This window comes from Buteo buteo, chromosome 10, assembly GCF_964188355.1.
Source record: "Buteo buteo chromosome 10, bButBut1.hap1.1, whole genome shotgun sequence".
NCBI lineage: Eukaryota > Metazoa > Chordata > Aves > Accipitriformes > Accipitridae > Buteo > Buteo buteo.
The window spans coordinates 19,805,472-20,343,173 of record NC_134180.1 but is presented as its reverse complement, the minus strand read 5'-3'; the positions used below and the strand labels follow the sequence as shown (position 1 = coordinate 20,343,173).

General features: G+C 39.0%; 7 protein-coding genes across 18 annotated transcripts; 2 read left to right on the top strand and 5 right to left on the bottom strand.

The window, feature by feature from the left end:
* Positions 1-7,881: 7,881 nt before the first annotated feature.
* Positions 7,882-41,286, bottom strand: LOC142036013 (complement factor H-like). The gene is made up of 19 exons (XM_075038895.1): positions 41,128-41,286; positions 34,318-34,497; positions 32,561-32,761; positions 31,082-31,261; positions 28,371-28,547; positions 27,093-27,272; positions 26,765-26,938; positions 25,246-25,428; positions 21,527-21,709; positions 20,026-20,208; positions 18,532-18,711; positions 16,793-16,999; positions 15,419-15,595; positions 14,577-14,753; positions 13,398-13,574; positions 11,936-12,118; positions 8,920-9,123; positions 8,428-8,625; positions 7,882-8,286 (listed from the first exon to the last, which is right to left on the bottom strand). Coding segments are annotated over exons 1-19 (3,207 nt in total). The 5' UTR covers positions 41,189-41,286; the 3' UTR covers positions 7,882-8,284.
* Positions 41,287-48,583: 7,297 nt separating this feature from the next.
* On the bottom strand, positions 48,584-60,733 carry LOC142036009 (coagulation factor XIII B chain-like). Its single transcript, XM_075038891.1, has 12 exons — positions 60,632-60,733; positions 58,927-59,127; positions 58,240-58,425; positions 57,626-57,802; positions 57,296-57,472; positions 55,433-55,612; positions 54,997-55,089; positions 54,136-54,318; positions 51,550-51,753; positions 50,902-51,084; positions 49,934-50,175; positions 48,584-49,444 (listed from the first exon to the last, which is right to left on the bottom strand). Exons 1-11 carry the CDS (start codon positions 60,711-60,713, stop codon positions 49,964-49,966), a joined length of 1,878 nt encoding a protein of 625 aa, XP_074894992.1. The 5' UTR covers positions 60,714-60,733; the 3' UTR covers positions 48,584-49,444; positions 49,934-49,963.
* ASPM (assembly factor for spindle microtubules) lies at positions 59,634-93,290 on the bottom strand. 3 transcript variants are annotated; one of them, XM_075038886.1, is made up of 30 exons: positions 92,842-93,290; positions 91,003-91,146; positions 89,279-90,626; positions 87,585-87,686; positions 86,690-86,836; positions 85,040-85,285; positions 84,816-84,883; positions 84,155-84,296; positions 83,946-84,076; positions 83,012-83,187; positions 82,766-82,911; positions 82,599-82,684; positions 80,993-81,211; positions 80,056-80,272; positions 79,824-79,969; positions 79,593-79,721; positions 78,022-78,216; positions 74,319-77,231; positions 72,606-74,120; positions 70,970-71,119; positions 70,464-70,630; positions 69,415-69,574; positions 68,691-68,900; positions 68,011-68,160; positions 65,910-66,101; positions 65,258-65,450; positions 64,594-64,748; positions 63,505-63,681; positions 62,326-62,498; positions 59,634-62,246 (listed from the first exon to the last, which is right to left on the bottom strand). In XM_075038886.1, exons 1-30 carry the CDS (start codon positions 93,142-93,144, stop codon positions 62,141-62,143), a joined length of 10,206 nt encoding a protein of 3,401 aa, XP_074894987.1. In that variant the 5' UTR covers positions 93,145-93,290; the 3' UTR covers positions 59,634-62,140. The 3 variants fall into 3 exon arrangements, 2 of the variants coding, with proteins under 2 accessions (XP_074894987.1, XP_074894985.1); XM_075038884.1 differs by having other exon boundaries at positions 72,606-77,231; XR_012652032.1 differs by lacking the exons at positions 59,634-62,246; positions 64,594-64,748 and adding an exon at positions 64,505-64,568 and having other exon boundaries at positions 62,479-62,498; positions 72,606-77,231.
* A 3,889-nt stretch (positions 93,291-97,179) lies between these two features.
* On the bottom strand, positions 97,180-113,995 carry ZBTB41 (zinc finger and BTB domain containing 41). 4 transcript variants are annotated; one of them, XM_075038887.1, is made up of 12 exons: positions 113,351-113,995; positions 111,337-112,572; positions 111,210-111,248; positions 109,157-109,364; positions 108,345-108,414; positions 105,778-105,925; positions 104,939-105,068; positions 102,999-103,094; positions 102,370-102,476; positions 100,808-100,913; positions 99,700-99,788; positions 97,180-98,922 (listed from the first exon to the last, which is right to left on the bottom strand). In XM_075038887.1, exons 2-12 carry the CDS (start codon positions 112,457-112,459, stop codon positions 98,279-98,281), a joined length of 2,760 nt encoding a protein of 919 aa, XP_074894988.1. In that variant the 5' UTR covers positions 112,460-112,572; positions 113,351-113,995; the 3' UTR covers positions 97,180-98,278. The 4 variants fall into 4 exon arrangements, with proteins under 4 accessions (XP_074894988.1, XP_074894989.1, XP_074894990.1 ...); XM_075038888.1 differs by lacking the exon at positions 113,351-113,995 and adding an exon at positions 113,118-113,252; XM_075038889.1 differs by lacking the exon at positions 113,351-113,995 and adding an exon at positions 112,679-113,076.
* Positions 113,996-135,293: 21,298 nt separating this feature from the next.
* Positions 135,294-244,284, top strand: CRB1 (crumbs cell polarity complex component 1). The gene is given in 17 exon segments (XM_075037429.1): positions 135,294-135,298; positions 135,724-135,878; positions 170,418-171,002; positions 176,956-177,151; positions 180,589-180,728; positions 181,958-182,140; positions 205,619-206,572; positions 210,112-210,659; positions 211,038-211,203; positions 213,871-214,777; positions 216,378-216,506; positions 219,518-219,656; positions 223,878-223,895; positions 224,254-224,328; positions 224,330-224,358; positions 227,310-227,394; positions 244,069-244,284. Coding segments are annotated over 17 exon segments (4,530 nt in total).
* A 13,513-nt stretch (positions 244,285-257,797) lies between these two features.
* On the bottom strand, positions 257,798-428,820 carry DENND1B (DENN domain containing 1B). 6 transcript variants are annotated; one of them, XM_075038880.1, is made up of 23 exons: positions 428,583-428,820; positions 425,810-425,874; positions 384,878-384,921; positions 365,650-365,699; positions 355,969-356,088; positions 346,712-346,781; positions 344,714-344,794; positions 341,930-341,989; positions 340,045-340,098; positions 336,486-336,596; positions 322,608-322,708; positions 316,832-316,877; positions 315,163-315,264; positions 307,206-307,331; positions 296,930-297,031; positions 290,705-290,795; positions 286,107-286,147; positions 285,221-285,289; positions 282,634-282,690; positions 281,716-281,826; positions 268,442-268,521; positions 267,012-267,228; positions 257,798-265,778 (listed from the first exon to the last, which is right to left on the bottom strand). In XM_075038880.1, exons 1-23 carry the CDS (start codon positions 428,597-428,599, stop codon positions 265,227-265,229), a joined length of 2,367 nt encoding a protein of 788 aa, XP_074894981.1. In that variant the 5' UTR covers positions 428,600-428,820; the 3' UTR covers positions 257,798-265,226. The 6 variants fall into 6 exon arrangements, 4 of the variants coding, with proteins under 4 accessions (XP_074894981.1, XP_074894982.1, XP_074894983.1 ...); XM_075038881.1 differs by lacking the exon at positions 341,930-341,989; XM_075038882.1 differs by lacking the exons at positions 340,045-340,098; positions 341,930-341,989.
* Positions 428,821-483,527: 54,707 nt separating this feature from the next.
* LHX9 (LIM homeobox 9) lies at positions 483,528-498,476 on the top strand. Of its 2 annotated transcripts, XM_075037561.1 has the most exons (6): positions 483,528-483,756; positions 485,043-485,161; positions 486,872-487,074; positions 487,954-488,309; positions 493,703-493,905; positions 495,124-495,704. In XM_075037561.1, exons 1-6 carry the CDS (start codon positions 483,528-483,530, stop codon positions 495,379-495,381), a joined length of 1,368 nt encoding a protein of 455 aa, XP_074893662.1. In that variant the 3' UTR covers positions 495,382-495,704. The 2 variants fall into 2 exon arrangements, with proteins under 2 accessions (XP_074893662.1, XP_074893663.1); XM_075037562.1 differs by lacking the exons at positions 483,528-483,756; positions 495,124-495,704 and adding an exon at positions 498,420-498,476 and having other exon boundaries at positions 484,988-485,161.
* Positions 498,477-537,702: the final 39,226 nt, after the last annotated feature.

Here is a 537,702-nt window from a genome sequence, read left to right as displayed (position 1 = left end):
AATGCATTGCAGTTTATGTGTGCACAGTTAAGTGCATTTGTGGATTATACTTAGTTTTAACCAAACTAACCCTCACAAACTGGAAAAGTGGCTTGAAAAGATTCCTTGCAAAGAAACTGCAGACAGAAGATAACACACAAGCAAACAACAAGAAAATGGCAGAGCTGACAATTCCACTCCTAGTAGGAGCTCTTCGTCAGCCACAATATGAGGTAAAAAGAATGTCTCTCTAATCGCATCTGACAGGACATCGATCAAACTAATTTGAAATTGTGAAGAAGACTATTTGAAATACGGATTTAAGTCATAGAATCATAGAATGGTTTGGGTTGGAAGGGACCTTAAAGATCATCTAGTTCGAACCCCCACTGCCATGGGCAGGGACACCTTCCACTAGACCAGATTTCTCAAATCCATGCTTCTTAATGATGAACCTTGCCCTTAGTACATTATGCCTTAAGATATTAGCTAATGCTAGCAACACACTTAAAAAAAAAGCATCCAGAACATGAAACCAAATCTCTACAATTTTTTTCAGCGATGCTTTAAGTCACGTCATACTCAATGCAGTACTTTACAAAATTTCACTAAACTTAATGATAACTGTTTAGAAGCCCCTTCTGAGGTTTCTTACTTGATAGCAAAAGACAAAAAGCCACATACCCTTGGGGAAACACTTGTTATTCCTGCTGCAGTAAAAATGGTTGGAATAATACATGGAAGACAATATGGTGACAAAATAAAATAAATTCTTTTGTCAGCAAATACTGTTGGAAGATGCATAGAAAACACTGCTGAAGATTTGAAGCAACAGGTATTAGAACGAATTATGCAGAGGTGTGTGTGCACGTGCGCATGTGTGTTTAAAGGTCCACTTAAACTGAGTTTAGCAGTGTCAGGTTGCTTTGTATTCCTTTTCCATCTATGACATATAGCTACGGTGGAAAGCCAAGTGAAGGCAAAGATGATGACTAACATCACCTTCCCTTGACAAGTGTGATGTTATTCTGTAACCTGCAGTATTTGAAGACAGTGGATAATAATGTCAGTGTAGGCTGTCACATTGCAGACCACATATCCCAGCTTTGATCTGTGATGGCGCTTGAGTCTTCTTGCAGCCTGAATTGATGAGCAAATAGGCTGTCTACTGCAGGATTATTTCTGTGTCTAGGAATTCGTTGCATTTGTTCCCCTTGCAATCTTGTCAGAGGAGCAGATGTTCCCTTTCGCTGTCTGGACTGTGGACAGCATATTTAAATGTTCATTTTGAAAATTAAAAAAAATGAGGTGTGGGTTTCAAACTTTGGTAAATCTTCTTGTTGCTAAGCCTCAATCATATGATAGGAAAAATACTGCCAGCACTTTTGATGTGAAGCAATAGGCTACTGTAGTGCATTTTTGTATTCATTTTAGCAGCCTTACAAATGCATTGTCTGTCATCTACTGCTGCCAGTGGAGACATCCTCCCCTGGCTGTAGTCAGAGACCAGAGCTGGAGGTCTGGTGGAAATAAAGTGTAGAAAACTGTCATTACATGCAATATCAGTAACAGAATGAGAAAAAATCTTGTCAATACATGACATGAACAATATTAACCAATATTACGAATACAGTGCTAATGATAATGCAATGATAAACTGAATACAGTGATCAACTAAATCACCTGTACTGCAAATTTGAAGTAAAAAAAAATAAAATCCAAGTTGCACAAATGCAAAGATTCCTTTTGGCATCTCCTTTACAGCTGCACTGAAGGGACCTTGCTGAGTATCCCCATACTTCTGAAGTGAGTCTTGCTGGCTTGGTGGGACAGCAGAGCACTGCCTCACTGCCACCTCATTGCAGCTCCTTTTTGTTGTGAGGCATTTCAGGAATCCAGCTGCTACTCTGTGTTGTTGAAAATACCAGTGACAGCACATCAGAAAATGTAATATCCCTGCCAAGTTATTAAGAAGTTAGAAACGCTGCATTATAGAAAAAGAAACATAAAAGCCAAATATGTCACTACCATCTTTTCTTTACCTCCCTTCCTCTAGCTAAAAGATACAATGGAATTACTTTCTTTGGTTCTGACCTTAAACTTTCTGGTAGACAAGGATGTGTTTTTCTCACTAAGAGAATAGTGTTCAGATGAGTAGTTGCCCTATTGTTGTCCTAAAAGCAGATTTGTTTACCTGGTGTGCAAGCTAATAACACACAGAGTTGAGGTATTTTTCAAATTAATTTCATTGATGTGCATGAATGGGTGCCTGTCTCAAGACAGCACACCTCTGTCTCAAAAATTCCCACATTTATATACTTAAGTAATACATTCATTATTATTTCCCTTAATGATTGGTTCTTTCTTCTTCGCCCCTCATGTAAATTAGTGTGCAGACTCTGTCTTCTTCCTTCATTGTCTTCTTTTGAGTAGGTGGTATCATTTGAGTAGGTGGTCAATGAGTCGGTGGTCGCGATCTCCCCCTGTAGGAATTACTTTTTACCTACTTACTCTGTCTTGGCAGTTCCCAGCAGTTCTTCAAGGTTTGATGATCAGACCACAATCCATTACCTTTTCTGACATAAACATAAAGCCCCATTGTCTAATAGTTTATTCCTAAACCCTAAATCATGTTTAGTTATTGTTTCCCTATTTTAAATATTAACTGATGGCGGGGGGGGGGGGGGCTGTATGCAGGACTTTAACAGTTCCCTGGTTATTTCAGTCATATTATACATATTAATTGATAACACTATCACAAGTGAATTAGAAGTTCAGTCCTTGATTTTATTCAGTAGCACAGTTCAGTATTTATTTTGTGTGTGCATGTGTGTGGTTAATGAATAAGGAAGTCGATACTTTTATGTGAAAAATAGAATTAAGGAAAATGGTAATTTTATGACTTTGCTCAGATTACTGAGGAATATCAGTTTGGGGATGCAGGATTTCAGGAACACTTTGATTTCCAAAAGCAATAAAACTTTTCTAAACACGCAGTGAGGACAGGGTTCGGGCTACGATGACCCTGATGCAGTTCTTGGCTTGGATACAGACAGTGAGACCTTGACAAAATATCTCAGATCTGTGCTTTGGTTTCCAATCTATAAAATGCGTAACGCATATTTGTGCCCAAGAGAGGTCTTCTGTTATCAGTAAAAGAAAGGGCATTGCTTTATGTTAATCTCACAGAAAAAAGAAATAGTGGTCTGTTACAGTTGTGCAGACAGGAAATAAGAGTCCAGCAGAAACTTGCTTCTACTGCTGGTTATCTCAGACAGTAAATTTCAGCAGCAAATGAACCCATGGATTACACAGATCTTTGATTAACATATTTGCAATCAATTAGCTGATATGAGCAGCCAGAGTCTTACAAATGGCTCAGTCACAAAGGCTATACTCATTCACCTCATTTTCAGAAATGTCATGTGGAAGGTTCCGGGGATCCTCATGTGTCATTAGAGGAAAATTCAGGAATAGTTATGAAGCTAATTATTGGTGGAACCCATGTTTTGTTGTTACCAGATGACTGGGAATTACCTGTAAAGTAGGGAAGAAGTGGACCACACCACCTAAATGTGAATGTACAGCCTTTGATTTGCTGTCACTCTAGAGACTGTATGTCATTTTATAATATAATAAAAAGGGCATTGGGAAACACTGATCAGACAGAGAGTTTGGTGGTTCACCTTCACTTAGGGTGGATGCTGCAAACAATTCATTTAGGCTGTTCAGAAGACAGATAGAATATGGTTTAGTTCATTAACAGATGAACTCTTGTAACATTTACACAATCCTAATGCTATGCTTGTCTGACAAAGCCACTCTGAACAGCAGAGTGCTTGAGATTGTACTTAGGTAGGCAAATGACAGGCTGCACTGTTCTGCCCCAGAGCACAAGCATTCACTGAATCATGGAATGGACCTCTGGAGGTCATCAGCGTTCCTGCTCAGGAAGGATCACCTGGAGCAGGCTGCCCAGGACTGTGTCCAGAGGGCTTTTGAATATCTCCAAGGAAGGAAAGGAGACTCCACAGCCTCCCTGGGTAACCTGTGCCAGTACTCAGTCACACCCACAGTAAAAAAGTGTTTCCTGAGATTCAGAAGGAACCAACTGTGTTTCAGTCTCTGCCCGTTGCCTCTTGTCCTGTCCCCTAGGCACCACTGAAGAGAGCCTAGCACTGTCTTCTCTGCACCGTCCCTTCAGGTATTTATATACATTGATGAGATCCTCCCTGAGCTCCCCTTCTTTAGGCTAACCAGCCTTCTTCAGGCTGTCCCTTCTTTAGAATCATAGAATAGTTTCATTTGGAAGGGACCTTTAAAGGTCATCTAGTCCAACTCCCTGTTGGACTAAATTGTTTAGGCTAAACAGTCTCAGCTCTCTTGGCCTTTCCTTATGTGAGAGATGCTCCGGTCACTTAATCATCTTAATGGTGTTTTGCTGAACTCCCTCCGTATCTCTCTTAGACAGGGGAGCCCAGAACTGGACACAGCACTCCAGGTGTGGTCCCACCAGTGCTGAGCAGAGGGGAAGGATCATCTTCCTCGACCTGCTGGCAACGCTCCTCCTAATGCAGCCCAGGACACCATTTGCTGCCTTTGCTGCAAGGGCACATTGTTAGAATTGATAACTAGAATTGATAATTGATAGTTCAATGAAGTTCAAGGTTGATTTTTTTTTTCCCATCCATAAGTCAAAATATCTGCCTGTATCCTTTCAGTTATAATGTATAGCACAGTTATCTAAGGTATCATTACAGAATCTTAAAAGCAAAGGTACTTTTTTTCTGGAGAAACAAGGTGTTATCAATTCCAGCAAGATCTGAGCCTTACTAGGTCACAGAGAATAATTTGTAGGCATGGAAACTGGTCACAGCCACCAGAATGCAAAGGTAATTTACCTTCTAGTTTTATAAACAGCCTATGAAGAATCCTGTTTTATTTATTGAAAAAAACCCAAACTTAATTTTAGGTAAATGCTAATGCATCTGATAACATTTACTGTACTAAAACACATTGTGCCTTTACAGCTTTTCTTGTAAATGCATCTGTAAATAGTCCTCACTTTGTGATTTGGACCTATCAGCACACCTTGTACGGAAACATCCTGGAAATAGACTCCCACCTCTCTGCTCCTCCTACACTCACAATGATATGATATGTCAAAGCTGAATGATATTAAATGTGGATACGGCACATAGGTCTAGCAAACAGTCCCACTGCTTTTAAAGGCAGTTGTAGATAGACAGCGGTTCACAGCCTTGAGGTGTTTGTCCCATCATCATGCTCAGAAATTTCACTTGCTTCCTACTGAATCTTAAAGTAAGGACTGCAGTCTTCTCTTTTCTGGTCCTAGATGTGTATGAAAGTGTTTCTATCTCAAAGCTAAAGGAGGAAAAGAACAGAAATATTTGGGATTCCAGTTCTGACCAGAAAAGAACTAAGGAAACATTCCTTTTTTCAGTGTGAATGAAATGCAACTAAATCAATCTAAATGTACCATGTCAGCAACCAAGCGTGAACAACAATAGCATCTGCAACGCTACATGGCATTCATCTGTACATGTCAGCAAAATTATTCCAGTGATACTGGAAACATACTTGTATATTTCAAACATACTTGAAACATGCTGATAAACACCTACTTTGCCTGCTGTGGTCCTTGATAAAATAACCAAGTCAAGGTGATTGCAAAGCAAAGAGCTCCTTGCTGGTATCAGTGAGCCTGTTGGATGGCCAATGAAATAACAGTGAAGAAAAGATCAAATCCTCCATCAAATTATCAGATGGAAATATTACTTCTAAAAATGCAAAAGCCTTTCCTCATATATCATGATTATAAAAAAATTACAGCCACTATTTGGGTGTAAATTTGAGATTAATTGACTGATGCTGGTTTTCTTGAAAATAGATATGCTTCCACCAACTGGGAAATGGGGATTGCCACCTCCTTTTGATAATGGAAATAAATATCACTATCTTCTCCTTGAAAGAATATACACTGGCTTCAACAGTGGAATATGGATATCTATATTTCTGTGAAATTAAGGAAAATAATATTGTCAGATAAAATGCTGGCCAATGGAGAGACTTACTAGTTAAGTTGCTGAAGATGTGTGTTCTATAAAATAAGATGCAAACAGAAATACAAATATAATAGAACTAGAAAGATACAAAAAAAGATACTTACATTTTTAACATAAAGCGCCTTTCTATTGCAGCCCCTAAATCTCAACAAACCACCATGCAACAAGGTATATAATTTTATTTGAAGAGCAGTTCTGTACCGCATTCATTATTTTTACTGAGCAAGCACGCCACGAGAGAAAGAGCTTCACAAGACAAATAATAAAGATTTAAAAAAAACCCCAACATTACTGACAATGAATAAATGTTGTTAAATCCATACTGTCTTTTTTAATTAAGCCATTAATATTTCATTATCAAAATTCATGCTACCTTAATTTATTAAAAGATATAATCAAAAGTGACTATATTTTGCCTGTTTTCCTAAAATGGTAGGAATTCTATTATGCACTAAGGTAAAAATATTGAGAGACAGGGATTACTTGGATTATGATTTGGTAATCTAATTCTTAATTCTATCACCACAGAAGAAGAGATAAATAGCCCTTTTTTTTTTTTTTTATACATCTGCTGATTTGATTTGCATCCTCACTGGCCGCAGGGAGAAACAACACTAAGGCTAGAATTAATTTCAAAGAATGCAAATGCGTTTCCTTACTGTGAGGCCCAAGGGTGCTTTTCCTATGAATATTTCATCCCCAGCTCTGCATCGCCAAGCCCAGTGCCACAGCAAAATGGATGCAGTAGCCCTCAATGAGCATGGCCAAGCCTCTGAGGTCCTTTAGCCCCTCAAAAACTTCTTCTGGATGTACGCATAACACGGGATGTTTGTCTGTGAGCAGAGGACAGGATGGGGTGGATTACAGAAATGAAGACAGCATCAAGTTGATGAACACTGAGGCAAAGAATGCATCGAGTACTTCAGCTTCATGTGGGGCTGCTGTCACTAAATCACCTACCCCATTTAGTGACAGGCCACATTTTTCTTTTTTATTGTTTTAATGCTAGTGTAGTAATAGAATATCTTCTTGTGAAGCTTGCTGTCCCTTGTAAGTGTCACTCTAGATGAGCTTCAGCTTTCCTAACACTACCCATACAGGCCAAGTCAATGCCATGGACAGTTCAACTTGTTGCGTGTTTTTGCCTCAATCTCCTGTACATTGATTACTTTTCTGCTTCAAAAATCTATGTGAAGTCTCTGATTAGTCAAGCCAGAGTCATGGTAAATGTGTTTTTCCTCCTGAGCATCAGAATTGACTATTCCTGTGCTTGGAGGATTCTGTCCTTCCAGACCTGTAAGATTTTCTGGACTCCTTTATGACTCCCCAGCAATCCCACCTAATAGTTTCCTAAATGAGCAAAAATCTGCTCTCCTAAGGTGCATGATTTGTACTGCTACATGATTTTCTCTCTCCTCTCTGAATCAAGAACTCCATTAGTACATGGTCACCACACCCAAGGCTGCCATTGATATCCACAACCCCAGACATTTCTTCCTTGTCAGTGAGCAGCAGATGGAGCTGTGTGCTGTGCGGAGTGGCCCATCCGGGGCCTGGACCAAGAAGTCATCCCCACCTCCACCCAGAAACCCCCATTACTTGCATCCCAACATCTTGCCCTTCCAGCAAATGTCAGGGAGGCTCAAGTCCCCCAGAAGAACTGGGCCTGTGATGTAGAGACTTCCTTGAGTCGTTGAAAAGAGACTCCACTCACTTGCTCATCCTGATCAGGCAGTCAGGACACTCACCTCTGCCATGACCCCAGGCTAGTTTCCAGGCAAGCACACGGAGAAGGAGCAGACAAGGCCAAACACACTCCACTTGCTCATTATTACCTGTGGGCTTTAATTCTTGTCTCAGTATGCCACCAAAGCCAGCCTATTTCAGGACACAATTGCTAATAAAAATAACAGTAAGATCAACATAGAATGGATAAAATGCAAGAACAACCACTCCGATAGATAAAATGTAAACACATTTACAATATGTAAATACATTTACAAAAATGGATAAAATGTGGAGAAAATGTAAACACAATCATCCAATAATAAAAAGAAAAACATTGAGAAATTCCAAGACAGAACACTGGCTAAGCTGCAAACAAAGCACAGCAAAATGGGAAACGCCAGGAAAAATTGAGCTCAAATCACTGGGTCGGTTGAGGGATCTTTCGTTTCCACAGCTGGGCTCCTTCATGCCATTTTCATTTATCCAAGCATTCCTGCGGCATAAAGAGAAGAAAGGGGAAAAGGCATGATGACCAAGCCCGACACATCGCAGAAGTTCCTCAGAGCAGTGGACAGGCAATTTCAGCAAAGCTGCCTCCTACAGCCCCTCTGTGTCCTTGGCACCGAGCACTTACATTTACATGAAGGATACTTAATCACTCCATCCAGGCATTCTGCTCTAAAATACTCAGGCCGTGAAACTTGACGGTAGAACCATCTGCATTCAAAGAAAACATACTCTCCAGAGCGATAGGTGGAAGAGCTCAACCGGCTTGATGACTGTAGTTGAATGTTGTTCCTTTCCATAATCCTCGCGTGCACTGTACAGTTCTCTGCAAAAAGTACTTTCATTATTTGCCTGTAGACCTCACACAGGGCAACTGATGTGCTGAAACTCTTGGTACTGGCTGAGAGCCCTTACCCCAGCAGTCTTTCCAGCTCAGGTACGCCAGTCAATGGCTTTTTGGGGGCTCTGCCCCTCACCACCCGCAGCTCACAGGATGCTCCCACACCCTGGCTCCTCCCCAGGTGCTCCCCCAGGAAAGCTAAAGGCTTTCCCCTCGGCTTCAGCACTAAAAATGCAACAACAGAGCGGCTAAGCTGTGGCCAAACTGGAGATCACTTACTTCCTGGCTTGCACCGTGGATATTCTAATGTCCCCTCCACGCACTGTGCTCTGAAGGGAGAAGATGCTGGGTCTGCCAAATATCCTATTTTACACCGGAATTCAATAAAGTCACCCGATCTGGAATACAGCTTTCTTCTTCCTATGATCCATTTCAGCTCAATATTGTTTCTGCCCATGTCTTCTTCAGATGCTGTACAGGCCACTTGAAAAAGGCAAAGAGAAGAGTGTCATCGCTTCACACAGATGCACCACAGGTAACTTTTTTTTCCCTAGAGCCTACAGAAGTTCTTTGCATTACAAGTGCTTCCAGCTACTTGCTCTGACCCTCTGTTACTTGCAACAGGAAAGACATTCACATCCAAGCTAAAGGGAAAAAAGCCCATAGCTGAGATCCCACGCAGAGCTAAGGAGAAGCTTTTTCGCTCTGACAGCCATGCAGGGCAAGATCGAAGCATGGGTGGGGAAGTCGCCAGGCACGAATGAACTTCCCCATGTCTTTTTTGAGATCCCTTCTTCCCTTCTGCTCAGGACATCTCTAAATTTGTTTCCTCATGGCCACATCACGGATGCACCCCCAGATTTCCCCAGCGCTGCCACGCACTCAGACCCATCCTCCCCACTCCCAGCCTGCTGACTGTAGCAGCGTTGCCAACTCGGGAGCACGCGGGAGCCCTGCACGGTGGTGGAGATCCCCTCACACAGTGGGGTTCAGCCAAACTCCCTCCTCCCGAACCGGTTGTGGTGGTGAGATGTAGGGGTCCGCGTTCGGAAGATCTCGCGATGTCACGGAAAGTTAGAGGGTTAGTCGCAGCCTTGTGATGTACCTGTAATCCCGCCTCCCCTTGTTAGTATAAAAGGAATTAACTGCGCAATAAAAGGCGGAAGTTGGCGCTCACACTGCGTGTGTTATCTGTCTCTTTCCCTGGTCCGGGCCGACCAGTGATCTAAGCGTGGCACCTTGATATGTAGCAAACGCTACATAATGGTGACCCCGACGTGATCGGTTGCCTAGGCGACGATGGAACTTGCGCAAGTGATTAAGGTGTTGAAAGGGTTGGCTAATGAGGTGGGTGCCCGCGGAACGATTAGGAGGGGCCCCACGGGCGAATGCATCCAATGGATGTGGCGCCGGGGAGGGATGAGTTCTCCCACAGAAGTATTAAGTCCCCCAAATTGGGGAGAGATTCGGGAGCTGTTGGTCCAGTCGGCGCTCGCAGGTGAGCGCGGAGTTTCTGAACGATTGCAAAGTTGGGGAAAAGTGTGTGGGAGGGGGGTAGTTCCGGCAGGACGGAAGGCTGGGGAGTGCTGGTCGGCGGCGCGAGCTGCTTTGTTTGCGGATGGAGCGCCGCCTCAGGAGCAGCGGGAGGCAGTGCCCCGGGGACAGGGAGTCACACTCAGGCGGGGTGGGCGGCTGTGGAGCGGGGCTCACAGAGCGGGCCATCTCTGACCGAGAGTGTGGGCACGGAGGGTGCGGCAGAGATGGGGGTTTTTCCGATAGAGACGGTACCAGCGGGGACGGACGAGCCCCCTCCGCAGTGTCCGGGGGGGGGTTGCGGCGGCTGGTTCGGAAGGACTTGGAGGAGTGCCTCCTGGACTGGGTTCCAGGCAGGGATGTTAAGGGAGATTTATACCGTCAGGTGAAGGAATGGGAGGAAAGAACACCCTCGGAGGGGGAAATCGGGAAGCTGCGAGGGTTAAAAACTGTGGTAGAGGGGGAACCACCCCCTGGCGAGGGAAATTAGGCACCTTTGCCGGGAGAGCAGGCTGAGTTTTTGCCTGCCGAGCCTGTGCAGGCTGTGCCTTTGCCTGCTGGGCCTTTGCCTGTTGAGCCTGTGCTGGCTGAGCCATTGCCTGCGGCGCAATAGCCTCTGCAGACGAGAGGGAGAGGCACTGGAGGGGAGTAAAAAAAAAAAAAAGGAGGCGTTTCACTGGAAAGTCCTTGAGAACTTAAAGAATGCTGTGAGTCAGTGCGGAATCCACTTACTGATAAAGCCAGTAAGTGTATGTAGAACTTGCTTTAGGTAAAAAGTGTGTTAAGCATACTTTGATTAAACATAGCATGAGCGAGGGTATGCCTGTGTACAAACACGTGAAGGGCTACTGAAATGGGTTCCTAGTCATATGATTTGTCCTGCCTTAACCTCGTAGTGTTTGAGTTTTCTTACAGATTGCTGTCATCCTGTCCTGGCTTGTGACACCTTGGGTATCCGGATGACATCCTTCTCAGAGTCCATCAATACGTGCCTTTATGGGATCTGACTGTCGGAGCTCGCGGCCAGGAATCTAGGTGCCTCAGACATTATGCCTTAACATCAGCGCACCAACGATAGGCCTTATAGAGTAATAGAAGTAACTCTTTCCAAGTCTTAACTTTCAATCTACCTCTTGTGTGAATTTCTATAAAGGACCTCTTTGCTCTGCAGGGTAAATGGGACATTTACGGGTGTTTAAGATAGAGTGTTTTAAAGTAGTTGTAGAGATATGTTTCTACTCATGGCATTTTATATAGTTATTTCTTTGTGTGAAATTGTTCATAACAATAGAAGCCAACTCGTCATGGGGAGGGGAGAGATGTAGGGGTCCGCGTTCGGAAGATCTCGCGATGTCACGGAAAGTTAGAGGGTTAGTCGCAGCCTTGTGATGTACCTGTAATCCCGCCTCCCCTTGTTAGTATAAAAGGAATTAACTGCGCAATAAAAGGCGGAAGTTGGCGCTCACACTGTGTGTGTTATCTGTCTCTTTCCCTGGTCCGGGCCGACCAGTGATCTAAGCGTGGCACCTTGATATGTAGCGAACGCTACAGTGAGAGACAGCAGGCAGCAGAGGGGACTACATGAGCCAACTTCAAGAAGAAACTCCTTCTGGACAAAAGAAGGACTCGCTGCCGTTCTGCCCTACCGGCATCGCAGCCCCAGCACATGGGCTGCTGTACAAGTGGTGCCCTTGGGATCTGAGAAAAAGACAACAGGAGCAGTCACATGGTCTTTGGCCACCCAGCACGTGCTTCAACCTACCTAGGCAAACCGGGGGGCTTGTCCACTGCCCATCAGTACAGGTGATATACCGAGATCCTTCCAGGACATAGAGACTTGGGCATTTGTACTCCAGAGTTGTACCTTGTCGATATTCTTGCATGGGGAAGGAAAGAAGGTCTCCGTTTTCAATAACTGGAGGCGGGCCACATTTCCCACCTTTCCCTGGAAGAAAATTCCCAATCAGAGAAAGCCACAAGAGTTTAATTGCAACAGAGGCCTGGCCACAAATACTACTGGACAGTACGTTGGCACTACTCTGAGAGAGCTGGAGGAAAGCAGAGAGAAAAACCATATACCTGGCAGGTGAAAAAGAGCAAGAGTTTCTCATTTCTCCAGTGCTGGGACTCACAGCTGCCAGTTCACCCCATTTGCCCACAGCTGAAGCACTTGCAGCTGCCTGCAGGACTTCTCCTCATCCCACACAATGGTGTAGCATTTGGCACAGCTCTTTCTGCAGAAGAGCCTGACACCCACCTCCTCCCTGTGCTGCCTGGGCAGTGAGAAAAGTGGATCCAAATGCAAATAGCAACAACTGCCACTGAACTGCACCACTGCAGTCACTAATGGGACAGCCCTTGGGCTCTGTGGGCCACTTAGGGCCACCGGGGAGTTCACATGTGCCAATCCTGAAGCACTGCTGCCTCACAGATTTTTGTATCTATTCAAGCACCACACTGCTGCCAAGTCTGGCCTTCCAACGGACCTTGAGTTGGGAAATCTTCAGAGAAGACCCAGGTCCCTTGGTACCAGCAGTGGGCCTCCTTGCACTTGGCATTCTGTTCTGGAGCCACAACATGGAGCCTCGTCTTAATTCATCTGCTGTTTCTGCACCCCTTTCAGCTCCCAGGTGGGTGGCGTTTGAGTCAAATGCTGCTGCATTGGTTCACGTGCTGAAACTTTCTGGATGTCTAACAAAAACAAATGGGGCTGTTCAGGGCACTCATGAAATCCCAGGAGGCACCAACACAGTACCTAGGTATTGGCTCACACATCAAATTCTACCCTCAGTTGATTTAACAGTTGCTTTGACTCCATGGCATGCAATACAGCAATGCATCGTCTGCACTATCTGGATGTCAACTGGCAGGGAAGCTGTGGGCTCTGCTCTCCAACACTGACAGCAAAATTTCTCACTCTCTTCTCATCAGGCAGTAGATTCTAAGAAGTCCAAGGGCTGTGACTCAAAATTAGACCTGGCCAGCAACTGCTCTCAGCCTCAGGGTGGTTTTCCAGATGTGGCCCTCTCAAGTGAAGCCACCTGGGTCACTCAGCTGCTAAACTCACCTGAGCAGATACCTGGGAAAATGGCTTTTTCCTGAGTGTGCCAGATACCTTGCGTTTGTGCACAGTCATGAGACTGAAATTTGGAGAAGCAAATGCCACTGAGTCAGCTTCATGACAGTCTCACTGACAGGCGACTGTATGAAGAGAGAGAAATTACCTTTGCACTTTGGCAGCACTGTCCAGGTCCCATTCCGACATGTGACGGTGGCAGTCCCAGTCATCTCAAAACCTTGCCAGCACTGATAGCGAGCACTCTCCGCAGGCAAATACCTTGACTTTTTAACACCTTGAACTTTACCACCAGCAATTTCTGGAGGAGGTTCACACGTCACGTCTGAAAAGAGACACTGCTGCAGTCAGGTTTGCAGTCCTTGAGGTGCTCCCCTATACAACAGACAGTTAAAGGCATCAACCTTGCTACAATTTCTGTCAAGATTTTCTGCCTCAGGTGTGTCACAGCTCCAAGAGTTCACCCTGGAGAAAAAAATCAGGTGTGACAGTGGCAGCAGAACACTCTTTCTGGGACTCTCAGGAGATGGCAGGGTCAATGAGAGCTTCTAGAAAAAGCCAGCATTTTTGTAGCTACACCTCATGGCACAAGAAGCCACACCAGCCTTCCTGTGTGCCCATGTCCCTCACTGGGGAGCCCTGGCATTCCTGGAAGTCACAGGGCCAGCAGCCAAGCTGGTGCTCTGCTGAACCACAGAGCTCCGGAGGAGCTTGTCAGCCAGCACTGCTCAGGGACAGGTGAGTGCAAGTCAGCTCCATGGAGGTGTGAGAAAGCCAAGTAGCACTTGTTCGCCTGGCAGCCACAGACTTGGGCAGGGGACAGGAGCACAGTTCCCGACAGTTCCTTGTCACAGGAACGCTCTTCCCACTTCCATAGCCAGAGCAGATCTTACGTGGTTGAGATCTGAGTCTCTGCCGGGGTCTGCATCGGTCAGAGTGGAGCCCTGGAGAAGAACGGCTCTTTCTCTCCCCTACTGCTTCTTCCATTCAGGCACTCCCTGACAGGTTTGAACAGAACAGAGGAGCCCTTATGTGTCTTTCTAGTGAAGGTCGCTGAAATGGCAGACTCTGGGGAAGTGCCAGTATCATGCAGGAGAATGACAGAGCAGCCCTGCTTCTTCAAGACATTTTTGCTGTTGATGAAAATATCCCTGGCATTTCTAGAAGCATCCAGCTAAATCAAAGTGCTGTGCAAGGAAGCAATAGCAAGCACAAAGTTGGGGTGCACAAAGACAACAGAAGTAAAAAAGGTAAAGTCTTTAGCGTGTTTAGGTAAACAAACAGTCCCCTCTATGCTAACAGGCAAGATGAAAGCACACATTCCTACCTCTGCAAGTTGGTGCTTGTGACCATTCTCCATTCGTACAAGTGACATAATTTCCACCCATCAGTTGAAAATTGCTTTCACACTCATACTGCACTCTGGCACCTGGCAGATACCTCTCCTGTTGAGTGCTTGTAATATAAGCATTGGGAATTTCAGGTGCGGCTCCACAGCTAACATCTGAAAAGAGAAGGGCATTTAAGAACAGTAGTGCAGCGATATGACAATCACAGAACATTGCACTCCGGAGCACCAGTGCTCCTGAGGAGCAAAAACGGTTTGCGTTATGCAGATCATTTTCTGCAGGCAGAAAAGGAAGATATTATGGTCTTTATTCTGCAATGCTTCACCACACATTATTTTTTTTTGCCTAGAGTGACTAAAAAGAGAAAAGGAGTTGGAGGGATCAGCCCAATGTGCAGATTGGTGCTCTACAGCTTAGTGTGCCAAAGGGCTGGAGAGTGAAATGGTTACTTTGCTATTTGAAGGCCACTTTCAGCAACCAACATTCTAAGTGACGTGAAAATAAGATCTATTACCCCACCAGTTATCTCCCCCTCTGCAGCCAGCATCCATTCCTCCATAACACTCGGCCTGCTTGATTTCAGCAGAGAGCTACGTTTCCGCTACTAGCTTCAGCCCACAGGGGAAACCATTTCCTTGCTGACCTATCCTGCTTGTTGTTTCTCAGGAGCCAGAAAAATAGGTGTTGGAGCAGTCTATTCAAAGCAAGCCACCTCCTCGCTCTCTTGGCCTGACTCGCCTGCATGCCTGAGCTGACATTACTTTAATTCACAACATGAGACTAAGAAGGGTCACAAACTACTTAGAGGTAGAACCTATACCTTCACAGAAGGGCGGTGCTGTCCAATTTCCTTCTCTGCAAATAATTTCGGGGGAACCAACAGTCAGGAACCCTGCATCACACTGGTAGCGAATTGTTTCACCAGGCTCATAAATTTCCTTGTTTCTGCCTTCAATTTGAGCATTGGCAACTTTTGGAACACTTCCACATGGCATTTCTGAAAAGATACAGAAAGTCGATGCTTGTGCTAATCTGACACACACACAGTGAGTGTAGCGTTTCTACCAAACAGATGCTGCAGGCAGCTTTTTGTAACATTAGCATTGTCATCTGCTGACAGTGGATTTTCTATAAAAGGTAGCATATGGAAAATTAAATTAGTCACTCCCCTAAATAGGCATGGACTTCATCACTGAAATATATAGATCCTGTTTCTAAACATGCCAGAAAATTTGAATAAAGGCTTCTGACCTTGTCGTGGTTTAACCCCAGCCAGCAACTAAACACCACGCAGCCACTCACTCACTTCCCCCGCACCCAGTGGGATGGGGGAGAAAATCGGGAAAAGAAGTAAAACTCATGGGTTGATATAAGAACGGTTTAACAGAATAGAAAAGAAGAAACTAATAGTGATAACGGTAACACTAACAAAATGACAATAGTAATAATAAGAGGATTGGAATATACAAATGATGCACAATGCAATTGCTCAGCACCTGCTGACCGACACCCAGTTAGTCCCCCAGCGGCGATCCCTCCCACCCCCACTCCCCCCAGTTTATATACTGGGTGTGATGTCACATGGTATGGAATATCCCTTTGGCCACTTTGGGTCAGCTGCCCTGGCTGTGTCCCCTCCCAACTTCTTGTGCCCCTCCAGCCTTCTTGCTGGCTGGGCATCTGTTGTGGTTTGAAGCTGAAAAATCCTTGACTTTAGACTAAACATTACTTAGCAACAACTGAAAACATCAGTGTTATCAATACCTTATACCTAACTCAAAAACATAGCACTCTACCAGCTAGGAAGACAAATAACTCTATCCCAGCTGAAACCAGGACAGACCTTTACTACACCGAAGTGGTTTCCATCACTGAAGCATCAAAGCAACTGCTAGTCACTAGTGGGCTACGTAGAAAAAAAGATCCTTGGATTATGAGGATGTGCCCAGGACTCACATGGCAGAGCTATGAACTGAACAAAGATTGCAAGAATACAAAGGAATATTTAAAAACTAGACTGCATTCAAAAAGTCAGTCTTGCATCCAATCAGGATTGCTCTGAAGACATCCATGAGGGATGATAAGATTCCACAGCAAATTACGGAGTTACTGGCTCTTACTAGTCCACCTCCAGTTTAAAATTCTTTCAATTTCATTCTTGAATGCACTTCAAAAAAAGTATTTTTGACATTACCCAAGCATGTAGGAGCTGAAGTCCAGTTTCCCATGGAACAAGTTATTTCCGATGGTCCATCTAAGATGTATCCAGAACGAGAAACATACTTAACTCTAGCACCAGCCAGATAAATTGTTTTCCCTTCTTTTTTAATTTTTCCATTTTGATTTTCCAGCCTGGGAACATCAGCACATTCTATGGGTTGTGGTGGCAAACATGGTCTTTCTAAAAAATACAGAAAACACAGATAAATAATACTGCAAGACTATTAATATTCCAATGACATATACCGTCTAAAACTGAAAAGAAAAAAAAATGTAATCATCCAAATATAAATTAAATGGCTTAAAGGAAGATGAAGAAATCTCTAAGACACATGAACCAAATCTTCTCTCCTCTTTCTGTCCTACATGGGGTTTCTTTCTTTTCCTTTGAACCAAATTAAAGCTGTTTTCTAGTTCATACCAAGGAGACACCATGAGAGCTTAGCATCAAGAACCGGGAAAATTTCATAGGCAGAGAAATAGAAGAGATATTATCTTGTTCTGAGATACTGAAAGTGAGTTTCTAGAATATTAGCTATTAAATTTTTCCACCATTAATAAAGTTGTACCAATGTCCCGAGGGGTTTTGTGATGACATGATGAAAATGAAAAAGAGAACAGAACTTACAAAGTATTATAATGTACTTCCTGATACACACAATGGATTAAATCTCTATGAAGCCCTCCTGAGTCAGGGCTGACCCACTGCTTTCTTCTCCTATACTACTGTAGAGTGGGTGGACTTAAATTATATTTTATATGCCTTTTTAGTTATTAATAAATGAGATTTTATTAGTTGACACATCAAGTTGAAAGCATATGTTTGCACTGAATTCCACAACACAAGAGATCTAATTACAGTCAAAGTTGCTGTTCGGTACCTGGGACTGGGAATTTTATTTCAGTAGAAGTTGTTTTATGAACAGCTCAAATATTTTTTTTGTTATTCTTCTCTATGTCTGCCACTTATCAGCAGAAATGGAGACTCACAGGCAACGCAGAAGAAGAGAAACCATGTGGCATCAGAATTTTGCAGCTTAAAAATATGGAAATGGTTGGCCCGTTGTACACATCAGTCACCAGCTGGCACCTCATTTTTCCTGTACTCAGCTATCTCCTATTCATTTCTGAAAACACTTTTTTCTACCTCTTAATGCACTTCTGCTCACAAGATATCACCTGCATCGGTAATATTTTAACAATGATTACAGATTCCTCAGCATTTCTTAGAGTAGATGGCCTGAATTATGTCATACCATTTATACTCCTATTACAGGAACAAGCCACAAAAAAAGCAAAGGAGAAAAATCAGGAAAGAATAAAAAAAGAAAAAAACCCCAAAGATTGCTACTACTACAACTAAATAATAAATAAGACTGATTTTTTTCACCAGGATAGTAATAAAGGCCCCCACTCAAAACTGAGACTCCATTCTGCAATATACTAAACAAACAAATAAACACGCAGCTCTTGAGAGACTATCTGAAAGTTTTATATGCCTTCTTAGATAAGTCTGTGTAAATAAAAAGAGCGACTGTCCAGCAGCTGGTTAACTGCACTTTCTTTAGCAACTTACGTTCTATTGCTTTTCTGCAGTTACCTGTTCATGATAATCTTAACATAAATAATATCATCCTCCGGCTAATGATGACTGCAAATGGACAACACAGAATTCATAATAAAATAAATAGGAAAAAATAATCCACTACTGACCCACACAGTAAGGTGGTGATTGCCATTTCCCTTCTATACATGTTATTTCATTCACACCGATGAGCTGGAAATTCTTCAGACATGAAAAAGCTATTTTACTCCCATGCTTGTAACTTCTTCCAACTGTTATCTGTTGAGCACCAGGCAGCTGAGGTGGAGGTGGGCACGTACTCTCCTCAGCTAAGGACACATACTCATGTTATAATAGAACATAAGATAAAGTGTAACAGTTCATCACAGATTACAACACAACCAACGAAGAAAACAGTGGTGTTTGTTAGATAATTCTTCAGTAGCTATCTCAAGCTTTAATTAATATTATGATCATTTTGTTCTGCTTCAGACACACCAGAGCTGCCTTCAGATGCTCGTATGCTTTCAAACTCATAGAAAAGAGAGACACAGTTGCCTACACCAGTCTAAGCTGGAGCTTCTTGTAGTCCCTCCTTTCCCTTCCACATAGCTGCATGCTCCTGTGTGCTTTCCCATTCCTCTCTCTGGTGAACTACTTCAGGAAAACTGGACCAACTTCTGGGGTTCTTGTTTTGTTTTGTTGTTGTTTTTTTCTTCAGACTTATCTGATGATAACAGAGGTAAATGAGAATCACAAAAGGAAACAAAGAAATAAACTTCAATTTTCCCACTCAAGGAATGAAGGGCTGCTCCTGCCAAAGGAAAGAAAAAGGGAGGGAAGGAGGTACATCTAGGAAGGAGGAGACATTCAGAGCTTGGTTTGTAGCTTCTAGTGGTTCCAGAAAACTGAGAAGGTAGGGACACTTGGTTTTGAAAGGGAACGCTCCCTCGAGTGATTGACACTCTGTGTACTTCTCCCACTTCCATGCACCATCTCCCAAGAATCTGGCATAATCAAAGCAGGCAACGAGGCGATGATTGTTTTGCAATCATGCCTTCTACAGGCAATATCCTGCTCCGCTATACATAAAGGCAGTCTTACAAGCATCCAAGCTTTGGTGTGTATTACGTAAAGGGCAGTGTCCTCTAGGTCTGTGCTTTTGAATAGGCCAACACAGCTTTTTTCTTATTGTTTCACTAGGAAGCAATTGGAAAAAATAGAAGGGAAAAAAAAAAAAAAAAAAAAGAAAAATCAGGAATAGAAAACTTTGGCTGGAGCTTGAGCTATAAGCTACTCTCATTTGCACCATGGTAAAGCCCTTTTGAAGAACCGAGCTTAGGTTTATCATTGCATCTTCTCCTCAAATCAGAAGTGGCAGTGACAACTCTTCCAATTGTCAGGGTAGAGATTATTAAGTCTGCCTCACTAAAACAGTGCGTCTCTATACCTAGTTAACTGTTCAAATGATTCCCATAATTATTCATGACTATCCTTCAGCATATAATCGAGTAAGCATATATATAAGCATGTAAGCGTTTCTATTTCAGACTAGTGACACCGCAATGCTAAGAAGCTTCAATAACGAGCATTTATCATTCCTACATAAAAAAAAGAAATTGTATACAAATCTAAAAACATACCTGTACATTCAATCTCTGGTGACCATTTTCCAGACACACAAGTTGCCTGTTTAATACTTTTGTCAGCTGAGGTACATATATAATGTATAACTCCATGGAACCTAGTCTCCCTTCCTGGCTTGGGAAGAGGACCATTGTGCACAAGCTCAACATTCATTGGAAGTACACACTGAGGAGATGGATCTGAAAAAAATCAACAAAAAGACCTGAAAAAAAGATTTTGTTTAGATAATATGTACGTACGCATTCATTGATGAATAGGTCACCAGTTTCCTAATGCATGTCCATGTGAAAGTGTTTTTTTACTTCCTGTAGTTTGAAGTAACTCCTGATTCCTATATTGCAGAAACAGAATGATTTTTTTTGCTGAGTGTAGTAAATAATATAAAAACTTAACATTCTTTTCTTCCCTAAAACTATAAAAAGGTAGCAAGATGAGCAAGAAGAGGAACCTTCTTTTGCTTGTAGAAACAGGTGCATAAAGGAAGTACTACTCCACACACTGAAATATGCATCAGGTATCAGTCTCCTATGGAATTGTATCTAAGTCATAACCAGGTCTTGTGTCCTTGACTGGTGATTCAGAGAGTCAGAACACAGGCTACTTGTGAAAGCTAAGCAGACTGTGTTTTGTGCCAGATTCAATCCTCAATGTAATTGTAAATAAAGGTACGGTGTACTCAAATCACTGAAGAATATAAAATCACTTCTGAAGAAAGGGGGAACCAAGAAATGGATGTCTATTATAAATTGTATCCTGTTAAAGATAAGTGAAGTGCTGGAGTAATTTATCCCAGACAAGAATCCTTCTTGTCCAGTGTCGCTTTTGTCTTAAATTACTGTCTCCAATGTAATTTTTTTTTCTTTTTATTAGGAAAAGGCTTTGGTTTGTATCTTTTTGAAAGACATTACTTTCATTCAATTTATGCACTGCAAAACCAAATGGGAAGATGAGAAAAAAGAGAAAACTACTGATCAGAAATGAAACGGACTAATGCACATAAAAATGGTGAGGATGGGGTAAGCCTAGTACATTGTAGCTATTAGTATTATCTTTAATTCCCAGTAGGATTTTAAAAAAGCGAAGTAGTATACAGAGACATAAAACTACAAGTAATTAGTGCAACAGGCTCACTACTTAATTGCAGATATATCCCAAGGCTTCTGAAGGGTCGTTACCAGGGAGGAACACTGGAAAAATGGGTAAAAGGCACCGTACACCAAAGATGTATCCCCATGCTTGATTTTACCCACGGTGCAAGTGTCTGTTTCCTTCCCCAAACCTACTCAGAGCGCTTACAAAGTTCTAGGTGCAGAGTCTTTCCAGGACAAAGGACATGTTCACATTTAAAAGAGGAAAAAAACCCAACCCCTTCATTGAGATCCATGAAACTATAGTATCTCTGGCTACATATTGACTGCTGAAGTCCTTGAGATTTTGAATAGAACTATGTTACACTTACATCTGAAACATCATGAAAATGTTATGGAAATAGATTACCGGCACAAACAGGTAAAGGCTTCCATTCCCCATTAAGACATTTTATTTTCATTTCCTTAGAATTGCCAGAGCCTTGTTTACATCCACAAATCACTTCATCACCGTGCGAAAACTGGGTCTGGTCTTCCTGATGAAGAACAACATTCGGAATAGAGGAAGGTGATCCACATGGCATTTTGTCTTCTGTTGAAAAGAGCAGAAGTATTCCACAATAATATTGGAGTCCTATAGGAATAGCTGAAAGAACTTAAATAAAAATAACTATATTTGCATTTGGTGAGTCAAACCTACTCCCATTAACTGTAACAACTAAATTTCAACACAGCTGGAGTACGTATATCTTTTAGTCAGTTTACTAAATCCCTCTCCTGTCTTTTCCCTTCCTTTTCCATCACTGTGGTAACTCCACAGCACGCTCCACAAGTAGTTTCAGCTAACATTACTTTCCCAAACTGTTTTTCATTGGCACACAAACCCTAAAGCATAAGAAAAACTTCAATTAATCCAACTCACCTGGATCCCTGAGTAGGATCAATCCAACTCACCCGGATCCCTGATTCTGATCAGTCAAAATTATATTTGATCATATGTCTACACATTTGTAATGTGTACTTTCAGTTAGCATTATTACAAGAACTGAAAACGATTGTACCATCACTTAGAGGGCTGCAGCACTGTCACCTCTGTGTGACAACAGCAGTTCCTGCTTTGGGCTGTCACTATTGTAATGGTAGTGACAACAAAGGGTAATGGCTTGCAGAGGAGCGTGGCATGTGAATAGTCTTTTTTGAAGGAGGAAAAAGGCATGTAAGGGGAATAAGGGCATACAGCCTGCTCTTAATGTGGGAGTGGAAAGACCCATGATAAAGTCAAAGACTGAATTTGAACAATGCTGCACTCAAGTTTGGACCACTCTTCTTTCAAGCCTGCGCACTGAAACTATTTCCACTGGAGCAAGGATTGAAAAGATGCAAGCTCCATGCTGTACATTTTTAAACCATCAGCGTTGCTTGTGGAAGACGTGTCAGAATGTATTATGTATAGGGACAGAGTAAACCAGTCCGTAAAAACCCCACCATTTACTGGTTCTGTTATTAGATCATCCTGCACCATAAGAACACCCTGAATTATTTTCTGTATTTACAGATTTTCAGCTTGAATATTCCATTCTACTTCAATTCTGAGACACTGTCTGTATTGGCTTTGTGTGGCAAGGTTTCAGGGCGGGGGGGGGGGTGTCACAGGGGTGGCTTCTGTGAGAAGCTGCTGGAAGCTTCCCCTGTGTCCGACAGAGCCAATGCCAGCTGGCTCTAAGATGGACCCGCTGCCGGCCAAGGCTGAGCCAACCAGTGATAGTGGTAGTGCCTCTGGGATAACATATTTAAGAAGGAAAAAAGTTGCTGGGACAGACAGAGACGGCAGCCGGAGAGAGGAGTGAGCACATGTGAGAGAAACAACCCTGCAGACCCCAAGGTCAGTGCAGAAGGAGGGGGAGGAGATGCTCCGGGCGCCAGAGCAGAGATTCCCCTGCAACCCATGGTGAAGACCATGGTGAGGCAGGCTGTCCCTCTGCAGCCCGTGGAGGTCCACGGTGGAGCAGATATCCACCTGCAGCCCGTGGAGGACCCCACACCAGAGCAGGTGGATGCCCAAAGGAGGCTGTGACCCCGTGGGAAGCCCGCGCTGGAGCAGGCTCCTGGCAGGACCTGCGGATCTGTGGAGAGAGGAGCCCACGGAGCAGGTTTTCTGGCAGGACTTGTGACCCCGTGGGGGACCCACGCTGGAGCAGTGTGCTCCTGAAGGACTGCACGCCGTGGAAGGGCCCCATGCTGGAGCAGTTCATGAAGAACTGCAGCCCGTGGGAAGGATCCACGTTGGAGAAGTTCGTGGAGGACTGTCTCCCGTGGGAGGGACCCCACGCTGGAGCAGGGGAAGAGTGTGATGAGTCCTGCCCCTGAGGACGACGGAGCGGCAGAAATAACATGTGATGAACTGACCGTAACCCCATTCCCTGTGCCCCTGCGCCGCTGGAGGGGGTAGGTAGAGAGTCCGGGAGTGAAGCTGTGCCCGGGAAGAAGGGAGGAGCAGAAGGGAGGTGCTTTGAGATTTGGTTTTATTACTCATTACCCTACTCTGGTTGATTGGTAATAAATTGAGTTAATTTTCCCCAAGCTGAGTCTGTTTTGCCCGCGACGGTAATTGGTGAGTGATCTCTCCCTGTCCTTATCTTGACCCACAAGCCCTTGGTTATATTTTCTCTCCCCTGTTCAGCTGAGGAGGGGGGAGTGATAGAATGGCTTTGGTGGGCACCTGGCGTCCACCCAGGGTCAACCCACCAGACTGTCTCAACAAACAAATAGTAGTTTTGCACAAGCAATTTTAACTCCTGTTGTTGACACTCATACTGTCAGGTTTGAGGTACACTACCTACTGACATGCACAGAAAGTGGGTGCTTTTGCTTAAGCAGGAGACTTGACTGTAGAACTATTCACCATTTCAGTATTAGGAAATTAAAAAAAAAACTGTTGGACATGTCTGACTCTAGCCTAGGGAAAGCAGCAACATACGTAATGCATTCATAGTCATCGTGTTTGTAGCCCTTGTCCCAGTAGCATACAGTATTGCCATTGCTAGAAAGAGGCCACAGAGTTTGTACTGAGCTTGCAAGGCCTCAGGACGGAGGCTTATCAGACTTACTTTGTCAGAACTTGTCCTGACCTGCCTGGAGGCTTGGTCTTACTTATTTTAGATGTAACAGCAATTTTTCCAGTGACCAGGCTATAGCTAATTTATTTTACTTTTGGTTATCTCTGTATGGCACAACCATGGTTTTATATACATAGTAGAAACAAGTTTTTAGTCTCTGTAGAGTGAGTAATTATGACTCTAATATAATGATGCGGGTGAATACAGGGCTGGTATGATAACAGAGCCCTTGAGAATTGGGGACAAAGGTTGGGTGTGGCAGAGTAGAGGCACGGGATGGTAAGAGACAGGGCACAGCCTGGCACCCCAAGGCTACAAACAGCTCACAAAAGGCCAACTTAGACCTGGAGCTGATCAAAACTGGTTTTAGGGATAACACAAAGAACAAGTATATCTAACATATTTACAACATGCTAAACATACCTAATTCACAACCTGTAGACCAAACCTAAAAATTACCCCAAGCAGATCCTGTAGGGAGGAAGAGGAAATCTTCAGCATCAACATCTTATTCCCCCCAGTGAATGACTTGAGATACTGGTAATGTTCTGTAACTTCCCTCCAAAACACACCAGGCTGAAGACATTGACTTTAGGACCCAAAGGGGCAGTGGAAGGGTGAGCATAAAACCAGAAAAAGGGGTAAGTAAGAGAAAGTGTGTGTATAACAATTGTAATTCTATATTATAAATTGTTTGTATTACTTAGATATTCTGTATTATTTATATGTTTAAAATTATTCTTTATATATTACATATTTATTTTATTTTTCTTTCTATAGTAATTTGACCTGGACTCACAACAATTCTTTGATTGGACTGTTGAGATTTCAATTATACTGTTAATAAAGTTTTGGCTTTATATATAGTGTGTGTTTACTTTTCATCCATAACATGATTTTGAATGTAACATATTATACCTGCAAATATGTAATTTTAATTGTGAAAATATCTGTGAAGTATTAGCCTACATCGAATTACAGACTTCTCACAAGTAAGAGTTATATAGATTACCAATGCAAGAGGGAGGAGACGACCATTGTCCATCAACACATTCTATTTCCTTTGATCCAACCAATTTAAATGCAACGTTGCATTCATAGTGCTCTCTGTCCCCATGCTGATACTGTTCCACAGAGCCACCAGCCATATTTCCATTGGTAACCACAGGTGGAGGTCCACAGCCTCTGGCGTTCACTGAAATTAAGAGATCAAATTCATGCTCTGAACTCAGAACTTTTTGCACAGTTATATGTTAAGTGCAACATAAAATAGATTGAATTTGTTGTTTAAAATTAAGAAAAATCAGTAGAACAAGTTAAACAAACGGGTCATTGGTTTATGCCTTTGAATATCTAGATTTACGTTGGGCTGGAGATCACAAACAGATATGCATGACCCTGGCTCACTCTATCTTACTTCCATGCACTGTCAATTGCCTGCTACGATGAAAGAAGTGGTTGATAAAACTAACCCAGTTTTAAAAGGAAAAAAGTGTTACATGGATGACAACTTCAGTATTCTTAAAAAAAAAAAAAAAAAAAAAAAAAAAAAAAAAGGTGAAAATTCTACAAGCAATAATAACCTATGTTATAAAAACATCCAACAAGTGATATGTACTGTATATTAAAGGAATTCACTTCTGATGGAGTGAATGGAACTCCTGTTAAGGGAGCTTAAAATGTCGGTTTTAAATGCAAAAGAGAGTGAGCAAATAGAAGGATGACAGCATGAAAGACAACAAGGAAATTGATTGAGTGGGAAGAAAGGGAGATGAGAAATACAAGTTCTCTTCATTCTCTCAAGCTTCCTCATGAAAGGGCATAGCACCAGGAGAAGAAACTTTTCAGATGCCAGTAAGTCGTGCTCTGTCTTAAAAAGGATGAGAAGAATAGGGGCATATATCTTCTCTTCTGCATAAGTTTGTTCATCCTACTGGATGAAGCTGAGGGATACCACAGGGAAAACCCTTCACTCAGTTTCTTTTGCTTGGGTCCAGCTCTGTGTCATGTCCAAACCGTATTTTTTCCTTCAATATCATGTGATCAGACAAAGGAACATAGGGTACAACATCTGATGGGTATCAACATTAGGCAGTGGCAAAACTTAGGACATTCAGGATACAGTAAGAGAGGACATTACTCAAATCAATCACTCCTGGCTGCCATACTGCACATTATTTTTGCCTTTTTGAATAATAAATAAATTTTCATACATTACAGTCAATAACTTGAGTGAAATTTTGTGAAAGCCATTTACCAGCTCACTTTCAGTTATTGCAGAACTCCAATTGGCATAACTAAAGGTAACAGAAAGTTCAACATTGGAAGTTCAACTGTTCAGAATCTTTCACATGAAATAGCAAAATGCTACGAAATGATACAAAGAGGATCGGTTCCTGTTCTTTTAGAGATGAAGATGGGATAATTGTTCCTGGGAGCAAGGCTGGCTTGTAGAAGGTGTGCACAGAAGTCTTCAGGACCCAGGCATTTTCATCTATTTCCTACTACAATAAAGTTGACAGAAGAATTACCTTTACACACTGGTGGTGACGGAAACCATCCAAAGTAATAGCACTGAGTAGAGGCAGGTCCCACTCTTACGTAATTGTTTGCACAGGCAAATTTCACAACATCTCCGCTGTGGTATTTACCCTCCTTGGGAGAAAAATCTCCATTGGGCAATGTCAACATTTCACATTCTATTGCTACAAAGACAAAATATTTTAGCATATAGTGTACACCCTGCAAAAAGTACATGAAATGCTACTAATTAGAACAAAACCAAAGAAAGTCTTAAATAAACAAGCTTCACAAAGTGTACAGAGAGTTACACTGATTAGCAAACATAACAATATTCACCAAGACACTGGGGCGTTGGATTCCATTCACCATTTATGCCACATCTTGTGGTACCAGTTGGCATATTATTTGCAGCTTGATATCCCTCCAAACACGCATACTCGATTACGTCTTCAGGCATGAACATAGTTTTATTTGCATGGTAATTCAAAATGTCCACATGAGGTGTTTGACATGATTCTGTAGAATAAAACAAAGTTAGTGCATTTTGTGATCCAGAAACACTGCCGTTTGGAAGCATCATTTCTGTAGGTGCTTTAGTGTGTGCTAGTCGACTGAACTACTCAGTATATTTGAAACATTAAAAATTCTGCATTGCCAGAATATGAATGTAAAATATCACATGTAGCATATTCACATAATATCTATTGCATTAATCTTCAGAAATGTCTGTCTAGAAGTAATATCTAGCATAAATATTTCTCGCTTAGATTCAATTCCTTTCCTTCTACTACATGTTATTACTGGTGTCATAGCAAACAGTTTGCACTCCTGTTCCCCATGGTCATTTGTGAGGCGGTCAGAAAAAAAGCAGCAAAATCCTAGGTAAAGGCAGTCTGAAATAAAAGGACAAGATAAAATATCAGCTAAAGTTGGTCAATATTACAAGTCTCAGTATCATAACACTGGAAGATTAAGTCTCTTCTTTTACTATCCTACACCTTTATTCAGGAGAGGAAGGAACTTCTAAGAGGAGAAAGGCAACAACAGTATGGAGGTATTTTCAGGAAAAAGCATTCCGGTGTTTTTCACAGAGGTACTTTTTAACACCAGGGCAGACATATGCATAGTGTTTTTTATGCATAGTGATAACATCTTTCCAAATAATGAATCCCATTTTTCTCTAGTTTGGTTACATTTAAAGAAAGTTCTTGGCAGAATCCCTTGGTTCACAAGCATTTCTTCATAAATCTTCCCTCACGTGTGTGAAAGGTGGGAGAATTGGGAGTAAATTTGGGCATATGTACCTTGTATCAGGTAAGAATCACTGGAGAGGTCAGTGATTACCATCTACTTTGTGCTGCAGAGGTCCAAAAAGATAGCTCGCCTACAAGACAGTAGATACTTTCCCACCTTACTCACTTCCTTTATGTTTTCTCTCTTTATTTCCTGGAGCCCCAGAAAGGTTAATCTCCGGAGGATCAGTCCTCTGTTTGAGTCTCCCTCTGCCCAGTAAGAAAACTCTACCAATCCAGACAACAAAAAACTGAGTACATAGGACATCATGTCTGTGTCAGTGACAATGATGGGGAGCTCTGAAGCCTTTATGATACTCACTGATGCACTTTGGAGGTGGAGTCCAGCCATTCTCTTGACACTGTATCACTCCTCTTTCTTGTCCTTCTGGAGTTAAAAAGCCAGTATGACAATTATAGGTGACCTTCTCCTGTAAACGAAATATTGTCTTTCCCAAGGTCAAAAAACCATTGTCAATATTGATATTCTGGCATTTTTCTGAAAGAGATAGACAGAATTTTTTTCCAAGTAAAACACTGCCAAACTACATGCTTATAATACACAGAAGAAGGAGGGCAAATGAAGCAGCAGTAGGATTTAGAACATTTTTAAGAGCACATGAATTTTTGCTTCTGCATTGAGTGCTATTCCTGGGGGACAATCGGAAAGTGTGAAGTCAAAGTTCACAGTTACCAACTCATGCAGCAGAAACAGGCATGGACAGGAGTTTCATTTGCAGCAATCCTGCAAGCTTCCAAAATTTTATGTCCACATCTGGTGTTCACTAGAAATGAAATTCATGTTGGGCATGCACAGCACTGTGCATGCATAAAGAGGACCTTCTGTCCATATTGCAAGGTAGCACACGCCAGAGATCACCATGGTGTGCAGGTACCACCTCAGTTCTACCAAAGAGAAGTCATTCAGAGGGCACATACTGCAGGGCTAAAGGAAATTTGTAGCAAAGGACCCCTTCTTGCACACTAAAACGCTAGTGCAGACAGACCCAATGTTGTAACTGATTTCACATCACTTGGAATACATTAAGCCAGTCTAAATCGATGGAAATCAGTTGTCTTGGTTGGATGTTATGGTCTTGCATTCTGAAAGAAAACTTCTGCAGTATGTTAAATTCTTTACTAATAAATCATTCTGTGAAGAAGTTTCTTCATTCTAACAAATTAACTCTACAACAAATAGCAATATTTGCACATTAGAGAGTCAAGTAAATAAAGATATGAAACAGAAAAGACTTTGAGGAACACTAGAGGATGTATTTGAATGTTGGGAGCAGAGTTAATGACACTTCAGTGCAACAGCTTCAAAAGTTTAAATTTCACGTCAAATTTTTGGTGTTTATACCACTGATGCCCACGATTGCCTAACACTAGGAATCACAAAATTTTATTCTGCTTGCTCATTGCTATATCAAAATCTCAGTGGGTGGCAGTCCAAGACATTCTGTGGTCGCTGTCTCTATCAGGGTGGAATGGTGTGTGGATTGTAAGGCTCATAGTTCACAAACGAGTTTCACCATGTCTAGGGCACACAGGCGACTCATGGTGGGTTACAAAAGCAACCCAGCCTTGGATTGCCTTGAGGCCCTGTCTCTCTGCAGAGACAACTCATGGGGAGCTGTGTAGACAGCTTAGCCCTGGGTTGTCCGATATAAACCTTAAACTAAACGGGGTGGTGGCTGTGCCATTCAAAGAACCAAAACCTGAGCTGAGCCTTGAAATCCCTTAGCAAATAGTATGCCCTGAGTCTCAATCCAACCACTATTCAGTTGCCTGAGGAAGCAAGGTAAAAAAAACCCAAAACCTGGAGGGTTTCAGCTTCAGTTTCAAATGACAACCTTGTGTAGTCAAACAATCACAGACCAGCAAAGGAAAGATAACGGGAAACTCCACTCAGATATACATAATCCATTTAGGCATATATCATGATCCACTCAGACATAGTCATACACACCATTCCACAAGTCAGGGGATAAAAACTCTAAGATTCAGGTTGGAGATGGGGGAGTCACTTCTCCAACTATACAATCGGCTTGTGAAGGAAACCCTTCCCCCCCACCCCCACTTGATTGGGATGCCGGTTGAGGTAGCTTCCCTGGGATTGAGAGCCCTTACCTGGAGAGGTCAGTGAATATTGTTTATGCTTTAAGTTTGTAAATGTGTGTGTGCTTGTGGTTGTAATAGTGTACCACTCTTGCCTTAAAAATTGCAGTAGTGCATTCCTCCATTGTATCTGTAAAACCTGCAATAGTGGCGTGTTAAGTCTGTAAGTGAAGTTCAAATAAGTCGTTTGCTTGAACCTTGCAGTTAAGTCTGTGAGTGAAGTTCAAGTCCTTTGCTTGAACCTTGCAGGTAAGTCTTTTTCCATCACAAATGGTTCCCTAAAAAAGTGTTTTTACAGTCCAAGAAAAGCTAGGTTGAATTATTTTTGTCCATATGAAATCATTATCTAAAGTATTTAAAGTTCCTGTGAGACATTCTAGCAATTTCAGGCTTGGTACAAGTCAGGAACAAAAGCTGGAAACAGAGTTAGGAGAGGTAACCTTCCTATTCCTCCCTCCTTCCACTATGATGCCAACTGGAAAGGAAGCAAGAGGAACAAGGACCAGGTGGCATAGCAAGAGGCTGAACGGAAACAAATTACAGATAGGCTGTGCAAGGGGAATGATCACTATTTATTACATTACTGCACAGCTATGTTATAACAAGATTTCACCACTGAAAATAAAGGGACTGTGACTCCCATCCCAGAGCTTACATTCTAGGAGATCTGAATGAGCCATGCATGGATGTTTTACAGGGTTTCATTCTGCATGTTTATATAGCGACTGACCTCAGCAGCACACAGTGACATGAGGGCTGCATGAGACACTGAGAGAATGACGGCATTGTGTTTCAGGTGTAGAGCACCTAGACTTAGAGTTACTAAGCAGTAGTGATGGATTAATGTACGTGATGTGATGACGGATTTATCGGTTTTAGCTAGAAACCTCAACAAAATACGAGCACACTTACTTTTACGGATACATCTTGGAGGAGGTGACCAGTCATCCTTTGTGCACGTGACTTGCCCATCTTTGTGTTCAGCATAATAGTCATCACTGCAGACATATTTAACTCTTTCACCTTCCTTGTAAACATTCTTCCGTCCATATGAGAAATAACCATTTTCCAGCTGTCTGACATGACATTTTTCTGAAGAAGGAAGGTAAGTACATTTAACCACAGTAATTTGTACAGCAAGAACTGAGGTAAATTAATTCTCAGGAAGATGGTTACTAAAAAATGGCCCTCCAAGTGCCTTTCTGTAGCCTTCTATCCCCAAAAGACATTTGTGTTCAAACCTGAATGAAAGCATGATTTGTTTCACTGCCCTAAGATTAATGAATCACATGAACAGGAGTGCAAGTCGCTACATGAAGTGCTAAGAAGTGGTCTAGTAAACAGTGTCGCTTACCTAGTGTTCATAAGCAAGTTTGGCTAACTTCAGTGCATCTAGCGTCATGTATACCAGCTATGGTTTGGTCTGCTATGTCTCTAAAATGTTGATGGCTGCCCTGAGTGATTTTCAGCATTTGCTTCCAGGAGATTTTATCATCTCTGTGCAAATGTATCAGCCTCTCAAACCAGCTCTGGGGATTTTAGCAGCAGCTAAGCACGCTGGCTCTACAACATCCTGTGCCCCCAAGAGCCCAGACACAAGGAAGATGGCTGGAGGAATGCTACAGCTGTGTTACTCGAGTAACTGGTCCTTTCCTCCGGGCAGGACTCCACTAATTTCCTGCACGGAGCACCACTCCACTGAAGGCAACAGAGAAAGATCAGCCTTTTGTAGTCCACTTCCAAGCCTGACCAGTACATAGGAACTTTACTGCGACTGATGATGTGTGTTAGAAGTGGAGGCCTCAGCTTGCTGCTTTAAATATATTTTAAATCTGATTTATTTTAAATCTAAGTCAGTGTATCTGCATCTTTTTCTGATGCCTTGCTCACTTTCAGCTTATTGTAAGAGTGTGCCACCTTCGCAGCTCCAAATGTTATCCAAAGGGACCAGGCAATGGACCTCAGAGAGGAACCTCTAGACAAAGTGCCCAAGCCACGGAAGGAAGAATATATTTACATACAGTAGAAACTCTGTTTGTATGTGCAGCTGTGTATGCAGATGAAAGTAGATGCATGCACGTGACCCAGAAGCCAGAGAACAGAAACATTTCCTATGTATTTCTCAGTCTCACGAAGGATTTCAGCAGTAAAGAATCTCCAAAATCCAAAAGTATCATTTCAGCCTTCCTCATTTCAGAGTGTCACTTACCAGCTGACAGTTTGAGCTCTGCAGATAGGATGAAATCTGGGTGCAGCTCCAGGGGTCAACTAAAGCAGTTCTACTTTAACTAACTGCTCTTTGTTCCATCTTGTGCTCCATCAGCACAATTTCTGCTGCACAGACCTTTGATAATTCCAACAGAATTGAGTTTATAATGGAAATGTACTTACTGAGGCATTTTGGCTCTGGATACCAGCCCCTTTCAGAACAGACCATTCGAACCCAGTATTCTCCACTCGGGGTTGTATAACCATGAATGCAGTGATAATCAGCATGCTGCCCAAAACTCATCGGAAAGTAATAGTTTTTGTAGTACTCCAGGCTTTCACTTAACTTGCCATTTTCTATGGCTGGGTAGTCACATGGCTTCTCTTGAAATAGAATTTAAGAGCAACAATATCAACACATGCGTGACAAAAAGCTCAGGACACAATTAATTCAGATTCAGCTTCACCATCTGAGTGTTTTCTGAAACTGTCAGAATCTAGACGGCACACCTTGGCAGATCCTGAGGAGTGCGGGAGCAATCACACTCTGCTTCTGCTGTCTTTGTCAGTGCTTATACCTATGTTGCTTCCCTCTGATCCCGTTGCAACCACAGAAATCCCGTCAATATTTTCACTGGACTGCAAAGGCTGATTCATGAGACCAAATAGTAAGCATTTATTCTGTGGTAAGACGACACTGTCTTTGTAGAGCATCTCGATGACATTTACTATACTGACTATGATGGGAGCCCAGACAGCTAGCTCAGATATAGACACTGAACTGTGGACTCAAAATTGAGATGACTCCTGTCACCACTTTCATTGGTAACTTTGGGGATCCTGTACCAAAAGCTCTTCCTGGTTCTTCTCATTTTTATTTTACAACTGTAGTGTTTTTCTTTTGTTCTCTCAGTTCCTCAAAAGAACTGACCCTTTTCAGGGACAAGTCAAGGATAGAAGGAGGAGATTCCCAGAAGCTTTCATTCAAGTTTACCCAGGGTGTCCTACTTGGCCATAGCAGGTAGGTTCCTTCTGAAGTGCTTTGACCCAGAGTCTACATGCTGGGGCAAGGGAGATCACACACTGGACAGATCATTCAATAATGAGTGAAGTGGTCTCAGAATGATACTGAATTTTAGAACCCACACACATATAAAGGAAAGATTAATACAGATACTAACTGCACTTTTCGGCAATAGTTGAAATCGTCTTATCCAAAGGTTCATTTACAAGACTGATTTCATCAGGGTTTCTCTCACATTCTGTTTTCTAAGTTTTTCTTTTACTTTCAGTGACTAAAAATCAAAGAGTGCTAGATGATGAAATAAATTGCTAATTTATTTATTTGTTTGTTAATACTGTGCGTACTGGGCAAAACTATTATTGTAGTTATGGGAAGTTTAAGCTAAGAAAGAACTCATCAAAAATCATGAATATCTTGTTTTGTTATTTGACAAACATTATAATAGGCAGAATAAAACCGTGGTTGTTTATAATATACCAACATACAACTGCAACTAAAAATCTAAAGCTGTGATAACCATAATGAAAGATACCTTCTAACCATTACCTATGTTTTGTTTTGGTTTGGATACTTTAACACTCACTCTGTCCTCTTATCTTGTCCGGCATGCTACTCTTCAGGTGGACCACAAAAATTCCTGACAGGGAGCTGACTATAGTACATTTTAACACATACTTTCACAAATACAGAAATAAATAATACCTGTGTTTATAAACATAATGTAAATGTAGATTATACCATTGTTTTTATAGCTGACTTTTCCAAACCATCAAATTAAGCTTTACATTACAAAGAAGCATGATGAATAAGCAACTCTCATTTCTCATGCTTCTGAAGTTTTTCTCTTTACCTCTTTTTCACTGAGATATTTCCAACAACTCTACATGTTGTGTCTTCATTCATGAGAGCTACTTACGGACACAACCCGGATCAGGCACCCAGCCATTCTTGGTGCATTCAGCTGTGCTTTTGCCAGTCAATGTTTTAAAATGATATCCAGGATTACACTGTATTGTGATTATATCACCTACGATGTAGTTGTCTTCTTGAGGTCTAAAGTTCCCGTTTGGAATTCTTGGAGGGGAGCATACAATTTCTAAATAAAAAGAGAAAAACTGGATGCTAATTTGAAGAATATGTTTATATTTGTTGCATAAGTTCTTATTTTCATTGTATATTGACCATAACTGCATAAAATAGTTTAAAAAAGATGTTTCTTAGGGCAAAGAAAAGGTTACATTTCTCTCCCACTCTTAGAAATGTACAGTTCTGTAAAAGGAGAGAGAGCAACAGCTGTTACTGATGTCATGCTAAATTAGAAGATTAAAACAAAGAGAATGGTTGGAGCAAGAACTAGAGGTGATCAAACTGAATTTGACTAATCTTTTCCAGTAGGTGATTCCACAGCTGGAGCTCAAAATGATCTATGCTGGGCTCACTCACAGCTCTCCTGGGTTGGTTTATGGACACTGTCCCAAAGGACAGGCAGGTTCACTGGCAGGTCCTAAATGGAGAAATAACTATACTTAACTAGGAACCAATCATTCGAAGGCTGTGTGATTAAGATTAGGGTCTTGCACTGACACTTGGAAGCATTTCAACAACTGAGAAAGGACGAGAATGCTAGTCTAAAAAGCTCATGATACCTTTATGCTTAGAGAAGCCAGGCAAACATATTATTTATAAACAGGAGCCTGTCTTTTGTTTTGTTTTTTGTTGGTTTTTTTTTTTGTATTCTACTTCCAATTCAGAAAATATCACCAACACACTCAGGGCTAGGAGGGGATGACTATAAGGTAACTACTGGTTGGTCCTGCTGTGGGGTGAAGGTGGGCGAATCAGCTGTATGCATGTACTGCTGAATCACCTAGGTTCAGTGATAAGTCAAGCAGGATCTGGAACCACTATCTGAATATGCTCCAAGTATCAGAGCCCAGTACATCAGTGTCTAGAAGAATGTTTTGTTTGGCACTTCTCAAAAGTAGTATGTTGCTAAACCATAGGCAATGCATATTAATTAGCATCATTACTAATCTTGAAGCAGAAAGGTCAGGAGCAGAGTGGGCACTAAGACTGACTACTCTTTATTTCTAAAGGAGTCTTTCTGGAAGAGGTCCCAGGAAGGTGGGTGGTACACAACATCCTACAATGTTGCCCTGTTGCCAAAATTTTTTTCCAGTTTCAAGCGTCTGGCAATTCCTCGAAGACAATTCAAGGCACTAATCATTTCCCCAAAATTTGCATCAAATTATTTCAACTGGGACGTAACATGCATATTTCTGTTTGTGGGATTTGGAGATTTCAATATAATGTTTAAGTGCTGTAGTTGAATGAAACTAAAGCAAAATCCATGACCCAGAGGGCTGATGTCAAACAGGACTAGCCTCAGAAATTATGGATTTGTCATCTTAACTGCTCAGATGGCATTTAGGAGTTAAAAAGCAAGAGGGAGTTTCAGCACTGTAAATATATTAATTTGTAGAGATTCTCAGACAATTTCTGATGGGAAGTTTCAACACCATGGATAATGTGGTTGTGCAATTACAGTTCTGATGACATTAAACAAATTGCTGTCTTCATCCTAGACTAAGGGTCATGGAAGTGGCAGGATTCATGCACACCATATTATTTTGGTCTCTGTTTATACATCACTTCATGTCCACAGTTCTTAGGGTTAGTGAACTTCAAATCTATGTTGTACACAATTTTTGACATAATGGCTGTGTAGAAAGTGCTACTGTTTTCAGCTTTATGTATAATCCAGCACTAGAATTCCATTATAATTTTCAGTTTACACACTTATGGCCATCAATGGACTACTTCTCTTTCTGAAATTGGACCACTTCACGTTTTCTCAAACTCCTTTGGAAATGGCCATGTCAACTTCAGATTGTTCTTCCTACAACACTATCTTACTATTTCAGAAGAACTCTTGAAAGGCAGCTTACAAACTTAAGTCAGGATTTTAACTTGAAAGTTACTTCTGTAATCTCCAGTAATTTCTGAAAGGTTGCACAGTACACTAGCAATTTCTTACTGAAGTTTCATTAGTGAAATAGGGGTCATTTTTTAATTGTTCCTCTTTGTTTGGAACTCATTGATCAGAGCTAGTAGTCTGGAAATTTAAAGAATGGATATAATGACTAGCAACCAGGTGCTCAGTCTGCTCAAACTACAGTAAGACTCATCAGGACACTCACACAAAATGCAGAGGTCAGTTCAACAGGTCTAGCAAACTTCTATCTGATGAGGTAAGTAATATTGAAATTCAACCCCTCATTAAAACAGAGGTACAGTTGAGGGCCAAGAACAATCGAAATTTAACTACAACCCTAACCACCCCGTGGTTGGGACCTGAGCTTGCGCAAAAGCAAGAGAAATTTTCACGCAAGCTGGGGGAAAGTGAAACTGAATATTTATGACGTGTGTCATTGAATGGAGGGGATCGAGTCTTGCTGAGCAAGGAAGAAGCTAGGGCGTATTGGGGTGCTGGTGTGTTCCTTGATCAGGGTCCTGTGGGGAACCAACCCTTGATGCTCAGAGTTGCCTATTGGGCAGGGGGACTAGATTTTAGAGAATGAGGTGAACCTCTGCCTATTAAAACAGCTGGATTATCTACGCTGGCTGAATCAGTGCAAAAGGCTGCCTGTATACAAGCTATGTACAAGCACAGGGAGCAGGGTATTCCCCTTGCTGCTCGGGTTTATCCGGTCCGCCTTAAAACATTAATTAGATGTCTCCCTGACATCTTGAAAATTTATGTGCAAAACCTAAAAGGAAAAAATTATACGGGCAATTGATCATTATGCTTGCAACCCTAACCAGCAACAACAGCCTGTTTTAACGTGGGGGGAATTATTTCAAGAAATAGTGATTTATGGTAGAGAGATGGGCTAGTTAGAGGAAAGTTCAGGTTCACAGCACCAAGTCTGACAGGCACGATTTTTCGAGGAGAATAACTCCCGTTCCCCTCAACAAATCTATTCTCGTTTTGACTCTCAGCACAATGAACTATGGAAGAAGGCATTAGCATTAGGAATACCCCGCTCAGTGTTACATGGGCAGTCCACAGAAAATATTCATACAATGATAAACCTGGTGAAGCAGCCTACTAGCAAGGCTATGGGATGTGTTGGTATCACCAAAACACAGGAGAGCAAACCCCTCTGCTCCTGCCAACCCTTACTCAGGCTTAAGGAAGGATTTGATTGATCTAAAAAACTAGGAAGCATGGGGGGAATTTCAGGCCAACCCACTCACATAATATCCGGCTTAGAATGGCCTAACTAGCATATTGATCCACACATTATTTTAGCCACTGGCCCCAGACAAATACCTGTAAATTTTCTAATTGATACTGGCTTAAAGGAAGAAGAAGAAATCTCTAAGATAAGTGAACCAAATCTTCTCTCTTCTTTCTGTCCTACATTAGGTAGTTTATCAACAATATGGCACAACTTCCAAGCATATTCTTACACACATGTATAAAAGCCAACTTTACAGACTTTGCAAACAGCAGTGATGATCTCAAGAGCTACTGATTTCAGGAGACTGTAGTCCTTGAAATACTTAATTAATGAAATCAGTAGGAGTAAATCTAATTTTATCCCTGTTGTTCTTCCATTACCTAGGATTAAAAATGAATTTTATAAGACTCCTAACAAAGAGCTCTAAGGAGGAAATTGAAGACAACAAAGCAGCTTACCACAACAGCACTCCTCCCACATATGAGGGACAGTTAGGAAACTACGTGAAAGGACGTCTTAACAAATGTAATCACTGGCGGAAAGAGGCTGACACCGTTGTCAGTACCTGTACCTTGTTGCACAAGTTCTTGGGAGTACAGACAAAAAGTTTATCTGCTTGTAACCTTCCAGACAGCTCCAAAATTCTCACAATAAAAAATACAACTGAGTGTAAATGATTTGGGGATACTAAAGCCCAAGATCCACAAGATAAGTATTGAATCCAGAGCTTAATTTTGGTCCATTAGAGACTTGGTAATCAAGCAACAAATGTAAACCTAATTCTGAAACTCCTACTTTGAGAATTATTAGAATTGTCTACCAGTACAAAGTCAACCAGTAACAAAAGTTACATTTACCCAAACATTGTGGTGGTCCAGATACCCAGATTTTTTCACGTTACCCATTCTGATCCTGATAAAGTGTATCCAGGGTTGCACACATACTGCACTCTGTCACTTTCCTTATATCCTGATTTATGCCTACTAATAATTTCTCCAAAGTCAATGAGAGCCGAGTCTTCACAGGCTGCTCCTGCAGAAGCTGTGCACAGATTCTTGGTACTTGACTGCACACTGCCATTTTCTTCTCACCCTGATTTATCCCTACTAGCAATTTCTGCAAAATCAATGATGGGTAGGGGTTCGCATGTTATTCCAGCAGAAACCATGCACAAGTTCTTGTTGATTGATAGACACAGGACAGTACTGACAGCCGCAAATAATGGCACTACACAGGAGTTAAATACTATTCTGATGACCTACATCCCTCTGTTTGGGAATATACTGTACTAACAAACAGCACTGTCTCCCTGCTCTAAGGAATTATCATTGTCTTTACTATTTTCACAGTCTTTGCATTGGAAAAAAGTTACTAAACAAAAAATATGAATATACTTCTGAAATTCTCAGAGTACAGTTTCTGTTTTCCAGCATTATACTGGAATAAAGTTTTGCACATGCAGTCATGATTCTCAGGTTTTTTTAATTCTACAAATAAATCTGTTTGTCCTGGATTCCTAAAATTAGTTCCACCATTCTAAAATGAAAGAAGTTGGATCGTTTTTTGAAAGTATGAGGTATATACAAGAAAGCACTTTTAAAGGCAGAGGGGGGAGGATAGTCTTGATATGATGAATAGCTTTAAATGGATCAATCATGAAGTTTAAAACTGGTTATTTTAATAAAGGTATATATTCAGTGAAGACCTTCAGGCAGCATGGTTTTTGTATCATAGAATTTATTGAAATAACAAAGTACCTGTATTTTTTAAGAGTTGTATAATGTTTTGAAATCAAATCAGTATTCTGCATTTTTCATAGCATGTGTTCAGAATAATAGTAGCCAAATTAAAATACAAAGGAATTTATATGGATTAATGTATTTTAAGTGAGTTATGGCTTGTAATAAGTTAGGTCCTTTATGAGAGTGTGGTGGTGCATTTCTTTCCCGCTCTCCAGGCTGATTTCCAAACTCAAGAAGGCTCTCTGGGCCTTAGCATAAGTGTAATGAGTCAGGCAGTTAAGCGACCCTTGACTGTGCCAGGAGCTCTCACACAACTAAGACAGGGAGCTATGCTCTGCATCTCAAGGACTTCTGCTGCCCAGTGGAGGTGGGGGGATGGAAATAGAGATAGCCAGTTCTCATAACCACCTGCAGCCAGTTCTTTTTCATAACAACCTTGAGATGTTCCAGTCCTCCCCTGACAACCTTGGAGCATCCTGTGTCTGTGTTTTAAGTTATTCTCAGACAGCCTCAGAGCTTTCCTTATCTGCACATGAAATGGTACCAGCACAGCTGGGATTCTAGCAATTTGCTGATGACTAAAGCCAATCATCTCCTGAACCTATAAACAGCGGTACTAAGCGAGACCCTTTGAGCTCTCCTGGACCGCAGCGGGCTGCAACCAGCATCTCCCTCTGGGTGGGATACCTCTCAGAGCTCGCAAACTTTCCAGTTTGCAAAAATTGGAGGTCTGTTGCTGAAAACCAACACAGCGTGAGCTGATTCTCTCTGCTCCTTGAGGCTCGGCCCTTTGCCCGTTGAGAAAGATGCCAAAGCATTCGACATGAATCTTTCCACTGACCTCCAGGGGAATTTTTAATGGGTATATGTCTTTTTCTCTCTCTTTTCTTCTCTTTTTTGTATGTATATCTCTCAGTGTCTTTATGCATGCGCATGTACTAACCTGAATAATCTATAGTATGTATATTATAGCAAGTATATTATAAGTTATTACTTTCAAATTTATACTTAAATTACTGTCATGAATTTTATTCAACTGTGAATGAAATTTAGGCTGCTATTATACTCATAATTCCTTTAGATATAAACTGTTGACCAAGTCCAGGACTAGGAGTCGATCCAGCCACACCCAGACTCTGACAGGAGTTTAGAAAGCAAGGGGATCTTCTCTGAACCTTGTGACTCAATTAGAGGGTCTCCCTTAACCTTTCCCACATTCCTGATCTTTGCACAAATCACAAGAATTTAATCCTAACTCAATTTTACTCTGTAATATTTCTTTTTACCCTATTACATTTTCAGTCTCTATATACATAAGTTTAGTCTGATTCTAACTTAATTTTCCTGTGTGCATTTCATCTATGTACTAAGTAATAGAGTGAACCTTGCCATCAAATTCTGTGAAGTTGCATTTTTATATAAATTTCTATTAAATCATTTTTATATTGCTAATACAATTGGAGGTGATTCTTTAAGTGATCCAAACCCCTCTCTCCCTCCTCCCATTCCTGCAACAGAGAGTCATTAAGTTCAGGCACAAGGCAAAGAAGCAAGCTTATACAAGAAAATACAAAGCAAATATTCTCAAATGCATGGTTCTAAATTATAACTCTCATTCCAAACTTCTGATAGGAATTCTATAAAAAGTGAATGGTATAGTTTATTTTTTTTTCCAGTTTGTTTTTCTTGTCAACAGCTATGTCAGTTAAAAGCGTAGATTTCCATTTAATAACTTACCTTTACATGTAGTACAGCCCATCCACAGCAGAAAGAGTATGGTGTGGCTCAGCAGTGTCATTTCCAAGCATTAGAAGTTAAAGATGTCTTGTGCAACAGAGTTGCTATTTTCTGTACTCCAAATTGTATATATATGTATTTACTCCCTCGGTTCCTGAAGGTCTTCTTGCAATCTCTTCCCCTAATTTTCTTGCCACACAGCAGTCGATCTGTGCAGATAAATGACGCAGTTGTTGCAAAAACACGTCAATACTTTTTTCACAAAACTTTTCAGACTGGACTTGACACAGAAGCATTATGAAGCCCATAATCAAAAACTCACTGTGTGTTTATAACACACAATACAGTGCGCTTAGCTTTTCAAACTTAAAATTTTATTATAGGCAAAACCACCTTATATGTGGAACCCATAATTTATTATCAGTCTGCTTAAAATCTTAACAGCCTAATAAAAATACTAAGTTATTGTTAGTCTACTACCAATAATTCATAGTCCAAATTAATGCAAGAAAGCCTCAGTAAACCTTTTTTTTTTTTTTTTTTTTAAAGTGTTTTACAGGAAAAACTGTCCTAATACCTAACCACTTTCTCTGGTGTTACACTCATCCTTCCCCTGCTCCTCTCACTGAGAGCACCAGTCTTTCTTAAGGAGGCTAGCAAGACAGGAGGGGAATGCCACAGTTAACCATTAGTGTATAAAGGTTTTTGTTGGGAAGAGTTCAATGCAAGTAGCAGGGGTCCCTTCCTCCTACATACTGAGGTCTCCTTGTGTTTACATGCATGTGTTTTCTTAATATGGTCTGCTTTTTTCGATCCTAGTTAGTCAGCTGTTTGCTAAAATTGGGTTTACCTGGACAACACCAAGCTGCACTTCTGCTGGGTCCACTGCTTGACCACTGTGGTTTGTTTTTACAGTCTTTGACCTCTGTTCGTCCTTGTATCATCCTGCATTCTCCTTTCCCACACCACATTTTAGTCTGGAGTCATAGATAGCTCAATGACTGCTTGTTACCAGTACAAATTAGAGCTAAACTAAAACATATTTAGGCAGCCAATGGGGTGATGGCTAAAAATCTGCTATCACAGTTAAACAAGCTAAAATCAGCTCTAGACAAACGCAGGCAAATACAGAGATTCTACATGGTCAAGTCAATGCAGACCCTGTGTTCTTTTATTAGCAATGGCAAAAATCATACTTATTGGGCTACAGCAGCAGGACAATTTTGACTGAACCAAGCTCCATCCTCACATGACAATACAAAGATTATTTTCAAGATTATTGTCTGTGGAGTTTCTTAAACAATCTTCTTTTTTAGGACTTTGTCATTGTTTCCTTCCAATGCGCTTGCTGCTAGGAACTATTGTGAAATACAGGATTAACTAACACAGCAATCAACTTTGAGTTGTTTTTTTCTCCCTTCAAAAACATACATGGCATTGTTTTGTTTACTGAATGATAACATCCATCTGAGCACCAACAGATATTACTATTACTATATACACTAAATGAATTTCACCATCATTGATATGCCACTTCATACAACTGGCAGAACTTCACAGCACCTTGCAGAAAGTCTTTTTTCTAAAAGCCCACAAAAGTCTCAGTGACAAATATCCAATATTAACACCTATATTAACCATTTTTTGAACAAACTAAGCACATTCCTTAGAGAAAACCAAATATAAACAGGTGACTAATCTTTCTAGAGGTGTGTAGCATTTATTTGTAATTTAGATTCTTACATACCAGTCCAACATAACCCTAAGCACCAACTGCCATTTATGGACCCCTGGCAGGTTTGCAACATAAAACAGTGAACCCCACAAACTGTATATAACAAAGCTTTCTGGATTTCACCCCAAGTCCAATCTTTCTGGCTCACTTCTTCCCCACCTCATCTTCCTGTCTTTCATAAAGACTGGTCTCTTACTCAGGAATTTTTCCTTTTAGTATAGCACTAAGAGCAACAACAAAGGTGAACTAAAAGAAAATTAATTTCTACCTTATCTGCCACCATTCCTGCCCCTTTTCATAGATCATTAACTTTTATAGATCTATATAGGTCACTAGCTTTTAGCCTCATTTGTAAGTCAGTCATTGGAAAACATTGCATTACCTTTTCTAAATAGCAATTGCTGATCAGGCAGCCATTTCCAATGTCAGCTCCAAAATGGTTGCATCAGTTTTATTACACAACATGTAGATTTCTTCATATGTTTCTTTCTTTTTGTAAAAGAGACAAAACAAAGTGTTCCTTCTATTGAAGATCATGTTTCCTTATATTCACCTGAGAAAATACAGGCACTGTTTAAAAGATCTGATCTCCACACCAAGGTAGAAGAGGACTATACTCGTCACATACAATCAATTTTGCTTTGCCTTAACACAGGAGGATGCTTAACAAGACCAGCCTTCTGCACTAGTGCCATGGGCTAAAGCCCACCTGCAAGTATTGCTCAGATAAGCAAGAACCTGACTGCTTTTGCCCAGCTCTGATTAGATGACTCTTGTATGAGCTGGGTAACAAAGCAGCAGCAGACAAACTTTGCTCTTTCACGTTTGTCAACTTCACACATTCTGTAACACGCTGGGGGTGGGAGACCAGAGGTTCACAGAGATTCTGTTGCCAAAATCCAGAATAAAACTCCTTAACAGCAATGAGAAGTTAAGAAGCAGGCCCTCCTTTATTGCAGCGCTGGGCACACGGGGGATCACTCCACCTATTGTGTGCACCTGGCTAGTCTAACTGTGCAGGTTAAATACACACCTGTTATACATATTCACTAAATTTCTGGAAAATGTTATACATAATCATTAGCTTTCCGAAAATCATTAGCATATGTAAATGTCTTTTCACACAGGCACAGTGAAGGTCTCTGGTAGTCTTCAGAAGCCCTCTGGTGGTCTTCCATAGTCTTCTTCACTTGTCCGCTTCTTGACCTCTTTTAGGTGATTCTGCGCAGTACGATTCTCACCATCTTCTATATTAGTTTACATAAAAATGCATACTATGTCTATTCTTAAATATAACCTTTCTAATAATTGGTCCTTCAGGCACACCATCTTATTAATATTCTTATGTTAAAACAATCATTGGTTAATCTCACTTAACTCTACTGATTGGAATCCTCGATAATTAGATCGAGGTGGGAAGGGGAAGGGGTTTCCAAGCAGCAAACTAGTGTCCATAGCGGTTTCCTTAGTTTCCTAAAACAAAACACTACAAACCAACAAATCTTTGTCAAAGTTTCTGTGGTTAACTGATTTTCGACAATACTTAAACTCTTGTAGTTACACATAGTGCATTTTCTAAAGTTCCTAAGTTCCTATGACTACATTTCAAACTTAACACTCCCATACCTATGCTTTGCAATTTTCTACTTCTTAATCAAACCAAACTCTTTTATATAATTAGATTTTAATTTTTTTATCAACATATTTGCAACAGTTCTGGTGACAATCTTTAATAGGACTTGCATGCAGATAAAATCAAGTAGCTTGGGTCGACATGATTAGAGAGGCCACTAGCAGGTTATGCTGACAGTCTAATTCCTAGTGAAAACAATAGCTTCTCAGGACAAGGGAAGGGTAACTCCATACACAGGTGTCCATCCAGCACTGTGTAGAAGACTGAGCCCACTGTGAGTAGGGGCAGGCAGAAGCCAGCGCTTGACACATCAACTGGTTGGAGTGAGTGGCCCGTTCTCCTGGGACCACAGTGTTGGTTTAACATGGACCAGAAGAGCAGGGCCTTTGATTTGTCAGTGTCATAGAACAGAACGCCTACAGTAGAAATTACTATCATCTTGCTTTACCAAACCTGCTGCTTAGTAAAAAAAAGTTTAAATTATATGCCACTCAGTGGTGTGGTACTGCTCTTGTACCTGCTCTACCCAAAATTCCCCAAGACAACTACCTTCCCCTTCTGATATTGGATATTTTATTGGAAGCCTATGATACCTGACTGACTTTAAAACCCAGCAATTTTACATCAGGATTTCAGAAAGTAAATCACCACTTATTAAAACATAGGAAATTACTCCGAATTCTACTTCCAACAAATGTTCTGGGGACTGACCTTTAATCTCTTTTCCTCTATTTTCCCTAGTTCTGCTTTTTAAATAGAAGGGTCTTTTTATATTTAGTAAATATTCTTATGCTTCATCCAGAGCTCCTCAAAGACAACAGGTCTGGGCAACAGGCCCACCAGCTTCACTACATGAAACATTTTAAAGCCAATATAAGTTGTTGAAACTTCACTGGGACACAGGTTCACCTTGATTAAAACGTGCCAGTCTGAATCAGCACATACAGCACTCAAAACTTTGACTGTTACAGGAATTGCCCTGATCTGTGAGTTTATATCCAGACAAAAGGCAGTCTCCTCTATTACGTAGAGGCAAGAACTTAATTGGAAAACAGAAAATACAATCTACAAATAAATCTGAATGCCTTTTCAGCTGATGTTTGCAAAAAATGCATAAGCACAAGGTTGTTAGGCAAGAGGAAAGGCCTCTCTGTCATGACAGAACAATGTTTTTAAGCTGAAAGAGGGTAGATCTAGATTAGATATAAGGAAGAGATTTTTTACAATGAGTGTGGTGAGGCACTGGACCAGGTTGCCCAGAGAGGCTCTGAATGTCCCATCCCTGGCAGTGTTCAAGGCCAGGTTGGATGGGGCTTTGAGCAACCTGGTCTAGTGGAAGGTGTCCCTGCCCATAGCAGGGGGTTGGAACTAGATGATCTTTAAGGTCCGATCTAACCCGAACTATTCTATGATTCTATGATAACAAGCAAAAGGCTGATCTTGAAAAAATTTGCACAAGCCAAGCTGGCACAGAAATGTTATATCATCTACCTACTACCTAGTCAGCGCTATCACTGTCAAATGACAAAGTTGAGATCTATTGCTATTCTGATGCTATTGGAAGGCTCTGCTACACAAGGAAAGGCACCAACAGAAACATAAAATAATTATTTTTATCATGCCTCACACGATCAAAAAAACCCCCATTCTTTTCTGAATGTTTTTTAAGAAGAGAAGGCTGGGAGGAGATGTTATATCTGGTTTTGGCTTCCTAATGGGAGAGTACAGAGAAGATAGAGCATACTCTTCTCAGAGATGCACAATGATAGATAGGATGAAGGACAACACAAATCTGCAGCAAAAGAAGTTCCAGTTAGATATTAGGAAAAAAGATTCACCATGAGGTAGGCAGACATTGGAACAGATTCCCCAGAAAGGTTAGAAAATATCTCCTTGGAGATATTAAAATCTCAGCCAGACAGGGTCCTGAGGAACCTGATTCTTATTCTGCAATTCTGTACCTAACTATGCAGAAAGCCAGCAAAAGTTCAGGACTGTTAAAGGGTTAAATTGAGGTCTTTGGTATGTTGATGGTTATTTTAAAAGTTATTCTAGCACCACAGTTTGGTAAGTCTAAGCAAATAGTGTCAAAGATACAAATTCTTTCTCTGCTTCTAAATACACTTAGGAGGTCAGAAACACTCCTGGACTTCTAAGTCACTGAGCCTCATTTGCACTATGTATTCCATGTACACCAAGCACAGCATTTTGACAGATGTGCTTTCAGCATCCCACCCACACTAGGACAACAGCATGCCTGAGCTGTGTGCCTGCAGCAGCTTCTCTGCTACCACAGCAGTGTGTGTAGCTGATCTAGGTCTTCCCACACTGCCTAGTCACATTTGCATTAATATATCCTGGGAAAATTAAGGTAGTGGAAAGGAGTCATTAACAAAGTTTCTTTACCTTCCAACAAGCAACTCGATCACTTCCTGTGTCTTCATTAACTTCCATAAGAATTCTGTGTTCAGTTGGTTTTGTAATGTTCATGTTGTAAATCATTCTTTTTCAAGATTTCCCACAGATATTTCTGAGCTTTTTCAGATTTTGAAACCCAAGCTGTACCTCTCGCTTCCTTTCACTTAATTTTGCTGTGCTAATTAACAGAAATAACATAGCCCCAAATTTAAAACTGCAAGCAACAAGTTTGTTTTCAAATAATTCATGCAAAAAAAATTGAAAATGTCAAAATGAAAGAAATCCACATTCTCTTTACCAGAGAAAATACCTGAATGCTGTCCTGAACATGCTGCAAAAAAAAACCCCAAGAACAAGAGAATCAAATACACTAGCACAGGCTGGTATTAGGAAGCAACTAGGAGGATGCTGATGCCATCAGGCCTGGAATGTGCACCACCATAGTGATATGTGGATGCTCCATCCATTTGTCTCAGGTGTTTCTCCCTGCTAGCTAGAGAATGTGCCTTCCCTCCCTGCCCTGAACAGGTCTTCCAGACCATGGAAACAGGTTTGATCTCTGTGGTATGGTCAAGACTATGGATCTGGGGTTTGGGCCTGGTCTAAACTAAGGTGATCAAGCACAGAGCTGCTTGACTAGTATCCCTGGAGAGTCTCAGCTGTATCATATGCATACCTTATTACCCTTTTTCTTGTTTATTGATCCTCTTTTCACCATGTTTGTACTTCCCTTTGTCCACACTGCTATCCTTCCAAATAAACAACCTGCCCCAAATTACTTTTTTCCCCGTTCATCCCAGTTTGGTTACATCTGTATTCAAATTTGGTTTCTCTGATACTGACACTTAGGTAATGTCGACCTTGTGTGGTGTTACTGATATGGTCACAGATGTAGTTGCATTGCAAGACTTTGCTTACAGATCTACTCCATCATGTAAACACCCTTCACGTTCAAGGGAAATAGTTTTTTCTATCTTTCACAGACACAGGAATGATTAGGACATAAAAACTCAGAGACTAAGATGAATTTCTATGTATTTGGGCCTCAGCACAGCACCTGAATGCATAGCAAGCCTAGACGGCAGCTACTAAGGTAACAATGCTCAATAAACCAAAATTTACTGGTTAAAAACTTATCACCAGTCATTCTGTTTAACCGAGTTCTTACATTATTTCTTAACTGAGAAAGACTCACCAATTCACGTTACAATAGTTTGTAACATGACCTAGAAATAAAAGCTATAGTGAACATCTAGTTCAGATCTACGTGTCACACATCAAAAGTTCATTATGTTAAATTACTAAATCTCATTGTTATTTGCCTTCATTTTTAAATACCACTTTACAAAGCAATGGCTTTTAATCTTTTGAAAGCATTTTGGAATGCTATTGTAGAAATAACATTCCACATGCTATTTATCAACCTTTTTTTCCCCACCAACTGGTTGACTAGGTTTTGATTAAATAAGCAGAATTTGTCTATTTCTTAAATGCTTCAATTTCTTTTTTGTTTTATTTATTCACACAGCACTCACAAAAGCCTTGGAAAACAATACAGAACAACATACATGCAATGAAACCACAGAAAGATGGAGTTTAGACATAAAATATAGAAGAAACCCTTACACTGACTTTTTTATTAAAACATACTGTCGTGGTTTAACCCCCGCCAGCAACTAAGCACCACACAGCCGCTCACTCACTCCCCCTGCACCCAGTGGGATGGGGGAGAAAATCAAGAAAAGAAGTAAAACTCCTGGGTTGAGATAAGAACGGTTTAATAGAACAGAAAAGAAGAAACTACTAATGATAATGATAACACTAATAAAATGACAACAGCAATAATGAAAGGATTGGAATGTACAAATGATGCGCAGTGCAATTGCTCACCACCCGCCGACCAACACCCAGCTAGTCCCCAAGCAGCGGTCCCCCGCCCCCTCTTCCCAGTTTATACACTAGATGTGACATCACACGGTATGGAATACCCCATTTACGCCACTTTGGGTCAGCTGCCCCGGTTGTGTCCTGTGCCAACTTCTTGTGCCCCTCCAGCTTTCTCGCTGGCTGGGCATGAGAAGCTGAAAAATCCTTGACTTTAGACTAAACACTACTGAGCAACAACTGAAAACATCAGTGTTATCAACATTCTTCGCATACTGAACTTAAAACATAGCACTGCGCCAGCTACTAAGAAGACAGTTAACTCTATCCCAGCTGAAACCAGGACGCATACTAAAATGGTTGAGAGGCAAATGTCCATTTTCCTGAATTTTCTTCATAATTTCAGTCACACATGTTCACAAGCAGAGCCCCAAGAGTACCTATGTTTAACTGTCATAGGAAATCATACAAAGCAGTTGGACTAGATATTTTAATAATTTAAATGCTCTCAATTAGCAAAACAAAGATGCTTGCTTGAGTTTTTTTAGGTTTTAAATGGTTTCATAGATCCCTTGAACACTTTTTTTTTTTAAAATACTTGCTCTTTTTTCTTGTCCCTCAAGCCTTGTCCTTTAGAGGCTTCTTACCTGTGGAAGGAGACATGGGTGCTGTTAAGATGTACAAAATAATAGGCATCTCCTTTCTCACTGTAAAATTAGAGTTTAACGTCCATTTGAAGGGCATGAAATTAAATCTCAATTTAGCTATATTCTGTAGTCACGAAAGCACTCATGCTATCAAAATCACCAATATCCTTACAAAGGGCACTACTTGCTCAGCATCTTCTCATCGTGGCACTTCGCTTAAGTCCTCTAGATTGTGATGCATCCCCAAGTTTATCCCTGTAAGCCTTACAAAACTCCTTCATCCTAAATCTCCCACGTGTATGCCAATATTGCATCCTTCTGCTGCATTCCCAATCCTTATACCACAAAGCACTTTCACTTCCCTCCCCCTTCAGCTCAGACCCACCAATGCCACTGAATACTCATTTCTCAAAGCTGACTGTAGTGATCTTGAAAATATGAGGCCATCTTAATTCAGCTGTTAATACTAGATAAAGAACATGTACATACCCTTCCTATAGGCTTTCCTGAAGTCCATACTTATTTTCCTCTTTCAACACACCTTGGATACATCAGCTGTCCTCTCTTACACTGCACTTGAAATAAAGTTGTACCAGATTCTGCTCCAAAATGGTCCTGTTTACAGTAAAATCCAACATAATCCCCATGGTAAAAGTAAATTTGATTCTCATAGAACCCTTGCAGCAGCACATTATTTTTCTCCATTTCATTTTTTGACAAAGTACATGGCTCTAAAGAAGAGAGACTTAATCAGTGTTAATAAATCAGTTATTTTTGAAATAGCATCATTTTGACTAGTCTACACTAAAACTGTAAATTATTTCCCATTCTCTTAATATATTATACATTAAATCACTGTACTTTTGGATACTACAGGCATGTCATATTTAAGGAAACGAAAAGCCAGACAAAATTACATGTGCTTCTATTAAAACTTTCATCTCTAACTGAAAAAAAAATGAAGTTGAGATCTTAAAGTTCTAGTTGACCATACTCAATTTATAAATTCTAGGTATCTGAATTTAGAGAGAGTTGGGGTTGTTCAGACTGGAGAAGAGAAGGCTCTGGGAAGACCTTATTGCAGCCTTCCAGTACTTAAAGGGGGCTTATAAGAAAGATGGGGACAGACTTTTTAGTAGGGCCTGTAGTGATAGGACAAGGTGTAATGGTTTTAAACAAGAAGAGGGTAGATTCAGATTGGATATAAGGAGGAAATTTTCTACAACAAGGGCGGTGAAACAGTGGAACAGGTTGCCCAGAGAGGTTTTGGATGCCCCATCCCTGGAAACAGTCAAGGTCAGGTTGGATGGGGCTTTGAGCAACCTAATCTAGTTGAAGATGTCCCTGCTCATTGCAGGGGGTTGGTCTAGATGACCTTTAAAGGTCACTTCCGAACTATTCTATGATTCTATAAATTATACAGACAAATAAGTGCGTACTTATCTTATCACACCTACCTATACAAACTGGTGGTGAAGTCCACTGTCCTTCAGAACAGTAGATTCTCTCAGATCCTTGCAAAAAATGATAGTCAGAGCAACTATACTGAACTGAAGAACCACTGTCATACTGGGTCAGGGGTGGGAGAGTAAGAGCTCCATTCGCAATAGAAGGTGGAGAGTCACATTTTTCTGCAGGAGCTGGAATAATGTTAAAAAACACTTGAGAAACATTCAGCTTAAGAAACTAACAAATCAGCAGCTTTAAATGCCTGTCAACACTAGATATCTATCAGCTCTCAGATAGTGTATTTTTGTACTTCATTGTATCTCAGATCAGAATGCAATCTCCTGCTTAATTCTAACCATAACAAATCCCTTGTGTGCATTTAATTGTTTACAGCTGTCTTTCTATAAAGCTTTGGGTTCCCTGGGCTTGGAGAAGAGCTCCTCCCTCCTTTCTACAGCCTTCCCCCATTTTTCCATGTTTGGATATATTTAACAATATAGCTGTCTTGTGCAAGGATATCTGTGCATATCTGTATTGTTGAATCCTAAGCTTCTATGATTTACAACAGATTCCAGGCCTGCACTGCCAAAGCAATTTTTTTCTAAATAGGTCTATGATTGATAATTAAAAAGGCAATAAATAAAGTATTGTTTTACCTTGCATAATGCATTTTGGATATTTCAGTTTGCCGTGGCTACACTGTGTCCTCCCGGGAGATGGAATGGTAGTCTGGACAAAATTGTATCCCTGTTTACATTCAAACTCTATGAGATCACCATGTAGGAAAATTAATTCTTCCTGTCTCCATTTCAACTCTATGTTGTTGCTGTTCATATCAGTTACATTAAGAGTGCATGGTTCTAGGAAATAAAAACGTACTTCAATAAAAAGGAACCTTAAGAGATTTCCTAGCTCCCTTTTGTAAGAGTCAAGAAAGAGAAATCTAAATCAATAGTTCTAAAATGTTTTTAAACCTTGCAAGAAGAACTATAGATGCATAAAAAAAAGAATGCAAATGTAAAGAAATGGGCTGAAGTAACTGAAATAACATAAAAAAAAAAAGCCTAAACTGGGAACAGTAAATCACAGAACACACACTTCTGACATGATCTAGATTTTACAAGAAGCCTGGGTTTACCATTGAAGAAGAAAAGAACTTCTTTACTGTAACTTGAAAGGACTTCTATAATGAAAATAGTCATCCATCAAAATTAACCCGTCAGATTTGGCTGACAGGTTTGGTAAGCCCTTCAAGGATAGTAGTAGTTAATACACAGTAAATTTAAACTGTTAGCCTAAGGAAGTGTTTTAACAATTCCCTTTGCTTTGCTTTTTTCTATGTTTTGTCACTGTTAAAATAATTTAGAGGTCTTCCAAAAACTTTTTGGAAGTTTTCTGTTCTTCTTTGGCTTTTTCAGGTTATCCAAGGTCAATATTGTTTTGGTTGCTCTCTGACAGGTTTCTTAAAATTTAGTGCCAGGATCACTTCAAGTAGCCTAGCTTTCTATTAGACAGTTAACCTCATTAACTTTTGAAACCACTGTTACACTGCAGTAAAGCCTGACAGAGGGACAGTGTTGTAGTTTAACCCCAACCAGCAACAAGGCACCACACAGCTGCTAGCTCACTTCCCTCCCACCCAGTGGGATGGGGAAAAGAATCAGAGGGGTGGGAGTAAAACTTGCAGGCTGAGATAAAGACAGTTTCATAGGACAGAAAGGAAGAAAATAATAATTATAATAATAATAATGAAAGAATTGGAATATACAAAACAAGTAAAGCACGACGCAGTTGCTCACCACTTGCCGACCAATGCCCAGTCAGTTCCCAAGCAGCAATCTGCCCCCTAGGCCAGCTCCTCCCAGTTTATATACTGGGCATGATGTCACATGGTATGGAACACTCTTTTGGCCAGTTTAGGTCAACTGACCTGGCTGTGACCCCTCCCAACTCCTTGTGCACCTCCAGGCTTCTTGCTAGCTGGGCATGAGAAGCTGAAAACTCCTTGACTTAGTCTAAACACTACTTAGCAACAACTGAAAACATCAGTGTGTTATCAACATTCTTCTCATCCTAAATCCAAAACACAACACTATACCAGTTACTAGAAAGAAAATTTACTCTATCCCAGCTGAAACCAGGACAGACAGTTACAAAAATAAATTTCTACAAGTTCCACAAGAATCACTGCCTGGTAGAGGAGGCCCTTATTAATGCTTTTCTGAGGGAAAGGCAAGGAGAAATCAGTTATTACACATTCTGATAACAGCACCATAACAACAGATTGGTATGGATATTTTCCGGAAACTACAGTATATGCTCTTTCTGGTCTGATTAGGTCAGGGTTGAAAAGAAATCTCAGAAAACTTGGACAAAATGGTGTGGTTATTTGGATGCTTAGGAGACAAATAATGCTCATAGGAAATGAGTTTTCATTATTTCACAGGGTATGTTAAATTTGGGTATTCAGATCCAAGAATGCTGATCTAGACCTTTCAATCCAGGCGAGGTACATTTTACCCATTTAGAAATAAGGAATTAAAACTGAACTGGTTATTTATTTGCATTTTCACAGTAGATTACAAACTTAAAGTGAGTCAATTTAACAAAGAATACTAGTGAAATAGAATTATTTTGTTACAGGAAGGAAGGAAAGATAAACAAACAACTCTTGTAGATCATCAGAAGTAGTATTCCTTCTAGTATTGGTAAATTCCTAATGGGAGTTCTATACATTGTTTTGAACAGCATACATAAGAACAACATGGAAAAATTAGAAAGTCCAGAATGAATTAGAGATATAAGGACACATAATAAAAACAAGGGCTGAAGGTTTAAATATGAAAGTCCAAGAAGTCATCGTATTCCTTATTAATCATATCTAAAAGCCATTTTGGCAATGGCTGCAGTCAATCCTTCTAAACATCTATCAAAGGACAGGAAGAAATTCACTAAGTGGAGAATATGGGAGAAAGAAATCAGAGAATCCTCCTAGGTAACAGGGACAGCTACGTTCTAGAATAGCTCACTCAGGAAAACCAAGGAATCTATTTAATTGGGTGTTTGTAAGAACAGGTCAGAGGACACCTAGGAGGAATGGCCTAGGTATGTTTGATTTTGGTTCACCCTCATGTTTCTGGAATCTTTATTAAAGGTGGTCAGGAAAGGATTACCTAGAAGTTCTTTCCAGTTTTACCTTTCTATATTACATATGACAAAACTTTTTTTCTTACAAGACTTACCTAAGCAAGTTGGTTGTTCTGTCCAGTTTCCTTGTTCACAGTAAACAGTACTAGGTCCATCCAAAAAATGGTAACGCTGACAACCATATTCTACCGAGGAACCATTTTTGTAACTTGTCAATAGTGGACCAAAGAGAACACTGTTTTTAATCACAGGTGGAGAGGTACAGTCTTGCTGTATTTCTAATACAAGGTAGGGAGATGGGTAATTAGATCTTTAAAACAATGTTAATACTGGTGAAAGTATCAGACTAATAATAGACTGAGCAAAAAATTTACATACAAATAAAATGTAAACCAATATAATTTCTTTTTCAAATTTCATTTTCAGAAACTCTATGCTTGCCTTACTGAATTGCAGACAGGCATTCTATTTCCATCTACACTCCTCATCTAATTCCACTCTTGACTCTTACCAGTTTAGACTCAATATAGATTAGTTCTTTTTCTGTGATGAGACGGTTGGTTGAAACATTTAACCCATATGTCATTCAAAATATACAACAGAAAACTCTCTAGAACTGTTAATCAAACAATCACCAAAATCCTCATGAATTTGCATGTTCAGACAACACTAACAGAAAGAATACAGAATGACTGAAGGTAAATGATAACATATGAAATGAAATTACAGATACACAGCAGGCTTATAGGCGTACTTTATAATCACTAGAAACAAGCAATACTGGCCTTTCATTCATTCAGACTGCTACACTGACATCTGTAGCACATGCAAACATTTTCAAGGGTAAGGAACTGTACTACAGCAGAAGAGTAGCAACAGTAGTCATACAATGCCTATAATAAATACACTGGAGAGTACTGAAGTGCCTTTTAAATAGAAGAGCAACGTTCACCTACTTGTATCTTCATTGTGATATGTTTTGCTTGCCCTTATTGCTGCATCTGCCTCAAGTGATGGTGGTGCCTCAGATGCCTGTTTATCCATAGTTCCTATAACCATAGCAGAAATGTAGAACCAGTTTTCTCAGAAATAACTCATTTTCAAATACCAAAACAAACAGACACTGATGCATTGTAAGATGTAATAAAAGCAATATTCCAGGGGAGAACTACACAACACAGAGGTCAGCTGAATTCACCTAGCTCATCCTTTCTCCTTAATCTGTGAACAATGGATTGTCTGCAAACTATGCAGCACTTTACCTCTCAAGCATTTTCACAGAGGACGACATAAACAGTTTTGCAAATATGGAAACCAAGGCTGTCCAGAAAATTAAGGCATTGTTTGAAGAATCGTTTCTGTTCAGTAGTCAGTCTTCACAAAACTACTAACCAATACAAATAGGGGGTGATGACCATTTTCCTTTTTCACACTGGATTTCCTCAGATCCTCTTACTTCAAAGGTACTTTGACACTGTATACGAACTTTGTCTCCATTGTGATATGTTCTTTTAACTGTGGTGATATGGGTGTGAGGAGGAAGCGGTGGTGGAGGACATTTATTTTTTACATCTGAAAACAAAAAATGCATATTGCTTTCTCATTAATCAAAACAATGGACACATTAATTTTACTATACAACATGCGAGCCTATCACTCAAAAACTTTTTTGGTTGGGCCAGAGTAATTGCTTACTCCCATTTTCTTAACAAAATGGGAGACCAGAACAAAAAATGATTTTACGTTCAACAAAAATGAAATAGAGGTATTATGCTATTGTACTGCTATAAACAAACTTGTAATTTCTCCACATAGACTTAATAAAATGGTCTTTAAAGGACTTCAGGAAATAGAGGTTTCCCATACCCTCCATTGATATAATATTTAAAAGCAGCTTCTGTATTAATTCTAATGCTACAGAAGCAGCAATAATCATAGCCCATTTCCTACCCCCAAATTAAGTTTACAATTACTGTATCCTCAAAACTAGATTTAGGCCATGTTTTCATTCACCTGAGCACCCCACCTTCTCTGCGCTCACTCAAGAAAAATTTCTGCTGTGTCATCAGAATAAATACAGGGCTAGGGTCCTAAAACATGCCATTTAATTGAGAGCTTCTAGTGCATTTTAAAAGCTACAGTATCTTCTAGGAAAGGAAGATGAACTTCATAATCAGTCACATAGTATTCTACAAGATTAGCTATAAAGGAATTACAAAGCACTAATTTTACTGAAAACTGTGCTTAACTCATCCGTATTTTTTAAAGGTTAAATATAAATTTTTTTTAATCTCAAGCACCACCCACACAATGATTATTAAATTTGCTTTAGAAAACATACTTCACAAGAAAAATTCCTATAAAAATATATTGGAAATGGATACCATAGATTTACCTTAAATCAATAAGAATGATTGACTGTCCCATCCTCTATCATCAACATCTAGCATCCCTTGTATATAAAGCAGACAATTTGTTACCACGAGGCAGTGAGATGTCCTAAAGCTCAGAAGTAATCCTCATAAAGGGGGCAATATCCAGATAACACAATGACCCACGACTATCAAGGCATGTTGAACAATATTATCAATTTTCAGCTAACCTAAATGTTCGTACTGTTTTCTGCTGTATACTAGATCTCATCTGGTTCACTAGACCTTTCACTCTTTTGAAAATTTCTTTTCTGAGAATACGCATTATCCCCCAATGAGTGGAGAAGTGACAGTAATTGCAAAAGGTGTGTTTCTGTCCTCAGGATGACCTTTCTAGTTAATCCTGTTGAAAACATGTAGTTTGGTGAGGCTGTAAAGCTCTGAAAAGTATCACAATCCCCATGCTCAGGACGAACTTGTTATAAATTTTATTTTTAATGCCTCTCAAAAGGCATGTTCCCACCTCACAAGGCAGGATCAAAAATGCTTGATAAACCTTCATGTAATCTGAACTTGGTTTAACTTGAGCTTCAGGGGATGAACAACTTCCCTGTAATTGTTGACTCCTGCTTCTCCAGGATACAACATAGAGAGAAACAACAGCAAGAGATAGTATCTGCTCTATTGTTAGAGTCCACTGATAATTAATACCAATTATCATTCCTTTCCTCCCTGCTACCTTGGCTACATGTCCTTCAGCTAACACTTGATTTCTACTTAGGCTGTGAACTGATACAAAAAGCATATTTTTATTTTGTATTCACAAAGCATTTAATGAAAGAAGGTTCTAGCCTTTCACCAAGAATTTGACATAGTAAGGTACCTTCACACACTGGAGGATCTGGATGCCATCCAAAATAATAACATTGGATTAGGTCAAATTCACTGACAGAATAATTTTCCTCACAGAAAAAGTGAACTACATCTCCCTCTTCATAGATTTCCTTCACAGGATAGAAACCTCCATGTGCTATTGCACTCAAAGAGGTGCAAGTTATTTCTAGGAAGAAAACACACAGCAGTGAAAACCAGTTGAGGAAGGCTTCCCCTCCACCCCCACAACAGCTTATAAAAAAAGCCTTTTTGCAAATTTTTGTTCATTTGTAGAATAAATCACATTTCAAACAGAATTATTTTCCAGCCCATTACATACTAGTGCAGTTTGGAGTAAGGGACCACCCATGTGTTAGACACACTGCTACTTCTGTAGAGTTTCCTCCTGCAGTATGATAACCCGCATCACATTCGTATAGTAGTGTTTCATTCAGTCGAAGCTCCTGTTGGGCTGTGAAGTAGCTGCCATGATGTAAATTGGGTACCTGACATGACTCTTAAACAAATAAAGCATATGCATAATATTAATTGCTCTTTTCATTTCAAGTTATCAATCTAAATTTTTCTTTAGATACACCTTAGAAGTGGTCATATCCAAGGCAAAATCTTTGCAAATAATGAATAATTTAAAATGCAGTAGTTTACACAAGTTTTCCAGGTGTCATTTGGGAAGAAAGTTTGGATGGCAACAGATTTATTTGAAACAATGCAATTTCATCTATACTGATTCCTTCTACATATAATTTTATCTATACCAATTCACAAAACTAGCAGCATGTGAAATCTGACCACTTCTTCCCACGAGGTACAGTTGAGAACCCGCTTTAGGAGTACTCAAATGATAATCTGACATAGGCAGCTTGGCCCTACAGGTACAGCAAGGACAGTAGAACTATATAAGAGATTCAAAAGGAGAAAAATGCAGAATCCTACCAAATTTTTTAGCACAGCTTGGCTGGGAGGACCATCCTTCTGGCCGACATTGCACTGTATCTTCAGTACCACCGCTTGGAGTGTGGTAGCCTGGATTACATTTGTACTGAAGCTTCTCATGTATTTTGAAGTACATTTCTGTACCGTAAAAAAAGCCATTTTCCAAAACAGGCTTGTTACATTTTTCTAAATGAAAGGAGATAGCTTGGTTAGAAAGAAAGAATTAATGGAATATTTTTGTTTTCTGATAAGCAAAAGAAGGGATTTAGCTATGCTGATCTAATCTTGGTTTTTTTGACCTATTGAAGAAACTCTACCATAATCATCAAACCAATGGTAATAATATGGAACACGACAACCAAGGAATCTAGAGCTAGGGAGGCTCTACAAGATATACATCTGAGGGGAAACTATCTATTAGTTTTCCCAAAATAAGGAAACTGGGCAACTTTGGCATTCTTATAAAAACTTACATGGTAAAAGCCCTTAAAATATGTATTATTGTAAAAATATTCCATATATAAACATATGTAGTTTATATACATAAAGGATTAATTTCACCTTGTTGTCCTAACTTACACATTTTATCCCTTCTGTTATGTAGCTTCTGTTCCTGTATGTTCCAGAAATTCCAGCTGGAGAAGTTTCCTGCTAGAAGCAATGATGAGATTAAGAGAGCTAACTCACTGTAGCATTGTGGCACTGGAGACCATCCTTTTGCTGTACAAGTTATTCTTCCATCTTGAGTCCCAGTTTCAGTTGTATAACCAACCATACAAGAATAGGAAAGTTTTTTTTCCTTACGCATAGGGAAATAATAACTTTTGAAATTATAATAGTACTGGGCAATCTTTCCACTTTCAATATGTGGCAAATCACAAGGTTTATCTGCAAAAAGATAAATAAATATTGACTCTTTATTTAAGCCCAGAAGATGTAAGCATGAGCACCCTTTGCTGCATAAACATACTGATGCCTGCTCTAAAATCCAGTGGCAAGAGTGTCAAGATTAGCTATGCCATAGCTCCTCAATTCAGCAACAGTATGACAAACTTCTAGGAGGCGACATATATGAGTTAAATTCCCTTTCTTCAGCAAGTTTAAGAACAGAGTCAACAGAAAAGACAAAATGGAGGTTAAGGAAAGAACAAGTAGAACGGCAATTAAAAAAAACAACACACAAACCAGTAATAGCAGAAAACCTTTAAAAGGAGTTATGTTGTATAGGACATTAATTTATTTAAAAAAAAACAACAAACAACCAAACCAAAAAGCAATACTTATGTTTCTATTTCTTATAAAACTATCCTTTGAGTCTCAAAAATTCTCTCCATGGCATTACAAGGCAATCATCCTAGAGAATCAAGTTTTTAAAACTGAATCACCATCCATGAAACTCAGTATAATAGGGCAGAATTTTCCCAGAAGTTGGCACTGCTGTATTCACACTACACATATTAGAACCTAAATAACAAACTATTGCTCCTTCACTCAACGGCACTAGAATTTACTGTATTTATTAGAATTTTCTGCCAGTTTAGTATTTTTACTAAAGAGAAAGTGCCAAGATAATTTTTTTTTTTAATAATTCCCTTCCTCACACAGCCAAGGTATCACATCTAGATAAAAAAAGAAAAAAGAAACCCAAACCTGAGGGTAATGAAGACAGAAATAAAGACAGAAATGGTTGCCACCTACATACCTTTTGTTTTGCTTTCCAAAGGGTATCAGTGTAATTTCAACTGCTTTGCATAAGGAGAAAACTAATGAAGACAGAAGTAGTTGCAACAAATATGCTGGAATTAAATATACATTAGCAGATACAAAATGAAATGCAAAAAAAAGGGGACACCTTTTCAATTAATGGAGGTATACCCTCATATACAGTCCACAGCTTTGTGAACTTGCAGTTCAAGTGGTACGTAAGCTATATGAACCCAGGAATTTTAAGCAATGCTGAAAATAGGGATAAGGAAATGCAGAACCACCCCAGACTAGCTTCTGCAGGTTCCACTTAACTTCCACTCTTTTGCTTTGTGGTAAAGCCAAAACACTTCAATCACCAAGACAATTCAATACATAAAATGTTTTAATAGTACAAAATCTAATTTGTATAAGTACCTTAAAACCACTCAAATACATTTCAAAAGAAACTTTTTCTGAATAAAAATCTGAACACTTCAGTATTACAGCTTTGAAGCTTAGATATGAATCTGTAGCCCTAAGCTACAGCAACAGCTGAGTCATGATCATCAGCCACCTCACAACAAAATTATATTTAAAAAACAGTGTTTACTTTTGGTAAATATATGAAAGACATTACCCTTGTTACCTAGACTGCATTTTCTAGATTCATTGTACATTTATTAACAATAGATTTCAGTGTATTTACCTTCTGCAGAGAGCTTGCCTGAACACATCATAACTAGGAAGAAAAAACAGCTTTTAAATCTCATCTTCATTACTGTCTCCATCAACAGTTTCCATCACCTGTGAAAACTCCCTAAGTATTACTTTTGTAAATAATTAACTGGGTTTTCAAAAGGTGTTCACAAATGCCTTGGTGTCCATGGTATTTCGTAGCAAGTTATTTCACTGAAAACACTATTTTCATTTATTTTAGTTTTTCAAATACCCTAACACTAGACTTGCAGAATTCTACTGCCGTTTGGCATATTGTACATCAGTAAAGAGGACAGGATTTATCATTTTACAGTGAAACCAGGCAACAAGCTTATGGAACCATTTAAACTAATTGAACACTGTTCCCCTCAGAACCTCCCGAGTTCGAAGTTTAAAGGGCATTCTGTTATCAGATTATTTACTTTGGCTCGAATAAGAGGAAATAGAAAATTCTCCCCTCCTCCAGCCTAGCCCCATATAACCAGTCAGTTGTATTCTATATCTTATTAATTTTGGAGGCTCTTACATTAAGAGCATAGCAACTACTATTATCTGTCTGTTGTGTTTTGCTGTATATAGCTAGTCCCTTTTGAGTCTTTCTTTAAACAAACAAATAGAACCTCATTTACAATGCATTATCACCTAACTAACTAAATGGCTACTAGTTGATTTAGCATCATGTTCCACCCTTGGGAGGCATAATCTTTAAATTTGGGGGTGGGAGGGTATAAATTTACAGTTTTCATTTTCTTGGCCTTGCTCTAAGAAAATGCAATTCCAAGGCACAAGAGAACAGAATTTAAGGGAGATGCTGTGATGAACACCATCTATTCAGCCAGATGAGATGCATGCTTGCATATATAGCTCACTTGATAGGAAGAAAGCACTCCTAAATCACCTCCCTTAAAATATCAGGTCAGAATTTCTAAATTCACCATTACAACATCCCGTTGTTCCATCATAATCTTGTAGTATTTAAAAAAAAAAAAAAAAAAGTAGAACTATAAAAAAATTTTTTTCTACAGTCACACATGATCCCTCAAAACCTTACTAGAAACTAAACTCAGGCTCCCCCAGAACAGTAGCCAGTTTTGAAATCCACAGACTATGCCTCCCTTCCTACCTATATCTCTCCAGATCAGACAAGCCAACATAACTGTCCCACACAAATGACTTTTTTTAACAGAATTCTAAAATATTTGATCAGTGAGGAATACCATGCTATTTGTAAGATTGACAGTTGAGTAATAACAGTACATTACTGCACTAGTGAAATTTCCAGGCCTTATAATTTTATTGTACAATTGCTTTTGGTAAGTAGTACAAAATAGGATTGCAAAAGCTGTATACAATAGAAAAAAGTTACAGAAATGTTAATTGCAATTTGAAAAAACATTTTCAAGGGTAGCTTGACACTTATTTGCTTTCTTTCAAAACGATTTAGTTGTCTACTACATACATGCTGTACAAATACATTTTCATATACATCATTTACACTTCAGTAGCAGGCAATACCAAGTGTATCCATCACCATCAGAATTGCTTGCAGAGGATCCACAATTTCTTGCATGTTATCTTTCCTCAAAACCCAGTCTGGTTTAATTCTGTGAAAATATTAATGGCTTGTCATTAAAACATTATATTGCCACAGCAGAAATAGCAGACTAATTTTTAAGCTCTTACCTTGAAACTGTTTTTATTCTTAGAGGAGTTACTGGAACAAAGGAAGTTCCACTTAAGAAAGTGTTTGTTTTCTGCTTCAGAAGTGTTCTCTCTGCATCCATTTTATGTTTACGAGCTGTAAGCTTATATAGGCTTTGAATGCAAGTAACAGTTCTTGGTATGCTTCGGATTTCCTGAGAAAAGGTGAAAAAAGTACACAGTTAATGCTACAAGTTCAAAAGCAACTTAACAAATCAAGAAATCTGTTTTGTTCAATGAAAACTGAAGGTTTAAAATTTAAGCTGAACTTCTACCCACAGGTACAGTGAAACCATTTTAAAGCCAGCACACCTACAAGTCAGTGGTCTAATGCTTTCAAAATACTCAACAACTGGTATGCAACCTGACATCTCAGAAAAATTAAGCTCTTAAAAGTCAGATTTTTCTAATTTCTCATTCAAACCAATTTTCACATATGCCACTAGCATATGCCTTCAATGATTGGTACAGAGAGACAAATTCGTGTTTGTACCCATCTTCATAGCACTGAAAGAATGCAATGGTCAGAAGTGACTGGATAACTTAAGTGCTTATATCTGATAGATAAACAGCTAGTGAATTTATAGCATAGAACCCAGACTACCCTAATAACCTTACTGTCGATTCTAGCCATAGGCATGAACAAAGCAAATTTCTTTCAGAAACAGGCTGTGTCTCTGTTACAATAGAGTATGTCAACACAAAGTCATAGACAATTACATTGCCAGTTGTTACTGACAATAAAGACCTTAACTTTATCTCAAAAGCAATGGTAAACTTTCAGAAATGGAATAAAAGTTAATTAAAATGGCAACTAAACTATATCTAATGCCAAGCAATTGATAGAAAGTCATCAGAACCCTGTAGAAAGCAAGAATTGTTATATTGCAATCTTGCAAGAATTGCAGGATCGGAACCTCAATGTCTGTCTTAATAGCTCTGAGTGACCAGGGCATACAAAGCACAAAATAATGATTGTTTTCACCACCTTGGAAATGCCTTTTTTTTTTTTAATCAGAGTTTACTCATGATTAGTATTTCAGCCATGATAGGTCTGCTAGAGAGGGAGAGGAAAAAAAATAATAATTTACAACAACCACCAAAACACGCCAGAAAAACACGTTAAATGAAATTATTAAATCCAAAACATTTAAGCCTTACCAAAGCTCTTTTTGAGTCCTTTGAAAGGATGGCCAACAAACAACAGGTCTTTGTGAAAATGCTTCCTCCTTTCTCTGAAATTTTGTCCCCAGCTTTCCCTCTGTATATTTGCAGTAGGTCTAGCAATGTATCTATAGAATTTTCTACTTCATAAACTGCTTGAGTAGTTCTTTCATACTGTTATACAAGAGAGAGACAAGAGAGGTTATACGGACAGATCTCTAAAATATCTTTCAAGTTAGAGGAAAAAGCAAAATCCATATTCTCCCTTAGATCAAATTTGTAGCTGATCTGGCATCCAAGCAATAAAAATCACTTCTGTATGTTACATCATTGTAACAGGTTACAAAAAGCTATCCCCCCTTGTTTAGAAAACTGTAGAATCTGATTTTACATTTAAAATAGAATAATAAATTAGAATAAGTTTAGAGAAATTTAAAAATAAGTTTAGTCTAAATGTTTTGGGGGTTTTTTTCCTGAAATAAAAATAAAATGATTTGAATGTAAATGCCTATAGGATGGATATAAGATCAAAACCTATGTTTAGCAGATATTTTAAATTTCAAAGTAAAAAAAACCTCTAGAACAATCAATCCATAGTCAGTAACTACAGTACTAACACAGTACTGAAGCAGCTTTAAGTATTTATGAAAATAATCACTTCTGTAAGAAATTCAAAAGTGCAAATATAGCCTATTCTATGACATGAATTTGGAAAAGTAGCCTGTCTTCTGGAACATATACGTTTCTACCTTAAAAAAAAAAAACTTCACAGCTTATCCTAAGTGCTATGGTTCTGCATTTCTACATGGTTTCATACAATACTTGGGATACCTTGCAATGTAATCAGTTAGAAGTAAAACTATTACACTTTAAGACCATGAAATAATTTTCTTTTGCCAAAAGGAAAATTAAATCGTAATTATTACAAAGTAGATAATTAGTTTCAAAATAGCATAGTTAAAATTCAGAAATTGTTTTTTTTATTCAAAACTATTACCTTTGTTGTTTCAAATTTATCCAGAAATTTTGAGGGTAAATAAAGTAGTCTACAGCTTATAAACCTGCAAAAGAAATTATTAAAATTACCTTCGAAACATTAAGTAGAACCTGAATTGAATATCTGATCACATCCATGCATGGAACACTCCGGTTACAACTTCGGATCAGAACAAAAATAGTGAAGATTGCTCTGCTCTGGGCCATATTTTCACAACAGAGTGGGGACAGCCTGGTAGCCACCTCTGTGATAATTAAAACAAGCAAACAAACAAACAAACAACAACAACAAAGAAAACTCTGAAGCTCAAGTAATTTAATTGCAAACCCAGGGTTTTCCCTTATTTTTAAGTAGAAGTGCAAAGAAGTAAAAATTGCAATTATTTACTTAAACAAGTATTTCTAAATCAATAGTTTTAGTATTTCAGACTAAAAATTAAGCAAACAAAACAATCCATGGAGAACATATACTGATAATAAACATAACTGAACTATATAAGGCATAGTATTACAGGACTGCCAGGAAATCAGAGCAATCAAAGGATTTCCATTCCCTACGTAACCATTTTAATACTGTTCTTAAATCAATAATCTAATTTTAGTCTAGAAAAAACCCTCCATTATACTCTCTAACATGTTCACATTTTACAATCATACAGAAAGCCTAAATATCATTATGAACTCTTTTCAGCTGAAAAATTCCAGTTTCTATCATCCTGGAAATCTATCAGTTATAATAAAATAAAATACTGACCAAGATGCTTTAATGCTGCAAGAATGTAAGAGAGATGTTTGTATTTTAGAAGGTATTCAATAGCAATTGCTGTTCTGTTGCACAATTTGTTTTCTTCTCTGCTCTTTTCATTAGCCTTTTCTAAACTGCGTCTTAAGGCTTTAGTTTTTGCTGTGTCATTACTCTTTCTCCAAGAATATCCTCTCCACAATGCCTACAGAAAAGGAATTTCAAAGGGACAAAAGTTGTAAACAAGAGACCACAGAACTTCCATTATCATTCCAAATCAATTTTACACAAGTCTAACAAAGTATTTAATTACCTCGGTTATTAATTTTTAAGTTATTATCAGAGTTTAATCTTCCAGTACTGGATTTTCAAGACAAAAGACCAAACCAAACACGTATATGCACTCCACACTCACTACCACGTAAGTCATCTCAACCAGTATCTGCTTAATATTACTTCATGATCTGTTTGCATTTAGCTTTTATGTCTAAACTGAAGCTCACAGGATAAATTCTGAACTGATAAATTCACCAGCCAAAGTAAACATTTTCCCTCTACCCAAAAACCCATGAGAGAAAAAAAAACAAAAAAAAAACCCAAACAAACCAAAAAACATCCAAAACTTAAAAAAAATAATTGTAGTTTTCTCACAAGAAGTATTTACCTGAAATTTGATTACTCCAACTGCAAATTTTCTCCTACGTCTGCAGGCAAGGAATCTTCGTACATTTTGCTGGATTACGGTTGCTGCATTATTTCTGTGATTTAGCCAGCCTCGAATCACATGTTGTAACTGAATGATTCTTTGATAATCTCTTAGAAACCTCTTTTGTTGCATTTTAGCTCGGAACCATCTCTGTTTAAAATTAAAGTACCTTTCCATTTATTTATTTAATACTTTTCCCTAAATTCCCTTTTCCTACCCTAAAAAAACATTGATAAGAACTGCAGAACTATTTTAACATGAGCTTTGACAGATAACAGGCGCTATAAGCTTCACTAGCACTCATATAGTCACCATGACACAGCTCTGAATGGCATGGGGGTAGCTGAAATGCAAGAGTACAAAATGAAACCTTAACTAGGAGCAGTTAGGAAAGCATTCAGAATGGGAATCAGAATCAAATAGGAATTGGAATAGAATAGAATTTTCAGTTGGAGGGGACCTACAAAGATCATCTAGTCCAACTGCCTGACCACTTCAGGACTGACCAAAAGATAAAGTGTGTTATTAAGGGCATTGTCCAAATGCCTCTTAAACACTGACAGGCTCAGAGCATCAACCACCTCTTTAGGAAGGCTGTTCCAGTGTTTGATCACCCTCTTGGTAAAGAAATGCTTCCTAATGTCCAGTTGAAACCTCCCCTGGTGCAGCTTTGAACCATTCCCACACATCCTATCGCTGGATACCAGGCAGAAGAGATCAGCACCTCCCTCTCCACTTCCCCTGTTCAGGAAGCTGTAGAGAGCAATGAGGTCACCCCTCAGCCTCCTTCTCTCCAAACTAGATAAACGGAAAAGCCTTAGCTGCTTCTCACAAGACATTCCTTCCAGCCCTTTCACCAGCTTTGTTGCCCTCCTCTAGATGCATTCCAGTACCATAACATCCTTCTTAAATTGTGAAACTCAGAACTGCACACAGTGTTCAAGGTGAGGCCGCACCAACACTGAATTACAGTGGGATAATCACTTCTTTTGACCAGCTGGCTATACTGTGTTTGATGCACCCCAAGTTTGCCCTCTTGGCTGCCAGGGCACACTGCTGACTCCTATTGAGCCTGCTGTTGACCAGCACCCCCAGATCCCCTTCTGCAGGGCTGCTCTCCAGCCACTCCTCTCCCAAATTGTACTTGTGTCTGGTGTTACTCCATCCTAGGAGTTTTCTTTCTCTTGGCTGGCTTTTAAGGAAAACTACCACTCCACTTTTCTCATTTCCCAGCTTTGTTTCTTCCCATCTATACAGAGAAGGGAGACAGGGTACTGTATGCCAAATCTGAGAAAAAAGCGCCTCTTCTACCATCCATTTGCTTTTGCCTTAAGGGGAAAATATAACTTATGGGGAGAGATAAACAGATTTGTCTATATGGAGGAAGTAGTAGGGCAAAGTTTGCCATAACATCCTTGACTAGAGGACAGCTATTTCAGGGTTCCTGTTTCAGCCTCTCCACTTATCTAATGCTGACCTTCCATTATTGGGACTAAGCGAATGGTCAGTTTGGAGACCTGAAGATAATTTTTACTATTAGGCAGTGCTGCAATACAGACGTGATTTTTGATCTTGCTTTTGGAGAAGTAAAACATGGTTATATTAAAAATGCTGTAACTTAGGCTCTGGTACCACTTGCAGGTTAGAAACGCCCAACAAAGTAAATCACTGTATCCTACGGGATTGTTCGCGTAAGGAGATGCTCTTCTTTTCATGAGCCCTAACAGGTTGTCATGTCTGTTCTTTCCTACCTACAGTAGGATGTGAAGAAATAGGCCAAGACAGCACTCAGATTCCTTTGGCAAGCTTGAGGGTCTGAAGGAAACAAACCTTCCCACACATCCTTAGCTTTAAAGCGCGTAAGCCTTCAGAGCCTGGTGAGATCCACTCTATTATGCTTAGCTGGGTATAAGCAGCATTATTTAATAACCCATAGTCTCCATAATTTAAATTTATTTTCACATGTGAAGGAACTATAGTGTCTTAGTGTTACTGCTTAGCTGATAGAAAAGAAATTAGACTATGTTACACAAAAACATTTGTCCTTAATTAGACTAACCTGTATTATAAGAACAGATGAGATCTGGTTTTGTGCAAGTTTTAAGATGAGGTGAATCCTATACACCCTTTGAATTTTAATTGCAGATATATGATGATACACAGCAGCTGTAAAATAAAGTAGTCTCTTCTTTTGTTTCTGTTCTGAAATCTGTAGAAGGAAAACAAAACAAGGAACATCATTAATTTTCATACTGACAGGTAGCTGATCATCTATGCAAAGACCATAGTACACAGCACTATGTTATTAGATGCTGAAGAATCACCTCAGAAGTCATAACCTCAGAACTAAAGTAAGCTACCTTTCTTCAGTACTAGGTCTCTAATCTAACAGAGAGAATAACACAGAGAAGTGATTATAAGCAACAACATTAATATACAGTGGAGATCAGTTTCATTGTAAGCGTGTGTGTGAAGTATCAGTTATAGGTAAGCCACAAAGGTCTCAGAAGCTAAAAAAACACCAAACAGTGAAAACCTTTTTTAGTACTAAAGGATTGTGAGAAAAGGATCAAACTATATTTTGTTCTATTCTGACTCACCCAATTCTCAAAGCAGTCAACAAGAATTTGAGTTCAACAAGTGATCAGGTTTCCCTTTTCTTGCCAGCCAGAACTGATGCTAAAACAGCTCTAGAGATACTTTACATCAAAAGTATAGTTTAATTTGAAGCATACCAACCTTTTTTCTGACTAAATAACCCCGTATAAATGCTTGCAGTTTAATGACAGCTCTTCTATTTTTGTTGTATTTCATAAATTGAAGCCTGCCTTCCTGCCAAGCCCTCAGATGGTTTTGGATAATTACAGCAGCAGCTTTTTGTTGAACAAGTTTCCTTCTTGCCTTGAAACCTCTGTATGCTTTTTGGATCAAACATGCAGCCTGAAGCTTCTGAAAAATATTTTAAAGAATGCATTGGTAATTAAACTTCTGTTTGTTCCTGTCATGATCAATATACATTTATATATTTTTTTTCCATCATAAGAAAGAGAACAAAAATAAAATAGGAAATACAAGCAAACTCATGCAGTACTAGTTTATATAAAAATACACTTTCACAGTTTGGAAGGTCTTTTCCCTTACCTAAATGGGGTCAACTTAATACGGTCAACTTAATCCTTTGTAAGAATAAAGACAAGTGAAAATTTTACATTTTATCTTATCATCAGTAGACAGGGATAATTCAACAATTGGACCTGTTTGAAAACAAGAATCAACCTCGTCGCTCCAAGCAAAAAGGAAATTTGGTATTTTGAAGATTGAAGAGTTTTGATCTAAACTATCTTTGTTCTGGCCCTACCTTTTTTCTTTTCTATACTTCTGTACATTGGTGACAAAAATCATTCAAATACACTGAAAACTTTTAAAACAACCATGACATAGCAGAGTGCAAGTGAAAACATACCTTTCTTAAAAGTCTTCTAGCTCTGTACTGTTTATATGCCAACTGAATCTTAACTGCAGCATTCTTAGTAGTCAGAAACTGATGTTGAATCATTCGTGCAGTAAGGGTTGCTCTCCATCTTCTTTGAATGGTAAGTGCACAGAACTTCATTTTCAAAAACCTAACACGAAAAATGCATTTTAGGTTTTTTTCCAAAAGTTGAGAACACTTGCATTTTTGAAGTAAGAAAACTGTGACAGTTTACAAAATTATTAAAATAGATACTGTGAAAGCAGAGCTGTTATCAACCAAATCTTAGAACACTAGCACAAGGGGATAGCCAGCAATGTTGGCAGAAAGACGGGTTTAAAATAGAAGATACTTTTTGTTTTCCCACAGTAGGTACTTCCAGAACTTGCTGCCAAAAGGAAGTTGGGGAGAGAGACAGCAGTTTTAAAGACATCAGACAGATTGACATACAGCAGGTCCATAAAAGGATAATAAAGGGAACAGGCAAGGATGTAAGTTCTAGCAGCTGTAATCTGCTGAGGGAGGACCTTAGAAAGTCACCAGGTTAATGTAGTCTCCCTAAACTTCTACTGCTACTGGCAGAGGACAGAGTTCTGAATGAGATGAGCTATCATGCTGATCTAGTAGAGCATTTACTGTAAAACCATCTCACAGCAAAATAAACATAAACTAGTTTAACTATTCCATTATGCATTATAACGAAATAGCTTTTCATTCTATTAGTTTTATGGGGCAACGTTATCAATATCCAGAACACCCTTCCTGTAAAAAAAAGATCAAGGCCTACTCTTTCTAGATCCCCAATATGCAAAATTTGTGAGGTAGCGTCCAGTCCAGAAAAATATTTAAACATAAGAAAAATCCTGTGCAAAAGAATAATCCCACATGCATCAACAGGATTATGCCATGTGCGTTACATACATGCTGCAGGATCAGAGCCTGAGAATCATTAGGTATTTGCCAGAGTACAAAGCAGTACTAAATAATTCTATAATAAAAGCTTTAAAAAGTAGAGAAATTTATATCAAATTCAGTATTACCAGGTCCGCTGCTGTTTTGTTTTGAAGTGACTCTGAATAACACATACAGCTTTTACCACAGATGCATACTCCTTTCGTGCTCTGCAGCCTCGAAACCAGGCTTGAATTACTTGTGCTGCTCTCATTTTGTTAACCCACTGCCTGGCTTTATATCCTCTATATGATGCCTATTAAATATATTTAAAAAAAAAAAAAAAAAAAGAACAAGACAGACATTCAAACCTTGGGGTTTTATTCTTTTACTTAATGGAGCAAACAAAAAATTAAAAGGAAAAGAGTCACGCTAGCATGAAAGGCTTTTAGGATTCCTATGTCTACAGTATTACAGATATCTAATTTCTCACATCTATAAGATGTTTTCTAAAGCAAGTGAAACACATTCAGGGAAATACTGCAAATGCCACTCTCTTTAGTGTCTGTAAAAATAATTATGTCATGAAGAAACAAATACAAGAGAGATTAAAAAAACAAAAAAAACCCCAACAAAAACCACATTCTGGGATTACCTGAATTCTAATGGCAGCTCTTTGCATTTGATGGTATCTTTGTTGTTCAATATTTCGCATCCAATGGGCTCTGTAGCGCTGCTGTATTAATACAGCAGAAAACTTGTACTGAAGGTATTTCTGTCTCTGAATAAATCCACGGAAAAATGCCTTAAAATAAAAAGACATAATCTTGGAATATTTCACCACTTGCATGGCATTGACTGGGAAGTCGTTTGCATATTTTTAAGTGCAGCTGTACTCACCAGCTTGTTAGAAAAACAACAATATAAGTAAATATATTTTCAATTTCCCAACTAATGCTTTTTTTTCTACCTTTTAAGCAAAGTAATCATACTTACATTGTTCAGGATATATAAATTAAACATTCAGAAAATTACTAAGAAGCTGCTACTTCCCCCCAACACATGGAGGTGAGGATGGCACACTTGCTTTCTTATCTGTTAAGCAGAGCATGTGCTCTCCAACAAGATAGTAATACCAACCTAAAAAGTTATTGTGAGAGATTATTTATTTGCCTTTCTTCCCTGATTTGGGGGAAAAAAAAAATCCTTTCATTCCAATAATAACCTGAAAAGAAACACTTCCCTTAGGGTAAAATAACTAAGGCCACCACAGAAAGTCACTTTAAAGCTTTTCCCAGAAGGGAAAAAAACCCAAAAAGCGTACTCCAACTACATACAAATCATACTTAATATAAAGAAGAAGGAAATATACTTTCCTTCCTCATCCTCAAAAAAAAAAAAAATATTGAAGAAGCACTTCAGAGCAACTAGCCTTCTAAGCTTCTTTGAACTCAATGCTGGATGCTTGCTACATGGAGATGAAGAACAATTCTCATTACTTCTTGCTGAGCACACTTTTATTGCATCAATGATGGAAGGAAAAACCATCAGACTAAATAATTCCCTTTTCCTAGAGTACCTCTGAGAAATCACAGATAGTTTCCCAACAAGTTTCATGTGGTGCCACTCAAGGTACTAACTGAAACACACAATAAGAATACAATTTCTCTCCTTACATTCCTCTTCAAAATGTTAGCTAGGCACTTAAATTAGTCTAGGGACATATAATAAATCTATAAGAACTAACGTGACTGATTTACTCATGCCTTCCTAAATATGAAGAATTGTATGTACATATGTAATGTAATGCTACATTAAAGAAGGTAGCAGTCATGCCTTTTTTGCCATTTACTTCACTGTATACCCAATACTAGTGCCCACTCATTTCAACACTTCAAGACAGCTTTCAGTCACATTCCAATCAAAGAAAACATTCATTAAGCTACTAATATTTATACAGGTAAAAGCCAGTTAGCACAAAAATATTCTTAAAAGAACAGAAACACACACAAGTATCAGAACTCATTTGAAGTAGTAAAATTCTATAGGAGAAACAAGAAGAAAAAAGGAACGTTACTTTTTAAGATGAGTACCTCAGAAAGGAAAGACAAAACAGAGCTGAACTGAGACTCATTTCTGTGCACTGTAGTAGTAAGCTTTATACATCTGCCATCCATCATCCACTTCAGAAATTGATTCTACTTTAAAATATAGTTTTAAAGTGTTGTTTGCAAGAGCAGTGATCTTCAAAAAACCCACACCCAAAGCCACTACTATAAATTCAAAAGTACCTGAATTTTTATTGTGCTTGCTTTAATTTTGTGAAACCTCTTCTTTTCAATGAGTCCTCTGACTCTAGCCTGCACAATAATAATGTTTCTCTGCGTTTGTAAGTAAGTCATTCTTTGGTATTTCACGGTCAAGTGGGATCGGTAGCATCGTTGTAAGACAACTGCTGCTTTTTTGTAGCTTGTATACTGTGTTTTAGTTTTATGCATTAGGTAATAGGCTCGTAACGTAATAGCTGCTGTTCTAAGTTGAGTAAATTTTCTACGCTGCACAGCCATCTGAAGATAAGACTGAATCTTTCTTGCAGCTCGCATTTGTCTTGCTATTTTTCTTGCTTTCATACCACGGAAGGCAGACTGGATAATTACTAGTGCTTGTCTTTGAGCACAATACTCCGTTTTCTGTAAACGAGCCCTGTGACATGCTCTGTACCACCTCTGAATAGCAACTGCTGAACTCTGAATCAATTTATAGTGAGTCCTTGTTCTTTGGCATCGGAACATAGACTGGATCATTACTGCTGCTGCTTTCTTTTCAAGAAAATGCCTCCTCTCTACACGCATTTGTAAGAATGATTGTATGCACCGTGCAGCAACATTGGTTTTATACAACTGCCTGGCTTTTTTGGCACGAAAACAGGACTGAAGGCAAACGACAGCCTTTTTTATTTTTGCATAGTTTTCCATGTCAGCTTCTTTTGCCATTTTGGCTCTGAATCTTTGCTGTATAACTCTGACAGCCCAGCACAACTGTTTGTAATATCTATGTTGTATGTACATGCGATAACTAGACTGTATTACAATTGCTGAAACATGCATGATTTTCAGTTTCTGTCGTTCCTTCCTGCCTCTATACAATGCTTGAATAACAAGAGCAGAATTCTTCATCGTCAGGTATTTCTTTCGTTGATTCTTTCCTTTAACATAGGATTGATAGTAGTTCTGTATAATAATAGCTGCAATTCTCATATTTTGATAGGACCTTCTATTCCTGTGCATTTTGTAGGCTGCCTGTATTGTACTAGCCGCTAAATGCATATGCTCAATACTCTTCCGCACCCTGATACCTCTGTACACGGCTTGTATATGAATAGTTGCTCTACGAAGAGAAAGATACTCTAAAGCATGCTGTCTTGACAAAATCAAAGCTCTGTATCTTCTCTGAAAGATAAGAGTAGCTGCTTTAAGAGAGAGATATCTTTGACGTTCTCTAAAAGCTTTAAAATTTTTCTGGACAACAACAGCAGCACAGTCCATTTCTTGATGTTGTTTTTTTGCTCGCATGTCTCTAAAAGCCTTCTGAATGCAAGTTGCCGCTTTTTTTAATGAAGAGTAACGCTGTACTGCAATTTTCTTTAGGTTATTGGCTCTGTATCTCTTCTGTATTAGCTGGGTTGCCCACTGAACTTTTCTGTAATGGCAGTACTGCCTGTACATTCGGTAGTTTCTCTGTATTGTAAGTGCTGCCTCATGTCTTTTCTTCAAGAAGCATCTTGTTTTCATCCCTCTATAGGCAGCCTGAAGAACCAAACAAGAATTGTACAGTTTAAAGTATATTTCTCTCACACGCTTCCCTTCCCTGTAAGCACGATAACGTTGCTGTATGATTACTGAAGCAAGCCTGACAGCTTGATAAGAAATGTAAATCTTATGCATTCTTAACATTGCTTGAATAACTGTAGCAGCTTGATGCATCTGCTGCATTTTTTTTCTTACCACAAAGCCTCTATAAGCAGACTGTACGGTAACAGCAGCATTAAGGCAAGAGAGGTATTTTTGACGTTGAATTTTTGCTAGTTTTCTTGCTCTGTATTTTCTCTGAATAACAATAGCAGCTGTCTTAATGGAAAGAAAATATTTTCTTTTGAGAAAAGTTCTAAATCTTCTTTGAATAAGCTCAGCCGATTCACTCATAGTTCTTACAAGTCTTCTTGTTTTCATACCACGGAATGCAGCCTGAATACAAAGTGTAGCACTTCTCATAATCATATAGTTGTGGACTTGTGTATCTCGCTCCTTACAAGCACGGAACCACTGCTGAATCTGCCTAGTTGCCAGCAATAATCTTCTGAAATCCCTCTGTTGTTTGTGCATTCGATAATAAGACTGTATTATTGCTGCTGACTGATGCATAGTTTTTAAGCCTTGTCGGACCTTCATGCCTCTACAGGCAGCCTGAAGGATAATGATAGACTTCTTTAGTTCCAAGTACTTTTTACGCTGTACTTTGCCTAAACAAAATGCTCTATATTGTCTTTGAATTATAATTGCAGCCATTCTCATTGCCTGATATTTTATGTTCATGCGATGCATCTTAAATGTGGCTTGGATACAAATAGCTGCTTGATGCATACAACGAATTCGTCGTCTAATTCTTACACCTCTGTAAATAGCCTGCATTTTGACTGTGGCTTTTTTTAAAGACAAATATTTCTGCTTTTGACATTTAGCATGAATAATTGCACAATAATGCCTCTGAACTACTATAGCTGCAGATCTAAGTCTTTCATAGTCCTTTTTGACCAGGTAAGATTTGAAGGCAGCTTGTACAGTTGCAGCAGCTTTGTTTAGTCTGTTCAATTGTTTCCTTACAGTCATCCCACGGTAAGCTGACTGCAAGACTAACACAGCTTCCTTTGTTTTCAGATAAATTGCACGTTGGTTTTTTTTCAAACAGTAAGCTCTGAAGTATTTCTGAATCACTAGAGTTGCTTCTTTTAGTTTCTTATATTTTAGTTGATTTACATGCATTCTGTAATAGGACTGAATGATTGTTGCAAGTTTATGTTTCTTTTGAATTGTTTTTCTCACAGTTTTCCCCCTCCATATTGCCTGAAGACGCACTACAGAGTTATGCAGCTGAACATATTCTTGCCGTTGCTTCTGGCCTATAATACTGGCTCTGTAATGCTTTTGGATAGTTCGCACAGCATGGTTCATAAGTCTAAATTTTTTCAGAGCCATGAATTTTCTGAAGGCAGACTGTATCTTAGTAGCAGCAACATGCTGTCTTTGAATCTGCTTTCGTACCTTCCAGCCGTGAAAAGCTGCTTGTAAAGAAAGCACTGCTGCTCTTGTCAGTAAGAAGTTCAGTCTTTGCCTGTTACCAGTCTTGTAAGTTCTGTACCACCTCTGAATCACAATGGAGGACTGAACCATTGCCTTATATTTCATTCTTGCAGCATGAACTCTAAAAGCAGTCTGAATTTTAATAGCAGCCCTATATTCAAGTTTAAGCTTTTTGCGTGCTTTATAACCCCTGTAGGCTGCCTGTAAGCAAACAGCTGCTTTTTTAACTTGCAAGAACTCCTGCCTCTTACACAGTTGCTTTTCATATGCACGATAATGTTTTTGAATAACAACAGCCGCACTATAGATGCTTAAATAACGTTGCCTATCCCTTCTCATTCTGTAGCATGCCTGAAGAAATATTGCAGTCTTCCTCCACCTTTGTATTTGTTTCCTGACAAGATAGCCTCGAACTGCAGCTTGAATTGTAATGCAAGCTCCCTTCAATTTCCTATAATCTTCTTTAAGTTGAAGAGCGTATCTATGAGATCGATAACTTCGCTGGACATTAAGTGTTGCCTCCTTTAATGCACAATAATGCTTATGTACTTGCCTCATCTTTACAAAAGCTTGAATCTTTACTGTTGCATCTTTCAAGTTTTTAAATCTCTTCCGGACAATGTAAGCACGGTAACTTGACTGAATTTTTATCACAGATCTCAATATGCGAGTCTCTTTCCTGGCTTCCATTCCTCTGTAGGCAGACTGTAGGACAATAGCAGCCAGACGCATCTTCTGGAAAGAAGCAGCTGCTTTTTTAGAAGTGACACATGCCCTATACCAAGTTTGAATTACAGAAGCAGCATTTTTAATTTCTTTATATCTTTTTAGTTGTTGGTATTTTCTCACATGTGACTGCAAGGTAGTAGCAGATTTTTTTAATTGTAGAAATCTTAGTTTCTCTTTTTTCATTCTCCAAAGTGACTGAACAACACAAACTGATTTTGTTTGTCTGTATACTCTACGTGCCTTCATGCATCTAAAAGCAGCTTGGAGAACTATCGCTGCTGCACGCTTTTGCAAATAGTACTCTCTCTCAATTTTTCCTGATTTATAAGCTCTGTAATACCGCTGAATTGCCACTATTTTTTCCCTGTGTTCCTGGTAAATACGTCTAGCCAGCTGACACCTGTACCAAGCCTGAATCTTGATAACACTTTGCTTAATACATAGATACTGCTTCAGATCTCTGTGCATCCTATACCAAGACTGTATGACAAGGGCAGCCCTCTTTCTTTTAGCCAGTTTTGAAGATTGCCATTTTCTGAAGTAAGTCTGAAGCACTAAAGTTGCTTTAATTTTCTGTTGAATTTTGTATTTTCTCCATCTTCTGAATGCAGACTGAATAGTAACTGCTGAAGACTTTAAGATTTCACATCTTTGCCGATCTTTTTTTGCCAACTTAGATGCACGTAGATGTCTCTGAATTGTAACAGTAGCCCAAACAATTCGTTTATATGCAGCAACAGACTTCACCATCCTTATCTTCGCTTGTACAAAAATAACATAGTATCTTAGCTGTAAATATCTTTTCCTAGCACAGTGTCTCCTCCAATAAGCCTGCAGGAAAAAACCAGAAAATTTAGTATTTTCTTCATGGTATCTTGAGTTCAGCCTAAATTTGATGACTAGCAACCTCAGACTTTTTAAGATTTCCTTACTTCTACTTAATCCCTAGGAAGATAGGCCAGATATCTACATAAAAAAACCCAAAAGCCAGATGCTTGAATTATTGGTTTTTTAAGCATTTTAAAATTCTGGGAAAAACCTAAATTTGCCCTGGCAATAAAAGATTCCCTTTATAAACTATTTGATAAATCAGTGATTCTTTAGTCTCCACTCCAGAAAGTCTTAAGAATGTAATATTTAGCTTTGGCTAATAGTGGTGAAATTGGGGATCTTGAGAAACTGAATTAACTGCCCAACTACCAATTGGTAACTAGTATCTGTCATTCTGAATGTGCCCACTGCAGGTGTCATAACACTAGGAGAGTAATTTTATTTTTTTTAAAGCTTCTTTAAGCAATGTTCAGCAGGTGCAAAAAGTCAAGCCAACACAATCTGATCAGTCCTTACATTGACTGTTTTAAGGCCCAGTGTTTTAATGTTTATGGCATACCAAAACTTTCACTGAAAGGGAACAATTGTTGATTTAATAGCACATTACCATTTCTCTCTGAAGAGACAAAGTTACGAAAACATCTCGGGGTGGAGGAGAAAAAAAAAAAAAATTACATTTTCATGAAGACATCAGTTGCTGCAGGCATGAAAAATGACCCTGAGCAAGCCTTTTGTCTTACAGGTTTCAGAGGGTTTCCTTGCTGTGTAATCTCACTTTAGATCGTATTACCTGAATGACTGTGGCAGATTTACTTCTGGCTTCCTCCAGTTTTGTCTGTTTCAGAGTTAAAAAAATAATCCTCGCTAAGTATCTTCTCCAGTGCTTCTGGATGAAAATTGCTGCATTCACTTTCTTCAGGATGCGTTGATGAGACAAGAAGTTTATTACAGATTTTTGAATTACCCGAGCAGCTCTTTCTCTTTCCTACAAAGAGTGAATTTCCATTGAACAGTTAAGATTGGAATTTTCACTCAATTTTTTGATGTATTAAAATAACCATCTAAAGCAATCTCATAAAAATTAGGCTTGTTGATACTACAGCTTTCCTTTACTCTAGTAAAAGACCTTTGCCAAGAGAGAACTTTTATTTCAGCACTGAGTTCTTTGTAAAAGGGTGGCATCACTTAAATCTGCATCCCCTGCCTTCATAGTTCTTCCTCTTTGATACTTAATTTTTCAGCACTCCTAAGCAACCCATTTTTAAGCCTCCATTTTAGTTCTCATTCATATGAGTTTAAGATATCCTCACTGATGGAGCACACTGGAATACTTTCCAGCTATGTTTAAATAACGTAAGAGTATAAACATAGTCATACCAGCTCATGTCCATCTAGCCCAGAGTTTTGCTTGCACATACCAACCAGTGTTTTTAAGTAACCCAGAGACAGTAGTAACAAACTGATGTACATAAAAGTAAAAGGAAAAAGCAACTAAACTGTAACATGTCAATATTTAGATCATCTTGTCAAAACCCTACTAGCAGCCTATTATACTATAGGGCAAAGTACATATGCGCACATTGTAAGATTAAATAAAATAAATAAAAAAAAAGCCTGCAATCCTTAGAGGTTTTGTCTTTGATTCCCCCTCCCCCTACCAGCATCTTTACTGTTAGTTATTTAAAAACAGTTATAAAGGGAATATACCTACATAAATATAACCTCTGCCCCCTTCTACACTGCAGACTCTTAGAATATTTCACTTGAACACTGTTTCAACATCGAATAAAATGCATCTCAGTTAGACACAGTGGTGGCATTTATCAGCCTTAATGGTGTCACAGTTCTAAAATCATCACAAGATCTGCTATAACTACCAGAAAAGCAAGAAACAAAATATCAGAACTCATGAGATTCAACTCAAAACACTGGTGAAGTTTAGCTCCTGAACAAAAATAGTAAATCCATGCAGAAGTTTAATTATTCTTTTCATCTTTTAGACATTAATAGGAATTAAAAATTAACTACTCCCTTTTTGTTTTAAGGAAGCAGTGAAACTGTTTTATATTTGAAATATTAGGAAAAGGACTTAATGGGTGACATGCTGTAATCAGAACATGAAAGAAAGAAGAGTAGCCTTTAAACAAACATAATTACTTTCAGAACAGTCTTACACAAAAGTGTTTTTTTAGTAATTTACACCACCAAGAAGGCCATATATTTTGATAATAAAAATGGTACTCATTAGTTTAAATGGTGATATCATTCTGTTAAAACTGTATACTCCAAACAGTGAATTTATATTCTTTATTTAGTATTTCTCAAAGTAGAAGCTATGAATATTGCATAGGCAGAGAGTACCTGAGAAAGTTTCAGTTCCTTTTTCAGCCTGTAATTCCTCCAAGCAGACTGAATTAATCGTGCAGCTCGAGTTTCTTGCCGAAGATCTAGAAGCCGCGAACACAGAAATGATAGGTAGGTAATAACGACCTACATAAACACAGAACACAGCAAGTTAAGGGCTATACGGAAAAGCAGGACACATTCACAGGAGAGCAGAACATGTTTACATCAACTCTAAAGGCATCTTACCTTCTCATCAGGAATTGTATTTGACATGTCTGAGTGATGAATCATTGCTGGTATTCCACCTAGGTCAGAAACAGCAGCATTGACCAGCTGGAAGTTTTTCCTTTCATTGTCCAAGAGTTCCTTGTATAGGACTGAGGCAGTTACAGCTTTGCAAAGAGAAAATGTTTGTCAAATCAAATTGTGAGTAAAAGAAACAGATTCAACATGAATTTCTGTGCATCAGATAACTCACTTTGGTCAAATATTCCTTCCATAACATTTAGAGAAGTATCAGATTCCAAAAAGGATGAGGATGAAGAGTTTAGTCCCACCGTATGAGTTCTTGAGCATTCTACTGTTTGAGTTGTACGTTGGCACACAGCTTCCAAAGGCACATAACATGGATGATAATGATGAATCAAATGACATAATACTCTACCATCTGAGAAACACACTGTGAAATTTTCCACCTGTTAAATAAAATGCAGTAAGATACAAGTTCCTTGAACTTTTGTTACCAGTTAATTGGTATAAACTGGATATAGAATTTGTTAACTTGTACCTTTGAAAGTGACCAAGTGCAAATTTTTTTTGAACACAAAAATTTATGTAGCTAGTGCTTCTTTTGAACATTCACTGTACAGTGACATACAGCTGTGAGAAACCAGAAACAAAAAGGTGTGAATCACTATATAGTGAGTCTCCAAGTGAAACATTTAAGAAACCAAAAAGAAAGCAATCTTTCTGCAGAAGAATCCCAAAGAAAATTCTATGGATACCTTTACACTAGGTATTCAGTGCAGAAATAAGACCGATGCAAGTTCAGAACTTAAGTGCTGTATTTTACCCTTCAGAAAAACTAGCAGATGGGACTGTATTCTGACCAGAGACAAGTCTCTGAACATATTCCAGCAAAAATGTTGTATTTTTAAAAGGCGTTTTTATGCATAAGACTAACTGGAAGGGGAGATCCTTTTGCTCAAATTTGTTTAAAAAGAGAGCTGCTGCTAAACCCACAGAAAGATGGTTATTTCAAATCAGATTAAACAAAGTCCAGAAGGATATTTAAAACTAATTACCATTGGCTGCTACTACATATTTGATAGTTTGAAGAATTCTGCTCCATAAAGAATAAGAATTCTTATGACAGCAAAGGATGTATTTGCTGAAATGAACACAAAACTATTTACCTTCATATTGTAAAATCCACAAACAGCATTAACCCATGCCATCAGCAGTTCGACATTGTCACTGTAACTTTGAGGTAAGGAGTTACTACTGTCATCTTCCTGTAGTTTACAACCATTTGGAAAAGTCTTGAGAGCACCCAATTGTGTTTTCCTCTTGTGTGCATTCTTTAAAAACTCAATTTCTTCTTTTAACTGTTTCACATTGAGAAAAACATCCACCTTTTAGGAAAAAAAAAATAAATTTTATTTGTCACCAACAGTCTGACATGTCATGCATTATAACAGCTGGATGCAGAAGCTTTAGACATGGCATTTTAAAGAGAAACTACTCTCACTACTTAGCAGTGCCTGCCTCACTGAATCAATAGTGGATAATCTAGACTTGCCAGCATAAATGGCAGCATCTGCTACCAACTGCTTCAAATAAAAGAACCTAAACCCACACTCTCACTGTTCTGTGTAAAATGGTTACTTCATTAGTTAATAGTTGGGGGAAACGGGGAAATTCCCTGAAACAATTTCACGATACTTTCAGAGGAAACAACAATTTCAGAGTCTTGCCTGCATTTCTACCAAGTCCATGTAACATTCCTCCTCATTTAAGGGATTCCGAGAGGACTTGAGCTGGTGTTGTGATGGTTTAAGAAGATTAGGAGAACAAGCAGGATATCCATAGGGTTTGGATAAAGCCACTGCTCACTGAAATAATTTCTTTAATCAAAAGCAATGCAACTGTGACACATGCATACAGGAAAACTAACTGGAAGAAGGCAACTACTCAATACTGTAACAGTAGTTAAGTAAGAAAGTAGTTACATTTGATTTTTATTATGTTCTTCTGGCTCTCTGATAGTTCTGTGGCTATAGTTTTGGAAATTCTTGCTTTAGATATAGTTAATTGTACTTACATTCCTGACTACTTAGTGGTGAAACTCCACCTCAACTTTTATCTTTTACATTTCATACTTTATGTTCCTTCCAGATGGATTTGTCAGCTAGATACTTATTTTCAAACCACTATCCAACTCAAGTTAACTCTTAAAACATTCTTAAGTCTTATTTTTGCTTCCTCTACCAATTTTTTTCCAGTGGCTTTGAAATGCCATTACAGTAATGCCTAAGAAATCTTCATTCTTATTTCAAGAATGTTTCTTCAAATTGACTGTTTCAGACAAATGGAAAAATGCAGAAATGCTATAGCTTCAGAGCTTACTCTATAATTGTCTATCAGTGTAATCTCAAAATGTCCTTTTTAGTTAATAAGAGCTTACCAGCATTCTGAGACCAACATTATTTTACTCTTAATTATCAATTCTGTTGGCATACAACATAAATGCAGAAGTTAAGTTTTTTCCAAAAACTTGTATGAATGTGTACAAGAAAAAGCACAGTTAAAATATTATCTAAACTGTACTGTTAGGGAACAGTTAGCAGGTTTAGGTAAAGTTTGCATGGCACTTTGAACATACACAGAGGACCATTTCATAGTCTAAAATTTGATTAGTAGAGGCTTTCACAGACAACAAATATTCCTGAAAGACTGGTGTTTTCATTATCTCTCACTTGTAATTAGTAACAAACAACCAAATAAGTAATTGAATAATACCTGGAAGGCAAAGACAATTTTCCACAGGAGCGCTAATGTTCGTTCTCTGTGTCTATCTACAATATCCCTGGAGTCAATTGAAGTACCTATGAAATAAAACAAGGAATTAAAAGTGTGCACACTAGTCCTCTGATGCACTTAGAATAACCCTTATTTCCAGGCCTTACCACTTTCATCTTTCAAGTGAATTCCTTGCTCTTTAAGGACATTAAGAACAATGTCAACATTATGCATCTTCTGTAGACGACTTATTGCAGGAACTCTCAGTTGCTTTGAAAGATTCCAGTTTTTGGTGAGAAGTTCAATTGTTCTCCTAACAAAGGGAATTTCACAATTTAATGTCTTAGCTGAGCTTATATTAATTATTATATAAAAGAAAATAAATAGCTCAAAATAATTCTGTATCAACGCACACAAGACGAATGCCACATTGCAAGTCCACAGCCAGATTGGTTACACCAAAATCAAATTCATCAAGTGGAGTTTGCATATGACTGACAGGTAGTCCTAAGAAACCAAGATGGCGGGAAAGGTCACCTTCACCACTCAGGAAGTCCCGAGAAAATGCAAGCAGAAGGTCTTTGCTAGCCTAAAAAAACAAACAAAAAAAACCACCAGCAACAACAAAATCATCTTAACACTACAGTATTTGTCAAGTAGAACACAATTTTCATCGCTTGACCCCCAAATTGCATTCCATATTTCTTTACCTAATACTTAAATATTTTTTTTTTTTAATTTATTTTTAGCCAGCTTTAATTTTCATTGTACCTGTCTACTACGTCACTGAAAGCACCACCAAATTCAGGAATACTTTTTTCTCAGTCTGCCTACATAGTACAAACCCAAAAAAAAAGGTGATTTTATTTGAACATAACATATTTGTTAATGAAAGTCTTTGTATGACAGATGTTGCACAGTCCTTCTTATCACAGCAAAACAATAGAAAAAAAACATGCAGAAAAGCCCATCAAACTGACTTGCAGTTTAGGATGAGCTGCAGTATGCTAGAGTGATATTTAAAAATAGTGCAGAAGTTTAGATTTAGAGAGGGAAGCCATATAACACAAGATAATGGAGTTCTTCCTACAGGATAAACACCTCAAAATTTTCTTTGAAATTCCTTTCATGACCATGAGATAATGTGTTGAGAATGTTCATGGAAAAGGCTGAACAGGCAAGACTTGTTAAAGAAAAGTACATAGTCAGATCAAAAAAATCCCCACCAAAACTAAAAACCACCACCAGACCCCAAAACAAACGACTCAAAAATAATATATATAAATTTATAGTACATTGAATCTTAGGACAATATTGGAGGGAGACATCAAATCACAGCTCTCTTACCTTGAACTCTGCATCCTTACAAAAGAGGCAAGGGTCATGGTCAATAATTCTGGACTGCTTGGCACAATCCAGAAAGCAAACTAACAGCAGCAATTTTTTCAGAGTGAATTTTGACAAAGCTTCTTCATGACCTAAAAAGATAGAACCTATTAAGTGCTAGTTCCCAAATTAAGTGCTAAAAATAACCTATTTTTGGAAGTAGTAGTTACCTTCTCGGTAAAGGTGAGGCACAGTGGGATGTCTGTATTCAGCTGCAATATCAGGGTTCCAAAGCAAGCGATTAAGGATAAATATTGCTAAACCCATAACATCACTATTACTCTCCAAAGCCAGCAGTTCTCCATAAACAGTCTAATATGAAAGGAGGGGAAAGAAAGCAGAACCATTAAAAATTACTTCAAATACTATGAGGATTTTTTTGAATAACAGACATTGCTGAAAATCTGAAGTAGTAAATGGCAATTAGTCTCTAAAAAACAATCAGTTTTTCAAATAAGTCACTGAAGGATAAAGCCAAAGGAAATTTCAGAATATTCAGTCTCATTTCAAAACATGTATGATCATCTGCATTTGAGGAATCAATCAGGAACCTCCTTAAGACAACTGCATTTTTCTCTAGTCCAGTAAAGAGTGAAATTGATAGGAGACTGCTTTTCTGTTATTGGTCAGGGAGTTAACTTCCACTTCCCTTGATTAAATATTTTCCTTTTTAATAAGGTAAGCACTTTTCTAAAGCAAGTCTGTTATAATTGAATTAAACCTACCTGGATTATTAAAACAGAAAGTACAGAGAACCCTGAAATATCTCCTACTAAAAAAATGCTAGATGTCCCATAAACTTTGATTATAGACTACAAATTCTGCACTTACCTCCAGACCTATACGCAGCCACAAAGGGTTGTAAGATAAAAGCCAGTTAAGGATTTTCTGCCTCTCTCCTGCAAGACAGCATCTTGTAGTATTATAACCAGCAAACACTTCATATTATAGCAAGAATTTATATCAAATGATTTTAGATTAAACCAACTTAGTGTGTGAATAATCCTTTTGCTACTTACAAGAAAAAAGAGGATGCAATGTTTTAGTATTCTTACCTACATCCTTCCAGAGGTGTCTGTCTCTACGAACTAGCAAACGTCTAGTTTCAATCTCAACTTCCAGCTTCTTAATAGCTTGAACCATTGTTTCAGATGTAAACAAACAGCAAGCATCACGTCGCAATTTATTCAGCTTACGATGAGCCATATAAGCTTTTAGAGATGCTTCATCTTTTGTTGGTGCTTTAGGAACACTGGTTTTATGATGGTTCTCCTCTCCCAAGATAAGAGCAGCTGCATTTACTGTTTAAACATACACAAAAAGCACACATTTACATCTCAAATAAAGGTAGCTTTGCCCACCTCATTTATTTTTTTCCTCTCTGTCCTGGTTTCAGCTGGGATAGAGTTAACTGTCTTCCTAGTAGCTGGTACAGTGCTATGTTTTGAGTTCAGTATGTGAAGAATGTTGATAACACTGATGTTTTCAGTTGTTGCTCAGTAGTATTTAGACTATAGTCAAGGATTTTTCAGCTTCTCATGCCCAGCCAGGGCACCTGACCCAAACTGGCCAACAGTGTATTCCATACCATGTGGCGTCCCATCTAGTTTAGGAACTGGGAAGGGGGGGGGGGGCAGGGAATTGCCACTCGGGGACTGGCTGGGTGTCGGTCGGCAGGTGGTGAGCAATTTTCCCTGCGCATCATTTGTACATTCCAATCCTTTTATTACTACTGCTGTCTTTTTATTAGTGTTATCATTATCATTAGTAGTTTCTTCTTTTCTGTTCTATTAAACCGTTCTTATCTCAACCCACGAGTTTTACTTCTTTTCCTGATTTTCTCCCCCATCCCACTGGGTGCGGGGGGAGTGAGTGAGCGGCTGCGTGGTGCTTAGTTGCTGGCTGGGGTTAAACCACGACACTCTCATAAGTTCACATTTTGTTATTTTCCTTCTGACTAGTGATTTTATCCCTCAGGAAGCTTATCAGCTGTTGCACTAAACATACATTGTCAAGTGCATGTATATTAGTCAAATATTTAATATAACAACACTTATGAAATAAGTGAGCAGTGCTAGGAATTCAGTTTTAAGATTAATTGTACTATCTTCTATTTTTCAGATTGAAGCTAAAGACAGAGGAAAAAGTACCTTAGCATCATTTTAGTAAAGTGACAGTTATAATGTTCTTCAGGAGATGGGGATTCCCCACTCAACACCCACTGAGGAGCACTGCATCTACATGTTCCAGTGTGTATTTCTTGTTGCAAAGCACACTCCCCATTCAGGTGTGTGGTATGCTGTGTGTGAGTAAGTGTGCCACTCACACTTATCACAAGGGGAAAATACAACTCTGAAAAGAGTTAGTTATATACTTCTGCTGGAATGGACAGCACTGTCTCCAGTGTGAGAATTGCTTTTGGTTTAGCATATTCCATGTTTTCTATCATAACTGCCACTGAAAGACATTACCAAATATTTGGTTTATGATTATCACGGTATTAAGTCAAAGGCTGAAAAGAGAAACACAGGTGATACAAAAATTAAAAACAAAAAATCTACTCTTACCTAAGAGCTTAACGTTACACAAACTAGTGACAAATTGGGACTAGTGTTAAGCTAGTACTATGATTCATTAATGTTAATAAAGCACATCATATAATGTTTAAGAACATTAAAAGACAGTGAAAATTCTTGTACTCTTACCTTGTGAGGTGTTTGGTTTTACACTGAAGTCATCTGGGGTAAGTACAAAATTTAACCACCAGGTGAAACCTCGTTGCTGCTTCTCCTTCCAACGTTCATCATAAAACATGTTTTTAGCAGCAAAAGGCATTGGGTGCCTAGGAAGGACTTAAAAAAAAAAAAAGTGTAAGTCTCTCTGGTTCTTGAAATGTTTGATAACCAATATGCATTTCATTGTGGAAAGGATTAATGTTTGATACTCCATTTAGCACTACAGCAGAAAAAAAGCAGATTGTTAGAATCTTATGAGCTTGCAGATCAGCCCCCATTAAAATAAATTTCAGCCACAAAACATGGATTAAGGTATAAAGCAGTAGAGCAAAGGCAAGATTTCTAGAACCCAGGCCATTTGCAATGCACAGCTTGGGGCAAAACCAAGTTGAGTTGGACTACATCCAGAAAGAACCATTTTACAGATGCATTTTTCTGATCAGATAAACTTAGTATTATTAGCTCAGCAAAATCAGTATCTTTTTGGTAAGAAGTTTTCTCTTCTTAGGTATTTTATTGTTGTATTAAAATGTTATCAGATATGGAAGAGGCATTTCACTGATAACCATCAGTCAGCTGGGAACATATCTGTAATGTAGCTTTTACACTTACAGGCAAAACTGGAGGAAAGTAACGTTTACATTCAGCTGGCTATGTGTTGCAACCAATTTTCTTATGAGTAGTCAAAATGGTTACATATGAAAGGTTACATATGTTTTTATACTAGATAATGATTCATTGTAGGTACAATCTTCTATTTCATCTCAACTCTAACCAGATGTGTCTTAACAATAGCTAGCAGTACAGCAATTGTGACATTCAGTTCAGTGTGTACTGTTTTGCTAAATACCAGAAGTCTGCCTACCTGTTTTCAGTGGTTTCACAAACGTCAGGTGAGACTGAGCCAATCCAGGGATGGGTTTACTAATTCTGTTGGTAGTTCTAGATGCTTTCTGAAGTGAAGAACCTACAAAAGCATTAACACACAAATATCAACAACAAATATGTCAGTGAAAGAGCAGCCTGACTTGTGTTAGTTTAGGCATCAAGGCACTAGCTAATAAGTATTATCCACCACATCGCAGTAGGACATAAATAAAACACAAGGAAAAAAACACAGACTAGGCTTTCTGAACTCTCAACATATAAAAATACACACTTTTAGCACAATCATTTTGTTACACTGACACCAAACAAAGGATTAAAAAAGTATGCTGTTGCAGATGGATGATAGTTGCTGCCTGACACCCCCTGACAAGATGGTAATTCAGAAACAAAAAAGAGATCAGAAATTACAGGTTGAGCTCTCCTGCTTAGCTGAAGAAGTGTTTTTCATAGAACATTCACTTCTAGAAGTGAAGAAGTCATTCCAATTTCTCATGCACTTTAATAGATTTTAAATACATTCTGATAATTTTTAATAAAGTTGGATCTTGAGCAGATTAAATTAATGATAGGCATTTCAAAGTTAACTTTTAGTAGTGAAATATTATTTGTCTTTGTGAAGCCTAGAGACAATGCCCAGGCAATTAAAAGAATAACAGGTTATATTTCTCAAGAAAAATTATCAAGAAGAACATAACTCAAAGCTGTCATCATTTTTGTGTTTCACAACTGGGATGAAGAGACACCAAAGTCATTTTGAGCTCACAGAATACTTCCTTCTCCAGCCCATCTGTCCTTACCCTAATGGATGAATAGAAATAACCTGGTAGACAACACAGCTTTTCCTGGTACACACTAACGCTGTTAGTGTGTTATGTTTTTATGTAGACTATCTTAAAAAGCCTGAAACCAAAGTGCATTACTGAAAGCCCCAAATCAAATCTAGATCACAGAACAGATAATTTGAACTGAAGAAAGCAGCACGTTACTTTGATCTGAAAGCCACGATGAATTTTTCCTGTTAGTTATATTGCAGGGACTGCATAAAGATTCTGCGAATTAAATGTGTCTTTCAGTTACAGACCCTCATTCTTTTTCTATTCCAGAGCATATCCGGGAACAGAACATTGAGAAAACCCAAAATACATTGAAATACAAGAAGTCAACTTCTTCTGATCTTCAAGCAACAAAGTATTGGCAAACTGTAAAGGCAGAAAGATCTACACAGGGCTAACAACAAGCTAATTACAGACAGTAAAAAGCAGGCAGTGTGAACGAGACTTGGGAACAACATGTTTGAAAACACATGACAACAGCAATAGAGTCAAATAGTCACAATGGTAAGCGTACATGTGACAGAAATCTCGTGCAGTAAGTTTTAGTAAATTTGAATTACATAAGGGCTCTGCTCAAGAACTGCCAGACACTTTTCCTGTTACTGTCATTAACAAGGTTTACAAAAGAATAAAGTAAATCTGAAGCCAATTACATAACCAAAACGCTGACCGAGTTTTCAAATTTTTAAAATGCAGATAATATCTAACAAATTGCAAAGGCCCACATTTCAGAGATATGAAATGTTCCCAACTGTTGCTAGACAGTTCAGTTTGCTATACAAATTCCATAATCAAAGGCATCTTTCATAAAGTGGTAAATTAAGGAAATACTGCTCACCAGCTTTCTTTCTCTGCCCTACTCGGTTTGTGGGTTTGAAGGCTGATGGTCTCATAGTATGCGTTTTATTGTCCACGTTAGATGTAAGAGTTCTTTTTCTTTCCACTTCTTCCACATACACTGGAGCTGTAAATCTATTATTTTCTACATACATTTCACTTTTCCTCTTACGACACAAAATTGATTGACTAGGAGATGACTTTACTTTGTCATTGTGACACTTATTTTCAGCTGAAATGGGACCTATAACTGGAAGGTGTTTAGATATTTCTGCTTTCGTATGTACAGGCACCACATTAGCACATTCCATTATTGCTTTACTAAGGCATTTTTTAGATTTTGGCTGGAGACTTTCCATTCTTTTTTCTTCAGCAGCATCAGGCTTACTTTTGATGACAGTGGCAGAAAGAATTGGACGCTTTTTTGGTTGCTCTCTGCAAAAAGAATTGCAAGTCTGAAGTTCCTCTGTAGAAGAAAAGCTGAAGTGATTTTCTTTGGGTTTGTCATAATGAAGTACCTGTGATTCTACTTTATGCATCTCAAAGACTTCATTTAAGTTGTGTTCTATACGAACATGTGGTTTTGTCTCTACATCTCCATTTTTTTTCCATTTTGACGGTAGAAATTTCTTTACAACATAAGTCTCTGTCGTAGATGATATTAAAGCTGCCTCAAGTTTAGGAGTCTTTGATTCCTTATCTGACAAGCTGTCTTTCACAAATTGATCAGGTGACAGAATCGGAACAGACTGCTCTATTTTATCTATATCCACTTGATAACTGTCATTTACAAAAGAATCTGGACTTAAAATTCTCCTTGTACTTAAAACAGGCACAGATGCTGAGTGTTCTGAAGTGCAAACTGGTGAGAGTGTACAATTAAGAATGACTTCATTGTTTGAAATTGGCAGTTGTGCTAATCCAGTAGAACTGCATGCACTTTCAGGTTTTAATTCATTGTGCTCATTAACAAATTTCTTGACATTACAGCTGCCTATTTCGGGCAATAACTCCTCATTTATAGTGGGAGCAATATCTGAGAACGTAGTAGATCGTCTCATTGCAAGTGGTGTGCAAATAGTATTACGATGTTCCTCTAGCATTGGTGCAATAGGAGATATTGGCAATTTATTCTCTGAGCCAACAAAAGAGTCATTTCCTGGGGATATACTATTTTGCATTATGTTCTGATTTTCACATGGCTGAAGTGGGCTTCTAAAGCCATCCAGCTTCTGGGAAACTTGAAAGGTTTTATTAACATTTTTAACTTTTGAAGTACTTTTTTTAACTTTTATTGAAGCAGAGGTTTCTGAAGAGTTTTTCTTTTTTATAGTATCCCAAAGACTCTTCTGAAAAAGAACCATTAATAAAAGTTAGTACGCTGAATTTCTACATATTTTACGTGTAAAACTGAACATTGCTAGTGTTTTCATGCAAAGTCTAAAAATACTATAAGAACACCTAATCCAAAATTCACCCTAAGTTATTTACAGGCTTGAGAGCAGCCTTTTTGGTCATGTTTTAGTTTTATTGTCTAAGCTGTAATGCACCAGTATCTACTTTCCAACCCAGCTGAAAAATTTTGAAGACAATGAGCATTCCCACGGGCAGCATCATTTATCAATTTTTAATTCTCCTTCATTGGATTCTCTAATAATAAAAACAATAACTGTGTCAGCTATGCCAAAGTAATAGAACTACGATACATAATAAACACATACTCACCTTTTTCTTCACAGGCTGCTCAGCAACACCCAGGAGTACAGCTTGATGTCTTACAATGCCATTAATAATAAAAGCTACCAGTTCTCTGACTTTTCCTTCTTCTAATGGTGTCCATGTTACAGAAACAAAGATTCTTTGTCCTGACTATTGGAGAAAAAGAAAAGTTTAATATCTAGTACTTAGGTACACTTATGTAACATCAAAGATAGAGTAATCAAATGCGAAGCAGTACACAGAAGTAACGTGTATTCCAACAACATGAAATGATAAACAATCGTTAAATGTTTAAATGTCAATCTTCCCTTCTGACATGTAAATTTAAGCAACCTTTATCAAAAATGTTGTCTTACTAAAAGGGCATATACCTCTTAATGAAGCTATAATGGAAAGCAAGCAAGAACACATATAAATATAACACATAGTAGAAAGGACAAGATTTGAGTAAAGGTAAGTAGAAGAAATTACATAATTTTTTGCACATATTAACCAAGTCAGTCCTCTAAAGTGATTTTGAGAGAATTATATTTCGACTGACAATCATAGGTTGATTTTTAGGACCTTAGCTGAATCTAAATAAGTGTCAAATTTTTTAGTCAAATGACCTGCAAAGATGAGAATTAACACACAAGTTCATTGAATAAAAATAAAGACACTGCAAACTAACAAGGAAGTCATGGAGCTATGTATGATCTATGTAAAGATTCTTGATGCACAGTGACCTCTACCGAATTGTTTTGGTGCTCTGCTGATACCAATACTAACAAACCAAAAAAAAATGGTTATACCTCAGACTAAAATCAGAGAGACTGTGAAAATGACCAATGTCTTGAGCATTTGAATTAGGAGTTCCACCTCCTCGGGCAGATACATTTAGTGAAAACATACAGACTAATTCAATATGCGCTTATACAGTAAAGCTGGTCAACAATGGTAAGTATTCATTAATTAGTATAGGAAATTGTTATTCAAATACTTTACAGTGAGATTCTAGCCTGTCTGTATAAGCACATTGTTGCAAGAGATCTCCAGAGAGCTTCTTCCTCTCTCACAGACTCTGGAGAGTCTAGATTACCATAGATACACATTTGTCTAAATTGTCCTTTTAAAAAGCAGCATTAATTGGATTAACCACAGTTTATATTTCCTTGGGCATAATAAAGATTTATTCCTAGATTAAGCCTGCTTTGCTCTCTGTTGTATTATGAACATGCAGAACAGTGAATTAGTATCCTCTTCACAAGCTCCCTCAAGCCTTTTTCCTAAACAGATGTCGTCCGACTTTTTGAGAGATGACTTTTTAAACAGCTCTTATTTTTCTGTCTCTGCCTTTAAAACCACACTCCCAGAGAACAATTAATTTTTTTTTTCACCTTACTGCAGAAAACCCCTCTGTTGAGCCAGGATTTAGTGCTTTCGCAGCCTGTGCCAGCCCCAAGAGGTTTAACCCGCCATCTAAAGCTCCAGCTCTTCCCCTTTACCGCGAGCCATGAGCGCAGCACCCACAAACACCACCCGCAGCGGGGGTGCAGCTTTTGGGGTACCAGCTACCTAAAAACCTAGCTCTACGCGGCCAGATGACGCGTAGGACTTCTCCCGGGGGAGGATTGCGCTGCAAACCGGTGACACTGCTCACGCCGGCGGAGGGGCTTTCTCCGCCACCGAAGAGCGGCAGGCAGGGAGCGGCCCGGCCCCCCTTCGCCTCCAGCCCTTGCAACCGCCCAGCACCCCTGCCGGCAGGGCACGGCTCGGGGTCCCCTCGTGTGTCACACGCACACTCGTACACACTCATCCACCCACCTCCGCTCCCTGTCTCAGCTTCGCCCCGGCCCCCCCCGGTACCTGTACAGAAAAGCGGCGATGCTCAATACTGAAGCCCCTGGCAGAAGCCGGGAAGCGGTCGACGACCACCTCGGCGTCCTCCGCGTTGGGGTTGTCGATGGCCAGGAGGCGCGTGCGGGAGGCGCCGACGCGCAGGCTGCCGAAGCTGAGGAACGGCGGCCGAAAGAAGTGGCTCAGAACCAGCACAGCGAGGGCCTCGCCCGCGTCCTCCTCATCCCCCCTCGTGGCCCAGCGCCGCCGCCTAGGGCTAGCGGCGGAGCTCAGCTCCCACACCGCCGCTCCAGGGAAGAAACCCGCGGCCATGCTCGGGGCAGAATCCCAGAGCGGGACCGCCTTCAATTCTCCACACCGCCAGCGTTCCGCCAGCGTTCCGCCACCGCATCAACCGCCGCACCTCCGCCCAGCCGTTCAAACCTGACGCCCCCGCCAATCGCCGCGCGGGCCCGCCTCGCCTCGCCCCGCCCCCTCGCCTCTCCGCCAATTAGCGCTCAGCGTTTTATTTAAACGGCCCGACCTCGCCGAGGCTGGAGAGATGCGCCACCGCGCAGCGACGGCGGGAAGGAGCGGCCCCGGCCCCCCTCCCCCTCCGCGGAGCTGGAACTGGGAGCTGGTCTTAGGCTTAGCCTGGGATAGCTGGAGTTATGCTTCAAAATTAAAAAACATAAAAATGGACTTTAGCGAGCCTCCACGATAAAAATATCTTCCCGTATTAAAAATAAATAAATTAAAAAAAATAAATCACACGAAGCCAAGTATTTTTCTAAATAAATTTAATTTACAAAATATTTTAAAATAAAATGTAGGATGAGACACACACAAATTTGATGAAAAAATTTGCCTCATCTGTTTATCTTTCTTGAGCTTTAAAACAGAAAGACATACAGAATACTGTTTCCATGCTGTTTAAAAAAAGAAAAAAAAAAAAGGCAGAAATCAAAACTTAGCACAAGCACCCCTGCAAGAAATCCTGTGAAGCAAGCAATGTTAAGACAAAAGAACTTCACTTTTCGATAACAAACAAAATTACACATAGGACTGAGTACTTCTACATTTACAGTACACTTCCTAACTTTTCCTTACAGCAAAGAATTTCCCCTAAAAAGACAACTTTACTTAGACTTCCATCTAAAATATCAACCTATACAGATCACATTTAAAACACATTATCTCATATACCAGTGACAAAATATTGAGTTTATTTCACCTTATTCTTTCATATAAAAGGACCAACATTTAAACATGATCAAAACGGTTACGGGGGATTCAAAAAATTTTGCCTTTGCTACCTTTAATCCATCAAATCCTTTTAAACCAAAACATTTCCTATGAACCATGAAAAAGATCTTTATGGGCTTAAGCAAAGTGACTGCCCTGTATTACATTCTGCCAGTGTCATTCTTCAATACATACAATGAAACCACCAAATCACTGTGAGACGATATTGTAGAAAAGGATGACATGTGACAGTAGTCACAAGGACTTACAGAAAAATGCACTCTATTTCCCTTAAGCTTCAGTCATACGGAGAACATGCAATCTGGATCAGTTATGCATGTATGCTCAATACAGAAAAATTTCACATCTTTTTTTATTGTTTCCAGGGGAAAAAAACCCTATTCATCTACAACAGACTTCTCAGAATTCTACATTCATGAACTTCTACCCTGAAATTATTTTAAATTTAAAAACTTGAGGGTCCTTTATTCCTTAGCACTCCATAACACATTTCATGTTCGATCAAGCACATTAGGAGGTGATTCTTTTGAAGCATTCTTCAGTTCTGGATGCTCTTTCACATTCATTACTAGGGAAATAAGCTTAGCTCTTTGATGATACCAAATAAATCTTTTGTCATTGTGTTCTGCCATGATCCATCTTTAAAAATAACTACCTGAATTATAATCCAGACTAAAGTAGCACTAAATTTTAAGGAAACCAGAGCCTTACAGAAGATGTATCATCACCATTACAATTACTGATGTTCAGCATAAAAAGAACCCATGAGAGCCATACCTCTGTAGGAAAAGTGTCAGTGCTCAAAGAGGAAATTCCAATATAAATAAATAAACTGAACATAAAAGCCACTTAAAGAATTAAGGGCAGTAACCCAGCCAACAACCTGAAATTTGTTTAGCGAAAAATACAGAATTCCATGTTTAAACAGAACAAGTGCAGTAAGTTCTCAGAACCATGTAGCAGTTTAGAATACCAACGTGGACTCCACTCTTCTCCCCAAAGGTCAGCATGTGGAAAAGACCAACTTTTTGCAAAAAAAGATTATTCTTTAGAGATATTTTTAAGAGACCTGCTTCTTCCTTCTTTGGCAACAAACTGTCAACTGAGTCAATGACTGCCAGATAAAACATAGCCTTATTGTAAAAGCGCCCTCCAGATCAACAGGACTTGGACTCTTGGATGAGTACATATACATATTAAAATGGAGGTGCCAGACACCCAAGGAGTTTCAACCCACGCAGCTGTGAGGTGCAGATCTCTGTCCTTCAACTCCAGTCCTCTTAAGAGGCACTGTCCTCCATCAAGCAGAGACCAGCTACTTCCACCTACCAAATGAAGTACCAGTCCATGAAAAACTACTTTACTTATATATGAATTTTCAATAGATGTAAAGCCGTAAGAATTGTAGCTCATGATATTAAAAAAATAAAAACTATGTATCTAGCACATAAGCTTTCCTATTTTCTTTCACTGTCAACTGGCAATGATCCAGCCTGACCAGCAGGTAAAAACACTAACTAGTAGGGTTATCTGCAAAAAAAGAACACCAAAGAAATAGTAGGTCATTTTTTCCAGGAATGACTAGTAATTCTGGTCACCCAAACAGCAAAGATAACACTCGTTTTTCTGAAACAAGTCCTTATATAGTCTGTTTCTTGTTGGGCACCCAAAAACATGAAGCCCTTTGGAAGATATTGACCTTAATGTTTTCTGAATAATCAACTGAACTAGAGAAAAAGCTATTATTCAGATTACATATAAAAGGCACAATCATGAAAGAATTTTTAAAAGGACATTATCAAGTAAATATGCTCCAAATTCCATTTTAGTATTTTCCTAGAGTGCCTTCCAAACAGACTGGATTTTGAAAGAAAAAATTAGTTACCAACTATTTTTAAGTCACTGCTTTGTCAAAATCTCACAATACTTTTTTTTCTACTGTAGGCCAGAAAAGAAATAACAAGGAGTTAGGCTTCTTAGTCTGAGAACTGCACTGACACCATTGATGTCGGGTTATTTTTAACAGTACAATTACAACTGCTGGAAGTCATGTTTCATGTCCACATGCAGTAATGAGATACATACATGTCGACTTGAAAACTACACATAAAACAGCTGTTTTCAAGCCATGGAGTGTAAAGATGATAGAAACAGTTTCATTTTGAAAGGAGATGAAGGTGGAGTTAGAAAGCAGTAAGGGTAGTACTTGATAGTGTCCTTTCAGAAGGTGGCATTCAATGGCCTCATTATTGCTGTATATTTGCTAGCATTCATCTTCTTACCAGATATATTTACAGCGTGTCAGTCTGAACATTCCCAGAGCACAGCTCTAAATTTTACTTTAGAGATACAAACATAGAACAGTTAAACATATGTAGTCCTGTTTTAGAAACTGAACTTTTAAAGTTTAGGACTTCTATTGTGCTTCTTTGGCTAAGTCCTATTTAAATATCGATAACTCTTAAAATTCTATAATTCTGCCACTATTTAAGAGCTAACAGAAATCTTTGGTGTGTTTAGGTTAAGAATCCATTGGGGTACAAGCTTCAAAATATGAACATTCAGGCAGCTCTGGCCCCTCTCCTGCAAACTGCTCAACACTTAGTAGATGGGGATTAACAGAATCTAACACCGAAGTATTTGAATAGGATTTAAAATGATCCATGCCACTTAGAGGTTATAGAACTGTGATGATAAAAGAGCTTTTCACCACAGATCACTTGTGCTCAGGTCATTTGACAAATTTAACAGTTACAATAATACACATAGGTCCAGTTTCCCATTTTAAAGTTTCTTTTAAAGATAATAATTTAAGGATAGGGAAAACTGAGGAAAATTTTGCCTTAATATGCAATTCTTGTGAGGAATAATGAAGATTATAAAATTACTTCAGATACTTTCTTTGGCATAATATTCACCAAACAAACACAGACTAATTATTTTTAAAGTAGGCTTAAAATAGAAAGCTTGATGAGGTTAAATTATACTAGATTTCATGGTGAATTACACTAGACTTGTATTTCAAAATGGTTCTTTTGGAAAAAAACCCCTTATGTCTAGTAAAGAAAAAGATAAAAATAATTAAAGACATAAAATACTCTCAAGAGTTTGACTTTGTTTTATAAACACAGTACAAGAAAGTGAGAAACAAAACAATTTCATTAGCAACTCACAAGAGATTTATAATTACTGATTATTTCTTTTTTTTAAATAGAAGTTGAGTACTGTTCTGGAAATAATAGCCTTTAAATTTCTCCTCTGTCACAGATTACTTGAAAATGGCCATGCTAATGTGGGACCCTGGTATAACTTATGCTCTAACAAGGATAAACCATGCCAATCCTTTATGACTGTTCATAGATTAAAATGACCTTGCAAATACTCCCATTTCTTTCAAAGTTAAGAGTGTCGGGCACACTTTAGAAGACAAACAAGACTGAAAAAGCAAGAAAAAATGCATATTAAAATTATATAGTACTAACTGTAGAAATTAGACAATACCATTGTCTAGATCTTCCCACATAATTCAATATTAGAGAACAAGGAAGAATTAAGCGGCCAAATTTAGGCAGCCTAATTATACTCAGGAGGGTCACCAAACACCCTGTTTAGTGTCTTCATGAAATACCTGAATCACTTTTCAGAAGCATCTAGTTCCTATGTCCATTGGCTAGGTTCCAGAATCCAGCAGACTTTAAAACCCTCCAAAAATGCCTGAGGGTTCAAGTAAAATTATATTTTAATTTCTCTGTGAAACATAATTCAAAGTTTGTGTTTTATATCCCTGCCTGCCCTTACAACTTCTAGTTAATTTGATATAGTCCTTATTCTTTCAGAGTGCTTTCTATTACACTTAAAACATTGACTCAGTGAGATGCAGAAAGGCAAACAATTTTTTTAAATTAACAGCCAGATATGTAATTGCATTTTTCAGCCACTATCCTTAAAAGGTATTTCAGAGCATAATTTTTAAAAGACCATCTATAAGATTTTTAAAAACTCTTAAAATCACAAGATACACTCTTTCAGTATGCATCAAAATGTGCCTAAATGTTCAAATATTATGTAAACAAACCTGTTTTTCCAAAACTATGCAGAAGACTCATGAGTCCAAATAAAATATAAAATATAAATTTTAATTGCCATATCAGCCTTCTATTGGCTAATGGCTTAGTATATTAGGTGGAATGTTATGGTCTAATCATGAATGTTCATTGTTTGAAATATTTTGTACAGTAGGAGCTGTATCTAGCCCCAGTAAAGTTCCAAGATATGACTGGTCTCTAGGATCCAACATCTGCTCAGGCCTTACAGGATGAACAATATTTGCAGGTTGTGGAGTAAGAGTGTATTTCTCTAGAAAAGATAAATCTGTTGCTCGTTGATAATCTGTCTGCTCGGGTTGTGGAGGAAGAATGCCATGTGACTGAGTAGTATGCTGTACTAGATCAGCTTGCGGATCAGACATCTGAACTGGTACCAGCGTCACAGGCACACATACTTCTGTAGATACATTCTGTAGCAAAGTTTTGGCTTCTGATTGATATGCTTTGGGCTGTTCCACATATTGTTTAGCCTCAGTTTGGTAAACTTTGTCATCAGAGGTGTACTGCACTGGTAAGGAGACTAGCTTTTCCTCTGAAGATGATGTCAATGCCTCTTCTGCGGCCTTTGATCCATGAACATGATCAATATGATACTTCAGCTTGTCTTTTCGTTTAAATGTTGCATTGCAGTGTTGGCAATTAAAAGGTCGAGCATCTGAATGAATAACCATGTGTTTTGTTAACGTCTTCTTAATTCTAAAAGACTGATTACAGATTTGACATTTGTAGGGTTTCTCACCTGTAAAGACAGAGAAGTAAGAATTAGGTATTCTGAGTAACACCATGTCACAAGTAAATATGCAAATACATACATGGATTATGGCATAGAGACCTAGTATAAAACAATTCTACTGAAAACAAAGAGCATATGTTTAACATCAAATTTGGAATCAAGGGAGCCATTAGAAGGTTGTTTAGAAGTTATATTAGCATACCCTTCTCCTTACGTACAATTCTCTCAATACTTGGGATTTCTGTCAGGTACACACAAAGATAATCAGAATATAAACCAAATAAAAAAGAACAGTCTTTAAATCATTATGATACTGGTATTAAATGAGCTCAGTGTGTACTTTTATACATTTCAAAAGGACAATGATCTTCCTAAACATAAGGCAGGAAAAACAAAGTCAAATAAATAAGGACATAACCCCTTCCAAAGGGATTTCAAATCCTTGTTTAGATTACCACTTGAAATGTAGTATTCTCTGGACCACAAAAATGATTAGAAGGTCTGGGTAAATTTGGCAAGAACATACACCAGTAAACTAAAGGAAGAGGCGTAGAGAGCATACCACAAACCTGTGTTGAGTATTATCAATATTTCAACTGACACATTCAGAGGGTAGTATTCAGGAATGACCAACATAAGAGAAAGAATAAAAAGTCTTGCAGCTTCCTGCTACTCTTGCCTTGAATGCTCAACAACTATAAGGAATTAAATTCCATCAACGTTGATGCATAAAAATACATTCCAATATTTTTGTGGTTTTGTTGGGGTTTATTTCATTTTTACCTGAATGTGTCCTAAAATGCATTTCCAAACTTGATTTCCCTTTAAAAACTTTCTTACAGACTTCACACTGGTGAAATGTTGCTTTATATCTTTAAAGAAGAAAAGACATTTCATGTTAGATAGTTTTGTTGTTAGTTGGTTTAAAAAAAAAAAAAAAGTATGCGCACTGTCCTTTCTGAAATCTTTAACTGCAAAATAGCTGAATATCAAAGTTTCCAAATATCCTCACTTATGCTCATATTTCCTGGCATCTGCATACCAATAAGGTCAATTAGATTCTTTTCGATACTCAATCTTATTCTCTGCTGGGAATGGCACTTACTATTCAAAGAGCAAAAGCCACTAAAACTTCTTTTCTGACCCCCAAAATATCCTTAAGTAACAGTTTTTGCTCAACATCCACAAGAGGCTTTCATTTTGGCAGAATTATGCCATAAAGTACTAGGAATGGTTTAGGCTACTGGCTACCAAGAAAAAACAAACAGAATAAGCAGACAATATACTAGACTTTCAATACAGACATGTCTATAATGGCTTCTACACAATGCTAATGAGTACAAGCAGTTAAAACACACCATTTGAAGAACAATTCAGTTTGAGAACTCTGAAAGGCTTATTTTTGGAACTCAAGAATTTAAAAACCCCACTGCATTTTCAATTTATAGACATAACTCAGGTTTCAAAGTTTTTGCCTACTTTCAGAGCCACTAATCTGCTACCAGCCTGTACAATACCTGTGTGGGATAGTTCTCACAGTGCTTAAATGATGTCTAATAATTCAGTCTTAACTAGTCTGCAATGACAGTATTAGAGCAAACCATCAATTTAGAACAACATTGAGACAACTAATTGACAGCTTAAAATTTTACCCTTTTTTATGTTGTTATTTTATTTACTTAATTACGCTACAAAGAAAGCATCTTGCTTAAATTGTGAAGGCAATTTTCTGACATTCACTTCAAACCACAATAATGGTATCTCTACTAAGACTAAGGTAACGGGCATGACAAACACACAGAGTACTAGAATTCTGCACAAACACGCGAGTCCCAATAATATCAGTTACAGTACAGAAGTATTTATGCAGTTGTAAAAAACCCACACTTACTTCTGCCAAACTTTTTCTCCTAGATGAACACTTTTATAATGAACAGTAAGGTGATCTCTACGGCCAAAACATTTTCCACATTCCTCACACTGATGTGCTTTTTCACCTACAAGGGCAAAATTCAATAAATTTTGATTAAATCTTCTGGAACTTATTAAATGCCTAAGAGCTGTAATTGTAAAACATACAGTAGATCCATGTTCACAAATTCAGCCAATCAAGCTCTTCCATACCTTACTCAGAGGAGGATTCTGTTATCAAAAAACAAAATTCGGAAAGTAGGTTGATTCTATCAGAGTAAGGATTTTTACCGCTTGTTATATATGACTATTACTGACCATCTGTCATTTCTACAAAGAAATTCACATCCAGGACTTAAGAGGCACTTCCCCAAATACCCACTGCATGAGAGGTACAAGTGAATGACTAGGAATCTGCTCTCTTCATTATGACCTGAAATGTGGTATCTTCAATAATTCAGGGGCTTTAAAAGAGAAGCTTATTTAAACATACCAATTATTTTCAGCTACTAATTTTTAGAACTTAAAATTACATCAAAGTATGTATCTTCTTAATTATCCTGATTTACATAGTTACCTTTTTCTTTTATGCTGCTGTTTAAAAGTATCTTGATTCTTTTTAGTCATCTTGAGATCTTCCACAAAGTGGCAGAGTATTTCTTCTCATGTAAGTAGGAGGAGTGTGGACAGTCAAAGAATGTAACTTTCTAGAGGGGGAAAAGCAAATAGAGTAGAAAAGAGGATTTTTTTTTTTTTTTCTTTTGTACTTGAGTTTTTAAAGATTTCTTTATTTTATAGCAGACATTATGATTTCAAACACCAAAAAAGAAGCTGTCCTTCAAAATAAAGGCTCAGGAAGTTTAGACTCTGATCACTTTTGTATTTTCATGCTGCCTAGAAAGTATTTTACCTCCTAGAAGGCCACATTCCCTTTGGATCCTGTTCTGAGAAAGGAACAGTCCCTAGTGAATCTTCGCTCTTCCTATACATTTGATAACCTTTCTGCTCTCAGTGCAACAAATTTTTTTTCTTCCTCCAGATCATCCCCATCTGGCTGTTCTCAGGGTTGACTCCCACCACCTTCCTTCCCTCTTCCCCATAACAGAGACTTCAGAAACACCTCTTTGATGTTCTTACATTAAAGTGATCAGTGTGCAAACTTTGACAGAGACTGTGACAGCTTCTTCTGTGTTGTGGTAATAATGTTTCGCACAATTGCTATTAAAAAAGAAATCTGAACTCATTAAAAAATCCTCCTTTTTCACTTTTGCTTTTTTAATTATTATTTTTAAAGCAATTCACTGTTACATATTTTTGACTGTCCCTCAGCTTTCTATGTTAACATGGAGGAAACACGTGGTTTTTAAACCTTGAAAACATGTAAGATTAAGCCTACTTTAGTAGACCTTAAAAATAGTGAGGGGAACTTTTATCAAGCCTAAAACATTGCATGTACTGAAAAAAAAAATCTGTAATTAATTTTTTATTTGATCTTATTTCAAAATAGTAATTTCAAAGCCAATTTTCCAAGAAAATGCCTACCCGAGTGTATTTTTTTGTGTTTTGTCAGATGGTCATGCCGAATAAACGTTTTCCCACATTCTTCACATTCATATCTCTTGTCATCATGGTGGACTCTTAGATGAAGTCTGCGTAATCATAGTCATAAATATAACCATAAAATGCAATTTTGTTAACATAATCAGAACTGCTAATTCAATGCAAAATACCAGAAAACACAGTCTTTAATGCTTCACACAAATATCAGGAATTAACTTTCAACTGAGGTATGCTTTAACTGTTCTTAGAAAGCGAGAGAGAACAGAGCTAAACTCTCATATCTGATGTTAATTTAGTAGTCCTCTGCTTATTTTCTCTTTGAATAACAAAGATGCAAAAGTTTTAGATGTGCAAGAAAGTCAACTTTGATACAAGATTTGTATGGGATTCTGTCTGTGTTTAAACCACTACTGTATTACAAATTAAATGACTTCTCACAGATTATTAATATATTTTCAGTATTTAAGCATGTTTAAAGCATTTACTAATGCTCTCAGAGTTGGAAAAAATCAAAACACATACATTATGAAGAATTATGTTGATAACATGAATGTATATATATCACCAAATAAGCGAGACAGTTTAGCAGCTTATTTAATAAAAATCTGTACCTGTAAGAGCTTCCATGACGAAAACTCTGCCCACAAATACTGCAAAGGTGAGGCTTCTCTCCACTGTGAATTCTCAGATGTTCTTTCAAAGTTGTTCTGTTTAACAAAGGCAGTAAAATTTAATTTTAAGCAATGTCACTGCCAGTTTGAAGTGAAACAGACTACCATTTTCTCAATTTCTTTAATTCTGATGGATCACAATATATCCAAATAACTGCATCAGTTTATTCAGATACACACACATATACATACATTCAAAGGCAGTATGGCAACTTACTATCTACTGAACCAGGTGGGTCTCAAAACAATATAAGCAAAGAAACAAAACATTGTCCGAACATACATTTGGACAACATACATTAAAGAAAACATCAATTTTGACACTCTTCTGTGTAATAATTCCCTTGTTGCTATATGTATATCTAAGCCAGAGTTTTAAAGTCAGACATGAAGGAAATCTAGATCATGGATGTTAATTTAACTTAACTCAGCAAAGAGCTTATTTAAAAATATATATATATATTTATATACACATACATATGTATACATATGTAAGTCTACGTTTACTATTGCCTTTCCAATCTAAAAAAAAAAAAGTGCATGCAGGTGAAAATTCCTCTCAAGCAAAGGAATCAGACAATAAAATTTACTGTATACAAAGCTGATAAGTGTGTGAACTAAACAAAAGAGAAAATTCTTTGATCTCCTTCCAGTACTCATTATCAATATTATTTTTCAAAGACATGCTTTACAAAAATTTTATCTTTAATGAGAGCAACAAAATGTAAATATTCAACTGCCTTACGTAACATAAATGAAACTTAAACTGTGTAAACATATTTGACAGAAATTCTTCTTGCAGTTCAAAGTGAGCTTTATAGAATTGAAAGACTATCTGTGCTTTATAGCTTGTTTGTTTACTATTTCATTATTGCATTAGTACATTTTCTTTTAAGACATGCACACCCTACTGACCAAACTACTAGAAAATACACACCAGCAACAAAACCCATTAGGGACAAATCTTCCTCTTAAAATACTTCCGGGGATCTTTGTCAGTCATTGGAAGAAAAAATAAAAATCAAGAAAACATACTGCAGTACACAAATTCAGATCTTTTAATACTTCCCAAATAGAACATAACTAGAATCTTAGTCACAGTTATTGAGATGAAGCTGTATTCTGTCCAGATTTAAAAAAATTATAAGGCTTATTTTTTCAGAACCTAAATTTAAATCACCATTTGGAAAACATAAAAGATCTCCTTTATAGACCAGTGCAAGATACCAGCACTGAAGCCATGTTAACAACCATTTAAAATTCACATTTTTCTCCCTCATATGTGTAGAACAGACATAGGAGGGGGGGATGAATCTTATTTCTACAGCTTTTCTATGCTCTTTATCTATATACTGGAATTTATAAGCCAACTTTTAGAGCTTTCACTTTTCAAAGTGCTAAATTAACATTTTTTTCCTCCAGAGAAGCAGCAGCAAAAGTTGTACAGTATTATTCCATCTTCCAGGAAACCGTGTTTGTAGAAGTCCAATTTCTTCTTAGTCATTCTCACCAGTGTTCCTGATCCTCCTGTCCTCATCAGTATATTTACTAAAGTATCTATGGCAGAAAACTCTTTCCCAAACAAATGCAAGATGTTCTTGCACAACACAGGAACCCTAAGTGAAATGAATTAGAGGCAAGACCTTCTTAATATAGTTCCACCTCATAACTAATTATCTAGAGTTGTCACCCTTAATTTTAGAGGTCATCAGAAAATCACATGCTACCCGTGGCTCTGATTCTACTTTTTGATACACTAGCCCTCTGGTGTAGTCTCATTTATGTTAAAAACTCAAAGCTAAAACCTATTCAGAATCAAACAAAGCACACCAATTATTTCTCTGTTCTGCTGAAGTTCAAGTAGTCACACAACTCCTTACCGTTCCCTAACGGATTTTCCACAGATGAAACACGTCCATTTTCTCTTTCCTCCATGAGTACATTCTATATGGCGTTTCAGATTTCCTGTATCATTAAACTGGCGGCCACAAATATCACAAGGAAAAGGCCCTACAAGGAGACAGACACACATAGTGTTATTAACTGTCAGTTAAACCAAACAAGATGCACAAACTGGTTACCTGTAAAAAACCTGATCAATTTACAAAGCAATGATTTTGTCTAACAAACGATTAATGTTTAGTACAGTCAGCATACTTTAGACTTTGTTCACTTTCTGCTTGGATAAGTTATTTCTAATACCTGATATTTTGGCAAGTTTCATGATTGTAAAGCAAAAATTTAGAATTAATAGTCAAAAGTAATTAAGCCCACTTAGACTGTTCGAAAAAACATATTCCCATCACTATCACCAATCAAGTTTCTACCCAGCAGAAATAATTTGCAGTAATAAAAAAGTTCTTTGGAATACCTCAGGTGCAAAGGAAAAGGTCTTTGGAAAACTTCAGGAAGAATCTGACTCCATAGTTGAGAACCAATTTGATGCAAAAAAGTTTTAAAACAAAACTAACCTTAATTCTTCTTCCCCCAAAAAAATTTGCATTTATTTAGGTACAATACAATGCCTCCCAAAGACAGCTGAACAGAAAAGTGAAAAAACAACCAACAAAAAACCCCAACACCAACTCCCCCACAAAACTGGAGAAGAGAGAACTGGAAAAGGCGGTGGGGTGGAAACCAGACTGATCAGGACATACAATGGTGGAGGAAGGTTTTACTTTAAATCTATTGTTTACATGTCAGAAGGAGGTTTCTATACCGAGATGGAATTTTTCTTGATGCTTCAGTCTTGCAAATCGGGATTTAAAGTGCTCTTCACAGTAGGTACACTTAAAGGGTTTATCTTGAGAGTGAAGGATCATATGCTCTTCTAAATGAGGTCTTCGAGTGAAAGATTTCTTACAAATCTAAAATGATAATACACTTTGTCAAAGATACATCAGGTATAACTAGATTTTTTTCCTATTCATAAACTCTAACGGTTTAGTTCATCTGCTCTATGCAGCAATGTAAGACAAAACATGTATTCTTCAAAAGCATAGCCTATCCCAACTTGTAAAGCCTTGCAGTCAACACCCAAAAATCTGTGTTCTACATAAACCTTAGTGGATTGCACTATATAAAATAGGATGCCAATCCACGGCAGCCTAAATCGAACTACTAGCAACTGCATAGTTACATGTACCACCCCCTCACTTCTTTCTACTGACTCCAGCACTTACCAGAGTCTTTTCCTAGGGTGTTTCAACACAGTAACTCAGCAGAAAATAACCGAATGGAAAAAAAGCAAGTAGCTTTGGCTTGGTTTTGGATGCTGAAACAGCTCAGTTGGCCTGTGGTAAAAACTATTGTAGTATAAGCTACTGCAGAACTAGAGTCATACCTGTTCCTTTATTTCCTCTGGGAAATTCTCTGACAGCATGTATTAAAAAGAAAATGCCAATACCAACAAAGAAATATAAACTCAAACTATAGAGCTACAGAACTTCTGCAATGTTAAAACTATGTGAGCTTTTCAGTACTGTTTTCAGATTAATCAAAACCTAAATATACAAGAATTACTAGTAGTCATTAAAGTAAGAATGCAGTTCAATTGCAGAATTGAAGCCACAGCTCAAATTTAAGCATTTAAACTAGGTATTACAATTTAACATCAGGGTCCTATGCTTTAACATAAATCAACATGGTGCTCACCGATTTCACTGTGAAACTCTTGCCATTGTTTATAATAGCTGAATTTAGTACTACCTACCTCCCATACATTATAGCATGCAATCAGTTTCTCAGAGCACACCTGAATAACACTCTTTTAGCCTCAGGAAATCAGAAGCAACAGCTTTATTTGTTTAAAAACTCATCAACATTAAATATAAGTGTAAGAAAATCCCATACCTGTAAAAAGTATAACAGCTGCCTTGCTTTTCTTTACTATTAATACTCTACTGTTTCTGTGAATTTGCTCGTATTCCTCAAAGATTAAAGTATGGTCACCAAATCCTGGTGTTCATACACGGACTACAGCATAAACCAACAACCTGAAGAAATTCTGCAGCTTACATCTGCTGCACCTCAGCCCTCAGAACATACTAAACAACCTGAAAACAAAGTCACAGCTCCTAAGGGTTCTGTTCATTCTCCAACCGCTATAAAAGCTAAAATTCTACCCCTGCTTTCAATTCAAGTCCATTTTGAATGCACATGAGCAGTACAAGAGCAGCAGCTCACTTTTTATAAATTTCTACTTTACATAAAATTAAAACTTTCAAGAAAAAAACCCAAACAAAACCAAACCATAAAGTGGAGTTTACCAAATTATTCACCTGGTAAGAGTACTTTCCAAATGAACATCAACAGTGTTGCACTATTGATTCCCACTATTAAAATGTTTCTTATCTAGTAACAAACAGAATCTGTAATACCTTCACAAAATATAACTTAATCTGGAAGATAACACCCTTTGGTCAACCATATAATACCTCCAACCATGGTACCATCACTAGCAGAAGGAACACTACAAATTCCTACAGTTGATATCTCCCAACCTCCTACTATATAAGTGAAAGTTCACAAACAAAGCAAGGTTAGTAATTATGTTACAGCACCTAATATTACAGACATACAGGGGCACATAGCAGTTTGCATAAACAAAACAGCTGCCCTGAAAAAAAAAAAAAGTAAACAGATTCCCTCTAAAAAAATCGAACAAAACCCCACATTGGAAACCTTAAGACATTATGGAGTGGAATTTCTACAAACTCCTTTTTACAGTAGGTGTAGTTTCACACATATACCTCTCCTGGGGGAAAATCAAGGAAAGGATTCTATGACTTTACAACTAGAGATAAATTTTGTACAAATTTACAACTCTGTTGATGTGCATGTTCAGCTAAATGAGAAGGTGTTTCATATTTAACATATATGTCCCTCACTATTGAGACAGCCTTCCAAAAATGTATACTTTATGGTCAGTGTTTGATGTGCATAATTAGTGGGAGAGCAAATACTCTGTTTTTAAAGTATTCATAACACTCAAGTCTCATCATCTGCAAATTGATGTATTTTAACAATGATAATAACTGATCACATTAAAAAATACTGCCTTCAACTGTTTTAGAATTCAATTTGGTATTATCTACCTGGTCACAAGCTGTACACACAGATAAAGTTCAGTCTTTAAATCAGCACATAAAGAGGAAATTTATACCATCACTTACAAAGCTTACTAAGATTTCACAGAAACACATACCATATTTTCACTTAAGTATTCAAGACACAAAACATAGTATCTACATGAAAAAAAAACAAAAGTACTGAAATATTACTTACATCACATTTCCAACCTTCACTCTTTGTCTTCTTGATAGAAAGAAATTCTTGTACATTCTCTGGATGAAACCTAGGAGAAAGACAGAAGCTGAAAGTAGTTATAACTTTCTAAGATGAGGATCACCTAAATAGTAAACATCCATTTCTAAAATTTATGTGTCATGAAAGTTGATCACCAAAACAGCAGAACAGAATAGTGATAATTAAACAATTCTAAAGGCACAAGTAACTGGAAAGCAGTGTTGACTATAGACTCCTGTAGAATCTCATATGACAACTGGCAAGACAGAGGACAGTTTCAATTATAATGCTTTATGGATATTTACAAAGAGGAGAAAAAAAGTCGTATGTAAATAATAATACCTTATAATTAGGCCTGTCATAAACAAATTTACCTAAAAATATCTGCATGGAAATGGCTTATCCACCTATCATCAACAGTATAGCATCAACATCTAAAACCAAAGAAAGTATTTTATTCTTCCTCCATATTAAAAGCAACACAGGTAATTATTAAGACTGTCATGTTCTGACTGACTGTGCTAGCTAATCTGAGCATTCTGAAATTTATAGTAAAAAACCTATGGCAGAACTTCCACAGAACTGCTATTGCTATTTAGTCAGTCCCTATGCACTCCTTATGGCAGGTTAGTTGATACTGCTAATCCCCATGTCTTTTGAAAAGACACTTTTTTGAAAAAATTGTTACAGAAATAATGCAGAATATGCAGTGTGCATACATACATCTGTTTTCACTTTTGAACTAAAAAAACTATTCTTCAGAAATGCAAAACAAATTTGCTTGTACTTGCCTCTTCACATGCTTTGCTAAAGTCTTTTTGCTTGCATGCAGCTTATTGCAGTAGGGACATTTGTGTTCCTTTTTATGAAAGTCAGTATCATTAGAGTGTTTTTTTCTGTGCACTGTCAGGTTGGACTTCGTTGAATAGCGCTGATGACATATATCACACTCAAAGGGCTTCTCACCTGTGTGTACACGTGTATGGCTCTCATATTTGCCTGTACAACAACAAAAATCTGTTAGCATAAACTGTAACAGGTATCACCTACAATACACACATTTAGGGTCTGTTCCATGTCTCCATCAAAGGTGGTCAAGATATAAGTACCTTCCACACACATCTAAAGATTTCTACTAGTTTACACCACTGAAAACCGCACGGTGATCATATACACATTTGATCCAAGGCTCCTCCATACGCTTCCATCTTAACTATTTTTAAGATAAAAATAAAAGGGCTCTGTATTACTGTTAAATCTGTGTGAGGGTTACGAGTCCCCTCTTGTTCAACCCTACAGCATACTCTATTCTTAAGTACTGAAAGTTACACTACTACTCTTTCATTACACTGACTGTGAAGTACCTTTTCAGAACAGGGAACAGCCTTGCAACAAACTGGTATTTTTAAGGTACTTTCAAATAACAAAACACTGAATGCAAATGATCTTTATTTGGGACTGAAGTTATTACCATAAACAAAAATACTACTTTCTCATTTCTTTCACACTGCTTGTATTCCCTCTTCTGTTTGCCGGTTTTCTTCCGAGGATAGAATTCGTCCTACACCGAGGACCTACCTACCTCAAGTCAATAGCAGGCTTTGTACTAGATAATTTTTTTTTCTCTGTAGAATATGCATCATACTTCTGGGACTTAGGTAAAGAAAAAAAAAAGTACTATAGCTCATAAATTTAAAATACAAGTCAACTGTCTACCGTAATACAAGCTTATAAAGAAATACTTCATGTATCACTTGTTTTAATGCTATTTCTCATGTATTTTTTGAGCACAAAACTAGAATTATAAGTTATGAAAGAGCAAAGAGAGAAGGACTTCCAATGTGTGTAAAACCAAAACGTACCATTACAACCCTAAATATTCACAAACCATTTATTTCTGCACAGTAGCCTTTCAATATTAATAACAAAGCTCCCAAATCCAGAAAATTTCCTATGTTACTTTAAGATATGGCATTACAAGTACAGTTAAGTCCCATATTTTTAATTTTAAATGGCTTCTACGATATAATTTGTGACCTTGGAAAAATAATTTCACCTCAGCAAGCTAAACACACTGTGTGTGAGGAGGAATTAACACACACATCAGCCCCACCCCATTTTCAGAAACTCCTAAAATTTCAAAATTATGAAAGACAAAATACATCTATTATAAGAACATCAAAAAATGCCTAACTCTATGAGGAACTGTTTCTTTCCTAATTCCCATGATTAAGGGAAGTCAATACTTTACATGACCATAATTCAACATTTATTCCAACTGAAGGAACACAAAAATTCTGGAGTAGTAATTTACTTTTAATGTAGGAAAGGAGGACAGGAAAGCACTGGATAGGTCAGGACTGAAATTTTTACTCTTCTGATACCCTAAGTAACTATACACCTAGATTTCACTGCAACATAAACAATCCTAACAGAACAGATTACACTGACAAAGTATTACTTGGTGCTAACTACAGACCAGAAAAATCAAGCTAGAAGTCAGAGTGACTAGGTCCTAAACATCTACACATCATGTAGAATAAAAGAATTTCAGGCTGTTTGACAATGGTTCTGTTTTACTGCAGCAATAATGACAGCTTTGTTACTTAAAATTAATTTGGCAGAAAACACAGTACAGGTCTCAGACTTCATGCAATTTATTGTTTAATATCTTTCCCTCCTTTTTCAAGGCTGCTTTTACGTATCATGCTAACAACCAGAATCCAGAGCAGTGAAATAAATTTAGTATTTCCAGATTTTTCAAATAATGCACTCAGTTCATTTACGGAAACTGTTTAGCACCACAGACATAACTTAATACCCTTAGAAAAATTTGCACCATACTGATCAGTGAGACGATCCAGAAATTCTGATCTTCACTCTCTAGGACAGAGAAAAAGCTCAGTTTATTTCCCATAGAAAGAGCACCACCATATGGTAAAAAGGAGAGATCAACCTAACTTGCTCTTACCTATTCGATCAAATTTTTTGTCACACTTGGGACACTGAAGTAGTTTTTTGCTACTGCTTTGAATGATGACTGGAGCTAAGCCTTCAGGAATATTTCCCACTGCATCAACTGCCTCAGAACCCTCTTCAGTATCATTCTGTTCTTTTTCACTTTGTTCTTCAGACTCTGAATCTTCAGCTGACATTTCCTCTTCCTGTCCCTCTTCATCAGCATTGCATTCACTTTCACTGTCTTCAAATTCACTTCTATCAGATGTTTCCTTGTCAGAACTGACTTTTTCCAAATTGCTGTCAGATGCATCCCCACTTTCATTGTCACTGTTATCAAATTTAGCTGGACATTTACGGTTTCTTGTAGAACGTCTAGTGGAAAAGTTGGCCTTCTCAACCATTTTTAACCCATGTTTTCTATCCAGTGAAAGAGATCTGTGGGCTTTTGCCAAATGATTTTCTAAGGACTTCTTGTAACAGAAACTTCGACCACAAAAAGTGCACTGATGACTATTTAATAGTTTACCTGTCAGTTCATTGAGTGTTTCTACTGGTGTAGGTGCATCAGTTACGACATCAGTCTGTACGTTAGAAACACTTTCGTTATTTAGCAACTTCACTGCATCTATGATATCTAAAAATTTTGCTGCTTCCAGCACTAACGGAATTTCATTTTTATATACAAAAAACTCAGAGGTGTAGAGAAACTCAAGCAAATGCTGAAAGACAGAATGAGTTACGTGATCTAATGTGACAACATCAGTGCTTGGATTTTTGCTCAAACAGGCATGAAAATAACTACTCCCAACAGCCACTACAACTTTGTGAGCACTAAATTCTTTTCCTTCTACAATTATAAGTAAATCACAAAATGATGGATGTTTCTGTCTATCATCATTTAAGTATTTAAGTAGATTTTTGTTATACTGCAATGAGCTTAGGAGCTTTCTTTGTTCTGATGATGGTGAAAGTTCTTGGGAAGATTCAAGCTGATCTGCAGGAGCTATTTGTGCAGGCTTTGAGACGACTTCTTGTGCACAGTCTACTACAAGAATCTGTTCTGAAGTATCTTTCTCATGGCCAAGATGAACCTTTTCGTTTAGATTTGCAGCGAGCCGTCTCCTTTTCTTCATTGCAGAAGTGCAACGTCAAAATCAGGAGCTTCATAAGTGATTGGCAAAAAATTCTTGTGAAGATTTGGCTCTGCTCCAGACCTTGAGAAAATACGTAACCGTAATTTCATAATCTGCAAAAGAATTATGATAAAAATTAGTCTCAGCACTTACCCGTAACTTCCTTTTTTATTAAGGCTTTCTGTGTTTTGCTTTTTAAGTTTTAGCTACCCTGCATACCTTAAGCTTTTCTTAAACTACTAAATCTCACCACTTTCTATTCCAGACCACAGCATAACACTACTCAGAGCGAGCGAACCGACACTGCCTATTATTAGATCTAAAGAGGCGGCTGGGGCTGCTTTTGCTCGTCTCCTAGACACATATAGACCGTGAAATACTCCGGGATGGGCGTACGCTCTTCTTGCTGTTGTTACTATTGCACCGAGGCGCACTCGCTTTCCGTTTAACCCCAGCACGGCAAGCCAACCCTTCCGCTTTTCCCGCCGGGCGCCCGTCCCCTTGGGCCAGCTCGCAGACCCGCCCGGCGTCTGCCCGGGCAGCGGGGCCGCCCGGCGCGGCCCGCCTCTCCCCGCTCCTGTCACCGCCAAGTGTCAAGTCTGCGGCCGAGCTCCCCGCCTCCCTCAGGAGGGCCCGCGGACGGTGCCTTTGTCCCTACGCCAGCGGGTCCGCCGCGGAGCCGAAGGTCGACCCGAGGCGGGGAGGTGGACGGGAGGCCCTAGGGCATCGAGCTCGGGGGCAAAGAGGGCGCCCCGGACCCGCCTCCCTCACGGGGGCAGCCGCGGCAGCCCCCCCGCCCCCGCCGAGCGGGACACAAAATGGCCGCGCCCCCCCTTCCCCCCCCAACACGCCCGCCACTACCCGCTGCCCCGGCGGGGCGGCCTCACGCACCTGCGCGGCGCCGAGCGCTCCCCGGGGCCCGCTCGGCCGCTAAACGCCGCTGCACTCCGCACCCGCTTACGCCGCTTCCGGGTCCCGGCACCGCGCGCAGGCTCGCTCCGTGCGCCGGCGTGAGGGGGTGACGGCGTCCCTTCTGAGCATGCGCGAGCGCGGCCATGGGGAGGACCGGGGTCTCGCCGCGGGGGCGGCCGGGGAGCGTGTCCCCCCCCCCCCCCCCCCCGCCGGCACCGGGGACAGCCCCTCAGCGCGACCCCGTCCTCCTCCTGCCCCTCAGCCGTCGGGCCGTCTGCCGCCAGGGCCGGCGGCGCCCTGTGGTGAGGGGCGCCGGGAAATCGCCGTGAGCAGGAACCACAGCGCGGCTGCGAGGGGGAGGGCCCCGGCGTCCGTGACGGGCGTTCCTCAGCGCCCGGCACCCGTGGCCCCCGCAAAGGTTCGGGGCGTGCAGCGAGGCCCAGTTCGTTCGGAGCGGCCGCTGCGGGGCAGCCGTTAGCGGCGGGCCGCGCGCGAGGGCCCCCACCGCTCCAAAGCGGGCTGCACGCCTGAATTCAAGTCGGTGCTTAAAAATACGGTGTGAAAGCAAGGCGTGTTACGCTTCAAGAGCAGTCCGTGGCAAGCAACTCGGAATTTCCAAGTTGCCGATGGTTTTCCTCGAAAATATTATTTTGCATTTATCTTCTCTTACTTGAGTGTTTGGAGCGCTTCGCATACGAAGCGCTGCGAAATTCGTGCTTTCCGCGCTTCCCGGACAGCGAAAGGACTGGAGGCCCCGGAGTGCCCCACGGCTGGGGCGAATAGCCGCTTGGGGGTGCGGTTCATCAGGACATCAGAGGACATTCACCCTTCTCTTATCAGTTACGTTTTTAGCTTTCCAAATATAACTTAATTGCTAGTGACAATGGGACACCAAAAACGAGTTTGTTTTTCTGGGAGCTTGAAAGAAGAACTATAATGCTAATGCAGGATTACACTTTATTCCAGCAGCATGTGTTCTCTGTTTATGATTTGCAAGTTGATACTGGTTGTCACTGAGCATAATAAACACTGCCTGATTTTCAGGGGTTGCAATTTTCAATAAAAATACTGAAAATTCTCAAAGCATTTGTTAACTCGGGATTGTTGCTGTGTTGACTGTACTCGCAGCCCTCTTAAGCATTTTAATTGAAGTCTACAATTATTTAGCTTCATTTTTTCACTCTAATAGTACATTAAAATCAAATTATATTTTAATATTCAATTATTTCAAATAATATTTTAAGTAGTATTGGTTCTTTCAGGTATTCTGAGCTGAAATGATGGCATCAATAAGTAATAATAGAGCAATCAATATTACTATGTTTTTCTTGCACTGGAGGCAAGAATCTTTGGGGCATCTGCTCTTTTAGGTTGTTGCTTGTGCTTGCCCAACTTTCATTTCTACAGAGTCATAGTTAAGCTGTACCTAAACTGTAAAAATAAGTTTCTCTGTTTTGTTTTTGCATGGAAAAGGAAGTTTTGGGAGCAAGGTGCTGTAAGTTTTAAGCTGAACCTTACATTTCACTCGAATCTGAATAGCAAGTCCATAAAAACATCATTTAGCAGGTAACTTGTTTCTTGGGTCTCATTGTTTCCATAGCAAATATCATCAGTTTGGAAGTATAAATCTACATGCTTCATGAGTTTTCATGAGTGAAATATATAAGGAAAATGCAACCTTGATGAGAACTATTTTGCCAGCAAGCGTAACCACGCTAGGAAACTGTTCCATGGAACAGGCTTGAGACTTGCTTAGCTGTCACTGTACTGTAGTGGGATTCAGGTGTTTTTCAGTCTAACTACTAGATTGCCATGGACCAGAATTTTCCATACCTGTTACCTGGCATGGAAAAATTCATGCAGGTATTCAACATAGCTTATTTTTTTTTCTGAGACTTTATATTTCTGCATGTACTTGCAGATGCTTCAAATGCAGGAAGTTGAATTGCTGGTAGAAGCCATTTATTCCCATTTAAAAAACAAACGTAATGCCTGTCCTTAGATGTAAATAAGTGACAAATTATGGGCAAACAAAAATATTCTGGGCATAATTACTTCCCTCAGTGGAATTCAGAGTTGGCGTCCAGTGTCCCCACAAAGAAAGTAGACTTTGCACCACTGCATTACAGCATGGACTTTGGCCCAGCCATAATTTCTTCCCATTGCACTTTAAGAAGTAAATTCAGTGTCTTTGACCGTGCAATTTGTTTCTTCTGTGTCATTGGGGTTTGGTTTTGTTTTTTTTTTCTCTAGGTAACTACCAGATTTTTTATTTATTTGTTGCTGATATTATTTAGTCTGTGCTGAGTACTCTGTGGTTTCTTGGCAGTCTACAAAGTGTCTACATTTGTCCTAATTGCTGAAGTCTACAAGTTCACCAGGCATTTTTTGACTTAGCACAAGCCTAGGTAACACTTTTTCTCATTTGCTGTTTTATGTTACTTGAAGGATTTAGTTCAAAGAAAAATTTTACAATGCTAAGTGATCCATTACCATGACTGGCATTGCTACAATAATTATGCTCTGGAAACAAAATGTCCTTGAACTGTTAGGTCATTATGGTTCTTTCAGCATTAATTCTTTTGTAGTTAAAGTGGTACAGGCAAAATTTAACTATATTAATCCTTTTTGTTCCAGTGCTGGTTCCTGCTAAGTTTTCTTGCCATAGAGTATCTCACATAGGTAAAAGGGCTGACTTTTACGTTAATTGAAGAGAGACAGCATCAAAGAATAAGCACTTGGTCACCTATGTGAGACTGTACATAATTTGCAAATGCAACTGTTTAGATTTGTCCAAGAAAATAGTGTATTTATCAAATAGATATTCTTGAATTGTTGGAAATTAAGAAGTAGCTTTGTGCAAGAGGGTTTGGTGTTGGAGGAAGCGGTTTCATCTTGAAATACTTGTTCTCCAGCTCAAAATCTTCACTTCTGAGATACAGTGAACCTAGAAATTATAGATACTTGAATCAACTACAAGTTAAACAATAAGAAGATAGGGAATCAACTCTGATGTTAAGCACTTAGCTGTCAACCAAAGAGAAATAAAATTACATTAAAATGGCATGCAAGTTTTAAGACCCAGCTGAGTAATTTCAATTTACTTCCAATGTCATCTTTAATAGCTGTTCGCTGTAAGTACCCAGTTGTAAATCTAGTAGCATAAACATTCACATCCCCTTCTAAACAGCTGCCTTACTTTGGCCATGACATTTACCTAATGTAAAGTCTATCTCTCTAGGAATTTTAGAGCTAATTTGCCATGGGTTCATGGTGTATGCCACTGCTGAAACATGACCTGTGCTGTCATTCATCCTTTTGTATCCCAGATGTGTCAGTGATGGGTAGGACCTAGGGAGGAACCCACAAAGTCTATACTTCCTCTAGTCTGAGATTTTTCTGTTTTTTATTGCCAGTCACCACATACACACAAATGTTTTAAATTAGGCCATGAAGTGAAAGGGTTATAAGATTGTCTAGAGACTCCAACAAGTTTTCTAGCCAACAGTGCTGAATAAGTCCATCACTGGAAGCATTGCCAAGAAATTCTTTCAAATAGGCCATGAAAAGACCACCCCAGTCTCTCGGTCCAGGTCTCTGTGGGGCACTAATCAACTGGAGGCTTGTTGTACTGTTATGGATGTTTGACATGTGAATCCTGTTGATCAGGCTTCTCTTTTGTCTCCTTTCTAAAGTACAGCAAGTGAAAAATGTAGAGAAGGAGGTCAAATCCACTCTTACTGTATCAGCCTGCCTCACTGCATCTGAGAAGCTTAACGCAGGGAAAGGTGGGCACTGTACCTCCGTTCTCTTGAGTGTTCTATCAGCCGGTATGGATTGAATAACAATGATCTTGGCCATTGCCATCTTTTTCTGGGGGATTAATGCAGCGTGGAAGTTGCAGAGAGCTATACGGCTACAGACTGCACAGAGCAGATTTCCTCCTGGAATGCTATTCCAGTGCGACCCAGAGGTATTAGCAGGAGCCAGGAACAAGACACTCACTGCTGGCACAGTAATGCAGAAGTTTTGTTAAGTCTGAACTCAGTACTAGGCTTGCTCTACAGGTAGATTCATAGGTGCTGCATTCCCTTTGCACTTTGGAAAATACAGCAGCTGGAAAAGTCCTTGGCTAGAGTGAGATCGCCTGTGTCCATTCCTGCCAGTGCTTGCAGTGCTGTCATCTGTGCCTGCTCCACCTGATCCACTAGTGCTTGACTGCCCAGGGGAAAGGAGAAAGAGTGGGAGGAAAGCTGAATGAAAGAAAATAACACTGGACGAAATACCTGGTCTGCCCCTCTACAGATGTAAGTCTCAAGCAGTGTTACCAAATCACTGTAAATTAAAGCTGTACCCCCTGCCTGAAGCTGTGTAAAGAGGAAACAAGGACTTAAATAATTTTTTGTGTTGTCTTGGGCCATGCTTTCAACAGAACAAATTACACCTTTTCCAATAATACACCACTAGCATCAAAGAGGTATTTTCCTATAAGCAAGGTGAGAATTGGGGAGATATGTAATATCTTTTATATATCTTTTATTAGTTCAGATGGTGTATGTGACCATCTGAACTAAAAACCAGACCATCTTAGGACACATGACCTCAGGAAGGCTTCATGTGTCCAAAATCATCTTTATTTTTCCAGCCATATCAGCTGGATTAGTAAAAGGTATTGCCTCTCCCAATAAAACTCGCCTTGTTTATAGCCTTAGACCATCATGACTGCAACAATAGTATCAAATTTCCAGTAAAACAAGCAAAACCACACTTTCCTGTAAAGAAATAATCTTGGTTCTCAAAAATGTATTATGAAAACTTAGAGGGTAAACAGCTTGAAAAGGTTTGTCCGTGTCTTACATTGCTGCATTTCCATTGCACTGCACAACAAGAGACCTGTAAAAGCTGATGAAGCACACAGCGTGCTGAGGCCCTATTACAAGACAACAAGAATTTCCATAATGAAGGGTAGCAGAGAGCTGATGTCACTGTCACTTTTTTCAGTCAACCAGAAACCAATTATCCCTGGCTGACAGGCTGAATTAAATCACTGGTTAGAGGGAAATGGCAGCTATCCTCCCAATTGGGGCTTTATTATGGTCAGACCTGGTGCTGTTTGTTGGGCCACAGGATACGAGTAAGAGCCGTTCTGGTCTCTCTCTCCATCCTTTCCATAGGCATTCATGGTTTTTTATCCCTAAGAAAAGTAGTTGCATTTTACATTAAAACATGCTAATCTTTTAATATGTATTCTCTGTCATAGTAGGAACCTGAAGTTCATTATACCTGTTTATAGAGAACATGAAGTTAGGAGTTCTGCCATGAAAGGCCTCAGGTGAAGGCTTTGTACTGATTTATAGCTAAGATTCCAGGTCTTTTATCTAGTACTTGTGCAAGGATATAGAAAGTTTTCAACTCATGCTACTTTGAAACTTGGGAGCATGTTTGACATAGTATTGAACTGTACTGAGGGGTTGCTTAGTTTACTGTATGGATTGTTTGGAGCTGAAGAAACGAGGCACTCAGCGTGCCGAGGCACTCTGCGTGCCAAGGCCCATTCTTGTTCAGGTTAGCACTTAGTCATGGCCCTCCAATGTCTTCAGGAATGCATTGCTTGCAATGACACAAGGAAGAGGTACCGAACTAGGTAGCTCATTTAAATTACCAAGTTTAAAAGTTTTTTTTAATATTACAAGCAGTCCAGCTATGTTAACACAAGTTCCACATGAGCTAAATGTCCTGCATCTGTTACCCAGCCTAGCTTATTTAGGGTATGGCACAATGCAACCAGATTATTTATGCCTGGACATAGTGCCTCGAATTACGTATGAAACAGAACTGTGTTGACAGCGAGAGCCATCTCCTGCATCTTTCCACAATGCAGCTCTATCACACGCCTGTCCATCCCATCGACCTGCAATTCCTTTGCCAAGTCAGAAAAGACCTCTGCTATACTTACAGCACCTTTGTTCATGCTATCAGAGCCGATGTGTGGCTGCTTGAGCTGGATGTGACAGATGCCATCACGTTTGAGCCATACAGTCATGCACTTGCAGAATGCTTACATTGCCCAGTAGAAAGTAGAATTTGGTGCACAGGTTAAGATACAGCTATATATGCATATTGAAACATTTGTGTACAATGTGCTCAGTAATATTTAAGAGAAAAAAGATTCACTATTGAAGACATTTTTAGAAATAAAGTATAATGCATAGAAGTTTCTGAATGGGGTAAAAAATTAGAAGGTCAATAACAGTATTTTGTTAGAATGTTAGTGCATGAAGCTGACAAATTACCAGCAGCTTTTAAACCTTTGTGTCCTCAAATAATATCCTCTATTTAATTATAAGGACAGCTAGAAGCAGTCAGATAGGCCTACCAGCTCAGTGTTTATCAAGGCTTTCCAGAGCTCTTCTCCTTCCCTTTGTGATGAACCTTCACATAGTTACAGTTGTCAGGCAATCAAAATTCATCTCTCTGTTAGAGAGGCAGGGTGCTTCAAGGTGTAGGAGGAGAGTAAAGTGCTATTCTGTACTCTCCTTAATCACTATCCATATAATTTGTAGATGCTATTTATTTTGAATTACAAAGTTAAAGGTATGTATAATCTACAATAAATTTTTTTCCCAAAGACACCTGACTGTAAAAACTGAAGGATGTTTTAGGGTTATATGAGCATTTTTATCTGTCATTGTTCATTTGCCTGAGGCCAATTTACATATTCTGTGATGCATTGCCAGTTTACTTACAGTCAGGATGAAAGGCTGCAGTGACAAAGCTTACATCTTGTATAACTCTGCTCACTATAAGAAAGAAACACTACATAATGAAAGCATTACATCTGTTTCTGAAGCATCACTGTAGCATAAGTGAGAATTTCAGGACCATCTTTTATTTTAGGTGACATTCATCATCTGATTTCTTAATTATATTTGAATAGTAATTACAACATTTTCCAAAGAAAATATAATTAGATTCTGATATCAAGAGGCAGATTACAAGTAAATTAATTATTCTTTGAGGCCACTATTAAAAACCTGGAGCAAGACAAAAAAACAGCAGTTAGAATATGCACTGTGCAAGCATACAGCATGGAAGAAAAATATTTAACTAAAAAAAAAAATGGAAATACAGAATTAATTCCATTTTGTTAGTGATCCACTATGCATAAACAGCCAGCAAAGAAGATTGTACAAGAAATCTCTACAGGAGAGTTCTTTAAAAAAATCATACTAACCAAAATAAAATCATAACAATTAAATGACAACTGAGTTAGTAAAATGTCTGTATAAATGCAATAGCAGGATAAGGTCTTCTTGTAGTCATTCCAAAGTAAGCGTAACACAATGAAATATTCCTGTAACAATCACCCTGTAACAATGACCTTCCCGAATGAAAAAAATTAACAAACCCAATTTGCTGCCTGGGGTGTCACTGGAGCTAAACCACCTTCAGTGAATTTCAGTACGTTATGATCAGTTGTACATATCTGTCTTGGTGTGGTTAGTTGTTATCCCAAGATTAACGTTATTTTGTTTTAGAAAGAAGTATGCTTTTCCAGTAAAAATAGCTGGAATCCCTCTCTTAGAGGAGAACCAGTTCTTAAATTAATTTTCCTCTACTAGGCAAAATTGATAGAACACTGTAACACTGCTAAACAAAAGGCTAGTAGCTTTTCTTCTGGAGGAGTTACGCTTGCTCATATCCTTTTTCTATAGTTGAATTTTATACCACACATCCATTTGCTAACAGTAGAGCATCTTCACCAATCTCAGCCACAATGACCGTGGGTGCTCCAAGAACTGTTGGGCTTGGTGGTGAAAGGGCTGACAGGTGCTTGGGTGCCTTTATGTGCTAAAGATCCACTATTGCTTTTCCTCTTATGAGTGTTTTTTTTTAAATTCTGCTTACACTAGTGCATTTTATTTGATTTGAGATAGGGAGAAGAGACTTCAAAGTGAATCTGGGAGTGACAATGCTTTCCTCTCCTCTGAAAATATTTTACTTTTGCCAAACTAAACCACAGATTGAAATCTTTAATATTTGTTTATTACCTTGAAAATATTTGGTATAAGAAGTGGCTTGGATTAGTTGAAAGGTTTGGTTAGAAGCATCTTAATTTATGTTTCAAACTTTTAAAAATGCTTCAAAATTATTTTCCTGTTCGAAGGAAAAAAAAATAGCAAGAAGGTTATACCTTTTAAAATTGTCAAAACAATTTTTTCCAGCAATTTTTAAATAGAAGACAGTTAAAAAGAAAAAAAAACACCAAAAAAAACCACCAAAAAAACCCCCAAACCACAAAACCACACCCTCTTTCTTCTGAAAGGCTCCAAAAATTCCTGGCCAGCTCCACTTCAAAGACTGGGTGGTTAAAAGAGACCACCATCTAACATTGTATTCCTGCTCAGTTTTTTTAAAACAGCTTTCACTTTTACAGTGGCATACAGTCCAAAATAGTTGTGCTTACTTTTGCTCATGATAAATGTGAGTAGATAAATTTGTCTCATTATTGCTGGAGAACATGTCAGATTTGCATCAAGTTTGGCCAGCTGGAAAAATTTTTCTTCCTGTCTTGAATTACAAATGCAACACCTATTTTCAGAATCAGTGTGGCTTCTGACTCATAGAAGGATATGGTCCCAAAGAAATGCCATATTGTTAGAGAGTCACATTGAATGACCACAAATAGTACAGTCTACTAGACTAGTTATTTCCGTAGCTTCTAATGTAACAAACAGCAAATACAGTAAGTTCTGCATGCCCAGACTTCAGAAAGTTAATTTCATTTCTTGACCAATTAGCTGATTGTGGTTTCCATGTCATAATGAAATATGCTGTAATTATTTACTTTGGGGTTATTGGTTTTCCACCTTATTTAAAGGCAGTGTTGTATAACGACATGTTATATTAATTTACTCCAGAACATGGTTTAGTGGGCATGGTTGATGGTTTGACTTGATGATCTTGAAGGTCTTTTCCAACCTAAATGATTCTATGATTCTATGATTCTACTTCATTAAATTAATACTGAAGTCTGACTTGGCTGCTGCAGGAGTGGAGGGGGTCAAGGTTAACGCAGGTCATGTTTCATCTGTTCTTCAGGAGTCAGTTGCTGCCAGAGACTGTTTAATTCACTCTGATTAATTTTATTTAAGAAAAGAGTAAGCTGCATGAGCTGTGTCTTTAGACTACAGTTAATTTCTACCATTTAGCGACATTTAGGGCTACATTTTTGAAAGAGCTCAGCATTCCCTGTTCTTCAGGCATATCAGTTGTTCCCATAGGTTAGCTGAGGACCTCAAGCAAAAGTCTTTCAAAAGTCCTATGGGGATGTGGAGTTTCTCCTCACTCTCACACCAGTGGTTAATGTCTTCAATTCTGAGTGCAGCTGAAGGCTGAGAGGAAATCTTACTCTGCTGGCATGAGGAGCTCCTGCAACATGTACAGGCCTTCAAATGGTGGTTGCTGTGAGGACTTCTTGTTTGCTACTGCAAACACATCTTTTCCGGTACATGCTTCTGTATGGGACAGACCAGCTTGCTTATAGTCAAGGTGCTGAAGATGCAGTTTCTGATAGCAAAATGGTATTTCTGTGATAGTGTGTCGAGGTTTAACTCTGGCCGGCAACTAAGCACCACACAGGCACCCCCTCGCTCACTCCCCACCGGTGGGGTGGGGGAGAGAATCAGAAGGGTAACAGTGAGAAAACTCATGGGCTGAGATAAAGACAGTTTAACAGGTAAAGCAAAAGCCGTGTACGCAAGCAAAGCCAAACAAGGAATTCATTCACTACTTCCCATCAGCAGGCAGGTGTTCAGCCATCTCCAGGAAAGCAGGGCTCCATCACACGTAACCGTTACTTGGGAAGACAAACACCATAACTCCCCCTTTCTTCTTGCCCCAGCTTTCTATGCTGAGCGTGACGTCCTATGGTCTGGAATATCCCTTTGGCCAGTTGGGGTCAGCTGTCCCAGCTGTGTCCCCTCCCAACTTCTTGTGCCCCCCCCAGCCTCCTCGCTGGTGGGGTGGTGTGAGAAGCAGAAAAGACCTTGGCTCTGTGTAAGCACTGCTCAGCAATAACTGAAACATGCCTGTGTTATCAACACTGTTTCCAGCACAAATCCAAAACATAGCCCCATACCAGCTGCTATGGAAAAAATTAACTTTACCCTAGCCAAAACCAGCGCATAGTGGTAACTACCTTAGAAGTGCTGGCTTAGAAATTCTTGTGCCCCAGAAACTCAGTGTCTCAGATTTAGAAGTCTGAGTCCCACAAAACTATGTTTGGTGAATGTTGTTGCTAAAGTCCAAATCTGGTTGCTAAGATGAGACTTCTCAGCAGCCGCCTATGCACAACAGTCATATTCACCCAGGCTTTCACCATATTGGGGGAATTTACTATAAAAATGCCATATTTTACTAAAAAAAAAAAAGAAAAGTCTTGATACCCAGGAAAATAGAAAGCACCATGTGAAATTCAGCCTATGCAAAGATCTCAGCATGCCCACACACAAAATTTAAGATGCAGTTCAGCAACTGAATTCAGCAACAAACCACCAGGTGATTTAAGGGGCCCTCTGCATAGTAACAGAATATAAATCACTTACAGTAGTAATGTACTCTCTGTCCCCCTCTCACATCCAACATGATGCTTAAAGATCAAGCTGTGCCATCTCCATCTACGGGACATCTTCTTTTCACTGTCATGGGACATCACATATGTCATTTTCACTGAGATCAGTATCACCACCAGTGATTAAAATAGGTGTGAAATATTCTGAATCAACACAAGTTTGGAAGCCAGAATATTTCATTTTACCTTGTGAACAATATAATTCAAACTGACAAACTTTCAGGATTTAGTTTGGTACAAAACTGTGGCCTTTGAGAAATGCATTGGCATTAAGATGAATGCTGTCTTAACCAATACTTAGCAGGAACTTGATATCCCTTGAGGCACTTACTGTTACCTATTGTTCCCATAATATTATCTAACACTTTAACACAGAGGCCAAGATTTCCAAGAGGAATTTAATATTTGCCAGGACCCACACTGAGACACTCCAGAGATGCCTGCAGAGAAATTTTGCTTTGCTCTTTCTGGAAGTCACATCCTTCAACGGGAAACCTGCAAATCAAAGAGCGCCAAATCATCAGATGCTTTTCAAAACCTTGTCACAAACAGTCAATACAATGACTGAATAAAGAAAAGGAAAAAAATAATTGTAAGGGATATTAGAGATCAGGAAAAACTAAGAAGCTTCTCTATTTGCCTGTTACAAATATTACTATTTGATGAGTACTGTGTTTTGCATTTCTATTGCAAATTGCAGTACCTCAAAATGATTTGTCACTGAAAACAAATGTCACTTGCCTCACCTGCAAGCACAGTAAGGCAAAACTGGGGAAAGAATTGGTTTCCCTGGCCCCCAGCCCAGTGCTCGGCCTCTGAAACCAAGTAAGTTGTCAGCTTCCCCTGTTTGTCAAGACCAAAATTTGAACAACAGTTTTAGAACTAGTTAGAACAGTTTTAGAACTAGTTAGAACATCTCCTTCCCAGCCCCTCCATAGGACTGTAATTATCATCCTGCACCGTCCCTAGGACGATTACAGTATTTACCAAAATTAAAATGTTTACATATATAGTGTGTGTTAAAATCAAGCAACCTTGGTTACTAATCCTGCCTTCCTGATTCTTGCTCTTTCTCCTCTACACTGTTGCCTGCTGGAGTTGTTGGGTCTGAATTCCTTCTGAAACCACTTAGTATTGATCAGGTGAAATGATGCTACATACTAACTTAAATCTTTTCCAAATACCTTTGAAACTGTTGCTTGCCTATACAACTATCTCCTCTGAAACAGACGGGTTTTTCAATTCAATTCCAATACTTACAGTTTTAGGACTTTCTGGTTTGTTTTATGAGTTATTTCACTCTGAAGGAAAGAAAAAAAGACTTAGAAGATTTTTAAGTCTGTTAACATGTCTGGTCTGCTGAAATGAAAAGCATAGAGGTAAAAAAGTAAATTTACAACCCATTTAGCACTTAATATATCAGTGCTTTTGTAAAAACACTATTTGCATCATTTTGTCAAGCACTCCTGTAACCTTGACACTGACAGGAGGATTATTAGTACAGACAGAAACTTCCTGATTAGATGGTTCATTAGCAGCAAAGTACAGAATACTAATTGCAAATTCTCATCTGCGTTGACAAGGCCTGACGTGGCATTCGTCTGAAAGTGGAACTGCTTCTCTGGTGATATCAGCCACACAAAATACAATAAAAACATGTTATTTTGCAAAAATGCATCAAAGATGAGGATAAGTGAATCACACTATTGAGTTCTGCAGGTCCTAGGGGAATCCTGTCGTACCTTACAGAGTCATTTTTTTTTGCCTACCTAAGTGTAAAATACTCAGGAGAGACTTCATGTGAAAAACCAAACAGCTTAAACTCCTTGCCAGAAATGCAATAATTTGAACAGCGTGAACCTTAACTAGTACGTGACCACAAGCAAGTACCAGCTGCTAGCAAACACTGCTTGAAATTCATGTAGTTGAAAAACAAGTTGGAAGCATAGGCTGGGTTATGGCTCCCACCATTTCTATTAGGTCCAAAATTAGATATATCTGAGTGAATCAACTTGATACTTCTGTAATCTTTGGTTAAATTTATATTTTAGGTTAGCAGGTAGAAACCCCTCATTACTTAGTAGGAAAATGGCTACAAGCAAAAAAGTAGTCATAATTTCAAAAACTGTATTACATTTAAGGAAGCAATAGGCTTGCAGATCTTGCAAAATAATTTTATATTTTCAGATAAAGCCTTTCAGTTTCATAAAAACATTTATAATCTGCAAATTGGCAGAACTGGAAGCTCGTGCTCTGCTGGGCGTTCTGGAAGAGAATGTTCTGCTTTGAAGTGCTCTCCGGCTGAGGAAAGAATAAAAAGAGCAAAGCGAGAGTTCAAAGGGAAAAAAAAAAAGATTTGTACACCCTAATAACAATGAAAAAGAAGCTCAAAGTAACATTTGCAGACTAATATAAGAAGTTAAATATAGTCATAAAATATTTATCTGTGGTAAAGCACGGGCCAAGGGAGTTTCTAGTTGCCTCTTGTAGGCAGTTAACTTTGCAAGTGTTGCGAGAAACCAATGCACATAGTTGTTCTTGTTGCAAGGTGCCTAATTAAAATGCAATTAGCTCTATAGCAGTTTTGTTAATGAGGTAAACAACTTCCTGTTACAATACAACTCTCTATCCACAAGACCTTTTACCCAGCCCTTATTCACATTGGTTTGTCCATTCATAATTACCCAAAGAGCTACAAGCTAAAAAAAATATGCTATCTATGAGCTGTTTCATAAAGAGGGCACAGCCACCATGATCAGAAAGATGATCTGATCAGATCCATTGCTCTAGCAAAGTCCGTCATCCTGAGTTTTCAATAAATACTTCAGAATGTATTTTAATGCCCAAACCATGATATCAGATCAGAGTGACTTCATGCTCTTGTGCTCTGTAGTTTTTCATAAAATGAAATTCTCCCAATGGTGAACAGTGGCACATATCCATGATGAAATTCAGCAAGAGCTTAACAGAAGGAATAAACAAGGAACACTTCTGAATGCTAGCAAGAAAAGCCAAAGACCCTAGGAAAAAACAAGCACTATTTTATAAAGCAGAAGCTTTCTGCATTAGGTATACAAAACTGGGGACAGAGCTAATATAGGCTGGAGCTTGTGCAGAAAATCTAATGCTATATTCAGAGAATCACAGGATCATATGAGTGGGAAGGGACCTCCAGAGGTCTCTAGTCCAACCACCTGATCAAAGCAGGTCTAGTTTGAGAAGGTTGCCCAGGACCTTGTCCAGCCGAGTTTTGCATATCCAAAACCTCTCTAGGCAATGCTATCTTTCACTCAGTCACTCTTCCACTCTTCCATGAAGTTACCCACCTGCTCCTGACTATTACCAGTGTTTTAATTTCCAGTGAACAAAAAGGATTTAATAAAAGCTGCAGGTTAGTCAGCAACAAGCATTTTGTAAACTCACACCTTCTACTTGCAAGGGAATTTTACACTTTATATGAATTATTTAATTGATCTAATTTCTGTTCATTTTATAGTTTGGATTAAAACTACTGGAACATTTTACAGACCAGAAAAGAAGTACCAATTACTTAAGAAAATCACCTATAAATGTATTTGACCTAGAAGGTACAGGATGTTGTCAATAAAAATTGCACTTTAAATTGGAGCAACATCGAACAATCAGAAAATAACATGCCTTGCAGTGAGAGTCAGAAGATACACAACAATTAGTACTCCTGTCATCTGAAAGTTGAAAACAGTGCTTGTATCAGGCAACAAAAGATGTTAGATAATGAAGTTTGTTGGCTAGAGTTGCAGTAAAATATTTTATAAGACATGACACTGACTTGTATAGTGTGATACCACACCACACCATAATTATTGCAAAGAAGCAAACACAACAGAAAAGGGCAGAACTTAAGTGAAAGAAAATGGCAACACAAACCCTTTTTCCCTGAGAAAATGGTGTAGCCTCTGACTTATATGACTGTAGAATCTCGTCAAAGCTAAGTTGTACTGAGTAAGTGTGGAAATTACACTTCGATGTTATGGTTCACTGTACAGATGATGTTCATGAAGTACCAGCGCTGCAGAAATTCGAACCGTCTCCTGTAGGCAACTTCAAGGAATTGGGGCAGTGATAAGTTAATTTAGTTTGCTCCCCGTGAAATTCTGGGATACAAATAGCTCATGAAGAAGAAGAAGCATTTGAAATAGGCATTGAGAAATGCAGATCTACGTTTCAAATGGTGAAAAAGCAGCTCCTTTCGGCTATCGTGAAAGCAATTACATTTTAATAACTTTCAGAAGACCTAGGATTTCTTCACACACTTGCTATAGGCTTGTAATTACTACAGAGTTACTTGGCAGATTATTTAATTCAAATGTCAACACGTGTTTACATGCTATAGGTATGTTCTCAAATCGGTGGCATATCTTCGTGTCTGAGGACTGATAAGTTTGCTTAGAGCACAGATTTTACATATACTTGTGTAACTTTCAGAAAAACATCCAGGTTTAATAGATGTGACGGCTTCCCTGCAGTACTTACCATATATGCCTCAGAAGTGAAAACCTCATCTTTTCTTATCAAGAATTTTGGCTCTTTATTTCTGAATATTTGAAGGATTTATTTTTTTAAATTGACTGGTATATTGAATCTGTAGGTCTTCAGACCAAATATATTCTAACAACTATTGGAAGTATGCCTTCTTCCTTAAGCTTCTAGATTAGTACACAGTGTTTCCCTAGTAAAGGTGAAATTATTTTAATCAGCAGTTATAACCACCATAAGATGACATATCAAATTCCTGTTAATGGAGACTATGTCCACAAAAAGAATTTAAAAATTGTTCAAAATTATAATGGAAAATGTTGTTCTTCTAAGTTATATAGTAACAAACTTAAAAAATAATGCACTTAAAGCAGGCAATCAGCACTGAGCTCAGCTGCACAATTTAGCCCAACAGGAGAATTCCCAGATGGCAGAATAGTATTTTCATGTTCATGTTGTAATGCTTATATATTTTACTAGATAATTTCAAACAGAAACTAAATAGACAGATGGCAAGGAGAGGAAAACATCCAAACAACTATAAATGTACATATAAAACAAAGGAGATTACTAAAAGGGAAAGAGCTGAAAAATACAATTAGCCATTTAATTATCTTTACAGTTTTCTAAGTACTTTCCGCTAAGAACCCAGTTCATCGTCATATTCATAGCTCATGACACTTGACCAGGAAATCCAGCCTGGGTTGCCATCGGAGAGACCAGAGCTCTTTGAAGCCCTCTGAAGACTGGCAGGGGGAGCGGGGAGGCTCAGAGGAGCTGGAGGTCTCCTGAGAAGCAGAGGCGATAGAGCTGCTGGTGCCAGGAGAAACAGAAGAGGGTCTGAAAAAGATGTGCCACAAGGTTAGCAGTGGATGAGTGCAGTTGCACGTGGGAAAGAAGGAAGGGCCTTGCAGCAGGAGAAATTTTAAAATTATTCAGTTCACTGAGCTGAAAGAGTAGATGTGAAAATACCTACCCATTATAAACAACTTTCTTAAATTCATGTTGGCATCAACAGTCTGCTTCCTCCTCACCTGGGGCCTTAAGCATATGCTTGATTTTAAGTCTGTGATTAGCTCAGTTAAGCTTACATATAAAGTTAAACGCATTGTCAAAGGCTTCCTGAACAGGGGATTAACATTCCACTGAATTGGGGAGGAGAAAAGACAATACCAAAATTATTGGGCATTATCTGTTTTACAGTAGTGTAACATAGCAGTGGCCAAGAAGATTTTCCAGGGTTGTTCCTGGGCTTGAGAACACCTGGTCTCTGCACTGTGGCAAGGAGAGCAAGCGCAAAGTGTGGGAGCAGCTCGGAACACCTGACATTTGTTTTCAAGAATGACTGTTAGAATTTGTTGTGCTGCATGTTTGCCAAGCCTTGAAGAACTAGTTTCACAAGGCAGGTTCGAGGATGGCCTTGTGTAGGCCTGGGAAGATGTGGCTGAAGACAGTCACAAGTATGTATATGGAATGTTTTTATCTTTAACTGTTCTGAGGACTGGCAAACATCCCAGCTGGGCCAGATATGTGCTCCTGTGTTAGTAGTATTGGCTGTATGCCATCAGTTCTTTCTAGATCTTTGTTGAAACATATATAAGTTTGATCCTTTTGTGAAATAAAGGGAATCTTGTACAGATAGCTTGAGCGCTTAATTCAGTCGCCGCAGATGGTGAGCCCGACGTAATCAAGAGAAGAAGATGACGTGATCAAGAGAAGAAAAGAGGTGATTCCCCTTCACTGTGGAGACCACGCAATCTAATGGGGAGAGTTTTGAAGAAGTGGCCACGACTCCGAGAAAATAGGTAACAGTAACCCCTGTGGAACGGGTGAGTTGCGAGGTTGTGGTAGCATGGGGCAGTCAGTTTCACAGGAGCATAAGCTCTACTTAAATGTTTTGCAGCAGATTTTACAGGCCTCTGGGTATGAAATAACAGGGGGACAAATTGCTTCGCTTTTAATATGGGTAAAGGATAATTGTAACTGGTTTCCCATAGAGGGAACTTTTGATAGCGAGGTTTTGGAAAGGGTTGGGGAGCGTTTACAGAGGCGAAAAACTCTGGCATTCGGTGTATCAGAAAATTTAATTGTGACATGGAAATTTATTTATACTGCCCTGGTGCATTTACAGCCGGCAGAGAAAAACATACCAATACAACCTGATACTGCTTTTGAGGAGACAGTTTGTAAGCAGGGTGGTAAGAAGCAGGATTCTGATTCCAATAATAATTCTTTTGCATCGTGCAGGGTGGACTCCGAAAAAGAGCCGGATTTATATCCCTCACCACCGCCTGCACTAACACCGTTAACGCACACACCCCACCGGCAGGCAGACAGGCAGGCAGCGGGCGGGCAGCACAGGCTCTGCGGGGTCGCCGACCCTTACCACCGCATACAGGTCCCCGCCGCCCCACCACTGCCTCCCGCCGCTTTCGCACCCGCTTCGCCACCGCCGCCTGCCGCGGCCGCTGCACCCGCCACTGCCACCGCCGTGCCACTGCCGTCCCCCACCACCCCACCCCAGTCACCTGGTACTCCCTCTCCAGGGTTTGCAGAACTTAAAACAGAACCTGGCTTTGCTGCACTGCCTGTATCTCCTTCTCCTGCTAATCCCGCTAACTCTATGCCTCTGCCTAATCCCGTGGCTCCTGCTTTACAGCGGTGCGGAGAAAAAACTACAGCACCTTCAGCTCCGTCTTTAACAGACTTTGATGCTAAATGTGACAATTCACTTAATGATTTCGGAAAAAATACACGTAGCTTGATGCAACGCTGACAAGAAAAAGCTCTACAGCAAGGAGATCCCATGTTTACTTTTCCTGTTATATACAGACCCCATAATCCACCACAGCATGACGGTTTACCTTATGAAATGATAAAAGAATTACGGAAATCAATTCGTGAAAATGGGTTACACAATTCATTTACAATGGGACTAGTGGAAGTAATTGGAGGAACTTATACTATGACTCCTTGGGACTGGAAATTGCTTATGAAAACGGTGTTGACTTCTGCTTAGTATTCTGTATGGCAATTAGAATACAATGATTTGTCAGTGGAACAAATTATGGACAACTTGTCATCAGGGATACTTATAGATCAAAATACGCCACCACAAGAGCAGCTAGATAATGCTATGTTTACTTTGGATTTTTTAAATCGCTCACCAGACTTAATGGCCAGCACAGCCATAGATCGGCATTTTAAAACTCCTGATTCTATTTCACACAGACCTAAAGTACTGTATAAAGATCCTTTTAGTGTACCCAGTTGGAATGGACCTGTGGAACTAATCACTTGGGGGCGAGGGTATGCTTGTGTTCTTCTTCCCACAGGAACCAAGTGGATTCCAGCTAAATACGTGAAGCCATATCATGAGCTGGCGAAACCACTCAGACAACCCAATCCCACAGATGAAGACTCTGAATTTGAAAAAGGAGAAACGAATGAGGAGGAAGCGGCGCATCGAGAATGAAAAAGCTATCACATAGGGACATTTGAAGAATGCAGCAACAAGCTAGTGTAATGATGCAACGTGTATCCTACTCCAAAGAACACCTTTTTTAGCATACCTGGCAATAGTGGCCAGCAACAGTATTGTAAGAATTCTGATCCTTTTTTCTTTGCAGGGTCACTGTGGCTCAGACACAGCATTTTTATTGGGCCCACTGGAGGTGTTGCGCCTAAACCACGGTGACTATATAAAAAAACATTCCTTGTATAAGTTTGAACCTCACACAGAATCACAAAGATTCAGTGACGTACTTCACATCCTTATGTTTTTGTAGCAGCTCAGTTTGTAGAGATCGCTTTATGTAACCATGCTTTTGAAACTAATCTGAATTAACCTTGGTGTTTTAGCTGTTTTACTCATAAGAATATATCTGAACTAAGTCTTACAGTAATCATGCCAATGTGACATCGTGCTGAATTGTGGATCCCTGTAAATATGACCAAATCGTGGGAAGGGGAATCAGGATTAAGTCAATTATCAAGGCTTTTAAAGCAGACAATTAGTCACTCAAAACGATTTATAGGATGGCTCATTGCCTTTATAATATCAGCTATCATTATTGCAGCTACTGCCACCGTTGCTACCACGGTGCTTGTGAAATCCGTTCAGACTGCTCACGCAGTAGCTAATGTATTAAAAAATGTTACGGCTGAAATGAATACCCAGGTACAAATTGATCAACAATACTAGAATGATTGGACGCTTTAGAAGCAGTGGTAATTTGGCTTGGACTGTATTGGGTTTGTGTGGCAAGGTTTTGGTAGTGGGGGGGTTACAGGGGTGGCTTCTGTGGGGGCTGCTGGAGGTTTTCCCTTGTGTCTGACAGAGCCAATGCCAGCCAGCTCTAAGACAGACCTGCCACCAGCCAAAGCCGAGCCAATCAGTGATAGTGGTAGTGCCTCTGTGTACAAACCGCCCCCCCAGCCAAAAAACCCCAAACCAACCAACCAACCAACCAAAAAAACCAGCTGGAGAGGGGGAAGAGAAAAGTGGTTGCGGAACACACAGAAATGGCAGCTGAAGAGTGAGAACATGTAAGAGAAACAACCCTGCAGACCCCAAGGTCAGTGCAGAAGGAGGGGGAGGAGATGCTCCAGGCGCTGGAGCAGAGATTCCCCTGCAGCCCGTGGTGAAGACGATGGTGAGGCAGGCTGTCCCTCTGCAGCCCATGGAGGTCCACGGTGGAGCAGATATCCACCTGCAGCCCAAGGAGGACCCCACGCTGGAGCAGGTGGGTTCCCAAAGGAGGCTGTGACCCCGTGGGAAGCCTGCGCTGGAGCAGGCTCCTGGCAGGACCTGCGGATCTGTGGAGAGAGAAGCCCACGGAGTGGGTTTTCTGGCAGGACTTGTGACCCCGTGGGGGACCCACGCTGGAGCAGTGTGCTCCTGAAGGACTGCACGCTGTGGAAGGGACCCATGCTGGAGCAGTTCATGGAGGACTGTCTCCCATGGGAGAGATCCCACACTGGAGCAGGGGAAGAGTCTGATGAGTGCTGCCACTGAGGAAGATGAAATGACAGAGATAATGTGTGATGAACTGACCGCAAACCTCATTTCCCGTTCCTCTGTCCACCTGCGGAGGAGAGAGTGATAGAATAGCTATGGTGGGCGCCTGGTGTCCAGCCAGGATCAACCCATCAGATAGAGATAGACAAAATAGAATGAAATTACATTGTAATTGGGAATTTCAAAAACAAGGGCTCTGCCTAACTCCTTTACAAAGGAATGAAAGCGTATGTGATTGGAATTAGGTGAAGGCGCATTTGCATTTGCTACTAATATTGCAGGAGAGATCTAAGATCTTGCATAGATAGTACAAGATCAAATGGGAAATATATAAAATTAGCAGAATAAGGTGTTTTTCAAAGAATTGTCTAATAGTGTTAAATGGTTAAATCCAAAAAACATGGTTTGAAGGTTAAATCTGTGTATCTGAATTTGTATTGCTATTTGAGGGTTATTAGTCATTTGTGTGTTTGCAGCAATCAGAATCTTCTGAGGAGCAGTACGAGGATTGCGTCAATTCGAAGCTAGAGTCCTCGCTGCCTTCCTTGTGAATCTGATGTTCCTAAACAAAAAAGGGGGAGATGTGGGAGCAGCTCAGAACACCTGGCATTTGTTTTCAAGAGTGACCATTAGAATTTGTTGTGCTGTATGTCTGCCAAGCCTTGAAGAACTAGTTTTACAAGGTCAGGTTGGAAGATGGCCTTGTGTAGGCCTGGGAAGATGTGGCTGAAGACAGTCACAAGTATGTATATGGAATGTTTTTATCTTTAACTGTTCTGAGGACTGGCAAACATCCCAGCTGAGCCAGATATGCGCTCCTGTGTTAGTAGTATTGGCTGTATGCCATTAGTTCTTTCTAGATCTTTGTTGAAACATATATCAGTTGGATTCTTTTGTGAAATAAAGGGAATCTTGTACAGATAGCTTGAGCGCTTAATTCAGTCGCCACAGCAAAGCTTGGAGGGCCGGGGGCTGGGAAGGCAGGTCAAAGTGAAGATGATGGAAAGAGGAGATCTACTGCCAAACATGCAGTTCATCACTTTTTTGGCCTCAGAGCCCAAATGATGCTACGGCAATCATTGCGATGGTATAGCTTACCCATAGTAAACACACAAATTTAGTGCCTGGGTTTGCAAGGTGCCAGAAGGCCAAAGTTTGTACTGGGATCGTACTATCCGAACATGGCTGCTGGGGCTGTCGCGATCTTCCTTCTCTGTTCCCTTCTGCTAGCCCAGGCCAAGGCTTTAATATCTGTGAACAAAGTTGTAGTCAATGGATGAGGCATTAGACACTGAGACAACTTTAGGCAGAAACAGGGCATTGCCTGTGCCACGCGGCAGTGAAAAGCCACAGTGCTGCACTGCCGTGGCAGCTGGGGAAGGCTCCTCTGAGTACGGGCAGACTCATTGCACTTGTACCAGCTACAGTTGTCTAAGGCCACCCCTGGCTAAAAAGAAATGGATTCCATCCCCCACCCCCATCCCCTTCTCTCATCAACCTTACTGTGTCATCTCCTGAATCTCTAAGAGACTGGTTCCTCTATGAACAGTTCAAAATTACAACACAGCCTCATGAAGCTCAGAGGACCTGTGCCAGCTCCCAATTGTTATGCTTTTTAGTGATGGCAAAAGCATTTAGATCCAGTGTAAACAACAACAACAGAAACAAAAAAAGGTTGTGGAAGAGAACAGGCTATATCTAACTACAAAAAAGATTGAGAATGGGGATGTTTCATCGTTTTACTTCACGTCCTAATGAGGTAAGATGCAGAAAAAATGCAGAAAGCAGAAAATGTTTGTTAGCTGACTTTATGCAAGAAAGCATGAAGTGTTTATAATTTGAATCAGAAGGAGTGTGATGTAATGGAGGTTTAGTAGAAGATAATGAGTGATATATTTTGAAAGATTAAGGGAGCGCTGTGCCTTATCTGCTGCGCAGTGTCAGCCAGGCAGAGTGCTCCATTCACGGCACAGATCTGCAGCAGAAAGCTGGGGAAAGACTCCAGTCCAGCTCACAGGCAAATCTGCACCAGGTTTGAAAAATCACTCAGACCTGCTGAAGTAAAACCTTAACAAGCACAACTGCCTTTTGAATCAATGTCTGTAGGTTTGCAGTGAACAGAGTGATGAGGGGCACAGGCAAAGGTGGCTTGTAGGGGACGGGGTGCCTTGGGTATTACCTTAGTTTCCGAGATGAGAAAGCAGTGAGGATCAGCACCAGCCCTTTGGACAACAGGGAACTCAGTGGAGAATGTCCTATCAAGATGAATATGGCTCATTCAAGGATTAACTCTCTACTCATCTTCTACCTCAGTTTTTTGCTGCTCATCCATTTAAAAAGTAAGATTTGCACTTTTTCTTATTGTTCTGACATGTCCCCAGGGTAGATGGCTAGATGTGCACTTCTAGCAGGAAGCTTGTGTTGTCAGAAGGCTTTAAAAATTTGATGGAGATGCCAAAAAGATTTGGTCCATGAAACTAAGTTGTATGAACTCATTGCATGATAGTTTTCCTGATCTTCATGCTGAAACTTTTTTTTAATCAGGAATGAAAGCATTTTTAATGCCTTACTTCACATATTGAAAGTACAGCAATAAAATGTTGTGTTAAAACTGTACCTATACTTTAAAGTCTGCATTTTAATACCATTCATCCAGTAAATTTAAACCTATCTGATTAAAATCTAGACTAATTTATCCTTTGCTAAAGCTGTTCCTGTTATGTATTTTAGTAGCACTCATTGCTTTATTAATTACAATCCAGAGAGAAATCAGCTATTAAACAACTGTGATACATTTGGTGTTTTAAATATCTCCCTTATGAGGGAGTATAAAAGTCCAACTATTTTTATAGAGAAAATATTCTCAGCAAACTTCCACATAAATAGAAGTATGCAAAATATTGGAAGTCACAATGGGTTTCCTTGGTAATTGTGTCAGATGGTTGAGAGTAAATACAAGCCAAGGAGGCTAAATGGCCTCAGCTGGTGAAGCTGATATATGTGTATGAAAAGCAGTAGCTCTTGAACATGTTTAAAATGAAGACAGGCAGGATGTGTGTCTGTCTGAGGGGGCTGTTTGATTTGTGTCTCTTGAATGTGAATCGCAATAAGACAAAGCTTTGAGCAGCTGCCATTAAACAAGAAGACTTGGCATTAGTGTACAGTGTTGTGTAATCTGGGTCACCTTCTGTCGCTGCATCACTCAAATTGTTACTTGGACAGTTTACAGCCCAACATAAATTAAAGACTGAAAAGCAACAGATGCAGTTGGATCAACCAGCCCTGAAAAAACACCCCACACTAAGATATAGGAAAAAATACACAATGTCGTAGAAACATCCTTTTATCCTAACAGTTTTGTTCCTTGGGCGTGTACTGATGTGAATCAGGGAATCCAAAGTGTTCTTTCTAAATTAAATCACAACAGGACGTAGCCTGAAAAAAAGAGAGACTGGATCCTCCACTTTAAAAAAGCAATTTTTAAAGTCTGCATACTATAGGATGAACAACCACAAAGTCTCTGAGACAGAATCTGCTATCTAATAAAAATAAAGTAACGGGAATATTATTAGTTAAGAAAATTTCATTTATATGTGAGGCAGGCAAATTAGAACAAATATAAAGGCTTTGGGAAAGGTAATAAAAAGTTAAGTGCTTATAAAATTAAAAAGGTCACATTAAAAACATCATGCACAAAGAAAACATTGCTAGAATGTAAACAAGAAAAAAGCCCCCGAAGAATCAGTTAAAACAAAGCAGATAAACCCAAGTTTTGGCTTTGACCTTGGGTGAGCTCTGCTCAGTGCAAGATGCCAAAGGATGTCATTTTGTGCCTTTTCCTTAGCACAGTTGGCTGGGATGACATTTCAGATGTGGGATGAGTTTTCTCTGTGTTATGGCCGTATGGCTAGTCTCAAGCAAGAGGCTTTTCAGTCTTGGAGGACTCTCCTTCTCAGGTAGATTTGTGGCTGTTGCAGGCTGATGTGATACAAATTGATATACCAGGATAGAGCAGTTACAGCAGGAGCCAGAATCAGGCTCAGAACCTTATCTGTATCCATCGATGCAGTGTATTTAATGATCTTGATAGGTATTTTCTCTCGAGAAACTTCGTGTGCCATTTGAAACTGCTATCAATTTCTGTTAACAAAAACATAACTGTGAACAGATAAAACAGAAATAGAAGCAGAAGAATTGACTGCAATTACCTCCTTACTTAAAACTGAGAAAGGCCAAGATAGAAAAGCTGAGGATAAAACAGAACAGAGATGAGTGCTGATATTTATAAAAGTTATATCAGACATTATATATTTAAAATCAATTTACTAGACTTGTCTTCCCCCAAAGGATTCTACTCTTAGGTCCTGCTTAAAGTGTTCCTTATAATTATTTATTCTAAACAACTTAGGAAATAAAGAGTATTTAGAAGCCAAGGCTTCCTAAAAATATATCTGCATATAGCTTTTTTTCAGCTCATCCATTTTCCTGAAGTGAATAGAGATATGCATACATTGAGAAGTGTCCCATACAGACAGTAGGGCTTTTAGTAATGGTTGCAATGAAATTAAAGCATTTTTCAGGAATGTGGATACATGAAAACAAAATATTCTAATATAGCATAAAATGAGTATGTTGAACTAAAAAGAAATACAAAGTTGTTCACCATTATTAAAATAATTGTGTGCTCTCTTATTTGTAAGATAGCTCATGCATACTTTGGTATATATTATGAGATATTATTCTTTAATTCCTGTACAATGCTGAGTGTTGAATACTAAATGTTGAATAGATGGTAAACTTTTATTAAAGTCTTCTGACTACACATAAATCTTCTATAAAGCTGAAGACTAAGGTATTAAAGAATGTAGTCCTGTCACTTGTGGTTCCTTTTGAATCCCCAGGATAAGTAAAAATGACATTTTACCAGTATTGTCACAGTAACAACACTTAATATCAAACTGTACAATGACAGGGATTTCAATGTGTAAACCACAGCCTTCCTACAAACAATATTGATTTTTTTTTTTATTTCAATTGTATAAAATGCTTTTGGAAAGACCATTTGTAGTTAATTTAATTTAGTCTACTGAAGCCCCAGCTGATACCTGATGCTGTCAGGTGCAACACATGGACAAATTTGAATATGGGTGCTCAGAAATACATGTACTTGATAAAAAAGAGCAGGTATAGTTTCATCTTGTGAAGTTATGTTTCCAAAAAGATTGTGGTATTTGTCGTCTCTTGGCACAGAAAAAAAGAGCCTGTTGGAGAGCCCTTGATGCCTTCTTGTTTGTATACTGGCCTGCCTTGGGGCAAAAGCATCCGTCAGGTTGCTCTGATGTTTGGTGCTGTCATATCCCTGAGGTGAAGGGGTGCTGCTGGTGAAGGTGTGGAGACTGTACACCCACCCGGGGGCAGGATTTCTTTGCTGGCAATGTTTATCCTAATTCACATTCTGTCTTCTTGACATCACCACAGAGATCATTACCACGACTATGCACCAGCACAGCAAGCCTGTGGCAAGGTGTGGGCAAATTGTTGGAATCTAGCCCCAAATTCATGTGTTGCATGTCTCTCATGGCTCTGCAAAACACATATTCCACAGGCTGTTTCCTTCCCACACTGGCTTACCGATGGAGCTCTGAATTGATTAAAAGAAAACTGTACTTTCTTTTCTTATTTATCCTGTGCCTCTATTCTCTGTTGAAAATTTCTTTTTTGCTGACACTGGTAGATTTTATTTTATTAGGGCAAAATTAAATCAGATAAAATATACTAATTATCTTTCCATTGCCAGTCGTTATTTTATACACCAAAGAGTTTCTCCAGCCCATAGGTGCTAAAGTCTTATATATGGTAGTACATACCTCTTTTATAATTCCCTGCCATTTTTTTTATTTTTATTTTTTACAAACTCCAAAACACAAAACATGAAGATGTCAGACTACACAGAACCAGTTATTTTTTTCTAGGGACTCCCTATAAGCAGAGGAAGTTTGAGGCTTTGTCTAAAATTGTAATGATAAGAGTATGTGAGGTAGTATTCCGCATTCCCTTAATGTGAAGATAGCGGTACAGATTTGCAAATTCATTTATGCCTTGGTGCCCGTGGTTATAAGTATTGTATGCAAGCCCTCAATACAAGTTGGTTTTATATAGTGTTCTGTGAACATAATCTGTTTCCACAAATCATACCAAATGAACTACTTACAGGAAAGTAATCCGGGGGCATCCAGGGATGGTCAGGTCTGTACAAGGAGGGACCATGAATCATTATGTACAATAGTTGACAGGAATCATGTCCCAAATCCAGAACAAAATTGGTAACTAACTGCTGCCATATTATTGTCTAACAGGAATTGCCAGCAGATAATTCTGGGCAGAGAGCTGCTTAAGAAACAGATGAAAAGAAATTATGATAAATACAGGTATATTTAGGCATCGATTTTGGAAGTGATTCTGTCTAGCATCAAGTGCAAGTTCAGAATCTTTTATCTTAATCCAACACTCAACAACTCATCTTTTCTTTTCTTTTTTTTAAACAAGCTTTACGATGGATTATCGATCACTAACGCAGAATTATCTACTCTTCCTTTTGGCAAAAATTCAGTAAAAAAAAATTTATAATTTCAAAACTATTTTTCTCCATTTTAATGACTTCATGACCTTTCAGCAGAGCTGAAAAAAATTACTATTTACTTCATAATAGGTCCCCCAAATGTTCATAAATTAAGAACGGAATTTAATGTGGGATTGCTGTTAATGTGAGCAAAATATCTGAGCTTTACTTGCATCCCTTTTCTGCCCCTCTGAGTTGTTGGCACTATGCAATTTCTCCCCATGGACAAGAACTTTTAATTTCCTGCAACTATTCCTATTACTCACACACCTTGAATTACTGCTTAATTACTGCATTAGGAATAAAGCTCTATTATAAAGAGATTTGTGGTTTTGCTCATACTGCTTATCCCCCATGCACACTCAGATGATGCAAGTAGCTTTCCAGCAAAGTATTGCTAGGATGCACATTTGATGAGTTCATAGCAGATTCAGCACTTCAGCAGATCCTCATGAGCCCATTGTGGAACACAGGCTCATGAAGTGCTTCTCAGAGCTGCAATCAGCAATGTCTGAGCACAGGCACCAGGAACCTGCAGCTTTCTCTGTCCCAGTTGTCATACATTGCATCTATATCATATAAAAAAAAGAAACGTCTTTCAGATGTTTGCCATCATCCTAAGTGAGTTTAAAGCAACAGCTCCTTGACACAATAAGGCTGTTGGGTTAGGGGGTTTTTCCCCTTTTCATTTATATATTTTATTATGGATAACATCTCCATCTCTGGAATCAAACAAAATCCTAAGAACATACAGTAGTAACCCCATAATTTTTAAACAAGGATGTAACTTCTGCAAGATGAATCCATTTGCATAAAAGTGACATTAAGAACATCCCAACCATACCTGTATTTGAGCCTCTCAATTCAAATTCTTACAAGGCATCATTAAGTTGCTACACCTACCATTCCAATAGCAGAGCAAGACTACCAGGTTACAGACAACCTCTCTACTGTCTGCCTTGTAAAATGGGAACTGCTGACACCGAGAAGCTCTGGAGGCTAAACGTTTCCCCAGGTCCTGTATTAGTCATCCAGAAATTACAATGCAAGGTATCAGCATTTTTGAAAATTCAGCCATCAAATGACATTGATTTTAGCAATACAGGATAAAACACTTAATGATGTATTCACAGTCAAGGAACAGAAAGGGAATTCTGTAGCCAGGACACTGATCAATCTCTGTAAGTGGGTGTTGTTTGTGACTAATGACCTATTAGGAAAAAGTCTGATTGGAAAGAAAGGAGGTTGGGCAAAAGGGCGTTTTATCACTCATGCTCAACCAGCAGCAGAGACCTTGCATGGATCTTGAAACACTGATGTATTGTGCAGCATCAGTGATAATGTACTAGAGAAGATGATGCTGGAATGTTAAAGCATGTCATACAAGCAGAGGACATAAACCTGATGTTATAATAAATACATAAACCTTTCAAAGGTATCTCCACCCAAAGTTTACATCTATATCTATCTATCCACAAGTTTCTTCCCCTGTATTACTGTTGATGAACCTAGGACACCTAGGGAGTCCTGTCCCAGTGTAACTCACTACACCTTTTCCCCTCTGCAGGAGGAAACACAGGAAAAAAAATAGTGCTGTTTAGAGAATGCTCAAATCTTGATGGCCAAACTGAGTACTTCCCTATTGAAAAGCTGTAGAGAAAGGCAAATATTTTGCTGTTATGTGTTGACAGGAAAGTGACATGTAAGACATGGGAGAGTAATCAATCCACTATCCAGTACTGGCTATATCCAGTTTTGAGTGCTGCTGTGAGCAAGAGAGGGGCAATCAGGAAAATGCTGGAAAGGGACAGCAAAAATAGGAGACATTTAGAAAGATGTGCCCTATGAGAAAGGGTCAGGGGAAGAGAAGCCTGAGGGAGGACATGATTACAGTCTTACCTACACAAAAGAGAATGGCAATCAAGGAAGACAATGAGATTGGTTGCTCCCTGTAACCTTTGGAAGGGCAGGCTCTGCAAAATAAGAGATTCCACATGCGGCAGGGAAGATTTGAGTGAACTTTCCCAATTGAAGCATAATTAAATCTCTATATCAGAACTTTTTAATGAATGGGTTAGATAAATATCTGCCAAAGGTTGCCCAGACTGCTGGTGTCACACAGATGAAGGGCAGTCAGGACCACCTTGGGGGTGACCTGTGAAGATCTTGGATGACAGAGCCCCAGAAAAGCACAGGTCCCTACTTGCCCCAAGGGCCGTGGTGGCATTGAGGCTCCAGGGCAGCTTAGGCACAGCTCCTGGGCTGGGCAAGTGGATGGCTCCCTTCTCTCCTGCACTACAACTGGGGATTATCTGCTTTTCAAAACAAAGGCAGCCCTGAACCCAGCCCTGTTTGTTGCATTAACAACAAATTTGTTGCCTAAACTTCAGTGAGAAAATAGTTTACTCTCATTGACACATCACGTAGTTACTTTTAATTTTTTGGTACCCTAGGCTTTAAATAAGCACTTTGGCTATTGAAGGCACTTATTCCAATGGGGATAGATAGTACTCCCATGCTAGAGATCAGGTAGTTTGATTTCCAGATTTTGGAGCCAAATCACTTATCATTTTACTTGCAATTTGAGTATACTTGATATATTGGCACTACAAAGCAAGAAAATATCATTAATGAATGGATCATTAATAGTATAATTTTCATGGTCAAAAAATCTGAAAAGAAATGGAAAACATGGATTGCCTGCTGAACCTAAATTTTACAGCCAGCTTCTTACTCCATATAAAAAGGTGATGCAAGACTGGAACATACTGCACCAAAACAAATACCAGGAAATTCGTAGGAAACTCTTAAGTGGCCTTTCTGAACACGCTACAACAAATTAACATTGTTTGAGGAGTCTTCACTCTAATGCTTCCTCTAAGAGAAGCTTAACATTTTATTTTTATGACAATAAAAATCACTTATTTATAAAACATTAAGGTTTAAAAAAAATATGTATATATCCTGCCAGCTACCAAGCAATAAAAGGATATGTGTTAGTCCATTTTCCTTAACTCCTGATATTCAGTGCATTCCCTCTAATAAATAAGTTAAAGAAATAACAATCTAAGTGCCTTTGAACCTGCCTACAGGGGTTTGCAGCCAAAGACCTCTCAAGGATACTTCTACTTTTGGGTTTTTTTATAATCCACATCTCAGCATTAAGAAAATCATTTAGACAATGCCTCAATCTCCAGGCAACCTTCATTATTCCCTTCGAAGTGCCCAAAAAGGGAAAAAGGTCCTGATATTTACATTTTCTAAGGGAAGCCTTTAAACCTAATTGACTCATCTAGAGTCACAGACAGTAGGTAGCAAGTAGATGAATGATACATATTATTTTCTAGATTGATATTACAGATTAATTTGTTGGGTTTAGAGACTGACATGTTTCATCAGTTCTCACTGTACTTTTCTGTTTCTTCAGCCATTGATGGTGCCATAATGTGTGAAAGCCCTCTCACACCAGCAAATAGCAAAAAAAAAAACCAAAAAAACCCAAAACAATCCAGATAAGCCTTTTTCCAATTATATTCTTATGTTTACTTTATATTGATTATATTTTATTCACCCATAAAATGGGTCAACAGAAAATTGCTTCCATCTTTTGACAAATACTCCAATTGACAATGCTTCTCTGCAGGCAGCAGTGACACACACCACGCAGCTGCCACTGGAGCTCTAAAGGATTCCTCCAGGCTGAGCAAAACACATTCCTCTCCAGGCATCAACAAAGCAAGGCTGCAGTTGCTGCTGCAACTTCAGGGTCAGGGCAGCTTCTGCCTGCCTGAAATCTTATCAACAGGGACAGAAATAAAAATATTTCTAGGGCTAAATATTTCTGTGGGTAGGAAAGGGGCATGGGTTGCTAACCCGTTACATACAGTGTCCCCGCTCCAGCAACTAACGATCAGGGCACTTGCCTGGTGCATCCTTCTGTGCTGGGAAGTGCTGTGCTTGAATAATTGTGGCCTGGGTGGATGCTGCAGGGGGAGAAACTCCTTGCTTCTTTTTACTGCTCTTGCTTGCCTGCCCAAGGCTGAGCATACTGGAATCCTGTTCCCTTAACCTTTCCTCAAATAATGAGACAGACGAAGCATCTTCAATTGCATTAGTCAGGGAGTCTGCAGACAGGATGCATTCTTTCAAAGTGCCCTCAGTCACAGTGATTGAGATCACAATCACGGGTGAACAAAATAACCTGTGTACCCCAACATAAGTACTCAACCATGGACACCATGGCCTGACATTTCCTTTGCTGACAGTTTCTGAGAGGTACTACTATGTTCCTATATTGTGGGACTACCAAAGGCTGACTGCCCTCTCAAGTAGTTAAGACCAGAGCTGCTCTAATTCACATTCAGACTACCAGGAGAGCTATAGGAGCAGATGAAAGGCAGCATACATTGGTCACGCTCTTCCCCGACATTTCCTGATCTCCCTTGTTGGGGTTTCTAACAGGGTTGGTACAGAGCACTTCATTAGCTCTTGTTCCACAAGGAGGGCCCTAGCTCTGAATTTGACTGACACACATATCTTCCTTTCTTTGAATGTGAGCTAGAGGACTTTGAAAGCAACATAATTTGACAGGAAGCCAAAGCAAGGATGTAGGAAGATAGACAGTCATCAGTCTGCAAGGATCCAAGCAACTGCAGTTTAAATAACCTGCACTGACAGATTACTCATGGCAGGGAATCCAAAACACTCACTGTAATAATCTAGACTTGAAAAGACATCTGTATACAGAAGTAGCTTCAGATGTGTTTTGCTAAGCTTGTGGCAATTTGTAGGTACTTAAAAAGCAGCTGTGGTACTGTTCCCACTATGGCTAACCATCCATGGATCTGAACATAGTCAAGTGTCCACACAGCTGAAAGATGACATCAGGCTCAAGTCTGCAGTATAACTCACCAACCTCCCACCAGCTGGAAAGAGAGCCCCTGAGAGTATTCCTGAACTAATACACGTCGCCTTGCCGCTGCGTGGACATCAGCCACCTCTGGTGCAGAAGTGGCGTAGCTGTGTTAGCACCGTGCTGAATGCAAGCTCGTGCTGAAAGACAGAGTATGTTAGATCAGGCACTGTGCCGTGCTAATACGGCTAAATGGCACCTGGATTAGAGCTGGCTCAAAGCACGCAAAAAGGAGTTCTGTCTGCGCCCATCTACCTAGACCTTGTTATTTACACCGGCAACTTTCCAGGCTCTCTCTCTCAAATGTAAGCAGGCAATGCTAAATATACCACAGCAATCTGCTGGTGATCCCATTTTGGTGGGGTGGAAGAGTAAACTGGAGCTGAAAATTACATACAGAGTTCTGGAAATGTTAAATATGGGCCACATGAGATGCAATTCAACTGCAATGGCCAAGGTATGGCCACGTGGTATGTAGTTATCTTTGAGTCTGCTGACTCGAGAGCTACAAGAAGGACAAAAACCACTGCTGAGGTCTGACACAGTGTAAAGAAGTCCTAACTGTACCTGCTTTTTTCCAGCAGCCCCTTGCCTTCCTTTGATAGCCTCATGGATAAGGTACAGAGAGAAAAGGCACCAATCTTGTAAGATAAGCAAACAGAGGCTGCATAACAAAAGAAATATGCAATGACACTGAGAGAATAAGCCAGAGAATGACACTGATATATCAGAGATTACATCAGAAATACTGAATGGGACAAAAATATGTCAGGCCCTTGTAGGGTCTTCCTGTCCCCGTTCAATATAAAAAGCAGAAGTTGAAAGAATGGTGAAAGTAAAGCTCCGCTTTGATTCCTACCTTAAAAGGTAGGAAAATATGAAAAATGTGTTTGTGGGAATGATAATCCAAGCCTCTTTGATCACTATCTGTGTATGTATTTGGAGCAGTATATATCATGACAGCAAAATGCTTATAGGTGCCTCTACAATGCAACCAGAAAAAGAAAATATCTGGCCAGCATTTTGTAGGACCCACCAATCCAGACTTTCTAGCTAAACCCATCCCTTCTCTCACATTAAACACAGCTGACATTGGTAATTCTTTATTCACTACTAATGGTACTGAACATTTTGCAAGCCTCAGTCCATGTAAAAAGGCCCTCTGCTTGATATAACAAGAACTATCTGTTCTTTTCTCTCTTGAGTATGTCTTAAATGTCTGATTCAATTTAGTCTAACATCTACCCATTTTGGAGCTCGTGGAAAAGTGCAAGAAGAGTAGAGTGACTAAAATCAATTGCCATTTTCACAGTCAAAAAGGCTGTTTCCAAAGAACATTGGATTTCCTGAAGAACAAGTAGACAACTCAGAACTTTGGTAGTGAAGTGACAAGACTGAGAAGTGTTTGGAGCAAAAGTTTCATGGGATTAAACAGGAGAAGGAAGGATTGGCACTTAACACCTTTGAAGAAGCTGGATAAAAATCTTTCCAGCAAACAGACTGACCTAATGATCTGACAAGTGATGGAAAGAAGAAAGGAAGAAGATTCAATTCCGTGCACACAGCAGAATGAAACCAGATCTATTTCTACTACATCACTTCTACTACAGCCTAAAAGCCATAAACACTCCTTCAGATACTGCATTTTGTTTGGGGAAGTGCCCACCACTTCACAGATTCATACAGGCACTTTCTTTTCCCACAGATCTCTGTAAGCATTCTCACTGCCCAGTGACTAAGGAAAATAGCTTACAGTGGACCTGCTGTATCCCCAACCATCATCTCTGAGCTGACAATGATTTTGCTGCAGCAAGATATACACATGTTGTGGAATATCGGAAGTACCTACAAGTAGCATTCAGCAGAGTTGATTTCAGTTTTATTTATTCTGGTTTAACTTTATAAGTCAACTTGCTTCAGTGAAGATGCTGCTGTGCTATGTCCAGTCAGGACTAGCATGGCTTTGCTTTACATAACCAAGAAGTTTGTGTTGTAATCAAGAGTGGTTTCTTTTCAAGTAGATGGAGAATTATGCCTTTTGAGATACTTGAGATGCATCAGAAGTAGGACTACATTTTTTACTCTTAATTAAAGGATTTGATTGGCTGGCAACAATGACCTCTGCTCATTATATCCCAGCTCTTAAACTAAACTGAGGGAACTGCATTCTTCATTACTACTAAAAGTAAATGGAGACTATTATTATACTTCGCAGGGATTTTTGTGTAACAGATAAGCCGCAATCAGAAATGTGTTTGCATCCTGAATTGCATCATTTCTTCTTTGGGCTAGCATAGAAACACATTGTTCTAGAGAAAAGCCACACAATGACTTGCCAACACTAATTGCGCCTCAGTTTCAGACACGTTGTGTCAACTTTTCTACAGACAGGGGAACACTTTCCTCTAACATAACTGCAAACATCCAGAGAGCTGAGAGACTGATTTTCCTGTCTTCTTTTAAGCCTGTGCATCTTTTACACCATGGCTCTGAATCAGTCTGAAGAATTCCAGGTCTTCATGGGTGACTGCTTCCTTTCTGCAATTACTGATGAGCACCAACACTTCCATTAACCACAGGCATGTGGTTACTCACGCTTACAGTAAACCTGGCTTCCCAAAGATAAGGAATTTTTATGAAATCATTATGGAAAGTTCTGAGAAGTAGACATATCACAGGTAATAGGTGCTGAGCTTATTACTCTAGTTGATGCAGTTTTGAGCAAGTGGGTTGGACTAGATGACCTCCAGAAGTCCCTTCCATCTATTCTGGTTATGTGAACCATTTTCAGTTTAGCTGAGCCCATTACTACAGTGCTGGTAAAGCAATCATTTCAAGGAGTATATCAGAAATGCTGTCCAACCAATTCTGGAACATTTATTACCATTCAGTAATAAAAAGATCATTAGAGTTTGTGGGAAGCTGGTTAGTAAGAGGAAAAATTGGGAAGTGCAAAGTAAGAGGAAAAAGACTGCAAAGTATATTTCAGACTGCATTTGGGGAAAAAAATGGACAGAAAAATCAGTTACTAGCTTCATTAAAAAAAATTTCTAAAATCTCCACTGTGTTACCACTCTAGTGCAGACTTAGTGACTCTCTCCAGGACCCCCTGCAGAGTAGTAGGAATATGAACATGGTCCTGAATAAGACCCCATGCTCAGAAACGTATCCTGACTTCAAGGCTGAAAACTGTTTTAACACAGGGGAAACTCCTACGTGCAGAACAGAGCTTGAATGTTATAATGAACGTTCAGCTACCACAGGAACATCTGCAAAACTTGTCACTTGCCTTTAAAAAAAATGCTAGCGTTTTTAACATTTTGACTTTGATGAGAGGTCCAGTGATTCAGCCTTTCATACCGCAGTCATGCCCTATTCCAGCTGTTACATGCCTTATTTCTGTTAATCTTCTCTAATTAGTTCTGCTTCTCAAGTGAAGTCTTGGAATGTAACTTTTTCTGTGCTAATAGTGAGGGCTTTGCTTTCGTGTTCAAGGTCAGTCCAGCATTTCACCTTGTAAAACTCATTTGTCCTCCTAGCACTTACACTTGCACCAAGAGTTTAAGTTTAAACACCAGTTTAGACTCTCTCAAAGACTTTTACTGACTTTAAAGTTACTGTTAAAGGTGTGATTGCACCCCAGACCAGCAGTCATGCAAGTGTGGAAGAACAGTCTTCTTTTGGATTCTCTTTCTTGCAAATGTGCAGAGAAATTTTTTTCCATGAAAATACTTTCACCTTTTTCCTCATGAGGTGTATTGCATATTTTACAAAACATAAGCAGATTGAACCTCATAGCCTGCATGTATGCAGCATCTCAATCTCACAGGTGAGAATGCTGAGCTGGAGAAGGGCAAGGTGACAACTTTGCTTGCAGCAAGAGAGCTGTGAATACAATCCAAATGATCTCCCTGTTCAAACCACTAAATTTAGATCTTGTGTTTCTCACTTCCTATGTTATACATACACATAAATATATATATATATTGGGGGAAGGGGACACAGATCTGTAATATGGCAAGTATTCTTTTTTTTTTTTTAAGATAAAACAATTAAGTGTTTATTCATTCTTACAACAAATGCAGGCAGTCCTTGCATCTGTGATTTCCATTGCTAACTGTGAGGGTTTCCTTTGTGTATCACTTCTTTTATTTGATAACTCATAGCCGCCTTTTGTGAAGGTATCAATATGCTCTGTAGTCACTAAATTGCCAGCCTATAGACTTTCCTTTGTGAGGATTGGTGAGATTCAGTGATTACTAGAGGCACATGATGGTTGAGGTGTGAACACTAATGGGAGGGGGCATCTGAGCCCCAGGCAAGAAAAACACTCCTCTCCAGCTGATGCTCAATTCAAAATGGCAGACTATTTTCAGGTTAACAAAATTTAACTGGGCAAGGAGGAAAAGTCAACCTTTAGCAATTTATAACTTGGACTACAATCAGTTTAAACAGCTTACTTAAAGCATTGCTGCTGCAGCAGCTATGGATAAAATTTGCAGTTCATCTAAAAAAAGTCACCCAGGTTTGGTGCTTTTAGACTTCATGCTGTCACGAATTGCAAATAGGCATAGTCCAGGAATAGGATAACAATAAAATAGCAAGCATCTCTAGGGTTATTTTCAGTTATTTCATAGGCAACAAGTAAGAAAAATTAACTATTCAACCCACTTAAAATAAAATAAATTATAATGTATGTAAATCCAATATATAGAAAATACTTAGCCTTTTCGATTTCAAATAGTTAACATGTAATTCTTATATCTGAAAATACTACCCCTGAAGTATTTTGAGGAGTTTATGGCATGTTATTCCCTGGAAACTATTTCGGAATTCATTTTTCTTAAACCTCTTCCGTAGGATTTATAAAGTCATTTAGAAGTCACTAACAGCAGGGTTTTTATTTTTCCAGAATTGCAATGATATTGTCCATCTAAACCCTCTTATATCTGATCATCCTGGTGTTCAGAAACAGGACAGAAATAGTGAGAAAACTCTTCATTCTCCCCATCTCTAAGGCTGAAGAGGAAAGCACAGAACACATGCACAAAGAGAAAATTCACAGACTTGCTGTAAGACCAATGCTTAATTTTAAATTCTGAAAACAGCTTTAAAGGTGAGCAGCACCCCACTTTGCATGAGCCTTCAGTAGAGCAGAAGTACTGCCGTACAGAGCTTTGGTGCCAGAATTTAGCCCCATATGAGCTGTAAATCTGTGCCTTATTTGTCCTTGTGAAAATGCATCTCATTTCCAAGGATATTTCAGGGGAAAAAAAAAAATACACCGTGGGGCTGAATTAAGTATGCACCTTAATACTGCACTGACATCGGAGCAGGATACTCGGCACCTTGCAGCACTGAACTCTGAATGCGATTAGATCATGCTGTAGACTGTTACCATAATCACAGCATGCCACAAGCAGAGGTTGTGGCTCATGACACCCAAGAAAGTATTTTGGAATTACGTCAATTGGGAAAACCTTCCACCTTCCTGTAGGTGGGCGATGGAATACCTTTCCATGCTGAGGTATGCTTTTAGAAAGAGAAAAAAAATATTTTTGAATCCCTGTTCTTTGACTTTCTCAAAAGTGTGCTTGTTGCAAATTAATATGCCAGAAGCTTAAATCAGAATGGTGTCCTATTTGATAGGGTATTAGGGACTGGACATGGTCAAGAAGCTAATATGGGACAAGAGTTAGGGAAGAGAGGCATCCTTGCACATTGCTTTTTTAAGTCCTCCTTTAACTCCAAGTTGTCATCCAGACATGTTCATAGTGCAGTAACTTAAATATCTCCACTTTATTCTCTCTCTCTTGCTCAGCACATGGTGACAATGGTTTTATCATTGAAACATTTTCTCTATAGAGCACTCTGAGTACTGACAGCTCTTTTCTCTTTCCCTCCTTCACACTGTCACCCTTCTATATTTGCCTTGACACTGTCTTCACATTGTCTTGACATTGTTCTGACAGTTATGAAAACTCAATCACTGCAGCAAACAGCCATGACAATGCGGAGAAGAAAAAGGAAAAGTGTTATGAAAATTGTTAAGGAACTGAAGAATTACAGACTAGTGAAAACAAGATCTTGCTTTTTCAAAACCATATTCCTAGTGAGTTTTTAATAAAAACTGCTTTATAAAAACTTCAACTAAGGCTGGTAAAAGCCATCTCAAAGAAGTCAGTTGGCAGTTATGGATTCTGTACCTGAAATTCAGGTGTTCCTAAATGACAACCTCTCTTACTGCCATGACTTCAGGTCCTTTATGAAAGCGACTTCAGTCCACCTCCCAGGGAGTGGGACATGCTGGATTATTGTGAAATGCTGACTCCAGGAACTCTCCAGCTACACTTTCTCCTAAGTCTGCCATTTGAATTGGGATCCCTTTTGTGGGCAGCCAGGAAAGAAAGGTGGCAGAGGAAGAAGAATATCCCAACAGGTTAACTGGAGCATTACTTCCCTTTGCTAATAATAAAATAGAATTTCATTTTGTTGGTTCACAACTTAGAAGAGAGTGGCCTAGAAAGAAAGCATCGCTCCCTAACAATCTAACAAATGCCGAGTATTGCGGTAACAGGCAAAAAACCCAGCACAAGTGGGGTAAGTTTAGTAACTGTTAAGTGTTCCTCTGGTTGAATTAAACTTCCAAGCAACTACTTAACTCTTTTGGGATAGTACGGACACACTGAAGTGCTTAAAGACCATGCATATACTTGACAGAGTAAGCTTCATCATTCAACAATTCGACAAAACTGCTACTGATTTGAGTAGGAATTCTAGTCATCAGGAACCATGTGGGGCAGTTAGGGTTTGGGGGTTGGCTTTTTTTTCAGAAAAGAAATCCCTACATATATACAGTTTTGATACTAATCCAGATTCTTGGTACTTACAAGAATACCTAGGTAATACAAAAAATACTTTTAAAAGCTACTTTATATTATGTTTGCATGCATACAATCTACAGCTTACCTGAAAAACATAATGAAAGCACATCCATTGCAAAGCAGAACAGAGCTCATCAGCAGGGCAGGCTACATTGCTCTGTAGGTGATATGTAGTGTTCCCTGCAGATCAGACAAGCACTAGTTCTCCAGAAGGAACGTAACTGTCCCTCTCCTGCTCCATTACTGCAGCTTGCTTCCTTCTCCGTAAGTTAATTAGGGAGGGAAGACAGTCTGAAGCTTGTTACCTTTGCTGCAGAGCCAAAGGCCTTTCTCAGAGAGCGCAGGGCTAGTGGCTGAGTGCTGAACCTTTGGGCTCTTCACCAACACCTCCCAAACTGCAGGACTAGACTGACAAGAGATGGCCCAAATGACATGGCACAAACTTGGGCTCCAGAGCTATAAGAAACCTTAACCCATCCCTCTTCCACCCCCATCAGCTCCCTAAGGAATCAAGGAGGGGCAAGGGGCTAATTTGTAATCTGCTGATAGACCCACACCTGGGTCTGCATAGCCACCCCCACACCGACATTGCTGGGGAACTAAAGTTTCTGCTTTCTGAGATGTAATCCATGAACGCAGTACCTGGAAAATACAGTAATTCCTGCATGTGTCTCTAGCACATATATTTAAGATTGCAGGGTGAAGAAAATGTTAGTAAAAGCTTCTCATGACATCAGAATTTACAGAAATAAACCTCTCTCAGTCAACAAACGTAATTTGTTGATGATGAGAATGAATCAACACATCTCATAATGAACACATGGTGCTAAGAGTAAACTGAGCATGTACATATACAAACTGATGCTCATCTGGTTAATTTTGTGGCTAATTTCATACGTTCAATCATGATGATGAAAGCACAGATAAGTCAAAACCAGAACAGAGACAAAATGAGCTTAGAGAATTACTAGCAGAAACAATATGTTTCCATTTATTCAGAGAGAAAGTTAAGCTTTAAATGTATCTTCCTGAGATCACTTGATGAAGCATGGGCTGGCTCCAATTAAGAAAAATGGCACAAAGAAGAGGGCTCCACATAAGTGCAACCACTTTTGAACTATAGACTATAACCCATAGTCCAAATGCTATATTGGATGGTGATGCTCCAACTGCCCTAGCAAGCTGAATGACAAACATTTTGGGGCTTGCTTCCTACGCTGTTATACCTACGAGCTCCCTTGATTATTAATGGAATAATATTTGTTACAGTAGGCTACCATGGTCAAATCAATACCAAAGTGTCTTGAAAAAACACCACAGCTGAACCTCTAATTAAGATATTTTGTTACTTTTAAATGAGGCACTGTTTGAGAAGTACAGTAACAGTGCCTTGTTCTGTTCAAGGCTATCTATAATTAATAATCCCAACGATCAAAGGAAATGTGATCCTAAGAGAAAATTGCTTTTGAGAATCCCCAGGTATTAAGTACTGAGAATTACTTCCCAATCTGTTCTGCAGTCTCTCAGCACAGTATGTTGTATGATGCCCTTTGGGATCATAAAACAAGCCCCGTCATAGAGCTCTCTGCAAAAAATGCTCCCAGTGAGATAGTCACTAGATAGTTATCATGTATTCATTATTGCCATCAAATCTTATTTAATTTTTTCTTGGCCAGACCTTTACTATTACACAGATCTCATTTATTTATATAGCATAATTTAATACAAAGCAGGGTCAGGATGCTGCCCTATAATGTACTCTGTACTGGTAAGTCTAGACTGGTATCATTGCAAGGAAGGTCCCTTCCTCCTTCTGGTTTTTTCATCATTGTATGGCACCAAAGTTTCTTCAGATAGAGAAAGCTTCTCAATGTCAAGCTGTGGAGGCTTTAGTTCTCTCCTCCTGCTTGCTAATCTTATCTTCCACGCCTCAGCCACTACACCACCAACATCCCGAGCTCTCCCTGTGTCTTAAGAGCAAATCTCACCTGTCAATGCAACAGGGATGGCTAAAGCTTGTATCCAGGAGAACAGCAGGCCAGACCACCTTTATTGTCCTCTGGATCATTTTGTGGGGTGGGAGCACTTCCACGCAGCTCTGGAGGAATCTATGTTACCCTGTCAAGCTGGTGCCACCAGTGACCTTGTGTCCTGGGGCTGCAATTACTGCAGGCTCGCCTACCAGCCACACAAAGTTACTGTAACTTCCCATTGCTGACCTGTAAATCCAAGTCTGCTTTGGGTCAGGCCTCAGAGGAAGAAAAGAGAATGCATGGAAAAAATCTAAGGCAGAAAAGTCAGAACTAGGAAAGGAAGGAGAGACAAGGAGTCAGATCTACCTCTTACGTAAATTAAATAAACAGAGGAAATAAAGGAGAATATTAACAGGGAAACAAAATAATAATAAAAAACCTCCAAGAAATGACACCACTATACTGATTGCTACTGGATAGTGTTTGTTTATTCAAGGTTTTGAATTTTGTATCATTTTACTGGCAAAAATCTTGCTGATCTAATTTTGACGAAGGTTTGCTGGATACCTCTTCATTTATAGCAGGTATTTAATGCCCTAGTGGCAGACATTTTTATTATAAAACACACCACCACATTAGGCTTATAGAAACAATTTGACTTTTAGTGATATTCCTCTAATATGAAAGGCTTATTACTTAGTGTGTTCCCCAAGGAAGGCTCCTGGGCATACCCTGATGCTGGTGAATATTCTGGGTTTGCTTTACTTCTACAATGAAGCATCTTACAAAGGTTTCAGAGAAAGGCATCCCTAATTATAGAGTGGGTTTCAATACCTACTCTTGCTCTTCCTTTGGGTCAGTCACTCCTCCTCAAAGGACCCACTGGAGACTGGGATCAGTGCTGCAAGGCCAAGAGATTCCCTGTGAGATCTCTGACTCCGCATGGCTCATGCTAGTACAGTTGGTGTAATTCCCCTGAACTCTAGGATGCTTGCACAGTGCTTTGAACATGGAAAGTGCTTTGAAAGCACTAACACTTCAGTGTAACACTTAAAAAAACCCAACCCAAAACATGTCCTTCTTCTCCATGTCTGGCACGTGTAGGTTTGCAGCTTGAGATTCTTCTTAGCTTAAGCTTAAGCTTAAGCTAAGAAAACCAGTTCAGGTTGGCACGGCGTGGCCAGGGAGCAGCAAGTGTGGGCTGCTCTGCAAGGGAAGGGGAGCTGGGAGCTGAGGATGACAGCAGAGCAGTCAGGGCAGTGGCCTTACCTTGAAGAGATCAGTCCTACTGGACCTGAGCAAGGCAGGCAGAGCAGGTGATGGCAGCTGGAGTTAGCTACAACCCAGTGATGGCCAGACAAGTCTGTAGTGATGCTGCAGTCAATGAGTCAGAATCAGGATCAGTTCTGGAGCAGAGTAACCAGGGTCAAGCTGTAGTCCAGTGATCACCAGGCAGGTCTGTAGTGAGGCCAAGCCCAGGTCAGGCTCCAGGACTGGATCGGTGGAGTGCATGGCCAGGCAGATACCAAGGGTGAGAGCCTGACCTTAAAAAGTAGCTTCCAAGCAAAGGAGGGCCAGGTCCTTACTGAGGCTTCCTAAAGCCATTGAACTGTAGCCTCTCATCAGTGGACTGCCTGCATGCTTCCAGCCCATTGCAATTGCAAAGGAAAAACATGTTAGCAGAAATCCTAGGAAATTCCCTAGTTAGAAAAGAATGCCTTTCACTATGTATTGAATGGGATAGGAGAACTCACATAATTACTTCACTGTGGTACAGCTGGCAAGTGATAACTTACTGCTGTTTAACAATGGTATTGCTGGTAATACTCTGTCCACTCTCTTCTACCTCCATAACATTTATTTTGTTCTCCAGTTCTTCCAATTTCAAAGGTTCCTTATGGATAACAGCAGAAGCAAACCATTCTATAAGGGATAGTAATATGTAAAACAGCATTCAGTGTTGCTGCTGGGCCTTAGTTTATGATACCTTGTTCTATTTATGGAGTAGAGTGTGTGTGAAAAACAGGGGCTTAAGTTCTCAGGGTATCATACAACCTCTGACTTGTTAAAGTTTCCAAAAATCAGACATAAAAAGGGGTTTGCGAATAAATTTTATAGCTCAAAGGTTTTTTTCTGTTATTGTTATGTAGGAGACAAGGAAGGAAAATTGTCATCTCAGTAGGGCATCTGGACTAGTGTGACACCTATAGCCTTGAACCCTCTGAGAAAGGCATCAGGTGACTCAGTCAGCCAGACAAGTGCTGTGACATAAAAATATGCCAGGGCTGATGAGAGCAGGAGGTCTACCAGCCCTGTCTGGCCTGGCAGTGTCACAAGCTCAGTGCACTTTGCTGTGATCACCACTAGACAGACTCATCATCATGTTCTGCTGCAAAGTGAAAGGCAACCAAATGAGCTGCATAAATAACCATGTGATAGAGCCAGCTTCTTATCTGAACAGAACAGTAAATGTCAAACTGAGGGCTTGCTTTGTAGATAGCAGTAGAATAAGAATTCTGATTTTCCTAGCAACCTCCAAAAACTCATGAATACCTCTCACAGAAATAGTTTCTGTTGTCCTGCAAACTCCATTCAGTCCAAGTTCTCATATGACAGACAAGACAATATGACCTGCAGCTGCTATTCTCTTGGCTCTTATTTAACTTTCAGTCTTTCATTAGAATACACTGCATTGCTGTCAGGTGCAATCGAGTTCCGGGGTGTCATCAAGCAAGGGCTTGGCCAGTCCTTTCTAGGATTGTAGTATGGACAAGGAGAGGGTTGTGGCTCTTAGGGAAAGGGGGAGCTGGTGGGACAACCTCTCTGCAGGTTATATAGTGTGCTGGGGGTGGACATAGAGTATTGCCATTAATCAGCAAACAGTTCTTGAAAACAGGGGAGAGGAAACCATGGTGGTCTGTGGACTGAGACTAGTAATTTCATATCCTGTAGTTTAGAGTCTTACTTGGATCTGCTTCCGAGCTTACTCCAGATGAAACAGATTCATTCTTCCTCTGTTACAAGTCAGTAGATTTTTTAGGATGCTACAATACAGTCTGTTTGCAGGTCAGGAAAGCTACCACTGATGTTCTGTCAGAGCCATGACCAATGTGGGTCTTCACTGTTACATGAAACTAGCATTCAAAAGTCTAGCCCTCTGCAAAAGTTAGCATCCTTCTATTGGGCCTGTGACTGATTTTTATCTGTATGAGGTCAGTGAGGGCAGCTTGTGCAGATCACGATCACGTCATTGTTCTTCACCAATCCAGTGTTATGCCCTTGGCCCTGTTGGTAGCTGCTCTCAGCACAGGATCTCAGCAGGATAGCAGATGGAAATTCTGGTTGCGCCAGTTCCCTCTGTTAGGCTCTAGCCTGTCCCAAAATACAGGAGCTGTGACTTTTCCCAAGCAGTCTCTAAATCCCAATTGGTAATTAGCTCATACAGAGCTAATCATGGGTGATTTCTGTTGAAAAGAATTTAGTAAATAACAGAAAGGGCTGGAATGTGAACTCTACAAAGTTCACAGTGGAAAAGAAAGACCTTGCTTTCTCTGTACGTACTGTGCATCATAGCTGCACTGAAGCTTTCTTCTGATTCCTGTGGCATTTAAATCACAATGCACTGTATTTCCAGCAACATAATGCTAATCTGCCACAGGGCCGATTACTTTTTTAAATTCTGGGGAGACAGGAGAAGCAGCATCATGATTTTGATATGAGAGTACTGTTACATAGTATGAAACTGAAATGGTGTGAGAAAAGGACTATGCATTCAGCAAGCCTGGAGGGACAGCATGCACTCCAGTGGCTATGGATATCAGTGTGATGCTAGTCTAAAGTTGGAGCTGATCTTGCTATTAAGCTGCATTTTGTTGGCTTCAGCAACATTTATTTCTCAGCTGTGTTACTGAGAACCTACTGGAGGCAATCTCAACATCAGTACACAGCTTTGCACCTAGAAACTTTAAAACATTCTTTTCCTTACAGACTTCAAAGCGGAGCATAGTAAGCCAGCTGGGAAAAGGAATAGATCTATAAAAATCCTTATGTGTTTTGTCATCTTTTTGCCCCTGTTCTAGTATGTTAAAAAGCATTATTTTCTGAATGTGCATTTTGTTGCTAGAGATTTGGCTCTGCAGAAGGGATATGGTGCATCTGATGTGATGTGCCTTGATGGGATCTTCTGGTTTTCTGAATGCCATAAAAACAAGTGCTTGTGGAGACTATGTTTGATCGGGAGTCATCAAAACTTGGCTGTGAACATATACCTGTGTGATACAGCTGACAATAACATTTTCCCTATGTCCTGGTTTCAGCTGGGATAGAATTAACTGTCTTCCTAGTAGCTGGTACAGTGCTATGTTTTGAGTTCAGTATGTGAAGAATGCTGATAACACTGATGTTTTCAGTTGTTGCTCAGTAGTGTTTAGACTATAGTCAAGGATTTTTCAGCTTCTCATGCCCAGCCAGGGCACCTGACCCAAACTGGCCAACAGTGTATTCCATACCATGTGGCGTCCCATCTAGTTTAGGAACTAGGAAGGGGGGGGGGCAGGGTTTTTGGCTGCTCGGGGACGGGCTGGGTGTCGGTCGGCGGGTGGTGAGCAATTGCCCTGCGCATCATTTGTACATTTCAATCCTTTTATTACTACTGCTGTCATTTTGTTAGTGTTATCATTATCATTATTAGTTTCCTCTTTTCTGTTCTATTAAACCGTTCTTATCTCAACCCAGGAGTTTTACTTCTTTTCCTGATTTTCTCCCCCATCCCACTGGGTGGGGGGGGAGTGAGTGAGCGGCTGCGTGGTGCTTAGTTGCTGGCTGGGGTTAAACCACGACACCCTATTACTTACTAGTGTAGTGCATTTGACCAATGAACATATACATATTTTCTTGAAGCCAAAATTTAAGCATGACTTACAGAGGGGAAAACCTAATTTTCTGAAGTCTGTGACTTGCAAAGTGGAGGCAAAAATAGCCCTGACCAGAAGAGAAATTCTTGCCCCAGGTTACAGGTTGGTATGATGCATTTCTAATAATCAGGGCTTTAAGCCTATCCAATTTTGACTCACAGAAAAAAATCACACCTGGGTCAGTGTTACAGACATCTGAGGCTATGTTTTAAAATCAAAGCACCCTTATGCGCTACTGTATATCAGAATCACTGTGTGCTGTTTTCGTATTATGAAAAGAGGTAATGAAGTAGACAGCAGAACCACAGAAAAAGGTGGTTTTAAATAAGAGGATGCCTTCTAACAGCTTTCAAAAGCAAACACACGAACACAGAATTTGGACCTGAAGTCAATTTCGTATTCAATTTTTAGTCCCTCTACTCCAAGCTCGGTAGATCAAAGACCTAGCAGCAATTGGCAGCACTTTTGACTGCTTTTTCTTTCCCATGTTAGTAGTTGAGCACAGTGGTAGCACAGCTGCTTGCATGTTCTGACCTAAATGAAATCTCAGCACTGCAAGTCAGCGGTAGCTGGTCTGTGTGAGGGGCAGTGTATCCCAGCCCAGCCAAGTCCCCAGCTCCTTGCTGAGGCTGAATTCAGTGGGAGCCAGGAGCTCAATGGGAGCTGGGAGCCTCTGTCTTACACAAGGGCAAAGTGCCATAAACTCTTTCCAGACTCCAGAGAAGCTGTGAGACCTTGTGTATCTCAAGGTGAAATTTGGCCTCTTTAAGAGGCAACAGCTCCTTTGCTCCCTATTTTCCACTACTTGGAATTCAAACAGAACCAGGAGTGACTGGATTTCACCCAAACTCACAAACTGACAGTTTTATGCTGTGTTACTCCCTCTGTGTTCCTGAAAATCCCCCATTGTTGCAGAGAAGTGACCATGCTTTGGTCTTTCTGCAACCCTTTTTGGCTCTGACCATTTCCCTCGTTATTTTGCCATGCATCTGCTTCCAAGGTGTACGTTTTAGCCTTCCTCCTTAGCATAGCTGTGAATACAGGTGGTATTCTTCCAAGTGCAAGCATTGCTTTCATTTTTCCACTTCTCCAGCACCACTTGTACCCCTCACTGGGTTCCGATACCAGGTTTGGAAACACCAGATTATGCTTCCATTAATTTTAAATGGCTTGATGCTGCCATGTTTGTACCTCTTGGGAGCAAGGCAGGAGCAACACCTTTCACAAAAACATTACAAATCCATCCATCCAAACAAGTTCATCTAGGCATGCTGAGAAACCTCACTAAGGGCAAGCAATACAGGATAACGTTTTAAAGTATAAGACATAATTCACACCCCTAACTAAACCACCTAGGTTTTCTCTCTTTATTTCTGCAAAACCTTTCATCTCACAGGAGAGATCTTTACACACGCAGCTCTGTATCCTGAGTTATATGCTGAGGATGTCCCCAGCTTTAATGAAACCCTCAGAGCACTGCAGGCAGGAAGGGTATTGACTGAATCCTTGAGACAAAGACATTTAACCTGCAGAATCACCAAATCTTTCCTATAAGCAATCAAGTTTATTACCTAAATAAAATTGTTTCAGATCTTGAGCACAATAAATTTTCCATGTTCTTTGCCTCTGAAGAGCTGCGAGAAAGGCAAACTTGAGGCTGGCCCCCAGGTTCCCACCACCATGTATCATGGTTGTTGCTCACCTCCTATTTATAGACCATGTCCCCGTGTGGAAGAATCCTGTTTTCTGTAGTATTAAGAATAAATTCTGCTGTGTGAATTCAACTAAAAAGAAATTTCACTACTTCTAAAGGGAGAAGGAACACCTCTTTACACTCATGTTTTTACTATTCTGCAGACTCAGAAGATAAGAATGTGGAGACATATCATGAAACTATTAAAGTTATGTTCAGATAGAGTGTATACAGTTGTTGGGACTGCTCAGCAGAAATCAGTTCAGCGTCTGCATTGTTTACTGTAATGGCTATCAGCTCCCTTCTGGGCCTGATCGGCCACTGTCCTGCATCTTATACAAACAAAAATATCTGCGCATAGTAAAAGCACGATGATCACTATGCACTATCAACTTAAGCTGCAGCGCTGCAGTGCTAAACATAAAGAAGCAGTGGATAAACTCTTTTCACATTAGAAACCTGTCCATTTGCATTGCTAGTAGCACCATGCCTTGATGTCCAGCTGAACCCAAAATCCTCCCCATCCAATCTGCAGGAGCCCTGCTCAGCTCCTGCACCTGATTCTCCTCCTGTTCCCAGCACAGGCACTAGGCTATGGTGCAAGATAAAGTGAGAGCCAAAAAATATTTACTTTTGGAAGAAAACATTTACCTCATTTTTGAGATGTTTGTTTTATTTGTCCACTGCTGACAACACAATTCACAAGCTAATGAGCTGTACCCACTCCCCTCTTTTCTCCAGCACTCTTGCTCTAGCCGGGAAGCAGCCATGCGCATGCACACCAGGTGAGTGCCTTTGAAGTAACACACCTTACCGCGGTGTGATAAAACATTCCTGGCACAGCTGCTCTGTAGGAAAGCCTGTCAAATTGTTGCTGTGCTTAGTATCATCAGTCGGCGCAGCTGTAAGGACTGCTGCTGCTGAAGTGCCAATAGGGTAAAGAAGGCTGGGATGGCACAAAGGTAAAAAGGAAGCGAAGAAAAGTGACAGCCAACAGTAACAGCCTTCGTTCTTGGGGAGCAGCACCAAATTAGTGTGAGCTTGCAGGAAGGTTTGGAGAAGAGTGAAATAGAGACACTGATTTAATAACGAGTTCCGTAATTTGAATCATCAGTAGCTTTAATCTTAAAGTGTTTCCAAAACAGCATTTTAAAATTTTAATGCTACTCAGATGTTACTCTTATGCTAATATGCAATACTTCTGCTTCAGAAAATAAGTTGTTAATTTACTTTCCTTGGTTTTGCTGATAAAATGTACTTGAAAACAAAATTGCCTTGATAGAAATGGAACATTTGTGTAACCTCCTTTTTTTCTTTTCTACCTGTGTGCATTGGTGGTTACTATGGTAATAATCATGATTCAAGATGTAAAGCCTCTAAGTGGTTTCTATAACAACATGCTAGGATGTTTTGGACACACAATTGAAGTTAAAGATTCAGGATTAACCCTTTATGACCGCAATATTTGTACATACAACAGTAAGTGCTTGCTTGTTTGGCCAAAGATTGTTCATACCTTCCCAAGGTAAGCTTTTTCATTGAGCAGATTGAGTAATAATTCCAGCTGCATATAGAGCAGGTCAGGTCCTGGGGCTGGTGCTTTCCTCCCAGGTGAAGCTTGCAAAGGAGAAATGGCACTACAGTAACTACAAGCCACTCATTACATTAAATAATTAAGAAGGTATACAAACATATTGGGAGATGGGAAGGGAAGGGGTAAAATAGTGTTAGTGAAATGCTTAGGAAGTTTGAGACTTTAGTCTGGAAATCAGAACTGTGTGGAAAAACTGAAATGATCTATTCACAGAGAACCTCAATGGAAAAGCTATTTTGAGGGCTAAGAGAGCCCCTTACCTGGCTCTGTTTTATACAGAATGGCATGGTTTCATGTTCTTTTCTTCCCCATCTGCCAAGTGCTGATCCATGAATGGCATCTCTGCCTTTCAGTCCATGGTGAAGGTATCTGATCCCAATCTCTGTCACTGTCAATTATGCAGCTGTGCTCATCTCTTCCCTAGTTCTTCAAGATACTTCAAGATTGAATGTATATGCACACCCACAACTTTCTAAGGCTGTCTTTGCAAGGAAGTTATTGTCATAGTGATGAACTGTATTTTCCATGCCATGGTGCACTGCAGATAAATGGAGATATGCTTAGTTATACCAAAACCAAGCGCTCTTCAATGCAGCATTAAATGCCTTGGGCAATATTTTAATATTTCCAGTTAAATGCTAATTATTTCAAGATCTCACTAAAGTCATTCTCACTAAAGTCACAGAGCTTGATATTTCAGTGACACAAATTCACATACTTGTTTTAAAATCCCAGGGGCAAGTTTTAAACAAGAAATGAACATAAGCATTGAAGGTTCTCATTTCTAACTCCAGACACCGGGCTATCTAAACCCTTTCTACCAATATGTTATCCCATGACTTCTTTACTGAGCTTATTTGATCATAAGGTAAGCCTTCAGTTGTGAAAAAATGTTGTATGCCAGTTTTGATTCAACAGAAGACAGATTGAAATAATAGCATTAAGAGAAGCAATGGTTGCTTCATTTATACCAATGAAATTTTATTTTTCTAGTGACTGACCACAAGCAAGATGTCAATTATATAAGCTATTTTAGCAAATTAAAAAAACACACACACACACCCCAAAACACACATTATCTGGGTTGTTTGGGGTTTGTTTTTAAAAAAAAAAACACACTTTTTTTTTTGCCATTGTAATTCGATCATTTTTTCCTTAGGAGTATTTTTAAAATTTCATTTCTCAACCTGTAAACCAGCATATTGTTTTTTTGCTATCTATTTCTTTCCAAAACGTATGAGTTTATAAAAAGTCAGATTTCACTGTGAACTGCTTTATCTGCATTAGCTGGTGTAGCTTCCTAGATTTAATTCAAACGTGTGAAGTAATAACTCTTTGTTAAAAAAAAAAAAGAAAAAAAGAAAGAAATCCTCCTCAAAGCACAGTAAACTCATCAATGTTGATGACTATGGATATCAAGAAGTTCTCTATCTTCTCAGAGATTTTTTTTTTTTCTAGAAGATAGACTGGCTCTGTTAAGAAGGTCAGAAAAATCTTTACAGCTTATGTAAAAGACTCTGAAGCTGTTAGTGTTGAGAGCTTCTTTGAAGCTTAGAGTACTCCTTCAGGGGAAGGAAGCACATTTGAAGAATAGCATTGCAAATTACAAGCAGCCTCCTGGCATGATGAGATGATTAGCAAAGTGCAGGCATGACCACAGTCAAGTGAACTCCAGTTGATAACAACATGATTAGCAGTGACTGAAGTTTGATTTTAAATGCTGTTGATGATTATGATCTTTCACCAACTTGTAGAAGAGTCATGTCCTGAAAGAACAAGTCTTTGCTGAAAAATATCCCTGACACAACCCAACACAGTTTGCTAGGGGTTTTCTGTTGGCTTTGAATGGCTGAGATTGCTAATCAGATTCTCAGAATTGGGGATCATCAATTCACTTTACTTTTGATTTTATCAAGTTAAGATAGCAGAATATTTTGAAAAGAACACGTGAACTCTCTAGGTCTCTGATTCAAACAGGATCTAGAAAAAAACCCTCCAAATTGTCAGGAAAGATATACAGATGAGCTCTTCAACATTACCTGCTTTACTGAGGAACCCTGGTTTCCTTGTCAGGAGTCGGAAGATCTGTGCTAAATTGCTTTGGCCCTTTCAAAACTGCCCTGTTTTTGTTAACTTTCCCACTAATTTAATTTTTCCCTCCTATGCTCATTGTCATGCATTTCCAATATCCTAAAAATTGGTTTGTATCACTACAGTGGTTTCTGATCACTAATGAGAAGTCTTTACTAGTCAAAATTGTGCATTTTTAGTGCTGATTAGCTATATAAGCTCAACTACTCATACACTAACAAGATCACTTTAATGAATTTAAATAAGCTTATCCAAGAGGAAAAAAATTACTGTCTTTTTCTTGTCATTTCTTACATTTAATAATTTGTGCTAGTTCTTGTAAAAGATTCAGGTATTGACATGTTTCTAGTAGTACCGATGATTTGCCAGTAGATGGCAAGCTTTACTGCAAAGAATTTTACTGCTAAACATCCCATCTGCATCTAAAAGACTTAACCATGAGGGAGAATGCTTGGCACTAATTCCTCTCATAATTAGATTAATGTACCAATGTTTATAAAGAGGCTGATAATTATCTCAAGTGTCGGTCAGTGTAAATCAAAAGTGATCAGCATTTTGTTTCGATTTTTCTAATGTCACATACAAGTTTTAAGACTCTCTGTCAGAACAAGTCACTGCTGAAGTGACCTTAATTGCTGAAGAATGAAAATGACTCCTTTGCATACCGGTGCTAGAACATGAGGCCTTTTCAGGTTATCCCTCTGCAGCCTTACAAAAAATCAAGCTCCCCAAAACACTGAAACATTTCTATCCCTTAGAGCTCTTTTTGCAAACGTGGTAGAGAATATTCTATAGCCATTGGCTCAAACTGAGCCAGCCTTTGCATCAGACACCGTCATACTCTGCCACATCACATTGCAGAGCACGGGAGAATGCTATGAATGCTATGAACTTCTTCCTCCCTCATTTCCACACAGCTCTCAATAGCTCAATATGTTCCCAAATCCATCCTTCCACATCCCTCCAGAGCAGCAGGGAAATGGAGTTTCCATGGAGCAGGAAGGGAGGTACTGTAAATAACTTGTCTCAAATAGGTGGAAAATGGTGCTCTAACTAGTGGTCCAGGATCCAAGGATTTTCTGAAGCACTCCTGTCATTTAGGAACATGATTTTCTCAAAAAAATCATGGGAACGTCCTGGTGAACTGCATACCATTTGATAACCACAGTAGGATAATTGCATAGCTTTTGATGATCACCTTTTTGAGATGCAGTTTTGCTGCTGGGGCAAAACTACCATACAGCACCCCTAACAAAAACTCTTGGTCCTAGCCTTTAAATCACAAGTAAGCTAAAACTCAACAGTGATTACATCTCTGCTAAGACCTTCAGAACTTGTGTTCCTCAAGAACTATACAAATAATAAAAAAAAAGGCACAGCATATTAGAATGAAGATGAAACTCCAAAAACTTTATTGCTTCGCTGTAAGCTTGTAGTACAAATCAGACAAAAGCATCCTCTAGGGAGTATTGGATTTATTGAATTGTCTGTTGGCAATTTCTGCATAATAATTGTATAAATTATTATGCAATTTCTGCATAATAATGTTTTATTTATTTATTTATTTTAGCCAGAGGAGTTGAAATTAAGATACTAGTTTAAAAAATCCAGGAAAGGTTTTCTGTTTCATGTTTTTCCTATTGTGGTGTCACCTTGGAGACAAATTGGTTGCCTTCACTACAGACTGTGCTTTCAGGGCTTTCTTTCCCCTTCTCTCATTTTCCATCCACTGTTACTGCCCCAGAGAGCTATGAAGCTTTTTAAACCAGTGCTCAAAGCTACTATGTTGCTATCAAAACTGCAGACTGGCAAATGCGTCAGTTCCTCTCACACACAGTCATTACAACAACAAATTGAGTTGTTGCATGCAAATTATCTCTGGAAAAGCAGTAATAATTAACTAAATTGCTTCTCATGTCACAGTGGTCCTACTGAAGAAGCACTTGAATGACAGACCTCACCTCTTGTAGTTTACACAGTACAATAGTTAGATAATGCTGTAACTTGATCATAGTTAATTTCTTCAAATTTGCAATGTTTCTTCAAACATGCAATTTTAATTAATTTTAAGTACATAGACTGAAAGGAAAGCTCTTTAAAGTTGTGCAATCCCAAGAAAAATGTGGGATGTGAAAGTTCGTAAGGAACACAGTTTTGCTCATTTTAACTGTAATTAATAGATTGCAGTAAGCTCTTTATTATCCAGGCTAAAGAAACGAAACACATGGGTAATTGCAATGGTTTAACCCCAGCTGGCAACTAAGCACCACACAGCTGGTCACTCACTCAACATCCCTCACAGTGGGATGGGGGAGAGAATCAGAAGGGTAACAGTGAGAAAACTCATGGGCTGAGATAAAGACAGTTTAACAGGTAAAGCAAAAGCCGTGCACGCAAGCAAAGCAAAACTAGGAATTCATTCCCCACTTCCCATCGGCAGGCAGGTGTTCAGCCATCTCCAGGAAAGCAGGGCTCCATCACACGTAACCGTTACTTGGGAAGACAAACACCATAACTCCCCCTTTCTTCTTGCCCCAGCTTTCTATGCTGAGCGTGACGTCCTATGGTCTGGAATATCCCTTTGGCCAGTTGGGGTCAGCTGTCCCAGCTGTGTCCCCTCCCAACTTCTTGTGCCCACCCCCAGCCTCCTCGCTGGTGGGGTGGTGTGAGAAGCAGAAAAGGCCTTGACTCAGCAGTAACGAAAACATCCTGTGTTATCAACACTGTTTCCAACACAAATCCAAACCAGCACCATACCAGCTACTACAAAGAAAATTAACTCTATCCCAGCCAAAATCAGCACAGTAATATATAAAATGGTGTAAACTAGGACACCAGAACATACATGAGGGTGTGCTGAGGAGCAGAAAGGTCCATGAGACTGCTGACTGTGGAGCGAGTCAGTACACCATGGCCAATGTCTTGAATTTTGCATTCAGTGAGAGCTGTGAGCTGGGGGAAGTAAAACTGACACCATGTTAGGACGAACTATCTGCTCCCAGTGCAAAACAGAATGTTAACAGGTTTGGGAATGGTCATTTTAAAGGCAGGCTAAATCAGAAGTACTATTTTTGTCCTGTTTTCCTTCAAAGAACAGCAGGTAAAGCTCCAGTTCTCCTCCTGCTAATCAATGTCTAGCTTGCTTTCTTAATCAGATCTATCTTAGCCTGCATTAAATAAAGATAATCTTTACCAAGAAAAGACCATACCTTTTCTAGACATTTCTCTCCTGCATGTCTGGTATGTAGGAGCATGACAACAGCTAAAAATAGTTCAAACAAAATACATTTCTCATGTTTTACTTATACATGCAACACCCCAAAAGAAACAATCATGAAACTATTTCTATGTAATCCTTAAGACAACTGTTAGTTTGTTTTAAATCATGATGTCACTTACTATCGATGTTACTACATAAATCTCTCTTCTGCTTGTTCAAACAAGTATTAATTAGGTATTTGACTCAGTAAATGCACCTATTTATGAGCCTCAAGTTCATTCAGGTTGGTGCTTCTTATTCTCAGAGGCACTGCTGCTCCTGTGTACACCTCAAGTCAGAAGGCACAACAATGAAGCACAAGGTAACTTTTCCAACCTCCCCATTTATTATCATAGTGTCATACCTACATAAGCTGTCTTTCCTAAGCTGGTAAATCTCTCTGAGGCTTTCTTCCTCCGCTTCCCCTTCCTGGGAAAACAGATTAAATGATATTATGTATTAAAATACACACTGTGAAAATGCACCCTCATCAGTCAGTTTGTATTCTCAGTGGTTGGTTGTTATCCTCAGGTGACCAACCCTAGCCTCTCACTTGCCCAGCCAGGGATCTGTCCCAGGACTTTATCAGTATTGGTCTAGCCCCAGTTATTGATAAGCATCTCTACATGCTGCTTCTCTTTCAGTGCCCCATCTCCTTCTCTATTGTGTCCACCCTCCTGAATCTCAGTTCCAAGAATCAGGGAGAAATTAGAGACTGGTGGTAGATGAGTCTGAATTTCTCCAAGATGTTCAGCTCATCCACAACACCCTATTTGCACAAACATACACTGTTCTGCCATTCATTTTCAAGTAACTGCTGAAGAAGACATAACCTTCCTATTTCCAAACAAGACTGCAGAATAAAAGTATAAACTGAAAGAAGAAAATAGGATGTTCACAGGACTCTCATATAGATCATTTAATGCAACATTCATTCTCCAGCCCACTAGTCTTTCCCTTCTGAATCACTACTTTCTCTCCAAAGGAACATTCAGCTTTATTTCATAGATTCTTGGCCAATATATGACTGCTTTTTTCCCCTCCAGTGATAATTTTTTTTTTCTCTAGCAATATGCAAAATATTTTTTTACAGTTTTACCCTCATACTTTGAGGAATGTCACATCATAATCACATTAGAAGTCTGATGGTATTCAGCTGTTCACTATACAGCAGAGGATTTCTTACAGTGAAAATCAGTTGCAAAAGAAAAAATTGTACTGGATAGAACTCCTCTTATACTCCAGATCAGATTTTCCAATTTGATCAGTAGGAGTTAAATACTGTACATGCATTTGGCTTTTTAGGTCAGTATTTATATGGTCCCTGTCTTCTAGGTGGTTTATGTCACTAAGTAACTACTTGCCTTTCTTCTTTCCATTAATCACTGTCTATGCAGTTTGATCTGCCATTGTTTCATTTTACTAGCACAGTATTTGGAGGCAACTCCAGTTCTTCCACTAGCCTCTCCACAGCATTCCAAAGCTTGACCTTTAGACCAAGATAGAGGTCTAGAGCAAACACCCCATTTGCAATCATCCCTTTAGGTCTTACCATCTCTATCCACAGCCTTGAGTCAGTTTATACCTAACAAAAATCCCAAACGCTGCAGGATGTGTGCTGATGATTAACACCTTTTCCACTGACCCACACCAAAGCAATGGGAAGTCATGACAGAAGCAACATGATATTATGAGATGAATTTAATCAATAGAACCCCATTGCACTCTTCACCTACGTCTGTGCTGCATATGGGAGACCTGATTATAGCACACATAAAAGTACCCAAGCTTCAGTCTAGCTCACTTCACACTGTTGGCAGCGAAGCTGTGACTGCAGAGGATTCAGCCCAGGTCAACACACTTACCTCAGGCACCCACTATTTGGCACCTTGTTGCTATTGCTTAGTATGCCTAACACTGAATTTAGGGCAGAAGGTATATACCTACATATATAAGCTATGCTTATCTGAATACAACCATTTATTTTGTTATGGAGACAATTCATCATGATTTTAAAAGTTATACAATTTCATGGCAAAATTCCTGTTTTCTTTTACTAGAAAGAACATCCTTCACTACTTTCACTGCTTTAAGTCTATCAGTGTATCTCAGTTGTGGGATATGAACAATGCTGGTAACAGTTCACTCCTTGATTGGGAAGTGAGAAGTAGCTATTGTTATTGTCAGCCAGTCTTTACAGCAGCAAGGCAACTCCAGGTTGCCTTTAATTACTGCCAGGAACTCCATTCCTGGAGGGTAAGGAAGCTATTTATACCATGTTCACCATGTCCTTCCAGCCTCAGAGGCTGGAAGGTTCTCAGAGGGCTATTTTGAATATCAGGTGTTTGGGAGATTCTTTGTGATGGAAATGCTGTACAGCTGTCAAATTACTATTTATAATCAGGAAGTCAAAATCAAAGTGCATGGTGGTTTGAACCACTTGAGCTATAACTGCATCCGAGTCATTTAGCTTTGTTGAAATCTAATACAAAAAAATTCCACCACAAGAGACTACCAAGTGGTACTGAACTGAAAAATGTGGTTCAACTCCTTTGTCTAGTAAAAAAAAAAAAAAAAAAAGTTGTCTTAAATATACCTAAATGCATTCCATATTGCTGGATATCTGTTGACAACCACCAGTATTGTTGCAACTGTACTCTTAATATAGTGTTAAGCAATCCTGACACTCCAGGCCATAGTTGTTGGAAGAGGCAAGAACAGGAAATTACAACCTACTCACAGTTTCATAATTGTTTTCATTTTACATTTATTAGTCTACTAATATGCACCACACAGTTACCAGCCCTCTTTTCTTCTCAACAGCCAACAATTGGAGCTGTTGGTTTTGAAGCACGGTTGTGTTAAGAGTTGCACTTCTTTCACTCTTGGTTACTCCCAATGCTGTGGAAGTCCTCAGGAATTTTTGTGCTTCCTTTCTAGAGTCACTTTGCACGAGGAATGATTCCAGGTGCCTGTCAAACTCTTGCCAAAAGAACTCTACATGCGTTGCTGGTCGTAAAGACAATACTTGCCACTGTGCAGACACATCAGTGGACAGTGTGGAGGAACTCTGCAATAAAACCCCTGATCCTTGCTCCTCAAACCCTTGTCTTCAAAACGCTACCTGTTTAAGCTCTGCTGGAAACCTCAGCTTTACTTGCAAGTGCCCTGCTGGGTATAATGGACCTACCTGTGAAACAGCTATCAGCGTGTGTGACACAAACCCTTGTGAGCATGGAGGCACCTGCCAAAATGGCCTGGCTGGGCCCACCTGCCTTTGTAGCGCAGGATACACAGGCACACTCTGTGAAATGGATTTTGATGAATGCATTTCCGAACCATGCCACAATGGAGCAGTATGCAGGGATGGGGTTGGTGAATACTCCTGCTACTGCGTCCCAGGCTACCAAGGCAAGCACTGTGACCTGGAAGTGAATGAATGTGTGTCAGATCCATGCCTGAACGGGGCAACATGTCTCAACCAGATCGGACAGTATGACTGCATCTGTCCACTTGGGTACATAGGTAAGCACTATTGAAACAACTTTTCCTGTGTGTCATGGAGAACCATCGTAATTCATGTTCCAAGTTTTACTCGCCCATCCACACGCTTATTTAGTCATATCTGTATTACCACCTTGCCTTCAGCTTCGGCACCAGTGGCTGTTGAGGCATTATGGGTTACCTTACCACTGTGAACTACTGATATCAGATAGAGAAAGATTAAAGAAATCTCACATTTACCAAAAACTACAGAGCAGTTTTGTGAACATCAAGCTGTCACAGGGCTAGGTTAACTTTCCTCTTAAAAGAAACATTCTCAAAATGCATGTCCTCAGAGCACTAGACATAGTTTTTGGTCCTTAGACAAAACCTATGTTTGACAGGGTTAAAAAGTAGATCTAATTAGACTTCCTTGATGTGCTAATCATGGCAAACTGTATTCTTAAACCTAGATGTTTCACGTTAACCTCCTCTCCTCTGCACTTCCCAGAAACAGAGGACTCATTTGCAACTAGAATATTATGTAAGTTAAATAGTAAGAAGAGTATTATCAGATTCCCAAACTGCCCATTTTTTACTAATCCTATTTTACGTGGCTCCATTTTTAAGGGACAGGTGTGATTTTTCTTGCCTACTTCCCCTACTGGAGAGCATACAATCCTTTGCGGGAGTCAGCTCCCTTCAAATTTCAAAGCTGTATTCAGGGGTAGGACTGCAAGAGGAAGAACCATTACAAGGAGAAAAGAGGAGGCATTTCAGTGATAGATTGCCAGTCAGGAAAGCAAAGGGGAAAAAAAAAAAAAGTCATAGAGCAAAAGGAGGGAAAAAACCAGCTATTGCCTCAAGTGATTCAAATGAATAAGAAATAAGAGATGTAGTTTATAGCTCCATCCCCAAATCCCCGTTCAGGAGGGGAAGTCAGAGGTAAAAAGCAGCTTTCCTGTGTCTGACACAGCACTTGTTGGAAGCCAGCCCTCGGTTAATATCCCTCATGAGCACAGAGAATGTTATTTGAAGGAAGCTTGTTACCTTTCCGCCACCCTGCTGCTGCCAGCGGGTGTCTGAGCCCAGGCCAGCTGAGGAGAAAACTACACAACTGAGGGAAAGCTGAAGAGCAGAAGGAAGGAAAAACCTATTAACAACCAGCACGGTTACTCTGCAGTGATCAGACTCAGCCCAGACCTCCTGTTGTATTCAGGAAACTGTATTTGTTTAACTGGCATTGTTAGTGGGGTCCAGGCCTGGATCCATAGCCCAGGAACTCGGTTTGAAAGAGACAGAATATGCACCTTAGAGACAAAGAGAGAGAAAAACATAATAAAATAGTAAAGCCCAAACAAAAAGAAATGAAGATTTAGACCAACACAAACTGCTGGAGGAAACCCGCTCTGCTGGAGTCGCTCCACTTTCATCACAAAATTCTGCTGTTTCCCAGGCTGATGCACCTCACCAAAAATCAAGCAATGTCACCAAGTGCTCCGCACTCAGCACAAGCAGAGTTAAGAAATGAGGAGAGAACCAAGGAAGGAAAGGAGGTCTAAAATACAAAGCAAAAGAGGCTGCAGTGTTTTGACATACAGGTCCAACACTGCATCCAGCAGCAAAGAAACAATCTTAGTAATTCTACAGCGGAGTAGCGGACTGTTCCTTCAGCAGTAAAACACCAGCTTTTAAAGGCTACTTAACAAAATGATTTATCAGAAGCATTCTTTTTTGTTGTTTTCTGCACCTTGCTGTGAGTTGCGCTAAATGCACAAGCCAGAGGGATTACTGAAAGCCCTGATGTGTCCCCACTGGTAATAAAAACCCTCATTTACTCTGTCAGGGGATCTTGCCAACATTATCCTGGCCTGACACCATGAATTATTGTGGAAAGTCATCCAGCCTCATCTCATTTCCGTAAGATGTTAAGAAGGTTGTATCTCTTGATATGTAGGTAAAGAACATACAGTAAACCTACAGCAGTAATGTTAACCAAATGCTTGAGTTACTGGCTGCAGTTGCTACTTGTTTCATGGACTATGACTGCTATTTTGTATGATTGGTATGCTGCAGCACTTCTTAAAATAGCTGAGAAATGTCACACGTAATTCTTACACAAATGGAAGAGGTTAGAACGCACTAAGAGCCAAAGACTGGAAAATTTAGCATGAAATCTGCAGTTTCTATGATAATGTTCTGCATGTGTGAAATTATTTACAAGACATGTGTCACACAGCTGTTAAATAATGAAGCTCAATTGGTTTGTTGAAGTTTTGCTGGCTACCTTAATCAAATGCATTTTTTCCTCCTCCATTGCACTAATTGCACTTGCTTTTAATTCACCCCAACAGAACATGGTGTACAAGCCTGTTATTACCCACAGCTAGGTACATTAATTACCTTGCTGGACACAGCTGAAGCCAGTCCTCCATTGCCAGTGAACATTTTAGTGTGAACTATCAGGGGTGCATGGCACTTCCAAAACTCAGTCTTAGCCCAAGACAACAGCAGGAGAAAGCGTTTCAGTGACAGGCAAAATAGTGCAATGGGCTAGATTCATTCTCTGTGCAATACCTTTTACTATGATGTAACCACAGCTGGGATGAACTCTGTACAACATGAGGATATTATTCCTGATAGCTTTTTAAGTTCTCGTGCAGTATTCTTATCAATAACATATATGCCACGCAAATATTTAGAGTAGATGCATCATAAGTCTTAGGCACTTAAAGGCAAGCAGAGGCACAGCAGCCTCAACCATGGGATGATGTATCTCCAGTACAGATCTCGTTTCCCAACAATCTCATGGCAGTATCATGGCGGATATCAATAGCAAACAACATTGCCCATCCAGCAGCAATTAGCAACAAAGTGGACAGCCTGTTTCCTTCCTCAGCTTTCAAGTTTCAAACCAGCACGCCCACCTTGCGCCCTAGCCAGCCTGAGCAGAGGATTCAGACCAGGTTATCAGGTCTGCCACGATTCCTAAGCACAGGACCGTGACGTGAGAAGAGCCCAGAAGTACAGGCCACATGTCAAAGGGTTTTCAAAATAAAAGATTAGCAAAGGGCACAGACATCCAAAGTGTGCTTGTTGCATTCCATAACTTTACAGCACTGAAACCTTTGACAGGATTTAGCCCTGCTGTTCTCCTCCAATTGCGTCTGCATAGAGCAGTGTTGTAAGACCTGTAACAACTTGGATCTGTTGCATGCATACAGGCAACTGGTGGTTAGCATAGATCTGCGTGCAAAAAGGACGAGCCTTGCTCCAAGAAACCCAACTCTTCCCTCTGTCTAATTTTTTATGAACTCTCTTCCTGTCCCTTCAAAGCTGGTGCCTAGAAAATAGCTATCTGACACTCTCCATCCAGATGATGGCACATAAGATTACTATATACAGATTGAGGAATTTGGGGACAGTCCTCTGCACAGCACTACAGCGCAGGAGAGCAGAAGGGGTGACCTGAATACCAACTTCCAGCTGTACTAAGAACTTGCAGGTCCTCCTGGAACTACACTGAGCCTGGAAAGCCCTAGCATCTTTGACCAGAAGGTGATTTTACAGTGTATCTGTAGGCAGGCAATTTTGAAAATGTTGGGTGTATTTCTTTCATGCTTGTCGGCATTTACTTTTTATTGACTGGGGCTGTACAAAGAAGTGCACAGTAGGACTCATTTGAAAAGCACGTAATATAAGAAATAATCTTAGTTCTTCAAAGAAACAGAAAAAATTAGAAATATCACTTATATCCACCTTCCCAATCTTTCAATTCAAACTGCTTGTGCGGTTCAGTACCTGCTGAAACATTCTGCCTGCTCTAGGGCGGGACGCCTTTGCTCTTGATGGTGTAGCCCCATGCAATAACTGCGGCAGGGCTTCTTGGTGCTCTTTTTCCTTTCTGGCATATGATATCTGGCATACAGCGTATTTATGACAGAATGTTAGACTGAGGTGCAAATGCAGATCTAATCTTTTCATCTCTCTTCTTCACATATAAGCAAGGCTGACAGCAGATTCAGTAGAGGCTAGGAAGGAATTCCCCCCGTTTGCATGGCATATCGCATTGGCTGGATGCATTATACAGAGAGAAGTTTTCTTCTGAGGCAAGATTGCCGAAGGCAGGTTACTGGGCTTGATAGATTAAAGACATGAACCAAAACAACAACGCTATGTTCTCATGTTAATCGTCAGGCTGTTCTCAGGCCTGTAGTTTTAAATTTGGCTGAACTGAGGATCAGTTCAACAGGGCTTGTTTTGTCACATGATTTTTAGTGTTCACAGTAAGCTGTTAACAAGCTCTGGCAGATTTACGGTCACTAGACATACTTCTGCAAACACATTGTTTACAATTACAGTGAATTCACAGGGCAATGACCACAGAGGGATTGCTCACTCTATCCGGATGTAATGTACATTACCATAAAGCCATAAGGGAGCGTTCCTGTGCTAGGGTCTCGCAGCAGGCTCCTGCTGAAAGTAGTGGCTAGCTGATCAGTGAATCTTAAACTGGAGGTACGGGACCAGCGACTTCACCAATCCAGTGTTCTATATGTGGTCTCAAGGAACTATAAAAATATATTCTCTAAAATTACAGAAGTAATATTTCTTAACTACTGGAAAGATGAACTTACACTTTAATGTTTAAATACAATGAAAAACAGTTATGAGCTAACATCCTCAAATTTTGTTTTGGTACTTTAAGATATTTCCAGGTATTTATCCATAATATGGATTTTTTTTAAATTTTTTTTTTTAAACAAAGATGCTACATTCAAAAGGGTCAAAATAAATTAGTAATCAAGTAACAGTGCTAAATATTAGCAATCTCAGTGTTTTGAGAAAGACATTCCGAGTTAGAATGTACAAATTTCACAGCAGGACAGAGCTGGCAAAAACAGCATAGAGGAAGAATTAGAGTTGAGCTCCTAAATATATTGTTAAGATAACACCCATCATCAAAACATGTCTGTTCCCACCTTTTGAAAGCCTGTCCCATCATCTTGTACTGAGAACATCACCTCCCCACAAAAATGGAACCCATTCTTAGGGCTGCAGATTCTCTTTCAAGTAGGAAACTCCCCTGAAAACTATTTACAGTACTTCAGCTACTTTGGTAAGCCAAATAAAAGATAGGGAAGTCCACTTAAAAGCACCTTCTTCGTTATCATTTTGCATTTTGTATATGCTTTGTAGCTGATACGGTAGCTGTTAAAACAAATTGACTTGGCAGGTGAAAATTATTTTAAAAAAATATCACTCTTACTCAAAATACTAAATAAGTGCATAAGCATACCAGACCCTGAAATAATCAAACCAGGAGCTGCAAGGCATTAATCATGAAATTTTCTTAGTATCTCCTGGACTGTGCTAGAGATAAGAAAAAGGAGTGTATGTTTAACCTGCCAACTGTCATAAATAGCTATAAACTAATGTTAGAACTGATTTAGTTCCATCAATTACCTCTGAAGAGCAGCTCCAAGATTCTGACCTCTCGCAAACATGGCATCATAGATGGATTTATTTACACATTGCTAAATCTTTAAAAAAAATTAAGCAATAAAAGACAGCTAAACAGACAGCTTCCCAATGAATTCAATTCATTGTGCAGCTTTAAATGGACTCTTCTGAGGTCATTAAATTACTATTCACTTCTGTATTATACAAATAGGATAGTAGCATGGTTTGAATAATCTGAAAATTAGTTTGCTCTGTTTCCATGTTCAAGCTAACATAAAAAGTTGTTATTGTACCTATTCTTGTGAATAACAACTTGTTTGTTCTTTTGTAAATTCTCCCAAGCCTTGAAAAAACAAGTCTTGCAATGCACACTGAGGAGGAAATGCCTTTTAAAAATAGGCAATTTCTTAAAAATAAAAAAAAATAATAAAAAAATAAAATTACATGAATATTGTACTTAAAACAGCCCTTGCTGAGATCTCCAAAACTATCTCCTAAGTTTGGGGTTTGCTTGTTTCCTTTGCTTTTGAAGGTATAAACTGTGAACTGGAAATAAATGAGTGCTCGTCACAGCCGTGCCTGAATGGTGCGACCTGCCATGATTCCCTGGGGAGCTTCGCCTGCTCCTGCACACCAGGCTTCCTTGGTGACCTCTGCGAAACCAACATCGATGAGTGTGTCAGCCAGCCATGCCTCAACGGGGGACAGTGCATGGACGATGCCAACAGGTATGTCTTCTACAGCTGGGTAACACTAATGTGAGGTACTAGTAGTTCCTCTGTTTGCAGATGGGAATGCTACCAGAGCCTGCACTGCTAGGTAGCTGATTTCATTTCAAGTTGTGGATGTCACTCCTTGATCCTGCACTGTTTTCAGTTTAAATCTGAAAAAGATTAAAGAACACAAGTCTGGTGTCAGAGCCAATAGGATGACAAAATATTTATGACAAAGATTGACCAAGAAGTACATTTTTCACATTTGTACTTTCACTTTAAATATTTACCACGTGTTGCTTGTCTGGCCCTGAGGATTGTCATTTAGAGATGGATTCTGTTTCTAATACTTATCAAACTTTAGTTTCCAAGAGAGATGTGAGAGTCTATAAAATTGAATTTGCCAACAGCAGCTGCCCACACCAACAGATAGAAGCATTAGAAAAGAGAGGCAAAGGAAAACTGTAATAATAGTAACCATAGTGATACATATCATTAGGAAATGTGTCAGGAATTTTACAGGCATATAGGACAACACCTCCTTATTCAAAATAACCCATAGTCCATGGGAGAGGGGAAAAAAAAAAAAAAAAAAGAGAGAATACAGGGCAACAGAAAAGTAAGCTTCTCCACCTACTGTTAGTAGTCCTACACAGAGGTCCAAGCGCAGCCCAGGCAGCCAGATCTCTGGCATTCATTCACCAATACTGGCTTTGCATACTAAGCATGAGATTATCAAACTGAAATTCATACGTATAAGCTCAGTTTGAAAGTTCGTAAGTGTATTCATGCAGGCGCTCCTCTTGCCAGTATGATTTGTCCTTTATCGTGTATTTTCCAGTTTTTATACAGCAGTTTTGAAGATTTTTAGTACCCCCAAAATCAGCCCAGAAGTCATGTCAACAAAAGTCATGCTTGCCTTGAATGAGAGGGGGAAGAGATCATGTTCTGGGAACGAGCTTTTGTACAGCATGGTGACACGGCACCAACCTTGTGGAGCTCCTTTTCAGCAGTGCTGAATGACTCTGAACAGGACAAAGCAATTTACTATTTTCCAGTGTAGCTAAAGCATGACAGCAGGGAGAGGGAGGTCACCTTGCACCTGACTAGTTCACAGCAGACCCTCTTAGTAACCTGCAAGCCCTTTGAGGATACACACATGAGGTGAGTAACCAGGATGCTCATTCAGGTCAGACTTAATCCTACTCATTTTTCTCCTAGCTTTTAAAGCTGAGGTAAAAGAGCAATTTTAATTGGCTTGTAATACTGCAGGTTGCCTGGGGAACGATTGGAGTTCTTGCCACATTTGTTACGTGATGAAAAGGGTTGGACGACAAAGCAATTCAAAACAGAAGGGTGTCTAGCAGTTTCTTTTCTTTTGTATATTTTTGGGGTTAAATGAAGAATTGTAATCTTTTAACAGTAGTTTTCCTTTTCTGACTAATGCTACAGTACAGCCAAGGCTTTTGTGCATACCACCAGCTCTCAGACAAGTGTGCAAGGCGATACATTTAGCGTTAAAAGCTGTAAATACAAACGCTGAACCAAATTCTCTCCCAAATTTCAGTCTGATCTTCCAGTGATGTTTCATGAATGCAACAAAGCAGAACTTGATCTTTTAAAAATCCAGTTTCGCATTATTGTACCTTTCTTATTTAAACTCAACAATCGACAGAGATGCCTTAGTTGGACCTACGGAACCTGGTATGCACAGGCACAGAGGATATCTCTGCATGCTCCAGGCCTTTTTTCCATAGGAAACATTTCCAGGACCTTCAATGCTCTATCAACTGCATAGGAAAGAACGTCTGCACATATTGCTTTCGGCATATTGTGAGAACATCAAACAAGAAACCCCCAAAATATTTTAGGTAGAGTATCTAAGAGTATCACTCTTAATAGAAAAGGCCATCTGCCTGCTCAGTCATAGCCTGCCCACAAGCAAGGCACCCTCCAGAATCTCTGACGGTCGACAGCAATGTCAAACACTTAAAAGATACCTGAGAAAAAGCCACACACGTGGGGTTTCACATTAAGCAGTGAGTTGTGAATATTCCTCACTGCTCTGTGATTCTGGACCAAAGGGAAAAAAGAGTATGGGCTAAGGCAGGAAAAAATCTTTCACCACAAAGCTGAACAGCACCAAACTGAAGGCACATGGAGGAAATGTGTGAAAAACACAGCAGAAGAAAGAGACTTTTGTTTTGAGAACATACCTTGGAATTAAAATTATTTTTCTGATTCACATCTTCCTCATTACTTTTTATATCCTAAATTCAAACGCCACCTGGCCTAAGTCATCTCTGATTTTGATTTAAGAATAATCCATATACTACTAATAAACTGGCCTGCCAGAAGTTTCCGCTTATGTACACTTAAATAGTGCAGTAAAACGTTTATGCTTTTTGGTCTGTTAGACTGCAGGAGCCAGTTGTTCTCTGATGTTCCCTTGTGTTCAACAGTTTTGCTTTCTCTCCATATATTTAGTCCAAGTCTAAGACTTAGCTATTAAGCACAGAAATTATCAAATAAGTATACTTACCTCTTGTTCAGCAAGATTCCCCATAATTTCAATTGTACAATAACCAGTGTATCATTTTAATGTAAAATAAAAAATATAAGAATAAATTTTTGTTTCTCATAATTATTATTAGACAAAGATCATCCAAGCATGCACATTTAACATAGTTATCTTGCAAAGGCCTGTCTTGTCTTACGACACATACAAGTTGACCTTATACCTTATGACCTAAGCATAGGAGATATATATTTTATGATAATTAGCTCACCTGAAAAAAAAACAGCAAACAAAAAACCCCAGACATTACTGATTACCTGCACATTGTTCATTTACATATACTAGTTTGTTTACTTCTAAACCCATAATAGTAACATTGCTATCAAAAGGAAGATCGTATTACTGTTACTACAGGAACTACACAAACAATTGACATTTTTATTCTAACAATATTGTTTTTCATCAAAGAAAAAATATCACTTAGTCGAGAAACAGAAATTGTCTTCTTTTTTTCGCCAATTCAATTTCTACCAGTCCAAGAGAAAGCGATACTAACACACTTACTGCCTGTCTCCTTTTCGTTTTGTGAATAATGTTAAGCCTACAAAAATTGCATTGGAAATGACAGAAACTTCTTTCCCCAAAAATTAAAAAAAGAAGAAAAAAATCAATAATTCTTAGAAGAAATGATCTGTCAAAACCAATTTGAATTCACAAGCACGTTTTTTCCCCAGACGAAACCACATATTTCAGAAAAAGCTCATTCGTTCCCAATTTCTGCAGTCTCTCCTGGAGCACCAGATAGTGGTCTCGAGCCTGGACTAAACTGTGCAAGCTGCTAGCCAAGGCTACACAAGAAGCCTGTGCACGTTTGGGAACAAAGCCCCGATCTCCTGACTTGCAGCTAGAGTGAACATTGCACTCTGTGTTGCAGGTACAGCTGCAACTGTACCGGTACTGGATTTATGGGCCTACACTGTGAGACCTTAACTCCCTTATGCTGGTCACAACCATGCTACAATAACGGCACTTGTGAGGACAATGCTGACAACTACACATGCCACTGTTGGCCAGGTAAGCTCTAAGTTCTGCTATAAACACTCTCTTTCCTTGCGTAGTAGATAATGTCCTCATGTTTTTGTTGATACAATAAAAGGTTGAAGCTACATAACCTTAAAAATAGTCTATGGGCTTGTGTTCAGATGGGCTTCACTCATCATGAGTCAGAGCCCTATGGTTAAGTTGCTCTCTTTCCCAGCTAAGGATTGATTTCCCTGCACAGCAGAAATGGGCAAAACCAGAAAGTGCCAGTATTATGGACTCAAGACAGGAGATAAGTCAAAGCTGGGATCCATCCCCCAGTTGCTTAATCCTTCAACCCATGTGATATGTGAATCACTGCTGCGGCCGACCCTTTTTTAGTCTTCATTAACATGACAATTAAACCAGTCTAAAACCTTACTTTTCAATGCAAAATGTTGTCTGTTTATGAATAAAAATTAAACTACATGTTACATTGGGAAACTGATCTCCTTTGTATCACCAGTACAAGCTCTTCTGTCTAGCAGTGTACGGTGAAACACCCTGGGCTGTGTCCTCCTCTACCAGCAATGCTTGCATATCCAGCCATTTGTGAAAAGGCTCCCTCCCGGGGGACAGAGACCCTGCGCTCTTGAGAGACTTTGTGAATTTTTCAGCACACTGACTAGCTACAGGAAGTCTCTCTAGAAAGTTTAATGTCCATGTCCTCACCGGGGACGCACAAGCACTGTGATGAGTAAATGCCACAGTGTTGTTGGACTACACGGTTCTCGGTGCATTAAAAATGGAGAAATCGGGCAGAACCCTTAGCATTTTCCAGAAATTGGGGAATTCAGACTCCAGATCAAGCACATTACAAACACCACATACTCCCTGCGCTCCTCTGTTGTAGGGAGGTGGTGCAAAAGACAGGGAAAACTTCACACAAGCCGAGAGCCTATCTACACCACAATGCATCTCCTTGTTATCCACATCAATCTCCACATTACTTCCCCCAAAACCCCATAGTCTGTACAGCACAGCACAGCTCAGCTCAGCTACCTAACGCAGAATAGCCATAGCAATGTCCTGCCACTGAGCCCTGACAGAGCCAAAAGCAATCGTCGGCACCTCCGAGAAGCAGAGGAAGCCTTTTAGCACACGACAGAGCCTGAAACCAAGCGCATCTAATAGTCACAGTACATATTCACAACAGCTTTTCCCGGTCTGGAGTGAATACCTAGCACGCCGATTAAATGCCTTCTCCTCATGGCTCTCCGCAGGCTACGCGGGTTCCCGCTGCGAGGAGGACATCGGGGAGTGCAGCAGCAGCCCCTGCCTCCCCGGGGGTGACTGCGTGGAACGCTCCTGGGCCGGCCGCTACGGCAGCGTCCCAGGCCTGCCGCCGGCCTTCCGCTACGACGAGGCCGAGGGCTACATCTGCAGCTGTAAGCCGGGCTTTGCCGGTAAGACCCCTTAAGTGAAAGCCCGGGCTGTCGCGTGGGCCCGGCCGCGAGTAACGCCGCGCGGCGGCCCGCGGTCTGAGGGGCCGCAGCGCAAAGGGTCCCTCTGGCGGCCACCGCGCGCGCGCTGCAGCCGCGGGTCGCGCGGAGCCGGGGCAGCGGGGCGCACAAGGCGGGGAGCAGCAGGCGCGCGGCGGGCTGCGCGCGCGGGGCCCCCTGGGCGGGGCGGAGCCCTCCTCCGCCACCTGGTCCGCCGAGCTTCGTCGCTGGCGACCGCGTTGGCCTAAATTACGCCATAAGCTTCGGTTAGCAGGTGTCTTATCGTGAGTTTGAAATCCACCGTGCGTAGGTACTGTATTACGTGAACGAAAACGATTAATAATAAATGAGAGCGCGTTTTCATAAAGCGGCGGGAAAAAACACTCCCAAGCTTGCGATGCTTCTGTCCATACGCGGCTCAAGCGGTTCTACGTAGCAGCACTGGGGACTGGCAGGAGTGCTTCCTCGCCCGAGCACAGGGCAACGTTTTGCGTAAATGTGGCAGTGTAAGCGTGTTGGTGGTATTCTACAGCTTAAATGAAAAATAATTTCAAGTTGTGTGCATAGCTGTGTTCTTAAGGGAAAAAACTGTCAAAATTACAGATAACCATCATCCTAAAAAAAGATGTGTTAAGATTTGCATTTAACACAACCGGCACTATTCAGCACAGCCACAAACAAGTCGGGTTTTGATTGTACGCTTCTGGGTCTACGGTATTCTTCTGTCAACTCCATTCTCTTGTACCTTCTGAAGGAAAAAGTAATTAATAGCTGGATTAATTTAGCAGCCTTCACTTTTTTATTCTGTTCATCTCCTGAGCAGCTTATAAACTTCCCTGTGTCTCCCAGTGAGTTGCATGGCTGCTGTCTCCAACATAGCAAGCACAAAAGTATACGGAGAGCACAACTTTCACTCTGAACTTCCAATTTATTTTTCTTCAAAGTGGCATTGAGACTTGTTTGCTTTTGTTCCATCCCTTCCCCTTAACTGCCCTTCCCTATCCTGTCACTAAGTGTTGCTGTTGTTCTTTCGTTCTGCCTAAGAGAGTATAATATGAGGCTTCTACTAAGGCTTAGGGTATCCCCCAGGCTGTCCTAAGCACCCTTACCTCTTCACATGCCACTTCTTTGTCTTCGCTTCCTTCCAGCAACGTCCAGCTCTCAAGTTTATTTCCCTGCCCCAATTTAAAAACTTCTACACTCGGTAAGACAACACAGAAGGTGTTCCTTTGTTTAATCAGCCTTTATCTTCTCATTTCCTTATCAGTTGCCCTCAGCTGTCTTGTTTGCCTGATTTGGGTCGTGCTTCTGCTGGTTTCATTCACATGGAGGACTCTTTTACTCCCCAGGGAGTACAGGCAGACTCTACCTGGTCTGAAAAAATGGCTGAATCTAAGTAAATCTATTAATCTTAACTCAATTTTTTCAATAGCTAAGCTCCTCAGTCACAATGCAGGATTCTCCAAAGCATGACTGAGAGAAGTCTTAGAGACTCTGAAATTTCTGCTGACTTCATATGCAAATTACATTAAATTTTTTAAACCTTAGGTAAGTTTAGCTATCCACATACCTGTTGGATGCTATATATTACTTTCATTAGAAAAAAAAAACAAAACAGTTATTCTTACCAAAAAATGTACCCAGATAGCTGGAGGTAGGGATAGCTGTAAAAGCTGCATGTGACCTGTCATTCAGTAACATGCTGCAAAATAGTGGCAAAACAAGGTTAATCTTGCTACTCTTGTCAGCTCCTTCCCTGCCTTTGTTTTTCAGCAGGGCCTAAATTTTAAACTCTTCTTTTTCACTGGCCTATGTGAGATACCACATAGTCATATTTTACATATGTAAATCATTTACGTATTTGTTGAGAAAACAGCAGGATTGCTCTAACTGGCACCTAGCATCCTAGACTCCCAGGCTTTGCTCTAACAGCCCTTAGGTACAATGTAGCCAACCTCCCCAGTCCCCCCCCCTGCCCCGTAGCACTGTGCTTTTGTCTCCGCCCCTTCTCCCAGGTAATCTGGAAGTAGAAAGTGCTCAAAATGATCCTCAGCCTCCTCCTGTGGCGGAAGCATTGACACAAAAGGCTGATAGGGTGGAATGCAAACATTCACTTCTGACAGCGATAAGTAATTTCTCCAATTATAGCCAAATTCATAATAAATAAACCACATGTTTTAATAGGACTTAAAGAAGATTTAGGATTAGAGTTGATAGCAGTAGTATGATTCAAGATAGCCAATGAATCCTTGATCAGGATCACTTAGGATATGGGTGCTTGTCTAATATATATGAACTAACAGTCAACTGGAAAAAAGGTCAGATCCTTTCATCTGGGTATCAGAGCATTTCACTGATGGCCAAAGTCCTACATTTCTGCAGCTGTAAGCCAGGAGTTCTTCCAGCCTTAACACCCGAATGCGCTTTAAATATAAAGCCTCAGATTTGTATTGAAACGGAACAAAGATTTTCTTTAATAAGTCACATTCACTATTTTATTATGACTCTTTCCTCAGTAAAGCACTCACAGAACATTATAGTCTTCACTGTCCAGGGTAATATGAAGAAATAATAATCCACATACCCTGCATTGCGAGGGCCTGATCCAAAAGGCATTGAAATCAATGGAAAGATGTCGTTAACTTGAGGATGGTTGCCAGTTTTGCAACAAGCAGCCAATTTTGTAACAAGCATAAAATGGCATCTTTGAACTTGCTGGATAAGATTGCAAACAAATTACTGTAATTCAACTGAAAACCTGAGAATATCTACCTTTTGGACTACAGGTTTAGCCCCAAGGGCAGGAGATAATGGAGGCTAAACACATGTCTATGTCAGGATAAAATATTTCCCCACCCAGCTGGGAGAAAGGAATAAATATTATCTGGCAGTATCTTGTTATAGATAGTGATTGTTCAGGTGACTTGAAAAGTAGTCAGTAGTCCTACTAAAAGTCTTGGAAGGAACAAATCTGCAAACAAAATTATTTACACAATTTGATTCTTAAAAGTAAAAAAATAAAAATCCCAGTCTGGAGACTTTATCTCTGCCAGAAACCCTTTGAAGCCACTGGATATATGTCTCATCCCAGATCCAAGATAGAAAATTTCTGCGCAGGTTCTATGAAGAGTTAAACTTCTCCAGCGCCCTTTTAAATCAAAGGGTTCAGGGATACTCAGATTTCAAGAGGTCTCAGTACTTCTGCAGTAGCAAGCCCTAGATTTTTTATATTACCTTGGTCTTCTGGTCCCCTAGCACAACAGTACTTTTAATAGATTGGGCTTTCGTTTAAAGGGCTTGTGATTTGTTACTGCTAGCTAAAGGCAGTAGTTACCCGAGAACTGTGTCCTTTCATACCATGGATATATTGTATTGCTCTAGCACTGCACATTTTTTAAAAAGACTCTTACTTGAAAGGTTAAACTTTTCACGTTGTTCATGAAAACACATGGGAAAGGAGGAGGGCAGAGCTGTGGATTTGGTAGTGACTTATTTCACCAGGTTGTAATAAACTTAACACCATGTCAAAATTAAAGACCTTCTCAACTTGCAAGGTCTATCAAGTGACACATTCCAGTGCTGAACTGAGCCCAAGGAGTGGTGAGTGTGCAAGACAGGCGGGTCCTGCCCCTCGTGCCTCAAAAGCCATGCTGCTCATGGTCCCCAGGCGGGTGGGACCATGCTGCTAGCAGGGATGAAGACCATCCATTTTGCTTCAGCAGCATGAGCATAAGAGGAGCAGAGCCCACTAGCTCGTTTGTAGGCATGGTGCCTGCTGCCTGCTGACATGCAGATGAGCACTGGCTTCTGAGGACCTTACCACTTCTGGTGTCTTGCTATCTGCTATGTGCCAGCTGTGCCAGCAGCACTGCTGCTTGCTTTGGCATCATGAATTCCTAAGTGGTTTTTGGTCTTTTCGTTTATTTGTCTTGTTTTCTGTTTTTCCTTTTTAAATTTCCTTGGCCCTTTTCCCAGTCTGTTGGACTGCTGCGAGAGAAAATGATATGATCAGACTGGTGTCATATGCATATTGAATTCCTGGCATATGCAAGGGGGAAAGAAACTGTCTCCTGGAGCCAGAAGATGAGGCAGATAAATGGCCAGTGTGGGAGAGTGCTGAACACTCAACTAGCTAAAGAAAATCTCAACCCAGTTACTGAACTGTGAACATCATGGGACCAGTGCTTAAAAACTGAATCATTTGGACTCTCATTCTGCACTTAAGCCAGGGTGAAAGAAACAGAAGCACGCAGGGCATCTGGCTTTCATTTCCCTGCACATCTTTAGATGCGGCTATAGGCAGACCACCCAGCAGACAACAGGGGAGACTATGTCTCAGCCAGCTGTACTCGTCTCGCTCCCTTGGCCTGTGACAGTATTATACAGACATGAATATTATTTGTGAGTAATGGGTAGGATAGTAGGCACATTATCACTAACTTGGGAAGATTAAAATACATACATATATTTTTGGTTTCTTTATCCCCTTCTTAACCATCAGTACAATGATCACAGAGCTGCCATCTTTCTTACATATATAGAGTGATGTGAGTCTTACAAAAATCAAATCCAGTAGATGAATAACAGCGTTCTCATCTTGTCCTCAAACTCCAAATTTTATTTTTTCCTTTATTTCCTCATCTGTCCTTGAGCAGTTCACACCATGGTAGTCAATCATTCCTCCATTACACCAGGTTAATTCACTTATTTTCTCTTGATTCTGAGACCTTAGAAGAAGACAAAACTGTTCAAGGAAAGAATAAGGATAAAAAAAGAGGAGATACAGAGAGACAAGACAATTTTTAAATTAAGACGATTTCAAGGGAACTGCTCATCTTTTCAGTGAGACTCAGGCTTCTCCCGCAGGCAAGGCAGGCACTCAAGTTCAAAATTAACAGGTCTGGAGGTATTGTTAGCTAAGTATTATTCCCACAAAAGCAAAGGTTCAAGAAGGAAAATGCTGCTACTACCAAGCACCCATTCAAGGTTAGCTGGTTTAAGGCGAAATTCCAAATACAAGTACTAGACATGTGAATCGCTGAAAAACAGAACTAGGGCTTGATGTATATATATAGGCTTCTTACCACTCTGAACTGCAGAGAGGCTGTAACAGGGATGCAAACATGCATCTTTTCTACCTAAATTCGATTCACAATCAGTACAGGATCCCTTTTACACTGTTAGACTGCTGTGAAAGGTTCCCTTACAGAATCAACTTTGTGGTGCTGGGCAGTTGTGCAGCAAAACATGAAAAAGTGTCACTATTTTCTGAGCGTGGGAAAGAAGTTACTGCTTTGCTAGAAATATTTCTCCAGTGCTGCCCTATCTCCATTTCAGACTCTGTGGTCTCCATATATTCCTCTCTTCAACACAGGATGCCCTCAGGGCCTGGCAGGCACTGCCCGCCTGTAAAAAACCTACACAAAAAAAAGACAATTAGCACTTTAAAAGTTCTTTTTTCATCTCTGCTAAAGCCTCTGATCTTGAAAGAACATTTGGACAGGCTTTTAATGATTCTATCTGCTAATACTATTTAACATTTCTTCAACCCGTAGCATCCTGGTAAGGAGATGTTCACATTGTCATCAGAATTGGTTCCTTCTCAGTTTTCGCCTCCTCCTCTACTTTTGTAACAGAGTTCTTCCTTTTCCTCTTTTTTCTTAATTTCTGGAACTGGTCATGATATTGTCTTTGAATGACAGAGTGTATCCTTTAGCCCTGGCCTGTGGACTACTCCAAGGAAAGAGGTGGACAGCTTTGCAAACGGTTTCAGACTCCAAGAATGCAGCATGCTCACTAGTTTCTTGCTTGTCTCTTTATTCACTATTGATCAAACTGCTTTCTTTGCAATAAGCACTAATCAATTCTCACAAGCTTAGCTCCCAGACCAAACTCATTGTTACGTTAGTCTAATTAGTCTTTCTCTGGATAGTACCCCAGAAGGAAAGCTGAGGTTGAACTCACAATTAGCACACTCTGTACCATAATAGCCATATGAAGGAAGCATACCTCAGAACATTGATGGCAGCACTGAAATTAGGCTATATCTGGAGAAATTGATGAATTTGCCATTCCTTTACCAGTTTCCATTATAGAACTCATGGGACATTTCTATTTCATTTCTACTGCAGGAAGTACTCCTCTTCAACAACTGTAAGAAATATCATTTAGTGCAAGAAAGTGTTAATTTTTACATTCTTCAGCCATATAAATCACCAGAGCAGCTAAGGCTGACTTGTGTTATTTATGACAGCTCTTTTTATAACAGCCTGTATCTTGAGATACTTTATGAAAGCCTAATAGCATTTTTTGCAAAAATTAATCTTCTTGTGACTTAACTTGCCCCCCTGCATGGCAGCAGATTGCAAGAGCTATTGTTTAAATGCACTGACTCTGGTTGTAATGGTTACCTAGTGTTTATCCCTGGTTAAAGAATTCTGATTCAGTGGGAGACACTTCAGAAAACAGCAGCATGTATCTGTAAGTGATACTGATACCACCTGATAATCTTTCTGTATTTACCACAGTGTTCTGCAGGTTGGGTTTTGCCTCACTGAAGTCTGAACATTTCATGAATACAAGCAAATTCAGTCATATATCATTACTGTAAAGTACATTAGTGTTATCCCCACTTCAGAAAAACAGAAAAAAAGGCTAAGGTCCAGTATGATCATAAGTTATGACATTACCTTATGAACAGTGGAGTCTCACAACAACCCATGGAGGATGTATTTGTACATCATTACCAGATCCAGTTACCATGTTTAACGTGCTCCAAGTAGAGACTGAAATAGTTTCAGATCCTAGGTACAAAATATGAACTTAGCATGAGTGCTAACTATGCAGAGGACTCCTTTTAATGAAATGAAATTCAGCTTTATTGAAACTTCAGCTTGTCCCTATTATTTCTGTTGTACAAGGGGACCTTTTGACAGAAGAGTATTTTTACTGGCAATGATGATCTATGTTAAAATTTTGGAAAAGCTGAACCATGATCATTAAGAAAGGACCCCTCGAGCTTTTAATGACAATGCTTTACAGAATTAACCCCCAGACCTAACAATTTGTTTGCAACTCTGAGAATTATATTTAGGCCCCAGATATACCCATGTATGTTTTTTCATGAGAAATATGTATTACACAAGAAATTTCTCTCCCTTTCTTGTTGCAAGTTGCACTGGAAATGCAATGAGATCACAGCCATCACTTCTGCATTATACAGCACCAAAAGAATGCACAAATGTCAAGATGTTTGGGTTTTTTTCTGAATTAGAAATACATGAAATTAAAACACTAGAAAGCATCTACCAATATTATTTCAGAACATGTATAGAGTTTTACGCTTTAAAATTTGACAGCTGACCCATCATTACTATGATCTATTTTCTCTAGTTACACTGATATGTTAAGTTGTATAATGTAGTCCGACGTGATTGACAGAGCCTGCAAGCAGTGAATATTTTGAATCTGTCACATCTCTCTGTGTTGAACAGTGTTGCACATAAACACTTTTTAGCATGAAAAGCTTTTTTCCTTGAAGGGAAGGAGGAGGGGATGAATGGGTTTTAGTCCATAAGCTCACAGATCTTGCAACACACAGACAGATAATGTCCTTAGATTTAAGGTATCTGTAAGTCCAGTACCTGGCAGAAAGTGCTTTAAAAAAAAATAAATTAAAAAAAGGGCAAAAAAAAGGCAGTTGTATATTATTTGGCAGCAGGAATAATGCTTTTCAAGCACCTCTTATTTTCCTGACACTCATTCCTGGTGGGTCATTCCATCGTCTGATTGACTACTTGTTAAAACTAGTCTAAATCTCTAGTAAGAATTTTCCTTCTGGGGCTGCCTTCAGGCTCTGCCTACTTACCTTTTTGATTTCTTTCTTAATACTGTGAATAAACCTTTCCTAGCCTTTTTAATTGGCATACATCAGATATTTATAGTCTCCTACAATCCAGTTTTGCCACCTTTTGGCTGAGTTTATGAATTCACTCAGTTCCATCTTTCCCCATTGAACAATCTCTTTGGCCTTTTCATTTCGTGCTTGCTTTGGCCCAGCCCAGCAACAAGTTACACGCCTGGAACCAAACATAGGACACATTTTTCCCTACTTTTCCTGTTGTTGAAAAACCAGTAATCTTCATTTCCCTAATATAAACAGAAACTGCTGTGTATCTCCTGATATACATCCCAATGCTAGTTCTGTGTGTCTAGCACACCCTGGCACTACAGATAATCCTATACGTTTCCTAAAGAGAGGCATTTCTTGCATATACACATACATCCAATGGCAAAGACAACCACTAATGAAAGTAGAGATTAAAGTGTGGTCTAAGTGATAACCATGCAGAAACCCTGGTAAAATCAAAGGTATTGCACATACTAAACTGACAGCAGAACTTTGCTCATCTTCTTAAGAAGGTGATTGCCCATCTCAGGAGCTACTTTACAGCATATGCTTTTAGCATTGTATTGTACAGGCCTACATCGTTCATGTTGAATTACAGTCAAATTGCAAAGTCAAGCAGATGCACAACTTTTCCCCAAACAGAAATGAACTTTCTTTAAATCTAGACACTGTACAGTTTTCACTAATCTGGAGAAAGTGCTTAACAAGTAGACACTAAAGAGAAGACCTGTGCTATGGGACTAATATATTTTACTTCCTCAATACATTCTAATTTATGGAATATTTCAGGCCAAATGTCAAGCGATAAACAAAATGACCCAATTTAATAGTTCAATGTTTTACTCAACAGATGCTTTTGAAAACAGCTTTAATAATCTCACCATTGTGAACCTCATTAAAATCCAGTTTATTGGAAATACAGTAAATTATACAACCAAACATTTAAGAGGCATTGCTCCTCTTTTCCCCCATCACAGAGGAACTCAGGAGTGACATTGGAGAAGCTGGAGTTCAGTCAGAAATAGCACATGGGCAAGTAGTTCTGAACCATATGTATGTATATATAAATGCATGTTCACAGACACACATGCGCTAATACATATATATATATGTAAACATATACATAACAGCTGCTTCAGAGTATTTTATTGCTCTGCTTATAGAAAGCCTTTCTTTGATCACTAATTAAAAAGGTCCACAACTTTAATCTTTTTTATTTTGAAGTGCAGTTTTCTGGCTGGATTGTTTTTTGGTAAGAATGAAAGATTTGTCTTCATTCCTTTCTGCAAGATTAGCAGCATGCCATGTGTATGCTTGTTAATGAGCAGAGTTTATGTTGGTCTTAATTACTAATTAATTATTTTAATTGCATTGCTTCTGACAGTGGGAAATGTGTGATGTTTGCATGCCAGTCCTGTATATATTTGTTATGAAAGCGATATTGGCCTATAGTCAGATAAAAAGTCAAGATGCATGAGTAAACTTATTTAAGACTAAAGTATGCAGACTGCTATTATCTTGCTAAGGCATCAAATATAAATGGTACATTGTCATTCATCACTTCATTCTTGTAGAGGTTATGGTTTTTATATAGCTTAGCTACTCTGTTTTCATGCTCGCAGATTTTCACATGCTTTTGAAATGCCATTTCTCACATATAAAGATCCCCAAATAACTCACAGCAGTGGGATGGCATTCTCATTCACCCTTGGTAAAGGGCTTTACTTGGTAAACTGCTATTTGTATTACCCCAAAAAAAGGTATAAGTTGCCCTAATATGTGAAAATATGCAATTTGTTTGAACTAGCATCAGCATTTTGGTACCAGCAGAGCTCTGAGAGATCTAAGAGCTCTTAGAGAACCACGAAAATTCTCTGTACTCCTTCTGTACCTATTAGCCAGTAGAGGGAGCACGAAATACTGCCTATATGTAGCATCTGCTACTTATTAGCAAAATCTAGTTTTAGCTGATATTTCAACACAGTCATTAGAGCCTGATCTGAAAGATGCTATTTCTCAAAGACTTCATGATGAACACCGTTTGCTAGTCCAAATTCTTAACATCAATTTTTAGCTTTTGCACCAACAGTTTGATCAGCAGAATCTTCCACATGGAGTTCAGGGATATTGGTCTTCTGACAGTCATGCGAAGTCCACTCAGGGCTGTAAGAGCTATGGAAAAAACAAGCACTACAGTTTTAAGTACAGAAGAGTAGTTTGATGACCCAGATCAGGGCTATTCCTAGTTAAAATCTGTTAGCACCTTGAAGGCTTGGCTTTCACACGAGAAGAACAACATAATTTTCCATCCCAAAGTATTGGGTTTTACTGATTACACCAGTGGCCTTGCTGATGGAGCTATGGGGGTGCAAGGAGGCAGAGCTAAAGGCTAAGCACCCACAATGAATTTTGCACCCTTTCTTGACAAAAAATATGTGTTTGACCCAAGCATTGTGCAAAATATTCATGTTTTCCTCTTGATCCTTAAAATACCAGCAAAGTACTATTTCAGACCCTTACGTAAGGTTCCCATAATGCCAGTGGCATAAATGACATCAGTTTTTAAAGCATAAAAGGCACTTCATCTAGGCTTAAAAATGTCAGTAGTAATTACAAACTTTGTTTTCAAGTATAATCAATTCTTTATTTATGGTGTGAAATGTTTTTTACCCTTTTGAACTTTCGCTGTTCTAAGCCAAGCAATATTGCTGGCATGTTCCTTTAAAAATAATTGCTTCTGGACTGAGAAATTGAATGTCAAATTCCAACTTGATGTAAATTAAATGGGTTACATTAATAGTCTGGCCTGTGGTAGAAGTGAGTGTTTCAATTCTGGGTTTGACTTCAGGACATGACCTCTTGATCACATAGGTCAGCACAGATGGGAAATATTGAAGAGGTACCCTAGGTTGACATGGGGAAGAAAGTGCCTTGTACTGATGTATCACAAACTGTCTGATCCATTAAACAGAAGCAATGTCAGACTCCACAGAGAATAAAGCTTAGTTGTCATAGGTCATTATGCTCTTCAAAAAAAAAAAGAGTTGGAAAGAAAATCACAATGATGGAAATCCTGAGGGCTGTCATGTACACATAATCTTCTAAACCTTCCTGAATTAACGCTGCCAAGCCTATATACAGGGGGAATGGAGTAAAGAATCCTTCTTAACTTTTTTAGTGCAAGTATGTCTCAAATTTCCCACCTGTACTTGTTACAACACTTTAAATTTAAAAGCAGGATATCTGTACAGCTGAGGCTCACACTTACATGATTAGGTCCCAAGAGGAACTGCATGCATGAGAACAATCATGGTCACGAGATCAGGCAATATAGAGTTCTTCAAGGGAAAGGAACAGGTGAATTGGGGAGAAGTTTAAATGTGGGGTTTTTTCTTTGAAATGCTATGTCCTGCTGTCATGGTTTATCTGCCTTTAAAATTTACTTTCATTTCAACTTCTGAGCAACCCCAGCTCTCTCAGCCTCTCCTCATGACAGCCCTTTGCTGGACCTGCTCCAGTACGTCCACTTCTTTCTTCTACCTGGGGAGCCCAGACCTGGACTTGATGTGGTCTCACCAGTGCTGAGTAGAGGTGAAACCACTTCCCTTGACCTGCTGGCAACACACTTCATAATACAGCCCAGGAGGCTGTTGGCCCTCTTTGCTGCAAGGGCACAGTGCTGGCTCACGTCCAACTTGTTCACCAGCATGGCAAAACTGCTTTCCAGCCAGCTGTGTACTGGTGGATGGGGTAATTTGTCCTCAGATGCAGGGCTTTGCAAATCCCTTTGCAGAACTTCATGAGGTTCCTGAAGATTGCCTGTTTCTCCAGCCTGTTGAGGTCCCTCTGAATGGAGGCACAACTCTCTGGTGTGTAAAGAACTCTTCCCAATTTTGTATACACACATATATATATGTATACATATATACAATTCCAATTTTAATTGTCAATAAATAAATAAAAAACCACTTTAATCCTTTTGCTAGATTGGACTCAGGAGTTTTATAGTTCCCTGGCAATTAATTATCACTGTTGAGTCCCAGGTCTAAGGTCTTCTCAAGGATATAAAGAGTATGTTTGGACACTGAGTAATAAAAATAAGCTGGTAAAGTGAGCACCAAAATTAATTTTATGTGTTATACTACTTAAAAACTCTTATATGAATTGTTCCCTGTAGCAGCTAGCTCTTAATTATTCAGTGTTTGCTAATAGGAGGAACAAGTGATAAAGCCTAGTATTTTTATGTCTTCTTATTTGCACTGTTTGAAATAAACTCTGAGATGACTACAGGTAAGGCACAACCTGCTTCTGTTTAGGTACCCAGACTGATTTTTTCAGGTACAAGGAGAGTTTCAAAGAAGTTAAGCTCACCTTTTACTGATCACCTGGCTGCTGATCCCTTTTAAAAAAATACTTGAATTAACTTAGAAAAGGACTTCTGCTGATTGTGTAGAGAACTTGATTAAGTAAAGCACACTCTTTCCCTTGCTGACAATGAACTTTGCACTTTCAATAAACAGAGAGAAGGAGAAAACCCCTAGTATAGACAGCTAATTTATGCTGATAATTAACCACTAGAAATAGATTCAGTGGATCTGATTCAGATTGCTCTCCCACCACTGTAATTCTTCGAGTCTGGCTGTGTTAACAGAGAATCATAATGATCAATACAATTATGGCTGTAGTCACGGTCCTATAGGCACCATTTTTTCTTAACAAAGAGGGTTCAGAATCTGTTATTAGGCCTGTTTGTGAGGCCAGAACATCATGGTAAATCACTACCTATACTAACAAAGAAAACTATTTAAATGCTGTACTGTGAACACATTCTGCACAGCTACAGAAGTTAACTGTAGCACATAAAGACATAAAAACCCTAGATTTTATCTAGCTAAATCACATACCCATAGTATGACCCAGGAAATCCCCCAATAAAGCAGCCAGCAGACCATGGCAAGCACACACAATCTCAGCTGAAGTCCATGCTATCCCATTGCCATTAGGATTGTTACGTGACCTAGCAACAGTGAAGCTAGTTTGGGTCTCAGGCTTCCCAGCTTCAAGATGGGTTAAGCATATGAAACCTTGAAAAAAGCCATTGTTTAGATGAGTTTTCACATTGCAAGAGAACTAACGTTGGAGGGAATGAGAGAAATGAACACCAATGTTGAAGTGAAAAGAGGTATGATCTTCTGCCATTCCCATTGATACAGAACTGGACTGAAAGATCACAGTCCAAAGTCTAAGCATGTGCATCCACATCTGCTCTATAGGAAGTCACAGTTATTTACACAGGAAAGAAAACATACATCAGGTAGAGTAACCGCCTTACAAAAAAATTTTAGAAGTGGATAGTTCAGGGTAAATGACTTGTTTTTCTGTATCTAATGTGATATTAAATTGTGTAGAAATATATACTGTAGGAATAGAGAAGTGTAATTATACACAGCATAAATAGAGATCATATTCATGCTATTTATACAGCTATGCTATGCACAGCTCAAAATACAGGCAGCATAAACATGTTATGTATGTTCACACATTCATATTTTATATTTTTCTATTCTCAGGTCTCCATTCTCAGTTAAGCTCTATAGGGCCTATTAAAACTATGATTTTCTAGCCTACTGGCTTTTTCAGTTTGTTTCAATACGGACTGACAATGAAGTTATGTAAATACAGTCACTTTTGTATGTTGTGGAGATTCACACTGGTTTTAACAAAATGAGAAGATCTTGCAAATGACTGAAATTTTTCAAAGCACCATTTCCAGGGCAGAAGCCGTTTCACACTAGACAGCACAGTGGCTGTGCTTGCCTACCTCAGTTAAAACAAATAGGAAGCAGCCAACAAGAGGCAAAGTAGAAAATCCCTTTTAGGGGAGACTAGACACAGCATACACTTCTCAATGGATATGTTCATCAACAGCAAGCACTATTTTAAAGCCCTTAAGTGTTTGTAGGACTACAAAATTAATTTGTTTTCCAGTTCCAAAGTGAATCATATGCTCCAAACAGATTTTCAAGTCAATGAAACATGACCTTGTATGATCTAATTAAACAACTCAAAGGTATTGGTTGTTTTAAGATCCCTCTGGATATACTTCAGTTCAAATGCACACACATCATCTGTATGTACAAGCTCATAAATCTACAAAAATGCAAATCAGATCATTAATGCTTTGAATTTGACAGTCTTACCACAGATTTTAAAAGGTAAAACATGAAAAATTCCTGAATTATATATCCTCTTTTTACATCTTAAAGAACACAGAAAAAATGTACTGGAAGTAGAACACCAGATATCTTTCTTTGGCTTCCAAATATCAGGTCCATAATCAGGTATAACCTAATCAAATTCTCTGAAACCCACTATTCCAATTTCTTCTCTGGATGATGTCCTGACCCTTTGAGTGAAGCATTTGACCAGATGATAACCTTCGAAGGTCCCTCTCGATCTAAATTTTTCTATGATTGTATCTTAATTCTCTACATTTTGTGAAATGACTTCTCTGCTCCAATGCACATGACTATTTAATTAGAAAAATTTGATGACTGTTTTTTTCTCAATTTTTTTTCAGTCTTTTGTCTTTGGCATTGCTCCTGTGGTCTCCTTTCTCCACTCCCAATTTTAGCTCAGACCTCTGTGTAGACCTTATCTCTGATCTTCAGTCTTTCTAAGCATCCCTCACATTTCCTATATAGATTAATGGTCATACACATACACACTTACTACCCATATATGCCTGTGTGTCTAACGAGAACACTGTCTCAAATGCCAACACAAGTATCTTCGGGTGTACCATTGATTATACCAGGTATTTCCAATTCCTTTTTCCTTATTCACACTTTTCTCTACTTTTGCATCTGTTTAATCTCCAAAATCTTACCTGCTATTTTCTCTTCTTTCTTAATGGTAACGTTCATAAATCACCTTTCTCCACTTTAACCTGTCACACCCTGTAATTGTGCTCTCCCTCCTCTCATCGACCCTTCCTAGCTCATATCAATGACGTGGCCATAGCTACAGACACGTTCATGCAGCCAGAAAACCCACTCAAGGATACTGCCTGGGAAAACTTGGCTGCCACCGTTTGATTTTCTTTTTTACCTCCATCAGTCAAATGCAACAGCAGCTGCCTCTTTTACCTATATATAAAGCTGACTGTAGAAGTAGGGAAATGAAAGGAAAATGAGTGCCACGCAGGGACATATTTCTTCACCAAGTTTTTCTTTACTCCAGATTCAGACCCTAATCCTACAATTGGATCCACATGGCTGGCTGTGTTAATCGAAATATGGGACGAAGGTGTAGGCTACAAGCAACAGTTTTGCCATGCTGCCCTTCTAGGACATGGCCCCTTGCCATTCACAGGCTCCATGTGCCTGACCTCTGGCTGTGCCGCTCACACAACTTTGCCTAAGGAGCACTCATAGTCTGCAGAGCAGGCTCATGAAAAAGGCTGGCTGATATACCCAGAAGCTGAAGCCAATGCTTAACTCTGTCGGCTGTTTCCAATATTTATAAAATAAAATAAACACACCAGATCTCACTAAACAACTAATCACCTACAGAATGTACATGATTTTCTTTTCTTTTTTTTTTTCAAATGAAAACTATTTTAGGTGTGACAAAACATGTGAAACAAGTGGAAAAACATTTCCAAGTACTTTGCTCTCAGAAAAAGTTTAATGATTGAAGAGATTAAGGGATCGAGGGGGTTTACTACTTTAAAAAAAACATTTTTACTGAAAATTCAAACTAGTCTATGAAGCTTCAGGCCAGCAACATTTAAAAAGATTGAGTTACAGCATGCCATTCTGAATGTAGCACATTATGAATTCCATATCCCTCAGCTAGAGTGACATATTTAATGATTAAGCCAAGTCGCTCAACTCTATTTCTATTTTAATTTTTTTTCCTAGCCAGTATTAATTTTATATGTACATTTCAAATGGCAAGAGGAAAAATAGCAGAATAGTGAATTTGTCTGCAGTAAAGGAATAACTAGCAAGGTCTTACAACTTCACAAAATTAGAGTTCTGTGTGAAAGGTATCACGTGCAAATTAGCCCAATGTTAGCAAATGCTTATTATCCTACTGTTTTAAAGTCTCCAGTTTTCCATGTGCTCCAGCTCTGCCCTGTATTCTGTCCTTCATTTTACATGAGCTTTTCCTGTTAAGACAGCAACAAAAATTGCCATACTAGATCAGATCACTGGTCACATTAAGTTCAATACAAGCCAGTTCTTTACTGAAGAAAAATAGGAGAAAAAAAAAAAATCCATTAAAATATACCTCACTGGCTCTACACTGACGTACCTAAGAGTAAAACCGGCTTTCTGACCTCCATGACAACTGATTTATGCCCAGAAGCATGAGTTTTAATTGCAATGACATAGAGATGGTCAATTTATTTTCTTGTGCTTACTCACTCATGAACGTGCGTTTCCTCCTTCCAGCAAAAAGTAATTATCTCTTTGCAATTATAAGCACAGATGTGGCAAAGTTAGAATTTTCATGATTGTCTGGTAAGACCTGGAGCCATGAAGAATATATGCTCTGCCAGATCTTTCTGCTGGCCTCAGGATTAATGAGTCCCTTGAAAAAAATTGTTTCTGCCTGATGCAGGATTTTGTAACAGACATTTCCAAAACTGTAAAATATGGGTGGAGGAAGTGTTATTGCAAAGTCTTTGTCTTCATCTTCCATAAAGCATATTCCAAAGTGTATGCTACAATTTGAGTTTCTCCAAGGTTTACTCCTACTTGCGTTTTATAGCTATATGTGTATAGATACATATATGCGCAGGTATAGTTTGACACACAGCTCAGTTGCTGGCAATTATTTTATTCAAGGAAGTAATAGAAACATGGAAAAAAACAGAATGGGAAGGGACAACGATGCAGGTATCATTTGGGCTATTTCTGTGTCTAAGATAGGATCAGCTGACTCATGTCACACTGCACTTTTGTCTCTAACCTATTTTTAAGGATCCAAAACAGACCTTATGGCTTCCAGTGGATATCTTATGCCAAGGCTTTGTTGCCTTGTTATCATTAGAAATATTTTCCTAAAGTTTGACTCGGATCTTCCTCGGTGCAGGTCAAACCCATGACTTCCTCACTTGTTTACTATGGCCTCAGGGAACAGCGTGCTCTCTTTTTTTGTACTGAAAGACTGTTGCTGTGTCCTGTTTCCTCTGCTTGTCTTTTGACTGAACAGCCCTACTTTTTTAGTCTCTCCTCACAAGCCATATTTTCTAGGCCTGTGATTATTCTCATTGTTCTCCTCTGAATTCTTTCCAATTGATCCAAATCTTCCTTGCAGTGCAGAACTAAAAGTGAACTAGGTATTCCAGCTAAGATATAACCAATGCTTTGTAAACTGGAACTATTGTTCCACCTGATTGCTGGTTATTCTGGGCTGAGACTACAGAAACTGAATGATTCCCTCCAGAATTGAATCCAATATTTTTCACACCATTTCACCAACTTGTTATGTTCACCTATAAGGGTAATTTTGTCTTTAACACACTCAAAAGTTGCACTTAACCCTGCTTTATCAGACAACTTAATAAGCAAACCTTCTGTATCATAATCCACATCTTTTATGAAAACACTGACCAGAGCAAAACCCAGGACAATCCCAAACCATAATCAATAGAGCCTCCCAGTTTGACAGGGAACCTCTGCAAATGACTTTCTGGGCAGGATTACCAAGTTTTATACCCACTTTATGGTGGTTTCACATAGATTTTTCTCCTTGGTTTGTATATGAAAATGTTATTAAAGACAGTATCAAACCCTTACTGTAATTAGAGTAACTACTACCTTCTGTAACCCACTTGTACTTGACAGGTTTGTTTGAAACACCCACGAGTGGTTCTGACATGGTTTCGGGCAGTTTGCTAAATATCCTGGTATGAAGTTCCTCTGTCTTGGAGTGTCATCAACTCCATGTTTTCACTGAGCTGTAATAGTGTATGCCTATCCCAACTTGTTGACAGTGTGTATGTTGGTAATCTTACCTCAGAACATCTATCAGGGTCATATTCCCAAAGTTCTGACAATTATCAAGAACCTCCAACTTTTTCTTGATATTTTCAAAATAAAAATGCATATTAAACTTCAAGCTGTAGCACAAGACATCTGATATGCACTACTAACAAAGTACATGCATACTAACTTATCAATATGAACTTTATTTTGTTTAAAGGTTCCTTACTTACCTTTCAAATAGTCTGGATGACATTCTTACCCCATGGTATTTTAATTTATTATAGGAAAAATCACTCAGTGCCTGTATCAGAGGCTGGAAAGAGAAGCAGTTTTCTGAGCATCGCCATAAAAGCAATGGTGAACTGTAGAGTAAATGAATCCAAAACTGTATCCTGCGTACGAGTCTCTTGGTGAACCTAGGAACAAATTGGACACAAGGTCAGGAATTTCCTAATTAATGAATAAATGAGTTGAGGGAGAAGAAGAAATTGAAAAACGCGTTTGCCAAAAATCAACATTTTCTTGGGGACAGACTGAGAGAGACTTCAGGATCCATTGTTGAAGTTTTAAAATGGGAAACTGCCAAAACAAAGATCTGAATCCACAGTTTGCCATATGCCAGCTGGATGGTATAAATGCCAACCCAGGGAGAGACTTTCTTACTTTACAATTATTTCACTAATTACACAAAGAGATTTTGCTCTAGCAATATTTTAAGCAATTCATGACATAAATAAAGTATAGTGAAAAGAAAAAAAGAAGTCTGCTGCTTCAATTATCACAGAAATCAGTAGTTCAATCTCCTGAACGCTTATTTTCCTCACATTAAAGTAAGTCCAAATCAAAACGTCTTGTTCAAGAGCTGAAGAAGAAAATGTTTTAGTAAATATTTTTTCTCCTGTCTTTAGCACACTCAAAAATCTACAGACATAAATTTCCAGTAAGTAGTACAATGAGAGCCGACGGAACAAAAATACTTTATAAAATAAAGAAACGAGATACAATTTTTAGGTGTTTTCTATCTTCTTATTGAGATGTACAGTTTCTCTGAATGACAGTGACCATGAAAGAGTTGATCTGGATTAACAAATCTCTTGAAAATGAAAGAAATATGGTCTTAAAAAATACCTTGTAAAACAACAAAAAGTGACAAATCAATTTTGAATGGATCCTAAAAATACGCCTTTCTGTGAAACAATCAAAGTTTAGTGTAAGTACACTCGGAGAGAACATGCTGAAAAAGAATTTAAGTAGAATACATATCTACTGCGTAAGCAGTTTAATGAGTCTTACTTTAAGCCTCGTTGATCTGGCTTGGGCAAAATACACCATCAGACTACATCAGCAGGTACAAAAGTGGAGCAAGCTAACCCTGGAAAGGAAGCTTTTGTACTAGGAACTGTTTTGAATTTCACAGAAACTTACTTTGTGGACTGCTTAAGTGCTAAACGATCTTTTTCCTCCGGAAAAAGATGGTTGCAGCTAGGATACAGGTTTATATCATTTTAATGACAATGTTTACAGGTAAATATTTTCTTTTTGTGAAATTGTATGTGCGCTTAGACTGTATTGAACATGTAGTATCTATCCAGACTGCTTGCTTGTACTTGCTTGATATTTATGTAGTGTCAAGGAAAGGCAGAAGGCTGTAAACAGATTTCTAACCAAAGGTGTGTATAAAAAGTGTAACTTGGATAATACTTTTAAAATTGTTTGATCAAAATGAAAATTAGTGGTGTTCAGCAGAATTATGCTTGAATAATTGCTTTTTTTCATTCTTGTTCTGCAGGAAACCTTTGCTGCTAAATTTGGAACAGATTTTAATTAAGAGGTTAAAAGTTAGAAAATAGCTACCCTATAGTAATAATGTGTCAGTGAAAAATATGATAAAAATATTCACATTATCTGAAATTTTAGGTAGGTGTGTAATATATTAAGAAGAGAATATGCTGAATGATTTTACTTTACTTTTTACTTTAAAAACACAAATATGTTTAGCTGAGCTAATGCATATAACCACTGAAAAGAAAATAATAGTTCCCCTTGCACTTGCTTTTGGTATGTCTTACATCATTTGAGAATACTTTTTTTTACATGCTAAACTGCTCCTCCAACCTGAGCTATTTGAACTGCTTATACAGTTCTATAAATATTGACTAATCCTTTTATCTAGAGTGTTTTTATCTTGAGTGACAGTGGTCTTGTATAGCAACCAGCAGATAACAAGCAATATCAACACTGCCTGTAAGAACAGCTAATTTATTTATACTTGCTATGAAAATATGGCTTATTATTTGTCTTTTGGTATGACCTATATTTATGTTTGTGCTAATCTTATTATGAAATAGTAGGCATATCGATGTAAGTGTATACATGTGTGTGTATTTATATACACACAACCCCGCAAAATAGTTATTTTGCAACATATTATTAACATCATTACTTAAAAAAAAGCATTGTATTCAGACACTGAAATGCTTATGAAATTACACGTGTTTAAGTGGCTCTATGATAGTCTCTTTGCATGTAATAACTGATGGTATTCATTTCCTATAGGCAAGGAATACACTAACAATAATATGTGTACCTCCTCAAAAAACGCATTTTATTTCTTTGTTAGACACTGATGAAGAAGTTTAGCATTCTCATGAAATCATTTCATTAATTTTATGTCTAATTTGATGAAGTGGAGAACACCACAGACACTAAACATTGTTGTAAAGTTGGGTTCAGTTTATGCATCTGTTTCATCCTTTCCAGAGACAAGTCACTATTGCAAGGTGTGACTTAGACCACAAGCTACAATGCAAAGGTGATGCCTTGCAGGTGCCATGGGATAATAAACTAATATACGCAGAGTCATCACCCATTACTGAAAATGCAGCAACTAAGTATCTAGGCATTCACTATGCTGATTTTTTTCTGTGAAAGGTTTTATAGGGGCTCCCAGTCTATAAATCCTTAAGCATGCTCTGACTACTCTGAAGCTCTATGACAAGGCTAAGTACATCCCTGATCCTACTGCTTCTCGGCTGCACTAATTTTTCTCTCTGACACAAAAACCCAAAGAAACCTGCATTGCTACAGCCATCACATTAAGACAGAGTTGTATCCAAGACCTGTGAACACACTGTTCTCAATGTCAAAGCAGGGTAGGGAGCAATATCAGTCAGGAGATATACACTAAAACATTGACCAAAACAGGGAACAGCTCACGGTAACTTCACTTTTCATATACTAGAGTAGCAAAAGCAGGACAAGTCATTAACGCAGAAATTGCCACAAACTGGGCAAAGCAGACATCGTTCTGGCTCCCAGTCAGTAATGGTTTGGGAAGTGCACTGCACTTTGAGAAAGTCAGTCCCAATGAGTCATATTTCTGCCAGATGCCACTACACGTTAAGGTATACGTAGACATCTTACATTGGAATAAATATGAGCCTGGCTGGAAAACAGAGAGAGATTGCTAAACCCCACTGCCAGACCAGGGAGATAACATTAGCTGTGTTTGATAATCTGAAGCTTCAAGTGGAAACTATATGCTATAACTGAAGATTGATGAGTGAGGAGGATCACTGCAGAGAGAGCCTTTTATATACATGCTATGACCACTTCACTCTTGCTAATCTTTCAAACAAATCTCAACCAATTCTCAGTTCCCTTCTGGCTCCCCTTTAACTTACCCCTCTCCGAGATTGGTCTAGTTACAACCGTGATTGAATAAAGTGGACATGCAAGGAATTAGCCTGAGTAATGACATTTATCTACTGCTATTTGAAGCAATTCCTTGTGGCTGACTGCTGCTCTGTAATTTTCCATGAAAAATGGCTGCATTTAGCTGTAAAAATAAAGCTCGATGAGAATTTGTTTTTAAAGCTAGGTGTGGTGCCTGGTACTTAGCTGCAACTCTGTGAGTCTCAGCATACCTCATTATCTAATTTACAGGTACCAGTTTTGCTGTGGGAACAGGCATTAGTATGTCTATTAACTACTTTGTGCTGATGATGCTAGTTTGAAAACTAACTGCAAAGTATTTCTTATTTTTCCTCTAGAATAACTATGAAGGGAAGTGGAAATGTTAGGAGTTGCACTTAGCATGAGTTTTCAAAAAAGTATTTGGATATTTTGACTGCTTCCAAGAGAGATAAGAAACAAGATTTTTCCTTGATCCATTGCATACATATCAGTCACTTGATTGCTAAAGGGAGAAGTTACTGTAATTGCCACTTTATGGAGGAACAACAGTGCAAAGGGGTAAACAGATTAGTTTTACAAGAGGAACAGATTTGTTTTTCTTTGTGAAGTCTGATCCAGTGGACATACTTGGGCCACATCTATCAAATTACAGTGAAGTTGAGATGAGGAGCTCTCCTTTTACCCAATATACCAGAAGCCAAGCATTATATTGAAGAAGAGGAAATATGAGTCTGTATTGCCCATCTTCTATGGAAGTGCTCTCATCACCAAGAGAAAATATTCCTTTCATCTTTTCTTGCTTTTTATTTTGTATATAGGAGAGGTAAAGAAAGTTCCACTGTAGATAACATGGTACAGGGAATATTCTGCTGGGACATACAGGTTCAAACCTCTCCAACAGCTTCTCTCAGATCCTCATATCCCAAGTGAACTCTCTTCACAGTATGAGACCATGTCTGATGGCCCAGAAGTCACTGCTGCCTTGTTTTTGGAAGAATTGAGATCCGTTGTTCTTTTGTGAATAACTGCAGTATGCACCTAACCCTGAAATGTGGCAACTTCCCACTCCTTGTGGATGGGGCACATCTCACTACATCTTGCCCAATAGGATGTAGGTTTAAGCTCTTTGGATTTCTTCTTGTCACACTGTGCAGCTCCACACGCACTGTGAATTTCATTCTTCAGATAGCCAGCTCACTGTACTACATTTTGCAGGGATGTTCACCTACTTGTCAGTCTGTTCCACTATATCATAAAGTACTTACAAGACCGGTGGCTCTCACTTGAAGATTGTTCCTCCAAGATGTTTCATATGGGACCAAGAATATTAGTCTGTAATTCTTCTACTGTTTGAATGAATGTGAAAGGGAAAGAAAGACCAGCAGACTATACTCCAGCTCATCAACATACTGTATTATGAATATGAATTAAGCAACAATTCTTGGCTTTTCATATGTGATAAATAATTCAGTTCCTCTCAAAGCATTCTAGACTTCTACTATAGAATAGGTGGGAAACAATCACTTGATCGCATCTTTTGGAGGTGATGTTTATCTCAATTTGATCCCATTATCCATATCGAAACTGTCAATTTGTTTGGTTCTTTTCTCCAAAATGTGATTATCACTACAGTGATATAATACTTTGCACAAGAAAACCATGGCATGTGAATAGTATTTTTATATTTAACATATTTTAGACTTGTGAGTCAATCATCTGTTTATCCAGACATTCCCCTCTAATTAAAGATAATTTAATAAAACACATGTTATTAAAAATGTCATTTGGGCTCCAGTTATCCAATCCAGAATGTCTAATTCTTTGTTTATTCTTCAGGTACCCACTGTGATGAAGATATCAACGAATGTTACACTAACCCTTGCCAAAATGGTGGAATCTGTGAGAATTTTCCTGGGAATTACACTTGCCATTGCCCACCTGCAGACAAAGAAGGGATTTATTACGGTGGCTCTAACTGTACAGAAGTTCTCCATGGCTGTACTGATCAGCAATGCCAAAACAATGGAATATGTATACCACACTTAAAAAATGGCCAACACGGATTCAGCTGCGTATGTTCACCTGGGTATACTGGAATACACTGTGAAACCATAACCACGTTTTCCTTTCAAGGAAAGAGTTTCCTTTTGTTGAAGAATCCCCTGACCCCTAAAAAGGAATTTTTCTATAATATAAACCTGAGGTTTCAAACTGTGCAGCCTACAGCTTTTCTGTTTTACCGAGGGGAGAAAAATACATTTGTGAAGCTGGAGCTACTGAATGGCTACTTACACTTATCTGTGCAAGTCAATAACCAGCCACAGGCTCTTTTGCATATTTCACATAATGTCAGTGATGGAGAATGGCATTCAGTGGAGGTAACCTTGGCAAGAGCTGTTACTCTTAATTTGCTTGACAGCTCTTGTGTAGAATCATGTCTCAATAAAACGTCTGCTATGATAGATAACGATCACGTGATGCTTGCATTTCAGAGCACGTTTTTGGGCGGCTTACCAGTGGGGAACATTAGCAGCAACTCTCTACTTAACATCTATAATATACATTCTGCACCTTCATTTGTAGGCTGTCTCCAGGACATTGAAATAGACTTGAATGTTATTACTCCAGAGAATGTATTACCTGAATCATCTTTAAATGTCAGGACAGGATGTGCTAAAAAGGACTGGTGTGAAAGCCACCCTTGTCAGAACAGGGGACGCTGCACTAACTTGTGGCTGAGCTACCACTGCGATTGCTACCGGCCGTACGCAGGGCCAAGCTGCGCAACAGGTAAGGGAATGCTGTTGGCATTCATGTTTTAAGTGGTTGCTGAAAACATGATCATAAACAATCCTGTTTAACTGGTGATGAAACAGCATGACCCTTAGGATCTCTGGAGCTTAATGTCAACCGGTAAGAAAGTGGAAGAGGTTAGTAGTAGCACACCTTTGTTATTTTCTAGTTGCTGTCCCAGGAAGACTGCTTTGCAGCCTGACAAAAAAAGTCAGGCTAAACTGGTGGACTCCACTCATCCAGTTTTAAAATCTTCTTAGTGCTCTTAGCACACCATAAACTCTCGAAAACTGCAGTTCACTGGAGGTTATGCACCCCTAGTAAAATTTAGAAAGCAACCAAGTCACTTGGAGTTTAAGTCTTTCTTACTTTCAAAGCGTTCTTTGAAAATTTTATCCTCAAGCTCTCTAGGCTTTTATAAAGTAACTCATGAAAGGCAAGCAAAAGCACTGCAAGTTAAAAAAAGACAGATTCCAATTTTAAAAAATGAACGAGATTATACTATTAACTTAATCTGATTAGCCCAAGGAGAAGGCAGGGCTTCAGAGGCTGGAAACAGGGCCCGTTCATCTCTCAGCTGGTCCCAGGGCAGTTCTGGGCCATCGCTAACAAAGGCGGCCCATACCAGAGAGCTGCGTGGTGACCAGAGGGAAACCTGTCCATGTCTCAGCGAACAAAAGAGCACAGCTCAGCAAACAGCCTCTTTGGCAGTGACGAGCAGGAACGCAAGAGCTGCAGATGCCCATAGCACTTGCCCTGCTACAAATGATCTTTCTGAGCGCAGGCTGAGGCAAAGTGGAAGGACAACAGGAGGTGCCTGCCCAGCTCCCTGCTATACTGCATCTGGTGTGTGAAACCCTCTGGAGCTGTAAATACAGCACCCCTCAGGAACATTTCAGGGTGGACTTTGCTATCCTTCCTCAGCAAAAGTTTTAGGGATTTCAAGCAGGCAGTTTTGTTCAAGGAAACTGTACAGGGCTGAGTCTTTGACACAGCACCCTTGCCCCTGCTTCCCTCTCTGCCCCCTTACTAACCATTCACACATGGGCAATCATTGCAATGTTTAGGGAGGAAGAAATACATACATACATGTATACATACTTACATATATTTATGTATATATATTTGCCAAGTGGACTGGAAAAAATGAAGTGCAACAGCAGAGCCATGGTCAGATTGGAATGGACAGATCCTAAACTGGTGTAAACTGGTGTGGCTGCACTGCCACCAGTGAAGCTACATTGATTTACATCAGCTGAACGACTAGCCCCAGGGGTTTATTGAATGCATTGCTGCAGAAAGCTGTAGCTTGAAATACATTTCAATATGTTTAAATACAATTTCATTTTGTATGCTATACTTAATAGTTATCAATACTTTTCAATAGTTTTTCGTTTTGGTTTTATTGCAAAATGACAAAGTCCGAGAGGTAATTGTAACAGACTTCTTTGAAGTCTAGCTGTAATTTATCCAAAGATTTGGAAAGCAACTTTGGAGTATAGGACAACATCTGGTAAATATGTTTGCCTCCTTATATGAAGCAAAATTAAAACCAGTCAGGGCCAGGAGAGGCTTATACTGGCATTAGAACTGTTGAGAATGATTAGAAAGCATGCATTATTTTATTTTTTTTCCTGCTGACCACAATATTCTTTGCAAATCATGGCACCATGCCATTTTGATACATAGGTTCTAGATATATGCCATATTTAAAAGACTGTGGCAGGTTTCTTAAAAGCCAGAGTGGGGGAGACTTGCGGTAAAGGATAACATGAGAAATGCTAGTGTCTTTCTGAAGAAAACTTGCTGCCAAGTATTTAATTGACAAGAGGCAATATTTTCTCTACATATACAAAATAACAAACAGATGTTGACTCATTTTGATCAACATCCAGATGTTGTGACCCAAGAGGTTAATATTGACCAAGGTGATGCTAGCCATCTCATCAAACAGATCAGACTGATGATATATGTATGTATATTTATAAATAGAGAGAAATACAACAAAGTAATTGTAAACACAAAATACCTTTTTGAAGATTAATGCTTCCTTCTAATACTGCAAATGTGTAATCCTCATTCCAGAAAAAAAATTTTTCTTTTTACCCTCATGAAAAAATGTCTCCGTCTCTAGCACCACCTTACAGAGAAGATATAACTTAAAGAGATTTAATGCCTCAAAACACCCATTCCAACAAATATTTATTTCTATATACCAGAGTTTTAACGAGCAGAGGTAGATATACAAGTAATCTTATTCATAGAATTAAAATATTTCAGATTTAATTTACTTATGAAATTGTCTGCTTAGGAACAAGTAAGGGATTTATTCCTGTTGCTAAATAGTATTACCATGCCACATAGTAGTGCAGTGTGGTTATTAAGGGTCTGTTGGGGCTTCACAGTCAGTCCCCTATTTTCATTGGGTTTTTTAATGTAGTCATAAAAAAAAGTAGTACTGCAGGCTGAAACTTGGCCTATGAGGTCTCGCTCTAGGAGTTTTACTGCACAAAAGAGGACTGACTATAGCTGTGTGCGCATTTAAAAAAAGCTTGGTTTATTCTTTCTATGAATTTGATATATTAAAAATAGCTCTTGAAAGTGTTTAGGCAGGAAGTCTATAATATTGAGGACAAGATCATGAAACTTAAAGTGTAAAAATAGAAACACTTTGTTGTGCTTTAACGAGATGATTCATCAGAATAAAATACGGTTTGGGCTACATATTTTGTATCCTTACAAGTCTGAAAATCATTACTGAAAATAAAGAGTAAGGGAGAGAGACAGATGGTTTTGGTTTAATCATTTTAATTGATAAGCACAAAAAAAAAAAAAGAGAAAAAGGCTTACTCGATCCTGGATCATTTTTCCCCCATGACACCATAGCATTGTGGGCACTCACAGGACTGAGCAGGATTCATAACTGGTTACAAGTTGATGTATATGAGCACGTGTTCAGCCCCAGCAACAGAAAGTCTGTCAGAGAAGTGGGGAGCCTATGCAGCACCAAATAGGTGCTCTATTTGGAGGCTTCACACAAGGGGCATTTGCTGAGCAGCTTTTGGCTATTTCTATGATTGGAATCAGTGCAAAAAATATCACAAAGTACCAGAATTACATTAACTTCTATGGTCATCAGAGGATCAAAGCAGCTAGGTTCTTTTCAAAACGATCCTGGACCAATCCAGGAAGCTGTAGAAATCTGTCCTTGTTTAACCGTTTGAAAACACAGCATTACACAGAGCACGATAAAGGGGAAAAATATGCCCAATAATATAACATCTGGTCCTATACCGGGGCTTAATGCTACAGCCATGGAAGCCAAGAGGAATTTTGAAATAGAAGCTATTTACAGCTGGATCAAGTCTTTATTCATCCATAAATACCAGCACATCTTACTACCATACGTAAATATTACCAGAAGTAGCTATTTGATCATTGCATTGGCTCCCTTGTCATTTAGCCCTAACTGTTATATTTTTCTCCCTTATTCTCTTTATTTTTTTTTAATCTTTTCTCATATCTCTAACCTCAAGAGTACATTCCAGGCCGATTTGGATCTGAGGACTCCTCAGGCTATGCTGCTTTTTCTGTTGATGCCACTCAGAATGAAAATTTGAACATATCAATGTTTGTCCGAACACGCAAATCTTCTGGCTTGTTACTGGCATTGAGAAACAGTACTTACCTCTACGTAAGAGTCTACTTGGAAGGTGGGAAACTCACAATGTTAGCTCCAAATTCCATGAAGTTATTAGGGAAACACTCCATGAATGATGGAAATTTTTACTTAATAACATTAAAAATAGAACCAAATAAGATGGAACTGTTCCAGTCCTCTCAATACCTAGGCTTTATTTCTACTCCAGTACTAACCATCCAAAGTAAGGATATTCTTTACATTGGAGGCCTACCAGATAACAAAGAAACTGATAGAAATGGCAGGTATTTCAAAGGCTGCATCCAAGATGTAAGAGTGAATAACCAGCTGTTGGAATTCTTCCCCATCACCAATCCACTGAATTCTATCAACCTAAGTCTGATCAATGTCACCCAAGGCTGCACTGGTGACAACCTCTGCAAGGTAAGAATGACATTTTTCAGAACATTTTCATATGTTTATAGTGGGGAATTTCTTTGATTTTTTTGTATGTTCCCATACTTTATTTGATGATAATGACATCTTAGGAAAATATGTAAAAATGCTAGAAAGAGCAGATTTTGTTGAGTTATGCTACATATGATGAATGTATTTGCATAGGGGAGAATTAAAATATTTTAAGGTTGAAATATTGGTTTTCACCAATTATTGAACATGCTGTGCTGTCATAGTACTGGTCTTTATAGCTTTCCATTTGAAATAAACAGAATTCTCCTTTTTGCTAAACAGTTCCCCATGCTTAGAGTTGGGAGCCGACCAGCTTTTATTCATACTTAGGTTGTCTCTTCTCTTTCCCCATAGTCCAACCCTTGCCACAATGGTGGTGTGTGCTATTCAATCTGGGATGACTTCACTTGCACGTGCCCTCCCAACACAGCAGGGAAGGCATGTGAGGAAGTTACGTGGTGTGAGCTTGGGCCCTGTCCTCATGAAGCACAGTGCCAGCTGGTGCACCAAGGATTTGAATGTAGGTACATTTCAGTTATTCCTATCATCTTTGGAGGTTAGACAGAATGGAAATTTTCATCAGGATTTCCTTAAAACTCAATATTGACTGCCTTTAAATTGCAATCAAATGTTATTTCTGTATTAAAATAATGATTATGTCAATTTTAAGTAACATTAACGGGAAGAATCTGCCCTACCAAACCCAGACATTTTCAACCAGACCCCCTGACACAGACAGCAATGTTTGCAGGACCTCTGCTTTTGACATTCAACACAACTTGTTGAGGTTGTACAATAGATCTGTACATTGCCAGAGAGCAAGCGTACCCCTCATACTTCCACTACAAAGAGATAAGAGGATATCCAGTATTGGATTAACCTTAGGATGTTCTCCATCCTCCTGAAAGGACAAGCTACGTGACATACACTGCATCATTTGATATTCTTAAATGTTAAATATCTTTAAAGAAAGTCACCTTAATACCAGCAGTACAGTTATTCAGCTAGTATCTTCATAAGAAGGACCTGCATGCCAAACAGTCTATTTGAAAATTGATGACCATTAGCTGTCTTAAGAACTTTAGCCACCCTGCATTATCTCTTTCCTTCTCCACTTTCCTTCTCCTTCCCACTCTGGAGTGGCATTTAAAAAGCAAGTAAGGATTTTGAAGCAATATTTTTTTTCTTTTTGCTATCAAAGAAAGCCCTAATGATGCTGTGAAGGAAGATAAATACACATACAGTCTGATGGAAGCTGTTAGAATGGCTGACCCTTAGGAATGAGAAGGTTGGTCAACAAAAGGTTTCTATCAGAGACAACTTGCTGACAGACCAATATGATTCTATTCTTGTTGAGATTGTTAGAATCAGCATTGCAGGACTTTTATTAAAATTTATAACTGAAATTAAAATAATTGCACCTTCTTTAATAGACATCTTTATGATAACATCAAAGTACATTCTTTCATAAACTTTACTATTGCATGTTACAGTAGAATATAAACACACAGACACAAAATTGAAAAGTATCTGACCTGTTTCCTTTTGCTAAACTCAAGGTCATTTACACTGTTAGATCACCTTTATATTTCTGTGCTGGTTTATATGACAATCGTAGGGAGTTTCCCTAATAGATATTCATAGGCTTCTTGTTGTTCAACACAGGGTAATGAAAAAAAGGAGTTTCACTGGCCAGTGAGTTCTCTACCAGCCTGGTGTCTTATGCTCTGGTTACTATTTCAAGCTAAGACAGCAAAAGAGCTGCTTTCTAGGGGCTGTGGCTATAGTTCCGCCTAGATGGCTATGACTAGCAAGCCCTTTAGAAAAACATGCACTCCAAAGAAAGACAAAAAGCCAATACAGGAAGCTCATGTGGGGAACATCAACTAACAGCAAAACTGTGTGTGTCACATCTGAGAGTAAAAGCACATCCAGATGGCTTGCTGTGCTCAGGACTCAAGAAGAGTTCTACAGGAGTATTTTAGCTTTATGAGGTTAAAAACCTCAGCTTTGTGAGACATTAAAAAAATCAGAAATAATTTTTAAAAGCTCTGACTTTCATTTTTAGTATGGTTTCCTCTGAGGACACTTTTCCTATGAGAAAGACACCACATTTGATGTGCCAGGTGATGTAGTTACACCTCTGCTGCCTTAGTATCAGGATATACAGTCAATAATTTTGTCCTGGGACTCCCAGGGGTTCTTTTCATCAAGATTTACTGAGCCCAGAGATAGCTCAGGATCACACCTTATCTCAGTGCTAGGATCTTGCAAAGCTAGATTTGTCTGAAGTACACACGGAAGACATTCCTTCCAGTCCCTCCTCCCTGTCTATAATCCTCATAAATCTCAGAATGTGCAAATTTACAGCCCAGTGAGTTAGTGCATTTTAGTAGAAACCATGTTAATGAAAGATGTCTAATACCTTTGTGAAGTCCATAAAACTGCCACCATGTTGCCCATCAATTTTCACTCACAGCTGTGCAAACTGAGTCCTCTGCTGCCCTCCCAGTCCTCCCAGCACAGGCTTGGTGTGGTCAGCAGGGCTGTGGCAGTTGTGTACACAGCAGGAGGAGCTAGCTTTAAATGTGACAGGCACAACTCTTCTTACATTGATTTTGAAGGGGCTTTTTGCTAACTGACTTCAATTAAATTCATCCTTTTTGCATCAGTGAGAGTAAATTGGGATCCAGTCAAATACTATCTAAAACCTCGTTAGTGCTTCACCTAAGAAAAGAGGAATTGAGAACAAAGGCTCACCCCATCCAGATCTGTCATGGGGAATAACTAGCTGCCTGTATTTAGGGAACGAACATAAAATGACAAACATATATCTTCTTTTGAAGTACCCTCTCAGCCTCAGGTTTGAGTTGTATATAATTATGAACACCTCCTCCTCTTTGTCTAAAGAGGAGAAAGAGAGATAACACTAATGTATCTTTAGAACGATAACTTGAGATGTTGAAAAGCAGCACACTTTTGATGTCAATATAGCTGGTGCTGGCACTGCCCTGTATTTTCTATAGCCATAAGGGGCAGGCAAGGATAACTGAAACACTGGTGGAATTTGTTTCTCAGCAAACCCAAAAGGACTTACATGACAGGGAGCACGGGGCACTGAAGATATATTGTTCCGCATGTATTGGTTTAAAGTTGGCCTGGTTTCTCAATTATTATCTTTGCACAGGTCTTGCTAACGCAGTGTTTAGTGGCCGAAGCAGTGCGATATTTTACAGAAGCAATGGAAAAATCAGCAGAGACCTCACCAATATCGTATTTGGCTTTCGAACTAGGGACACTGACGTGATACTGCTGTATGCAGAGAAGGAGCCAGAGTTTGTTATCATCAGTATTCACAACTCCAAATTACTCTTTCAATTGCAAAGCGGCAACAGCTTTTATAAGCTGACCCTTGCTAGTTCACTCGCTGTGAGTGATGGGAAATGGCATCAAGTAATGGTGTCTATGGTAGAGCCCCTGTCCCAGTTCTCTAGATGGCACATTGATATAGATAACAAGAAAGACACTGCAACTAGTACAACTGCCGCAGGAAGCCTCAACTTTTTAAGAGAAGAGACAGACATCTATGTGGCTGACAAGGCTTTTGACAGTCTGGATGGCTTGCGAGGATGTATGAGCACCATAGAAATCAGTGGCATTTATCTCTCATACTTTGAAAATGCTGACATCCCTACTAAAAAACCTCAAAAGGAGCAGTTTCTCAAAATATCTGCAAACCCTGCTCTTACCGGCTGTTTGCAGGTAGATGTCTGCAGCTCAGATCCCTGTATGCATGAAGGGATATGTGAAGACTTCTATACTTCCTACCATTGCATATGTCCCGAAGGATGGACTGGCACCCACTGCGAAGTGAACATTGATGAATGCTCTTCAAACCCCTGTATTCATGGAAACTGCACTGATGGGATCACCTCTTATGAGTGCAGTTGTGAACCTGGTTACACAGGGGTGAATTGTGAAGAGGATGTAGACAACTGCCATGGCCACCAGTGTGCAAATGGGGCCACTTGCATTGATGGGATTAACGGATATTCTTGCCTGTGTGCTGGCAACTTCACTGGAAAACTTTGCAGGTACTATAAGGCAGATCCATATGATTTTGTCAGGTCTCTTCTGAAGGGTTATTACATCACTGATGTCTCCATTTTAAACACAGATGTTATGCCTCTATCTATATATTAATCATGGCTGCAGAATTAATGGATAAAGAGTCTGCAGTAAAGTAAGCTGTAAAGATCAATTAGACATGGACAGAGGCAGTGGAGAGGTGGCAGCTCAGGCAGAGACTGATGAGGCAAGGAGACAGGGAACAAGGCATAGCTCTGCTGCCCAGCTCTGCTGCCAGCCTGGGTTACACCAGTTCTTTGATGACAGGATTACAAGTCCACCAGAGCTCAGAGATAGATGTGTTACCTCCTTTTTAGAAAAAAAGGATTTTATGGGTTTAGAATCCCTAAAACCATACTTCGTTAGAGTAATAGAGCTCTAGAACTATAAGTAGAGAAATTCAGAGTTGGTGGGTAAGAGAAAATAACAATAGAAAGGCTTGTAAAGAAGTTTTTCTCCCCATCCACAGCATCTTTGCTAGGCGGGTCTTTTCCTCCAGTCTTGCTCTCTCAGCCCAGTAGTCCTGGTAGCTGCAGACACCACACAGCCCACTATTTCCATCACTTCTGAGACTCCTCACATGCCTGTTTCCTATTCTTCTCAGACACTCCTCTGTAAAAGCTACAGTCTCTTCCCCTGCCTCTCTCTCCTTTAATTGCCCTTTTCTGCACACCATTAACTTCTCCCTTCTAGCATGTCCTGTTGCTCTCAGAGAACAGAGGACTCCAACAAACTCAGTCTGCTGCAGCCTGAAGGATGCAGACAGACAGTCGTCTTTGTGCTGCCCAGCCACAGACTTTTAGGCTATAATTACACAATTGTCAATTTTTGTTGGCTCTTTTTGAGCAGTGAGGACATCCTGAGATTTGAAGATGCCTTATATTGGCCCATCTTTTATGCTAAGTCTCTCTTTTGAACTCTTCTCCTAAGCTGTCCAGGTATCACGTAGAAACACATCAGTAACGTAGGCAGTGTTGTCCCTTTTTTTCTTTTTTTTTTTTTTCTTTTTTTTTGCTACAAAATGAATCATTAACTTGCCAGTAAATACTTGGAAAAGGAAACCCAAATTCAGCAAATTAAAAAAGTTAAACAAAACATGTTTTTTGCGTCTTAAACCACAGTTCCTGCTGTCTTTCCTTTGGAGGATACCCCAGCCAGTAACAGCATTGCTGCCCCAGTTCACTTGCTGCCTACCACTAAACATGAGCACCCCAAATACCCCAGGCACCAGGCATGCCAATGCACACAAGTGTGGGGTTTCCTTTCCAAAGAGGAAACCAAGGAGGCACTAAGTATGTGCAGCCCCTGAAACTCTGTGTTCAATTACAGGTAAAATGTAATGCCTTTCCCATTGGTATTGAATAGTATTTGCCAGCAGAAGCACTGCTCCCTTTATTTGGAGATTAACAGGACTAGATTTTGCAGTCAAATAACAAATTTGCAAGGTAGATCTAAATATTTTCCACTAAAGCAGTGGACTAGAGTCAAACAAAAAGCTGAGAGAGCATGAGACATCCAGAAACAAGGAAAGCGCAAATAACTGCCATTGCCTTCTTATTTACCTAGATACAGAAGATTACCATATACAGTTTGTGGGAATGAAGAGAGAAACCTCACTTGTTTCAACTATGGCAACTGCACTGATCTCAGCGGCGAGCTGACATGCAGGTGCCTGCCTGGATTTGCTGGAGAACGGTGAGATGCTTCACCCAGAAGGTCTTTGTGGAACAATTCTTCCAGAAGGGTCCAGAGAGTAACGGCCACAGGGGTTTTGCCCTCCTGCAGAAATATGGACAAAGCAGTTATTTAAGTTCAGCAGTTCCTTGCTGGAGTGACTTTGAGGGTCTGAAAGTATAGCAGTTTTACTTAGACAAAAGTCACAAATTAATGCAGCAAGATTTAATCCAATATAGCACCATTAACTCCCGTGCAAGGTATTATTTCTTAGACAGCATTGTACACTTGCTTCTACATACCTGTTTTTTTGATTCCATGCCAATTTTGTATATGACAAGCTAGAATATTATCTTTCCATAGGTGGGGACACATAAACACACATATCCTGCTTATATATAAAAATCAGCTACAATACACTGACACATGAATATGCAAAGCAGTTTCATTTTCACATGTATATGTTGTGACTATACAATCTATTCTTTCACAGGGATGGTATGAGATGAAATACCTGGTGGTATTGCAGCTTGTTACTTTCTTACTGAATGCTGAAGTATGAAAACAGAATTATTATTTTAAAAAGAACATAAGAAACACTTTTTACATGTTATAGCTTAGTTTGAAACAGAGGGGCCTTCCACACAGTGAAATTTGTATCTTGTAACATGTTGTCACAATTCACAGTTACCATTTGATAATGTTCTACAGACAGCTCTGGAGCAGGGAGGCCTGATAGCCTCAGGGCATTAGGTGCTGTAGAAACATAGGAAGGTGTTGTCCCGGTCATAATGTAGTCTGAACAGATAAGGGCACCTTTTTGGACAGTGAGAAAGGAAATACCGTACATGCTCTTAGCAAAATAAGCATTACATCAGAGTATAATATCCAAAAGTTCAACAGGACCAAGATATGTTGGCTCCGCAAACACAAAGTTTTCAACAAAAGGTTTTCATTCTCTCAAAACTTATTAACCCACTGATTTTGTGGAAACAGTACAGTAAGCTATAAAACATAGATGAAATGACAGTTTCCACCCACTCAATGCACACTAGTTGGCAGACATGTCTGCATTGTACTGTTTAACTCAGCCAGAAGGTCTGTGAACCACCTCACAATATTAAAAAAAAAAGTGAAAAAAATCAAATCAAATCAAATATGAAAAAGTAAAAGCATATTCTTAGACACTTCTTTGGCATGTATATTTCTTGGGACTTCAAAGTAGAAGGAAAGTACTTTTTCCTTCTTCCTTCCCCTGCCAGGCAACTTGCTAACTACAGCTTTGGGAATGAGCCTTCTTTACATCCATCCCACTGGCTGGCAATAATCTCTATTTTATGGTTCCCATGATTCTCATATTGAACAGCAGCCTTGTACCAAGCATACTGCACTTTAACTGACTATCACAGCAAGGCATTCTTCTCCAATGTCTAAAATTGACTATTTGTCCTCTTTTCCTCCAGGCTGCCAAACCATAAACCAGTAGTACTTCTGTGCTTGCAGATCTTAGTATATCAAATGAGAAAATTTCACCCCTTCTTTTTTTCAGAACAAATTCAAATATATCAGTTAATAAGAAAATTAAAATCAAAACCCTTTGTATATTTATATATTAGATTGATAAAGCAGGCATTTTGCTTTAAGACAATATTTCATCCCTCAGAAAGCCATTGACGCACAGTATAGAGAAAATAGTGTCTTTCTATGTCAGTCAATTGACATGGGATCACAAAAAAATCCTAATTAACTTAATAATTGGTAGAAAGGGAAATGTGAAGAGATTACTCTTCATAAAAGGAGATATAGCTGTCTCATGAAAACAAATTTTTCATTCAGTTCAGGCTGGGATTTTCAAAATTACCTAAGGGAGTTAGGGTTTTAAGTGTTCCTGATACTCAGTTGGATTCAGGTGCCTAATTCCCTGGAAGATTTGGGGCAGCTGGTATTTTTTTCTCTTTGCATAGGTAAGTTCATAGCTATACAATTTTTATACATTGGATAAATACTTTAATTTAGCTTTTTGAAGTATATGAATATAATTTACCACTGAAGGAAACTGTTGAAATATTTTTAGAGATTAATAAAGCAAGTCAGATAAAAGTGTTTAATATAAAGAACTGTTCTTCTCTAATGTAACGCTAAAAATTTATTGCATGGTTATGAATATGATTGAACAAAGCAATTCCTTATAATTCAGAGGGAGTTTCTCATGTTCTTCTTCAAGAATAAATCTGCTTCTTTATCTGGAAAAATTAGGATTAACCATTAGCATTATTTGAAAAAAAGGAGCAGGGAATTAAAAGGGAACATTGTCAGAGGAGAAAATCACCAAATCATTACTAGTTTTCAGACAATCTCACACATTCCTCATTAATGTTACGTTGGTTGCCTTGAGAAATTATGAGAACTTAAATTTCCTTTATCATCAGAATTAACTCAAAAGCATTTAATGATACATATTTAAGCTTGTAAAGCTCTGTTCTGCACCATTCTTAACTGTTCTCTGGGCCCATCTCAGAGAGACCGGATAGGAGGTTCTGCTGGGATCTATTGGCACTCCAAATTGAGGGGGGGGGGCGGGGGGGGGGGAGGCAGGTGAATATTCCCAGGAGCACTCAGGTGGGAAAACCATGCATTTGTTTGACTTACACTGAGACTACTGAGAAGGAAAATGTGCCCTCAGCTCCCCGGAACAATGAAAACGGATAAGCAAGCTGTCAGCAGGACTTGCACCAGATCTAGCCCTAAAAGCATACACAAACTTTAATTTCACATTGCTAAACACCATTGACCATGAAATGCTTTATAGAGATGAAACTTCTGGCTTAACTATCTGTGTTTGAAAATAATACAGGTACTTCAGGATTGGAGTGTGGCTAATCAGGTAGTTAAGAAAATCATAAACACGTGTGGAAATATACCACAGATTTCAAATAGAGCATCCTCTTCTTCCTTCCCCCCAAAACTTCTGAATTAAAAATGTGCCTGTTTGATGCATTTGATTTGTGATTTCAGATGCTCACTCTTTGCAGTCTTTCCTCTAGGTGTGAAAAGGACATTGATGAGTGCAGCTCTGACCCATGTCTGAATGGGGGCCTCTGCCAGAACCTACTCAACAAGTTCCACTGCCTCTGCGACGTGAACTATGCCGGAGACCGCTGTGAGATAGATGTAAGCGACCTCTCCTTTTTTGTCTCTTTACTGTTGTGGCAGAATCTCTTCCAGCTTCTCTCCTATCTTATTCTACGAATGGATGATGATCCAGCAGTCGAGTGGGGTGAACAGGAAGACTATTAAGCAGTCTTTAAACTTTTGTATTTTAACGCAGCAGAAGATGCCTTGATCAAACAGCTTAGCAAAGCAATATAAACATCAGAGTTTTAAAACTTGTTTTATATTTCCTTGAATGATTTTCTATGAATCGCTTTGGATCTGGTTTAGTTCTTTCACTTAATTTTAGAACAAATTCCAGCAGATCTTAAAAAGTGTTCCATCCCACCTCCACCAGAGCGTTTCACCACACACACACTGCCAGTGGGCAACAGTGGGACACACCGACAGGCAACACATATCAATGAGAACAATAAGATTTACTGTACTGATGGTGGCATTCAAACCCTTCTGCAATGAGTGGCAAAGACCCGCTGCCTTCAATAAGGCTAATTTTACCATTAAATCTTACAGATGGTCACTATCTTTGCATCACATACCATGTTCATTGCTGTTTCTTTGGCAGTTAGGTCTCGCATCTGTGAAATCATGTAGGATATTTTTGGATAATTAGATAATGATTTAGATTAGTAATTGGCAACATGCTGAGGACACTCGCAGCTATTTGAATTAGTGGCAATCCTGCACTGATATCACTAATCCCGAACCTCTGCTCCGATAGCCTGGACATCTCCAACATATTATACTGAGATAAAATACAGCTGTCTTAATCTTCATCATGATTCCTCTTTCAAGAAAGGCCCAGTAAGTACGCCAGACTTTAAAATCATAGATATGTTGTTTATTCAAAGATTTCTGCCACTTGAAGTAAATCTGTGTTATCCATCAATAGATATGACTGTCATCAGACAAAAATATGGGATTTTTCCTTCTTAGGTAGCAATCAAGTTAATTCAGTTGATTGGTTGTCCATGGATTCTTTAAAGAATGAAAATAAGGATCCTTAAAATTATGAATACCAGGAGGTTTAGCAAATAATATTATAGGAAAATATCTGTGTAGTTGCCTTTGAGAGTGTAGACACAACTGAAACACACTGTTAAATACAAAACAGTAATGAAAAGTGAGGTTTTGTTTTTCTGAACAATTCTTTAAGGCAAAAAAAAATTTATGAATGGTGCAATCATTTCTTTGGGCATTCATGATCATATTTGTATAGATTCTGTACTCCTCTTAGTCATTTAAATAGTGTCCTTGAGTGGTGATTCAAAAGAATAAGCACGTGTAAGGTGGTGTTTTATTATTAAGTGACACTGCATGTAACAGAGTTATAGGAAAGACTAACTAAAGCTATACAATGAGGTTTTTTGACTCCAGAGAGAACAGCCGATCTTTTGCAGAAGTCCTTGAGGCCAGTCATATTAGTTTCCCCCACTTCAAACCTGACCCTGTTTCTTCAGTCCTACCCAACTTACTGTGGGTTGGACTTGGAGTGTTCATGAAGAGCAAATCCCACCTTTAGTTCTGCAGTTGCATTAAGACACCTTAAAATGTGTACAAGTGAGATGTTAAGGTTCCTGTTTTGCCACAGCAGGATATAGCAGAAGTCACTGCCTGAGGATCAAGCCTCTATTTTTTTATTTCCCACCTTTCATATACATCCCAAAGTCTGTTATTTTTCTGAATACCATTCAGCGCATAATTGCAGCAACACTCGTGTTACTAAAAAGTCTACTCCTATTTTCACGGAGGAAAAAAAACCCAAACATGGTTTTTTTGCACATTTGTGATATGTCACATAGTCCTGTCTCAAGCACCTGCCTTAGTATGAAAACTTAAGCACAATATATTTACTTATAACAATTGTATTATACAAGGGTAATTTTTTTGCTGTCTTTATCATACCAGAAAAGTGATTGGGGTAGTTTTCTTGTTAATCTCTTAATAAATAAATAAATAAATGAGCTAAAAGATTCTTTCCCCTTTGTAAGCAATCAATAAACACAAGATAAGCATTCATGTTCCAGCACTGGGGATGAAATTAATGTAGCACAGTCAGAAACAAAACTGTATATTCTATCAGATGTAGGGCTTAGTTATCTTACTTACTGGGAATCACATGTAATATTGTGAATATAACACAGGCAAAGACAACAAACCAAAACCAAACTGCATTTTGAATTTTTTTTCAATGAAAATACAGTTTTGCAAAATTGCTTTTTACTCCAGATAAAGTAATGTGATCAAACCTACAATGTCAGAGGAAAATATTCTTTTTTTTTTAATGAAATCAATATTTCTGTGTTGAATGTTTGCATTTTGGTTTAAAATATCCGGGTAAGACAAAACAAAATTAAAACATTCACCTTGTTTTCTGTTAAAATGTCAATTTTCTTTAATACGGAGAAACTTGAAATAATAAGCAACATATTATGTTGGAAATTTTATTCCAAACTGTAGCTTTCATTTAATTGTAGCTACAAAATGTTACTTGGTTTAGTATTAATGAAATGAAAAATGAAAAATTTAAACACAAATAACTTGAAATTAAAACTATCATATCATTTCAGAATGCTAACTAAAGGCAAAGAAATAAGAAATTTTGAAAATTCAAATGAAAAAACTGATGCTACTAACCCAAGCTGTTCAAACAAAGTTTTTTTAAAAAAATTAAAATTAAGAAAATCACAATAAAGTTTGGGGCTTTTTTCCTCCCTGGGTTTAGTCCAGGTCCCACATAAGTAAATTGAACTGTTTTGTTCTGTTATTTAAAACTGTTTATTAAAAACTGTTATTTATAGAATATACAGTACAGGGTACACTACAATAAGCAAAAATTTCATCCTGGTATTAATGTTGAAGAAAGCAATACATGTAAAAACAGTATGTCCGACGTACTATAGCTATATGCATAATATGAAAACTAAAGAATAAATCTGTATAGAGATTCCAGAACTCTTTCTCTTCAATACTAGAAACTTGGTATAAGAGTGTACATACAATATTAAATACAGGCTTTATATGGCTTTACAGCAATACACAAGTTATTAATCTAGAATAAATTAGCAGAGCATCAGTTCACTCTTTCTTTTACCGAATACACACCCAGAATTGAATTCTTTCCTTCCTCTAATGCCTTGTCATCATGAAACATCCCCTGACTTGAGAAACGCTGCTCCTTTCCTCTTTGTACTTCTGTATCCTCAACTACATTGTGCACGTGTACACAACTTTCCTACCTTTATACACAAAATAAACCTTCTGCCTTTGTCTCTTTATGTCTGCTTCTCATTTCCTGCTAACGACTCTGTTCATTTGCTTTAAGTGTGCCATGTTTTCCGAACGTTTGTGCTGTACAGGTACCCTGCGTGAACACGAAGGTTGCGCCTTCCCTACGCGCTCTGTGGGAGCGCAGACGGTGCAGGGCCAGGCAGGTGCCTCCCAGGGAAGCGGTTCAGCTGCTCGAACCGCTTCAGCTGCATGCAGTACTTCGTTGCCCACCAAGGGGGATTACCTCTGCTGGGTAGCTCTTCGTACCTTACCAAGCACAACTAAATAAACAAGTCCCCAGACCAACAATTCAGAGAGGAAGAGGTTTCAGTCACATGGCTTAAAGTGACACGTATTGCTTGGTTCCTCCTTACATACTGTCAAAAACAGTAGAGAACTGTTGAGCATTACGAGGTCACTCTTGGCATTTTGGTGGGTCGTTCCTTTCCATTGAGCTACCATAGGCCGGGTCTGTCTCATGCACAGGTCTCCCAACACATCCAGTGGAGAACAGGCTAGATATTTCTAGATTAAAAGGTTAAAAAAAAAGCAACAAATGCCAGATTAATTAAAATAACTTCCTTGAATATACATATTTTTTAAAAGAAATGCAGGTGTAGGACATTTAAAGGGAAAGAGCTATAGAAGCAAACATGAAAAAAACAGCTGGATGAATAATGACACTAAGCACTAATTTTTTTGTAAATGCATCCAATTGCTAAGTTATTTTAGAATTGAAGGGATTGAAAAGCCATTATTCATGTTTAAGATTAAGGTATAAGAGCAAGATCTTCATACATCTCCAGTGTTACAATTTTACTGCAAATCTTTTGATATTTGATTTTTTTATTTAGAACACAAACTCCCAGATGGATTTATGCTTTTGTGAAAATCTCAGTATTCATTACAAAAAAAAAAAAAAAGTTAAAAAAAACCAAAGTAAAAACAAAGGATCATACCACCTTGGGTGTTGAGAAGAGCTTGGAAAACCATCATCTCAATATGGTCAGAATTAGGGGAGGGGTGCCAGACATGCAAATGAAAGAAAGCAAACAAGCAAGGTCATGATTTTTGGAGGTATGGCTTGTGGTGCTGAATACTGATATTATCTGTGATGGATCCCCCTCTGTATTTTGACTTCTGACCCTTAAAAGACAGGCTCTGACTGACCCTCCTCTGCAAGTGCTCTAATACAACTCGGACTCTGCCAGCAGGATCCTATCACAATTTTAACTACAGAGAGTCCATGTGTTTGTGAATTTGAAAATATCCTTGATGTTGCATGCTTATTTGGATTCTCTTACTCCCAGAACACTTAATTTTTAAGAAACTAGATCCAATACTCAATTTACTCAGTGCACGTACCTACAGTATGTTGATGAAACTAAAAATAGGAAAAAAATCTGCTTCCAACTGGCAGTGATGAAATCAGGTTTCATTCTTTCATTGCAAATATTTTTCCTGGCCTGACAGCCAAAAGTTCAGCCAAGAGGGCACTTTACTTGTACCTATTAGCTTTTAGCACTTGAACTTCCCTTTTTATATTTTGAGTTAGTGATTCTCCCTAAAAATAAGGAAACTTTTGTTTGCAATAAAAAATTCTTCAAAATTTCTACTTCAAGAACCACAAAGCCTTATTCTAAGAACTATAGCCTAAAAAAGCAACAAAACAACTCCAGCAAGTCTTCTTTCTGTGTTACTTAGATTATTATTACCTGAAAGAGATCTCCAGAGAGTAAAAAAAAAAAAAGCAGAGTTTGGTTGTTCATTTTACTTTGTGTTTCAAGAGTGCCCTGAGGCCCCATTAGACTCAGGAGCACATCCTGCTAGTGCTGTGTTCTCCTTGTGCCAGCAAAAGGCAGACATGTCCCTGCACCAACTGGTGAACAGCTCAGTCTGTACTTTGAAATTTTTTCTTGAACATTATCATCAGCTGCACCTTTGGGACAGCACTTCACAAAGCACAGCCTCTCCTATTGTACACGTGAATATAAATGAAAGTGGTGGTGGATTTCATGTCCCAGAATTAAAGTTCTACTTAAAGTAGCTACTACTCTGTGAACAATTGTTGCTTTCATATCATCTTCCATCTGGTACTATTCCGTCCTCCTGGGTGCAAAGACAAGCATCATGCACTGGAGGTTATGATTCGCATTTAATGTCATTAAAAATACACTGTTCAATATCAAATCTAAATTCAATAAAACTCTCTCAGTCTTCCATAGCACAGACACACAGAATTTTGATTGAATCTGCTCTGCAGCAATTAACTAATGATGTACTGCAAGGCTTAGTAATATGAACGTAGCAAATGATACTTAATTACAATAATTAATGCCTGGTGATTCATGAATAATGCATTCCATAGCTATTTACATATCCATACTTATGCGGCTATTAATGGATAATTATCATTTGACTAAAAGATGTGGACATCAGGAATGTAACAACTACACCACTTTCCCCCAATCTCACTGTTGCTTTACCTGCTTGTCTTGTTCTTGTATGCCTCTGTCTTGCCATTATACACAGAAATATAAACAATATTTTATTTTCAAGACCCATAGAGCAATATATCATGGCATACTAACCAACCATGCAGGTTAGTTTTCACACTGCACTGGTTCTGAGCCAGTACTCTCATCTGTTTATGTCTTGAGGTTGCAAAACCATTTAGAAAAGGTTTAGGATATTATTTGAAAAGAAAAAAACCAGTGTTTCACCTCCTCTTTCCAGCAGGAAACCTCTCGAATATTAGGAGGTGGAGTGTGAGAGCAGCATTAGCATTCTGCTTCTTCAAATGCAAAAAAAACCAGAAATAAAAAATCCCAAAGGAGAATTATACATACTTCTAAGAGAAAGTACTTGGAAAAAGAACTTTGTTCTCTTTGTCATCAGTACAGATTTGTTCTTGTCCTGAACTTACACTCTTTCCTACTGCAGATGGTTAGGACACTTCCATACTTCAGAGTTTGTTCATTTGTGAAACTAGAGTAGCAATATTGTCAACACCTTCAATATGAACAAAAGATTCTGCCCTAGATGGCTGGTATTTATGTTCCAACACACAGATTTCAGCCTCCATAAAAGCAGATAAGTTGCTAGCCCTCCCAAGTCTTGGAGTTCCAAGACTTTAAGAGCCATAGAAGGGAAAAAATACAACACAGGATCTTTTAAAAATATTTTTCATATTCAAATATAATTATTTTAAGGAAATATAATAATTTTTCTTCTAAGCCTAAGCTTGAATGCTCAGTGTTGACAACACTAAGACAATAATATTCAGCTGCCAGCCTCAGGAGTGTGGTAAAATGAACAAGTAAAGCTAAGTCAACTGAAATGAGAAGTGCTACCACTCTGATTTTCAGACAAGCCACTGACCTACTGCTCCTCCACAGCACCAGCTGAGGGGCTGTGGGTGCCCCAGGTCACTGAAAAGCTTGTCCCAGCTGTCATAATCTGCAGAGAGTGAACAGAGGCACTCACCATACATGGAGGTCAACTCCAGGTTCCACTCATACAGTGTGGCTGAACAACCCGTGACTCCAGGCAGCAAGGTTGAATCAAGCCATTAGGGAGCATCAGACTGATGTCTTAGTAAGTGAGCATGTTTGTACCTACTGTGACTTTTGTCTCCTCCAGTGCTCTTGCAGCCTGTTGAGAAAGACTCATATGTACAGTAAAACATTTTCAAAATTAAACCATTTTTCCGAAATTCCCTGTCCTGCATAACTAACTCCACTGCATTTGAGGTTCTTGCCTCACAATAATACAACCTCATGAAATCAGAGATTTTTAAAAGCACTCACTTACATGCTCTAAAACCGTATTGAAACCAGTGGTACTTGAGGACCAAAGGAGAGAGGACTGAACCCCTGTTCAAAACTGATGCCCTCAGCCTCCAGCACCCATGGTCAGCATAGCCAGCCTGTGACACATTCCTGCTGGCTTTCTTCCCCAAATGAGGAGCAAGGCATGGGTTAGGAGAACTATCAACAAGCAGAAGCTGACTCTCACGTATCAGCTTTCATGATGCTGCTAAGATCTAGGCAGGGAGCAGACTGCGGGAAGGAAATAAGCAGTCTGGTCTATACAACCTACATTCTGTAAGGCTGCTGCTGGAAGCATAAAGGGTATTCCCTGGTACTTCTGATTAATTCTCTGTAGTACCTTACTTGGAGAAAACCCTCATCATGTCAACTATTTGGAGAAAAGAACTGTACAGCACAGGTAAACTTATTACAGTCTGATGATAGGTTATTGAAATAATATAATTTCATTGACTGAAGTAAGTTTTTACTATTTTTATTAGCCTAGCAGAGTCAGCGTAACTGAGCAGGGAAAAAGCCGGAATTTGTTTTCACATCATTCACATGGTTGTAGATCACCCATCATGGCAGAATCGTTACCGTTGATGGTAGGAGCCAGAGTGAGCCCAGCTTTATTCCTGTGCCAGGTCAAATGTGGGGTAAGAAAAAACATCTTTAGATTTGTAAAATGAGCAGCTCTGCTCTGGAAGTCATTGGAAATGTCACAATGCCATTTTTACAGTTATTTTTCAGAGCAGAACAGCCCCTTAATATCCTTTGCTATTTTCTATTTGTATTCAAAACACAGGATTTAACTAAAACTTCTAAAAGGATATTGCAAGAAACACATTTAATATGTGTCATAACATAAGGTACAAAAACATTAGGATGCAAAGACAATAAGGTTATCTGATGTGTCTTAGCTGGGAAAGACAAGAAAGCTCCTCACAAGGCCAGCATTACTGCATGCATCAGTGAAAAGCAGTTGAATATTTAATATGCATGGTAAATATAAGCAGAAAAGGGAGCCCAGATGACATATGACAGCATAACACTCTGCAGTGTAGGAATCAGCTCAAGTACAGTATTCACATAACACATTTAGTATTCAGACTAACACATTTTGTCTGTACACCATCCTTTGTGTTGCAATGGCATTGTTTTCCTTTTTCTCACCTTCTGATGTTTTCCCTGTAGACTCACATTCACATCACATGGGCATTTACTTCAGTCATTGCTCACTTTACAATGCATTCATGCAATCCATGCCTGCATTGTTCAGATACTAAATTTTACATCTTTTTTCTCATATGGTTCATGAGGCTTAACGTTCTTTCCTCTTTTATCTATTTTTCCTATCTTCAAATAATGCAGCAGGCTTAGCACTGAGGGAAGTTATTCTGAAAGTTGCTTTAGAACAATTAACTCATAAATATAAAAATAATACTCTACTTTTACTTTTCTTCCTTTTTTTTGTAAGAGCAGGAACAAACACTTCTGTCTTCCAGTTATCTCTGTAGATGAAAAGTATAACTCTGATCTCATCCTAAGGACTATCCAAACACAAATTAACATTTTGGTAATTCTGGTATTTCTGGCTATTGCTATGATCTAATGCCGAAACTTTGCATGTTTTCATTTACTTATCTTCTTAAAATACAACTGACGAGCAAACTATTTTGCTGCAAGTACTGAAAAGTCTTTTGTTTGTATTTTGGTGTCTGTTTTCCACTGAAAATGGAAATGAAGCTATATTCAGTGGTAAATTTTTTGAACTTTGTTTTTAAAAAAATACGGCTATTTATCTAGAAAAGAGCAAACCAGCAGTGATACCCCAACAGCAGGCATTAGTCACCTATGCATTTCCACTTTTACACAGTAAGATGCTTTTTATTTGCTGGACAACTTGGCCAAACACTGGCTGAAACGAGACCATAGTCTGTTTTAATTCCATAAATCCGAAATAGCTTAATTGATCAGAAGTTTCTAAAGAGAATTCCAACCTGACTTTCAAGCAGAAAAATATAGTCTGGGCTTTCACCTGAGTGCTTATGAAAAGGAAAAGAAACTGGGCAGAAGCTAAGGAGTTTATGCTGGAAAAGACAACTTACTCGCACTGAGTGCGTGGTGGCACCAATCTCTTGAGATTCAATGTTTGTCCTCTTCACTAAAACTGACAGAACTAAAACATGGGTGTGAGGCTTTACATGGAATTTATTGCCAGATAGGACCAAGGTGGCTTCAAAGGAAGCTTGTTCACCACCATTACAATTAGAAAGACCAAAAGTTACCCACACCTTAGATATGTTTTTATAGATAGATAGATATAGATATGTTTTACATATATATATATGTATACATACATATAAAGGATGCCAGATAAAGGGTAAATATGGAGATTTCCCAGGTACTACAGATTAAGCACTTCAGAAAATCTACACACATGTATTCAGGTGCCTGGATGGGAACAATGGTCCTCCATTATAACCACTACTTTATTTAGACAGTGATAGTGCTATAGCTCCTTAATAGTATTGGCATATTAGTTCAGCATAACAAATACATCTTGAAGACTACTGTTAATATCTTGGAAACTAATCATATGCTTAAGATTACTATCAAAGGTCTAGGAAATTATGATGTTTCCAGATAAAACAAGGCTGGCATGTTAATCTGCCTACATATCTCTTGATGAACTCTTCTTGTAAAGTACATTCTGGTGCTGAGTATTTTTCAATTCCTGTTATGACATTCCATTCCTAATAATGTCTGAAAAGAAATTGCACACTTTACTAGACTTATCAAATATTTTTCCACTAAAAAGCAATAAAAAGAATGCTTGTTTCTGAGGAGCTGAAAAATATTTTAGTTTCAAAAGATCAGGAACACTTATCTGCTTCCATACTGAGAGCCACTTAAATGAGAGGAGGAGCTTGTTACACAAATATCTGAGCTTTGTACCAAGCTAATTGTGCGGCAAATACAACAGTCCTTAAATTTATGCAAGCAATATTTCATAGAACAGAATATTCACTTTTCAAGAAGAATAAGAGCACTAAAATAAAAAATGTGATACTGCTGTAATTCAGTGGAAAGGACAGGAGAATCAGCAGCTTTACAAGTCTTTGTAATTATTTAGCATGAGCAGGTTTTGCACCACTGCAGACAACTTTGGCTGTTGGTGGACCCTGTGAAATGCTAGGACTGGGATTCTGGAGATTCTCAAGCACATCAGTAGTTTGGGGTCTAATTTATCCATTACTGAAATAAGTAGAAATAGTTCTGTTTCTGTCTGGTGCAGCACTGGTAACACTCACATGCTGTGCTCTTCTTATCCCCCAAGGGACAGGACCCTCTGTTCCCTCTTCTCCAAGCAGTAATCGTTTCTGGGTGAAATTAGAGGTGCAGTTGCTTTCCTGATTATCCTGTGACAAGACTTTTCCTCTGCCATTGACTTTTTGCCACTAACCCGGGAAAAGGATATGTGGTCTGAACACAGTAAGCCTGCCTGATGCCTGGGAGCTGCTAATCCTGGAACAAAAAAAAAAAAACCCTCAACCTGCTCACAGTTAAGATCAATGAGGACATAGAAAGTAGGCACTGAGAGGGCCTGACAACATCACATCTTCTGCACGGCTAATTTCGGTTTGTAGTCACAAACACCAAAGCCTAATATTTGGTCCTCTTATCTGGGCTGACTTGAATACCTCAGTGAAATGGCAGTGTAGGCATACATCTCCTCCACAGAGTTTATATAGTGATGTAACTGTTATCTTCTGTTATCCCAAAGCCTACCATTTTGTGAACTGATGCAGCGTATTGCAAAGGAGAGTCACACAAGACACTGTGCTGTGTCTCACGGAAAATTCTGTTTGGTCCTTTCTTATTTTATTGTTTCCTTTAATCAAACACAAAACTCATACAGACCAAAAGAAAATACTTGGTTTCTATATGTATGAAAATGTAACACGTCCTTCATGGTAGACCTAAACCCACCAGTAACAGGTGGTGTCTTTTTTTACTTTCGACAGGTTTGGAAGTTATTATCCCCATACAAACTCTCCCTGTCCTTTCAGTATGTGATATTGTCAGAGAACCTCAGTGGTTGCCGAGGGTGTCTCTGGAGAAGCCAGAGCAGAGCAGAGTCCCACAGAAAAACCTCAGTGCTGTCAGTGTTGCCTATCATTCCTGGAAGCTATCAAAAAAGGTGGTTTTGGCAGAGATGGTGGAGGCAAAAAGTGATACTAAGGGAAATGAAATTGTACAAGTAGGAAAACTGTAAGTAAAATGGATTTGTAAAAATCATACAGATGGGGACAGTACTGAACACCTGGGCTGTATCTTAGCTCCATAAGAACAACTTCATTATTTTAAGTGAATGCTTGTGGCACATCTGTAAAGTACAGAAGTTTTATTATCTTGTCCTTTACTAGGAACTGAACAGAGAGAGAGAGACCACAATCTACCCCAGGACATTTTAACCATGACATTTAAAAACCCCAAAGCATTATTGGTATAACCTACTACTAAGAAATAGTCGCCAAAATAGTGAAGTAAATTCTCTACATAGAATTCGCATGGAAGCGATATTTCCCTTCAGTACTCAGCTTCCCCCCCATCCCCTGGAGAAGCACTCAGGCCTGATGCACGGGCTGGTTGGAGTGTAACTGACCTGGACCCTGGATCCCAAAACAACATATTTCACCTTGAGAAAGTTTTGCATTGAAAATTCCTAGCTTGTGGTCATTTTTTGTATCCTCTCCCAAAACCACTGATTAAAGAGGAAGCAGAAGTATTCTTCCAGAAGAAATTGTTAATGTATGACACTTCTGCCAAAATTCTATATAACTTTCTTGATTTCATGGTTACCTTACCAGTCTTGAAATAAGTATGAGATTGGGAATATTTTAAGGAAGAATGCAAGTATCAATCAGAAGTTACTCAGAGCCATAAAGAAGTATCTTGGAAATCACTGCTTAAATTATTAGTTAAATTAAATAGCAAACAAGCAAAGTGTCAGGTTTGTGGGACTTCAGAATGGGATTTTGGCAGAGGATGAACTATCTCCAAACATTGCAACACAACCGCAGCCAGGTGCTTTAACAAAAAGGGTCATTGTTTGGGTTTGAGGCAGTTACAGGTAATGAGAGTGACAGAGCCAAATCCTTTCAATATCTGAGACTATTTAAAATCAAAGCAAGACCCTTCAGCAGTCTTCAATCTGTAATAATCCCATGGGGTGTGGATCTGAGCCCTCAGGCACCAGCACAGTGGAGTGAGGACTGCACTCAAGGGTATTTGCCTGAGAGGAGTGACTGACCAGCCAGCCTGGGAAGGAGCATCTGTCCTCATGCTCAGACAATAAATAACGGGTCAGTTGTGGAAATGGGAGTTTAGACTAAGTTCAGACTGTAACCCATAATAGGTACATATGAATAATTTATTACCAGTGTAAGTGCCATATTCTTGCAGTTTAAACAACAGAGAATGCCATACTTCAAAAAAGAAATCTCGTACAGTAAAAATGTCTGATTGCAACAGGTCCATAAAAGACTACCTATCAGACTCAAGTTTTCTTGCTCAGGGCTTCATGCCTCAGTGTACCAGCAACTGTACAAACACCAAGCAAGTGACAGACTGCCAAAGATGGAGACCGAGGAGTAAATCCTAAGCCAGACCTTGCTAGTTCTCATTCTCAGTGGGAGTGTTAGAGCCTGGGCAAGGCTGCACTGCCCTGATATGACTACTAGGGACTGATCACAGATATTTGTGCAGGTAGTGTTGAGGAAAAGATTAAATTCAATTACCATTTCCACCATGGGTTTCCTAACTGATCATAAGCTAATCGCGTCTCTGTTTCATGCTTCAGTTTCCCTCTGACAAAAGGATATTGGTCTGCTTTAGAGCGGATCTCCAAACTGAATAAGACATCAAGGATGGAGCCAAGAAGGAAGACCCGCTTAGGCTTCCCGTTCAACAGAGGACAACTCTGGTATCTGAGAAAGGCAGAATGAAAAGGGGATTGTATCAGAAATAGCATACACCAGCAGATAAAGGTGGATTTTGACCTGACTCCATGCACTGTAGAAAATGCTACTTTCAGCCTGTATTGAGGAGCCCCCAGATCAAAATTAATCATCTGGCTGGAAACAGCATTGAGTAGCACTCATAGTCAATATGTCTTGCCTTGGAGGACCAGAGATAAATTCGGTGAGCTGAGCCAGCAGATTTTTTACCTATCTCTAAGAAGTATGATTGTCAAGAAAATCTTCTGAAACTGTAGGAAATCTTCTTAAAAGAAAGGCATTGACAAGGCCACCATTACTTCCTAGCATGTTAAAGTCTCTCTCTCTAATATTGTGGTTTCTGTTAGTTATCTTTAGGTGGCAGTAAGGTAAAAAGCATGGAGTAGAAAGTCAAGAGCAATCTCTAATGCATTTGTAGAGACCCTTTTCTCATGTACTGTGCTGGCTATAACATAGAAAGAGACTTCATAAACCACTTGCATCTTCAGCAGATATCCAAAAAGCAATTATTAAAGTTGGCTTCATCCAGATCACATTCAGATGCAAACCTGTTGAATGCCAGCAATATTAATACAATGACAAGATACTGTATTAGGTACACAGTACTTGATCCAAGAATCCCTGAGGACAGAGGTAAGGTTCACAGGTAGGGACACACTCATATGTTCCTATCAACAAGATGGAAGTACACTAAAAAAAAAAAAAAGCCACAAGAAAAAATAACTTCACCAACAAATCTAAGGTCTAAATCAAGATTAAAACAGGGTTTCAAGAAGTAACTATTGACATAGAGGTTTATAGATACTTTTTTTTCCATTTACACTTTTCAAAGTCTTTCCTGAAGCTAAAATGTAATCATGTGTTCTGTCGCTAGTCAACTTTCTACTAGAAAAAAAGCCAGTAGGATAAAAACATGCTCAAATTTTTTATCAAGGAATATAATTAGCTAAGTAATGTGACAGTGTCATGTAGCGTGCTAAGGCAAGTATTATGTAGCCAATAAAGTTCTATCTTATACCACTAGTATTTACAGTTGGAAGCACAAGATGGCTGCAATCGAAGTGCTGCACCCAACAAAGGCTAGCTGTTGACTTGATACCTTGTTGTCTGACAGTGTGAAACAGTCAAATAGCTACTTACTTCATCACCACTTGGCAGCATAATTTTAATGCTAGGTAGCAACACATGGCTGTTTTGCAGGAGCTTAGCACCAAGTAGGGAGAAGAATTTCATGGAATAGTTTTGAGATTGTAGGCTTAGCTTACTAGCAGAGAAATAGTGATGGAAAGTGTCTGGCACTTACGAAATAGAACAGGAATCATAACTCTGTCTCTGCTATACTGTACACTGCTGATCCACCTATTATGCGCCACTGGACAGAGCATTTTCTTACTCCGACAGAAAGTGGGAAGAGGCAAGACTGACAGTTTCAGCACAGGTTGCACCAATTCTTACGGAGAACCAGGACCTGGGGGAAATAGAGGACCCTGCTTCACATTGTCACAGTCAAGGACCAGAGCCCACAGAAGGTGGCTGCATCTGTATGTGATGCTATTCTTCGATGGGTACTTAGTGCTGTTCTCAAAGATCTGATTACAGAAGTAAAAGAACATCTACCACTAGCATCATTAATAAAGGAAGAGATCTTTACCCTCAACTGTTATGTGCTGGAAAGTGGAGTTTTGAGCAACCAGTTCCGTGCCCACAATTCAGGTTGTGCAACTCCATTAAAGTTAATTGAAACTGATAATGCAGAACACAGGCGAATCATGCCTGGTGAAAACAATGCACATGGAAACATTAGTGAGGAGAAACAACATGCAGATATTCACTTAGATGGGCTTTGTGCTTCCAGATTGCAAATACCTCAGCAAAATTTATCTTTTTTTTCCCCTAACACAGAAAAAAATTGGAAAAGAGAGGGAGAGATAATATGTGCAAAATTCAGATCAGAAGTTTGCATTAGAAATGGTTTCGTTTCACCCTTGACACAGCTGTTAATAGCCTACATTATCATTTCCTGCCCCATTCTCTTATCCAAACACTATCGTTCCCATCAGCCCCATCTTGACTGTTATAACATCATCCTTCATATGCTGGTCTGTTCAACACCTATGCAATCAATGAAGAAAGCAGTTTTGAAATTCATTCTTTCTCATCATTCACTGTGTCTACTGAATTTCTCTTCACCTCTTTTCTTCAGGAACTGTCCTGCCCTCATCTTCAGCACCATAGCATCTTTTCCTATTCTTCTCCTGCTTTTGGATTTAACCTACTGACCCCCTCCCACCCCTTTCACTCTCCCATGACAACAGGACCAGACTTCCTCAAAAGGCCACTACTGTGTGTTCTTCCAAATCCCTCTTCAGGACTCATTTCTACTGTGGCAACTACATGGATGCATAAACTCAAGCCGGCTATATGCAGGGCAATGACAGAAAGTTACTGTTTTCAGCAATAATCTTTTAATTTTAAATATCATCCATTCCTTCTTGCATGATGCTTGCCTGATAAGGCTTTTTATCCACCACCAAGATTTATTCATAGAGAATCTGCTGTCTCAAAGCTGTAATGCAGTTATCCCCTATGGAGAAACACCACCTGATACACTGCACTGTTATCCATGTACAAAAATAATTTTATATGATGCCCCAAAGCATTTCCCAAACTGGAAAGGGATGTTACACCCCAGAGACTGACACCTTTACTAAAACATTTGTCTAGTCTGCAATTTAGCAACTATGGGACAAACTCCTCCTCGGCATGGTTTGCCTGGATTTGCACCAGCTATAGATTTTCCCTCCTATCCTTTCAGATTGCAGCAGATGGTGAAGTTCCTACACCAGAGGCTGTCGATAGAATTTTAAAAGGCATCTCATAACAACACATTGGAGCTGCACATTTAATCTGTGCTGCACCACCAGGATGATCTTAAAAAGAGCTGGAGCACACTTACAAAATTAGCACTGGCAGTTGCTGCAGAAACGCTATCAAGAAGTCTTCTCAAAGCCCACAGCTTAATGGGAGCTTACCTCCCAAACTGCCAGCCAAATCACTTCTCTGTGTATAACCAACACTCTGCTGTCTAAGAGAAAAGGCATTTAATACTCTGTCCTGTGAGATACTGATCCAGCAAACTATCTGATGGAGATTTTAAGGGGCTACTTACGTACTTCTGGCTTTTTGGGGTCCATTGCTGAGGTCATATGACATATAGTGGCCAAAACCACAAATATTATTTCTTCTGCCTAAGACAGACCATCCCAGACATACTAAAAACCATTGCTTTCATGGCTGGACCACTTCCATTAAACAGTTAATATAAGTCAGCCATCAATACTACAGTTAGGTAAAGAAATTCTAGTTACTGTATGTAGCCTGTTCTTTAAAGAAAATTCCTAAAAGTGAGCTTCTGAGTTTGAAAAGCTACTCAGCCAAAAGGCTAATATATTGTAAATAGAGGTCTACTTGAGCTGAACATTACTGCAAGTGCTAGCATTGAGGGGGCAAATTGTTTTGCTTTAAACACAGCACTGTCTCCAAGAGATCCCAAAATGGTCCTGAAGCCTAATGTGAGGAGGGGGAGGTCTGTGTATGCTGATCTGACTCAAGATCAAGACTAATGTGAATAACACTTGTTTAACCAAAGTCTGCTTTACAATTTAGTTGCAACACTTTAGAGAGCTCCATCTCCAATTTCTTGCTCCACTATAATTAGAACAAACTTCCTTGTTAACTTCTGCAGTGTCACAACAGTGTGACTTCACGGATCAGGAGGGAGGCTGTCAGAATTTTTTTAATGAGGCACTTTCCTTGCAAGCCCAGCTAATTCCTAGACTTCAATCATCTCCATCTTCTTCATTTTCTCACAGGACACCACAGATGTAATTCTTCCTTGACAGTAAAGATTGCATTTTTCTGATCTATAACTGGTCAAGCCAGATGATCAATTTATCATTATAGCTGCTAACACTAATTTTCTCTACATTTGTGCTTTGATTTCAAGAAGTTTCAGACAACTAAAAGTTGACATTTTCCAGAGAGGAATTCATTCAAACTGTCACATTTCAACTAAGACAAACTATTCAAACTACATATTATAAAAAACCTTATTTTAGCTAGAGGTAGTAGTGAATGCAATTTCTTCAGAGACATTTTAAGAAAGTATTCAGACAATAATATCCACCAGAAAATAGAGAAATAAAAAAAAGATTACTGACAAGCATTCTTCTTCAAGGTGAGCTGCCTATATATATGTTATACTGTGGGTCTTCTGCACACATCAGAAATAGTCACCAAAATTTTGTCTTCAGCAACGTCCATAGAGGTACATACAGGACTTGGGGTCTCATTCAGGCCCTCCAACAATAGGATTGTCTGTTTCTGCAGATATCAGGAAAACAACTTGGAGGCTGATGGCAGAAACAGCAACGGCAATGATGAAAATTCAAGATTACCTACAACTCTATATGTAGTGTAGATAGATTTTCAGAGGACTACAGAGACGGGTGAGGGATGACAGGATAGCCTCCTCCCGGTGGACATGATGTCAGTGGGAGAAGTTCCCAAGATGTGGAGAGAAAAGCAGTCATGCTTACCTTGGGGGGTTACCTAGCATACAGAAGGCAAAGCTACCTGTGACCAGAGCCGATTTGTGGCAACTACAGGCCAGCCTGAACTGGAGCTACGGGCTGGCTGATTGCAGGGCAGAGCAGTCACATCTTTAGGCCATGGAGATCTTCATAAGGTATTCAAGGCTCCAAGTCTGAATCTGGTCCTTCTACAAACTGGTCTTGTTCTTATTCATTAAGGAAGCAAAACTAGAGAGAAACCCTGCAGCAGTCTTTCTAGGTCCATTTTTTTTCCTCTAGCTTTCTACTTCTCAATTTCAGAGAATTCAAACACTTTTCTTACCAGATAATCCTGAAGCGTGTTAGGCACCAGGTTTAAAGTACAGCAAATATCGCGCCTTTCAGGAATTAATTCCTTCACACGCAGAGACAAGAATGGCTATGCAATGTGACTGCCATAGAAAATGTACTTTTGAAGCCCACAAGATAAACTGAAGAGTTGTAAGGTGTGCAGAAGGAAAAGGAGTTGGTGGCCTCACTGGTGCTAAACAGTGGAAAATCAGCTAAGGTGCACCCGCAGACACTAAGTGCTTCCTCTATTGTTGCCACAGGTACCAAAGTAGAAAGGAATAAATTATTCAAGTACCTGAATGGTAACTGTGTATAGGCACACTCAGCACAGATGAGTGCCCACATGGACAACAGCATGAAGCTGGAAACCAGGATAAAGTATAGAGAGGATAAAGCAGTTAAAGGAAATAGGTGATGCATATAGAATCTTAAAAATAGTTTGCCATTTCCATTGGCCTGTGCAGTGTTTGGCTCAGCTCGACATGAATCTGCTCTTTTTAAATGAGTCCAAAATGGATTATTGGTTCAACTCAGCAGCCCAGCATGTAGGTTAACACAGGCCTTGAGACCTGGTGGCTGGTGTTTAGCACAAGCTAAGCAGCTACTTTTTACAGATGATGTGAGGGAAAGCAATAGATGCTTGCTTGTGAAGGTGAAGGAAAAAAAAATCACGGAAAAAGGGACTTAATGTGCCATTCATTTAAGGTACTTCTATTGGAACAAAGTCAATCTATAGATTTATGGCCACTTTACTGCTGTTGAAAATAAACTGTAGTCCCACAAGCTGGGGTTATCAATACATCTCATTATAACAGATTTGTGTATGACTGACTGGATTTCTTCTTGAACTACTGGAATTCTTACTTGAATTCAGCCTTTAACAGAAAAAAAATCTGATGAGATGGTTGTAAATCCTCAATGAAATAAACTCAGTGTATCTATGGGCTTTTAAATCAAGTTAATGGCTTTTCTTTGGCTACTTGGTATTATCCCTATATGCCCCCAAAACTTTCAAAGTAATTCTGAGATGGATTAGGGCCACTCAAGCCAATCATCCTTCATTACTATAGCAAATGGTTTTGATTTGGGGCCAGTAAATCTGGATGGCGTGGATCAGATGTTCTTACTGTGAATGAAATGATAACCTTGTGAATTCTGTCAGGACTCGGGATCTGGAGACTTCACTGGCGAAAGCTCCTGTGGACACAAGCAGCTGCAGAATTCCCAGAAAGGCCCACATGTGGCAGAGAAGGGAATTCTCTGGAGTTTGGCAATCCCTGTGTTTTAAAGCTTGCGTTGACGTCTCTTGTCTGGCGAAGCATCCAGAATCAGCCATGAATCTATGCAAGAGTGCTGAAATGAAGGCTGATTAATTTTTAATGCCCAGCAACAGAGGCATGCTTCTGCTTTCAGAGCACACTACACCTTTCACATCCCAAAGACACATACATTTCGTGCAAGCCACGCTTGCTTGTGCAAAGCTTGTGCACAGGTAGCAGCGTCCCAAGGAAGGTCACGCTACTTCTCTCACACCTACAGCAATTTCTCTGCTGGCACCACAGCTTGCTCTTCTCTCTCCCCGATCCAGCTCAGCCCTTGGTGTCTGTGGCCATAATTCTCATCTCCTGTATCGACATAAACCAGGATTAGATCAGCGAAATCATGCTGATGTAAGACACACAAAAGGAAGAGGCCTAGTGTATTTTGCTGGCTCCCTTGTGCTATTCCATTTGCCTTTGGCATTTGGCACACATGGAAACGTTCATATACAGCAAATCCCTAATGTTCCCCTCTTATAAAATGACGGTTTGGAAGACAGCTTGTTTAAAGATAAGCATACATATACTGGATTGATAAATGCTGCTGAGCTTTGACTTGTGAACTGGGCCCTCCTTATCCAAACAGTTCACCTACAAAGCAAATCAAGGAACCAAGGTGGAACAATCAATCTATTTCAATAACCAAATGAAAAGTAAAACCCAGCCCTACAATGAAGTCTCACTCTATCCAATGATTTTATTTAATCTAAACATTTTAAATTGTTCTTATTTAATAATTTTAAAAAACTAAAAAATTAACAAGCTTTGAAATGAAACCACCAGTGAAGAGCCAAAAGACCTTGTTTTAAAACAAGACAAAAAAAGAGTTTTTTCTGCATTTCCTTCTGTCTTTGCAGAGGAAGCTATTCTCTACATGAAAACTAAATGCAAGAATATTTTCTTTTTCTTCCTTTATTTTTAAATTTTATCAAAATAAATTTGTCTTGCTCCAGTTGACATCCAAAGACATATAAATAGACCATGCTACTTAAGCAAGAAGCAGATTGGCTTTCTAATGTTAGCAGACTTCATTTTGTTGGTATTACCATGGCACATGACACCATCTTGCCATCAACATCCATTATCATTAAGGATACAGCTTTTACTGACAGCTACTATGTATTAGGGGCAGGGGAACTCTCACAACTCTTCTGTCACTGACTACATTTCAAACAGGCTCATAAGATAATGCAGGTTGGAAGAGGCCTCAGGAGGTCTCCCAGTCCAACCTCCTGCTCAAAGTGTAATGAGAATCTCAAAGGTGTTGCCCAGTCAGTAAATTAACCTTCCTTCAGTTACCCTACACATATTTAGTTATTCATAAGCAGCGCTGAAGTTACATTCAGAGATAGCTGTGATCACCATGTGGTATTTATCAGCAAGAATTATTTCTGAAAGGCTATCACATTGTGTGGGGGTCTCATAGGCTTCCTTGACAACAAAGGTCTTTAGCAAAAAAATTCAGTAACTTGTTTCTCTTCATAAATTTCCAGCTGCCCCATGGCTTTTTTTTCGATTGGGCTGAGACAAAATGAAGTTTGCCTCGCTTTGGCCTTTCCTTTCCAGAGCTTTCCCCTTCTGCTTTGGAAGCTCTAGGCCACAGAACACCTCTTGCGTGGGACTCTGCCATGGCTTTGGGATAAACGCACCAAAAAATTATATATTCATAGCAAGCAGCCATCTCACAAGCAGTCAGTTCAACAACCAGATATCTTAACAAGCTAACACAGGGAAGTGAATAGCAGCCTGTGTGATATGAAGCTGAAAAGTGATGTTGGAGCGTGGTGGTCTAATCAAGGAGACATCAGCTGTGCATTGCTAACCACCCAGCACCTTTGGATGCCCACAGACTCGCAGCCATGGGTGATCCACTACACGGCTGTGAACACTGAGATAAGCAGCCACATGCATGAGCAGTCCCACAGCTGTCAGAGGGGCTCTGCTCTTTGAAACATTGGAGAGGTTCATAGCCTAGATCCATCTATGGTGGAAGCAACAGGCAAGGACTTACCAGAAGAGCCTGAAGCAGTGATATGGGACCTTTACGTTCAAACTGCTTTTTTAAAGCCCACTCCCTACCATTATGCAAAATACACAGTAGGGTCAGTAACAGAAAACCTCTTTTTCTGCTGCCTCAGCAGCACTATGTTTCTAAAAATGCTGCTCAGTCCTTTTTCTTTTCAGGAACATCAGTTACAATTATTTCAGTCTATCATCATCACCAAATACTGGTATTAACAGATTCAGAGACGACAGGGGACAGAACTTTTCAGTTGGATTTTTTTTTTTTTCCAGATCAGCCAGTTGATTTTCCAAATTAATTTAACTGTTCAGCCATTAATTACTAAAGAAGCAGCTGATTTTGATGGGACCAGACTGCAGAGCCTTCTGGCAACTCTTGTTATCAGTTCAGTGCTACTGCTAAGGGGGCTACCTATACTGTAAACTTAGGCAGTGATCTGTGGGCTGATAAACAAGGGGACAGCACTTGAACAGTAGATTTTTTTTTTTTTTGAACAATAGAATCCACCCAAAAAGATGACATAAAGGCCATTTTTCTTCATATTTAGAAATTAGAAGCAACATAAACACAGAAATAAAGTTAGCTTATGTATCTGATCATTGTAAAAAACCCAGCTCTCTAGATTTTAATCAGTGGGGTAACATTTTTTACATAATGGCTCAAGAGGAAGAGTTTTGTCCAACACAGATATGGGCAATTTTCAGTAGTTTGTTCAAGTCACTGGTTGACCAAACCAAATCCAATGAATGAATAATAGTTATTAAAAAGAAACAAGAATCGGAAGAAAATGTGTAGTGGATTGCTATGGTGTGCTATGGGTAAGGTTTCTGTAAGAAGTAACTATTGCAGAACAACAAAAAAAAGCCCTGTTATGAAGATTTTAACTTGAGAATGAGGTTTAGATATGTGACTGCATTTTAACAAATTACAGGGTTCTCTTCTCCCCAGTTCCTTTGCATAAAATTTTTCTTTAATTTTATTTCTTAATGTGAAGGATTTCATAAATGAAAATGTCTGCATAGATGTAGACATACTTAAAACAGGAATGTAAAGAGTATGGACTGGAAAATTGGAGAATAAGTTCAGAAATTTCACATATTCACAGGCAATAACATCCATTTGCCTATGGCAGTAAATTTCTTTCACAAATGTCCTGTTCAACCCTAGGATCAGAGTTAACTTAGACTATCTTGGTCCTCAGTTTCCCAGGGAAGACAATGAAAATAAAAGACAGCTTCCAAGAATAAAAATTCCATTAAAAATTTGCAGCCTCTCTGAGAACAGAGAAACAAGGGTCATGTAGTCTAACACAGTACAGAGAAAAGCTAAGATCTCCAATAGATCTGTAACACCATCTAAAGATGAAATGACCTTCCCAATTCAATACAATTTAATGGACCAGCACATTTCATGCCACCTTGTTTTAGGGTTGGAGTCATGTGGTCTGTTACCTGCACTAGATTATTTCTATTGGAAAAAAGGGTTTTAAAATCATAGGAACTGTATATTTAGCCATCAAGGGCAGAGGAAAATGTCCTAGCTGGTCATGCATCCCCTAGAGAGAATCCCTGAGCCAAACTTGCTTTTATTATTATAGTAGGACCTTTTATATCAGCGTGGAAGTGGAGAAAGAAAAAAAGAGGAAGGACTCTTTTAACGTTCTCCCTCTGGCATTGTTGTTCTTCTGCAAAGGCATAAGTCCAAGCAATGTACGCACAGCAACACCACCCACTTACAGTACATCCATTGCTGAATGCAAAATCCTCATCGTTCTCAGGACTGTAATTGCACTTCCTTAGAAATGACGAGTAAGCAGGTCTAAAATATCCTGTAACATGCAGTATCTAACCGGGAAATGGGCTTTGACCTGCTGTTTTCTGTTTCTAAGTATTTTGGGATTTGGAAGTTCAGCCTCAAGCACATATACATCTATGGCAGTTCAGCTGTCGCTCGTAATACAAATCAAAAGATGATGGATGGCAGAATCTGCCCAGAAGTTCAATTCCTACTAGGGTCACTCTGTCCATAGTGACCACTTTTCCATACTAACCACATCACTTCATTGGCTTACCTCACCATAAGAATTTCTTACACATAAAAGCACATATGTAGATGTATATAGAATGTTCATCTACCAACTATAAAATTTCTCTGGTCTAAAGCTTTTCAGCTGGCAGATTTGTTTATGCGCACTGTGCCTTCTGACATTATCACATTTCCCACTGCCACAAGAAAACAGAAAAAAAAAGATCAGAGCATCCTTACATTCATCCTATACCGTACTACTTGTGTTTGTGCCGATGAAGCTACAAAGCCTGTATGTAGAAGAAGAGCTGGATGAATATTTTAAAACATATTTGTGACAATATACTGATTAATTTCTCACTGAATAGATTTCAGTTGCACTCTTGTGCAGCCTCTACCCACTTATTTAATGCAAACACACTGGTAGAAAAGTTTACTGGCAGGAATGCCCACAGAAATAGTGCATTTTACAAAAATATTTACAGTAAGCAAATTTTCTATATGTAACTACAAGTATTCACATAAGCTTGACTGCTCCAGCAAAAGAAACAGAAACGTGACTGAATATATATCCAGTCAAAATAGCTCATGTTTAACTTGCAGTAGCAAAGGCTAGCAATAACGTGTTCACAACCAAACTAGGGATAATGAATTATTATTAAAGTGATTAAACAAATAATTGCTGAATTGCTACTACAGTCTACAGACATATTAACTCACAGGTTATTTTCAAGCAGAAAGGAACCTGTCAAATGAAATGGGTCATTTCGTAAAATTCATCCAGCTCTGCCTTGTATATTAAATGTCCAGCACCATGTATGTAATTTTCTGAAGAGTCCAAAGAACAAAATCTGGAGGGGCTAATGTACTTTTCTGCCAATAAACAGTGCTTCAGCAGTAGCTCGTCTATGCAAAGCCCTATCCATAGAATGGTTTTTATTTGCCTTCCATGATAGCTCAAGTGTATCTCAGTATTCTCTTGACATAAATTATATTGCGATTATTTCAATCCTTCCAGTTGACAACTGACTTGATCTCGAACATATTCACCTCCATTGGCTCAGTAACGCTGGCCTTGTTATTGATCCTCTTCTTGGCAGTTGTGGTTTCAGTCATTGCTGCCAATAAACGGGCGACTCAAGGGACCTACAGCCCCAGCCGGCAGGAGAAGGAGGGATCCCGGGTAGAGATGTGGAACATGGTGCAGCCACCACCAATGGAAAGACTGATTTAGAAGAAAGCACTCCTCCATCCTGGAAGATGGCTGAAAGGAGACAGTGTACATATGTTAGATATATTAATTTTCATTCTGATACCAGGAATACTCATTATAAAGATTACAATGACTTTGGGCTTTCAATATTTCCCTTTTAAGTTCAATAACATTGAAATTCTCTTAGGATTTAAGTGAACCAATGCTATTTATCATTGTTTTGGACCAGTGGGTCCAAAGACAATTTTTATTTGCACTGGAAACTCCAGCCTTGATAATCAGCAGTAGGCATTACAGACAGTAATGGCTTCTGGGATATATGTAAGTGCCTGCCTCGGATGCAACACGAATAAGTTTCTCATCTATGCTTTCCTTTTACTGCCTAGCAATCACTGCTGCAGAAGGTGATGCAGACAAATCAAATAAGCCTGTATAATAAAGACATTGTAATTCTGTTATCAAAGGGTTTAGTACTAGAGCTGTGTCTTAGCATATCTACTTTCATCTGTTTATCAGGGATTAAAAGGAAGCTGTGCAAAAACTCTCCAAAATAAATGCTTCAAATTTAATTGGTTTTCTTTCCTTCAGTTCTCTCTGAGAAGATTTTACCTGCTGCCCCCCCCTTCTACTGAAAAGAATTTCAGCTTCCACAAAAGCACATATTTCTCTGAGTATAAAAGACTGTGTCCTAAAATATCCAGTGGGCACAATCTGAGCTCTTAGGAGACATGGAGTCTCAACATCCTAAACAATTTCTGTGCATACACACCACTGCCATTTTCTTATTACAATATTACCCGATGGTCCATTTTAGAAAACCATTGCTTCTCACATTGCAAACATACATTGGCTGCCAAAAAGCATGCTCAAAATGTTTCCCAAAACTCATGGAAAACACCAGGAAAGAGGCAGAAGTGGCCTACAGGTAAAGCACTGGCTTGCAATTAATTATGACAGACTTGGTGCTTCTCCTGGAGCTCAGACTTCTCATATGATCACAGGCAAATAAATTTTTATGCCCCAATTTTCCTCTTTTAAAGCAGGAATAATCCCATTTAACTATCTCATAAACCTCAGCAGCAAAAGGATTGCAACTGTTTGTTGAAAAAGGAACAAACACATGAAATGTAATGGAGTAACAGGAGAAGTTTGGAAGAAATCTTGTAATGAAATAGACATTTGAAAATCTTCAAGATATGTAATGATCATTCTTGTAGTAGGAAAGGATGTGCCAAAAATACACCCAGGTCAAAGGGTTTTTTGGAAACGTAGAGGCAAATCTTAGCAGTAACTCATCCAGTTAATTTTCATATATAGTCAAGAAATTAAAGCATAAACATTGCTCCCACACAAACTGAATCCACCATAAAGAGGCAACGGAGTAGAAAGTCCATGATGGCAGTTCTTTCTTCCTGCAGTTCAGCTTATACGTTCCCGCATTTGGGAAACATCTCAGATATACGCATCAAACCACAGATAGTTATTGTAGGAGTTGCATAATAGAGTACACACATTAAGTATCCATCTTTTTAATTAATGATCAATTCATAATTCATTTTGAATGAACCCCTTAAGGGATTACTAAAGATCAATGTCACTCACATTTATTTTTGTTTTAGATGATTACAGTAACTATGATAGTAAGCACATTCGCGATTTTTTTTGCAGTCCTCACCGATATCTTTCAAAACAAGGCACTACAGAAAATGTGAGTGGATGGTAGGACTCAAGCTGAGTTAAAAGAGCAGAATGTAGTCACAGCAAAAATGCACGACAGATTTTATTCTAGCCCAATTTACAGCTTTAGTACTGAAGCTTATTATTTTGAAGGCAATTGTTGTTGTACAGCTGCAGTCTAAATCCAGAGAGTTCAAATGGCAACTAAGGAAAGAATGGAAAAATAATGCCAAAAATATGATGGGAGATAAGAGATAGCAGAGATTCACGGTAGATCTTTTTGAATCATGGCATTATGTAATTACAGATGTAATAGCTTTTAACTGAAACACTTGGTTTAGCCCAGCATTTGCCCTTCGAGACACTGCTAAGGCATAATAAGGAATACCATAAAGTTTGTTAGGTGTGATCATTTCTAGAAAGATACATAAATATTGGAAAAAATAAGAAATTGACTCAAAGAGTGTACAGTTTGAGGTAACAAACACTCAGCAAACAGCGTGTGAAGATCAAAGACCACAAGTGAAGCAGGAGTGATTTGTGCAGATTCTTACAGACACTGCTTTAGCCTCAGCCCAAAAAGCTGAGAGAGACCCAAAGGCAAGGCCATCTCTGCCAAGTGGCAAAGCAAGGCAAAGACAAAGGAACCTGCGATAACGAGAGGGCAAGTAATAACTAAGTGGAAAAGAAGAGCTGTAAGGCTGCAGGCTGGGAAAGGCTGGGGGAGAGAGAGCTCTGAAAACCAGGGGGAATCCAGAAGCACGACTTGGGGCACAAGTAGCAGAAGCAGCATTGAACTGGTAAAGTGGATGCAAAGAAAATGCTTCCACACACCTGCTTTATGTTCTTGGATTTCTGGTCAATGAGCTAAATGGAGAAATAAAATTGATAGAGATCTAAGTGAATAGCAGAGATGGAGAAAGAAAACGAAAAAGTAAGTCATTTCAGAAAGAGCAGTGGAATGGTTATAACAAAGACCTTTGAAGTTCGCCCTTCTTCGAGCAGGATGTTGGACTAGATGACATCAGCAGGTCCCTTCCAGACTAAACTATTATATGATTCAAAGAAAAAGGACAGAAGAGAGAAAGCAGCTGAAGATGGAGGCAGTTTGCCCGGAGAACTCACTTGAAGGAAAGCATTATTGTTCATGGTGAAAGACAGAGCAAGAACAAGGAAGTGGCTGGAAAGTAAGTCTGCTCTTCTCAGTGGTTTGAATTTCTGGATGAAATTTTGGAGACAGTAGAAAAAAATCTGTGCAGAGGTAATAAAACATTCAAGAAAGTGTTGCCACACAGAGAATCTATAGGGCTGAGCAAGATACCCAGGAACATGCACATAGGAAGGAAGATGCAGAGAATATGAAAGCCTGAAGAGTTTTTGTACAGACCAAAGAGAGCTCTGGAGGAATATGCTCCTGAAGAATTAAAAAGACACCCATAAAAGCACAACAAAGGTAAAATCTCAGAGTGAAATATAAGTGTGGCTTGTAGAAGGTAAGTCAGGGAGAGAGAAGGCAGGGGAAAAAATCTTTAAGATCAGAGTAAGTTGTGATTGCTATCGGTCTCAGTGGAGAGGAAGCAATAAAAATAAGAGTAGTAAAAGCTCACGCAAAAGTGAGAGAAGAAAAGGAAATGGAAGTGGGTGGCACTTGGGGAAGGTGGAGGCAAAAGCGGGATTGCAGCAAGGGTGAAGTTGGGCTTTCATGGTAGTGAGGCCATAGGAAAAGGAGGGAGGGTGATGGTGAGTCAGGAATGAGAATTACCGACTGAAGCAGATCTGTGTAAGATAACTTAGAGGGAGCATGTTTTATTGCAAATAGAGATTAAAATGCGAAATATTCAAAACTCTATTTACTATCTTATAAGAAACAAACAAGAAAAGGCCCCAAAGGCACAAGTGTCAGTTCTAAATACACTTTCTGAAAAGCTGAATTAACAAAGCAACAGCCAAAGAAGACAGGGAGGCAGATGCTGCAGTTGGAAAGGCTCAATGGCAGCCTGGAGAAGCACAAAAACTCCCAAAGCTGTTGCGATATTAACATGCTATAGTTACCATGAAATGCATGGTTAGGAAGACTGACCCTTCCGGGTCACATCTCAACCAGGGAACAACAGTTAAAACAAAAGAGAATACATTATAAAGAGTGTCTAATACCATCTTTGCTGAAATTTAAACCACAGATTAAGACTGATATAGCAGATGTCAAGCTATTTACTGCTTCTCAGCCCAGAGATATAATAAAATGCGTGCAGAAGCACAGAGATTCAGGGAGGAGCAATAATATCTGAGGCGTGGAAAGCATTCGTGCTGCTATAAGGAAAAAGATATTGAGACTGTCTTCTGGTTTCCCAAAAAGCACTGATAACCTCCATTAATATGGAGGTATCTCCACACAGAAGACTTAAAATATTTCAAAATTACATTTGTTTAATCTATCTCTCTATTTGATGCAAAAGCTGGAAGTAAAATAATTTACTCATGATGACTTGCAGCCTATCCATTAAAGAAAAAAATGCACAATATACTCCCAAATCTTATGCATTTAAACTCTGTCTTCATGTCTAACAGCCTTCTCCCAAGAAAGAGAAAGTTCTAAGTTAGAGCACATGATCTGCTCTGCACCAAATCCTTCCGAAGATACTCCGAAGCAGGGGAAGGATGAAGTGACTTACTCCCCTTTCCTAGTCCATTCCCTTTTCCCTTGGGAAGAGGTGACATCCAGCCTATGAAGCAGTGAGGAGTACCTTCAGAGTCCCAGGAATATTTACACTAGGCAGAATACAAATATTGCAGTTGGAATTTGGCCAGCTCAAAATGATCATAGTGTATCACTGCATTATGTGCCTTCTCCATTTTATGTAAAATTAACTGTTCCTTCTCTGTGTGTACATAGTATGTTTATAGCTTAGATGGTGTATCCATTTTACTATTTTGCTGTGTACAGGATCAAAATGACCAATAAATAAGGATTATATCAATGCAACCTATAATTTTTTGCTTTACGGGATTATTTTGTCATGCATTTACAAAGGAAATTATCCCCAGGCCAGAACTATATTTGCAGTTTAAGAAGTCAAATTTGCCATTTGGAATCAAGTGATCAAGACACATTTTCCATACTTGGAAATGAGATGAATGTGCTTTGTGCTATGCTCAGGGCTGCCAGCCTCAACATTGCAATCTGCACCACCCTCTGACTACAGCCACGCCAACTGATCATCCTTGCCCATGAAAGGGAGGTGTTTTGTGCCAGGTCCCAAGGTGGCATGAATCAATACAGCTTCACTGGAGCTAATTTATACAAGTTGAGAATCACATGCTCTGTTTTTTAAATTACTGCTGTCTTTCCAGCACTGTGGACGAGTGCAGGCAGAAAAATGGCACAGCAGTAAGAATTTTCTTCACTTAATGTAAGTCCCATTTTCACAAAAGGCTTTCTGCTCACTTCAAAAGTTTCTCTGTTACTTTTCAATAAAGATCGACAACCTCAGAAACCAAGAGTCCTATTGTCCCAAAGGAATCAGCTAGCTGTAACTGAAAGGGTCCCCTCAGAAGAGTTCAGCTATACTGATACTTGCACTTGCTCTGCAAGCTCCCCTCCAGCCCAGCTTGCCATGACTGCATCCCCAGAACACATCCAGGTAAGACAGATTTAAGACAAACGAAACTCTATCCCTTCACTTTCATGAGCCTTCTTTGAGCAATGCCCAACCCTGCTTGAATGGCCATCTTAGCAGCTGACTTCCCAAATAGCACAGAGCATTGAAGAGGCAGCATTTAGAAGAAACCACTAGCAACAGTAAGAAGATTCTTTGAGATGATGGACACCAGCCCATTCTGCCTCTCTTCTGGTCACTTCCCATACTCTACACAGTCTCTCTTTCCCAGCTGAGATTTGCTATTCCCACACTTCTGTCCTCTGACCCTCTTGAAAGGGGCACCTCTGCTCACCTCAGCTCTCTAAGGAACTGTCACGAAGGTAAGTAGGTTGCTACAAATTCTCTTAGCAAGAATAGCTTATTTTTCAGAAATGATACAACTAGGACAGTAGGTGAACACGACCTTTTGGGGGAGGACTTATGTTCTCCGGATGTCGGCACGTAACTGACCAAACTCAGCCACCAGCAGCCTGTGCTGCAGCCAGCACAGCTCTTTTGCATCCAGAGCAGGGCACTTCGAGCACCTGCCAAATAATCACCAGGTACAATTTGGTGAATCCAAATACACCGCATTGAGGAATTACTCTTATTTCCTCCTTGATAACTATGTATCAGCCACTACTAGCCCATCACATATTCCCCATGAGGAACAAAGTTCCAGGGGCTACATTAAGCATCATTAGTTGTTTTTAAATAACTGCCCAATTTTTTGTTTCTCAGAAGTTTAAATAATAGTTTATTTATTCTTCAAAAGCACATGTTAATGTGGGAGAATCCAAGTGTGTCAAGGGGACTTCCGGGGAAATCTATTTCACTGCTTAAATCAGTGGCACCTCTTAAGCCTGAACCTAAGGAACATCTCAAAAACTATGAAACTCATGCTTTGCCATTAGTTTAGTAACTGGATGCTGTAAGACATCACTCTCCCAAGCAATTAACGCTAATGATCATGATCTGATCCTGTGGGTTTTAAATAGAAAACATTGCTTTTCTGCATTCTCTGGAAGATGAACACCACCACCACCAAGGATTTGTTTCATGATGCTGTGAGGAAGCTCAAGAATTCTTACTCGTTCCAACAAGGTACTATTATCTTTCCTGTTTGGTACAACTGAGTGATTTGAAATTTTGATAGTATATGACTTACAGCTGTGATGCCACACTAGTTTTTCAGCTGGGACAGGCCATTCTCAGCAGAGGGCTCTCAGATGGGGAACCCTCTCCCTTCTGAGGTCTCCAAAACTCATGCCTCCTGGCCCTTGAGGAAGCAAGAAAGCATCTGGCCCATCCAGCTTTCTAGTCAATGAGAACGTAAGCCACAATTTATTGTCATTGTCCATGTCTGAAGTCTAGCTAATGATTATTGTTCAAACAGATGCTAATTAATAATAAACATCATCTAAATTACGGTATTAAATAAAGACCATAGCTGATCCACTTTTTTAAATGGCCATAATCAATAAAGTCCCACAGAAGAAAGCTTGTCTCCACATAAGAGACAGCAAAGTCTTTTTCCAAGCCAAAAATTTCTGTACTATGTTTTATTTAACACAAGCCCCGAGTCTCCTGCAAGTCTCACTGCAGGACAAACCTTACACGTGTAATGTCACATAACGTCAGGAATGACGGATCAGAGGATTTTGGCCAAGTTCCTTTTCCTGTGCTATTCAATCACCTCTCAGCTAAAGAAAACTGACACTTCTGAAAACAATTCAAAAAAAGAGCATCAGATTAGACATTGTAAGTCAATAAAGTTGAACAGCGAGCAGCTGACAATACTAAAATTTTGCCTATTGCAAAACGTCACAGTTGAATGAATGGATGGGGCTTTCATGCCCCACTGAAGCATGCACAGGCTTCAAACTACTGGCATGTGTCAAGATGCTGCAAAACCTACCATTTATAAAAGATACATCTGGTGTGTATTTACTGGGAGCAGAGCAAGGTCTTGTTTAAATTGCACACATGAATTTGATGTGGAGAGCAGGTGATACCCTATGCCTCAAAGTAAAAGCATGTTTTAACCTAAACTCCTCCATCTATAATGCATGCCATGAGGTATGAAGACCTCTTGCACATCGAAAAGCTGGAGTATAAATTATGAATCAAGGCACAGGTGGGGTCCTGAAGGCCAGAGTTCTCAGCTCAGTGGTGATTTCTCTAGGCTTAGGTTGCTTCAAATCATATTTATGGGGTAAAAATCTATTGGAGATTTTATATGGTAACCAATTGGAGCAACTTGCTATATTTTGACTTGGTTTCACAAAAGTTGCTTTTAATTTCTGCTTTTATCAGGCTGCAATTTTTCTTTCCCCAAAATCATTTGGCAATTACATTTACCAGCAATTCATCTAACATTGTCAAACACCAGAAAGACTGACATGTCCAAATCATAACTTTAAATCATATTTTTTGATCAAACTACACAGGCTTTCATCTGGTTTTATGCTCTTCATGGCATTGTTTAAAGCACGACATTTTTCTCAGCTCAGTATCACATATGACCTTTCAGATTTCACCTGTAGTTTCACCAAAAGCACAATTTTCATTGGCATGTATTGTAACAACTAACAATAACAAAAATGTGTGTTTCCAATTTAAACCCACTTAGTTTCATCTGGCACCTGCGCTAAACTTTACGTGGCAGTAGATATCCAGAAACAGCGACAGCAACATAGGCACTGGAGGAGTGAGAGCAAGCCAAAAGGGTGGGCTTTACATGGTAATCTTAATTATATGTGACTGTTGGGCTGCAAGCCTTCTCCACCTGTACCAACAGCGATCTGCACCGCAGCTTGTTTGCAACGTACAAGTAGTCACAGCGCAGGGCAGCCTTGGGTTAGATAGCTGCTTTCTGTCCCACTAAATAAATAACTTAATGTCTTCCATGCAGCTAGTACGAGGTACTAACAGAATTTCAGGTGTTACCCCTAAGTAATTTCACAATCTTTAGGCAGATTAGAAAAGCATAAGTCTGCAGGGAAGATGTGTGGGACATTTCCACATAGTTTTCCTCCAAGTGTAAAACAGCTTAAACAATCAAATGCAGCCTTAGCTGCTTCTAACCATCTCCTCAGCTAGCAGGCAAAGGATGCCCAAATGACAAGCCCTGTGCATCCAGGTGTGACAGGGCACCCTGCCTGTACCGCAGCCAGTTCGAGACAAGCCAGCAGCCCAGGTGCTATTTTAGAGAAAAAAAGCACAAGGCTCTCCTTTCAGGCTGCCTACAGCACTAGTGTCTGACCACTGTTTCAAGCCTTGGACGCAATGACCAGGAAAGGTCCACAGAAGGAGTCACCGCAGAAGGACTCAGACCCTGATGACACAGCAGAATAAAAGCAGACCAGAAAAGCGTGCAGGTGCACCACTTTTCTTCCTCAGTTTCTGGCAGTGCACCCTCATTTGTCTCTTCCAGAGATTTAAATACTTCTTTGGGCACGCTGTTATGTCAAGGGAGGGTTGTTTAAAGTAAAACAGCAGGTTGACACTTTCCTTCTTAACTGTATAAACCTCAAAGTCCCGTTGAATTAGCCCAAAGTCTAAGCATTTTCTTTCAGAGGGATCTGTCACAGGGTCATAGACAACTATGTTAAACCTGACCCCCAGAGAGAGGGAGGGTCCCTCAGGTTTTTGCACGAGAAATGACCCTGACAGAGAAGATGCAGATCTGCCTTTCAGGGGTGGCCCAGTCCTGGCACAAGCGATTAAACCAGCCCAAGAAAAGATCATTCTGGTTCAAAACGATAACAGCAACCAGTGGCCAGAAAAATATGTGGCTGTGCTCATGACCTGCATGGACTAGATTAGCCTGTGTTTGTCACTCAGTCCTGGGATATATTTTTCTCGTGTAGCCTGCCTGAGATGCAGAAATCGTTTGTCAAGTTTTCTGACACTGGGGAGAAAAGAAGTAAGGGGAAAAAAACAATTACACAAGTACTGGTCTGTTGACATTTAAAATGAGACAGTGATGAGCATAAAAAAAAAAGGTTAAAAAAAATCCTGGGCCAGCAACCCAAAGGACCAAAGACAAATCACAAAATAGGATGCAACTAATTAGGCTGAAATGCCAACAATGTTCAGTATATCGTTCAAAGTTTCCACAATGTCAGACTGCTACCGTGACCCCCAGTTCAAATATGCCAAGGGGAAATGTAAAAAAGGACTGAAACAGATAAGTTAAATACAAATATTTTAAAATGACATTTTAATTTCTACCTCACCATTTTAACATTTTCAATATTGTTAAATAAGCATGTCGCCTATTCTCACAGCAGGCCAAATGTCAGATGTTTGTATGTATTATTCAGCTGAACATTTTAAATACGTAATCCTTCTCATTGTTAAACAGGTGGTATTATATTAACAGGTTATTTTCTTAAAAGGAACAGTGAACAGAAAGCTACTGATACTATATAATGGTATATTACTGAATGTGGAGCCAGCGCTAGCACAGAACTGAACAAAGGTCTGCAGGGAGGACGCGGGGAACAGGTAGCCACAACTTTCTGCTGTATCTATGACTTCTAAATCACATTTCAAGGCACTGCGACCCAGAGTCTCAGAAGTCATCTACTACAATTTAAATTAAGTCACCAATACTAAACCACTCACTAAAGAACAGGGCTCCAGAAGTTTTAACATAAGCACGTCAAGGCTAAAACATGGAAGTCAAACATGGTTTTTAATATTTGGCCTTTGAACAGTCCAGGCTGAGAAAAACATCCTCTGCCCATCTTGAACACACAGAGATGTTCCTCTTCCATCATTTAGGAAGAATCCCAAGATAAATCAACTGAAGTGATTTTACACCAGTATTAAAGTACTTACCTTGGAAAGTGTATTAGTTGAGCTATTCATAGAACTACACATACCTGAAAAACAAACTTCTGTAGGCAAACGAGTCTTGTGTAAGCTCTGCATAGCAGAGTACATCTTTTCTGTGTCTCATCCATGATACTGAGTATTTTGCAGGACTTAACAATTAAAAACAGATAACAGATCTAAAAGGAAAAGGTTTGCAACCAAGTTTGATAGATTCATTGTAGCCCATGTTTTACCTTTTTTTTTTGGAGTTGTTGCATGTTGGGTTTTGTTGCTGTTTCAGTGACAATTATTTGAGGGAAGAAGTAGACCTGAAAAAAGAAAATTAGTGGAGCAGTACACCATCAGGAACCTGGCCCTTTGACTTTCAGGAGGAATGTTAAAAAATAGGCAGCCACAGAGAGGAAATGATATATGGCCCATAGCATATTCCAAGTGTGCTTCCCAAACTTTGCTTTTAGAACTAGTACTTGTTTATGTTTCATACAGAATTTGTAATAGGATTGACAGCCTCTGGGGTTTGGAAGCTTAAGAAGCTGCTAGCATTTTTCTTGACTGATGAAAATCTGCAGACTGACTTTATTTTGCTCTGAATACCAGCAAACCCACAACATCACTTCAGGCATTGCTTAGGGGTTTTGTTGTTGTTATTGCCTGTCACATCAAATAAAAATCTAAATCCACGAATTTGATAACGTTAATTTTCTTTTTGTGAACACGAGGTTAACACACAGTGAGTTCTGGAAAGAAAATGAAATCCTTTGCCCATCATTCAGGTACAGCTGCAACTGCACTAGGTAAAAGTATCTTGGAAAAGCAATATTCTCAGCTGCTTTTGAAGCACAGCCAATCAAGAAGCTAGCAATGAATAGGAGTGTTCATGATTTCTCCTCCTAAACAGGTCCCCAACAAGACACTGCTTTGAGTTGCATTTTTCCCTCAAATGCCACAACTCTAAATAAACGTGCCAGCTTTCATACTCAGAGTGCTACCATGTAACTGGTACACCAAACTCCTCAGAAATCACTTCATTTGGTATAGTTGTATCGACAGGAACAGAGTCCTGCTGTACCATCTGTGTAAAATTTGCCAACTTCACTAACTTGTCTTATTACCTCATCTTTTTCAATCCTTCCCCATGCTTAGGTTTGAAAGAACTTTCAAAGAACTGAAATATCCATAGAAAGTGAGTTGCAACTGCACTTTCGGTGCCCTGAGATAACAAACTAAGGAAAGTAGGCAAACTTAACCTGAAAGACTTAATCTTCATACTTTCTCGCTCCTTCTGCAAATATTAAAGGCTTCTACATTTTTATTATGTCCTCCATTGGCTCACAGTCTGGACCTATGACAAGAAGTTCATTGTCACAGGTATCTTTGTAATAGCTGGATAAATGTGGGCACATCTACTGGCAAAATGAAGAAATGACTGCAAGATGTGCTGTGCTAAATCTAGCAGTGAAGATCCCTCCGCTACCAGTCTTCACAGCTTGTATCATGCTGGTGGCTGCAGTAAGCTACAACAAGTCAAATAGCAAGTATTAAAATTACACCCTCATTGTTTTGTATGAACATTGTAATTTTTTCATCGGTTGTGGATTGAGCATATCAAAATCGAAACCACAGTCTCTATGGTTTGTCTGCATAAGATATCAAAACGCTTTTAATTTAGAAGAGTGAATCACAGATCAGATATACTGCATAGCCATTTAATGTAAAATCCTAACTAAATTATACACTTGCATAAAATGACTCAGCAAAGCAACTACATTAAAAAGCTAAACCATATCTGATAAAATATTCATGATGTGTTACTGTGTCACGTTGTACTGGGTTTGCATGGCAAGGTTTTGGTAGCTGGGGGGTTACAGGAGTGGCTTCTGTGAGAAGCTGCTGGAAGCTTCCCCCATGTCTGACAGAGCCAACACCAGCCGGCTCCAAGAGGGACCCGCTGCCGGTCAAGGCCGAGCCAACCAGCAACAGGGGTAGCACCTCTGGGATAACAGATCCAGGTAACAGAAGGGGGGAAAAACCCTGTGCATTTTTGCAGCCAGAGAGAGGAATGAGAATACCTGAGAGAAACAACACTGCGGACACCAAGGTCAGTGAAGAAGGAAGGGGAGGAGATGCTCCAGGTGCCAGAGCAGAGATTCCCCTGCAGCCCGTGGGGAAGACCATGGTGAGGCAGGCTGTCCTCCTGCAGCCCATGGAGGTCCATGGTGGAGCAGATATCCACCTGCAGCCCACGGAGGACCCCACGCTGGAGCAGGTGGGTTCCCAAAGGAGGCTGTGACCCTGTGGGAACCCCGCGCTGGAGCAGGCTCCTGGCAGGACCTGCAGATCTGTGGAGAGAGAAGAGCCCACGCTGGAGCAAGTTTGCTTGCAGGACTTGTGACCCCATGGAAAAGACCCACGCCAGGGAAGTTTGTGAAGAACTGCAGCCCACAGGAAGGACTCACTTTGGAGGAGTTTGTGAAGGACTGTCTCCTGTGGGAGGGACCCCACAGTGGAGCAGGGGAAGAGTGTGAGGAGTCCTGCCCCTGAGGAAGAAGGAGCAGCAGAAACAATGTGTGATGAATTGACCTCAACCCCCATTCCCTCTCCCCTGTGCTGCTGGGGGCCAGGAGGAGGTAGAGAAGTCAGGAGTGGAGTTGAGCCCAGGAAGAAGGGAAGGGTAGGGGGAAGGTGTTGTAAAATTTGGTTTTATTTCTTGTTACCCTACTCTGATTTGATTGCTAATAAATTAAACTAATTTCCCCAAGTCGAGTCTGGTTTGCCTATGATGGTAATTGGTGAGTGATCTCTCCCTGTCCTTATCTTGACCCAGGACCCTTTCATTATATTTTCTCTCCCCTGTCCAGCTGAGGAGGGGAGTGATAAAGTGGCTTTGGTGGGCACCTGGCATCCAGCCAGGGTCAACCCACCACATAGGTGTTATTTAGCCTGCTGAAGTTACAAATAAACCATATCTTCACTCCTAATCACCACCGAAGCCAAGAGGTACTTTCTGCATCAGCCTCTCCTCACCAGCAGCGAGAAGGGGGGAACGCAAGCAGGTCACCAGACGTGCCAGCAACCGACAGAGCCATGCAGCCCAACAGTACCACTGGGCACAGCAGGGGCTGGAGTCAGGGTGCAAGGGGAGCAAGGAAGAAGAGCTGGTGGTGTCAAAACCAGGCTTACACGCTGGGGGTTGAAAAGGTGAGGTTCCAGCGACTGTCAGCAGCACACAGTCTGACCCTTCAGTCAGATCTGATTACAGGTATTACAGGAGGTCAGGCATCCCTCTTCCCTCACTAGCAGTATCCTCAAGACCTCTCCGATACTTATAATACTTGGCTTAACAGTACAAAAATACTTGGTGGTATCATAATTATTATTATTTTTTTAATATCCAACATTAAAGGTTCAAACCACAGCACCCATCAGTTATTACTACTGTACGTTCTGCATGCAGTTTCCTCTTATCTCAATTTCTTGATCTATAAAATGAGATAATATAACCACTTTTTTGGTAAGAACTTGAAGATACCGTTTAACAAATAGGCATGATTAGCTAAAGATTTTTACAAGAAACAAAATACCATAGGAATTACAAAGGACATCAGCATTTAACTTTTGTACTGTATAAACAGTAATTAATAAGAAAATACATTCAGCTTTTGCTATATTTGAGAAAATGAAATGATCATTCAATGGAAAAAAACTTCCAATATAGAACAGTATCATTGTATTATTTTACCCTTTACACCTGATAAGCATGAAAATGCTATTCAGATCAACCCATCAAACAAGAACCTGCACCACCCAAGGAATTTTGATATTGTTAAGTTTTATTTTATATTACAGTGTTGGGCACTTTATGGTAATGTGGAGTTCACCAAAAACTTCTACCAACGCCACAAACTTGGAAGGAAAAAGAAAAAAAACAAAACACACCATACATCACAGCTCACTTACTACATCTACACAGTGTGCTACTGACAGTAGTCTAAAGGTCTGAATTACAGTTCTTGAGATGACTTTGAACAGTAGTCTAGTGGGTGCAGAAGCATGGAGTAAATTCTTAGATTTGGTTCTAGTTTTATTAAAGGTCAGTAACTAACTAAATTTTTAAAACTGTTAGGACAATGCTGGTTGGTTTTTTTAAAATCTCCGAAATTATTAAAATGACCAATAAAACCTCAAAACGTCTTGTACTTCATGCCTTTCCTATAAGTATTAAAGGCTCACAACAAGGACATTATCAGGAACGGTTTTCAAAGGTCACTAAAAAACATTCTGAAAAAAATTAGAAGCATTGGGATACATAATGTTGCTTTGTTCGTGTTGAGGCATTTCTCAACGTATCTGAAGCAGATTTAAAGATAACCAACGCAAATTGTCAGCTGGCTAAACATGTAAGCATTTTAAATTTCTCTTCCTCTTCAAAAATCATGAAGTAACAGACGTGATGTGCTTGTGCGTAAGCTGCACCGAGACTAGCTGTTCCACAGTGCTTTATTGCCTCATTCAAGTATATTAATTTAAAGAAGTTCTCAAGGGAAAACCAAAGGTTAAAACAAAATGTACATCAATATACAAAGAAATTAATTTACAAAAAATTAAAATGATACTGGCAACATTAGTACATATTTTAAGTAATGACTTATGATAATTAGGGATGTCACAAACTAAATTCTTAATACCTTTGGTCATCACTGTGAACTCTCACCTCATTGGTGGTACAAGTGATAAAATGATAGACTAAACATCATAAATTCTAATATTTAACCTTACTTCAATTTAACCAGGTTATAGTTTTAAGAATTATGTAGAACAACTGGTATGCGAACGCCAGCTTAGGCCCTATTATTTCCATAGAATGTGACATCCATAATCATTCCCAGTCATTGGAAATATACATTTGCCTCATTAGAATATATTCTTCATGTTTTTATCATACAACCATATTTCAAAGCTAAATGCAATTTTACACATTTTTGAAAAATACCATTTCAAGGATCTGCTTGAAAAGCAGATGTGCACTACTAAATTACTTTGAAACAAGGAGAAATATTGCACAAAATTCACTGAAGATTTGAAAGTCAACACATTTCCCCCCCACAACCAAGTAGCTCCCTTATTTTTAACAGAATATCAATTCACACAGAATCATAACAAACATCAACGTACTTGAACTCAACCTATTTTTCAAATGCTAATACTGTTACTGGACTCTAAATACAAATGTTGTTAGTATTGACCTAAGTAATAGCACAAATTAATTTGAGTACCCTTTACTACAGTAAACTGTGGAGTAACTGCCAACTGTGTTACCTGCTGCCAACCCAGCAGAAAATGGCAACAGCCCTGCCAACTATGTGGGTGGTGGATGGCCCTCTAGACTAAGGTGGCTGTGGACTCATCAGGCAGCTCTATTTAGAAGAAGTGTAGTAGCTTCCAGGAAAGACCTATCAAGTACTTTCAAGTGGCCACTGACTAACACTGTAAAACAGACATTACAAAGCAAATCAAGGAAGGTTTTGTACAAAGAAACATAATATTTCTTTTTCCATTCCTTTATTTTCAACCACCCTGAAGATCATGAATTCTAGACCAGCTGTGGTCTATACTCTTGGGCTGAAGATGAGGACATGTTCTATTGAGCACAGATTCTGTTAACAGGTAAACAGTGCTTGGCAAAGACATACACATCTAATAGCAGCAAAGAAATTACTGAAGACAAGTCACAACACCATTCATACTGGTTTTGCTGGTGCATTTATTTCCACGTTCGTTCTCCAAAGATTTACCACGATACCACGGGAACAGACAGCCTTCACTATCCTGAGCTTTGCAATAGGAAAGCTCCTTGCCTCAGGTGTAATTTTATTAGCCACACTTGTTTAGCCTGAAATTTCAGGCTGTTGGGAACATGCTGGCTGGAGTCTCACAGCACCTGGACTAGAGCCTGGCGCCAAGAGAGAAGATGCTAACTCCCTTAGCAATAAAGACCACCCTTGACCTCTCCCTGCAGAGTCAGGGAGGTCAGCGGTTATGGGGCTCCTTTCTGCAGGACAGGGTACTACAGTCAGTATTACACAGGGGGTGCATTTGCAAAAGGGTCTCATGCTGGCACTTCCGATTATTGCATGAAATGTTTCTTCAATTAATAACATGCATAGAGAAAAGATTTTAGATGCTCCTAGCAATTCCATTAGATGGCTGCACCAATCAAAGATTGTTCTGTAGGACTGAATATGATTGATTGTAGGTGGAGAAATAGAAGCTGTTTTAAAAGCCTGGCTTAACTGGGTTTTTACCTAGACTTTACACCATTTACAAGAACACGAGGTTGTAAACTAGCTCATTCTAAAACCTGAAAAGATACCTAAAACAGATTTTTGAGATCTAAACCACTCTTCTAATAGGTTGGGTGGGATTTTCAAAAGCACCTCAGCATGTGTCTAAAACTCTGGCTGAAGCCTGTGTTACAATGCCTGAGAGGGGACTTCAGCCAGCGCTGAGAGTTTCTGATGACCCAACCCAAACAGCAGCAATATCACTGAAATGCTAAATGACAATGAAGGTTCAGTCAACAAGTTCTATGACAACTTCTACAACTACATTTTTCCTTCAGAACAAGTCTATATTTTTGGAGCTACATGACGCCCAAATATGTGGTATGGAAGAGCAAACCACTGCCTACTCTACACAGACTGCCCTCTGCATGCATAGAGGGTGGGTAGGGATCACCTTTGCATCCACAGTACTGTCCTTCCCTGAACATCTGTGCTGTTTTTCACATGTTGCATCTCTATACAGGTGGATGGGAAGGCTCTGACTGGGACAACACATTATCCATTCTCCTAATCCCACAGGGGATTAATTTCATAGGCAATATTACTTTTGCCTACATGGCTGGGTTGGAATCACTACAACTGAGCTAGAACATTAAACAATATCCTGAAATCTGGATTTCCTCAAAGTTATTACTCCTCCTGAGGACTCCCAGGCTCTGCTTCACCACACCCCACTCGAACAACCCAGGAATCCTTTTCTTTTCTACTTCCCTTACTTTTTTCCAAACCAGATGAGTGATACAGCTCATTTCAGGCAGACATCTATGCAAAACAAACTTGAAGATATTAAATTCAAGTGCTAGTTTCACTTTCTACATCAGAAATTTGTTCCTGTGTGTAAGTAACATTACAAAGCTTAATCAAATAACCTGGTATCTCCCTTAAACAGGAGAAATGGGAAGATTTTTGAGATCCTGAAGAAAAGACATGCCTCTGAAGACAACCACAGGAGCTCTGACTAAGCAGACTTCAGTTCTCACCAGTAGCTGGTGATGAACGTTGATTATTTTCAAAGGCATTAGAAGGATTTCCACAAATAAAAAGTATAAAACTTGTAAAAAGTACTGGACCTGGACAATTTATTTTAACATAGAACCCAATGTGTTAATAAAAATACTGTATTTGTAGCCAATGAACAGTTTTATATTATCACAAGGACAGGGAACAACAGTGTTGAACCAGAAATATCAGCTTGGACTCTTTTCTATTTGGTAACTGGTAAATCCGTTTAAATAAGGCACAAATATTAGCCTTTTTAGAAGATCACTGATAGCAAGTGGAAAAGACTCTGTAATATCACAGAGTTAAAAATGTACCTACAGTTAAATTCAACATAGATATAAGACTGAGTTATTTTCTAACCCATACAAGGTTCAAAACCAAAAAACACATACTATTTAATGACTCTAAACACTCTATGGCATTTATAAATAGTAAGGAAACAATGTGGCATAACCACAGTAACTAACATTTTGACTGAAATAAAAATAATTCTAAGTTGAATTTTACCTTCCATCTTTTTCTTCATGTTTTCTTCTTTTCAGCCTGCATTTTCACTCAATGAAGCAGTGAATTATCACTACAATGCCTCGATTTTGAAAGATTCCACTATCAAATGTTCAATTTTATGTTCCTTATAATAACTATAAGAATATTAGCAGCCTCACATGGCTTCCATATTTTTTCCACAAAGGTGAGAATGGGACAATCTATGTGATAATAGGACTTCAGTACCTAACTCTCATGTAAAGCCAGGAAGATTTATTCTGTCAGAGATGCATTTTTAAAAATAATTTTCTGGCAGCATTCCTGGACTTACATGTTTGGTGGTTTTGAAAGTAATGATGGCCATAATTTACAATTTTTCCTATTTTTCTCTTTAAGACATTAACACTGTTTATTATCTTTATTAAATGAAGAAAACAAAACATCATCTTAGATGGAACCATGGACAGAAACACCATGTCAGATGCAGAGAAAAAGAAAAGGTAAATCTTGAAGTTCTCATCAACAAAATGCAAAGACATGAATGAGAAGGAATGAGAAGCGCTGCAAGAACAAAAACCTTTAAGTTGCTTGTCTTCTCTTAGACATACCTGGCAGCACTACGTTTGGGTAATGTTTAGTACCAGCAAAGAAGAATGCCCTCTGCCTAGTCATTAATATCACCTCTAAACAAGTATCCATGAGGTTGCTCTGCAGCTTTCTCATCTGAACAGCACCTGAGCCACCTGGTCTGACCCGCCTTGAAAGTTTAGAGCGAAGATTTAAAATAATTTTTATGATACTTTTGATTTTTAATAGTGCAAAATATTTTGCCAAGTAACATCTTTATGTTATAAAAAACCCCCACAACATGCCATGTTGATACACAAGAGGAGACCAAAGGATAGATAAAATACTTTGGAGTACAGACCTCTGGACATACAACCTCTAACTCTGGAATACTGAGACTCTCCGGCAATGCAGATTGCAAATGCCCTCAGGAATGTTCATGCTCTAATCAGACACAGGTATTGCTGTAAGATTTGCACTATTACAACCTTTTACCTTCATTGCACTGATTAAAAATAAAATTCTGGAGGCTCATCCTCAGTGACAAGTACTGGTCCAGCCCTTCTCATTCTGGAAGAAGCTGAAACTTTTGCATTAACAAAGCCAAGGTCTCACTCCACTGCATCTCTTTGGTAAAGCATCAAACATTGCCTCTGTAATGATATGGATCCATTCTCTTAGGTCAGCTGCCTTGTAATAAAGCAGCCAGAAAAACTCTTTTCAATTGTTTTAGCTAGAAGGAAAATTCATTCATAAATCTCAATGTGGCAACCGATATTAAACTTTGCTACAAACTACTATTAAGATATTAAAGCACAATCTAATCCAAATACTGACATCATGAATGTGCTCACTCAGGCCTATACTGAGATTAAGACCAACCATTCATGCCAAGGAGGGAAAGAAAGAAAAAAGGTTTCTGACATGAGTTTAGAAGAGCAGAACATTCTTCTCAGGCACAGTTCATTTTATACCCACGTGTTAATTCTGCCAACTGCATCACAAATATCCTTCAAAGTTGACAATTCCAATCTGCTGAAACTTACTTCATGCCTTTCCTGTCCTGAGCTATTGTAGAGGACAATGTATGTACAGTAAGGTGAGGAGGTGGAAAAAGGAAAGGGCAGGAAGATTAAAAAATAAAATAAAAAAAGCAAAGAGCTGCTCCATATAGCAGCAAGAATTTTCAGATGTAAATATGAAATATTCCTCAGGAATGCTACCAGAAGGAGGACAAATGTTTGTTCTAAATACAATATACATCAAGTCCATTTATTCTTCACCGAATTTAGAAAGAGATTTTTGGTTGTTCAAGTTGGATAAATGAGAGTTGGATATATGCGGTCTCAAGCTGAATCTGTAATTTTAGTTTTCTAGTGTTACAAGTAATTTTCAGTCATGACTCTTTAATAATTTAACTAAATATGACTTCTAAGTAACAGTAATTCAATCTACCTTAAAAAGGTAGCTACGAAAAATGGAAAGAAAATAGTTCAGAAGAGGCACAAATTAGTTTTCAAACTCTATTAAACTGTAGAAAATAAAAAATAATAGAAATCTATCAATTCTACTTACACTTTCCTTTCTGAAAATGTTTAGGTGAAATAGTCTACCCAGGGCAACCAGATAACATGTCTTTAAAGTGTCTTAGTTGTAAACAGATGTTAATAAACGTCACATTATAATTCAGCACTTCATGTACTTTACAGAAGAGAGAAAAACATGCACTACCTTTTCAAAGTCTGGAAGACAGGGCCACAGTTTTACTTTGGAGAAAGTTCCAAGTTATATTCACAAGAAATTCCTTAATCTAAAAAAAGTTTCCTTTCCCCCTCCCCTTTCCTGAAGGAAATTCTTGCCATGGAAAATCATTATTGCTGTTTTGTAGACTTGCATTCATCTTCTAAGATAGTTAAACCTCTTCTCAAAAAGATTAAGGCAGTTGTCATTCATTACAAATATTAACATTTGTACATTTCAGACAAATCAGATTGCTTAATTGCTTAAGATTTCATGCTTAATGGGATTGATATAGTACCTTCAAAACCTGGTTACCTGTTAGGTGATACCTTTCCTGCTGCTTAGAGGAAGCAAATGCTAAGAAGCACCATACACCTGCTGTATTTTTAACACAGAGACTAACTAGTACCTGATTTAAGAGTGCATTCATATATTTAGTTCCATTTTGTGGACCTAACTACAGCCAACAAATGAACTGGGTAAACATAGAAGCGGATGTCCCAATGGCAGAAAATGCATACTCAACTGAAGAGAATTATTTTTATAATCAAAGATCTCTTACTCCTTTTTCATCTTTTGGTTATCATGTTATATGGAGTTATATGGAGTCCTGAGTAGTCTCCCTTTAACTTCTGATGGGAGTCGAGTTTCTCTTCTCATAGTTTTCTTATGTTTTATTCCCTCTGCTACTACTGGATAAGCTATCCTTTGAAATATTTAAACCATAGTGAAAAGCAGAACTCAGTTTACATAATGACACCACTTCTTGAAGAAGCCCACCCTCCTCCAGGGTTTCAATTCCTTCCTCCCCATCTTTCTCCCAAGGGACTAGAATGGATGTATGTTGAGCAAGACTTGCTGGGAGCTGATCTTCTGAGATATTGCTTAGTGTTTCATTCTGCTTTGCATACTTACAGAGAGAATAGCCTGCTTTGAAACTTTCTAAGGAAGCAAACTGGGCACTTGATTGTACTGGACATGGGGATGTCATACTAGTGGTGTCCCTCTTGTCAGTAATAAAGGTTCTGTCACTACTTTCTTCTTCCAGCCTTGAGAGAGTTTCTCTATGGCCACCAGAAGAAACATGCTTCCTTGGCGATGGAGGGAGCTGCTTCCCATGGAGGACACTGTCATCCTGACCGAGGTTCCACTCTGCTTGATCATTAGCACTGCTGCAGAGCAGGGTAAGATTGGTCTCACTAGGTGCATTCGACTTGTTCTGAAAGAAAGAACACGTGTTTATAGTTAATGTCACAAGAAATGTCTCTACACAGGCACTTTTGAAACAAAAATACTGTAATGGATGTTGTGTGTTTCTGAATCATGGATCTCCTTTGGTGTTCAATGCTACAAAACAACAATCCCATAAACAATGTAAGATCAATTGCTTTTACACTTCCTCGCCAGAACACTCTGTCTTTTATCCTAAGGATTGCCTTTTGTACATAGGAAGGATTTCTGTCTCCCCTGTCCATTCAGTCTTTGCACAAGCAGTTTTGACAGTGAACAAAGACACACTTTGCTAGTCTGTACCCACAATATGAGAAGGAGCTGGACTAAAACTAAAACCAGATGGCATTTCCTCTTTGCTTCAGTAATTACTTATAACAACTTCCAATATTAAGTTTTTTGGGCCAAACAAACAAAAATGGGCATTTAATTAATGTGACCCCTGTATGACACTCATAATATAAAATTTTACAAGCTTTTAAAACATTTGCATCAGAATTTGCTCTTCCAGTAACGAATCTTCTATTACAGGATGTCATTTAAGCAAAAGCAAATGTTGGACAGTTGATATGAGCTGGAATTCAAAAACAGTAACATTTTTTTGGCTAACATCACAGCAGTGACTTGATGAGGGTTTTAAAGTTGTAGGCAAGCGGTTGGTTTACACTACAGGTCCTGTGCAACTCTACCTAAAAAAGGATCAAGGAGCCCTCTCACAAAACTCTGGAGTACTATTCTAGCAGTATTTCAGATGCAATTATCACATGGACCCCATGACTTAATCAAGACAGAAACATCACCATATCACTATGACTAGTTGAAGGATGCAAGGTGAAAATGGAAATAAATACCTTCTAAACTGCATAAAAAAAGACTAAAACCAGCTCTGGAAATACCAGATTGAATAGCTAAATATAATATTAAACTATTTAAGTAAATTATTACATTATTCACAGGTCTGTATGTGGTTACTGTTATAAAGAAAAAATACTGTTCCAGGATTACTTGGTGGACTGGACAAAGGTGTAACCAATCTCTTGGCTGGTGAAAAACCATCATGCAGTGGCTAGCATGGGTGTACTGTTACGTAGCCCTAGAAGACACACTAGCAATTCTACGGACTATGATGCAGTGTCTGAACTGCATGTTGCTGATTCCACAGGTGCAGGATTTCATTATAAGGGGATTAGAGTTGTTTTTCAAATGAAAGCAGAAGACTAACCGCAGTCTTGTAATCAATGTCATCCATTGACCTAAAGAAATCCAGGCTTTTTGCTCCTGAGAGCTTTCCTTGATCTGAACTGTGTGTGCTCAGTGTGTCCAAAATCTCCCCAAGCAAATCCATTTCTCCTTGATGCTGAGGAGTTATTCCAGTTTCACCAGAATCATCACTATCATAAAAGCAAGCAGAAGCTTCTTCACTGTCTTCTGATGATAACCTGAAAACAAAAACTTTTCCATCAGCCAGGAACATAAAAACCATTTTATTACAGCCACTTCTGAAAGTAAGTAGGAGAACGCATTCCAAGACTTGTGAAAGGGAACAAACTTGGAATTTCTTTCTACTGAAGCACTCTCCTAAACATAGATGTATGATATCTATGGAGATGCAGTTACCACTAGCTGGTTTTCCTGTCTCCTAGCTCTTGCTGTCTCCTAGCTCTTCCCCAACCACTACAACTGTTACTTCAAGTCACCTTTAATATGACTTCCCAAATCTTCCCTCCAAATTTTACAGTTATTCAAAAACTTGTTCCTCTTTTCCCTTGTCTACACCTTATATTTAGGTCAGTGTTGCTACACCTCTCCAGCTGACCCAGCCACATACTTTGTTCTAGTGGCAAGACTCTCGTACTGCAACTCTTCTGTCATATGACCAGATTTACTGGAGTACTGCCTATCTGCAAGAACAGCTGGTGCTTTTGCCTCTTATTTTCTCTTTCATTCATTGCAATACCCTTACTTCTGTCCACCATACTACTGCAGTCTTTCCCTATCTCTGTCTACCCAGAATACTACTACAAAGGGTATTTCCATGGGTCACTTTTAATGATATCCTTTGAACACTTCAGTAGCTCCCTCTTCCCTACAGCATCATGGCTTAAGTTGCTTGACTTTGCTTTCAAGGTCCTTCAGGGTTTATATCCATATGCTCATTATCAAAAATAGTCTAAATTCAATCAGAGAATGCCTCAATGCAGCTTAAGCCTCAACTTATGATTTTCCTTTAATTCACACATAGGAAGACCTTCATATAAAACTCACAAGGCAGTATTTCTCTTTCAGACCCTTCAGAAAACCTCATGATCATGACACAAGACTTAAAGAATAGATTAGCTGTGGCCACTGCCCACCATGTTGACAAGTATTATTTTGCTGCTTCTTTGTGTATGTAGTCTATCTTTTTATCTGGAGTCTGTGAAGACAGGATTATGTCAAGCTCTTCTAGGCACTATAAATAATGAAAAGACACACTAGCCTGTCCCTCTTCTTAAAAACAGATTTAATCCTGAACTACTTCACATAATCTAGGCCAAGAATTAAGATAGCAGCCTAGACAGAAGAAAAATGTGTCACACAAACTCAACTTTGCTGAATAACACTAACTACCCTTCTTCCATACATACACACACATCCAAACAGGCTTCTTACTTGCTTGTTCTCTCCATTTCATCATCATCATCTTCATCCAAGGCAAAATCCTGGTTACTGAGGCGCTGGTTGAAACGAGTCTGGAGGATAAAAAGTTAACATTACAATTTTTGTTTATTTTTTCTATTTCAGCATTACTTATTTGGAGCCTAGCTGCCACTTCACTCATTAAGACTTCCTGAGCACTTGATGAGGAAAACCCCATATTGATCAAGTCTTCTAAAGGTTGTCGTAAGAGGATGTGAAATCCTCAAGCATCACCAATTAAGGAGCATGAGAACCATTTTTCTTCATGGCCTATGGAGTGCCTTATTATTTATGCAAAGCCTTGATTAGCAGAAGACTGGCTATTGGAAGAAAAGCATCACTCAAGTCTACTACCTCCCCTTTCTTGCAAGCGCATCACAAAAAGCACTGTGGTTTACTACTTTATGATAGAAATATTTGCCAAGTTTTGCTTGATGTGGCCTGCTGAGCATGAAGAAAAATGGATTTTTGAAGTAGCAAATACAAAAGAAGTCAGGAGTCTCTTATATAGCTATATTTATGTTAGGGCGTTAAATAGAATTGCAGAGTAAGTAGTACGCCAGCTTGAAAACTGTGCACTAAAAATGCTTTTGTGCAGGATAATTTGCTGTAAATTACAGTTAACTCAAAGTTAGCGTACACTCAGAGCGTCCCATGGGGAGCTTGTGTAGAGTAGCTGGTGTGCTGTAAATTCACACACTACCATACTGAGTACTCACTAAGCTGTCATATCATATTATTATTATTTAGCAAACAGAACCAGACTAAAGATTTTTACAATACTTGAAAAAAAGTCTCTATCTTGACCAGAACTTTTAAGTCAGGAATTTTAGTCACTTGTGCTTCACAAATGACTGTCTTAAGGTCTGTCATCTCTTATACTGGTTTTCTATCAAAAACCTGCAAAGATTAACTATGCAGGCAGTCAATCCACTGAAAAGATTCTGAACCTTGGAAAACTGGCCATAATTTAAAGACATATGGATAGAATTTGTGCAAAGGGAAAGCAGTGTTAGCTAACTTTAAAGAAAATCATACGCAAGTAAAAAGAAGTGTTACTGCCCACATCTCATCATGCAGTTCACCAAATGCCTAAATGTACAACAAGCCACTTACGGGGAAGAAATATGGCCTTAATTTCAGACTACAAGGAACTTGGAAATCTTGTACTGTGAGGATTTCAGTACATCGCCTATTACAGATGTTGTCAGTGTTCTACACTGTACACACTCTTTACACATGTACCAGGACACTCTCTGTAACTTCCTGACCCCCCATTATTGTTAGGAATGTCTCAATGTTCACTCTTTATAGACTTGACACATTTGTTTTTGTTCAACAAGAGAGGATTTAATTAAAGCAGTAAGTTTTGATAACACTTTCCATAGTTCCTTGTCCACAAAGAGGAAACGTGGTTCTTAACATGTTACATCAAGTAACAGTTGAAAGAAAATGAGATAATTATTAGGAAGGCAAACCCCTGTCTCTGTCTCTCTTTCTTGGAATTTGCACAGAATTACATGCTCCCACCACATTTACTTCAACCAACATGAAGACAAGATTTTGCAGGAAAGAAGGTTCTTTAAAAATGTTGAGAAATTTCAGAAAACAAAACCAAACCCGACACTTGTTCATCTGTAGATGGATTAACTCTGTCAATGGAATAAAATCCCACAAGATAACACTCACTGATTTGTCAAAATAGTAAATAAAGTTTCAAAGAGCATAGATGGCAAATTCGAGAAAAAGAAAAGAGAGGGAGCAAGCGAAAGAGAGAAAGCGAGCGAAAGATAAACCAAGCGAAAGAGAGAAACCGAGCGAGATAGAGCGCGCAGAAGAGAGGCAACGAGCGAGAGAAAATGAGAGAGAGAGAGCAAGAGGAAAAGGTTGTGTTTTTGAGAATCAGGAACTGAATAAAATTAGTTAGAATCATCAAACACCAAAGGCGTAGCAGTAGCCCCTCAGAGCATCTGCAAACAGTATTATGCAAGCATGTTAGTGAAAACAAGAATAACATCATATAAAGGAATATAACAGAGCATATGTTGATAAACCTAAAAAACCCCAACTCAAAACAAAACAAAAAAAACCCTTCTAGTTCCTGATGGTCAGACTCTCTTTTTGAAAAAATACTTTTGTTACCAATTTAAATTTTTAAGGGTACAAAATTATACAGGAAGACTTTCAAGAACTAAGCCAAATAAAATGGTATTTACATACAAAGAAAAAAAAGCAAAAGGAGAAGGAAAGGAAAATATCTGGCTGTAAATAACAACATTTTCCAGAGTTTACAGCTCTGTGAGCTAGCCATGGAGACAACAAGCAACACATGTTTTTGAATAGGTGACTTTCCTCTAGGAGCTGTAATAAAAATGACTGCAAGGGAGGGGTATGTCCAGACTGCTTTACAAAGAAAGAAAAAGAAAGAAAGAAACTCTTAATAAATTGCAAAAGGAGAACCATAAATCTTTTTCAATGCTCCACTAGCCTAAGTGACATAGTACGTGCACCTGCAAAAGCTGTCAAAGTCATTTAAGAAGTCCTTCCATTACTGACGTACCCTGCTGTTTGCAGTTATTTAAGCTTTTAATTTCTGTCTTTTCTGCATTTTGAAGTGTGTAACCTTTTTTATACCTTTTTATGAAAAAAGGACAGACTTCTGTTTCCTTCCTGATCAGCATTCCAATAACAACCAGACCATTTAAATTTATTACTGCAAGAAATGATATGGTAACACTCCTTTCTTGCTGCACCAGAACTTTATAAAGTCTTAATAGACTGCTGTCATGTTTTTTTCTATAAAATAAAGCAACAAACTTCTTTAAAGTACTCAATTGTTTTGCTTCTTCCAACTAGTTCTGCTTACATAACAAATCTATTATATAATGTATCTACTTTATACTGAAACATTAACAGGGATTCAGCTTCTGCTATTTCAGATTTTTCTCATCTTCAGGTACACTGCACCACAAGAACCCATCTCTCATCTTGCTCAGAATATAAGAGAGTTCAACATACTTAAACACAACAAGCTCATGCTCACTACAAGCCACTGTTGAACCATCAAGCCTGTGTGTATCTGCTTGCTGGTAGCCTCACAAAATGTACTACTTTGGCACAAAAATGTAGACAAAATACATGAATGCTAAAGGATTTAAATGTAAGATGGTTATTCTTGATTGGCCATGAAAGTCAATCTTTGAAATGTCAGCTTTTTATTTAATGCTAGACCTTTCAGAAGCACAGCTTTCTGGAATGAGTGCTTATTGATCGATACTAAGGCAGGAAGTTTAACAAGACTGCTGCTATTAATTGTCCTCAAAGTGAGAAACAAATAATCTTTTGATAAATGGCAGCACACATACAATTTCACATTTACTGGCTACTCAATATATCAGCACATATAAAGTTTCAAGAAAATAAAAATATTTACTTCAGTTTAAATCTCTGAAGTACTGTTTCGTTTTTCTTAAAAATTTAAAGATTATTCATTCAGTAAGAGAAAGCAAACTAAATACAAGTCCACTATTATTTATGGTTCAGTATTTTATCTTACCTATCCTCCTCTACAATCCAATCACAGACATAATTATGGCTTCACCTCCAGTAGGGAAGCAAAAGATCCCTCGATCAAACTTTCTAGTTAAGTACAACCTGTTGCCTTCCATTCCAGTTAAAGACGGTGACCTAAAGCAATGGATAATGAAGTCACAGGAAAGTACTTCACATTACACTCCACAAGATGGAGGCTGACGGGGGAAGAGGGGAAAAAAGAGAGATAAAAAAGAAGTACAGTTTGTAAACTTTCTCTTCTTCAATGCCCTTCTTTTTCTGGGACATGGTACAAACAACCAGAAGCTTAAAGTAGTTCTAGGGATACCAATTAGCTACATGGACACCAGACCAGGATAGATGCAAGCAATAATTCTAGATTAATTTCTAGAAACAATCCCTTCAAAAAATTACTTGTGTGCTTTTACTCACAGAAAGTAACAGGAAGTAATGATGCCTCACAGAAATAATGCTCTGGTATCAGAAAAGTGTCCTGGATATAAATTAAATAGATATTATCGAAGATGCCATATTTGCTTTTAAATTTTTTTAAAATTCTTATTATTATAACACAGGACTCATGGATAATTAAAAACTATTAATGTTAAATAAAAAAACCTCTTCATTCTTCCCAGGATGGAAACCTTCTTTGCTTTAACAGACTCAGACCTATAGATGACGCATGTGGAAAACATGAAGTGGTTGGAAACATCCACAGCAGTATGCCATTAGACAAAAGTGTTATCAATTCTGAGATCCTGTTAATTCAAATGATAGGGAAACAGAGATACACAAAAAAAGTAGGTTCCCAATGACAGAAAGAAATTCTTTTCTGTGATAATAAAGAGCCTGCAAGAGCACAAAATCCTGAAAAATCTGTTTAGAGACACAGACAACCAGAAATGTATAGATAAGAGTATGGACACAGTACTTTGAAATGACAAGTAAGCTGTAATGCAGACATCTCCACTGACTTCTGTAAAGCTAAAGGAGACATTAATATCTGTGCTGAGGGATTTATTGTAAGTAAGGATGATAAATTTGTTGAGATACTTAGTCATGGATAGCTCATTATAATTATTTATGTTCCGAATTACTGTGGTGAAAAATTAACAAATTCTAACCTTCCTACCTTTTATGTATGCTATACTCCTGAACATGGGTAATACTTGAGAATTACATAACACTGCTTTTGAATTTTAAAGATTAATCATGCTTCTGCAAATATTTTTCAGAAATGGTTATGTTTTCCTTCAAAACAACAAATAAAATCCCATTTTCTCTGAAGAATTGCAGACCGTTTTTCCCTCAGGAAGCCTGCACCATCTCCTGGCCCCCTGAATCAGACCGAGGCCCCACGCTGCCCACAGTCAGGCATCACCTCCAAATAGCCAGATCTCGTTCATTCTTCTCAATGGCTAGTGACAGAGGCTATTCTTAGCAAAACTGGCCATTTTCAGCTGACACGCTGTGGCACCATGCCACACATCATTCTAGCTGCAAAGAGTACACCATCCGAAGGCAGCCTGGATTCACTTTAATTGGCAACAAGCAGAAGTGTTAGTCTTTTAAAATAGGACATGGAGATTTTCAGTAGCATTTGCAACAACTAAAGTGAGCAGCTCTTTTATAAACAAGTATTCTTTATGGAATTTTTCCTGTAGATGACTTTAAGAATCAGATTCACCAGGCAGAATTTCCAGTTACAAAAAACAACTAAGAACAGTATCACTTATTTTCCTTTTCTGCTGGTTATTAATGCCCTAGGTTTACTCAGTGATTAGAGGGAAGGGAAATGACAGAATGGAGGGTTGAGGGGGTAACGGTGGAGAGCGGAGCAAGAAGATAAGGGGGAACGTGTGTCAAAAAAGAAAAACTAATCAGTGTCCATATACATAAAGGCATGGGAATGTCCATATGCACAAAGGCAGAAAAGGGAACATGTTTTTGAGGTAACAGGAAAGTCAAGAGAAGTTACTGGAAGTAACTCAGGTGCACAATGTGTGACTTTAATGAATCAAACCAGCTTTAAACCCAGTTGGTCTGGCTGGAACATGCTACCTATTTGATACAACTCAAGCAAGTAAAATGGAGATAACTGAAAGATCAATTTCACCAGTAAAAATGTGCATCATATCCTTACATCAACAGAACTATCGCATAGTAAAATCACTGCTGGAAGTGCTGTTTGCAGATCACGTGTGACTTTTTCAAAGCAAAACTTACCAAAACCACTGAAGTTAAAATGTACAATAGGGATGTGATCCTAAACACAAACATCATATACCTCCAGAGTTCAAGATTTAATGGAAAACACCAAATGTCACAGAACTTTAGATAGAAAAAACCTGAGCAGCACTGAACTCTCTCCATCAGACCTATGCACAGTGGAAGAACCTATTTGAGGGAAGCTCTGTATGAAGCTTGAAAACAGACAGAACAATCACATTTGCAAGGAAAAAAAGATTGTGCCTTAGGAACAGAAATATTGACTCCAAGCACATGTCTGTCTAGGGCTCCCAACCAGAAGAGTTAGCAAGGAGGAGTCCCTCCTCCTGTTTGACACCAGTAGGAATCTTCTGCTCAACAAAGATTGTCTTTCTCTAGAAGGTGCTGGGGAACATGGATGGCACTTGGATTTGGATGCTACTCACTAATTTCAGATACTTTAGGGCCTAAATTAGATGATAAACAGCAGGAAAGAGGCATCATCAGGATGCAATCCAGATTCTAGGTCGGCTGAGTTGCCCTTTGGTCATGCCTGCCTCTCTCCACTTCCTGCAGAAAGAGCCTAGGGTAGCAACACCGCTGCTAACTTCAGCATTTAAGTAGTGTCTACAATTAGATGGGTTGAATCTGGGCTTTCACATTCAGAGACACTGAGATCCCTACAGGAAAGGCTTTTCCTGTTTCTTCTACTTCTCCCTCCTTTTGCCCCCAGCCAAATTTTATTCTTTAATTGAACTTCTTTATTTGTTTTTTTCACTCTTAGGTACAGGATTAGAGAGAGAAATAAAAGGTTAGGGAACATACAGTACTAGAGCTGAAGCTTTAGACATCGCATTGTATTCTCCAAGCTTTCAGGCCAGAAGGCAAAAGCAACATGGAAGTTGGGATGCAGGTCCCAACAGTTGGCTGACGGTTCTTCTGGCTCCCTGCTTTGGCTAGATGAAGCCAAAACATGACCCGTGGAAGACAGAAGATACACAGCAAATGGAAGCAGAAGATACCACTGTTACATTAAGATGTCAATAAATTCTCCCGATGAGAAAACTAATCTGGTTATTTCAATTAACTACTAAGGACAGTAAGGTTCATCCAGTTTTGAAGGTAGTTTGTGAAACAGCATTCTTCTTCCAGACCCTTCAGAAAAAAGAAACCTTGGTAGACATACAAGTATGGTTTGTTTGTTTGTAGAAGACCCTCAGAAAGGCTGCCTTTCTGTTTGTTAAAAAACTAAAATAGGTGACAATAATAGCCAGAAAAAGCATCTGCAGACTTTTTGCTTGTCTAAATGTCTCTCTCAATAGGATAAATCAGGGGCAGATGTGCTGATGACTTTGCCCTGAAAAACCAAGCATTCCACTAAATGCCCATAAGGTAACAAAAAATTCCAGAGCGATTTCCTGACCATTACCCTATCATGGTAATTAGCAGACAGATTTGTCAAGTGATGATTAATGCAAAACTCAAAGAACAGGCAGCCACAAGGTTTATGCTGGTTTATGGGTGCAGAATGAACGGCAGCACTCTGCTGCGGAGACTTGCAACAGTCTTTCACTTCAAACCATGGTGAGAAGAGATCGGGGCAGAGAAAAGGAAAGAGATCACACTAACAAAAATACTGAAATAAAAAGCTTTTCAAACTTACACTGCTTCTTCTTTCTTTAATGTGTTCACTGACTAAATTAAAATCAGTCACTGTCACTGTTTAGAGACCATAGCTACTATCTTCGGGGGGGGGGGGGGGGGGGGGGGCAATATTGTAATTATACCTCTACTTGGTAGTGTATATTCCTGAAAATAAAATTACGCATGATACATGAAAGCATCTAAATGTTTACGTTGCACAAAATCCAGATAATCTTTCAGTTTAAAAAAAAAATAAAGGAAGTACTGCTTAATTTCCAAGAGATCTTCTGTTGTAAAAAGCAAGGTTTATACAAGGCAAAGGATACATGGGTGCCTATACTACTTCGGAAATGTATTAGAGCCACAAGAGGGCACTCTCGTAATCTACAATTTGAATTTTTGCTGCCTAGCTTTTTCATTTTTAAAAGGAAATCTGACTGTTTCACAGAATGAAGAGATCTTACTTGACACACCAAGACAAAAGATTTTTCTCCAAATTAAAGGAAGCTCATGATATCTACAAGATTTCCAAATTACACCACATTAGCGAAAGAAACAGAATTTGCTAATCAACCAAAGCTTATTTCAAAACTATCGTACAGAAATAAAATGTGATTTACATTAAAAACTAGCTCTTACTGTTTATGACATCTGTCAATTTGTAATACTTTAGTCAATGAGAGTAGAAGATACCTCCAGCTATATAACCAGTATTATCTGTGGATGCTACGCATAGATGTGATCTCAGGCATGTTATCTGAATCCAAATACAGGTAAATGCCCTTAATCAGAGCTTTTATGTTTCTGAAATTATCTTGGAGTTGTCTGCATGATTATTTTTTTTTTAATTTTTTTTCTTAAAGGGGTTCAATCACCTTATACAGACTATGTATATTCAGCACTGCATTATCACAAGCATTTCCTCTCTTCTTTTATGTTCCCCGGGGGGGAAAAAAAAAAGTCTTCAGAATAGCCCACTCTCACCACCTTTTTCAGGTTAGGAGGGTAATCAGTTACTGGAAGCCCTTTGTAGCTAATGATTATGTCATTTATTTTACTGGCCATTGTAGGGGTATTGATAAATGGGGCACTCCTGAAGGTAAGGTTATTCTGAACACATCTTCCTGCCTGACACTTGCTATCTTTGTTGAACAGAAGCCAAGTATGCCTACTGCAAGCTGAATTACATATTGTCCAGTTACTAGGATATACTTCAATAAAAGTGTAAGAGCTACATTTGCAATCTGCTTTTAAAAAAAGAATAAAAAATGTTAATTCTCTTCTGTTTGAGAATACCGAGAAAAAAGTTTAGTCTAATGGCTTTTATTACCTTTCGCAAAAGTGTTTTTAAAACCTCCTTAGACACTGTAGTTAGATCCTGCAAAGTCATGGGAAGTCGTTCACTTGGTTTCTTCGATACACGAACATTTAAAAGTAGTGCTAACACACAGGGATTCCCTGTAAATCCACACTTAGAATCCAAATGCCTGTTTGCATTCTGGCTACAAGGGAGTACATGCCTAAAGGTACAGGTACTACATATATTTCCTTAGAGACAAGGGGGCATTGCTAACTTACTGCTAATTATAAAGTGAACTGGTAGCTCTTATTTGGTATTCTGCAAATCTTCAAGAATGTTTTGTTAGCCACTAAATACATTAGGACTACTGACATCCTGAAATGCTCCATTTTTAATAAGCTACCCTATCACCTGATATAACAGTAAAGTTACAAAGATCATATTCATGAAATCAAACAGATCTTCTTGGCATTCTATCCAGGCTCATAATAAAAATGCTGTCTTTTTAATTAGATATTAATTTTATAGAGCTGTCACTGCATTTAATCCCACCTACCCAGAAATCTGCATTATCTGGGAGCATATAACTGAACAGAATTAAAATAGATTATGCAAAAACTGAATGCATGGTAGCCTAATACATGCACTGCCATACCCTCCTCATCAATAGTTAAACGAATTCAGCAATATCGTTGGCAAGATACCACAAACAGAGTTGAAGCAATCTCACACTTGCATTAATTTTTATTTTAAAAAAATTTAGCTTGTAATTTCTTCTATCTTCTACATACCTAATCAATGTAGGAGATAAAACATACCAGGGACATATTATTAGATCTAGGCATGAAACAGTTAACAGCAGTGCACATGCCAACGTTTTAATAAGGCTTAACAATAAAAAGCTTCAATCCTCCACTTTCACTAGATTTTGTTGTTGTGGTTTTCCCTTGCTTAGGGCAATCCATCTGTTAATGTTGACTTGCAATATAGTTAAGCTCGTACACGTATAAAAAGCCTAGAACAGCTAACCTAAGCAAGAGTAAGCTCAAATGAATATTACAGAGATAGAACAATTCATCTTAGGCAAAGATTAATTGTGTGTGCGCGCACGCGCATGCACACAAGCGCATATGAGTGCACTCCCGTTATTTCTTTTTTTAGGAAAGACATTCAAAATGCAAATTATAGAAGGGCAAGCTGATCACTACAGTTTGCAATAACACATTTAATTATTTATCCTCTGATTAGGTTTTGACAGCTATTTTACATGCTATAATTTGTTTTGATTTACTGTTAATTTTTTTTAAAGTCTATTGCTGATCTGGAAAAAAACCCCCACAATAAAACCACTATGACAGCAGTGATAGAGCCTAGTAAATATTCATTGTTAAAAACGGCTCTGCACTGTGACCAGTGCTGGTATCCTCCCTGGGCCAAACTGGCCTTGTTTTCAATAAAACCAGAGAAGTATCCTTTCCCTTGAGCCCTGTTAGGCTGAGGCTGCAGTTGGAACTGTCATCTTCACACAAAAGCAAAGGGGTTGGGTTTTACAAACGCAAAGCCTAATTGGGAGATCTTCATGGCTGTACCCTTGACATTTATTAAAGCCTCATCAACAAAACAGGAAATAACCGTACTAATTAGCAGACCCACATACAAACTACTATTTGTTGGGGTAAAAGCAGATTCACTTCCTATTGTAAAGCAAACATCCTCCCAGACCCTAAAATCCTGTTATGAACCAATTATTAAAAAGGTCTTTTACAGTGAAGCAAACTTTCGTATCATACATAATGTTTCAAAGTAAATACGTTTTACAGCATCTTAGGTAACTATTAGTCAGTATTTATGTTTAACTGTTTCCAGGAAGTGGAGAATGAAAAGCTCCATGCATGCAGCTAACATGACATAAAATATAACACCAAAATGGTTATATTTACAAGTCTTTAAATTTTTCAGTATGGAAGAGATAGTAATAAAGTGCAGAGGTTCCTCTTGTTTGGAAGCAAGATGACCATTAAAAGCAATCTCTCTCTTTTGTTTGTTGTTTGTTTAGGTTTTAGGGGGGAATATTCAAATACACTGACATTGCAACTTAATATCTGGTCCTTACCTTAAATATACATCAAAAGTGCATGAACTGCACATTAGCGCTCTCCTTATACTGCTATAGACACTCATGGGCACCATTTTAGAAATCTGGGTGGAGAGGTTCATTTGCAGGATAAAGAGTTAACAGAAAAAAGGATTAAACCTGACAACAATAGGAATCTGTGAAATTCACTTCTTTTAAACGGCAGATTCAGTACTAGATCAAACATAGTCTCTCTCACATACATGCACTTGTGAATACAAATATATATTTTTATTTGGATGTAAGGTTTAAAATCACCACTTATTCATAAAGAACTTGCATTTATGTTATTCAAATACTTACCAAGAACAAAAATAAAAACCAGAGTAGCAAAAGTAGACTATTGGTTTTTAGAACTGTTTTGGTTTGTTTCCTTTTGGGGAGGAGGTAAAATTGGGAATAGCCGGAGTGAGAGGCGAAGGAAACGGTGCGAGAGCAGAGTTCTTGGGGACCGATCACCATTTGCTCCTTCCTGCCTACTGGGAGCACAAGACACTTGGGACTAGAGCTGGGGAAAAGACACAGGACCTTTGGTTTGCAGCAGGGCAAAACTGCGGGGCTATTAGTTACAAGCTTTGCTAGTAAACAAACTCTATATATGTATAGTTAGTAAACAAACTCTATATACACACATGTATGTGTATACACATACATAAACACGCATGTGTATATGTATATATGGAAACAAAACTATGGATGGATATGTACTCCTCCTATCTTGTTTTCAAAACTAAAAGACATCTGGTAGAAACAGCAACAATGGTATTAAAGGATTTAGGAGTATACAGCTGTGCAAACACAAAAACATACAGGAGTTAAATTGTTCTGTCCAAACACAGGCCTTCAAAAGAAATGTTAAATTGTACCAAGGTTAAGTTACATTCCTTTGTACCCCTAGACTCCTGTACCTAACAGTAGACAGCACTATCATAACAGTAAATTGCTGCAAATTTCTTTAATAAAAGCAGCCTACAAAAATTCACTGACTACAAGGGTACATTTGTGTTACATACTTACAGAGATACATACAACTGTAGATTCCCTACACTAATCTGTGAATATTGGCTTATAATGCATTAAAAGCTTTTTAGTACCTCACATTATCAAATTATTTGGGGGGGGGGGGGAAGTTGCTATACATGAAAATGACAGTTATCTATTAGAAACAAATATTTTAAGAACAATTCATGTTATTAACATTAGAGTTCTATACTCATACATTTAGAATTTTATACATTCTCTTCTGAAACTCAGTGAAGAAAATCTATTGTACACAAGTTCCTAAAAGAATACAAGCACCACAGCCGCCTGTATATAAAAATATACTGAGGGCACATTGTTTAAAACTTTATCACTGGCTTTAAGAGATCACAAAAACATGTACAAAGTAAAACCTGCCTAAATAATTAAAGCAGAAAGTCTTTGTATTATTTATAACCCTACTAAAAATAATGACTTAATACTAATGTACAATTTCATAATCATTTAGCAATAATCTACATCAGTTCTATGTTAACTTTCACAAACTTTATATTTATTATGGATAAAAACTAATTCAAAATCAAATTGATTAAATAGACAATTTGGATTTTTATCATTGCAATATCTAAAGTAAAAAAAAAATTGTTACATCAGCTGGACTGAATTTCTATACTTAATTCTCCTATGAGGAAGATACGTGCATTAAAAATCCATATATAAACATTCATTGCATGTATTAAAAACATGCAGTAATAATATAATGTAAAAATATATACCCACACATTAAAATAAGTATATATGCAGGTATTTATTCCCAGAAAAAAGGTGTTACAAAAATTATTTTATTGATATCATTGAAATAAAACTATCAAAATTAATCCAAAGCCATTAGAACACTTGCCAAAGTTGAGACACCTACACCTGTTACTTCAAGTCAAGACTAGAAAGGATTAGAGAACAAAAGGACAAGAGATTGGCACCATATTAACTAGCTGACTTATAAAACAATAAATCATAGCTATCTGAGCAAGGTTAAAGGCTATATGACTGCCAAATCAATTTATTAGAAATACCAAATTAATGTGCCCCACTATAAGAAACTAAAAAAGACAGTTTAACGCAGACCTGTGAATAGAGCAGAACGCATTGCTCTGAGATGCCTTTATCAAAAACAGTATTTAAGAATTAAATCTCAGACCCATATTTATAAATCTGCTGGGTTTTCCCCTCTCAACAGGGATGAAATATGAATAGCATTTTTCCTCCATTCAAGCAGTGTAGCAGTATTTGTATAAACACAGCCTTTTAATCACACTATCCAAACATACAGTAAAATAATCTTAAACAGATTCATGATGCATTACTGTAAGGGGCAAAAAATTTTCCTCATATGTATGTGAATAAAAACAGAAGTTTCAGGTCTCTTACCTGTGCCAGTCTTCGTTTTTCTGAGTTTGCTCTTTTCTCATAATGCAATGTGTAGATGGGAGCAGTCTGTACTGCACCAGCACTGCAAGTTCCATACTCTTCCTCAGTCTCCTACGCAACAAAATAGATTTAAATTCCTTTATTTATAATCATTATCTGCAAACGTACCCTCCATATTATGCATGCAGAATGCATTCAAAATTATCTTGCCACAATCTATTACTGTCATGAAAATACCATCTGTAGTAAGAAAATAAAATTTAGCTTTTCAAGAAGATGAATTGTCAACATTGTCACTTAAAAGATGAATTGTTCAAAGGTCTAGGAAATATCTTTGAGAGTTTTCTTAAAATAGCATAAAATATATCTAAAAACCAGTTCCTTCTCCCTACAGAAAAATCTTATGTGGAAACAAAATTTTCAATGGGAAAAGCAGCTGCAGAATGCTTAAAACACCTTTTCTGACTTTTCTCCAATGTTGCTTTGCAAAATGAAACTACTCCTTTGTTTTTAAACATTGCCATTGTTCACATATCTTATGAAACCAAAACGGACACCTACACCTTCTGAAATACATTCTATTGCAAGTCTCTCCCATCTCAAATTCTCAGCTTGAAGCAAAGGCTTCGATTGTGATATCAAAGCAATCAACTTTATGAAAACATACATCCTGTTAATGTATCTTTGAAGACCTCTGTTGTTCTATGATAAAATATGCAAACAATAAAGAGATTATTCAGTGGATGCATAGAATGACAGATAGTTGCCAGAGGGCTCGTTATGAAAAATGTATTGTTGAACAAAGGGCTAAGCATATTTCAAAAGTCATTAAAAACACAAATCTCATGTGATTTGTAAAGTATAAGCTTCAAACTGATACAGGAAGCAATGTAAGAAAGTAAAAAGTGTACTACATACCTTGTGTTTTAACTTACTCTTCACTTCTTTTATTCCTTGCCTTGCCTGATTTTTTGCCTAGAAAAATAGAAGGACTTAAGTAGCTCTGCAAGACACTGGCTGTAGTCATGGAACATACTTTATGATGCCATACTTATTTTACCTTTTTTTAAATACCTGATGATATAAAGAAGGGCAGTAACTTTTAATACACATTTCATACATGCATTGTCAGCATATTTTATATATTCATGCTTTGTCCATATATTTAAGGATTTTTTTCAGCATGCCAATGCTGTGAAAACATACATACTCAAAATTTCTCCAATATTACTAAGGACAGGCTAAAAATGATTGTATACATCACTCCTTTATTTCAAATGGTCCTTTAAATTTGAAAGGATATTTTAGCAACAAGGCATGTTGGAAAAATGTTAAGATTTTCAAGATGACTGCTACAGTGTTCCAGTCTGGCAACTTGCAGGGCAACATCAATCTTAAGAGAAATGAAGTGATTTCATATGCAGATGGAGATTTTGCCCAGTGTTGCTGAACAACATAGTGCTGCTATTTAGGGGAGAATTCCGTATGTATTAAAACAGGCAGCCAAGGATCACTGTTGCATAGAAAACAGCCAAGACTGTTCTTCAATAGAGAAATGAATTATCAATACAGAATACCATGTACTTATGTTAAAAAAATGGGGCGGGGTGGTAGGGGAGGAGAAGGGGGAGTGTAGAAAAAAAACAAAACATGAGGGGATGACACCAAAAGCCCTAACCCCTATAGAAGAAAAGGTATCTTTCTTCAATTAATATAGGAAAAAACTACAAAAAGTTTTCAAGGTTGTCTTGAAAATAGGACTTTTAAAAATATATTTAAGGGCATAAACATGTGGAAACCACCTATTTTTCTATGGGTTTCTATACATGGAAATTCAGAAAAAGAAAATAATTTTCTTCAATCAAAAGGTCAGAGAGCCTTTTCGATCCTTAAATCATACATCTATAAGCTCAATAACAGCACAATGGGGTGCCATGTAGCAGATGCTAACCTGAGAGCCACTTTAAACTTTCCAGATCATGCTCACAGCATTTGGATGAATTTTGGAGTGCTCTGTTCTAACTCTGAGGGATGGTACCAAGCACATTACTCAAGGCTATCAATCAGTTATCTAGCAATTAAGAAATGCAGATATCATTTCTCTAGTAGTAGGCTCCATAAAGGGCAAAAGCATAAGAAATTAAACGGGGTATAAATATCAATACCTTATACACACAGATCCTCACAAAATTTACCAGTGTTTCCTAGCATACACAGAAGTTCACCTTGAAGAACCTTTATTATCAAGGACATAATTATCAAAATTGAAGGCTGGGAGAAGATCATGTAATCACAGTCTAAGCTAGTACAAACTGAAGAATAATAATTTGCAGATAACCTGTTAATGAGCCATTTTTAAAATCATAAATAAGTCCATGAATATGAAGTATATTTAATTTATTTACCTGTTTCTCTCCACGACTGCTGTGTTTTTCAACTGATGTAAAATTAAAAATTCTGTTTGAAAACTTTACTTAAAATACACTAGCTTAGACTGCTGTACTGATTTATTCAGGACTACTTATTATGCATCCAACTAGTGAAACATTTGGAAAAGCAAAAATGAAGCCAAAAGTCTTTTCCCATATATTAAAAATGCAACCTTAAAATACTTCCCACTTCATTTTACACTATTGCTGTTTTTCCATACTGCATAATACCATATAATTTCATGCTTTATTGGTTAGGCAGTCTTTGAAAACACGATCTTTTAAGCCCAAAAGTATAAGCATTAAATCCGGTTAAATGTGAGTATTCTAGTATCATCTTTAAAAGAGCAGATGATAGAAAATACTTGCACACACTACTGATGCTTTAACACATCTTTTCAATAGTGCAGCATTAGTGCCAAAGTGAAATTGCACCTGTGTTAGCCAGGACTCCATTTGTCCAGCACAAACTGTATCTCTTCTGAATAGAGATCTCTACATCATATTAACATTATATACTAACTATATACTATAACACTATATTTATATTACATATAAATGTAACATTTACAAAATGTTTTACACTCATGTTAGCTTTGCAATGCCTGATAACACATGTATAAAAGTCGTGATAAAGGTTATTGCCCTTCTTTATATCACCAGGTAATTTAAAAAAAGGTAAAATAAGGGACCTTCGTGTAAATGAGAATTTCTATTTTCAGAGTCGGTATTTTAATCATGTTGTCATCAGGTTAGGAAGAGTTTACAGCGGTGTATCAAATATCTAAATGATATTCAAATAAGCTTCTAGTATGTATTACGACTGAAACAAAAACAGTACACTCATGCTTTGAAAATGTCTATTGTTATGTACAAGCTATGTGGAAGACTGAATCAACTCTAAATCCTAGTGCTATATGAGAAAACAAATGAAGAGAAAAACTTTCTACAGGCTGAAGGTTTTTTTCTGAAATACATTTATAAAATGCTTAGGTTTTTAGTATTGAGGAAGAATGGGAGATTCTAGGAAGTTGTGGTATTTTTATGTATTATTTATGTGAAATAGATGATCTTACAAATTTATATGCTGTTTTCACAGCCGGAGTGGCTTTGGTCACTGCTGTGTTGATCAGTGCACCACCTTTCTGAAATAGACAAAAAATGTATTTTAGTAGCATTTTAACACAAGTCAAACCTTAAGACAACAGCAAGGAAAAATAAAGTGTGCTGTAAAGAAATAACAATCTTCCTTTTAAATCAGTAAGAATAACCACAGCTGTGTTTCCTCCCCAACGTGCTGTCTGCAGCTACACAAGGGTTACAGTACATCATTATCATAGCTGACACATTTATCAATGCATTCTAAGAGAATGATGTATTTTCAGTCTTCATTCATTGTTACCATTTCAAAATCAATTCAGAAGTTATGGCTATTTTTCATGTGTTCCTATCATATTTATTATGCAACTTAGAAATACTTTGACCTGACAGAAAGAACTCTATCATTTAATCACACAAAAATTCTCTTAATCTAAAAGAATATATTTTACTAATCCTGCAGAATAACAAGGTTACACAAAGGGTCTTCTGCTAGCTAAACTGCACAAATCCATATTAACAAAATTGCTATTTACTAGACGTTATAAACTTCATATCAAATTGTACTGTCACACCTAATTCACAGTTATGGAATGTAACATCATACAGAAAGCAGTGAAATCCCTAACTATACAGACAGAAATACCTTGTGCATTTTGGCATTTGTTTTGTATATGTATATGTAAATCTTCTAGAAAAAACCCACAAAATTATTGCATATACCATACACATGTTCTTTATTATAGAATGAACTTATATTTTCCTTGCAAATGAACAAACTTTTACCATTACATATATGTAAGGAAAAGGACAAAGATTTAAGGAACAGGATGGCCAGTTATAATTACTTAACCAAGTTTATACCTTCACTGTATGCACCCACTGCTGATAAGATCGTGAATTTCCTGAAATAGAAATGTAAAATGTAACACAATCAAACATACATTCAACATTTTGAGTGTTTCAAACCTCCTCACAAATATGCATAAAAGATTCCCTTAGAGGATTATTCACTAATTTCATTCTTCCCAGACAGACAAGGAACACAAAGATAAGAATATGTGTTCATTAAGAAAAAAACCCCTAGGTATCTCTTATTTCATGTTTTCTAGTTTCTTTGTAAAAGCCTATCTTTTCACCACACAGAGTTTTTAATTCTAACTGAGGTAGAAAGAGAAATTAAAAGTATGATAAGGGAACATTCTGCTAAAAAAGTCTACAAAGAAAAACACCAACTCGAAGGAAAGAATAATATATAATGAACTGCAATCAAGTGTAATAATCCCACTGGACAAACTTTCAAGTACAAAAATGACATGAACTGCTGACGGACCATCCCAAGGAAAAAGAATGAAAGAAAAGTCTAAGGATTACGGCACAACTATATACTCCAGTGCAGGAAAAATCCTTTTAAATTATTAACTGTACCTACTTTCTTTCACAAAGGAAAAACTCTAAAAGGCAAGTGAGAGCTACTGGCTTCTGTAGGACTACTGAGGACTATTGTGCCACTAAGCTGGCCATGAAGGACAGGGTTAAATTCCACCAAGCGCTTGATGAAGAAATGAATACTATTTCCCAAAGGTGCTTCAGCTGAACACCAAAGATTGGGTCCCTGATCCCTCAGAAAGTTTTAGAGTACTTTTATCAGTCACTTGAACACTCCAGTAGTGTGAACTGTAACTAACCCTAGACAAGACATTCACATTGACAAGAATGCTGAATTTTCAAACAGAGAGTTTATCCACTTTGAAAGGACCATACTGATATATCCTTGATGTTAGACTTTTAACAGTTCTCAAAACTTCTTAACCTTTGCAACAATCAATTAACTAAGGCCTGAGTGGAATTATTGCATTGGGTAGTGGAAAGCCAAAACATTCTTCTGGAACATGGCTGAGAACTAACTAGATCATTGCAAAAGGTATTCCCAAGTTTCTCAATGAGGTGAAAAACACTGAGCTGTTTAAACTCGTAACAGGCACTTTCACCCATTCCACTAAATTCTTTTCAAGCAATTTTGAGACAGCCAAACTCTCAGGAATGATGGCATAAATGAAAGCAATGCTCACTTAGAAAGGAGAGAACCTGATGATCATTACGATCCCATCTCCAGTAAGAACATCAAAGAGCAACCTAAAGCAAAAATGACTCATTTTTTACTTCTTTGATCTGGCTCCCTGGAACTACCAGAGAAGGTAGCATGCAAATAACATATAATAAAGTGAAATTTAACCACTGCTAGTGTGTTAATGAAATTGCAATGAACCATAAATACTTTCTCTGACATGACATTTCATAACTTGAAATTCTTATCAACAATATTCATATATCACATGGCTTGTGGTGTCCTTAACCATGACTCCTTCCACATCTGAGCTTTCTCTGTCACAGCCTATGACTTAAGAAATTACTAGAGACAGTAAATGAGATCACAGAAAATCACGAAGAAGTTTAACTGTCTTCTAGTTGTGTAGAGAGACTTCAGGGAAGACAATAAAGAAAACAGATACTCATCTACAGAAAAGGCCACATTAACACTGTATATCCTCAGCTAGAGTTGAACCTCCTGAAACTCTAGCAAGAAAATACTGACTCCTTAAAATAAATTATTATTAAAAGAGAGGTTCAAAGGTTTTAACTTTTTCAGTTTTCCTTATACTACCACCATTGATATTAGACCAATGCACACACACAAAAAAAAAAAAAGATTGCTTTAGTAAAATTCATGTGATTACAAATTACTTTAGTGGATATATTATAAGAGAAATCCAAGTGCTAAGCCAATCAGTCATCACTATATTCTTGTGTTAGATAGATATCACTAAATTCTAATACTTCCACAGAATAACACATGTAAAAGAAAATAAAAATTTAAGTTAAAAGTGCAAACTGTAATGAAGATGGCTGACAAATTTCTTGTCACATATAGTCACAGGGAAGTAAGTTTTGACCACTTTACTGGGAAAAAAACCCCAACAGAAATCTAAGTTTTATCCTCCAATTTCCAGCTTAATATTCTGTGCTGGTTTAGTTATGTTTGCACATGTGGAAAAATGCAAATTAAAAAAGAGATTACCTAAAGAAACACTTTCCATTTGATTCAGTGATTTTTTAAATTATGCTCTTTATAGCCAAGAATATGTTTACCTGTCCTTTTAACAGCTTGTAGTTTACACTAACTTTCTGTGACTTTTCTGAAGGCTAGGTTTCACCTGTTTTTTTGAAACCTTGGGCTTCCTGATAAAGTTGATGGGAGTTAACTCTGCAAAAAGATCATAGTTCTACCCCATTAGCGTCACAAAATGTCACCCTCAATTGCATACATATTCTTAGCCCTGCACTTCATAACGATAATGAGACAGCAGTTATGTAAATACTGAATATGTGCCCTAAGCAATTTGTCCACAGCCTGGCTTGTCTGACTTGAAAAGTATGCACACAGTGCAATCTAACTGAGAACTGCTAGTGAAGCCGAGCACTCCCTCCTGAGCAGAGCCAGGTGAGATGTGGTTCACAGGCTGCCAGTGCACCGCCAAGAAACAAGCTTTATCTAGCTTCTGTTGCAGTTTTATTGCAGCCTCCTGACCCCCTAACTGCAGTCAGCAAACGAACTCTGAATACTGACATCACCTATCTGAATAATGGATGCTCAGTGCCTAAAATCTGTACAGAGCAGCGTTAAGTTACCCTAAAAAGGCAGAAAAGAAATAAATCTCTGTATAACTAGCCACACTGTAATCAAGGAAAAACCCCACAAATTACGTGCTAGATCATAGCACAAGACACAGAGGGCAGCAGAAGGCAGTGAAAATCTTGAACAAAAGGATTTATGTACTCCGAGTATAAAAAAGGTATTTTGCAGAAGGTGCAGAATGGCTCTGCACCACTTGATGGTTTCTCTGTGGGGGCTAAATCTTCTCCTCTACATGTGCCCATTTAAGGGTAGTCTTGCAAAGGAGGACCATCTAAAGCTGTCACACACAGCTCAGTGGATTTTCTCAAATCACACAACCTCCATTTACTGAGGAAGCTTCAAGACTGACCATAAAATAGTATTTGTGCTGTGTTATGCATATTTTGATCCAATATTTTGATAGCATCTATGATACCTCAAATAACAATAGAGCTGTACTAAATGTTTAACAGGAATCCATTCAATAATTTTGTAATAATCAGGAATGGATTCAGCACGCACTCTTCTATATGGGTTGTCCTGGTTTTGGCTGGGATAGAGTTAACTGTCTTCCTAGTAGCTGGTACAGTGCTATGTTTTGAGTTCAGTATGAGAAGAATGTTGATAACACACTGATGTTTTCAGTTGCTGCTCAGTAGTGTTTAGACTAAAGTCAAGGATTTTTCAGCTTCTCATGCCCAGCCAGCGAGAAAGCTGGAGGGGCACAAGAAGCTGGCACAGGACACAGCCAGGGCAGCTGACCCAAACTGGCCAACGGGGTATTCCATACCATGGGACGTCACATCTAGTATAGGAACTGGGGGAGTGGGGGCAGGGGAATCGCTGCTTGGGGACTAGCTGGGTGTCAGTTGGTGGGTGGTGAGCAATTGCACTGTGCATCATTTGTACATTCAAATCCTTTCATTATTGCTGTTGTCATTTTATTAGTGTTATCATTATCATTAGTAGTTTCTTCTTTTCTGTTCTATTAAACCGTTCTTATCTCAACCCACGGGTTTTGCTTCTTTTCCCGATTTTCTCCCCCATCCCACTGGGTGGGGGGGAGTGAGTGAGCAGCTGCGTGGTGCTTAGTTGCTGGCTGGGGTTAAACCATGACAGGGTTAACTTTGTACGCTAGCTAATGTGAAAAGCGTTATAACAATTGTCAGTGAACGTAGTTGAGGGAAACAACACAAGGAATAATATTTTTGTTTATGAAGAAGGTAAACTTCCATTGTCCCTTCTCAGATGATATCTAAACGTTGAAATTTTTTCCTGTTTTTTTTAGAGTAACACATTTGCTGGAGAAAGAAAATTTCTCTAAAAATTCAGGAAATCACTCTGATTTCTGCACTGCAGAAATAATTAGATGTGAAAAAAGTTAGAAGTGTTTATGGAAAACATAACTATCTAGAAAAAGTTCAGCAGCACAAATTTCAATTTTTTTTTAAAAATACAGTTTACACATAGTGTATCATATTATATAAACATGCAGTTAAAAATGTAAATAATACAGTGGTATTTCAGCATATACTGAAATCCAAGTATTATTTTACTGGATTAAACAAACATATCTTCATTTGATATACTGATATAATGAGATACATAATAGTATGTGCACCAGCAGTGATTTGTTAAAGGCTAAAACCTTTCCAAGAATGAATGGAAACAATGAAGCAGTATTACAATTAATGACTTGAAAAATTTACAGGACATCATGAGGACATCATCATGTTGAACAGTTCCCAAAGAAGCGTCAATGAGTACACTCAAATTAATTCTGTACCTCCACAAAAGCCTCCTGCCGTGATTTCTTCTTCAAAAACATCAGAGAATCCTCTTCCTGCATTTAATTTTGATAGTCGACCATCAATAAACTGGGGGGTGGGGGGAAAAAGTCACACTTTGTTGTTGCTTTACAGTGTTATAGTTTTAAGCATGCACATTATAACAGAATATGTATGTTCAAGACAACGTACAGCTTAAAGATAATATACTGCTTTTAGATGGATTTTGCAAGAGTAGTTACAACTATGAGCAGCAGAAATGTCAGAGTATTTAATATAGATCAAGTAAATTAGCTATATTATGCAAAATTTACAAATTTTTCTTCAGAAATATTTTAAATGGTGTTCAAGCTTTTCTTGCTTTTCTAATGGCATGAAAACATATTAATTTATTTCCTTACAAATGGTAATTTGGATTTGTAATCATAATCATATAAAGGTCACTAAGACATTCCGTGATGTTCTGTTGTGAAATCATAAGTTTACTTTGTATTATCAACAAAACAACATAAACAAACCTCCCAATCCCTTTCTGGGCATGCATCAACGGGCCCAAAGTAGAACTTGCTGTACACAAGAAGTACCTTTAGAACAACTGGAAATATTTCACCACACCCAGTTCAAAGAAACAATAGGCTACGTCTGCTCAAGGTCCATTAAAAGCGTATGTGTTCTACATGAAAAATGACCCTATAAGGACAGTATGTGAGTCAAAATTGTAGCAGAACCATCCAGTACACAGCAGAGGAAGGCTGTGGCTTGTCTTCAGAAACAGTGGCAGCAGATTTGACTGGCAGCGTGCAAGCTGACTCAAAGGACCTTACATTTAACTGTATGGGAATGTGACACAAAGTGCCAAAACAAAGTGAGGCATAATGCCAAGGCAGACCTCTAAGACCCTGTCCACCGGACTGAGCACAGTTCAGGGTTGACACCAACTGTATTTTTAAGTTCTAACACATCTGTTTGCCCTTTTGTTTTTTTTTAACCACTAACACCTATTTAGATGCATCTACAGATGCATATTGCAACAGCTGTCCTTATGCAGAGGTTACAGCTGCACAAGCATGTGGATTTGCATCTACCTAGAAGTGTATATGCAAAGACTGAAATGATCCAAATATGTCAGAAAAAGTCAAAATAAGATAATTAATGATTAAACCTCTCAGAAGGAATGAATACATTCTTTTCAAGAATTACCGGGCTTCAAAGAAGTACAACGAGCATGTTCTTAAAGGTTTAAAATTCTTTCAAGAAGCAACCCCTCCCTTTTTGTTTTGAAAAGGCTAACTCAAGTCTGAGACATAAAGTGAGAAAGTATTTTTCCAATTATACATGGTTCATCTTCTAGCAAGAATTCTGAGTTATTCACTGGTACTAAACAGTACATAGGAACTAACCAAAATTAATTATTTGGCTATATCTTATTTTACCACAGATTATCCAAACAGTGTCAGTGACAATCTGACGCTTGTCAATGAACAGACTAGTGACATGAAACAAATTACTCTGTCAGAGTACAAAAAATCTGGCAGCAAGAATAAGGCAAGCACAAAGATAACCATTTCTTTCTCTTTCTTGTCTAAATTCCTTCTTATTTTTTCATTTTACTCCAAGTTGGCTTTTTTCCAAATAGGTTGGTTCATGGTCAGACCACTATGGGATCACTGGATTATTTCACAGTAAGAAAAAGAGATAAGAGCATCTTTAGCTACTGCTATGGAAAAAAAACCAAACAACGTCCCCCCCGAATCCCCATCCCCAGCCTTTGAACTGTAAGACATTATCTCTTTTGGGAAAGTTATGAATTCATTCCATACTATAAATTAACATAAGATTTACAGACATACTCATAATTTGGTAAAATTATATTAACAGAAGGCTGATACACTGACTGAATTTTAGTTTTTAGAGGATCACTCCAACTGAGCATTTAATGTAAATACTGACAAACAGAACAGTTTGCAAAAAGATATTAGAGAAATTACTTCAAGGCAGTTGTGTTAGTAGTGATAGTAGTTATTGTTACTTTTGAGTAATTTACTGTTAATGTTTGCACTTAAATTGCTACATGAAAAGAATAGCATGTGGAATTGCACATACACTTTATGGTTTTCTCCTCCCTTTTTCAAACCCATAATCCCTCGAAAAATCTGGGCCTGCTATTTCAAGAAACGCATTTACTTTGGGATACAGAGAGTCTTCGGTTGACTACCACTTTCAGTGAAAAACTAGTAATTCCAGTGCTACTCTTGGATTTTAAGATGACTAAAGACAGAACTAATATAATCCTTAAATAATTTTGAATTCTAAAACCAAAATATAGACCATATCCACTTCAGAAGATCTTGTTGCACGGGTGATAAAGGGTGGGGGGTGGGGGAGGAAAGATGATGTTTGTGTGCTAAACCCGATCATTTATTTAGGCAGGAGTAAAAATGCCAAGTCAATTCACCCATTACTACAAACAGAAAGTTGATAGAAGCAAAGAAAACAACATAAATGTGATTTCCACACAGTAACAGCTCAATAGCTTGCAAGAACAGAGCTCAACACATAAAGTTTGTAAATGAAAGTTGACATTTCTAATAATTTTCGAAGACTTATGATTCTTCAAGTCCTAATCCTGCATTCACTATTTATTTTTCTAGTTAGCACTTTCCACCATTTGAGGAACAAATCCCAATAAATGTTGCAGATTACATTGCTTATACAATTACATTATTTAACAAGATAGTCTAGCATTATGTTTCATGCTAGTTCTAAGAATGAATTAATATTTTCCCTGGACACTCATCGGAACTATTTGACATGTAAGATGCAACTATTAGTTGTTTATGTTTGCAGCTCCAAATAAAGATTAACTAGTGTAACATGGAAGGTAGCTAAAGGGGAGCCTTTCTAAGGCTCAAAAAAGCTAACAAATAGATAGCATACATAATAGTACAAATATCAAAGATGTGGGAAAAAAACAGTGAGAAAAGTAACATAAGTATATAGTCTCAGAGAACAAACATTTAATCTGAAGAAAAACTGTCATATACAGAATATTTAATCAGGAAATAGGAATATTTACTATATAAATAATAATTATTTTCTTTTTGAGAAAAATATTTTTATATGATTAAATATCCTAATAGTTTAAGAATAACAATAACCAGTTTTTTTAAAATTAAATCTATTCAGGGCAGAGGACAGCTTTAGAAAACTAAAGCCAGCAAATTGAACTTCACATGTCCCTATAGTTGTGATCCATATCAGGGTATTTATCATAAATTACTTCTACGAATTCCTGGAAAATGTATGTTTTGCATAAACAGTTTGGTATATCCTGTTTTAGAGCAATATAAACAGTCCTGTCAACTTCCAAAAATGTGAAGTCATCAACCTGATGTAAAAGACATCTCCATAATTTGTAAATCCAAGAGAATGGTTTGAGGCTAAAAGATAATCTAGGCATAGTCCCTGCCAAAAATACTCTGTCTCAATTTTCAGTAAAGACTATGATGCTGAATCAGGGAACAAAAATACAAGTGTTAATGAAAATGGGATACAGAAATGGACATTATAATACCTGAGGAATAAAACTTGTGTCAAAAACCCCCTAGATTCACCTCTGTTACACGATTCTAAGGAAACCAGCACATATATTTGGAAGTAAAAAAAATTTTACAAGTCTATGAAGGTAAAGGAAACACAATTGAAGTGAAAAATAACAGTACCATTTCTTAAAAAACAAAGGTTGTGATAAGTGCTGGTCTGTTAGTTTGCCCTTAACAATTTGATGAAGCTGACAAATAGATTTGCGGGGGAAAAATGGTAAAGGAGAAAATGGAAAGATATAACATGAGTTATCAAAACACTGGTTCTCACAGATTCTTTGACAATTAATTTTCTAGATAAAGGAAAAGCAATTTATCTGTATGACAGAAAAGCCTCTTGCATGTGCTTCAAAATGCTAGTTTAGATGAAATAAAAGCAGAGTACTTGAACTGTACACCTGTACTTTAGGTTGGATGAGGACTCACCCAAAAAGGAGCTAACCACTTGTAATGGCAGGAAAAGTGTCAGGCTAGAAGTGTCACCGATCATGGTGTTTCAGAGTAAGTGTCAGGACTGATCCTATTTACAGGTTAGTTAATGATTTTGGTACAAAAGATTAGCACGTGCTAATACATTTGGTGGTATCATTAATAGAAAGCACATCAAAATGCAATTCAAAGTAAAAACAGATGATGTTGAAGATGAAAATAATCTGAATGGGAGTAACACATAGAATTAATTCCACAATTTATTCTGACAGTGATTTCCTGGTACTTTGGTGAAAAGATACTACAACTTCCACAATTAAGAGAGTGGTTAAATTAGAGGAATTAACATGTTTTAATGTAGGTGAGAGGGGGAGAAGATTAAAAACCTACAAAGAAAAAAGGACAGAGGAAGGATGTTATAAAACGGCACAAATAAAGCTTACTTGTCAGTTATGGCAAAAAGTGTGCATTTAAAGTACCTATTTTTGGCTTGGTCTAGGTTTAAGGCTGCTTCTAAGAACTATTTTCTGCTTAAAAGATTTTCCAGAACAGCATAAAATACAGTTTAGTGTTTTTGAACACAAGCAACTTTGAAAACAGCTCATTTGCCAGTGGGAAAAACTGGAGAAGATGCAGCTGGGCTGAGGATTAGCTGAAGAAGTAGGAGTAACTTTTGCAACAGAAACTAGAGGAATGAAAAAAAACCTACTAATACTATTAAACCACATACATCATCAAAATTGTTACTATTTCCTAATCCTCTAAAATATATTATTTCCTTCAGTTGAAATAAAATTAAAACAAGCTATAAACAAACTGTAAACTGATTCTGTTTAATTGAACACATATTAAAATGTAATGGGTAAGTATAGAGCCACACTGACAAGCCCATTAATTTCAGTGGAGTTAAACCTGTTTCTTACAGCTGAAGATCTTGCTTTAGTAGTAGTAGCGTGACAACAATTTAGAAACATTGCTTGTAGGCAGCTTTCCATTAAGAAAGTTTCATGCTAGCTTATCACACTGAGATATGCAAAATGTAAACAGTTTACTCTGTTACTTCTCTCCATTTGAATCATAAGTGCTGGATGCTTCAAAAGGTTTCAGATTTCTTCTTTATTATTGTACATTTTTATTTACATTTTGTTACTGTATAAAATAAAACACAGTAAAATCAAAGGAGGCCAATTCTATGATCACTATTTCCTTAACTTTTATACAATAGGAAAAACTTATTTTCACAGGACTTGTACAAACTATCATCCTTGCATAAATCTTTTCTTTAGACACTAGCCTCTGATTAACACCAAATGTTTTTTGAAAATTAGAAGATTCTACATATAATGGATTTCCCTTATCTACCATGGTAGTATATCTTCAAAGAGTCCACTAGATTATTTAAACATGAACTCCCATGCCTCAATCATTCCAGATATTTGCAGGCAAATACATACCTTTATGAGACTTCTGATTTCATTCACATTTTCCTAAAAATCTAGTAATAAGTTTCTTAGCACCCTTTTGATGCAATGTGGTCACATGATGAAAAGGGAGAAAAGAGTTACAGAATAAAATCAAAGAAAAAATTCGAAGACTAATAAAACTATTACTGAGCTGTGCCAGACATTCAACAATTTGGCCTCTATTAGTTCAAAATCTGCATTAACAGATTAGCTAGAACATTCTTCAGGCCACCCCTATGGCTTGGGTTTGCAACATTCTCTGTGTGCATACTTCAAAAAGCCTAGTAATGAAAACTGCAATTACAGTATGAATCCAGTTTTTAATAAAACGCCACTGAAGTCCAATTTAAGCAAGCACTATGCTGTTTAGGTTCTTTGGTCATGAGCCAAGAGAGCTGAAAATGGAGTTCAACTATCAAGCTGGGAGATCCATGATTTTTATTGTTTAGATGAGCTGCTGACTGGCTCTGAAGAGATGCTGCACTGGCTCTGCACCCTGGGGCTATTTTTTTGTTGAGTTCCGTCCCCGTCCCCCAGCTCCCCTATAGTTAAAAAACTATACCTGAAGATTTAAAAATACAACAAAACTGGGATGACTGACTGTACACAAAGTACTTGTACTTATATTTTATACCAGAGTTTCATAAGCTGACGGAAAGGAAAATATATTTAAATATGGGTAAGTTTTAAGAGAAAAATCATTAAACTTGGGTCATCTACCCTCTCATACCTGTTTAAACAGTTGAAGATTAACTGCAGTTTCCAGGAACTGCTTAGTAGTACTGGAACGATGCTTCACAAAACTATTCTCACAGAATGTTATAGGCTCTCCCTAAAAAATTTAAACAGAAAAAATCAGATGGTAACTATAGTATACAAATATGCTGTTTTATTTAAAATTCTCCATTACAAAATTATTTATTAAGAGTCAATACATACAAATATTCCCTTTCAAGCAATTTTGATAAACATGCATCCAATTAAACAGATGTAGACAACAACAAAAAAAGCCCAAAATCTTCATACAATATTTAAATAGTTCTCAATACATGTTGCAATTGAACCTTTGGGTTTTATTAAGTCAGTCTACAAAATACACATTGCAAGGAAAAAGTAAAGTGGTTTACATTTGGTTCATGTTACCTTCATAGCACTCTTCATTAAAAATTTTTGAGTGGTTCAAATTTTGAGGAAAAGCAGGTCCACTGCTTCAAATAAATTTAACATGCATTATTGCTCAGGATTATTCTGATTCCCTGGCACACTAAACCAGCAATACTAGTAAACTAAAACTCTAGTTCAGTCCAAAAATATCTATCTGTACCAAATTATTTTTATAATTATTCTACCAAAACATGAGAAGATTGATAAATATACTGCTGATACAACAGGAAATTATTGAAATATATATCTATTTTCTTTTTACACAAAACAAAAGCTACAAACTTTTTGGAACATTGTTACGGAGCAAGTTTGAACAGATGAGATTAACATTTAATACAACAAAATGTATTTCCCCAACATGGAAAAAGCGCATAGCCTATAGCTACCAAAAACCCTGCACCACAACACTCTGATGATGAAAGAAGATAAACAAAAATTCATTGAAAATGAAATGTATGTTGAAAAAATTATTACTGAAAACAACACTCATAAAAAATAAAAGATGCTAGTAAGAGTATTTATAAACTATCAAGTTGACTCCTATGTTATTGCCTAATTTCATTTAAAATTTGCTATCTTCAGTGTGCACAGACCACTGGACATTTCTGATGAGTATTCTCTCCAATTCTGTTATTCTTGTCAATACTTTGTGATAAATACTTGAAAAGGTTCAGCATAACTGGATATATAATAGGTAGATTACAAAGTTTGTGTAGTGATCAAGGCACATGAACTGCTTTCATCATAAAGCCAAAAGGCCTCTCACCCAAGTTTACAAAACCAAAATAATTACCAGGTTAGAAACAATTACCAAAGGTCTTAAAGACAGAAAATTTGGAATCCAACAAAATGCCACACCTAAATGTACCATAGAATATTTTACTACCCAAAAGCTACATATACAGTGCAGTGCCATAACAGAATAAAAGACACCTCAGCCATTCAAAAGAAAAAAGATCAAAAGACAGCTGCTATACAGAGACAATAGCTCCAACTGTTAGCCACTTTAAAGACAAATTTATTCATGCCCATGACCACCACAGCTTTCTGCTCCTAACCCTGTTTAACTTTAATCACACATGCTATTTCACACATTTTCCTATCATTCTGGCTAACTGTGCAGCTATGTGTTTCCAGAATACCATAAAGTGTTTTCCACATGTGACCTAGGTGAGTTCGATGGAGTAGCTCTAAATCATTTTCAACTGCTCTTTACACCTTGCACTTCATTTTTAAATGGTTCCAGTATGATCCAAGGAAATGTTGCAATAAAAACACCATGACGTCATTTTAAAATCCTATTCTTATGATACCAAAAGCTCTCCTCCTTTTAAGCCTCTCTTTTAAGAGGTCCAATCCTACTCAGCAAAGTACTTAAGTTCATGTTTAACTTAGTTTTAAGTTTTACATCCGTACTTCTTTCTGGAACCTCTGATTTTAGAAAAGAAATCTCACTGGACAGCTAGAAGCTATACATTTACCTAATGTATTCCTTCCCCTTTCACAGGTTAGCTGGAATGCTGTGATATGCAAACCCATCTCAGTACAATATGTAGCACTGTGCCAATCAAGTTCCAGGGGAAGCACCCAAGTTACTCCACCTACTACTTATCCCAGGACAACTGCTGAACACTGTACACATGCAGGACATGCTGGATCTGCCAAATAGCTTGAAATGTTTGTGGTACTTTAAATAGCACTGCCTTCCTGACCCACTTTGCATTAGCTATTCTTGAGCTCTTAAAGACTCTTGTCTTAAGAGGATGACCCCAGGCTACTTAGCAAATTCAAAGTGCATCAAAACAAATGGAATAGTCTCCAGTGAGACATGGTGGTACAAGACGTAGTGTTCCTGAGGGCAGACTCTCTTCTCAGTTCTGTCATTCTTCCAGAAAATTTCAAGGCAGCAAATTATAACAACTCCTTATTTATAAATATAGTTGTTGTTACACAAAGAAATGATTTCTGGAAATACAGAGGTTTTGCAGGGGTGCAGAACTGACTAGATGATGGCTCATGACACACTATGAAACATTAAATTTAGGACCAAAGACAGAAAACAGTATTTTCAAAACACACTATTTGGAAAAATAAAAACTAAGCTATGCCTCCACTGCCACTTTCCCAATCGTCTTGGTGTCCTGGTTTCAGCTGGGATAGAGTTAACTGTCTTCCTAGTAGCTGGTACAGTGCTATGTTTTGAGTTCAGTATGTGAAGAATGTTGATAACACTGATGGTTTCAGTTGTTGCTCAGTAGTGCTTAGACTATAGTCAAGGATTTTTCAGCTTCTCATGCCCAGCCAGCGAGAAAGCTGGAGGGGCACAAGAAGCTGGCACAGGACACAGCCAGGGCAGCTGACCCAAACTGGCCAACGGGGTATTCCATACCATGGGACATCACATCTAGTATAGGAACTGGGGGGGGGGGGGGGAAGGTGGGGGGGGGGGGCGGGCATGGGAATCACTGCTCAGGGACTAGCTGGGTGTCAGTTGGCGGGTGGTGAGCAATTGGACTGCGCATCATTTGTACATTCCAATCCTTTTATTATTGCTGTTGTCATTTTATTAGTGTTATCATTATCATTAGTAGTTTCTTCTTTTCTGTTCTATTAAACCGTTCTTATCTCAACCCACGGGTTTTGCTTCTTTTCCCGATTTTCTCCCCCATCCCACTGGGTGGGGGGGAGTGAGTGAGCAGCTGCATGGTGCTTAGTTGCTGGCTGGGGTTAAACCACGACACTTGGGAAAGATGAAAGAGAAAAAGGAGAGGTTATCTTCCAGCAGAAGAGAAAACAGGCATGCTTGCTCTCCCTTTCACATCAGCCTGGGAAGAGAGAGCAGTCAGATAGTTTTACTTAATGGTACTTCTCCCTGAGCCATGTAGCAGAACGCCAGGAAAGGGTAGTTCAACACACATTTTTAGTGCATGCCTGTAAATTTTACCAAATACTTTCCTTTAATCCCTGGATGCTTCAGATACTTAGTAAGCACTCATGCATTGGTGCATCTGTTCCCTTATCAGTACAGTTCAGAGACAGAATAACCAAAGCTATTCCTTAGCTGCAAATTTATTTAGATCTATAAAGAGTTCACATCCAAAAGTCATCTATGTTATTTGAACCTACTGACAGCAAGGTTGCTTTAAATATTTGAGTAGGTTTATAGCTCCTACCTGTTGTGCACATGAAAACGAGAAAATCTGTTGAAACCTGTAGAAACTCCACACTGAAGTTCTCTCAGAATATCTGCTCTAGCTTTACTGAAATTGCATTAAATAATATAATTAACTCCTAGCTCTTTTATTTGTTCAAGGCTCTGAACAAAATTGTTTTCCAAATAAAACTTTTTAAAATCTTCAATATTATTACTATAAACACAAAGCCCTCTGAAGTGCTATTTAAAAAATAAATTCTTGAATCAATATAAAGAAAAATAGCTCTAGAAGTTTTTGTACATAAAGCTTATAAAATTCTCGTTTCTGCAGATACAACCATGTACCTTTAGAAACTGAGTTTTGGAGGAATGTTCCACTGATAATTTAACTCCTACACCATCAAGTGGCCCCTGTTGTATTGATCTACAATGTACTTCCAAAACAAGTTCGATCAAATCCCAGTGGGGACACTATACTGAAAAGTAGACAGCTAATACTCAGACCAAACAATCTATGTCCAAACAAGATACCTGTCCTTTTAACAACAGTTGCTATAGAATTTTCTTCCCCTTTCATAGCTTGCCACACACAGCAGGAATTTCTTACTCTACACTACATTCACATTTTAAGCAAGCTATTTATACAGACCCCAATAGAACGTGAAAACAGTGAGCTAAAACAGTGTGATCATTTTAAAAGGAAAGATAATCTAGATTAGAAGGTATGTTTGTGCTTTCTAAACCTGTTGATACTTAACTTGAACAAGAAGTACAAAATTCAGATATTTCAGAAAACATTCATATCGCTTTAGTGTGAGATGACTTGTACCAACTATTTGTACTACTGCTATAATTAATACCATTTCATATAGTAGTACTTGCTTATTACATGAAGAGTATAAGGTAAGTAGGTATGGCCATAGCTTCTTCAGTTTTGCATAATTTATTTAAAAAAAGATTAAACTGTATTTTTGTTTGATATTAAAATTCCTCTGTTTAAAATCAAGGAAGTACAAAGCTGAAATTGCATCTACTGTCATGACATTCAGAGATGAAGGCCAGGGGATAACTGAGTATGACCTATGATTCTACTCAGGAAGGTGCCATTTAAAATTACAAACAAATTTCTGCAAAATTTGCAAATTTCTTGCAATATACCCCCCCCCCCCCCCCCAAAAAAAAAAAGATTCAGATGTGCTGGTATTTCTTAGAGTCGCAATTAAACCCTACAACAACTCCTATTAATACAGTATCTATATTCAATAAAGGACTACTACACTCCTTAAGACAAATTAAACAATATGGTTTTCACCATGTAAAATATAATTCTTATGGAAGTCACAATAAATAGTCGTAACAGATATTACACAGGGTGGTTCTGGATTTAAACACAAACTATGTTCTGGCATTTCATTACTCTTTCTCTGTTTCTGTACTCTGCTGTACTTTTTATGCCCAGCTCTTGGGGGAAAGGTAAACAAGTCACTGCCCATTTCAAGAAATACCTGTCCTCAAAAGGTTTCATTTTGAAACTCAATTATAAGCAATCATTACTTATGCATTCTCAAGAAATTCAGGTGCATTTTGAAACTTAAAATATCTTTTTTTTCCTACTATAACATTTAATTACATTAGTTTGATTTATTGCATATTGAATACAATACCTGCATCTGCTGGAGAGCCGATGTCACTACTTAAAATAGTGTCAATACTGGCCCAAAGCACTCCAGTTAGCATTCAATTAAAGTGAGGTCTGACAGGTTGTGCTATCTTCAAGCTGGAAGTTATCTCAGCACCCCTGGTGTGCTGATGAGACCATGAACTCCTACTGCTGAGCATTCCAGAGCAAGCCATTAGCCTTTGCTCTTCATTTCTTAATTCCTGATGAGTGATGTTACAACTATCATAACTTAAAACAAAGCTATCCTGGGTTTATTTCTTTTGGTTGAACATCAAGAGCTTTGAGGACTTTTTCCCCAAAAGAGGTGATTTTTTTCAACAACTTCATCTTTTGTTAGCTAATTCTTGAAGAAAAGCCCATTTTTCAAAGATAGAAAATAAGTTACTGTTGCTTATATTCCACAATCTTTTAACAGATCTGTCATAAAGTAAGAGGATTTGTTTATTTGGAATACATTTGAAATGTAGTTGTCTTGCCATGATTTATTACCTTTTCTTAAAAATAAAAAATAAAAATATCACACCTGTATTTCCTCCTGATGTTTGCTGCTTAGGAGCAAACAACTTTTCTGATTTGTTTATTTTCCTGATTATGTTAAAATTAATCTCTATCATGGTGAATACTTTTATACTCATTATTTTTTCACTCATTCCTCATTCTCTTATCTACCTCTCCCTCTCTAGACATAGATTGGGAATATTGCCTGTTTAAGAAGTCTTTACATCATATAGTGTTTTATTAAATGACCATACTGTATATTATTAACAGAAAAAATTTACTAGTCTTTGCTTTCATCTGCAAGGTTTGCACAAGTACATGTGTAAGGCCCTTTTTCGCTAGCCATCACAGAGTTTTTAAAATGTTTGACTGGCGTGGGTCTTGTTTGATATAAGGAAGGATGCCTAAAAATTACCCATGTGTAATGGGTAAGAATGTGTAAAGTAAAATAGCTAGAAAGAACACAACATTGCCGATACATTGATTGAAAAAATGACACAAACTGCACAACTGTAATCCTTGTACCTAAGTTCCACCTGTGCATGCAAGTCTGGAACATGGAGCATGCAGTATTATTCCATGATAAATTCCCAAATGCTGGACTTGCTAAAGAAAACAGGAGCAACAGAAGGTTCAAGGCTAAGTTGTGACCACCCAAAGTAAACATAATTTGGATTTGTATATGCATTTACATGATGTAAGAAGCACTTCCCTAACAACAGTCTGATCATTGCAATGCCTCAGCAGGGTTAGACTCTTGTGATCAAAATTGGTTGTGATCACTGATGCTGTAGATCGTGCAATGGCTCACACTGCAGCTGCTAGATGGGTGAGTACAACCATGCACTGACCACTTGCCTTTCTATATTTCAGGGCTCCTCATAGCAAAACAGCTTGAATGACCTCATTGCCACTGCTGAAGACACACACACCCCCCGCCCCCCGCCAAAGTACATGAACATTCCACTGTCAGAGCATCTCACCCAACGTCTCAAAATGGATTTCAGTCCTCTAAATGAACAAGACCATACACAAAAACATTATAATTCACCATTCCACTGATGATATTTTGTTCTGGATTATTTTTCAGTATTTATTGAATGACAGTGAAGCAATTTTTTCAGTCATCTCCACCTACCATGCATGAACCCGATTCCTTCTGGATTAAACTGAAGCAGAAAATGAGTTCCAGTTAGTCATGGGTATTCAGTATTGAACACCAGACTAAAATAAGAACCACAATAAAGCTAGAAATGCACACTGTGTGGATATCAGGTCCTTAGCACCAACTGTACTGTTTTGCTCTACAGATCTATTCCTATCATTCAATATTTGCTGATGTAAAGTGTAGCATATTACAAAAATACTTCTGGCAGTTACATCAATTTGACTGATTTCTTTAATTCAGTATTGTGATTAAATCAGAAGAAACAACTATTTCCATTTTCTTGGAAACTTTCACTGGATTAAGTTTTCTATTATTTATTACACAAAAAAATATGATCACCTTTATCTATTACATGTCATATTTCCTCTCTGTATTAGAGTAGTCAAATTTTCCATATGGTCTTTCAGAGTCCCATGAACTCCTTTCAAGACCCCTGAAGCTTCCCATTTTCCTTTTAATCAGTCATTTATTTTTTTTTTAAATAATTGCTAGACGTTTGTTCAAGACATATTGCTATACCGAGGAGAATCTGTCCTATGCTGAAAACAAACAGTTGCACAGAATGAGTGTTCAGTGTGATGAACAGCTCATGGAGTGAAGAAAAGTGTTGGATGAGTACAGACACTATTAAAGCTGTTCTTTACTCAAAGTGAATATTAATGATAGTTGTCTCATGTTTCAAGTTAAAATCATACAGAACACACTGTTGCAAGGAAAATATTTTTCAACTTACAAGCAACCAATAACTACCCAAATACATTATTTTATTTTTCATCAGGATGCTTGAAATCCTAAAAATAGTACCCCAAAACTGGTCAGTTCTTGATTCTGAAAATATGACAGACTTATTTATAGCAAAAGTATTTCAAATCTCTACAGAAAATTTCTCATTTAAGTATACTCCCTACAAATTTTCTACATGAATACTACTGGAGCTCCTGAAAGAATGTAAATAAAGTCCATAGCTGTGGTTTAGATTCCTTTATTAGATCCAGCACCACAGATTCCAAAACAAAGGGTACTATTTCCTTTGCAATAACAGCTGACAAGTTTTGACACTCCTGACAAATGGTGGTAATAGTCAAATGTGATTTGGTTTTTTGAACTTCCCAATTCACAATGCGTTAAACTGAGTTCAAAAGGCACATGTAAAATATGCTGAACAATCATGGGACAGCTCCTCTTAGATTCTACTAATCCAGAGCAAATTCAGAGCAAATTCAGCTTCTAATAAATTTTTCTATCACAACAAAAATTCTGTAAAATACTAGATAAGTTAAAACTATGTGAACACAGCTCAAAACAACAGTTACTTTTTTTTTTTTTTCCCCCCTCTAAATATGCTTTGTCTTTGGACAAGTTGATGCCAATCCAAGATATGCTGGTATTTGCCAGCAGACATCTGCCTGTTAAGATATTCTGAAATAACATATCTTTTAAAAAAAAAAAAAAATCAAGCCACAATGGTTTCAGAAATATCTCCTCTTATATGCAATCAGTGGAGCCAAAAAAAAAAAAAAAAAATCCCCCAAAACAACCCCGCAAAAGAAAATAACGCAGAAAGAAAGACTGCAAAGGTCACTGACAAATATTTGCCAGTTGAAATGATGCAAGGAGCACTACTTACAATACAGTGCAAATGTAGATCTCTCAGATATGCCAACAAATAAACTCAAATAAAATGGAAATCAGTTAAAAGGAGAGCTCATTTCAACAGAGATGCTAACCAGAATGCTAAAGAACTTGCACATTCAGTTCAACAAACTTACCAAAAAAAAATAAAGGACTGACTGGAGCCTATTTCTGGTCAGAACAGAGGCAAGGACATCAACCAGACTGACATCATTCTGTTTGCATATACTGAATGTAGATTAAGACACTTTTTGACTTAATGGCTCTTCCTGCAACCTGCCATGAGCTGACATGGACCAGTGTCCTCACCTTTAGACTAAGGGACAAATTAGATAACCCCTCCTGAAGCAATGTCAGATAATGCCACTATGGAATAAACAACAACTATCTGTTTTGTTGAAATTAGTTGTTTTAATGAAATTAGTACTGTGTTGAACTCTAGCAATTTTGGAAACAGGTACTGTCATTTCAATATAGTACACAAACTAGCTTTCCGCATCATAAGAAAACTATAATGACTGCTAAACACAAATACTTGAACTAAATACTTAAACATTACTTCATTTCTTCATGGGTTACTTTTCATCTCAGTAACAATGGCCATCAGTGACACAGACAGCTAGTGTGTAAAACGCTCACGGCAAAAAAGACTACCCATAAGAGAACCACTTGGGTAGAAGGAAGACCGTGCCACACCATATTTTAATGTTTCCTCCAGGAAAAGGCCTCATCTGGAATTAATAACTATCCTATCCATTTCCGTCAAGGAATACCACATAGTTCCTTACTCAGCAACAGAACACACAGCCTTCCTCACCCCCAAATAAACATCCACCCATGTACCCCACACACCCACCAGTTTTACAAACTTGATGCCTCAAGTGTCAAGTGATTTTCTCCTATCAAATCTCAATATTTATCTGAATCCATCAGACCACCAAACATCATATCCTCGGAATCTGATTTAGCCAATGTCATCTCAATGCATTTTATCAAATGGAACTGCTATCAGTAGTTTGCAAATACCATAGTAAAAGAATCTGGACTGACAGATGAAATGAATCTCTAAGTCGTTTCCGATAAATGATTTTATCTCTAATAGGCCCAATATGTGCCACCCTCATAAACCAGAAAGGATGAAAGCCCATAACACATAATCTATTGAGTACCAGCAAAACATGAGAAATACAAATTCTGAAGTTCTGATGGGATGAAATGGGTTTTCATTTCTCCAACTTATCAGTGGAATCAAGATAAGTGCATAACAGAAGAGATACATGTTTGACTCACATCTGGCATCTGCTAGGAAATAACAAGCTTCTGGCCTCAAACACAGCAAAGTCTCTAGACCGGCACAGTGAAAAATGATGGAGTCTGAAAGCCTCTTCAGTTCTTCACCACATTAAATCAGGTGAGTTGTGTGTAAGTAGTTTCATTAATACAATCTGATTTTATACTAAATAAATTATAAGAGTGATACAAATAAGAAAATAGCCAACTTTGGATGAGTATTTATTTTTCAGTACAACTCACTGTCAGGAGGTCATAGTGTCTTCTAAATTGCCAATGTATCCTTAGCATAGAGTAAGATTTAAAACATTCTCTTTGAAATGTTTCAGACTGGGGTAAAAAAATTCATATTTTCCTTACGAAGAATGAGACCATGCTCTTATAAATTAAGGAAAAAAGTTGTAAAGAAGAAGCCTTACTGGTTTGTATCTTAGTGCATCTCTGTAGGATCCAAACAGTGCTGCCTGTGCCCGAAGAAAGGCCTTGGCTACTCCATCACCCGTAGCTGTAGACTGCTTTTTCAGTTTATTTTTCAAGGCCGAGACCTGCATGGCAGAGCGGAACAGTTAAATTAACACCTCAGAAATTGGTACAGCGAGGTATGAACCCAATCAGCAGGCAAACCATGGTGTCTACAGGTCAGCCAAAAATTCATCCTCCTCCTTGATAGCTTATCTTTTTAACTGCAAAGAGCACCTGCTGGTCTGTTAATTGAAATGAAAGCAGGGGATGATGGTAGAGTGCTAATGCAAATTGGTTTATGCTCTCTTTTTTTCCCAAGGCCTCTTGACATAAATAAGCTTAATTATTTTACAGTAAGATGCATGTGAGCCCCTTTTCTGCAGATTTTTTTTTCCTCAATCATGACATGTACCTACTTGTTTTGAATGAAGACAGTTGGATATTTTTTATTTATGATATGAAGGCTTATTTTTAAGGACTCTTAATGGTCACTTACTATTCAGTTTGATTGGTTTGGTCTTTTGGTTTTTTTTAAGTCAAATTACTATCTTACATCATTTCTCATGCACCATGGGAGTAGCTGCTACCACTGTCAAATAGCTGAAAAAAGTTTGTGTAAATTCAGTGCTACATTGCCTTTAGAATTGTCCACAAAGATAAAACACATGAAAGGGAAAAAAATAAGAACAACATTGAGGAGACAACTGTAGTTTAAAAAAAAAAGACCATTTTTATTTTAGTGCTTGACTTTTTTTTAAGGAGGTCTGTCTTTTTTTTACTTGGCAAATGGCAGTCACTGATTATATAGAATTAGAAAAAAAAACCCCAGAAATTTTAATTTAGATGACCCTTACTTGGAGATACGTTGGAGAAAAAAAATCATATAATTCTGGAATTATTACAGTATTCTTTAAAGAGATGTGGAATTACACCCAGTTATAGTCTATACTCTCCTAATTTTCATCATGAGGGACATCTGGAGAAGTAAGTCAACTTCAATTATGCTGAATACATGTTTCTACATCCCTTTGTGTTGCAATATATCCAATAAAGCAATATTTAAGTCACTAAATACTATACAACATAACACTCAGAGTTACTCTTTAAACAGAACATTATAAACACAATCACCAAAACAGCTTTCATTCTTTTAGAAGTATATGCAAGAATGAGTATCTTTCTGTTTCTTTATGCAAGCAGTCCTGACTGCTCTTGTAGATCATGATTGTAATTGAAGTGTCAACCTAATTAACAACTAAACTTTGAATAATGCTAATGAGTACTGAACATGGCATCAGAGAAAAGACCAGCTCTACAGGTGATAAACCTTCACAGTAGTGACATTTTCCAGTGTAAAGTCACAGTTACTGTGATCTGATCAAAGAGAGAGACCCCCATTGGGTCCAATTATAACTATAGTTTTGAAAAAAATTATTGAGTTATGATGTTCATAATCTATGCAGAAAGGCCTTTACAGTATAGGTCTTTTCCCCACAGCTGTGATCTTTTCAATTTATATCCAAGCTCCATAGATCTAGATAAAAGTTTAGAGCCTGATTCGTTTAGCCCATGGAAAGCATACACCAAGGCTCATTTATGTTTTTTCCTTATACCCAAACAGAAAAAAAAAAGTACAAGTCTGAGTACAAAAAACAGTTAAGCAGTTCAAGATTGAAAAAAAATAAATGTGTGTCTTAGATTGGGTTTTTTTTTTGTTCTGTACTGTATGATTATTTTAGAGTTATTAAAAATAAGGTTTATTTAATTCTGGGGAAAATAAACGTATATATCCTTTGTATAAGGGCAATCTGCCCATCAACATTAGCTCAGTTTCACTAAAACAAAAGCAGTAACATGAGGTCAAAAAAAGAATTGTCAACCTTAAAACGTTGTCTGTGTCATGACGGACAAAGCAACTTCTAAATACAAGGGAATGAAAAGGGAGAAAAATCTTTACATTCTTTTAGATGTACGTTGTTCTAAATTATACCTTGTGAGTTTGGGGAAATTATGGCAGACGATAAGACAGGCTAAGAGAAGAAAGAGGGTAAAGGTGATGTAGAGCAGAAGAATTATAGGACAAAGTGGGGGATGTGAAGGAAAAAGGTATTTTCTGATTTCCTCAGTTCTCACAGGCATTATGTACCCTAACATAAATCAATAAACAGGATGCTTTAGGCAAAAACATGTTAAAAAACAATAGAAAGTAACAAATCTCCTGCTTCGCTGCAGTGTTGGTACATTGTTAGTTCAACAATATTAAGACCATCCCAATGGGCTGGCAGTTTGGAGGCAGGTTCTCCAGCACAGAATTGTGTTAAGTCAGATGCACATTTTTGTGCTGCCATTCTGGAGGGAGTTCGAGCCTAAGAAAGGCTATGCTGCAGTTCAAAAAAAGTTCCTCCAACTTCTGTTTCTCTCAGGAGGCAATGCTAAAAGGCAGGAAGAACTCTATTAGATTATTCTGCAGAAGTACTGGGAGCACAGTGCTCTTAAGGAAAAGCCTGCAGAGATAATGTGGGCCACAGCCCTGATTTCCCAATCTTCACAGCTGGAATCCTGGCTGAAGCACACTTGAAGCACCCTTGAGACCTGCCTAGGTTTCCCACAAGCTGAGGTCAGCAAACATGCACGCAGAGGGACAGTGCTTTCTCAGGGTTATCCCACCACCGAGTGATAGATGGCAAACCCAAGTAGAGCATTTGGGTAGGTTGCTGGCAAATTCTCCCAGTTCCACAGTTCAATCAAACATAGAGTGATAAAGTAGTTATTACAGTCAATACAGTAGGTACAGATAAGAGACTCGGTGCTTTGAACTACTTAGAAGGACTTGGTGCACAGCAGGATTGTGAGTGCTTAAATCCATGAACCTAAAAACAAGGAAGCGTGAGACCCCTTTGAGTGACAATATTAAAAGGTCTTAAAATTTCAAAGAAAATACACACCAAGCCAAAAAAATACCAAGCAGCATCTTTACCAAAATCTCTTCCTCATACATGCTTTAATCCCTCTGCCTATCTAGGATTAAGATTCTCCCCTTCTTTGCATGCCTTAAACAGAAATAGCCTTTTACAAAGTTTAAAAATAAAGAACTGCAAACAAACCAACCACAGGGGTTAGAATGCTGTTAAAATTTATTTCTGGAAGACACCAGTGATCCGTTTCAGAAATGGTATTATTAATTTACTCCAGAAGCAAACTGTTTTTATCTTCCCGTAGCAACGGCTTCTCATAGGAAGGTGACTTCATTGGACTGCTAACACTACCAATGAAGAGCAATGAGAGCTTCAGGAAGATTTATATCAATAGAATAGTTTTTCAGAGATTTAGAAAGTCATGAGATTGATGTGTGATTTTGCTTTCATATGTAATTAAGTGTATCTAAAATGTAGAGACATATTGTGTTGGTCATTAAAACAAAAAGTGTCATTTTTAAAAACAGTCACCCTATGTCCTTTCTAAGATTCCTAAAATATAACTAATCTGATCAGAAACAAAGCAAGATTAATATCTTTTCAATATCCATGTGAGTAGAAGAATAGAACTGCATATAAAGTTAAAGAGTAAATGAATAAAATCATGTAACTATTAATCAAAGCCTTTGCTCCTGCAAAAACTTAAGCACACATATAAATTTAAGCACATAGAGAAGTATTCCAAACATTTGTTGCCTGAGAAATGCAGAACCATGCACTGGGGTTCCCAATGACTACCAGATCTCTGAAAAAAAAGATAGACAGGTATTTCTCTGGTATCAGTGGCAGTTGTTATGCTTTAATCTATTTTTTGATGTTCCCTATCAGATCATGGCACTATAAAAGTCAGCCCACTCTTAACAGCTAGAAAGTGAGAGAAAATGGCAGAGAAGGGAAACAAAACAAACACAACAAAATGGTATCTGATATTATTTAAATCAATATTGTTAATGAAAGGGCTTCTACTTATTTGATATTATCTACACACATAGGATTTTGGCATCTAAGATAGCCCTCCAGCATTTAATCACAAATACTCCTTTAGATGAGAACAAATTGCAAATGTTTTTAAAACTAGTTGTACTTTTCAATCTCACATTCTAGCTTCTAAAACTATATCGAGGTTCTACAGAATCTCAACTCTAAGAATTTATTCAAAATAAATAGTTGCCTCGTAACACTGCAAACACCGCTGACTGCTCTGAGTTTCTAAAATATATTAGTAATATTTTTGGCTATTTTCTGGTGGGAAAAATAATTTGCAGTCCCAGTAATTGTTTTATAAAGTAACTTTAATTTTCTATGTGAATTACAGCCTACTTCTCAAATGCTACTTTTAGAACAGTAATGTTCATGAACCCAATTTACGGTGTTAAAATCCTGTGACTTCAGAAATCTTAAAACTAAAACTCTTAGAAACCCATTTAGATTCTGTATTGCATCATAGTGTGTAGGCACCACACACTACAAAGGCTACGCATCTTTCAACAGCTCTGTAGATTTTACAGTTAACAATATTTAACAACCTCAGAAGATGCTAAAAGCCTATAAAGCCTATTGTTTTCTGAAGATCATATTTATAAACGTTCTGCTTAGTCTATGGAGAAGTCAGTAAGACTTGGTTGCTAAAGTGATGCCCTCAATTTGCCAAGCCTTTTTTGAAAGTGTTCAAATTTGAGCAAAGGAGTAGTCCTTTTGTCAGTTAACTGCAAGCAGGTACTGCAGGATCAGGCCCTAAGTTTATTAATTTGTGTCTGTTGACTCCACTAATTTATATACATCACAAATGTTCTTTTTCTAATGTCTTACATTATTAAAGAGGTGGTATAAGTATTATTGTATTAGGAAACTGACTCCCACAGAAGTAACTACTTATTTTCTTTTTTTTTTAATTAAAAAATAATAGACAAATTCACAGTGAAATGATGAAATTTAAAAACAAGTGTTCTTGTCAGAAGAGAGGAAAAAGAGGGTTTCCCCCCCCTCTAAGAAAACAAAGAATTCCTGAAAGTCTTGCACTGATTTATTTTTCCAATTTTAAATACGTTAGGAGTGGCGGAACTGCTACTGGCATGGTAGTATTTCTAACAGTCAATAAATCTAAAATATTATGTGTGAATATTGGAATGAAGCCATTAAGAAGATTACAGCATGCAACGCAGCAGAGGGTCCACATGAAAAAAGGACTGGTAATTCAGGACAACTGTGACCACTGACCTTTGCACAGTCAAGACCACTGGTCAGTCTGACAGAATAATAGAGTTCACATGCATAGAAAGTCATCTAGCCTGTAACTATAATTTAAATGCTTAAGTGAATGATTTAAAAATGCCTTTAAACCTCAGTTAATTTATTATACAGTTTATTAGACAATGCCATATAATAATGTTTTTTCAATCTTAAATTTATCATGAAAAAATTCACAATCAGAGCATTTTAATAGACTTATTACTTATAAATGGGTAAACTATTAAATACCTATGCTGTGAGGACATCATCAGGCTTATTGATCAAGAAAATAATTAATTTCCTTCAGACACAAGAAACAGTTTTAGAAAACTCTTTGAAAGTACTGCATTTCTTTTGTTAGGCTGTTAACCAACCCGGAATCATTTTTTGAAAGGGATAGTAAGATTAGAGTTTCTTTTATATTTTCAGTTCTTCATTCTATTTTAACACCCTTCAGAGGTACTCATTTCATTTTTTCATCAGAATTTTTACTACCTTTACATGTATGCTTATGAGGTTTATTTATATAGGTTAAAATGCTTCACATATCTAAGTATCTTTGATATTTGTTTTAATGTTTTAATTCTAACTTAGGATTTTGACTCTACACTACTATGTCCTATACTTTCTAACCAAGATGTTAGCAGTTGCACTGCCCCTCATGAATGCTAAAGAAGGACAAGCATTTCGTCATTTTATGAGCCAAACACGGACACTGTCTGTGCCTTTTGTTTCCAGGTTTTCCAACTATAATTGTGTATGTTTTCCATTAAATTGTTTTAATTAATGTCCTTTACAGACTGAAGTAGAGGAAGAGATGGGCATATTAAAATTAAAAGCTTCATTATAAAATCCTCAAATTCTGCAAGTATATTTTGCATAAAACACAGTTGTTCTGCTTTGTTCTATATTAGATACAGAATGAAATATTTTAAGTCTGCTGTATAGTCTGTACACGAGGATAACCTTCATTAACATTAATAATAGTAACATGCATATATCCTGGGGGAGAATTTACTTCTAAAAGTATGAAGATCTGTTTCCTTATTTTCTTCATGCTAGCCTACTAATTTAGAAATCATTTTGATATGCATCTGTAAAATACATGAGAAATCCTTCTCATTGCACAAATACCCATTTTTACTGTTCAAAGGACCTCCAGCTACAACTCCAGTATCTTATGGAAAATTATGCCTAATTCTCAATTCTACATCTAGGTATTATTTGACAAGAGGTATGTACCTCCACGACACTATAACCTCAATCTTACTCACTGAATACAAGTTCAGTTAAAATTACTGACACACCAGAAAATGACTCATTTTTTACTTAACTTGTTATACTCTTGAATGATAGAGTACACTCAAAATTATTATATATACGTGTGTGTGTGTGTATACTTTTTCATACACTAAAGTAAAACCACAAAACATCAGAATACTTTTTATACAGTCTTTTACATTTCTGAACTATAGTTGATACTGAGTCAAAAGAAAGACTGACCAGATGATCTGTAAAAAGTCTAGATTTTAACATCATTAAAATCAAAGGGAACTGACATTAATATAATCATCATGAGTTTGATTTCTATTGTACCAAATATAGACAAATTACCAACAAAAAGAAAAGCTACTACAGCGCCTTACTTTAAGTCAGTTTGTTTTTATGATTTACAATTTCAGAAAATGTAACTCTTTGATTTCACATTTTGATATAAAATTCTTTGTCTTGACAACCATTTGTGATAGCTTGAGCATCTATAACTAAATAATCAAAACAGTGGTTTCACAATGATATTTTTTTTGCTCTATTCCCCAATAGAGCTCTATTGGGAAAAACAAGGTAAGTGAATTTTGTGACTATTTAAGATGATATACAGAGTATGTTCCCCTATAGGCAATAAGGAAAAAAAAAAAAGAGGGGGACACACTCTGCAAGATCAAAGTCCAGAAAGAACTGGCACTTAATTTATCATCCTTTACAGACAAAAGACAGTTTTTGTCATTTCAAAAGGATCAGATGTCTTTTATGACAAACTGGGTTTGCAGTTTAATTTACAAATAGAATTCTAAGTAAGCAGTCTTTGCTCTGCCAAAGCAAATGACAAACAGTATAGGTTTTCATTCACGCAGCCCTCAGCAGGATAGAAGAGATTAAAATAAAACTGAAATAATTTAGAGAAAACAAATAAATGTTTCAGAAAGTTGAAGAAGATCAAAGCCTGAATTTTCTGACCCCAACTGTACAAGCATTTCTTATTATATTGACCAGTGCCATCAGATCATTAATTAAAAGGAAAGCACTGGCAGGTGGCAGGGAAGCAGAAGCCGATAATTGGCCCCCTTCTTCTTTTTGCCTTCAAAAACTCTCTCATTCTTTTGCAAGACATGCCACTAGGCAGACAGAAATGCCTACTTTGTAATATAATGATTAAGACGAGATGAAGAGACTCTTGTGTTTAAAGGAGCTACGCCTAATGAATGCAGCTAGCTTTATAATTATGATCCTACTTTTACAATAAGGAATATGATGTTCCATTCAACATCTCCTCAACTGTCACAAAGGTAAAAATCTCAAATATAGGGGTCTACACTTGGTGCTTTTCACCCCTTATTCCTTTTATAGCAGTTAGCAAAACCAGGCAAGAATAACTACTAGGAATTCAAGCATCTATATAAGAAGGAAAGAATGAAATATCTGTAAGACTCACCACTTCACCAGGTAGGTTGTTCAGGTCATTGAAAGGGGTTTCTAGAGTGTTTGTGTCAACATTTAGCAAAACCACATCTTCCAGTGATCTATTTTTTACTCTCTGTTACGAGGGAAAAAAAAACATCGTGGAAAAGCATTTTACTATGGCAGCCTCCCAAAGTATATTTTTATTATAAAGTGCTAGATTACAAATGATTTTACAAAGGACAATAGTGGCAAAGACAACATATTGAGCTTTACATGTAGGATTTGTGAATTAGATGCAGGATTCAGAGTAGCTTTTAAAAACACTTCCTCTTCATCAAACAGTAAGGTTATATTAATAATCTCTGAAATACAAGTGTATTCAAGAAATGAATTCTTGAAAACCAAGATTTATACAAAACACAGTTAAATATATTGGAACTATACATATCTTATAACAAAGTTTCATTCTCTCATACTTGTGAAAATCAGACAGGATGCTAATCATATAATCAGATGAAAAACAGAGAAAACTAAGTAATTATTTGCAGATTTATATAAGTCCCAGGCATATGATGTTTACTAGTATTATAAGAATGGATGAAACAACCTTTCAGCAATGAACTTGACTAGCAGCTAAGAATTAAACAATTTGTTCCTTTCAGGAAAGAATGATAGAACTCTTTTCTATGTGGTCCTATAATAATACATAATAGTGTGGTCCAGGAAATAATTCCAGAAGGAAGTCAGTGACTTTTTTTCAGAGCAAGCTGTTCTGTCCATTATTTTCTGATGGAATAAGGAAAAAGATCCTAGTCAAGATATTACAAGGATTAAGGAAAAAGATCCTAGTCAAGATATTACAATCAATGTATGCAGATCATATGAACCTAATTTGAGAAAACAGAAGGCTATGCCTAGAGTTTAGAAGTATACATGATAGAAGGCTCTTTTGGGAAACACAAAAGTGCTAATCGCTCAGAGTGGGGGAGTACCTACCTCATCAGCTTAGTAAATGTGAATTGATCCTTAGAAACTGCTTTAGCAGAAGTGTAAATCAAATAAAGTTCCCAAATCAATTATCTACTCTGCATTATAATCAGACTACAGATGTAGGCTTAATGGTGTCATCAAACAGTTATGGAAACAGGCAATGCTATTTATGACCCAGCTATTACTTACCGCGCAGGTGAGTTCTATAGTTTTCTTGTATGTTCAAATCTGAAAAAGCTACCTCTTGGGTTTTGGCAAAAAAATACTCGTTTTTAAATTAATAGTTAGGAATGTCATGGGATGAATCTTAGACTCAGATTTTGAGAAGGACAGGAACATAAATTATCTGGGAAATCAGAACGGTGCCGAATACCTATTGATGGCAACTCCAAAATAAATTTTAACTGCTCTTATTATTGGGAAAATCTGTTGCTGAACCACTAAAAAAGGCAGGAAAAAAGCTATCATTAAACTATTAAAAAGACACAGAAACAAATCATGATGTAGAGCTTACATGTCTCCATAGAACACTTCAAAAGTAAGATTTCAGAAAGAGACCTTTTTTACTTTGTAAAGCATCCAAAGATTAAATTTTGTAATTCTGTATGTTAAAAAACAGGGATTCTTTCTGAAGTATTTCCATTAAAATTACCATTTATGGCACACACACCTTATGCTTACAAGTACGTAGAAGTGTAGAGTAAACTTACCTCTATTAAGCTTAAATGGACACCAATTAGGTAAGGCATCGGTGCACTGAAGAAAAACAGTGGAAAAGATCAACTTTTAAGTACCAACTACTACAACATTTTGTGGAACAAAAAATATTTAAAAATTAAAAAATATACACAATCTTGGCACATACAGTCCTTAGTTAACATCCACTGTTTAAACCTGTAGTTAAATGAACACAGTTGCTACTGAAATTTTGACTAGACAAGGGAAATTTTGTTTTGGTATTTTTTACTCTGCAGTAAAGACAACCACAAAATAAAGGATGCTGTTCCTAACTATGGAAGTATGAGCGAGAAGACACGTACAGCTTGCTAACCGGCTTGCCATACCTAGTTTCAATAACCAACCATACTGTATGGCAGAGCTAACCTAGTGGATGTTCCAAAGGTGGTCTGTCTCTAGAACTACAATGGTTTTAAAATTAAAACACTGTTCTGAAGAATATGGTACCAGCTGACATCCCCACACTGTAATGCGAACATCATTAACACCAGTTTTGGTTCTGAATGTGCTTCTGGAACCCTTCCTGGTGACCATTTGGAAGCTGTATAATATCCTATTTAACTCAAGATAGTAAACTTCTCATTTCCAGTTTGAGTAAGACAAGGAACTATATTCTCAAAATAAAACAAATATCCACACAAAGCCTCTGGAGTGAGACCTCCTGCAGTACGCAAGCAAGAAGCTGAATTAGTCAGGCTAATTTATCATGGTTTCCTATAATCTTCTGTTTCTTCCTCTAGTGAGTGTGTTCTGGCAACACTGGACCAAGAATATACTCAGTATCCAGTGCTGAAGGGAAAAAACATCCAGCAATCATCATCACACTTCTGGGTACTGTGAGATTACTAAAAATATTCACTCCAGAGAAGTGAGCAATAGATACACTGGTTTAAGCAACTCAGCAGGACATGAAACACTAAGGGACCAGAGAGAAAAAAACTGAATAAAAATAATCTCTGAAAAATAAATGGAAGGTAAGATGACTTATCCAAAGTTTCACAGACAGCTGACATACAATAATTTCATCCACTGTATTAATTCAATCACAGATCTGAGCCACTGGCATGAACTGGCAATTGACTTCCTGAGGCCCAGGTAGAGGCTTCACTGCATCAGTTCACATGGCCTCATCAATTCAGTCCCAACTCTGGGAGCAAAAGTAGCAATTCTCACCTGCCTGCAACTGCAGCTAGTTTTAGAAAAATCTGTACACACTATGGATTAGCCAATTACTCTCATTAACAATGTCCTACAGGAGAGGATCGATGCAAAAACAAACAAACAAACAAAACAACCAAAAAACCCACCCCAAACAAACAAACAACAAAAAAAACCCAAACCAAAACCCAGACCGCCTGAGGCCAAAACAAGCTTTCATCATTTTTATGCTATCAAAATAAAGATTTGCTGAGACTGCAAACTATCATGGCTTAAGGTTTCTAAGCAATGGTGCTTCCAAAAAGGGAAACAGAGACCCCTGTGTTCCCACATATCTTTTTCTTAGCCTAACACCGAAAAATTTTAGTATCTCCTGATGACTTCTTCCAGGCTAAGGCCTTATGCCTTTGTGGACTAAACACATTTGGAATTGTAATTCCAAATTACATGGAATCGTAACTGGGTGTCACTCCACAGCAGACACACGTTTATATTCAGAGAGAAGTCAGACATCTTTAAAACACTCTATAGTTTTAAGAACGCTTTATACTACATAACATATTTAACCAAGCTGATAAGAATGACTGACATGTAACTGAGGATTCTTCTGCTGAATATGCAGCAAAACAGATTCTCAGGTTCATCACATCAGAGTATCTTAGCACTACAAATAACATGAAATGGAGAAACTATGGTGAAAACAAGCGCTATATCATGTATGCATTTTATGCAGGCTTGTTTTCTTGTACACTGACACTGTGCTAGCAGCTTCACCAGGCCCGTACTGACTTAAATTAGCTGATGATTTGCTCCATTAATAAATCTGTCATTAGAAAGGGTAGCGTGCAGCTCTTTTCTACAGAACAAAGCAACAGCTACATCATTTCAATTTTGAGAAGTTAACAGAAAAAAGGTATAAAGCTAATTAGATAAACATCTTGAAAATGCATGAAATAAAAGTCAATTTGATCATTTTCAGCAAAGAATGAATTTTATTACTGCTGAATTCTGAAGCCTTAACAGCAGAGTTTTGTAATATGTACATGAAATTGCTTACTATACTACTGGGAGCTGCTGTATAGTTTTTCTCTTGTTTATGCATGTTATTACCAAAAATATTAATCTACAGCATCATTGCCTAAAATAACTACTATGTTATGCAAAACATGCAAGTTAATTGGAAAATAATAGTCCTATTCTCACAAAAACAGGCGAGCATATATCCCAATTCAGAAGAGACCAAATCTCAAAAAGACATGTTGCAATTGTAACTTGAATTTTCTAATTGCATTATATCCTTAACAGAGCATCAGCAGAACAGATGTTTTATCATCCACAGACAAAACTGTCATACATTCTTATATAAGTGACTTAGCTAATTTCATCAAATTACTGTGTAATTTCTTGGCAAACTATCTCCTTTGCAAAAATTAATTTTATTCAAATGTAATTATTATATCAATGATCAAACTTAATTTTGGGGAAAGCTTTCTTGAAAGCCAGCCACCTACTGGGCTGAGTGCCACAGTATCTTTTTGCTTACTTAAATGTAGAAGACAAATCAATTCTTGAAACACAGAACTCAATTTTTTAGTACCTCCACTGTATTTTCTTCCTCTAGAGCTAAAATGAAAATTACTTTCACTGCCTAATATTTTGCTATCTTTTAGAAGAAATTTATTATCTCTTCTTTTTTGGATGGTTGTTCCAATTCTCACATTGGAGTTCTCAAAATGGAATTCAAGGCCGAGATAAGCTATGGGGGGGCAGGGAGGGGCAAAACCATCCTGAAGTAAATAAATACACAGTATGTTCACACAATGGACCTTGCAAGTACTCATAACCTGGCCAATCCTAATGTCATTACAGTTCACACAGATGCTCAGTACCCGTGGGTTTGGACTAGTTTAAGAACATCTGTTACATTATGTCTAAAACCAGTCTGTATATCAGGTTGCCTGATAGAACCTAAGAGGCTTTTTGATTAAAAAAGGCAAGTGGAAGAATTTAAATAATTTTTTAATATAGACTTAATTGTTTTACTCAAAGATACACTTTTCTTTTTTCATGCTCACAAAATGTACCAGCTAGGCAGTTTATGTAATTTATCAAATTTTAACCTCCACAGAATTGTATCATTTATCTTTATGAAATTTTGAAGATATATAGTCCAACTCATTAAAAAAAAATGTGGATTTCTCTCAAAATACAGTGGATGATTAACATGCAAAGAAAAAGTTGCAGAATCAGGGCCTATATTTAAACTAGTAGATCTAAATGTATTTTATCTTTATTTACAAATGGCCTTTCTCCCTTGGAAAGAACAAAATTATCAAACTTATAACCACCTACCTGATTCATTTGACTACCACTTCAGAACAACACTAATAAAATGAAAGTTCATGGGAGACATCCTTACAAAGTCTAAGTGAAGCAATGACAATGTAGTTTCTAGATATGAAAATGCATGTTAAGCTAAAAGGAAAAAAGGCACTTTCATAAAAAGAACTTTGCTCTATCAAAATGACATAAAAAATGAAAATATAAAATAATTTTCTAATTCTTTTTTACTAATTTTAAATTGACATGATCCTCTTGGACTGCCCAAATAGGTCTGGCCTAGCATAAACTTTGACCTTATGAATTCATCAAGGTTTTCCAACTTGATATATACCTATGAGTAAAACACTTATTTACTGTTAATATACCAAAACATGAGGAAAGCTAAGTATTTTATGTGTTTTTATCACACTATTCCAAATTGTCTCACAAAAGAACCATTCAAACCAGACAAGATCAGAGAGAGAAATGTAAATGTACAAAAATCTGAGCTGAAAGGTCTGAATTATAGTTACTGTGGTAAATTCATCAATTGTGCATTTCCTTTCATGAACTTTGTTTCCATTTGAACATCTCTAAAAAGGGGAAACTTCCCCCCCCACCACTCTATTGTACTACTGTGAAAAAGAGATTATAAATGAGTTTTACAAGTTTAAGAAACTCCATGCTTCTTTTTAATGAGTAAAAAAAATTCCCAGGTCACGTCTAACATTATTATTTCTGGAAACATTATCTGTGCTTAGAAGGGGAAATAAAAAAATCTTCTAGTATTCAGAATGCACTCTGCAGGGTACAGCTTGAATAAAGGTGTTGATCTGCTTTCTGAGAACAGCATTTATGGATGATACTGAAGAAATTACAAAGCTTCTGGCGGTAAGCTCAAGTAATACAAAAACTAAACAAATACATCCAAGTTCTACCCCCACCTTGGTGCATTTTATCAAAGCTAGGAGGAAAAACAATTAGGACAGAGTTTCTTCAAAAGAAAACTATCGTTAAAGATGAAAGGTTTAGCTATAGTTGAAAGTACAGGGAGGAGTGGGAGAAGAATATTTTATTTCTTTTTAAAAACAATAAATAATATCCACATTAAGTATAGGAACTACTAGAGAAAAAGATATACCATGAGCAAATATTGTAAACTTGAGCAAAAACTATCAGAGAGACTTAAGGAAACATAATGAGAATTTCTTTGAAAACAAGAAGTTCAACAGACTGGGTGGAGTTCAGTGGAACATCAATATTTACAGGTTCCAGAAAAGAAACAAAACATAAAGCCCAGCAAACATACAAGCATAATTTATTTCTGTGAAGAAAAACATGAATAACAGAAACATAGACTTATGCTGGTAGGCATCAGACTCGGTTTTTATATATAATAATAATTCCTATCTCTAAAATGGCTTTAAATGGTTCATTTTTCCACCACAGATCCATAGGGTCTAGTTAAAGTGAAAGTCTCCAGGGATGGATACTCCTGTTTTGGATCCTTTAATGGAAACTCTCATTGGTATCTCTGGCACTACTACGAATAAAAGAAAGTAGATCTCCTCTTAGCCTGAAATCTTGAAACACAGGCACATGGAAACATCATCCCTTGAAGGATCTGAAGTGACTCAAAAAGTGATTCTTTCTTGTTCAACTTAAAAATTTGCCAAAACCACAAAGTCTGTCATGTGAACAGAAACATGTCAGGAGCAGCAGAATTCTTACAATGAAAATTTTGGAAGTACCAAAAGGAGATTTTAAGCTCTTTCAGGAAGGTGTTGGATAGTATCCTGAACCTGGATGAGTCTAAAATACAAATATTAAATCATTGTATAGACCTAAGGAAAACACTGATGCCTACTCACAGTTGATTCTGGAAAAAAAAATCAGTTTATTTCTGAATTTTTTTACCAGTATCATTTATCTCAAGTTAAAATAGATGTCCAATAAAGGAAAACCGTTACACAGTCACATTTAAATTATTCAATGCATTCTGTAACAATAATACAGGAACAGTTATAAACATGATTCCATATGCTGCATTGATAGTAATCAGCACTGTATTTCAAGGTACCAATTCAAACACCATGTAAAGGCATGCTCAAATATCTCTATTCAAGTCACCATTTAAGCATTGGCTTAGGTGCTTTCACAAACCAGATCCTGTATATTTAGTCACTTAAGTAGTTAGTGTTTTCAACAGTTAGAATTACAAGACAGGTAAGAATCTCAGAAACAGGGATAACAGGTTAGCTGTCTTACCAGCAGTAGTCCAGAAGATGTGGAGGAAGCACTGGGATGTAAATGTGTTGCCAATACATTGGATATAACAATGCAGCTGATGCGTGAACACAAGCAGTTAACTAAAAATAAAAACACACACAGAATTGGCAACAAAAAATATGAATAAAAAGAAAATACAAAATCTTAAATTAACTTCTAGACATGCACCCAGCTCTGCTGAGAGGGAAAGCCTCAGGGGAGTTTTTTGGTCCACATTTGTGCTAGTTGGAACAACTGGAATGGACCTGAACCTGCATGAAGCCACAGAAGAGCACTAACCTCAGCTTAGTGTCACTAACCCGATTTCAAAATTACCTTTAAAAAAAAAATCTGAAGTGAATATTCCCTGTGATAGCAAAGCAACTTTATTACAATTTTCCAAAACTCCCCTCCCACAGCAGGGACTGACAAGTCTGGCACTAGCATCACCAGAAAATGAAGGACTCCTTGACTAAGAAAGGAGGTGTTACGATCTGCTTGCCATTCAAAATGAACATTCCTGTTTTTCTAAAACAAACAAGCAAACAAACAAAAAAACACCACCCCCACCCCACCTCTCCCCCCCCCCCCCCAAAAATTATGGAATTGATTAGAAACATGGTCAAGTTCACCCCTCGAGTGAACAAAATAATCTGCAATATCTAAAGAATTCAAATTTGACTTATCAAATACCACTTTGCTATCAGGGAGTCATTCAAATTTACTTATTTTAATATGCAACCACAGAGTTACAACAGAATGAGAAAAAATCAAGACTGTGTACAAAGTAAGGTAGCCTATATCCAGCACATAAAACACCACAAACCTCATTTAAATAAATAAATAAATAAATGAAATAAAGGGAATGTCCCATGTAGAAGACACCAAGCTTACGTAAAAAGACAAGACAGTCCTAATCTTTTATATCACAACAAAATTACTATCTGAGGTTAACTTGATAACAGTGCTGTTTATTAGACATGTACTTTTACAGTAATAAAACAAAGAGCTAAAAATAAAATGTAAATCCTGTCCATACAGCAAGCGCTAAAACGTTATGGATTTTACAGGGAAAAACCCTTCTTTATGGAACAGATCAGCAGTTAAAGCTTTCACACCCCGGCTGTCTTGGACGTTTAGACTTGTAAACAAAAATTATGCTGCAATTTTGTACATGTATTTTTACACTAAAAATGAAAAGAAGGAATTATAAGATGATTGCAGCAGAAATCACAGACAATTACAATTTGTGCAGCATAGTTTGCTCAGCACTCGGATTAATATAACACGATTAAATATGGAAAAGAAGAGGGTCTGAAAGCTCCTGAGGGATATCATTAGGGCAAATTGCCAAAGAATGAAACATGAGCCAGTCAGGAGAGTCTGGAAGCTGCAGTAGTACCAAGGGAGTTAAATGTTCGACAGTTGGAGCTTCAGTAATGTGTGAACTGCAGGTTAAGGTATCAGGAGACTCTGTTCACTGACACACAGAATGTCACTATTGACCAGCGAACTGCCCGAGCCTGACAGCTACACTACAGAAAGCCAAGTATATCATAATTCTGTATTTAAACTCTTCGTTTCAGATTAACATCTCGTTTCTTAGCTTTACATCAAACCTCCGCAATTACTCTCATTTAAGACTTACAATAATGGCTGTTTTAATAATCACTGTGTTGTTACTAAGAATTAATTGATTTGGGGGAAGAACTAAATGAGTATCTTATCCCTCTTCTACACAGTGGGATTTATGAGTTTTATTTCCATATTATCTCTCTCTAGTTTAACTAACACTACTGATAGTGTAGTCAAGCTCAGCATCGTGGTTTTTTGCTATTTTACTCAAAATGGATATGGAATTACTAATTAGTATGTCCACATACTACTGTACATAGCATATAAATTTCAAACCGCAACTACCTATATAAAAATTAGTATTTCATATGTTTCAGTCACAGACTGAAATAAAGCTGAGCATACAGTTATACAGGATATCCCCGATGTATACAGCTGCTGCCGCCTCCTCTTAATAGGCATTCTTAAATTATGAATTAAGATGAATATACTATTTGCATGAAGAAATATTTTCCTATCTTATGCATATGTCTGTGTCATATTTTAGTTCTCACTTTAACAGAAGAAGCGGTTAATTCCTTAAAAACATTTGAAGTTTCATTAACTCTTTTGGTTTACAATCTATATTTTGGTGTGGCACTCAGACTGGCCTCTATTTAACATTTTTAATTTTTAAAAAATCTACGAAATTTTAGCATTTCTAGCAGGAAAGATAAAGATTTGATTACTTACACATGAAGGTTTTGTTGTACTGTTCCTTGCTTTTCTATTTAATAACATCTTAACAAAACATCTTATTTAAACATTGCCATCTATGCTGCTGCAGTAGGTTTCCAAACATTTTAGTATGGCATGAATATGTTTTATAGTTTCCTGTTGTATACAGCCTGGAATACAAGCAGCTAAGGGATTCTGCTGCTCTTCAGACTGTGTGACATTTTAATACTGTGCCAACTCTGCCTTTAAGCAAATACTGATAATATAATTATGGATTTCACATTAAAAATGGCACACTTTCTGGCAAATTCTCTTTTTGCCTTTTTTACTGTTTCAACAGTGACTGCATTTCTCAAATGCATTAGCTATTTAAATAGCTTACCTCTTTAACCAACATATTTACTCTTCTAAATAGAATGGGGACTACTGCAAATCCTGGAACAATGCTGCATATCTTAAGTAACAAGACAGTTCAAGAGATGTGAAAAGCATTTGGGGACCAGGTAGAGCCTGACTGCTTACATCAGAACTCAGAGGTCCCTAAAGGCAACACTGCATTTGGGGGGTGTCCGATAGCATCTGTGCTTGGGAGCGGAGCCAGCCAGAGCCTCAACAGGCACCCTGCCGAACACTGAAGGAGGAGATGGCGAGGCAGAGAGCACAGCACAAGCTCCTACATGCAGAAATGAGCATCTGTTGCTTGACCAAATGGTGAGATCTTTTGCAGAAAACAGTTCCTTATATTATTTGGGGAAAAAGGCATTTGTATGGAGCCTGTCTATTGATTGCTATCTATTCCAAAAGGAATTGTCAAGATCCACCTTTTAAAAATTTTTGTAAGAGAAATGTCATAAAACAGAAAAATCCCCTTCTCAAGACAGGTAGTCATTATCCTAATTTATCTTGAAGTCATCTTCAAGGCTGTGTACCACCTTACGTATTTTGCCAGGGACAACTGGAGATTACATCAGCTGTGAACTGTGATCCGCTTTACAGATAAGCTTGTATATATAAGGTGAAAGCATCTGTCCAATAAAATTTCCTATATATTTACGTATACACACACATATATCATTGCTCAACTCTTCAGTTTGCTAAAAAATCTTGAATTATTTTGTGCTGCAAAACCTAGTCACTGCAAATCTAATAGTTTATTACACATTTTGAGAAAACAAATGATGTTGAGGCATCCTCCTATAGTCCACTGCACTGGAAAAGACCAACCAGAGTTGTGTTTCTATCCAAAATAAAATGGGCGGGCAGTTTTTAAGTAAAGTGTTTGCTGAAACCCATTTGTCAATATTGAACAGAACTTTTAGTATTTCTGCTTCCAACAATTTTGATTTTTTTAGACTGTTTTTCTCCATTTCAAAGAACATCTTCTATTTTAAACAACTTTTATTTAAAAAATAAATCTAATTATGGTTTTAAAATTGGTTTAGATAATGTGGGTTTAAGTTACATAAACAACATGAGTCAATCGAACCAGTTAAAAAATTACTTTTAACAAAAAAATTTCAATGTTCAACTCTCTAATAAATAGACAAATCTAATTTGAAATGCCTAGCATTTTGCATTGGACATGAAAAGAAGCTTACTATCCCATTCTATCAGTAAAGAATTTACTAACACTACCGAGTACAACTGAAAGTTTCAGTCTATTTCTGATCTCTTCTGATAAGACACTGCAGCCAGCATCACCATATAAGCTTTCATCACCCTGCAAGGAAAGTACGTGGTGTTTTCTCCAAAGTTTTGTAGTGATTCTGCTACAATAATTTATCTTTGTCTCCTGAAAACAAAACATAACAAACAAAAAAGTGCTGGAACTATGTGCCTGGTGATAATACAGTCTCTCCAAATAGAGAGACACCACATTACAAAGTTTGTTAGCAAAATTCATTATTGGGTGATGGTAAATTGATTACTGCCAAATCCCTGCAAGACTGAAATAATACACAAATTCTAGAGAATGAGTTACTTTCCCCCTTATGGCAAAAAGCAGCTACTTGGGAAGACTGTTCAAAACCTACACAGTGCTGAACAGAAACAGTCAGGAAAAGTTTTAGTTCCAGACTTGATCAAAGCAGGTTTACCTGCTCCTGGGAACATTAAGAATGCAGCTCCTCCCTATACCTCACGTGGATGCAGTAACTCTTATGTGTGTATCTGCTACCCCAATGCTCACTTCTATCAATGAAGCTTTCCACTCTGCATTTCAAAGGGACTAGGCCCACCCCACCCCTTTTTTTTTCTCTAATTACAGGTTTTGCTAAAAAAAATAACTGGGACATGTCCAAAGCCATACTACTTTGGCTGAAAGATCTTCTGCAGACTCACACATTATGCTTATTTGATACCTATTATTCACATAATTTCAATGAGTAACAGGAAAATAATTATTCTGTATCCTGCACAAAACTTACCTGGCAGTTACTTTCGATCTATATAAATTATTTCCTTCAAAGCTTTTTCTATAACCAAAGGTAAAAAGAGAGGCAGAGCATAGGTGGCAAGATTTGTACATGCCACAATGCACAAACCAGAAAGACAGACACTGATTAGCAGAATCTTGTCAGAAAGCCAAAAACAGCAACTGAAGTTAGACAAAATACTAAAGTGAAATTAACCTGTGATACCATACAACCTCTCAAAATGTACTGTAAGCAACTAAAGAACCACTGTGATAAAGCCATTTCCTGAAAAACCCTCAAACACTGTCAATCTCTGTCAACACCATGTCCAGAAATGGGTACTGGTGTGCTCTCTCCCTCCTCCCTCACAGTCCCATTGGGCCAAAGAACTGTTCCCTCCCACTGCCTTGACCACACATATGTTGAAAGATGCCAAAGATTCTGTTTAGTTATCTCATCTACTTATTAATACCTATAGCAATAAATTGTAGGGGATGGGTCACCATTTTACCACAATTCTGGTAGCTACCATCAACCTGGACCAACTCTTACTGCTGTTGCCCCAATATCCCAGTGCATGAGAATTACTGAGAAACCACTACCTGCTTCCTGAAAGAAAGACTCTCCTCTACATTATTACAACTCATAAGACTACCAGCTTTGTTAGGCATCCATACCTAGATCTTTTTTGATTGGGAATGAGATCAGGCCCCAAACCCGTAACAAGACACTTAACAGTTACTAAGACCTACCTTCCCATCCATTTCTTGAATGAGGGGGGGCAAGACCCCTGGGGAGTAAAAGTGGGAAGGGAGCCCTTGCTTTCGCCAGTTTACAACACAGCATAAATCCTTTCCCAGCTCTAAAGAATAAACAGTCAGACTAAATCATAAACTTAGTCCATTCTGCTGGCATTCGTGAGAAGTCAGAAGTCACTGATGAAAAAAAATTTAGCAACAGAAGAGAACAGAATATACTGTCCAAGCCATGATATCCGAAGCCACTTCTTATGCATTTCTTTAATTTAGCTTCTGGCTAATCGTTTCCCATCTGCCATCCCCATAATCTTTAAGAAGAAAAAGAGGGAGGACCATTAAATGAGCCATAATGCATTTTCCTCCTGTTGGCAAGATGAGAGCCCCAGCTCTCCTCTCTCACAGAAGCGGGAGAAGGGAAGGGAAATATATTTCCAGTTCACAGATGAAAATTTTAACTTTTTCCATTGTGAAAGTTAAATGTGAAAAAGGAAACACTAATATAAAAAACTTATTGTCTCCTGGGTTTGGGTTTGTTGGTTTTTTTTAGTATTATTCACTTCCTTTTATCATTATTTCTGGGGGAAGGAAAGGGAAGAGAAGAGTGTTATTCATGAATTTGACAGCACTTCATATACAATCAATTTCATTCTTTTCTTGCAATTCTTGATTCACAAAGCAGCATTATGGCATCATTCTTGTGCATTAGTTTGGAAGGGAAAAGAAAAGACCACAGACATGGCTTGTTTCTTGCCTATGGCTCCAGGAGTGACATGTTTCCCAATAATGGAAGCTGAGCAGAAAATAAAATTGAAGTGGTATTAGACAGGTGAGCACTCAACAAGGAATACCACTTGGCACACTGTGCCTATACTAAGGACATACATGCACTTTTATAGATAATCAGAGGTATCCATATAACAAAGCAGGTGTGGGTGGCATAGTAAACGCCACATAACTTGATTCAGTTACTCAGTTTCTTCATCCTACTTTTTAGTATTTTCATAGGTTGAAAATGAAACTTCTGGAAGTCAGTCATCAGCTTTTATCCCTAAGACGTTACAGTTTAGTTTAACTAACAGGTCTCGTCTGATATTTGTCTATCCTGTAATAAACTAATTATTCCTCTGTATAATCTGTTCAATAATTTCAGTTTTCTCATATTTCTTCATTTCATCTCTGTACATTCTTGATAATTTATTTATTCTCATTTTGACATTATTTCCTAACTTCTTTATCTCTCTCACAAAAACACAGAAGAACACAAACATATACATCTTTTTGTCCCTTTTCCTGACCATCTCCTGACCCCCCCTTTCCTCCCTCCTTTATTTTATGACCTGTCTCCATGGAGGAAGAGCTACCCTCCCATAAAACAAGGGAGTTCTGCACATGTTTCTCTCTTCTGAAAAGAGTTTCCAGGAAAATAATTTTTATTAACATTTCCTCCCCCAGAGTAACTCCATGGTATGTTCTTCTGCCATACACTAATTAAGAAGCAGCAGGGAACAGCTTCATTATGAACAGCTGACAGACAACTTATTTACTGCGAGAAAGAGTAGAGATAACCACTGACTATGTTATAGTTCATCTCATCATTGGTGACTTTTGGAAAAAACAGAGTGATAAAGCAGCAGTGACCATGAAAAAAGGGAAATCTTGACATAATGGCACACCAGAACAGAGAGCTGGTATAACACTCACACACCCTTCAGTAACTTGTCTTCACATCTTATACTTCACATGGCCACCAATGGCTTCAGTGATACTTTTTTTACGGGGCGAGACAGTTCCGGTCAAGAGAATACAGACTCTTTCAGTTCTCATACAGCCCAACCACAAAGGACGCAGTACTTAAAGGCTTCCCTTAAACTGCATATGCCCACAGCAGTGCCTGCACTGGCTCTACGCAGCATTTTGTTCCGGCAGTTTTTATTGAATTGCCAGAGATTATATGAATTGGAAAAAGAAACAACTTTTGCCACAGATTATCGTAATCTTGGATTTATTCTTTTTCCTGAAAGTGCTAATAAGTGAAAAATCTAATTTTAAAATGAATTTGTAGATCTGTCTTTCTGTCTACGTGCTTTTCTTTTACAGTGTGATTTGGGGGGTTTTTGTTTGTTTGGGGTTTGGGATTTTAAGTTTTTTTTTTTAATATAACCCAGTGATACTGTTCTCCATGCTTTACATAGATGGCAAGTAATAGCAACCTGCAACTTTTTATTGCTTTTCTCCCCCTCTCATTAAAAGTAAAAGAATTTTAGTCATTTCCATACATTTAACTTCTTTTCACAAGTTGTTTCACAATTATTTCTCCGAATATTATGCTGTTGCAATGGGAAAACAATTCGAAATGTCAAGACTGGGAGAGCTTTCCAGGTCTGGCTGTATATCCTAACCACATTTTGATTCCATATTGACATCCCACAGCTTCATTGCTAGAAGTACACTCCCTGTGGGTGTCCCAATGGGACTTTAACTGCACCCACAACACACACCTCTGCCCAGTTTATCTTAGACTGCTTACACCTAAACTATAATAAAATTAAATTAAATTTAAAAAAAAAAAATCATTAAACACCACTCCTCATCTACTCCCAGACCAAATGGTCTAATTGACCTAATATTCCAAAATGATTTCTAATTATGCTTCTGGGAACTCAGTGAGTATCAGCGGAATACCTGTTCTGCCTTGCAAGTTAATAACAAATTCCCATCCATTTCTTCTTTTCCAAGAACTAAATTTAGCCCTTGCACATTTCTGCGCACTGTGTACTACATCACAGGGATTTAAGATATGAATTAACTTTTAAATCTACATTTTTTTTAATTATTGGAACAGTATTATTTACAATGGATCTGCCATACAGTTCGTAAATACTTTTTCAGATAAAATTGTGACTGCACTAGAGTGCACAATTAAAATAAATTAGATGCTATAGTTTGTTTAATCAGAACTTGGAGCATAAGGCAATATGAGGACGTCACTAAGCTGTGTGACAGCTCCCAATGCCACTACTTTCTCCAACATGGAAGGCCTATATGGGGCCAATTGTTCCACTGTCTTGGATCATTAGTTTGCACCAGAGAAGCAGTTCCATAAATAGCCAGCTTTGACCTCAGAAACATAAAAATACAAATGAGGTGCTTTCTCTCTTTCCAGCCTCCACACTAATGTGCACTGTGCTCCAAGATCACATCCCAGAGATCTGGCCTAGTCACAAAGCACTGCTTGGCAGTTTTTTTAACCATATCCATGAATCTCCAACACGTAAACTGCAGAGAGATTTAACTGAAGTGAGAGAAACAGACAACCACCACAGTTGTTTTCTGATTCAGTTGACGACACTACTGCCTTGGGACATACAGATTTTGGAATAAACTCGAGAATTCGGATTTAGGGTCGGATGCAGGAGGAGCAAAGCGATTCACAAGGACAATGTGTTTAGAGTAAGGGGTGTTTCGCTTTCTCTGGCGGCTGGTATTACATTCTCCAAGAAGCCTCTGCATCTTCCCAGTGCCTGAGTGACCATGGACCTCTGTCACCATACCTGGACAAGACTAATGAGGCAAGGAACATGAAGCCACTGCTCAGTCCAACTCACTAGGGTGACTGAGGGCAACTGCAGAAAGCTCTCTTTGCGTATGAGCAACAGTAAAAGTGTAAATTTATACTCAGTGCTCCTTCACGGAAAAAAAAAAACCAAAAAACCAAAAAACCTACAAACCAAAAAAAACCCCAACAACAAAAAACCTGTATTTTTTATTGACATATGTGTTTGTTTTTATAGGGATTGCCAGAGAAACCCACAGCCAGTACAAAGCAGAACTTTTCAACCACCATACTCTCAGACACATCAGACTTGTATTACCTGAAAAAAATACTGGTCAAAATGGAGATAACGTTTAGACATTTGCTTTAAAATGTAGCATCCTTTCCACCTGCCAGTGTAGGCGGCAGAAGATACACTCTAGTTAGCATATTACTGACAGGATGATGAGAAAGCTCCTGTCAGACACTGGCCAGCCGAGTGTTTGAGACAAAACGCACAGCCCCAGCTGACTAGTTAGGGAAAGACTGGTGAGGTACAATTACAGAGGCATATGACAAGCTTTCATGCTTGAGTGACTTGAGAACTGATGACATGGCTTTAAACAGCAATCCTTCCTACCTCCGGTCACAAAACAGCAATAAGTCAACTGATGCACTGTTGTAAAATCATGATTTATTCCTTTGCTTTGAATACATGAGAGTGTGGTATGATGTTCTGGTAGACTACCACAGCAGGTGCACTTGGGGCCAAAACATCTAGGGCCTGCCTCCAGCATGCATAAAATCAATGCTATAGTTCAGCATTCCTGGAAAAGCCATCCCCAGCACTTTAATAATTTATAGAAAAACTGAATTAAAAAATTATTTGTACTGAAACTCATACAGCTCCATGCAACTAATAAGAATACATGCAGATGCAGTGACGTGTGAGAAAATGGTGCTGTGCAAGAACATGCAGCATGACATTTAGGAAAGGTCCTCCTTTTACAGCTGAAGTGAAACAACTAACTGCCACCTCTGTGAATAGATCAATTCCTTTGTTTCATTCATCCTTTCATTTAATCCAAAGCCATATAATTTGTTTCTCTTTCATAGTTTACTGATCAAAAGCCAGAAATGGTAATTTTTGCTACAAACAGATCTTACAGAGCATAATCCTCAGGCTAGCTGAATCCATCTCACTCTAACACTAAGCCTGAAGCAAGCTGTGACGTTGGTGATGAAAGTCCATTATTAAAGCAGTTGCAAAGTCAAGCTAATAAAAGAATCAACAGTTAGGGCAAATAACGACCCAGAAGCTATGACAGAAAGGAGTGGTGGGAAGTTTCCATGTATATCTTGGTAGTAATTGGTAGGACAAGGAGATAAAGATCTCCACCAAGGAGTTTTTAAAGGGGGTAAACACAGAAAATCAATTTAAAGAAAGATATAAAGAATACATAAAAACTGCAAAAATCAGAAGATGCACTTAAAACAAAACCTGCTTGGCTGAAATAAAATATAAGCTGACAACTGAAACACACCCTCAGGATAAAACGGTACTTACCTTTTTCTTTTCTTTTTTTTTTAATAAAAAAACCCTCTACTCAACCACTTAAAATAGGCAACCTTTTTTCTCTTTCTCTTTTTTCTCCAAAGTAAACCTTTTTAAATATAGCATCATTTTTTCCCCTTCATTTTTCCTTTACTTGAGTATAATGAAAGCATGAAATTTATAGGGCAGAAATGCTAGACTAAGAATTCCTGTACATAAATGTAGTTCTCCATTCCTGGCCCCCCTCAAGAAGGGCAAGGAGAAAGTGAGCAAGGCCTTGAATTATGGCTTTTGTTATCAGTCACTGCCCCGAGATAGTGAACCGAAACAGAGCTGATAACTTGAAGGTGACATCACAACCTAGTCTTCATGAACTGACATAAACACTTGATATTCAGTTAACCCCAAAGATAAGGTACAACTCCCTTAACAGAAAGTTGTACTTGATAGCGCTATTTTTGAGCAAATAATCTTTTCAAGCATCAAGCTGTAATTTAGGAATATTGAAACACGACCTTTGCAACACAAAGTACCAGTCTGATGTGTTTTATACACAACAGTACAGCAGCACAAAGCTAGCAAATGCTAATGTCCAAATGCACTCCATTTGCTTATTTGTATTATATTAAGCAATCCAACATTTTAAAGAAGAAATATCTTATGCCAAAACTACATTTAATTATTCCTGGCAATTCAATTAAATTCTTACAGGAGATACTGAGAAGTGTTTAATTTACTTTTTAAACCATATTGTTCTGCAAAGAAGCAAGCCTCGCATCAGTCCTGCTCTGTTTATGAAAGAGATCAGCAGGTAGCAGGTTCTCACTGAAGTTCCTGATAAGCCAGGTCTATTCTTCTGTTTTATCAGAACTCACTAGTGCAAGTGAAAATTAACCCAGTCCTATATCAAAAGTGAATCCGACATCATGTGGTAGTAATTTCATTTAGCTATGACTTAAGTAATGCAAGTGGACTGAAAAAATAACCAGAAGAAAGTGAAATTTATGTGTTCTCTCTTTTTTGACTTGACCTGCAATCTACTATTTACATTAACAGCTTGGGAACATTCTTCAGGACTTCCAAATGCCACTACAAATGTCTGTTATTGCTACCTATCCTTGTCCAGGAGAGTGACAGAAATTATTTTCAAGTGAGGACACCATCAAGATGGCTATTTATTCCAAACCTTTTCATGAAGTAACAGCTGAATTTTGAATAAAGTTAAAAGTTTCTCACAACCAGCATATTATATCTGCTGTTATGTAATGACTTCCAAAGAGCTTGCAATCTGAACATAGAAATAAGGTGGTCTAGATCAGCACAGTGTGATTCTGATACCTCCTCTTCTCTTGTCATATCATAGCAATACAGATCAGCTGAGATGTGCAGCCTAACAAACACAAGTCTTAAGAGGATCCAAATGTAGGCTGAGAGTGCAGCTTTAAATCACATTAAGCAGGCAGACACGTGCCCATCTGCAGAATGAACCTTCCAGAGGCACAAAGCTGCCATCATGATTCCTAACTCCACTCTACTGCAGCAGTAAAAGAGGTTTGACTGGGGCATCATTGGAGCTGAGGTTTTTTCATGGTGTGGTTTGGTTTGGGTTTTTTTTATTAATATAGCAAGCTGGGTCCCAGACTGGCAAACTGAAAAAAAAAAAAAAAATTTGATTCCATGTTTTTGCTACATCATGTGAACTTCTATTAAGCCAGGTTCTTTGAAACGGCTTTCCCTTCAAATTCTCTCTGCTCATTTGGGTGGTCTTATTACTGTGTTGTAACACCCAATTCTTCCCCTAGCCATTTGGCGGGGGGGGGGGGGGGGGGGGGGGGGGGCGGGGAAGTGTGATAGAATATGGAAATTTCCTAACATAAAGTAAAATCTTTGGTGGTTAAAAAATATATCATAGACTAGTAATTTGAAGATTGCTTATAGTCATTCACTACTTGTTTTTCTGTTTTTCAGTTGTTCATGTGGCCTCTGCTTACATTACCCCATGTCTCCTTTACTCTCCAGTCACCACAGACTTACTTAGCTCCATATTCTGCAAACCACTGGTAAAGTGCTGTCTTACTGCATTCCCCTAACTGCAACAGTGATTGCAGATTGAGGGATGCAACACTGTGGTGTTTAAAAAAATAATAAGGCAGTTATATAATTGCTACTACCACCTAGAATTGTAAAACCTGTCAGCCTTCTGTGGCATTCTGAATCTTCTCCATCTTCAACTTACTTTTGACTCAGAAGAATTTAAAGGGGTTTTATCCACTATTTATAATCCAAAAATTCTCACTCCTTACATGCACACATATGTATTGGAAACCAGCACCTGCAAGTCTTTGAAAATATAAATTTTTAGTACTATATCCAACTTTGTACCTATGTGTTGAAAAAAACTATTCATTTATTTGGTAGTAGAATTAGCAGTGTTCAGGAGCATAAAGTTGATTTTCCACAACAGAAAGCATATTAAACAAAAAGTTTTATGCAGTACTGTTGAAAAAAAAATAAAGGTATTTTCAATGACTACGCTTTACAGGCTAAACATTCAGCATAACAAATATAATCTATGATGAAAGTTTGTTATAAAGTGACAGTCTTGTACTAATGCAAAATTAATCTTGGGAATATTTTCAAAATATAGGGTATTTTAAAAACTCATAAGATTCTGTGAAGAGTAAAACAAAATAACATCTGAATATTTAGGTATATTTTCAAAATGAAACACAACGTTCTTTTATTAAGCAGTCTAAGCAGGCATAAGGGGAAAAAAAAAAAACATTTTAATGTGGGCAGTAGCCTAAAACCTTTAATAAAAAAAAAAAAAAAAAGCTATTTTCAGTTGTACATTATTATCAGTCTGAAGAGCTGCTCTAAATCAGAGCTATTACAGTATGCACTCCCAAACCACTCTAACAAAGATGAATCTACCTATTACCAGGTTAGGATAGCAGCTATTATTATGGACCCTTGATTTCTTTCAAGTAGCTCCAATGGAATAAGCCACAAGTGAATAATAAAGATCTTATAATAGCCCTTAAGAATTCTTTTTAGGTTAGAAGGCACAGAAATGAACTCAGGAGAGTTAAAGAACTCTCATCTCCTGATAAGAAAAATAATTAACCTGACTTAATGTATCTGAGTAGGTCTTATATAAATCAGACTTTTGTACTTCAAGAGCCAGACTAAAACCATATATCAGAAAAGTATGTAGATATTGTGTCATAAGTACACACGGAACATATCTAAACCCACAAATGTCTGCAGGTCATTTCTGAAATGCTCAATATATTCTACTTAAAAGGAGATCTGTGAAGTACTTACAGTGCTTAGTTTGCTAGAGGTAATAATGAGTCGTCTCTCATGCAACATACTGGCATAAAGTTGCAGCATGTTGTTCACATCCACAGCAACAAAATATTCAGTGAGGTTTCTCTGTTTAAATAAATAAGATGTTAACAATATAGCAACAGTAATAGCTAAGTGGAACATTTTATATATCACTCACAAAAAATTTTTTCCAATTAGTAGGTGGGAAAAAACCCCAACACTAAACTATGTAAGAAGTCCTTTTGCATTAAAATTTGTATGCTTTAAGAATAATTGATTGGGTTTTAAAGCCAATGAAAAACTAACTTTGGTGTGAGTTATGACTATTTTGCTTACTTGTTTAAGCTTGTGAATTTATATTTGCCTTTGTTTTTATTTTTTTCAAATTTGAAAAAATATGAAATGTAGTATTATATCAATAGCATCACATGCTATTAAGGTAACCATTACTTCCAGCCCAGGAACAGATCTTCCACCACTGCAATAACTGTTCTGTCATAGCTACAATAATAAAACTGTGCTATTTTGCCAGGCTCTCCTGAAGCCAACACATTTTATTCTACTTCAAGTACAACCAAACAGCTTGTTGAAAAACACCAAGCTTTTGCTTGAGCTGTATGTGCCAGGACATCAAACATCCAGCAGCACTGCTGGTAGGTACTGGGTCCTTCCTGCAGCCACCGTTTTCACCCCCCAGAACCCTACCGCCATCCCCACTGTGGGGTTTAATGAAAAGTAAAGTCACCAGCACCTCTTATCTATAGTTCGGACAACACAGAACTGGAGGAAAAAGAGAAAAGGCGGCGGGGGGGAGGTTGAGATCTGTGTTCCAGCTGAACTTAACAGTATTTCTGCATGGCACAGTGCCAGAGACATACAAGTTCTGAATAAGCTAAAAAAGCTACCAGCAAAAATGCCTGGGAAAACAGAAGATTTCTGTAAATGTTAGAGAGTATGTATGAAAATATATTAATACACCCCACAATAAACAAAATGTTTAATTTCACACATTCATTATTGTATCTGCAACCAGAACTCTTACTCATCTCTTCTCAAGAACAACATATTACTGAACATTAATGTAGGAGGTCTATCAACTATATGCCCCAACCCAAGGACAGAAATCTGAACAGTGAAACTGTTAGTCTATATCGGATGCGGCCAACACATGGCAGCAAGGTAATGCACCCCTGAAAAAACAGTGAGGGCAAGGTAAGCGGTAAAGGCTTTAGAGCAGGGTGATCCCCCCGCAACTGCTGGTACCCCCTCCATGGGGGCCAGGACATGGCAGCCGGCTGTGGCCTCTCCAGCTCATGGCCCTCCACAGTCAGGGGGCGTGGTGTGGGGCAGAGCTGCTGTTCACCACCTGTTGGTTTATCTCTTTACAGACTCTACTATATGAAAAGCTAACTTCAGTTAAAGCCCAGATGATGATCAGAAGGTTGACCTCCTTTTTGGATATATTGCAATGTTAAATTAAAAAAAAAAAAGATATTGACAAGACAAAGATCCAATGGATGATCCAGTTTCATGTGAATTCAGAAATGCATTGTTGATTCAAAGACACAAGTATAGAGTTATTCTTGGTACATGCTGCATAAAATTTTGGAAGAAATAAAACCAAGAGCTTTGAGGCTACAAACACTCCATTTAGAAAGAAACTCTGGTCTTTCAAGTACTACTTTTAACTGGTTGTCAGAGGCTGATGCATCATGATAATTTGAGCCCAGTTTACCTCAGAGACCCTCTAACGCTGTAGTTGATAATGGTGTGCCGATTCTGTGTTGCAACAGCTGTGGTAAAAAGAGTCTGCAATCTTGTACAGACCAATATATCTTTGGGAGACAGTTACAGTTATTTCTGCATTACATCTGAAAAGTTACTGCCCCTGAAATATGTGAATCTTACAACAAAGGACAAGAAAATTAATTTTATTGCTAATTTACTGTAATTACATCTCTTCACTCCCTGCGCGTTCTAACCCTCCATTAGTTCCATACTATTTTGATCTACACCGGAAAGATGAGACTTTTATAAATGGAGTAAAAAATAATTATAGAAAGGCACCTTGAAAATTACTTTTCCCTTCTCCCACAGAATCAGAAAAATAAATCCCCAGTGGCACCATCGCAAGGACCTCCATCAGCCAGAGGTCTGATGGACTGAAGCTTCCCCACATTTTCTTCAAGATGAACACATAACACACTTTCTAACCTCCAAACCTATTTTGTGTTAAAACCCCAAATAATAAGCTGGAACAAGAGAATTCTTCAAACTAGAGGAACTGAACCCATAGGGTGAAACAGCTGAAAATAAACATTTAAAAACTAAGTCCTGTCCTGCCCAAAGAGCCCTTGCAACAAGGGTCCTCTCCTTTATGCCTCTACCCAGCAACTTTCCATAGTTTTCTGGGTTGCACCGCGGGCTGCTCCGTCTCCCCTGGGTCCCTGGCGCAGACTCCTTTCCACCACCACAGACGTACCCACAGGCCTCCTCTCCGCTACAAGCACCCTACCACTCCTCGCCAGCCTAGGTTTCCCCGGCTCCATTTCCTTCCCTCATGGGTCCCACCCTGCATCCCAGGAGCCGCTGCCCTCCCAGCACGCCGAGATGGAAAACCTCTCCTCTCAGCTGCAGCACGGAAGCAGGCGATCCGGACACCTTTCCTACCGCCCCTCGCCAATGCACCACCGCAGAGGCTGTGAGCACACTTCTGTCATGCTTTCTGCACAAACACCGCAACACCTACCAAGAACAAGTTCTGCGGTACGGCATGATTTTGTACGGTAGCAAACCCTTAAACAGCTTAACTTTCAGAAGGAAGTTACTATTTGAAAGTGTAAAAAATGCACATCTATACATCCATGTTCAATTCCAGATTTAAATGCAGGAGTGGAAAGCAGAAATTTTCAAAGCTCTTCTATTAGATGTGATCCAGCTAAACACATCAAAGAGAACATGACCTGAGATTTCACATTTGCCATCTACCCACAGCACCGTCAAGGATTTAGCATCTACAGAATGCAAGTCTTCATTTAAAAAAAAAAAAAAAAAAAAAAAAAGAACTAGTAATAACAACAACCACCACCATTCCTGGTGCATGGTTACCATCCAAATGTAAGCAGGTACAGCATATTTTCAGAAAGCCTGAAACAATGCCTTCTGACACAAAAAATACCTGGTTATCTTGATAGGTGAATTTGCAGCTTAGCAATGCAGTTTTTAAAGGGCAGGTATTCAAATAACACGAGGTGCAGAAGTAGAATACATTTTACAGAAATAATCCCAATAAATGCAAACAAGTCAAGTAATTATGAACAAAGGGTGGATATAGCAGTGGTCAGAAATGCTCTGTTAATGCTTTAAAATGGGTTCATGATGAATGCAACATAACTGCTAGCTAAAGGTTGTAATAATAGACATCAATCATATTCTAAAAAGTCTTGGGAAAAAAAAAAAAACATCTCCTATTGATAAAAGCAGAGTTCAGCCCTAGCCACAGAACAAGGTTGATACTTCTCCTAAATATTTAAAAAAGAAACTGCATACTTACACTTTCGGGGATTGTTGGCAATCCAGTTATATCAGGAGTAATGAAATACGAGTGCTAATCAATGGGGAAAAATAATTAATAATTTATGCAAACAGAAACCAAAAATTCTTTTTTATAAAATCCAGCATTTAGGATTTCCATCCCCATCTTTGTTTAAGCAAATAGCCATTTTTCCAATAGCATTCTTACCACTACTAGACAAAGAATTAAGCAGATCACGACATGAAATGACAAGCTCTGGTTCAGCACAGCACACAAACCAAGGAAACAAAACGCTGGGCTGCAGTTTTGAAATAACACTGAAGTTAAACCAGCTTTAAATGTTGTCACAAGCCTGAGAGTAGCATTGATTTTAAAATTGCAACCAAAGAAAGTTAATGGAGAAAATGTAAATTTAGAATGGAAAAGGAAAAAAATCACTCACATGAGAAAATTAATTAGAATAGAAATATTATTACTTGTTATACATTCTCTTCTCTTTCCAAACATCTTTGAATCAAAAATGTGCTAACAGAAATGCAAGCTTTGACAGCTGGAGATTCTGCAATCATTTATGAAATACATTAACAATTTTATGCATCTTAGTTTGAGGCCATCTAGGATGTAAATATAAAATGGATTAAACTAAAAACAGATGCAATTTAAATTATTCTCATTAATCCAGTGCATTTAGTAGTTGTCAGACGTGGATTTAGCTCAGTAATATTAAGGCATTCTTGCATATTAGTCTAAATCTTGAAGGACAAAAAAACCTTAGTGCATACTAAGTAAATGTGATAATTATTCACTTTTTAGCTTTCATTTGTTTTTAATGGAATATTGACATTTTTCATAGACTTTCTTTGGTTTTACAGTGTACCTTAAAATTATAACTAACAACACAAAGACATGGTTTGTTTTCAAGTCAAACTTGAAAAAAATATACCAAAACATAAAGGAAGCCTATAAGATATTAAATGTGTCTCGTGTTCAAGCAAAAAAAAAAAAAAAAAAAGTATTAATACTATTAACTCAGTGTAGGAGACTTATTAAACCAGCTTGATACATTTAATAGAAAATTTTCCCCACAAATTAGGTCATTTGGCAATAGTTAAAAACTTAAGAAAAAAAAATTGGCTTAAAAAAGGCATCCCATAAACATCATAGCACTTGCACAATAAATATCCCAGGTTATTGTTTTGCATCAGTGATGCAAAAAAAAAAAAAAGCTAAGATTTTTTTTCTCTAGTCAAGAACAGGAAAATATTCAGATTAATGGAATGCCTACATTCTTCAGAAGTACAGTGAGAACAGAAAATTATTTCCTATATGTAATAAGGTCACAGAATATTTATCAAAAGACTTCTGAGTAATGAAGTTAGTAACTTAGAGAAGTAATTATTTATAATTAACAAAGTAATAATATTTCACTCATTAAACAGAAAAGGAAGTCAGAACTATGAGAAGCAAAGGCCCATTACTGCAGTCATTAAGAGTCATAAAGCAGCAAAAATAATGTGGTATGGAGTCCTTGCACATCTTTGTGAACTCCCTTAGGAAGATGTACAACCTTGGAAGAGATACTAAATTAATATTTGCTGTCCTGTATAGTCTTCTCTAAAAAGGACACTAGAAAACGCAAATTTTGTTCATCAATTTAAGGGTTTAATTTTGGTTGCGTTTTTTACAAAAGGATTATGATGCGCGCACACACATAGCTCTGAAGTTAGACTGATTTAAACAGAATAGGTACATTAATATTAGACTGCGCTTTTAGGCTAAGGACAACAGCAGAATTTCCCAAAGGACAGGTATAAATAAGTCTGAAATCAAGAGATATCCTATAGCAAGTAATTATTTCTTTAATTACAATAGGCTTTAGATTGTCAGTGCCTTTTAAACTCACCGATACAAGACAAGGCTGTTTTTTCAAAACTTGCTCACTTGCAAAAATCATCGCCTGGTTCTTATACAAGATGAGAGAAAGATTGAACAATTGACTTTTTAGTTTTCCAAAGCCAACTCTAATGCTTGTAATATTCCATGTTTAAAATATTGGCTGAAATTGTTTTATTCTTTGTATTCCTCCCCAATTTGAATTCAGACTTAACTTAGCTAGCTTTTCCAACAACAAATAAGGGGGTGGGGGGGAGAAGGAAAAACAAAAAAAAAAAAATCACTTTTGTTAGCCCTCTATGGGTAAAGTAAAAGTGACCCAAATTATATTTAAGCCCAGGTTTCATAGAATGAATGATCACCCCTCATAAATTTCAGCTGCAGAATATTTGTTACTGGGACCAACAGGTGAGAGTCAAACTTGGTCCCTAACTGGACCAAGGCATTTTGGCATCCTCCTGACCAAGGATTACCAGGAAACACCATGTATCCAGATACTGGGCATAATTTATGCATGATTATATACATGCAATCCTAAGTACCATTGTGGCCTTCCATCTAAACCTCGGTTCAATGTCTATGAGCCTTACTCTGCAGCATACACGAGTAAATGGGCAGAGGGATCTTTTTAATTCTGCATCATGAAATTTGAACTAGACTCATCCTGGCACAATGAAAAGCCACCTTATGATGTCATTACTACTATTATTTTTCCAACTGTAACTTCTTTTTAAGTCTATTACTAGACAGTTCCAGTCTAGCTTATTTATAATATATGAGGAGCATGAAAGGAACATCAATATAAAAGACTAGGCACACAAAGTTAGAGTTGTAAGTGGCCATAAACATTTCCCTGCTCCCTACAGCTCTAAGCATTACAAAACCAGAGATACCTGTAGATCCAACAAGCATTCTGATTCAGGCTAACCTATTCCTTCCTGCTCTGCCCCATCTGAACCCGTAATATTTGCTTGACTGTACCTGCTGCCAAGCATTTGGCAGGAGGCCTGTGTTTAGATAATCACTGGTCAGCTAAAAAAGATTACAAAACTCTTTGATGTAACAAGCTACTGGGAACAAGAGACAATTGATTAAAAGAAAAAAAAAATCAGAAGTCAGATAATATTGAAATAAAACTAGCAAGCATCAACTTTATTGCAAGCAATTTGTCATCCCAGTATTGCCAGATGTATTCACCACAACATCCATTTCCAGGTTCATCACAACATTCGTTTTGAGGTAGGCAAGTTCTATGCAAGATAAATTGCAACACTGATAGCAGAAGGCAGTAACACTGCAAGAAATGCAAGGCAAAAGATCTTTACAACTTCTCTCTGTCCCTCTGAAACACAGCAGGATTTTTAAAGGACTTCATAAAGTGTTTTAGGGTTGCCAAATTAGAATTGATTATAATACTGTAATTAATGATAGCAAAATATTATTTGATATACAGAAGTATTCTTGGCAAAGGTACTATGAACTGAAAAATAACTTGAAAATATCACACTGACAACAGAAAGAAAAAACTTAGCAACAGAAACAATTCCAACTGCAGCCTCAAAAACCAGTACGTTGTTCTGGTGAAAAACAACACACAAGACTGGAGGGACTTCCAAATACAGTGGATTAGCACTGTTCAAGGGGGAAAAGTATTAGGCCTCTATAGCCTAGAGAGAAAAAAGCATAACAAGGAATCTAAAACATGACAAATTAAAATAAAATAAAAGTAGCATTATGCTAAGCAGCAAGTGTGAGTAACTACTGGCACAGAAGTGGTAGACTCTCCACTTCTGTATGCCTTCATAACAGGGCCAGATGCTTTTTCTAGAGTCTGTGCTTACTTTACTCAAAGTATTGGGCTCAATTCTAAAACAAATGAGTTAAAAGTAACAGGAAATGACAAAAATAAGGTCAACATAAATAATCTAATGGTCTTTCAGTATGTGCATAAGGGAAGCCTTTACAATATCACTTCTTTCTGTGCCCTGCAAATTATGATAGTTCAATCAAGAAACAGTTATTTGCACACAGTTACCTATGCGTGCAGTAATTGTACAGATGCTGTGAGCATCAACAATGTCTCAGAGACAGCAGAGGCTCTGTAGTGGCTTTACATTTCATGCAGGCTCTACAAATGTATTTAAACATGCGTCCATATGTTATTTCTGTTAAAAACTTCAGTAACTGTAACAGTGACAGGCTCACTTTCCAGTAAATGTCCAGTCCCACATCACAAAAAATCAGTGCACAAAAGCAAGGTAGGCATAGACATGTTCTTCCACCTAGATGTGCTGAAAGTTTCATGTAACACAGTACGCTTCTATCTTTCCTACAGCACTTTTGCATGATCAGGCAAAACTAAGAAAAAGAGGAAGGAAGATGGGAAAGAAGCCAGCTTACACAGATTTTTGTCCAATCCTGCAAGTCTACCTACTCAGACATAAGAGGCAATAAAACAGAGTTAGTGTCTCCCGATTCACAGCAGGAGAAACCAAAATTATCTACATGAAATTGCTGGAAACACAAAAAAGTAGTTCTAGCACTGCCAGATCCCACTGCAGTTTACTTTCTCATCCACAGAGCAAAAATCAAATTTCTGCTTCTTTATAACTTTAAGACAACAACATGAGACAAACTACTCTGCACAGAAAGAAAAAAAAAAACCACGTGTCCAAGCCAGTTAATGATAGGAAGCAACGTAAGTTTACTCTTTACAAAGAGATTTTTTTTTATTTATTTCAACCTTAGTTACTTCTTTATAGTCAGTAATAGGAGTTAAACAGAGAATACTTACCACACTTAAACTGACTAAAGCATTCGCCTTTGGCACAGGATGGCTATACAATGATTTTAACAAATCGTTTGAGTCATTTTCCTATAGGGAATATTTTTTAAAGGTAGTTAATTATTGCATAAAAACTGACTAATTGCCATTTACTACACATCAAACTATATATTGACAAAGATATATATATATGTATTTAACGAGAAAGACAATTGCAATTCGCAGTGAAGTATTTAAATACTAAGTATAAAATTCAGGCCAACTTTGTATCTCAGCAAATGATTGCATCTGCAAGTTAAGTCAATCTCTTACGTATTTCCCCATATACTCCTTGAATGAATCACATTTGCAACTGAAAATAGTGTTAACATATCTAGCTCGTCTGTGCATCTTGGACATCATCTTCCTAAAACTGTTAGCTATGATATTTGTCTATTCAAAGTTTTACTAAATATGCAGCTACGTAGCTATATTTTATACTTTTAAAATGATTAATCAGAGCACATAAAACAGTTAATAAGGTTTGCTAAAAAGTACATGCAGCTACCAGATTTAACTAGGATCCCCCACCTTGATCTCTAAGAGACATTTACTTGAGAAAGAGATGCAGATGGAGTTTTTGTTTGGTTTAGGATTTTCATTCAGTTTAGGAGTTTTGTTCATGGATATTAAATTCTTTTTGTTGTCAAAGTAAAACCAAAAATATCAGTGACAAGCCAGGTCCAGCTTTTAAACATATTGTTTGAGTTTGCAGGAAGCTTCCACCTCTCCCTGCAAGAGTGATGATGTTACTGGATCTCATACTAGTAAACAAGACTTTGGGTCTAGCTCTTGGTTAGACACAAAGTGCCTGGGCTAGGAGGGAGCAATGTCCTCTAACAGCCTCCTCAGCAACAGATATGGCACTAGGCAATACAACAAAATACTCCTGCTAAAATACACTGCTAAAACGTTCTGACCCATCAAAACAGTTTTCTCGGCATATAGGACAACAAACTTACAACCCAGCAACTTAAACTGGTTGCAGTAATAGGTGCAATGCCAGAACGCCTGATCAAGAAACAAAGGAGAAGACAATCCCTACCCCTTCTGTCAAATACCACCTTAGTAACAATTTTTATTACTACAGTGAAATTGGAGCCAAAACCAGAGTGTCATTATACCACTTGTAAGACTTAAACATATTCCACACTTTATTTAAACACAGCTAACACCAAACTTTCCTACTGAATTTTCGTTTTACATAAAATATCACCATTGTCCATAGTCCATTTACTATAATGCACAACAATTGCTTATTCTATAGTTCATATATTCTTGAAATGTCAGCTTTTCCAGTCTACAGCATATGGCTGACTACTGATGCTTTTTTTTTTTTTTAATTACAATCTAGTACACTAATATAGTTAAAGCAGAAAGGTATAGCTTTAATGTTCTCAGTAAAGACAGATGCCAGTATTTCCTTTCCTGCGTAATCCCGGAATACATTTAATTGCTCATGAATATGCAAACTAAACTATCATGATTCTTCACCAAATGCTGTAAGTAATTTTGTCTTGCTAGTTGAGATGACAGAATTACAAGAGGTAGTTTTTAGTTAATATGAAGGGTGAAACAGTACATCATATTTTATGCACTTCTGAAAAAAAGTGTTTGTAACTGATAATCAGATAGTTCCAGAGATCTACAGTTTACAATCAATACGTCATACAGATCTCCAGTGATGTGACACTTTGCTCACACTTCACCCAGGACTTGTTTATGCTAAGACTGACACTTTATAAAGGTATATTCTCAGCAGCTTTTTAAGATTAATGCAGGATTCAAGTAACAGTGGCAGCAGCTGTATGTTCAGATTCTCTGAATTTCAATATGATGAATGTAAAAACTTGCTCCTAAATTCTAATAAAATTTTAAACGGTACGGAATCACTTTACAGCACTTCAAATGGTGACTATTATTTAAAGGAAAATATTTTACACAAAGAAATAGAATATCTAAAATTACCTGTTCTTTAGCCAAATAATCTGCCAGGGTATTTAGGAGCTTGTAGTATACCTCAAACCATGGTAGGTAACTAAAACAGGAGAGGAAAAACATTTTAATAAAATATCAATGTATTTTTTTCCAGTGCTTATAAAATACTACTACGATTAATCTCACTTGCACATTTGTATAATATTTCTACATATAAATAAAATGCATATAGAAGTTTTCCCCCAAAATTTAATGGTACAGCACTGATAAATAGTAGCAAAGCTACGTTCCTTTATGCTGGACACCTGCTTGAAGTTCCATTAAACATGGATTAGCTCATAATACTTTCACTTCTCGTTATTTTAAAGGCACCAAAAAACCATTTTAAACATTGCCAAATCACATTTCCATTATCTTCAATTGTTAGGGCTTTCAGTAGTTGTTATCTGCAATTTTGAAATTCTATGTCCTGTTGTACCTGGTGGACTGCCAGAACTGCTGCCTCCATAGAGAATGAAAAACAATTTTGCCTGGGCAGACCAGGTACCCCTTATTTGACAAATGGTGCAATGCTATGCAGTAGTATAGGTGTCACATTATATGTAAGAACATTGGTCTCCCTACAAAGTCACCTCTATGGATAGAATTAACTTCTAAAAATAAGAGAGCATTCACCAATATTGTAAACACACAGCACATTAATACAGGAATATTTAATAGACTTTGAACACAATTCTGCAGCCCATATGTATGCAATACTCTGAGTTAAACAGAATCCAAGATAAATAAGACATAACTGAGGAGCGTGAGAAAAGAAACTCAAACATAGTGGCATCGGTTACATGATTTTGTCATCTATTTACAGAACAGTTACCTTTAACAGTGACATCATCAGGGACCGCATGCTACAGAACTTTCCATAATCACTATTTAAGCCCATGATACATATGTAGTAAGTCTGGTAAACTAAATTGTACCAGTACAAATTACTCCTTATTTACAAATTACACACCTTTTGACATCTGTGAGAATTTTATCACAAAGAACATTACTAAAATGGTAATAGTATGGTTAATATTAGTTGTTTGAGATTAGAAGGAGGGTTGGGAAGGAAATGTTTTTACTACATTTCATACCCATATGTAACAATACTACACACTTCGTTATTCAGTGCAGTGTAAACCAATGGGCATACTTTCAGTGCATTTCTTAAAAGCTTTAGTGCATACTGTGGACAGACGTTAAAATTTAAAAATTTATATATTTCAGGAAACATGCTAACTGCAACTGAAAAAGCCCAGTCTGCAGAACCTAAATGTCCTTCCTGTTAGGAAAAGGAAACCTGTTAGGGGAAACCCTGGCTAGTAGAGAAGCCAAGTCTACTTTGGTGCAATGAGTCCAGTGAAGGGTTATGTTTTCTTTGTAACACCTCTGTTCTCAGTAGGCAGCTGGCAAGGCTTTAGAAACAGATCCCAACTCGCAGGGCAAAGAAAGAGAACAGCAGAAATCTGAACATAGTTACACATTTTCTAGCAATCTTACTTTTTTATCCTTATAAATGCTTAACTGGTGGTTTAAAAAAAAAAAAAACAAACCACACACAAAAAAAAAACCCCATGAATTTACTTTTGCTGAGCCAAAGAGACACTGAGGCAATGATTTCTTTTACAGCCACTGTATTTATGTCTTTATCTCACTTTACCATACACTGTACTGGCTATTAATCAAAACTACATCAATCTCTTAATGCTCACAAACGTTTTTAACGCTTAGTATTGTTGACAGTAGTTAAGGTGTGACATTATTGCATTTGCTTTTCAATATATTCTTATATAATCATAAAATTTACTTCATTGCACCTGTATAAGGCAACTCACTGCTTGCAGGCATTAATGCTGCACGCCCTTGTAAAACACCCATCATAACAGCACCTAAAACTTCTGATCTTTGAGTTTTCTTCCACCTAGGACTCCTGTTCTATTCTCTTCTGAAATCACATTAACCTGGTTTTACATGTTGCTGAAATGCAGCGAAGATAGGCAAACAAAATTGTTCACCACAGTGTTCAGAGTACCTGCAAATGTCAGAGCTATTGAACATTTTTACCAGCCTAGAATTACAGCAGGGACCAGAACAATGTTCTAGCATTTTGACTAAATCAAGGTACAAGGTAGGTGTAAATCGCAAAGTATTTTTATAACACTGGACACACAAATGGGTTAGATTATCTAAAAGCTTTGCAGTCTTTTGCTATCACCTCTGCATTACTAATGTACATCGACCCAGCATGTTTTGCTGTAGAATACTCTAAAATCTTATGTGATCATTTGTTTTTCATAATGAACATTTATGAACACCGTTCTATAAAAATAAATGCTCCTACTTCAATAAAATATTAACCATATTTCTTTCTTGTATTTATAATCTCAATTCTCCTCTTGCTGTGAAAAGAAAAATGAAACACAATTTTTAAGTCTATGCATAAAAAGGTCAAATTCATTATTTGAAATTAATGAACCCTAGCAGAAAGCCAAGGGAGGTTTTTCTTTCATATGGCAAGGCTTGCTGACCAGAGTACTCATACAAGAATTTCTTCCCTTAGCAAAATCAGGTTGATGATACACTTCCATGTCTTCATGTAACAAAACCACAAAGAAAAACATTGTAAAAACAGACTACTTGAACACAGTTTAAAAATGCCAGTTGCCTTTCTGAGCTGAAAGACTGGAAAAAGAATTGCTTTAAGCCTTATAACCACAGACATAACGTTAATATAATTTCAACACGCCTCTTAAGCCTGAAAAATTAAGGAAATCAAAACAAGTACTCCATTACATTATATGGCATAAAACCAAAGGCCACCAAGACCTGTCCTCTGTTTCTTTTCCACATAATCTTCAGTTCTTCAGAAGCATGGTTTAATTGCAGAAGTTTTTGTCAGTATTTTTAATTATACTGTTCTTACTGCAACGGAATATTACAAAGATCTACTAAAAAGCAAAAAAAGTTCCCTTTATATTTTTCTTTTATGTATTTGCTAACTGCTATTAATTCAGTGTAATAAAGAATTGTTACATTTGTTGTTTTCATAAGCAAGAGTACATTTGTGTGTGTGCATATAGAATGCATCTCTGCATTCAAAACTAAACATAAACACAGGTTGTTTGTTCATAATAATGACAGCTATCAGGTGGCATTTTAGATTCTCAATTCAAAGAGCAAGTATAAGCTCTTTTCATTTTGTGACATCCTCAAGGCTGTCAAGCAACATTTTTGTCCTCTTGTATCACAGGCTGATTTTGCAAGCACATGTGATAATAATCCTATTAATTTATTTGGACTACTCTAGCAAACAGATTTATTCATAGATGAACATTCCCGTGATACAGCCTTTACATCTTTATCCAGTACATAGTATTGGATAAAGCACTGTATAAGAATCATAGAATCATTTAGGTAGGAAAAGACCTTCAAGATCATTGGGTCCAACCATTAACCTAGCACTGCCAAGTCCACCACCAAACCATGTCCCTAAGTGCCACATCTACATGTCTTTTAAATACCTCCAGGGATGGTGACTCCACCACTTCCCTGGGCAGCCTGTTCCAATGTCTGACAACCCTTTCGGTGAAGAAATATTTGCTAATATCCAATCTAAACCTCTGCTGTCGCAACTTGAGGCCATTTCCTCTCGTCCTGTCACCAGCGGCCTGACAGAAGAGACCAGCACCCACCTCACTACAACCCCCCTTCAGGTAGTTGTAGAGAGCAATAAGGTCTCCCCTCAGCCTCGTCTTCTCCAGACTAAACAGCCCCAGTTCCCTCAGCAGCTCCTCATAAGACTTGTGTTCCAGGCCCCTCACCAACTTGGTTGCCCTTCTCTGGACACGTTCCACCAACTCAATGTCTTTCCTGTAGTGAGGGGCCCAAAACTGAACGCAGCACTCAAGGTGCACCCTCACCAGTGCCGTACAGGGGAACAATCACCTCCCTGCTCCTGCTGGCCACACTATTTCTGATACAGACCAGGATGCTGTTGGCCTTCTTGGCCACCTGGGCACACTGCTGGCTGATATCCAGCCGGCTGTCAACCAGCACCCCCAGGTCTTTCTCTGCCGGGCAGCTTTCCAGCCACTCTTCCCCAAGCCTGTAGCGCTGCATGGGGTTGTTGTGACCCAAGTGCCGGACCCGACGCTTAGCCTTGTTGGCTTGTATGGCACTTGTGTGTGTGAGAGCTGAAAACCAGAAACACTACAGGTAAAAGAATCTTCTTAGCTTGTCCTGTTAGCAAATCTTGCAAAATTATTTAATCTTTGTTTAGCACAGAACTAGTCTATGTACAGAAAAGTCATCCAGCACACAAATGTCCATCAACATATGTTAGGTTGGGTAACAATTTTTTTCGGTCAGTACAGAAATGCACTGTCTGCAAAAAATAGTATTGAAATGGCTGAATTTAACAGACAAGACCTGTAATATATTATCCCTAACTCAAAACTGTCACACTAATATGTACCTTAACAACAGATAAAATCAAAATTAAATTCCATTACTAGCAAAACCGTACCATCATACTTGTATTCATAAAATTATTTATGAGCAGTGCATTTCACAATTAATTAGCTGACTTATGGAAATGTCAGAAGGTTATCAATGAAGCCCCTTCCCAGTAGATAAAACAGAGGAAAAACAGGGCTTTAATTTTCAATTTTAATGTAATTAGAAGCCTAATCTTCAAATACAAATAATTTAGGTTTTTAAACTATGAAACCATTATTTGTTTCTTGTTTATTTTTCTTTAATTGTACACAGTCTGCATCCCTCACCTTACAATCAGTAACTGTTTGAGAAACAAACATACGAGACAAGCATACAACCATTTCTGTAAAGTTGCCACAAAACATTTCTCCCGTAATAATGAAAAGCATCAAAACATAGGAAATATTGTTTTGATACGTATTCCCTGGTTGAGAATACAGTGGTCTCTATTTAAAAATACAGCCACTACCTGTCACTAAAGCAAGAGCCCAAGATATTTCATGGTTAATTAAAAAAGTACTCAGCATTTTCTTTTAATCCAAATGAGCCACAAATAAGGAGCTCAGACTTTTATTCAAAGTCACGCGTAACCCTTGTTGCCATAAGTAGACTTCCACCTCACTGGTGCTTCTACTATAGCTCTGATAAAACTTTTACATTCATGAGTCAAAGGTTAAATAAAGGAGAGGAAATGTTTTCTGTCAAATAGTCAGGTAACCACTAACAGTCCTGAACTATCAGCAGGAATCTAACTTCCAGTAATCAAATAAAACTAAGGAAACTGCCTTTCCGTAGCTAAATGTCTAATGTCTAGGGGCTACTTTTCTGTCTGGAAAATTGACACAAAATGTGTAAAATTGAAACATTCTGCTTCTAAGAGATTTGCCTAAAGGAAGAGCGAGAAAGCTTCAAGCATGGTCTGAACTGAAGAACTACAAAGGCTTACCACATAAACCTGTCTTCCTTATTAGAGCATTTCATTTGGAAACATAGGTGACAATTTTACAGTCATAAAATTAATGAAATCTAAGACTGAGCATTTTAATGATGTATTTTGCGTTCCCCTGTGTGACCTTATGGATACATAAGGTCAACCTCAGAGTCCATCAACAGTTTCAAGATTTTTAACAAAACAAATTTCAGTCAAATTATTTGCGCTTTGTACTAAAACCATTCCAGTAATTCAAAAACAATTTCATGTAAACCCAGAAAGTATTATTTCTACTGCAAACAGCAGTGATATTTAGAAACAATACCCAGAAGAATTAAGTCTCCTTCTATTGTTCAAAAGTGAACATTGACGTTTCTACTGTGTCACTTCAAATCTCAACTGGCAAAACTGTTTCTTGAATTAAAATATAAGAAGTAAAACTAGATGAAAAGATCCAGTATAGTGTAGGAGCACAACAAGGTATATTACAATATTCCTATTGTGGTACTCCTTGTTTTTACGGGGCTGCATTAGCTCAACAGCTTGTGGAGAGGGAGGAGGCAACACAGCAGGATTCACACTGGAGACCTTCACAAAGCAGCCATGCAGTTTAAAAAACAAAACAAAACAAAACTTGCAAAGGAATCACACAAAACTTCTGGAGAATAATCCAAGACACGTTTTCTCATCTTACTATGGCTTTGCACTTATTGGCACTTTGAATTTGGCAACTGCAGTCAAGCTCTGCAGGATCATTTTAGACAATACTGTATCACAATTAAGTTCTTCAAATAAAAATGCCTGAGATAGCTACCTTGGGGGATTTTTATTTCGCCGTATAAACATTCAGAGAACTTGAACAAAACATTCTGATTTGGGAGAAAATTTTGTTTACACAATTCATACACGTGTATATAAAATGGAAAAAAAAACATAAAACATATCAAGAATTTTATACATACAAGTGTATTTTCTGTTTCAAACTATCCAGTTTAAAGCAGGACCATGTGGCTGCAAATTCAGAGATGATTTCCATTAATTACTGTTTCAGATGAAGAATGAATTATAGAGAGAAGTCCCATACACTGCAAAATTTTAACCTTAGAAGCAGCTTTAGGTTGTTGGTGTAAAACCTGAGGACAAGCAGCCTTTTGTTCAGTTTTCAGTTAAGAATCCTGTTCAGCAGTTCAAATCCTATCTCTTTAGCTGCCCTGGCATAGGTTAACACACGGCCTGGTACCATCTACAAAAGACATTCACAAGAGAAAAATTGTGTCCTGTTCCCTACCCATCAGCCTACCCAAATTTCTATAGTGTTCCTTTCTCATCACTTTGACTGGACTGTTCCTGCTCTTCTTTTCAGAGATTCTTACTTTGATTTTAGCTATTTATGACCATTTCATTTAGTTAATTTTTCTGTATTTGGGTATCTCTAGTTGTCTTTGTTAAAGCTCTAGTCAGCAATCTTAATATATTCCTCTTGTTTGAGATGATATACATCTATGTGCATATATATAGATCTCTAGTTAGACATGGTATTTATGTACGCCTACATTTGTGTGTTTATATAAACGTCTATGACTATTGTGTACATATCTGTGCAGACAAGTAGTTTTAATTGTTCATACAGAGTCATTACGAGTATATATGCACAGTGAATATAAATTTATGCTATTTTGGTGGAAGAGAGCAAGTGTGAACATGCATACACACTCTCTATATAAAAAGACAGCACTCATTTGTTAAGATTTCTTTGATTTTGGTTAATTTAACATCAACAAGCATGTACAAGGGAAAGCCAGATAAAATGCCAAAAGAAATCTGCTAGCGAGTCATCTTCCACTTGGTCACTTCTAATGAATCTTGGATTCAGAGCAGAAGCCAGACTGGATACTAAAATGCATCGGATGGAAATACTGATGCATTCTTTCTTTCTGAGCTAAACACAACAAACATACAAATTGGAGAGAAACAGACTACTAAGCTAGAAGTACAATGCTGCGAAGCTAGTGCTGTTATACACTCAGCTATGAATTGTAAATTTGAAATTGTCACAATAAAAGCAATGCTTTGATTACAGTTCGGTGAAAAAAATTATAGCTCACCACCTTTCATTTTCCTAGTTACTTCTACTAAGTAACAAACTTGGTTGACTAATCTTGAGCCAATGTGTATCTGTGGGGAAATGTTAAAAGAAATACCCAAGCTTAAACCAGCTGAGAATTTGAGTCCTTTGCCTTGCAGCACTACATACAGTATTTAAATCTGCGTACTTGAGTGTGTGTAATGGATTAAACACTTGTTATTATAGCATTACAAGCCAGACAGACAATGTTAGGAGTACAAGTAAAAAATTCTGTTTCTAGCTTGATGAGGGAAGAAAAGGTTAACTCAGAGAAAAGAGCTAAAAGCATACACATACATTCTCACTCTGGGCCTTAATAAGATATATCAACAAAAGGTATCACAGAGAAAAGGACTAAGTATTATACACTCTAAAATCCTAAGAATTAAATCTTTCTGAAGTATTATTACAGAAGTATTGTCAGGATCACAGAAAGTCAATTCATTTCCAGAATAAAATCTTTTCCTTTTGCTGTTTTCATTATATGGTAGTAAATTTTTTTTTTGCAATATTTATAGTAAATACTTATTTCTAAATTACTTGCCCCAAAACATCTAGTGTATTGGCTTTCAACATTAGTTTGGAATCTGTTTAAAAGCTCACAAAAGTCTTAATGTGCTATTTCCAATAATTTTAAGCACTACTCTACAACTTTCTGTATTGTCTGGTCTTTTTTTCCCCTCCGCATGTTCTTTTACTGATATTCTTTTACAAGCTGATGTTGGGTTTGCCTCCCTAACTCATGTGGTCTATCCTAATGACACCTTCCATGACTGCCTGATTTCCATGTTGTCCAAATACCCAATAATCTGCTTTTCTCCGTAAGCTTCCTAGCTTACTCTCCAAAATCCTCCAAGTTGCCCCTCTGCTGCCAGTGGGTGTGGCTCTTTGGCAGCACATGGCTCCTCTTTCACCTTGTGTCTGGGGATTCTCACTTTGAAGGCAATTATATTTCAATCTTGTTCTTCTCATGCACTGCTGAACTGATGTTCCCATTTCCTCTATGGACATTACGTGCTGCTAGGCTCTTAAGTGAAGTTGCAAATTTGCCTTTTAATTAAAGCACTCTGCCTTTTAATTAATTTAATCAAAAGGGGGTTAAAACAGCTAAACAATTGTTTTTTCATTACCAAAACAGTTATCCTACAGGAGAAGAAAGAAAAAGTGGAGAAACAAAGTATTTCACTGGGGTCAATTTCTCCATCATCAATATCTCTTCTGCAACAAAGAAGCATGCTCTTTATTGAAAATTATCTGGCTCTAGCATTTCTGTATTAGATATAGTCTGGCCAAAGAACATGGAAGAGATGCCCAAAAATCATATTTCTAAGGAGAGGAATACACAATAGTGCACTATATTGTTAAACTGACTGGATACCTGTCAATGATCTCATTAGAAAGTAAAAATATCCATATAACACTCAAAGCCTCTATAGCTGCAGTGTATTGTTCTCTGCTTTTAAGCAGAGATTTCATGTGATTTAAATAGAATTATTTAGCCTCACACAAGAATACCATCACATGGGGCTTGGGACCACTTTTCATGTGAAATCAATGGTAACACTGTTGTAGAGAAATGATATCCTGGTAGACATGTAAAACACATTAGCAGAGAATTTGCAAGAGACAATTTTTTCTTGTTTTTTTTTCTTATATTCACTCCTTGTCTCAATCTTTCTTATACTGACTTACCTTAGAATACAGAGGCAGACCTTGCCTCCTGACGTCAAACGGCAAAATCCAAACCTTTGCTTACTTTCAATGTCGGTGAGCACAAAGGTAAAATGCTGTCCTACTTGGTTTTGGGACACCCTGAAAAATTAGATACAGAACATAAAACCACTAAATCACATGAAACATGAGCATTTAAGTCATTGGTCTCAAGCATTTTCATGCTCAAGCCTTACTATCCTTCTCTCCCTTCCCACCATCCAGGCTGCCTCTTGCACCCCACTCCTTCCCTTTGGCACAGAAGAGCCCGGGTCCTTCCTTCAGCCATGCCTCCAGCTGCTGCTCCGGCCCTGTGCTCCAGCTCACGTGCTCCACCTCACGTGCTCCACCTCACATGCTCCACAGCATCTGGCCCGTAGTCTGAATGGATGGGGCATTTCATAAGGTTCTTTCCTAAGTAAAGCCTAAGCAGAGCCAGTACAAGCCTGCCATAGCTTGTTGGCTTTGAGCACACCTCAACAGTGGAAAATGGTAACCAAAATGAAGGTTTAAAATTCTAAAAAATAATTCATTAAATGTTATAATACAGGCCTGGATTAAGACAGCCATTAGAAAACTAGCTTGTTGGGTTTTTTTTTTTCCCTTCAGAATAGCTTCATTAGTTAAACCCATAGCCTTCCCACGCACCCACACACATCTTCCTCCCTTTTTTGCACTACACATTGCCCAATGAAGAACTTGTTGCTAAGTTCATTTGCCAATGCAAACTTGTTTGGTTCTGGAAATGCAAAAGCCAGAAAATAATCACAACTAACAGCATGAGAGCTAAAATAATAAGTAACAGTATCTTCAAGACTGTATCAAAACATGTACCCTCTTGAGACAGAGTAAGTTTACACAGAATTTCCCTGCCTGATGTTCCAACTCCTCTCATCCCCACACTCTGCTCAGCCAGTGTTCCCTCAGCAGCGTTCACAGTTTCTACCCCCTCTCCAGTGTCACCCCTGATGCCTTGAACTCATCTCCAGGTCCCCATCCCAACCTCCACGCCTGACCCCCCACTTTCTGCTTGACAGTATGAACCTTTTCCCAATTTCTTTTTAAGACGAAATGGCATCTTCACTGCCATGATGTGTCCCTTATCTCCTTTATGCTCTCAAGCCAGGAGCTTTTCTCTCTTGTGCAATTTGTCAGCTTCAGAGAGAGAATCACTGAGATCATGGGACGGACCTGCTTTTCAGTGTGAGCAGACTTCAGTGATCTTCATAGAAATTGCAAAATGCATTCAACATGAGCACTTTAGAACACCAAGAAACTGTAGCTGAAGTTTACTCACAGAAATACATATTGCACTTTTCCAAAATCTCCCAAAGAAAATCGGCTTCAGGTACAGTTGGTATTTTCAGCCAGGAGAGGTAAAGTGTTGGCATTGAATGAATCATAGAACGGTTTGGGTTGGAAGTAACCTTTAAAGATTTAATTAAAACTAAATGAAAACAAAGTTATGATGGGGAGTGCATGGAGATTTGAAAATGTAAAATGCAGCAGTTTTGCCTGTAATTCTATTGTCTGCCATTCTTTTCCCATTCTTACATGATCTTCTACAGCAGAATACCTAAGCACCTGCTAGTAAGGGCTGTGATTAGCATGTGTCATGTGTGGTTCAATCTTAGATGCCAAGCTGAAAATGAATTCCCAGAGAAGCTGAGAACCATCACAGATCTCAGTCTTCCAATCTAAGAGCACAAAATATTTTTTTAATTTATCCTCTGCAATATGGGTTGGGGTTTTTTGTTGTGGGGTTGTTTTTTTTTAAATCTCACCAAAATAGAACATAAAAATTTTGCCCTAGGAAAGAAAAAAGTAGCAGATGATCAACAGGCAAGAGAAGTTACATGGGACACATGCACATTATACTGCTTAACACATGCATGACAAAAGCTTAAAGATTAGTTAAGTGATACCACTAACCAGACTGTACAGTCTCCCACTCATTTCAGTTTGGTCTAGTCCCTCGTGAACATACAGTGACTAGGCTGAAACAAAAGCCTGCACTGAGCATATACGATGTTACAAGATACATTTAGTCCAATAAAATCACTGGAAATCCATGATAATTAATTGACTTTTTTTGGTTAGGTAATTAAATCATTAAAACAAGCATTTTCCTCATTTGTCTTCAATAGACTGGAACAAACTAGTGTGCCCTTTAAACAGTAAACGCTCAATGGCTTTCACTCAGTCCTTCAATTTTTCAGGTTCTGCATGCTGCCTGTATATCACGCCTGATACAATAGAGAGCCATCAATAACAATGTGTTATTGCTCCCCTGCCAATGACGCAGTTTTCTATTTCACATCTTTGCATTTTCCTCTCTCTGAGAGCAGATCACCACTGAAACCTGCAGCGTGGTTTCAGTATCCCTGCACACACTGTGGCTGGGGGCTTACACAGTAATTCAGCAGTAGCTGGTCAGTCGGTAGCACTGGTAATGCACCATGCAGCAACCTTGGCTGCCTCCTGCTCCCACTCCGTCTCTGCTCTGCTGCATCCCACCGTTAGGCTTGAAGCTTTCTGCAGCCACGACTGGCTTTTTCTTACACTGCAAAACACCTGCCATGGTTAGGCTGGGGTTTCTTAATCCAAAGAGATCACTGATAAATCACAAAAAGCAATTGTTCATAGATGCCCATCCATGCAGGCGTTGCTTTTAATGTACTGTGTACATGTACGTCAGGTAAATGACTACTCCATTACTGCTTGAAAACAATTTCTTAGCCCAAAAAACTCACATCAGTAAGGATCTCTTGCTTTCAGTTATTTGCCTCCTCCCTTCCCAAAACCTGAAGATGACAGGGGAAAATAACTGGTATTGCAATTAAAGCATACCTAAAAATGTCACTACACAAGACCACTTTAAAAATGAGATTTAAATTCTGATATTCTCTATTAAAAATAGCCTGGCCAAGTTATGACAGTGCAGCAGGAGTGTCCTGGTTTCAGGGAGGCAATTCCAACACCATCTCACCACCTCCAACTCAACATCTTCCCTTTGCTTCTTTAAGAGAGACAACTCCATGTTTTGGCAGTCAGTGGCCAAAAGTGGCCCGACTTGAAAACTGCTTCCAGGGCTTAAACTGAATCTCCACAAAGAACCCAAAAGTTTGCATTTGGTCCCATTTTCTCCAAAGGAACAGCTAACAGAAGCCAGTGACCATCCATCTGGACCACATTTTCTGATCAGAGTTTAAAATACTGAATTAATTCCAGGTTTCTAATTTGAGAACTCCACTTAAGATCTGGGGGCAGCAAGGATGCCTGGTTTTTTACTCCTCTTCAGCAGAATTAAAACTGACTATGTGTAAGCCTTACAGAAACAAATAAATTATGATTGGGGATTTCTGTATATTAATAGATAACCACAGTGTAGAAACCAGACACATAAAACATTCAAATAGTGCTAGCACTACAGTTTTAACATATATATTGCATGTACCATAATCTGGACAAATTTTGGCTGTGGGACTTGGGACTCGTGCCTCCCTGTTTCACTGTGGCACATTCGGGTTCTCTGGAAGTCAAGTCTCACCTTCAGAGGCAGGTAGCAGCTCCTGGCGCTGCTGCTGAACCACAGCAATGCCGCCTCTCAAGTTTTCCTTAACGTAAAAATCAACACAAGTAAACCACAATTATTACATACCAGAATTCCCTACATAAAACGTCATCTCGACTTTCTATCAGAGTGCAGGATCAACTGGCCGAGCTTCAAAAACTTCCTGCAAAACACTGGTCTAGTTGGCTATTTGAAGAGAGCATAATCTACTCACTTGCATGGGGAGAGCAGGCACAAATTGTTCCCAACCATCGCTGACCTTCTCCTCACTCATTCCTCTGCCTTGCTTTTGACTTACTTCCAACTCTTGCCTTGCATGCTTACTTTTAATCTTAGTTTAACAATAATAAATCACTCATAGCGAAGAATGTGTGCAAGTAGTTATTATCCCTGAAGACTACAATGGGCTCTTTCAAGGTTATTACAGTTCACTATAGGAATAAAAGTAGTTTTTAAAATTTTCTAAGCACATACCTACACAATGCAGAAAAGGCTCTTTGGTACCCATGGAGTAGGTAAAGAGTCATTTTAAAGATTTTTGTTTACACTATAGCCATTGTTCAGACCTCGTTTTAAGGCAGCCTTGAGATAGCTGATTAAGGCAGGAGTTAAATCTCTTCTTAGAATGAAAAACAGCATGTCTAATCATTAAGTTTATCCCTTGCTCTCAGTAAGAATTGCTCTTCTTCCAAATTAATCTGTTTAGGACACAGATGATGTTTGAAATTATTTTTTCTTCAAATTTTAGGAATTTTTAAAGGGTTCTGAATTTCAGAGAGATTTTTCAGAAAGTTTATTTTTTCAGTGAGTTTCAAAAAATGAAAGACTTTATGCATGGGAATACAGGTTGGGATGACTTACTCTTAAAAGAAAAAAGTTACCGGTATCGTTAATTATAAGGTGTCATGTACACTTGACCAATGTAACTAAAGTACACAGTTCTGATTAAAGCTTTGGCAGCTGCTACTGAAATCTGAAAATTTCAAATGTATTCTATCTCCCAATCTGATGCTGAAAAGCAAACCCCACCAGTCATTCACCTTAATTCTCCCCAGATCAGAGAACAGATTAGAAACCATTTCAAGCAGGAATTTGAAAACCAGATGTTAAGGTAGTGGTACAAGCTGATGGAGAGACTGAGGAGGCAGTAATCCTAGGGTGGGCTGTCTCCTTCAACTGACTGCTATCCCCACATCTAAGCTTCAGGGACTACCTTCTCCACTGCCAAGCCCAATCCATGATCCATGACTCCACAGCTCAGACTCCCTGTGTGGAAGGCTCCTCTGCTCCAACTGAGCTATCTGACTTGAGCTCTGCTTCCCAGAAACCCCAACCCCTTACACATCAGAAAGAAAAGGAACAGGAAGAAAACTGCAGAAGACATGAAAATGTACCACCAAGTAAGAAAATTCCCACAAATAAAAAGCATAGTTAGTTTATAATAGGGGTTATGTTTTCGAAACAACAGAAGCATTAAAAGAAACCACAACTAGTTAGCAAAGAGTCTCACTGGGTGTATTTGAGCCGCAACAGATGCCTGCTCTGTCCAGGGGCCCTGGCCATCATACCTGGCCAAGGGTCTATCGGAGCACACAGTGACTCCCTTGGTGTGCCCAGAGTTCCTCGCAATCGGGTCCACTTCTGCACACACATGGAAGCCTAGTAACCCACTTTCGAAACCAACAGTTACACTCTTGCACAGTGCACATCGCACGCTGCAACCTGTCCTTACAAAGACTTCCCTCTTACACTTATGTTTGATATTATGCACACACATACCATAATACAATCAGATAAAGGATGGAAATAAGTCAGTTGCATAAACCTGTGGCTGCATTTTTGAGTTCAAACCTATCTTGCAAACTGACTGGAATGACTGAAGTGTACAGGAAATGCTATAGTTTATTTATCTTCACCTGTACAGCTTGAAATACATTCTCAATTACTTGCTTGTCATTCTCAACTATTTACTTTGAAGGCAAAAATTTTTGTGTAAGTTATCTTATAACTGCCTTTCACAAGATCTCTACAGCCATTGTTTTGCACTTGTCTTGATCATAGCTGTGTTTCTGCACACAGACTTTTATCAGAAATAGCAACAGAAAGAGCGTTAGCCAGGAACAGGAGAGTGAAAGTGATATCATTCCTACCATCATTACTTATTGACCCTAGCTGATTATGAGTTAAATAATATGCACAGTAATCCCATACTTCAGCAATATTCTGCTGCTAATGAGAAATCTTCTACAGCATCAGCACCACTTCTTACACTCCAAAATATAACACTTCCCTGCAATCGGGTGAGCGCCACAGGGGAAATTAATGAGGCGAATTGTCTCCATGCTGATCCTACAGGCAGTTTCCAAACTCTCTTAGCTAAAAAGCCACGTGTGCTACACATTCAGCCAAAGAAATGCATCCTGAAAGGGAAAAGACAGACGAATGGAAAGAGCGAGGGGAAGTATTTATGGCGGAGACGAATGAGAAAGATTCAAAGCACAGATAAAATTGAGGGGTCAAGCAGTGACATAGTGCAACTTAGGACTGAATTTGAAATAGGTCCAATAGGAACAAGAGGAAAAGTTGCATGCTCGCTAGTCATCATCCAGCTGAATAACTGATGGATGTAAAAGATTGAGATGTGGGCTCGCTGCAAAGTTACACCTGAGTTTTTAGTTGAAAGTGAAAATACAGAAGACTGCTGGAGAAAGACAAGTGTACAAAACCATGCAGAATTTGCATAAAGGATTCAAGGAACAAGAGAGGACAAAGTGCTTTTTCTGATGTATTAAAATTAGTTTAGCAAACACTAAAAGGAAATTAAAATCTCTATGTTCTCAAATGTTAAATCCTCCTATTCCATATGAAAAGAAACAGAGAAAGGAATTCTGTAGCAGAGAAAAGGAAACTTACTCATAAATATCTACAAGCTGTTAGAATGTTATACAACTGTGCAATTTATTAAGCCTAAAATAATTTATTCGCAAAAAAAGACACAGGTTCTTGGAGCAAATGCTCAAGAACTTCTATGACGCAATTCATTTCCTAACCCCTTCAAAATAAAATGTAAGCCATAACTGGCAGTAATGAAATTATGTGCTTGCTTTCAATAAAAAAATATATATAAAACTCAAAGTTTAAGTCATGGTCAAACATTACACCATTGTGCCTTTTCTGACTTGATTTTCAGTTTAAATTTAATGGGAGTTACCTCAAGATTTTTAATCACCATTCACAGTATGTACTTTTGATAATTAGAACAAGTAGTGTACAGTTATTTATAGCATCTACATAAAAGATAAAGTAAGTATGTCTAGTGAGATGATGTAAGCAGCATCAAATAGTGAGAACTAAATCTGGATCTCTGTCTATGATCACTGTAGCACAGTGAATAAAACAAAATCAAATACAGGTTCTCATTTCACTCACTTTTCAGTTCATTCACTAATACAGGCGAGTTGGAAGAAAATAGGTGATGATGGTCTTACCACCGTGCGTTAATGTTGCTTTAACTTTCCTATTTCCATAATTTGAAGAATACAAATTTCCTACTTCAATGAGTTTTATTTAGCCAGTTAATAGAAAAGACATGCCATTCCCTCCAACTCTGCTGTATAGTAGGAACCCAGAAGCAATCTATGGAACAGAGTCCCATTTTTTGTTCTAGGTATCTTGATCATCAGCATCAGTGGAAGTTACACTTTTGCACTGGTAATTTCTAGCTTTTACCAGGATCAGATATTGCTTGAAGTGGTTTATATATGTATAGAACGCATAATATAGGTTGAGAAACTATAGTCTCTAAAGTACAATATGCTCAGTCAATGAAACAGATACTTTATGTTTCACTTCAGTCAAAGTTTTCTGTACAGAAATTGTCATTGAAATTGCCTGCAAAACACCTGGGGATATTACACATATGGTCTATCATGATCCTATATACAAGAAAAAAAAAATTATGTATATATTTTTTACACACACATATATATATTCATCAGACAAGTGAAAAGCACATTTATGGCTAGACAAAAACTAAAATGTTTGTCACATCTTAAATGTCCACTGGAAAAAAGACATATAGAAAGGAGCTACAGCAGTGGTTTTCTCAATCCTTTTTTTTATCAGTCCAAATTTCAAACCAAAAAATAAAACTGAGAAAGCAGAAGACAACTGGTTTTCTTTAAAAAGAGGTAATGTATGTCTTTACTATAGAAAATGCTTCAGCCAAGTAGCAAAAGGTACACTACACAGCCAGCAAGTTGTTCACACAAATAGCTTGCCAGTAAATAGTCGCCTGGTTTCTTGAATGAGCTTCCAGTGTTTCTGTCCTTTTCCCCTCCTCCTTGTCCATGCTCTTTTATACTCTCATGATCCCACACTGCCATTGGTTCTCCCACAAATCCCCTAAATCTCAGCTCCCAGCTAAGCAAGAAGCTGTGAGTGCTGTGGCTGATTTTAAAGATAACACAGTACTGCCTGAGCAGTCAGCAGGCCCGACCGAACACATCAGTCTTGTTCCCCTCGTCAGTATATCTCAACTTCCAAGAACCTCTCCTCCTTCTGTCCAACTGCCAATTTATATGAAATTTGTAGAAATTTTGCCCCTTTGAGAGCACGGCTTTAAAGTCAAGTATGAGGCGAAGAGTCAAAAAGCAAATCTGGGGAGTGGGGACAGGAGGGTATTAACAGACAAACAACAAAGATCCCATAACTTTTTCTTTTCTTTTTTTTCCTTCAGATACTCAACTAAAATACATACCTAGCTATGCTATAAATTCATGTATTCCCACAGAAGCTTATCCATCTCATACAAGCAACTAAGTGTCTTCTGAATGGTTCAACAGAAATAGTTAATCCAAGATGACTTACTTGAAAATAATTATTTGCTGCCACTGATTATCTTCTTGCCACTGGATGGCAGCAACAGAACCTCACCTTTTTCTGTTGTCCTCAAATTTTATTTCCATTATTCATCTTCATTACCAATTTTAAACAGAATTCTGTACGTATCTTAAGCATATTAAAGACTTTAATGCTTTAAAGCCAACACTGACAACAATATTAGTTAAGTCATTAAAACAGCTTAAAGGACAGTGAGCTTAACCAGTTCAAAACCAGAACAACTTAATTGAATTCAACTATAAAAGATTAAACGAACCTAGTTTACTTCAGAGAAGTTATGTTTATGAAGATCTTTTTTTTGCCAGTGTGTTTTTCTGCAAAGCCTCTCTTCTTTCCTCTAGACACACACCACCTTTTACTCCACTGATAGCTTCTTGCATCTGATAGAATTCCTCATCCTTGAGTCTCCATCTACAACTGATGCCAATGTTGTTCTGAAACCAGCTCAGCCTGCACACTACCTGGGTGTATCTTTCACTAATTATGCAAATCAAGCTTCTAATTCAATCTTTGCTGACTCAGACAATATGAGTTTTCCAAACTAAGTACAATTTATTAAATGAATTGCCATTAATCATTTTTACAAACCTAAATAAATATTTTAATTAATAAAAATGTTTTATATGAACAATTTAAATAACTGGCAGCATTACATGGAAGACACACTATAACTGATACCAGAAAGGTAAGGGCAAATTAATTATAAATAATGGTCTTGATTCTTCTCATGAGAAAAATCAATTGCATATTCAGTTACTTCCATGCAATTAAAGTCTTAATTTCTTTAAACTCAAACAACACGTCTTCAGTACTGCTTGGCAAGTTTTTATATCCTGGTGCACCGTAACATTTTTTTATGATGCTTGCTGTTTGAAGGAAACTATGTAATTTCCTTATATTAACACAGATGGTGTTTACAATTGTAATGGACAAAACTGGGATTTGGAATGTAGGTCTACCTTGAAAGAGATATCCCTAAAACTCTGTAAAGGTTGTATTTTGCTGTGATAATTTCCTACTAGTGATTTTACACTTATTTGAACAACAAAAGACATGTTCTTCTCACCTGCAGGTGCAAGTTTAGGGAGTACAATATGTTTTCCTTTTCTTTAAATCTTTCCTTGCAATTGTGCTAAATATCATTTTCTATGAAATATTTTTAAATAAGCGATAACTGTACCACATACCTTTCAACGTCAAAAGGAAAGCAGAACTTTGGAACACTGTTCAGCACTTCCTGTAAATAAAAGTAAAAGAAATAAAGTTAGGGTTTTTGAAAAGGCTTTTGGAAGGCTTTTAGGACAGTTGCTAGTGACTGCCTCTTAAAAAATATCCCAAAATACTAATAACAAATAATAAATTCAAGGAATATATGATTGAAAAAAATACAGCACACGTTCCTAGACTGAAATAATTGATTATTAAAAAGGAATTAAGTTTGTGCTTTGGCAGATTGCAAAGACAATGACATAGAAGCCCCAGGAGGGAAAGGCCTGGCCTGAAGGGTATTAACACCCTTCACATCCCCGCTGGGATTCCCTTCAACAAGGCCATATGGATTTTACAAGAAGCACCACACCATATGGGTAAGCCACGTCTGCTGCTACTTGTACCACAGACTAGCCACAGGGACTTCTGACAGATCCCGGCTCAAAAATACAAACGTTGTTTCAATTAAAATGCAGGCAGAGAAAAGGGAATGAAGTTGGCAGCAGAATGAATTACAGAGAGGTATAACAACTCTATACATGTTCCATAGTCAAATGCTGAAAATGATGGAAATCATCTGCTGGTCCAAAGGAGAAATTTATATGATTAACCCTTTGGGTTTCACAAGCAAGCCTTACTATTAATAAAGGGAAGGGGGGGAAAATCCACCAGATCTACATTCGTACCATAATATGAAAGGATAACGTCACTCTTTCTTGCAGAATTTTATATAAGAAGCTGTTTAGTGGCAAATAAAATGTGTTAATTAAAATATAAAAATGCTCTCAAAATAGTCAACATTTTTCTTAAATAAAAAAAAAGTGAATTACTAGATCAGTTAGCAATAAATATTAAGCAATGATTTTAAAAGATCCCAGAAAAACAGGTTTTATTTCCTTGCTCCCAACTGGGAAAGCAAACCTTCTGTGAAATGATTCAGCTAAAAAGAAACGGTCAACATCAACGTAGCTGGTCAAAGCTGTAGAATTCCCTTATTGTAGCAGACCAACAGACATACACTGCTGTATACACGAGATAGCCCGCAAGGTATGTGTTTTCAGAAAAATGCACATTGATTGCAAATTTCCAGAGCTGCACATGTGGGTTTAAGAACTTGATCTAAGATGTTAGCACTCTCCAGCCTGAACTCAGTGTTTACTGCATGTTGAACAGTCAACTCCCATTAAGGGAAATTATGTATTTAAATTCCTACACACCACAATGACTATTTACTTCAAACATTTGCCTGGCTCAGTGGATAGTGTAAAACATGAAGAACCCATGCAAGTTAATCAGCAAGGGACAAATAGTTCAGGAAAAAGATGCCCCTGAGTACAACATGCATATGTTAGTTGCAACATTCTAAAGGTATATGATGTGGCCCAGTAAATCATCACACAGTACAAAAATGGAAAAGTCAACTTTTCTAGAATTTCTAAGTCATACAAGAGAGTTCAAGAAATCTTTGGAACTTGTAATTTGTCAGCACAGATAAAGAAGGGTATGAAAGCCACATATTGTGTTTTGGGAAAGGTTATTAACTTAATTATGAACAGTGGCAGTACATATAATATTCTCCAAAAGAAACTGCTCAAGCATCATCCTAAGTGCTGTGAGCGGCCACTGCAGAAGGGTGAGGAGCAGAATACAAACAGAGCTGGTAAACATTTGAATTTCTGCAGGCAGGAAACAAGCATACACAGTGCTGGTAGTAGCAATAATCAACTCTAACAAAAGAAAGCAAGCAGAACTTTTAACTCAGAAATTTCCAAAACATTTCCAAGTAGTGTCTCACTTCAGGCCCATAAAGCTTGTTTTTCCTGTTCTAGAGAAACAGTATTTTATACTCTACTTAAATTCTCTTTCCTAATCTGCACCTATTCTCACACTATAGGAAGTCATTTTCTCCTCGCTGCTGAGGATTTTAATTGCTGCCCAGTGAGCTTAGAGCTGTCTCAGAATTGGGTATGGAAATGTATTCATTTATGTTCCCCATTGTATTCTCTCAGAATAAATTATCACGCAAGAAAAAGAAAACAAAACCAAAAAAAACAAAGGTATTAGCTCAATATTTTGACTAAACAACCTGAACATTATGGGTATGTTTTGCAGCGTTTTCCAGGCTGAGCCGGAGGACAGCGTTTCCCCCAGCTCTGCTCCATCCCTCCCCCAGCCGGCACACGTGCACGCAACTTCTGCAGAGCAGCCTCAGCTCGCTTCCCAACTGGCAGGAGCATCCCTCAGGGGACAAGTCTTTAAACCTCCGCACTCTTTAAAATTCAACTAGCCAGCAGGTCTATAGACTGGTGTATAAACAGTATAGACAAAAAAAAAAAAAAAAAAAAAAAACACCACCAAAAAAACCCCCTCTCAGCTTATGTCAGTGACAAAGCAGCTCAGCAGTTGACTGCTTCTCCCCTGACAGCGTAAACCGGGTTTACACAGATCAATAGATGGAAGTCCCACCACCTAGCTTCCAGGGCTCAGCTTTCTCACTTAATTACAGGTGCTATTCAGATTTTTAAAATGGAAGAAAACAGGATGCCCCCAAGATGCTCCTAGACAAATTTAAAATGCAAATTATATTATATACACATTCACATACACAGTCACTACCTTTATACAATTACAGATGATACTTTCAGTAACCTCTCTACTGAATAAAATTTGAGCTCTGTCTCCTAATGGGTCATCATTTTCAAGAATCCGAAACTCAGCCAGGACTTCCTCTTGAGTCAACATACACACTCTCAGGAAAAGAATAATGTATTTATTGTCTTTTATTTTCATAGCTTCCTAAAGGTATGTGTTTATTTCTGAAGACAAAAGGTTGTACAAGTCTTCAGAGAGTAAAACATCCTTGATTCACGTGTCCCATGATTACTTCCTCCTCTGGTTCTCACAGTATTAGTGAAATGGTCACTGTGTCATAAAGGAAAAAAAATGTATACTAGGGGAAAATGATAGTGATCTTGTAAAAAAAAAAAAAACAAATAAAAGATTATCTATTTGCTTTCAAATACTGAATAAACATCTATAGTTGCATACACAATTGAGTTTAATTGCTAAGTTAAAGGATAACTATCTCATTCCTTATGTAAGTATGCTCCAAGAGAAAGAAGGAAATCCTAAAATTAGTATCACATGAACCATGGCATGCTGCTTCCCTCACAAAAAGCTTAAACAAAAATGGAAATGGTATTTAAGAAAGTATTTCCTTTGTGCCTATAGCACAGCAGCAGAAACTTGCACTCTCACAGGCTCATGGTCCAGCGGTTTTATTAATTCACTTTCATCAAGTGCACTATACAACTCCAGCCTGGCCTGGTCATGCTCACTGGCTCTACATTGAGATGATACTACAGAAGCCTAAAAAGTAAGAATTATTTAGCATTCCTTGCTTATTTTGATATCCATACAGCTAATTCTGTGTATCATCATTTTATAAACCAATGTAAAAGGTGGTAGAAGATGCTTCTGAACTCATACATGCCAGCTTTCTAGAGAAAAGCTCCTCATAACTCACAATCTTGCCCTGGTTGGTTAGTCATTTTGGTTAGATTCAAGTTATACACTATATTCCTTACTAACTAGGAAAGATAGGAATTTTTTTTTTTTTAAAATATCACAGTCAATTGATACAAGCGTATGAAACCCCTGTGGCTGTTCAGTACACATTGTAGAGCACAGTGATTCAGGATGATACTTGTTTCTTTTTCCACTTGAATGAGACACAATGGGATCTCACCACAGCTTGAAGAAAGTACAGGAGCTGCTTCTACAGGAAAGCTGCACCAGATTTGATATAAATTACAGAATGAGCTTATTAATGTACCTCTACACAAGCATGAGTGGGTTTTTTCACTTTAACTTACGCATTTCAACTGGTTACCTTTTTCTGTGTAGATGAGGCCTAATGACTTGATGACACAACAGAAATTAAGTTCATCACTTGGTATTATACTACTGAAATATTTAAGCATTGAAGCTTAACCTGATTAATTTCTGAGGTTAGAAGGATGTGAGAACTATTCGTCCCAGCATCTTTTTTCTTATTCCAACATATTTTGCAGTTTGAGTTTAAGTGGGCATGGAAAAGAACCTGATTATTTCCAAGGGCATCCCTGGGAAAGGATTGAAAATCTTCCCTGACAGCAATATTTTAAGGTATCCAGAATGCTGAACCACTTCATCAACAGCAGTTCAGACACTTTTTTTAAGAGTCCTGTTACCCTCCAACTCTTCCTGCGTTTATCTGCAGCACAAGACTATTCCTCAAGCAAGCAGGTTGGTTCTCCCCAGGTCCATTCTACATATGGAATTAGCATCTCTGGAGAGGAAAGGGTACAGCCTTACACTGAAACACAGTCACACCATGTCCATTCCAGAGACACGTCAGGATACCCAGGGAAAAAATGGGCTAAATAAAATCTATAGTAACCAAGATAATTTGAATTATTTAATTGCAAAATCCAGACCAAGTTACCAGAATCATCCATATAAACTAGCGCTCAAATAACTATCTATCCTCATCTCTTTACTCTGTTTTGAGGCAGAAATCAGTCGAAGAAATACCAATTATAAGAGCACAAATAAACGGTCATCCACTTAAGTTACAAAACACTTTTGCACTTTTCCTCCCCATTCCCTTACTTCTTCAACTGTTTTCTTTCTCAGTAACAATATTTTTCTAGCTTTTATCTTTCTCTTATTTCTCTACCTTTTCTTTTGGCACAGTCCTTTCCCCCGCCCCTTTTCACTGAAAGGAGAAATTCTCTTTTTTGTCAGTCTTTTATCTTTGTCATATCTACGTTATTAAAGTCTCCTTTTTTTTTCCCTTGTTGACAAAAGCTACTTGCTACTGTATTTTAGTATTTCATCTAATTGCCCTTCGAAACTCTTATTTTCTTCCTGCTATAACTTTTTCTCCCTACTAACCTCTCTTTAAATGTCTTCTCTTGAAACACCTGACTGCAGGTGTCTCTTTTGATTCTTCTTAACAGTTTTCCCTACTCAAATCTCTATCTCCAACTCCAATGTCCTCTCATGTTCACTCGTAACCCAACTTGCTCTCTGATCTTTTCTCAAAGGGGACTCTATTTCACCATTCCTTACCATAGTTTTCAGTCACCTGTGCCAGTACAAACATACAAACAAGAGATCTACTTGATCTACTTGAGATTTAAGACTGTCATGACAGGTATTTCTGACTCAAACCAATGACTTCAGTGGGAATATTTAAATGCTTCAAGTTGCACAGATTTAGGTTCATTCTTAAATCAAAGCCAGGCTGCTTAGCATCTTGCAGTGTTGAGCCCTTCATCATTATGGTTCAACGAAAGTGAAATTCTAATGCTGCCACATAAAAGAGCTGATGAAAAGGTAAGCTCTGTCCTCGCCACTGACTTTTCCTTTACCTTCCTCTAAAGCCATGCACACCCACAGCAGGGACCTGTGCAAAGCCAGCAGCAGTACTTATATTTCAAAGACTTAGCTCTTACCTCTGCTAAAAATCTCATCAGAAAATTGTAGCTACAATAAAGAAAGGCCCAAACGGTTTGAATAATAAAAAAATTTTAATCTTAGATTACATTCACAGAAATCCAAAGGTCTAAAGAATGGAAGTCATTATCAGGCCTCCATAACTACTTTTATCCTCTATATGCCTCTCTCTAAAGCACATCATTCAGTGATTATCTAGTAGTTCTGTATGGTAAAAACAAAAAAAAAAAATTATCAGCTGCTTTCTGAACACTTAAAGCGAGGAAAAAATACAGAAATTAAATGCAAATAGTTTAGGGTGGAGATGCAAAGCTCTTTTAATAAATAAATAAATAAATAAATAAGTGCCTGAAGGTTACAGAATTTCACTGTTGCAAGAATGAATCACTAAATTACACACCTGCTTTTTACTTTTTTTTTAACCTTTTTTAAAAAGTCAGAAATCTCCAGTTTAAAATATTTTAACTATCATTTCCACATTTGTTAAATAAAGTATACATATAACGTAGAATTTTCAGGAGTTCAAGGCTACTTGTGAAGAAGAGACTGGAAAGCAACACCTTTCTCCAACCTTTATGAATCATTTAAAACAAAAAAGTTTTACAGACTTAGCAATGAGTCCCACTTTGTACACGGAGAAGAAACACAATCAGTAGTTAACTTTCCGTGGTTTTGCCTTCAGATATTTCAAATTTTCCTCTAGGTCTAAAGGCAAATTATGAAGAGTTCTCTGAAATTGTTTCAGAGAAATATTAATATTTACTAGCAATCACTAATTGGTTTGCTAGTCATATTTATGGGGTAGTCCCACAAAAGTCACGTGCGCATAGCACTGTTTCATTTGCAGCGTAACACCACAGGATGAATGCAATCATGATGTAAAATGGTGGGGGTAACACAACTGCGTGACACAACAGTTTCAGTGCAGAGGCGGGGGTGAGGGGGGGTGGGAGCGAAACACAGACCCATAGATGTGCTCTCTAAGTTCTACCTGTTGCAATACTTCTATTTCCAGAAGATGAAAAAGAAAATTTGCGCAATCACAGCTCCCTCAAAATAGACCTGCTCTTTTCATCTCACAGTTTTCAGAGCAAGATGTAGATAGTGCTGTGTTATCTGACACATAATTATATCCCACTACAGCTGACACATAAGAGTTCGTACATCCCTCACAAACCCATAAAGGGGAAGGTGATTCTGGACCACATAGCAGAAGTTGTCACTAATGGATTCAGGAAAGGTTAAAACTCCACCAAGCTGAGCTTTGTGTACATTCCTACAATTGTAGATTGTTTTCACCCACAGAACACAAATTCTACTCCGCTGCTGAGAACAATTTTTGATCCTCATTTAGTTGGCTCACACATAAACTACAACCGGAGAGGCCCTACAGCCTATGACTGACATTCAGAAGAATCAGGTTGCTCCTAACACTTAAACACCAAGCTTTTTAGAAAAAGACTTGCTCTCTAAAAAGTGTTATGTTTTCATCTTTCTAAAGCTTATTCAGAGAAATATTTGTTGTCTAAAATGAATGGGGAGCTGAATACCTGCAAATGAGGAAGAGATTGCTTAAAGAATTCCAATCTGTTAATTTCTCTTGTTCCTGCTCCCTATCTCTTCTCTTCTTGGCCACCTCTCAGTTATGTGCCTCAGGGGAGGACGGAAGGAAGAAAAGGTTGGTTCACCTACCTGCTCCTGCTAGAAAGACAGCTGAAGGGTTTTGGTAGCTTAGTCTAGCTGTGCTGTGCTCTACAGAGCAATAAGGGCACAGTTAAATCATGAAGAGAGATGAGGTAGCAGGACAGAAGGACTCTAGACAACAAGGTAACACGAAGAACTTGAGATCTTGAAGAAGCAAGATCATGTAAACAAGTAGCTATCAGAGGTGGCAGTGAAGACCTGAAGGTCAGCCGTATCTGCTACTGAGCTTATAGATGATTGTTGCAACATCACTTAGAACTAACAGTATGTTAAATACAGACAAAAATAAATGAAAGAAAATTAATGACTGGAACAGTGACACAACCAGGGTGTGGTACACTTCAGCTAGAGGCACACTACAGGATGCTCTTGCCCTGTACAGCAGACTAAGGCTGGTGTCCCAGGCAGTACACATAAGACTTTACTGCTTTAGAGCACCTTTCAAAGGCACCTTAAAAGGAGAAAAGAACAAATCTATTAGTTAACCCTGAGTACTTTAAAAGTATTGTTAATCTCACTATCCTGTAAGACTGAAGAATCAGGCTTCCTAAACAACCACAGAGTAAGTTTAAAAATTCAGAGATTTTTACTAAGTTATAAAATGTTGGAGTCTCTATTTGTCTAATTGTTCCTGAATCTCACCATGTACCCAGTTAAAAATAAAGCGTATTTCAGCCACGGTTGTGTCCAGCATAGTATACAGGGATCCAAAGTTCACTTTAAAATAACAAGCTCAGTTACAAATAGCAGAATAGTTAAAACAATATGAAGTTCAGAACAGGTTAATTTACCTGCTTAAAAAAATGTCGTGGTTTAACCCCAGCCAGCAACTAAGCACCACGCAGCTGCTCACTCACTCCCCCCCACCCAGTGGGATGGGGGAGAAAATCAGGAAAAAGAAGTAAAACTCGTGGGTTGAGATAAGAATGGTTTAATAGAACAGAAAAGAAGAAACTACTAATGATAATGATAACACTAATAAAATGACAACAGCAATAATGAAAGGATTGGAATGTACAAATGATGCACAGTGCAATTGCCCACCACCCGCCGACCAACACCCAGCTAGTCCCCGAGTGGTGATTCCCCGCCCCCACTTCCCAGTTCCTAAACTAGATGTGACATCCCATGGTATGGAATACCCCGTTGGCCAGTTTGGGTCAGCTGCCCTGGCTGTGTCCTGTGCCAACTTCTTGTACCCCTCCAGCTTTCTCGCTGGCTGGGCATGACAAGCTGAAAAATCCTTGACTATAGTCTAAACATTACTTAGCAACAACTGAAAACATCAAGGTGTTATCAACATTCTTCGCATACTGAACTCAAGACATAGCACCGTACAAGCTACTAGGAAGACAGTTAACTCTATCCCAGCCAAAACCAGGACAAAAAACCCTCAACTTTCCTGGAACTCATAATAAAACCACAAAAATTGACAATGCTCTTCTTCCCGAAGAAAGTTCCCATTAGAACAAGTGTAGACTGAAATGTTACCATCTACCCCTATTACTGGCAAGGTAAACAAAAACAAGATAAATAATACTTCGCCATACAGCTCTAGCATGCATATAATATTTGTACCCCATGCACCAATAAATAGTTTCCCCTTACCTCCCTGACTCATGTCAGGGAGACCATTATTCCCTAGGCAATATCAGAGAGCTGGGAAAAACAGGAAATGTGCTCTTCCACCTCCACTCTTGAGATTACTATGTGGGCAATATTTAACTTTTAAGGTAGTAGATTATTTATTATCTTTAAGAAAGTTCATTACATTTTGTACAAAAAAAGACACCAGAGTATGACACACAATTTCCTATCATTATGCAGTGGGGAAAAAGTGACTTTTTATTAATATACCCTTCCAGTGACAGCTTCTCTAATATTACCTGGAAATTCAACAGTTAAGATGCATCTTTGGCAGCAATACTGAACCTCCTGCATATCCTGTTCAGATGCTGTTTCTCCAGTAGTGAAAAAAATAACCACCATAAAATAAAGCACAAATTAAAATTTATTCTTATTTATTTGTCTTACCTGTTAGTTTTTTCATTCTACCTTGAATACTCTTGATAGCTCAGGACAGAAATGAGCCTATTTGCAACATACCCAACTCTACCTATTCAATGTATTGCTTTAAAGTGAAGTTTGCAGTCTCAAAAAGTCTGCAAAACAGTATCAAGGAAAATCACGAGTAAAGCGTAGCTGACACTCAGGTCAAAAGGCTCCTATGTGCAAGATTTTCTTCTTGATCATCAAGGAAAGAAATTTTTCAAAGGAAAATTAACTATGAAAGTACACTACAAATAATAAATAGCTGGATTTCCATAAAAATAAAATACACTGAAAAAGTCATAAAGTTTCAAGCATGACAAACTCTACTCTTGATGACACTTGATACATTTCAGATTCATTTTAACTCCAAGCATATTTTGTTCTAAATATATTCCAAATAATTTTTTCCTCCAGAAATTCTAGCATTTCACCAGAGACTTCAGACTACGCATAGAATTAATTATATAAGAAACAAACAAACAAAAAAAACAACTGCAATTTTAATGGAAGTGGCCAAGGCAGAAGACCCACAACATGCAGCAACCAGGAAACCAGAATGAAAGGTCAGAGGCAAGAAAAGGAGAAGATTGTTTTTGAGGCAGAAAAGAGACAACAGCTAAATGGATTTACTTTATAAATTAGATAATGGTTTCCATCTGCACATGTCACCACGTTGTCTTTTCAATACAGGTGATCAGAGGTTGCCCGACTTTTGGATGTAGAACCAGCAAACATTTTTGACAACTACTGAAGTTCTTTCAAGTCTCCTCTTAGCATCATAAGTAAAAACTCTGGATTTTTCATAGAACATGTTTTAGCATGCTGACAGGTAAAAAAACAAACAAAAAACCCCACCTTGTTTGAAATACCACTTTACACCTTTTGACTCACTGAGTTTTCTAACCATTATGCTTTCACCCAGGCATATTTCAGAAGCAGAAGGAAGCAAGCAAACATGACCACAACAGTCAAATTGCAAACAGCAGCCTGAGTGCGACATACAAAATCGCTCCTTTTGGTGAACTAAATCCTAAGTATAAGAAGTACTGCATTAGTTACCTAAAAGACAAGTCTTGAAACAGAGAGCGTCTGTAAATAGCAGGATGTCATTGCTTGCCTAGAAAGCTTCTGCTAAACAATTGGCCTGCCCAGTAAATACCCAGTACTGATATACACAGAAAGGTCAGCACCAGATCTGCAGATTGCTTATATGCAAGAATTGGCCTGCTCAGGCTGGGGAGTGAAACTGTCTTATAATGCTAGGTGATGCCCTTCCAGAATCAGAACTTTCAACTGATTTTTTCATTAAATGACCAAACAGCATATGCCATGACAAAATCCTGATTTTGCTGGCAACTCAGAAACTTAAAAGTAGTTAATAAATGAAGAATCACATAAGTTAATGAACAACTTGGGTGCCATGCTGAGAGAAAATATCTGTAGTAGAGAGTGACTTATGCAGATAAATAAGGTGAGACAGTCCAAAAGCCAAACCCTCAACTGGGCTCATCTACCTCTAAATGCACAGTCCTATGTGGGAGTGTGCCGGCTCACACAGCTGTGTCAGTAGCAGGGGAAGTTGGGGAACCACATTATGCTGTAAAGGGCAGTGAAACCAATTACATGTGTGGCCTGAGTTCCTTGAGCTACAAGAATCTATAGCCAAAAACAAGGAACCAAGAAAGGAAATCAGCTTCTAAGGAACCTGCTATGATTACCATTTCATAATTGCAATTATTTGTGATATTTTTATAAAGGAAACAGTTTTTTCTTATTTTACAGGCATCATAGGTCAACAAGAATCACTTGTAGCAATAGTTTTTCAGTTCTAAATTCAGGTATTATCAACAGTGTTGAAAAACAAAGAAAGATGAAACAAATCCAAGACCAAAGAGGGACAGGAGCACTAACATATCCCTTATGTTACCAGATGCAGACAGATGACTATCACAAAAAATAAAATGCAATGGACATACAATTAGATGTATTTTTTCCCAAGGAGATACGTAATGTACATTCACTTCACCTATGGCTGAGCCTGTCCGGACCATCTGGCTTCTGGCTACTGCATCATTGCTAGAGTTTACTCTGTAACAATGTCAGGTTGGTGTTTCTGCATGTGAGCACGTGTCAGCCACTTCAGCACAAAGTCAATCAGCTTAGCTCCAATATAGCATAAGCCAATTTTTGAACAGCCAAGAGAAGGAGGAGGCAGCTTCCACCGGCAAGCCAGGCAGCACAAGCAGCTACCAGCCAGGAAGATTTTCAGATGCTTCAGTCTGATGCATAAGAATGAAACTGTCCATGCCCAGTGAAGACACAAATCTAACCCAAGTATTCACTGCACTTACTGAAAATTAATAAAAATCCTGTTCCTAAAGCAGGATTTCTCCATAAATTGAAAGAGGTCTTCCCTCTCCGCAACTTAAGTCTAAAATTCAAGAACTGACACACCAAGTCTGCACCGGCCCAGTATGTTTTCTCTAATAGTGGCCATTAGTACCTAGTGAAGGGCAGAGGACAGAGATAAGCATGCACTGTAACCTCAGAGAGAGGTTATTTCTCAGACGTGGATCTTTTGTTACTGATTGTACTTTTATTTATGATAACAAACAAAATGACTCACACAAAAACCAGAAACTCGACACCTCTGCTTAGGGAAGAAGCAAATAGAGTCCACCAGTCAAGTAGTTCACAATGCCTTGAAAATTTATACAGAAGTAATGAGTACCAGAAATAATTATATTCTGATGGATTAATGTATTTCCCTTCCTGATACCCTGCCTGGAGCTGCTTCACCTTCACTTATTGCTCGTCCAAGATCCCAAACCATGTAGTTAGGACCCCTCCAGCTGCAGCCCACTAACCACCCTTGCCTTGCTCTTGCTGCTGGCAACGTCCCCTGCTGCTCCAGTTCCTGATCTCAGTCCCATTAAGTGTTGTTCTTTGGCACCAGTGTGCCCTGGTTCCTTGATTTCATCATACTTGGATTATGACATTTGATACCGGACCATTTCCTAACATAAGCAATATGTAAAAGAAAGTTATTTTATTTAACAAAATATAAACAAATTAGTTGAAGTGACACTTCAGTGTCAGCAGCAGTAACAGTGAACCAATGTGCTTCAAATGCTCTCCCAGTTCTGCAGAAAACTATCATCAAGAAAAGCAGAGCGAGAGCCAAGAATCAAACATGGGATTCAGGAATATTCCACCCAGTACAAACATAAAAAAAAAGGCTGAGCTAGTTAGGATATTCCTCAAAGAGCAGCAGTAAGCTTGAGACACAAGAGCAATGCTGAAAGTAAAACAGAGACAACATATCGAAGACTGAAGTGGATGGAAGGTATTAAGCAAGTAGGTGAGAAAGTATAAAGTAGCACAGAATAAGGAATTAGGTAACATTAGACTGGAACATTCTGAGGGCAGCCGAGGTCAATCAACAACAACATCACACATGACAATTTGGCAGTCTTTCTCGAAGACGTTCCAAATGATTGTCATCACTGTTTCAGCCATCAGTTAGTTTTTTCTTCTTTGGTTTGGCACATCACTGAAGGCTGTAGGAATAAGCCAAATCACTAACAGTTATTTTCGATAGGCTGATACACAATATCTGAAGGACAGTCAAATATTAATACTGTATTTATTTGAGCAAACAAGAGAAAAGAACATGTCTACAAAATGTAGTCCCCCAATAGCACAGCTGTATGATAAAAAAAATGGTTAACATATGCATACAGTCTATTAAAATGCACATAATTTATTTGACTCGAAATGAAAACATATCTAACAAGTAATTCCATTCATCTGGCCCTTTTTCACCCAGCCTTAAGATATACAAATGCATGCCTTTTCACCAGAACACAGCAGCTGGGAATGAAAAGGAAAGCATTCAAATGATCATTTTCACATCATATTCCATCGTCTTTTCACCAGCTTCTCCCCAGTCTTTCTTTGAGTCTCATTCTGTTACAAGAGAGCTGCATTTTAGATCAATTCATATTTCCATAATCCACACTGCTGTTTCTCCCTCTCCTCCCCAGGGTGGACTAACCCCTGCATCCAGAACTATGGCTTACAACTGTCATTAAGACCTGTAACAATAACAAGATAACAAAAGAGCTGGTAGAGATGACGCTAGCCAGTACCATATGCTGATCAAGTTCAACATTTTTAACTTAAAAGGTCTATAAAACAAAACTGCCACAATCCTGAAAACAAGCATACTTGATGTTACCACCTGTCCTCAAAATTTCAAGAAAGTTCCAAGTTTTCAGTATTGGGCTTTCATAATTTTAAAAATAAAAGTCTCAAATTAAAGATTTATTCTGTCTCTCTTGCAATGAATTAAAAAAAAAAATTGAGACTGCACCTTGGAATATTTACATCTCGAATGAGGTAAGGGTCTTCCTGATCCTGAGTGTTCCCAGCATGTCTAGGTGGGCAGTTATTTCACAGAATATTTATCAGGACTGGACAGATCTTTTCTGTTCACACAGTCCAGTTAGCAACTATAAATAGACCTCAATGTTCTTCTGCTGATCCTCTATCAGCTGTGATTTGCATAGACAGAAAGCATTGCTGTCTTAAAACACACAGTAATCTTCAATAAAAACAGTATGTATTTCTAACACAAAGTGTCAGGAAATCACAGGAAACTATCTTAACCTGATAAAGCTTACTTGCAATGCACAAAGTTGCCATCATCTCAGCTGGGTTAATTGTTTTCCTCTAAGTTACACAGGGATTCAAGTTCCAAAATATCCTTACGCTAAACAATACATATAACATTTAAACAAAAATACTTTTGAAAATTAGTAACCTCATTAGATTGATTCCTCCTTTCTCATACCAATGTACCCAAATACTAATCAAACATTAACACACAAGCAACAAAATCCCAAAACCCTTTTTAAGATTTACTGATAAAAACAAAAACACCAAAGCAAGCACCTACCTAGTTAGCACAAACATTTGAAACATGTATTTAATGCCTCATCAGAATAAAAGAACAAAGCCATCAAATGCTGAAAGCCAGTGAGATGCAGCCCCTAACAGCACGCCTGCAGCCTTGAAAAAAGTGTAAACAGTCTCATACCTCCTGGGTTCCTGCTGCTCTCTTAGGAGAGCAAAGAGGGACACAAAATCATTGCAACTGGCTTCCACACGTTATTTTGACCCAGACAACAGCCTTTAGCTTGCTTCTTGAGATTACTTTTTTTTTTTAAATAAAACTTGTGCTATTATTTAAATCTTAAAAAAAAAATATAATCTCTTTGATATTGACCTAATTTATATAATTGCTACCACGATCCATGCAATTAAATATTTCATCCTGCAAGAAACTGAGAACTTTGACTCCAATCAGACATTCATTTAAGCCAGGCTTAACTTTCAATAGTTAATACATACATTGAAAGTAAAGAGTGCAACTAGTGCTTTGCTAAGGGAAGGCTAATGTATTAGTACTTCATAGGATTTATCCCTTAAGCAACTGATGTTTGCACACATGCATGTGTATCTGTATATTTTTACATATACCTATATTTTTACATGAATCTGATAGATTTACATGTATAATATCAAGATTTAGTACTTGGGTCACTACAGGATAAGGAGCAAGGTTTATTGCTCACAATTCAGCGGTGAATTTTGCATAATGTGATACATTAAAAATAAAAACCAGCTGTTATGATATAAAATATGAGATAATAACACAAAGGGTATTACAGTAACTTCATTGAAAACAGTAGATTCCTCACATGGGATGCTATATCCCTTACTGGTTACTGATCTGCAGGGTTTGGTAAAAGCCTGACATGAAAAAGCAGATTTAGTCTGCTTGCCATAGAAAGCAGACAGCAAGAGAAGATAGGATGATATCTGCAACACAACTAACAATCTAATGCAGAGTCTTAATTCTTTCTTAACCCACAGCTTCAATCAACAACCCCTTGTCATATTTCATGTTACTGAAGTGGCTTCTGGTAAGTCCATCTCCTGCCATATTAGCTATTTATATCATCTTTCTGGTGAGATATTTTTCACTAGCAGAGAAGTGGCAGACTAAAGAAAGAAATTATTATGTGATTAGAAGGGAGAAGAATAAAACCTATTCAATGGATCACTGTCTATACACCATATACTCTGGGACCTATTGCAGATAGAAACCACTTTGGGCCAATAAGCAGTCAGATTAAAAAGCAACTGAATTCTTACACAGCTAAAAATAATAACCAAAATAGTTGTAATTACTAACTTATAAGAAACGTTAGACTTCACATGTTTCAAAGGTGAAGACAACGTAGAAAGAAGCACTGCCTCTGGCAGAGCCACTAACACCTGCTGGTGCTATCAGCACTGTGCTCTCGTCCTTCCTTGTGCCAACTCTACTCGTTTCCCCAGGAATGTTTCAACTCAGTGAAGTTACTGGGAGCTTGAGTGTTTTTATTTCCAGAACAGCTATGAATAGAGGCATACTGGAGGCATCTGGACACATCTGACATCAATAAAGCTTTGCCACTGACTCCACTGCTGTGAGGAGATAGCCAGCATCAGCAGATCTCAGTTCTGCTGGGTGACATTAATTTCTGCAGAGATATACGTCTTCTTTTTCAACAGTTATGAAGTATGTCATTTTGGAAGCAAAGGTGGTGTTTTCATTTGGGTTGCTTCTCTATAGCACTTTAAAAATACTTTATTTTTAAAAGCGAATCGATTATTTTCTCTGTATAGACTTCCATTTGAAAATGAGCTTGCAAGTCTGAAATTAAACTCTAGTCTAACCAGCCTGAATAAACAAAATAGGAATTTCAAGATTAAAAACATACGCATCTTTTATCATTAAAATTTCATTGAGCACAAGGGGAGTTTTGAACATACTACAAGACAGAGCCTGTAGGCATATACATTCAAAATATATTTTAAATTTAAAAAAAAAATTCCATTAAATGGCTACAACCCATTCCTCATCCAAATGTGAGCTTGTGAAGATAACCATAGAAGAGCTATATACACTGAAATCAGGAATCTTCACATTTCTTCTACAGTGCTGAGATTATTCAGAACTTTTTCAACATTGTCAAACTCATGTTTATAGCATTAATGCCAGTACAACAGTAAATTGTAACTCTATGATGTCTCAAACAGATCAGTTCTGCTTTTGGGGTACTTTTTAAATAAAGATTTTCTTTGAAACGGTAGCATGGTTCTTTGTACTTAGAATTCTATCCAGCGAGTTTATTGTTTAATTGATAGTTTTGTGAGTCACTAAGAAGTTAATTAGTCCCATCATCAAAAACAAAACAAAACAAAAACAACTTTCTGAAATACTTCTGGCAAAAAGAAGTATTTTTTATTTCCTGCCTTGAAGCATTACTTTTTTTCTTTCCCCATTCTGTGTTTTTCCCTTTTCTTTCTTATTCTTGCATCTGAAGAATTACCAGACAGAAAATAAGTGGTTTCCCTGCAGTCTTGGCAGATAAGAAAATCAATGAATCTTACAAATTCTTTTGTGGTAACAAAACTGCACCTTAATATTTCCTTTACTTAATGGACTGCACATGAGTAAATGATTATGACAAATCACTAATCGTTTCTTTTTCCTGATTATCTGTAGTTTCTACATCCCATCCAAAACAGACGGGATGTTTTGCAAAACAAGATTTTGGAAGGTCAACATTTAAGAGAAAAGAGATCAAAAGAAGAATACTGCCCAGCCTAAAAGAAAATGGCAAGCCAAAAGAATAAGAGAGAGGATTAGGGATGATTAAGCATTGGAAAGTTCAGGCATACTGAGAGGACGAATGTGAGAAAGAGGAGGAATATATCAAAAAAGGCTTAGACAAGTTTTCTTTGCATTATGAAAGCAACAAAAAGGTGACATGATAAACTGTAGAAAAATTCAGGAAGAGAAGAAAATATTTTGCCCGCTGTTATCACATCACTGTGCAAACAGACAGCTCTTAGATTTTAGGAAGGATGATTCTTTGGGATACATCCAAAAACTAACTCACACATTTTACATTTAAAATAGAAAGGACTGGAAAGTAGGATGGAGAATATTCTTTTTCTTTCCCTTTTTTTTTTTTTTTAAATATTCTCCCCACAAACTTCCATTGAAATTAGCCTTGACAGTTTTAGTGAGATCTCTTTTTTTTTTTAAATTAAATCTGGTAGATATTCAGGTCTCCAGTCCAAACCTACCAAGTTCAGCATACACACACACGCACTCACAGAAGACTTCTGCTGATTTTGCTTGACTACTTAGCTCAGGGGTTTGCTGTAGAAGCTGCTATATATTCTGTTCAAATCCAGTGGTTCTAATAGGAAAATTTCCCTTGCAAAGATGAGGATTAAAACATACTGTTTCCCAGGAAAACAAGCAGTTTACCTGAAACACTAGATTGCCTACACTGCTGAGACACAATGTGCAGGCATAGGTTTTTCACAGCCCAAAGGCAGAAGGCTGCCTGAGGACTCTGTTTCTTATAGATTAGGTATGTCTATTGGATCTTTGTATGACTCCCCTCCAGTCTTTAGTGGGCTTCATCTTCTAATCATTTTTCTGCACCAGCTGTTCTTTGAATAACCTTCGACTTAACTGAATAAGATCCTATTTTTCTTCATACATAATTTCTTTTTTTTTTTTTCTTTTTTAAGATCAAGTCTTTCTTAGGGAAAAGAAAAAGAACAAAACAAACTAGAAAAGAAGAATTTAAATGACAGTGAAGATGATCATTCTGCAGCCAGGAAAATTATCAAAACTTGCTGGATGTCTAGCTAAGAACATATAACAGCACACTTTGTTCATGTACCATTTATCACTATCTTACAAGCTGCACATGTTTCTGACTAATGCTATTCCCTAACCAGACATCCTACCTTCTATGTTTGTATATTTATTCCTTTCATCATGAATCACCTTACAGCTGTCTTTATAGAATCTTGTATTATTGATTTAAAAAAAAAAAAAACCAACAATTTATCAAGATCTACTGTACAAAAATATTTCCAGACCATCCATTGTGGTGATATTACCAATGAAGAATATGTTTGATTCAGTATCAGTCTAAAAAGAAGAGCAAAGAGAGACACTGAGTCAGAGATATTTATTTTATTTAGTGTTTTTATGTATTTTTGTTTACAAAAATAAAAATATTTCCATGGAAGAAACTCATCTAAAAGTTGCTGAAATAATAAAATTTAATAGTTTCATTAAATTTTAATATTAGTCACTTTAATGAAATAGTCCGGGGGGGGGGGGGGGGACGACACGACAAAACACTAATTAACAGCTTTGCTATCACTACAAACAGTGAAATAATCCATCAATCCTGTAAGTATAAACTTTCCTTTGAGAATTAATTATAGATAGAAACTAGGATTTTCACGCTTTCAAAATCATTAAGTTTATATCATTGTCTCTTACAAGAGTCTGAGGATTATTTCTTATTCCCAAGCAAATAACTAGGGTATCTCTAAAATATTATTAAATAAATATATAAGAACTTGCATTGTAAAGGAGTAAAGGAACAGGACGCACAGGTTATGCCATTACATGTACCTACGTGTGCAGCTCTTCAACTTTTTTGTTCTGGTGATTTCTGTTAACACGATTTATAACATCAATGTTTGGCAAAGTTTTGTTGATAAATTGTCCACATTTTCAATCCTACAACAAATAAAAACACAACACTTCCAACAGAAACACCTTATAAAATACTCTGTATTGAAAATAAGGTGATACAGAGAATTAGTATGATATACAGTGTTCTACAACTGCTATTGCATATTCCTGTCACAAAGGCATTCTAATCACCAAGCCACCAGTTGGGTGAAGACTTCCTCCCCACTATCATTAGCATTTGCCTCTCCACAGCTGAATAGGAGAGCTTTTTTATTATTATTCTAACATAAAAAAAAGTTCAATCTCATGTTTCCAACCTGGTCTCCAAAGTCCTCTGGGAACTTCCACAGTACCACTGGATCTGTAAATAATTGACAGACAGCATTAATCAGAGGCAAAGGAACAGAGTATTACAGTCAGAGTACATTAATATTAAAGAGAGGGTCAGCTTAGCGTCAAGCTTTGAGGCAACTGTAAAAATGTATCTAAAAACTAAGGAAGATACTGGATTATTAAAAACACTTATTTCATATTTATGAAACTATATGTTTATTGTTTTACATATGGTAGCAGGTTATAATATACTGAACTATTTTCATATTCAACTCTTTCTTTTAGCCTTTGAGTACTTCATTTTTTTAAGCATGTGTTCAATTTTCACATTTTAATTTAATTAAGAAATAAAGTGATACAAAACCTATTTCAATCCAAGGGAAAAAAGAGATGTAAAATGATAAGGGGAAAACAAAGATCTGTACAAGGTATAGAAAAGTGTCATTTGTGATTTTAAAGATAGTACCAATGTAACCAGCACTCTCAGGAAAGAGTTTAGAAGAGCTAGCAGGCTTGAGTTTTTCTGTTCAGAGCCATTTAAAATCTGCATTTCAATAATACCTTAAAGTTTTCATTAACCTATTATAAACTGTTAATTATCAACATAATCAGTGTTATTTAGGCTATATATTAGTCTACAATTAACATTATTTTGAAGGCACCTAACAATGACCTGAACCATAACCTTTCAACAAAAAACGAATTAGGCTCTTCACCCCCCTCAAACCTTTTAATCTCCTGTGATACCAAACCTTCCTGTGGTGCTACCATTAAAACGTACCACAAACACCCATGAAGCTTCACAGCACTTCTAAACAACAGATTAGCAGCAGCATTTGTCCATGTGCTAACAGCAAAATTACCATCTTCCTGCAAGGGAGACCCAGGGGGGTGCCAAAGCCTGGACTAGTGGGAGAGCATTCTGATTTCTGCTCCTGCCCTAGCCAACATCAAGCAGATACCCCCTGCCGCTGACCACGCTGCCAGCAACAGCTCTGGATGCCAGAGGAAAGGAAAACAAACAGAGAAACCTGCTGGTAAGTGCCAGGGGACACTGCCTGATGAGAATTGCAACCTCTTGGCTACCTCAGGAGCTGCTGGGATTCATGTCTTCTGAGGAGCCAAGATCTGGGAAACGTATTCAGATTTCCACTTCAGTCTCTAACACTAGCACTGTCTGATAAATCAGAAACTTACTTCTTATTGCTACGTTTTACATCAGAACCAGAGGGTTCTCCACTTTTGGCAAAGTATGGAGGTTTCTCCTCTTCTTCATCCTCCCACGTATGTTTGCTGCTGCAAATTGAATCTTTAATGAAAGGGAAGCATCACTGATGGTATTTTCAGTCCCAGCTGCTGATTTCAAATTCAACTTGTTGATCAACCCAACCTAATTTAGACCTGATTTTAATCTAATTCAAATCTAATTGAGATTTTAGATAAAAATGTGGCCATTTGACTCTTCTTATTGGACAAGCACGTTTCTGCTCCTAAGAACATCTGCGGAGGGTTCTGCAGCTATTATTTATGAAAGTGTATGTATTTTGAACAAGGAATCTATTATGGGGAGCAAGAACTCTCAGAGGCAGACATGAAACAAGAGATGAGATGGTATGTTTATAAAAATATGAAAGCCAATAAATACAGTTACTTAAAACAGAGGCTTTCTTCCCAATCTATTTTGTGTTTGTTTAAATCACAAACACACTTATGTAATGACCAGATAGATACAGGAAGAGTTTAAATATCTCAGTGCCTATACTGCAAGGGATCTCTTTTTTTATTCCAATTTAGTATCATGAAAAAGAAAGTAATTATATATCAACAGTGATCTCTGATAAATTTAAGGAGCAGCAAGCACAGTAACAGATATCAAATACTCAGTGTTAAGTAATTCATAAATTACTTACTAAAAACCACTGACAATTGTGCAGAATCCAAAAAAAATACCTTAAAAGAGCTAGGCCATACATCCACAAACATTTCAAGCATAAATTTCTCTACAACTGAGCAATCTCACTGCACTCCCACTACCAGCTACTCGTTGGTGATCCCATACCATCATCTCTCTCCTGCTGGCGCAGACTCTTCCATGGCTACACACTGAACTAGATGAGGGAACTGACCAAGACCAAACACCAACTGCCTGGAATTTTTCAGGTCAGCGTCAACTAGATCAGTTCCCCAAAACCGTTGGTTTTGTGCTAGAAAAAAAGGAAGAAAAAACAGGGAGTGGGGAGTTGTGGTGAGAAGAAAGTGGGACTGCTCCACCCAGCAGCAATCCATCCTTAAGCATTTGCTAGACCTCATGAAATACAAGCTGCTTACTAGCCACCTCTAGTTCCGTTTCTTATCACCTATTTCTTGTTCAGAACTTCCCAAGTCTTGCTGTACCATTTATAGTTGCTTCTATTGCAAAACTTGAAAGCTATTGCCTGCGACCAGGTGCACAGAACGTTCTGCAGTAAGGCAGGCTGACGGACCATCACCAGGGAGGAGCGGACTTGGCAAGCTCGCCTCTTCATAGCAATGAAACCAGGCAGATTATTTTGGCAGATGTGAAGTACAGTTACATGAGAAACATTTAGTATGTTGAATGCTTTAGCAACACGCTAACAAAATCATGGGGTTTTCTGATACTTTGTAAAATGTTTAATGTATAAACTTCTAAATCAGAAAGAAATGTAATTTCTTTCTTTCACTGTTCTTAGTGGAAGTATAACTGCCAGGCTTCAAAAAAGGAAGCAGATCGCAATAGCAAAACCTCCAAGCATAATTTTTAAAAGGTCACAATCTGGATCAAAGTACAATGTCAGAATTAAGCAAAACTTGGCTCTAGGTAACTTGGGGTTTGGGGTCAAAAAATTCATACCTCAGTGAGGTGCCAACAGAGCTGACCAGCATTTCACAGGAGCACCCTTTATCTACTGGCAACAAGATCAACAGCTCCAATAACTTCTTTAGTGGCCTAATATGCTAACAGATATAAAACCTACAACTATAATTTAGCATCCTGCTGAGCCTGCTATCTTCATATTAGGGCTCTCTCGTCCTACTCTGGTCTCACTTGAAATGATAAATACAACTCTAAAGTAAATTCCAGTTCACTCAACTACAGGTATAACGACATTTATTTTCATATCATGAAAGGATATTTACATCATGAGAGGATAATTAAATTCACGTGATCTAAACAGGCAGAATAATGCTCTTAGTACTCCTTCATGAAATCAAAAAAAGGCCAACATTTGAAAAAATATCCCTAACTCAATTCAAGAAAAACATTCAGTGCTACTTTCAGCAAAAATTACACGCCTCCAAGACTTGCACAACTGCTTTGAGCTGGGTTTTGCAGTTGTTATTACTGGCTTTTAACTGGTTATTTTAGTAAGTACTCACCATACATTTATTAAGTAAGAAAATCTGATGTGACTTGTGCTTCAAGCAGAAAGGTTACTGTACTCTTTTTATGCCTTCACTCTCCGAAACCAAACCCCATCACCTATAAAAAGCCTTGCGATTTTATGATAATTATCCAAGTCAGGGACTGGGCTTTTTTCAAAATATTATGTTTGTTTCTGCTTTTAGAGTTAGGCTCAGGCAGCATCTGACACATCTTTGTGGCAACTTCTCACAAGTGCTGCAAAGGAAGAAACAAAAGGGTACTGATTTAGAAATAAAAAGAGAAAGTATAATCCGATTCTGCAACTTTTTGCACTTTATTTCAGATTTACAAAGACTGCATTTTCTTTTCCCTGAGGATTACTTTCCAGATACTCCATCTGATCGGGCAATTTTATGCTGATTTATTTTATAGGTGAGACCATGAGAATCACTCAGAAATAGCTGTTGCTATAGCCATCTGAGGAACTACTGAGTTCCTCGTTTTCTTTTTCTAACAGACTTCTTGGGACAAACACACTGTGCCAGTTCTAAGTAAATGTAGTAGTAAGAGGAAATTGTTAAGTGCACACATAAGATAGTTTGTGCATTGCACGTGTAAATAGATAGATGCACGTACATGCATCACTTCTTCCTATGCCTGCTGCATCCAGGACAGACATTTCTTACAGAAGTACATCTTAGGATGTGCCAGTAACGCTTGAAAATTCCTTTGCTAAATATCCTACAGCATTGGAAAAGTACATCTCCCAGGTGCGAATCTCACACCACTGCAAGGCTGCAGCTCAGGCTCACGTTGCTGGACATAACTTGTGACACTTGACTTATTTGACTACTTTTGCATCATTTGTGATCATTTAAGTCTGCCTATTCATATTTTAAAAGAAAGCTTTTCATAATAAGATTCAGAAAGAACCAGTTAAGCCCCTGAGGACAACAATTAGAAGCAGATGCAACTCTTAGTACAAGTCAGAAGAGAGACAAGCATGGAAAGGTTTGTTGAGGGACCAAGACTTAAGAGTACAGTGTACTTGATACAAAGAGGAAAGTGAGTCACATGCAATGCTGCAAAACAAAAGTATTCAGAACGTTGCAATCTAGAACTGCTCCACAAGAAAAATGCAGGCAAGTATGACACATACTAAGAGAAGAGGAAAACATATGCATACCCTCAGGGTAATTCCTCTCCAAAAATCTATTCCCATAGCGGTAATTTCATACACCATGTCATCCGTATTTTTAGGAAAACCACTTCTAACACATTTTAACTTCTGTAACAAATCTAAGAAAATATAAAGGTACTACTTCTCATGACAGAGTAGATTAGAGCAGTGCATTTGGAACTATGAAAAAATAAAGAGAAAGCTCTGAGTCGTAACTTCCGCAAAAATTCAGTAAATATACTCTGAAAATACTCTTCTCAATCACTAAGCTTGCAGATTATAAACATCACCCAAAAATACAACAGGATAAGCTAATTAGCGCACATTCAATTTGTTAATGGAACAGAAATTACAAACACATGCTGAGAAACATCATCTCAGGTAATTCTCTTGATAGCAATAGAGAATAATTTCAGACACAAAAACACAGCTAAGGTAAAGCAAAATGGATTAAGTAGTTCAATATTCTGCCTGGAGAGGAGGAATCTTCATCCCTGTGGGTTTTATGGAGCAGGACAGACAAAAAGACTGCCAAGCAGAGTTGGTCATGTCTTGGGACAGAGGAATGGACTAGATGACTGCTCAGTATCCCTCCAGCTATATTTTCTCTGATGCTGTAAAGATATTCACTGGAAAAAAGATGTCAGTGCAGAGTGGAAAGAAGAGACTGGGGCCAGGAGTTATGGGGGTGGGGAAGAAATGCAGTGAGGAAACGGAAGGCAGCAAAGTAAAGCTTATTGCATACAGTTCTTCTTTCTTGTCTGGAAAAAAAAAAGAAGTTCCAGATTGTTTTTCTTATGTGAACACGAGAATGCAATTAATAAAGCTGAAATGATATATCATTATCTCAGTGAACAGCTTTATAAACACACATTTAAGCAATAAGCAGGATTTCTTTTGTTAGAATAAGTAGTTTTCAGCAATAAAAAATTAGTTCTTTAAACCAAGTTTTTAATTCTGCTATTGTTCAAAGGGAAAAATCTGCCACATACTTAAAATAGTTTGACAGAAACCTGCAACAGTAATTATAATGATGCTTTTGTATCAATATAGTATTTTATTACTACAACAATGATTCAGAAACAAAATGAGATGAACTGTAATGTGCAACCCAAGCGTTTTCACAGGTGAAACCATCTAATGAAAAAAACAGCATTCACATAAAAAGATTACTTCTTGCAAAAAAAGACTTCTGTATATTATATTAAAATCTGCTTGTTAACAGCTTCATACATGAAGTGCCAGAGGTGCAGTAGGAACGGGAGGCACTGCTGTCAGGAAGATCTGAGCGCAACAGTGGTCTTCAACTCCCAGGTTTGGGGGATCAAAGTGGAGCACCCGCCACCAGCTGGAGGAAGAGCAAGATGCCGTGGAAAAGGGGAGAAGAAGGGAGTTACAGTATTTTCCAAGCATCAGTAATCAAAAGAAAGAACAAGGACAAAATACATTGAAGCAACTTCATAAAAAAAGTGAAACTAAGGAACACTCACTAACTTCTCTGGCACTTAAAACCTGTCAGATTAAAGACAATATGCAAATGAGGGTGCCACTGTAGAAAATACTCGAAAGTACACTTTTATGCAAATCATGTAGTCCATGTATTTTTTGCTCATCAAAGGAATACTGAAAGAAAATTCTACAGGACCGTTAAGTCTGTTCTTACTTTAACTATTCTATAGAAAGCTTATTGCAGAATGCAACCACACTCTTAGGGTTTTCATGAAAGCAAAAGAAAATCTATTTACAAAATTATATCAAATCTTAACAATCCAGCACCTTCAACTTCTTTACTCACACTTTACCCACTAATGGGCCTTCCTAAATTGCCACCACAGTTTCAAACAGTTGCTACTTCAGCAAATAGCAAATGAACATGAGGCAAAAAACTGCTGCACCAAAACAAGTATGTTGCCCTGGAAAGTCAACTACTTCCACCCAAAGACCAATAATATTGAGTGCTTGACCACTGACAACTTTAAGAGTTAAGTATTGACACTTTACAACCATGTCAGTTACAGAAAAATGTTAACAAGTTTCAGGAATTACATTTGCCAGCTTTTCCTGCTATATATTAATACACTGAGATTTTTCTGGGTCTCTAAGTGCTTACACAGTAACCTCAGCAGCACATTTGAGCAAGGTGCTGAACCTGGACTCGCCTTTCAAAATAAGCTACAACGTGGCCACAATGCAGGAGCCCAGTGTCTCCCTTTCCCTTCCCCAGCCAGTGGCCTCTGCCTTGTCTTCAACTGATTGCAAAGCTTATAGCCCATTTTGAAAAATTATTTAGGCAGTGAAGGTACCCGACTCTCACTGGCATCGAAGGAGATATTTGGAATGTGTGACTTTCAACATTTTTCCTTTTACCTTTTCTCATATAAAGTGTGAACTACATGACAACAGTGTCAACAAACACACACTAAATACTGCCCTTTAAGAAAGGGAAAATGGAAAATAACATTTTAGTAGCCTCCCTCGGTTCAGTAGCTGCCGCCTGTCGTGGTTGCATATTTGCAAATCAGAAATGTGATTTTTGTATCAGTGACTTTTCAGTCAGGTTCAGAAACATAATTACAAAGACTGACTCCTCACAGGTAAGATGAAAACATCTTCCTCCCACAAGGAAGCCTTTCCTAAGGAAACTGCCTTTAACTGTAGCTGAACATAAGCTGGGCAGGCTTTCAAGTAAGCTGAAAACCATATCACAGTTTAAAATAATTTCTGTAGGACTTATGCTTTAAAAATGCCCCAAATTATAAGTAACCCAAATTACTCATGGACTTATCAAGTGGCTTGGAATTTAATTGCATCTTTTCACAGACATGTAACTTACTAAATGGTTTCAGGATACCAGTGCTCACACCACGTTTGTGGAAATTCAGAATTTTGTTTCTCATACATGGGAAAACAAAGATACAAACCACAACTGTAAGAGTCACTCGATCTTTAAACCAAAACCACACACACCACACTCTACTCCATGCAAACACAACTCGCATTTGAAGTCAGCGGGTCCAGCTCAGTCGGCTACTCAGCTTCTTGCAACATTACAACCTCATGGCAACTCCACAGCTTTTACATGCAGGTCATTACTACCTCGTCAAAGCATTAACAGCTCACAGTCTGTATTGAAATGTGCGAATCTGACATGTGTACATCACACTGTAAAGCCATGCAATAGAATTACTGATTGTAAAGTTTACCATAGAATATTTTCAAGTACTTCTACTTTTAAAGTATGTGATAACAGTTCCTCAAACTACTCAGAAAATCCAGGATGTGAAAACAATGTGCAATATAATATTGCACTCCACCTAATCACGTGCAAGGCTCAGCCTACCATACTGTAGAGATGCAGGGCTTTGTCTGACAGCACTACAGGTTTTGGACCTGACAGTTCCTCTGATCTTTCCAATTTCCCTGTCTGTAACACACTCAAAGTAGGAAATAATTACTTTTTCCCTTTTATGAGCAAGTAGATGGTTAAAACTTCTAGCCACAATTTGCCACCTCCTTCAGAGCTGCAGGTCAATCCATTTTTGCCCAAGAATTTGTTACCGCTGAAGGACAGAGCAGTAAGTCATTTCAGCTAACTAGGGACAGAAAGAAAGGGTCCTTTTGGCTGCAATGCTATTAGCCATGCTTCAGGATAAAACCTTAATCAGGGTGAGAGTTCATTGCACAGATAGTGCACAGATAAAATGAGTATGTTCGGCCTTCTTTGGTCTCTTCACAAGATAAGCAGGAGTTTCTTTTACCTGCTAAGTCTTTAGAATGAGCTTGTAAAGTCTGGCAACAACTATATGCCTTTTGGAGCTGCAGTGTTATTTTTAATTTTCCTATTTTTAACTTGTAATTGTGAGTGAATTACAGCTCATGAAAACGAGGATCTAAGAACTAAGGTAGCAAAAGAACAAGCAAGTGATCACCATACATGCCTTAAGTCATTGCTAACGTTTGAGGAAGGTTTACAAAACAAAATACTTCTGTTCTGCTGTCACTGGGTCTCTAGTTCAAAGAATTTTAAACAAGACAGGCTGTGCAGTGATCTAATGAAACGAACAATAACTGAAAACAATTAAGACTAAGGTCATCCACCTTTGCAACTAAGTACAAGTTTTACATCCTGCCCTGTAAAGATGAAAAACTAACTCACTACACCCCCTTGCAAACAGACATTGTGCAGTGTTTTGTTTGTTTTAAATGAAGGTACAGGACTTAAAGTTCTTAAAAAATGTTGTGGGCTACATGACATTTTCCTGTATCAATGCTGCAAGATTGATTTTGAGAAAGGTCTAGAAAAGTTCAAGTACATTATTACCAAGCAATACATACTAAGTAAATTAGGAAGAAGCAAATGTCCTGCACAGTCAAGCATACTGGAGATGGCCCATCACTTGGCTCTCCCATGTTAGTGATGTCTGACCAGAGACAGAGAAAAACATTTTATCTCACCAGCTAAAACATTATGTTTGTTTTGTGGAACCCACACAGACTGCATATAGAAAAATTAAAAAGCTTTTGGCACATGACAAAGACTACATCTCAGTATCTTGTGGATGCCTGAGTTACTGCTTCCTAATTCCCTTCAAGAAATACAAATTTGGTATCAGCTTGGACATGAAACCAGGGCTATATGTGACCCTGTAGAGGAAACTGCCTGGTTGCAAGAAACACAGAATAATATTCGAGCCATTTGTAACAGGCATTTTTAAAAAAGAACACAAAAAGAAATCTTACATTACAGTTTACATGCCTAAAAAAAATTAAATTAAATTAAATAAGTAAAAAATTTAACCAAAAACTTAACGCTTCTGTAATTTTTTTTCAAAGCAGAAGTTAGTCCAGTCCTGTTACTTCTTCAAGAAAAAATGAATGTTGCAGGGGAACTCCCTTTTGACCAGAGAAGATATAATGATTATCTATTTACATCACTTGTTGCCTAAACAGTGCAACAACATTCCTTCCACTTTCCACCGGTGAGGAGCACATCCTGGTAACAGCCACACTGTTTAATATTTGAGGGCAGGACTTCCCTGCAAATTATGCCCCTTGCCTTAAATACCAACTAGCACAAGCAGTAAAATGTGATGATTCAGTAGACTAACAGTCTTTTTTACACCAGAGCAATACTGGAATACATAATACATTGGAATAATGGAGTATGTAACATTATCATGGAATATATAATATCATTACCCAAATTATAAAGTGCACTATATAGACTAGATATAAGGAAGAAATTTTTTACAGTGAAGGTGGTCAAACACTGGCACAGGTTGCCCAGAGAGGCTGTGGATGCCCCATCCCTGGAAACATTCAAGGTCAGGTTGGACGGCACTCTGAGCAACCTAATCTAGTTGAAGATGTCCCTGCTCATTGCAGGAGGTTGAGTTAGATGACCTTTAAAAGGTCCCTTCCAAACATTCTATGATTCTATCATATATATTTAGTACCCAAGCCATTCTATAATTCTATGATACATATTTAGTACCTCAGTAGACAAATGCTGCTTTCAAACATCCTCCACTAATATTGTCCTCAGCCAAATCCTTTAGACAAACTGCTCCCAAATGGGGAAAACATCCCCAAAACTTAAGCGTATAAAAGTCATCATGTGGAGAGCACAAAAGTAGAAAAATATTCTATCATCTTCTGCGTTTCCTTCCCTCCATCCTTGCTTCCTACCCTGCTTGCTATCTAAGTGTTCTTCTCTATTTGGCAGACACACGGAAGAGGAACATTTTCTTTGAGCCACTAGGCAAAACCCCAGGCTGTTCTTGGGTTTAGACACAGCACACGCAGCAGTGACCAGCCTGTGGGATGAGGCTATCTCCCCCCACAAGCACACCTCCTCCTTTCCCACAAGACTACTGTGAGCAAAGCTGAAACTGGAGTTGGCAACATGGCAATTCTTGAGGCATCACAGGCTGGACTGCATTTCGTTTCCTCTTCCCAGAGGCCCTGCTTTCCACAAGCACAGGGGAGAAGGAAGGTAAACTCAAAACAGCAGCTCTTTGCAGGTACAGGAACCGAGGGCAGTGATAAGCTTAAACGTGTGAAAAGTACTGCCTTAGGTACTGACTTCATATTCAAGCACTTCTGATTTGTATCAGAAGGGAGACTATCGTTCTTGAAATGGGCCATCTCTGATATTTAGGGAGTTTCCAGCAGCAGTGAAAGCACCATCACTTGTATTACCGAACATCATTCACAATCCAGCATTCATCTTGTGTCATAATACAGACTCCATCAATGTCTTCTGAATGCAAAATACTTATAGGAATCGAGCTTTTCATCTGTCCTGGTGAACACTAAACTAGCATACATCTGTACTAAGGCAGAAGACCTTCATGAAAATATACACAAGAAAACCCAAACCAAGAGCACTTCTCGCCCAGTCCTTAGCCTGCTTCCTCCTCTCCATCAGCTCAGACCTACCACTCTGGGGCTTGGTGAGCTCTGCAGAGCCAACCCCATTGACACTGTCGCTGCAACCAAGGCCAGCTACAGGAAAAAGGGGTTAGATTCTCTGTTCATTGTTTTATTCTAGATTACTTATGACATTTCAATTAATTAATACACATACTACTGTATCACCGTGAAACAAGGTTTGGGATTGTGTAGTGATACTCAGCTTATGTGTGAAAGAGAATGAATATAACTGTACGCTACAAAAACATAGTTTCAAATTCTCTATCTTTATCCTATTTTCAGTCTCCCATTACAATTAATGTCTGTATGAAATCCAAATCTTTCACATTTTGCTTACTGGCTGTGGTAGGAAGCGACAGAAGTAGAGCAGCACTGACAACTGGGGCCTGGCCTGGCTGTTTCCTACTCCTCAGAACATCTACAGCACCATAACTGAAACACATCTGACTATGAAAACTTTGATTATATTAGACAATATTTCATAATTTTATAAACATACCAATCTGCTACTAATTAAATTAAAACAATCATAAACATTCTCAGTTACACAAAGCTCTAAAACCATTAACAACTATGTTGATTAGCCACAGCCTACACATATAGTTTGCTGTATGTGTAAACAGTTAGCAGATTTAAAATAGTTAAAATACCTTTTAAAATTTTATTTTTTTTTATCTTATTCTGATTCAGTGTTCTTTTCTATCTTGGTTGTTCATGATACATTAAACCAGAATAAAGATGAAGGAGCACTGATCAATAAGCACAAATCTTTTTTTGCCTTTGCTTTCCATCTTATACCAGATCCATTTTAATACCATTGGGGGGGGGAAATAAACTCATCAGTCACCTGATGGAGTAATTCAAAACTTAACCAAACAGGGCTAATGGGTGAGAATTGAATTGAAAACACCTTGACAAAGAAAGCAATTTCTTTTCTTCACACTCCTCAGAAGCTGTGGGTGATCACCGTAATCGAACCATCAACAGTGAGGGGCCATCTGTCCCGAGGGCCCTCTATATGAGCAAGAATCAACAACAAAAAAATTTTAGAGGCTGGCCCACATGCATTCAGCCCCGATTTGTCTATGGCAGGCAGCATAGAGCTGAAAAATCAATGTTTTGACGTTTTTCACATACCAAACCTTAAAAGTCAACACTAAACTTTTGATAAGAACAAAACACAAAAAGCAGGTTAAGAGGTTGTTTACAGAAAGAACCATGTTACTCCAACAGCTAATAAACCCCTGATCGGCTGAGATTTTCACTCTATCATGAAGCACTCATGTTTTAGCACCCAATAGCCATGTTCAGGAAAAAAAAAGAGTACAGAAAACAACCTTTACACTGGCATTTATGAGTCCCCTCTAGTATTAGTCTGTGCAACTAAAGAAGATATTCCAGTCACTTACCAAACCACCTACATAGAAGCCCCAAACCTTGGGTTTTTTCCACAGAGGACAAAGAAAACATTAAGAAAGCATCTCCCAGAAGTTTCCAAGCCAGTGACCACACACAATGCATGCTGAGAGCAAGGCGCTCTGGCTGACACAGCAGAGGCACCATGGCTTTGGCACCTGACATCCTGGGAAACAGAGACCCCTCTGATCCCCACCAAGGACCTCCCAGGACAGAAGCACAGGCTCCACAGCACATCTCTCCCAGGGATGCTCCTAAACTGGGCACCTTTCCCTCACTAAGCCTTTCAAAGGGCAACACCACACACGGTAGGAAGGCTAATGCAATTTATTTCTTTGGCATTTTCTTACTGAAAAATATACTGATCTTTTAGTAAAACAAACTCTGACACAGCTGCACCTCTGTGCCTTTCCCTCCAACTGCTTCAAAACCAAAAAGTCGCGAAGTAGCAAAGAGGGCAGCAAGAAAAAAAATTGATATTCTTTTTTGCTCAGCTTCTTTGACAGTATTTGTCCCTCTCTGCTTCAGCAGAGCTAGAATGTGGGCCCAGCCAGCAGCACAACATGCCAGGAATTAGAAGACACACACTGATTTTCAGTCCTGCCAGTTACCTGCTGCATGACCTCAAGTAAGTAATTTCAGGTTCCCAAATATCATGAGATCCTGGAAAAAAAAATTCTTTTTGATTCAGAAGAACATTTACAGGCATAAAAAAAGGACATTTCCACGCAAGCCCAGGTTTAGCAATTTTAAACCACAGGCCACACATATACGTCAGACAAGTAAAAGAAAGTCAAAGGTTTTTCTCACAGGTGTTTACAGTTACTCAGGTCAAAATTCCCAATTATGTACCAGAGTGGGGTCAACAAAACAGGGCATGTAAACAGCATCCCAATATACATAAAGGGCCTGTAACCAGAATGGTATTGTGTCTTGCTGCCCTGGAGGCAGGAGATTTGGGTTCCAGTCTCTATAAGTTACTAAACCCAAAGCACATTCAACAACTAGGAAACTCTCCAAGATATTTCTTGATATCACATACTTCAGCAATGAAACAGAAGAGTTACGTTTCTCTACTGATTTCTGAAGTACTATTTATTCAGAACAGCAAAGTAGAAGAGTGATATAGATGCACAACTTCAATTTACATCCCATTACAAAGTAACCATGATGCGGTCAGTGCAAAATAATTTTATCTTATGAAACCTCAATGCCTGATGCCTGCTTTGTCCAATGGAATCTCAAAAAAATTGTGCACAAAATAGTGAAAATTAATTTAACAGTGTGATAATAGCAGACAATATATTTCACTCTAATAGAAAAAGCTAAAGTTCAAAACAACACACTGCGCTCGCACAGCCTGTGCGGGGTCAGAACTCAACACATTCTTTGTAAACTGAGCCTTTCCAGAAGGCAAGGTCAGAAGCTGCCTCCTCCCATTTCAGCAAGTCTGCATTCGAACTAGCTGTCCTAAAAGTACAAGAACATATATCAGAAGCAGTTACTTCAATGAAGGCACCCTGCAAGGTACACAGCTACACTGCTGGGTGGGAGCCCAACCCAGGCCCCGCTGCCTTGCTGATTGGAAAGCCGAGGTGCACCAGTCGGGCTGCAGGCTCCAGCTGGTCAGTCGTCCAGTCACAGAGGCAAAGAGGCGGCCCAAAGAGTGGTTACTGCCACTCAGGGCAGAAAGAAAAGAGAAAACAAACCTGCGCACAGTCGGATGAGCAATGGCGTGTTTGGGGATGGGCAGATAAGGACTACAGGAAGGAAGAGAGCATTAGAGGAAGATGGGCCATCTACATGTTTGAACTGAGTATTTCTGCCTCTTAAGTAATGAAGGTCTTAATTTTACTTTCCAAAGAGCATTACAGCAGGAAGAAGTGAGATGAGGACAGGGAAACCATGAGTAATGCATCTGTATGCACCAGATATACAGCAGTCAAAAATATTAGCATGGGAAAAAATGATATTATTATTATTATTATTATTGATGTGAAAGAACAAGGAATGACTTATTAATAAATCAACAACAGCATAAATTAAGGTTATATCTCATCTAAAAAAATCAATTTACCAAATAAATCTGATGCTAATATTTCAGAATGCACCTATAAGCCTGCACAACAATAATAGCCATCAGCACACAGGATGCACAAGAAACTGAAATATATGACACTGCATGTAATTTACAGATTAATGTAATATATGTAACAACATTTTTCATAAAAAGGCCTCCTCTCAACCACCGCCCTTCTCTCATTGTACAATTTCTCTGTGTTCAGTGTTTGCATGAAAGGGTCAGATGCTATTAGGTCTTCCACATGTTGGAAGGGCTGTATGATTCTAGCATCCATTTTGTATCTATTTCTCCAACTTCTTCCTTGACATAGATCAATATGCAAACCTCAGGTTACCTACAAGCCCTACATCACTAATCACCTGTAGTCATTTCACACTCGTGGTCTGTCCTCCTGTGTGTTCTTCATGTCCACCACCAGTGAGACAGTACTGCTGCCCTGGCTGTATGTTCACCACAGGAAGGCTTAAAAGGATGATCTGAATGATCAGTACAGTTTGATAACAGTTCAGTAACTACCTGGAGCTTTCCCCTTTATTCTTCCTTTTGTTTTCAGAAACAAAAGGAAATTCACCTCTAGAAAAAACAGTTGAGCTCTGTGAATGTATGCGAAACCTAGACCAGCAACAGTGTACAGTTGAAATCAATGCTAAAGGCTAATAATTTCTAATCTAAACACAAACTAAAGTCATGAGCAGATGGGCCCCAAGAAAACAGTACCATTGTCTCATTGGTCATTTATCAGGAAAACAAAAAAGCTAGGAATACTAAGAATTAATCACAGGTGCCAACCAGTCTTCATAAGGCATAAAAAAGAACTTTTGGAGGAAGTATTAAAATGTTTTCAGACAAGCAAATTTTTGTGCTAAAAGACACTATGCTGCAGGAGAAACCAATCATTAACCATGCACGTGCACTTCTCAAAGAACAGTTCAATATGCAGGTAGATAAAAGAGAAGTTGCTTTGGTTTAAGATAACTAATTCCATTTTTTTATTAATGAAGTCTAACCATAATCACCCATGCTGACAATTTCATAATCAATGGGATACAATGTATTTATAAATTATGTTTATATAAAATAAGGTATTTCCTTATAGCACCTTTTTAATTAATTGTTTTGATAATTAGTAAGAAAACATACAGGGTATGAAAACACTGCTGCACCTTTCAAGTAGAAAGACATACTCATCTCTCAAGGAAGCCTCAGATAACTCCTCTCTTATCTTGAGCCTTCCATCACTCTGATAAACAAAACAGCACACTTGCCAGAACAGGGAAAATCCACTCATTTCTGAAAACTGAAGACTAAAAATAGATTCGAAGAATTATGGCTGTGCAAATATCAGATCTTAATTTTAACAAGTTATCCCAGATGACTTGTTATTACTTAAATTCTTCATACCCATCAAGGGGACTAACATGCTCTAGACAAAACAGGAGGCCTGTGAGCTGGGTGTCTTGTCCATGTACGTTGAAAAGCATGTCCAGGGGAGAACTGGAGTCTAAAGCCCCATCTGCCCACAGAGGATTTCCTTCCAGGGTAGGTAAATTCCACAGAATAACACTCTGCTTAAAACTGTAAAGTATACCTCCTTTCTTCAGGGAAACCTCTGTTTAATATCTTTATCAATGATCTGGATGAGGGGATTGAGTGCACCCTCAGTAAGTTTGCAGACAACACCAAGTTGGGAGGCAGGCTTGATCTGCTTGAGGGTAAGGAGGCTCTACAGAGAGATCTGGACAGGCTGGATAGATGGGCCGAGGCCATTTGTATGAGGTTCAACAAGGCCAAGTGCTGGGTCCTGCACTTGGGTCACAGCAACCCCATACAGCGCTACAGGCTTGGGGAAGAGTAGCTGGAAAGCTGCCCGGCAGAGAAAGACCTGGGGGTGCTGGTTGACAGCCAGCTGAATATGAGCCAGCAGTGTGCCCAGGTGGCCAAGAAGGCCAACGGCATCCTGGCCTGTATCAGAAATAGTGTGGCCAGCAGGAGCAGGGAAGCAATCGTCCCCCTGTACTTGGCACTGGTGAGGCCGCACCTCAAATAGTGTGTTCAGTTTTGGGTCCCTCACTACAACACAGACATTGAGGTGCTGGAGTGCATCCAAAGGAGAGCAAGAGCAATAAAGCTGGTGAAGGGTCTAAGAGCACAAGTCTTATGAGGAGCGGCTGAGGGAACTGGGGTTGTTTAGTCTGGAGAAGAGGAGGCTGAGGGGAGACCTTATCACTCCCTACAACTACCTTAAAGGAGGTTGTAGTGAAGTGGGTACTGGTCTCTTCCAAGTAACAAGTGATAGGACAAGAGGAAATGGCCTCAAGTTGTGCCAGGGGATGTTTAGATTGGATATTAGCAAATATTTCTTCACCGAAAGGGTTGTCAAAGCATTGGAACAGGCTGCCCAGGGAAGTGGTTGAGTCACCATCCCTGGAGGTATTTAAAAGACCTGTAGATGTGGCACTTAGGGACATGGTTTGGTGGTGGACTTGGCAGTGCTAGGTTAATGGTTGGACTCAATTATCTTAAAGATCCTTTCCAACCTAAATGTTTCTATGATTCTATGAAAAGGGATAGTTAAGATACCAGAAATAAAATCGTGTTCTAGCTCTTCTAGCTCAACTCCACGCTTGCTTGCCATTTGCTTTCCCAGGGCCAGTATACCACCTTAAGATATGCATGACTTAGAAACCTTATTTGGACACACAGAGTAATTTTTACCAAAAAGTTTTTTTCCCATTGTAGCAACTGGGGGGGGGAAGCAGAGAGAGAGAGAGAACTTAGCAAGGAGACACAAACTACATCCTATGGTACAGCAGTAGTTTTAGCCCTTTTTTCTTTCCTGAAATACAGACATATTGCATGAGATGCTATTCCAGAACACAATGACATCATCAGTCATCTTTCATAAGGTATGGAAGGGGCTTTGATTGCTTTTAAAGATTCCAGAAGAAATTAATTATGGGGAAGAAACTGTACCTCATTCTCCAAATTCAAATACAAGATACTGGAAGGTCACCTACTGTAAAATGCATATACCTTTTAACTTCTGGTGCTTCCCCAAGGGCAAAAATGTCAGTCATTTTGCTTGAGAACACCACTTTATCCCATCAAATTTGAAAAGCCTAAAAGATCACAATTCATATTGTAGGCTGCGCACTGAAAAAGTTACAAAACTAACCCATTAACAGCAAGGCAAATAGAGTATAATGGGTTATTCATTTTACTTTCACTTAAAAGCTGTAGGAATCACCTGCACTGATACGTCCAGCAACAGCCACAATCCTAACTCTTTCATTTAGAATTTATTTATTAAATAACTCTGCATATTTGACAAGCTCTCCACTAAAACTGTGCTCCACTAAAACACTGTGTTTTGAAATTGGTGAACCCAAAAGAGTTTCTAAGGTATGCAAAGAGAATGAAGAGTCTTTTATCTCATTTGAAGATGTATCAGATCATGGAAGTACACTTAGTACCACCTTTTTGAGGAATTTACCCCTAATATACTTAAAGAAAAAAGGTGGAAGTGTATAAACTTGAGAAACAAAGGATTAAGCTCAGCCAAAGGTCAGAGAAAGCACAAAGTCTGTGAGGCTGTGCTATTTCCAAGCACAAATAAAATCAAGCATGTACCAAAAAATATTTCCTCGAGTGCTGAGAAGCCCTGCTACTGGCTGGCTGGGGAATGCTGGTGCTTACTGATCACTTCTCTTAATGCAAGGGGCCTAAAGCTGTCCAGTTCATAAGCAATGTTTGAAGATGTGACATGTGAAGAGGGTCAACAACAAAGCCTAGCTTTAAACCCTTTGTGTGAAGCAGGAAGAGGAATTTACCTCATATATAAAACACATCTATGTCCAGTGAAGTATATAACTTCCAGAGGTGCACAAGCAAGGCATTATTATGTCTTCTTTGCTTTTTTGCATGCTGGGACAGACCAGGAGGGAGGAGGAGAGTAGTGCTTCTCATGGGCTAGATGTAGTGAAGCACAAGGAATGGTTATATGCCAGGCAGGGAGCTGAGCTTTAACGCAGCAAGTATATTAATCACTGTTGGTATCTTCTGCCAGCATGAGTCAAGAGTATCGCAACCAATTAGTCCAAACGGGTAGACCTGAGAATATGAGAGGCTTAACTATTAGTTAACATAACTTCCATCATTTCTAATTGGATTGCGACTAAATTCCCAGCACTGATAATACCAAAATGAGATCAGAGGGGAAAGCCTCCATATTCCCTTAGCACAAAGATTGGAAACAGCTCTCCCCTGCTGTTGTACAATAACACTGACCACCCAAAGATCCGCAGCTTTAACTAAGAGACCCATCTCACTGCCTGTTGAACATGTGTGAGGAAGTTACTACCGAGATGCTTCTTTACAAACTTCAAAAAAAACAGCCCAGAAACAGTGGAAACAGTTAAAAGGCCAAATGCTAAATGATGTTAATCTATGCAAAGAAAGATGAGAATAAAAAAAATTTAATAAAGGACTTGATCTGGGGTGGAGAGGAGGAGAGCAGAGTAACTGTGCTTTTAAGGGTTGCTGAAAGATTAGATTTTCATTTAGGGATCTGTTTATCAAGCATTTGAGAAGTGAGAGCTATGCAAGCTCCAAACTCTGTAGCAATGTGCAGCTAAGCCAGAGCACATCTTCAGACTCCCTTACTTCCCATCAGAACTCCTGTAACCATTCCTGACACTCATTTGCTTGACCCATTTTTGATAAACAAAGAATGGAGTACTTGAAGTATTCTTCCCCCTTGTTCATCCCATTCTTCCTTAGTCTCTTGTTTTATGGTCAGAGGTTAAACTGCTGACCTCTCACCTTCAAGGCAAGTTTTCCCCCCTTCCATAAAAGGTTTTTCACAGTGTGCAGCATTCGGATTAGCCCCTATCCCCTTGAACAAAAGCTATGCCTTTGTACTACTGGTTTGGGCATGGAGTCCGTACATCAGAGGAAGCTGCTCCTACTTACCATTCACAATAACTATATTGTGAGGCCCCTCTAACACCTCATCTCTCAGTGTCTAGACTTTCACCCAACCAGCCAGCAAAAAGAAAATCCTGTAAAGCACTCAACTGAAAATTAACTATGGTATCCTGTTGTGAACCTGATGAAGACGTTATTTGAACATACGGTAAAACTTTCCATTGTTTAACATAAAGATAAGAGAAAAACTTTTAGAACCCTAAGCTTTAAATAGTCATAGGGATCAATTCACTCATGGGTCACTAAATGCATTTTATTAGCAAGCAGCTATTGCTTATGTGTGTCTTGAAAATAATACACAGATTACTAAATTATACTCAAGCGTCTAGCATTCTGGATAGCTACAGAGCCTAACTTTATACTCAATAAGGATACACTAAGGCAAAGCTCAAGACATAGGAAAAGAAGCATATCTTCCAGGATTAATTGAAAGCATAGCATCAGTATTGCGCACTGTCCCAGGTATCTTCAGCAATTAAAATAACAAAAGTATGGCAATGGAAATATTTTATGCTTTTCTGTATGCAACAAGATGTGTAAGTGCTCAGCATCACTTGCCATCAAAAAAGGAGAACTCTGGGCAAGAAAGGGTATCTGTAAAGTCAGAGTGCAAATAAACATTTTCCAGGAGAGGGAACACCACACTGCAATGACTTGTATTTTGTTTCTTTGTAACACTTGCATTTCTATAGCATAAATAATACACAGTGGCAAGAAAGTTTACTGAAGTGGACTACCATTAATAAAAATATATTCTTTCATCTTGAGAAAAAAAATCCACAAGCAGGCCAGGAAAAAAAAAAACAAAAAAAAACCAAACAAACAAAATCCCCACACCTAGATCTGAGCAGTATTTTAATGTTTGAATAAGCTTATGATTGCAGACAAATAGATGTCTGCATCTTTGCGGAGTTTTTATAGCCTCTCTTGAATGTGTATTTTGGAAAGAATTCCCAGGGCTTTGCTAGGAGAATAAGCCACAGCTGAGGAAATGCATCTCTCTCACCAATTTCACCAATCTGTTTTGAAAAGAGAGCCAGAGCATTTCAAAATAAGAGGCAAACGAATTGCTGTTTGGCATAGGTTGATTGACTGGGGCAACATGAGGGTGTTTGCTTGGGTTTGGGGGTTTTTTGTTTGTTTTTTAAAGTGTGTTTTGTGCTGAAACAAGAAAGTGTGAAATTATCCTTGTCATAACAGGAAAAACAAAAAAACCAACCACATTTATCCCTTACCAGCTACCCCACAGGGCCTGGTCACAGCAGCAGTATGCAGAATGCAACAGCAACTTGAGAGCCTGGAAACAAACGCAACCGTAACTGCAATGCCCCAGGATGGGAATAACAGCAACCTCAATTCTCTCAACAGGTAGAAAAGGTTGGATTTGCAAAGGAAGCAGAAAACAGGAGATAACCTTCTCTGTCTTCATGCAATATCAGACATCAGGCACATGCCATCATCTCCCTCTGCCACACAGGACAGTCATACTTAGGAAGCCCGAGTATTTTAATGTTCCTTGTAATGCCCTTAAAAAAAAAAAAAAACAAAAAAACACACACAGGATAGCTGCTGCCATACCTAGAGACTACTAGGTGTTAATACCTTTCACTATAGAAATACTTAATTCAACCTCTGATGTGTTTAAGGCTCTGTCATCTTTCCCAAGACTGACCACTGGAATGCTTACCAAGGGGACATGTATTGCACACTACAGTCACCAGCAGCAACACCTGCTGCACTGCAACAAGAGCACAAACTCCCTCAGGCTTGTACTGAACTACTTTTACTCAGAGTTATCATACATAAACCCCACCATATTATCACTAACCTCCAGAATTAATACAAAGGAATAGTAATAAAAAGGCATTTACTATAATTAAATTGGAAAGGCAAATGGTTGCTTTCTACACCATGGATCAGATACGCCTTCTGCTCTGTGTTCACTGCGCTCTGCCTTCTCCGCAGACAAGGTCTTCTCAGTGCAAGACAGCAATGGATGTTCAGCTTGATATATCAACATTAAATTTACTTCTAAATAGGTTGGCCAAATCAGTAACTACAAGAGAGGCTTCTCAAACAAGAACTTCGGGGCATTAAATTCAAAACTATAAAATAACCATTTTTCTCTGAAGCCAAGTAATGCTACACAGGAACTTAAGTCAGCTCTCCAAAACAACGCAGCCACCACAGAAGAAAAACAATAGAGGACCTAATACTATAATCCTGCTCACGGTACCAAAGAACTTGCTTATTTATAGATATTCCTGTGAGTGTGATTCAACAAGATGCACATTTTCACATATATGTAGGCCTGTCTGAGAGGATATATGTAAACTGATTTCAGATAGAAAAAACATCTGAGAAGAAATGTAGTCTGAGAAGGAAAAAATCCAGAGCATTAACTCAAGAGCATGATAATAGAAACTGATTTATTTTCTTAAGATTCATTATTGGTTTTAGTTCTAAACAAGGTTACTGAGAGAAAAAAAATATTAACATGGGAGACTTAAAAGTCAGAACACTTTGAAATTCTTCCTGTGGCTAGAAGCAAAAATCCAAAATTCTTCTTCCTATACTGAAAATACATTTGGGGCCATTTTTATATTCTCTCCACGTTTAGCACCATAACAGGAAGAAAAAAATACTCTCAAAAAATGCACTACATGAGATCAGATGACCTACTGATTTGAAGCTTTACAAACAGACACAAAACTCAAAAAATTGTGGTTTGGGGGTGGTGATGTTCATTTTTACAACTCTATTATTTATAATCTTGTTATGAGAGAGTGGTAACAATAAACAGCAAATTCTCCACCATGGGTAAAAGTGATGAAACACTTGCTTCCAAGCATGGGGGGGGGGGGGGGGGGCAACCTTTGAATCACCATTCTGTTGCTGTAGAAATCCATAACACAACACCACCTTGGATATTTCACGCAGTTCTGACAACCCCCTCCTCAAAAAACAAAGCAGATTGAGAGGAGAATACATAAGGATATATCATAGGTATGGAAAAGCACCTACTCATGGTCAGGTTCAACAAATTACATTTTCAGCAGGTTAGAGAGGCAGCTGTGGGGGGATAAAAGATCACCCACAGGCACAAGTGAAGGTGAAAAGGAAATAAATACTCCCTACTTCTTGTAATACAAAACCTATAATCCAAGTCAATCAACAGTAGCATGTTTAAAACAAACAGAAGGAAACTCTGCTCACAAACTCTGTACCGCAGTCCCAGACAGGACTGCCCCAGGATGCTGCGGAGGCCAAGAGTATAAAGGGGGCTCAAAACCAAGCATGCTTGCACAATACAAGCCCACATTTGGCTACGAAAGAAAACGTCAGTTTTAACCAGCTTCCAAATCTAAGCAGCTGACCATAGGTATGCACACTGGAGAAAGGATGCTGGCATCCACCAAGGAAGTTTTGAGCGGTGACACATGGCACACTGTGCCCATGACTACCACCACCAGCTGCCGCACACAGCAAAGGAACGAACTCCTGCAAAACCTGCTCCCAGTTTTTCTTCTGTGCCTAGAAGGCTAGAACCTGTATTTTGACACATTTTCCATTTTTCTTTCAGTTAGAAATACAAGAACGGAGTCACACCAGGAATGCGACCACAAGGAGCAGGTCCCAGGGGGCAGCCCTCCAAACCCTCCCAGATTCAGGCCAGTCCCCTTTCATCTGCGACAAAGAAGGACAGAGCAGTTTTCACACAGGCAAAAGGGAGGCCTGATGGTTTTGCAGACTACTAGAAACAGGTAACGGTTTAGTTTTGGATCCACACAGGAAAGAAGCTGCAACCAGTGCAGGAAAGGATCTGTATTTTACACTGGGGGTTCAGGTGTTTTGTTCCAAGCAGGCAGCCTTGTTTTCAAAGACTGCATGCTGAGCTCCTTGCAGCAACTTCAGACCTATCTGAAACAGCCAGATCTGGAAAGCAGAGTTTAGCACACCTCAGAAGAAATTTTTGGGATAATTCAGCCAGATTCAGGTCACACTGGCCAGTATCACCAAAGCACTGAATTGCAACACCTGCTGTGGCTAACTTCAGCTGGTTTTATTAACCGCTGTTTTAACAGCTATGCAAAATGGGCACATGCCTTCACATGGAGATCATGTATGCATTAAACAAGGAACACACAGATAATTCATCTGCAATGAAAAAAACCCAGAATCTTTACTTGTCCTGACGATGAGAAGCAACATCTTTCTTTTGCACAGAACTGCTGAAAGATAAATTTTCAAACACAGAAGTCTAATTTAAGAATACATTGCTGTTCTTCAAATTACAGAGCATCTCCTTAACAAAAAGCCTGTCACAACTTCCTCCCACATACACTTGCACCCAAAATTAAAATCAAAAATGAGAAGACAGCAAAACAAGGAACCAACTGCACTATGATAAGGGGGATACTTCATTAAGTTACTGAGCAAGATACTGAGATCTTATTTCTGATGTGCTAAGAAAAATTTATTTTACAGACAGTTATACCAAACACACAAAACACGTATCTAAAAATCACCCTGCACAGATGACTTGGTTGACGTACTTTGTCCTCTTCTTCATCTATGTGCTATTGTTTACTATCTTGTTCTTTCTCATACTTAGAGACAAAATTACCTAAATTGTTTTTCATTCCTGATCTACAGATAATCAAATTAACATCTAAACAATTATGGAATAGGCACCATCCTAGAAGCACCACATGTAAGAAAGTAAACTACACACAAATGTACATCTAAAACCCTTTGTAATACTGACAGATATACAGAATTACTCCTCTACCTTCGCTTTTGGGCTCTTTAATCATCTTAATCTCAATAGTCAGTTACTAAAACTGCTTTAAAAAATGGGGGTTATCGTTCTACACGTGCAAAGGGATAAGTTTATAAGCCGTGGTACAACCTATGACTTATTTCAAGTACCATAAAGCCCTGCAGCTAAATTTAAAAAGAAAAAGGTTACTGAATATAATCCTCCAGTAATATTTGAAAATTACTTAATAAAATTCTGACTACAAACTGTTCATTTTTTCCCCCAAAAAGGTTCTAATAAAGGGTAAGTGAATACATCACTTATTTGTTTTGCTTTTGGAATGAAACTCTACAGCAGTTTAAAAAAAAAGAAAAAAACTGCACTTCAGGGTTTGTTATTTCTCTGCTAAGTATACAGGAAGGCTTTGATAACAAAAACAAAGCATACCCAATTCATCTATTTTTATAGTTCTTTGAAATATTGATCTATTTTTAAATCCTGTGTTTTACATAGAAAGCAATACTGATCTGGTATTAACAGAAGCAATTATCAGATGCTCTGAAATGCTAAAAACACATGGCAAAAGTTTCAGCCTAACAAGACTTCATAGTGTACTTCACTATTCTCTGCACATTAACCTAGTTTTTATTGAATAAAAAGAAAGAAACCAAATAAACTCTGTTACCTTAATTGTAACACACCTGTGTGGTACCTTGCACTCTGAGAACAGAGTTCAGCAATATTCTCCCCTGTTAAAACAAAGACATGAAGAGTGATGCTACACACCAGCACCATCATAAGCTGCTCCCTCTCTTAAATCAGTCATTGCTCATTGGATTTTCTTCCCACATTTCCTAGCTGCTCTCCATATGCCACGGGGAGCCATTCGCCGATTAACAGTCATAGAAACCTACTAGTTTTGCTTGGCCAGCTTTCTTACGCAGGACAAGTTTAGAGAAGCAAAGCAACACTGGGACTGTAGTACAAGGTGACAGGCATCCTTTCAGCTTCCTCTGCTGCAAAGGGGATCAAAAGAAAGAGGCACCAAATCGCACCTCTCTCTTGGCAAGGCATCCAAGCCCCTAACAGTAAAAACAGAAAGCAGAGTGGGTACCAGTCTTGCAACTGCTATTCCTTGAAGAGTGACAAGGCAGTAAGTAAGTAACTAAGGATATGTTTGATGAGCTAAGGGTAAAACGGCATGTAGTTTTTAAACTATTAATTTACTGATTTCCCTGGGTAATTAGTATCTTCAAACAACGTCTTGCAAATGTGTTGTTGCATTGGGCAACATTAACAATGTTTTAATGAAGCTTTTGGTAAATTTCCTACTTGAATAAAGCCTAGAAAAATTTTCTTTTTGAAGTTACAGGCCAGCAAGAAGTTATAACTTTCACACAGATTTGCAGCTGAAGTGCTGCTGTGGTGCAAAGGTAGTAACAATACATAGTCTTGTTTAATCTTTTCAACAGTAGATATTACAGCACTTCAAGGAGGTCACTATCACAGTCTCCTCATATTTCATGACAGAATAGCTTATAAAGAGGCGCTTTTTCTGCCTTTTTTTTTTTAAGGTTTTCTACTGCTTAAATATGTTTAGAAGGTTATACAGTAAATTTTCTCTGCTGTTTTACCCACCAAACTCAGATTATTTGAGGTCAAAGTGTTGTTTAACCATAGACTTCACCCCCACTGGCTCCTGCTTGAAGGGGAGCTCGGGAAAGGGGCTTTAACTACTGCCAAATACATTGCTATTTAAGGTTTAGTCACCAATGAACAAAAACAAACAAACTTAGGCCATTTTCTGATATTATAAAAATGATATTTCAAAAAAAAAATGCTTACTTCAGGGACAGGAAAAGCTAACACTTAGGAAAACTATGTAATTTATCTATAGTGCACTTATATCTTGATTTCCAGCAATAAGAACGAGCATATATATATATGCCCTTTTCTTCGTGGCAGCTTCAGGAGCGCTCATCCCCTCACTATTACTTCAGTTACACTAACACACTTTCTGTACAGCCATGCAGTAACCAAGACAGCTTTTGCTTTCACCTAGCTGCCTGTGGAAAGACAGGTTGTAGAACAGAAGACAGTAACACTTACGACTAGTGCCAGAAAACTGCTACCAAGAAATGCACTGTGCTCAGTATTAGTCATTCATTTCAAACTTGAAGCATCTATTTCCTGGAAAATGCTATTCAAAGACTTGGCTTTTTTTGCAGAACTTGCCTAACGGATGCTTATTAGCAGTAAAGCTCATTGATGTGGCTCACAGTAATGCATCACTTGGGCTTTCAGCAACATGATCCTGGCTTTCTTCACTCCTCTTTGGGGGTGACTGGTGCTTGCACTTCCTGCTAACAGAGAGTATGTGTTTTGCCTTTGTAGAACCATTTTTTTTTTTTGCCCAGTTTGGCTGAAGCTCAGCAACAGCAAAGTCCAAGAGGGATTGTGTCTGGCCCTTAGGATGGGGCAGCGGGGGGGGGGGGTGGGGGGTGGCAGGTGGGAGTGTCATCCTTTTCCCTCAGTGCTGCTAAGTCAAATGGAAACATAAACATCACACAAGCAAAGGAGAAAGCATAGACAGTAACAGGACACTCAAAAGAAAAGAAGAAAAAAAAAAATCAGAGCTAGCTCTGTAAACATATTCCAGAGCTGAAAGATTTTGTATCCTATTAATAACTACTGAGCCATCTAGCCACAAGTTAGGAAGATATTTCATGAACTGTTTATAAAATGCTTTTCTTTGTTGACTTACTACCATTCAAAATCAGACTTGGTTGGTACTTTGTATGATACTGTGTTTTGTACCACCATATATTTGGTGTACGTGATCAGCTTTCTGGGCACAGGCATTTCTAGAGGGAAGGACTGCAATTCATCATACATAAAGCAGATTTTATCCACACACCTGTGCATTCTATCAATGCCCATAACTTCTAACACTTCAACATACGAAAGAGCATTCTTGTTTTACTGCTCACATATTGTATTTAAAGAAAATTAAAAATTATGATGTCTGAGAATTTCACATTTGAGGAGTCAATTAGCATATCTCAACAAACCACCATTTTCCATCGCTCCTATATAATAAACATTTTCTTAAGAAGAACCTAATGAAGTTGAAAACATTTGCTTCAAATTCATCTCTCTCAGCCATTGGTGTTCAAAGTAGATCTGAGAATAAAATCTGGCTCTCTGCCTAACCCTGCATATTTGCAATACTTGCATCATTCCAGTATGTCTAGTTGATACACTGTAGCGTTAAACAAAATCCTCCAGAAATGCTGGTGAACAAAGTATGAATGTGAAGGGGTAATTAAACTTTAGAACTGTCAATTTATATTTCAAATGCTGTTTCTTTGGTTTCTAAGGTGTATTATTTTCTTGTAATGGATCAGTAGTGCTCTGTTACAGGAATATTAATTTAAGATAACACACAACATACACTATCATTTCTTTTTGTTTTACATACATGACATGACTTCTAATATTCCTGTGACATAGATTAATTGAATATATACTGCTGGGACTTGAAAAAATTGAGGTTCTGCAACATCAATCAAAAGAAAGGCACTTTCTCACTTTCTGTAACACTTAACTGTTTCAACATTTATCTCAGATTAGGCAATTTGTATCTGTTTAACGATTTGCATTGTGTTCTGACCCACAAGCACAAAGCTACTATATTAACTGCTATGCCAAGTAATATATACTGTTCTACATATCCAAAGCAACATTAACTAAATACAGGTTAAAAAAACCAAACCACACCAAAATCACTTTGGTGCCATTGCATACAAAGCACTTCGAAACACCACTTTGTTTGCAACTATTGTTTATGCTGTTCTGGCACTTTCTGTCCTAGCAAGACTCACTGAAAGATGAATATTTCAGGATGTGCTGACAATCAAAACATACTGGTCATGCTTAGACAAATAATTTCTAGTGTTAAAATACACAGGAGCAGAACTCCGGTAGCAGAAGTACCCCAGTAGCATATGTCAGTATCAAGTTTCCCTGTTATATTAAAATATAAGGAGGAGTGTACATGATGAAACAGGAAGCAAACAATGCACTTTTACCAGATTATAAAGTCCCATTATTTTTTTAAGACACAATGTGAACAATTCTGATTTGGCTCCATACACAGCCCAGTTATGATCCCAGCAGGAATCCAGAAGAACTGCATATACTAAGGGTATATATTTACTTTACACAGATTGACTCTAAAACCAAGTTACAATACAACCGTAATCAGTGCCTCTGCAACTGTCCTAAGTTGAATTCATTTCAGAGCCTCTAGTAAATGACTATGTTAACTGGTGAGTGCACAGATCATTCTGCAATCCCAGGCCACAACTTACTGAAGTGACTGCACACACAGCCAAATTTTTATCCTGAATACTTCTGTCTGCCTTTAGATGGGCTATTAAGCATTTTAAAACTCAGAAAGTGTATGAAGTGCAGCCACTGTTCACCAGAAAGCTAGAAGTTGTACTGGGTACTCCTCTTGCAGAGAACGTCTTATAACAATATATCTTCGTTTTCACACAGACTACCACACAGAGTATTTTTCAGTTTACGAGAGTCAAGCAATCATAGAAAGAATCACCAACCAAAACACCCAGGCAGGAGAAGCCATACAGATGAGTTCTGTGAAAGCAAATTCTGTTACCAAGAAGTTTTCTGGGAAACACAGAGAAAAGAGCATTTCAGAGTTGAGATACCTTCAGTCCCATGTTAGGAGAGTCAGGCAAGCCTACAGATTGAACTGAGGTAATTTAGGGCTGGAAGCAAAGTACTATTACTCTTTCTAGAGCTTCAAAGTGTGCTGCAGTTTCAGATCTTTCTCATCTATTTAAAATGCACAAAGCAGATCATGTATGAGCGACCAAGGTGGTGTTCCCCAGCCACTTACAGAGCAAGTGCTTGGGCTTTGCCCATCCTCATGGATTTACTGGGTTTGAGAGCTCTGCTGTCCACAGCCAACACCAATTCACCTACCTTTCTATTTCCAACCTTTATCCTATTTCACTTCTACTGAAAGTTCGGGTAGTTTAATTTATTTTTGTTATTGTTTGATCTGGTTTATCCTGTCCTTCATCATTTTCCCCAACAATAGGAGCTGAAAGGATTTCTGTTTTGTTCACTGTTGAAAACACAATGCAAATTCCCTCCAAGGATTGTGAGGCCTGACAAGTACTCTCAATGACAAAGTAGTTTGCTAGATCTGTCAGCATCCAGCAATGTCATACAAAATTTTTTATCTAAAAAGACAATAGCCACCATCACTAGTTGCCAGAGAATTTAAGGCAATCTTTAATTTTTTATGTTTTTTATTGCCAGTGAAAAATGTTTTCAGCCAGGCACTTTAGAGGTGGTTATCTCAAGCTTTTTTTTTTTTTTGTCATGCAGTTCCATAGCATGGATTTCTAACATCACAACCAGAATGCAAAAGAACACATTTCAATTTATTCTTTGTAAAATACAGCATATTATATCAAGACCGAGAAAGAGAATTCTCTTTTTAAATTGCTTGCTTACTAATTACACATGCTAGTTTGATCTGCCTTTTTTTTCCCTGACTGACACTTGTATAAGCATTTTTAGATGAGACCTTGCAAGATGCTACAGGGCTCTGACCCCAGGTAAAAGCAGATGTAAACATGTACTTACAATGCATGGGACATGTCCATTCCCAGAAACTAAAATGGGTTCAGTCAGATGCACCAATTAAAAACGCCTGATTGAAACGGCAACTGAACGCTCAGAACCTCACCTAACTCAGCTTCCAGTGTCAAGAAAGCTTTACCTGTCCTGGCACACAATCACTGTCATCACAGCTACCTGTGACACGACAGGAAAAGTTCATTAGTTTCACCTAAAGAAGTAAGCAGTTCTTCTGCCACTAGGGAACTAAAGTCCTTTTTTATCTCATAATATTCTTAGCAGGGAGAAGATACCTACAATATGAACACCAGCAAAACTCTTTCCTGGACACAAAGTTTTTCAGAATTTCCCATGTTGCATCACTATACCATTAACTATTTTCAGTTCTATGAATTACTGCATGATACCAATCTAGTGTAATTGTGCTCTTTAAACAGAATTTTGTTTAGACAAAATGAAAATTTAATCTATCTCCAAGTGTGCAATACCTTAAAGTGACCATGGGTGACAGGGATCTAACTTTCAGTATTTCGGTTTTTTCCTCAAGAGCTAACTTTTACTATATGAACAGAAAACTGGAAGGCACCAGCAAAGTTATTGAACACATTTCCTCAAAAAAAGGCCAGGAGTTTAACATAACCCCAACACAACTCCAACACTCTGAGATTACCCTAGAAGCCCAAAAGCCATCAGGAAGATGGCAGGAGACAGTAAGGACATCCCTAGTTTTTTTCAGTTTCCTGAACTAGCAACACATTTATTTTAACAAACCAAAAAAACTTCAAATTCATGCTCAGAGACAAAACAACAGCCTGTGCTACACTGCATGTCATGAAAATCCCACCAGTTCCTCCTTATCTGACCTGGGTGAGAAACATTTCCTGTCAGCTCCAGAAGCAGCCCCACCAGATGAATGCCGAGCGTACCCACAGAGCAAGCCTGCCAGGTGCCACCAGAAGCAGGAAGGATGCTTACCTCACATGCTGCTTTTAGCAGTGCTAGCTATTTGAAGTAAAACACAAACAAACAGCAAACACACACAGTTTAGGAGCCAAATGACCTCCAAAGGATAGGAAGAGGATGCATGAGTGATCAGCTCTTGCTAGCAAGACTAAGTTACAATAACTGTTTCCCTCTTGTCACTCTAAAGTCACCCTAGTTTCACTCCATTATTTCAAACTCATTACAGACCTCCAAGCAAGTTTACAACTGTCATGCAATCCTTTTTTTCTACCTCTATGCTGCTACTTTTTCTTATTTTGCATTTAAACAGAACATAAACACATTCACTGTAACACATAACACTCTTTTACATTTGCCCTTTTATATTGCATTTTAACCTGAGGATATAAAATTTATCAATATTCTTCAATAATGCAACTCCATTCCTGGAAATGGCTGCCTTAAAATGTTAAGCTCTCCTTTGCAATTTCTGAGGGAAATGTGCTGATAACAGCTATAAGGCACAGCATCAGCTTCTCTGTGTCAAGTGCAACTCTTGCAACACAAGAGTGTTAAGTGTTAAACACAAGTTAAGTTAAAATCAACATTTAGCACCCAGTATTTATGTAGAAAGACATCAGATTTTTGCATTTAGCTTGTCCTGTAACAGAGTAAAAGAACTGCCTCCTCCCAAAAGCAAACATTTGACTGAGTCTACACAATGACACCATAACTTTACAATATTTAGATGTGTTCTAAAACAGGCTCAACTAGTACAACAAATAAAATCCTTGATGTGAACAGCATCTGAAGTCAGATGAATAGGAATTTCTTGTTCTCTATTAGGAGGTAAGCAGAAGTATTAACCATTCTTTGTGTCACTCCTTCCCATTCTGAGTTTAAGGAAAAATGCAATGGTAAACCAGCTATGGCAAAATACCTTTGTTATGACGATTATGCCTCTATGATGACTAAAACTTGGCATTAACTAAGAAAATTTGTAAAATACGTCCCAAAGTAAACACAGAAACCCTAACTAATACGCTCTTTTCAGACACAAGTTTGTAATTTTAGCTAGGTTTTAATCTACTACTGAATACCCACTCAAACATGTAAAGAAACCAGATCCCGATTCAAACTCTAGGAAACGTAATCTAAGGGCGTTGTTCAAGCCTTATTTCTAATTAAGGATTTAATACTTGGCCAGTACCTTCCAAACGAGGATTAAGAATTTTGCAAAGGAAGACAGTATGACTGTAAACTGCTGCCTTGGCTTTCCCAGCTCAGGAAGCGCAGATACCACACCCAAAATCTTGTTCAGGCCTCTTTTCTCTCACCATTTCTGCTTTTTCTCTTCTCTTTTCCATATAAAGTTCAATATTAAGTTTTAATCTTTTCTCCTAAGCCAGAATCACAAAATATAATAAGTCTTTGTCCACCCAAATTATGCAGTTCTAAACATAGAGCTACAGTTCCAAGATACATGGAAAAACGTCAAAGGCAAATATATGAAGTTAAGGTTTTCAGCATTTTAGTACTTTATTTGTCAGTCATGTAGAATCTTCTGTCCTAAGTATGTGCCTGTAAATACCATGTTTTTACCTGGATCTTGGAGTTATCACAAATGAGCCTACCACGAAAAATACAGATTCTTAACACATTAGTTGCAAAGAGGTGTTATGCTCAAATTGCTCTTACTACACAAAATTATTTCAAGGAATAACAATAACACTTTACTGGGAAAACTTATTTTGGCTTCAGGGGTTTTTAAGCCCTTCGTGAACAGTTATATAACTCTTCCCTTTGTAGCCCTGATCATGTTTTATTTTATTTACAAACAGAAGTATCTATCCCAGCAGTTATATGATGAGCAAATGCATCTGCATGTATCTGCATCCCCAGATAATATCACCAGTGGCAAAGGAAAAAGAATTAAAAAGACTATTTCTGTGAACCAGACAGGAAACCCTACACTTCAGCTTCCTCAAGTCAGTGCTAAAGAGAGAAGTGTCTTATGGCTTTGCAAAAAGCATTTTAAATCTTGAAAGTTTAACTAGTTTTCAAATCTTTTTAAGCAGATTTTAAATCCTCCACACATGAAAGACAAGCCATTAATCTATATATGAAGAGAGCTAGCAGCATAACATATCTCCTTAAAGAACGATAAACCTCTGTGTAAGATGGACTGTTCAGTGTGTGGGAGGGCAGAAGCATGCTGACATTAGCTTAGAAAAATATGCAAACTCTTAACACTTCTGAATGCAAACAATTTAAAAGCCCGCAAACTATCCCCCAGACAGCAGTCTCAAATAGTTAAGTAAAACAAAACTAAAATTAAATTTGAAAAATGCACAGGAGCATCAACTTTCATACTGACTGACAACATTACACGATGCAGGTTACTGGTTTTGGCTTATATTTAGTTATATTAATACTAGTATGTTCATTCTACTGAATTTTACACAAAACTCTTTTTATACCAAGTTAATATTTGTATTAGTTAATTCATCAAGTTCTTCCCTTTTAATTTCACTGCCCAAAACCCCATCACACTGCTGAAAGTGGCATATGGCATTACATGAAAAAATGGCACAGTCGGGCAAATGCCTGCAGGGGACTAATTCATCTCTACCAGCATTGATACCACAGCGCCTGCCCCCACATTACTACAGCTGGAATCTCTGGAGTAGAGCAGACCTTGCCACTCCTCCCAGAACTGTCCTTTGACTGCTGGGGAGTAGGGTCATCCCTCCCCAACGAGGTCTCTTCTCCCCCGTGAAGAATGCAGGGGAGACAGGAGAAAGGGCTTCCTTGACCTATTTCTCCAGCAGCTCTCACCCTTCCCCCTCCTACACACACATATCTGCACCCACCTCCAAATTACACATACATCCAAGAATCTTTGTAGGTTGGTGAAAAAAAAAAAAATCTGTAGGCAATGAGGCACTGAAAAGCAGCAACATTTTTCTCCATATTTTTGCATGTTAAGAAAAGCTGAAAGCTGGAGTGACTACCCTCCATTTCTCAGTCTCCGGAGAATGAAAGAAAAAGGTAAAAAGCATCAAAACGCCAATCTTAGATGCAAAATTATAGTTGCCTTAATTGTTTTTGCTGTTCATAATTGTCCAACACCCACTCTTTGCTAGTGACAGCCCAAACACACAGAAGACATTGTTCATACCCTGAGGAGCTTCCCAATTAAATGAAAGAAATTTGAATATAATGAAAACATTCATTTAGATACAACTGGAGGGTTTAAAGTTACACAAAAGATTATAATTTATGAAGGACTTACAGGTATGCTTGGTGCTCATACACAAGAGAGCTTCAGCCAAACTCTGGCTTATATTCCTTGGTTTTGTCAAAAACGATGAAAGTGATGCACAATCTGAGGCACTACCTGCTTTTGCCCTCAAAACATTTATATAATCCTCAACAAAGGACTGTGAAATATCCCACTCCTAATCAATCAATAATCCTGTAGAGAAACCAGACTAGCTTAAATGTCCGCTTTCAAGTTTTTTAGGTATCACCATTTGAAAATTTCAATCGGAAAAACAAGAAACCATTACGGGGAAGTAGCAATAACCTAAATAACAACATATGAGTTAATGAGTTGGGGTGGTGGGGTGTTAGACTTAATGAAACTTCAGAGCAGTATGGTAAGAAAGCTTCATTTTTTTTATATACAAAAACAGCATCTAAGACTATAACTAGATAGCCCATGTCCTAAAATGGCATTGTACAAACTGAAAAAGCATCTTTAACTTTTTATTGGTGTCAAATAAATTCTAGTACGGTCACACAGTACTTGAGACTAAAAATCTACAAATAAACATGAGAATCTACAAATAAATAAGAAAGCTTATCTAGTTCATAGCAATATATAGCTGCTCTTCATAGTCACCTGAAGAACACAGCATGCTTTAAAAAGTTAGAGAAACCTAACTTCTGTAGACCAATACTTATTCAGTATCCTTCCAGTTAAAACCAACAGTGAAAAATGTTGGCAGTATACAGATTATATCAAAAGTTTTCATTGCTCTTAAAAAAAAATCCTGCAGACTTCTTCATGTATTACATTGAAAGAATTATCTTTTTAATCAGATTCAAGTGATGCTCTGCAAAAAAAAAGTACAGCAGAGGAAAAGAGTTATCTGATCAGCACGTTACACCCACAGGCTCAGAGTCTGTGGTTCATAAACAGCTCTTTGCAGTGAAGAGGAAAAAAAAAAAAAAAAAAAAAATAGTGCTTGCTCTGACCACAATCCTGAAAGCAGCTTTGGAAGACTCTTAATCAAAACCCTACCAAAGCTAGGCACATTACCCACGGACAGAACTACCAACTGCATCAAATGTTTTTTTCAGAACTAGGACCTTCCTGGAACTACATACCTTATTAGTACCTTACAGGTCACAATGAATCCTCATACAAAGAATTCTGCATTTCTGATCTAATTCCTGGACTTAGTTCATATAGTTCTTAACTCTACCAACACACAATTAAACTGGTTTTCATGGCTTTTCCTTGAAAATTTAATGAAAAGACCACCCTTTAAAGAAAAATAATTCAGAGATCATGCAACATTAAATAATAAATCACTAAGATTTATTATCGTTCTGGTTCTGGCACAGGTAAGATAAACTACAGGAGTTGTTTATGCAATTCAACACAACCTATTAAACACCTTCTCTGAAAATCATGCATTTAGCCCTAGAGCTATAGAAGGCTTCCTAGCATTTAAAAAGTAAATAGAGACAAAGCAATCAAATTTCAAGCCTTGTTCAAACAATTATTCTTTGCTTAAACAGAAAATGAACGGCTATTTCAAAGGGGTTTTCAAGTAAAACTTGAACAGTCAGGACCTAAAGCAGTCCTAGACCCAAACCACCACATTCAGTGGCTGAATTTCCTGGATCTATCTGCACACTCCATGAAGCCTTTTTGTTGCTTTTCATATGTGCTGCAACCAAAGAAATGAAGGTGTAGCTAACAGCACTCTCTTAACCACACAAACCAAAACCAGTCTGAGTTGTCTTCTTCTTGGGAAACCATGGACAGAAATGCTGAAGATCTTATGTTCACAGAAGTTGTTGGACATTGCCTTTCTACTGCTAGCTACTATATTTGCATTGCCTTTTGTGTCTGGCCCCTGCAATCCAGTTTTAATAAAATCAATATAGGATGTACAGTTTATAGAATGAGTTCAATTACCAACTTTATCTTTGTACATTTAACTAAAATCTAAAGTTCAGACATGTATGTGTGTATGCACATATTGTGTACATTTGTGTATGCATGGATACATAGATGAACACACACTTTTCACAAAGATTACACTGGCACTATTATTTTTGACATGTCCTGTGGAAGAGTTCAGAAACATCAGCTTTCCAGAAATTCAGTTTACTTTTCATGATGGAAGGACCTGGATAGAAAAAAGAAAAAGGAAGAAGGAAAAAAAAAAAAACAAAAAATATGCTGACTGCTTTAGTTAGCCAATTTCTAGGCTCAAGCATATCTTACAGTGCCAGGTGCAGTATAACTTTCAAGAGATGAGAGTGCCAGGAGAAGAGTAAAGTTGCTGTAGGTGCAGCTGCCATACAATCTTGAAGTAATTGCCTTATGTAAGACTATGCACTCAGGACAACTGTAACACTGCATTACTCCTGATGCCTAGAAAGGGTGATTCAGCCCAAAGCGCAAAAAAACTTGTATCTTTTTACCCTAAAGCTAAAGAGCAATGCTCCTCCTTAAAATAATACAACAGTTTTGATAATATTAATATATGTTATCAAGTTGTCCTCTGGGTCTGTAAGTGAAATTTAATACAGAAGGCCAGCTGACAATGTTAAAATGGGCACACGTTTTTGCTATTTCTTTTGATTCCTTGTTCATTAAGGAGTGACACAGGAAAGAATTATAAAAATCTGCAACTGCCTGGAAGGCAATGTAAAACTTTTTGCTACAACATACTATGGACACTGCAAGCCAAATCCACAATTAACAAATATTGGGCTGTTAGAATAGCTTAGCACTCATCTCCCAGTCACTTAGCAAACTCTGGTGAACAGAAGTTAATTCACCTCAAAGTTTTGCGAGAATCAGGTTATGAATTTTCCCAAGCAAAAGCTGTCACACTAACTAGTTACTATGTTTCAACATATCATGTTAATTGCTGTTTACCATACTGGAAAGGACTGGAAGTTATGACATGGGCTACAATCTGATTTTGGTCCTAAAGGGTTTTTTCTTCTCCTTGGAATGTATGTCTCGACTGTCTAATTAAATACAGCTGAAATGCAACTTTCAAGGTAACATCTTAGGTGTAGTATAATATCAAAAGCATCATTTACTCTGAAAATACAGTAAGCAATATATTCTAAATTGTTGAGGGAACCGTATCCTGTTTTGTGCCAAGAGTAGGCATTAAGCCCTCTAATTAACAGATTATTTTTTTAACATAACCCAAGTGAAGAATAAACAAAGCTTGTCAGCAACAGCAAAAAATGTTACAATTCATGCTATTAGTTCAATGAAGTGCTCAATTATAAGAATATTTACATAAAGAGTACCCTTTTTTCTCTCCTGCCCCAAAAATGAGAAAAGGGTTAGAAGATCACTATTCTAGCAATGCTATTGTGCACTCCTGTAGTTTAAAACGGAGAGAGAGAGAGCAGCCCAAAAGGATGATCTACTCAGTCAAGAACACAGTATTAAGAAATAAATATTCAAGTATGCAAGCTACTCTCAAATCACAAAAACAGGTATCCAACGGGAAAACATAATTTTGATCCAGCTATAACTAAAGACATGCTAGCACAACTGGGCCTGTAACCAATTCAGGAGCTACCTACCATACGTGAAGTGATAAATTTACATTAACCTACATGAAACCTCTTAGGTGTTTACATTGAGTAGAAAACAATGTTGGAAATAATTAGTGGAATAATTTAAGAACAAATTTCATAATACATATAAACCTTGCTGCATTTCATGTATGTATGATCCTTTATAGCTCGGAGAGCCCTAGGACATTGTCAGATCCAAAAAATTAACATTCCTTCAGAGTTATGCTATAATTAAGAAGTTATCTAAAAATACTTTTCCAAAAGCATAGTAATTTTAACAGCAAAATTCTTCACCATGTCATATTGTTACAGACATATAGCATCCTCATAAAAATATCATCTTATTAATAGCTACACATGCAGTAGGGCTACCGCAATTTTTATTTGTTAGAACAGTTACACGCTGGCACAGGGAAATTAAAATACAAAAGAATGCACACTACAGCAAAGCTTGAAAAGAAAAAGCTTAAAGATACATGGGTCACATTAAGGTCTTCCTAAGTGGGCTTCTCCTGCTGCTCACTCATGCAGGGAGATCATAATTTTGTGGCTGTGATATTTCCACAGCAACACTGGTGACAGTGATGTCACAAATTCAGCCCTGACATAGCTTCAGGACCAAGTACAAGGAGCAGATGGGATGCGAGGGAGAAAGGCCCTATTTAAACACAAATCTCTTTCATAAGAAAGAAAGAAGCATGAGCAAAGAAACAGGTGAATGGACCACGTTTTCCAGTATGATATATTCAAAAGATTATCCTAGCATGAAAATCTATTTAAAGGCAAGACCTACAATACAGGGTAACTGTCAAATTTGTTCGGCCTTATAATAAGCCAACCTTGAAAGCTCCCTGTTTAGCATGACAAGCCTTGTGCCTCATTTCTAAAGTGGCAGCGAAGACAATACGCTTTTGTCCCTTGTGAATTTCCTTTAAATAACTTTAACATTCAGATATATTAATCTGATACATATAGTATTATGAGAACAGTGATGTAAATATGATGTCAAGCCCTCACTGGAGTGAGTTTGTTATCTGAATTAGATATAATATGAAAGAAATTAAAACAAATCCCAGATGGGTCACCAAGTACAGCAGGATGGTAACTGGAATATTCAGCCAGCAGAATTTGATTGGTAAAAGAGGACTGCACTTTTGTGCTGATCTCCAGACTCATGCAAGAATTAATACAACCTCCAGACCAGCTGAAACACCCCTAAACCCCTCACCAGTCACACGGCACAGACTCCAACACTACCGGCATCAAACACCCTTTTTGCCTTTGACCACCCCATAGACAAACAGCAACTGAGCCCACGCAGGATAGAAGGAATTATAGCAAAAAGTGGAATACAAGAGGGTGCACCCACAATACAGTCTCCACATTAACTTGGGTCACAGTTCAAGGAGATACACAGATTTCTTAAAGACACTACTCTCCACAGAGGACAACTGACAAACAGCATGAAACGCCCACCAAGGGAGGCAGGGGAAGTGACTATGACCAGAATTCAGGCACAGGCTGTCATTCAGAGCTGCAGGTAACGAGAAGTGGTTTCTCATGGCAGCAGAGGCAGAAAGATGCAAAAAAAAAAAAAATCAGAAGTCAAAACAGACATAAAAGCAATTAAAAGGATATAGGTCCATGTTCTGATCACAGAAGAAAAAAACCACATTTGTCAAGATTTCAAGATAAAGACCTGAAAGGATTATCAACAATCTAGCTCTCAGGAGGGAAAGAAAGAAAGGGAATTAAATCTGCAGGTTGAAGCTGGGCCTAAGCCAAGATGTGAATGGGCCCTCAGGAAGGGATGTCAGGTGGAGGCAGAGACTAAATGCACAATGCAAGGAGGAACAGATCAGAAGTCAAGTAGCTAAGCAGGGTTCACAGACATCATCTATGAAATTACTAAGGTAAAAACTGCAAAAGGGAGAGAACAGAAGGTAAAATGTGCCATGATACAAACCACAACAATGACCAGAGAGTTAGAAAAGCCCACCTGATTCCCCAAACCATGACTGTACCAACAGCAAATCAAAACGGGTAATAAACCAAAGGATGCTGGCTGGTCACAAAAAAAAGTGAAAATACCCAAGGACTGTACCAGGACCAAGATGTCATTCCACAACTAAGTGAACAATCTCATGACGAGGCATTCTCAGGAAAAGACCTACAGAACTACAATTGTTTAGCTTCAACAAAAATGTTTTTTGTAAACATATCAGGCATGCACCCATGACACCATTGACAAACATGATGGCTGAAATTAAAAAAAAAAAAAAAAAAAGAAAAGGAATACTTTGGGTCTATAAATTTCTACAGGCTTCTAACTTGTTAGAGTAGTAAACTCTGGCAACAGCATCCATTAGCACAGTAGAAGAAGAAATACATTCAATTTTAAGATGTAGTTTATCGTTTTCACAGTTGTGATTAAGACACAGCTGTCACAGACTAACATGACTACAACACAACGCCAACAAGACTTCTTCTCTCCCTGTGTTTTAATAAGGCCAACAGCCTCGGATGAGAACATGAACCAAGCTCCCCCAGTGGACTTTCTAGAGGTCACTTTAATTTCTGCACTGGAAATCCCATCTTCTTTCTACCTAAGAGGAAAAAAAGCCTCTCTCAGATAACCCTTGCACTACTACATCTCTCTTAGCACGTGTTTATAGAGACATGAAATTGATGGCTAATATAAGCTCTAGTCGGCACTCATTGCTGTTTGTACCATGTATCAAACCAAAGCAGCTGCCAAACATGAGCTAGAAAGAAAGTCTCTGTTGTTCAGAAAAGAACTTACTTTCTCCCTATCACACTAATCAAAATTAACATTCCACTGATAGACAGAAGTCAATTGTTCTGCTAAAATGAAATCTTATACAAAAATCAACATTTTAACACTTAAGAACTGTAGAAGATACATTTCAAGTCCAAGCTTTGCAAGTAGTTCTCTCAGAACAAAAATATTTTTACAATAGCCAAAATGAAAATATAACAATAAAAACCCACAACAACTATGAATTAACACATTAATAGATTTTAAAAGGCAATAAAATAACCATAGTCACTTTCTAATACATTCCAAATCCAACCACAATTCAAAACATAAGACGACACTAGATCAAGATGCAAACTATTTTTTTTTTCCACCTCTCATTTCTATAAATAAATATCAATAGGTACGGTACATTACCTTCGTCTTCAGATGCTTGACATTTTACTTTCAGTACCAAATCAAAGGTACGTTCTGGATTTTCCCTAGAAGCAAACACAACTGATTAATCATATATATGTTTCAGATAGTGTTTCTACCAGGTGATACCTTTTCCATTTTATTTGTACAGAATAAAATTAAAATAAATTAAAAATTCATTAAAATAAAATTAGAAATCAGATTAGTTCTACAGAAGAACCAAAGTCACATTACCCTGTACAGCCTTAAGAATAACGAAGATAAACAAGCTAAACTGTGTGATTTATTTAAATGATACTGTCACTGCCTTATCCATCAAATAGCTTTTAAGCCACTCCATCATACCATGCCTAACAGTTGGGAAAAAAGTGCTACTAAAATCCTTACCAATCAATCTGAAACATATTAATGGAGTCATGGGCAGCCTTTTCTAAAGGCACATTTTATTTCTACTTAATAGGAATTGCCCATCACTAGACTTCCATCTTAATGCACAAATTTAACCACTACCCTTTAAATCCATATGATTACCGCCATAAGGCTGAGCATCACTTAGCCTTCTCTTTCACAAGATACTGATCTTTGACTTTAAAGGCTGAATCTCAGACATGATTCAGTGAGTGAGAAAATACTAATGCAATAACTAGGGATAGCACAGTCCCGAGCTAGCCAGGAAGACGGCAAGATGGAGCCTCCGTATCTGCAGCAACCATCACCGTCAGCTCTGTGTGATAGCCAATGCCTCTTTCACCTCCCCAGTAAATACACACCTGGTAATAATGAACTGCATATGCTAATAGCAATTAGCACTCAACCTAATCCCAAACTAAACTTTTATTAAAACAGTTCTAAATACCATTACTATGCCACCCACCTCTGCCTACCAAGCACACTGCTATTTATATTAAAAACAAATCGTATAACCTCACCCGTATCAATTATCTCTTTAACCACATAAAAGGCACATGCTTAAACTCCCTTCCTGGGTAATGCTCCCACTGAAGGCAGCTGGAGTTTTAGGCAAATAAAAAAAAAAAAATCCAAGACTTGGTTCCAGGTTTCTAGGATGCTTCAAATAAAGCACACAGCAAATTAACACACTGTTGTTTCTTTAAAGGAAATTTTGAATTCAATCCAAAGGCTGAGCTGGGGAAAATTTCAACTGTCACAAATTAACTGATTCAGTACATGCTTCCACTGACCTCAGCACCATCAACTGAGATATGCAATTATAGTCTAATTCAGGTTATGGAGACGTAACCCGCCCATATTACAATGTTTCCTTGCATCCTATTTTAAAGCATTTAGTTGGGGAAAATCCTGTATCTGCTGATCCTGTGTGTAGGAGATCAAATTCTGCTCTGAGTTACAACAGTCTAAATCCAGGATATTGGAGATTTACTGTGGTATTAAAGTCCATCCATTGTTCCTCCGGCTGGCGAGTGGGTTCAGAATGAAACTGATAAGGCTTGGCTTTGTTGAGCCACCTAGAAAAGCGAACCACAAAAATCCCTCCTTTAAAACAAGTGAGATCTCCCCATGATGTTACTCTAGCTCAGGTGCTGGGTTTATATTCTCAGGCCATTTAACCCTTCCATTTCTTCCTAAAACCCCGACCACGCAACACTGGGTTTTTAACATCAATCGGTTAGTGTTACAAACACTGAATGAGGGCTTCTGCCTCAACTCCTAGCTGAATTACCCTCATGAAGAAAGCTCTTTGAAGTAACACTGCCTTCTGCCTTTCACTATACCACTCTAAATCTACTTTTGCAGAAAAATGCTTCTAAGTTTACTCTTCACATCCCACTGCACTTAGAAGTGTCAAAAATGTGTCAAACTAATCTGAGAATTGTCAGACTGTCTCTCGTTTCCTTTACAGCTACCCAGTAGCAGCCTGCTTATTCATCATGTATTTACACAGAGATTTTTGTCAATTCCTGAAACCCGTGTTTAACACGTTGGTGCTTTCCAATATCAGCAAGACCGGGTGGCCACTCCCGATTGGTAAGGCTGAATAGCAGTGCTTCCAAACACCCAAAAGTCTCTTTTGCACCTGCCACACCACAACGGCACAAAGAAGGTTTGCAGTTACTGGAGAGCTTAGCGTCACAAACCTTATCCCACCGGCCGCTGGAGGCAGGGTCACTGTAGGCAGCAGTACCGCCCAGGCCTGAGGGCGCTCTGGCGACCGAGGCAGGCAGCTGGGCCCGCGGGCTGCGGCTGCGCTCCCGCCACGGCGGGTGGGCGCCTCCGGAGCGAGCTGCCACTATTTCGCGACCCCCTGTCACCGGCCACAGGCCGACAGAGCGCAGGCACCGCTTCGCCCGCCCCCGCGCCCTGTCGGGCGCCGCTCCCCGGCACCGACGCCCCTGACCCGGCGAGGCCGGCGGCTGCAGGAGCGCGCCCCCCCCCCCCAGCTGCGGGAGGGCGACGGCAGGGCAGGCGGCGCCGCCCCTCCGCTCTGCGCGCCCCGCTCCCCCCGCGCCGCGGGTCCCGCCTCGGCCCGGCCCGGCGCGCAGCCACCCGCTCCCGGCCCCGCTGCCTCCCGCCCGCCCCGCTGTCACTCAGCGGGCCGCGGCGCGCCCGGCCCCTCGCAGGCTCCCGCCGGGTGGGCTCCCTCTCCTCCCCTCCCTCCCTCCCTCCCTGCCAGCCGCCTGGCGGGCCCGGCAGGCCGGGGCGGCTGCGAGGCCTACTCGCTGCCTGCCCGCCGCGGAGGGCAGCTCGGCCCGCCGCGCCTGACAGCCCCACCGCGGCCCCTCGCCCCACTCACTTGAACCTGCTGTCCATGGTCACATCGCGGGCCCCCGGCGGCTGCTCCAATGCCCCTCGGGGAGAAGCGCCCCGCGCGGCAGGGGCGAGCGGGCAGCGCCGGCCCCTCTGCCTTGGGCGGCGGGGGCGGCTCAGCGCTGCGGCGGCGGGCGGCGGCCCATGGCTGCTCCGCTCCCCCGGCTCGGGCCGCGACTGCGGCGGAGCAGCGGCACCGCCTCCTCCCCCCGTCTCTCAGTTCCTGTTGCCGTCGCTCCGGCACCTTCTGGGAAGCAGGAAGCTCCGCAGCGGCCCGGGGAGCCGCCGGGGCCGGCGTCACCTGAGCCCGGCGGGGGAGGGCCAGGGGGCGAGCGGGAGGCGGCGGGGGGCCGCGGGGCCTGCTCCCGTCAGGGGCGGCTACGGCCCCTGCCCGCCGCGGCAGGTGCGCTGGGCCCGGGCAGCCCTGCTGCGCCAGGCTCGGCCCGGCCCGGCCCGGCCCGGGGCGGCTGCAGCCCCTTCTCCGGGCCCGGGCGGAGGCCCCTCGTAGGTGGAGTGGGGCAGCGCACAGGTACGGCAACGTCGACGGCGCTCACGTTTTGCCTCACGGACACCCTCCACCCGCTGCAAAAGAAGCTCCTGGGGTGCGTCCGGCGAGCGTGTTAACTTAAGCATCTCGACATCCCTTTTACGTTCTTCATGCACAGCAGGAAAGTGGAGCTTTTCATACTACAGGTCATAAATGTTAATTTAACCTGCGGTAACCAGTTTAGCTTTTCTTTTTATCGAGTGCTAAACAAACAGTCTCCCAAACTGCTTAAGAGGTGGTGCTGTGGGGGAAGGCGCTGGAGTAAACGCACCGTCCCTTAAACACACATAAAAAGCTTTATACCCTTGAGTGTTTCCAGTGAGTTTGTAAAGGAAGAAAAAATAACACTGTCCTTGAGAGGCTTCCAAGTCTCATTCATCTGAGAGGCACTGAGCAGCCAAATTCCCACCTACACCAAGTTTCCCTCCCCTGCATAGTATCATTGCAGTGAAAAAATGCATAAAATAGATTCTGTGGTACTGGGCCAAAGAAGAACATCATTCTTCCCGCCCTTCTTCCAGAAACTAATCGTATCAGCAGTTGAAGAAAAAAATTCAAGCCAGTTATATATTAAACACATAAAACAGCATTAGTGAATTACTAAGGCTGAAACATCAAATATTCAAAAGTCAGGAAATTACTAACTTCTCCAAAGCAATATTGCCTTGGCTTCATTACACATCCTACACACCTCACAGGATATAGATTAAATAATAATAAAACTATAGATGTGCAGTGAAAACAACTGAATGTCACAGCAGAAACCTTAGCTTTGGGATTTTCTTGGTTTTCAAGTGCTTACTTTCCCAGCCTTCATTTCGCAATAATTTTTGGCTGTGTTTTAACAGCCAGTATTTGCAGCTCCCACTGAAGTAAATGAAATTGTTTGGGGCTTTGTATCTTTCACACGTAACCACGCGCTTCTTATAGCTCAGGGATTTTTTAGAAAAAATCATCAAATGTGCATCTTTGTATACCATGAGAGGCCCTTGAAGCAGGCAGCTTTAACTTACCCGCTGTTAAATTTAACTTCTCTGATGGGATCAGTCTGGATGAAAAGGGCCAGGGGAGAGGGGGAGCAATGCCTGTCCCTGCTCCACCAGCAGCAATGGGAAAAGCCAGGCAGGGACATTTCTGCAGCCCCCCAGAGCAGCTCAGCTGCAGTAGCCAGGCAGGCTGGCTGCATCCTGCACGCAGGGATCTTGCAGAACCGAAAGGGCTTCAGCAACAGCCAGTAAAGCTGGGTACATGAAAAAGCACGCATGAGGAGGGAGATGGTCAAAATCTTGTCTGTACCTCTCTCTCTCTCTACCTCCCTTCTGCCCTCCATCTCTACCCCCGTACGTACAGTAAAGTATGCAGAATTTGAAACCCTTTGCTGCAAAAAATGGCCGATAATTTAGTAAGACTGAATTTGGATTGGATGATTATCCAAATACTGAGACATTTTATTTGTGGAAAAACTCCATTTGAAGTGTACCAGAAATGAGAAAAAAATGCCGTATTTCAGGATTTCAGTAAATCTGTGTTTTGGATTATATTAAATATTTTATAAGCCTACTGTGAGTTTGTTTCTCTCATCTCAAGCAGCTGATGCTTGCCACTTTTATAGGCAAAAGAGTAGTCTGGCGGCCTGTCAGACTGATCTACTGTGTGATTCCAACCAGCCTCTTGGACTGGTGTCTGTCTTGGCAGATACGACCATCAAGTCCCTTGGAATTTATTTTATAATTGGAGAAAAAATAGGTAAGATCTCTTTCCCAAAGTAAATATGTGCCTTGTCACTAGAGTAAATTGACTGGATGCGGTGACTAAACCTCGCCTCCCTGGAAGAGCAGGAAGAATAGAGAAAGTTCATGTTTAAAATAGAGGGCATACGAGAGAAAACCCTGTTGAGATGAGGCTCACATCTCTCAGCTATTATTTCAGTCTCTGTAAAAACTTAAGCAGACATCTATGCCCAGGTTACACTTAGTTCATGTTTTTAAGACTGCTTTGCAACCACAGCAGCTTTTAATGAAAGACAATGTTCTAGGAAAGGTGCTGCTATTCAAAGCCACCTCTTGCTGCTGCCTTGTTTTCAGCCCTTCTCTGGGAAAGGGTTGAGGCGGAAGGAGAAACTGAAAGAAAAACCTAATAAATAGATACGCAGAGAATAGATTACTTCAGTATATTCTAAATCCGGGAAAGTCTAGTTTGCTTTTCCTTACTCTTTGGTCTTCCTTTCCAAATTAGAACAATGAAGCACATGATATTTGGGCTTTTCAGAGTCAACTGTTCTACCGAGTAATCTAGAAGATGCAAAACATTTTTCTTTATGCTTTGCATAACATGAAAATGCCTAAATTCTCTCTAAAAGGTTAGCACAGGGACTGATACAAGAGGATTTGCAGGGGATGGGGAGTGAACATTTATTTCATAGATATGAGCAACTAAAAATCAGGTAATTTAAAGATTCCTACTCACTCTTAATGGTAGTTTGCCTGTGGTGATTAGTCATCTTTGTAGCACTGTAATAATGTAAAGGAGCCTTAAAACTGATAGAGCTATAGAGCTATTTATAGACACTATTCAGCTCTTACATGCTGTCAGTAAAAGAGGTCTTGATGTAAACTGAATTGGACTTACAAGTCATAATGTTCTCCCAAACTGATTAATGCTTTCAGTAAGAGGTTGCACGAAAAATACCCAAAAGTTTACTTCATCTGAATCAGATAAGAATTGGGTGGAAGTGCCATCAGGGCAGCTCCATCTCAAGGATCAATGTAAAATGCATAGCATACTTTTTTAGTTTACAACCAAATTCAATATGGAAACAACAGGAGATGTAGTTGAAAAACACCAAACAGAATCCAAAAACAAGCATCCACATCCTTTCTAATATGGAGCAAACTGCCATTCTCTGCCAAATCAAAACCATGTGAGTTTGGGTCTATAAAAGTGATGCAGGGCAGGGTTAGGATCTCAAAAAGGGATATGAGAAACAGACAAGAAATGGCCACACATCACATCGCTTGGAAATGGTGGAGCAAGAGAGAGAAGTTCTGTGAGAATCCAATTACTTTTTAAGAGCTGAAACCATTACGTACTGTCCTGGTTTCAGCTGGGATAGAGTTAATTGTCTTCCTAGTAGCTGGTACAGTGCTATGTTTTGAGTTCAGTATGTGAAGAATGTTGATAACACTGATGGTTTCAGTTGTTGCTCAGTAGTGCTTAGACTAAAGTCAAGGATTTTTCAGCTTCTCATGCCCAGCCAGCGAGAAAGCTGGAGGGGCACAAGAAGTTGGCACAGGACACAGCCAGGGCAGCTGACCCAAACTGGCCAACGGGGTATTCCATACCATGGGACGTCACATCTAGTATAGGAACTGAGGGGAGTGGGGGCAGGGGATTGCCGCTAGGGGACTAGCTGTGTGTCGATCGGCGGGTGGTGACCAATTGCACTGCGCATCATTTGTGCATTCAAATCCTTTCATTATTGCTGTTGTCATTTTATTAGTGTTATCATTATCATTACTAGTTTCTTCTTTTCTGTTCTATTAAACCGTTCTTATTTCAGCCCACGGGTTTTGCTTCTTTTCCCGATTTTCTCCCCCATCCCACTGCGGGGGGGGGGGGGGGGGGGGGAGGGAGTGAGCAGCTGCGTGGTGCTTAGTTGCTGGCTGGGGTTAAACCACGACAGTACACACATTTAGTGATTTTCTTTTGGCAGGGAGAAGGTAAAAGGGACAGAGAGAAGGGAAAAGCACAAAGCCTCTGAAGACAAGAAGTATTCTGTTAAGCATTTAGCATGGGGGAATTTGAATCCTCCAATGCAACCTGCAAGAACGCATGCGTTGTGCCAGGAGATTCACAGGGAGTGCAGGAAACAGCATCTACCCTACAAACAGAGACAACCCTATGAAAAAACAGGTGGTTTAGGGATCACTGGCTGAATCCACCTCTGTACAGGTCTAAATCTCCTGCCCCAACTAACTCCAGCAAGGTTCTTTTTCTTTGCTGCCCAGTTCTGAGGTAGAAGAGAGTTCTCATCTTCTCCATAAGCTGGAGCACATGTATTGTGAATTAAGGGATCTTAAGTATTAGAGAAGTTCTCCTCAGCCAGGTACATTTCATTTAATAGCAAAAGATACTACTAATAAAAGTCATGTTCCTCTTAAATGCTGCTAAAACTCATAAAGGGATTTCCTTCAGAACATTGTTAGCAGAGCTTGCTGAAAAAGATGTTCTCCCTTGGGAATACCAACGGGTTTGTCAAATATGGCAAAACTGAAAAAGGGGCACTTTCCCATTGTGTGGTTATAGCAAAACATTTCCTGGAACACGTTCATACGCTCAGCAATTTATACCTTGTACCAAGAATTACTTCTTCATTCACCACTGAGTGTACTGGGATCACTTTTAGTCCTCATTCCTTCAAATAAGTTACAGTTGTTTTATGTTATCTCAGCAGCTATCAGTACATCTCCTAACGACATAATCACCTGTCAGACCTCACAGACTTAGAAGGCATCTCTTCGAATGAAATATTGACCTCACTGAGAGTCTGCTGTTCATTTAATGGGATTGGAGGTTATTTTTTAAACAACTTGTTTGAAACTTACACATACTCATCCCAAATTGTAAATGTAATCTCCCGATGCAAAGCTCTCCAAACCCCCAAATTCACAAACATCAATTTCCCCATTAAACTTCTTAGCCATTATACTGTCACGAGACAAAATTTAAAAGGAAAAATACTTTACTTTTAAGAAACACCAGATACCTACATGAAATCATTTCATAATTGAGCTTCTTTAAAGATAGTCATTGATTCAAAATAGGTCTCTTTCAAGAAGCCTGTGAAATTTGTTAACTAAATACATAGAGTAAATACATGTCTACAAATATTCTACATATTTATTAAATCCTTGCATGATCCATCCAAACATCTTTTTTCATCTTTCAATGTTATTCATTAAAAAAAACAAGGTAAAAAGCTTAAGTTTTCCTGCTTAAGAACAGATGATGATTTAAGGACAACATGAGCAAAGGTAATACCTTGAAAAGGTATAGACATGACTGGGCAGGACTTTTGTGTGAAAGTTATGCTATGCTATCATTAAAGTTCAGGGATGCAACATTCCAGTAGCTGTCATTGTCCCTTCAGCCATGCTATGTGCAAAGGCTAATCTGCCCAAACAGGCACGCACAGGTAAACATGCTCATTATTTAATCAGTGAAATCCCAGGGAGAGATCGCTGTTTGGATAGGCATGAGGATTCCCAGGCTTTCTAATCAATGTGTCCTACCAACATGACTGAGAAAGCAGGTCTTCTTAATCAGGTCAGCTTTAATTGCAAGTTTAACAAAGGAGCTGGTGGAACTTTTATGAATAGAAGTTCAGACTAGAGAGTTTTAAGAGCTAACACACTCAAATTTTAAACATTTATGATATGGCTGTATTAGCTTAGCATTTGGTTTACTGGTAATATTTGTTAATCCTCACAGTGTGATCTGTAATACCTTTTGTTAGTTAGATTTGTACCATAATCTACAGAAGATGTGAAGTATGTATCTAGTTAATATTTACAAGCCTTCATAATGTTTAACCAGGCATTTCCTTTACCTACACAGTCCTAAGGTCTTATCAGTGGTTTGGATGTAAATTAATTTAGAAATTAAAGATAAATAGTATTTCCATCCATATTAACCTCAATTCATAGACAATTTAGAAAATTATTGAGTGGATTTCTAATTTCTTCAGACTTGACAGCTGGCAGAATCTAACAGTAGAATAAACCACCTTTCAGCTCTGCTGCCCAAATCCAACCTTCAGCCTGCGAATACCAAGTGCTTTCTTGTGGATGTTGATTATTCAGAGGAGTGTTTGAAAATAAGTGGTGGTCTTTGCCCAGTTTCAGTCTAGATGCAAGTCAGACACCTTGCAAGCGGCCTCCCTGTTTGGACGTTCAAAGAAATGAAAGACTAAAGAAAGAAACTGTTCTCTTCTTTGCATAAGGAAAATCCCTCCAAGAAAGGTTTGAGAAACATTGATGGCAACACTAAGGGAATATACCCATTTCTTTCCCACAGTTAGTGATTATTGTCGAGATTTTTTCAGCCCAGCAGATAGTTTTCCTCAGGATGAATTTTTTAGTGAAACAGTGGCATCAGGCAGCATCTTTCAATATGCATGTATTCGGTAGAAGGAAATCACTCATTCAAGTAATTTGCAAGTAAAAGTTTCTTACCAGATTGAATGCTTTATTGCTGAATAAATTCAGTCCTTCTGTTTAGGCAAGGATATACTCCTCACACTTCTCAGATATGTATTTTAAATGCTGCAGGTTGTAGGCTACCTGATGAATCTGGTACTCATTAAAACTACCACAGAGCAAGATTTTTTTTTTTTTGCCATATTTGAAAGTTATTTTTTAAAAAGTTCTATTCAAAGCAATAAGAAACTGATCTTTTTTATCAGCCATAAAAATTTCATACTGTTGTAATCTTCTGAATGTGGACTTCTTGTGGTGAGGCCAAATGTACATAAAATTAGGAACTGAACTTTATTAAAATGAGGATGTGTTAAAAGTCTATAAGCTGGTTTGGAAACTGTCTGCTGTGTCTATCAAAAAAAATTCCAAGCAGTAAATCAAGCAATACTAAATATTAAAAGAACTGTCTCCAGCTGTTTATTTGCCGTGGATTAAGGCCCTCTGTATGCACTGGCATCATTATGAAAGCATATATACTGACAGATGTTTTATATGGAAATTAGTTATAAAAAAAGCCAGTTTCTCAGCTCTACAAACAGTATTTAATTTACAAAAATCCAATAGAGAGGTGTATTTTTATATTTACTTGCATAAAACAGTTAAAAAGCACTGTATGGTTTCCTCTGTAAGAATATCCTGCAGAATATTCCTAACCCACATTCTAATATTGCAGCTGACATAATGGGGAGCCCACAGCGCCAGCCTCTTCGGCCAGAGATTTGTCTTCATGTTTTGTCATGAGTGCTTTGCTCATAATTAATTGTGTCAGGTAATTCAGCCAACCTTTCTTCTTAGGAAAAGGCAAATTTCCTCTAATATAAAATTAATTTATTAATATTTTTTCTATAAAGGAAAAACTGTATCCCTGTGCAACGTATGAATCCTGATGTAGATATATGGCAAGCTTTTTGAGGAAGACTCCCTACACTTCTGTTGCTATAACACTTTGTTATGCAGTTGGATCACAGGTAGATCACTGAAATATCAAACATCTTCTGCAGGTTTCTTCCTTCAGAGGTGTTAGGACAATTGACCCAGTTATCGTTGCGCTAAATAGCTACAAACAGTTCAGACAGGTGGTTTTAGATCCCTATATGTATTTGCCATTGTTGACTCACCACTGGATCAGATTCTGAGGGCACTAAACTGATTGAGAGATTCTAAGCACAACAGATGTAAGCGTAATCTCCAGTAATTAACTAATACAGTAAACTGCCATAACTATTGGTATGCTTACTGAAGAAATTATTGAGTTTAATATGTGGGTAGAATGAGATTGGAAGAAGGAAATGACAGCTCAAGAAAAGCAAGGCCAATGGGCTATCCTTGGGACAGTACAGCCTTACTACAGCCATGCATCATACAGCTGATGACTTTAATTACTGGAGCTAGTCCAGCTGCCTACCCTAACCACTGGAGCTGTAGATCCAGTTTAAGAGCAGATGGATGGTAAGACACTGTACTATTTGGCATTTGAGAGGATGTGCTTGAGAGAGTTCAGAAAGATGGCAACAGCTACTCTGTGCAGCCACCTCACTATTTTATTTCAGGGCTTCACTCCTCACTGGTGTAAAAGGGGACATAAGGTACTCAGCAGTTCTTGAATGTTGCTGTAAGTCTGCCACAAGATCAGGCCATTTTTCTCTCAGAGTCCCAGGCAAATACAAAAATTAAATCATACTGATATTATTTTGCACAGAATTCTCCATCTGTTGCTTTTCTCAATAGTTCCATTAGAAAGTCAGTTTGCTTCATACTCTGTTATATTACTAACAGATGTTGGAGCAGAATGCGTATGCGTCCCTGAGAATTAGAAGTGTTGCTAAGGGCAAACCTTCGTGTGCTGTCCTAGGACTTGCATTCTGACACGGCACCAAAGTACCTTGCTGCCACATGAAATCACACAGGTGGGACAGGACCTCCAGAGGTCACCTCCGCCAGCCTTCCTGCTCGGAGCAGGCCACGGTAGAGCAGGCTGCTCGGGGTCTTATGCGGGTTGGTTCTGCGTATCTCCAAGGGTGGAGGATACTGCAGCCTCCTTGGGCAACCCGCTCACTCCAGTGTTTGACCACCCTTACAGCAACAAATAAATTACTGTATCAAGTCAGAACTTCTCATGTCCCAACTCATCTTTACTGCCTCTTTTCCTTCCATTGTGCACCTCTGAGAGGAGCCTGGCTCCATCTTCTCTGCAGCCTTCCCTCAGTAGCTGCATACGACAGGGGGGTTCCCCCTGAAGACACCTCTCCTTAGGGCCGAGCAAGCGCAGTTCTCTCAGCCTCTCCTCCTTTGTCATGAGCTCCAGCCACCCAAAATCTTGGCAGCACTCCACTGGACTTGCTTCAGTATCTTGGTGTCTTTCTTGTGATGGGGAGCCCAAAACTGGACAGAGTAAACAAACAGAGGGACTAATGACTTCCCTTCAGCAGCTGACTGTCCTTTTGCCAATAGAACCTTGAGTGCAGTTAGCCTGTTTTTTGCTGCAAGGGCATGTTGCTGACTCACATGCAGCTCATTGTCCACCAGGTGCCCCAGGTTTTGTTCTGCAATAGTGATTTCTGGGCAGTGAATCCCCAGCCTGTGTTGCATCAGGGCCTTGAGTGAACTCCCCCTTCCAGAATTTTAGTTGGTTCAGGAGTTTAGTTGACTGAGTTCACGGTCAGACTTTTTGCTGATCCAAGCTGCTTGTCAGGAAGAAAGTTAGAGGCAGCCTTAGCAAGGCCCTGCCTGCCCCTCCGTCCCTTGGGAGCTGCTTTCAAGCTGAGGCTCTTGCACTTGGCCTCTGCCTGAGCCACACCACAGCTGTGCTGCAGCTGTGTCAGTGCCCAGTCTCATACTTCCATGATCCTGACCTGCTGACTTGATTTCGTGGCTTGACCTTGAACCTGCCTCATCACAACAGACTTGCTGGGTGGTCACTGGACTGAGGCTGACACTGGTCACTGTTTCCAGGCACATGCGCAAGAAGCCTTTCTTGTTGCCCTTCACATCCTTTGCCAATTTCAGCTCAGTTGAGCTTTGGATTTTGCAATTCCTTCTCTGCGTGCTCAAGCAGTGTCTCTGTGTTCCTCCTGGGCAGCTGTCATTGCTTCCTCCTTCGGTGTGCTTCCTTTACATATCAGAGCTCAGTCAGGAGCGCCCTCTTCATTCATGCTGATATTCTGCTATCCTTGCTTTACTTTCTGCATATTGCAATAGACTACTCTTATGCTCCAAGGAGGTTGTCCTTGAAGATTAACCTGCTCTCCTGGGCCCCTTTTCCCTCCAGGTCTATCTTCCATGGCAACTTGCCAAGTCTCACAGTCATTGCAGCCAAGGCTGCCCTTGACCTTCACCTTTTCAACCAGTTCTTCCTTGTTTGTGAGTAACAGGTCCAGCAGACCATCTTCCCTAATCAGTTCATTGATCGCCTGCTTCAAGAAATGTGTTCAATACACTCCAGAAACCTCCTGGATTGGTTGTGCATGGCCCTGTTACCATTCTAGCAGATATCAGGGGGTTTGAAGTTCTCTGTGAATGTGAGGGCCTGTGATAAAGAGGCACTCAAATACAACAGAACTAAACAATAATTCAACTTTGTGCATACAACATGTTTAGACCCCAAATATCCCTGCAAGCACATTATGCAACACTGAAGAAAAACCTCATCATGCACACTGCACGAGCAGGAACCACAGCTAGAGCTATGCCGCAACTGCAGTTCACAGGACAACGTAGATTGACACGATGAGACTGAGCCTCCAAGATGAGAGCTCCAGATGTCAAGCAAGAGAGCGTCATTCTAAGTCCTGAATTCGGTGTTGACCCTGAAGAAGCAGGGATCACCACATCCTCATCATTACCACTTCTTGAAGCAGTTAATCTCTGAATGTTACTATTGAAATACTGGCATTAGCAACACATAAGATCTGATGGACTATACTGAAATATAATCATCTTGAAATCCTCATTTCCAAGGATCAGCTTCTTTATTTCTGTTGCAAACTCCTGAAAAACAAAGCAAAAATATTGTTCAGGGACCTTTTACACATTAGCATGTAATTGCACCATACCAAATAGTCCAAGGGCAAGTTCCTTCTACTCTATTCTCTCCTAAGTTTCTTTGATGCCAACATGGTATTTTGTTTCCAGGCTTCTGTGGCAAAGCATTACTGATGTGCATTTCAAAAAGCATTGTGAAAGCTGTTATCATGCAGCTCTTTACTGTTTGCTCATCTCATCTGGTATTGATTATTAACATTCAATTTATATATGTTAATCAGGGCTGGGCCTGTTCCACAGAGTACAAACCAGTCAATCTGAAATTTGTCAAGTGAAAATGTTTTTGAGAGCTTAATAAATATTCCTGGTACCAGCATTTACACTTAACATAAGTATATCCATTACTGACACAATCAATTGCAATCATTTATTCAACTTTTCCTACTAAATTACAAAATATTTTGCACAACATTTTTTTCCTCAAATAATGTAGAGTAAGCTTGGCAAGTGGGAAGACTGAGGGAATAGTTTTACAAAACAATAAGTCATTTTTCTTTTTCACAGAACATGTCAGCCACTAGCAGACTCAGGAGATCTAATCGATATGAGAGTTCCTCAAATGTGTTACAAAATACAGGTAGAATATCTTGCAAAAAAAAATTTCTTTCTTCAATTTATAAGCCTGGGATGACAATTAGGTCTAATCCATCATTCAATACAGTAAAAAAAAAAAAAAAAAAAAAGAAGGAAGAATTCCTCTATCTGTTTTTCACAGTAAAACTATAGGGTATTTCCATGTACTAGTTAAGTGAATAAAACCTGTTTTGAACAGTAGGACCTCTTTAATAATCTCCTAGTTTAGCCTGGAGACATGGTATACTGTGATTCTGATATGATGCAACTTATTTTCAGTTTTGTAATCTACAGAGTGTATTAAAATTATGTACACTACAAAGTGTACTCTCAATCTAGTCACGTCATAGAAGTTGTTTTTATAACGGACATGGTAAGAGGTACTTGAAATAGTCTAACTGTAGTACCCATGGACTTATCCAAATGCTTGCAATTCCCTCTGCTGTTTTTGCAAGACTGCCTCTCAAATTTTATCAGTGAGAAAATTTAAATTTCTCATCATGTGGTCATCAACTTGTAACAGCACTAACCCAGAGAAATAATTTGCTGAAGCAATAACTTGTTATGCTTTATTGTAAGATGATTTCTTCCTTGCTGAGGAAGTCAACCAGTATTTTCAACAAATCTGGGCATTACCCACAGAGTGAGTCTTCCTTGATTACACAGTTATACAGCAGAGGAACACAGTCATCCACTGCCAGTAAATGTAAAGATATTTATCTAATCTATTTTCTTTTGGACCCATTCAGAAACAAAAAGAGCAACCTCTCTGCATGTCTCAAACCAAATATTTGCAGCCTTTCACTCTCTGCAACAGAAGAATTGGTGCAAACTACCTTTAATGCACACAACAAATCAGCATCCCTCCAATCCATCTTCTGTATTCCACTGTGCTTGAAATATGTGTGGCTTGAAATAACCACTAAAGTTTGGCAGTGCAGGGTTCTGCTACTATAGCTCCGCTTTTGCTAAACTCATCCTGCAGTTAACATAACCACCCATACTAAAACCAAGTGAATTAACTAGGGACAAGCAAGGGTAGTCAGGCAATTCCCTCCCCTATTTCCTAGTGACTGTGTTCACAGTTAAGCATCTAGGAAAAAGCATTTGCAGAACCAAGCCATGGAAGTATCTGCCAACAGAGAATCTTTTTCTTGATACCATAAAACCAAAATCTACAATTTCCTCACAGCTTTGGAAGAAGCTATATTGAAAACATATGTCCTGCAGCTGGACTTCAAAGCAAACAGGATCCTAAACAACTGGGACAAGCACTGGTTGACCTGCGACCTGCAAGGGAATTTTCTCTGTGCTGCTTTGCTTCCTTTGCTGTTCATTTGCTGTCATCTTCATCTAATATAGAGGACTTCCCTCTGTGGAAACATCATGAAGCTAACAGGTGCTTAGAAAAAGACAAAAGGTCCTAAAGGATAAGTACCAGTAGTGGAAGTTTTCTTAAAGCTCTCTGACAAAAAAAGTTGCTCTTTCTTTTTTCCATATGAAATATTATGCTTTTATATGACAAGGAGCAACAACAGTATATACACAGAAGTAGAAAAATATCTTCAGTGCATTAGGATTAATTTACCTTAAAAACCAGTTTTCTCTGTCCTCGGCGTTTATTTAGATTTTACTGACTAGTCATTTATATCTATGAAATACTTACAATTTGTAAATGTTCTTTCTGTCTGTAATGTTGATAAATTACCCTGAGAATGTTAATTAGCAGTTTATGCTTCAAAGAACATTTTCTTGATGTTCTCTGCAATCGTTCTTTGGGTAAAAGGTTTATATTACTAAACCTTTTGTGCAATCTTCATGTTCAAAGAAGGAATCTTGATCTGACTACATTCAGCTCAACCTTGTCCATTCTGATACTTTCTCAAATATTGTCAAAATCAATCTCCTTGGCATGCTTTTTTCTTCCACATTCCTATGTTATCAAATTCTTTCTTTTTTGCAGGTAGTTCCTTGTCTTCAATTTCCAGCACTCTGTGCAGTTCTGCTGCCACTTATTTATCAGCTCCATCTTCTGTGCTCCTGCCATCAACTCTTTCCATGTTGGACCAAGGCACAGATATCAGATAAGGCTTTGAACGCTGGGATAAAGTTGTGTTTTCCCATTTAAAAAAAAATAATCTTTCATTCAGTCTTTCAAAATCTTTCATTCCCTAGCTTGTATATAAACTCAAATTTGAGAATAATTGATTTTGAAATGTCTGGCTGAATGTTTCAGCCTGCTGAAACAAGAGCAGGAGAGCTCCCTCCATCCACTCCCATAGTTTGTGTGAATCCATGTGGATCCAGCAGGAGACTGATTCAGTGTGTCAGGGGTAGGGGACTGAAGGAGACCTGTACATCTACCCAAACAGAAACACAAGGTCCTCCGCTGTGTCTGAGGGCATTTTCTGGGAAGAGAGAGGAGTGTGACAATGCTAAACCAAACAAGAGAGGAGAATACAAAGGTCTCTTTGTCAAGTTTCCAAGACACAGTTGCCTTCATCCTTTCTTGGTGTGCAGAATGCTTCCCCTGGCCTCCTAATGAAGCTGGCAAACACCCGCCCTCTTAATATTTCATGCATCATTTCACTGCATAGACCTTTCTGTCCTCAGCATTTGTCCTGTATGAGTTTTTATCCACTGTATCCTTACAGTCATGGGGAGTAAGTAACCTCACTCATGAGGCAGCTGTTACAGAAAGCAGTGTTGCCTTTCCCAGTGAATCCAGGAAGTTTTTACTCTGGAACTTCGGACTGTAAGAATGAACCCATGATCTTTTTCATGGGTGAAGCTGTCTGATCAGATTCTGCCAGCAGGGAATCACAGCCCAAGTTCACATCAGGGATCATTACTGGGTTGTTTTCCAAGTGTTAGTATTAAAAAAAAAACAAACAAAACAAAGAGGTCAACTGATAAGTTTGGTAACCCCCAAATCAGCTGTTTTCAACAGAATTATATAGAGTAATCCAATCCAAAAATTTATGCACAGTTACACCATTTCCATCTGTTGCACCTTCAGGCACAGAAGAGTACTCCTTTGCACAGCAACAGGAAGCTCATTTTGTGCTTATGCAGTTGCACTTTGTTACCAAGTGAGTCACTGTGGTCTTCATCTCTCTCCCAATGCGAGGTTGGTTGATTGGTTGGCTTTCTTTTTTTCATAGTTTTCACTTTGCATACATGAACATTTTTTACATCCATTTGTAAAGTTCAATGTTATGTTGATAATATGTTTGCCTTTTTCAGAACAGCTTCGTGGTTTTTAAAATCCACTCAAATCCAAAATAACAGACTGTGCTTAAAGGCAGGGAATAGACATGTTGAAGGAGACAGATTATGCCACAGATCAACATCACTCCATCTTCACAAAAGTCAGGTAATTTATGCCAGTTGATGTTCTGGCTTTGCATTTTAAGCTTCCAATAAGAAATTATGAAAACAATACTGAGAGCTATCTAGAGAGTTATAAAAAAGCTTTGGAATTATTATTTTAAGATTTCATTTCTGCATTTTTGTATAAAACCCAAATGTTTACTAATCAGGTCAAGGCATGTGTCTATTCGGGAGCCATCACAGTATTGTTGAAATATTTGGCAAAATTCTCAGATCTACTCTCACTTATAGCGCTTATTGCCAGAATGCTCTGTCATTTTCCAAGAAATGTGTATTTCTTGGACTCGTTGTCCCAGCTGGTTTATTGATTTCATGGTTCTCCTTTCCAAATCACTGTTCCAGCTTATTGATGATTCTATCCAGTGCTGGTTACACAAAATGTTGTTGAAAGTCATCTTTACTTTGAAAAGCCATGTGTTGACCAGTATTTTTAGTTGACAGATATACTTGGCCAAGATGACAATCTCCAAATTTTCTACTTCTGTGTTTTTTCCACAGAAGGCAATGAGCTGTTTGCTGCAATAAACTCTTCTGTTTTGCCCATACTTATGGCCACAATCCATGCTCTAAATCACTGTCTACATTACTTTAACATAAATCCTCTTTCAAATACCCTTCTAATTCAATGGCATGCCGTAAATCAAATACACACTATTATAACTGCCTTGAGACTCCACTGGAGCTCTTCAAATATACCCTTTAAAAGCACTGACTTTATGGCAAGCTTCAGGGTAAATTTACAGCACGATACACAAAGAGTTAGTCACAGAATAAAATTCTGCATGCAGAGAAGCTTAATAGCTTGGTCTTCTTAAACACACAGGTGGTTCAGTTTAGAAATATATATAGTCCCACTGAAGTTAATGGAATTACGTGTATGCTTAAGGTTAAGTATATGCATAAGTATTTTCAGGAATATTTCCAGTATTCCCATTTATCTAAATGATATACATTTAAAATCGTAACCTTTAGCAAGTGGCTTAAATTTTTCTCTTCAAAAGCACTTCATGTGCTTTTGGGGTGGCTGGCAGATTCTTGTGGTTGGCAAAACTTGCTAAAAAGAATCCACTAGCTTAGATCATCAAGAGATTGGCTCCAATTAGTCACACTTATTAAAACTGTTTCTAAGTGGACCTGGGTGATAACAGTCAGACACAAACAGTCCACAGGGACAAGTTTAGGGCCACCTCAGTTTTCTCTTACAGTTTAGGATGAGGAGATATATTACAGGTTTGCAGAGCCTTTCTTCCCCTCCCATGAAAAAAGCCAACAAAATGAAAAACCTCAGTGTGATCTCCATCCATCACTCTTGCTCACCACTACCTCCCTACTTTTGCCAGGCAGCGTCTGAGGGCTTCTTTCTCCACTTCATATGTATGCCTGAGGCTTTAAACCCTTTCTACCCAGCTGTTTAGAAAGGATATCAAGCTGACAGCCTCAGTGATGACGACCAGGAACAGAATAAATAATAGTCCTCATGGTTTGATATAAACTAATATATCAGATATTTTCCAAGTGATTTCTACCACTGCACAGCAGCTCCACTTTCAACCTGCAGCTGGTCTCTAGGTACACGATCACGTGAACAAACCAGGACTAGCCCTGAATGACTGTAATGAGGAACAGTCTACACTTCAAACCCCAACTTTCTGATAATCTTGTCAGGAATAATAGGCTCTGTAAGAGACAGAACATAATTGAAAATACTAAAAAAGTTAAACTGGCTAATATTTGTGCAGCAGTTTTGCTGTACGATAAACCAAGAGAAAATGTCTCAATGTACTTGTCTTCCAAAGGAGTCCCAAAGGAGGAGTCCAGATTGCAATTCACGTCTAGATTTATGCAGCTCCTCATCTGCTGAATTCAGCAGCCTACAGAAACTAATCCCAACATGCCACCCTTATGAGAAAGCTAAATATTATTCTGTGTTTCCCAGGCAGAGAACTGAAAACTGGAAGATTAAACAATCCACTGCATAGCACTGAGCAAGATATTGGCAACCACAGACAATGTCAATGCTATTTCTGCCCCAGTATTTCAGATCAGTGTCAAACACTGTCATGAATGATTGCTTATTTTGTCTGAAAATCTTCTTCCAACGCCACAGAACTTAGGTAACAAACCCTCCTTCTGCAGTCTCTTAGTTGTTTAATGGGCTTTTCCACAAGGTAGGTATTATAAAATAATTAATTATCACAGATAGATTTATTCATTTTAAGGCCACCTCAGATCATACTACAAGATTAATAGCACTAGCTGTAGGCCTGATCTAACTACTTCACTTGCATGGATAAGTTCTTGCACCTGCATAAGCACTTTGCAATCAGTGAGACGATACATTTGACTTACCCACACAAGTGTATAAAGTCCTGGAATCATGGCAATCAGGCTTAACTGCTCAATAGATATTAAACATCCAACTTTATGTATAAAGTTTCTGTGTAGCTTAAAACGTATGCCTGCCCTTACTGTCATTTGTATAATACAAGACACTTGAACAGAAAATGAAGAGATAAACTTGCTAATGTGTGACTAAAAACAGATACTACATAGATACTCAAAACAAAGGGAACATGTCACCCTAACCCTAACTCAGGTACCTACAGCTATTGTTTAAGAAAGAAAAGGTGTTTAAGAAAAATATTCCAGGGAGGTAGAATTATTTATCAATGATACAATAAACTATAATGAAATAAGCAAGGACAGCATAGTTAAAGACAGAAAGTTTTGTTTAAAATATGGAGGAAGCATGAGAAGAGAGGTTCTAGAGAGGCCACCCCAATAACCTACTAATGAAACCCACTCTCTTATTAGAAAGCTGAACACTAACATGAATTCTATAATGAGCAATTCTAATTTAGCTTATATGAGCCAGTGTTTTCTAGTAATGATTTGGCAAAGTTGTTCCTGAACATGGCAGCTGACAGATTTCTTTATGAAATAATTATCAAACGAACAAACAAGGCTATTTTAGACTTTCAGAAATTATGTTATAGGAGAGTTGCACATGCAAAATAAATTTGAATTAAGTAATCGGATCTTGCTTTCAGTTTAGTTAAATGGAAAAAGAAACAAATGTTGGTTTATAACTATGATTTTTATTTCAAAAGGGCAGACTTTAAGGAAGGGAAACTGAGTGAAGTAAACTTTCCTGAAGAAGTCAAGAATATGAACACTAAAGAGCCTTGGAATTTCCTAAATGAAACGTGCTAAAACTATCTGGAACTGGTAAGTGGGGAAAACTGTAGGAAAAGGACTTCAGAAGTAGCCAGATGATAACCATTTCCAAAAGCATTTTAGGTGTAAGCACAGAAGCTGATACAAACTCGTAAGGCCAACAAGAAGTGGGTAAAGAGTCTTACACCGGGTGAGATATTTCTAGTAGAAAGAAGCAAGTGGTTCATCTAGTTTGGGAAAACAAAGGCTGTGATGGCAGTTGACTGCAGTTTCCCAAATGTCCTTGAAGTTGCTACTATCAAAAGTCATTAACCTAAGTTGTAATACCAACACCACAAGAAATGGGGCAAAAAAAATACTCTTCATGGAGGTTTAAAGGGGAAATAAGGTTTCTTTTCAGAAAAGTTTTGAAACAGCCTACTAATAGGAGCGGAGCAAGCAAAAACATAACTAGTTTTGCAGTAAATTATGAAAGACTAATGACAGTGTAGCTTCTCAGTTCAGGGCAGAAAACAGTGATTGAAAAGGTCATTCCAGACCTACAGGCCCTGCTCCTATCTTTAGCCTAGTGCATTGCCCTGTTCTAAATACCCTAATAAGTAAATGCAATTTCTTGTGCTTTATCAAGTTGTACAATACCTCTTCAGGGAAAACAATAACCAAGCTCTTGTGCATGTTTTTCCCAAAGCCAGGGATTGGAGCCATGGCATTTGGATGAAAAAATCTTTAGTCTTGCCCAGTTTTCTTCCGTGGAGCCAAAGTGTCTGATTCTGCTGGCATCCAGTTTCAGTTCTGATTTCAGTCCAGTGAACCTGGTAAGTCTGGACTGTGATCTTTTACACCACAGAATTTCTCATCATCTTTGTAGCCAAGTTTATCATGATCACTTCTCACAAAGTAATGCTGCTGACTGTTTCAGATTGTTTCTCACCATACTTTCTGGCCTTTCTATCCTGAAGTTCACAGAACTGACATGTAAACTGTTTTTCTCCTTTACTCCTTTCTTTCCCTGATTGTACAAAATTACTCTAAAGAATCACATCATCCATTTCAGTCATCTTTGCTTTTGGCAAGTAATGTTTCAATATCCATTTCCTGATCCTATTCCTAAACAATCATAAATAGAAAACTGTGAATATAAATATGCCAGTATGAAGTCAATGCCAAATGACTCTTATGTCCCGAATGTCCTATATAATACCAATATAATCAACATTTTAAATCCTGCAGAAGGTTTTTGCATTTGCATTGTCACCACAGGCTCCATGAAGCTGAGACTAGAGTGCCTTCGGTTCTACGGCACGCCAGCTGATCCAGCTGAAAGAGTGCAGCTTTAGATTTTAGGCTCAGAAAAACCAGAAACAATGTCCACATTTTCTAGATGGCACCAAGCTGCAACATAGGCAAATAAAGATAAACCTCACAAGCATAAGCATGTCTTATTCCATGGTCTAACAGGAGAACAAGGGACAAGCTCTTCTTTGACTTTGGGAAAAGAAGCATTGGTTTGCAAAAGCACCAGGGTTTATAATGACTAAGACAGAAATGCAGATTTCTCCATCATTTGATAACTATATGCTCTTAATCTTTAAGTTCTGGTCTACTTTCTCTTTTAAAGTGTTCCTGGCTGAAAGAGCACTCCCTTTTGTTATTGGTCAGGGAAAGCAGATTTCAGCATTTTCTTTCTCATCAGTTAGAAGAAAAAAAGGCACCCGCCTAGCATATGCAGCTTGGTATTTTTCCAGGACACCAGAAAACAAATTAAAAATTTGCACCAGCAAGTTGCTGTTAATTCATATGGACTCAAGGTATCAACAGCCTAATGGTTTAATGGACACCTCTAGTTTTTATGGTGAAAGATCTTAATTGCATTTAGCAGATTTTTCCACTAATTTTAAAGATGCCCAGATTTCATCTTTCATTCTCAAGGATTTTTATTACACCAACACATACATCACAATCCAGCATCCTTATATACTGCTTCAGAAGAAGTCCCATCTTGTTTTGGAAAAAGGAAGATTTTGATGAGTCTTGGCATATTCTCCGTTGCCCATTCACCTTGTGCTGGCACCTGCATCCTGGTCAGGCAACACGCTCCCAAGGGACATGGAAATGACACCTTTCCTAGCAATAAATGAACATGATCATCTGGAAGAAACTTAAAAAAGTTTCCTGAGTTAGTTTTCTGCCAGTTCAGTGATCTGAACCAGCCCCACAGGTGGTGACGCAGTTTCCAGACCCAGCAGAAGAGGAGCAGGATCACCTTTGGCCAAGGGCTGCTCCAGCAACTCCAAGTCTGAGGTGAGGGAGTTTTCCAGAGGAGATAGAAGGGACTGTAACTCAGCTACTGAGAACTGCAGGCTCAAGAGTAATGGCACAGTAGACAGAGATTTCTTTATAAAACTTTTAAATTATAATTTGTCTGATGCAGCAATTGAACTTCTGTTTAAAGAGCACCTTATTTTGTGTTCTACTAAAACAGTCTTTCAGAGATTAAGAGTCCATTTGGTGTGCTCACTTTGAGGAAGAGCTACAGCCATTTCATTTCAATGCTCTCAGACCTTTGCTTTCACCACACAGACACTGAATTATAGTTTCCCAAGCAGGGTGAGCAAGCACAGGGACAGCATCTGCCTGCAAGCAAGCAGGCACACACTAAGGAGAGGGATCAGATACTGGCACAAACATCCCCTTTCAGACATATACTGGGTCACTTCAGTCCCCCCTAGGCCAGGCATGGTTTTCTGGAAGCATCAGCCCCTCAGTCAATGAAAAGGGCCATTTCTTCCCAATTCCACGGTGCTGCAGCAGCGCAGCACTGGTGCTCAGGGGAGGCACTGAGCAGATGCTCTGGATCGCTGCATGGTGGCCTGGGCTCTGGGTATTGCTCACTGCAGCTGCTGCTATGCTGTTCTGTACATACTCAGTACACTTAAAATCTGTGCTCGCATCTCTACCTGGCTGCCCAGCACACTAACGCCTAAACTGGATGAGAATTGAAGTGAACAGAGCAGTAGTTCAGTCAGAAAGGATGGTGGTCCCATTTCCTCCATCACAGAAACCAGTTTTCCCCACTCACCTGAGCCGCTTCTCTTCAGAGGAAGCCAGAGACAACCCTCATGGCCAGGGCCACCACCACCAAGGTTTCAAGCTCCCAGCACCTTCAGAAGCAACATCGCTCCAGCCATTGCTCCCCAAACATCTAGCTTTCAGGGAGAAAGACTTTTCATTTCCTCATTAATATCACCATTACATGAGGCCATCTTACAGCCCAGTGCCAGGATCTTATTTCTGGCCTTGGAATTATGTTCACTTGCTTTGGCATCACTTCACATATACTAAAACCAAACATGTGCTAATGCAACAAGCCACCTACAACTTTGCTGTTCTGCATACACACGATTACTTGCACCGAGTCTCCAAATTAGTCTCCTGCGTCTAGATTAATTCACAAGGAAGAGTGCTTGTCACAGCTACCAGGATAGATACAGTGCTCTTCCAAGCATGGACCCATGCCAGGTTCAGTTCAATCCCCAGCTGCAGAGCAATCCATGCTTTCCAAACGAAGGAGGGTAAGTTTAGCAGGTAACATAGCAAAGCAGAAAATAACTCTATTTCATGAGAGGTTTTGAAGTTTCTCCATTTATTTTTGTTTCACTGCAGAAATGTCACAGTCAGTTTCCTACATCCCAGTTGACTGACCAAACCGCTCAGGATCAGAGAGCTACCCCGAGGGCAGTTTCTGGATTGTCACCGGGTACCAGAAAACTGTCATGTCAGGCTGTGTGTGACTTTGGATCTTTGGGTCTTGAATACAAGTGTTAGACTAACCTCCCACTTCTGTTTTACTGTGGCTATTGATAAAGGGTGTTCAATACGAGTTAACTTGTATTAGAAACATAACTGGTCCTACAAAGTTTTTTTTAATTTGACAGTAAGATAAGCGGAGATTTTTCTAAAATACTGTATCACTGACTTGCTGATTTTAAAAGGGGTTTCCATATAAACCCTTAATTCAGACAAGTTTTGATTAAGTTCTCATTCAATTTTCTTATCAGGGCCCAAGTGCGCCAACAGGTGGTGCAGCCATTTCCCCCGCACCACTAAAGGCTTGGCCACCCCTGCTCAAAGCTGCCTGTGGTATAGAGTAGCTGTTCGATCTTTGGATCAGACCTGCATGGAAAAGCATTGTAAGAAACCCTGCTCCATCACTTGGGAAGTGGTTTGGTTTTTTTAGAGTAAAAGTTTTCTGCTAAAAATCTTTGTCATGAGAGTAACTATAAAGTTCAGTTTCCAAAATTCTAGTAGTCTGTCAAATATTAAAATTGTGTTTGAAGAGTCCCTGCAACTATTACTTTTTAATAATACAATATTTAATAAAAATCCTTCAATTTTGTTGCTATGGAGTACCTAGATCACCTGCAGCTATAGGAATACATATCCTGTAATGTATAATGAATGCTGAGGCTCTACTTAGTTTCGCCACGGGCTTGCTTTGCCTTAAAATATTGGGTTTTGTTTCGGGGTTGCTTGTTTCAGTAACATTTGTTGTAGTTTTAAAGGGCTTAACAATAGTCCCGTGAGAATTCTAGTGCTGGTATTTTACATTTTTATATAGTAAGTACTAAACTTTTTTGCATAGTTGATCTTCAACTTGTCCAAGATCAGTTTTAGCAGAAAAATCACCATTGTTTAGTACTTTATAGCTAGAACCACTGGTAGGCAGGATAATGGGGAGATAGACTGATCTGCCCTTCCTCTGGGACACAGGAGAAATGAAAAGGTTCCCTGCCCACTCCTAGCTTAGATGAGATGCTAACAAGAAGCAGGGAACCCTATACACTCTCAAGTCTCTATTTCAAAGGAAGCAGAGCACTTACATTTTTATGAATAGTGCTGAGAGCCAAAGGTATTGGATAAATATACATCACTTCCATGCAGTTTTATGAATCATTCTGTAGCATGTATTAATCCCAGATGGTATGGGAACATCACCTTTTAAATGAATATTGGTGTCTGAACCTTTTTTGTTTCTCCTGACCAAAACAACCGCAGCCCTATAATATCCACCTAGAAAGCATAGCTCCCTGTTCTCTCTCGTCTCTTGAGGGACAGCCTTCCTCCACCTGAAAATTTGAAGTTAGTTTAGATGCTTCAAAAAGCTTAAGAGCTCATCAGTTCCAGACCTGCTGAACAGATTTTGTCAAGCTTTTAGATATTTGACAATACTAGGTTATTTTCATTGTACAGATGGAGAATGAAAGCACAGACAGGCATGCAGTGTTTGGTTTTTCAAGGCACTTGGCTGCCTATACATACAGGTAATTGCTCAGCACTTCTAAAAAGCACAGAAACAGAGGTGTGGGTACTTTTGAAAGCACTCATTTCCTTGATCATCATCTTTGTGGGAAGATCACCTAGGCCAAGGTTTTTTTATAGCAGCAGAAGTTACCCTACCTTTGATCATTCCTGGGATGAGTCTCCAGTCCAACTCCAGCTGCAACTCTTGAATTCCACTAGTCAAAATATTCCAAATCTTGAAACGTTCAATAATTTAAAATAATTACTACAGTCCTTAAAGTGCAGTGTTTACTGAAGAAAGTAAACATCTGCAGAGGCCCGCAAAAAACAAAGTGGAGCTTAGCTTCTTGATTCACTTTTTCCAACAGTGGCAATACTTCCATGTGCACTTTAGCGGGGATTTGAGAAACCTGATACATCTAACCACAGCACCATTACCTCAGTCTAAAGCAAACCAGAGCCAGTTAATTCTGGATGACTAACTGCTCTATGAAATCCCAGAGATCAATGACAGAATGGTGTGAGAGTCAATGGGATGAGGACTAAGACACAGGCTGTAAATAAGAGTTAACTCCCAAAATACAGGATCCTATTCACTAATACTTTCTTTAGACATACAGGATCTACCAGCCAACATCTTTAAAAGAAGTTGCAGATTCACTAGATAAAATAGAGGTTCATCCCATGAATGATGCCACTGGAGTTTTCCCCACATTGCGTGTAATGACAAAGTTCAAGTTCATATTTTTAGAGCATCATTTCTAAATTATCACACTCTAGATTTTGTGAGCTGTTTGCTGAACACTAGGCATCTTTACAGTGTGCTATACTGAGAAACCTGAAAACTCTTTAAAAAAACTGATCAGCCTTCACAAAGGTCCAGTTCCTGGCATGCAGATAATTTTTAGAGACGATTTTTTTTTTTTTAAAGTTACCTGCCAAAGGCCATGCAATTCATCACTAGTCTAGGTTAGATTAGTGGTATGGTTTAGCTACCTGCTCAAGCCACATGGCCCCATTGCTGAAATAAAGGGCAAAAAGAGCACAAGAAAGCTATCTGAAATCTCCATTTTCTTGTCCATGTCTGAGAAAAGTATGCTAAAATAGTCGGATCAGAATAACACATTTTTACTGAGATAATACAAAAGAACTTACCTTTCTCCGTTAGCTAGCAATGTATTCTAGTAAATACATTTTTCATTCCTGCACAAATCAGACTAATTATTCCATTATGAAATAAGAAAATATATTTTTTGACATGTCTTTCACCATTTAAAATGATTTTATTCTTATGGGATTCAAGCAACTGCCCCTTAAAGCATGCCAGGGGCATGTGAATGATAATGCAAACAGAAGCAAGGTTTGAAAAGACTCACAAAAATTCTCTTGAATTTTTAAACTTTTAAAAGCATGAGCTTATAACTGCAAACATGTATATAACTATTTGTATTAAACCATCTGAAATGAAGGAAAAGCATCAAAACTATCTTTCCAGCTGAGTTATTCTTAACTTTTTAGAAAAACTATTCAAAGTATATAATAATAAAACATAAAATTACAATTTTCTCATACTGAATGAGATCCATATATGTATTCAGGGGTCATACACAGGATCCACAATCCCCAAACTCAAACCCTATTCCAGGTCCCATCTTGCCTTCTATAGAAAGCTCTTCCAGATTTGTAAAACAAATCACAGTCTATTATCATTTTCCAAGATTTTGTCACCCACAGGTGACTAGAGAAAAAAATAACCAAGCCAGACAAACAGCAAGAAGAGTCCATAGCATAATGTAAAAAGTAACAAAGCAGCAGCAAGCAAGATAAGAAGAGATATTTACAGACAGGCTGCACTTAATCAACTGAAAACATTTAATATATACGAATGCTTTCCAGATGCTTAAACTCCAATAATTCCTGCTAACTGGTTGCATGCATAATCCTCACAAGGAGCATTTATAAGCTATTTTTTTGGCACAGAATTATTTTAACATTCTTATAGTTCATACCCCATTTGCAATCTAGTTTCTGGTCACTGTCTGCACTACAAAAGATTTTTCCTTTCCTCTGAGTAGCAGGAAAATGAGACTGGGACTGCTGTGCATGAGCTCTGGATACATTTCAGTTTGCGATATTTCTTTGACAGTAAAAGACAAGATGAGAGCACAGACAACCCACAGTACTCCAATGAATTAACATCAGATGACTTTGCACAGTGGCTGTGACAAGCAATAATTTGAATCCAAAGCGTGTAGAAGGCCTAATTCTCTTCAGGCATAAATTGGAGTGACTCCACCGAAGCAAATCCAATTTATTGCAGAGGTAGCACAGGTTGCACACGCTGCAGTTCTGGGCATTGCTGGTCCCAGCAAAGGACTCCATGAAGGTATGGCACTGCATATAGACACACAGGCTCTGTTTTCTGTAGAAAACCTGGAGCCATGTGAAAAAATTCAGGAACACCTTTATCACAGGAATGGTACCACCCATGGTAACTAATACCAATCCCAACTCACTCCTCCACAGCAGCAACTTCTCTCTGCAAGGACTGCAAGATACAGCTGTAACCAAAAATTGCCCTGACACCTCTCAGAACTCCTGGTTTAGGATCATTTCTCCAGTACGGCAAAAAAAGCTGCAACACTTCTCAAGATCTTCTGTGCTGCTGCTGCAGGTGTACATCCCCCTGCAGCACGTGACACCCGTGCCAGCCCTGCATCACCACAGCCCCTGCTGCTCCATTTCCCACCTCCTCCCCAGCCTTCCCCTTCCTAAGCCAGTGCATAGCCAGGACTGATGGCAGGTTTTTCTCTATTTCTTTTTGGTCCATGTTTACAGCCTCCTGGGACTCAGAGGTAGAGTCTGGGTGTATCAGCACCTCCATGAGCACACGAGGGAGAAAGGTCCTGAGCTCATGGTCTAACCGCCTGACCAGCAAGGTGTGCGGAGTTTGCATATGGAGCACAATCCCCAACAGCACTGCCTCCGTCCTGAATTTCTTTGCCATCCTTGCTCATTCCCTCTGGACATGAGTGGCTGAACACACGTGCATTAACTTACCAAATGCAACAGGATACATTTGCATTTTGGCAAAAACTTGAAGGCAGTTATATTGTCACCTACGTCTGCTGTGACTACGAAAAAGTAATTGCATGTCTAATTTGAATATGCAAATTATTACCCAGATTTCATTAATTTTTCAAAAAAAATGCTGCCAAGGAAGTGGGAGGTCTGTTTAAGCATAGATTCAAGAGGATAAATTAATTGTTATTTAATGGAGTAATTTTTCCATGTTTATTTAACAGTCTTCCCCTAGCCACTGGTACACCATTATCAGATTAAATAACATCTAATCAGGCTATCAGATTATTGTATTTTTGTATGAACCAACAAATGCTTAATGGGTTTTATTTTAGAAGCAAAAAGATTCATATTATAGGAGATTAATGCTATGAAAAGATATCTATATTAATATCTCTCAGAAATAAGGGATATGAATTAATGGAAAGATGACCCAGTTACAAAAATGTGATGGTTTTAAAAAATGCAATATGATGTATTTTTAAACCTCACACTGTTAAGTCTTTGAACATATTTCAACAAAGAAGCCTTCTGTTATGCAAAAATGTTGTAGATCCTGGCACAGAAACATGAATTTGATTTTAATTGAAAGAAATCTTGACACCCTCTCACCTAGGAAGCAGGCTTATATTTCATAATGAAGGTAGCATTCCGAGACTTGATGGGCAATATCCTCTGCTGCCTGCCTGAGTTTTGATCCAGCAGTAAGCAAAGGCACTCCAGTTATGGCCAAACTGATTTTGACCATCACAGCCAATATTCCTTCAGTCTCCAGGCCACAGTGCTGAGCAGCTGGTGCTGTCACCAAAAGGAAGAGCTTAATGGGAGTAAAGGGGGTCAGCATTCACCACCGGCTTGGCAGAGAGCTCTGATCACTTCAGTGACAGCATCTTACAAAGAAAAGTCTTGGGGAAAAGAACATCATCTGCCTCCGAGTACTCACCCAATCTACAACTTTATATGCAGTATCTTTAGTTTCTGCATTGCATATCTAAGCAGTTCTAGACTCTTTTTAAGAACTGCATTGGGTACAAATTTAGTCTTTAGTTCACTCTGAGAATAAGGAAAATGCCCAAATTACATGCCCTCTAATGAACAGTATTTTCTTTTCTCTTATTACATAAGTTCCTCTGCTTGCTCACCCAATTATTCCTCCCTTCTCTGTCCAGCTGCTACCACTCAGCTTCAAAGAAGCCAGTCATCACTTATTTTCCTTACTCCATCGCCAACAACTCCAACACCATCCAGTAAAACTGTGTTGAATAACCCTTCAGAGCAAGATGTTTCAGACTAGAGGTATTTAGCTCAAGGTTGGAACTCACAATATTATAGCAATAATGCCTCCATAAATGAAGTTGAGGCCATGTCAACTTCATATTTTTTCAATGCTGTCTCATTCCAAGATGAAGAATATTTGGGGATGCTTGAAAGTAGACTGAGACAAGAAAAATTGAAGGTTTCTTTAATAGTTCCCTGTTGTTTGTCTTACCATGCCATCACAGTGAGTCAGTAGCTCAGAGGCTTGTAAATACTGTCCTACCACATCTCTTTGGTTATTACTCAGCCAAGCCATTCTAAAATATTTAAGTAATCGTTCTCTATCTCTATTAAAACAACAGATAGAATTCCCAACTTCAATTTTATGTTGGGATTCTGCAGCAATTTATTAACAGCTTGAACTCTGTTCTCTTGGGGGTTTAACCTGACGGTTGAACCCAATTACACTACAGTCCTTTGTTCATCAAGGGACATATGTAATATGATATTAAATATGAAACAACGCATGCCTGAATAATGTAGTCTTTGTGATACAAATTAATGGAGTATGGAAGCCCAAATTTCAAGCGCACAAACTGTTCTTAGTTCTGATCTTACCTCACAAAAATTCAGGCTAATTCTACTGCTGTCAGCTGACTTACTAATGTAAAACTAGCATAAATTAAAGCTGAATCATGGTTTGTCTTTCTCTTGTATTATCGTCAAGCCATTCTAAAGTCCTAGTCATGCAGCTCACAAGCTGGGTTATGACCCCCCAAAACGAGTATACATTTAAATTGGTATACACCTCCTCCTCCCTCTCATATCAGTGCCATCAACACAACCTAGGGGAACCCCTCCACACACACAGTGTGCAGGCTGTAATTTCATGCAGCTGAAATAGTCTTTCAACATAGCATGGAAACCTCCCACACAGAGTGAGAAATTTATACTTTGCTGTGGCATTTGCATTTGCCATTGTATTTTAAAATCACTCCTTATAAGCTAACTTTGACAGGTTAACATATTGCTATTTCCATTATGAATCCTCCCTTCTACCCTATTTTTTCCTTCTTGCCTCATGACACAAGTCTTGAATGTTGGTTACTGTGCTTCTCCCACAAATTGCTCCTAGTCCTACGCTTCATGGACGGTAGGCCATTCCTGAGCTCATCCATCAGGCTCAGGCACTCCTGCTGTTCCAGACGCACTTCCACTACCAAGCTACAGATACATAAAAAAAACATTTAACAAGTTAGACCAATGAACACCTAATAACCAGGCAACCTTATATGCAGAAAATGTCACCTTCTAAAGAGCTGTTGCTTATTTTGAGATAATTTACATTTTATTTCTAAGGCTCCATGACCAGCTGAAACATTGCTGTTGATCAGTTCCCCAGTAACAGAGGAGACCAAGTGCATTTGTTTTTATGGCAAGCTATAATTACAGTAGCAAAGGAGCGCATTTTGAAACATCCGGCACACTTAAATTAGCAGGCTGTCAGTGTACTTTGCACACAATAGGAGGGACAAGATGGGTGAAATTCCATCTCCCTGAATAGCAGATCTCGAAAACCCACACCTAAAATAGGACAGAATCAGCCTATAATCCCCAGAGGAAAAATAAGCAGTTCAAAAGCATAAACAACTTCATTGCAAGCGAGATGTTTTAGAGAGATTAATTGTGCATGAGAAGAATACAATAACTTGATTATGAACAGTCAGGTACAGGTACCTACAGTGTAGGTGTCTAAACATGTAATAAGTAATTCCACACATCGTACTCGAGGGAAACAAGCTTGAATATAAGCAGGTGCTCCGATGCTTTAAAACATCACTTGCCCTGACCACAAATTCCTGCTTAAAATCATACTACTTAATACACTCCTTACATATTAAGTCTAGAGATGGCCATGAAGACCAGATCTTTTGCTTTGCCAGATATCATCTACTAGAAGAATTGTAATTTTACTGGCAATTCAGATGAAATGCAGTTTAAAGGCCACAATTCTATTTCTGTCCCATGAAGTAGCTTTGCTGCCAGCTCTAAAAACTTCAAAACAAAGAGTGGATTTTAAAATTATTTCATCAGAGAGCAATAACACTTCCTTTATGGTTCAGTTTATCGTGTGTAATTTCCAGTGTTAATCTACACAGAAGTATTCTAAATCCCAGGCCTAAAGAAATGCTAACCTAGTCCTCCAAGTTTTTGTTTCCTGGAGCCAAGTAGAAGTAAAGCACGCAGCTGAGTTTTTGAAGGACTTCTAGGATGTTTTTAATCATTACGTTTCACGTGGAGGGATCCCCATTTCTTTTGACCTTTTATGAGCTAAGTTTGTGGTTTGTGTCCTTTAGGTTCTTAAAGCTTGTCATATTTTCAAGCACCTTTCGGGTATGAATTTAAAATCCAGTCAAAAAGCTCCATGACCGACCATCCCAAACCTTGGTACAGGAGGACTTCAACAGCATTGTTCCAAGTGCTTCCTTGTACCTGACAGTTGCCTTTGCCTGGGAAGAGAAGGGATTGCTTAGGAAGGTTAGGCCCTTCCAGTTGAATCACTGGCATACACAAACAGGCAAACTAAACCCAAGGATATTCCATTTCTCCTGTCTTTGTTCACATCTAACACTCACATATGTTGTAAGAAAATCAACCTTTTTTCCCTTTCTGCAAAGCATAAGCCCAACAGTGCCTTTTTCCTCAGAAAAGATATTTCACCTCTGAAAATCAGTTGGGTTTTTTTTCCCTTGCAACTCCTCATGCAATCTGAGTTGAACTGAGACTAAGACTGCTACTTTAATTATTCTATTGTGCTTTTGGTGTTTAAGCAATCATGCTTTACTGACGAGACAGCTACCTTTCAAAGGTACATGCAAAGATCTCCTTGTAGGGTGCATATCAATCCACCATGTGTTAAAGTAATAATGATTTAAGATTATTAAGAGAAACATTGGAAGCCCTGCCCCAAGGTTGGGGTGTGTAGGCCTCAATCAGTGCATTGCTGTGGTACATTATGATACAGAAGCAATTGTACCAAGTCTTCAACCAAACAAGTATGAAATTTAGATCTGAAGTTAAAGTTTTGCTTTTATGACAGAGCAAATATTATATTGATGACTTTTTAAAATGACCTTCCCATCTCATTGCACCAAAGCCTGTCAAGGCCCCGCACTCTCCAGCTCCCAGCAGGCTGGGTGACACACTGCTGTAGCCTCTCCTTTCCATCTCTGTGGAAGTCTGATGCTCCTCGCTCACCCACACAGACCCCATCCTGCCAGATAACAAGGCTGCACTCTACACTGGAGGTGACCTGCGGTTTACACAGGAAGAAGTGAACTAGTTAAGAGCTTCCAGCTCTCAAAATGCTCACCCATTTCAAGGCTTCAGGGAACTGATTTTAGAAATGCTCTATTAAGCCTTTGCCCCATTCACTGCATAGCAGGAGCCAAAATCTCATAAGATGTGAAGTCTGTCTCATCTCTGCCATACCTGCCTGTGGGGAGTGCTAGAGCCCTCACGGCACAGGAGGTCAGCAAGCTCAAGTCCTCAGTCTCCTGAACTGCATACACATCAGACTTTTTTTTCTGCAGGAATTATTTTCCCTTGTCATTATGAGCAGTGTAATACAGTAACACATTCCACAGTGTAAATGAAAATTATTTTTTTTAAATCATAAATATCTTTAGTTAGCAACACATGAACCAGAGAGCATCAAATGACCCACGGCTCTACAAACACAGACCAGTCACAATAACAAGGAAGACAACGAAACAGTTCATTGACTAACCTGGTTTAGTCACAGCTGATATGTATGACCATAATTAAAATACCGGTCAAACTTTCCACTGAAGAGTAAAGTATATTTACCCTTTACAAAAAGGACACAAACAAACACTTGCATAATCCAAGATTTCTATGAGTTCAGATTCTCACATATTTAAGCTGCATGCAGAGTCAGAATTATTAGAAACTCAGCTTTGGTATGCTGTCTATTGGACGTATGCTATCAGACTATCACCAACAAACATGAAGTAATTTTGGATATTGTTTTTTAAATGCTCCAGAAATATTTAAAAAACACATTCTCTGTATAGAAACAAAAATAAAACGAATACCACACCATTTATGAGCAAACTTGCATTATCAAAACATTAACCACACACCAGCACTTAGCTACTAAACAATAACCTGTAGGTGAAAAGTCAAGTGGATCTTTAAAATTTAACTCATCAGTAACTTTTTTTGTCATGTAAAAGTGGCACTGTCATACAGCTGAAGAGGCAGAATCCAGAAGATGGGGAAAGACACATCCAAAGTTCACACGTGAAATCTTTGAAACCTCAGAACAGAACCTCAGTCCCTTGGCACGCTGCTGTGCCGTACCTGGCATTGTCCTTCCTCACACAAGGCTACACTCAAACCCATTAAAGGCAATGAGGGTAATGCCTTTGAAGAGTTGAAATTGGGCCCTATAAGGGGAATTTTACAGAAGTCACTCTGGGTAGTAGGTGCTTTTTTTTTTTCATTGACTGGGAAAAGAGAAATAAACAGCTATTACCTTCTTAACCCTTACCATTTTTTTCATTACAACATAAGAAATAAAGTGACATTCTTATTTAATTGATTTTGTTGCTTTTTTTTTTTAATAATAAAAAAAAAAAGGAGATAGGCCACAGATTAGTTGTAAATGCAATACTGCTCCTTGGTAACCAATCAAACCATATCTTAAAACTTTCCCTAGAGCCCAAGGTCTGTGTTAAATAGCTACCAACAGGCACAGGCAGTTGGAAAGGTAGGAAAAAGGTCAGAGATAGACTTTGTGCTTCTTGGGAAAAACATACATTTTGCAGTTAAAGATTTCTTTCCTATTTTGTTGTTATACAATACTATTGCTATACAAAACTACTGGGTTTTTTTTCATATACACAGCAAGAGAGCTCATGATGCATACTACCCTGGAGCACTACCCCAAGGAAAAAAAAGCATCTGTATCAAGCTGGCAGCATTCACATGAAATCCATACTCTACTGGCAAATACTAGTCCCTCTGAGCAAGAACTAAGTGAATTTCACTGATCCAGCCAGGCAGGTGGCTTATCATCCTGTAGGCAACTAGGAAAGGGAGAAAAGCTCTCTGGAGACAAGGATCCAGAACATAGACTAAATAGGTTAGAAAGAAAGGACATTTGGCTATCCAAGCTAAGAGCTTTTGTTTTATTATTTATTTTTAACTGTTCCATAAAGCTCTTGCCAGATATGGGTAGAATTCAGGGAAGAGGCAAATTTCAGATCCTAGACCTTGCAAGTTACCTACAAGAGCAAATGGGAAAGCATTAACAGCACTGCCACAGAAATAGTAAAAGGAATCTGTAGACCACAAACAAAGCTCTTCACACCAACAGTGGTTCTAGGTCCCTGTAGAGTAAAACAAACCTCCAAAGTTCTCCTTTCAGTTTGATTAAATTTAAAAAAAAAAATAATCAGTAAGAGCTGTACTTTCCTTTAGTAGACTATTCCTGGGTGCAAGCAATAAAAATCTTAATTAGTTAATGTTTACAGTAATCAGTTTAGATCATATGATGATGATTGTTTTTGGTGCTGTGCTAAGTCATGACAAACAAGCACTGAACAGAAACTGTGTTCAACAGCCTGCAGTACACATACAGGCATTTGACTGGTGTTTGGCATAGGGCTGAGTAAAGAGAACTACAAGAAAGGCTCTGCGTTTATTTTCCTAGTTTCTAAGGCTGCAAGAGTGACATCCGCCTCTAAGGAGACACGTAAAACCAGAAAAAAATCAATAATTTCATCATCAAATATCTGATAATGATCTCAAGGCAACCATTCTTAATTACTCATTGTTTTAAAGCACAGAAATATTGAAGGAAGGATTACTCAAGAGTAGATGTAGCCCTTAACCAGGGCCAGCAGCTGTATCCCCACATTGTAACAGGAACAGCGTGCCATACCTCCTCAGTGTGAGGCAGTCTCCTCAAGCCTCAGTAGAGCTTTGTGCCAACCACAGCCAGCAGCAGCTCATACATAAGAATCAGCCTGTTTCAAACATCATCCAAGCTATTTTTTTTCCTTCCTCGTGACATCAGAGAATAAGAGGTTGAATAAGGGCATCGGAGTTACAGTAAGGGGGAGGCAATCTTGTGAGGGAGCTAAACCCCATTAGAAAAGAGCTAAGTCCCTACAATCAATTAGGGTACTCACATGTGCAAAGCAGAAAGTTGTCTACAATGTTAAAGAAACATGCACAAACTGTGCTACTCCATCAAGACCTACCACTGGAGGCAGCAGCTAAGAAAAAGTTTTAGGTTTTTGCCAAGATTTAGTACCAACCATAACGACTTTTGTCTGGGTTTACCAGCTTCTTTTGCACAAATCACCCAGCAGCTGTGAGGCAGTTGCAGGTTGCCATTTTACCTGTTGCAGAAATCAACTCTTCGATCAATTAGTTATTTATGAAAATAAATTACAGTTACACAATACTTTACTCCCAAATCCTTCCCTCCTGAAAGCAAGCCACTAATACATATACTCCACTTCTCCAATTAAAAAAAAAAAAAATCCGTTAGAAATAAGGAAGGCCAGTAATCACTAACATCCTTAATAGAGGAAATCTTATGTGTTTCCTTTAGGTTAGCATTAGTTCCATTGCATTCCTGCTGAAAAGATTCCTTGTCAGGTGTATTCATGTGACGACCCAGACTGGACAGACCAGGGAGTCGTGTTTAATTCGAAATTCCCTCGGGCTAAATTAAGGTGAAACGACACCAAACAATCAGTTAAAGATTTATTCATGACAGAAGCAAACTGAACTGGGGAGCTGTGGTAGTAGGTGGCAGGGTTTCTCACAACAGGAATTGGCATAAGACTACTTCTGTAAACTGTGTAACCATATACATCGATCCAGGGAATAAGGAGATCCCTCCCGTTGAGTCACAAGGTTCAGAGTAGACCCCCTTGCTTTCCAGACTCCTCCTCAGAGAAGGGTCTAGGGGCAGCTGGATCCACTCTTAGTCTCAGACTTGGTCAACGGTTTATGTCTTGAAACCAGGTAACTTGTGGTAACCATATACATCGATTCAGGGAATAAGGAGATCCCTCCTGTTGAGTCACGAGGTTCAGAGCAGACCCCCTTGCTTTCCAGACTCATCCTCAGAGAAGGGTCTAGGGGCAGTTGGATCTACTTTTAGTCTCAGACTTGGTCAACAGTTTATATCTTGAAACGGATGAGGTATAGGGATTGTGGAAAAGGAAAGAGAGAAGGCGACAGAGAGAGAAAAAGGAAGAGAGAAAGATTTCACCGGTCCCGGGTCCAGCGTTGGTTCAGTCAGCTGAGGTGTCCAGTCAGCTGAGGGGTCCAGTCCTGGTGGGCTTGCACACCTGGTGCTTCAGTTTGTGTCCTTTTATCATCCTTGCCCCTCCTTTGGGCGGGCACCCGAACTCGTCAGGCTAAAGAGCAGTTTGTGAGCCTTTGGGTTTGGGGGTGGTTTGTGGAGTAACTTCTCCTTCCCTGCAGACACAGCCATTGTTTGATCTTTGTATCAGAACAGCTTATCAGAACAGGGAGCTGCGCACCTTCCAGCACCCCACCCCACCCCCGTTGCTGATATCTGAGCTGATAGGCTTTTCACCTTGGCTCATTTCTGTGCAGGGTTTGTCTTTAAGCAGAACTTGCCCCACCACAATGTTTGGGACATTAACTCTTTCAGCCTCTCACAATTCAACAGATAATCTGCTTTCAAGCTCAGGAGCAAACACAGACCCACTTTCTGGCAATACCTGGTAGGCCACTCGAGGGGCCAGCAGCTCCCTGGGGAGTGAGGAAACTCTCCTGGGTGCAGCCGGGCAGGGGCTCATAGCCAGAGCCCATCCCACCACCCCAGCCAAGGAGCAGGGTGGGCTGGAGACTGTGGCCAGGCAGGGCCTTGGTGATGGAGTAGGTCCAAGGTCAAGCCAGGACATCAGCCGATCAGTGTTTGAATCATCAAGACATCAGCCAGTCAGTATTTGAATCAGCAGGACCTACAGCCAGGCAAAGGAACAGCAATAGTACTTTGAAGACCACCACAGATACACACAGCTAAGACAAAGACTACTAGTCCTGGGCTGAGCTTAAATAGAGCCCTGGCCCCCATGGGCAGGGTTGGGGGGGCACAGGTGAGGCTGCTTAGGGCATTAAGGCTTGTCGGTGCCCTCAGGGACTGGACAATTACTGCTACTTCTTCCAGCTGCCAAACATATTTTATATTACCTTATTCAGGTTTAGGAGAAAGATGCATATATGTCCCATATATGCACATACAAAATAAAACCCTCTTGGCACTTTCTCCAGCACATTCCTACTGCTGAAATAAGCTAATGCATCTGCGTTTGTTCCTGTAGGAAAGTCTTCACCACCTTGCTCAGTAAGACCCTTCATCCAAATAATGGGGAATTTCTGCCATATAGTAATGTGAGACGGTTTGTATCATGGGCTTGGGATAAACACAACATTGTAGAAATCTCTTTTTTTACTTGAGCTTCCACCAGTACCATCACCCCTTGAACTGTGCTACTGATAAAAATATGTTTCCCATTGTCCATAGGGTGAAATAGAAGAAAGATAATAAAACATTCAGACCAGAGGTGTGATAGGATACTCCCTCCTCCTACCTTGCAGGGATGAAAGGGACCTGAGGCCAAACATGTATACAATCTCTGTAGGCACCAGCAAGCTGGCTTCAACCAACAGATTCTAGATTACATGGAATATGTCTCTAACATGCAGCACTAAACAGTCTTTCCAGCTTGCCAGAAATCAGTCCCAACAGAATCCCCTTGTATCTCAAGTACCAGTGTATCATTTTTTATTTGCCCATGCATTACATGAATACTGTTTTATGCTGACTGCCACTTCAGGTCACGGATAAAGAGAACAAAAGGTTCAATGCTAGTCTGAAGTAGACTGAATTAGCTTATTTTTAGCTTTATTTTTTAATTAGTTTAAATTATTAGCTTAATTTCTTCTGCTCTAGGAAAGACTACGAAACCTATGAAGTGCTGCATCTTTTCCTTACTGAAGCTAGAACTATGTGATAACTCTAAATCTTCTACAAGTGCTCCCAAATATTTAATTTGTGTTTTCATTTACAATCCTTAAAAAAAAATAGTCTTAGAAGATTATAATCTTTTTTTTTTTTTTTTCTGTGAGAGAGTATAATCTTCATCAAACTTGCAGAGGAAAGAGGCACTCTTCCCAAGTGGAGCCTTTTACATTCCTGTATTCCTTATACAAACAAAATTGCCAAGTCCTTGCAATGATAATGCTAGTCATTGCAAAGGACTCCCTCCATATGAGCTAGAGAAAAAGCAGTTAATCACAGGGGATAACACAGGCTAAAGCAAATCATCCCTTTCACATTAAATGCTACCATATAGAGCATTTCAATTAGTTGATATTGATACTATAATTTTGTATGTTGGTGATTGCACGTGCAATACATAACAGCAAATTACTGCAATCACCAACTGTTGAACGAGTGCTTCTGATTCATTAGCTACTCCTTGATCTAAAAATTATTTTTTCCTATTAACAGTTAAGTACCATAAACGTACATTAATTTAAATTAGAAGGGAGATAAGCTTACAGAAAAAATAAGGAAAGGGAAAAGGCACAGCAGTGAGTAATTGTGTATTTAATGGCAGTCTTGCCATTATGCTCTTTCCCTTTCTTGCTTGCTCACTGTAAAAATTGCAGTGGTTGTTACTGCTAAGGAGAATTTGACACTACAACAATTTCTCAGACCCCTGAGATCACCCAGATACTGATGAGCGTTTCAGACTGCTCCCCTTTCCCAGTTCCCTTGACCTCGAAACGCATTGTAGGCACGGGACAGTCTATCTTTTGTGAAGAGATGTGCGGAGGATTTACATCTATATAGTTAGACAACCTGAGATGATATTCAAGACCTGATTCTCATTTTTTACATCATGATAAAGTAAAGCAGCATTAGCAGGCATCAGGTTCTCATAATTGCGTAACTGCCTGTTTTTTTCTCTGGCTAAGAGTGCAGTGGTGATGTGAGGAACACCAAGAAAGAAACCAGAGTCAGATAGTAGCAGAGGTAATCAATCTTAAACAAAGCTAAGGTATACATCAACTGTATGCTCATTAATTACTTTGTTGTTACTGTGCTCACATGTCCCAATGGCTTCATGCCCTGTAGTAGTACACATCCTAACACAGCTTCTTTACTAAAAGCAGATATGCTCTGTTTAGCATTATAATGTGCTTTTTAATGTATCGGCACATAGAAAATTAAAGGCTATTTTCCTTTCTGGATTTAAAAATACATGTCATTGCTAAGCTCACAGCTGACTGTATTATCTAGTGTAGACAGCTGAGAATGTGAGAACGTTCACTAAAAAACATTTCACAAAAATTTCTTATTCTCTTCAAAGAAAGGTTAGTCCATAACAAAAAGCAGAGTCTATTAAAAGATACTCAATAAGATACATTGCATATTCTCCAAATGTCTGTCACAGATGGCTTTCTGTCTGTAAGTATGATTTGAAAAAATACTGATTTATGTTCCACAGAACACAGGAAAAAATAAAGAAGGAAATTAGTGCCAGCCACTAAAAAGGAGCAGGCTCTACTAAATAAATTGGAAAGCTGTAGGAAGAGCTCCTATTACTCAGGGCTGAAACTCTCCTAACATCCAGAGAAGAGGGCTGAATGATGTGCAACATGTCAACATGTCCTTATTTAGGGACTGCCGCATTGGAAGGGCTGCCAAACAAGGGGAAAGCAATTGGACCATGAGAAAAGTAGGTAAAAATGTTTAGTGCTATGGCTTAGAAGTCACATGTAAGGAAAGCCCATAAACAAGCACTAATCACAGCGTAACACTGCACACCTAGTGACTGCATAACCCGTACCATCAGCACTGATAAATAACAACATTCTGGGATGCCAGTTCAAAGAAGTTACTAAACCTTTCCCAGGACTACTTACTGTTCTTACAAATGCCAGCTTTCTGGGTTGTGCATGGAAGTACCAAGTGGCAAAGAAAGACGATGTATTTCCATGAACATGCCCTAATAGAGACTATGCAGAGAACACTTTTCATTACAGACAACACTCATTCCCACTGCTCCCAAAATGTGCTGGAAAGGTAGTGCTTTCTGCGACAGATCTAAGGAAGCTCAGCATTTTTGAAGATTTAATTCCACAAAGTGTCCTGAAAAATTCCTATCATCTCAGAGGACTCAGTAGACTGCAACAGAAAGTTTACCATCTGATAATCTCCAGACATACGATGGATAATACGACCTTTTGTATGGGCCCCTTTTCAATGCCCTAAACAATATCTCATCATGTGCAGCCACACAAACCTAATGGAAGATATGGCCAGGTGAGAATAAATTTTGGTAATATCTTTCCACTGAAATAAAGAGTTCAGATTCTTATCATGACACTCTGCCTTGAATTCGATCACTAAACCTGATTTTAAATCCTTGTTATCAAAGCACTGTCCTCCACATGATTTTTACAAAGGAGCAGCAAAAGCCTGTGGTAGAACATTGTGCCTTCACATGTTTGGGGCCTCCTGTCTGTAACGAACAAAGTCAGCACTGCTCAGTCAAAGCCTGCTCTGTATCTCAAGAATGTAGTTACCAGTTATTCTCTGAAAATAAGCAATTTGCTCACACCTGCAGACATTTCTGGCCAAATGGACCAGTACAAGCCTTACCTGCCAATCCTCTCTTAAAAAGTAGAGGTTTGGTAGTTTGCAATAAATGAATAAAACTGGCTCCTCGTTTTTATAATTTTTTTTTCTTTGAAAAATTAGAATTTGTCAAACTGCTACTGAAGTTGAATCCTACAAGGATTACGGAACTGGGACCAACGTCTGCAAAAACGAGTCTAATTTTATTGCATTCAGTTAACTGAAATATATAACTCACCCACCTGTAAAATAGGCTACTCAGCTAGGAAACCAACAGCTTTGGTTTTTGACATTTTAGTGTATACAGTTTTTCTTAAATCGTTATTTGTTGTTATGGTCAGAACTGCTAAACTGCATAATCCACCAACTCAATCTGTAAGGACAAAATAAGTAGTTGTCATTCAACACTCCATCTACACTCCCTGTACCAGATGCCTTCTCAATCTTCTCTTCATCATCCAAACTCAGCTGCAATACCTATCCTGAGTACCACTTTTTTTCAAATAAATTCCAATAATATGGTATATAGGGTATATAATTTAAGTTAGTTGAGGGCCTGTGTCTCTATGGCTGTTAAGAACTAGATGTGTGCACTGAAGTTAGGTGCAGGATTTCCAAAGGACTCCTGTGGGGCTGCAGCATCAGTGAGACAGGTCGCTTCTTCCATTGCAGTACATCAGGATTTACATCAGTGAGGTCACTGGGTACTTGAAGGCAAAATCGGTGATAGCACAAGGGAACCTGCACAGTCATTTATAAATGAAGATGTAAATGTCAGGTGAACTAAGGTTGTATCATTGGTTTAGCTGCTGATTTCCTTGATTATTTTTCTACAGGTCACTGATAAGGAAATAATTTTATGGAACGTGACCTCTGGTGGAAGGACTATTTATATGAATTATGAACTAGACTGATGATGCATACATCAAACAAATAAGACAGTCCTATGAAAGAAAATAAGCTTCCAGATTAGGCACAGTGTTCACACACATTTTTGGATCCTGCAAAGCACCACACAGATAATTACATGAATTTATAAATAAAATTAAATGCTTGAAACCAATTTGATGCAGTTACTCAATCCTGAAGAGAATTGTTTAGAACTATTCACTACTGCTGAACAATATGCTTTACATAAATTCATAGGTGGAGCCAGTTTCTCGCTATCTGTAAAGCTGCTCTACATCTCCCTTGTTTTCAGCTCCTTAGAACTGTACCATTTTTGATAAATTAAGCTCCTATTTTCCAGACTTCTCTTTGCTTTAGCGTAAATATTTTGCAAAATTATAGCCAAGAAAGATATAGTCTTTTCTTTTTTTTTTTTTTGATAAGTAGATAAGGCTATGAAAAAAAATATTTTGTTGTGTTCATGTTAGTAGTTCCAATGACTGTAAGCAACACTTGTGTCCCCTGCTCTGGAGCAGCAACATATTTGGCAGGGAGATAGTGTGCTAGGAGCTCTGTGTGTTTGGAATGTGACTTTTGCCAAATAAGTGAAAATTTGGCCAAGTCATAAACTGTAACAAACCATGCCTTGCATGTACCCATATATCCTGCTCAATATGTGCAGCTAAATTCTCTGATGACTGCATTTCAGTAGAAATGCTCAGGTTCAGGGTAAAGCATGACTTCATCTGCAACTTGTCTTCTGGACTGTTCGGGGCTCTTCCCAGACTGTCTGGGTCTGGAACGGGTGACAAGAAGCCTTTTCTCTGGTGCTCTCTGCAGTCCCTGCTGGCCTTAGATCTTGTGGGAGAGGAAAGTGTGTGATTTACACACAGAACCAGCAAGGGTTGGACTTCAGTGGGAGAGAACAGAGGGTAGACTTCAACTGAAGCAACAAAAAGATGCTCAGCATGGAGGAGGAATAAAGGGACATCTGATGAGCAGCTGTGTTCCCTGAGAACCATCATGTTTGGGAAGGCAAAACAATAAAGGAGTAAAGAGGTGATCACTACCCTGGAATGAACAGGCAATGGGAGAGGAACCAGAAAGGGAGCTGGGTCACCTGGAGGCCACAACTTGAGAAAAAGGACAAAATCCGTGTGTGCAACTAGAAAAGACTGAGCAAGAAGTTTGGGGACAAGGGCCCCAAGTGAAACAGCCCAGCAGCAAGATTTCATTTTGTGATGGGTTGACCCTGGCTAAACGCCAGGTGCCCACCAGAGCCGTTCTATCACTCCCCCATCCTCAGCTGGACAGGGGAGAGAAAAAATATAACAAAAGCTTGCGGGTTGAGATAAGGACAGGAGAGATCATTCACTAATTACTGTCACGGGCAAAACAGACTCAGCTTAGGGAAAATTAGCTCAATTTATTACAAATCAGCCAGAGTAAGGTAATGAGAAATAAAACGAAATCTCAGAACACCTTCCCACCACCCCTCCCTTCTTCCCGGGCACAACTTCACTCCCGGATTTCTCCACCAAGCCCCCCCAGCGGCACAAGGGGGACAGGGATGGGGTTTACGGTCATCACACGTTATTTTCTGCCGCTTCACCTCCTCAGGGTGAGGGCTGATCACACTCTTCCCCTGCTCCAGCGTGGGGTCCCACCCACGGGGTCAGTCCTCCACGAACTTCTCCAACGTGGGCCATTCCCACGGGCTGCAGCTCTTCACGAACCGCTCCAGCATGGGTCCTTTCCACGGTGTGCAGTCCTTCAGGAGCAGACTGCTCCAGCGTGGGTCCCCCACAGGGTCACAAGTCCTGCCAGAAAACCTGCCCCACGGGCTCCTCTCTCCGCAGATCCGCAGGTCCTGCCAGGAACCTGCTCCAGCGCGGGGTTCCCACGGGGTCACAGCCTCCTTCGGGAACCCACCTGCTCCGGCGTGGGGTCCTCCACGGGCTGCAGGTGGATATCTACTCCACCGTGGACCTCCCTGGACTGCAGGGGGACAGCCTGCCTCACCGGGGTCTTCACCACGGGCTGCAGGGGAATCTTCGCTCTGGCGCCTGGAGCATCTCCTCCCCCTCCTTCTTCACTGACCTTGGTGTCCGCAGGCTTGTTTCTCTTACATGTTCTCACTCCTCTCTCCCGCGGCTGTTTCCCACTCTCCCAACTTTTTTTTTTCCTTCTTAAAAATGTTATCACAGAGGCGTTACCACTATCACTGATTGGCTCAGCCTTGGCCAGCAGCGGGTCCGTCTCAGAACCGGCTGGTATGGGCTCGCTCTCTCTCGAACACAGGGGAAGCTTCCAGCAGCTTCTTACAGAAGCCACCCCTGTAACCCCCCCCCGCTACCAAAACCTTGCCACATAAAACCAATACACATTTCCACCAAGGCTACTGAGCCTGAGCCTCTCAGTTCATGCTCTGGGCTTTTGGAGACACCTGGCTGTGGTGAAACTGATGCAGTGGGGTGAAGACCAAGAAGCCCAGGGCAGGGAAACCAGAAATGCTTCATCACGGGCATTACGGCTGGGAACGGGACTGAGGCTGAAAGGTAAGAGTATGTCTCCTGAGAAACACCATGTGCAACCTGAGATTGTGCTGAAAACCAGCATTGGACTCGCAGAAGAATTAGGTTAAGGAGGTAGGTATAGGGAAAGAGAAACTACGTAACTGTGCAATTTAAAGTGGTATTAAAATATATAGCCACAAAGACACAAACTACGGTTGCACTGACATTTATTTCTGGCATACCTCACCTAGGGGAGTCCTTGCTAGCGGTGACTCCAGCAGATGAGCAGCATTCAGCATCCCAGGGGAGCACAGCTACGTTAGACACCCCCATCCCAAAAGGCACCCAGATACCTAAACACAGGCACCGGCTCTTCACAGAGAAGCCACAGACGGGCCAGGCCAGAGGCTCCGTTACTTTCGTCCCAGGCTGCTCCACCCCTCCAAGCAGCAACCGGGCCACCGGCGCTTCCCGGCCGCGCCGCTACAGGAGCCCCCATGCAGCCGGCCCGGCTCGGAGGAGGGGCAGCGGGAGCTGCAGGGGGGTTTTGGGTGGGGGGACGGACCACTTTAGCGCATCCTCCGGCAGAGGAGAGGAGCGGGGGCTCCGCGGGGAGGGGGTGTCACTGCCTGCTGACCTCCGATACACAACGCATCTTTCGCAATTAGGAGGTTGATGTAATACGTGAGCGCATGGTTTATATTACGGAAGAAATGACCCGATAATCGCCCGGCAGCGGCGCGCAGACGTGATAAGTGACTCCGCACCCGCTCCCCGAGCCCCGGCCCGGCTCTCGGCACCCCCCCGGGGCCACCGACCTCTGGTGCGGGGCTGGGGTCCGGCCTCGCTTTGCCGCTTTGCCGAGCGCTGCCCGCGCTGCAGGCGCTCCCTTGGCGAGGGAAGGGTGATATCCCCCCGCCCCGTTCCCGGGAGCTGGCTGCTGCCCCGCCGGAGCAGAGGGTGAGAGCAGGCGGGTAGTGAAGCCATCTCTTGCTCCCCTCCCCGGCGCCTTTGCTGCTCCCCTGCTGCAAGCGGCGGCTCGGTGGCCCTGGGCTTGCCATCGCGGGGCGTCTTGGTAGCGTGGAGGCTGGCGCGATAAACGTTGCTTTTGATCAAGTTGCTCTGGAAAGCAGTCCAACACGTCAAATGCTTTCTGATAACTGCATGAAGTGTCTTACAGGTAAAAATCGAGGAGCCGAAATTTGAAAAGGGAAGAGGAAATAGTGAAAAAAAGAGGGGGAAGGAGTGTAAGCGTTCCGTGATCTCCCGCGAAGCCGCCGCTGCTGTGATGCGCCCCCCTCCGCCGCCGCCGGCCGGCCCGGCCGCTCGCACTCCGCCCGCTCGGGCTGCGAGTGCGGCCGCCGGCCGGGCTGGCACTCCGTTACCGTCCCGCCGCACCGAGAACTCAGAGCGATTTAGGCGCTGCATGCGGTGTCTCTGAGGGAACGGGTGGGGAGCGGCGAAGCTGTGACTGTGTTAAAACGATAGCTGTAGACACGCCGCGTTCACTTCTGTAACTTGTCCCCATCTATTTATTCGCAGAGCCTGTGTGAATAACAGGCTGTAATTTCTTTATAAACGCGTTTAATCACGAATCACCAAGCCGGCCTGTTTCATTTAAGCAGTTATGAGAGGCTAATATCAAACTCGCTTGCAATATGAAACCTCAAAGAGCTGAAGACCCCTCAGGGCTGAGGTTGGTTGTTTTTGCTTTAAGGCTGGCCAGCAGACCTCTGTGGATCCAGTTACTGGTTATTTAGTGCTCTCCGAAGTTGCCCACTTGCAGAGAGGTAAATGCTGTGGCTCTGCATGCAGACATGTGAGTATGAAGCCTTGCCTTTCGGCATCAGCTTGTATGTTGTCTCCGCGACTTTGTAAAGTCATTTATGCTGGGGTAGTAAGAGTTGGCAACCCATCTTACGTATTTTACCGTGACTTTAAAAGAACCAAGGACGTTTTAAGGGACCAGGGAAGGTCGTTGACGGATTTTCTTAAAGTTAAAATAAAATATTGTGGCATTTCCCATTAGCATTATCTCTTGGAAATAGCATGAAAAGCACTGCACAGGAGTTATTTAATTGACTGTCGTTTTATAGAAGTTCTGTTCCCTTTGGCAAGTCTGTAACGTCTAGGAAGAGAATCAGCATGCCAGAGAGTCTGTTTCCAGCAAGATGTCCTCTTTTTAAAAAACAAAACAAACAAAAAAAACAACCAAACAAACAAACAAACAAAAACCCAACGAAACACCACCACCACCACCAACAACAACAACAACAAACAAACCCAAGATGATAGGACCAAGATGGGTTTTGTCTCCCAGGTAGTTCAGGTTTTCAGCACTGTGTTTAAAACTTTAGGAATTATGTTTTGTAGTGGGATAGAGAAATGACAAAAGATGTGGGGTTCGGTGGAAGGGTGGGTGATTTCCATGAAGCATCAGGATCTGGTACTCCAGCTAATGAGAAATAACTGTATTTTGTACAGCCAAGAAACAGGCCTCCTGTGGGAGCAAACAGCAAAAGTTTTGTCACTTTCAGCAGAGACAAAATCAAGGCCACTATAACCCACTGGCCAAGCTCTTGTTACTCCTCCAGCTGGTGCCTGAATCTTCACCTGGGTACCACATCAAATGTGGTATATATGGGTATGACCAGGGCGTATTTAGCTTAAAGATCACGCTTTAAAGAGGTAGAAAGACTGGGTAAAATCATGTGATAGACAGCTCAATTTGCACGGCTTGGTTCTAGGTCCGTTTTTAGCTTTTCCTTTTTAAAGTTTGTGTTGCTGTCTGAGTGGCGGCAGAGACTTGTTTTTTTGATGAAATCTCCTTTGGTACTTCTCTAAGGAGACTTGTCAGGAGGCAAGGCGTTAGGGAAAGAAAGTTTCAAATGATCGGGACCTATTTACAGGCGACACTGAGAGACTGGGATTATCTCATCCTCCCTTCTGCTCCTGGTGCTGTGCTGCACCCTTAGATGAGCTATTTTCGGAGCTCCAGTATGCAGAGCATTTTTGCAGTTATACACAAAATAAAGAAGTTTAAGAACAAAAGATTGTTCTGGACAGTCAGACTGGAATGAGTTGGAAGGATAAATTTAGGAAGTGGTTTCTTGGACACTAATTAGGACCATTTGCTTGGGGTTGCCATTATTTTCCTTTTAGTCTGGAGGGCACAATAGATCAAATGATTTATATATCATTAACAATTCTTGTTAACCATAAGCAGGGTTGGGCTTTTCCATACTGATTACTGAGTAATGCAATAACGACTTGTTTTATTTCTTCTGCAGTGTCCATGTGAGAAAGTTAACGTGAAAGACCAGTCCAAAAAGAAGCGCTTCAAGTAATTTTTTTTTTTTAATGTATTAATATTAACGTCTTTCATTCTGCGAGAGCGGCTGCGAAACCGAAGCCCATCAACTCTTTGTGGCGTCCACTGCTGGAATACTGGTATTTGCTGTACCTGATCCTGGCTCCCAGTGAATGCATTTTAATTGTAATAAAACACAAACTGAACCATATGTGCACGTGTGTTTTAGACGCCGCATTATTGATTCCCCTTTCCCTTTCCTTTGCACTACAAGTAACGGGTTACAATCGTGTAATACCATTACCTTCGCTTTAAAAGAAACTAAGAAAGCGAGCACATGCAATCATTAAAAACCCATGGTTTTATTTAACGTTACTTTTGTATGCACCGTGATGTCCAGGAATTGTTGATGATTGTGGTACGCCCAGGAGTTTCGGCGGTTGGGAGGGAGAGAGGGGCAGGGAGGCTCGAAGCTGTGCTGTGTTGGGTGCTGTGTTGGGTGCTGTGGTGCTGTGCTGAGTGTTGTGGTGTTGTGCTGGGTGCTGGGCTGTGAGCACCGCTGAGGTCGGGCGTTGCTGCTCGCCGGCAGAGGCGGCTGCCCCGGCCGGCGGCAGCGCTCCCGCCGCGCTCCCGGGGAAATCCGCCCTCTGGGATGAGCCCATTCCCCTTCGGCTGCTCCGGGGGATGCTCCGACGTCTTCGTACAATGAGCTGGGGGATGCCTAAGCACCAGCGCGGCATCCGGCGCCGGCCCCGGACCCCTTCCGAGGAGAGGCAGGGCAAAGCCGGGCCGACGCCGACGCCGGGCCGGGCCGGGTGGTTCTGCCGCCCGCCTCCGGCCGCGGCCGCCTGCCCCCCCGCCCGTGGGAGATGATCCTGCTGCCTTGGGGCAGGGCCCGAGGAGGCTCCCTGACACACTCATTACCGGATTAAATCCCCGGCACTGAGATGGGGGATGGGAAAAATAAAGGCTCAGCAGAATCGCTTGGGTTCCTGAATAATTTAAATTCTTTGTATTTGAACATCGGTCTGTTTGGTGTCTAAGTTTGTAAAAGCCTTTGAAAGACAAAAGAATTCTGTTTGCAAACATAATATGAAGTGTAAAGCACTACTACAGATATTCATGAGCACCCAGGAGGTACTGAGCACTCCTGTGCGTTAGGGGCAACCTTGCCAAGAACTCCTTCATCTTTGTTTCATTAACACGAAAGTCCTCCTTTATTTCCTGCTAAAGTTATTGATATCCGGACTACCGTATTTATTGCCTCGCACGACTTCTCCCACAGATCTTCATTAAGACTGAATGGCACTCAGATCCTATGTCCTGTCACAGTGTCGATGAATTGCTGCGCCCAGCAAACCCTGAGCGAAGCCCAAGACCAGCGAGTGTCTGAATGGAGCTGGTCTCCTCTCCCCGCTCCCCGCGGAGCACTCTGCCAGCGGGGGGACTTGCAGGCGGTGGCCTTGGGGACATCCCGATGCTACACAGCAGCTCCGACATGGACTTTGGGTGGGAGGGTGTGGGGTTACCCGGAGGGGCTGTAGTAAATGGAAAGGCATTTTTTCATTTGTGTACTTTCAAGTGAAGCAGCCAGTTTCATTTAGACGGGAAACTATTGTCAGTTGCTTGGTGTCCCATTTTGATCCTTCCTCAGCTTTGGTTGAACGAAATGTCTTGAAACCTATTCCAAAAAGATGCTCGTACAGGCTTCCAGATGCTAAGATTTAGATCATTTGAACGTCAGCGCAGCCTTCTGGTAACAAAAAACATCCAAATGGATTTCGTTTGTGTATTAACATCCGTCAGATGGGAGAGTAGCACAGTTTAGAGCTAAAGTCTGTTTTCATTGTTTTAGCAACTGGGTCCACATGAACATCTCGTCTGGCAAGTCAGTAGGTTGAAGCTACATTGAACAGACTGAGTCCAAATATCTGAAATGACTTGGAATAGCTGTGCTAACAAATAGTGATTTAACATATGAGGCTATTACTGCTGTTTATATAGCTTCGCGTGTGCATGCAAATAGATGGAGAGGGGGGTCATTGCAGGAAGCGCCATCTACAAACGCACCCCGTGAGCTGTGCACCCCAAAGCTGCAGGCTGAACGCAGCCCCAAGGCCAGGTACCACCGGTGGGTCCCGGCTCCGTGCGCAGGAACTGAGCATCGGTCCCTGTCGCTGAGCGGCCACCAGCCACCGCTTCCCCCTCCCTGCTGTCGTACTAGGTGGGGAATTTGTAATGCAAGGTCCGGTTATGTCGCCGCCGCGGCAGTAATAATGAAATAAAGCATAACATTAGTTAGGCGCGACGCAGCAGGTGGCTTATTATAAGCCTTGCATATTCCTCTGCCTCCTGCTCCCATTAGAGCGCCAGTAATTGGGGGAAGAAAAAATTTTAGGCGCTTTAGAGAGCAAGCGGAGGAGCGGGGAATAGCCCGCGGCTGCGGCCGCCGCCGGCTCCGCCGTCCAGCTGGACCGGGACCGGGGCCGGGGCCGGGGCCGGCCCAGGCTGGGCTTCTCCCAGGGCCCCGGCAAGGGCCCGGCACTCTCCCTCAAAGCCGCAGCAATAACAACCGTGGTGGTGATTATGATAATATTAATTCTTATTATTGTACCTTGGCACAGATGGCGGTTGCTATCTCGGGGAGATTAAGAGAGCAAGTCCCATGAAGGCACCTCTCTCTCCCTGCGTGGTCAGTCGCTTCCCAGCGCAGGCACAGACTGACGGGTTCAGCTAATCCTGCCCGAGGGCTGCTCCCGCCTTTGCCCGGGATGGCTTTAACCTTCTCGGTCGCCAGCGGATTTAATGAAAACCTTACTTTAAAAGTTCTCGCCATCCAGACCGTGGGAGCAAGACGGACTTGCACGGCCCCGGAGCCGGCAAAGCAAACTCTGCGTGCTCAGAGCTCACGGTCACCTGCCCCAAACCCTGCAGGGAGATACCTCTGCTTTTAAGCTCTCCGCCAGAAGTACTCTCCCCGCCCGCGCCCGACATCTCCCTGGCTGGTTCCTCCAGGTGAGCTGCTCTTAGGTGGGCTGTGCTCTCTGCAGCACGTTCATAGTGACCGCGGACCCGAAGCCGCTGCGGGGCCCCGGGCTCCCCACGCCCTGCCCGCCGGAGGGCGGGCGCGGTGCTGCCGCGGGGGCCTCCCCCCGCCGGCCGAGACGGGGAGAGCGGCTCCCCGTGCCGTTACCCGGCTGCTGCCGAGCTCCCTCCCCGCCGGCAGCGGCTTGCTGGCAGCTCCGGCGGCTGGCAGAGCCGAGGCAGAGCGGGACCCGGCCGCCCTGCCCCGGGGCGCACGGCCGGCCCCCCGCCCTTCGCTGCACGGCTTGGCGGGGAGCAGAGCCCTGCTTCCTCCTCACGCCGCCGGGTGTCCGCTCCCTGACAAACTCCAGGGAAGATTAGCATCCCTCGCTTGCTTGCTTTTTTTTTTTTTTTTTTAATAGATTACCACGCTGGCCACGTAGACCTAAGGGTCACACGGCTCAGGGGAGAAGAACTGAAACTGTCACAGACGTTAAGAGAAACAGGCGAACAAAGCCAAAGCGAGAAGTCCTCTCGTGTTCCTCCTCCAAAACAGCTCCCCGGCCGCAGAGTCCTCGCAGTGAGCCCCTTCCTGCCAGCGCCGCTCCGTCAGAGCCGACGAGAGGCGCGGCCACAGCCCCCTCCGGAGCCCGGCCGGGAGCCGGCTCCTGCCTCGTCGCCGGCTCCGTGCACACCCCCCCCCTGCGAGGAGGGAGACTCCGAGTATGAGAAATGACTCCCGACCCTATATTTTTCTATTGTTTTGAGCCGGTGGATCAATTGTCATCAGTCCTGTCACCTAAGAAGCCATGATTCCGATTCATCTTGGCATCTGATTTTATTCTAATGGGTTAAATTGGGTTCACTTTTACAATTATCCCAGGTTTGACTGCGTAGTATTGCATGACAACTCACAGTTTCATCGGGTTTGGCAAAGCGATGTTGCTCCATGAATCCGTATATCATATCACATCAGATCAGGCTGAAGTTTACTGTTTAGCGACTCCATTTGAGAGGCTTTTTATGAAAGTGGGAAGGGTTGATGCAGTCCATGGCTGGTTCAGTGGAATATGAAAAAAAAAATGTGGAGAGATGGCAACAACACGGGGTTTGCTGCTCAGCTGTGAATAAGCACAGAACGAAAAAACCGACATGATGGGGAAACGCTCAGCTCGCTACAATATTTTTAGCAACCTCTCAGTCCTCGCCTTTTTTTTAATTTCCTAATATGTTCTTTGCTTTATTAGTTTTATTTACAACCAGCTCCCCATTAACACCTCACCTGATTACTGAGGAGCTGAGACAGCTAATCAAGAAAATCCAACAAACCAGCCAAAATTGAGACGTGGGATTTATTTTTGCTTTCATTCATTCTTCTCTTCTTTATTTATTTATTTTGTTTTGGAAAATATTTCGAAACAAACAGAAAATAAAAGACAGGTATAAGTGTATGTTGGTGAGAGGTCAGAGGTTAGAAATTCGCGTCAATTCTGTATTAGAGGCTATGTAGAGGGGGGATGGGGGAGGGAATCTTTCCACCAAGCAGCTTGTTTATTTTAATTAACATAGGGATCCTCTGCTAGGAACAAGGAACAACCTCCATCTACTGGCTAGATCATTGCGTCTCTTCTCGATCCAAAACCCATCCCTCATCGTTCATTAAGGAGGGTACAATTTTGGAAGAACCTTCTAAGGTCTCAAGGTAAGCTCCTGCATGAGTCTTTGCTAGCAATGCAGCTATTTAGACCTCACGGATGTCATTTGAGGGGTGTTTCTTTGGCGTGGTGGGTTTTTTTTTAAACAACACAGAATGGTCGTTTCCCCAGGTGTATTCACAGACAACATTTGGTGCATCTGTGTTTTAATCTAGAAAAAATAGCAGCCTGGGAAGACTGAGCCATTCAGCTCAAAAAAAAAAAAAAGAGAGAGAGAGAACCTGTAGGGGTTTTTTTTCTTTCTTTTAAAAAATATTTTTCTTTTTTTCTTCTTCTTCTTCTTTTTTTTTATTTTTTTTTTTATGGGATGGCTCCTTTCACCTTGTCTGTGAATCTAGGCTGTAAGGGAGTCCTTTTCAAAAGCAGCAAAACATGATAATTTCCAATGGCTTAATTACAACCGGAGTGCAAATACGATTACTGTTAATATCAGACAACTAAGAAGCTAACAATGCTGGGGTCCTTGGCGGTGAACAGACAATGTTCGTGTTAGACAATAATCTGCCTCTCCTGCTTTCTTCTGGCTGTGTGATCACTTGTTTGTGGTCGGTCACAGTGCTTGGCTATGGAGATATGTGTCTGGGATTACTATGCAAAGCAGTTAATTGTTTATTATTTAAATATCATCTCCTTAAGCAAATGAATACCTGGCTTAATTTACATGTTTTCAGATTACCGGGAGGTACAAGCACGTTGGAGGTTTGGGATTTTTAATTCGATGATGTTTACGGTTAAATATACCCTGCGCTTGTGTTACTCGCACCGCCAGCCACCGCGCAGCCTGGCGCGGGCAGAGAGGGGCTGGTGCCCGAGTCCGGGCTGTGAGGCATCGGCTTTCTCCATTTCTCTAAAACCACAATCCGAAAGTTGGTCTACGGTACACTCGAGAGGAGTCGAGGCAGGAGAAAGACGGTGATGGTAAAATATGTTTTTTCTGACACCAAAGTGGCATTCTAAACAACGTCGGGCTTTTTTAAAAAACGCAGTCCATTTAGATGCTGAAAACGACATTAGCCACATTTGATGCCACCGCCGAGAGATGTAACTCTATTCAGGTTTTCCTTCTTTGTGTCTAGATTGCTCGCACTAGACGCGGACTTCACAAAGAGACGAGGTTGATCATTAATAGCAATGTACTGCACCACAAGCTCGTAGAGCAGAAAGTAGCGTCGGGATTTAAAAACAGACCTGGCTTTAACCACCCGACTTGCGGGCAACAGGATCGTAATCCTGTTGCTGTTATTACTACGCGCTTTAAATTGCTGGAAATTATTAAACTGGAAGTGTCTTGAAAAGTTCAGGTACCTGACGGAGACGGTGTGAAGTTTTGCTGCCCTTGTGCGGCGGGAGGCGGCTGACCCGGCGCCGCGCTCCGGGCAGTGCCCTGCGCCTGCAGCCCGGGACGTGCAATGGTCTCCTCTAGGACAGACTAAATCCAAACCATCTCTGCTTAAAAAACTTCCTCTCCTCCCCCCCCCCGCCCCCCAACCCCCCCCCCGCCTGAATACCCTCCCCTTTCTTCTAATTATTGTTGGTCAATTATTAATTTGCATGTAGACCTTGTCCTAAATCCTCAGAACTAAACACAAGATCGTTCACGCTGTAATAGGCTTTAGACGGTAGCCCGTGGCCAGGAAGAATAAGGGCTCTCTAGCAAAGCGGATCCCAGTGCCCGCATGCTGAAATCTGTCCAGGGCACATGCTAATTACGAAGGTGGAAACGGCTCCAGCGAGCGCCCGGCAAGGGCTGCAGCCCAGGCGCGGGGAGGCTGTGAGAGCGCGGCAGCCTGGTTTGGGCAGCAGCGGCGCGCGGGCAAACATTTTACCTGTGGAAATCTCAGTAGCGATGTATTCCCTCTCATCCTCCTTAGCTTGGGCAGTCTGGGCATAGCCTAACAGAAAGGAAAAACCTGAGAGCGCCTGTCATGTTACTAACATGTTCTGAATATTGCATGTCAGATATCCTTCCCAAAATGCTGCGGCGAAAGGAGATAAAAGCACCCTGCAATGAGAAACTACGTTCAGGGGCACAGTGCTAATGCAGATGGATTCATAAGGGATAAACTGGTAGATTTGGATTTTAGATTCCCTGTCGTGTTCTTTGTGAGCTTTTCTCTCCCCTCCCCGAGCAAACCAGCAAAACTGTACCGAGACCCTCGTGCTATAATGGCAACCTCTCGCTACCAGCCTGCCTTAGAGCAGCGGAGGTTCAATTTGCAGCGAGAAGTGAGGTCTCAGGAACATTGAAATAGATTCACCTTGATCTCCTACAGGCGGAGAAGTCACGTTGGATGCTAGCAACAAACTTTTAGTGTCCCTTTAGGTAAGAAGTGGTCTGCCAACATTAGGATGTTAATCAGAAAACGCCTTGGAAAGTCCTGGCCTCCTTTACTGGAGCAGCAGTAGCTAGCAGCGTATCCTTAACCGTACCTGATGGAGCAGAAAGAAAGGACCCTCTAATTAATTAAGTGTGCCCAACCGGAGGAGGTTTAGTCATTTCTGAGTTTTGTTATGAGTCTGCCCAATTATTCCTAACGGCGCCGTCGAGCTAAGGTAGAAATGGAAATTTAACAGACAATATTTTGGGTGTCTCTGGCTTGGACCGACGCTTTGCCACTGCACCTGCAGATAATACTGTGGGGAACCCGAGACAGCAAACGTCAAACAAGCGGGAGGAGAGGCGAGCGGTGCCCGCGGCCGGCGCGCCCGAACCGGGGGCACAGCCCGCTGGGGGGGGGGGGGAGGGTAGTCAGTACCCCTACGTTAGCCGCCCGGAGGGAGCTGGGCCCAGCTAACGTGGGGGTACTGACAGCCCCCCCCGGCGAGGGAGCGATGAGTTTGACCATCCTCAGCCCGGCAGGGACCCGGACCCGGCGGGACGGCAGCGGCGGCTCTCCCGAGGGGGGTCCGCAGGGGCGGCCCGGGCCGCGCAGAGAGGGCGGGCGGGTTTCGACGGGTATCTCCGCCTGGCACACGCGGGCTACCCTTGGCCCCACGGGCGCCGTGGGAAATGCAGACCATTTCCAAGAGAGCAGACGCAAGGCGAAACTGAGGCGGCGTGAGTTACCACTGACGAAATATCTGGACGGGAATAAAGGAACATTTCGTTCAAAGGAAAAAAACCCAAACCCTGAATGTGCTAGTAGAGTGGAAAGATTATATTGCAACTATTAGAAATAAACTCGTCTCTAGGTGAGATTTTTTCACCTCTGTCGACAGCCACCACTGCAATCACCCACGCCAGGTAGGCGCACGCCTGTGGCAACTCGCGGGTGCAGGGTGTGCGGGGAGCAAACCCCCCTGCAGAGGGGTTACCCCCCCCGCCGCCTCCCTTCCCGACCCTCCGCGCTGGCTCCTTCCCTCCCCAGGCGGCTTCGCGGCCCTCGGCAAAGCCACCGTCCCCGCCGCGGGGCTCGCCTGCTCGCCTGGGCCGCGCAGCCCCGCGTGGGCTGCCGGCTGTACTCCGCTCCCCCGGCGGAGTTTGGGGTGAGAAGGAAGCAACTTCGCCCGTCTCCCGAAGCAGTCGGGACACCGCAGGGGGACGACGGGAAGGAGGGGGATCCCGAGCAAACAGCTCCCGAATCCCGGATTGAATCACCTTGTTTATTTTTTCCTGATGGCTTGTTGTGCTAATTGACTTGTTTTCTCCAAGGAAAGCCTACCTCTCCCTCCTCCTTCCCCACACGCAGGTTTTTTCTTCTTTTTCTTCCCCCCACACCCCACCCCCCGACTGGGAGTGCTCTGCAGGAGACTACGGTTTGTGGAGGGATCTACCCGTTTTAAGGGAGATTCCCTTACCCCTTTGAGTCTCGTCGGTTTTATAGCTATTACTCTTATTAAAACACACACACACACACAACACACGGATTTCCATCCAAAAGGGCTAATTACATTACTTACAGTAAATAGCAGCCCTGCTGTCCAGGGTCTAGTGTGCCAACAGAGAAAAAAAATCCCGGCTTATTTCACTTGATTGACTTCATCTTTGTGTGAAATTGTGTTTTATGAGCTGTATTCTGGCACTCGGAGGAATGTAGCAACATTCAATCTGCAAATAACATTAATTTTAGCTACTTAGGGGGAAAGAGAAGGGAGGAAACTGGCTGCCTGAATCTTGGGTTACATGGAAGAGGTGACTCGAGGAGCCCCTGAGGATGTCTCTGGGATGCTTTGGAAAGGAAGTGGGGGCTGGGGTACTTCTTTCACTAGTCGCCCTCGGGTTTGGTGTGGAGCGTCCCCCAGGGAACAGGGAGCGCAGAACTGCCGCCAGGAAGATCCTTCAGTAGGGATCGAGGTGTCAGGAAACAGCCGGCAGCTGTTCCAGGGAAAGGCAAGGAAGAGTGGTGTGAAAAGTAAGTAGGAAAAAGGGAAAAGGAGGGGAGGGGGAGCAGAGAGAGAGAGATTAGCCGGGCAGGAATGCATCGTCCAGTCCCCTGCACACAACGATCGCTCGCAGCCCGCAGCCGGGGAGCGGGAGAGGGGAGAGAGCCCCGCGAGAGCATTCCCGGACCGCTCCTCTCCGCGCCCGTCCCCCCGTCGGCGGCCGGGGCTGGCCTCGCAGGCCGCCCGCGGAGGGTGCCGGAGGTCCTACTCCGGGTACGGGCGGGGGTCCTGCGGGGGTGCTGCTCCCGGGGGCAGCAGGGCTGCTCGAGCCCCGGTAAGCCCTCGATCCGGCCGGGACCTGGGCGGGCGACGCCGTGCCCTCCTGCCTCCGAAGCCCCCGCCCGCCGTCCCGCCTAACCGCCCCCCTCCGCGGCTGCCCGGGCCCGGGGCGCGGGGAGCGGTCTGCCTACTCCGTCCCGCCCCGGCTGCCCCACAACGGCGCTTCTCCTCCCGCTCCCCTTCCCGCGGCGGAGCCAGGGGCGGCCGTGCCAGCCCGAGGGGCCTCGGAACGGAGCTTCCCCCGGCGCGGAGCGGAGCGGCCCCGGGGGGAGCGGGGCCCCCGGGCCACCCTGCCCCTCGCCAGGCGCCGTCGCCGCCAACTCCCGGGACTCCGTGTTTGGGGGAGGTAATAAACCCCACCCCACCCACAGCCCCGACTGTAATGTTTGTCACTGCTTGCCCATCACTAGGGGTTGAGAGGAGTATGACAGGTCTTTGTTGTCTGAATAAAAATCAGTGGCAGCTCAAGGGAGAGAACTCCTCCTACTAAATTATCAAAAATGGGCTGGCTTTAGTCTCTTAACAAATTGGACAGAGCTCCGGAAAGCAGCAGTCCCAAATCCAACCTACAGGCACTGGGAACTTTAAAGCAACCAGGGACTGCTGAAAATAGCACTTCTTTTTGCTTTCTTTGTATTCAAAACTATATCCTTTCCCGACCGATTCTACTGCCCCAGGTCCAAGTCTCTCCAGTCAGGAGCCCCAGCTCTCCAGAACAGTAACAGATCCTTTAGTTCGCTTTTATTATTTTATTTTTTAAATTAATTATTATTACATTTTCTCCCCCTTGTTTGTTTTCTGCACATCTTCAGGAAGCCCTCGGTGCTCGTGCAAAGAGAAGCTCCTATTGCAACCTCCCTCCCTGCGCTGTGCGCCTCGGTGTAAACGTTTTGGATGATCTAAAGACTCTGGGGTCTGTATATGGAAATAGTGGGGTGCAGAGCAGAAGAAAATACTTGTCCTTTCCGTCCCCCAGCCATGCTTTTCCACGGGATCTCCGGAGGCCATATCCAAGGAATCATGGAGGAGATGGAGAGGCGAACCAAGACCGAGTCCCGCCTGGCCAAAGGGGGACAGATGAACGGCCGAGAGACGGTAAGAAAGGAGCTGGCACTCTTTGAAAGGGAATCCCTGCCAGCATGGACCCGCACCGGGACAGACCCTGGCATTGGGGAAGAGAAAGACGCTGCTTCCCCCTGTCCCTTCCCTGCCACCCCTTACTTGCAGAAACCCTTCCAAGGCTCCCTGTAAACACACCCACAATGCTGGGTGCTGTGCTGGCCAGGCTCAGTTATAAATTTTTCTAATCGATGTTGTTGCATGTGCTCTCTGGAGTATCGGGGAAAGTATTTTACATAGTAACAGGGACATTTTTTCAGTCCTCACAGGGAAGCAGCCTTTTGCCCCTGCTCGGCTCACTGCGGCCGCTCTGCCCCATCTGAGCAGGGCTGCAGCTGGAGTTTCTGAGGTGTACTTCACTTTTTTTGCACCCCTGGCTCCTCCTAAATTAAACAGCAAACTGCAACCGCTTACTTTTTGTAAGTGTTTTTGGTCTGAAGTCTGGGATTGATACAAAGAGGCACTGCTCTCTCTGAATGTTATGCCCGCTGACTACTTTGCTTAGCAGTAACATCTCCTCTTTCCTTAGTCAAAGGACCAAAGTCTTCAGACATGTACTAACGGATGGCGGAGAAACCGAGTGTCACGCTGTGTTTTGTGCAAAGCGAGATCTCCCTTTCTCCAACTTGTAGGGCTTCCGCTGATCGTGCACAAGGCTCTGCACACAAAGTAACAGCCTGGAAAACTGCTTGAAGGCTTTGAGCCACAGGGTCCTTCCCCATTTCTCTTAAATAAACCCCTGCTTTGTTATATGAGGATTTGCGATGTAAATTCAGCTTGCCTTTTCAATTGCTGCAAAAAAAAGAGGGTGACGAACACAACTTCAGATTGGAAAATGAATGCGGAGTTGCCACTTTAAAACAGTTACGAGTTTAGAACAAGATGTTCGGGATTTTTTTTCCCTGTTACTTTATCAGCAAACGCTGCCCCAGGTTTCACGGCAGAGCTTTTGTCTCCGCCGTCCCTCCATCTCCCTTTGTCCTGAGCAACACTCCTTGTGGGGAGCAGATTAATGGGAACTTGCAGAAGTTTGCTGATGAAAAGATGCTAGTTTTAGCTGAAACCAGCCCGTGCCACCTTTCTGTCCACGTCCCTGGCCGGGGTGGTGAGCGTTCGTGCTCACTGCTCTTTACACCATCCACCTGTCTCCTTTCTCTTACTTCTGTTTTAAATGGCCTGGGTTTCTTCAGAGACGGGGTTTTGGCTGGTTTAAGCACGGGTGAAAATTTACCGGAAAATCGGTACAAGCCTGCACCCTCTGCCATAAACTTTTGTTGCAGCAAAACGGTATTCTCCTACTTTAAAATGCCGTTCTTGTGGAGCACTCTAAGATTAAAAAGCCAAAGTAATGGGGAAGCTAGAGACTTCAACTTTGGGACCTCAGAAAAGAACGGGCTCTGCTTTTCTTACTGAGGCCTAATCAGTTGCCTTCACATATTGAAATGACATTAGATCGTTAGGAGAGGTTTAATGGGATAAACACGAAAGCTGAATCGTGGTAGATACGTTCCTAGCGGGGATGGTCCCGGTTCCCCCTCAAACTTCCCGCCGGGAGTAGAGTTTGGTCCCAGAGAGCCAGCTCTTTGCACAAGCCCCGGCCCCTATGCAGGACCCCGTCCCCAGCCCGGCCTGCCTGCCTGTCTTTCTCTCCCTGTCTCATCCCCTTGTGGTGTGGTTGTTTTGCAGAACATGCCCCCAATGAGCCCCGAGAAGCCTGCTTTGTGTGCTGGTTGTGGAGGGAAGATCTCAGACAGATATTACCTGCTGGCTGTTGACAAACAATGGCACCTCAGGTGTCTTAAGTGCTGTGAATGTAAACTGGCTTTGGAGTCAGAACTCACCTGCTTTGCCAAGGACGGCAGTATTTACTGCAAGGAGGATTACTACAGGTACAGCAATCAGTCCCCATGGGTTCAAAAGCACATCCCCGCAAAAGGCATTATGAACCGAAACGCTCTTTACTCCGCATGGGCTTTCAAAGGTAGCTTTTCGCAGTCAGCCATTCCTTAGTCCTGTAAATGTGTCCCATCCGAAAAGTCTCGCACGTTTAAAAACTGAACGGATCGACCGGGCACACGCGGACTGAGCATGTGGGGCGGTCCACAAACAGGAGAAGACCTCGGGTCTCCCGCTGCTCTGCGGTATCCCTCCGTAAATACCAGCGTAAGACCCAACCAAAGTTTCCCTCTGCCCGTAGCTTGCCGGTTTTCTCGCGGGCCGGGGAGCAGGCCCCGGGGCTGGCGCCGCGGGAGGGGCGGCGAGCCGCGGCCGAGCCCGCCGCCCCCCTGCCCAGCCCCGCGGCTGTCCCGCGGGGGGTGCCAGACGGCCGGGCCCCGGGAGCCGGCACTGTTTATCCGTGCGTTTCAGCTTTCCCGGGGTTCAGCTCCCCGCGGCCCTTCTCGTCTTTACACCAATGCCAGGAGAGCGGGGACCGATCCCCCCCACCCCCACGGTCCACCTTTCTTCATGCGCACGAGCAGCGGGAGGGCTTTTGCAGAAGTCGTAAGTGAAAAGGTCGGCTCGGTAGAAGGCGCAAGGCGTTTACCCTGGGATCCCGGTGCCTTCCCGACAAGCCGGAGCACCAACACCAGGCGGGCCAGAGGCCACAGCCGGCAACGAGGGCCGTCCTGGGGCCGGGGTGGGCGCGACCCTGGCGGGGGGGACAGGCTCCCTGCCGACCTCCCGTAGCCGGGAGGGAAGGTGGGCGGCACTGGGGCAAGATCTGCCTTTACCTTTCTGGTTGATACCCACTTCTCTGTTTCCTTCAGAAGGTTCTCCGTGCAGAGATGTGCCCGCTGCCACCTTGGGATCTCAGCCTCTGAAATGGTTATGAGAGCCAGGGAGTCGGTTTACCACCTGAGCTGCTTCACCTGCACCACCTGCAACAAGACTTTGACCACAGGCGATCACTTTGGCATGAAGGACAACCTGGTTTACTGCAGGGCCCACTTCGAGTCCCTTTTGCAAGGAGAATATCCCCCTCAGCTGAGCTACACCGAGCTGGCTGCCAAGAGCGGAGGGCTGGCCCTGCCTTACTTCAACGGCACTGGCACAGTCCAGAAGGGGAGGCCCAGGAAACGAAAGAGCCCTGCCTTGGGAGTGGACATCGTCAACTACAACTCAGGTGGGAAACACATGCCGAACCTCCTTCCTGCTCCTCCGACAAGAGCGTTCTCGGGCTTCCCCTCAGCTAGGCAGTGCATGAGTAACTCAGCCAGGCCAAATCTTGCTTAACCATTGGAAAATCAAACAAACAGCCCTCTGAGGGTTGGAGCGTTTGCAGGAAAGCTAACAGCAGCCCTCCTCAAAGGCTGTCTTTGCTTATTAATGTCAAACACCCAAACTTAGCCACTTCCCAGGGTAAAGACAAAAAAAAAAAAAAAAGGAAAAGGACAAAAAAAATCCCCAAAGCACAGCGTTCTTTCTCTATAGGAACCTGAGAGATACTGTTATCATTATTTGTATTTTATTAGCAAAAAGTACTTCACCAGTTCGACCTCAAATTAGAAGTAACTAAACGGATCAGGAAAAAAAAATAGAACAAAAGTTATAGTATATGGCTCCTACAATGCTAATGCAGTAGGACATAACTCAGTATAGATATTCAATTTATAGTAATTAATTCTTCAGGCTAAATAATCCTGTTTTGCTGGGACATAAACGATCAAACTGTACAAGAGGCCAATGAATAAATGTTGTTCCCTGTAACTAAGCCCTAACAAATGTAATTAAGGAGAATGGTTTCTGCTCTCTCGACGGTAGCAAAAGAACAAGTGTGGCCCCGTATCAAATTTCTTCCCTAATTCCAGTCACTTAAGTACCCAAGCCTAAAGACACAGTGTTAGGGGCCAGAGATGAAGGAGTTTAAGGTATGATCAAACAGTTTAAGCGGCGTTTCATTAGATGGAAGGCAAAAGCAGTAAGGATAAATCCTAATTAACAAGTTACCGACTCCAAAAAATATTTTGGCGGAACTGAAGCTCTCCATGGACGGTAACTAGGAAGGAAGGGTGTGGGAAGCAAGAGTGGTGCGAGGTGTTTCCCTGTGAAGTGGTGAGCTGTTCTGGCCGGGGCAGGGAGCAGGGGGCTCCGGTCTGGGCAGCAGCGGAGCCATGCGAACCACCGGCCCCACTGGGGAGCCAGGAGAGGGGTCAGGGCCTCCCCTTCCAACAAAGGCAGGTCGAGAAAACTGCACCGATTTCGGCCCGGAGCTCTCTCCCCTCCACCCAAGTTCAACCCGCCGCCATTGAGATTCATAAGCAATCCTCCACCGCCCCCCCGCAAATCCCCTCCATCCCTCCCCCGGCACCTCCTCTGGGGCTGCTTCTGAAACGGGCTTTAGCTGGGAACTGGGTAGCTGTGCAAGGCTATTTCATCTCCTCTGATGCGTAGACCTTGGAGCCAGGGTAATCACTGTGCTAATTGTTCCTTGTTAATTGAAGATGACATTGGAATCCCTGGCTACGGAGTGGTTTCCAATCAGTCCTGAAAGCTGCTAAAGAAAAGGGAACCTGTAGCGCAGCCAGGATTCATTCAGTGCCGGCTTTGAATGGTGGGTTTCCCGTACACCCGCTCTTTGGTTTATGCTATCTCTGATCCGCACACCATCACCCAAATCCCCCAGGTCCCTAAATGGAAATATTTCTAGGGACAGTTTATCGTTAGAATTAGGACCAGAAATTAGGAAAAGATGAAAAGTTGTGGATATGATAAAACACCCCTTAAACTTTACGTCAGGACTCAAGAGACACATAATTTGCAAACACTGTCAGGTTTTGTGTGCTAGTCTTAAAACTCTCCTTCTTTGCAACAACGGTGCATATAAGAGGTACCACTGACTTGAAATGAGATTGAAATGCACTATCCATTATGAAAATACAGCTCACTGCATTGACATCTCACAGAATCCTCCGGGCAACAGGGAGAAAAAACAAACAAACAAACGCTCAAATCTGATGCTTTGGACTTAGGCTAGATGGCTGAGAAATTTGATCCGTTAGGGCTGTGATTTTTATCTTTTTTTATTAATTAAGGTATTATCTAGCAATGTCCAGGGTTGACACACGGGCTCGAGAAAATACTGTTTGCAGCCAAACTGTGCATCCGGTGCAAACGACTCCAGCCCATTGACCCTCTGTGCCCCAGATCCAGGGGGAGGCAAATGAATCTCTAACAGTTACGAAATGAGTTGCAATAGATGAAATCGCTTCTTGAAAGAAAAAAAACCCCAAACAATCCAACAATACCCTCTCTAGATAATTGGCAGCCACTTTCCCACATGCATTTTTCGCTCGCTGCCCCGTGATTCAGTAACGGCTCTTGCATGTAATCATTTACAAAGGGCAACCAGTCCACAGAAAATTCAGTGTCGGATACACGAGTGCCGCCTTCAGAGGGAGAAGCGGGACACGGGTAGGATCTGGAGCACCAGCCCATCACCTAGCCCGCAGCCCGCAGGCGGGCCCCTTTCGCCCGGGCACTCGCCCCGGTAAGCGCTGCCCTCTTGCACGGCGGGCCGGCGGGCAGCCGCGGCGCCAGCCGCCCACCGCGGGCCGGGCTGGTCAACCGGCGGGGGTGCGCGGAGCCGGCGCGCTTCTCTCCTCCCGGCCCGGGTGCCGCGGGGCCTCCCCGGCTCGGACAGGGAACCGAGGGGCAGAGCCACGGCCCTGACCTGCCCGTCACCTATCTGCGCTAACGGACACCCCAGCCGGGAGGCAGCGCTCCGCCTTTGAGCAGACGACTTCCAGGTTACATCACAAGTTTACTCTTGTCGCTCAGAGTTCGGTGAGAACCACGAGTTTAACTTCCCCAGTAAACCGAACCGGTGTCCCACCGAAACAGTCGTACCCTAGAGTGTCCACATCGATATGGCAAGCCATTACTGGAAAACGACTGCGACCTTTAAAAACAAAGCAGTGCACTAACTCTGATTAAGCGAAAAACTTCGCCAGCTGAGCGTAAAAATAGGCGTATTCACAAGCAATCCGGCGGTACCTGGTTCAGATTTGCACGCACGTTTTGTTTCAGGGGAGCTGAGCACTGGGCCAGAATGGAAAATCAGATTCTGCTGCTGGATCTACAACAGCTTTTCTATTCTGTATTTTGTTTAGTATTTTAAATTCTGTTTCTCAACTCCTCGGTTGTAAAGTGGAAACACAACAATAAATAACTCAAAATGTTATGAGGTAAAAGCCATTCATACTTGCAAGCTGTCTGGAATTAATGTGAAAAATGGAAGAAACTATTCAAAAGTACTTAAAACATTCAAGGCTTTCTCTATATTACCTCTTATATCATAGAATTAATATGTATTTTGAGGGAAACTGCACTGACTTACAGCCTACAGGATATAGAAATGAGATGGTGAAGAAGATTTCCCTAGGAAAATATTTTACACAGCTGTGGCTCACAGAGCTGTTTATTTCATTTTATATATGTGTGTGTGTGTGAAAAACTATGAAGAGTTCACTTGAAGTATTCTTGGCAACAAAAAGCAAACTGTTCTAGCTCTTTCTAAAGCAAAATTAAACAATCCCCCAATCCCGCTGCAAAGAAATGAGCAATAATGTCTTGCCCAATTTTTTGCTTCCCCTTAGTCCTCCAGGCGATAACGTAAAACTCTGCTCTATGATGTGGCCAAACCACATAACGCTGTTTCACCCACATAAAATAGAGAGTGAGCTAATCATTGTATAAACTAGGATTGTCTGAGGATGCTTGGAAGCCTCTTCCCATTTTCGCTTGAAAATAAAAGCCAAAATAAAGTAGATCACAGAAACAAAGGCAGTAAGCAGGACAGAGGAGCCCCAGGAAGTTCATGTTGCTGCTGTAAACCTGAGTGACCCAAGGAAAACAACATGAACAAACAACTTGCAACTCTGAAGTAAAACCTGAGGACTGAATTCTGGTATTCTGATTTATGTCGGCTCATAAGTTATGGCCCACGTAGTTTGACTGAATGCAGCGTCATTGCTTGTGAAAACAAGTAGTAAATACAATCCAAATCTGGCCTGAAATTGTTTTTAAGGCAACTTCCAACTCCTGGTATTTTCAGAAGTGTCAGCTTACTTTGTTTGAAAGTGCAGATATACTTCTTACCAAGACCAGAAGCAAATCTAGCTATAATTAAATATTCACCTGATTTTCTGTCAAAGTGCTGTCTTACCAGCATCTGTTCATGTTGACTTGTCTTATAATTCAAAAGAGAACACACCTTCAAGAAGCTTTTTATTGTCTCCTGGTTACAAGTTGCTTTGCCTCTGTTTTTAACACTGTCAACATCAGTCTCTCTGTACTGTGTGCTTCCCCTCTTTCTCCTTCTTGCTCTCTTTTTTTTTTTTTTTGAGAAATAGGGATCAACTAGGCCTAGTAAATAATCCAATAACTGTTGGAAAGCTGTTCAAAAATTCAGATGAGCAACTAATGAAACTTGGTCTAGTTTGCAGACATTCTGAAACATTTTTAATTAGCTGTTCTTTAATTAATATTCCCTGCTATGATGACACCATTAATTTTCTCTTGTGTGACTGAGCTATCTTTATACAATGAGATCCTACAAACTGGTAACTCATTTTTTTTTAAGCTGAAAAGAAAAATATAGATGTCTCTTTTTTTTTTGCCAATACTGTTATTTCTTTTCCCAATATGAAGTAATGATGCCATGGTCCCCAAACAGTTGCAACTCTTGTGTACAATTCATATCCATAAAAGTGTAATCTGAAACAAATTCATCTTTCATAGACATTTTGAAAATCCTGAATCAGGGAAAACAGGGAAGCTCTTTTAAAGTTTTGAGCCACTAGTTGGTTGCTTATAGAAACATCCTAGATCAGTACCAACTAAGAGCTACTGCTGATTGGTATTGAGGGACTGAATCAAGCCTTCATGCAACTGCTTTCTAGACATGTTTTACAGAAGAAAGTCTTTGAGCAGTTCATATAAACTCCTAGGCAGAGTCCAAAAACATTTATTTTATCAGCAAAAACCTCCAGATTTTATGCTTTCTTGATGAACTGTCATAACAAACTTTCCTTCTGTACATTTCTTTTTATAGGTGCTTGTGATTTGGGAGAAAAGCTCAGGAACATTCAAAATGCTGGTTTGACCTTTATTCTTCTCTCAAGCTAAGAGTGTTTCAATGAGTGAGGTTTCAAAATCTGAATGAGATTTCAAATGACTCTTTGAACGCCCAAAGCAAAACCATTACCACGGGGAAAAGACTTGTTTGAAAATAAATGTCATAGGAGAGAGAACTTTCTAAGTTTGCCCTTAGTAGGTACAGGCCCGGGGGACATAGCATGTTTTAAGAACAGGAAAAGGTCATCTTCTGGATCTTTTTTGTCTCATTTAATTGCCACATCTGTACTTATCCTTGCACCATCTTAGCCCTTCCTTCCTTCCTTTCTTGCTTGTTTCCTTCCTTCCAAACAGCATGTGACTCAAGATTTTTGCCTTGATTCATTTATCCTACATGATGCATGGCCACTAACTCCTTGTTTCATTTTGTTTATTGAACAGGTTGTAATGAGAACGAGGCAGATCACCTGGACAGAGACCAGCAGCCTTATCCCCCATCCCAGAAGACAAAGCGCATGCGCACCTCCTTCAAACACCACCAGCTTCGTACCATGAAGTCCTACTTTGCTATCAACCACAATCCAGATGCCAAGGACCTCAAGCAGCTTGCCCAGAAAACAGGCCTGACCAAGAGAGTTCTGCAGGTAAGAAGCCACATCACAGGCTTGGCAGAATTTTCCCCTACCCCTGCCAGTCAATAGCATTTCCCTTATGTGTAACGATAGCAATATATGTAGAAATACTTTTGCTAGGTGTGTCCCTAGTGGGTGTGCAGAGGGGTATGGTATTACATGGCAGGAGTGCTGAATGTATGCCCTACCACCCCAAGGCAGCCAAATACTAAAATGTGATTTGTAATTAGTTGCATTCTCAACATGAGGAAACCGTCTCCAGAGTCTACCAACCCAGTAGATATCCTGGGATCTGTAGTCTCTCTGTGGTGACCTTATTAAGGGTAGAGGTAGAAAATCTACTAATTCTATGGACACTGGGTAAAGCCTTGGGGTCCCCTGAAGTAGTTAATGTGGCCTCTCAGTGAGCAGATCCCCTGATATGTAGGAAGCAAGCTTTAACCAATATGATCCTCCAGGACCAGCCAGCTCCCTCTCTAAATGCCTGTTAGACAACTGTTATCATTAAGGGCCTACATAGTAAAAAGTCACTTCCCTGTGAAGGACAGCCTAGCAAATTACGTTAAAAAAATCCCTATATGGTGTGTGCTAGCTCAGCAAAGTTAAAGCGAGGTGTGTATTATATGCAAAGTGCCAAAGAAAGGTAGCAATCGAGGTAGAAGGAGAAACTATTAGCAGCAATTCCTTGTCCATGTTACATGTCACCTAAAACATTTTCAGTGAACCTTACAGAACAGAAAGACTAGGTGACCCATATCAACAATCTGTTTTATAGGGATGGTGTAATTACCCCTCCTTCCTCTTCAGTCTTTTAAAATGATCAAGGCAAACTTTCAGCCTTTGCAAAAATCTGCTCATTCACCCTTTGCCTCAATTTTCATCATGTGTCTTGACTCCACACCTACCCAACCCAAGAATATACTACGTGGCCATCATGAAAGTTGCTTTCCTTGGGTGAGTGCGTGAGCAGATTTTTCTTAAGGCTGCTCTATGAGATCTGCACACTGGGCTGCAATGCTCTGGTGAGCATCTGTAGCACTGGACCGTGTACACAAGGTCCCACCTGTGAAAGAGTCAGTACCACCAGTAGCAAGTGAAACTATAGAGTGACTTAGGCGATTTGCCACGCAAAAATGAACATCAAAAGATGACTTAAAAGCAAGAACAAAGACAAAAATAAGCAAAACTAAACAAGCATCGGTAAAGAAATCAATTGGGATTGGTTTGCAGGTTTGGTTTCAAAACGCAAGAGCCAAATTCAGAAGGAACCTTTTGCGGCAGGAGAATGGGGGTGTCGATAAAGCTGATGGCACCTCACTTCCGGCACCGCCCTCAGCAGACAGCGGCGCACTCACTCCACCCGGCACTGCGACCACTTTAACAGACCTGACCAATCCCACTATCACTGTAGTGACATCAGTGACCTCTAACTTGGACAGCCACGAATCCGGGAGCCCCTCACAAACTACCTTAACGAACCTTTTCTAACATTTCAGTTTTTTTTTTTTTTAATTCTTACTCTTCTTTATTATTATTATTATTATTTTTATTTTTATTATTTTCAAGCCTTTTTTTTTAAAATAACAAACCCACAAAATATTTGGGAAAATAAACAGCTTGATGTGTAGCATCTGCAGCCACTTGGCAAATGAGTTTGAAGTAATATGTTGCTATCATAAATGAACATTTATTGTTGTTAAATTGTACTCAAATTTTTTTAAATTCCTCAAATAACTGAAGAGAAGGTTATGAATCATTCTAATAAGTGCCTCTTAAAATTGTATCTTACTTATTTCCAGAACCTTGGAAAAAATTATTACTACCACAAAAAAAAAAAAAAAATTTCCCTCCTTGATAACCAGATAAAAATAAGTTTAATTATAGCCAAAATAATGCTGCTTCAGGATTGTATGTTCACTTGCAGCACTTAAGAACCCCAAATTTCATATTTTTTTAATAATGCATCTAAAGGTTTTGTATGATTTACTTTTTAAATGCTGAAAAATAAATACACCATGAATTAAACTAATCATTGAAATAGTCAGACTGGAAGTGCCAGTGCTTTTTTCTAATGCATTAGTCACAAGCCTGATCCTCCCTGAGCACTGGGGAGTCTCACTGGGATAGCTAAACATTCCTCTGTCAGTTGTCAGTTCTTCATCCAGCTGGGATGTCCTTGGCCACCACTGAAAGCTATGCCTGGATGGAGGGCTTGGAGAGAGAGACCCAGTGGTGAGAGTGCATGTGGGTGAGGATGGCAGGATCAGGCTGTTGGTCTCCAGATTTGTGTCCTGTAAATTAAGGAGGCAAGATCTGGGAAACACCCTCCAGAATGAGCTCACTCCTATAAGGATATTATTAAAGTAATAACAGCAGAATAACAACTCAAGTAAGGAGTCTTACTGATCTGAAATATCACATAGGGAGGGTTTTTCATTTTTGTCTGTCAAGCAGCTCTGATTTGGAATGAAAAAAAAAAAAAAAGTGTGGTTCACTACATGGCCTTGATGCTGTACAATTAAAGCAAACAGGAGGTTGCCCAACTACCTTAGTGAGCACAAAAACAATTTCGAAGAAGATGCATGCATGTGTACTGTTAAAATGAGTTTTTGATAAATCATACTTTTTTTCAGGGAAAATGGAAATAAGCAAAATATAATTTATTAAGATGTTTAAGGAAAACAATTTCAGTACAATTTATTCATTACTATTTTCATTTACTTTAGATGTTTCCTGAGATTGTATTAGATACTTTAACACATGAACTTAAAATCTTTAGTTCATTAATATCTCTAACATACAGTTTAACTTTTAAAACTTTGTATAAAAGAAAAAAATGTTAGCAAAAATTCTTACAAAAATGGGAATTGGCAGCAAATAATTTTAAAGCAGATAAACTCAGAAGCCTTGTGGATGCTGATCTGAATACATTTCTTAGTTTACAATAGTGATCTTTCTTTTTTTTAATTTTATTTAAGCTAAAAGTCTGAATGGTCTGGGCAGTGGTGAATGTTCATTTGTATCCTTTTATTGTAGTTGAACACCAATTAGATTGTGGAGAGTCTCGGAAACAAAAACAAACAAAAACCAGTCAAGATCTATGTCTTGCTTTTAGTGGATTGTTAAGAATAACTTTGCACATATACCCCACTTTTTAGACACCATCAAATCTCTTTTTTGGTGGTCGAAGTGGCTATTTAATATATTTTAAAGGTGTCCTTTTTGGCTGTATAAATGTGTGGTTACATATTGACAGTTCACTGCCCACATTAAAGTGCATTATTGTAATTTTTGCTCAGGGTTTTTAGAAAATTAGCACAGAAAAGTAGCTTATTTTTAAAAAAAGATGATGGAAGAGATGTTAACACTGTAATAGAAGAAAGGTGTGTTTGCCATTATATATTTAGCAAGTATGGTTATCATCTTCTACGGATATTAAATCTTGACTTTTCCTGTTTCTATTACCTTATGGGCATTTACCACTAACCAGACCAAACGACCTTGGTAAGGCTGAGATCTTTATTAATACACTTTTACAGGTAAAAATATTGATACTTATAAATTTTGTTCTTTGACAGAACAATATATGGTACTAGAGATCTACTTTATTAAGTAGACTAATTAAAACTCAGTTCTACTATGTGCCTTATGATATACCTTGGGAGTAAGTTTGTGAAAAATCAGGATATATGTGTTGTTTGTTAAATTAACTGTTTTAAGCCCTTTTGACACCTCACTAGTTTTGTACTGTTTTACCTCTTATTTCTGAAACTCTTTTTATGGTGTATCCTGTTAGAGGGGACAAACATGTCATAGAAAGCAGTTGTGCACTCTTTCAGATATAGTTGATAAATCCAATAATCTTATATATTGAGCTTCGTGTTTATAGTACAGTAAGTGGTATAGCAAAATTGTCCATGTTTCTTTGTTTATTGATAAATGCATTGTATAGAAACTATTTCCCCTAAATATTTATGGACCAAACAATTGTGATATATCCTATTAAATTTGTGTGAATAAACCATTTTGAATCTAAGGAGTTTTATTTCCCATCAGTTTTTTGTTTTTGTTTGTTTTTTTTGTTTGTTTTTTTATTTTTTTTTAATTTAAAGTCTACATGTACCAGTGCGTCTCTTTGCTTTTACGGTACCTGTGAACAATTGGTATTAAACATGGAAACACAGCCTTTTAAATATTTAAAAATATGGTTCCTTCTTAGGTTTTCAATTTCTTCATATTCAATGTATATGCTACTGCTGGTGCAATTTAGATTTTAGCCTTTAACCTCCTTTTTTTGAACATGCAAAGTAATGCCCCACTGATTTGATATTGAAACCCTGTCTTAGACTTCTAAAAAAGCCAGAAAACTAGCAGCTAAAGTAATTGCATGACAAATATAACCTAAATAATATGATGAAATGAATCAAGATTTAATGCTAGGTATATTGAACACAAATTAGAATTGCAGACCCCGAAAAGCCAGGTTGCTCTGTAGTTTAATAAATTGTCACTATGATTTCTTTCAGGGAGAACAAATCATGGGGCATTACAGCCAAACATCCCGACGTTTGAAAATTCCCTAAAGTATTAAAAGAAGGGGAAAAGTTTGATCGGAAATCCACTGCAGTGAAGACAAAGACAATATTAGGTTATGATAATCATACATTTAAAAATCTATTGAGCCAAAAAATAAAAATAAAAGACTTGATGTCATTTCCTGAATGTTAACAAAACATATGTTATTTTATGGTGTCTAGTTAACAGAACTGAAGGCTTCAACAAATTGTGTGGTATTAAAAACAAATTTAGAGAAACTATGTATAAAACCAGAGCAACCTGGCAGCAACCTACCCAGCCCATATTCGAAGAAAACTTTTCTTTAAAAAGAATCACATTTGTCAAGCACAAGTACTTGTAAAATAAAATCTGAATGCATTCATTCCACTTGCTTGCTAATGTGTACTAGTCATATCTGTTAAATGGATTTTTGTAAATTCAAAGAGAACTTTTCAATCATTCAAGAGCATAGGAATCAAAATCCAGTAACTTTAGTACTATTGTTTCTGAATTCTTTTTTTTTTTAAATGAGACAAATCTGCATGCACTTTTCCATCTGTCACATATAGTGTACATTTCTGTATGACGAATTTCTCTTTGATGTTTCTTGTATAATAGCTTTCATTAATAAACATTTTTTGATGCAAACATAGTTAACTTTATGTAAACACATAGCTAATTGTTCCAAATAATTTAAACTGTTCTTCTGAAAAGCAGTACAGTGCAGTTCCAATACGTTATATATATCTAAAATCAAAAAGAATGAGGTAGCAATACTGTTGCACAGTGTAAAATTATTTCCTTTGGTGTTAACTTTTTAATTTTTTAACTTCTTGTATACAACTGACACTTTTTAAAAAAAATTCCCATCAGCATCAACAATAAAACAATCCCCAAATTCTTCATCGATATAAGAAAACATAAGCAGTACAGTATGTAAAATCCTCAATGACTTTTAGAGTGCAAGGATATAATTTGTGGATCCCTGAGCTGTTTACACGGTCACTATGCAATGAGCAAGTACGTTACAAAAAGTTGGTCCTAAGATTCCCAGTCCAAATCACAGATGATTTTTACAAGCCAACAAGCAAGTGTAACAATAACCAATTCTTAGTAATGAGGTTTTGTAACTGTTAAGCAACTATTTGCAGAAAGATTTTTTAAAATATATTCCTATTTAGCTGTATAGCCAAAGCATATGTTAAACAATTTTACATATAAAAGACTTGCCAGAAAATCTTTCATTAAGATGACATTTTTATTATATACTAATGAACCCTATGTAAACTATGTAACTTTTATGAATGATGGACATTAAATATTTCACTTACATGTATCCTCAGCATTTTGCATGTTTTCTTAAACTTTTCCAGTTCCTGAATTCTAAAAAGAAAACCATACAATTATTAACAACATAATACAAAGTTATGCACACATTACTGCAGCGATCTCTGGAAACCGGTAACCAAGAGTGTTCTAACGGCAATAAAAAGGTATCATTTATTGGTGGCAATTATGGGAAGCATTGTTTAAACAACAGTTTTATAGTATGTTGTAAAGTTCTATTGAAAAAGGTTAGCATGGTGGACTTAATTCAAATCAGCTTGATCAGAAATTTAAGTATATTGTGAAATTCTTAAACTGAGCTGTATGTGTATTTATTACTGCAGAAAGTAAGTAAATGTAGGAAAGCAATTATTTGTGTTATAGCCATAATGTGGTTTCTCCCTGTTGTCCATAGGAAAATATTACAAACGTTAGTTATTCAAATCAGTAAAGAACGTGGTGGTGTTTAGGGCCAAAAAACCCCCTATGTACTATAATTTTTCTTTTGTAAATCATTGCATTCTTTAGTAGGTTGGATTCCTTCTCTCCCTGATTTAATACTTACAGACATATTTCCAGTCTAAATTATTGTCCCTGTGCTGCTTTTTTCACCTGATATAAATTAGAAAAATTAATTAAATACTCCTGGTGAAATATTAACTCCATTAAAGTCAATGGCAAAATCATCACTGATTAAAGTAAAACCAGACAATTTTATTTTTCTGTGTCTGATTAAAGACATAAAGGTTTGATTTTTCTTAACAATAGTATTCTTTGTTTGGAGATAGTCCTGCACATAGTGCTCTGATTGACCTGACTAGTTGCATTAGCCAATCCAATTTTTTTGAAATATAAAGGTCTGTCTCCTGCATTAAGAGAGCAAACATGTTGAAACAGCAGCATTATATGAGAAAGAAAGAAAGGAATAGTTTCTCTCAAATAAAGACTTGAGAGAATGCAAGACAAATTTAGGTTTTCAGGATTGTTGCAAGTGAGGAATGTATTGGGGGTCTTTCTAGTGGATACATATCCATGTCTAGACGCAGAATTTCTTTGCACTGCTGGTCTTGAAAAAGAAGTGAAATTGTGTGGTCCTAGAACATCTTACTCAGAATTATTCACCAGAGAAATGGCTTGCAGGACCAGGTCAAATGACAGAAGGCTGACACCGCAGCCCACTGAAATTTGTGAATATTGTCTCTCCGATTCCATGAGCTTTGAGCCAGGAGCTGAATGAACATGGTGATTAAATTACTTTTTTTTGTCTCTAAAGAAAGCATAACCTTCAGAATGAGACAGAATATGTAGGAGAGCCATGCTGCTCTGTGCTTTGGACTTCATTCTTCAGAGCTACTAATCCGAGCACCTGGCACATGCATTAAATTGACTTCAAAATATTTCTTCCTCCTTCACCCAAATACAGGACACAAATTATACTACTGGAATTTCCAGAAGATATTATAGTGTTGATGACTTTATTCAGTTATTCTGCAATGCTGAACAATTCTTCTGCGCTTCTCACTTGACACAGACTTATCTCGACACATACCTATATACATATCCTTGTCTTGCCTTCAGATAACCAGTACTTTCATATTTATTTAAGTCATTCAAACCTAGAGGTAGCAACTCTCCATGCTTACACATTCCAGCAAAGGCAGTTGTCATAATTTTTGTTTTGATACTCCTCTACAGTAAAACATTTTTTCCAGAGTAATTTTTATATTATGCATTTGCATTTTTGTATGTTTTTGTCTTTTCATAGGTTTGGACCAAAAAAACGTAGGGCTTGAAACATCTAAGTGTACAGGTTATTTTGCCAGCTTTTCCTCAATATCTAGAAAAACAAATCTACTGCAATCACTGAATTAATGGCTTGCATGTTACTGTAAGAGTATTCCCCTCTACAAATTTATTTTATCATAACAAATGATATTAAATACATTCAATTATAATTTTACCTAATATGATTAATATTAGAAATGACAGCTTTTTAGCTGCGCTCATTTCTGGCTCAAGTGTCCTTCTGATTTTGGAAATGGGATTGCAAACAAGCACCCTTTGAAATTTCTGGTATTTGCTACTGCTAGGAGCAGAGGGCTAGACTGAAGCTCTGATCTAGCTTGACAAATATCAGTGTTATTTTTCAGTTTGCCCTCTGTTCAAATTGGACTTTAACAGAGGATAAAAATACTGTCAGTAATTATTTTACAGCTAGAAAATAAAAGTTAGATAAGCTTCCCTTTTGCACTTCAGTTACACGCTTCAATATAGATTTCTGAGTCTGAACAGATGCACAGCATTTTGAAACTGTGAGACTGCTGCATATAGCAAATAAATAAGAAGGGAAAGAACAAGCTAAGAAATGGTTATCAGACTGCAAATATAAGCAGTCACTGGGAGAGATGTGGTAGTTTTCTATTTATCATCCTATGAATCCTTATTTCACCATTTTCCTTGAGGAATTTGGACTTACCTGAGAGTAAACAATCAAGTAGCTTGCTGTTGTGGCATGCATCTTGATCCCAAAACTGAGATGCAATAGAGAACAACCTGTAACAAGAATTTTTCAGAAATAATTATTTAGCAAAATAACAAAATATTGCCCAATATCCTAAAATCAATAAAATGAAATGCAGCATCAGGAAAGCTGAGAGCACTGATTACTATTATATCTTAAGACATAAACATATACAGGCTCATGATTTCTGTTTAACTCATTGAGGATAATTAACTTTACCAAACAAATACATACCCCATCACAAAAAGGAGCCATGCATGTAGTGTCAGTAGGGACAGTAAGATAAGTTTAGAAAGTAACCAACTTGGTATCTTAGAGGAGAATATTTTTCATCTGCAAGATACTTGCATAGTTACTGCTCAGGCTGCAGCCACAAGTGTTAGACAATACCTCTCATTTTCTTTTCTGGCTGTCCAGCAGAGTAATTCTTGACTTTATAAGAAAAAGCGGGCTGCAGAAAATAAAGTCAAATAGACACTATAAAGTATGTGAATGGGATTGTGTGCCTCTTATGTACCTGCCAGCACATTTGATATAAAATATTGCTGCATTGAGGCTCTGAATATTAGTCTTAAAGAAGCTACTGCTTGCTTTCTGCTTTTTTATTTGAAGATGCCTTGTTTCTTGTAGACAAGGTTACATAGGCAAGCTGTAACTACATTAGCCGAAGTAATTTCCTACCTGATTTCATCAAAACTTTTCTTACTAATCAAACCTTTGGACAGATAAGTTTTTTGTGAATCTGGCTGGAGGAAATTAAGAAGTTAGAGCTGCTGCTGTTCATTACAAACTATTAGAAATAGTTTATCTGCCCAGGAGTGCTTTCTACATTCAGCAATGTTGGAATTGTCCTGAGTAACAGAGCACTAATGTGACACTAAATATATAGTAATCAGTGACTCAAAAAATTAGTTTTACACAACTTCTGTTATTGTGGACAGAGCCAAATTGAAAAGCTCTCCAAACCACAATTTACTACTAAAACAGTAGCATTAGAAGACTATATGGCTTGGAGTACTCGGATCTTTTATAAATAACATCCAGATCTGAGACCTTTTTGCCCCATCATATTATAACATATTAAAACTGGAGAACAAAAAAGTATGGTTGTGTCCTTGAACCTATTCAAATTGTCTAAATTCAACATATTTCCAGAATGGACTGTTGAATTCTGGTGAAATCTGGAGCTTTCTGATTAAATTTCCTTGATTTCCAAATTTGGATCTGACTGAAACATAAGTACAGTCTTTTAATGGGCTATTGAACTTTCTGGTCTTTAGCAAAACTGAAAAGTGAAGTAATGCATAATATCAGTGAAAAAACAATTTTACAGACCTCAGATTCAGTTCAGAACAGCTCTACAAATGTCCACACGTTTGGATTTTTTTTGGCATTTTTTGTGTGTTTTTAGAAGATAAAAGTAACAGGGAAAACCATTTTTTGGAAGCAGACTCCCTAGTAACTAGTTTCCAAAGGCCTCTCTCTTCAGTATCTGAAGAATTTTGCTATTAAATTAAATAACATTTCATTATGAAAACCTCTTACTTCAAGCAAGCTGAATCCTCTAGTGTCTTTTACTACTTTTTTTCAGTTCCTTTAAACACTTGTGTTTCCTCTACCATTTTTGTCCATGTAAAGCCAATCTGTGCAGGATTGCACAGGCAGTCTTATCAGCACAACCTGCACTTTTTAATGAGATCCTTCACCAGGTATAAATCCTAGAGCTGAACATACCTTATTCCTGGTTCCTTTCCTCAAGCAACTTTTATTCCTTTTGTTAACTCTCAGGCCTACATGGTCCACGTGGTACCAGCCAGCAGGCCTGTTGGGCTGAGGGCACTAACAGGCCCTGACCAGCCCCACCTGGGCCCTCACCACCCACGGCACCATTTAAGCTTGGCCCTGAGGCCCTGTTCTTTTTTGGGCTGTACTGTACCCCAGCCTGCTTCTGGTCCTGCCCCCAGCAGGGTGGCTGCATGGCCTGGCTCTGTCCCCAGGCTGCCCATGGACCCTTGGGTAAGGTGGGCTTTTGGTAAGAAAAGGAATACTTCATGACTTGTTAATTTTTTTTTTCTTCATGGCTCTGTATTGTAGCTGGGGTTCTTCCACCCTTCCTCCAAGCACAGAGTTAGGAATGCCTGTTGAAGTTGCTTAGAAAATAAAAGCTTAAACAGGATGCTGGCCCTTGAGGTCCTGGTCACCCTTTGTGCCCCTCTCCCTGGCATGGTGCTAGGTCAGTCACACGCAGGCTGGGCCCTTACCCTGTGGGGCTTGTCTGTGTTGGCTGCTCAAGAGGTGGTGGCTTCCCCAGGGCCTGCAGGCACCTTCCCTCCTGTACGCATCCCACCTCCACGCATCCCACCTCTGACAGCCTGAAACTGCTTTTTGGGAGGGGAAGGTGTAGGCCTGGGTATCTTGGGTGGAGGAAGGGATGAAACCACTACCCCAGCACTTGGGGCAAAGGTGTTCTGGCTTCAGAGCTGTTGGGTGAAAAGAAAAATACTTACATTTATGTGTAATGAGCCTGACTCGTGATGGTGTGCTGCAGGTATCCTGTAAGGCTGCTAGCCTTGCACTGTCCCATGCAACACACTATAATGCTGAAGGGCAGCAGAACCCTGATCAGAAAAACTAATTTAAGCTTCTCTTTCTACTTGCAACTTGCATCCATATGCTATGATCCTGGTTGTGGAAACATTTATGCATGTCTTTAACTTCCTTATCCTGTGTGATACCACTGAAATGTATTTAAATGGAAGTATTTGCAGTAATGGACTTAACTGGAGGCATAAACCAATAAAATCAGTTTAGTGTGTAATTTATACCCACTCTGTTTCCTTCTAAAAGACTTTCAAGATTTTTCAGGTATGTTACTAGGGTACCAGTGAAATATCCCTATAGCTGCTGAATTTTGCCTTGTTTTTTGTCAGTTGCTTATATTTACATAGGAATTAGCATTAGAACAAATGGAGGCAGTTGGGTTAATGGTCAAGAGTACAAATGGTCAAATGATGAAACTAGAATTTGAATATTTTGCAAATATGCCACTGCCATATATGAAATACATTCTGCACATATGTTATTAATTTGCTGACTGGCATGGAATGAAAAGGCCTACTTTTGGTATTTCAGGTTGCAACAGATGTTTTTTCTTCTATGCTTCCAAATTATGATACTTAATATTCAGCATGACTTTAAAGTAGCTATATGAGAGACAGAGATAGCAATAAAGCACACCCAGATTTTGTCTTTTGCTGCCAATGTATAAATACAAAGCACTGGGGTTTTTAGTTTGTGTCTGAGCCATGAAGAGGATGAGCAAGAACCAGCCTAGGCAGCTTTTAGAAAGCTGTGAAAAAAAGTTGTTTCAAATTCAAGCCAATATTTCTAGGTTTTTTTGATCCTGACTTCCTTGCTCACGAGTGAAAGTGGTTTCATGCTCCTTCTTCTTAGGTAAAAACATTCAGGCAACCCAAAGCCTGAATAGGAAAGGGAAGCAGAGTCCAACAATGCCTTCAGAACCATGCTAACAGCATTTAAAACCCAGTTCCACCCTCCACATGCAGTTCCATGTGGTCACCTCTGTAGAATAATAGTTTGCCTAGAGCATAAATCCCCTTGTGTGGTGACTGTCAATTGACTCCGACTGTAAAATGCAGTGAGAGCTAATGCAGTGGTGGGAACACATGCTGGTATTCGCATCGCTGCTCCCCTGCTTGGTGCTGATGCTGACATGTGTCAGAACAGAGGCTGCCATTTCCTCTCTGGCTAATAGGGGAGTATGTCCTAGAGTGGTTCTGCACCTGTAGTGCTAATGGCAGTCCTGTTCAGAGAAGCTTCTTTTCAGATCCTCCAGAAAGCTGCTGTTACTCTCCCTCCTGAGTAACACTGTTTAGATAGCTGACCAGTTACCAATGTCAGAGGGCAGAATACTGATGTGGGCATATACGATACCATTTTGTAATATTATTTTTGCATGTGCCACGTACAGATGAAATTTAGAATGTGTGGTTTGAATCCTCTGCAGACTTAGTCTGACCCTAATCCATGGTAAGCTCTGTTACTTAATATCAAAATGGAGAATAGCAATAGGAGACTGAACAGGTAAATGTGATAGTGTTGTCTAGTGCACAAATTTGTTTGTGGTGCATGTCAGCTAACTGTGACCTTACACATACCAGTGACACTCCTGTCTTGATTAAAGTTAGGCAATGATTACACTTGAGCAACATTCAAGACAAGCAGACCTATAGACTCCAAACTGCAGAGTCTCTGTGATCCTCATTCATGTGCCCTGATTTTTCACTACATCTTATTTGAAAGGGAAATAGGATCATAGGTGAGTGCTTACCATTACACACATGGAGCAAATGATTGGAATTAATCAACATTATTGGCAGCAACCCTTGAGTTCGGCAGCCTGCCAAAGGGAGTGCAACAGGTTTAACCAGGTGTCTGTGTATTGCCCTTAAGAGCAAGGAGTGGTGGCAGTACTCCTACTGATCCTGGGGAACCCTTCCCTGCGTGTAGGTATTTCTGTGCTACTGGTGCAGTACATGTATTATTGTTAATGTGGCATGAATGAAATCCAGTGTACAGTACTGGGAAATAGGAGTCCAAAGCTTCTTAAAAATGCTTAGTATGATAACAAATGTAATGCATACATAAAATTATTATTAGACTATTATATGGTTTGTTCCCTGTGTACTGATACTGCACTATTGTTTTCTAATGGACTTATTTACATGACTGGAATACTCAGTATGTAGACTCTGCAGTAAATAAGGGTGGTAGGCTGGTACACAGGTATGATGTATGTATTCTAAGCACCTAGCAGCACCTTCTTTCCTCAGAGATGTTCTGCTGAAGCTCTGAATCTTGAAACACTTTTTCTTATCTTACCTTTGCCTGTAATTGTATCACTTCAGTGAAGTTTTGCCCAAATTCACACTGGAATTGTGAACAGGATCAAAGTCTGTGGTGTAATTAAATCCAACCCATTCACAAGAATTTAATCTCTTTTCTGAAAGCTACTCCATATATATAGAAAATGAGTTTGCCTGTATGTGCTGATGTCATCTGTTTCCCATTATCTATGCTTTGAGACCTATATATGAGGAAACATCAAGTAAAACATTTTTATTAGATACTTTTAAACTACATAAGAAAATTGAGAAAGTATTCAACAAGTAGGGCAGTAGGTTAAGTGAACTAGCTGTACCCAAGGCAGCATTTGCACCTTCGATCATATGGTGTGACAGTGAGGCTACACAATTTCAGATTTATTCAGCAATGACTGCATCCAGCTGTGTGGTAATAGGTTAAACTTTGACTTTGTAGCCAAAGAAAAAAGATTCACTCTGGAGCCTAAACCTTGGGCCTTGCGACTGTCAGGTATTCTCTCTGAAGGTTTGCTTTCTCCAGAAGTCTTTCTGAAGACACTGATGATGACTATATGTACAAAATTACTGGCACACATTTGCACAGTCTTCTTGCAAAAATGCTACCGCACGCTTGGAATTAAAATAGTAGTGTTGGCATTGTATGCTGCATGGATGGCTAAACCCATTTTTCATCCTAATTCTACAAATTGGGCTTTCTGGATTTAGTGAATCTTAATGTTGCTCACATTCCTATGTAGCTGCTCGATGATGGGGGTGTTTGGAGCAACTGTAAAGGCTTATGCTTCTTATGGAAGCTTCACAGACCTATAAATGTGGTTAGATGCAAATTTTTCTGTGCTTTACTAGGAGGATTTATCATTTAAAATGCCAATAGGATTTTTGGATGTAGCAAAAATACTGTAGCTTTCTGTACCCTAATTTTCAGAAATATTTCTATCTTATTTTGGCATGGGAAAAAGAAATCCAATTGGCCAAAGTCTGGCCAAGTTGCAAGAGGCCAAAGTGTAAGAAAATGAAACATCATAGTGGGGAATGTAGGCAATTAGAATTATGTACCATAATCTATACATACTATTAATCAATTGAAAAATCACAGCTTCATGTGACATGGTAGAACTTTATCTGATAATCAGCAACAACATATTTACAAGTAAGAATTATGATTTTAAAAAACTTTTTAAGAATAGTAAAACTGTTTTAACAAATGTGCTAGCACGCTGGCTACTGCTCCCTGTGGTTTTGTATGTTATACATCCTTCTCTAAAATATGGCCAAAGGCCTGCCTTCTTAACCAAACAAATTGTGTTTGGAGCTAATTTCTAGCTGATTAGTGTCTCCAGAGTTCTCCATTCAGTCAATGGATACCTATGAGTAAGTATTGGCAATGCCACAGATTTTCTTTGCAAAGGGTAAAGCCTTCTCTGTTTTGTTTTGGTCTAACTGTACATACCAAATAGCAATAACATTGCTATCACCAACTTAAAAGATTCAGGGTTGAATTCATTCTGTTTCAAAGGGTTTAATCCTGTAAATTACTAGATAAATTTCTGTGGGAGGCAAAGCTACTCAATACTTTTTTTTTTTCAAAAGCAGGATAGGAAATTAAGTTTTAAGTTTTCATCTAATATCTGGCCAGCATTCTATTTTCATACAATCTTTGTTTTATGATTTTAAGTCTTTTGGGGGGGATCAAAATAAGATGGTGTCTGTCTTCTGTTTTTAAATGAAAATTTAATAGGGAATTTGGGTTTAGAGGAAAATAGAACTTCCATCTCTGTTAGTCTTCAGGCAGTATAATACTACTACTAATTGTGGTGGCACAGAAAGGCTTTAATAGCAGTAATTTCTTATAACTGAAGGAGTACATCTGAGCACAGAACTACCCTTCATTAGCACCTTTTTAATCATTTCAGTGCCTGCAGGTCAGCATATTTTGCATTGCTCTGTTAGAAGTGGTGGACAGATATTAAAGACAATGATCTGCAGCTTTATAAAAAAATAAAACAATTTCAGTTCTTTATCATCTTGCTATAAATTGGTAACACAGCACAGCTGACTAGAAAAAAAAAATCTCTCTCCCATTTCTTCATCCATGAGAACTAAGGCCTCTCTGCCACTAGAGGGTGAGACAACTACAAACCAAATACTTAAGTCTTAGTCATTCCTGTAGAGGGTACAAATGCAAGTTAACATGCAGACAGGACCTTGGTTATTCATATTTAGGAGAGAAAGATGCATACCGTGGGCATAGCAAATACTCATATGCTTAAAGCCAGAGCTGCACAGAAATATGGGAACAGTCTGTGATAATGAACAACAGTGGAAGAAACCTCACTATCTAGACAATAGATTTTTGGGCCTTGGGAGGCATAGTTATAAAAAATAAGTTCTGATCTTGATTCAAGTACTGAATCAAACTCTTTTGCTTCAAGAAAGAATTACGGGCTTAAAATGCCTCCCTTTTAGTTAAAATTCTGAAAAAAAAAAAGTTTATCTTCCTGCTTGCTTTTGATCTACACCATCTATACTGAAGATTTTCTTATTTGCTTTCTTGTAGTTCCTTGACTTTTCTAGTATTTCTTTCCTTTTACTACAAGACAGTCTGATGCAGTTGCCCTGGTGTATCTTTCAAAACTGAGTTAATTGTTTCATGTAGTTTAGTATGGCTATGTATCTTGTCCAAAGCAATAATTCCTACTAACATGTCCAGTGTTTCTTGGCTAAACATTTTACAAATAAGTCATGTTTTGATGCTTGCAGAGCCTCTTAGAAGATGGTTTTCTCTGAAGACTTCCTTAACTCACAAAGAAAATATGCCATTTACATTTCAATTTACAAAAGCTACTCTTAAAATTGGAGATTTAACAAATCAATATGCTGTTTCTTCAGGAACAATATTTCCTGATTTAAACCAAAAATCAAGTCCCACAGCTTACTGTAACATCAAGTAATTTTTTTCTTTTTTTGTTCTTACAAAGCTCTCTGAAGAATTCTGTCTTTAAATATGTTTTGACAATGCCTGCTGCCTTGTTACTTCAGCAATCTGAAGGTCCAAATTCAACTTCCCTTTTTTCCTGAAGAAAGACTTTGATATTAAGTTTGTAAAAAATACTACAAAGGGCATGTATGGGGTCAGGAGAAACAAAACTATGTGTCACTAAGTTGTAGTAAAAGAAGAGGCAAAAGAGAAGAAAATATTAAGTATCATAGTTCTAAACTATTGCCTGGGAGATTTTAGTAATGTACTCATCTTAAATGAAAGACAATTGTGGTAAGAATTAGAGTGAAATTTTGAGGTTCTAGTCTAGTTAGATAAGGGCAGCATTAATCTTTGTTTAGGGAATTACAGTTTCATGCTACAGAATGATCAGAATTTTGTTGGAAGCTTTCTGTGTTTATCAACAGCATTTTAATTTTAGGGAAATTAACTGTTTAATTTGAAGTTACATGTAGGATTTCACATTTCCTGGCCTGAAAACTTTGCACGCCCAGATTTTTCTGGCTGCATACTTAAAGCATAAAACCAGTCTTTATTGAACTTTGTTGAAATAAATAGGGTTTAAGAACATATTAAACTAATGTTAAATAAAAATTCACTCTGCTGTTTGTTGGTTTACTTATGGTTCTTGTATAATATTTGCATAACTTCAGAGAAGCTATAGAATGATTTTCGCTTTTTTTAAAAAAAGGTGTTATTAGAGCAAGGAATGCTTGCTATCCTTTATTTTTTGAGGATTTTAACTGAAAGGAAACAAATGATGACATTCCCTTGTGCTGACATTAAAAATCCCTGGCTCCTTTCTATGGGCTCTTTTCTTTTAGTGTCCTAAATACCATAGAAGTAATAGAGCGTTTACAGTTGGAGGCAATGATTGCTTTCTTCATTTCAGAAGAAGAGATTTTGAACTCTATCAAATAATTTTAACCCTCAAACCTATCCAAAAGCTTTACTGGGAGGTACAAATGAAATCACACAGAACAATCAGTTAGAATATGGTTTTGCTGCTCTGAATATCACATGGAAAGTGTGAAGTGCTAAAAGTGTTTTTTATTACAACACTAGCATATTTAGCACAGTTCCTTATTCTACGTAGTCTTTAGCATCTTTCTGCTTAGTGATTTCTATAGGACTTGCAGCTATGCAAATGCTTATTTTCTGGACAATAGAACATAGCTGTTACAGTTGGGAAAACTGGAAATCTGTCCAGCTTTTATCTCCTTCTGTTACAGCAACAACACTAGATGTTAGCTGCCTATTAGTTTCTAAGGCTTAGAGCCAGACCTGATGCCAAATTAAATGACTAAACTTACTATTAAATTCTATCACACTCACTATCAGTCTCAAACTACTGTTAGCAGAAAGGCCCTTTCAATTGAGATGCAAGAACCATGATTTGATTTTAAGGAAAAACTTGAGGTAAAAAGCCTGGTCCTTGTTTCAGTTTCTAAGGCATTGCTGCTATCGCTCCCTAGAATCAAAATGCCAGAGGCTGAAAAAACACATCTGTATGACACCTGAAAATGGTGCTGGGGGGGTTGGTGCTGTTTAACTTGATTAATAGAAAACCAGTAGTAAAATTCCTAGAAATGTCTGTGTTAGCTGAGGGACCCGTGCAAAGGAGAAGAGAATTCAGGCATGGCTTGTTCTCTTCCCATGATCTAATCTGGGTATTTGTGGTCCACTGTTGCTCTGCTCATGTGTGCCTACTTTTATGTGAACAGACTTTTTATATTGCTCTAAAAATTCTCATCCGGGGTAAGCAACGCATGGGCTTTGAGGCTGTGGTAGAGGGAATGATCTCCCCAAGCCCAGGCCTGACTCTGAACGCTTATCTTTTCACCATGCTATGGGTGGTGGAACCATAAGTTTCTGCATTTTTTCCAGCTTCCTTCAGACTTGTAACTAAATTGAAGCCTTTTATATGTTTCATTGCAGCACTTTTGCAGGCTAACTAAGACAGAAAACAACCATTTAAGTACTATTTTTCTTTCACTCAATGTCCTCCGCTGTGCAGAGCAGTTCCCCAGGCTCTCTCGCAACAGAAGTGCTTGTTGCTTTGGTGCCACTTCACTGCTCTGGGATTTAGGGAACTTTTCTTACCCTGTCTGAGCTTCTCTTCTCTCTGTATGGCTTGGCTGCCAGCTTTAGCTGATCTGATATTCTTCCCCACAGAAACATGAATGAGAATGGCAGGTAGCAGCACAGTGGTGATCTGTTGCTTATTTCAAATGTGGCTGTCAGATAAAAGCTCAATATGCTATTTTGCAAACAGCACCTCCATACAGGCCACATAGGACTGAGCAAAGAACCAGAAAAAACCCTACCATCCTTTTTCTGAGGCCCTGAAAATAAGGGTAATTTTATTATACTTGTATGTTTTAGAGTTTGATGGTATTTTTAGGCCTGAAGAACTCAGTGATAAACATTTGAATTCATCATTCTAACAGTTTTCAACTTTCAAAGTAAATTTGTTTTAAAGGTTGAACATGTCACATGGTAATAGCATCTAACCAGCAGCTATGAAATGTCTAAGGAATCAGAGGAGATAGAGAAATCTCAGTAAGTAAAACATAATGTCTGGGACAGCTGAATGCAAAGAGTAGAAACAGACAAGATGGGAGGGAACTCCAAAACCTTAGTTTTTACTTTATCATATATTTTTGTATCATGACGTAACATCACAACAATTATGCCTGTCATATAAACTCAATCTGAAAATTTTCATTAGGCTTTGACTTATGGAAGTGCCAGAAGGAAATAGATGGTAAGACAGTGGATCAAATTCTAACCATGGTTGTACATGAACTGGTAACTGGAAGTTTAAAATCTATTTTTACTCATTTGTTTTTTTGTTGTATGACACTGAAGCCCAATATACAATTTTGCTTTGTTATCATTCTATTTTCTTTTTCCAGCCAGATCCATCTCCAGGCAGAAGAAAGGTTTAAATAAGAGTTTAGTAGGAGGAAAGCTTCTGGAGGGAAACTCTCCTTCTATGAATCTGACACATTTATCTGCTTTTGTGGGAAAGGCATTATTTTTTAAATAAAAAAATCAGCTAACCATTGACTGAAATTTCTAGAAAAAATGCACTGAATGCTCAAAATTCACACCCTTTATATTGTACACTAAGACAAAACAATGTCTTAGTAACATTTTTTAAATACCCATAGAATTATAGAATCATTTAGGTTGGAAAAGACCTTCAAAATCATTGAGTCCAACCACCAACCATGCCCACTAAACCATGTTCTGGAGTACCCTGTCCACTTGCTTTTTGAATACCTCTGGGTATGGTGACTCCACCACTTCCCTGGGCAGCCTATTCCAATGTCTGACGACCCTCTCAGTAAAGAAATTTTTCCTAATATCTAACCTAAATCTCCCTTGCCGCAACTTGAGGCCATACACGTGTAAGGAGCTGGTTTTATACTGCACAGTACCTTGGAGAACCATCCACTGTGCAAACTGCACTCAAACTTGAAATATTTTACCATTGTAGACTGTCAAGTTTTATTCCACTTTTTGTTCATTTTGGGGGGAAAAAAAACCCTAAAATTCTTCATTAGGTTGTAAGATATTGAAGTGTAAGTAGAAAGAGTATTTCATCAATTTCTACAAGACTAAAAGAATAAGTCATACTAGCTTTGACACTTGATGTATGTTTAATGTCCGAGGCCTGTTGTTACAGAATATATGGAATACTAAGGTATCTGCACCAAGGTCACTGAAGTTCATAATAGCATGCAACATCGTAATATAACTAATTGAAATTATATATTAAATATTGTATACCCTATTACATTATTTTGAACTGAATGGGTTATATAAAGTATAACAGCCACTATTTGAGTATTTCTGAGTTTTTGCTGGAAACAGACTACACCTAATTAGGACACTATGGCTGAAATGTTATTTTTTACTAATGAGATATTGCTGGTGTATTTGGATAAATCTTGTACTCATTGCATATGAATGAAGATAAGATATAAACCATTAAGGAATATGGATAAGCAGGCTGTAAATACCAGATACATAGGCATAGTAGAATCATTGAGGATGCACAAAGGTTGCAATGAACTCCCATCTACAGGAGAAGCACTACTGATTGACTTAACAAAACCAATTTTTGTGCATATATTGAGATGATTTTGTGAAATTTTCCATATATGCGCTATCTATAGGTAAAATTAGGCTCAGACCTTGCAAAGAAAATGGAATTCTACTGCCAACTATTAATATTGGCCATTTACTTATAAATGCCTTCATATTAACCTGAAGTACACTTGGTAATAAACGGGAGAAACGTAAATCCAGTATCCAGTGGTGGTTCTAGGGGCCTGCAAAAGTAACAACAGATCCAAAGTTGCTTACTGAAGCCTGTTACTGGGAGCCGAATCTTCCCATTTAGACATTCAGTGCATATTTCTTGCCTATGCGTTTAACTATAGATGCTTTACGGTCGATTATGGCATAAACCTAAAGAACTATAAAATGTTAATATTACTTGCAGTGCATGATTTTTACTCCATTAGTTTTAAAAAAGTAATAATACCTTAAAGTAATGCAGCACTTCCATACTCTAATCTCTCTAAAGGTACTTGTTAACAGGTAGCTTGAGCTTGCAATTAATTTAACAAAGAGCAGAACCAATGAATGCTGTTTTCCTATGAATTTGTCTTGTGACATGCAATGAAGTATAAATGCTGTGCCAAAATTCTGGAGCACTTTTTTTCCTGTGTGGATTGTACTGATTTCTAATCACAGCTGATGTGCTGTTGGCTGCCTTTCCCACCGAAGGGGCATCTACTTATCAACATATATTTACAATATTTACATATTAACAAGATTAAAGATTCTCTGCTGGGTAATGGATGCAAAAGTTTCTAGGAAGGGGCAGGCAGATGACATAAATCTTGCTTTCTTAGAGAACTTATCCTGAACATTAGAATTCCATTAATGCTTTGTGATTCCTAATGGGTTTTGTAACAACAAACCGTGGCAGATCCTTTATTCAGGATGGTAGTTCCTATTACCCAGTCATGGAAGAAAAAAATGCTAGCCTGTTGTTCTGTTTATTAACTATTACTGTTTAGTAAACACTCCAAGCACTGCAGGGAAATCAAGAAATACAGTCCCAGCCCCAGGGACTTTCCATACTCAGGTACTGAACTTTGATGTTCAGTGTTTGGTATCAGCCAGATGGATGTAAAGGACAGTGTCTGACTCCAGCTATTCTACAAGAGATGATACTACATTTTTTTTACACAATTTAGCCTTGGAGTTTCCAAACAACTAAGGCTAACTCTTGCCTTTATATGATGATAGCATGCTCTGTTTTTCCATAAAAACCAATGACCAGTGTATGTCTTGTGCATGTGATAATAAGGAGTGGGAGGGAGGAAAGAAAAGGAATGAAGCGTGGCAGAACACTGCTGACTGTGGCATGACAAACAGGGAAAGGAGCAAAATCTACACATGGCAGCAAGTCTGTCACTGGAGAAGCAAACTAAGTTGTTTGACCAGGGTAATGCCAGAGAGCAACTCTGAAAAGAATGATATCTTTTGATACCTTAATGTGTAGCCAAGTTGATCGTTTAAATGAGATGTCTATGGCAGTGTATTGAGAAGGAAAGATTTTTCCAAAAGTCTTTGAAGTTTTGTTCTGTGGGAATCTTGGCAAAAGTTTCATCCATGTAAAAGTATTATGTGAATGCCTTTCTACTGTTTAGAAGAACTTTCAGGTAAATGTGTTCAAGCTTCTTGAAAGAAGATATCTGCACATACACTGATTCAGTGCACAGAACTACTTATGTGCAGATGAGCTACAAAATGTACTGTTTCTTTACTCTGCATAGAGATTGAGAATTATAAATAAAAACTATTGGCAGATCATGAGATCTGGGATCAGTATATTCTTTTCCATAACTACTCACAATTGGGAAAACCTAAACACAATAAGGATAAAATAGTAACTTGATTAGTTGACTTCATCTATAATTCATTCCATTTGGGAACACTATTCTACTAAATATGGGCATATCTGTGGTCTGTGTTTTGGAGGAAATGTGAATGGAGACAAATTTGCCATTTAAGTAACATTGAATGTTTTGAGGCAGTCAGCATCTGGTAATTAAAGGTGGGTTGTTTTTTTTTTAGAGCAAAATAGTTTCATAACAATGAAAATGAAGATAAGACTTTTTTGTGGGACAGTGACTTTCAGGCCTCTGGTTAGAGAAAGAAGAATATCTTCGAGGTGTTGGTAGGCTTCCCTTGTATCAAATCTTTCAAATGAATGAAGAAGCACAAAAGATTTAATTTAGAATACAAGAAGTGAGATATCTGAATAATAAGAGTATTATTGGCAGGCTTCTGCTGTGGCCTACTGATGTCAAAGTGAATGACTGAGGTATCACACCAGATTTTAGAAATCGGTGAAGGATAAAACAGACAACTGGCAGTTAGAAGTGGCTAATTTAAAAAATAAAGTTGAGAAGGAGCAAACTGATATAGCATAAAAAATGTATGAAAAACAAGAAATCTTGAGGTAGTTTTAGTGGATCTGCTATTTAATAACTGGAAATAGTAAGCTTAGGACTGCTTTCCTGGGTCAGGTGTCCTGGAATCCCTTTTTGGGAGGTGTAGACAGAGGTCATGGAAGTCATAACTGAATAGATCAAAATGGGAAGGAATAGTAGTAGAGCAATCACCACTTTTAACTGCTGCAAAGTGTGCCCTGAATCTGTCAGCAGGATTTCTGTTTGTTTTTCAGAAGAAGTATAGCAAAACAGATCAAACCTAACATTTTTTTTGTCTGGGTCCCCATCATTCACTAGAGGAAATGACAAACTCATTTTATGTGATTTTTATGGCTATCCCTTCCCCCTTCCCCTCAATTCTGTTTTATTCATTAATTGCAATTCTCAGTTTTTGTTCCAAGGTCCTTAAACTGGATTATCACCTTTTCACTCCAATATTCTCTCCTAGCTGCCTATAGTTATCGCTACCTTTTTATAAGGGTTGATTTCATAACCTTTTGATCTGCTTTAGTACTTCATGGCCTGTACCTTATAACACAACCATAATTATTTTTCCTTATGAAGAAATTCAGTTTTGTTTTCAAGCTCCTGAAAATTTTTAATTTAAATGGCCTAAACATTCATTGAACTCTATTTACAGCCCATCTTACAAACACTCAGTTAACTGTAGTTAAACCCAAGGTACTTATAAATCTAATTTTGAAACTTGAAAAGGTTTATACAGGGGGAGTGACTTGTACAAGGTTGTAAATAGACATTTCAAAGGAGGGGAACATTTAAATAAGAATCCCTGTTAAAAAAATTCTAAACAATTTTGCAATTTAGAGCAGTTAAAAAAAAAGTAATCTATAAAGATTAGGGCAATAGGAGCAAGGCAGTGAAATGCTTTAAAAATGTCATGCCTATTGTGTGTTCAAATGGCTGACGTGACCATACATTGTCAGCATGGCTCTGTTACTTGCTTCTTGGCCATACCATGATGTAGAAGTTCAGTATAATTGAGAGGGAATGTGACTTCATTAGAGATGCTATTTCTCAGCAATGATGGTAGATATTTCTTTCCTTTGTAATAAAAACATCCATTTTAACTTAAATGATCCAGGCACTATAGTTCATGTTTCACCCCTCCATTGTGTTTTAGGCCTTAATAATGTCTTAGGCTAAATGTTCCCAACATTTTGGAGTAAGCCTTCTCCTTTCTTCTCGCCCTTCTCCTTTCCTTTCCCCATGTTGCAGATGGCTGTTTTGTGATTTGGCTTTTTTCAGATTGAAAAAATGTTTACAGTTTTACTGAGTAGATTAAAGATCTTCAATAAATCACATGAATGTGATCATTATACCACCATCGTTCCTACCATACTAACCTGGGGTTTATGGTGAAATCCCATTAGAGGAATTAATGATCAGAAACTTCTGCTTTTGTTTTAACTATTAAATATGAATGATACTTAGTCTTAGGACTAAAATTTGGTTTAGAAGATTGGTATGCATGTCTCAATATAATACTGTCACGGTTAAGCCATATCACAGGTTGAATACTAAACTTTGAACTTGACATAGCACAACTAAATCCTCACATCAACACTTGTCAATAATAGTATACAGTTCAAGAAAAATACCAGTGTCATCCATGGAAGATAGAGAAACATTTATCCAAAGAGAAACTATACCAGCAACTCCAGGAAATGGATTTTGAAATGTAGTTATACTCAAGGGGAACAGACACATTCATTGGTAACTTACGTTTTATAAAGCCATGGGAGTTAACCATCAGATAATGGGTGCTTTACCTGTCATGGCTTATTGCTTAATTATTATCATAGAATACCAGGTTGGAAGGGACCTCAAGGATCATTTGGTCCAAACTTTCTTGGCAAAAGCACAGTCTAGACAAGGTGGCCCAGGAGCCTGTCCAGCTGAACTTTAAAAGTGCCCAATGCTGGGGAATCCACCACTTCCCTGAGGAGAGTATTCCAATGGCTGATTGCTCTCATGAAAAATTTTTCTCTTGTGTCCAAGTGGAATCTCTCCATGAATAACTTGTACCCATTACCCCTTGTCTTTTCCATGTGACTCCTTGTAAAAAGTGAGTCTCCATCTTCTTTGCAGCCACCCTTTAAATACTGACACATGGTGATAAGGTCTCCCCTAAGCCTTCTTTTCTCAAGGCTGAACAAACCCAGTTCTCTCAGCCTTTCCTCATATGGCAGGCTTCCCAGCCCTTTGATCATCATCGTGGCCCTTCTCTGGATCCTCTCTAGCCTGTCCACATCTTTTTTGCATAGTGGGGACCAAAACTGAACATAGTATTCCAGGTGTGGCCTGACAAGCACTGAGCAGAGTGGTATAATGACTTTATCTCTGCTGGTGATGCCCTTGTTGATGCAACCCAGCATCCTGTTGGCTTGCTTTGTCACAGCAGCACACTGTTCACTCTTATTGAGTTTAGTGTCCACCATGATGCCCGGGTCTCTTTCCACAGAGCTGCTCCCCAGCCGGGTAGATCCCAGCCTGTGCTGCACTCCTGGATTATGTTTTCCCAGGTGCAAGACCTTATGCTTGTCCTTGTATAACTTCACAAGGTTCTTGTCTATTTGATATGAATTGGAATCACACACAAACAATACTGGAGTCTTAAGTGCTCTTAAACTTGGGAGACAAAACTGTATCTTTAGATTATAATGTGAAGAACTCAGTTAAATATGATGAGTATCTGATACAGGTGCAGAAAGAATCATTTAGAAGAATGAATGGACTGAGATTTCCTTTAATGCATGAGCCCTGAAGAGCTGACAGGCATGCGCTTACAGCTGTGCACAATGCCACGATCCCCCTTACTTTGTTAGGGCCCCATCTTGCTATTATGTCATACCAAGGTAGATCATATTGGCATGTTTGGTATGGATATACATTCTCCTGCACAGCCATATGTTTGAGGCTGTTTGAATTCACGCTCAGGTGTAGCCTAATTTCTTTTTTGATCATTCAGTGTTGTAAAACTAAATGAACTGCTCCAAATGAGATACAGGAACTTCATCCAGCATTGCTGTCTCTCTGGTAAGAGTCTGGATTAGACTAGACTACCTGGTTACTAGCTGGTGACTAAGTTAGCCTGACATGTCTTTAGTACTAGATATGTTTATATTTGGTTTTCAATTTGCACTTTCTTGTGCTGCTGGATTTTGATCATAATGTTCCCTTAGAGTATGTCTTTGTTTCTGATATATTTCCTAGAAATTAGGGTTGCAATACATTATTTACTAGTTTAATTATTTGCCTTAATTCATGCAGTGTGTTGTCATTCAGGTTGTGAATAAAAATAAAGGCAACTTATTTCCTGGATCTACTTTTCTGTGCAAAATAATAAAATAAAGGCAAACAAAAAAGGAAAGGCAAATTGTCCTGAAAGAAACAACATCTGAATACTAATATTTCAGAACACTGTTACTAACTGCAAGAATAGGAAAGAAAAATAAAAGTACTTTCTGAAGTCTTTAAAAAAGAGTTGCCTGGAAGATTTTTGGAAGTGAAAATTAAATTTGGCAGAGGATACGTAAGGCTCAGCTACTTGCTAAAACTTGTCAACTCTTAATTTTACATCTGTTGTTGATCACACTGCAGGACTGGATAATATGTTTATGATCATGTCACTGCAATGGAAGACGCAATGTTAAACTGTCATGTCTAGTCAAGTGGGGGGCTTGGTCTTTCATGTATATTTGATGACAAACAATCCCACTGAAGCATAGCTGGTGTATTGCAGTAGTACCCTTACAGAAAGGACTTGTGTTTAGTTTTGTTATTCTTTGCTGCCTCAGGCATAAGCATCTATGATCTCTCAAGATATTTTAAACAAAGTAGAATTACAATTATACAGACTTTTAACAAAAGAGTAGTTTCATCTGTAATCCTGGTTTTGTATTAAGGGTTATCATTTTGCATTTTGTTTAGCAACTGAATAAGAGAAGCCCTTCCAATAACTGCCAGGTACCAGCAAATAATTACTCAGTGTTCAGGTTAAGTAAAGATTTTGTGCATTATGAGATTATTTAGCAATTAGATTTCAAAGCAGCACATGATCTATATTGCTATCCTCAGGTTTCTTCTTTCCTCTTGCATGGTAAAACTTACTAAATTTCATTTAAAATGTACATTTATGTTTTCTTTGCAACTATTAGTCCCATTACCATTAGTATAGGAGATGCTACCACACTGCACTAACAAAAGCTGAAAAGATTCCTTGATTCCTCAAATCTAAATACATTAAATATGAAAATTCAAGATGAGACTTACTTTAATAAAAGGCTTTGAATATTTATGTGTTAAATTGCTTTGCACCTTGAAGAAAAACCAAGTGTATGCATACATTTTAGCTGCATACAATAGGCTATTGTTTGTCACTTGCCCTTACTGAGCTATGCATGTTCATGCTGTACCTCCCGGCGGTTCAATATATGGTCATGCCATTAGCTTCCCAAAGATCTGCCTTGATTCTTTCGCGAGGGTTTCACTCCTAGCGGCAGGTTTGGAGCTAGAAAACTTTATACTATAAAGATTTTTCTGCTGTATATATTACAGTTGTAAATATACTTTTAAGCCATTTTTGGTGGTGAGGAAATATTTGTCATATCTGTAGCTGTATTTTTGAATGACTTGATAAATTATTTCTGAGATCTTTTCTGTTGTTTAATAGGGTTTTTTAATTCATTTGAAAACAAGAACCACCTGATTATGAAAATATATAGCTGAACTGCTGAGCAGATGAATTAACACAGTTAAGTATTCTTTTGGAGAGTCGCTAGAAATGCCTCAGAGTCTTCCAAGATTTTGTTTCTTAGCTTCCTAGCAAATTTTCAATCTCAAGAAGGCATGTGGAGTTGTCATTAATTTTTACTGTGAAAATGTTTGTATAGAAATTGCTTTTCGAAAGTGAGAGCTTCAGAAATAAGACGAGGTAGTTCCCTTTGGCTCCAAGTGATGACAATTCTTGAGTTAGAGTTGCAGCTTTGCTAAAATATTTATATGATAATTGTCCTGAGTTCACTGTCACAGGAACAGCATGTAAGTGCAAGTAAAGAAAAGTACACCTTTGCAAACCAGTTGGCACTGATAACAACTAAGCAGCAAACTCTCAAAGCCTGAGTGTCATCTGCATATTCCTTGTTTGCCATTTTCTTCCCCAAAGGGGCTTCCAGGAAAAAGCAGCCAAATATTAGTGTGGAAGTGTGATAAGATACTGAACTTAGATACTACCATTTATGCAGACTTTTGCCCTGTCTGCAGCCTACTCCTGCCCTAGGGCTCCAGGGAAATGTCTCAGATTTGCTGTCTATCAACTGTCACTTGCTTATGGAAACAGGGTACTTTGTCGTAGTGGCTCTGTGCTCATCTTGCCCCCTTTTATCTTCCCATCCTTTGCTTTGGATCCTCTGACATCTAACCTGAGAGCTCTGATTTCCCAGTCTTCTGGGAAAGCCCTTCCCTTTCTCTCCTTTGTGGAAAAATGACTCAACAGCTGTATCTGCAAGTTTTGAGGATGTGCTCTGGAAGACCTTGGTTTCCTCCCAGGACATTTCCTCTTCACACCACAAGACCTGAGCAGGCAGTTAGCCAGCTATGCTTCTTTGTCCATCTCCTGACAGCCTAGAGATGCTCTAACTTCCCACGGACCTGTTTGTGGGGAAGGGAAACATCTATTTCATGTGGTGCAGGCCAGGCTGAGCCAATTGTTGGAGTCTTGAGAGCATGTATGTTTAAAAGTGAGTGTGAATATTTCACAGTAAAATATGAAAAGTCTACTTTGTGGTCTTTTAAAAATATTTCTGGCACAGCAAAACAAGTAAGATGGGAGACAGGCTTTTTGTATGGGATTACTTGGTGCTAGTGCAGCATTTTCTCCTTGCCAAGTTTTTGGTTAAGTTGGAAAGTGTATTTCCTTGATCATGACGAGGCGAGACACTCTTTAAATAGAAAATAAATTTTATCGCCATCTGCAGAGCAATCCGATGAATTAAATGAGGAGTTATGAAAAATCTTGTTGGGCCTTTTTGGATAAGCAGGTTCATATGGATTTTATAAATCCAGAACTGGATTTTTAAATATGTCTCCTTCAAAATTCACCACAAAATAGCTTGTTACACAGTGACAATCTTGGTCAGATTATATATTCCTTTTTGATGCTTTGTCATAATTTGAGATATATATACACACAAAGTATTTTAAATAAGATATTAAGAATACCAATGTGAACTTACATTTACAGGAGGAGTCCTGATCTGCCAGTCTTCTCTTCCATGGCAATTATGGTAAATGGTGGTATTACATATCAACATACAGTAGTCCATTTTGACCACATACTCTATACTATGTGAACATCTATAATGAGTATGCAGTAGCAAAGATATTAATCTGAAATCTAAAGTTTACTGGCCTAAATTGTGCCATCAGAAATGATGGGAAGACTGTAGCAAAGCATCAGAAAACTGGACTGGTCTAGGCTAAGGCCCTGCCAGCACCCTGAAGAGCTGTCTTCAGTCTGCTGCATGGTCGTGGGCAAACTATTCAGCCTGTCCATGTTTTGGTTACTTGCCTATAAAATGGGAGGGGAGATATCTGTTTTGTCTTCCATTTAGTAAGTTGATGTAGAAGAAAATGCCTTTTCTAATGCACATAGTACCCAGAACAACAAAGTCCTGTTCTCATAACATGAATAAGATTAAATGATTCTGCTGTGTTTCTATGAGATTTAAAACCCATATATCTGCACTAGCCATTTATTTTAAACAGTTTGAGACACTTTAGGTGTTGGCATTCATATACCAGCAATCAAATATAGCAAAAATCATACTTTATCACCAGAAACCCTACGTCTTATTCAGGTTTAACAAGTAACTTCATGAATTAAAACAAGAGCTTAGGTATGCCAGCAGCTATAAACATCTGTTTAAACATGTTAGGGATTATTAGGGCAGTACCTCAGCCTTGTTAACTTGAAGTGTGAGCCAGGTTTGCAGTCCAAAGCAAGCATAAGAACTGTGATGTAGCAAAAAGGGAAAAATCTTGTTCTTGCAGAGTGAAGATTAATTGGACATATACAATAAGTACACACAAGCCCTTAAACTTTCATTCAAATCTAGTCCAGCCATAAAAACACAGCTGTTCAAGCTAACAAAGCATTATAGGTCTAGACCTGCAAATGAGCACATGAATGGTATTAGAAATTAAAACCTGCAGTAAAAGTCTTAGGGCACAGTTTGTCACATCTGTACACAGTCAGATCTCATTGAAAATAATGCCAAATTCAGAGTCAGACTTTGTTGTTCATTATAAATGCGCTTCTTAATTGTATGATTGAACAACAATCAGTCTTGGGTTCTCAAACTTCCAATATAATGCTGTGGGATTAGGGAAGCTGAGAGACAGCCAGTGAGACTGAATATTTTCTCATGCAGAAAGATATCCATAAGTGTTCTTTCTTTTTAGAAAGATGAGGACAACATATCTATTTCATCCTAGTTCTTCTCCAGTACACTTTTATGCCTTAACTATAATTGAAATACCTTTGCCAAAGCCTCTACTTAATCCAAGCAAAATCTCATCATTGGTGGTGTTACCCTTCTGAAAGTGGTAGATGTCCTTCCCTTAAATCTTGTTCTGCCTGGCCTCCTTGATTTTGTGCTTTCTAAGCTCTTTCCATTAACCAGGGAATCTGTCCTTCAAGAATTGCTGCTGTGCAGATGACATGCAGATCCATCTTCTCACTCTTTCATCTTCACACCTGTTACCCTCCACCCAAGTAAAGCTTCAGCTATTCTGACACGATCTTATGGTGGTTTGGATTTTAGTTCATATGTAAGATGGCTAAAACAAAGCCCTTAGTGTTTTCATCATGTTGTTCCTTTCCTCCTTTTTAATCATTGTGAACAAAATTAACCTTTGTCTGTCACTTATGCAGTAATCATTTTATCAGTATTTCTTCGTGATCCCCACATCTAGGTGATAGTCAAATCTTGCATAATTTTTCATAACTAATTGAGATTTCTCTTTTTCTATTCATTGACACAACTGGAACTTATAATTAAACTACTTAATTGTGTCAATATCCCTTTCAGTTCTGTCCTGTTTATGTCTGCTCAATGTACTGTTAAATGTTTTTCATTCTCATTTTGTTCACATGGCTCAATTCTTTAAATCCATCTAACTTAATTTTTTTCCTCACGCCATATGCAAACTACTTCCATAACTTTCATGTTTCACCACTGATAAATCTTTGGGTAGTTCTCAATTTCAAATGAGATCATGAAGTTAATTTCTATGAAAAAGCAGCCTGTCAATTACAGCCTAATATTGCATATAAATAAATATATATACTTCTTTTTTTTTAATAGACAGTTATTAACAGTCATGTTTTAGGGAACCTGGGTGTTTTGCTGCACTGTAGTCTTCAAACAGGGTGGGTAGAATAATGTGTAGAATAGATGAGACAATAAAAAAAAAAATAGGTGTGAGAATGTATTATTAGAATACCTGGCAGTGGAAAACTGTTTTAATTTAAGAAATGGAAGGAAAATGGTACAAGCAAGTATTTCACCCTTCTTAGTGTGTGTATATTGTGATGATGGAGCACAACAACCAGACACTTAAAAATGCTAGAAATCTACCATCCATATCCTAAGGTGCCGGGGAAAGAAAAAAGGCAAATCACTGTCATAGAAATATGCTTAAGTAGTTTGCCAAGAAGTAAATTTTGCTGCAGAGCTCTTAAATGATTCAGTGTATCCTCTGGTTTGAGAGAATTAAATTTTATCTTATTCCTGTGTCAAGTTAACTATTCAATTTCTTAAATACATCCTTTTTTCTTAATAGGAAAAAAGCCCCACTTCCTTAAGTGCTGAAGAATGAACAGTTTACAGAATTGTCTGTTTTCTATATACATTGATTGGGAGGATGAGTATTTGAAAGGACCAGTATTTGGAAGACTTTTAGCAGTAATTAATGCTTTAAAAATGAAATTAGTGAATATAGAAACTGTCCTGGACTGTAAGTCTTCATCATAGACTTCTATTCATGCCTTTTTGTTAGACAGTGTTTTGGAAGAATGTAAGGCAGTTCATGAAAACTGTATCTATCAACAGTGATTTGGTGGAAGGTATGTGGAAGCTGTCAAAGGATCTAAACCCTACTTGATCTACTTTGCAACTTAGTCTGTGTATTTCTCATTGCACTCATGAATGGGCTAATTTTACACAAATTTTGCCTTTCTTGTTCCTTTTGAAAAATAATATTCACATTTGAAAACAAAACCAGACTTATTCTGATGTTACAAATGGCATTGCTACAAAGGATGTTCACATCTTCTAAAAGAGTGGTTCCAACTTGATGTCTTTTCTAGCTGGAGTCAGTATGATAAATACATGACAACTGTGGGAGAATGTGGCCAATTTTCCTCAGAAAGACTGACCAGTACATCTAAACAGTTGCTCAAATGTGACAACAATCAAAATCTAGATAAAACTTTGTGCTTTCAATTCTTGAAATGAGCGTATTTGGAAAAAATCCCACCCAACTCAACAACAACAAAAAATCCCAGCACAGTCTGGGTGTAACCAATGATTTTATAAGTAAAAATGAATTACCCACTAGCAGTGGGTGATTAGCTTCCCTAATCTTCAGAAAAAAATTAAAACAGTAAGCTTGATGAGACATAAGACCATCTCGAGAAATTTGTTTGAAAACAGATCTGTTCAGTGCAAATCTCATTTACTTTCAAGAACTCAGATACTAAAAATAGCATGGAGTCTTACAAATTGGTAAAGTGGTTATTCTAATACAACCTTCAGAAAACTGAAAGTGTGGTTACTCTCTACACAGTAGTAGAACTGGACCAGAAAATACAGAAACAAGTATCTGAATTGTATTTCAGCATCAAAAAAGTGATGCATTGTCACTTGCTGAATTTAGTAGTGGGATGCTGAGAACCCCTCTCTGCCTATACCATGCCTGAACAATGACATTTGTTTGATTTGTGCCCATAAGTTCAAGATAAAAGGTAAGTTTGGCTCTCTTAGAAAAACAAAGCAAAAAATGTAGTTGAACATTATTCAAAGAAAGTATTAAAGGCAAGCAGAAAAATGGCAAAAGCAGTGCTGCTTAGAGTGATGCATTTGACAATTCTGATTCTGACAGATTGAGTTAATGTTTGGGTTTTTTTTCTAGTGCTTAATTCACTTCTTGCTTTGTTTTGAAATTTAATAATCTAAGCATGTTTAAAAATTTAATGACTTTTTTTTTATAGTCAAATTTAAATTCAGGAAAGCAATGACAAGTGCTCTAGTACAAAAATAACATGCCTAATTTCAACACCTAAAGTCAATGTAATGTCTAATGTACAACTTATAAAGTGTATGGTAGAATAATTAATTTATACTGGTTTTGGTCGTAGTGATATAAAGATTTGTAAAATTGTTAAAGTATGGAACTGAAAAAACCCACAACTGATGATGAATTTTAACAGGAGTAACACAAAATTTTTCATTATTACAGCAATTTTAGGGAAGTGTTGAATCCTACCAATCCTATTCATTCCTAAAAGTGGCAAATCCTGCCTTCTGACAACCCTACATGCATGTTCAGACACCAGCTAGCATATTCAAACAATTATTTTTGTGCCCTTTGGCTCCATCCTTCCTCAAACCTCTCCTTTACTGTGATATATACAATAAATTTGCCAGTTATGCATCTGCTGATACAGTGATATCACGTAGTACGTTGTGGATCAATAACCTGTACTTTTTTTTCCAAGCATCTGTATCCCCATGTTAGAATTTTTTTGAATTTACAGTGAGGACCACTTCTGTTTTGTACAGTCCCTTGCACAGTGGTCCGCAGCAAGGACTTGTAGTTGCTATGGTAACATGATAGCTATCGAAGAATATTGCAGTCTAAAAAGCATGATTTAGAAAATGTGTTGTAACAACATAATGTAGGTTTCCTTTCTTAGGGACCACTCTTCTGGTTTTTGCTTCTGGTAGCCACCAACCTGCTTGCGTAGTAATCAAGAATTCATCCTTGGATTTCTAATAGGATGGCAACAGGTTGGTGCAGACTGGGTGAATTTAGAGTGAATTCATGAAAAATAAGGAAAACAAGACTTTCCTGGAAGCATGTGTCATGGTACCGACCTGTTGAAATGGACAGCAGTGGCTGTTGAGTGAAATGGAGCAATAGGTTGTTACAGGAATCCTGAGTTTCTTAATTCTCATGTTAAATAAAGGGTGAAAAGGAGAGATTGAATGGGAGGAGCCACGTTGAATGGGAGGAGAGCCAGAGCCACAGTGAAGCAAGAAAGGCATAAAAATAGGAAATTCCTCTTTGTATTGACAAATGTGCTTTTTTTTTTTTTTTTTCCTTTGCTTTTATCATACATGGGAGTTATTCCCCTCTGCCCCCCTGCAGATTGTTTGCTTATTTCACACTTTGCTGTGGCCTGCTCAGGAAGCCATCTTCGATGTTTGCAAATGAGTTTCATATGTTGTTGCCTACCTTCACAATTTCTGCCCTTGTGTAGTTGAACTACTAAGAATATTTTCATTGTCAAACTCAGAGTAGAGGCAGGCTACTGACATATATTCCCATATGCTGAGGTGCTGGGAGGAAGATACTTCATAGAGAAGACTTTAAAATGAACATAATGAGGAAGATGTAGAGGAAAATATGGTGCATATTTATATTGCAACTCCAACAACAAAGAAAAATGGAAAACAAAACAGAAAGCATGTTTGCAATATGTCACCCTAAAGGACATCTTGAAGTTGAAATATTAAAAGTATTCTCAGTAACAGCAGACTATGCCAGTTTGAAACAAAGCCCATACCTCAACAGCTCTGAGTGGTGTATTCAAAGCAATTCCAAACTATTCAAATGTCTTCCAAACCTGCAGTCTGCTTTCGGTTTTTTTTCCTTCTTCCTAACCTTTCCCCTTTTTCTCTCTCCTCCCTCTTCCAAATGCCTCATATTGTCTGGGTTCCGATATATGATGTTGAACTATCTGAAGCGCGCCTAGTTGGGGATAAGGAAAAAATGTTATGCCTATTTTTCATGTATTTTTTGTACGATTAAAAAATTACTTTCCTCTTTATGGAAGGCTTGGGATTTAATCAAATATTTGGATAAAATAAATATACCCTCCTAGCTATGAAAGATTCTATTGCTTTAAAATAATAATTTAAAAGATGATTTATAGCTCTAATTTGTTCACGTTATAGCGCCTAGAAACTGAAGTAGGGCCCTCACTGTGCTAACCTGTTTATGAAAGCATAGAATTAAAGCTTGGAATGCTTGGAGTTTTACTGTTGACTGCAACACATCAAGGATTTCACTTGTGACAAAAAACATTCCCTGCCCCAAAAGAACCTTGCACTCTTAATGAGCAAGACAGATTCACAAGGGGAGGAGAGGCAGGCAAAGTGGTTCATGGTTATGAAGCAGATCAGCTACAGAGCAGAGAAGGAGCCCTTCTGTCTTCTGTCACAGTGCAGTGCCCTGGGCATGCTGCCTCGACACATAATTAACTACTAAATCTTTCCAATGCCCCTTGAGAAACCGGGTAAATTAGCTTGCATTAAATACTTTGCTGATTCGAATGCTGATCCAGCTTGCTTAAACTTTGCTTGAATATCTCTGCGCTATATTCCAGCCTGCCTGTACTCCTGGGAATCTGTGGGGAGTTGCCTCTGGTTTGCAGATTGATTCCTGGAAGGAAAGCTTGATTTAGACCCAGGGTGGTATAATGTTCCCTTCCCAAAGACGGAAATAGAAGAGAAAGATGACTGTTTACCTAATTTGTGGTGAAGAGTGTGGACAGTGCTGTTGATCACAAAGACTTGTAGGGATCTGGGGGGACTGGACTAACCTTTACTGCAGGGGGACTCTCATGAGCAGTGTCATCTGTTACGAACTTCTATCGGACCGTCCATTCAGGCATCCCAAAGCAGGAGAAATGCCATGGAAGAAAAAGATACAGCATTTAATCTAAAGATGGATCCTAAGTGCTTCCAAGCTTGTTTTTACTACACTAAAACCTATAAAAGTTACCATAAGAAACTGCTTCTGGAATTGATATCCTTTTCCTTTTCATTACAGAATTCTCAGAATTATGGTCTTGGCAACCACCAAATATATTACAGGACATTTTTCCCTTGAAGTTATTTTCATGTTAAAAGTGCAAATACAAGAGAACACAAATGAAACTGGAATAAACTGGGCCAAATTAATCTTTGGTGTCACTGTGCTAGCTTCAGTCTGGGCTAGACTACATTTTAGCATCTTCAATCACTTTGGAAATACCCAGTCACGATATGAAGTGACTGTTATGGTAGGGCTATTACACCAAGGTTTTTCAGGTGGACTGGAGTGCTGAGAGGGATCTAAGAGTGGATTTTACAGGAAGTAAAAATCAAAATTACTCAAAGTTTTAAAAGGTCTTTTAGACATAATGTTCCAAATGATAGGTTTGAGGAAGGTAAACTTGAGCCACAGATTTCAGGATTTTTTTTTTTTCCATGGAAGTTTAAAACTCAGGTACCAATATTAAGGAAGTGTCTGTGCCTGCTCTTAGCAAAGTAGTTTGACTTTAGTTTTCTCTGTTTCTTTGGGAGAGATGCTACTTGAGTTACCTATTTCCTGTAGGCTAAGAGGATGCTTGTGGACAAGTACTGTAGCTCAGCTGACGCAATATTGGCTAAACTGTGGAAATCTGATCCTGGGCCTCTTTTTAACAGTCCTTAAAATAACATTTTCTTGATCTAGTCACATTAACCCCTAATCCTGGCATGCTTTCAGCTGAACTTTTGCACTAACTTAAATACTTTTAATTTCTTAAAAACCGCACCTTGACTGGTTAAAGTATCTTTACTCCCCTGTAGAACTGCAAATTTGCTGCTGTAGACCATGGAATGTAATTTTATATTTGTATCCACATAAGTGCCTAAAGTATCTAGGATGTGGTACAACTCAAAAAAAAAAAAAAAAAAAAAAGTGGGATATTGGAGCTTTATGAACATCATATCTGAGGAATATGGCAGAGAAGTAATCTGACACAGAATACGTTATTTGGAGGCAAAAATTAATTTACCCCAAATGAAAACTCAACAGTTTGATTGATAATCATTGCTGACTGTTTTTAGGAACTAGAGTTGTGGTGTGATACCTTGCTAATGTAAGACACTCCAATTTCACTCAATGAAATCAAATTGCTTCCACAGAATTTAACTCTTATTTCTTCAAATACTGTATTTTTCTTTTACTATAGTGCTTATAACACTGTATGGATACATGATAGCCAGAAACAATATGTTGGATTAACTGCTAGCAAGATGATATTCAACTTATGATTTAGAACCATTTAATGTATGTGAAAATTAGTGCAATATTAGTGACATTCAGACACAGTGACATTAATTTCAGTATGCACTTGCAGTTGAATTGTAGATGTCCAAATAAAAACATATGTTCAGATCCCTTTTGATGTGATATAAATGCGATATTTTAAATAAGCAAAATCCTAAATAGTTTCCTAACACAGAATAATGTGTCTCTGTACTTGAGTGATCCATGTGTGGATTAATCCACTATAGATAGTCTGGAATAACATTCTGTAGACAAGCCCTCATCTCTAAAAAAGCGTAAGTATATGATTTTCCTAAAATATAGCTTGAGCTATTTAATGTTTGGTATGCAAAATGAGAAGAGGAAACGAAAACTAAATGAAGTGAAATTTAGTCCTGCTCAGATTCAGTATGAAGATATGACTTTTGTACCACCTATCTCCTGCATAAATCCTCACAAAGTGATAAACTGAAATGTCAGATATAATTACACTTTTATATAAACTTTCATGCAAGATTTAATTACCATATTTTGTGCATGCTCATGTATTGTGCTTGAAATCTGTAGGCTATTTTATCTGTTTGCTTGATCTACAGGAATAAAATAAACAAGTTACTTCATTTTTTAAAAGTCTTACTGGTAGTGCTACAATTTGCTTCACATTTCTGAACTCTTCTACATGCCTGAAAAAAAAAATGCTCTTTGATTTAACAACGACACATTAGAAACCAAAGCATGTGAAACATACTGGTGTTTTGCAAAAATAATTCTCCTGAAAGTTACTCTGTGCTTATGCTGTTGTCAGTGCTAGGAATTTATACTTTCTTTTTTGTCTATGCAAATTCTATGGTGAGGTTTTATTTTCTTTCTTCTCTGCATTTTGCACTCATTTTCATAGATCTGTCATCAGAGTATTAAAAAATAATAAAAAAGCTTGGTGTTATAAAAGTCCTGACAGCACATTTTCAGCTTGCTTTATTTTTTTCTTGTTCAATTCACAATCAATGTTCGGAAACATCAAAGTCTGTAGAAGAAGGTTCTTTTTTTATCTAGACCTTTTATTTAGCATTTTTCTAACAACTATTTGATAGCAACCTCCCTTCCCCTCCTTCTCCCACTGCAAACCCAAAAGATATGTCAAGTTCCTTCTTAGAGTTTGTGAAGAACAACAGAAGATTGGGTTATTGTCTCCAAGATTCCTCCCTCCAAGATTCCTAGGTTTGGAAGGCACCTCCCAGGTCATCGTTCGGGTACTACAGGATATAATGATGTTCATGTAATGACTGAGCTCCATATTAAAAGTAACTAGGCTTTATGCCTTATTGTTTCACTGGGAAGCTATTGCAGGCCTTCATGTTTCTAGTTCAGCAAAGCTGTTGCGGGCCATCGTGTCTCTAGTTCATCAAAGAGGCCACATGGTTAACTCTGCATTAGTCTTTCCTCTGACTTACAATAAGGAGACAGCTATAATGTTTACATGCAGTAGGTGCAGTGCTTCTGAAAACATCCGTGCATAGTTTAGTCTCTGTTCTAGAAAATGAGAAGCTTATTTAGAGGACAAATAGAATTTGCATCAAGTGTCATGATTTGATAAGGATATAATGAAATTAAGAATTTAAACTCCTTTACTGTCTTGCCTAATCTTAGACTCCTCAGGCAACACCAACCCACTGATTAGGTGGGTAAAGATATCAACCATGCTCCTGTCTCTCCTGCCATCTCATATGGATAGCCAGATGCAGCAATATGTCTTCTGTATTACTATTCTTGTTGGAAAAATGTACAGAAAGGAAATGAGTCCCTGAAAGTCCTGTATTCATGTGTGCAACCTTTTACTATTAGCAACAACAGAATACAATGAGGACTTCCGTGACTGAGATAAGCAACTCGGCATTGCCTTGGGTATGTTATCAGGGCACATTTTTAACACCTGGACAAGATGCTTTTCAGGATGCTATTCTCTAGCCCCATAAGTCTTTCTAATTTGATGTTATCTGATGTGAATTGTGTGTAAGTAATGTTAATTATGCAATAGATTTTGAAGAATATGTTTTGATTGTACAGTGAAAATGTCAGTCCCATTAACAATCATTATTACCTGTCAGAAAGTAGAAGCAGCTTTGAATGAATGCTAATTTTTTTTCTCGTATCTGTGCAGATGCGTACCAATGTTTCATACATGTTTTGTTTATTTGTATCCTGATCACTAAAACAATCTTTTTTTCTCTTCAAGTTTCCTCTGCTTGGACTGAGTCCAGAAAAGACAGAATGAGGCTCTAACTTCAGGCCTTCTGTGAGCTTGTATTGAATGTGTTTTTGCAACAAAGGTTTCAGTTTTCAGAAAGTGGTTCATCTGCTGAAGTGTTTCCAAAACTTACTCCCAGCAGTCTCTGGAATTTAAGGCTGTGGCAAGGTTTCAAGAGGATTGGAATGGGGGTTTGGAGGCAGCAGTTCAAAAGGAAGAAACTCTAAGGCGACTGGCATAGGGTTCAAATAGACCACTTTTCATTCCAGTTCTGTTGCTGGCCTCCTAAACTAAACTGGGGCAGTCTTTCCCAATTTCCCTGTATTTTTTTTTTGACTGAAGACAAAAATCATGGTACTCTGATAAAATAATACTTATCTAATAATGTTAGTAGCTTGTCTCTTAATCTGTTTCAATGTGAATGAATCCTTAAAAACAGATGACAAGAAATTGCTTGAAATACTCCACCTGAGATTGTATTAGCTTTTTAAAATGTTATTGTTACAATCTCTGAATATACAGCTCCCAATGTATCCTATCATTGCCTTAAATGTCTTTGCTCACATCATATTTTGTTGGGTCATTGTCATTCTGTAGTCAAGAAGCAGACGGATATCCTTCTCCTCCTCAGATTTTTCCAAGAACAAAGTTCCAGCTCACACCAGAGGACTTTGTTATTCCTGAGGTTTATCACCTTCCATTCAGCACTACTGAGGTTTATCCCCTTTTTATTAAGCATGTGTAAAATTTCAACAGAACAAAAATTTATAATGTATGTTCTTGTGGGGAATATAAACAGCAAACAGAAGTTGGCATGAAAAGGAAACCTAGAAGAGCATTAGAGGGAACTAACAATATTTTCTGTATCCCACACTTCTATAAAACTGTGTTATTTTATTAAAGGCTCTATATGCTGTCCTTTTCACCGACAATCAGGACCTACTTAGGATTATCAGATTTTCAGTCCAAAATCATGTCTTCCTTTCATTCTATTTTTGCAGAAGACCTAAAAGCTGAACGTGAGGATGGTTCCTCCACACTTTTATTGTTGCTATTGAATTACTTGCATACCTTAGCTTTTACAAAATGTAGTACTGGGAAGGTGGATGTATTCTGTTTAGCTTAGTGGTTAAATAAAAAATCCTACCTATATGTTGCCTGTTTTCAGTAGGAATGAGGAGGTAGGCAGATTTTCATAATGCAGTCTGGCCACAGTTAGAAAGGAATGATATGGAAATGAACAGGTATAGAAAAGATTAAAATAATAATGCTAATTCCAAGTAATGTTTTAATAAAAAAAACCTGAACAACTGTGACTTTTTTTTTTCCTGAATTTATGACTACTTGTTCTCACTTGTGTGAAATATTGAAAATAGGAAAGTATTTTCTGGGTAAATGAATATACCTTGTTTGATTTCTTTGGAATTCTGTTTTTGTTTGTTTAATTAAGGATTGGTCCATATATTTAAAATAATAATTTAGTAATTTATTAGGCTACAATAATTATCTCTGGTGACCTAACTTTTTTGGAATATTTAATTGTCAGCCTTTAGGAAATCAGATGAAATAAGGAGTTAAAGAACAACGTCCTTTGAACATTAGTGAACAGCAGGGGATAGTCAGTATTTTTATTCAGTGGCTTGTATGTAATCGAAATGACTTTTTACTAGGGAAAAAAAGTGGAAAGTGAGTGGCAATAGGAGTAGGAAAAGCATTGTTGGTTTGCTCTGATTTAATGTGAATTGGATATTCTGGAGCAACGTTTCCATTCATACGTATTTTCTTACATTTTTTTAGGGACAGCTGTCCAGGAAGCCTCCAAATTCAATTTCAGCTGTAGTGTCAAGCCAGATGAAGCAGTAGTTTGTGTAAGTATCTGGAACAAAACTTTACATTCCATTTTTCACTCATAAAGGAAATCTCACCACAGGTTACCATTTTCCATTCTATAAGGCAGGATTAAAAGAACATATCAGAGATGGGGGAGATTATTTAGGTAAAAGAAATGTAAGGCATTAGGGATGGGTCTTGAATATCTTTGTCCATCCACAGGGGTGAAGTTTATAGAACAAAGAATGACACACTTCTAGATATTTATTTAGAATATTTAATAATAGTGTATATATTCTTATTTTTTGCATTTGTGTTCTAAAAATAAGTATTTGATTTTTAATAATTTTGTGTGTGTAGGTTTATCTAATAACACTGCAGATGTAGCAGCATTATGCTACATTAAACCTATCATTAGTAAATAATAGGAGCCACTTGTAGGTTCAGCTAGCACCCAGTTTCAATGCAATCAATAAATTCCACTGTATCAGATTACCAAAATTGTGTATGAACCGTAGGTATGAATTACGTGTACCTGACCACTGTTTTCATAAGACACTTGGTTACACTGTCATCTTGCTGCAGGTATTTCAATATATGGCAAAATATATGGTACAATGTTCAGTTTTAAAACAGGGCATTGGCTTGCTATCAGATCTTGTAGTGACCCTAATATATCAGTGGTTAACGGAAGGCCTTGTATAAGCATTTGCTCTGTGAACTCTGAAGATTAAGTATATAGTATGTAACAATATGTAACCATATATCAGCTATATAGGAAGTTACAAAAATAATATAAACGTACACTCTAAAAAAATACAAGGCATTAATCTTAAAATATCTCCACATATACAGATTCCGAGAATGAAGTAGCTCATAAGAAGCCTTGAGCTATTCAAGAGTATTTTTGAGTACACTGGGTATAAGATACTTACAGAAGAGTAATTAACACTGTTCCTCAGTGAGACTACACAAAAAAGGTAAAATTACTCCCACATATTAGCCTTGAGAGTCTCTACAGTTTAGAGCAGATGAGGAGGTCTTATAAAGAATTCAGTGCTTAAGATGTGAAATGGAGAACAAAGATTGTTTAAAAGTCTAAAAGATATGTTTTCTAAACAATAAAGCACTGCCTTATGAGTTGATGCTCTGTTTTTTCAAGAGTCCAGAATTACAATAGAATTGCATAAGCTTCAGATCTGAAAAATGACTGATGGAAGATGTCTGCTAAATGTCAAGTAAACAGTGTTTGTTCCGCTGCTAGAATATTATTTCAGGTAACTGCAGAAGAATAAGTAATTAGAACAGAAAGCATGATGTCAGGTGGAAATTAAGTCTTTGAAGGGAAATCATGGTCATAGAAAAATAAACAAAAAATTCCATTAGCTTTAATGAGCCAAGATTTCACTTGTGAAATTAAAATTTTTGTTTTCAGTATTCCTTGACCTGATACAACACTTCTACTGTATTTATTTCTGATATCCTAATTACAAGTATACATATAACATTTTATATAAACACATATACATATATATACACACGTGTATATGACACATACACAAATATACATATATACACACACACACACACAGATGCATACATATAATGAACCAGAAACTTGTATTGTTCTGGAAGGTTGTCCTGGTTTCAGCTGGGATAGAGTTAATTTTCTTTCTAGTAGCTGGTATAGTGCTATGTTTTGAGTTCAGTATGAGAAGAATGTTGATAACACCCTGATGTTTTTCAGTTGTTGCTAAGTAATGTTTAGACTAAGTCAAGGCTTTTTCAGCTTCTCATGCCCAGCCAGCAAGAGGGCTGGAGGGGAACAAGAAGTTGGGAGGGGACACAGCCAGGGCAGCTGACCCAAACTGGCCAAAGGGGTATTCCATATCACGTGACGTCGCGCCCAGTATATAAACTCTGGGGAGCTGGCCTGGGGGTATTGCTGCTTGGGAACTAACTGGACATTAGTTGGCAAGTGGTGAGCAACTGCGTTGTGCATCACTTTTTTTGTATATTGCAATTCTTTTATTATTACTATTGTCATTTTATTATTGTTATTATTATTGTTGTTAGCTTCTTCCTTTCTGTTCTATTAAACTGTTCTTAACTCAACCCATGTGTTTTACTTTTTTTTCCCCCCGATTTTCTCCCCCATCCCACTGGGTGGGGAGGGAGTGTGCAAGCGGCTGCGTGGTGCTTAGTTGCTGGCTGGTGTTAAACCACGACAAAGGTGCATAAACCATGTGCCTAAATTAAACAGGCGGATAGGGTAGTCCCATATAAATCAGATCCTTGATGCTAGGTATGGTCTTATGTACCTCTACGTTGGAGCTCCTCTGTGGACAAAATCAGGTATGTGCAATCAATATTGTTCTCTTTAAAGTAAATCTAGATTTATAACAACAGTGATTCTGCAACAGAGGTACGTTCAGAACTCCACTGTAATTCTAAGAGTGCAGAGCTTTTCATTATGTTCATTCAAGAATGTAAGTATATTT

Excerpts from the sequence above, each read along its gene's own strand:
- ZBTB41 (XM_075038887.1), bottom strand. The coding sequence starts at position 112,459 with ATGAAGAAAAGGAGACGGCTCGCTGCAAATCTAAACGAAAAGGTTCAT. Across the intron at positions 105,926-108,344 it reads GTGAAGGTTGGAAATGTGAT|ATTTGTAAGAAATCTTTCAC; the intron begins GTAAGTAATATT and ends TTATCATTTTAG. Across the intron at positions 105,069-105,777 it reads TCAAGAAAAATTCCATCTCG|GGCCTTTTCCTTGTGATATT; the intron begins GTATAGAAACCT and ends GTCTCCTTGTAG.
- LOC142036013 (XM_075038895.1), bottom strand. The coding sequence starts at position 41,188 with ATGACACTGCTGAGCCACACCATACTCTTTCTGCTGTGGATGGGCTGT. Across the intron at positions 31,262-32,560 it reads TCCAGAGCCAAAATGCCTCA|AAAAATGTCATGTCAGACAG; the intron begins GTAAGTACATTT and ends TTCCTTCTTCAG. Across the intron at positions 27,273-28,370 it reads TCCACCTCCAAAGTGCATCA|AATCATGTCAAACACCTCAT; the intron begins GTGAGTATCATA and ends TTTATTCTACAG.
- DENND1B (XM_075038880.1), bottom strand. Across the intron at positions 315,265-316,831 it reads TCCATTTAAGCTTAATAGAG|AGAGTAAAAAATAGATCACT; the intron begins GTAAGTTTACTC and ends CCCTCGTAACAG. Across the intron at positions 281,827-282,633 it reads AGAGTAAGTTAAAACACAAG|GAGACTGAGGAAGAGTATGG; the intron begins GTATGTAGTACA and ends TTTGTTGCGTAG.
- LOC142036009 (XM_075038891.1), bottom strand. The coding sequence starts at position 60,713 with ATGGAGACAGTAATGAAGATGAGATTTAAAAGCTGTTTTTTCTTCCTA. Across the intron at positions 59,128-60,631 it reads AGGCAAGCTCTCTGCAGAAG|ATAAACCTTGTGATTTGCCA; the intron begins GTAAATACACTG and ends ATCTTTTTGCAG. Across the intron at positions 57,473-57,625 it reads CCTTACTCCAAACTGCACTA|AAATAACTTGCACCTCTTTG; the intron begins GTATGTAATGGG and ends TTTTCTTCCTAG.
- LHX9 (XM_075037561.1), top strand. The coding sequence starts at position 483,528 with ATGGAAGAGGTGACTCGAGGAGCCCCTGAGGATGTCTCTGGGATGCTT. Across the intron at positions 485,162-486,871 it reads AGATGAACGGCCGAGAGACG|AACATGCCCCCAATGAGCCC; the intron begins GTAAGAAAGGAG and ends GTTGTTTTGCAG. Across the intron at positions 487,075-487,953 it reads TGCAAGGAGGATTACTACAG|AAGGTTCTCCGTGCAGAGAT; the intron begins GTACAGCAATCA and ends TGTTTCCTTCAG.
- ASPM (XM_075038884.1), bottom strand. The coding sequence starts at position 93,144 with ATGGCCGCGGGTTTCTTCCCTGGAGCGGCGGTGTGGGAGCTGAGCTCC. Across the intron at positions 83,188-83,945 it reads GTAAGGATGCAGAGTTCAAG|GCTAGCAAAGACCTTCTGCT; the intron begins GTAAGAGAGCTG and ends TTGTTTTTTTAG. Across the intron at positions 64,749-65,257 it reads TGCAGCATTAAAGCATCTTG|AGGTGGCTACCAGGCTGTCC; the intron begins GTCAGTATTTTA and ends TAATTATCACAG.